General features: G+C 32.0%; 20 protein-coding genes, 3 long non-coding RNA genes and 1 other non-coding gene across 30 annotated transcripts; 14 read left to right on the top strand and 10 right to left on the bottom strand.

Moving 5' to 3' along the window:
• Positions 1-79,247: 79,247 nt before the first annotated feature.
• LOC143046163 (uncharacterized) lies at positions 79,248-83,947 on the bottom strand. The gene is made up of 2 exons (XM_076219195.1): positions 83,483-83,947; positions 79,248-81,232 (listed from the first exon to the last, which is right to left on the bottom strand). The coding sequence occupies exons 1-2, from the start codon at positions 83,766-83,768 to the stop codon at positions 80,403-80,405; spliced, it is 1,116 nt and encodes a 371-aa protein (XP_076075310.1). The 5' UTR covers positions 83,769-83,947; the 3' UTR covers positions 79,248-80,402.
• Positions 83,948-109,915: 25,968 nt separating this feature from the next.
• LOC143046155 (adenosine 5'-monophosphoramidase HINT3-like) lies at positions 109,916-160,946 on the bottom strand. The gene is made up of 5 exons (XM_076219181.1): positions 160,781-160,946; positions 119,890-120,007; positions 119,394-119,460; positions 118,208-118,334; positions 109,916-110,447 (listed from the first exon to the last, which is right to left on the bottom strand). Exons 1-5 carry the CDS (start codon positions 160,859-160,861, stop codon positions 110,391-110,393), a joined length of 450 nt encoding a protein of 149 aa, XP_076075296.1. The 5' UTR covers positions 160,862-160,946; the 3' UTR covers positions 109,916-110,390.
• LOC143046146 (uncharacterized) lies at positions 131,360-138,097 on the bottom strand. Of its 2 annotated transcripts, none has more exons than XR_012969078.1 (3): positions 138,001-138,097; positions 135,197-135,410; positions 131,360-131,669 (listed from the first exon to the last, which is right to left on the bottom strand). It is a non-coding gene; the product is annotated as an uncharacterized LOC143046146 (long non-coding RNA). The 2 variants fall into 2 exon arrangements; XR_012969077.1 differs by lacking the exon at positions 138,001-138,097 and adding an exon at positions 137,634-137,820.
• A 2,906-nt stretch (positions 160,947-163,852) lies between the features above and the next one.
• LOC143046135 (leucine-rich repeat and guanylate kinase domain-containing protein-like) lies at positions 163,853-178,472 on the top strand. The gene is made up of 16 exons (XM_076219144.1): positions 163,853-164,105; positions 166,564-166,671; positions 168,040-168,121; positions 168,938-169,120; positions 169,588-169,712; positions 170,217-170,270; positions 171,094-171,183; positions 171,701-171,868; positions 172,490-172,596; positions 173,573-173,692; positions 174,147-174,243; positions 174,465-174,578; positions 175,819-176,020; positions 176,486-176,718; positions 176,927-177,015; positions 177,702-178,472. The coding sequence occupies exons 1-16, from the start codon at positions 163,878-163,880 to the stop codon at positions 178,081-178,083; spliced, it is 2,382 nt and encodes a 793-aa protein (XP_076075259.1). The 5' UTR covers positions 163,853-163,877; the 3' UTR covers positions 178,084-178,472.
• Positions 178,473-181,168: 2,696 nt separating this feature from the next.
• Positions 181,169-188,230, bottom strand: LOC143046141 (small ribosomal subunit protein mS33-like). The gene is made up of 3 exons (XM_076219157.1): positions 188,138-188,230; positions 181,932-182,146; positions 181,169-181,286 (listed from the first exon to the last, which is right to left on the bottom strand). The coding sequence occupies exons 2-3, from the start codon at positions 182,141-182,143 to the stop codon at positions 181,184-181,186; spliced, it is 315 nt and encodes a 104-aa protein (XP_076075272.1). The 5' UTR covers positions 182,144-182,146; positions 188,138-188,230; the 3' UTR covers positions 181,169-181,183.
• A 198-nt stretch (positions 188,231-188,428) lies between these two features.
• LOC143046115 (5' exonuclease Apollo-like) lies at positions 188,429-197,563 on the top strand. 3 transcript variants are annotated; one of them, XM_076219131.1, is made up of 2 exons: positions 188,429-188,513; positions 195,347-197,563. In XM_076219131.1, the coding sequence occupies exon 2, from the start codon at positions 195,403-195,405 to the stop codon at positions 197,455-197,457; it is 2,055 nt and encodes a 684-aa protein (XP_076075246.1). In that variant the 5' UTR covers positions 188,429-188,513; positions 195,347-195,402; the 3' UTR covers positions 197,458-197,563. The 3 variants fall into 3 exon arrangements, with proteins under 3 accessions (XP_076075246.1, XP_076075232.1, XP_076075240.1); XM_076219117.1 differs by having other exon boundaries at positions 188,435-188,517; XM_076219125.1 differs by having other exon boundaries at positions 188,444-188,622.
• A 7,835-nt stretch (positions 197,564-205,398) lies between these two features.
• LOC143046106 (transforming growth factor-beta-induced protein ig-h3-like) lies at positions 205,399-215,337 on the top strand. Its single transcript, XM_076219106.1, has 6 exons — positions 205,399-205,631; positions 206,602-206,816; positions 207,421-207,622; positions 208,074-208,172; positions 208,804-208,911; positions 215,180-215,337. Exons 1-6 carry the CDS (start codon positions 205,472-205,474, stop codon positions 215,278-215,280), a joined length of 885 nt encoding a protein of 294 aa, XP_076075221.1. The 5' UTR covers positions 205,399-205,471; the 3' UTR covers positions 215,281-215,337.
• Positions 215,338-217,055: 1,718 nt separating this feature from the next.
• On the bottom strand, positions 217,056-218,338 carry LOC143050470 (carnosine synthase 1-like). The gene has a single exon (XM_076223826.1). The coding sequence runs from the start codon at positions 218,168-218,170 to the stop codon at positions 217,151-217,153; it is 1,020 nt and encodes a 339-aa protein (XP_076079941.1). The 5' UTR covers positions 218,171-218,338; the 3' UTR covers positions 217,056-217,150.
• Positions 218,339-242,785: 24,447 nt separating this feature from the next.
• Positions 242,786-261,865, top strand: LOC143063278 (transforming growth factor-beta-induced protein ig-h3-like). The gene is made up of 12 exons (XM_076235370.1): positions 242,786-243,053; positions 244,399-244,607; positions 245,120-245,309; positions 246,108-246,206; positions 246,721-246,828; positions 247,256-247,353; positions 256,913-257,129; positions 257,711-257,919; positions 259,188-259,377; positions 260,470-260,568; positions 261,117-261,224; positions 261,666-261,865. Exons 1-12 carry the CDS (start codon positions 242,915-242,917, stop codon positions 261,764-261,766), a joined length of 1,767 nt encoding a protein of 588 aa, XP_076091485.1. The 5' UTR covers positions 242,786-242,914; the 3' UTR covers positions 261,767-261,865.
• Positions 261,866-266,151: 4,286 nt separating this feature from the next.
• On the top strand, positions 266,152-273,670 carry LOC143046100 (uncharacterized protein sll1735-like). The gene is made up of 6 exons (XM_076219093.1): positions 266,152-266,244; positions 267,666-267,877; positions 268,497-268,686; positions 269,379-269,477; positions 272,276-272,386; positions 273,394-273,670. Exons 2-6 carry the CDS (start codon positions 267,737-267,739, stop codon positions 273,495-273,497), a joined length of 645 nt encoding a protein of 214 aa, XP_076075208.1. The 5' UTR covers positions 266,152-266,244; positions 267,666-267,736; the 3' UTR covers positions 273,498-273,670.
• A 2,230-nt stretch (positions 273,671-275,900) lies between these two features.
• Positions 275,901-282,858, top strand: LOC143046091 (uncharacterized). Its single transcript, XM_076219081.1, has 6 exons — positions 275,901-276,027; positions 276,397-276,579; positions 278,255-278,326; positions 279,405-279,595; positions 280,946-281,518; positions 282,580-282,858. The coding sequence occupies exons 2-6, from the start codon at positions 276,462-276,464 to the stop codon at positions 282,712-282,714; spliced, it is 1,089 nt and encodes a 362-aa protein (XP_076075196.1). The 5' UTR covers positions 275,901-276,027; positions 276,397-276,461; the 3' UTR covers positions 282,715-282,858.
• Positions 282,859-295,399: 12,541 nt separating this feature from the next.
• Positions 295,400-321,149, bottom strand: LOC143046068 (coatomer subunit gamma-2-like). The gene is made up of 25 exons (XM_076219048.1): positions 321,014-321,149; positions 319,672-319,721; positions 319,118-319,198; positions 318,063-318,134; positions 317,498-317,577; positions 317,017-317,092; positions 316,497-316,589; positions 316,049-316,135; positions 315,478-315,594; positions 315,065-315,105; positions 314,489-314,690; positions 314,040-314,150; positions 312,501-312,601; positions 311,832-311,904; positions 311,094-311,172; positions 310,460-310,624; positions 310,119-310,194; positions 306,882-306,985; positions 306,450-306,572; positions 305,975-306,046; positions 305,379-305,521; positions 303,240-303,408; positions 300,811-300,908; positions 296,252-296,390; positions 295,400-295,830 (listed from the first exon to the last, which is right to left on the bottom strand). Exons 1-25 carry the CDS (start codon positions 321,051-321,053, stop codon positions 295,598-295,600), a joined length of 2,625 nt encoding a protein of 874 aa, XP_076075163.1. The 5' UTR covers positions 321,054-321,149; the 3' UTR covers positions 295,400-295,597.
• On the top strand, positions 297,932-299,930 carry LOC143046086 (uncharacterized). The gene is made up of 3 exons (XR_012969065.1): positions 297,932-298,061; positions 298,807-298,875; positions 299,638-299,930. It is a non-coding gene; the product is annotated as an uncharacterized LOC143046086 (long non-coding RNA).
• A 5-nt stretch (positions 321,150-321,154) lies between the features above and the next one.
• On the top strand, positions 321,155-325,718 carry LOC143046077 (EKC/KEOPS complex subunit TPRKB-like). The gene is made up of 4 exons (XM_076219061.1): positions 321,155-321,398; positions 323,757-323,879; positions 324,452-324,625; positions 325,400-325,718. The coding sequence occupies exons 1-4, from the start codon at positions 321,255-321,257 to the stop codon at positions 325,490-325,492; spliced, it is 534 nt and encodes a 177-aa protein (XP_076075176.1). The 5' UTR covers positions 321,155-321,254; the 3' UTR covers positions 325,493-325,718.
• Positions 325,719-328,890: 3,172 nt separating this feature from the next.
• Positions 328,891-340,691, bottom strand: LOC143046061 (uncharacterized). Its single transcript, XM_076219037.1, has 2 exons — positions 340,571-340,691; positions 328,891-331,412 (listed from the first exon to the last, which is right to left on the bottom strand). The coding sequence occupies exon 2, from the start codon at positions 331,348-331,350 to the stop codon at positions 330,118-330,120; it is 1,233 nt and encodes a 410-aa protein (XP_076075152.1). The 5' UTR covers positions 331,351-331,412; positions 340,571-340,691; the 3' UTR covers positions 328,891-330,117.
• Positions 340,692-340,736: 45 nt separating this feature from the next.
• On the top strand, positions 340,737-394,348 carry LOC143046052 (ectopic P granules protein 5 homolog). The gene is made up of 45 exons (XM_076219024.1): positions 340,737-340,823; positions 341,989-342,786; positions 344,702-344,869; positions 345,592-345,752; positions 346,388-346,470; positions 348,217-348,356; positions 349,391-349,590; positions 350,273-350,378; positions 350,967-351,081; positions 353,622-353,778; positions 355,661-355,801; positions 357,113-357,267; positions 358,317-358,471; positions 360,083-360,223; positions 361,153-361,317; positions 361,822-361,944; positions 362,406-362,653; positions 363,641-363,781; positions 364,904-365,024; positions 365,655-365,761; positions 366,601-366,697; positions 367,205-367,450; positions 368,087-368,253; positions 369,100-369,230; positions 369,736-369,817; positions 370,431-370,554; positions 371,053-371,188; positions 371,854-372,025; positions 372,340-372,430; positions 372,970-373,047; positions 374,150-374,292; positions 375,470-375,638; positions 375,924-376,118; positions 377,334-377,465; positions 379,904-379,985; positions 380,689-380,810; positions 382,514-382,706; positions 384,110-384,280; positions 384,616-384,965; positions 386,321-386,478; positions 387,001-387,200; positions 387,688-387,930; positions 388,413-388,632; positions 391,105-391,311; positions 392,454-394,348. The coding sequence occupies exons 1-45, from the start codon at positions 340,779-340,781 to the stop codon at positions 392,758-392,760; spliced, it is 7,686 nt and encodes a 2,561-aa protein (XP_076075139.1). The 5' UTR covers positions 340,737-340,778; the 3' UTR covers positions 392,761-394,348.
• Positions 394,349-401,088: 6,740 nt separating this feature from the next.
• LOC143046046 (uncharacterized) lies at positions 401,089-407,482 on the top strand. The gene is made up of 3 exons (XM_076219011.1): positions 401,089-401,222; positions 401,744-401,904; positions 406,802-407,482. The coding sequence occupies exons 1-3, from the start codon at positions 401,174-401,176 to the stop codon at positions 407,339-407,341; spliced, it is 750 nt and encodes a 249-aa protein (XP_076075126.1). The 5' UTR covers positions 401,089-401,173; the 3' UTR covers positions 407,342-407,482.
• On the top strand, positions 405,051-405,168 carry LOC143061563 (U5 spliceosomal RNA). Its single transcript, XR_012974470.1, has one exon. It is a non-coding gene; the product is annotated as a U5 spliceosomal RNA (small nuclear RNA).
• Positions 407,483-409,901: 2,419 nt separating the features above from the next.
• Positions 409,902-445,515, top strand: LOC143046036 (uncharacterized). Its single transcript, XM_076219000.1, has 5 exons — positions 409,902-410,133; positions 434,353-434,512; positions 435,394-435,542; positions 436,552-436,687; positions 443,315-445,515. Exons 1-5 carry the CDS (start codon positions 410,094-410,096, stop codon positions 443,538-443,540), a joined length of 711 nt encoding a protein of 236 aa, XP_076075115.1. The 5' UTR covers positions 409,902-410,093; the 3' UTR covers positions 443,541-445,515.
• A 1,046-nt stretch (positions 445,516-446,561) lies between these two features.
• LOC143046025 (cortactin-binding protein 2-like) lies at positions 446,562-489,050 on the bottom strand. Of its 2 annotated transcripts, none has more exons than XM_076218979.1 (22): positions 488,743-489,050; positions 486,957-487,058; positions 484,120-484,359; positions 481,905-482,012; positions 479,808-480,854; positions 473,703-473,820; positions 469,834-470,076; positions 469,257-469,356; positions 467,305-467,455; positions 466,665-466,841; positions 464,508-464,625; positions 463,870-464,169; positions 463,193-463,288; positions 459,868-459,935; positions 459,042-459,128; positions 458,550-458,649; positions 457,742-457,894; positions 457,174-457,252; positions 456,518-456,814; positions 455,940-456,109; positions 452,572-452,701; positions 446,562-451,662 (listed from the first exon to the last, which is right to left on the bottom strand). In XM_076218979.1, exons 1-22 carry the CDS (start codon positions 488,818-488,820, stop codon positions 451,041-451,043), a joined length of 4,584 nt encoding a protein of 1,527 aa, XP_076075094.1. In that variant the 5' UTR covers positions 488,821-489,050; the 3' UTR covers positions 446,562-451,040. The 2 variants fall into 2 exon arrangements, with proteins under 2 accessions (XP_076075094.1, XP_076075101.1); XM_076218986.1 differs by having other exon boundaries at positions 479,928-480,854.
• A 6,997-nt stretch (positions 489,051-496,047) lies between these two features.
• LOC143046020 (putative cytochrome P450 CYP44) lies at positions 496,048-511,668 on the top strand. The gene is made up of 10 exons (XM_076218965.1): positions 496,048-496,149; positions 498,741-498,961; positions 500,996-501,233; positions 505,778-505,968; positions 506,251-506,446; positions 506,864-507,038; positions 507,434-507,600; positions 507,909-507,987; positions 509,791-509,950; positions 511,222-511,668. Exons 2-10 carry the CDS (start codon positions 498,745-498,747, stop codon positions 511,371-511,373), a joined length of 1,575 nt encoding a protein of 524 aa, XP_076075080.1. The 5' UTR covers positions 496,048-496,149; positions 498,741-498,744; the 3' UTR covers positions 511,374-511,668.
• A 9,451-nt stretch (positions 511,669-521,119) lies between these two features.
• On the bottom strand, positions 521,120-530,901 carry LOC143050364 (uncharacterized). Its single transcript, XR_012970494.1, has 3 exons — positions 530,827-530,901; positions 522,487-522,730; positions 521,120-521,534 (listed from the first exon to the last, which is right to left on the bottom strand). It is a non-coding gene; the product is annotated as an uncharacterized LOC143050364 (long non-coding RNA).
• A 3,269-nt stretch (positions 530,902-534,170) lies between these two features.
• On the bottom strand, positions 534,171-548,085 carry LOC143046012 (uncharacterized). The gene is made up of 3 exons (XM_076218952.1): positions 547,942-548,085; positions 544,515-544,775; positions 534,171-543,610 (listed from the first exon to the last, which is right to left on the bottom strand). Exons 1-3 carry the CDS (start codon positions 547,994-547,996, stop codon positions 543,333-543,335), a joined length of 594 nt encoding a protein of 197 aa, XP_076075067.1. The 5' UTR covers positions 547,997-548,085; the 3' UTR covers positions 534,171-543,332.
• LOC143045999 (uncharacterized) lies at positions 547,851-569,249 on the top strand. 3 transcript variants are annotated; one of them, XM_076218923.1, is made up of 4 exons: positions 547,879-547,913; positions 550,934-551,001; positions 553,376-553,561; positions 555,569-558,336. In XM_076218923.1, exons 3-4 carry the CDS (start codon positions 553,512-553,514, stop codon positions 557,052-557,054), a joined length of 1,536 nt encoding a protein of 511 aa, XP_076075038.1. In that variant the 5' UTR covers positions 547,879-547,913; positions 550,934-551,001; positions 553,376-553,511; the 3' UTR covers positions 557,055-558,336. The 3 variants fall into 3 exon arrangements, with proteins under 3 accessions (XP_076075056.1, XP_076075047.1, XP_076075038.1); XM_076218941.1 differs by lacking the exons at positions 553,376-553,561; positions 555,569-558,336 and adding an exon at positions 565,156-569,249 and having other exon boundaries at positions 547,851-547,913; XM_076218932.1 differs by lacking the exon at positions 553,376-553,561 and having other exon boundaries at positions 547,851-547,913.
• The last annotated feature ends 415 nt before the right edge of the window (positions 569,250-569,664 follow it).

Genomic DNA, 569,664 nt, shown 5'->3' with positions numbered 1-569,664 from the left:
TTTGAGTGGTTGTATTTCAGGTTGCTTTAACTTTATTCTTTTGAAAGATATAAATGCAAATAATGTATTCTTTTAAAGATAGAGAGATAGACGAGAAGCATTTCAGAGACGCATATGAATTTAAAAATAAGGAACATAGTTAAAACAAGTTAAGATTTTTCTATTAGTCCCAGATTGAACAAGTGTATATAGATCTATATCATGTCAAGCTATTAATCGCCTGAGAATTAATTCATTGAAGACCAAAAAATGCAAACAATGACTAGATTATCGTAGCAATTGGGAGATGTATACATACTCAGTCCATATGCTGCTGGAATGTTGCTACATAAAAATGGAAAGTTCACAATTGGGAAGCTGAACTCATCTCTTTTGTCTAACAGTTTTGTTTTCAACCGAATCTCATTGTCAATCTTTATATGCAAGCCAATATATAAGACAGACTTAAATGTATCAGTTTTATCCTTTATCTCAAGATCGATGGGATATTCAACAGTCACAGAATTTGGAATTATTCAGTGGGAAAAAAAAACATTAAAAAAAAACTGAAAGTAAAGTTAAATGATACTGCTGATTTATTTCCTTTTTTTTAAAGAGTCCCTGCGTGAACTTAGTGTTGACTTATATGAATAAAGGAACAAGTTGACAAGAAGTGGAGCACAGTTGGTTCCCATTGTAATGCAAATTATTTGTTGAAAACCATGCACTTCCTCCAAACGTAACACATATGTTGTCATTCAAGACACCAAACATCTTGATAATGGCGCTTTCAGAGAATTTTGTATGTGAATCCCTCCCTTAAACAAGTTGCTTGCATTTAAGTTGGTCATTATTTTTCTATGAAACAAAACAGGACCAATTCTTTCAAGTTTTCTTTTAGTTTGGAATGAGGAATTTGTGTGTAAGTGATGAAAAGACACATGTTTAATACTATTACAAGATAAAAAAAAAAAAAAAGAGTCTTAATAGATTGTATGTACTCTAAAAGATCTTTGATTTTTTTTAATATCCACGTCTGATTCATGCAAACTCTAAAATAGGTAGTTTCACAAAAACTTTGAAGCCTGGCTTTGATTGGAGATACAATTGGTGTTAATAATTCATAGTGGAACACCTGGAAGACCCAGCTATATAACGTTGTTTCTTAGGACACATATTTAGTTCCGGTATCCATTTCAATAAAGGAAGATTCTGTTTTTCAACTTGGATTGAAATCACCAAAGGAACATAGAACGACTTGTGATTATCTAGGGTTTTCTCTTTGGTAAATATAGCGAGGGTATATGCTGCCAGTTTTCAAGTGAACTGTCAATACCTAATTCATTTATCAAACATTTTATTTAAGGTGATTAACACACAGTAACGGTGTTGTTGTGGCTTTATCTGCGGAGACAACACTTAATTTGTCATGGAGGAAAGACAGGTATGTGGCAACATTTGGGTCTTTAAAGATTGAGACAGCTTTGATATTCAGATACTTCAGTTTTTTTAGTTCCACAAGTTATTTGTAGCAACGGTTCACAGTTTTAATCCATAAAGAGTGACTACGTCTTTTTTTCTCGTGTTTAATCCACTGCCTTGCATAATCCTAGACTGAGTCCATCAGTATTTTGAAGTTTTAATTCCAATTGATGGATTTAGGCTTACGATATTTCGTGCCTTTGAATAATACAGTGTTATGGACCATGATTACGGTGACCAGGAATAACGTGGCTAGTCGGATTATATATGAATGGGGAACTTGCACATGTGCAATCAGAAGGTTTAGAGTTGAAGTCGTCAACTTTGAGGTCCTACAACACGTGTTTAAAATTGAAAATTTTAGCTGCTGTTGGTTTGTTATCGATACAAGAAATGATAGGTACAGACTGATGCTTGACATAAGGAGTTTTTGTTTTCTCGAGTGAACTGATTAATGATGATGCATTTTGCCCAAGTTGATGTCATCGACACCTTTGTTTGTAAAGGTAAACTTTAGAAATGATTTTTCATATTTTCCAAAGCGAACCGGCAATATTCAAGAATGATAGTTGTAAGTTTGTATTGGTTTAAATTGGGGTTTGCATTAGTGGTTTCCAAATATAATTTGAACAGATGATGACGTTTTGAAAATAACTGCTTTTGTATAAATGGTAGCAGGTCATACATATACCATCAATTTTATCATTGCAACCATATGGTGTCTCGTTACTTTCCAAATTGTCAAATCCACTAGTCTTCCTTTTGTCTACGGCGAGGTATTACAGAAAATGATTGTTAGTCCGGTGTTTTTTTTTTTCGATAATGAGAAACAATGATTGATTGGTTGTTTATTGCTTAAACATCCAGTGGCAGATGTATCAAGCATGTTCAGTACAAGAATAGTTTTTAAATGTCCCGAAATATATGAAACAAGATACGCATGTTTTTAAATAAATAATACTTCTATGGCGAAAATTTAGATGATAAAGACCACCAATACTACGGAATCATAGTCCATTTGCAGGGGGAAACAGGAGACAAATAGCAAAACAAAGCATGATCGGATAAAACCTGATGGAAATCACTGTACATTCTATTGTCGGATTAGACCAGATGTGATGCTGCTATAAGTTTTGAACAATGCTGCCATACCACTGAAGGACATGGAGGACATAGAGCTCAATAACTTATCAATTACAACGACAGTTGCAACGACTGATTGATGACAATTTATCATGGATAGAAAAAACTTGACCAAAAATTTGATTATTACTGGATTGAATTTTTTTTTTTTTTTTTTAAGTACAAGTGTGGACACAGATGAGTGTGGATAGTATGTTTTGATGTTTGACAGTTACTTATGACAAAAGGGAGTTCTATGTTTTCCTATATGGTGTTATTAACGGCGTTGCACGATGACAACCAACTTGAGCATTAGGAGTATTGTTTATTCAATATTTAGTTTTTATGTTCAAGATGGGCATGGAAGAGACAGTAATTACATTAGTTACCAAAAGATTATGATCGAATATGTTCCACATCTTTGATTTTTGATTCACTTTGTAGCTAGGAGAGCAACACATAATAGGTTCATTTTTTCATGTGTTTTTTTCTAAATGGGAGATGATATAAAGATTTGATAACATTAGGAGCCTGTAATTCAGTGGTTGTCGTTTGTTTGTGTGTTACATAGTCGCTCTTTGTATAATTTTTGGTACATAACTAAGGCCGTTGGTTTTCTCGTTTGAATTGTTTTATATTGTCATTTCGGGGCTTTTTATAGCTGATGATAGGGTATTGGCTTTGCTCATTGTTGATGGCCATATGGTGACTTGTAGTTGCTAATTTCTGTGTCATTTTGGTCTCTTGTGGAGAATTGTCTCATTGGCAATCATACCACATCTTTTTTTATATGTATTTGCTTACTATTTGTATGGTTGTATTTATATTATTTTGTGGTGGATCATCAGTATCATTAGTAAACCAGGTGCTCCGCAGGGCGCAGCTTTATACGACCGCAGAGGTCGAACCCTGAACAGTTGGGGCAAGTATGGACAAAACATTCAAGCGTGATACAGCTCTGAATTTGGATTGTGATCAAATTTTTGACATTACATGGGTTTTTTTTACACAAAACAAATGTCAAGATTTTACAAATCAATTAAAGATTTCTTCTTTAAACTTATTTAAATCTAAAATTAAATAGTTGACACAGCATAGGTTTCTGACACAGAATGAATGTGGTCTAATGAACTTAAAATTTTTTTTTTGCCTTTGAACAATTGACTATGCTGTTGAATATTAATCCTCTAAAAAAAATGTTTGAAGAAATTTTCTTTTTATTTATGAAATCTGAAATGAGAAAAATTTAACCCCCCCCCCATTTTTTTTTCCAAAACTGATATCAATTCAAATTTCTAATGGAGTTTGTAACAATAACTACTCTTTTAAATACATCATAAAATATTAAAATGTAAAATAAAGTGCTTGTTATCACTGAATGGTAAAGATTGGTTGGTAGTAAAAGTGAATATACATTGTTTATTGTATAAAACAATAAAACAAACTTCATCAGCAACATTTAATATTGGCAAATTTCCAATGAAGTTATTTACATAAAGATATTGGCAAATAAAAATAGAAAATGACATCATAGTCATGTCTGGCAAATGTCCAACATACATTATCTAAAAACATTTTAGATAAGATAAGGAAAAAAAGCTTCATCAGCAACATTTTATATTGGCAAATTTCCAATGAAGTTATTTACATAAAGTTATTGGCAAATAAAAATAGAAAATGACATCATAGTCATGTCTGGCAAATTTCCAACATATATTATCAACTACTATTCTATACAAAGAAAGATAACTTCAATTGAAAATTAATTGCTATTGCACAATATTGTGCAATTAGATATTTCTTGCTATTGTGCAATACTGTGCAATTGAAAATTTCTTGATATTGCACAATACTTGATATGGAATCCTGATTTGGACCAACTTGAAAACTGGGCCCATAATCAAAAATCAAAGTACATGTTTAGATAAAGCATATCAAATAAGCCCAAGAATTTAATTTTTGTTAAAATCAAACTTAGTTTAATTTTGGACCCTTTGGACCTTAATGTAGACCAATTTGAAAACTGGACCAAAAATTAAGAATCTACATACACAGTTAGATTTGGCATATCAAAGAACCCATTTATTCAATTTTTGATGAAATCAAACAAAGTTTAATTTTGGACCCCCATTTGGACCAACTTGAAAACTAGGCCAATAATTAAAAATCTAAGTACATTTTTAAATTCAGCATATCAAAGAACCCCAAAGATTCAATTTTTGTTAAAATCAAACTAAGTTTAATTTTGGACCCTTTGGACCTTAATGTAGACCAATTTGAAAACGGGACCAAAAATTAAGAATCTACATACATAGTTAGATTCGGCATATCAAAGAACCCCAATTATTCAATTTTTGATGAAATCACACAAAGTTCAATTTTGGACCCTTTGGGCCCCTTATTCCTAAACTGTTAGGACCAAAACTCCTAAAATCAAACCCAACCTTCCTTTTATGATCATAAACCTTGTGTTTAAATTTCATAGATTTCTATTTACTTATACTAAAGTTATGGTGCAAAAACCAAAAATAATGCTTATTTGGGCCCCTTTTTGGCCCCTAATTCATAAACTGTTGTGACCTCAACTCCAAAAATCAATCCCAACCTTCCTTTTGTGGTCATAATCCTTGTGTTTAAATTTCATTGATTTCTATTTACTTATACTAAAGTTATTGTGCAAAAACCAAGAATAATGCTTATTTGGGCCCTTTTTTGGCCCTTAATTCCTAAACTGTTGGAACCAAAACTCCCAAAATCAATCCCAACCGTCTTTTTGTGGTCATAAACCTTGTGTCAAAATTTCATAGATTTCTATTCACTTAAACTAAAGTTATAGTGCGAAAACCAAGAAAATGCTTATTTGGGCTCTTTTTGGCCCCTAATTTCTAAAATATTGGGACAAAAACTCCCAAAATCAATCCCAACCTTCCTTTTGTGGTCATAAACCTTGTGTTAAAATTTCATTGATTTCTATTGACTTTTAGGGACGACATCAAAAGTTCAATGAAGGATAAAAAACTTAATTCACATAGTTTTTTCACTGACCCCCACACCCCCCTCTTAACTTAATTTGGGAAAAATTGATTGACCAATAGGGATATATGTAAAATCGATTTTAGATTAACAAAACTTGCAGCAATGTTGACCCCCCCACCCCCAAACTATTTGATTTAAGTTTTTTATCCTACATCGACCATTTGATGTCGTCCCTTACTAAAGTTAGAGTGCGAAAACTAAAAGTATTCGGACGACGACGACGACGCAGACGACGACGCCAACGTGATAGCAATATACGACCAAAAAAGTAAAATTTTTGCGGTCGTATAACAATGAATCTGAATGTTACAACAAGCTTCTTCTTCCAAAACCTTTCCAGGAAAATACACAAGAAATCATGAATCTTGTTTCCAATTTATCAACCAAGATACAAAAAAAAGTAGCCTAGAACTCTTAAACAGATGTGGGGTTCAATGTAGATATCAGATGTGCAGTTTTTTTGCTATGAAATAAACTGACTGAAAAGACAAATGAAGTCAAAATTTGGTTTTTTAAAACAATTAAAAATAATTTGCTATTGATTTACATGTAGTCACAATTTTTAATTATATTTTTATTTTGAGACAAATCCTACCTTTCAGCGTCAGCATCATCAAACTGCCCTTCTACTATACATGTATCTGTTGACATATTCTGGAAAAAAAAACATAAAATACCTGAATGAAGCATGTAATATATCTTTAATATCACAAAAAATAATAAAGAAATGGAATGATTCAAATAAATTCCTTTTGGACACCTCAGCCTATTGTAAGGTGACACCAACCACAAATTGATGTTCTCAAGAGCTTATGCTTGTATTGTTACATATGAACTGAATCAAAATAAAACTTTCGTATTTGTTTTCATGAAGAGGATGTATTCATCCAAACACTGTATAGAGTAGGACACAGGAAAATTGACCATTGCTGCACTAGCATTTTTATTTCCCATTTGACATTAGCATAACCCTGGTTTACCACCCCTAATCTGTTTGAATAGAAGAAAGATATACATTGTAATACTTGATATTCCAATAAGAGCATTTAGATATCAAGGAAAAATTAGGTCATTATGTCGCAAGACATATGTCAGGTCATCCAGGAAATAAAAAAAAATATAAGATGTTGTATGATTTGCAAAAACCAATTGTGCCAGACCCTCATGGGTATTCAAGGTTGTAAAAAATCGCCTAGTAGTAGTATGGATTGCCAATGAGACAACTCTCAACCAACTTTGGGTCATCGATGGCGTTCAACAATGAGCATACACCTTATGACTATTTGTCCACCATAACTTGACATGCTTCATATTACACAGGTTCCCGTAAAATTTTGACATCATAAAACAAAATATCTGACACAACAATGAATCAAAGAGCTGAAGAGCTCTGAGGGAAAAGACGGCCATTGTTTCAATTTTAGGGGGGTATCTTTTGATAGTCTACATACAAAGAATGAGCAAAAGAACAGCTAGAACATATAGAAAGGCTAACAATAATGAAACTAATTGTTGTTTATTGTTATTTCATTTCCTTAGTCAAGAATTCATCATAGAGACAATTTGGACCAATGAGATCTGCACCTTCTTAATCAAAACATTTGATTAAAGTTGGGAGTTAATTATCTAAAATTCAATTGAATTTAACAACTACTACAATATATTTTAGAATTTTAATTATGTACAACTGAACGGCAGGCTAAGACCATTCTCAATTTTTTTGTGACAGTATTCTCAAGAAAGTGAGGACTGAAAAATCTATTCAGTTTTAATTTTCCATTGATAAAGTTCCCAGTTACAACTCTCATCACAGGGATACATGTACTTATAAAATCAAATATGATTGATATAAGCTGTGTGAAGTTTGTTTCCAGATCCCACATTTTGATATATCTGTAAAATTCATGAATAAATAGCTTTAAACTACAAAAAGCAATATTTAAAAAAAAAATGAAAAAAATAATGACCACTACAATAATTATGTTGGTACGCAAAATTATTTTTTAATTGATGACTACTTATCATATATATACTAAATGTGACATTTTTAGTGTTCAGATACATTAACTTTCATTTTAGTGGGTAATTACTCATCAATTGAGGTGCTCCTTAATTGGAGAAAGATTCTAAAAACATAACTTTACAGAAAGAATGAAAACTGCAGTTACTCTCCCCAATCTCAATAGGTACCAGGTGCTCCGCAGGGCGCAGCTTTATACGACCGCAGAGGTCGAACCCTGAACAGTTGGGGCAAGTATGGACAAAACATTCAAGCGTGATACAGCTCTGAATTTGGATTGTGATCAAATTTTTGACATTACATGGGTTTTTTTACACAAAACAAATGTCAAGATTTTACAAATCAATTAAAGATTTCTTCTTATTTAAATCTAAAATTAAATAGTTGACACAGCATAGGTTTCTGACACAGAATGAATGTGGTCTAATGAACTTAAAAGTTTTTTTTTGCCTTTGAGCAATTGACTATGCTGTTGAATATTAATCCTCTCAAAAAAATGTTTGAAGAAATTTTCTTTTTTTTTATGAAATCTGAAATGAGAAAAATTTAACCCCCCCCCCCCCCTTTTTTCACATCCCCGTTTCCCTTTTTCCAAAACTGATATCAATTCAAATTTCTAATGGAGTTTGCAACAATAACTACTCTTTTAAATACATCATAAAATATTAAAATGTAAAATAAAGTGCTTGTTATCACTGAATGGTAAAGATTGGTTGGTAGTAAAAGTGAATATACATTGTTTATTGTATAAAACAATAAAAAAAACTTCATCAGCAACATTTTATATTGGCAAATTTCCAATGAAGTTATTTACATAAAGTTATTGGCAAATAAAAATAGAAAATGACATCATAGTCATGTCTGGCAAATTTCCAACATACATTATCTAAAAACATTTTAGATAAGATAAGGAAAAAAAGCTTCATCAGCAACATTTTATATTGGCAAATTTCCAATGAAGTTATTTACATAAAGTTATTGGCAAATAAAAATAGAAAATGACATCATAGTCATGTCTGGCAAATTTCCAACATATATTATCAACTACTATTCTATACAAAGAAAGATAACTTCAATTGAAAATTAATTGCTATTGCACAATATTGTGCAATTAGATATTTCTTGCTATTGTGCAATACTGTGCAATTGAAAATTTCTTGCTATTGCACAATACTTGATATGGAATCCTGATTTGGACCAACTTGAAAACTGGGCCCATAATAAAAAATCAAAGTACATATTTAGATAAAGCATATCAAATAAGCCCAAGAATTTAATTTTTGTTAAAATCAAACTTAGTTTAATTTGGACCCTTTGGACCTTAATGTAGACCAATTTGAAAACTGGACCAAAAATTAAGAATCTACATACACAGTTAGATTTGGCATATCAAAGAACCCATTTATTCAATTTTTGAAGAAATCAAACAAAGTTTAATTTTGGACCCCCATTTGGACCAACTTGAAAACTAGGCCAATAATTAAAAATCTAAGTACATTTTTAAATTCAGCATATCAAAGAACCCCAAGGATTCAATTTTTGTTAAAATCAAACTAAGTTTAATTTTGGACCCTTTGGACCTTAATGTAGACCAATTTGAAAACGGGACCAAAAAGTTAAGAATCTACATACATAGTTAGATTCGGCATATCAAAGAACCCCAATTATTCAATTTTTGATGAAATCACACAAAGTTCAATTTTGGACCCTTTGGGCCCCTTATTCCTAAACTGTTAGGACCAAAACTCCCAAAATCAAACCCAACCTTCCTTTTATGGTCATAAACCTTGTGTTTAAATTTCATAGATTTCTATTTACTTATACTAAAGTTATGGTGCAAAAACCAAAAATAATGCTTAATAGGGCCCCTTTTTGGCCCCTAATTCATAAACTGTTGTGACCTCAACTCCAAAAATCAATCCCAACCTTCCTTTTGTGGTCATAAACCTTGTGCTAAAATTTCATTGATTTCTATTTACTTATACTAAAGTTATTGTGCGAAAACCAAGAATAATGCTTATTTGGGCCCTTTTTTGGCCCTTAATTCCTAAACTGTTGGAACCAAAACCCCCAAAATCAATCCCAACCTTCCTTTTGTGGTCATAAACCTTGTGTCAAAATTTCATAGATTTCTATTCACTTAAACTAAAGTTATAGTGCGAAAACCAAGAAAATGCTTATTTGGGCCCTTTTTGGCCCCTAATTCCTAAAACGTTGGGACCAAAACTCCCAAAATCAATACCAACCTTCCTTTTGTGGTCATAAACCTTGTGTTAAAATTTCATAGATTTCCATTCACTTTTACTAAAGTTAGAGTGCGAAAACTAAAAGTATTCGGACGCCGGACAACGACGACGACGACGCCGACGCCAACGTGATAGCAATATACGACGAAAAATTTTTCAAATTTTGTGGTCGTATAAAAATTGTTAAAATGTTCCTCATATTAGAATACATTTATTGGTTTTTAGTAATGACAATGCCTGACATGATGTTTGGGGCTATATGATCTAGGAAGAGAACCTTTGTGCTGATTTTTTTATCAATTCTTTGATAATATCCCCTCCAAATCTGGTCGAAGCAAAGAAAAATATTGACCAATATGACAATGATTTCACATAAAGAACCTTTGAGCATGCTTCAAAGACTCACAACTGCTCCAAAAGTAATATGAGAGAATTTCAAGTATGTCAAGTGGATATTATCAACAGCTTAATTAGTCTTAATATGTTTAAATATCTAAAAAGTAATAATATTCAAAAGGTTATGCAAAATTATTCTCTTTTCATTTTTTTCTGTTATATGGATACTAATATAAGTGATACATGTTCATACCAATACAGTATGTGTTGTGGTATGAAAGTGTAGTAATTAACATTTACTGTATCAATGTTAATTCACACAAATTAAGAAATAAACAAATGAATGAAAAATGTTCAACATGTACAATAAAATATAGTTTTAGAAATCAGGTTAAATTGAAGTTCACATGAATACGGATTTAATGAGGTCGACTTTATCACTTGCAAGTGAATACTTCATTATCAATATTATTTAACATAATTTGACAAAATTGAACCATTTTGGCTGCTAAAAGCGAATTATTATTTCACTATTTCAGTTTTATAATTGATTGAACAAAAACGAATCATACTTTAGATTTTTATACATCTCTTAGCTAGTGTCCCTTTAAACATATACTTGAAGGACCATTTACACTCAGGACCAAGTCATCAGTAGGCAGTACAGATGTATTAAAACAACCTAGCATCATATTGCTAGTAGCGGGAGTAGTATTGTCAGGTAAATTTGGTCTTTTTTTTTTAAATTTGGTCAATGAACAATCGAAATAGAATGCTTTTTATCTTCCTATTACTTACATTGTACATAGAGGTGATACTTCTTTGACAAATCCTTGTACATGAGAGTTGTCTGTCAAATCTTTATTTCACAAAGAATGAATTGCATAACAATGAACTGAGCTCAAAGCAAAGTACTTTAATAATACACTTAGACAAAGAGCTAAATCCAGTGATATACTTTGTACTACAGGTCCTTCACGAACATCCATCGACCAAAACCATATCCCAATAACATGCCATACTACATGGTTGGATCAGAAGTCCTGAAAAAGACATGATTTTTTTTTATCGTATTTTAAGTATATATGCACAGGTTAAAATTTTTTTGTGGTATAATCATTCAGTATCTAGCAACTATCAATTTGCTTCATGCAAAAATTGATATAGGTTGAGTGCCCCTCTGTTGGAAATAAGAACACACCTCCACCTAATTTTAGTCATCTGATGAAAAAACATTCAAAACTATAAAATGTTATCTAAGACTTGTCAGTGTCTATTTACCATTGCCACTGAATCAGTGATATATCGTACACATAATTATAAACATGCAAGACTAAAATTTTAAAGTACATATACAAATGTTCAAATGACAAAGCAATTATAGGCAACCATACAGCCTTCAAAAATGAGGGAAACTGTCCCAACATGAAAAGTATGCATTAATACAATTGAGAAGAGTAATGGCCTGATTCATAATTCCACTAATAAACAGGTCGGGAACATCTACCCTTCAAATAAACCAGATGCTCCACAGGGCGCAGGTTGATACTACAGCAGAGGTCCAACCCTGAACAGTTGGGGCAAGTATGGACACAACATTAAAGCCTGATACAGCTCTGAATTTGGATTGTGATCAAATAGTCAAAACAGAATAGGTTTCCGACACAGAATGAATGTGGTCTAAGAACTTAAAACATTTAATTTTAAATTGGACTTTTACCTATTGTGGTCCTTTATCCAAAATCTTAATACATGGTTTGAGGCACTTGTCGCAGAAAAAAAATCCTATATAGACTTAGGGGTTGCCCATTTGATATTCTGGGGGGGGGGGGGGGGCAGGAGGATTTGTTTTTGACAGGTTATTGACAGGTTATCTATTTTTGTAATCTAAGAGGACAAATTATTCATTTTCTGCACTATTGAAGCAAGATTTTTCATTTTCATTAAAGCAAGGGACTGATTATTCATTTTCACAACTGTATTTATGATATTCAAAAACATACAATTTTTAAATGATTTGTTTATTATAAACAACATATTTGTGTTTCCTTTAAATTTTTATTTTGACATTTTTTTTTTTGCATGCCGAATGCTATAAATTCTATTTTGACATTTTTTTTTGTATGCTGAATTGATGTGCACGCAACTGCGTGTTGGCGTATAGGGAGCTACGCGCCTGAATACAATTTAATTAAATATATTAAACAACTGGGAATCCTCCCCCTTTATAAGTAGAGACAATCCATAACCTACATCTCAGAAATATTAATCTTAAATTTATATAAATGAAAAGTAAGCTTCCATAAATAAAATTCAACAATGTTTCTTAAAATTAGTAAAAGTGGTTTATAGTCATACCCCAACATGTTGACCATAGATAGACAAACAATTCACTTGCATTCGATTCGCATTTGAACTATATGTGTTTGTTAATGTAAACTGTTTCAAATGTGAATTAAACTAATTCAAATTAGGTGTGAACTCAGTATGATTCTCAGGTAGTTTCAAACTGAAAGATACTTTTAAGGGAAGGGAAAGAAACGGATAAAATTATGTGTGTTACAAACACTGTTTATTCAAGTCAGAATCCTGGATCTCAATAGTACTTTGATAATGTCAAATAAAAACATGAATATGATAGTTACATACAATACTACATGCATTTATTACGTATTAAATGACATTTATTTTAGTGATTGGTAATTAGGAAAAATCTGAAATTCAGGTGTAAATTGAGACAAACAATATCACTGAATGCAGTTTCTAGTCAAGTGACCAGCAAACATGGAAATCTACCTTTTGAATGAAAGGAGAACTCTTACATTGAAAATGAATGATGTAAAATTGCACCCCATTGATATATTTGACAGATCAAAAAAGGGACCCATTCCAGCGGCACATATGTATATACCTTTATATAGGAAGAGACCCCCCCGTGGTATAGCCAGTCAAGGTCGTTAAAAACTTCCATTTGTTGGTCGTATTAACGGAATTTTTTGCGTTGCTTTTAAATCATTGAGGCCATCTATTTTTATTACGGGTTTCCACATCTTCAAATCGGAATTATAGAAAAAATGGAATGTTGTTAGCAGAATCAAAACAGAAATGATGAACACTGCAACATTTTCAGCAAAACATAAATAGGATGGAGGATCTGTGTATTCACATTATTTGTAAAACTCTCCTTATTCCTGTGAAGCGTGTGCTTTACATCGAGGTTTTCTATGCTTATCATCGACGCCACAATACTTCAACCAATCAGACAACGTTTATTTGGGGCATTCGACCTATTTTAACTCAGATTTTGGAATTTTTTAATCGAAATTATAGAAAAATAGAATGTTGTTAGTACATATAAAATAGAAAAAGATGAATACTATTAGCTAAAGCAAGTTTAGATGGGGTTCTGTGTATTTACATTGTTTGTACAACTCTCCTTACTAATGCCATATTTTGGAATTTCCGTGACCTAAATGGTTCGCGAAAATTAATATTTTTATATATAGTATAGTAATAATAACAACTTTTTTTATGATGAAACTGAAAAACAAACACTTGCTTCTTTATATTCTGATCTTTTAGTCACAAATACATACCAAACTAAATGAAATTAATTGCTTAATCCATTTTTCGACAATATTCTTTCAGAAGAACGTAAGTAACTGAAGGAAAAACATCAATTATAAGCAAAAAAGTCACAGATCGTAGTAATAACATAAAAGGGCGGTGGTGGCAAAAGACCTAAGAATGAGATAGACCGAATGAAAAAAGACAAACAAGATTCGACAAAAACACTGCAGCATAAACTCCACAAAACAGGCGACCAACTCGGTTTCTCCTTAATGATGAGCAGTTCTTGATTTACTTGTGGCATCCGCCTTTCTGATTATGGCGGATGAGTCACAGTCAGTGAGAATAGGAATGAAATCAAATTGAAAAGATTTTCCTTTAAATGATAAATCAAATCATGATTGCGGCTGTAAATGTCCAAACGGGTAACTTTAACCTTTCATATAACCTTTTATAAAAAATCCTTCCTAGTTTTCAGCAATACATTATCAAGGAGATGATGGTAGTAAACACAAGTCCTGTAATAGCCAGGAATACCATATCTTTTTGGTCTTGGTACGGTTCTTTTTTACCATGTATAAATGCCGATCTACTTTTTAATCTTCAGATTTAACAAAAATCGTTTGTTGCATAAATTTTAGAATCTCATAATATTTACTCAAATTAGTCGAGTTTATGTCCCTTAATAAAGGATCTTTGAAAACTCAAGTTTTTTTTAAAGGACAGTTTTGTTTAATCCCAAGATACTTTTAGAAGAAATCTATCGTTTTGTAAAGAAAATAACACCTGGGTTAACTGTACCTTGTTGGAACATGTGCACTGAATATAGATAATTATGTTTTCAACTGCCAATCTTATAAAAACGATGTCTTAATTGGGTTGTACTTACTGAAGAATACGTTTAATAGAATTGTTCAATTACACGAATACTATTGAGTAAATGACACCGGTCCAGTCCTACCTAAAAAATAATGTATGAAAAATATAAGTATTAAAAATACGAAGGAAACAATTATTGAAATAAAGCACTAGTTGATCCCTCACCAAATGCGTAGATGAAATGAGTGTTAATTATTATAGAAAGTCCATGCCGTTCTTCGACCTCGGTTTAACAAAAGAAAATGACCAGTGTACTTGCGTAGGAGCGTATATCAAAAGTAAAGAATGAACTCCCGTGTAGCTTAGGAAGTAACTGACGTTGTATATAGTATGACTAATGTCTGTTAGGAAATGTAAAAGGTTTAAGTCTAGAAAAAATTATGTTCTTATCCTACTCGATTACAGGTACAGAATTTTATATTCTTGTTCAAAGACAAAAATATAAGACAGCAATACGATACTAATTTGACAAAACAAAGACACAACTGAAGATCAACATATTGTGTTGAGCAATATAAAATCCTATATTTAGCGTTACTAGTTATGGCTCGGATTGAGAGTTGTCTCATTGACACTCATACCACATCTATTGAAATAGTGAAAAGATTTAACGAAAGTTATTGAACATCAGCAACCAAAACCAATATCCGTTTTATATGGGCTTTTTGTGAATTGTGTGAACAAGTTACTTCCACTGTACTCCCAGTACTATCTTATGCCAGTCCAAAAAGCTTAATGCGAACCTTTGTTGTGTTGCTACTTACAGACGAAGTTCCTAGGTGAGAACGAGCCCATTAACAAGCGTTTTTAGGGGGGGATTAAAAATGTTTTGTGAGTTATTGATACTACATCCTTTGATCTTTGAAGAGGGGAAAAAAGTAGTATAGTGAGGTGCGTGCAGTGAAAATCTACAGATCAACAGCTTTCTCACTTACTATTGGTATTGTGAAAAAACAAATCCTAACTACAAGCTGAAGAAATACTGTATTACAGAATGTTACCATTTATTTAACTAGATAATCCATATAACTGTTGAAGATTGAATGCTTTCTGACACTTTGCAAGTAAACTTTATACAGCAACACCACGAAAAGTGCAGACAAATTTGACAAGCGATTTTTTTTAGAGGGGGGAGATTAAAAATGATTTTTGAGTTATTGATACTCCATCTTTTGCTTTTTGATAAGGGGAATAAAAATAGTATAGTGAAGTGCGTCCAGTAAACACAATCTACAAATCAACAGCTTTCTCACTTATTATTGGTATCATTGAACGATACTCGGAATAAAGTATGTGTATAAATTCAATGCAGAAAATACATGAATTAAAACATTAAAGGTAGCATTTAAATCTGTAAATAAGTGAATTGAATTTAATAAAAAAAAAAAAAAAAAAAAAAAAACATACAACAACACTATTATTAAAACTTTATTGACAAACAAGGAGAGATTTTTAAACTTGTTTATTTATTCCTTCTGCACTTATAAACAGTCGTTTGGATGGGTTACAACACAGAAAGCGGCTTTAATTTAAATTTGTTGCGTAGATTTTGATATGCTGTTGGCTTAAGGGCATACGATACAGTTTTGAACCTGTATTTACAAGTTGATGAAAATTTGCATATAGGCTATTTTTTACCTGATTAAATCAAATATGTCATAAAAAATATACCTTCATGTGCTACTTTTTGAGTCAAATGAGGTCGAAATTTTGTATATTTGCTCAAAATTCAGATTTGTGTCCGTATTTTCTTTTTCGAAAGAACGACGTAACTTTTTTGCTTTAAAAGATAAACACAAATTGTTTTTTGTTAAATAATCGGTAATTTCTGTATTTTATAAGTAGCATTGAAAATTATGCAATTTTTATTCCGAAATAACTCTATATTTATCAAATGTTCATGAATAGAGGAAAAAACGTCATTTTTTGCTGCATGTTTATCAAAATTAAAAAAATTGCGCTATTTACAGTTTTATAAAATTTGGGTCACATAATCTAATTGCAAAATGAAACAAATTGCTGTTTTAAAAAATAGGGGTCCATGCACTCGTTTTCAAATTAAATCAGTTTGAATGATAAAAATCAGTCGAAAAATGCATCTTTTCCCGATATGTCATAGTTTGACGTCGCGAAAATAACATTTTACGTTAGCAACGTCATTACCTTCCCTGTAACTGTATCGTATGCCCTTAAGCTTGAAACCTCCGTAGATTTTCCCGACCAATCTTGTTAGACCAAATTTGGTTACATGGCTTGACACATAATGGAATGGCAAAAAGGTACATGTGTGGTGTATTAATTGATAACCAAGAAAAATCCCTCTACATGGGACTGCGAATAAAAAGCAACAGAACAGCGCTTAATTTATTCCTGTTCATACATCTTTCGTTTGAATGGATAAAGAAAATTTCGAATCAAACATAACAAACTGGCAACATTTTATTTAGATTTATACTGCAAATAAAATTTAAATATTGCCTAAACCTTGCTTCAATATTTCTTGGGCATCGAGATTTGACAGTATATATAACTGACAGAAATATGTTTCTGCCAGGAGGGTTAAGTTAAGGATGAAATATTGCTTGGCTGCAAATTCAAAATTCAAGAAGCCAGCACTTTATTTTGCCAAACATTATCAGTGTCAACTAAAGTAGTGTGTGCACCTGTTTGACTGACGAACAGCCTTGTCCCAAGGTCTTATTTACATACCAATAGCTCCTATGCACCAAGTTACTATTAAATTGCATGGCAAATTGTCAAAATTGAATAATGTGTCACTGACCGATCGACAGTCGATACATAATTCATTGTCTGTAATACTTGCTTGGACATATAAAGTGTTGAAGTACTTTATAAAAGTGTGCCTTATAGGTTTTTCTATTAATTGTAGTATAAAAAAATGGAAGCAAGGTCTGTAGAACACTTGATATTTTTCAACCTGTTCTGACGCAGTTGGTTTTAAGACTAGATCGTCACAAAAATGAAAAATAACAAAAAAAAATAATGAATTCAGAGACGACAAACAATGCAACATTTGTTCTCGGAAATACTTCTAATTGTCTTTATAGATTTTTTTACCGTCTTTTGTTACAGAAATGTATGAATAACGTTTGCGTTATTTTATACCATCAACAAAAGCGTGTGTCGTACATGACCTCGAACATGCTGAAGATCGTGTTTTTTTTAATTTATTAATCGAAAAAGAATAATATAATATGTACGGGGCCGTGTACCAAGTCGGGCATATGGCAGTTGTTAACGCATAGTTTGTTTCTATGTATTGCCGTTTGTTTTTGTAGCAGTTTAACATTTATGTTGTTCCATTTTGTTTTCTCTTATAGTTGATGTGTTTTTCCCAAGTTTGGTTGGAGACCCGGATTTGTTTAAATTATATCGATTTATGACTATAAAACAGCGGTATACTACTATTGTTTTTATTTATAATAGCAATCTGTCTTTGGTCTTGTGTTTATTCCCTGGTGTGGGGTTTTATCAAACACAATCACGATACGCTCAATTTTGGTGATTTTCCGAAATATAATTGTTCAGCCCTAAACTGAGTACCAGGCATATCGTAAACGTTTTATATACTAGTATTGCTTTGATTGTTTTTCTTATGTTTGTTTTGTGTCTGTATTGCTATGATTTGTTTTGCAATATGAAATTATAGTTAAATTTATCTTTGTATCTTAAATTCTTAATCCATTAAAATAATAACATGTTCGTATACTGTTTAATGAGTCAAGGCCATGCTCTTTACATTTTCAAATATGATCAAATAGGATACATTTTTAAAAATATACCTTCGGAAAATCATGTAAACCGCGTCACAGGAAAACATGAACTTATTCTCTGTATTATCTGTGCTAATGCTAATGGTCGGAATTGATTCACAACACAATGGCAATTCAGTCATGTTCAAAGCATTTTTGTTTTTGTATCTTATGTTTGTGGTTCTAAAAACCAAAAACAACGATAGTATAAAATAAGGAAATTTGAAGTTATTATCTATAGGGCAACTATCAAACAGCGTCCAAATGAAGAGGATTTAAGAAACTTTGGGTCATTATACGGCCTTCAACAATTGGTAATACCAACGGTATAGTCGACTATAAAAGGTCCATACACGTAACTAGTCAAACAAAAACAAAGGCCTGATTTGTGACAAAACAAATTACGCAAATTGAATATTACAGACTGCAACAAACGACAATCACTCAATTACAGACCCCTGAATTTGGAAAGGCACGCATAGAGTATGGGTAAACATACTTATGACCGCTAAACCCTCCGTCTAACCTGGAACAATGGTGTAGCAGGACAACATATGAACAAACTATAAAGTATTATTCAGCACCTATTCAGCGGATTAAGTGTAAAGATGTTCTTTCCAGTTTGAGAAACGCATGCAAAGTCAAAGCATATAATATTGGCATAATGGACGACCATAATTTTTTTCATAAATGTATAGCACTACTTTAGCTATGTTTTAACTTTTTTTGCCAGATATTTAAATTTAACATTTTATATTTAGAAACTATGAGCGTGACATACATAATTTTTTTTTTAATATTTAGGTGCAGTTCTAACTGGATGGAAAATTTGACAAAGGCTAGACCACAAGAAAAATGTGATAATCATAATTGAGAATAGTAGTATTACGTGATGCAAGCTGTATACAGTATGATACAACATGTGCTTTATTACCTACTCGTTTAAAATTTTACAGTAGATGAAAGTGTTTTCTTCTTGCTTATTTTGACAATTAATACGTTTTGAAGACGTTTGGAAGTCTATCTTTATATTTTATGTAAAATTAAATAATTATAAATCTAAATCCAGTCCTTTTGTTTTTATTTGATTTTTAAACTTCAAACCCTATCGGCTTTGATTTGATCTAAATTGCGCATTTTTAAAAGTACACATCTTTCACATTATCTTAAATGAACGTAGTATAGCATTGAAACATTAAGACACCAGTCGACAATTTTTACTGATAATTGGAAAATAGCTATAAATATTACGACCTTGGCATCAAGTTATTTTTGAATAGGGTCAAAATTGTCTTTTTCTTCTCAATAACCTTACCAAGATTTCTGCACGTAAACTTTCCTACAGCATGGTAGTTGTATGGGATAGGACAAAAGCAACCAATTAGATTTGGTGGCTTTATATGTTTATATTTTTTTCCGATATAAAACTTGGTTTGATAAATATTTTAATGCAAAATTGTAGTAATTATATTTCAATATGCATACCTTATCAGATGTTTGTACATTAAAACAACATAAACAAAAGGTGTCAATAAATAGTAGTAATATATTATTGTCATTAGCCTTGAACTTAAAAATAATTCTCTTTACCTACAATTTATGATGGTGATTGTTTAAATATCGCTTTTAAATTGTTTCGTTCGATTCCCTGATGGAAATGCTTTATAAATTTAGTGTTTTTTTAGAGGATTTACAGAGAATAAGTTCACATATACTTTTCTTTGAATGTTTCTGTTTAGAAATAGCCCTTCTAGCCTGTTCGCCTGATAGCAAATAACTTAGGGTCACTATTTTCAAAATATTTTATTGTAAATAGAAATTACCAGCACCTATGTAGGCACAAGTATGAGTACTTATTACTGAGTTTATCTACTATATCAAGAAATAGTGGACAGTTTAATCGAATCATTTTCTTTTTGGCTCTTGCAGAGCCACACATACATTTGGCTTATTTTATATCAATGCGGGCGACTTATATATACTTTTCTAATATTCCATTAACATACATAGTTCTTAATATTTTGATCTGATTTTATTCTCCGTAGTGATATTGATATGGGAGTATCGAGACAAAACTTTACAAGAAACCGAAGATATGATGCTTTTGACTTATCCAATTGGAAAGTGTGGGATTTAGTTCATTGTTATACAGCGTTTTACATTGCTGTAAAAGACAGTTGTAATACGATTTTTAGACTATTTTGTAAAAGTTTGCAATGTCAAACAGCAAATTCAAGTTTAATAAAGTTGTCTCTAAGAATAGCACATTCGTTTACCTTCAGCATAATTTTGGTTTTGTTAACACATAATAACACATTAAAAAATAAATATAAAGATAAAGGGTGTAGCACGAATAAAACAGCTATTGTCCATAGAAAAAAGAAAGCCTATACTTTAGGTTGCACTTTGTAAATACAACTGTTTCACAAACCACGCCTCTTTGGGTGAGATAAATTATATTCATAGATATCTAAATTGTTTACTTACTGGCTCCTAGGTTTCATCTCATAGAGACATAACTTGGGAATGTAATTATAATAGATAAGCAAAAATCATGAGCGGCCGCCTTGAATTCTGAGGAAGACCCAAAGTGAAGGGTGGGGTAGTACAGAATTGATGAGTTTATTTAGTACAAGTTTAAGCTCTTGGAACTTCAGAGCATATAAATGTTGAAAATATGCCGCACAACCTTATATTTTGACCTTTGAAAAAAAGTATTAGCGCATATGAGCTTTCCATTGTAGGATATATTTTTGTACGAAACTTGAATCAAACTTCATAGGAAAAGTTGCACAGTTTTATAGCCGTAAAAGGAGTTCCTATGAGACTATGTCTATATTTACACAATTGCAACCTGTAAATAACTATCGGTGACTTTACGGCCTTCGATGATGAGTAAAATTCATACTGTATAATAAGATACAAAAGGACACCGAAAAGCATACGTTCACATTTAATTTGCATTTGTCTTTTGAGACCTGAAGTGAACAAAATTGCAGGAATCAACTCATTGCATGAAACGTATAAATCATAACTGAGAATTAATTCATTCAAAGAAAAAAATAAGCTGTGGCATTATTATCAAAGATACACATTCTTCAACATCTGGTAAAACGAAAGAAATTCCATTGTTTTTTCCATCTAATTTTTACAAAATTGATATTAATACTGAAATCTAAGTAAAGATTGTGAAATAATTAAAACTTGAAAGAAGACTATGAAAACCGCCCACCTATAAACTAAAACTTATATAATTGATAAATGGTGCCGGGTAGTTCTATACACCAATACAAATTAGATGCACTGATTTAAGATCTCGGTTATGACTAACAACTTTTATATATTTAAATAGATACAAATAGATAATATAAGAATGGGATTTGAATCATTTGTGACAAACATAATTTATTGTATACCTATAAATAAGGTAAAAGATCAAAACAACATCGGTATAAAAAAGCGGTTGTATCCGATATAAGTTAACCCATCGGATGTTAAATATTCACGAGATCAGATCTTCGTATAATAACGCAATCTTACACTTCTATGCCGTCTTATAAAAGTTAAAATGCTTTTTTTTGCTAGTTCTTATCATCTTGTACAACATATAACAACCACATAGAAGACGACAAAGGTTAATAAATAAGCGTACAAATTTCAATAGAAAATGGTGAGTAATGCTGACAGCCACATGCATTAAAGCCTGAATGCAAGATAGGGATTGGAGTTTCGCTTTGTAAAACGATAAGTATCTTCTACATTTGATTCAGAAGTATACGTTTTATTCAGAAGTATTATTGGTTTCCTAATTGAGTACAAAGCTGCGACCCTAACCAACAGAATAGGACATACGACTAAATGTCCATACATATAGATAAATCCCTATTAAAGCAACGTTACTAACTATTTGTAGGTAAGAATGACTGGCGTTTTAAATTATTATTTTTTTTTTTCAACCACTGAGTCGATGCCACCGCTGCTTGACGTTCCGTTCCCGAAGGTATCAATAATCCATAAGTCAGCTTTTTTGTGTTGATATGGACTACAAATGTATCATTGTAATGTTCATTTTCTTGATATTTACTTAAGAATTGAATGCTTCTTTTTGTAAATTCATTGCGAATGGAAACGCATTGACCGAAGTACATTTTGTATGATTAAACCTTTCAGCTGTTTTGATTCGAGCGCTTTTGGTGAGTCTTATGTGGACGAAACGATCGTCTAGCGTTCAAAATTATAAGCCTTATATCTATGATGAGTTTTATCGTCTCTCGGTAATTTGTTTTCTCTACAATTCTGCTATTTGTTTTTTCGGTTAACCATTTGTAAAGCAGCATACAAGAAAAGTGGGTTCCAAATTTACCTGACAAATGTGCTGGGTAAGGTATTTCAAAGGAAAATTTGAAAGGAATTTCAAATATGTATACATGTATCTATTTCTATGCATTCGGAAGTAAGTATAATTCGGTGCATTGCATATTTAATAAAGCGTGTCTTGTTATTCATCCCTATACGACACATTATAGTATGCACTAATGCTGTTTTTTACTGCTTTTTTCAATAATGGGAGTGATGTAATCCTAAAAATGTTCATAGTGTTTTTTAATGATATGGTAATCAGGTGCACTTTGTTATAACCATCATTCCAAATGCTATATTCAAAATCGATGGCTAATTCGAGGTAACACTTTGTAGAATTCTCCAATTTAAAGATGGGATATATATAGTGCAATGCAATAGTTTAATTTATACTTGCACGTTGAATATGTAAACAATGTTTAGATGATCCTATATATCCCGAACCTATCATGAATATTTCTGACAGTTTACTATTTTAAGGTGTTGATACTCGAAGAAACACAGAAACAAGTTTAAATAGTGTTTCTACTAGTTCCCCATTTTAATACTTGTTTATTCTTAACATGAAGGTGTTTTATATACAATTTTGAAAATGTAAAAAGGTTTAGCTATGGATTGATCAACCCCAAAATCAACCAATGAGATTCATTACTGCTATACATAATTTGTAATTATAATTTGTTTTAACCACACAAATTACTAAACCTTTAATTTAATAAATTGACTTAATGAGGAATTGAAGTAATACAAGTTACAAATTCACCATATTTGTATAGATTCATATTATATATATATGTAAACAACAGAACCAAACATGTATGTTAATCGAATTAATGTATATTGTATTTCGACCATGACCTTCAAATTAAGTACTAAACAAGTATTGTCACCTACATGTCCATAGTAATTATGCTAAATAATTAAATTTATTAAATATTGTTTTCTGTTGATTTTGGCAGGGCAAAAATTATGAGCTTCCATGAATAATTATCAATTTAACGTTAACAGACAAGAGGATAAACAACTGAAGGCAACCCTCAATGAAACTAGCAGCACACGGAAGGCAAAATGTGCTGAAACCAAGAACACACAGAAGGCAAATTGTACTGAAACCAATAAAACAAGGAAGGCAACCTCCATTGAGATCAATATAACAAGGATGCAAGTTCATAAAATGAAGCAACCCGAGTGTTATTGTTATGTATTTTTAATTAGAAAAAACTTGTGCTCAATGATCACTATCTGATAACATATAACGATTCTTTTCCTAACAATACATGCATATCTTTTGAATTGCCTTATCTATATTATTATATAAAACTCGTCGATTTATCATTGATTCCATCATACTCATACTTAGTTCAGGTCTTTTCATTAATTTTAGCCCTCGATTATGCTACTTTAATATTAGGGTTAAGTTTAACGAAAATAGGGGCTACCAATTGTAGGATCATCAATAAACAACGGACAACAAAAAAACTGTTTCCATTTCGTAATTACTTCAAAGTTGGAAGACAGGCAATAATACTATGAATGCACCTGAATGCACCATTCAAAACTGCATTAGTTCTTATTCGAAAAAAGATTTGTTTTCTTTTGCAGCGATAAGTTATATTGTTCTTTTGATCTCGTTATCTTTACGACAGTTAAACAATTGGTATCACGTGAGATCTACGCGCTATTCCACTATTTTTTTTAAATATCCCCAAAAACCGCTGATCTAATTAACACCAACATATGTTTGACTTCATCAGCTTGAAAAAATCACAGCTGACAACAAAAAATACCGAACTCCGAGGAAAAATTAAAACTCAAAGTCTCTCACTAAATGGCAAAATCAAACACATCACACGAATGGATAACAAATGTCATATTTCTGACTATGACAGAGAAAAAGAAATACTTAATATTTTCTTAGTCCAACTGAATATTGAACATGTGAAGCGTTTAGCTATTAATTGACAAAATCAACCAATGAGATTCATTCGCTTCACATAAATGTTATAATTAAAATGTGTAAACCACAATTATTATTAAAACCTTATCTTTATACATTGATTTAATGCGGAATCGAAGTAATACCAGTTTAAAATTCACTGTTTTTATATAAATTCATATATATACAAGAACAACAGAATCAAAATGTAAATAGGACTGATGTATATTGTATTCTGACCATGACCTTCAAATCAAAAACAAAACAATTATTGCATACACATTCCTAGTTATTATTCCATAAAAGTAAAAAAAAAAAAAAATGTTTTCTTTTAATTTAACAGGAATTTATTTTTTGCGTTTATATTGATTATTAACTTTACGTTTTTAACAGCCAAGATTTCCCTGTTACACATCGATTTTTGTATTTGAAAAACTAGACACAGTAAAATGAAACCAATGGTAGAATTTAAGTCCTGTATTTGTATTCATTTATCACGGTGCGCTGTACAATTAGGTTGGTTTGGTTATTAGTGAGTTTAAGAAAACTACAAATGCATTGGTTGATGGTGAACCATTAAGGTTACAATACACCATTAGATTGTATGTGCGTAGCATAACATGGTATTCAGCATTAAAAGTATGGCTAATCCTGATCGGTTGATATGTGCGACCGTTTTTTTTTATTATTATAGACTTTGTGAATTTTGTATAATATCATAGGTAAAACAAATTATTTTCCTTAGCGCTAACGGAAATGAGCTGTCTTTCCAACGCTAGGACGAGACACATATTTTTTTTTTAAAGTGCAAAATTGATAGGCATGGGAGATAAGTACAAAATACTTTAAGAAAAGCAACGCGAACCTATATTTTTTGGACCAAAAAATACTGTCCAAATAACTTTTCTGTAATTCTAGCAAGGTTTCGTTAAAAAAAATCAACTTTCTAAATTCTGTATCTCAAAAAGGCTATCATTGTCGCCTATGGGGAAATTATTTGTTTATTTCAATCTTAAATATGGTCATATTTATAAATTAACAGTTTACAAAACCTTGAATTTTTGAAATTCTAAGGCTTTTCTACCTCAGGAATAGATCACCTTAGCTGTATTTGGCAAAACTTTTAGGAACTTTGGTCCTCAATGCTCTTTATCTTCGTACACTATTTGACCTTTTAAACTTTTTCATTCGAGCGTCACTGATGAGTCTTGTAGACGACACGCGCGTCTGGCATAAATACAAAATTTAATCCTGGTATCTATGATGAGTTTAATTACTAGTATAACTTTACATGCATAAGTGTCGTGCAAAAAAAAAGACAAGTATTGACGTTAATTTTCAAAAAAAAAGGATACGTGTACACTTGTACGTGACGAACTACAGAAGCACATGGCGACCACATGGTTGATATCCAATAATTTGTTTTTCTTGCAAAGTTTAACTTTTGTTAATTTTCTTAAACTGGCGATAGTTTGGTAATGAATTGAGGCTTTTTTCATGTTTGATCATTAATTTTACGTTTTTAACAACCATGGATTCTGTGATACACCTCCATTCATTTTTATCTGTACTAATCGGAAGTAATAATGGAAAAAAGTAAAAATCACAAAAATACTTAACTCCGAGGAAAATTCAAAACAGAAAGTCCCTAATCAAATGGCAAATTCAAACGACAAAACACATCAAACGAATGGACAACAACTGTCATATTCCTGACTTGGTACAGGCATTTTCAAATGTGGAAAATGAAGGATTGAACCTGGTTTTATAGCCCTAAAGCTCTCACTTGTATGACAGTCGCATCAAATTTCGTTATGCGTGAACAAAACAGACATAATCGGTAAGATAGTCAAAATATGGTTACAGCAGTCATCACTGTGTTACAATCACAACAAAGGCAACATTCAATGAAACTAAGAACACAAGGAAGGCAAGCTACATTGAAATTAACATCACAAGGAAGCAAGTTCTTGAAATGTTGTGATCCGATAGTAATTGTTAACTTATTTTAATCAGAAACATCTTGTAGAACTCGACTCTATGCACAATATCATAGTTTGACTGTCCCTCTGGTATCTTTCATCCCTCTTTTAAAGAGAAGACAGACGCTAAACTATATAGGAGGGCCACGGGTGCCACATGTGTAGCAGGATCTGCTTTCCCTTCCGGAGCACCTGAGATCACCCCTAGTTTTTAGATGGTTTCGAGTTGCTTATTTTTTTAGTTTTCTATGTTGTGTCATGTGTACTATTGTTTGTCTGTTTTTTTTTCACTTTTAGCCATGGCGTTATCAGTTTATTTTCGATTTATGAGTTTGACTGTCCCTCTGGTATCTTTCGTCCCTCTTTTAAAGGAAAACGATTGTTCTCTTTTCTTTACAATATATGTACAATATCTGGATTATTTAGAACATTCATAGGTTTATCATTGATTTGATAATACTCATCTTTAGTTCAGGGGTTTTCCCACATTTTATCATTTAGCTATGCTCCCTACGTTACAATCCAAGTGAAGTTCAACAATACTTATGGTTACGCTTTGTAGGATCTCCGATATGCAACGGGCAACACTGCAATATTTCTTAAGAATATCAAAGTTTAAAAAGAACAGACATGCACTTGGATGTTATGTTTGTCCGTCTCTCGGTTTGGGTTAGCTATTCAGGGATCATTGGTTAAATACGAACTGCGAGAAATTAAATGGCCCTCCTATATAGTTTAGCGTCTGTCTTCTCTTTAAAAGAGGGGCGAAAGATACCAGAGGGATAGTCAAATTCATATATCGAAACTAAACTGACAATGCCATAGCTAACAAAGAAAAAGTCAAACAGACAAATAATAGTACACAAGTTACAATATAGAAAACTAAAGACTAAGCATCACGAAGGGAACGTTCGTATGTAAGCTAATCTACGCAACCAAAGATTGTGGTGGTCTGAATCTGTAGGCCACATAATGAGAATATCGCGATGTTTACATTTTAAAGAGGACAGGTAACACCAGCTTCAACTTTCCTGGTTATTTTTATCTCGTGATTTAGACGACAACTTAAGCCATTGACATCACTTGAGGTCTACACTTCCCTTCCACTTATCTTTTAATATCTTCCAAAATTATAGAAGCCTTTTAAACCAAAATGTTACTTAATCAACATAGAAATATTTGAGAGAAAAGGATGATTTGATATTTCCTTATTCTTTAGATTTTAGCTTTCGCTGTATAGTAACATGTTTTTTTCTTAATACTTAAAAAAAAATTGTTCTAAACCGACCGTTCTAGGAATAAAGATAGTGCTGAAACATGTTCGGATTTAGATTATAGAACTATTTTATAGTCTGAGAATGCTAAAAACAGCATAACAAGTAACAAAACATCATCAATATATCATCAATGCAAGTGAAATCAAACAACTTGACTGGACGCTTTTTCTATTTTTTGTCTGTTGAAATATGTATCCGCCAATCTCGACAACTATTTTGACAATAAAAAAAAATCCACATTTTTATGATATCATGCTCAGTGGATTTGTTGTTGTAACCGATGTAGTTTTCACAAAGAAAGAGTTTTCAAGACCTTAAACAAGAAATCTGTATCTACGATTCACATTATAATCGGAAGACAAAACTAATGTATTACTGCAAAATTATAGATGATTTGGCTAAATATATAAAGGTAGAACTTTATAATTTTTAAGGATCTACATCTGATTGACACCGTTGGTTCAATACACTTCAATTGAGGTCTGATAAACTATAAATTGTATATAATGATATATATTTCTAATCATACATAATCTTGAGGTTTATACATCTGCGGTTAAAACGACTTGACACACCAATAAACGATAACCACCAAGAGTGTTTAATAGATTATTGCAAAATAGCATATTATTTGTGGTTTTGGTTGTCCTTGAACTAAACATATTAAATCATGCAACTGCGGTGCAAACGTAGTATGGGATAGGATGAAAGCAACCAATTAGATTCGGTAGCTTCACATACATCCGTTGTTGAAAAAATTCAAAACCGCAATAATCAATTGATTTGATATTATGAATATTATATGATTCGAAATAGCGGATATTTCACAATACACAGGTGTTGATTGGATTTATCTATGAAAAAAACCCAGACGCAAATCCCATAGATCTCTTTTAGGAGTGATATATTCCGGATCGTGCCCATGGGATAAAGTACAAAATTTATAATTTGACGTTCTTATATCGTGATGTTTTAACCGATGTTAAGTAGGTTTTTTTTTATAGTCCGATAATCCATTTTTTATGCTATTTGTGCTATTAAAACAAAAAAATAAGTTTTTTTTTTAATTCGATATTAAAAAACATTTACACAAATAACTATTTGAAGAAAGAAAAACATTTGTGCATAAAAAAATAAATCATATATATATTGACAATTTTTTAATTTTCAAATGAATTGTCATTGATATGGTTATATTTATAAATTTACTTAACAAATTTTTGAATTTTTTGAAATACTAAGGCTTTTCTACCTCAGGCATAGATTACCTTAGCTGTATTTGGCAAAACTTTATGGAATTTTGGTTCTCAATGCTCTTAAACTTCGTACTTTATTTGACCTTTTTAACTTTTTTTGGATTCGAGAGTCACTGATGAGTCTTTTGTAGACGAAACGCGCGTATGGCGTATATACTAAATTTAGTCCTGGTATCTATGATGAGTTTATTTACAACCACTGGGTCGATCACTGCTGGTGGAGATTTATTTCCCCGAGGGTATCACAAACCCAGTAGTCAGCACTTTTTGTGCTGACATGAATTGTCATTGATATGGTTATATTTATAAATTTACTGTTAACAATTTTTTTAATTTTTTGAAATACAAAGGCTTTTCTACCTCAGGCATAGATTACCTTAGCTGTATTTGGCAAAACTTTTAGGAATTTTGGTTCTCAATGCTCTTAAACTTCGTACTTTATACGGCCTTTTTAACTTTTTTTGGGATTTGAGCGTCACTGATGAGTCTTTTGTAGACGAAACGCGCGTATGGCGTATATACTAAATTTAGTCCTGGTATCTATGATGAGTTTATTTACAACCACTGGGTCGATGCCACTGCTGGTGGAGATTTATTTCCCCGAGGGTATCACAAGCCCAGTAGTCAGCACTTTTTGTGCTGACATGAATTGTCATTGATATGGTTATATATATAAATTTACTGTTAACAATTTTTTAATTTTTTTGAAATACTAAGGCTTTTCTACCTCAGGCATAGATTACCTTAGCTGTATTTGGCAAAATTTTTAGGAATTTTGGTTCTCAATGCTCTTAAACTTCGTACTTTATTTGGCCTTTTTAACTTTTTTTGGATTCGAGCGTCACTGATGAGTCTTTTGTAGACGAAACACGCGTATGGCGTATATACTAAATTTAGTCCTGGTATCTATGATGAGTTTATTTTCTATCATCATTAAAAGACGTTTATTGTCGAAATATGCATCTGATGCCGTTAAACTGATTATGATTGTTTCAAATGTAGTGATAGTAATCAAGACACTACCTACCTATACTTATCTATCCCAAATTCATGTATTTGGTTTAGATGTTATATTTGTTAATCTCATAGGATTTTGTCTAATGCTTAGTCCGTTTCTGTGTGTGTGTGTGTGTGTGTGTGTGTGTGTTATATTTTAATGTTGTGTCGTTGTTCTCCTCTTGTATTTAATGCGTTTCCCTCAGTTTTAGTTTGTTACCCCGATTTTGTTTTTTGTCCATGGATTTATGAGTTTTGAACAGCGGTATACTACTGTTGCCTTTATTTACCTATATATCAGTGTTTTCTGAATCAAACTTTGTCGATAAATTTAAAAAAGAAGAGACCAACCGCAATGGGAAAAAGTAGCAAAGATACATCCTCATAAGCCTCTAGAATGAACCAAATCTGAAAGACTTTAAAGATTTAAACATTACCAAACTTCTCAGCAAACTGGAGACTCATAAGATGACCATCCTACTGTGCTAACAAGAAGGATTACAACACAGTATTTATGTCAGAAAATAATTTCATAAAAACCGTGGTGCAGAAAGGACGGGTCAGATGGTGTACAGGATGCTTGGAGCTCACAAGTGTAATATCTCAGTTGATAACGGAGATTATAGACACCAAAACAAACTTTGCAATAGCCTTGCTAGATATGACATACGCATATTGCACAATACCACACACATTTATAAAGGAGGTCTTTCTAAATTATGATAACCAGATAAGATCACCAGGAATCTGACAATCTTCCCTGATTGAATACATTCAAGATTCAACGGTATTAAAACTTTGAGTTTATCGAAATACTAAGAAATTTCTACCACAGGAAAATGTTACACGAGTTGTATTTTGCAAAACCTTTCGAAACTTTTGGTCTCGACTTTGCACATTATTTTCCCTTTTTTTATCTAGCGTCGTTGATGTGCCTTTTGTAAACGAAACGGGAATACTGGGTAGCTATGGACAATTCTGGTACACCAGGGAAATTTTAAGCAAGAATCTTATAACATTAATTGTTACCCAGACTTGTGTGACCAACTGTATCGTATGGCTCTCTACAAACAATGATCGGGATATAGATTGGAAAACCAGACGGTAACACAAAAGATGATATCCCGCGTTTCTCTTTAACGGAGGTATAAAGCTAGTCAGAAAAATTAGTGTTGTCCATATCAACAATCACGATCAAGAGCTTAAGACAAGAACGGCGCGTCTCAAGATTTCAATGATGATAAAGTTAAAGAGGCATGAGTCAAAATACATACAAAAAGGAAGTGAGTGGCAACGAATGTAATAGACAAAACAGAGTACAAACATCGACAAAAAGACATCATTGGAACAGTGTGTAAAAGTAGACAATAATGTACCGGGGTAATGTGAATTATCAGCAAGGTTGAAAGAGGTCTACACAAATGAAGAAAGCAAAGAAGTGCAGAAGTGGAATCTTTGGTATGGCACAGGACTGGGAGTTGAAATTCGTCCATGACAGGAAGCTGAAATTTCCAACCGTAATGGTGGATTACTTTTTTTGGTTAGATGTCCAACTATTATAAAATAAAAATACAAAAAGTTGGTGATGATGAAAATCATAGTACCATGAGAAAATCGATGTCCTATTGAAGATGATTAAAACCATTGGACTTCAAAGAAGACTCTTAGAAAGTTCCTTTCACACTTATTTAAGCAACAGTGAGAGAGAGAGAGAGAGAGAGAGAGAGAGAGAGAGAGAGAGAGAGAGAGAGAGAGAGAGAGAGAGTACAGTTGGCTGTGGATGTGTAAAGAGAAGTAGAAGCATATTCGTTGGGAGTAGAAGACTTATTACCTTCTGATGTTCCATAATCCCGAGGATGTTTCATCACAGCTGCAAAGTCTCACTATTTCAAAGTAGTTTTTTTTAAATCTTGAAAAACACCCAACCCTAAAGAAGTCTTCCATATAAAAAGTTACAGTTATCCTGCACGAGTCTATTAGATTGAGACGAGCTATGGGAAAATAAGAAAATATTTCTAAGGTCAAATATAATAGTATGTGTGGTTCCAGTTACATCTAAAAAAGTTAGGGTAGGTAAGTAGGGATTTTTTTAAATTTTATGTTTTTTTTTCATTGAGTCTATTGGAGCAACATTTTGACTTTAACAGTGCTTAATTAAAAATGACAAAAAAATCTTTAGGGTAGGCTATTATAAAGACTAAAATGTCGGGTAGGTAGGGTAACTGGAACCACACATATAGTTGCATCAGGCCTAATGATACCAGATTAACAAAAAATACTGTTTTCATTGTCAATGAGATATCAATTGACAAAACGCATCTAAAAGGAATTTTCTAAAGGTCAATAATTACTCAGCTTTTAAGAAAAGAGACATTTGTGATTGACGAAGACCACAAGACTAATTAAAATAGTACTGATAAAACAACTAATATCAAAATTCTACAAATTAATATGTAGATGCTTCATTAATGAAACAGTGTTTACAAAATTCTCCAAATTCATATGTAGATGCTTCATTAATGAAACAGTGTTTACAAAATTCTCCTAATTCAACTACAACCAAACTGGCTAATACTTTATGTAAAATATCAAGTACCTTGAATTGGCGGAGATGAATTTATACACAAGAGTCAGTAGGTTGGCAAACTAATCAAACGAAAACAAATAGACAATAAATAAACATGTCTCAGCTATTTCAACTTTTGGTTTCTGAAAAAAGTAACAATACATTCTTATCTTGAATTTCGTCTAGAAAAGGACAGTGAGTGTTGAGCTTAAACAGATAAGTTTATTTTTTTTTTATTGTCAAATTTTGTTTCTGTGCACATGTATATATACTTTATATCATATATAACGCAGATGATGCTGTTATTCGTGACTTAGTTTCATATCGTGGTGCATAAAGAGATAGGCGCTGCTTACAAGGAAGCTTTTTCAACCTTTTTAAAGATAAATTGACGTCACCTCTTTCGAAGTTTTATGGAAGCCATCATGATTTGGTTGACCGCAAAGGGAAATCTCAGTCACATATTGACACTGGATATGTTCCACTTGTCGTTGTCAAAATTTTGTTCTTCTTTCCTCGTTTACAAAATCAATAAAAGTTATTTTTCGCAAGATTTTACCTCCATGATTAACACTGCATATGTTACTTGTTGGGTAAGATCTTCTTATCCGATAGAGTCACTGAATTTACCATTGGGTTTGTTTTAAATGATTTCTGGTGCTGTGTTTCATTATTGTGTTGTTTGTATGTTATTTGTTTTCAATGTCTGTGTTCCTTGAACAGGTTACACTGTGTTCTCCATAATTCATCTTGAAAACCGCGTTTTTATTCAAATTTTTCCATAACATTATATGTCAAGTTGAAGGATTAATGAATTAATATGTACCGATAGGTTATCTGCTATTATGAGATAGCGTTTTACAAGTTTTGACTTAATTTGGGTTTTTACCAGAGTAATCTTTTTAATGATGAATGTCTTTTTCTTTAGCACAGTTTTTTGGCGGGGATCTCGTTTCTCTGACTCTAGTTTAATGGGTAGTTTCTTGTAATTACTTGATTTTCTGTTCTTAATCGTTTGGACATTGTGTTGTTAGACTTTATTCTATTTGTGCTTTTTGTTTGCCTTCTTTTTTCTTCTCTCCATTTCGCTGTTCTACAACTCACCGATTTTAAATCAACCCTAACTATGATTATAAAAAAAAAATCCAGTTTCTATAAAATAAATGGAATATTTTTTTACTGTGATAACTTAAAATGATAAAATATAATTTGAAAACCATGCAGATATTTTAATATATTTCCAAACTTCGGTGCTTATGGTTTTATTGTTAATGAACTATGTTTAAGGAATAACAGTACAATGAATTATCTTTGGTTGTCTTAGTCCGGCGGATTTGTGAAAAATTGTGCACATCCTGTTACAAGCATGAAATTTGGCATAGACCTTCCTCAACTATTACTCTTTTATTTCAGATAGGGAGGCATTTGAAAAAAATGTCTCACTTCCGGTAAAATCCAAAATGGCGGACGTCATACTTAAATCAGCCCGATATTGAAGGCTAGCGTGTACAAATGTGTTATTATCATGCTACTATCATGATATTTGGTACAAACCTTTGTTTTTTACTACTTTTGGATAAATTAAATAGATAAGGTTTCTTCAGAAACCCCACTTCCGGTTAAAATCCAACATGGCGGACATTTACTTAAATAAGCTTATTTTTTAGGGAGGGTAATTGAAATGTGTTTTAACGTATTGCTACTATCATTACATTGTATAGGAACCTTTCTTTGGTGCTTCTGATGGCTAGAATGTATCCAACATGGCGGACATGTACTTAAATAAGCTTATTTTTTAGGGAGGGTAATTGAAATGTGTTTTAACGTATTGCTACTATCATTACATTGTATAGGAACCTTTCTTTGGTGCTTCTGATGGCTAGAATGTATAAGACATATGTCTTAAAAACCCTTACTTCCGGTAATAACCAAAATGAGGGACATATACATATCCTTTTTTTATTCAAATTTCAACTTTTTTCAAAATGTAAAGAAAATGATTTTATTTTGTGTTGGTCATTAAACTTTTGGCTTTAAGTTGTCCCCAAAACCACTTATTCTAGCATGTTGCAAATGTTTAGATATAAAAATATGACGTAAATTTCAAAGATGAGTCCTCAATCTATTTCTTCGATGAAGAGTTTTGGATAGATTGATTAAAACAAAACAAAATCACTATAGTATTAAAAAATATTTAAAATTACTACTATTTGGCCAATAATACATGTTTATCCACAGTCACCACCACATGCACACATCGCAGTGCACGGAATACCCGGTTTTCCACATTAAAAATAACCGCGGTATCCTTTCTTACATCCATAATGTACAAGCTTCTGAAAAAATTATGAGGTCTCAGAAAGAGTTTTTTTTTAAGGGACCCTCTTTGTCCCTTCGCGATCCATTAATGACTAGACTAGGTAGCATAAGAGTCAATCCCAAGCTCGTCTTTCTAAACACCTGCATAAGTATATTGCACGTTTTACATGCTTGAAAAGACTAGGCCAAGTCGTGGGAATAGCCTCACTTATAATGAGCTTTCTTTTTTGTGCAAAAATTGACTTTCTTGCTTCGTTAATCATGTTAGCTCCATTTGATACAATTGTGCGATCTTACAGTAAAACCCCGGTGATTAAGGCTGATCAATCATCCTTCTTTATGTTAAAGTCACATCTTCAAATACCATCAATGTCTCCCTCACAGTCTTTTTTTCCTTTTAAAGCAAAGTGAGAACCGTATCACAACCGGTAAAGGTATGGGTCAGAAGTAAGTGTGTGTGATCACTCATTGCCTAGTGTATTTGAAAGGCCATTGATAGATATTAATCCAAAGATTTTTGCCTCCCCAAACACAATCCATAGTTTGTCTGCCCCTATGTCACGGAATAGCGAAAAAGTATTGACAGCATCATCAGTGACTGTAAATCATGACTCGTTTAAGTTCGTGTTTCACTGCATCAGACACATGCACCATGATTGAAGTGTCAGTCTCTTTATGTGAACATGGTGCTACACTTAAAATACATCACGTGGTGGATAAGATAGAATATCCTGAGCATTTGTTGCTACAACTACCATACTCATCAAAGACTTCATCCACTCCTGTTACAGTTTCAAGGTATTTTATTATGGTAAGGACATGATACCCAATCATCATACTTGTTAGGAAACACCTTGAAACTATAAAAACAGTGGATGTAGTGTCGGATGTGAACATAGGCAATACTGGTATTTTGAAAGCTGATAAAAGAAGCAAGAGCAACATTTAGGGGAAAGGGAATACACAGACGAATCCATGATTAAAAACATCCTCAAAATTGGCAAAGTTTTCTGAGAGATGACGACAGTGAGAAAGAACTTTTAAGTTTTCATTCACAGCAGCTTGCTCAATACAATTTTGAGTACAAGGTAGTTGAAGCAACAAATGCTCAGGATGTTCAGTGTTATCCAACACTTGATGATGTTTCAAGTTTAGCACCATGTTTACACGAAGAGGCTGACACTAGAATCAAGATCGATGTGTCTGATGCGATGAAACACAGACTTAAATGAGTCATGACTCAAACAGATACTGATGTCATTGCTGTTTCGCTATTCCGTGACATAGGGGCAGACAAACTTTGGTTTGCATTTGGAAGGGAAAAGGTATAAGATATATATCAATCGATGACCTTTCAAATGCACTAGGCATTAAAAGATAACACGTTTGCTGGAAAAGGAACTGCGTTGGTGTCATTAATGGAGTTTGAAGATGTGACTATAGCATTTAGAATGATGATTGACCAGCCAACATCACAATATGGATTTGATAAGTTTAATGTCATTGAAAACGATACGTGGTTTTGTTGTAAGATCGAAAAAAAGAAACAGATTTGGTTAACAAGGCAAGAAAATATGTGTTTTTGGAATTAAACGATGTGAGAAACAATACCACAGTCTTTGTAAATGTTGGAAATCAGCTCTCCGATTGTGAATTGCGGCCTAACGAGTATGCTGATTGGGTATTATGTCCTTACCTTAATAAAATACCTTGAAACTGAAATACGAGTGGATGAAGTCTTGGATGCGTATGTTAGTTATAGCAACAAATGGTCAGGATATTCTATCTTATCCACCACGTGATGTATTTCAAGTTCAGCACCAAGTTCACATTGAGAGGCAGACACTAAAATCATGGTGCATGCGTCTGATGCAGTCAAACACGAACATAAACGAGTCATGATTCGAACAGTCGTTAATGATGATGCTGTCACTACTGTTTCGCTATTCTGTCACATAGGAGTAGACGAACTATGGATTGTGTTTGGGGAGGGCAAAAGACTTTGGATGAATATCTATCAGTGGCCTTTCAAATGCACTAGGCAATGAGTGATTTAATCAGACTAAATCACCGGGGTTTAACTGTAAGATCGCACAAACTTAACAGATGGGTATAAAATTGTACACGAAGCAAGAAAATAACTATTTGCGCAAAAGGGAAGGCTTTTTGATGCTGTCCCTCAACTTGGTCATGTCTTTTCCAGCATGTAAATCATGCAATATACTTAGGTAGGTGTTTAGGGAGACGGGCTTGGGATTGGCTCTTATGCTACCCACTCAAGGCGAGGACAAAGAGGATAGCTTTTTAAAAACTCTTTTTGAGACCTCATCATTTTGTCAGAATCTTGTACATTGTGGATGTAAGAAAGGATACCGCGGTTATTTTTAATGTTGAAAATCGGGTATCCCGTGCACTGCGATGTGTGTATGTCATGGTGACTGTGAATAAAAATGTATTCTTGGCCAAATAGTAGTAACTTTAAATATTTTTTAGTATTATGGTGATTTTATTTTGTTTTAATCAATCTATCCAAAACTCTTCATCGAAGAAATAGATTGAGGACTCATCTTTGAAATTTACGTCATATTTTTACCGGAAGTGTCAACTTTATATATAAACATTTACAACATGCTAGAATAAGTGGTTTTGGGGATAACTTTAAGCCAAAAGTTTAATGACCAGCACAAAATAACATCATTTTCTTTACATTTTGAAAAAAGTTGAAAATTTTAATAAAAAAATATATTTCTATGTCCGCCATTTTGGATATTTAAAGAAGTAAGGGTTTTTAAGACATATGTCTTATACATTGTATCCATCAGAAGCACCAAAGAAAGAATCCTTCACAATGTAATGATAGTAGCAATACGTTAAAACACATTTCAATTACCCTCCCTAAAAAATAAGCTTATTTAAGTACAATGTCCGCCATGTTGGATTTTTACCGGAAGTGGGGTTTCTGAAGACATCTTATCTATTTAATTTATCCAAAAGTAGTAAAAAACGAAGGTCTGTACCAAATATTATGATAGTAGCATGATAATAACACATTTTTACACGCTAGCCTTCGATATTTGGCTGGTTTAAGTATGATGTCCGCCATTTTGGATTTTACCGGAAGTGAGACATTTTTTTCAAATGCCTCCCTATCTGAAAAAAAAGAGTAATAGTTGAGGAAGGTCTATGCCAAATTTCATGCTTGTAACAGGATGTGCACAATTCGTCTGAAATATGCTTGTAGCCGCCGGACTATCTATGTATTATTTGGTAAAATTGAGAAAGGAAATGAGGAAAGTAACGTCTTTTTTTTATTCCAGTAATGCTGATGCCTGTCCTTTTTTGCTCTAATTTTCTTAGCCCACTCAAGGCTCATATTTTTGCAAATTAATTTCATTCAGAATGTTATCTTAAAGCTTATGTCTTACTATGCCAATACCTCTGCATTTATACTACTAGTAGTTTATTTTGTTTTTTGAATGTTACCTTTGTGTTATAAATCATGTTTATCATTGTATATATGTACCTCATGTTACACATATATGTGTCTGAGCGTTGCTTTACAATAAAATCTTGAAATCTTGAAATCTTAGTTCCTGATAGTATCTTCGGCACTGACATAAAAATGGCGATTTTTATTTTTTTTGGAAATTTGCAGTTACAAAAATCATGAGAAATACAGGGATATCTATAATGCATTGTCAATGTTAATTTCAAATTAAGCCCTTTTCGGTTTTATCGGTCAACGTTATAATATACAAGAAATGTGAATTTCAAGAAATTGAGTGATTGCCAGTAAAATGAATACAAATATATATTAATTATATTAAGAATATAATCCGTCAGAAAGTCTATTGCAAAGCATATTGGAGTCATCGTAACACTTAACATGTCACATTTATTTATACTGCGTATGTTCTTTTGTATATTTATACTGCGTATGTTCTTTTGTATATTTATACTGCGTATGTTCTTTTGTATATTAATACTACGTATGTTCTTTTGTGCATTATCGTATTGAAATTTATGAGCATGAGTAATTTATGTTTTATTATTTCCCCAAGTCTGTGTACATCTACTACATCCAGCATCCGGATTTCAATTTCCAAAAACTCTTTTTTTTTCAAAAATTTCGCAATAGCGAAGAATTTAAGGCCGCAAGATAACCTGGGTAGTTTTTATAACCGGTCGCAGAGATGCCACACGATGCAATACATTTTTTCCCAATTTTTTACATAGTGCCGAGGGTTATGCTTACTTGAAAAATAAAAATAAAAATTATAATACAGAATACGAATAGAAAATACTTCAGAATGAAGGTTTATCACAAGATAGCTTGTTTTCATATGTCCCAATAGCTAGTATATTTGATTATATCACATATCTGCTGTGTTTTTGGCTATGAACATAAAAGGGTTTTAGTTTGGTACTACCCATTTTATCAATGATCAATTTGGGGTAAATGCGAGGATGTCATTGCAATCGCTTAATGTGTATGATGGTAAGAATAATCGAAAATGAGGTTATGTCCTAAAAGAAAGTCTTCTCTCTAAAATTTATATTTCTTACAGCTTACGATTGATTAATAATTTTTTATTCATTTCAGGAAAGTCAATTATCACATGTGTGTGGTTTTTTTTTAATGAAATTGTTATTGGAGATTTAAAATAATTGAGTGTTTACTCTTTACTTCATCTGTATGACACAACCACATTAAACTCTGTTAACCTCTCAGACCAAGCTTTCTGATAGGATACGTGTGATCCTGAATCATCAGATATATATAAATATACTGAAGGTAATATATAAGTAAACTATTGGGGAAAAAATATATTTTTGACCTTTTACATTTCGATTTATTAGAACGTTTTTCTATTTAGTCATATTTTGTATGATTTTACCTCACCCTGAATGATTGACAGGACGGAGAAATTATTATTCATAACTTGACAAGTTAGTGACAGAAGATTGTCACTTCATTATGAAGGTTGTTCTGGGTGATGACTCAATTAACACTTCATACACCCTTTTTAAACACTTTATTGCTAATTTACTAACATTCTTAAGTTAACAAAAAAAAATATAATTTTGAAAAGTACATCATTTCCGATTCCTTTTTAGCGCAAGTCTTTTCGTCAATCATTACGCGTGCTTGCCACGCGCATAAGGAAGTCCCCCAAACCAGAAATGACGCTTGATTGATCGTTGTTTTACGGTCTATATGATACTATAATGACAATGCATATTATAATATGATGTGTAAATAAAACTCAGCTATTCTTGTAATGAAAATGAATGTGAATTCTCTTTTCATTACCTAACATAAATTTAAAGATTCAGTTATCGTTTATTCTAATCAGGCATTATGTGTAGGATTTGATAAAACGTTTATGAAATATGAATTTGAACAAAATGCAAAGTAGTTCAAAAACATGAGAATATGTCTATACAATTAATAAATTACGTAAGCAAAACTAAAGCAACAAACCAAATGTTTTGATTGGCGCTTGAATAAGAATATAACATTGGCCTATATTGCTAAGGGACACAAAACTATTAATTAGAAATGACCTACATTTCCTGTCTTTCTTTGTATAGTAAAAAGACACATAACATTACTATTCTTTATCACCGAACTGTTTCCTCAATATTAAACAAGAAAGAAACTTAACAGTTTTCAAGGAAAGACGTAAAAACATATTTAGATACAGACCAACCAGATTTTTGTTAGAACCATGCTATGCATATAATATGAAATAGCGGCGATAGATACCAAAAAAATAATCAAGTTCTTAGTTTGATGAGTTTGTTAAGGATTTGTCTTGGAAGATTAAGGACTTTTTGCTCCATCACTGTCACCCGTCGTGTGGCTTTTAAAAGGTAAAGTACGACTTTACGTCGTATTCGGTGGTAGGTTAATAATAAGGAATGGGGAAAGATATTGTGGCTATGATAAATAATACAATTATGTGGTCATTTTGGACACTGAAATTCCGTAACCGACAACCGAACCATGATGTCCTCCATTGCACGTGCACAGAGAAGAATTCAACATTGCAATTTAGAATCCTTGGGTAAATACCTTTAATGTTAGAAGATACATCTTCTAAGAAAAGTTGACTAAAAAAAACCGAAACCTGGAATATCGTAACAAATGAGATATATAAAAACTCAAATTTTGCTTGTCATGCTCAGCGTTACATTATCTTTACTTCGTCACTTAAGGTGATAAAACTTCACACTTATACATGTAATTGATCATTATTCTTAAAATTTATTATTATGAAATACATATTTATGGTGATAAGATAATGGATACGGTAGACGTTTTAACAACAAGAAAAATGGCACATATAAACTGAGCTCGCAAATTATATCTTCGCTAGCCAAGGGTTACGAATCACTCCTCTCCTCTCCACTCATGGTAGATTAAGGGATGGTGGAGAGAATGGGAGTGGATCGTAACCCTCGGCTAGCGAAGATGACAAATTAATACTTATCTCCTATTTATTTATGTGGCTAAGCCATTTTGCTGGATGAAGTTCCCGAATATTATGTTTGAAAAATAAAATAAGAGATGCACAAATGACATTTATATATAAAAAAATCCACTCTTTGCATGAGAGTTTCTTTTAAATAAGTTTTTGTTCACGGTGGCACCGCAGATACTAGATTTCTACCCGTACTGTAGGTATTGAGGATATAACTTGTACAAAAAAATAAAGATGTTCAATTCCTGTATATACATAAGTTTTTGTGAAAGTTTCTTTAACATAATCTTAAGATGGTGGGTACAAAACGTGGACAAACGTACGAAAAATCAGATGTATAAAAGCCCTATTTTTTTTTGATTCTCATTTATCTATTATAGGAGTAATTCGTAAGTGTTAGATTTCACCTTGACGAGATAATATTTATATGTTATTATTGTCGTTTATGTCTTTTTAATTAGTTCGGTTTTGAATATCATCAAATTTGTTTGTTTTGTTTGTTTACTTTTCATGAAAATGACAAAGCAAAATACTTACGATAAATAAATATTTTATAAAATGTCGGTTAGTACAGAGTTCAGATTTATTTATGGAACTGAGAACCCGCTGGGTTTTTGTAAAATGTATCACGATTTCTTTACACTGATGATTTTTAAATGCTGAAATTTTGTACAATGTATATGCAGCTGAACAATGACATAGATGACAAATTGTGATTGGTTGATCGATTTGGTTGTTGAATAGACTAATAGTATAGTAATATTCGGACAACCTGCAATTAAATAACCATAAATTAAATAAACAATATTGTTTAGTAAATGTTTATCAGTAGTTATGCATTTAAAGGGTTAAATATTATGACAAAAGCAGTAAGTGGGAAATCGGTTTCAGCACAATTATGTTTAAATTGAGAATGGAAATGGGGGTGGCCCAAAGAGACAACAACCCGACTAAAGGGCATAAAACAGCCGACGGTCACCAATGGGTCTTCAATACAGCAAGAAAATCCCGCACCGAGGCGCGCTTCAGCTGACCCATAAATTAAAATATGTACTAGTTTGGTGATAATTGACGTCATACTAAACTCCTAAATGTCCTCAATGAGTCATTACTAATTTTGAACATCCCGTCACAGATGTGTATGGCGGTTCCAGTTGACCATGACTTTTGAGCACTAAGTGTGAGTTTCTATCCTAATATTTTAAAACGACTATATTTTTCTACTACACACTAAGAACAGGCGCTTGACCAGACTCTTATTTATTTGTTAACTTATAAACTGTAATATGATAATATATATGTAATTGTTTTTGTAGCGACAAGTGCCTGTGTCTCCGAGAAATTGATGTGTAAAGATAAGATAAGTCTTCTGTTCTAAGTCAAAAGATCGAGAACGCTGAAATGTAATTCCTGTAGATTGCAGCCTTTAATGTAGCATAATTATAAGAAATCTTTCTGAACTTGTTGACATAAAGAAGCTGAGTGCATTTTAGCAACATGTATATTATGTTTTGAACATTGAAAGGAACACATTAAACACATCAAACGAATGGATAACAACTGTCATATTCCTGATTTGGTACAGGCATTTTATTATGTAGAAAATGGTGGATCGAACCTGGTTTTATAGCTAGCTAAACCTCTCACTTTTATGACAGTCGCATCAAATTCCATTATATTGACAACGAGAGGAGATGTATTGATATAAACAAACATTTTGAGCTATATATGATCAAAAGGAACCTGGAATAAAAAGAAATAGGATCCGTACGTGTTTATAAAAAACAAACAAACAAGAGATTAGATTTTGACTGGAATTAAAAATTAAAAAAAATGTTACTTGATTCCAGCTTCCCTCCCCAACGAAACATCATAGCACGAATTCAAGGTTTCTTATACTAATTTTATATCACATATGAAAAACAATGAAAATAGTGACAGATCGCGAGATATTCAAAAAAATTATAAGCCATGTCATGATTAACATTTCAAAGTATGTAAAATAGCTGTTTTGTCGAAGTTACCTTCTATGTTATTTGGTATCTTGTTAAAAGTTTTTCTAATTAGCAATCATACCATTTCTTCTTTTTTATGTTAAGTAAAGCTGTACTTAAAACAGTTACAATGCAATCATAGAAATTAGAATTGAATAGGCCAAAGTTCATTTAAATAACCCTTTACAAAGCAAAGATGGGTAAGATAGCCTAAACAGCATTAGAAAAGAGAAAAGGGGGAATAAAAAAGGGGAATACAATGACCCGTCTGGATTTTATCAGATGAGGTATTTATTTATACGTCTAGTCAATAGTGTTTGTTTGCTATTCCTTGACTTTTGCATGTTCATCATTCTATGACCTTGAAAACTTTTTCCTAAATAATTTTGTGCGAGACAAGGAAATTCAGCAATTCATAATTCAAAAAGGATGGCCAAAGAAGTTTACATTAATACTTTCCATATATGGTCAAATAACATAAAGAGATACGGACCTCGCCTCAAATAAGCGTGAAATTGGTTATAACGAAAACATGTTTGCGTCTTTCATATTACAATTTCAATAAAGATCAACAGATTGTTTTCTTGTGTCAATGGCCTTTACTTCAATAATGCCTATGTCTCATCTGATACACTATTGAAATGAAGCTTTAACATGCTTATGTTTTCAAATGAGTGGTAATGCTTTTATACTTTTATTTTAAAAAGGTCAAAATAATTAATTTCTAATTTTTATTTTTATTGAACTTGTATCAAGAAACTGTGATAAAAGAAGCATCGCAAAAACCATAAATGCCGGATTTGACTTTATTTTTTAACATAAACCAATTTAAACGAATGACATTTAGTTGATTGACAGTTTATGCAAATGTCTATTTACTGATGCATATACTACATAATTTTAGATAAATGTGCATTTGTTGCTATTTTTTAAATTCTTTACATTTTCGAAAGATTACTCGAATCAGTAGACATTAAGTATCTTCTTAAGTATTCACACCTGTCAGTTTCGTGTGCAGATTAAAAAAGAGGACTAGAGTACACACACGTATGATTTGCTATTTTTGACGATGAACATGGCTATTTTTTTTTTAAATTCTTGTCCCAATTTAAAAAGACTGCACTGCCTGCAGTAAACATGGTAAAATTAGAACATAAACCATCATATATATTTAAACATTGTATTCCGTTCTAAAATTTATATAAAGATTCTTTAATGACGAGAATAAATAATTCCTTACGCGCTCTTTGGACACTTTTACGGTAGTTTTTATGTTAACCTCTCGTAATTGTTCAGATTGTATAAACGTTGAAAGTATTATAAAATTTATATTTCAAATTCAAATGAAAAAATATAATTCTATAGTGTACACTACAATGTGCGTAAACACCAAATGTTAGCAATGCACACAGATAAAGAATACATGCATGGTCTCTTGTGGAGAGTTGTCTTATTGGCAATCATGCCACATCTTCTTTTTTCTTCATATATAAACATCATAAAAAACCGGCTTGATTAATTTTCCAATTTTTTTTTTAGACAAACATAGATATCTCAATTGGAACAAACTTCAATATTTCATTAAAATTGTGACACTGTTTTTCATAAAAATCCTATAGGGCAAATGTCTTTTTGGCTGTTAATGCTTTCTGAAATATTTTCGTTGACTTATAAAGAGTTATCTCCCTAATGCGTTAAGCTCCCTGTTTGTTTTTAGAATAAAACAAGCAACAGTTATCAATTTGATCCATACAAAAAAAACAAGCAACGTCTCAAAATAATATGCAGGCAGGATATTCGAGCTGCAAAGTAGGTATAAACGAGAATAAACAGGTCAATACAGGATCGAGACAAAGAGGTATTAGATAACGATGGAATAAATTGTTGCATTTTAATATGCTAATTGTACTTTAATGAATTTAAGAGGCAAATAATAATATAGCATAACGAAAAAAATATTTGCAAAATGTAAACAAAATAATGTAAGGAAGGTAAAAAAAGACTTAAAGTGAGCAATGAAAAAGATTTATTTTGTGGTCCATCTTGCTTTTATTTGCTACTATTGTGTTTACAAAGTCATCAACGTTTTTACAGCAGGGTGACGAGGTTATATACAAATGTACCAAGTAACTCTACTTTTATGAAAGATTTAAGCCGCATTAAAATTCTTCTCTGGTACTCACTTTATTTTATTATAACAAAAAAAGAGTGAATTCACGTAATGAATATTAATTGTGACTAGGAGGGGAGTTGTAAGGAATAGAGGACAGAATACGGGCCAAAAACATGCAAACTGATATATTAGATGTGTTAAAGCTGATTACCAAAGACATTATCATAATATACTAATTCGACAACATATATCAAACGAACAATGCCTGTGTAGAGTTTCTGTGGCTAATATATTATAAGGTGTATCGACAAGGAGTCAATAGATGTTGGATCAGAACGACATTTAAATTTCTACGCCCCCACACACAGGTGAAGTAAGAGTTCTCTAAGTGTACCTGTGACACATGCAATGTTAAAGATAGGAATGTTTCATTCGCTTCACTGCGCGAAATTTCACAGCACGTTAGTTTGATCTTTGTGAGGTATCCCAGAAGAAAGTGAACAAAACCAAATATGTCTGTGTTATTGGCAAACAATAATTACCTGGCCGGCTTTGATGTTTCTTTTAACAATTTGCTGTCTTCTTAAACATACAAGTCATCTCGCACGCTTGGCAAACTTAATATCAGTTTTAAAATTTAAATTTTATAACCAGATAATCGCCTTTTTATCACATACATCTTAGAACGGCAGCGTGCCAGGTATACGTAAACATTTATTTCTAAAAGCCGATGAATCAAAATTCAAGTACTTCAACTGCTTAACTCGTTTGTTATTATAGAAAGCAAATTTCTTTATATGTTTGGTAAATTCAGAAGCCATGTAACACCAATAGAAAATTAAATTAGACTTTTTATGAAATTCTGTAGAACAGTTATTTTTTATTTACCTTAGCAGGTGGTAATTATTACAACACTGGAAGTCAGCCATCAGAATTTTTTTTTATTTCTTTTTAAGATATCAAGTTAAACGATATGTTTTGGAGTTTTATAAAACATCAATAAAACAAAATAAAAAACGTAATGGATTTATATATCGTTTGATCTTGCTAGTCAAATTAATGAAAATTAAAGCAAAATGTTAAGTTTGACCTGAGAGTTGGGGATTAGTTGCCTCCTGTCAGACTGCCGAGACTCAGTAATCCGAATTAACTACAGTGACGTATACATTGTACTTTTGTATTGTTGCAGTAGCTGGATTGTATTGTAAAATTTATATACTCTCAAAGTGAACAATTAAATTTGTATAAAGTTAAAGAATAAAGTATAGTCTTATTGGCAATAAAACATGGTGTTCTTTGAAAGAATGACCCAGTTAAATAGGTACTAAGTGCGAATTCCAATGCATTCCTCGGATTTAACATTACATCTACATTAATACTAATACATTAATAAAAAATATTTGGGTACACATTAAGTGTTTAGCTACAATTTCAATATTATTTATTCTTATGAACTAGATATTCCATAAAGGTGATCATCGGTTGCTTATATTTGAATGCATACTTTTGTAAAATTGTAACCAAGTTGATAAAATGACTGATGTAACTAGCAATATAAAAACAATAAAAACGAAGAAAAAAAAAATACACACGCAAGCAAGCCGATTAAAACTGATGACATATCGTGACAAAAAGATAACGACAACAGATGCATTAATATAATAATTTGTACTTTTGTTTTTTTTTTTTTTATATTTTTCAGCTGCCGACACAATGGGAAATCATGTTTGAAATAAAAGAACATCAGCGACAATTCAACATAACGTTACTTCATTGTGGAAACTCAAATGCATCTAGAATTGTTTTGTCTCTGACAAAATAAGTACTTTGAACTCGACGAATGCGTGTCGTTGTATCAAAGTAATGCATACTACAGTAAACCGCAGCAACTGCCAGCTTATCAACGTAAGATACATTGAACTATATGTGGGCTATCTAACTTTGAACAGACAAAACTGCGATGTACCTGACTTTGTGTCCAGGGAACACGAATCCTCCATTTTCTTCCTTTAGCAATGTTTGTGTGTTCATTTTTTTTCTTTCAAATAGCTATGTTATAAACATATTATCTTAAATTTTATTTCAATCTGATTATACATTGATTTTTTTTTACAAAAATGACAATGCATTTTTGTCATATATACTAGCTAGGTTAACGTCGATTTTAACTTCTGATTCGAATGCGACTTTTTTAGTGTTAATGACACCGTTTAATTTTGAGGACTTTTATGTAAATAGTATTTTGATAGCTATTGAAATAAAATAAAACATGTCTCAAAGAAAACAATTCCCTATTTACCATAACAAATCGTCCATTCAATATTTTTATTATAGTGAGTAATGTTTCAGATAAGGCAAAACAAAATTAATAGCAAGGGCGTTTTTTTCTTTCTATAAAATATGAAATTATTACTATGTAATGGTATAAATATTTGTCATATATCGTATTAAAAGTTCTAAAAAGTGTCTCCATAGATAATCAAGCGAAACAGCAGCTGAAAAATCTTTACTGACAAAGCAGTGAAGCAATGTGTCCATCGGTCATTGCCACCAAAGGTTTTAAAAAGAAAGTTTAATATAATAAAATTCAGTTCCAACTATTGAGATGCTCAATGATAATCAAATTCAGAAATATTTTCAACAACAAAAAAATTTGAATAAATATATCTCGGCAAAATACAATTGAATCTGACAAAGATTGCTGTGTATAAACTCCAGGGTTCTATATGCGACAGTGACAACACATAAGGCTGTTCCTATAGAAAAAAAAGATATCACACCTCATCAGAGTTCGGTATTTTTTCTATTTTACTTTTTACATCAAAATCTTTATGGAATTGTTTTTTTTTTGTACAGTGCCCATTATTAAGATACTGTTCATCCTCTGTATAAACTTTATTGGAATGGTTATCCATTAAGTTTTGTAGTACGATCTTTGAATATTGTCGTCATCGGTACTAACATTGATGTTGCTTTAATAGTAAATCTAAACACATTGATATAAAGTAATCCTGTAGATGCGTATATTTCGAGACTGCATAAGGCCATGCTTTTTACAGACTCTTTATGACCTTTTTACACTAAATCTGCTAGCTGCTATAGTTGATAATTTAGTCTAGAAAAAATGGTATATATACTAGTTCAAATTAGTTTTGGCTTTCATTTTCTGCGCGTACTTTAAGACTTTTTCGTGCCTCAAATCAATTTGATGAGTCAAATCTTTTAAAGCTGATTTTTACATTTTATTTATATTAGATGCGGTTACGTCACTGTCCTAGATTATGGAAATGGTAGATCGCTCACAAACACGTTTAACCTAGTCACTACCATAATGTGCATGACAAGAGACTTCACTGGTCGTTGGTTGTCGTATACCATATTTGTTTATTTGGTGAACTTAAGCATGAATTATGCCGGTTTTTTTTATCTTTTGAATTATTTTACATTTTTTCCATTCCGGTGCCTTTAAGCTTACTAAACGACTTATGTCTTGCTAATTGTTGACTTTGTCACAATGACCTATAGTTGTTTTCATCATTCTCGTCTTTTTTTCCATAGTAGATAATTGGCGCATTGGCAGTCTTACCACAAATCTCTATTTTGATTTAAGTTTTCAAAAAGTCTCAAAAAGGCAGAAAAAAATAAGTATAAAAAAGCACAAGTAATAAGGTATCAAATAATATGATGGTTAGTATCATTAATAAAAAAAACAAAGATATACAATGCACTGTTTTTGCAAATGTAAATAATTTGCTGTCGGGTTCTTCAAAACATGCTGGAACACGAGTTTGATAGTAGTGTTTAGTTCTTCCATTGTTCTAGTCTCCAGTTATTTAATCACTTATGTTAGTTGATCGGTTCAGTCTGCATACACATTGTTTTCTTGGTGTTATTTTGATATATAGTATACCATACCGTTTCTAAAAATATTAAAAAACGCATCATAGTAGAAGTCAAAAATATAGAATTGTGTGATAAAATACAATAGAAAATTAATCAAAATGTAATGAAAAAAATTATACAGAATTAACAAGAAAGTCTGAGCAAACTTTTGAAGAAAGGAAGAAATGCTTTGCAGAATTTGAAACATAATATAGCTTACTATGCAAAAACTAAACCAAAGTAGGAGTTCATCTTGTCGGTAGTTATTACATGAACTGTCATAAGTCATTAGCATTGTAATTGCGGAAGTAGTATTTAAAGTCTTCCCAAAACATTTATTATATACTCAACTGTTGACCTTGACATCATATAACACCCAGTTTAACATTTACTGTAATCAAGTATATTTTTAAATGAAACAATTTTTTATGTTGCTAAAGGTGTTAAAACATATATCTTACTTGTATAAGGGAAAAAAAACCAATAACATGTGTCATACAGATACAATCTGGGTGTTTTTTTTCTTTGTTTCAAGTTGTATGTATTTCTTGTTTATTTGTGTAATGTGTATGCTTATCTTATAATGATTGCCACTAGAAACGCAACACATTATAGTCCATGCCCTCTTGGTCTCTTTAGAAAAATCATAAAAAATTATCTTTAACCGGGTTCTTCAAACATTTAGCTACATGGTACTCTAAAAGTTTTGGTCTCGCATGAATTTACAGTTCAGAAACTTTCAATAAGTCCCATAAGAGTCAAACTAAAAACTTACTTCTTTTCAACAATTGTGATCACTCTGGACAAATAGTGTTCATCTGCATAGCATTTATGATAATCTTTGCGTAAGGGGTTCAGTATATTGGAAATTCGACATCTTAAGTGTTAAATTTATTTTTATGCTCCAAAATGTAGAATTTGGAAACGGTAAAATCTGAACGTCGAAAAAAAGTTACGAAAATTTCTGGTAATGTTCCTGAAGTCAAATCATAATAAGTCTTCAAAATCAAAGAACAATTGGTCAACTTCCACAGAAGATTGTGGGGTTTATTAAATGGAAAATACGTGTATATGTTGCGTTACTATTGGAATTCAGTGTAAGTAATAGTTTTTAATTGTTTTAGCATTAAATATAAATATAAAAAGGTTATTTCCGCTTCACAATTTTTCAAAACATAAATACAATTTAAAAGACTAGGGGAGTTTAGCCATGGTCTGACCCCGGTTACGTAATCATAGATTTGAATTTTCCGTAAGCAATCATTCATTGTCGACCAGAAAACAAAATCGGTACATTTCCTCTATTGTATTGGTCCACGTTAGAATATTTCCTGTTGTGTGACAGTGGAAATGGTAAGATAGACAGAAACCATTAATTATAACTGGTATTACTAAAAACATATGAAATTATAAAATATATTTAAATGGAAATAACGGTTGCTATGTTGCAATGGTAAATCCCCAGAATGATACAAGGAAGCAATGTTTAAACTTGAAAATAATAAAAACAACACAAAAAAAGACGTAAGACATCTGTCAGTTAGTTTTAATTAAACAGCAATCAAATATCGACATCACAAATATTTGCTTTTGTGTAAGACAATAGGAAATTTGTCCAAACGTGTAACAATAACCTTTTTCTGCATTTAAATATATTACTAAAGTTAAAAACACATATGTTACTGATTTAGATGTATTGAATTATTATATTCTGTTGATAACATTGATATGAAAAAATATGAAGCTTTCTCAAAGGAAAAAGCTAGAATTCTTGTTTGCACTTTGGAATCGGTGGAGCAAAAATTCGTGCGAAAATGCACCGAAATGCACAATTTATGGTCAATGACTTAACATATTTTCTTTTACAGCAGCCTAATCTTACGGATCAAACAAAGCGCACCTTGTAACTACGCAATTGAAAAACAACAATAAAAAAGATGTAAATGTGCAAGATGAAAACTACCCTCTACTTCCATATGCAACCGAAATGGCCACCTAAAATTAAAAGTATATTAAATTTATGTTTGTCTAAGGATGAGTATATTTATTATGAACGTCTATTTGGGGAAGCGATTATTTTTATTGACTTGCAGTAAATAATTCCACCTGGTAATATAGGTACCCAACCAAAACATTGTTTTAATATTGTACTTAATTCACCTTGTAGGTCAACATACATAATTAAAAATAAATCCATCTAAATTTGGCATAAGTGTTTTTATATACCATAATAAATAACTTAGGACAGACTAATTTTCCGGAGCTAGGGTTGAAGAATGACAACTGCCCATCATTCTGTCTAAATTAGGAAATCGGTTAGATTTACCCGCCACGCCCGTACTTATCATACCGATACATACAAGGAATTCTATTATATATTAAATAAGAATTACTTACATTAACATAATCTTTTATCAGATAAACCTGTAACAATTGCAAAATACAATGGGGAAACCCACGATCACGATGAGCTTTGGAATAATTAAGGATAATTGACACCCCCGCAGAAACTTTTTCAAATTGTTATATTAAAAAAAAAAAAAAGCAATTTTATAAATTTTCAGAAAGAAAATGTTAAATATCACGCAACAGATTTTCTTTTATTAAAATAAGGACATGTGTATGATTGTCAACGAGACAACTATCCACCAGAGTTCAGATGAAGTGTATGTAAGCAATTATAGGCATCATATCTAATTCAGTTGCAAGTCTCAAATTATAAGTTTAGACATTACAATTATTTGTTCTCATAATTACTTATTTTATATTAGATATTATGCGAACTAAAAACATACACGACTGTAAATAAAATAAAATTTTCACTGAATATCAAATAAGATAAATATTCCCTTCCACCTTACAATCAAGGCAATACGTTTGAAAAGAAAGTTAAGTTTGGGATCACTAAAGAATAAAACATTTAAACAATATAACACGGTATCTCTAAGGAACCATTTGTATTATTTAAGACTTGAGGATTTTACCTGAACACATACTTTTATACACTTAAACATAAATAATTAAACAACCATTTAAATAAAAGAGTGAAGGCTTGTTGCCCCCATCCAGAGTTTTTTTCAAGAAGCAAAAATAAGGTTAAAAAACTTTTTGGGTTTAACGACAGTCTAATTACGACTTTGTATTTTTTTGAAATAAATTTGTTCATGAGCATTACAAATAAATCACCCTGGTGAATAATTTTTGGAACTCATTCTTCCAATATTGTTGCGGCTAAATTACGTGTTTCTTAATATATTTCCATTCTTCCATGCGCGATTAAGGGAAAACATATTATTGACGTAATTATAAACACTAACATTGCATATATACTAAACTAAACACATGTTTTACATTTATTGCAAATCCATAAAATTTAATCGACAAAATATATTTCTTTCATTGATGGTTGGTAGAACACTCGTGTTTTGTTGCCGAAAGTTACCGATCGTGACCTAAATAGTCAACACAGAATCCTGGAACGCATGCACAATAAGTATGTTGATAGAGCACTGTTTATGTTTCTTTCATTTTTCTATTCGTTTCAATTGGTTAATCTAACTTTGTTATAACAATTGTTAAAAAAAATAAAATCACAAAAATACTAAACTCCGAGGAAAAGTCAGAAGGGAAAGTCCCTTATCAAATGGCAAAAATCAAAAGCTCAAACACATCAAACGAATGGATAACAACTATCATATTCCTGACTTGGTACAGATATTTTCGTATAAAGAAAATGGTGGATCGAACCTGGTTTTATAGCTTGCGAAACCCCTCACTAGTATGACAATCGCATCATTTTTTTCTTTCAGAATCAATTAACACGATCTTCCGGTACACGTTTATTTACCTTTTCTTTCATCACGGTTATTCCCCACACTTGCCCTGGTCGATTGTCTGCCGAAGGTTACAACAATATTTCAAAAGCAGTATTGGTACTGTGGAGAATTGGATAAGATCAAAGAAAGTCTTTCACATGAATATATATGAATATTTGTTATATAGAGAAAATAGCCATTCAAGTATATAAATCATATAAGATTTTTTTATTTGAAATATAATACGACTGTAAGCTAGACGTACCAAGTATCGCAGTTTAGGAGTAAAAGGTGTGAACATAAACACCGTATATCGTAATTATAAGTGTATGTACGTCGCAAATGATTGCAAAGTACACCATCAATTTTAAAATTACTTAATAGTATCCTCAATTACATAACTTTTTCTTTTTAAAGAATCAAACGCATATTTATTCTTCAACAAAATCCTATATTCTAGAATCGGGATTTTAAGTTTTGTCGGTTAAGTTACTGTGGATGGGTAATGTTTTAGACTTTCATACAATTTTGCCAAAAAAAAAAAAAAAAAAAAAAAAAAAAAAAAAAAAACAGAATGTAAGAAGCTCTAAAATAGAAAATAAAAAAAAGTATACTTCTTTTTTTCATTTCATTTTTAAAAAGATAGACGGATGATTGAAATTCTAAATATAAAAAGATGGCTTTCGATGTATTTGATACATAATGCATCAGGAAAACATCGTAAAATGTATGTGTCAATTAATTTGTCTTTTGTTCATAATTTGTTCTGTCAATGGCCTTTCACATAGCTGACCTTTAATGTATTTATAGATAATACCAGGATTTACATTCATTCATGTTAACATTGACATTTTTGTCGTTTTCGTCATAGTAATCCATTAAGAAAAGGTTAAAATAGAGAACACGAAATGAATTGTAAATTCATTAATTTGTTAATGCAAGAAACGTTTATATTGAATGGTTTCCTCAAACATTTGTAAACAATTCAAATAAGTTTTTAATTATATTATTTCTACCAGTATCCGATATGCATACGGAAAATATGTCGGGCGAATTGCTTCCTGGAAGGAAGCAATTAAAAATAAGACAGTAAACTTCTTCTAAATGTGGACGAATTAAAGAGTTTCCCTCCGAAAAAAAGTATATGTACATAAGTTGTATGATGAATACTATCCATTTAGTTATAAAAAAACATATTTTTTCGATTTATGTCTCCATTTTGCATCTAATAGAAATTTGTCTGGCAACAACTTATGATATTTTAAGAAAAGTTTCCACATTTTCCCCCTTTTTCAGTTTAGCTTTGTCATGTCCAACTTATAAAGCATCTGCGATCTAGCCCATTTACTGTTCCTTGACCTAGATCATCTTACTTTTTGCAAAATGTCATTGTGTTAAATCTCTGTATAACAGAATTAACTTGAACTGAACGATATATACATATATAAATAGTTAAGTAGATAATATGGTAATCTATTTAAGATCCTTCGGTAAATTATTAATATTAATTAGGGTACACGTAAGAGGAAGCCATTAAATATAAACGTTTCTTGCATATAAAGAACTGACATATATTAATATTGTAATACTCTTTTTGTGTGCTAATTATTAACCTTTCCTTACTGAACTTTAATGATAAAAACGACAAAAATGTCAATGTGAACATAAATGTTAGTAAATCCTGTTTATACTCTATAAATAGATTGAAGGTCAACTATGTGAAAGGCTATTGACAGACGAGATTATGAGCAAAAGACACGTTAATTGATACTACGTTTTACGATTTTATGATTTCCCAATGTCTTTTATATCATATACATTTAAATCCATGCCTTTCGAAGCACATTCGAATCCCTAAATTTTGTTATTACCTTGATTTGTTCTTTTCTAAAAGGGTATCTAAAAATTGAACATTGATCAGCTGCTATTGTCTCATATTAAAATTTTAGAAGTAGAGCCTACATATGGAATTTGGTTAGCGGTATTTTTTTTTAAACATTGCCATATATGCAGGAGGTTTGGCTAACCATAGTCCAGGTTTTTTTTTTTTTTCAAACCACATTTTTTCCCCTTAAAATGTCCTGACGCTGTATCAATTCAGTAATATGGCAGTTGTTATCAAATAGTCCGTTTCTATGTATATTGGCGTTTGTTTTTGTAGTAAGTTAGTGTTTTTGTTGTTCCGTTGTTTTCCTCTTATAGTTGATGTGTTTCCCTCGGTTTTGGTTTATGACTCCGATTTGTTTTCGCTTAATCGATTCATGACTTTTGAACAGCGGTGTACTGCTGTTGCCTTTACTAAACATTTGATACGATATTTCAGTGCTTGTGTTTCCTTTTTATCATGATTTCCTCGTTATAGGCTTGCTCCTTTAAACAAGTTAATATATATAAAAAAATCACGATCAATTCGAAAATTTTACGGACGCCATCACGGAAGGGTAAAACGTGCCATCACGGAGTGGTTAAACGTTTGTAAATACCTATGTCTCAGATGTCTATGGATATGTTCCAAATGTTGCTACTAAAATCCTGTCCTCTTCTCCTCCATAGGCACGTCTCTGAAAGAGAATTATCAATGAATTTGTACTTACCCTAATGCGGGAACCACTAATGAAGCAGGATTCGCCCTATTTTTCGGATAACATGAGCTCTTCCATCCAGTTTTGTAGGGTTCCGTGTCGTTCAGCCTTTGATTTTCTATTTATTGTTTTTTTCTTTTGTGTTTTCGTCGTCTTCAGTCTTTTTTATCAAATACTTGTCAGTGTCACTCCGATTTACGAGTTTTGAATGCCCCTTGGTATTTCCGCCTTTTTTCTTCACATTTAACTGCATACAAATTGAGGCACGTTATTTATATTTTGTTATCACTAGATGCGAATAAAATTGATAAGGCTTGAAGCAAAAATATGCTAAATGTTATTATAGACAATCACTTTAATTATCTTAATCGAATTATGGAAAAGTAAGTAAACACTATTTGGGTCATAATGGACATTCAAATATCTTGTTTTAGGAAGGGATAAATACAATCACATCTCCTAGATACTTTTCTTTTATTGGCAAATATCTCAAAATATAAATTTGTTTGACGTGTCTTTCAGCAAACGATTGACATTTCTGTTCCTTTTATGGCTGATGGATATAAAAATGTTACCCATCGATGCTAGGTCATCGTACGGCTTTTCAGCAACTAGCAAAACCCCATACAACATATCAAGCTATAAAAAACCTTGACATGACAAAATGTACAATTCAAACGAACAAATCAAGAGCCCGAATTGTGTATAAAACAATAAATGAAAAAAAATAGGACATCAACAACAAATGAATCCATTGATACATCAGGTAGATGCAAAACTTAAAAAAATAATATTAAAAGACACCGTACACATTCAATTGATTTAATGTTAAGACCTGGACAAAATTTAGTTATTAACGATAAAAAACAAAATTCAAGGATCTTACTAATGTCGAACTGACAACATTCAAGAATAGTGTTTTTAACGGATTGATACGTTTACACCGATCGTGTCTACAATTATGAGATCTATAAACAACATCATCGTAAAAATTAGAATGCGATATCACGTTTGTATACGTTTTCTATAGGTGTGATAACGATATGCTCGACTTTACTTGTGATACATAATAACGTTAATTGAAGTTTATACGTTATTACAGATACTTAAGTGCTTTGTGTTTACGTTATGTTACCTTATTTTATCTGTTTCATTGTTATACCTAGTTCCTAGTTCGTTAAGTTTTATTGCATTGTTTGTTTTTTTTTTTTCAATCGGCTATCATATTTACTTAGTTGGATTTTTGCATTTTCGTTCTATTATATTTTTCTTTCAGTGTTTTCTGTGCTCTTCATTTTTGTTAAAACAAAATCTTCGTATTATCTTCATTTCGGTTGTTTTTACTTCTTTCGGATGAAGGATGGAGATGCAAGTATACTAACATCACCACATGGGAGTAAATTTTGCGCTTCGTCATCTCATTTTTTCAATTATTACATACCTTACTTTATGACATGAGGAAAACATTTAGAATGGATCCGGGACATTATGAAATCTTTCTGAAATTATCATATGTCATATATAAAGCTTAATTAGATTCTAATAACGACTCCTACAAGTACGCTTTGATAAACATATTTGCAGCATTTTTGTGGATAATAGTTTGTCCTTGGCGACTTCGTATTTAATCGTGTTTACTAGTATTATGAGGTTTTTCTAAACCTAATAATTTTAGTATAATTCACATATTTTGAGTCTATCAGCAACTGAAGGAAAGAATTCCCGATATTTTTTCGTCACAGCAAAACACTGGAAGTCAAAGACCAAAAGTGATGACAATCGTTAGTAAAAGAGGGACGAAAGATACCAGAGGGACAGTCAAACTCATAAATCGAAAATAAACTGACAAAGCCATGGCTTAAAATGAAAAAAAGACAAACCATAGTACACATGACACAACATAGAAAACTAAAGAATAAGCAACACGAACCCCACCAAAACTAGTGGTGATCTCGGGTGCTCCGGAAGAGTAAGCAGATCCTGTTCCTCATGTGGCACCCGTCGTGTTGCTTAAGTCATAACAAATCCGGTAAATAGTCTAATTAGGTAGGTCACATTCATGAAAGGGAAGGGATTGTAGATACGACGTAAGGAACATATCCGATATCATTTGTAAAAGGTTATTCCATAACGGTCAACCAACTCGTGATGGCGTCCGTAAAATTTACGAAGGGATGATTTCAACTTCACCATTTGAAACTCTTGGTTTAATAGCTTCCTTGTGATCAGTAACCCTCTATCAAGAAGGTCATCATAGGAAATGCAAGCACGGGAATATCGTATCAATTTGGAGATATATAACCCGCATACAGGTGCTGCTGGAATGTTGTTACTTAAAAATGGAAAGTTCACAATTGGAAAGCTGAAATCATCTCTTTTGTCGTAAAGTAATGTTTTCAACCAACCCTCTTTGTCAATTTCTAGATGTGAGTCAAGCTATGAGGCCGACTTAACTGTATCTGTAGTATCCTTTATCTCTAGTTCGATGGGATAGATGCGTTCAACATAGTCACCAAAATTTGAATTGTTTAGTGAAAGAACATCATCTATATAGCGGAAAGTAGAGTTGAAGGATATTGCTCACTTCTTATCTTTCTTCCTAAGAAGTTCCTGTATGAAGTCAGCCTAATAATAATATAGAAACAAGTCGGCAAGATAAGGGGCACAATGTGTTCCCATTTGAATGCCGACAGTCTGTTGAAAAACACGTCCTCCAAACTTAACAAAAATGTTGTAAATCAAGAAATCAAGCATCTTGATATGTCAGTTTCAGAGAACTTTTTGTTAGAACCAGAGTGATTCTTTACAAAGTAGGATTATCTCTCCCTAAGACAAGATACTTGTATCTACGTTGGCCAGTCTTTTTTATGAAACAAAGCAATACCAACTCTTTCAATTTCTCTTTTATTTTGGAATGTAGAATACTTGTGTAAAGTGTAGAAAAGTCAAATGTTTTAATACTATTACAAGATGAAAGAGAGTTAGATTGTATGTACTCTAAAAGATCTTTGGAATTTAAGTATCCACATCTGATTCACGTCACCTCTAGAAAAGGAAAATAGTTGTTAATAATTTAAAAAGAGGTTTCGTGGAGCAATTGGAAAACCCAGCAATATACCGTTGTTTGTAAGGACACTTATGTAGTTTAGGTATCCAATACAGTGATGGAAGATCCAGTTCTTCATCTTTGGTTAAAATTCCAAAGGAACATAGAACAGACCTATGTTTATGCAGGATTAGCCGACGTAACATTAGGATGAAATGATTGTTTTCTAGATCCGAATTTTTCATTTTAGCATACCTGTATATGGAATATATTTATCTCAGTTGATAGGACATGCAATCGTTTGTTTTTCTTAATCATGATTTTTTATGGTAAAGTTTAATTCTTGGCTTCTAAACATTTTACGAACGCCGAATAAATTTGATTGATTTTTATTAGATAGCTGTCTATTTTTGTAACACCCGGATGTTTAATTGTCAACCCGACCAAAGAGCAGACAACAGCCGAAGGCCACTAATGGGTCTTTAATGTAGCGAGAAACTCCCGCACCCGTAGGTGTCCTTCAGCTGGCCCCTTAAAAATATGTATACTAGTACAGTGATAATTGACGTCATACTAAACTCCGAATTATACACAAGAAACTAGAATTAAAAATCATACAAGACTAACAAAGGCCAGAGGCTCCTGACTTGGGACAGGCTCAAAATTGCGGCGGGGTTAAACAAGTTTACGAGATCTCAACCCTCCCCCTATACCTCTAGCCAAAGTAGAAAAGTAAACGCATAACAATACGCACATTAAAATTCAGTTCAAGACAAGTAAGCTCACTCCCGATTTTATTTAGTGTCTGTGTTAATAATTTTTGCTTTTCTTTGTAGAGAACTGTGGAAAAGGTTTGGTTGTTTGCCTTTTTAAAGGTTGACCGAAATGATATGTCGCAACTCCCGAGCGACATTTTTTGCGTTTTTAAATTCTTATTTATCAGTATAGTTATCTGGTAATTTTACCGATTATGTACTATTTCCGATTGTGACAGCTGAATTAGGGTAAATTCGTATGGTGGGTAATACACGCATAGCAGGAAACTGCTACCCAGTCGACACTTCCGGTCTCGCTCATTTTGTTCGTTACCTTGATATAACTTATCGATTTACTAGGTTCGAACATCGGTTAACTACTGTCGCCATCATTTATCATTGATGTTTATTCTCGAATATCGGTAAACCAAGTCGCCTTTATTTATTCTTGACATCTGTTCTTCTTAGGTTTTTGATTGCCCCTTCTGTACCTTCCAATGTAGGTTAGTTTTTCTTCGAACGATTTACTTTTCTAAGTCAAGGTCTCATTTGATCGATACATTTGCTGTATTAACATTTAAACTTTTGAATCTATTATTGAATATAGTACTAACATATCCATTAATCCTTATTTGTCATATATAAAGTTCCATATAACATCTAACATTAAAACCCACTCTAAAAAGTAAAATAATAAAAATACCGACCTCTAAGGAAAAATCAAATAGGAAAGTCCCTTATAAAATGACAAAACCATTAGCTCAAACACATCAAACGAATGGCAAACATCTGTCATATTCTCCAATTGGTGCATGCTTTTCCGTATTTTGAAAATGGATCAAACCCGGTTTTAAAGATAACTAAACATCTCACTTGTATGACCATCGTGACAGTGCTTATTTTCTGGTGTGAACAATATCTACTTTCAATCAAAATTAGGATTCAACTCAATTCCTATATTTGCGTAGTAATTGAAGTATAAAACACAGCTCAGGAACCATGTGGATGCACAATAAACATTTCATTTAATGATACATATACACTTTCTTTCTATAAAATAACGAAAAAATACTTTTCTCGGCATATTATAAGGAACTTTTTATCCTATATTTCCAAGTATTTTGTAAATGAATTCAAATAAGAAATTCCAGTTAATAAAAAAAAATCTAAGATACCAGGCTTATAATTTTTTAAACCATACGCATATTTTACCTACAAAAGACTCATCAGGGGCACATGTAAAAAGTTGAAAGGTTGAATAAAGTACGAGACTGAAGGGCATTGACGATCCAAAATTTGGAAAGGTAATCTATTCACTGGATAGCCATTATATTTGTTTTAGATACTTTCATTTTTTTTCAAATTCAATACTTACAAACTGTTTAAACGTCAGTTTGAAGCAGACGACCCAATCCTTGTTTTCTGTCTTCTTTTTTGTGATTAGAAAAGATCAAAGTAATGATAATAAATTTCTACAAGAAAAGGTTCTAAATAATATAAATCTGAAAAGATTATAAATATAAGGAAATTAGCAAACGGGGCACTTGAAATGACTAGAAAATGTGCAATTTTACATAAAATGACTGGAAAATATGCAATTTTACAGGATGCACGATTGTCCAACACGGGATAATGATCCAATTCAAACTATAATTCTTGTGGTTTTACGGCTTTAATGGAGATGAGCACAAAATAATTAAAAATTAAAATTGGTTGACGTAAAAACGAACAATTGCATAATGGCGGTCAATATTAAAACCACAACCCACGTGCCTGTAGATAACATGATGATTTCGGTTGGTTTGATGAAGGGGATATTGTATTCAGATTTTGGTTATTTTTTACTATCGCACCTGCTACATATAATTTCCGCTCAATAGGTAACATTTTGATATATTGGTTTTTGGCAAAGGTACATAAGCTATTGGTGATAATTCGGATTCTGCAATGTTTGTATGATATAAAGTTAGTGAATGATTTAAAATCAGATTTAAATCTGACAATGGCGAAATGGATAAATAATATAAATATTAGAGGAGGTACATTACAAAATATTCAAATTTATTCTTTTGTAACTATTTCAAATAATCCAAAAGAATTCCAAAATGACATAATATTTCATAAGAACGCAGACAGATGTCGTTGACATGCAACAGACAGATATAACTGTCTGAAGTACACACTCCTTCATTTCAAAACTTAAAATGACCGGAAATCATTAAGGGACACGACGGTCATGCAAATATGTGTCTTTTTACTCTAGACCTACAATGGCATATTTTGTTTTTAATTTGAGTCTTAAATCCGATCACTAAAGGAGTATTATTTGAAAAAAAACTTTTTCCGAATGTCTGAAGCTCTTTTTAAGGACGCAGTAAACACAAGGTAGTCAAAGCTAAAATTGTTATATGCTTTTTGGTATTTTGTTCGTCGTGTGGTCACACTAAGTAATAGTTTAGGAACTGACAGTTTGTAAATGAAAGTTGAAAAATGCTAAAATGATTATAAAAAGATTGGACATTTGGGGTGATCAACCTACGTAAATTTACCATAGTGAAAGGGCTATTTCTATATTATTCTATATTTGTTGTTAAAGACATCCGTTATTAGATCAATATAATAGGTATCACTATTCATTTAAGATTTAGAATATACATTGTTAAAATGTTGAGTAGCTCCCATTATGCAATTTCTTTGTAGTGAAAATTCATCACTTCTGTTGATATATAGAGAATAAAATTGATAATTTCTTAATCTTTTTTTTCTAAAAGAATCCGTTTATAACAAACACCCGTTTAAGTGATGTCTCTATCAAAGATATACATTAGTTAAATACAAAGTTTATAGATATAAAATGCAACAATGCTATAATATATGGTATAACCTTGAACTAAATGTACTCAAGATGCGAAAACAAAATTTAATCCAAAGGACAATGCATATGCGAACAAATGAAATGAAACACTTCGAGCATAATAGTTATAGGTACCAGACATATAATTTAATACGCTAGACGCGCGTTTTGTATACACAAGACTCATCAGTGACGCTCAGATCAAAATAGTTGCACAGTCAAAACAAGTACAAAGTTGAAGAGGATTGAGGACCCAAAATTCCAAAATATTGTTCCAAATACGGCTTAGGTAATCTATGCCTGGGATAGGAAAATCCTTAGTATTTCGAATAATTCATACTTTTGCATACAATAAATTTTTCAAAATAAATGACTTTATAATTGATATTCATGTCATAAACCGAAGGGATAACTTCTGGACTGATGAAACCCTCAGGGACTAAACATCCACCAGCAGTGGCATCGACCCAGTGTGTAAATGGTAATCAAAAGTACCAGGCTTATAATTTAATACGCCAAACGCGCGTTTCATCTACATACGACTCATCAGTGACGCTCAGATCGAAATAGTTACAAAGCCAAAACAAGTACAAGGTTGAAGAGCATTGAGGACCCAAAATGTGAAAACGTTGTGACAAATACGGCTAAGGTTATCTATGCCTGGGATAAGACAGGTGTACAGAAAAACACAGTTGTATTCCAAATTTTTCATCACTATGTAATCACTTATATACGTAATCATTTTTTCCATTTTTGTTTGCTGGTGTGTTTGAAAAAAAAACTTCATTCTGAAACCTAAGGTACAACCAGATCTTTTAGTTTAATTACACACAAAACTTATTATTTGAGAAGGGTTTATCAATAATGTAATGTTTTCAAGCCCCAAAACAATTCTCACTTGGTCAAACAAGAACTCCGATATAATTGCTTTAATGAATCACCCCATGGGTTACTGGGGAATAGAAATATGGTCACTTGGTCTTCTTCCGACCGGCAGTAAAACGCTTGCCGAAGTGGGGCGTCCGTTTGGTTGTGCGGGATGTGTTAAGTTCGCAGTCACGTCCGGTCAGAATGGGGACGTTAAATCCGATGTCTCTTGTAAAGAGAGTGCCACGCTCTTTGCACGTTAAGAACCATTGCAACAACTCTTTGAGGGCCCATAGGTGGCCTGTTGCAAGAAAAAATTTCTGTCCATATCCAATATACCCTCATTTTCCAGTGGCAGTCCAAATTTCCCCGACCATCATCCCCAATGACCTCTATTATGACAAGACCTACCTATTGTATTTATTGTTAACTTGTTCTCGTCCTGAATATGCATGGAATATTTGCCACTGCACGTTAAGCAACCAACAATCAATCAATCATTCTTTAATGAATTTTATGAAATATGAGGGTTGAATTCACTTCAACTTCGTATTTCAACTGTCTCAATTCGATCGTCACTGGTGAGTCTTATCTGTTGTCCAAGCATTAAACCTGGCATCATTAACATGTTTTTCTGACTATGTATAAAATGTTTATCAATTATTTGGAACTCAATGTTTTTTTTCTGCCCTAATGCAGGAAATACTACTATTTGGAATTATTTTCGGGCAATTTTTGGGATTTTTTGCTCTTCATTGTAAATTTGTTTTTGCTTTGGCTTCAACCGACAAGTCTTATAAGTCGGTATCTTTGATGAATTACCAGATTGTCAAAACGAAATAATAGAAAGTGAGAGTTAAAAACTACACAGTTTATGGTGTAGTGTATGCTTAGTAACTTCAAGAAACAAAGTCAAACTAATTATTGATTAACTTAATCAAGTAATTGGAGAAGTGACACACAATAACAGGTATTTAAATTCAGTATCAACAATTGTGATGTAATATTAGAACGACCGAAAAAAATGTTTTAAATCACACAATATGATTATGTAAGTTATCAAATTCCTTAAGTACAAGTTTTATAAATCTTAAGCATTGCGATAATTTATGCAGCACATTTGTCATCAATATATATCTATACTTTGATAAATTAATGTTCATCCTAACCTTTTGTCAAACATGGCATTTTTACAGTTACTGAAATATAATCACATTTATAATTAAACTTAAATCATTTTACAAACACCTGATAAAAATGTAGTCATTTAAGATCATCTGACGAACAATTAATCAATTAAAAGATTTCTCCAGTTGTGAATATGTACAATAGTTATCAAAGGTACCAGGATTATAATTTAGTACGCCAGACGCGCGTTTCGTCTACATAAGACTCGTCAGTAATGCTCATATCAAAATATTTTTAATGCCAAACAAGTACAAAGTTGAAGAGCATAGATGATTCAAAATTCCCAAAAGTTGTGCAAAATACGGCTAAGGTAATCTAAGCCTGGGATAAGAAAATCCTTAGTTTTTTGAAAAATTCAAAGTTTTGTAAACAGGAAATTTATGAAAATGACCACATTATTGATATTCATGTCTACAATTTTGGTTAGTCAATAAAGCATCGACATAACCTATTGCCCTAGTTTTAACTAACCTATGCTTAAAATGGAGAAGAAATATACCAATTAATACGACGAGAAGACAAACAAGCGTAACAAACCCCAGAAAACCAAAGCTTTGGAAAAGCAAATCTCAAAAAAAAGGGGATGCTCCAGAAAAGTATGCAACAGCTTTCTTGTTAAGAATTATCAATCCTCTGTAAAGAAAATTATGAAAGAAATAATCACAAATCCTGAAATATCGTATTACCTGGGATATATATGTTCCATGTGCATGCTGTGCTGAAATGTTGCAACACAGAAATAGAAAGTGTGCAATCGGAGAATTGGAATAATCACTTTTTTTGGGAAGTTTACTTCTCAGCTGACCTTAATTGTCAAATTTAGATGATAGTCAAGAAACGAGACGGACTTAACTGTATCTACGATGTTTTCTAAATGAAGTTTAACTGGAAAGATGCGTTCAGCAAAGTCATCAAACTAGCAATCAGATAGTGAAAAGAAATTAGCAATACAGTGGATTGTGAAGTTAAAGGATAAAGATAGCATTTGTTTGTTCATCCAAAAATCTGTCTCATGTGAATAAAGTAAGAAGTCAGCATGTAGAAGAGCACAGTTTATTACCATGTAAAGATCGATTGTCTCAATTAAAAAGAACTTGTTGTTAATATTAAAAGGAGTTGATACTAGTTACGAAATTTTTGTTTGAACAGCTTAAATGTTGGGGTAGAAATGGTATATGGTGTTGCATGAGGGATACCCTAAGAGTATATGCACTCTTTTGAACTATTTAGTATCCACATCGGATTCTTATCGCCCATGCAATCCTGGTACCTTTGATAGCTATTTACACCACTGGGTCGATGCCACTGCTGGTGGACGTTTCCTCCCCGAGGGTATCACCAGCCCAGTAGTCAACACTTCGGTGTGACATGAATATCAATAATGTGGTCATTTTTATAAATTTCCTGTTTACAAAACTTTGAATTTTCGGAAAAACTAAGGATTTTCTTATCCCAGGCATAGATTACCTTAGCATTATTTGGCACAACTTTTTGGAATTTTGGATCCTAATGCTCTTCAACTTTGTACTTGTTTGGCTTTATAAATATTTTGATATGAGCGTCACTGATGAGTCTTTGAGTCACAATTACTTTGAGGCTAGTTTTGTTAACCGACTGATTGAAAAGACGTTTATGATTTAAAAGAGATGTTGTGGATCATTTGGTAGACTCAACAATACAACATTTCTTGAACACTTACAATTTTTGAGTTCCAAGTACAGTAAAAATAAAATCACAAAAATACCGAACTTCGAGGAAAATTCAAAGCGGAAAGTCCCTAATCAAACGGAAAAACCGAAAGTTCAAACACATTAAACGAATGGATAAAAATGATATTTTTTTAATTTTGAAATAGAATAAACCAATGATTGTCCACAGTTTCCACTTTAGTAAGCGAAGCAGGATAATAGTTATGTCGGATTGTTTAAAGTAAATTGTCAATATTCAATTGTTCTATCAAGCAATTATGGTAATATGATATAAAAACACATACAATGCTGTTGACATTTTTTTGGCGTGTACAACAACAATCTTTGCATGAGCGTACGACAGGTGTTAAGCAACGATTGGGTCTTGTAGCGTGATAGTTCATAGACACATTAAGTTTTATTTTAATTCGGATTTGTATCAACGACCTCATGACCATTATCTATTTAAAAAAGAGTATGTAGGTCTTTTTTCATGTGTATCCCCTTGCCTGGCATAATTCTCGCCTGCATTCTATTAGTACTCCAAATATATGGATTAAGGCACTTTGCTTAAAATATTTTTCATGAAAAAATCCTGTCAATTTCTAGGTCACCAATATTTACTTGGCTAGCAAGATTGTATATTATTGAGAAACTTACACAGGTGCAGTCATCAATTTAGCAGAATCTTTCATCATAGATCTGTCCAATTAAAAATAAATTCCTACTTATAAGACCAGTGCGGTTGCTGTCATGTCTTATAAGTATCCAACAACTATTGCAACTAACATTTTCTACTAAGAATACTTATATGACATGACAGCGACCGCACTGGTCTTATAAGTAGGAATTTATTTTTAATTGGACAGATCTTTGATGAAAGATTCTGCTAAAATTGATGGTATTCATACATTTTTTGGCAAAGGAAAGTTTAGGGAAAGACTCGTTATTGCGTGGTTTTTTGTTCCATCTTTCCGTCTTCGATTGTCTGTCTTTAGTTTGGAATGTGTAGGATATAGTTTGGCAAGAAAAATGACGTCTGGTTGTCCTTCTGTCATTGTATTCACATGACTGTGTATGCCCATGGATCAACAAATCAGTAACGATGTGACTTAAAACTACAACAACACACAGCAACAATCCTAAATGAAACAATAATAGTTAAAAAAAAAAAACCCTATTTTTACAACAAATGCACCACAATGCTTGTAAATGATTATAAAATTAGCATCAGACAAGCGAAATTATGTTCCTGACAAATGGATGAAAGAATTTCAAATTGACGGAAAATAGTTCATTTACTTACTACGTACGCTTTATAAATTGGCATTGTAAGATAAACATTATACATGCATTCTAATTCGCATACCTGCTAATACACAGGAGTCATATCCTACAAGAGTTGCCTGCAACTGCTTGGTTTTGATTTTCATCTTTTAAAATGACTGGTTTCTAACTATGCAATATCGTTAATATTTTTATATTGTATAGCAAGATTTTAGTCTGGATGTTGCGTAGCAATATCCACAATTCAGAGACAACGAACACTTTACCGGTAGCTCTAAAAAAAAAAACACTAACAGGCTAACGGTATTTAAAACTAAATGTCCTTGTGGAGGAGTAAACGACTAGATATATTTGCCGTGGGTTCGTAATCACTCAAATGAGCTCAAATAATGCTTATAAAATAAAATACACCTCAACCATGTATTGATGTGTTTGTTCTAATATTAATATATCTAATCAAGTTAAGTTTGTTTTATTGAAAAGAAAGGATTTGAAAGTTTTCATCAAAGTAGTTAAGTTATACTAAATCATTTGGTACTTTAATAGGTGACATAAAGAATGACTGAATTCTACTTATTACCTGCTACAAAAGATCTACTTTATAATAGTCGCCAAAATACGTCACTGCAATTTCGGCTTACATTGATTGACTAAGGGCGTAATACCTGAACGAATATAAATACTTTTAAAAATCTATAAGCATATTTTAAAAGACAATTTGACCTATAAATTCGACTCTTTTAGAAAAAAAAATATGCCACACCCTTTAAAAACTATATATGTTTTGTATCGGCGTTTTTTATGGTGTAATTGTATAATTAGTATTCTTGGGTAGATTATATCTGTCGTAACACTTAAACCAATTATAATCAATTATCGTTTAGATTAAATATCATTTTTATCAAGCAATAAATCACAAATTTAAAGATTTTAAATGTTCGACTACTGCAAGTATTAGTAATACACGCGTCTATACCACAATATTTTAGCTTGGTACACGGTATTCATAAAATTTGATTAAAGTGAGTTCAAGATGCTAACAGAATTTGTAGCCTGTTAGTCAGAATAGTATAAAATGTATTTGATCTATATATATATATATATATATATATATATATATATATATATATATAAAGTCTATGAAGAAATCACATAAAACCATTTATGCATCGTCATTTAAGAAAATAACAACTTCAAAGCTTTAAAGGTTTTTGATATAAAACTTTTGTACATTTTACAGAACACGTAATATAAAGTAACTAATAAATTTACAAAGTCCGTTTTGGATATTTCGAATATCTATGAACTACAAAAGATATTCAAATTTCAATAATATTTCCCCCTATGATTTCGAACTGTTTTCATCTGAGTGTCACTGGTTAGTCTTGTGTGGATGAAACGCACGTCTGGCGTATAAAATTTTAAACCTGGTACCTTTTGTTAGCTATTATTCGTGTGTTTCTCTGTCCTATATGTTCTCCCATTTATTTGTATCGTAGTCCTGTGATGTAATGTTGTGATTTAAATGTTATATTCAACATTGCCATACAAGAGGGAGGTTTGGTATGCCACAAATGTGCTGTACCACGTCAGGAAAATGGCCATTGTTATATCATAGTTCGTTTCTGTGTGTTTTACATTTTAAGGTTGTGTATCTGTTGTGGCGTAGTTCTCCTTTTATATTTGATGCGTTTCCGGATTTGTTTTTTCTCAATCGTTTTATGAATTTCGAACAGCGGTATACTACTGTTGCCTTTATTCAAATTGCATACAGTGTACCTTTCAGTAGTAAAATAAGAGTTATTTGGCAAACGTTAAAAGAGTTATTTGGCAAACAATTCACCTAAAGGTACTTAAAAATGCAAAAAAAGGTCATTCTTCGTGTTTCAAAAAGTATCTTGCATCCAAGATTTCATTCATTTATAAGAAAACATACAGCTCGCTTAGGCAAAATTTACCTTATTTGAATTTTAGATCCTTTTTTGTAATAAAGTTTCTCACGTTTCTTAGTATTTATACATCCAAGAGGTTTCGTACAAGCAGGTATGATTATTTTGCAGGGAACAAACGTAACTATCTATGATTCTTTTTGTTAATGTAAGCAAACAAATCTACCTTCTTAACATACCATAGGGTATTAAAAACAAAAAAATGAAGAAAGACAGGTAATTCATTGGCAAAAAGGGATAAATATAAAGAACATTCAACAGTCCGACATTAACGACACATAATATCGAATACTGAACATCACGAATCCCAACATAATCAGGGATCGAAATAAGGGCCTTTGAAGGAATAAGCAGATCCTGCTTCAAGGAAGGCATCTGTCGTGATGATCCAAAGGTAGAAATCTGATAAGAAGTCGCGTTCGTCGATAAATGTCATAGTATCATTTGTAAAACATCCACAGAGATATCTTCAACTATCGTAGATATTATCGTGGGTATGTGTATTTTTCAAAATATCGATTGGTCTTTCGTCTTTTAAAATCTTAACTTTTTGTCGGTTGTTCTGTTTTCTTAACTAGTTTTAAAGGCGCTTTTACTAAAAAAAGTAAAAAGATGATTCTTTAACCATCTTCAGTGTCTGAGCAGAAAGTTAATGAACTAGGGTAATGATAAAGATCGTCTGGTCTTTATTCGAAAACAAAAGTTCATCGGACGATACCAAGACCTTGTTGATCAATATTCCGTATCAACTTCACAAATAATACGCACAGATTGAGGTACTGCATTTGTTTATTTTACGTGTAATAGTGTATTCCATTATTTTCTACATAAGAAAATGCCCATACTCAGTCATAACTATGACTGTTGCTTTTCATTCGTTTGATGTATTTGAGCTTTTGATTTTGCAATCTGATATAAGACTTTCCGTTTTGAATTGTTCTTCAAGTTCGGTATTTCAGCTTTGTTTTAATAGTCAGAAAATTATTTTAGTTCTAACGAAAGTCATTTGACACCTGCACAAAGTCACTTTCGTATCAAATCCGGTCTATGTCTCATTTTTAATAAAAGAAGGTCATATATTAGGTGATGCTCATATTTAGGTAAATGTTTTGAAATAATCATATCAAATTCTTGTCACAGTAAAGTGTACCTCTCTGCGATGTAATAAACTATAATTAAAAGGTTAATTCTATTCTCTTGTACAGGTGGTTACCAAGACAAGTTTGTATGTATAAATCGTAGTGCTTATGTTCATGTCTTCAGAAGTCTTTTTTCCCCTGATGAATGTCATCTATTGTTTGGTAAGTAGAGTTGACCTTTCCGAAATTTTGTTTTTCATTTTTTTTTCAGTTATAGTAAATAATCAAAATGAATAAGTAATTTTTATATCCAAAAAAATAAAACTGAGCTTTCAAATTCAGTAATCGTTTTTATCGTATCATATCAAAACTAAAACTAAGCCTAAATCATTATAAGTGAAAGAAAAGAGCATCACTATTATTTGTACAGTAAACAGTCGCAGCCTTTTACTTACAAAATCAAGAATTAACAACCGAATAGAGCATTTAACTTTAAAATGGAATGTGGATCGCATGCGTGGGTAGACCAACTGTGCTAAAGAAATTTTTGCGAGCGTAAAGTTTTCTTTTTTAAACCCTGAGGTTTTAAAATTTCGAAGATCAAAAGGAAAGTTTACATTTCCTACATGGTATTATACTAATCCTAATGAAGAAAACTGCACTAGATGATTTAAGGAGAGAGATTGTGATTAAAACTTAGGGGGCGTGTTGTGCACGCTTCGAACATCAACTTAAACCAACCCTTTACTTTAATCAGATATAAGTAGTTGTTACGTCTTGCTCCACTGATATTCAAGTCGAATAAAAATTAAATGTACATCAAGAATAAGTTTAAATTAAAATTTTATTGAAATAGATCCAAAGCTGCGAGAAGTATGTATCAATTTTAATTTTTTGGGAAGGTCTGTGTGTCCTAGATGAAACCACAAATATGATTTAAATAAACATGTCAGACCCGTGCGCAAAATTAGATTTTAAACACAATTGTTGTCTCATTTATAACTTACCTGATTCTTTTCAAGTTTTGCATTTGCAACATCAGTTAACGTGTGGAATGTTAAATGCAAGGATAAAATGCGCAATAATTGCTTTAAATTCCATGATAAACGTATTGGTTGCAGTTTTGACGTCCGTACATGAAATGTTTAATGTACCAATGCACGATGCAAATGTCATTGTTATAAAAATATATCAAACTTAAGTAAGACCCCACCAAAATAATTCAACTCCTAAACATTTATAAGCATGTTTCAAGTCAGGTACATCACCTCTAGTTATCTGTGGTTGTTGTATATATTATTTTTTGGTCATTTTGGTGGAGTATGGCGTCAATGGCAATTCGTTGATCGTCATTTTGAATTGAATCACAACTGCTCTAGACTCTCAATAGATATAAGAAGATGTAATATGAGTGCCAACTACCACTCTCCATTCAAGTCATAATTTGTAAAAAAAAAAATCATTAAAGGTCAAATTACGGTCTTCAACCGGGAGCCTTGGCTCACACCGGACAGCAAGATATAAAAGGCCCCAAAATGACTAGTGTAAAACCTTTCAACACTTAATGCAGTAAGTTGACCTCTATTTTTTTCTAATGTATTGTTACGCTGTTGTCTAGAAGACGTATATACCCATTTTTCACATTTTTGCTTGTTTTGAACCAATTCCAATCATTAAGAACTATTAGATAATTTTACCTTTTCAGAGCTTAACAAACATCTCGGTGTTGCCATGTCGGCAGAAATTTTAACTGATGAAAACGGGATACAATTGCATTATCAATTGTTCCATAGATTTTGATTTTTTTGTTCATTATTGGTGTCCACTGTCAGGTTTCGGTCTGCATCTATATGTCTATGTCTTTGAACTCTTGTTTGAACTTTTGCTGTATTACAGAGCACATGTTAGATTTGCCTGTGCAAATAATTTCTTTTGGGTACTGGAAAATGTAAAGTACATGTTTACAAGCTTGTCAATCCATTTCCTGTTTCATAAGAACAAATAAATTAAATCAGATTGCAAGATGTAATTTACACACTAGTGCTTTGTTAAACGATGTGCACATTTACAGTCTAGTATTATAATTCTACGATTTAAATCACAAGAGTGCAGTCGTTCTACTTGATGTTTTTCGAGTTTTTATAGATGCTAAACATTTACAAAATTTATTGCAATACGGAACGCTTATGATACACCATGGTCTACTATTTTGTAAAAGAAATTTGAAAGTTACTTTTATTTTTCTTTTCAACTCTAAAAGTTTTACCAGTTCCCGAAACTTTCAATCTATCAATTTTCATGTATTACTCTATGCAGATTAATTTCTTGCAATTAGACTATCTATTAATAGTTGGAGCTTATTGTTCAGGTTGACGTTTGATATAATAACATGTAAAAGAAGTGTTGGTGGCGATTTGGTACCACTTAAGTCTTGACATAAACTAAATTATTTGTTCTCACACAAAAGTCTATTTTCAAAGTACCGATAAAATTGAGAATGGAAACGGGGAATGTGTAAAAGAGACAACAACCCGACCAAAGAGCAAAAAAACAACCAAGGCCACCAATTGGTCTACAACACAGCGAGAAATTTCCGCAGAGGTGTGCTTCAGTTGCAGGGGCGGATCCAGACATTTTAAAGGGGGGGTCCGACCCAGGATAAAAGAGTGGGGGTTCCAGCTATATGTCCCTATTCAAATGCATTGATTGGCCAAAAAAAGGGGGGTTCCTACCCCGCACCCCCCCCCCCCCGATCCCCCAATGAGTTGATCCCTTAATAAAAATGAGTACTATTTCAGCGAAAAAGGATATCACAGTAAACACAAACCAGTTTTTGTCGAGCCAGCGACATTTGTCGCATAACAGTCGACAAAGGGATAGTGATCTGGCGGCTACGGCGGTGACGGCGTTATCTAACTTCTTAAAAGCTTTAGATTTTAGAAGAAGGTGGAAGTCCTTGATGCTTTATACTTTGTATATAGATGCTTTATGTTTCCGTCTGTCACACGTCCATTGTTCTTGACCTGACTTTAATGGTTCAATGACTACTTGAAAAAAATAGTTCAGATTTTTTGTAATGTTAATTTCTCTCTTATAATGAGTCAGAGGATAACTATATTTAGTGTGTGCGTTTCTTGCAAGGTTCAACTCCTTTTGTACAGTTTACAGTTGACCTCGACCTCATTTCATGGATCAGTGCACACGGTTAAATTTTGGTGGTCAAGTCCATATCTTAGATACTATAAGCAATAGGTCTAGTGTATTTGGTGTATGGAAGGATTGTAAGGTGTTCATGTCCAACTGGAAGGTGTCGTCTGACCTTGACCTCATTTTCATGGTTTAGTGGTTTTAAAAAGTTTTTGTGTTTTGGTCTGTTTTCTTATACTTTATGTAATATGTCTACTATATTTGGTGTATGGAATGATTGTAAGGTGTACATGCCTAGCTGGCAGCTGTCATCTGACCTTTACTTCATTTTCATGGTTCAGTGTTTAAAAGTTAAATTTTTGAGTTTTGGTCTTTTGAATCATCCATGAGTTTTGAAAATGACAGGGAAAAAAACTGTTAAATTAACGATACTTCTTCCTGTGACAGTATAAAAAAACTGGAATTGGGGAACTTAAAAATGAACTACAGGCAATAATCAACGGATCGCAACAAGAAATTAAGACAATAAAACATTGATATTTTATTCACTTAAACCTCAAGATAAACCAAGAAACAAATTAATAGGAACAACACATGGATCAATCTGCGGATTAAAAATCAGATCTGTCGTATATCGCTTGCTCGTCGAAGCTCATATGAGCATAACGAAATCAGAGATCTATACATGTACATTAATTAGATTGCACATGTTTATGAATGAAAACATTCATTCATATTTAACTGCTCAAATGTGTGCTTGTGTGTGTTAAAAACTATCAAACAGTAAATGTTTCAAACTTTATACGACTAATATTTAATTATGAAAATGCTCCTTGTCGTCACCAAAATCAGGTCTTACATTCCGCAAATATGACGTACCGAATAAGACTTAGCATTGGGTTTTAACTAACACGAGAAACACACGGGTGTCACATGTGGAGCAAGATCTGTTGTCTTCTTGCGTATATGCCATCACCCCTGCTTTTACTGGGGTTCGTGTTGTTTATTCTTTGGTTTTCTAAGTTATGTTTTGTTAATTATTACTTGTTCGTATTTCATATTTTGGACATGGAGTTGTCACGTTTTTTTTTCGACCAATGTGTTTTAATGTAAAATAAAGGCAAATATAGAATCCAATGTCATCTTTAAAGTAAAGAACGTTGCTTTTGGCAGAAACGAACACTGGACTACAGTTGAACATTAAATGAATTAATTTACCTTTTGTTTAAAAGTTCCAATGAAGGTCATTGTCTGATTATCATACTTACACTTTCAACAGTATCTTGCATTTTCTACTCCTTTGTGAAACGTTGTTATAAGAATTTTGTCAAAAGTCAGAAAAGTTAGGTTAAAATGTTATTCGTTCCTCTAAAAAGTAACCCCTTTTACTGGTATTTGTTTTGACTACAGCTAAAGTGGTTTACAATTTTCAAACATAGTATTTAATGAAATAAAATATGAATTAATACTATCTATTTAAACGTGCACTTAATGACTAAGGAATACAATTGAAACATTTTAATGTCAAATCATGTTTTTTTCTTTAATTTAGAAAATTTTACACTTACAACTTAAATAAAAATCATAGTGATATTGATCAACATTTCTGTCGAAAAAGTGTAGTAATTAATGTAAAACATTTTCATAACTCTGCAAAAACTTTTAATATGCGCGCATCACGTATTCGTGTTTCGTTTCTTTTTGGTATGTTAATTTGGTATGGGTTATCCAAAACTGTATTCTAATATGTGCAATTATTTAATCAGTTCATACATAGGTTTGTAAGGAATTTACGATCGTGGATGCAAAATTAATATGTATGTTTCATTAGACTCTTTTGATTTGACTGCACAAACATTTTAAACTTTTACATTCAACGCTTTTTTTATTCGGCAAATTTCACTAGGTTTTGAATAAAGTGAAATAGTCTCTTTAACTGCAATGTAACATTTTGCTGGCTCATACCATTTATTTACAAAAGACTTAGTTCGCAAATTTATGTATAAAAAGTACATATTTACTTTAAAGGTCTTTTAAAACTAAATACTGTTCGTCATAACAAATACTAGTACCAAAGTAATCAGTTTATCATTGTCAGAACATCAATATATATTAATTTATAATATAAAAAATTAGTGGCCTGCTTAATAAATCAAAAACCAGAAACGCGCCTAAAGTTTAGCTTAGTTTTTTTCATTACAGTAGTCACAATATTTAGTGCTAGGCATATGGTAGAAGTGTGTCATTTGAACTTTAAATGGATCTTTAATCCACACTTTATAGTGGCATTATCATTCCAAACTTGATAAATGCGTTCTGGAAAATATATAAAGGGATTTTCTGTTGATGATAGGCCATTCAAAAATGATAACAAAAAAACAAGAACACATTTATTGCTTTAAACTGCACAAGCCAGTCCACAATCAAATAAAATATGCCCTACTGGCACGTTTAATGGACCATTAATCAAAGTTAAGCGTTTAACTTACTAATATAGTACTTATACAAAAATAACAGTTCCGAGTTATTCAAATGTACTTTTAAAGACATCATTTCAAAACATTGTTTTAACTATATGATTGAACATATTACAATTTTTGTCCTTCTCCAAATGTTAAAGTCAATCTTGAGTATACTAATATCATCATTATTAAAAGTTATAGTCTTCATATTGCCTTTGTGCACTGTGTTCCTCGTTTTGTGTCTTTTTTTTGTATTAAAAATTTATTAGAATGATTTAAATCTAATATGCACATACACCAAGCTCCGTTTAGAATGGCACTAGAATGGAAAATTGAGTATATTAAACTTGCATTTCTGTACGTGCTCAAAATGTTTTGAGTAAATACCTGTTAACTATACTATAACAAAAGTTATGTCACTCTATAGAATAACAGAGGGTATAATCCTTTGATATATACTCACCATTTTCACATAAAGCTATTCTACATGACGATTCGCAGGTAAGCGACCACTGAAACACGACTGCTGCCAAGTAAAACACACCATTATAATGGCAATAAAGAGGACAACGACGAGGATACCTAGTGTAAACTGTAGCTTACGACAAAGATATGCATACTAAGTACTTCCGTGTCTGTTGCTAAAGGCCAACGATTAAAAACGGTGCACAAAATTGGTAAATTAGCCATACCATATGTTTAGAAAATAAATTCAACCCACAAATATGACAAAAAACTTGCACAAAATAGGCGTATGCACGCTTAGTTATTAAAATAGCATCTAGTGACATAATTTTATCTTGTTGCATCAGGAAATAGTTAAAGGAAAGAGAACCAATGTATAATCACATTTGATACGTCGATGTACCAATAAAGCCCACAAGGAAACAGGTGCGTGCCAATACTGCTTAAATTGATGGCCAAGATGTACAGCAGCATCATGACTAGTTGGCTGCTAAACAATCTAGCGGGCAGTGAATTCATATGTTGGATTTCATCATAAAGATTATTAAATTGTTTTTTTATTGATTCTCATTGTTTTGGTATGCTCATTATTTTTAACAATAAGTCTTCGAAAGTTTTAAACATCGTATTCTAAAGCTTTGAGGTATATTTCAACAATTAATGCATAATGTTTTGAATCCAGAATCTTTAATTCAATTGGAAGTTAAAGTCAGTCGTTCCAATAATGATCACAACAGGGTGTTTTTCTACTCTTTTTCATTGGGAAAACCACAATCACTATCAACCAAGTACGAATATAATTCAATGAATTACTGCAAGTTCGATCAAAACCTACAAAAATGTTTATCGTTCTCCTCTTATAAGTATCAAACAATATTAATTCATACACGCTTAAGACTTGTTTGGAACCCGCGAGTTCGAGTTCCGACGCTTCGCGCTTCGTCAAGTATATCGTCTTTTGTAAATTGATTGCAAGCACTAAAACGTTTTAAAGTTTTATTTAAATGATTTATTCTTTCTTCCGATTTATATTAAAACATCGTTGAAGACTACGCAAATCGCACCTCCATGAAAATATAAAGATTGTTAATGTAGGCAAGGTGGTATTGTAAATTCTAAATATAGCTTAAATAAGCAAAACGGAATGGTCTGACGTCTGACGACTTTTCTAAGGATTTCCTTGGTCCATGGATTATGGTATAGAATGTTCGTAATTGATATTCTTTTAGTGTAAAAAAAAATATAATAAAAATTAGTAGTCGTCAATGTAAATGTATTGCCCCTCACATGGAATAGACACTATCGTTTCTACAATAAACAAATAATGAGGAGAAAACAGTACACATTCGTTTTTGTCTCAGGTAAAACCTCTTAATATGTACTGAGAATAGCAGGTGCAAAGTTACCAATACGATTTGTTTTTTCCTTTTCAGAAAATATAAGAGCAATCAATCACGGTTTCATTGTAATATCAAATGCATATTTGAGACGAAGAAAAAAGTATAATAGAAACTATATTTTAAGTCACAAAAACTAAGAAAATCACGCTTTTCATCTTGAATCTTGATAGGAGATATCCATAAATGAGCTTAAACACCTCTATTACATATTGTTATTTTTGTAACTTATCAGAAATTATGCAAAAAAATAAACTGCTTTGTGCTTAAGATCTCATTCACGACTACTTATACGAGTTAAATGCAGATATAAGAGTTGCAGACAATACAAACGCGCGGTATAGCCTTAAATATGTTGCAAATGTTTGACTCACATATACTAATGTTTGTGTTCCTGTAAGTTCTTCATACTATTAGAATGACTTGCATATATCTTCTCGTTTAGATACAAAGCACACATGACTTTTATTTTACTATTAAATGAATAATGAATAAAGCGGCAATATGTATGAAACTTCCCCCTTTTTTTCTGTAGTCTAACGTATCGAACTTTTCTTGTTGTTCGCTTAACGTGCAGCGGCATAAAGTACATGCATATTCAGTACGTTTGAATATCAGCTTGTAAATGAGTTATGAACATATTCTGCTTTGCACTGTACAGCCACGATGTGTCGGTATTTCATCGCAACCAGGACGTCTTGGTTTTAACTTCTAAATGTTGCGTGCTTTGCGGAGTTGCAATTAATACCAATGTTTAAAGTCTTGTGTTTTACCCAGCTGGTATTCGAAACCATAGTCTCCCGTGTGTATTCAAGATGGAATTGTCGAGGTGCTTGGCCCTTTTCATTTCATTACAGTTTATTTCTATTTGTCTAGAAATGGCTTATCCGCCATTTTTGTGTGCTCTACCCGTTGCAGTGTCGATTTAAAAGTATTTGAGGTATTATTACATTAACGGTACCAATTTGACATTTTCAGACTCTCATTTAATTCAGCAATTAACAAATCTTTGGTAATGTTCAAGGTTAGAAATATTAAATAAATAAACAAAAAGTTATCAGCATTATATTTTATATTTCAACATTTTGCACCAACTTGGCAGCTAAAACCATTGTGAATAAATAATATATAACAACATAACATGACTGTGATTCAATTTTCATAGTAAATGCCTTGTTTGACAAGAGAACACAAAATATCACATGGAAAAGTTCAGAAACATATAAGCACCAGGATTTCATATCTTTCTGCCTACTTGTCAGCATGGCACGTCGTATGGATTTTGTACATCAACATTTATACACTCTCACATTTATCAAAATAAATACTATTTCTCGTTCTACAAAAATGAAATCATACATATTTCATCATTCGACAATTGGAAGTCCCCCATCCCTTTAAAATTTAAAAAGCTACCGTTTACGATCATATTCAATATCTTTTGTTATGCATATACATAATACAAATGTTAAATAAGGGGGCGTTTTCTTTTAAAATGGTTTCCCCGTTTTATTTCAAGGACGAAAGGGATTTCTTTTTCTAAAATTACTTTTTTTCCTTATGAAGACATATTATCATTTATTTAGAAGGTTAAATATCTCGAAAGTAAATCTTGCAAGTCAACAAAACATTTTAACAGCATTGTAAAACATAGACTTAGTCTTATTGACGGAGACTAAAGTTTCCAATGTGACTCCTGCTGTTATCACCATTATTAAGTATGGAATCTAGCGAGTCTATTTAAATACGATTAAGAATATTTTCAATTAACCTATAAAGTATTTTCAAATAAATGCTAGGAAAATTGGTTAGAATATTATTTAACAAAACTGCATGGTAGATGGTTGTCCCGTAAGAGTAATTGTCCTTTATTCTGAATCAAAAAACTTTATCCATAAGTATTCACCGACTAGTTAATTTGCTTTTCTACACAAAAGGAGCAGAAAGACTTAAGTTTTGGCACGTTCGAATAATTATATATCTTTCCCTCCAAAGAGACATTTGTTCCTTAAAGGGGTAACCTGTTGTCATGGAAATTGGTAACTCTCATAGAATACATACAATACGAACACACAAAACATTAAATAAAGCAATAAAATTGGAATGGTAAAAAATGGTAAATGGAATCATCTATTACCCAAGTATTTTAACAGAACGACACATAAATACATATATGTGGTCCCTATCACAGACATCAGTCTTTTCCTGAGTCAAGCACATTTACAATCCTCGACAACCATATCGTCTAAATCCATAAAGGCATACTTTCCACTCTCTTCTTTATGTAGTATTGTAAAAGGGCTAAGTTTACTCGGAACACAACATGGAGGTGAAAAAGTCGATGGATTTTTCATGTGTAGCAATGATTTAATTCCTGCGAAGGTATTTGCCATTTTAAATCGATGTGGACATTCGCCATCACAGAAATAAGCTTCATAACCACTTGGTCGTATTATCCAATTATCCCAACCAATGTCAGCAAATGATATGAATGTTCTAAAACGACAACATCTGTTCTCGCCATCACCTTTCACACAATCTCGTCTGCTAGTAGCAGTACTAACTTGTCTTTTTTCACGTCCTAAAATCATCTTTCGATAGCTAAATACTTCCAATACTGGTTCCATTCCGTTTTCAAAATCAAGTTTGAAGTCATTTCCAGATGATTTCTTGGAATTTATTTTCAGAACTTGTGAAATACTTGCAGTTAAAGAGATAGTGATTCCCAACTTTTCTGTGGGGCTTTCGAGCCAAGTTCTCAATAGACTTGTGATATCTAAATAAACTACATTGGCATTTGGTGGAATATCTGAGAACACAAATTCATTGGTTAACAAATTAGAAAATTCATCCGCATTGTCTGAACGAACTTTAATTTGTGCAGTTAAATTGTTCGATTCTCTTAAATCAATTTTAACATGTGCACGAGAAATAATGGTCTCCATGTGTGGATCTTCTGGTTGTTTTTCTTGGATGTCATAGCTCAGAAATAGATTAGCGGTTGATGATTGCTCGTAATCTGGCTGGATTTCAAAGACATCTGCAAAAAGAATAAAACAATTTATAATTACAGTTATTTTGGTAAGAAATAAAAAGAAGGTAGTTTCAGTAAAAAAAAGGAATACACATTCCCTTCCAAAGAACTTATTCAATATTGTAAATTTATTGCCAATTAAGTTCAAAATGGTGCTGGAACGTCAAAGTGAAAATAGCATCAATAAGAATAATATATATACTAGTATACGTCAGCGAATTCGATTACCTGTAATCAGTTTTGTATATGTATTGAATAACCTTTTAAGCATCCCCATTAACCCTTTAAACAATGAAGCGTTCATTTTAAATTAAGTGTCACTGTATTAAATTAGAGGTGATTAAAAAGTAGTTCGACATGAAGAAATTATAGAACATCTTTAATTCTTCAATTCAAAAATTATGTAAAATAGCTTTACAGTAAAAAAAAAAACACCTTACATTTTGTATAAGTACTATTTCTATCAAAACCTAATTTTGATAAAATCAGAATGCAATTTGATTATAGTTGTCAAAGGATATTATGTGCTTATATCGATTTTGATTTGTAGAAGGCATCCTTTTTGAGCTATTATTATGTTTATACTAAGACAACCTTTGAATATACAAGTACTTAAGAATATAATTTCTAATTTGAAAATAATTTAATGGACAAACTTTGAAACTGTAAACAGTTGGCATACATGCTCTATCTTCAATATTCTCTAACTTGTAAGTTTTAATATTCGGTCTTTAATCATTTGCAAATATTTCCATTGAATCCTTCTATATGCATTATAGAAAACTGACCAATTTAGACGTTTAACATTAGGCCTGTTAAGAAATTATTCTATAGACAATTTTGTTGAAATTAAACGATATAATAAGTATGTTTGAATAGAATATATGCTTGTTTCGGTTCGTTTAATGCTAAATGATATTGAAAGTCATGATTCGTATGTAGTTCCCATTCATTGCCAGAGTTTGTCTTTTTCAGCCTGTCTTATTCGATTTTGTTTATAAAACCACTTGCGTACCTATTCATATATACAATTTAAATTTCAATATTTACGTTTTTAATTTTCCAATCTTTGAAATTGTAATGAATCAAATAAGCGACAAAAGTGTACATTGTATTTTAACATAACATCGCAGTACAGAAAATGAACAATCGAGTGCGACCCAACAAAAGGAACATCGTGGGCTAATCTGAAATGTTCAATACCATTACACCGAGATTTCTGTAATGAATTACGATCTTTGCCAAAAATGAGTTAAATGAATTGAATTGACTGTCATTTACTTTTTAATAAGAAAATAATCAGTTTGCTTATGGTTTCTTTGAACCGAAAGCTGACATGTTTTGAGACCTTAGTATTGTAAATAAGATCTTGCTTACATCTTCTGATTATTACTCTCGTGTTATTATCCCATTACATGTAAAATACACAAACCTTTTCGCGTTTATTAAGAATCATTTGACCGTAAAATATAAAAGAGTTAAAGTTTTAATTTCATATTTTCATGTTGAAGAATTCTTATTAACATTTGAAATATGTTCTCGTGTTCAGTTTTGGTTATGATAATACGGCATACGCGTTGACATTTAATTCGAATCTGCTGCAGACTTTTTGTGATGATTAAAGTTTGCCTTTCTGCGGCGATCGCTGTTGAATATAACTATTATGAAAGGTGTTTCATCTAGATTTGCATTGCAATAAAGCACGAAAAACGGTTATTTAATATCCCAACACGTTTTTTATTTGCATATTTGACTTATTAAAATACTACAGCATTTCACAGACTTATTGTTACGTAAACATATTTCTAACAGACAAAACGAATCTAGTGCATTTCAGCTTTACCCATAAACATGAAATATGGGGTAAACAGAAATTAAACAGCAAACCAACAATAGAAGACTATCCATGATGAGCATAGAATGCAGTATGATGGTTTAAAGATACATCCAGTATTTGAAGTTACAAGTAGATGGTTTAAATAATTGTATAACTAATAAAAATATATACCAATCTGTTATACTTGTATCAATTATCTTATATGTATATTTCATAATTGATTGGTTAACATAAACATATATACATATACATATATACAGTGTAATTATATAATTTGATGTCGTACAGTAAATAAAATTGGCATCTCAGTATATATAAGATTTTCTAATACAAGTCTTAAATAACAGTTGTTCCAAACTTGATTTATGGTTCTATGGTTCTTTATATAGACGTAAGCAAAGCTAATAGTAAGACTTTACCTTTTGGTTTATAAACATTGGCAGTTTCTGGGTAACGTTCTTCCTCTATATTCATTCTTCCCTTTATATGTTCTTTATATTTCCTAATCATTGCTCGCTGTTCGTGTATGCTGCTATTTATATTTCGTACTACAGGAGCTTCCTTATATCCAAGTGAAGTCAATAGTTTTTGTTTGAACACTTCAACTTTTGAGTCCGACACACTGCGAGTTGGCTTTGCAAAGATCACACTGCTATAGAGGAGAACACTGACAACCAGAGCTAAGGTACAATCAGCAAGGCTCATATCGTGAAGCAGGGTCGCCAATTGATGTGGTGTCGTCACTTTGACTTTGTATCACGAATTTCATCCAGAGTTTATATAGACTGTTCATCGTAATATAATTAGAACAAAGGTAGTACTGTCCGTTTACAACATCATGGACTTGACTGTAATATAACAACTCTGTACAAGGAGTTGACAAAATCGGTGATAGGCGGTGTCATCCCTTGATCGAAGGCAGTCTTTTCACGCCTACCGGTAAGACATTTAATTCATGTACACGTGCTTATGTTTACTTGTACATCAGGTAAAACATTCCTCCAATGGAGCGTGTTACAGGACTCTTTTGGTTGGTTGACACTTTTGTGACGTAAATTCATTCATGAAATACTCGGTTGTTGAGATGTAATAAATATATAAGTAAAGTGTGGAATTCAAAGCATGCCAAATAGCACGCGGGCAAACATATACAATTTATTTGGGAATTCCTTCCATCAATTCAACAAATCGTTTTATTGCTTATAAGTATTAGACAGACTTCAGATGAAACAATATAAATAACAATTTGTTCATTCTGCACGGCTTATCCCCTATAGAAATAGATGTGTAAATAAATAAAAAAAGATGACACCACTCAAATGCAGTCATAAAATACGATTCGTGTTTAATGTTATTCACGATATAACAGATACAGGTAATTCATTAGAAGAGTATTTAAAGCCCATTTTAACAAACTATAACGGGCTCAGGTATTCATTCAGGTACATATTTCAATAAAATAATATTACATACTAAATATCTTCAAAAATAATCTCCTCGCGTGTTTATCTGAAATTAAATAAACAAAATTGTTTGATCTCAATAATAAAAGCACAGCTCGTTTTATTAACACGAAAATTCAACCCAAGAAGAGATTTGTATTGCAGAATGCTATTTAAGGGACGAAGATGAGCAGGTCTAGCGTCTGTTTAGTGTGAATTGCAGAGAGAAAATTCTATCGATGTGACCTTAATCAAAGAAGAAAGAAATTAATAAATAGTCGTTAAGATGATTCCTATTTACACCTAAAGGCAAGGCAATTTCTAAAGGTTTGAAATGTACAAAACAAATTATTATTTTCTATAATGAAGAGTAAATTATTACTTTCATTTGCAACACCGCTTCAGATCAGAAACATGTACAGATGATATGGTAGGTGTAGAATAAGTACGCAATAACCTTTCAGGTAACATGTACCTGTCAACTCGGAACATTGTAGTTATCCATGTTCGATGCATACAGATTTCAATAACTGTACATGTCTCTTAAATAACACTCTGGTAATGAATAATTAAATGGCAATTGTAAGGCACCGACCATAAATCTTTGGTAATTGGGGCATGCTTTTTTTTTTATCTTACAGGGAACAAATATTTTTATGAAATAAATCAAAATGAACGTATTTTTCAATAGAATATTTATAAAGGATTCATGTGTTACTGATGGGAAATTGGTATATTTTATAATAGGAAATCGGTATGTTATAGGATGGGAAATTGGTTTGTTACTGGATGGGCAATGGATATGTTGATATGTTCCAATGGTCGTAACCACAATCCCGTCCTCTTCTTAGCACCGGGTTTTTTTCTTAACTTAGTATGGATAACACGACGGGTGCCACATGTAAAGCCGGATTTTATTTCCCATCCAAAGCACATGCGATCACCTCTGTTATTTTTGTGGCGTTTGTATTGCCCAGTCTATGTCGTATGTTGGTATTAATATTAATTCACTCATAGGTTCTTTGCATCGGAAATAAACACATTTATTCTAAAACCAGTTGTTGGCATGATACGGGTTATGTTCTTCTCATATATTTTATGATGGTATGATACTAAACCCTAACGGGAGGGATTGTACTTGATTTCCAAATGATGGAGACATAATCTTTCAATCAGTTTGATAGAGGTCTGTGGCTGGCATGTTAGTTCTTCGTTAATTTATGTATCATTGTCATTTTGCTTAGTTTCTTTTGTTACCTATACTGACATCGGACTCGGACTTCTTTTACCCTGAGTTTTACTGTGAGTAATGCTATGTCTTCATTCTATATTGTCTAGAGGTTTAGGGAGAGTATTGATATCTTAAATAACATGTTTAACCCCGCCACAGTTTTGCGCCTGTCCAAATTCCTTTGTTAGTCTTGTATGCTTTTTTATAATTTTAGTTCATTCAAATGTTTTGGAGTTAGTGTGACTTCTATTTTTACTGAACTAGTACACACTTTTATTTAGAGGCCAGCTAAGAACCACCTCCGTGTACGGGATTTTCTCGCTGCGATGAAGACCCATTCGGGGCCTTCGGTTGATGTCGCTCTTTCGGGTTGTTGTCTTTTTAACACATTCCCCATTTTCATTCTCAATTCTATTTGTTTCGTATACTGTTATTTGTCTTTTGACCGTTTTTTGTTCCTGTCCTTGCTTTGTCAGTTTGTTTTCGAGTTTAGGTATCATTTTGTATCGTTCGCCTCTCTTTTACAGGATAATAATCGGTACTAGTATGATACAAGATTGAAAATTAGTATGTTATATGATTGGAAATCGGCATGTTGAAGGATGAGACATTGTGTTACCAGATCACAAATTGAATGGTATAGGTGAAAACTAGTATGTTACAGAAGGAAATCAGTATTTTATAGGATAGGAAATCGGTGTGGTTTAAGATAAGAAAGGTATGTCACCGGATGCTATATTGGTATTTTACAGGATTTGAGATCAGTATCTTACTGGGGAGGACATTGATATGTTACACGATAGGAATACTGAATAAGTATGTTACAGGGTATTACATTGGTATGCTAAATTATCATATTACAGATTAGGAAATCGGTATGTTAGAGGATTGGCAATTTATGTTATTTGATAACGAATTAGTTGTAGCAGGATGGGGAATTGGTATGTTACAGCTAGGGAAATTGGTATGTTACTGCTAGGGAAATTGGTATATTACAGGATGGTTTGTAGATGGAAATCGGCATGCTACATGATGATACATTTATGTAATGTGATGAAACATTGGTATGTTAAAGGATGTGAAGTTGGTATTATTGAATCAAATTGAGTAAAATATAATCGACATATAATGATATTTGTTTCGTTTGTTTGATACCTTACTTTTAAGAGCACTTAAATTTATCAGATGCAAATGCTAATTGCATAATGTGTCTTTATGGAAGGACAAAATCTAGATTACAGAATTTTGACAGATGTTTTACTTGTATGTTTCGTGATTTGCGTAAGTCAATAAAAAGTAAAATTTAAAAAAAATACTGGAAAATCAAATCGAAAAGTCCCTAATCATGGCAAAATCAAATGACAAAACACATAAAAAACGAATGGACAACAACTGTCATATATCTGACTTGGTATAGGCATTTTCAAATTTAGAAAATGGTGGATTAAAACTGGTTTTATAGCTTGTTTCTGTTTGATTTAACAAGTAATTGTCTCCAGGAGAGACCGTGATGCCTCGAATGGAGGATTTTTTGATAGCAGTCAAAAGTGACTTTGTATGCACACATATACAAGGTCTCTGAGCCTACGATTTTAAAGCTGCAGCATTCCAAAGCAAAGTCTATCCTAATTTCATTTATCTACCATCAAACTGCATATCTGAAGAAAGTGATCAAAATGTAATTGAGAAACTTTCCAAAATTAGATCAGACCACACTATTACTGAATTTCATATTGGAGGCGATTTCAATCTCCCCGACATAATTGGAACTACTTGTCAATTATATCACATTAATATCCAGCTCGTATGTCTTCAAATTTACCTTGACATAGCTACTCATTGCGGAAATGAACAAATAGTCAGGACCCTAGCAAGAGGAGAGAACATCCTGGACCTCTTTTTCACCAGCCATCTGATCCTTGTTGATAAATACAATACTATCCAAGGAGTTCGCAATTATGACGTGCTGCTTGTCGACATACTTGATAAACCACAACTTGGAAAACAACTAGTCGGAAAATCTACCTATTGAAATAAAGTCAACCTTTCAATTCCGAAAGAGGAAATCACCATATTTGTATTTGACTTTGTCTCACAACCTTCTGATAATATAAAAAAATATATACCATACAATCTCACTCGCTTTAACACACGCTACCATGGATCAGTACTGAAACACACAGACCTGCACTACGCAAAGAGCTTGCATTTAAAAGGCAAATTATACCAAGAGTGCTAGAGATATTCGAAGATATAAACTCTTAAAAGCAGAATTTCAACCATAAATGTACACGGCAATGATATTCAATAATTATCAGATCTCATGCAAAGCTAAACACTAAAATAATTGTATTCTTTTGTGAAGGGTGAGAAACAGGAAGTCTCGTGTGAAGCTCAACTCCAGAACACATATGGATTGATCAATAACAACCCAAAGACAAAACCTTTACCCTCAACGACCAATTTAAATCTGTCTTAACGGAGGAGAATATCAACACAATAAGAAATAACAAAGAACACGAGGTATCCATTTAAAACACAAAATCAGTATATGCAAAGCAAAAAAAAAAAAGGAACAGTGCTGTTTTTGCTATTTTTTATCCAAAAGTCACAGTAAGGCCTTCAACACTCTTAGATTAATGCACCTCCCACAATGTTTGACAAAGTCCATATTTACCTATGTCACCTATGCAACCTCTTATCATGAGAACATCAGGTGTTAAAATTCACCAAAATATGAAGCCACACAAGGCTACAGGACCGGACATCACGCCTCCGGAAAGAACTCTACTTTAAATTGGCGTCTGCTCCTGCACACAAGTTTCAGGTATTTTTCTTGGACTTGATACAAGAAAAGACCAAGATGACTGTTGTGACCTGTTTTGTACCTATTCAAAACGAAGGAAAGAGTATTGCGGCAGTTTACCGTCCAGTATGTATGTCCAAAGTACGTAACGTTTACGTTATATACATGTACATATTGAAAGTCTAAATCAAGACTGTTTTACCCGTTTGTGTGTGTAGGAAGATAGACAACTTTCACTACCTAGCCTAAAGTATATACGTTTTACCTTAATACAGTTTTTACCTGTAACGTAGATTACCATACAGATTGTGTGATGTTCTTATTATAAGCCACAATAGTTTAAAAAAAAAGGAAAAACGAGAAATAAAAAAAACCAGCAACACACATTCTGTTTTTTTTTTAGTATTAAAGAAAGCTCACAGATACTTAAAATTCAAAGTACTTCACCTGCCGGTAAAATTCACGCCGCCCTTATGTATTTTATAAATAATTTTATACGTCAACGTCATAAAAAGCGAACAGGATGCCACAATCTTTTGTAAAGCACAATAAAAGATACAAAAACAAAATAAAGATTTTAGTATTGCTTTAAACAAATTATGAATAAGGGAAGTTGATATTTACTCCCATACATATACGCGGCAGTCAACATTGTAATATAATCTTTATCGCTATAAAACAAAGAAAAACAAAATGGCATATAGACAAAGTACATAAGCAAAAAAGGAATGACAAAAAATTTAGAACAATACCACAATAACCGTGCTATTGTCGTGATAAAACCAAGGAAATAGATAATTGAAATTAAGGAACGCATCTCTGATTTCTTGTCATGTTTTGATAATGATTTTTGTCCATTTCCAAATTAACTATAATGAAATGTTTGTAAGGTTTTGGATTTATAAATAGACAGGCTTCGGACACAACCGATGAGAAGCTGTTTGTCAAAATGCGTGTGTGATCATAAAACTGGAACACTTTTGTGTTATTTTTGGTCTTTTCGTGGTGCAATAAATGCGGTTTTTTTTTCTTTTGTTTTGTTGATGCTGATTAAATATTTGCAAGAATATGGAATGAAGTGTTTCATTATGCATTTTTATGGAAAAGATGATAAATTATATGCAGGATTTTATAGAATATGTAATCAAAGGTATAGCACTGAAATAATTTTTGTTCTAGCCAAGGATCCGTACGAACCTCGCTGAAAATCCATGTTGAAATTTTTTAATTTATCTCAAACGAGCTTAAACGTTAAACGTTTCTCGTCCAAATTTGTCTTCGGTTTCATGTGAACTTTACAAAAAAGGTCTTGATTCTAACGAACTTTGAAATTTAAATGCTACTTAAATAACTTTATTTTGGAAATTCACGTCACTAAAATTCATGTGAATTTCACATGCAATAAGTTCACGTGAGTCTCACAAATCAGTTCGTTTAAGGTGAACTTCGTCAAAATTTCATGTGATATTCACATGAATGAAATTCCCCTATGTAAATAGTTAACGTACTAGTATAAGTCCCTCAATGTTTTTATTGATTATATGTGAGATAGTAGAAACAAGTCATAGGACATTACCTAGTAAATATTTGTATAAAGGTCAAACTTTTTCTTTTCTGTTTATAATTTATTATTAATTGAAAAAGAAGCAGAAGATACCAACAGGACATTAACAAGTTGAAAAAAAACACCATGGCATAAAACCACAAATAACGACAAAAGACAAACACGTGGACAAAACACTATATAGAACACTTATTAAGCACTGTTTGTTATCACCTTCGACTTATTTTTTCACATTTTGATATCGTTTATATATTTCTGATACAGCATACGCATCTTTTCTATGGTAAAGATAAAGAGAAGTTCTGTTAATAGTAATTTCATATATGATTATGGTTGTCTTCGATCCATAAGTATTAGACAACTATCCATGAAGACACACATTTATTCATCAAAATAATTTACGGCAGTGGTTGTAATGAGGTGGCAGATATGTGTTTTAAAACTTTTGAAACTCGAATTTATTTGGTAATAAATACTTGTGGAGTAATCTACACTTGTTTTCTTATGTACAAAACTGATGTAAGATTGTTAGATTTTTTTTTATTTTAGCAAAATGTTGTCATCCGGTTCTGACGGCTTAACCGTCAGTGATTGATAAGTTTTGTAAAATTCTTTTTGAGTATACTGAAATTATAATGTACATGTGTAATTGATAAACTGATCAATGACATACATGGAAATATATAAATACTTGAAAACTTCTTCAACTAAAATTGAGATCTTATGTATTACGTCAATATCATTAAGTTCCAGTCGCACAATTTAACCTTCAATGGAATATTGAGCAAAATGTCTGAAACTAAATTGTCAGTTTGAATTCCTAAGTCAAAGCATTTGTCATTCGGTATATTTTCTATACATATCAGTTTAGTGGAATGAAATATTCATATTATGAATCGAAAATATAAACTAGTAAAACCTACAAACAGCCGTAACCATTACTACCCCAAATGCGACAACCAAAACAAAAATCATATTAAAGCTATCACAATGCGCTTCTATTTTGTGTTTGATTGTCCCTTACCAGTATTTTTTTGAGCGCCACTTAAATCTTTTGTTGACAAAATAGGCGTCTGGCGTCACACAATATAATTCTGGTATATTTGAGTAATTACAAGAGGGCGATAAAGGGTTATTTTCGAGCAACACGAACAACAAAAAATCTCCGGAAGAAACCAGGTTACCGAAAGGGTAGTTAATCTTTCCTAGTTGCCCAAACAAAATATCTGAATTTTGAATTGAACTATTAAAAAAAGTGACACTTAACAGTTTCAAAAAGTGTATTAAGTGTTCTTAAATATAAACACTAAATGTATGTGGTATTGTTGCTTATGATAACATTTGTTATAATAAGGGACACAGAAGTTGCAACTGTATGGTATACATCAGCCTTTCATTTCAACCAAAGAGCTAAATGCTGTAAAATTAAAGAAAACAATCTTATAACTTGAACAAGACTTTTGAGAGTCCATCATTTGCATCAAAATATATTTTTGAACCATTTCTAATGTACCTTTAAAACATATAACACTAATTAGGACTAGATTTCTGAAATTATGTTGGAGTGATCTCATGTCATTTTTATGTACATGAATGATGATGTTAAATTACGTGAGTTTTTTCTAATTTTACGAAACTTTGTCATCTGATTATGACGTGTTCACCATCAGTGATTGATAAATATGAGATCATACTTATTTGGTTATGGTGCCTCTATATGGGGAACACGTGATTTTTCATGTATAAATAGTATTAAAAATAGAGCAATGCGTTTTTTCATGGGTGTAGGTAAATACACGCCTAATATGTCTTTGTATGGTGACATGGGCTGGATGCCTTGTAAAATCAAACAGTGGACTAGTGTTTTTAGAAACTGGACACGTTTTAATAAAATGAATGATGATAGAGTAAATAAAAAAGTGTTTATATGGGGTAACACATGTAAAAAAGTAAAAAATTGGCATTTTAGAGTAAAAAATAAGTTTAAAGAACTTGATATTGAATATTTGTGCAATGGTGCTATTTTGAACAAGGATTTAGTTAAGAATATTGAAAATGTATGTTTTGCAAAATTTAAGGAAGAATGGTATGACAAGATTATGTCAGATGATAAAAATAAATTACGTACATATAGAATGTTCAAAAATGTATATGGCGTAGAAAATTATTTAATTTTTAATATACCAGTTAGATAAAAGAGTGCTTTAGCAAAATTTAGATGTGGTGTAGCACCCATCAGAATTGAAACTGGTCGTTATGAGAATATTGATATTGAAAATAGATTATGTTTTAACTGTACTGATGACGTTGAAGATGAAAAACATGTTTTGTTAAACTGTCCTGTATATTCAGATATTCGTAATGTTATTTTTAACCATGCTAGTATTGTTGATGAGAATTTTTTACATATGTCTGATAATGAGAAATTTATATTTCTTTTTACAAATGAAAATATGGTATTTTATACTGCCAAAATCTGCCATGAAATTTTAATAAAGCGAAAATGTATTTTATATTCATGATAGTTGACTTAAGTTGTATTTGTATTATAATTCAAGAAAAAATTGTTTTATAGTCTCTCATAACTCTTTATAGAGTGGCTCTTGTTGTTAATTAGTGTTTTAAAAAGCTGTATATTTTATATGTAACAAGTGGTGAGACTTTAATAAAGTATTTGTCTTGTCTTGTCTTGTCTATTTTGATTACGTCAAAATCAATTAGGTCTAGTTGCGTAATTTTCTTTATTTTAACAAAAAATCTATGAAATAACAATCAAAACGCATTACTCATTACACAATTAAGGTCGTTGGTTTACTCGTTTGATTGTGTTCACCCTATGTTATACAACATGAAACTTGTTCCCGTTGTAAAAAGGGAAAACAAGTATCTAGCATTAGATTTTCTATTTGAGTACTTTTTTGGGACAAAGTCATCGTCCCAAAAAATTTCAAGCCACTAAATAATGTTTAATAAAAACCAAAGCTTCTTTGCCAACAATACTGGTTTTAAATAATTTCTCCTTTGAATATTCAGGTTTTATAATGTACCAGTTGATTCTAAGATTATTAACAAAACCCAGTGATTCTGCAATACAAAAAATATGTAACAACCTTTCGCACGTACACGCATTGGCTGATACTCGACTTCTTATTTATCGGAGTAGTACTCGCGTAACAAGAAGACTGCTTACAAATGATTCCTAGTGAAAACTGTTTAGTTTAAGATGTTGTATTCCTTTTCTGACTACCGGTATTTGTATTATTTTATAGCTTCTTGGTTCCACCATCTTTCTTTTTTTTAAATTAAGTTTATATAAACTATGTTTGGCTTTAAAAAAATCAATATATTAGGCTTATAATTTGATACGCTACAATCGCTTTCATCTTCATAAGAATTACAAGGGGCGCCTGAATCAATACAGTTGGAAGAGCAGATGAAATAGGTAGTTGAAGAGCAATAAAAGCAGAAAGTTCCGAAAGTGGTGCCATAAAGGGCTTAGATAATCTATTTGTCAATCTGTTTTTTAGCTATGGCGTTGTCAGTTTATTTTCAAAATATGAGCTTGACTGTCCCTTTAGTATCTTTCGCCCTTTTTTCCACCGACAGTAGTTTATGACCAGGTTTATAATTTGGTTCACCCGTTGTTAAATAAGAGCAACAGTAGTATACCGCTTTTCAAAACTCATAAGTCAATTAAGAGAAACACATCCGGGTTACAAAATATAACTGAGGGAAATACATCAAATGTAAGAGGAAAAGTATAAAAAGAAGTAATGATTTATCGATTGCAGTTAATTTTAACTAGTCAATAATGATTAAAAACAAAACAAGGATTTTTTTAATGCCCGCACTTTTCTTCTTTCCAATTCATTCAAAATACTGAAGAATTTCCATTGTTAATAGCAAAAACCTAACCCTTGGCCATTTTCATATTGTAGATACCCCCTAACGTGTTAAGTGGTCATTTGGATGTGTACTTTTTTAATGTTTAGTTTTAGGTTTGACGATAAGGTAGCGAAATGAGAATAAGAACAACCTTCTAACATACTTTCATGTTCCACTACCGATATCGGGTTCTTAAAGTAAGGAGGTTATATGGTCATTGTTGAGTTTTGGATCTACGTACATTTGTTGTTTTTTATTCATTATTAAAGTGCTAAAACATATTACTTTTTTCCACTTTTAAATTCTTTAGTTTATTATTACGTAAATCTATATGAGCTACGTCATCAAAGTGTTACGTATTCGATATCAATAATTGATATGTTTGCAAAAATCTACTTACTTATCACATATGTATATTGACATGTTTCATTGAAGTTGATAGCCAAATAGATGTAAATACATATTTGAATATTAAAAAAAAATAGCTTCCTGATAACTTAATATAAAAATCACACCAATATTTATAAAATTGAATAACATTCGGATTCAATAATAAATTATAGGAAGAAGAAGTTTTACTTGCACTCAAGCCAGATGTTTAACACGCATAGATAGACGGAAAGGCATACTTTCAATTACCAACTGTATGACCCCCACTGTCCACACTTGTACCGTTCAGGACAGAACAAGACAATACTAATTGAAAAATAAAGGCAACAGTAGTATACCGCTGTTTAAAAGTCATAAATGGATTGAGAGAAAACAAATCAGAGTTACAAACTTAACCTGAGGGAAACACATCAACACTATAAGAGGAAAGCAACGAAATAACACATAATAATATAAAAGTGCAACAAAACACAAACAATAATGCAACATTCATAGAAACGAACATTAGACAACAACTGCCATATTCCATATTGAAAAAGAGTGAAAATTATATTTTATGAAACTCACTTGAAACTTCAACTTTTAGTTAATGTATTCTTTGAATAACTAAAAACCCAATTGTGATGGTTCTACTGTATATTTGAACATTCCATGCCTCATATGAAACGTAGAGTAGTCTGTCGATTGTCAAAACTTCTTCTATTCTTTATACGGAACAAGTTGCAACAGTAATTTGAAGTCGTCCATCTGTGTCGGTATCATGGAAAAGAATAAAATATAAAGCAGATCTTAAATTTATATGGTATCCTTTATATCATGTTAATTGAGGTATGTATAAGATGCAAGCACCCACTGAAATGTGTCTGGCCATCGTCAATATATCTGAAATTAAAATACAGAACTTTGCATGATGTTTTCTTTTCTTTTGACTTGGATAAGGTTTTGTGTGGATAATGCTGCATATGAATACCAAAATAGGGATGCATTGAATTCAAACCGTTATTGTGTCATCACAGATTATTTTTATCTTGTTGTTCTCTTCAGCAACAAGTGTCATATTTGCAGGAGTTTTCTTAAAAGAGCACTAGCTGTCAAATTCATGTTCACCGATTTTAATCAAATTCTTATATTTTATTTATAACAATGTAAAACATTTATCAAAACTATTAAAAGTCTATAGTAAACAACTAACAGGGCACGGGCACGAAAATACGTAGATTCGTTTCGTGTGTAATTTAGTCAAGACGCCATCTAACTATTTATCGAGTTGACCTCCAAAACCATCCGATGACCATATAAGTGATGTAAACATAAATAAAAATATAAATAGATTAAGCAAACTCGTGCTGTTAGATTATTCTTGGTCTATTTAATTTCACATTATAGATGACAAATTAATGTTTACCATCGTTATTACCTGTATAAGAATAATATTTTGTGGGTCAAATCAGTCAATCAAATGATTTACCTTTGTTTCACTTTTAATGTTGACATTCTGTTCCTTTTAATAACTTTACACATACACATATTTATCTCAAGCTAAGGGGTTAAATTGAAGTTCACATGAATACGGATTCAATGAAGTCGAATTATTCACTTTCAAGTAAATAATTCATAATCACTGTTTTTTTTGCATATTTTGACAAAATTGACCATACTGGCTGCTAAAAGCGAATTATTATTTCACTATTTGCATTTCATTAATGATTGAGCAAAACAAATAATATATTTAATTTTTTATATATCTCGTAGCTAGTTTCCCTTTAAAAGGATTCCAACCTATTTCAAGCCTCAGAATGGAAGCAACTACAGTACATACTTTTGGACGGTAAATCTTTTAAAACACTAGCTAAACTCAATCTTCAATTTATCGTGTCAATTTTCCATGTGTAAACTATAATAGGATTAGCTTTAATCACAACAAAGGAGTTGTGCTTCCTCGGACGGGGAACAATTCGTGTGAATTTCTTATTTTATTGGAAAAAAATCAGATTCATCTTTATTTCCTAATCACTTTCTTGTAGTAAGAAGCTTCACATAATGAAGACTACTTCGATATTTTATTTTCCGTGTACTAGTTATAAAACGAAAATGTTTGAAATTATAAATCATAATATTTGTAATATTTCCGTGTCTGTTCTCAACTTATGATAAATTAAAAAAGTAAAATTCACATATGATATTTCCTTTTCCTATAATTTACTGTTAATATTTGTTTACTAATTTTTGTTTTTGTTTTTTATTTTTTTACATTTATGTTAAAAGATATATACTGTAAACGCAGTTAAATTAGTTTGTTTTACTGGTACAAATAAAAAGTAAGGATTGATGGATTGATTATTTAGGTCTAGCTGACAGTCTTTCAATCAAATTCATATTAAAACATGTTGATATAATATACATTTGAATCCTGATTACTTCAAAACCGCCACGATAGGCCGGGTACATCGTGCTTCATGTACCTCACAAGGTAACAGTCTGCAAAATAATCATAATAGTTATCAAAGGTATCATGATTATAATTTAGTATGCCAGACGCGCGTTTTGTCTACATAAGACTCATCAGTGACGCTCATATCAAAATATTTTTAAAGCCAAATAAGAAAAAAGTTGAAGAGCATTTAAAATCCAAAATTCCATAAAGTTGTGCCAAATACGTCTAAGGTAATCTATGCCTGGGATAAGAAAATCCTTTTTTTTTTCGAAAAATTCAAAGTTTTATAAACAGGAAATTTATAAAAATGACCACATTATAATCCTGATACCCTCGGGGACGAAACGTCCATCAGCAGTGACATCGACCCAGCGGTGTAAATAGTTATCAAAGGTACCAGGATTATAATTTAGTACGCCAGACGCGCGTTTCGTCTACATAAGACTCATCAGTGACGCTCATATCGAAATATTTATAAAGCCAAACAAGAAAAAAAGTTGAAGAGCATTTTAAATCCAAAATTCCAAAAAGTTAAGTGTGTAACCCTCCACTGTCATTTAGGCAATAATGCATCATTAGCAGACATAACATAATCTTTGAAAGATACGAAAGAATATCAAAAATGACCAGTCAACGCCATGACAAAAACAACTAAAAGACCTTGTTGAAGGCCGTACGGTTGCCTGTAATTGCTTATATTCGCCTCATTTAAATTTTAGTGGATAGTTGCCATATTGGAATTATACCTCACCTCATCTTTAAAGGCCATACAGTTGTCTGTAATTGATTTCATCCCCTTTATTTTAGCTTGGCTGGATAGTTCACTCACTGGCAATCATAAAACGTTTCATTGTTGCAGGCCGAACAATGGCCTATAATTTCTAACATCACTTCGTCGTAACTGTTGTTGATATTGAAAATCATTCCACATCTCCTTATTTTCATATAAACAACAGCAGACAAAATTTAACATAGAAAATTAAGTTACGAGCCTCATCGAAAAACACAGATGATCTCAAGTATTTCGATAGAAGTTGCAGATACCGCTTCACATGTGGCAACTGTCGTCTGCCTCTTGTAAGTACAAACCATTTACAAGTCTCATTCGGTATCACATTGGGGGAAAGGAGGATGTCTAAACAGCAATCAACTATCAAGGAAATCATAATAGGAAAAGCAAGCCATAGAATATCGTAACAATTGTGAGTTAAATAATCCATTTGCAGGCGATACTGGGTTGTTGCTCCATGTAACTTTACAAATAGGAACCTTAAATCATCTTTTTTGTCGTAAAGTTTTATTCTCAACTGATCCTCATTATCAACTTCAAAATGTAAAGCAGACTCAACTCTAATGTTGTATCCTTTGTTAAAAATTCGATTGGACAGATGCGTTCTACATAGTAACCAAACTTTGAATTATTTAAGGAGAGAAGATCGTCTATATACATTTGTAATAGAAAGTGAAGTCAAAGTATAACGCAAGCTTTTTTTCATAATCTCCTGTATGATGTCTGCCTCGTGTGAAAAAAGGAACAAATTGTGAAGAAGAGGAGCTCAGTTGGTTTTCAATGGTAATGCATATTTTTCTTTGAAAAAAATTCTTCCAATCGTAAACAAATATCAGAGTGATTTTTTACAAAGTACGATTTAACCCTATCCTCTTTAAGACAAGATAGTTGTATCTAAGTTAGCCATAAAAAAATTATGAAACCAAGCAGGACCAGCACAATTTGTCTTTTAGATTGGAATGAGAAATACTTGTGTTAAGTGTAGAAAATTGCAATGTTTTAGTACTTTTGCAAGATGAACATCGTCTCTTTTGTGTAACCTTAATCTTAGTTTTTTTTAATTTGAAATCAATACAGTGATTCCTAATAATGGACAACATTGTCTCCTTCCTTGTTCGTATTTTCTTTTCAGAGCAGTAGGCCATAAATCTAGGATGATGTAAAGGGCTACATTGGAGCTGAACAGCTGAAAACCTGAAATAATGGATCGTTTTTGCTTTTAACTTGTATATTATTGAAAATAAGTCTGATATGAAATTATATCACCAGAGCTATATATCTTTATAAAGTTAAGTATAGTGATCAATCGGAAAATACTCCGTTTTTGATAAAATAAATCACATAATATTCAGTTGCCAGTATTTAAATGCAAAGTCTTATAAATGACTTTGTATTCCAGCATCAACATTTGATTATTTTGAAACGGTTCAAGATGACAAAAGATGTTATGCACCTTTTATGTAAAAGTTCGTTTAATACATTTGTTTTTCAAGAAATGCAGAACATCTAATTAGAATGTAGGAATTATAATTGATCATCTCTTTAACATTTATATATTACTTTTTGATACATTTCTTCGAGCTAGATTTCTTTTAATATCAGCTTATAAAATGCTTAAAGTCAAATTGAGATGAAGATGAAACTTAAAAAAAAGTTGGTTTTGTTTGAAAAAGAAATTTGAAATAACTCTTTGACTGTACAGCGTATAGACCTTCAGTCTCCAGGTTTCAAGCCAAGTTTAAAGTACGTTAATTCTTAAGAATAATGTTCTTCGTTTATTTCTGCAGCATTCTATAGTGCAAGCCATTTCATACAGATATTAATGGAAATTGTTTTAAATCCGATGCGGCAAACTGGTCACGATTCGTATTTTATAATTGTTATGCATTTTGTCCAATTGGGTTCTGTTTTTTTTTCCAGTGAACCGTTCTAGATTTTTTTGTCTCACTCGTGTGCAAATCGTAGGGTAAAATAATACGGGATCAAATTTATTTACTCCTGCTCCGCAAGTATATCAGTTCCAAGAATGACCAACTTATTTTAATGATATACATGCTAAAAGCAAAACGGACGCATTATTTCAAGTTTCTGCTATTCAATCTGAATACAGCTTTTCACATCGTTTTTGATTTACTGCTTATTGAACTTAAACAAAACTAGAAAGCACATTTAAGTTAAAAGTGAATTCTCTGTTTGAATATAATTTACCATAACCATACAGTATCGTGTACCATAACGATCAATACAAATACACTGACATATTATTTCATGCTTGTTTTGTTTTGAATATTCAAAACAGTGTATCTGTGGCCATTGATTGACGACCTTAATTTATCCCATTGACTGGGGCAGATTATGTGAACGCTTGTCTGTAACGACCGCTGCTCACTATGTACTTGTTAAAGACACTTAAAACTGTGGGGTCACAAAAGGTTCTCAACACCTAAATAAAGTAATTAGAAAAACTTATCAGGAATAACACGATGTTTTGATTTGTATCAATAATATAAATCAAAACGTAAAGTTATTCCTGAATAATTTTTCGAATTATTTTAATATTAAAGGCGTTAAGAACCTTTGGTGATCCCACAGTTTAAATTCTATAATAAATTAGTAGTGAGCAGTGGTTGTTATAGACAAACGATCACCTAATCTGCCCCAGTCAATGGGATAAATTAAATTGTCAATCAATGGATACAGCCACACTGTTATGAATATGATTCTATGTACTGTTTACCATTTGACACACTTTAAACATTAATTGGCAACAAAACTTGAATTGAAAAAAAACATTACACAATACATCAAATATCATAATACAAATAAGCTTCAATGCAATGTACAAATAACAAAAAAAGTAACAAAGTGTGTAAAAAGTCAGCGTACACCACGCTGTTTTGTTAGGTTAGTATCTTTTGCTGATTTCTGCAGATTATAAAATCAAATTATAAAATTTATTTGACGAATACCATAGATCAGCAAGAATTTGCTTAAAGTAAATTATGGTCATGCAAAGTTTAAATAAATACCTGAAAGAGAAACCGAGTGGGCAATAAAAAATCATAACAGACAACAAAATAACAAAAACAATATACAACACTTACAAATCATTACACAGAAAACTAAAGATCTAGAAATACTTTGACCAAAACCCGACAGGTTCAGCAGCTCATATATTCACTAATGACACTTCGTTATCAACTAGATTTGTTAATTCAAAATCTGATTATTTCTGTTTAATTCATAACTTTTATGATATGATTTATAACATTCTTCTCTTAAATGTTCCGTTGAGAAATTATGGCATTATTTTTCCTAATAAAGAAAATAAAGTTCCAACTTCACCAGACAAATTTGATGGCAGATTTTTATTTGACTGTTTCTTTATAGGTCCTTTTGGTTAAGGTGGTACGTAACACTACAGGGAGATAACTCTGTAAAGTCAGCTAAACGTTTTAATTACGTTGTGTTGTAAAAGGAATATTAAGCTTCTCAATGATCAAAATTGGTTCTTGTCAAATTGCTATATAACCAGTGTATTTTTTCTGACAAAACGGTTGGTTTAAAATTTTTGATATTTTTACATTTTTGTTGAATAGTCAAAGTAAATACTTTGTGAAAATTTTATGAAAATTAAACGAGCCAAATTAATTTAAGTGAAAGTGTTAGGTACCACCTTAAATAAATCATCACACATTTGTATATATATTCACAGTTGAGTTTCAAATGTCTTGATTTGAGAGTTCCTGATGAATGCATATCCAGAAAAGCTCTTTGGGTGCACGAATTTTTTAAGAATTATGTGTATCGATGAACTTTGAATTTTGAATTTGAATGTAAGTAAAAAGGGAAAACCGATGAGTTCGCTCGAAAAAGAAAACACTATCCAAAAAGACTTCCTTTCAATAAATTATTGACGTGTGTGTTGCCAGGCACAATTTCTGCCCCTATCCAGCATACCATTGTTTCCAAGTTGTAGTTCAAATTTACAGCTTCAGTCCTTCTCATCCGTTATTGTATGCCCGACTTATTATATTTAAGCATGATCTCTACACGTAGAATCGTATCATCTACTTCTTTCTCCGGACGTAGCTACAATTTTATAAATGCACATGCAGCCAATCAAACGCAAAACTTAAGCGAGGTATAACTGGCGGTCCAAGGTGACCATATTGATTTTGACCATGCGTTTTGGTTTAAACTTTTCAGCTTTGATTTATCTCCGTCTATTATTTAATATAAAAGCAAACTAACTTTCTTTACATCAAAGTCTTGAAAACTTGCGACTAATTTGTTTAATTACTTTTAAATTCTTTTCAAAGATTTATTTGACAGTCATAGTTTAAAATTGGACATTCTAGCAAAATTAAATTAGTCCTTGTTTTAAGATACTTGGTTGACGTACAGTATGTCAATAATTATAATATTATTCGGAAGGATCACATCAATAGATTATCTCTTTGCAAATAAAACATTATTTTAAGTTAACGTGTTTCTTTTATGTAAATATTTTCTTGTCAAGATACATCTTCTACAGTACTCTGTCACACTTTTAAGATCTAAAATCTTCAGTTTCATGTTTAATTTTGGATGTCGAAAGGGTCAACGAGATTTTTGTTAAAAATCTTATCGATGATTTAGTCCTCTATAAACGTAATTAAGGTTAACCAGAAACTTAGCTTGCAGTTTTACATGGAACTTTAGCAATCTGTTTGCTCTTTCATGTCATCACTCAAACGATGGAAATGATAAGTTTGACATTGCTTACACAGTTTGGTCAATTTATCTTATACATTGATTTAAAAACTTAGTATATTTGAACTCGATTGATCACGTACCTCTTTATGTAGCAATTGCTAAATAGTATTCTATTATTTTTACACATATTTCAGATTTCAACGGTCCTTGGTGCATAATTATTGTTAGTTTCTCCTTATAAATGTAACATAGATATCATATTAATCAATGTTTTACATTTTTTTTTATGTTGAATCAGTATATATTTATGCCTTAGGTTACTAGTATTTGAATAGGTTTATTGACGCTATACTAGCTGAAAAGTTGTATCGTCGGTGTTACGAATGAGTCGACCCTGAAGACCTATTGCACGATGTAGAATGTTAATACAAAATTAATGATTTTGACTTCCTGGTAATGCAACATTTACCGAAAAAAACGTTGCCGAAACAAAAGTAACACTTCAAGATTACATAGACATTATTTGTTATTTAATGATTTTTTTAACCCAAGATTTGTTTTTGTTATATCTCTTTATATATTACTCATTTCATTTAGTACACTTTCGATTATACATCAATTTTTTTCGCTTAACTTTTATTATCCTTCGAAGATTTATAATTGTGTACCCAAGACGTGCGTTTCGTCTACAAACGAGACTTTATGTATCATTTATGTTCACTCATTTAGGTGCACGTTAAGTTGAAGAAGTTTATAACAGAAATATGAATTGTTTTTGGACGGTTATGTAACGGAGCAAAGGGCATTTTAACTGGCACAACTTCCAATTTCAATTTCCCTCTGTATGCGACAGTAAAACTACCGATGGACGTCCGCAAAGCTTCAAATACAATACAGTTATCTCTATTCTAATGCAAAACAAGTTCATAATTAAATTTCAATCACAATTTCAGTGTAAAATCTTCATTAAAGAAAATTCCGCGAAAAGATGTTATCTTCTTTGGTACCTACACTACGTGACGTCATAGGTATGCTTCCGGTGTCATTCATAAACACCGGGCATTTTCTGGCTTCTGTGCCGCTTCAGAATGTAATAAAATTTGATAAAAAGAAGATTTTAAGGCGCAACAAGTGAGTTATTTGTTAATTATTGTAGAAATAACGTGTCAATACACTTGTTACAAATTAGATAACAGGCCCCAACCATAAGAGAAAGATCAGTACGCGTTGCAAAGAAAAACGGCCGTAGCAACACAACTCGCAACAAATAGGCCACGCACATACAACTTTTTGCCATAAGAGAAATAGGTTTAACAACTTGTGAGAATTAGATATAGCTTGATATCATCTCTCGTTATTTAATTTCAATAATAATAAACTCGCCATAGGCTCGTTTATTATTACTGAAATTAAATAACTCGAGTTGATATCAATCGATATATAATTCTCACTCGTTATGAAACCTATAATTAACTTTGACATTATTATTTTTTTAAACTTGTGTTTGAGAAGTGAAAAATTAACCATAACATCTCGTATATACAAATTCATTAAACACTATAAATTAAGATGCCATTTTATTTTTATCTAATTCAATATTAAACCCTCTTTTATAATTATTTTGGTGTCGTTGTAAATCATTTTAGACGAACTACTAACTACAAATTAGACGAATATTAACTTTAATTAGTGGCCGACAATATCGTGTTTCACAATGCTCAAAAACCTTCGTAAGAACGATCGTTCGGCTATTATTTAGACGTTTAATAAATATCTATTTGTAAATACAAATTCTTATCCGACATACATATGAAACAAGAGGCTTTTTTTATTTTTATTTACGGTCGTATTTCTAAACACTTTCAGATTAGTTTTCTTTTCTCTTCTGACACAACAAATATGTGCTAAAATATTACGACACGAAGGAAAGTGGAATTCTTATTTTTTTTTTTATAGACAGCAGAACGCATAAGTGTAAACCTCTTCAAAATCTGTATACATAAAATAAGTTAGATAAACACTTGTTCAACTTTCTTAAATAAACAACACTATATATACGTATTCACTCCTAAAAATAGAACTGTGATATCCTTAAACATATTCTTTAAAGTAAACAGAATTGTTAATTTATTTCAAGTAAAAAATGCGAATTATTTCGAGAATTAAAGGTTGTACATTTTTGTCAAAACATTTTGAATTATCAGTACTGAAACATTTTTATTCTTGAGCCTACACACAATTCTTAAATACTTAAGCACATGCTATTAAAGAGTGGCAAAATTTTCTATGGACATTCAAACTCGTCGAAAAATTCACAACACCATTAGAAAAATAGAAAAAGACCAAGCCCAGTGATAAGTCTTACTCGATAGGCCACATTCTTTAAAAGGAAGAACGGGATTGTGGTTACGACGATAGGAACACATCCGTTGTCCTCTCTGATACCGATATCCAACCACGGTCAACAAACTCATAATGGTGTCTTAAATATTTTTGAAGTAATGTTTCAACATCTCCACTTGAAACTCTTGTTTTAATACCTTCCTTGTGAGCAGCAACCGTCTATTAAGGAAATCATGATAGGAAACGGAAGCCTTAGAATTTCCTATCAATTAGGAGATAAAAACTTCATATGCAGGCGTTGTTGGAATATTGCTATGTAGAAATGGAAAGTTCACTATTGGGAAGTTGAAATCATTTGTTTTGACTTTATCGTTAAATTCTGTTCTCAACCGCCCCTCAGCAATTTCTAGAGATAAGTCAATGTGAGGCAGATATAGCTGTATCTGTTGGGATGGATGCATCCATTATATTCATAAAACTCTGAATAATTTAGTGAGAGGACATTAACTATATAGCGTACCATGAAGTGAGGGGATAATGCTAGCTTCCTTTTGTTTTCCTCAAAATGCTCCTTGTATAAATAAGGGAAATAACAAAAATACCGAACTCCAAGAAAAATCAACACGTAAGTTCCCTTAACAAATGACAAATTCAAATGGTCAAACACAGCAAACGGATAAAGAACAACTGTCATACTCCTGATATGGTATTGGCATTTCATTATATAGAAGTCATACTTATATGAATAACCAAGTCGGCTAAATGAGGAGCACAATTGGTTCCTATGGCAATGCCGATTGGTTGTTTGAATACACGTTCTCTAAACTTTATAAATATTTCGTCGATCAAGACATCAATGATCCTTATAAAGTCAGTTTCAGAGACTTTTGTTGGAATCTCGATTCATCCCTCCGAAAGACAATTTTTTTTTTGTTTAACATTCTTTTTTTATGAAACAATACTGGACAAATTATTTCAATTTGTCTTTTAGATTGGAATGGGGAATACTTGTGTAAAGTGTATAAAAGTCAAGTGCATTGGTACTTTTGCAAGATTGAATACTCTTAGATTGTATGTATGACATATCTTTGGATTTTTTTATGAAATCACATCTGATTCTCGCCACCTCTAAAATAGGTAATTTCGCAATAACTTTGACGCCCGGATTTGATTACTGATAAAATTGATTTGATAACCTAGAATAAGGATTCGTAGAGCACTTTAAAGACCCAGGAATATATCGCTGTTTTTAAGATTACTTATATAATTTAGGTATTCAATACTTCATCTTCAGTTGAGATTGCAAAGGAACACACCCGTAATTATAAGGATCTCCTATAAAATATGTACAAACATATTTTTCTTATATCAGTATGACCGAAATTGCCCAGTATATAAAATCAGTGATTAAAAAATAAGAAGACGAAGCATTTTTTATCTAATTTTCAGATTTAAAAAATACTAATGATGATTTAAAATTTGCCAAAGCTAAATTTAGACATACTTTTAAAATAAAAGAATACAACGTAATGATAAAACATTTTTGAATTTCGACAAGTAGACAAGTGTTTCGGTTCCATCATGATTACAATATCTTACTATTTTACCTATGGTGCTTTTGAGTTTGTGCTTAGTTTGTGACTTGTTTTAGTATGACACAGTTTTTTTAGTTTTTTTCATGAAGTTTTTAGATATCTTATTAGTTTCCAGAAATTTTCTATATATGTTTTAAGTTTCATTGTTATTAGAAATATCAAACAAAACGCGACATTAAACAGGAAAGGATTCGTCCTGAGGGTCACAAATAAAGAACTGTAAATAGAGAAAAAATAGTTTAACTAACAAGGTTATATTCGGACTTCCTTGATACGACTGACAATTGAAACCGTAATTTTTTACTTAATAATTTTACTGTCTCCAATGTTTTAAATTCTTTCTCTCGATTTCATCGCCATTTAAAACCAGAATAACAACAGAATGGATTAAATAAATGATGAACAACAAGCATTAAGACAACAGATAAACAAACGGGGCCTGTAAGAGTAACAATAACTCTTTTCATTTCAAAGTTTCGTCCATAGTTTTGGTAAATGAAGTCCCATGGAATTAACATATCCTTTAATATTTTAAAACATGTCAGAACTGACGAACTGACTTTGTATTGACTTTCTAAATGATTTACAACCATGTTACATTTTTTGTTCTAAAATTATTCCAAAATTAGAACTATAACAGTTTGATTTTATATAAGTAAAAGGGGTAGATGCCAGAAAGGTAAGTTTTCTAAGATTTTATTAATTTTCCTTTTTTAATCGTGACATTTATATTGCCTCGGGATTCTTAGATGCAAACTCGTATTTCATTAAGTTTTAGAAATTCTAGATTATGATTACAAGTATGAACGGCTATTTCAATTCTTTAGAAGATGTAGGCGTTCTTTATACAATTCACCCGAACATTTGTTTTAAGATAGAAACTTGACATTCTATAACGCTTCTGTCATTTTAATACATTGCACGTATCAGACTTCCATATGAATTCAAACTCAAGGATATGATAACTGGACTTCAGAATGTCAATAAATTATTTTCAACAGCCACCAACAACTGAAATGAAAGTGAGTGGAAATTGTATAAGAAAAGTAAAATATATTTTACTTTTCTTATACAATTGCCACTCACTTCCATTTACTTAAGTACAACAAAGCAGCATAAATCGATGAAAACAGACATCGTCAAGGCTAAAAGGAAAACGAATAAAAACACAATCTCCATTGGAGATTGTTAAAAACTAGCAAAAGTTAAAAAAAACAACCGAACAACACTACACAGCACAGAAACCTGAGCAACAGGAATCCCACCAACAATTGCAATGAACTCGAGTGCTCCGAAAGTGGAACGAATTTCTGTTCTACTGATATATCCCGTTTTTATTCATGGTAAGGACGGTCACATTGAGGACTGTATCTGTATTTCTGTGTCATTTTTGTTTTTTGTGGAGAGTTGTCTCATTGGCAATCATACCACATCTTCGTTTTTATATTGTTAACTATATTAGTGCTTTCAAAGTCTACAAAGCGTTGCGGTTTGATAATACTATTTGTTTGGCTTTTTACCAAAAATTGTCTTTGGCTTGTTCTTCTTGACTGCAGGTTTTGTAGTTCCAGTACGGTACATATTGTGGTGACCGATCCTTCTTCTTATGATTTGTAAACCCTTGTGATGAAACGAGCTGCTCTTCGCTGGATCCCTTCTAGTTGGTTGATGTTGTTTGTTGTATATGGAACCATAAAATTGCTTATATTTCATCGTAGATATTGCCAATGAAATGTTTGCTGTTATTCTATAGTCTTTTGAGCACAATTTTAGGTTGCGTCTTAGAAAGCCTAGTATTGAATGTGCTTTCTTCGCTTCATTTGAAATGTGGGTTGTCCATTTTGAACTTCTAATATATGTAGCCCCAAGTATGGACTGTGTTGAACTTGTTGGTATTGGTGCTCTATTTTAGATCTTCTGATATATGTAGCCCCAGGTAAAGATTGTGTGGGACTTTTTTAGATCTTACTTTATCGGTTTCCCCAAATATGGATTATGTTGGTCTTGTTTGTTTTGGTGCTCCATTTTAGATCTTTTGAAATATGTAGCTCCAAGTATGGATTGTATTAGACTTGTTGGTATTGCTGCTACGATATGTCGAACACATATCCAATGTTATGTGTGGTCAACTCAATCACGATGACATCAATTAAAAGTTAGAAAGGACATTAACTTTACAACAAATAACAGAACTTCTGATTCAATAATTTCTTCTATTAAGAAATTCATGAGAAGAAGAAGACACATGCCTTTAGTTATCAACTTGGAGATATATACTTTATATTCAGCAGTGATCGAGTGATGCGACATAGGAATTAAAATTGACATTCTTCCTTTTATCAAGACTCTCATTGACATATTATAGATTAGAGTCAAGATGTGAAATATTCAATACTGTATCTGTGGTATCCTTTATCTAATTTCATTAAGATTTATGCAATTACTTAAGTCCCCAAATTCTGATATTTGTTAGTGAAAAGACCCTTTTTCTATTGCGGATCATGACGTTAACAGGACCATGCTAGCTTTTTTTTCAAGTTATGAAGGTATCCTCATAAAATTAGGGAAATAAAAATGGGAATAGTAGGACAGTTAGTTCTCATACGAATTTCAGGTTGTCTGTTGGATAAAATCAATTAGAGTATATAGCAATAAATTTCCCCTAAACAATTCCATAATAGCAGGTGCAAAATTTCAATATATGTCTAATTTTCGTGTGAGGGTTTAGGGATCTCGATTAAAAATTGAAAATAATTTAGTTGGTTACACAAATTAGATACCAATTTTCAATGCCTGTCTGTTAAACCAAATATCACCCTAATACAATTCGGGTAAGGCCTAAAATGTGAACATCATAGCATTTGTTAACATATCGTTCGTTATCAAATACTTGTATTTTATGCGATTGTCATACAATTGAAAGTTTAACTAGCTATAAAACCAGGTTTTATTCATCATTTTCTACATAAGAAAATGCCTGTACGAAGTCAGTAAAATGACAGTTGTTATCCACTCATTTGATGTGTTTGAGGTTTTGATTTTGCCATTTGATTAGGGACTTTCCGTTGTGAGTTGTCCTTGGAGTTCAGTATTTTTATGATTTACTTTTTATAAATTTATCTATTCAAATCAAGTGATATGAATGTATACAATTCTAATAGTCGATGATCAATTTAATGAAACTTCAAACCTTTAAATGGATTGCGTTTGTAGATTGACAGCATGATGAATAATCATACAGCTCATAGAAAAAAGGCGTTAAAATGTATTTGTGTTAACAAACATATATTATGCAAAATTAACACGAACCAATATTTAACAAATCAAAGGGTGGACTCATGTGTTCCGGCAGGGTAGGAAGTTCCAGTTTCACTATTCAAATCAGGAAGATATTGTAAAATGGAACGCTTGGTTGCATGTCTGATGTGAATAATACTACTGAAAGAATTCCACAATTACTGATAAAAATGTTTGTATGTTTCATGTGCACACATCCAACCAGCTGCGTCATGTTGAAAATGTTTGTAGTTTAAGATACAGACGTGTTAGTACTCGAATTCTAGTAGATAATGACGTATTATATTATACTGACTTTGAGTGGAGCAAATTCAGTGGGAATTCGTCTTGATTTTGTTTTCTTTTCCAAGGACTTGGTAATAAATAAAAAGATAATATAAAAAACACAAAACATTGCTGTTTAATATGATCTACTGGTATATCAGCGTTTTGTTATGCTAAGAAACAAGACAATTTGTGGGTAAATAATCATAAGCAACGCATATTGAATGTTCGTGTCAAAAAAGGCATTATAATAGATATTCTTACGAATTCATTTTATTTCTCATCACACAAACACATTATATTAGCAATCAAATTCGTGTGATTATCTCCTCTCATTAAGCCTTAAATATTCATTTTTATCGATATACAACAAAAAACAAAAAAGGTCATGTCATTTTCCGTGGCAACAAACAAGTAATTCAGATATGAAAAATAACCAAAAAGCTGACAGAAACATCACATTGTAATCGATTCGACAACATTTAATAGGCAATAATCGCACCAATCTAAAATAAGATTAACAAATAATCAAAATGGCCGTGTTATGGTGTCCGTATAACTACACCAATCAAAGAACGCCTAATCCTATCACATCCTACAAGGTGTCATTTCCATAGCCTTTAGTCGTGAAATTAACCATTCCGCCTACAAAACAATAAAATCTTTATGAATATAAGCAATACATAAATGTTTTGCACTCAATTCCTATTTATTTTTCATTATCACAATAAAAAAAGTTAATAATTATTATACAGACATGCCACTCTTCTTTTATACAATCATAACTATCAGGTGACGATTTTATATTCCCCCGGGAAAGGGGGATTGGTAAGAACGAAACAAAACAGTCTGGAAATGAATATTTTGACAAACAAATTAAGCGAGACTCGCAACTTTTAAGGTGCAGTCAATATTTAGTTAGAAAAAAATCCACCCCAAGAAAATCAAGTGCTCGTCTCCTAAAAGGATATGATCGACCAAATTCACATCTCTTGCTCAATTCAAATAAAGGCAACAGTAGTATACCGCTGTTCAAAACTCATAACTTTATGGACAAAAAACAAATTCAAGAATTTTCATTTTTTTTATACACGAAATTGTTCCTCAGAGCATAGAATAAAATAAATAGCATTCAGTAAAGCATTCTTAAAACACAAAAATGTTTGAATTATCTATACACTATCATGTTTTTCTAGAATTTTAAGTTATCTGATTTTTGTTCCCTTACTCTTTCTACTTTTATCATTATTTTTCTTTGCATAATAAAACACATTTTTTGCAGTTTCCAGGCTCGCACATGATCCAAATTTTATAAGTAATATACAGTTTTCAATTCGTTTGACATCTGATAATGTTTACACCTGTTATTTGCTCGAAGAATCTGATTGGTGTTATAATTCTAATATATCATCACTCAAGTTTTATTTGAAGTTTTTAATATGTATTGAAATTTGACTTTTGTCTTTCTTTAAGAATATTGTTAAAAGTGTATCAAGCTTGAAGCAAAAATTGTTAGATAATATAGAACAAGGATAAACAAACCTGTGAAATTGTCAGGTAAAACAATTGTAAATTAAGTTGTTAGTTTTTAAACAGTATACGAGTAGAAAAGCACAAGAATTGAAGGACTGAATCAGAAAAGGCATTATTTTTTGGGTGTTCAATAGTTAATACTCATACATAGTGTCATTATTATTGTGAACGCTTTTGATTATTACAGTTAAAAAAAGGTGAATTCGGTGAAATAATCAGGAAAATAAATGTGGACAATCAGAAATTTCGAATGTTTGATAAATAGGAATCGTTTTAGTGGATTTTCGGGTTGTGTAAGCAGAAAAATTCACACTAAGAAAATGAAGCTTGTTTTTTTTTTCTCTCGAGAAAATACCGTTATACTTTAATACTTTTTCTATTCAGAAAGATATTTTTTACAATCTTATCATAAAATAACAATACAATACGAAGACACAAAAACATTGTATAAATTAATGTTGGCATGTTTGATTCATTGGTTGAGGAGATAATGTTTACAACGTCTTTTTGTGTTCTAGTCCGGCGGCTACAAGCATATTTCAGACGAATTGTGCACATCCTGTTACAAGCATGAAATTTGGCATAGACCTTCCTCAACTATTACTCTTTTTTTTCAGATAGGGAGGCATTTGAAAAAAATGTCTCACTTCCGGTAAAATCCAAAATGGCGGACATCATACTTAAACCAGCCAAATATCGAAGGCTAGCGTGTAAAAATGTGTTATTATCATGCTACTATCATAATATTTGGTACAGACCTTCGTTTTTTACTACTTTTGGATAAATTAAATAGATAAGATGTCTTCAGAAACCCCACTTCCGGTAAAAATCCAACATGGCGGACATTGTACTTAAATAAGCTTATTTTTTAGGGAGGGTAATTGAAATGTGTTTTAACGTATTGCTACTATCATTACATTGTGAAGGATTCTTTCTTTGGTGCTTCTGATGGATACAATGTATAAGACATATGTCTTAAAAACCCTTACTTCTTTAAATATCCAAAATGGCGGACATAGAAATATATTTTTTTATTAAAATTTTCAACTTTTTTCAAAATGTAAAGAAAATGATGTTATTTTGTGCTGGTCATTAAACTTTTGGCTTAAAGTTATCCCCAAAACCACTTATTCTAGCATGTTGTAAATGTTTATATATAAAGTTGACACTTCCGGTAAAAATATGACGTAAATTTCAAAGATGAGTCCTCAATCTATTTCTTCGATGAAGAGTTTTGGATAGATTGATTAAAACAAAATAAAATCACCATAATACTAAAAAATATTTAAAGTTACTACTATTTGGCCAAGAATACATTTTTATTCACAGTCACCATGACATACACACATCGCAGTGCACGGGATACCCGATTTTCAACATTAAAAATAACCGCGGTATCCTTTCTTACATCCACAATGTACAAGATTCTGACAAAATGATGAGGTCTCAAAAAGAGTTTTTAAAAAGCTATCCTCTTTGTCCTCGCCTTGAGTGGGTAGCATAAGAGCCAATCCCAAGCCCGTCTCCCTAAACACCTACCTAAGTATATTGCATGATTTACATGCTGGAAAAGACATGACCAAGTTGAGGGACAGCATCAAAAAGCCTTCCCTTTTGCGCAAATAGTTATTTTCTTGCTTCGTGTACAATTTTATACCCATCTGTTAAGTTTGTGCGATCTTACAGTTAAACCCCGGTGATTTAGTCTGATTAAATCACTCATTGCCTAGTGCATTTGAAAGGCCACTGATAGATATTCATCCAAAGTCTTTTGCCCTCCCCAAACACAATCCATAGTTCGTCTACTCCTATGTGACAGAATAGCGAAACAGTAGTGACAGCATCATCATTAACGACTGTTCGAATCATGACTCGTTTATGTTCGTGTTTGACTGCATCAGACGCATGCACCATGATTTTAGTGTCTGCCTCTCAATGTGAACTTGGTGCTGAACTTGAAATACATCACGTGGTGGATAAGATAGAATATCCTGACCATTTGTTGCTATAACTAACATACGCATCCAAGACTTCATCCACTCGTATTTCAGTTTCAAGGTATTTTATTAAGGTAAGGACATAATACCCAATCAGCATACTCGTTAGGCCGCAATTCACAATCGGAGAGCTGATTTCCAACATTTACAAAGACTGTGGTATTGTTTCTCACATCGTTTAATTCCAAAAACACATATTTTCTTGCCTTGTTAACCAAATCTGTTTCTTTTTTTCGATCTTACAACAAAACCACGTATCGTTTTCAATGACATTAAACTTATCAAATCCATATTGTGATGTTGGCTGGTCAATCATCATTCTAAATGCTATAGTCACATCTTCAAACTCCATTAATGACACCAACGCAGTTCCTTTTCCAGCAAACGTGTTATCTTTTAATGCCTAGTGCATTTGAAAGGTCATCGATTGATATATATCTTATACCTTTTCCCTTCCAAATGCAAACCAAAGTTTGTCTGCCCCTATGTCACGGAATAGCGAAACAGCAATGACATCAGTATCTGTTTGAGTCATGACTCATTTAAGTCTGTGTTTCATCGCATCAGACACATCGATCTTGATTCTAGTGTCAGCCTCTTCGTGTAAACATGGTGCTAAACTTGAAACATCATCAAGTGTTGGATAACACTGAACATCCTGAGCATTTGTTGCTTCAACTACCTTGTACTCAAAATTGTATTGAGCAAGCTGCTGTGAATGAAAACTTAAAAGTTCTTTCTCACTGTCGTCATCTCTCAGAAAACTTTGCCAATTTTGAGGATGTTTTTAATCATGGATTCGTCTGTGTATTCCCTTTCCCCTAAATGTTGCTCTTGCTTCTTTTATCAGCTTTCAAAATACCAGTATTGCCTATGTTCACATCCGACACTACATCCACTGTTTTTATAGTTTCAAGGTGTTTCCTAACAAGTATGATGATTGGGTATCATGTCCTTACCATAATAAAATACCTTGAAACTGTAACAGGAGTGGATGAAGTCTTTGATGAGTATGGTAGTTGTAGCAACAAATGCTCAGGATATTCTATCTTATCCACCACGTGATGTATTTTAAGTGTAGCACCATGTTCACATAAAGAGACTGACACTTCAATCATGGTGCATGTGTCTGATGCAGTGAAACACGAACTTAAACGAGTCATGATTTACAGTCACTGATGATGCTGTCAATACTTTTTCGCTATTCCGTGACATAGGGGCAGACAAACTATGGATTGTGTTTGGGGAGGCAAAAATCTTTGGATTAATATCTATCAATGGCCTTTCAAATACACTAGGCAATGAGTGATCACACACACTTACTTCTGACCCATACCTTTACCGGTTGTGATACGGTTCTCACTTTGCTTTAAAAGGAAAAAAAGACTGTGAGGGAGACATTGATGGTATTTGAAGATGTGACTTTAACATAAAGAAGGATGATTGATCAGCCTTAATCACCGGGGTTTTACTGTAAGATCGCACAATTGTATCAAATGGAGCTAACATGATTAACGAAGCAAGAAAGTCAATTTTTGCACAAAAAAGAAAGCTCATTATAAGTGAGGCTATTCCCACGACTTGGCCTAGTCTTTTCAAGCATGTAAAACGTGCAATATACTTATGCAGGTGTTTAGAAAGACGAGCTTGGGATTGACTCTTATGCTACCTAGTCTAGTCATTAATGGATCGCGAAGGGACAAAGAGGGTCCCTTAAAAAAAAACTCTTTCTGAGACCTCATAATTTTTTCAGAAGCTTGTACATTATGGATGTAAGAAAGGATACCGCGGTTATTTTTAATGTGGAAAACCGGGTATTCCGTGCACTGCGATGTGTGCATGTGGTGGTGACTGTGGATAAACATGTATTATTGGCCAAATAGTAGTAATTTTAAATATTTTTTAATACTATAGTGATTTTGTTTTGTTTTAATCAATCTATCCAAAACTCTTCATCGAAGAAATAGATTGAGGACTCATCTTTGAAATTTACGTCATATTTTTATATCTAAACATTTGCAACATGCTAGAATAAGTGGTTTTGGGGACAACTTAAAGCCAAAAGTTTAATGACCAACACAAAATAAAATCATTTTCTTTACATTTTGAAAAAAGTTGAAATTTGAATAAAAAAAGGATATGTATATGTCCCTCATTTTGGTTATTACCGGAAGTAAGGGTTTTTAAGACATATGTCTTATACATTCTAGCCATCAGAAGCACCAAAGAAAGGTTCCTATACAATGTAATGATAGTAGCAATACGTTAAAACACATTTCAATTACCCTCCCTAAAAAATAAGCTTATTTAAGTACATGTCCGCCATGTTGGATACATTCTAGCCATCAGAAGCACCAAAGAAAGGTTCCTATACAATGTAATGATAGTAGCAATACGTTAAAACACATTTCAATTACCCTCCCTAAAAAATAAGCTTATTTAAGTAAATGTCCGCCATGTTGGATTTTAACCGGAAGTGGGGTTTCTGAAGAAACCTTATCTATTTAATTTATCCAAAAGTAGTAAAAAACAAAGGTTTGTACCAAATATCATGATAGTAGCATGATAATAACACATTTGTACACGCTAGCCTTCAATATCGGGCTGATTTAAGTATGACGTCCGCCATTTTGGATTTTACCGGAAGTGAGACATTTTTTTCAAATGCCTCCCTATCTGAAATAAAAGAGTAATAGTTGAGGAAGGTCTATGCCAAATTTCATGCTTGTAACAGGATGTGCACAATTTTTCACAAATCCGCCGGACTATTCTACAACGTACTGGTTGATCAAAATCTCGTTAACTAAATGTTCCCTTTTCAGATTGTTCCGATTATTCAGCACACTTTATGGGTACGATTTTTTTGTGATTTTTTTTTAGAATTTTTTAGCATTATCTATGCGGAATAGCTGCAACCTTGCGTTTTAATTGTTGTTGTTTTTTGGTGTATAGTTGTTTGGGTACCTGTGTTTGGTTTCGTGTTCCGTGTACACTCTCAAGGTACCTTAATACTGTTTCTTGTGAAAGGATATTTTTTTCAATACTGACTCTGGATAACTTTATTTTGGATGAAGACAGTAATTGGTTTATTTCGAATCTAAAATATCTGCATGCTGTTTTTGGAAGGGGAATGACCCACTGTGGATTTGTTATGACATTCTTTATGCATTCAATATTAATGACATATACTATGTTTAAAAAATATTTTGAAAAAGTAATCATAACTTAATGGTATTGACTTTGTAATTAACAGACACACACATCAGACTCCCGTTTATGCTTACAAGGTCAGGTGTGATTACCAGAAATTGTAATTTTGTTTGAGAATTGTGAAATTTTGAAAACAATTATGAATCACAAATATTTATTTTATGGTTATTATCTATCTACCAAGTTCAAACAATTCAAATGATGATTTATTTTATATTTGCTATTTATTTAACTAAAACCTTATATTAGTTTATTAAGAATATACAGTATATACAATGGATAAACTAAAACAAAACACACATTAATGACTGGAAGAAAACAGAATGACGAAACTTCAAACAGTTCACCGTTATGGAATATCTGTTTGATGATCGTCATTGTGCAGGATAAACTAGAAATACTGTTTGTTCTTTAGGTACATAATTCCCTAATTACAGTGTTGCTGATTTTTAATTATAAGAATTTTCAGAAAATAAGTGCAATATAGCATCATATTCGTCCATCCCCTCGCTCATCAACAGAAAGGAAGTGACAGTGCCCCTAAACCCACGAATAATGTCCACAAAAACCAAAGTTTTTGACGGAAATGCAACGAAGTCGAAAGTTGTGTATTACACACACCCGTCCTCTTTTTATCGACTGTGACCTACCGAATTAGATTAAATTGTCCTGTACCAAGTAAGGAATAAGGCAGTTGTTATCATTCAGTTCGTTTCTATGTATGTTGGCGTTTTTCTTTTTGTTTTTTTTTTTTTTTTTTGTTTGCTGGTTACACTTCAGTGTTCCTGTTTTTATTTGTTTTCCTCCTATAGTTGGAGTGTTTCCCTCGGATTTAATTTGTAATCCGGATTTGTTTTTTCTCAATCGATTTATAACTATTGAACAGTGGTTTAATACTGTTGCCTTTATTTATATTGGGCCTCGAATTACATTTTGTAACCTTAATGGTTTTGTTTTAACTTTATGCAAACACTATATCCGCTACTGTATTTTGAGAAAAAATAATTATCAACATTTGTCAACCCCCATTTTTTGGAACACGCCAAAGTATACAAAATAAGTTTTCTTGACCGTTGAGCGAAAAAAAAAATCCTCTATTTACTTATACATCTACAGATTTCAAATATTTGGCTTTGAGCGTTCCTGGTGAAAATAAATCCAGAAAGCGCTACGGACGCATAGAACAATTAAACGTGTTGTTTTCAATTTTTTACTTAAGAAATTTGTTGTTTTCACGAAGTTTTTATAAAAGTTATTTCGACACATACATATGAGCAAATATAGCTGCTTTATGTATACCGACAACTGCAAATTATACTTTATCCATTGGATTTCCTATGAATGGGAAATACCAGGCATCTGCACTATTGTAAACTTAGAATACTTCATGTATGGTGTTAAGTCCGGGTACTTTTTCAATATACAAGATAAGGTAGTAACATCTCTCAAAATGAAAGCGGGTTTGCATATAAAAAGGGCGTAACGCAGTTTTACAATGATATGTTTTGTCGTAGAAGAGAGATGGGGAATGTATAAGTCCAAGCCCCAGTCGGAAATGATTATAATCCAGGCACACATACAAACACACATACACACACACACATGGCACTATGAGTATAAGAATGCTGAAGAATAATATGTAAGAATATATATATGTTATCTTACCGTAACAAACCAGAATGAATTTGGTCTAAATATAACTCTTTGAAACCAACTCATGGAGGAGGCCGGTGATATAACATGAAGATGAAGGTGTGAAATAGAGTTGAACGGTGGCCAGATAAAACCATAGCTGAAAAAAACATAATCACAAATAAAGTAACGTCATCGACACTTTCTTCGTCGTCTTGAAGGGTCAGATTAATATTGTCATCTATATCAACCAATCAAAGCATTAGCGCAATGTAAAATTACATTTTGAGAGGGCCAAGATAAAATAATATGCATGGTAACAGTAATTCAGTCAACACAGATTTATATAAAGGCTTCATATCAAGGTAAACATGTATGCCATAGAACCGGTAGCATATGTATATCGTGGGGATTGGTTAATATTTGTTTGAATTATGAGGCAAAAAGCTAATACGTAACACAGCAACAAACAACAGCCACTGAATTACAGGCTCCTGACTTTTGCCTGTTGGGAAAAGTATATAACAAAAATACCAAAATCCAAAGAAAATTCCAAACGGAAAGTACCTTATCAAATAACAAAATCAAAATGTTCAAACACATCAAACGAATTTAAACCTGACTTGGTATAAAGGCATTTCCTTATGTAGAAAATAGTGGATGAAATCTAGTTTTATAGCTAGCTAAACCTGTCTGTTGTACGACAAGCACATAAAATTTCATTATATTGTATGTGTATGTGTTAACATAAAACAAAAAACCACATAATAATAAAAATGTCATAAAAATAGGGTATAGCAGTCAACATTGTATTATAATCTTAATCACAATGAAAAAACAAATATTTTAACAAAGAAAACATAATGGCACATAGACAAAGCACATAAGCAAAGATAAAAGACAAGATAACACAAAATGACCATAGCGCAATAACATAATGACGGGATATATAAGTACCAAGCCATATCAAAATGATATTTTAATCAAAAATGGACTAAACTGTAAACAGAAAAAAATAATAATTTACAAACTTTAAAGACTAATACAAGAACACTATAACACTAAATAAAGAAAATAAGCAACGTCAGTACTGAAAAGATTACAATACATTTAACTCTTTGCGTTATGTGAGAAAAAAAGAAAAGTCAAATGACAATATATAAAAATAAATATAGAACAAAGTAGAAATATATAGATAAATTTGAAAAACCGCACTAACCTTGTATCGTCTATATCACCCTTTTTCTCTGTCAAAACCTGTTGTCCTATGGAAATCAGTTTTTCAACTAAAACACAAAATTAAGTAACTATAATTAAAATAATGATGAGAAAACTTCAGTATGCTGTTTCACTTATTAACTGGGTATAAGTGTACTAGTAAGTGTATTGTCCCCGAGGTGCAACTAATGCTCTGATACTACCTTGCCTATTTTGGACTTGATAATGGGAAATTGGTGGGTTTATGAAAACGCACACAAATACCTACCTTTTATGTAATAGACTTCAAGGGTTTTGCTCATTGTTAAAGGCTGTACGAGAATCCATAGTTATTAACGTCTATGTCATGTGGTCTCTGGTGGAAGGCTGTCTCGTCGGAAATTAAGCCACATCTTATTTTTAGTTTTAGTCTGCAACAGAAGAAAATAAAAGCACATAATACTTGACTTCGTATAACATTTAAAAACTATTAAAATATGTTTTTTAAGTAAGCTTACCTAATGGAATGTGACTTTGATTTAATTGTTTAGGGTTTGGTATATGGATTTTGGGTATAACTAAATAGTGATGATTAGACGCCGGTCGTATATCTCTAAACACAACAAAGTCTTCATCCTGAAATGAATCATATCGATATATAATCTATCATGTTAAAATAAAAACAGAAACCAAGTAACCGGTTTTACACCATAGGTTTGCATTTGTTCGTTTTCAAATAATATAAGAAAAAAGACTGATTGGCTGATATTTGCTTCATGTTAAGTGGCAAATATCTCATGCATATTCGGGTTGAATATTCATAATTAAATCAGAATACAATAAATGCGTATGAGAGAATAGAAGGCAGTGGTTGAATTGTCTCATATGAGTACATGTATTAGGAAATCGTATGGGTACTATAATTTTACCAAAATCTATCAGAATTGCTGTTTTGAAAAATCTTTATGCAATAATAATAAAGTCATATTTTAGGAAGTAAGCTATAATGGTTTAATTGTTTGCACTCGTGTTGTTTTATGCGCATGGCGTGCATATGAGAGGTTTATTCCACCATTTTTTTTTTTTCATTGGACTTTTTGGGATTTATAAATACGCCCAAATACCAGGCATAATACCGATGTTTCATCATATGCAACCATGCAACAACTGTCAAAGTAAATCGTAGAATTTAAAAAAACTATTAAAACTGAATAAGAATTAAGCTGTAAAATATAATAACACAAGTTAGAGATTTGGTTAGCTATAAAACCAGGTTTAATCCACCATTTTCTACATTAAAAAAATGACTGGAACCATGTCAGGAATACAAGGGTTGTTGTCCATTCGTTTGTTGTGTTTTAGCTTTTGATTTTGCTATTTGATTATGGACTTTCCGTTTTGAATTTTCCTCGGAGTTCAGTATTTTTGTGCTTTTACTTTACACTACATGTATTTACACAATGTTTATGATGCTTATAATTTTATCGTATATGTCTATTTTTGTATACTTTATTTGGTATTTATTTATTTTTACTACCCTGCATTATCGATTTTACATCTTTCTTTTAGCAGATTAATTGAACAGTAAATAAACTATTTCAGTTCATTTTGTTGACGTTTTAATGGATGTGGAAGTACTTAATCTTTGCCATTACGTAAATAATGATAGTAATTGGTATCTTTAATAATGATCCCAATAATAGCAAAAACATTACCGTAAGAACTACTTATAGAAGTTTTTACTTCAGTTTAATGTTATTTTGACAAATCTTTTAATTATTAATATCTTTCTATTTAAGTACTTACTGTCATTACTTCATTACATTTAGCAAATATCCAGTGTGAGAACATTTCGTTTGATTTTTAATAAGCAATAGAATGTTTTAGGAACATTCAGAATAAAAAAAAATGTATAAAAAAATCTGAAATAAAGATTGTTATGTAAATCAAATTGCACTATGTCTCAAAACTTGTCAAGAAAAGTGCATTTTGACGCAGAATTAATGTCTAGGCATTGCAGGCTACGATAAAAAAAAAAAAAAAAAAAAAAGAACGCCTTATAGTAAGAAGGTAACCGCAAATATATAAGTTACAAAGATATTAAACAAGTTCCAATATTTGATCATAAAATCAAAAGGAGAAATCAAGAACACATAATCAAAAGAACCCGGGGCGTGAACAGATTAGAAACTAATGAATGAAAGTCGATACGGTCTGACATTAATCTGAATAATACAGATTTCAGTGTTATGAAAAGGTTAGCAGGGAATGATTCAAGTGTAGTTTCAGATGTAAACAAAACGGGTTGTATATTGGTCAAATATAAGAAAATCAGTAACATGCATGCAGTTAACTTGCTTTCCGGCGTCTGGGTGGTACTCTATCAATTCGCCGGAAGAAGTATATATGTACGAAAATTCAGATTAAATGAATATTGAGTACATGTATTACAAACATTCTGAAATTAAAACATGCGGCGATATCGCATCCCCAAGGCAACAGGTGTAATTAGAATGGCACCAAAAAATATATGATATAATTAAAGGAACTATAAATGAGCCAATCTTCCAGTATATCTGATAGGAACAAACATTGTTTAAACTCCTATAGATACTAATGGTTGTCGTTCTCCAGTCCGATGTTGTTCTGACGTCTTACGGCCATTGACCGGGACTAATCAGTTATGTGTACACTATTGACCCGGTATAGACATTGATTCGTTTTTAGCATGCTTGAATGATACATTTTTGGTTGTTAATTTCCAGTTTACTAATTATATAATCATGAAAATGATTTTTATAGTTCGTTCTTATGTTGTACTGTTATACCACTGTCCCAGGTTAGGGGGAGGGTTGGGATCCCAATAACATGTTTAACCCCGCCATATTATTTATGTATGTGCCTGTCCCAAGTCAGGTGCCTGTAATTCAGTGCTGTCGTTTGTTTATGTGTTACATATTTGTTTTTTTTTTTTTTTTTTTTTTTTTTTACATAAATAAGGCCGTTAGTTTTCTCGTTTGAATTGTTTTACATTGTCTTATCGGGGTCTTTTATAGCTGACTATGCGGTATGGGCTTTGCTCGTTGTTGAAGGCCGTACGGTTACCTATAGTTGTTAATTTGTGTCATTTTGGTCTTTTGTGGATAGTTGTATCATTGGCAATAATACCACATCTTCTTTTTTATAAGTGTGTCGAAACTAGGGTACACACTCCCTTGAGCAAAGTTAATATTTTGACAGTTCTAACTATGCATCATTAAAATCATTACCAACAGCGGCAGTAATCTTTCACATACAAAGTAAGATTGTGACCACGTTTGATCCAGATCCACTGGTATAATACTAGTAGTATATTGGCGAGTTTTTTTTTATTAAGGATATTGATTCTAGTTACTAATCTAAATACGAATACATGTAATGTTATGAATTTTTTTTTGACTTATTGTGCTTTCATAATTCATATGCTTGCTTAATCATATTCTTGATCGATGCTAATGTACTAAATATACAAGTACACTGTGATGTCTATTGTTGTAATTCTCAATTATGTCAATCAATGTTAACTGATTTTATGCCCTTTTGGTCATGTAATTGGGGCAATAAAAATATTCTAACCTTTTCTATTCTGTACCAATTTAAATACTTCAATGCCTATGGTAGTTCTAAAATAAGCATATTGTTGAGCACGATATAAAACATAATAATGTGACAAAAGTCAGTGGCGGATGCAGGAATTTTCGAAAGGGGGGGTGCTAGCCCAGGGCAAAGGGGGGGTGCAGGGGGGGTGCAAACATATGTCCCGATTCAAATGCATTGATCGGCCAAAATAAAGGGGGGGTGCGGACCCCCGGAACCCCCCCTCTGGATCCGCCACTGAAAGTTGTTGTGCCGAGTCATTATTTTGACATATATTTGTAGCAGAGATAGTAAGCAATCGTTATGAATAAACATACACCAGCAGTATTGACGGTACCGTGTGTTTTGTCTGTATTCTGCTGTTATGGCTGTTCACCTCTAGTTTTATATCGCATGTTTAAAGAAAGATAACTACAGTATTCCAATATGATTTGGGTGTTTATTGGTAAAAGTTAAAATTGATATTTTCCTTCAGAAAACAACTAACTTGTATTTCGCTAAGATTTTGACACAAATTATTAGCATCTAGTCTATTATGATTAACGCAGACACTAACATATTGGTACTTGTATATAAGTTTTGCAAGATATTTTTCTAACTTCTTAATTTAAAAAAAGTAGAAGAGTACAAACAAATCTATAGCAATCAGACTATCAAGTACACGCTTAATATGAATTAATGAACACCAAGAGCACTGTCAAAAAGAAAGAAAAAAGTAATATAAAATCGGTTAAATCTGTTTCTTCCTTGTTATGAATATAGGTGCAGTTTCCAAACAAGAAAGAATTGTTTGCACATATTTGAAACTATTATTTGATAAACATTTTTAAGGTTGTTGAGAATCAAAGTGATCAAGTTAGAACAATTGGTTGAATTACAGGATAGTTTCATTTGACCCGACTAAAATTGTATCAGTCTTTAAATAGTTATCAAAGGTACCAGGATTATAATTTAGTACGCCAGACGCGCGTTTCGTCTACATAAGACTCATCAGTGACGCTCATATCGAAATATTTATAATGCCAAACAAGAACAAAGTTGAAGAGCATTTAAAATCCAAAATTCCAAAATGTTGTGCCAAATACGTCTAAGGTAATCTATGCCTGGGATAAGAAAATCCTTAGTTTTTTCGAAAAATTCCGAGTTTTATAAACAGGAAATTTATAAAAATGACCACATTATTGATATACATGTCAACACCGAAGTGTTGACTACTGGGTTGATGATAGTACGCCAGACGCGCGTTTCGTCTACATAAGACGCATCAGTGACGTTCATATCAAAATATTTATAAAGCCAAACAAGTACGAAGTTGAAGAGCATTGAGGGTCCAAAATTTCAAAAAATTGTGCCAAATACGGCTAAGGTAATCTATTCCTGGGATAAGAAAATCCTTAGTTTTTCGGTAAATTCAATGATGTTTTGTAAACAGGAAATTTATAAAAATGACCACATAATTGATATTCATGTCAACACCGAAGTTCTGACTACTGAGCTGGTGATACCCTTGGGGACGAAAAGTCCACAGCAGTGGCATCGACCCAGTGGTGTAAATAGTTATCAAAGGTACTTGGATTATAATTTAGTACGCCAGACGCGCGTTTCGTTTACATAAGACTCATCAGTGACGCTGTTGAAAAACCCACGAACATTAGCGTGACGTCCTGTGGACGTCGGTAAGGAACTTTCATTGTAACGTCATTCTTTTGTTGTTGTTACTTTATACCTGAATGTGGCTAATGCAATACAAATATACAGCTTACAACTTTTGTTTCCTTCACAAGAGAAGCTCATATCGAAATATTTATAATGCCAAACAACAGTTGGAAAGCAGGTCACGGTTTGACCCCAAGTTTATCAGCAACAATAGAGTCACGTGACCGTGAAAATTCAGTAAAAAAACGGATGAGACAAACCTCATTTTAACTCACTGAATACTATTGTTGTAATAAAAACTTATTGACCTAACTAATCTTGAGTATCCATAGTTTATTCTCGTCAAAGCTCACACATCAAATCAAAGTCCTTTATTCTTTATTTTATCTGCAAACTTGGAATTTGGGTGAAAATTGTCAAGTCTCCTGAACGAAAAATCTAAATATTTAAGAGGAAACTAAAAATGATGGGCTGAATTTAAATTTAATTAATCATCTCATTAAGACAAACACTCGATATGAATATCTCGGCAATAGAATGTTGGATACGCAAACGTCAAATTGATTTCAAACCGAAGCGGTGGTTTTTATGCCGATTTGTGCAAGTGGTTATCTCCCCTTAATATCACCAGTCAAAAATAAAAACCCAGCAAAATGCATAAAAATTAAAAAAGGAGTTTACTTTACAAAAATTAGAAAGAAAATAAACGAAACTCGATTTATAACTATGTTATGATAATATAAAGAAGAGATACTTCCCCCTATTTTTCAGAGAAGGACTAAATGTAAATATTAAAAGACAAAATATTACTGAAGTAAAAAAAAATACAATTCAGAAATGTGGATAATATGACACTTACATGTAAAATTAAAAACCTAGCTATATTGAAAGAAATTAGATCTGGCGGATGAAATATACTACATGCAGAATTTTTTTTAAACACTTCTGATTATATTTAATGCAATAAAACATGGTTTATACAATTTCAATAATCTTTCTGAAAATTGATATAATTATTAAATAAATAGTACTGATCATATATATTTTATATTCTATAAAGTGTGACCAAGAGTCTCAACAAATTTCTTCAAATTAAGAGAGCCTTTAAACTCAAACCTATGTTTCTTAGCTGAACAGTAAAATACAAAAAAGGGATTTATAAGTTTTATACCAAAAATATTGACAGAAATTCTGTAAAAAAAATATATGCTTTAAGTTATAAGTGAAAGTGACACAATTTTGAATTTCAGAATCATTATTATTGTAAAATTAAACTATTAGATTAGCTTGCACAGTAGCCCTTTGTCTTATTTCTCAGGGTATTTTATAGATTATGAAAGTAAACTTTTTGGAAAAAATGGGGCTTCTTCTCTTGAAAAGGTTGCTGTATCAGCTTCTTTAAATAATTACATATTTATAAACAAAGTATTGTATATATACTTTACCTGGATACTAGTAATAGGAAATGAAATGAAACTGGTGGGACAAATTTTGTGCATTTTACTTCAATAATGAACAAAGATGCTTAAATTTGACAAGAATTTGCCATTTGAATAAATTCAATTTTGTAAGAACACATTGTTTGGCCGACTTGGCTTGATAAGCTAGTTTTTGCTCTTATTACTATAAAATTGAGAATGGAAATATAGCTTACTAAGTAAAGAGATAATAATATAAGCAAGATTTTATTAACTGACCTTCATTTTCTTTTTTCATATGACATGTTTTTTTTTCCTACAGAATTTTCTTTGCAATGCATTTTCTGTTGCTATTTTTGTGCTTTTGTCCATCCATAAAGTAGGCTATCAATAGTTTGTCAGATCTGTCAGAATTTTCCAAGACGCTTAATTAGCTTTAAACGCAATAAAGAAGATCTTTGTTTGTTGTTTCACTTTTCCAATGCAGTAGGACAACCGGATGTGCCTTTTCGGCCAAAATGTGATTCGGCGGCGCTCAGTAGTCCTACGCCGAAAATTGGACTATTTTGCGTCGGCCGACGTCAACTGAAAAATGGCGCGCTTTTGTATTTTTTTTAAATTCGTTTGCGGCAAAGTGCGGACGATAAATACTGTCGATTTTAAGCATATCTACATGAGAAAAATATATGAGTTTACATATTATTTTCATTTTTGATCATTGAAACATAAGGAAATCTTATTTTTTTACATCTGAACATAGAATTTCGGATTTTGATTTTCTGCACTATAGGATTAAATGGCTATATCAAAAATGGGAACAAAAAAATACCTATCCTTCGATTTGCTAAAAAATTTTACAACCTATTCTCGCGAGTTTTTGGCATCGAAATTCGTAAAGAACAGAGGTGTCCAAGCCAGGGCAAAAAATTGTTCCCATTTTAAAGTAGGGGTCTCAATCTTTTATAGGTTTTTCCTTGCATGGTCGGTAGATTTGAAAATTGGAAGAGTTTCTGTTTTTAAAGTAAATATTTATTCAAATAACATGAAAAGGTGAATCATTAGGTATAAAATCACTTAAAATATAGCAGTTTGTGTCACTGAATTGTAAAATTATAGATTTTTTTCGTAATTGAAGAAGGCGCCATTTTTGGCTATTTTACCATTACGTCTATTGATATGCTAAAATTATGAGGTGTTTCTAAAAAAATCTCCGACTCAATTTTTTTAAAACTTTCATATGCTAATCTTTGGTACAAAATGTATGTGTTTTGAAAAAATTAGGCACTTCTATCGAGTAGAAATGGAGAATGGTCAGCTTTACTTTGTATGTCCCCACTATGGGGGCCCTGTTCCTCCCTTTACCTTGTTTCTGAAGAACACGATAGTAATTCATCTTTCGAAAAAATTATCCACTAAAAATAGTTGAAACATATCAAATATATGTTAAGACATCAATAAATTTTACTGCATGTGATTTTTTAAGCAGAATTGCCGGAATCGACCTCAACCGAAGTTGTGTTAGTATATAGATAAACGTTGTCAATTTCCGGCGCCGAAAATGCCAACGTAAAATGTCATTTTAAAAGTTGGATTATTTTCTTCTTTGTAGCAATTTTGTTAATCTAAATGCCAAGGAAGGCATGCATTATGGTGAATCCATAACAACGTTATACCATACTTGGTACCCTAGAGTGTTAGGCTTACACATCATGGGACCCCGACTGATTTGTTGAAATCATGATCGTACTTTAACTAAAAGTTTACAAAGTAACTTATAAAAAACAAGATTCATTCCGTGAATATTGCTACCTGCCGCTGAGTTTTTAATGAACATTTAATCTGATTCGGTCATAGAAAAGCTGTTGATATTCCTTTCGTTAATATAATTATCGTTGTGTGTTTTGTTTGGTTTCTTATTTTTAAAAGGGGCGTTGGCAGGGGCATGCTCTTTCCAGGGGCGGATGCAGGAATTTTCGAAAGGGGGGGTGCTAACCCAGGGCAAAGGGGGGTGCAAAACATATGTCCCGATGCAAATGCATTGATCGGCAAAAATAAAGGGGGGGGTGCGCACCCCCGGAACCCCCCCCCCCCCCCTTGGATCCGCCACTGCTTTCTATTTTGTCAAAGGCATGTGTCATTTTTAGGGCTCAGGGTTCTCAATCTCTGGTTACAGTGGAGGTTCAAACTCATCATGACTTTAAAAACTTATTAAAAATTCATTTTGTAGTTTCTTGGGGCATTGACATACTGACTATCAATATATCTATGCATAGGAGGGATAACCAATTGTATTGTATTCAAAGTAGGTGGTGGGAATTCAAAAGAAATCCTGGTCCGTTCACAATAGTACTTCAGTGGCGGATCCAGAACTTTTCCTAGGGGGGGGGGCTCCAGTCATGCTTCAATGATTCCCTATATAATCAACCAAATTTTTCCCACGAAAGGGGGGGGGGGGGGCCTGGATCCGTCTATGTACTTGTTGGCCCTGGATCCGTCTATTTACTTGTTGGCCCTGGGTGCTTTGCCCTTATACCCATTCGCCCTGTTCTTTTTTTTATTTTGTTGTCCTCTTTAATGTAAATTATTTGAATGAAGTATGTAAAATTTGGTTGACAATTTTGTGCATAAACCACAAATGCCAAAACGTTGGAGATTTTGTCTGGATTGACTATTCATTTGCATCCATTGCTACACATGCATTTATTTCTAAACATATTTTCACTTTTGCATACAGATGCAGAATATTCCTTTTCAGCCTGTCTTGTGTCATGTAACTGGGTGACCGGTCTTTTATACATGTGGCTCACTAACTGCTTTTTGTTCAAATTAATCTTTTTAGACATTTGATATCTGGTGGAGAGTTGTCTTATTGGCATTGATCATACCCCAACTTTCTAATTTTCATATTACTGAAAGGTAACTGTATTTATTACCTTGAATCGAATAAATAACTACTTACAAAAAACAATTCCACATGTAAGAAAAATAAATGAAATATAATTTCAAATGATACAATGTAGCTAGCCTTATGGAATATTTTGTATGTTGTGCATCTCTTTTCTCCTTTTAGTGACGGGGGCCTATTTTGTATGGTTGGCTGCTTCATATCTGGTGATGGGATATATATATGCAGTGTTGAATACTGGTCCCCACCCCCCTAATTGATAGGAATAAACAAAACAAAAATTCTTTCACTCAATCTCAACAACAAGGCAAAAGTGAAGTAAATCAATATAAGCATACTACTGGTTCGGCTCGTTTTCTGCTCTTTGGTTGGGTTGTTATCTCTTTGACACATTGCCCATCTATATTCTCAATTTTAAAGATTTTTCAAGTCAACAATGTATGTGATATGTGATAAATATCCAAAAATGAGCTTATTTGATAAAATTCAGCCTTGATCCACAATTTCTTGAAAAAGTACCAAAGCAAAATACAACATGTGGGGCCAACCTTAAAAATATGTTTGTTTGCAGTTTTCCGACTGTACCTTCAGACTGAAGGGTCGGTAGGTAGGAAAAATATTTTATTTTATCAGCCAAAATACAGTTTAAACAAGCAGTTACACTAAACCAAGTTTCTTGTGAAGAAAAAAAAAACATTTTAAAACAACAAACACTGGACATGATGAAAACCAACATCAAATGAACAGGCATTTTCAGATAAAAAACTGTTTAACCAAAACTGAAACTTTAACATAGTGTCATTATCCAATTTATGACATAAAATATGGTATAATTATTAAATACTGGAACGTCATTGTCATTATGACTAGAACTGTTTTAAAGAAATATATTCAGACATGTATGCTTCTTGACTAGAATGTTTTCATGAGTAGAGTATTTTCATCAGAAAAATGTAGATATTAAAGATTTATAAGACAATGTATTAAAGAGTATTTTTAATAAAAAAAAAATAACCATTGAATCTTCCTCAATTGAAAAAAAGGAAGTATTAAGACATTCGACTGTTTTCATATTTCTAACAATATTTAATTATATATGTGATAAGGTTATATTTTTGTCAGGCTTTAATGAAAACCAAAGAAATCTAAAGTTTGGGGTGAAATTCATAGCACCCCATTAAAAGTAAATGGTCTGTACTGAAATGTTTTTAATGCATAAAAAAAAATTGGCAGAATAGCTCCTCAGGTCATGCTTTAATTGAATTCACACAGGCCACACAGTTTGGGTATATTTAATATTGTAAGAAAGAGAATAATTGCAATGAGTGGGGCAGCCCCCCTTATCCTAAAGGAGCATACTCATTGCAATCGAAGATAGATTTTATATAGAGAGAGTATATTTATTTTTCAAGCTAACCATTCATTTTCTCTACATCTTTGTGTAGTTAGGGTTGCTTCTTATTGATTTGGCATGATCTATATCCATTAACATTTCAAATGAGCCCTTCCTCCGTACAGGCGTGTTTACAGATATCCATGAAGATTTAAGTCACGGAGGAGTGGTTTCATCTTTGTCGTTTTCACAACGATTTGTAGAAAATATGCCATACTTCAAGCTGCGGTCGAATTACTTAACCACTGAAATTGGTTCCATAAAGTCAGGCTCCACAGATTCTGTACCCGATTTGTTTGAGACATAATGGTTATCGTGTCAGTTATGAATATCCGCTGCATCATCGTCAATGATATCATCACACATCATTACATGTGCCTGAATCTGTATAAACAGTTTACTAATAAACTTTTTTGTTTGTTATTTGTCTTAAAATTGACACGAGACGACAGCGTAAAGTACTCCTCCGTGACTTCATGGATACCTGTAAACAATTTCCATGTGCTTTATCATTAAATGGTCACATGAACGCTTGACGGGAAGCTAAGAAAAACCGAACTTGAAATGCGTAATTGACCCAGACTTTAAATCATTTCCGGAAAGGACCCAAAATTCCGGATCGCGTCAATAGAAGTATTAAAAAAAATTTCTTCAAATTTAAAGCAATAAAATTTTCACAGTCGGGAGGATTTTCAAGGGTCGGTCGGTAAACTGCAAACAAACAATATTTTAATTTAAGCCTGGGTACTTGTCTAATTTTAGGAAAAAAGTCGAATAATTCTGGAATGGCAAAACTTGAATTTGCCCAAAACCAAAAGCGAGCTTTTTTAAATTACACTCATGCAATATAAAAGGGAAACACTTGAGGCCAGAGGGAAGATATAATATTCGGTTGTCAGAAGTATAAAATAAACGTGGAATCTTATTAAGTATATAACAGTGAAATTGCTTAAAACAAAATATTCATGAAAACAACTGAGTCAATAATCTGATTTTTTTTAATAAATATGGTGACATTTCACTTCTGCACTTTTTAATGTTGATGAGTCTCACATATTTAAAAAATCCTCTTGTTAATAAACTTTGGAGCCCATAGTCTGTTAAACTTTCATTTATTAAATCCTGCATTAGTTCAACAAAAATGTCCGCTTATAATCACTTGAACCACCTCGGATACCATTCTGTACATGAATATATCTCTCATAACAAATTTCATATAAATTGCTGATTCCAGGTATCAAAATTTTTATCCTCCAGTAAAATTATTCCTCTGACAGGATGTGTTGTCTACTGAAAATGAAATTTTTTTGTTATTAAATTAAGTTTGTTAATTCAATCAAAAAGTAATGAAGAATGACAATTATAATATATTGTATTTCATTGTTATTGCCATTTATGACCTCAATACATTCTGCTCAAGTCATTCTTTTATCTAAAAACAGATGCTCCGCAGGGCGCAGCTTTATACTCCCGCAGAGGTTGAACCCTGAACGGTTGGGGCAAGTATAGACACAACATTCAAGCTGGATTCAGCTCTAAATTTGGATTGTGATTAAATAGTTGACACAGCATAGGTTTCTGACGCAGAATGAATGTGGTCTAATGGACTTAAAAAATGTTTTTTGCCTTTGAGCAATTCACTATGCTGTTAATATTAATCCTCTCAAAAAAATGTTTGAAGAAATTTTCTTTTTATTTATGAAATCTGAAATGAAAAAAATTTACCCCCCCCCCCCCCACAATTTTTTTTTCACATCTCCCTTTCCATTATTCCAAAACTTATCTCAATTCAAATTTCTAATGGAGTTTGCAACAATATCTACTCATTTAAATACATCATAAAATATTAAAACGTAAAGAAAGTGCTTGTAATCACTGAATGGTAAAGATTGTTTTAATTTATCAGTTGGTAGTAAAAGTGAATATACATTGTATATTGTATAAAACAATGATTTAAGTTGATTCAACTACTATTCTGAACAAAGAAAGATAAGACTCCAATTGAAAATTTCATGCTATTGCACAATATTGTGCAATTAGATATTTCTTGCTATTGCGCAATACTGTGCAATTGAAAATATTTGCTATTGCACAATACTGTGCAATTGAAGATTTCTTGCTATTGCGCAATAGAAAATTTCTTGCTATTGCACAATACTTAATATAATAATTTTTGATCCTGATTTGGACCAACTTGAAAACTAGGCCCATAATAAAAAAAAGTACATGTTTAGATTCAGCATATCAAAGAAGCCCAAGAATTCATTTTTTGTTAAAATCAAACTTAGTTTAATTTTGGACCCTTTGGACCTTAATGTAGACCAATTTGAAAACAGGACCAAAAATTAAGAATCTACATATGTAACAAAAAATATGTTCCGGCGTGACATTTGTTCCGCTGGAACAAATTTCATAGGAAATATGTTCCACCGGAACTTATATCACAGAAAATATGTTCCAGCACTGTAAAATTTGTTCCGGAAATAATTTTTTGACCAAATATGAAATAAGTTCCGGAACAAATATCATAGCTCCATGAATTTTGTTCCAGTTAATATTAAAAGTTTTAAATAAGTTCCTGTGATATTAGTTTAAGACCAATATGTACATATTTCAAAAAAATCAATGAATAAGTTCTTCTCAAACCTATTTTCACTGAAATAAGTACCTTTGCAACATATTGCACAGCGAAACATTTTCTTGTTACACTTAAATTATAAAGCAAGCTAAATGCTGCACTGAGTGTGCTGGCATGGGATACATGTGCAATTGTAGGCATGACTGTAAAGTTCTACAGGATAAAGTGATATAAATTTATCATAATTTGTATCTATGTTTTATGTGGTATTCCTCCTAGGTTCCTGTTAAATGTCATGGCCCTGTTTCTAGTCATACATGTACTCGTCATGGAACAGTTTCAAAAGAGTGTGTCTTTTGTTTCTTCGTGTCTTTTGGAATCATTAATCAGTTATTTTGTCCTTCTCAAATTTGTTCATATGTTCATGTTCATCTCTGACTTTAATTTTTTCTGAAAGATTTTTTTTCATCCTACTCTTTTCTGGCTCAAAGTGGGACTGTCATTTTGATATTTTTTACGTTTATAATTAAACATTTGCTACAGTCCACACTGAGATTCTTATTGGATGATTTACATTTTTCATTTATTATATTATCAATATATTATACTTATTTTTATAATGCACTTGATGATAACTTTAAACGCATTGATGACAAATGTTCAGTATATAAGATAACCTGTTTCACCAGTGGAACATATTTCACAGACTAGGAACTTATTTTACCAGGTGAGGAACAAATTTCACAAACCCAGAACTTATTTCACCAGGTAAGGAAACAAATCTCATAAATCTGGAACCTATTTCACTAGGTAAGAACAAATTTCACCAACCCGGTACTTATTTCACCAGGTAAAGTGTGGAACTTATTTCATAGAGATGGAACAAATTATATTGAAATTATCTATGAAAAAAGTTCTCCCAGAACATATTTCCTATGATATTAGTTCCACTGGAACTTTTTTCACAGGAACAAGTTTTGATTCACACATACACAGTTAGATTCGGCATATTGAAGAACCCCAATTATTTAATTTTGGACCCTTTGGGCCCCTTATTCCTAAACTGTTTGGACCAAAACTTCCAAAATCAATCCCAACCTTCCATTTATGGTAATAAACCTTGTGTTTAAATTTCATAGATTTCTATGGACTTATACATTTTTACTAAAGTTATGGTGCGAAAACCAAGAAAAATGCTTATTTGGGCCCCTTTTTGGCCCCTAATTCCTAAACTGCTCGGACCTCAACTCCCAAAATCAATTCCAACCTTCCTTTTGTGGCCATAAACCTTGTGTTTAAATTTCATTGATTTCTATATACTTATACTAAAGTTATTGTGCGAAAACCAAGAATAATGCTTATTTGGGCCCTTTTTTGGCCCCTAATTCCTAAACTGTTGAAACCAAAACTCTCAAAATCAATCCCAACCTTTCTTTTGTGGTCATAAACCTTGTGTCAAAATTTCAATTTCATAGATTTATATTCACTTAAACTAAAGTTATAGTGCGTAAACCAAGAAAATGCTTATTTGGGCCCTTTTTGGCCCCTAATTCCTAAAATGTTTGGACCAAAACTTCCAAAATCAATCCCAACCTTCCTTTTGTGGTTATAAACTTCATAGATATCTATTCACTTTTACTAAAGTTTGAGTGCGAAAACTAAAAGTATTTGGACTACGACGCCAACGTGATACCAATATACGACCAAAAAATTTTCAATTTTTGCGGTCGTATAAAAATGGTCAGATTTATTAAAACGCTTCATTTGCATGGATATGATGCACATCATGTAAGAGTTAATTCCCTTATATTGTTTTTTTTTTATCATAAATTAAATTTAAATTATGGTACCCTTCATTCTTGAAATTAGGTTTTAAATCCAAATGTGAAGTTCTATCTTGACATTTATACAGCATAGATAACAGAATAAAATCTTTAAACTATTAAAAGAATACCATTCGGCCTTAAAGTCTGTGTATGATTCTTTTACCTATATCTCATTAATTATAATTTCCATCCTCAATTTATTCCATTGGCAACTTTTATATATAAAAAAGAATAATTTAGTATATAATTATGTCTGACTGTTAAATGTAGATATTTTCAGTCTATTCCCTTATGAAAACAGTCTGCATACCATGTATATTATGTTTTTGTTTCATATTTGTGGGATTGAAATCATAGCACACTGTAAATAACTGACTGTTTTTACCCTAAACAGACACTTTTGGATTACTCACCCTTAATTTATTCTAGTCCTATTGTTTTCTATCAAAATCATTTTGCTTTCAACATTACTGGACACTGGTCGTTGACATTCCATTTGATTACTGTTTTCTTGTTGTATGTATATCACACATACACATGTACATGTACAAGTGTTTTTTGTTGATACATGTATATAAAAGTCCTATGTATTGAATTTTTGATTCATAGTGAACATCTTTCTCCTTCCTGTAAATATAAAGCAAATGTACATACAATTACTAAATAAATTATATACTAAATTATTCAAAGCAAAATTAAACTTTGCATTGTTATTATCAACACATTAATACAAATTTGCCATATGAATTACCAAGAAAATACATGTTTTCACTAAGTATTATAAATAATTATGCCTCAAGCATTTTGCTCAATACATAAAAGTTAAAGGCAATATTGGGCAAAGAAAATATTTCCAAGTCTTGAAAATTTATTTTTTATGTATAATATAAAAAAAAGAAGATGTGGTATGATTGCCAATGAGACAACTATCCACAAAAGACCAAAATGACACAGACATTAACAACTATAGGTCACTGTACAGCCTTCAACAATGAGCAAAGCCCATACCGCATAGTCAGCTATAAAGAGCCCTGATAAGACAATGTAAAACAATTCAAACGAGAAAACACTGAATTACAGGCTCCTGACTTGGGACAGGCACATACATAAATAATGTGGCGGTGTTAAACATGTTAGATAACAATGTTTAATATCATAACATGGAGCAGATTTGAGTGTTAACAATCCTTTCATTAACATTTTTATATTCAATTATATTATAGTGTACATAAATATCATAACATGTACAATACAAGCTAAAATTATATATATACATTTTGGGGGCACTCACAACCCAGTTTTTCTCAATTAAAATCATGGAACCACCACTGTTATGACTATTGAGACCTTGTTGGAAAAAATTTGGTTGATTATATAGGGACAGAAGCATGACTGGAGCCCCCCCCCCCCTTTTTATGAAAAGTTCTGGTTTTGCCACTGAAATTTGTTAGTTTCTGGTCTGACATGTAAATGTATGTCACTGTGTAAGCTCTCAAATGGGTGACGGGTGATTGGTTAATTACAATGGGGATACTACATGTATCTGGTTTATTTTTTTATATATGGGAAAGAAGAGTATGGATAGTGAACCCCCATTGTCAGAAACAAGTGCCTATAATCCCTTTCCCTTTGTATTGTATCAATTTGTGTTCATAAAAGATTTAATTTTTATAGATAAAATATTAAACTTGAGTGTACATGTATTATATAAATGAAATCAGGGACATATAAAAGTTCAAAATTCTTTATTTTTCAATTAAGGGCCCCTGACGGGCAATAATGACAACAATACACAATACATTCTGCTTCTTAACACATAAACATATAATGAGTTTTGTCTCTTGCTTGTTCATGTTGTTATAAGTGTCAAAAGTGTTGGCTGTTATGTTTTATTGTTGTTTTGTTTTGTATATGTTTTTATATGTGTTCATGTGTTTCAGCGATGATCCTTTTGTACTGGATTTTATCCTGAATAAAATTAGTTAGATAGTTAGTCATGTTAGTTGATAATGAAGATAAAATTAATTGTTCTCAGATAAAATGGGAATTTATTTATATAAGACCAGGTATAAAGTAGCCAAGAGTTAAAGTGAATACATTTGTATGTCTTACATTCTAATGATTTAGTACATGGACGTCTTTGACGTGCAGCAAAATTCATGGAGTACCCACCCACCCCACCCCCTTTTTCAGGTTGGGAACAAACCCCCTGTATGGTGATTATACCTCTATAGAGGGATAATCCTTCTTTAGAGTGATAAAATTATCCCTCTATAGAAGGGTATTTTTGTTTGCTCTGGATTTAAAGCAAATTAGGGCAGAATGGCATTTTCTAGTTATATTGGCTATAATCTCTAGCATTATATGCATCAACATATGCACTTTACTAAATATTGGGATAACCAGTTTTCTGCTAAAGTGACAAAACTTGCAATCTATTGTAAACCTATCTGAACACCTGATCAACAACAAAAGGAATAGTTGACCTTTAAATTTCATGTTAAATCTAACAATAGAAATTCTGTTCAGTGAGGCATAAGTGAGTAGAATTTACCTGATCATCACAGCTTTCAATCATGTTGAACAATAGATTTTATATTTAGTCAGATAAGCATCAAACTGGGCATTTGCATATTAAATTAACTACATCAATTGGTGCATCAACTGTTCCAGGTTACTGCCATAATAAGTAGAGAATGCCATTCTGCCCTATATTGATTTAAATCCAGTCTAAACAAAAATATCCCTCTATAGAGGGATAATTTTACCCCTCTAGAAGGATTATCCCTCTATACAGGTATAATTACCATATAGAGGGTTTGTTCCCAACCTGTTTTTTAGAGAACTTACAGTCGGCATGAAACAATATCATCCACGCTTTCAAATTTGATTCGTTTTGGTCCGTATTTGCAGTTTCATGTTTACAATGTTCACAAAGTGATAGCGTGAATTATTTCCAGGGAGATCGTGAAGAACACTTTTTTTTTAATTTTGTCTGTCCAGTTTGAAAACGGATGTTGACAGTGGATATAATATTTTCGGAGACAAGGACGGATACCCCAGACCGAAATCCGAATGTAATAAAATAATAAAAGTGATAAATAGTAAATTCATTACATGAAAAGGAAATGATGAAAACTTGGATTCATATTATTTTACACTTTATTTTTGCCGTTTAAATCATTTCTTGGGATACGGCTTCTTTGAAAATAATTACCTGCAATATCTGGAATAAAGCTTTATCTTTTATGTTGTGTGGCACAAAGTTTAAGCATCCAAGAATGTCATAAATGCAACTTTCAACGAGGAATGCTAATTCTAATGCAACAACGTTTGTAACGTTCATTTTGATTGGTTAACGTCACTTTCTTACATGGCATCAATTGGCAATTGATGCTATGGGACGTACGCGCAAGCGCAGACGGCATATGACAGATTTTAAATACATGTTTTAACGTTGTTTTCTGTCAGTTTCATTAGAATGGAGATAACAATATTGTATTTTAAGCTCCGACGGCATCAATTTGGGATTTGATGGTCGCAAATACCCGTTTACTGTCTCCGCTAACGCGTCGCCAGTAAACTTAATTTGCGACCATCAAATCCCCAATTGATGCCGTCGGAGCTTAAAATACAATACAGTTATCTCCTAAATCCGACGTCAAATAATGGCCGCCATTACGTGTTGACAACGTCGTCTAGTGAACCGTATCACTGAGCGCCGAAATCCTTACTCAGGCGCTTCCGGTTGTCCTACTGATGTGTAAATTTTTACTATGCACATGACCCTGACACATATTTTGTTATAAACGTTACATGACGTATGTTGAAAAAAGAAAACAATGTCACCGTCAATTTGTGTAGGGGATCAAAGGGGGTTTTAACGGTTACTTTAAAATACAAGTATCGTATGGAATTGTGAAAATCCACAACTTTTAATCAAAATTTCATTCATGTCTTTAATAAAATCAGTATTTTAGAGCACTTTGAAACAGGTACAATGAAAAGAAGCTAAACTTTACTGTTTTGAAGTAGAAACGTAGCTAAAACCAGATAAAAATTGACATGGCTGGTGGTCACTAAAATTGATGTATAAAAGTAAAAAATGATGGCTTCAAAACAGTGTATAAATTTGAAATAGGTTTCCCGGTTTCATTTAAGATTATAACCGTTCTTTTCTGTATTTGGATACGCAAACGTCAAATTAGGAAAAATGGATTTTTTTGGCGAACAAAAAAGATGGCTATTTTTTTTTTAGAACTGACAGGATAAAGGAATAGCAATAAAAAGCTATTTTTTGTCATGTTTGTATGTCGTAAAGAAATTATATTGGTCACAAAACCTACAAATTTTAAAATTTAATTGTAATAAAAGCATGACAAGTTGCAAAAAATACTTTAAACGTCAATCTTTTAGCCGATTGATTTGGCGGACTTTTTGACGTTACGGACGACTGTAGCGCCACCTAATTAATTCCCCCTGCTATTGTTGCTGATAAAGCTTGACGACAACGGACGTTTCCAAGGACTTGCTTTCCAACTGACAAGAACAAAGTTGAAGAACATTTAAAATCCAAAATTCCAAAATGTTGTGCCAAATACGTCTAAGGTAATCTATGCCTGGGATAAAAAAATCCTTAGTTTTTTCGAAAAATTCCGAGTTTTATAAACAGGAAATTTATAAAAATGACCACATTATTGATATTCATGTCAACACCGAAGTGTTGACTACTGGGCTGGTGATACTACGCCAGACGCGCGTTTCGTCTACATAAGACGCATCAGTGACGTTCATATCAAAATATTTATAAAGCCAAACAAGTACGAAGTTGAAGAGCATTGAGGGTCCAAAATTTCAAAAAATTGTGCCAAATACGGCTAAGGTAATCTATTCCTGGGGTAAGAAAATCCTTAGTTTTTCGGTAAATTCAATGTTTTGTAAACAGGAAATTTATAAAAATGACCACATAGAATTAATTGCATAACAGTGTGGTCGACAGTAAAACGTTTGTAGGTTGTAACTTGTTTGTCAACGGCTATGATTTTATGCTCACCCAGTCTGTCAGAGACCGTCCAGTGGGGATTGAAATATTCACTTGTTACACATTCCGATACATAAAATGAAACTTTCTTTTTACAAAGCTTGAAAGGAATTTGTTTTAAATATTTATTATAATCATCACATACAACCGTGTCATTTATAAGAATAATAATGTTCAGAGATGATATTATTTAATAATAATAAAAAAAATAGGTTTATCCATTGTAAAAAAAACTATTAAGTTGATGGGGTTAATTCACAAAATATCTCATTGATTAAGAGCACAACTACTTCTACGGTGTGATCATTTAAGAATGACCTACTATTTATTCAATTCGTATACATGTGGGTTTTGTTTGTGAAGAGTTCTGGATAATTAAAAAATCATTTGATTTCTTTGTTTAATACCATAAAACGATTCATTCTTTCAGATATTTGTCACTTTGCCTTATCTTCAAGTCCAACACAATTTCTCACGTTTCTTACAAAACTTATATTCTTGTGATGTATTCTTTTGTTGAAAAAAAAATGTATAGATATAGATAGATATAGGAAGATGTGGTATGAGTGCCAATGAGACAACTCTCCTCCCAAGTAATAATTCATAAAAGTAAACCATTATAGGTCAAGGTACGACCTGCAACACGGAGCCTTGGCTCACACCGAACAGCAAGTTATAGAGGGCCCCAAAACTACTAGTGTAAAACCATTCAAACGGGAAAACCAACGAGAAACGAAAAACACATATGAACTACATAAACAGACGACATCATGCATTGTAACTTTTAAAGCCAATTAAGTAAAAAAAATAATCTGAAAGAACGTGCGATATCATATTAGGAAAATTGATGGTCAAACCATAACAAAAAATCAAGTAAAGAATTTTAAGTATTCAACCCTTATAGCTTGCTGTTCGGTGTGAGCCAAGACTCCGTGTTGAAGGCCATTTTTATTTATTTTCAAATTACAAAGGTTATTCCTGATTAGTATTTTTAATTATTTTATTTAGGCGTTTAGAACCTTTGGTGACCTCACAGTTTAAATTTCTATGATAAGTACGTCGTGAGCAGTGGGCATTACAGACGAACGTTCACCTAATTTTCCCCAGTCAATGAATGGCCATAGCTACACTGTTATGAATTTCATTCTAATTGATATTCATGTCAACACCGAAGTGCTGACTACTGAGCTGGTGATACTCTCGGGGACGAAACGTCCACCAGCAGTGGCATCGACCCAGTGGTGTAAATATTTAAAACCATGTCATAAATACTAGTGCTTCAAAACCCATTAAACAACCTCTACCAATTGTATTATACCTCACAAGCAAGGAATGTTTATTGAAACTGAAAGTCAGAAAATTTAAGATAAAAATCGCATGCGTTACCTCCATTTTGCTTTTAAAAAGGAAAGAATTGGTTAAATCTTGCTTTGAGTTTAGAAGAGTTAACTATATCAAGAGAAAGAACGCATACCCTCTACTTAGATTTGGAACATCCGATGACTATTTAGGTTTCAAATTGTTATATACACTTGATTTGACTGGTGGTTATCTGTAAGTTGAAATGGACGAGTATAAAGGAAAGACACATATGCACCTATGGACTTATATGTGATCAGTGTTCTCCGATTCCGGTTGGAACAATGATGGGACTTATATATTTTTTCTCTTAACAGATAATGATATCTTTTCTGGGCATATTGTAAATAAGGAACGCACACAATATTATTCTCCTTATATAATCAACTGTTATCACAGAGCTATGTCTCGCCTTTTTGTAATTTTGATAATGCAAATGTTGAAATTAAAATAGAAATACTTTAACATTTAAGTTATGCAAATATTCAAAGTGGACGATACCTGACTGATGGTACATGGCTAAACAATATCCTCAGAAATAAGATGTGCCAATGCTTCTACAACTGCATCCCAAATACTACTGACTTATAATAAGTCGTTCTCTTTAAACAAACTTAAACACAAACATCAACTTGAAAACTAAGTTCCAAAGTCAATGAACCATGATGAGGGGTGGTGCTATCTATATTATCTCCATGAAAACGATACTTGCAAATGCCAATAAAGTGGCATACAAAATATTCACTTAACCTTATCAGTTCATCTTCAACTGATCTTGTCACAAACATACACGTAAAATAAGCAAAAGTTTCAAAGTCGAAAACCATGACTTAGAGGGCGGAGCAAAATAATCGCCATGAAAATGATATATGACATAGCTTATACAACTGCATATCAAATATCATTGACCTACTCACTAGTGGTTCCCCATAAACTGATCTAATCACAAACGAATTCATGTAAACTAAGCTAAAGTCTCCCTCGACACCATTTGCGAGTATGGTCTTGAGGAAACGATGATAGTCCATAGGACGGGGACGATAAATGGCTGACCCGTGTTAAAAGAGAGCCATATCTCTTGCACGTTAAAGACACCCTTGTAGATTTCGAAAAAGAGCAGACTAATGCCGCTACAAGTCAGCACTCACACCCGCAAAGTGGAAAGGGATTAATATAAGTTGCAAAACTTGTTTCCCAATCCACTATAAATAAATATGTTTAAACTAAAGTTTTAAAGTAAGAAGACCATGACTGAGGGGCATGGTCAAATAGTCTCAGTGGAGATGAGCCAATGTGGAACGTTACAGCTGCCTTATGATAACAATAACCATATCATTTAGGTTAGTGATATATCATGAAGCAAATGTTCTATACTATAACGACATTTGACTATATTACTCTGTTAATTTGCTATATCACTAAGATACATTTATATACTATAATGACACTTTGATACCACATGGAGTTACCCTTTCATACTATTCTGTCATTTCACTTTGTTATGAAGATAATATTTCATACTATGAAGACATCTTGATATAACATGGAGCTACATTTTCATACTGATTTGTCATTTTATTAAACTAGCATGTGATATCGCCATGCCATGCTTATTCATACTATTTTGTCATCTCAGTATATTATAACAATAAATCTGTACACTATACAATCATTTCGATATAACATAGAATAATTTTGTCATACTATTATGTCATATAACTATCCTATAAAGACATATTTCTATATCATGCTAACAATTCTTATATCCGGAGGTGTCATCTACATATCAATGGACTATTTGATTACACTACCAGACCATTTCATCATACCATAAGACAATTTCATCATACGATAAGACCATTTCATCATACGATAAGACCATTTCATCATGTACCATAAGACAAATCTGTAAATAGTCGCGAAAATTCCATCGCGAAATTTAATCATACCATAAAACCATTTCATCATACCATAAGACCAGTTCATCATACCATTAGACCGTTTCATCATACTATAATACCATATCATCATACCATAAGACCATTTCATCATACCACAATACCCATTTCCTCATAATATAAGACTATTTCATCAGACCATTAGACCATTTCATCATACTATTAGACCATTTCATCATATCATAAGACCATTTCATCATACCATTAGACCATTTCATCATAACATTAGACCATTTCTTCATACCATAAGACTATTTCACCAAACCATAAGACCATTTCATCATACCATAAGACAAATCTATAAACAGCTAAATTGTAATAGGTATGGGGAAAGTTGGTACGAGATATGGGTTACACCTTTTTCACCGTACATGTCAACATGGTTTGCAAACACTTTTTAATTTAATTATATTATATGGAAAAAAACAGGTTGCTTTCATGATACTAGTAATTAAAATTTTCGAAAAGAATATAGGCCATCTTTTTGTTGAAGGCTTGTATGTTATTTAGGTTTTTTTAGTGGATATGTATGTGTCGCCTATCGTGTCGACACCAAGTATTCTATCCAATTACGCATCGCTATGGGTAAATACAACATTATAGTTGATTAATTCATTCATCTTGAAAGCGATTCCCTAAGGTCCGCACAACGATTTTCTTCACGGCCTTTTTTTATTATTACAATCGATGTTGCTGATGAATATCGCGGGGGAATTTTCGCCGCTATTTATAGATTTGTCTTATGGTATGATGAAATGGTCTTATGGTATGGTGAAATGGTCTAATGGTATGATGAAATGGTATAATGGTATGATGAAATGGTAAAATGGTATGATGAAATGGTAAAATGGTATGATAGAATGGTATACTGGTATGATGAAATGGTCTTATGGTATGATGAAATGGTCTTATGGTATGATGAAATGGTATTTTGGTATGATGAAATGGTCTTAATGATATGGTTATTGTTATCATAAGGCAGCTGTGGCGTTCCATAATCCAATGCTTATATAACTGCATACCAAATATCAATGACCTACAACTTGTGATTCACCATAAAATAGATCTAATCACAATATAATACATTGTTGACGCCGCCGCTGCCGACGCCAGAAACAGCATACCTATGTCTCATTTTTTTACTCCGTCAAGGAGTGACAAAGATTGTTTAAAAAGATCACGAGGAAATATGTTTTCTGGATATGGTAATTATCGGGGATTCAAAAGGCACTAATGAAATTCATTAAGTAAATATCTTGATGATCACTTGGAATTTTCTTTAAGCATATAGAAATTCAAACCATGACGGAACTGGTTGTTCCCTAAAATTATGATTCGATATAAAAGAACGTTTGGTAGTTGAAATGTAAAATTGATAAATCTCATAGTTTTGCAAAGGAAAATCGTGACGTGGCGGCTTAAGGATTATCATATGTCGAGCCAAATGACTTTGCTTGGACGTGTGGATATTCCGCGGCAGGTGTTGCTTTTGATTGCGGTTTGGTAAGTCCTTTTGACGTCTTTGTCAAACTGTCAGCTGTCTTTTGTCATATACAAAATTGGCCTCAAATAAAACCAAGTGTTGATCATTTGAAACTGCACTATGCCGAAACCCTTCCAACATGGCCAATTTTTGACAATTAAATCTAACAATGGTATATCAAATGCTTCATATAACGAATATGTTCAATTTTCCTTAAAATAAAGTACTAGGAGATTAATGATCTAGATTTGAAAAAAAAATCATTAATTACAATGATAATAAAAATATTGAACACAATATTACAAACAACGTTATTACAAAATACCGAACTCCTAGGTAAAATTAACCAGATGCTCCGTAGGGCGCAGCTTTATACGACCGCAGAGGTTGAACCCTGAACGGTTAGGGCAAGTATGGACACAACATTCAAGCTGGATACAGCTCGAAATTTGGATTGTGATTAAATAGTTGACACAGCATAGGTTTCTGCCACAGAATGAATGTGGTCTAATAAACTTAAAATTTGTGTTTGGCCTTTGAGCAATTCACTATGCTGTTGAATATTAATCCTCTCAAAAAAATGTTTGAAGAAATTTTCTTTTTATTTATGAAATCTGAAATGAGAAAAATTGAACAACACCCCCCCCCCCCCCCCAATTTTTTCACATTCCCCTTTCCCTTATTCCAAAACTGATCTCAATTCAAATTTCTAATGGAGTTTGCAACAATAACTACTCATTTAAATACATCATAAAATATTAAAATGTAAAAAAAGTGCTTGTTATCACTGAATGGTAAAGATTGTTTTAATTTATCAGTTGGTAGTAAAAGTGAAAATACATTGTATATTGTATAAAACAATGATTTAAGTTGATTCAACTACTATTCTGGACAAAGAAAGATAACTCCAATTGAAAATTTCTTGCTATTGCACAATATTGTGCAATTAGATATTTCTTGCTATTGCGCAATACTGTGCAATTGAAAATACTTGCTATTGCACAATACTGTGCAATTGAAGATTTCTTTCTATGTGCAATAATGTGCAATTGAAAATTTCTTGCTATTGCACAATACTGTGCTATTGAAGATTTCTTGCTATTGCTGAATACTGTGCAATTGAAAATTTCTTGCTATTGCACAATACTTAGTATAATAATTTTGGATCCTGATTTGGACCAACTTGAAAACTGGGCCTATAATCAAAAATCTAAGTACATGTTTAGATTCAGCATATCAAAGAAGCCCAAGAATTCAATTTTTGTTAAAATCAAACTTAGTTTAATTTTGGACCCTTTGGACTTTAATGTAGACCAATTTGAAAACGGGACCAAAAATTAAGAATCTACATACACAGTTAGATTTGGCATATCAAAGAACCCCAATTATTCAATTTTTGATGAAATCAAACAAAGTTTAATTTTGGACCCCGATTTGGACCAACTTGAAAACTGGGCCAATAATCAAAAATCTAAGTACATTTTTAGATTCAGCATATCAAAGAACCCCAAGGATTCAATTTTTGTTAAAATCAAACTTAGTTTAATTTTGGACCCTTTGGACCTTAATGTAGACCAATTTAAAACGGGACCAAAAATTAAGAATCTAGATACACAGTTAGATTCGGCATATCAAAGAACCCAAATTATTCAATTTTTGATGAAATCAAACAGAGTTTAATTTTAGACCCTTTGGGACCCTTATTCATAAACTGTTAGGATCAAAACTCCCAAAATCAATCCCAACCTTCCTTTTATGGTCATAAACCGTGTATTTAAATTTCATAGATTTCTATTTACTTATACTAAAGTTATGGTGCGAAAACCAAGAAAAATGCTTATTTGGGCCCCTTTTTGGCCCCCAATTCCTAAACTGTTAAAATCTGAACTCCCAAAATCAATTCCAACCTTCCTTTTGTGTTCATAAACCTTGTGTTTAAATTTCATTGATTTCTATTTACTTATACTCAAGTTATTGTGCGAAAACCAAGAATAATGCTTATTTGGGCCCTTTTTTGGCCCCTAATTCCTAAAACTCTTAAAATCAATCTCAACCTTCCTTTTGTGGTCATAAACCTTGTGTCAAAATTTCATAGATTTCTATTGACTTAAACTAAAGTATATAGTGCGAAAACCAAGAAAATGCTTATTTGGACCCTTTTTGGCCCCTAATTCCTAACCTGATGGGACCAAAACTTCCAAAATCAATCCCATTCCTTTTGTGGTCATAAACCTGGTGTTTAAATTTCATAGATTTCTATTTACTTAAACTAAAGTTATAGTGCGAAAAGTCTTCGGACGACGACGACGCAGACGACGACGTCAACGTGATACCAATATACGACCAAAATTTTTTCAATTTTTGCGGTCGTATAAAAAGGACAGTCCATAAAAAGCTGAATACAACCAAGCGCTCGCTTATATCCATCAACGGGGTGACTGGAAAACAACTGTCTTATTCCTAACCTGGTGCAGGGCTTTTACCAAATAACATTAACTTGGTTTAACTTAAAACTAGTTTAACCTTGCACATGTATAATAATAATAATAATAATAATAATAATAATAATAATAATAATAATAATAATAATAATAATAATAATAATAATAATTCTTTATTCAAAGAGGGTTACACAGTTAGAAATATAAGAATTGTAAGCATGAAATATAACAAACAATTACAAAATATCTAAAAAAAACACACATACATGAATAATGAAATAAAAAATTGGTATGAAATATACAATTTTCAAAACCGGTAAAAGCATTTTTCTTGGTTTTCGCACCATAACTTAAGTATAAGTGAATAGAAATCTATGAAATTTAAACACAAGGTTTATGACCATAAAAGGAAGGTTGGGATTGATTTTGGGAGTTTTGGTCGCAACAGTTTATGAATAAGGGGCCCAAAGGGTCTAAAATTAAACTCTGATTGATTTCATCAAAAATTGAATTGGGGTTCTTTGATATGCCAAATCTAACTGTGTATGTAGATTCTTAATTTTTGGTCCCGTTTCAAATTGGTCTACATTAAGGTCTAAAGGGTCCAAAATTAAACTAAGTTTGATTTTAACAAAAATTGAATTCTTGGGCTTCTTTGATATGCTGAATCTAAACATGTAGTTAGATTTTTGATTATAGGCCCAGTTTTCAAGTTGGTCCAAATCAGGATCCAAAATTATTATACTAAGTATTGTGCAATAGCAAGAAATTTTCAATTGCACAGTATTGTGCAATAGCAAGTATTTTCAATTGCACAGTTTTGCGCAATAGCAAGAAATATCTAATTGCACAATATTGTGCAATAGCAAGAAATTTTCAATTGGAGTTATCTTTCTTTGTCCAGGATAGTAGTTGAATCAACTTAAATCATTGTTTTATACAATATACAATGTATATTCACTTTTACTACCAACTGATAAATTAAAACAATCTTCACCATTCAGTGATAACAAGCACTTTTTTTACATTTTAATATTTTATGATGTATTTAAATGAGTAGTTATTGTTGCAAACTCCATTAGAAATTTGAATTGAGATCAGTTTTGGAATAAGGGAAAGGGGGATGTTTAAAAAAATTGGGGGGGGGGGGGGTTCAATTTTTCTCATTTCAGATTTCATAAATAAAAAGAAAATTTCTTCAAACATTTTTTTGAGAGGATTAATATTCAACAGCATAGTGAATTGCTCAAAGGCCAAACACAAATTTTAAGTTTATTAGACCACATTCATTCTGTGGCAGAAACCTATGCTGTGTCAACTATTTAATCACAATCCAAATTTCGAGCTGTATCCAGCTTGAATGTTGTGTCCATACTTGCCCCAACCGTTCAGGGTTCAACCTCTGCGGTCGTATAAAGCTGCGCCCTACGGAGCATCTGGTTAATTTTACCTAGGAGTTCGGTATTTTGTAATTACGTTGTTTGTAATATTGTGTTCAATATTTTTATTATCATTGTAATTAATGATTTTTTTTTTTCAAATCTAGATCATTAAAGGGGCACTAGCTACGAGATATATAAAAAAATATCTTAAGTTTGATTTTTTTCTGTTCAATCAATAATGAAAGTGAAATAGTGAAATAACAATTCACTTTTTGCAGCCAAAAGGTTAAATTTTGTCAAATTACGCTAAGAAACATTGATAATTAGTTATTCACTTGCAAGTGAATGAGTCGACCTCCTTAAGTCCATATTCATGTGAACTTCAAGTTAACCCCTAGCTAGAGATTGACAACGCATGCATTGTACGTGTACTGGTTATTTAAAGAAAAAGACTGTCAACAATAAAAGTGAAACTACGGTAAATCATTTGATTACTAAGTCGATGCACATAAAATCATTCTTATACGGTAAAAAACATTGAGTAACATCTATTTTTAATCTATAAAAGCATAGTGTTGGTTTAATCATTCATATCCTTATTAGGTCTTTCCACCTTTCCGTGGAAAGACCTATTGAATTTGTTCTGATTATTAGGTCTTTCCACTTTTCCGTGGAAAGACCTATAGGTTTTGTTCTGATTATTATTATTTTTCTTCTTCTGCCTAAATTTTTTTCTTGCGTAGTTTAGTTGTTTCAAAAGATGTCGCTTAGATATTTGGAATATGATATCGTATAGTTTATACGCTTTAAAAAATGACAACCGCGTAACAAAATACTTAACCTTGTAAGAGTTATCTCCCCAAACACTGTTTTTCTTGTGGCCACTACTCCTTCGCAACCGTAAAAGATTACGACAAATTTATTTTACCAAATAGCTCGTTACATCTTAAGGATTAGAATATTCATTTGGACCGAAGCTATACGGAGACTCCATATGAGAGTTATTCCCCATTTTCATTTGAATTAAGTGATATGCATTTCTAAATGGTAAACCATAAGTGATAGAGACCTAGGGTCTTTAGATTTGAGGTCCTTGGTCCAAAAAAAAGAAAATATGGTCAAGGTCAAAGGTCAAGGTCATATTCTAAATTTTGATTTTGGCTAATTTTCCCTTATTTTCAAAAACCTTAAAAGATATCGACAAATTATATTTACTAAAATGTTAGTTGCGACATGTTGTAACTTATAAATTTTGGTTGGAAGGGTGGGTAAACAATAAATGAGAGTTTTCGCCCATCTTATATTTAAAATCATGCCTTAAGTGATATAACTCATTAACCATACATATTACAGACCTAGGGTCTTTTTATTTGAGGTCCTTGGTTGGTGACCTTGACATTGAGGTCAAGGTCAAAGGTTAATAGGACGTTCTAGATTTTGACCTTTGCTTTAAATTCATATTTATACATTATAAAGTCATAGGAACTGACATTTTTGATTGATTTTTAATATTTTGATAATAAAATAGATCTTTACTTGTGGAAAGACCTTCAATTGTTCTTTGAACAATTGGTTTTTTAATTTTTTTTTTTTTTTTCTTCCGCCTAATTTTTTTTCTTGCGTAGTATTGATGTTTCAAAAGATATCGCTTAGATATTTGATATATGATATAGTATAGTTTATACGCTTTAAAAATTTACAACTGCGTAACAAAATACTTTACATTGTAAGAGTTATCTCCCCAAACACTGTTTTTCTTGTGGCCACTACTCCTTTGCAACCGTTAAAGATTACGACAAATTTATTTTACCAAATTGCTCGTTACATCTTTAGGATTATGATATTCATTCGGATTGAAGCTTTACAGAAACTCCATATGAGAGTTATTCCCCCTTTTCCATTAAATTAAGTGATATGCATTTCTAAATGGTAAACTATAAGTGATAGAGACCTAGGGTCTTTAGATTTGAGGTCCTTGGTCCCAAAAAATGAAAATAAGGTCAAGGTCAAAGGTCAAGGTCATATTCGAAATTTTGATTTTGGCTTATTTTCACTTATTTTCAAATACCGTATGACATTTCGACAAATAATTTTTCATAAATTGCTAGTTGCGACATGTCCTTACTTATATATTTTGATTGAAAGGGTGCACAGACAATAAATGGGAAGTTTTGCTCATCTTACATTTAGAATTACGCGTAAAGTGATATTACTCATTAACCAAACATATTAAAGACCTAGGGTCTTTTGATTTAAAGTCCTTGGTTTGTGACCTTGAAATTGAGGTCAAGGTCATAGGCTAATAGGACGTTCTAGATTTTGACCTTTGCTTTAAATTCATATTAATACATCACAAAGCCATAGGAACTAACATTTTAAACTGATTTTTCATATTTCAATATCAAAATAGATTTTTAATAGTGGAAAGACCTTCAATTGTTCTCTGAACAATTGGTTTTTAATTTATGTTTACATTGCTTATATGGTCATCTGATAATCAATATATTGCTGCTGTGTTGATGGACCTCTCGAAAGCCTTTGATTGCCTTCCCCATGATTTGCTAATTTTAAAACTAAAGGCATATGGGTTATCGGAAACAGCTTTAAGCTTAATAGACAGCTATTTAAGTAAAAGAAAACAATGTGTAAAAGTTGGTATAGATATTAGTACCTGGAAAGATATATATAAAGGTGTGCCGCAAGGCTCTATATTAGGACCTGTACTTTTTAACATTTTCTTGAATGACATTTTTCATTTTGTTTCAAACAGTTCATTGTATAATTATGCAGATGACAATACTTTATCATATTCACACTCTGATATAGACACTGTGGTAAATATTTTAGAAAAAGAAAGCTTAGAGCTAATAAATTGGTTCAGTCTAAATCATATGAAGGCCAACCCTGACAAATTTCAGGCAATAGCCATAGGCAAGAAAACTGAAAATAAAAACATTTCATTTAATTTAGATGGTAATATTATACATTGTGAAAAAGAAGTAAAATTATTGGGTGTAACAATTGATTATCAACTTAAGTTTGATGCCCATATTTCCAATATTTGTAAAAAGGCATCAAGACAATTACATGTACTTAAACGTATTGGTAAAAATTTAACAAAATTAGGTAGACTTACTATATATTATTCATTTATAATGTCAAATTTTAATTATTGTCCTGTAATATGGCACTTCTGTGGTGAGTGTAACACCAGAAAAATAGAGAAAATACAGGAGCGTGCCCTTAGATTTATATATGAAGACTATTGTAGTACCTATGAACAACTATTAATTAAATCAAAATTACCAAGCTTAGAAATTAGAAGAATTAGAATGATAGCAATAGAGGTATATAAAATTATTAATAAACAATGTCCATTATATCTACATGAACTTATTGAAATTAAAAAATGTAATTACTCTTTTAGAAATAACAACATAGCAGATGTTCCCAGGGTAAGGACAACTACCCATGGGCTACACTCATTTAGATATGCAGGAGCCAAACTCTGGAACGAACTGCCAAATAAAATGAGGGACGAAATGCCATTGGGTCAGTTCAAAGGTTTGGTTGGTAATTGGGAGGGCAGTTCGTGTCAGTGTTCCTCCTGCAGATCTCAATGAGCTGTAGATCAGTTTATTTATTTATCATGTATACTCTGGCTTTTAAATTATTTGGCATAATTTTTTTTTTATTTGTGTTCTTAATGCTTGGATTACTTTTAGTGCTTTATAATTGCTATTGCATGAATGTTAGTTTATCTGCATTTTATGTTTGCTTATATGCTTTAATTGTGCTAATTAATTGTTGTGCTTGATAACATTATTTATTTTGCATGTTTTATGTGTTTTATGTATTGTGCTTGTCTTATATGTATGTCGGATAAAAGCTCTACAGAGCTTATGTTGTATTGTTATATGTATAACCGACTTTAAATAAATCTTTTATGCTTTATGCTTATGCTGAGGTCAAATCGATAGTTAATTAGATGGCGTATGGACTAAAATACACACGAAACGAACCTATATATTATCTACCCCGTGCTCTGTAAACTGTTTATTTTAGACTTTTGATAGTTTTGATAAATGTTTTACATTGTTATAAATCAAATATGAGAATTTGAGTCAAATCGGTGACCATGAATTTGACAGCTAGTGCCCCTTTAATCTACTAGTACTTTATTTTAAGGAAAATTGAACATATTCGTTATATGAAGCATTTGATATAGCATTGTTAGATTGAATTGTCACAAATTGGCCATGTTGGAAAGGTTTCGGCATAGTGCAGTTTCAAATGATCAACACTTGATTTTATTTGAGGCCAATTTTGTATATGACAAAAGACAGCTGACAGTTTGACAAAGACGTCAAAAGGACTTACCAAACCGCAATCAAAAGCAACACCTGCCGCGGAATATCCACACGTCCAAGCAAAATCATTCGGCTCGACATATCATAATCCTTAAGCCGCCACGTCACAATTTTCCTTTGCAAAACTATGAGATTTATCAATTATACATTTCAACATTTTTTCAGGGATATTGGTAAGTTATTCCATGAAATAGATCCTGAATATATAAAAGATTTCTTATACAGCTCTGTTTTGGCTTTTGGAACTTGTAAATTTTTGCAAGACGCATTTATCAAACAATATTGGTTTATTTCTGGCATTTCTTTAAATTTTTCAGTGAGATATACAGGGGCTTTATTCTTAAGGCATTTCTGTATCAAAACAGATTTGTGGTATGAGATTATGTTCTCTACTGTCACCCATCCAAGCTGTTTCAACCGTGGAGCTGGTGATGAAAGTGGATCAGCATCTAAAAAAAGTCTTGCAGCCCTTTTCTGCAATTTTTTTTATTCTGACTAGCTCATTTTTAGCACAACCACTCCATGCACATAATACAACAATAATCTATCAGTGGGAGAATATAACCATTATAAAATAATTTTCTTATATCAATATTTAGAAATTTCTTGATTTTAGAGAGTAAATAAAGACTAGATAATATTGATGAACATAAGTAGTTAGTATGGCCTGTCCAGGACAGATTAGAGTCAATTCTCACACCTAAAAGTTTTTCAATTGATGTTTTTTGAAGAAAATTATTCTCAATATGCTTGATTTAAACGCAGCCTTTGTCTTATACCTATAATAAAATTGAGAATGGAGATGGGGAATGTGTCAAAGAGACAACAACCCGACCAAATAAAAAACAACACCAGAGGGTCACCAACAGGTCTTAAAAGTAGCGAGAAATTCCCGCACCCGGAGGCGTCCTTCAGCTGGCCCCTAAACAAATATATACTAGTTCAGTGATAATGAACGCCATACTAATTTCCAAATTGTACACAAGAAACTAAAATTAAAATAATACAAGACTAACAAAGACCAGAGGCTCCTGACTTGGGACAGGCGCAAAAATGCGGCGGGGTTAAACATGTTTGTGAGATCTCAACCCCCCCCCCCCCTATACCTCTAGCCAATGTAGAAAAGTAAACGCATAACAATACGCACATTAAAATTCAGTTCAAGAGAAGTCCGAGTCTGATGTCAGAAGATGTAACCAAAGAAGATAAACAAAATGACAATACTACATAAATAACAACAGACTACTAGCAGTTAACTGATATGCCAGCTCCAGACTTCAATTAAACTGACTGAAAGATTATGATTTCATCATATGAACATCAGGCACAATCCTTCCCGTTAGGGGTTAAGTATCATACCATCATAACATATATGAGAAGAACATAACCCGTGTCATGCCAACAACTGGTTTTTGAATAAATGTGTTTAGTTCCGATGCAAAGAACCTATAAGTGAATCAATATTAACGCCAAAATATGCAATATTTAATGACCTGACAACAGTATCGTAACTATATCCCTTCTTAATAAGTCTATTCAAAGGTTTTGTTAGTTTTTGAGTTGAATACTGACACCTTTGTGCTTTATAAAGAATATTTCCCTAAAAAAAATGAATGTGAAATTCCTGAACGTATAAGAAGTTTGCATGTTGAGCTTTATTTACGAATGATGTCCTTATACCGGTGATAAAATTTAGTAAATGTTTTGACTAGTTTGTGATATCGAAACCCTGGTGTAATAATTTTTCAGTAATACATAAATTTCTCTCGTTAAAATCTAAAACATTGTTACATACACAAGCGAATCGTACAAGTTGAGATACATAAACACCGTAAGATGGTGACAAAGGAACGTCACCATCTAAAAATGGATAATTAACGATAGGAGATGAAAGTATGATTGTTTTGATAAACATGCACTTTTGTTGTGATTACAACTTGCACCTATTCATCGAACGCCAACATAATTTTACAGGTAAATTGTCGGTAGATCAAAGGATGTTGGCATTCAAGGAATAAACCATTTTTAAGTGTTTTATATGACTTAACTGATTAAAGGCTCTTTCATTGTAATTATGTAATGGGTGTTGTTTCTGTGCAAGGAGATACGAGCACACGATCGAGATAATAGAAAATTAACAAGTAAATTAAAGAAAGAAAGAAAGATATTCATTCCTTTGTCGGTATTATTTTAAGTTAATATTAAGGTTATTAGTCAAATTTTATTATCAATTGTTTAAAAATTAAATTAATTAAAGAAGATGTTTTTTATTAAAGAATTTCATAATATAATACACAACTTTAAGTTTAACATAAGAATGTTCACTCCTCTGTTTCGAAATCACATTTTTTAAAAAAATCTGTTAAGGATAGAAATAAAATATTCGTCAGTTACTTTTGGGAATAAAGAATTTTCGTCCATTTTTTGTTTGTTTGTTGGCTTTAACGAAAGGAAATGATTTTATCTTTGTTTTAGCTCTTCATTTTGCTAATTGACGTCTTGTTGTTTGTAAGAAATTTTAAAAACCTATGATTTTGTTGGATAAAAATCGCATTTTCTATACCTGAACGTGGAAAACAAAATTCTTGGTAGAGGTGCTTAAATATAGACCAAACAACATTTTCCAAAAGACCGAATAGTGATAAAGTATATTTAACAAAACGCATTTGCCTAACAGGTCGAACATTTGATATGCTTAAACCTAGTCCAAATAATTATGACGTCTGGCAAGGCTATTTTATTTATTTTTCTGGGACGCCTTCGTCGTAGGAAGGCGTCCCAGAATAAAATTAAAATAGCCTTGCCATACGTCATAATTATTTGGACTAGCTTAAACCCTGCTGACTTCCATTGGCGACTACCATAATAAACGGACAACAGGATGTAACAAAAAGGATGAGTTTATCCAATTGCAACTAAGTTTTATAGCTTGTTCATTTGTTGTGCTATACCATCTCTGTCCAAGATTAGGGGGGTTGGATGCTCAAAAACATCATTAAAATTTAATATCTAACAGAAAGCATAAACTTGCAGACAACATGGTATATCGCAAACAAAAGGTGGAAAGAAGTACACCATAATTCCTGATTTCGACAATTAATGTCTCTTCATGTGTTCATGCAGAACAAATTTCTTTGAAAAAGGGTGTGCATTCGGCCTAAACAACATTCTCCATATATATATATATATATATATTAATATGATAATATTATATACATATCCTTTACGATTAGATTGTTTTTATTTATTCTTGCATTCCTTCATTATATCGTACATCTTACTTAAATTAAATACTTCAAAGTAAGAGACCCCAAGCTAGCTCTATTTTCTGCATTTTGAGAAAAATCATAATTGGTGTCAAAGCTTGTGTTTTCATAATTATATCAAACAACGATTTACTCATTGATAAGCGATTTTCCTATAAAAGACATTTCATTGGTAGTAGGTGTTAAATTAAAAAAAAATGGCAAGTGCAACAATCGATTATGAGAGGGAGATGCACCGTATACAAAGGAAGATGATGCAAATTGACCATGAGTTTCAGAGACTCAACGGAAAGATAGACCGCACAGGAAACCATCAGGAACGTTTACGTCTGTTGATGGAATTGAAGAAAATTGCGTCTGAATCATATGACTTATCGTGTAAGTTCAAAGGATGCAAGGAGGCACACGAGAAACAAGAATGCACGGACTTAGACAACTTACAGGGAGATAGGTCACCAGAGAGAAATTCTTAAAGTATATATTTTCATACTCAACGGCCCTTTTCAGGGCCAACCTAAATATTTCAAAAAGACGTTTGATTGTTGTCAAATAATGAGTTTACCCAACTAAGTTTTATAGCTTGTTAATTTGTTGTGCTTTACCATCTCTGTCCAAGATTAGGGGGGTTTGATGCTCACTAACATAATTAAACCCGTCGCATTCTTTTTTGTTCATTGTCCTAAGTTTAAAGCCTGCAATTCAGTAGTGGTCGTTGGTTCACTGCTGTTCTTAAATGTATTGTTATAAATAATGCTGTAAGTTTTTTTTTCAACACTTGGTCATGGGGTCCGGGGTTGAAGCCGACTCATTGATTAATATCGCACGGTTGCACATGATCGCTTATACATCACTTTAAGCGGGTACTCGATGCACCGAATCTAAAAAGTATTCACAGTTAAATAACAATGCATGTATGATAATACACGAAAGCGAAGTTCAAGATTTATTATATATTACAAACTAAATTTAAACAAATTATCAACTCATATTTCAATTCCTTTTTGCATAAAATTTCATGTTCATGATAATGTAAAAAAATTAATTCGTAAATGTTTAGAATTGTAATAATTAATATGCTCATACTTTTCATTTTCATTTTTATATTCATCACTTTTTAATCATTATTTAAAATAATAGAAAATAATGTTCCCTTATGACAGTCATAAGAGCATCATAGCTATGACTCTCTTAAGACGGGTCTCTAAAAACACCGCAAAGGACCTCCTTTGTGCACAAAGGAGCACAAAGGAGCACTAAGGACCCTAAAAAAGTTTGATAAAAGCACAAAGGACCTGAAATTCCCTTTAAAGCATAAAAATATTCTGATTCCTGAAGAAAAATGTAAAAAAAATAAAATAATTTCAATAAAAATTGCGATTTTTATAATGTACGATTGAATGTTATCACCGATATCGGATTGGAACCGACTTTATATCCGGGAAAGTGATAGCTCATGTATGTAAAATTTTATATAGTTGTAATATGATATAAATGATAAAAACGTCAATTATTATTCTTAATATTTTGTTGTTGTAATATATTTTAAGATAACAGACTTTACCAAAACTACGAAAATTATGTAAGGATACCGATGTTTTGCTTTCATATTTCATCATCAGCTAGCTTTCTTATGTATGGTAATATGTCAGTATTGCTATGACGAAAACGTTTCTAAAGGCACAAAGGGAATACTATGGCAATAATTATAAAGGTAGGTAATTAGTTTAAATTTGTCAATCCGTATTTCATAAACTTCAAAATAAACTATGTTTTTATAGTGTTTTTAACTGGCTGTTTATGTATTGGCACTGGTATAGATTCAAGGTTTGCTGTATTGGCCTCGAGACCCGTAGGTATATTATTATTGTGCATATGTCTATAGTTTTCTTTTGTTTTTTTAAATATATTTATAATTTAAAAATACATATTTTATTATTTTCTTAATGTAATTGTTTTTAAAGACAGTCTTTTAACGCTAATAATTAACTGTAAAGAATTCATAACGTTTTTTCATCCCAAGTGCTATCAAGTCTTCATGAAACAATCCTTATTAATGCTCGAGTCGAAATCTTGACCAACAATGTTTGCTTTATTTTTGTTCGGTTTATTACCCAGTCTGTATTTATATCATATGTTTGTGTTTTCTCAATATTTTCTTATTCATGAATGTATTACTAAGTAAAATCTTATAGAAAAGGGTCGTAATATTATGCATATCCGTACCCATTACAGAACACATGACTGTGCAGTTCGTATATCTTCAACTTTAATACCAATTTAACTTAATACATATTTTTTTTTCTTAAAAAATATTACAACAAAATATTAAAAATAATAAATGACGTTTTTATCATTAATATCATATTAAAACTATTTAAAAATTCACATACATGAGCTATCATATAGCCCGGATATAAAGTCGGTTCCAAACCGATACCGGTGATTATACCAAATCGTACATCATAAAAATCGCAATTTTTATTGAAACTATTTTAATTTTTTTACATTTTTCTTCAGGAATTATAATATTTTAATGCTTTAAAGGGAAATTAAGGTCCTTTGTGCTTTTATTAAACTTCTTTGAGGTCCTTAGTGCTCCTTTGTGCTCCTTTGTGCACAAAGGAGGTCCTTTGCGGTGTTTTTAGCTTTGATATACATCCTATGACATATCATATGATAGTCATAAGATCATCATAAAATATGTCCTAAGATATATCTTATGACATATCTTATGATACTTTCGAAAACCAGGCCCCAGTATTTCATAAATTTCAATTCTCTGTTTTATCAAATATTTTATACTGCACAAAAATAAAAACGATTTTAATTTGCTCTAACGAAAACGTAACAAATGGCAGGGAATGGCTGCTAATTTCAAAGGGAGAAAATTACTTTAAAGTTTTCAATCCGTGAACAGAATTTATTAGATTTCAACCATGCAATGGATAAAAAAAAAATTGTTTATTAAGGTGTCACATATTGATTGTCATAAAACAAATACAACACATTTAATATTTACACATAAAACAATCAATATCCAGCCATAAATACTGACCTATGAGACACTAACAGTATAAAACTTTTATACAATTAATGATCAATAGTTAAAACAACTAAATATTATTCATCAAAATTGTTTTTTATACTTATAAAATTTTCCTGTATCACAGTTCTTATACTTGTAAAATTTTCTTATATCAAAATTTTTAAAAACAAATTAAAAATCTGAATATATAATTATTTCTTGACTATGGTTAAAATTGACGTAGACAATGTAATATAAAGCTTAAACATTATTGCCTGTATTAAAATTTTCTACTGGTAAAAATATTTGCGTTAAAGAACAGTTGTAAATTCTAGTAAAAATATATTTACTATGAAAATAACTTTCTTCGAATAAAAAAATTATGTAATATTTTACACAAATAGTGTTGGATACTTGAACAGTTCATGATTTGTATAAATTTATCGTCCATATCAAGATTGCTAAAGTGGTCAATATATTTAGAGCATTCGAAAAATAAATTATACCGTAAGTCACTATAAAGTTCACATTCAAGAAGGAAGTGTTTTTCATTTTCTACACAACCTGGGGCCTGGTTTTCGAAAATATCTTATGACTAAGACATGTCTTATGATGGTCTTATGACATGTCATAGTCGTAAAATATGTTTTCGAAAGTGTCCCAAGTTACGATTTGTCATAACTTTTGTCGTAAAATTAAGACCCCTCGCGACATGACTTATGATGGTCTTATGATTGTCAACTAAAATTTTAATCACTTTTCATGTATAATTTCATGTTAATTGCAATACAAATATTTGTTGTGTTTCTCAGTATGCTAAATAGTAAAGATTTTATTTTCTCAACTACTTGAATTAAAATTTGAATCTCCTGCGACATAAAATTTGGAATTCTTTTTTAACTCCTGGTTTTGTATAATGAATATACACATTATTTCGTTCTTCCCTCGCCGGGATTCGAACCCATGCTACTGAGATATCTTGACACCAAATCGCCTGCACTGTAGCCGTCCGCTAGACCACACGACCACCTGGGCTTCATAATAAAGCTTTCGAAGAAACTGAGACAACTTTTTTCAGATTGGATTTACGGATTTGATTTGTATATAAAAACATAAAAGTTTTATCTTTTAAAGTCAGTACATTAAAAACAAATTAATAACTAAAGATATAAAAAATAAGGAGATGTCGGTATGATCACTCTCTGTCTGTGAGAAAAAACAAGGCATGTTTATCTGTAATAATACATATATAACTTTCAAACTCATTGCAGAATAAACCGTGAGACATAAATACTATTTCATATGACTTCAGTTTTCTTATTCTAAATGAATTCGAACGTTTTACAATTACAGAAACGATACCTAAGGGTCTCGTGGTGAATAGAAAATGGGCAACTGAAAAGTGCAAAATAAACGGCCCAAAATATATTGGAAGTATAGATACCGGCAAGACATATAGACCCCCTCACATATATACAACTTTATAGTCCTCCCCTCCAAAACAAAAAGAGTATAATAAGTGGGTTTCTAAAATGGACTTAAGAAAAATAGTCCCAAAAAGTAAAAAATGACAGACCCTCATTCAGATCTTCATACCCAGTCTAATTGTGGAATGAACTTTGACCCACAATATTGTAAACAAATCTATAAAAAATATAATATGTGTACTTACTTGATACACTATTTGTGTGTTCTGATCTTTACCGGCACCAATTTTACAGAATATGCAGCTAGTATTGTTTGTTATTTCCATGTGAATTACTTGTTTATATAATATATATGATTAAATTTACAAGTGTAAAGTGAAAACGGGCCGATCGCCCTGATTAAATGTTCGTCATATGTCCGTTCGTCCTTATAGTCAATTCGCCCCTATGAAAAAAAAAATGATATTTAAGTTTTTATATATATATACCTCTACTATTTGATGTGATTAAATCATTTGTTTTGTTAGAGCTAGGTTTGTAATAACTGTTTATGATTATTAAATGTCCATTTATCACTATAAAAGATAAATACTTTATAACGACAACTTGATCTTCAGTTATTTTATATCAATTTCTTTGTATTCCCGTGAACGTCATTGCAAAGCAAAGGAGAATAATCTTATAGCGCCATTACCAAACACAAAAACAATGTCAACAAAAAATGCCTGATAATAACTATTCTTTCCAGTGGAAATATGTATTCCTTAGAATTGAGCCTAACATTATTATAAAATACTCAAGTTGAGAGGTATAGATCTACCCAACGATTTGTTTTGTTTGTTTGGTGGAAAGGAACATTAGAGGAAGACCGTTTGATATTCTGGTGGGGGAAAAGGGGGGGGGGTATTTTCGAAAACTAAGAGGACATATTATTTATTTTCTGCACTGTTGAAGCAATATTTTTTATTTTCATTAAAACAAGGGAATGAATAACACATGTATAGGCAAGTCATTATGTACCATTTAATATCGGAATTAATCATCATCCTCTGCGGAAATGAATCTTCTGAATTCCCAACTGCATATACAATGTATACATGTATTGCATACATACACTGTATTAAAGTTGGGCTGTAACTAGCCTCTTTTAAAAGTATTGTCAAACATTTTTATGCCGAGCGGAACAAGGCTAAAAAAATAACGAAGGGTTTGGATCCACTAAAAGCCCCAAGAAGCTATAGAAAAAATGATACAAAATCATGCTTTCTGGGTCCCAGGCCCTATCTTAGATTCATCTTAATATGAAAACGCAAGTTCTGTTTTAATAATTTTTTGCCAATATTTTGGTATCAAGCAAAATGTAGGAATATATTCAGTGTAAGACTTTAGTTTTTAGAGACAACATCAAAAACAAATATGTAGGATAAAGCAAAAATGTAATTCACATATATAGTTAAGTATTCGGCTGCTGATTTTTGGTATTTCGGCTTGCAGAATTTAATCTTTTATACCTGTAAATTGCGTGGGTTTTTTTCAAATTAAATTAAGAGGGGGCTAAATGTCATTGATATAACTACATGTATGTCAAGTAAGTTTTTATTACACATTTCTATTACATCTTGATGTAACTCCTAACTGGGATACAATTTAAAGTAGTTAAGTTGTAAAAATTAGCTAAACAGTCTTAAATTAAATAAAACTCATGATCAAGTTTAAAACAAAATTACTAAATAACAAAAGAAATGCAACACTAAGAGAACACAGAAGGGCAATCAATGAACGAAAGACAACCCCGGGAGCAGATAAAACATGAAACGATAAACAATAAGATGAATAACACTGAAAAAATATAATGAATAATAAACATGGACCCCCAAAACAACAGGGGTTACGTCAATGTAGTTATGGCCCTGTAGTAGAAGTGTTCCTGAGACAATATACCTCAAGTTAAATAAAACCCATTTTCAGACATTTCAAGTATATTAAAATGATATTTATTCTTTTATAATTAAAAAAATTCAAAGGGAAGTGTTTCCCGAAAAAAAAAAATGAAAAAATATGAATTTTATAAAGCTGAATCTGGTGCCATCTCAGTCTGTTAAATAGGATTTTTAAATGGCTTAAAAGACATGTCGAGTTATTTATTTGCAATACATTGTAAGCAGTGGCGGATCCATGGGTTGGGTTCCGGGGTTGCGGAACCCCCTTTTTTGGGACGATCAATCAGTTCACTGCGGCATTTGAATGGGCCGTGACATGTAGTTGGACCCCCTTTTTGTCCTAGGTTAGGAACCCCTCCCCCGCCTCTTTATAAAATGGCTGGATCTGCCCCTGGTAAGTCAGATTATTTTCTTTCAAATCATCACAGAAAAAACCAGTTTCCAGTCCACTGGAACAATACATTTATTACAAAAAGTATTGTAAGACAGATTTCAATATTGGTGCAAATTCGTATAATAATTCTCACATGCTTCCAAATACAATATTGGACACAAATATAATCACCGCGGAACCCCATGTAACATTTTTTTTCTATTATTGTTGCATTCCCATGTAACCGTAGCGATTGTCTACTTGAAATATACCATGATTCCAGTGGCGGATCCAGAAATTTTCATAAGTGGGGGCCCACTGACTGACCTAAGAGGGGGCCCGCTCCAGTCACGCTTCAGTGATTCCCTATATAAGCAACCACATTTTTTTCCAAAAAGGGGGGGCCCGGGCCCCCTGCCCCCCACCCTAAATCCGCCTCTGGATTCCTTGACAGACTATTACACTGAGAATATTTACTTAAAAAAATAAAACTGAATAAACTAAAGGAAATATTCCCTAAGCAAGCCTCTGTTGTTTTAACTCGGAAAGTTTGTTTGTATTATTTAATAAACTGGGTTATTGATTTTTTTTAATTAAACCGTGCAAATATATCTTTCTTTCTACGAGTAATAAATTTTTAAAATAATCTTATTTCATTTCTAAATATATAAATCCTTATTCGGATGTAACTTATTAACATACAAGTAACCAATTGAATCCAATCGTTACACAAACACTCTTTTTTTTATAAGAAATACGGCAAACGAGTCAATCGTTCAAAAACTAGACTGGCAAACTCTGTCTCAAATCGGATCGTAGGTAATGGGCCAAGGGACATTACTCGTCAGTCTTAACAACAATAAATAAAAGAACAATCAATTGGAACATTTATTTTAATTTGGTAGAGACTTGAGAAAATAAATTCAATTTTCTATCATATGTATTATTTTTTAAACAGTATTTTAAAATTATATTAAACTTGAGGTAAATACATTCAGTGCGAATCTGTTTGTATCCAAGAAAACAAATATGGCCGACAACTGGAACGATGAAGAATTGGGAATACAAAATGGGCAGTTTTCGCCTATTGTTGAAGGCGGTTTTGTGCATGTCGATGGTGAAACACACATTTTAAATTACGACACAAATGTTCTGTCACTTGATCAAGACAGACAGGCTACAGAAGTGGCAACTGCTGCTGATGAAGATCAGCCTCAAAGCTCATACTATGATTCAGAAGAAGAAGAGGATGTCGAGGTACCCTTGATGATAATAACCAGGGATCTAGTGTCCCAACATGTTATGACATAATTCTGCAGTTGTAGTTACTAAACAATACATTTCTCACATCATATTTATTTAATAGGCAGATGTACTATGTAACATACACTTGTACAAATCATCGGCAAATGTACCAATATCATAGACTCCCCTGACCAGTGCTTGATAACGATCAGTGCTCGATAACATGCTACAGAAATGATTTTTTTAGGGAAAATAAAACACTTATGAATTAAAACATTTTTTGTTTTATACCTTAAAAGAGGCTTTACAGGAAATGTTCATTTCACATGATCTTAACATAACTGGAAATTAATAGCAGACGATGAATCGACAGTGGTGAATTGAAGTTGGAAAGATCGCTCTTGGTATCCGGTTTAAAAAAAACTTTAATTAAATATTTAGTAGTTTGAAATAACATGGATCGATTATAAATTCATTTACAATTCAAATGATGTGATTCCTACAGTAATATTCAATCCAGGGCGTTTGTATCATCATGCTTTGTCCCCCTAGAGCCCCTTCATATTTTCACTTGACTGCCGCTATTTTTGTGTAAACAATATATTTTGGGTAAACTTGCTTGTCCCTTCATGTATATTTCGGTTTGGGTGTTTCATATGTCAATGATGAGCCGTGTTACTACAATGTTTGTGTGCAGTGTGAGGAATAATGAACTGTGAACATTTTTTACTGAAAAATAGTTTTCCAAACAATACATATGTAGATCATATTTAGAATCTCTGAATTTCGGTGAATATATTACCATTTCAGTAAAATTTAAATGCCAATTAACAGTAAAATGATAATTTTATCAAAAAGACATCATAGTTCTTATTTTATTTTATTTTGAAGTTTTTATAACATTGTCGAGAACTGGTCAAGTTGTATTCAAATTTGGAATATTTTTAGCATGTGAATCAAGGTGACGTCATAATAGGAATTAAACAACCAATCAGGTCCTTTTATTTCAAATAAGGTCAGTCTGGTCAACTCTGATCAAATAAAAGGTCATGAATTAGTTTGCACAATTATGTCGGTAAACAGTAAAAACCAGTATTAAATTATCGAGCACTAGTCAGGAGAGTCTACACCTTATCACTATTTGTCCACTATTACTGTAATAACTGGACACCACAAAGGTGTCTGTAAAATTTGGACGTTACAATAGAACATATCTGACGCCACAAAGGAAAAGTGATTGTTGTATGACATCAAAAGTTCAAGCGGCAGATTTTCGGGTCAATTGGCACATATTTCATTAAAGCAATAAGGTGTATTGAAAGAGCTGAAGTCAGAATAATTAACTTTTTATAGGTGCAATTCATGTAAAATTGGCATTGTGTATTTTGTGTAAAATAGAAATTAATAGCCACAATCACTCAAGATGACGTTTTTCCATTAGAGGAATCAAAAATCTTCCAAAAAACCACTACTGTTCTACCTTTTATTGTGTTTGCACTATATAATCCCCATATTGAAAACATCTCCAATGGATGCGGTTGGTAAATTTCCAACCAAAAATATGGTGTCAATTTTACCTGACGGCAACTATACATGTACATTTTTTGTAAATACTGATTTTTGCAAAATAAAAACCTCAATAAAATTGAATTAATTTTATTACGAAGGGCCTCAATTAGTTTTACATTTTACAAATTATGTCAACATTAAACATAATCACTATCATTTAAAAACAATCATATTGCCAAAAAAATTTGAGGTTTGCAAATTTTTTGTGTTAAATTAACTTGAATTACAGTAGGAATTATTGTGATTATGGAATTTATGTTTTCATTTATGGTCAAGTTACAGTAAATGGGTATGTCACAGATTTCAGTAAAATTTTGCATACACCTCTTGCTCGATGAACTACAACTGAAAATCAAAAACTCATAATGGGGGAACATTTGTCTAGAAAGCAAATAAAATCGGTGAAAAACCTTCTTAAATTTGTGATTTTTACTCCATAGATTTTTTGTTTAAAAAAAACATTTTGAACATGTCTATGTTGTTGATACATAAATTTTCGTTTTAATGATCTGAAATAAAGATAGGGTCACCAACTTTGTTTTACAGTATACATTGTACATGTACATCATTCAAGGTTATATTCTTTGTGAAAAAATCCCACAAAACATCAAAATATTTATAACGTCATTGTGTTGCAGGTCGTAAAAAGTAGTTTTTATCGTTTTTCACTACCAACAAGGTAAGAAATTGATTATTAGACGGAAATTCATTAGAGTTCTGCAGAACCCAGTGTTTCGCCTACTTTCGCTGTTAGTAGCAGGCTCAACAAAAAATACATCATGTGCATGTGACACCTTAATTCTAATCAATAGTAACATGATTCCAGGATTAAGGGAAATACTTCATATTTTTTTATCAGTGTTATTTTGCATTTTCTAAAATGATTATTATTTTTGCACAGCTATCTCCTGATGGAATCTTGGATGAGGAGACCATTGGAAGAGGGATGACTAATCTTGGAAGGTCAGCTGATGGATCACAGCAAGTTTATCTTCATACAGCCATTCCCGTAATTACTTTAATACACTTTTTATGTCAGATTTTGTTTCTAAAGAACAGTTCAACATTTAAGGACTCTAGTAAAATTAAATTAAAATTGAAAGTGAATGATCATTTGTCATTCATATTTCTGTCTATGATATATTTAAAAAAAAATGAATATAATTGTCATATGCTAATATGATTAGAAAGATTATGATACATTTATATCTGACTTCCAGTTGTACAGTCACTATAAATGTACAAACCACAAATTCAGTTTGTTTTTCACAAAAAGTATTGTTTCCAAAATAATAGAAAATAAAACGATTGTTATAAAGGATGTAGTTTTTAACCGGATTTTTGTGACAAAAATGTCGGTTATTGATTTGGGGATGTACGGCGGGCGGGTGGGCGGGCGGCAATCAAATGTTGTCCGTGCATTAACTCATGAACCGTTCAACCAAAGCTTTTGAAATTTTAATATGTTATTACTGACAACTATACGAAGGTCAAGTTCAATAATGGCGATTTTGACTTTTACCGTTCAGGAGTTATGGTTCTTGAAAGATTGAAAAATGGAGTTGTCCGTGCATTTACGCATGAACTGTTCTACCAAAGCTTCCCAAATTTTAATATGTTGTTACTAATGAAAGAATGGAGGTCAAGTTCAATAATGACGAATTTGACTTTTACCGTTCAGGAGTTATGGTTCTTGAAAGATTGAAAAATGGAGTTTCCAGTCGTGTCCGTGCATTTATGCATGAACTGTTCTACCAAAGCTTCCGAAATTTTAATATGCTGTTACTGATGATAAAATGGAGGTCAAGTTCAATAATGACGATTTTGACTTTTACCGTTCAGGAGTTATGGTTCTTGAAAGATTGAAAAATGGTTTTTTCCCGTCGTGTCCGTGCATTTTCTCATGAACCATTCAACCAAAGCTTCTGAAATTTTAATATGTTGTTACTGATGACAAAATAGAGGTCAAGGTCAATAATGACGATTTTGACTTTTACCGTTCAGGAGTTATGGTTCTTGAAAGATCGTAAAATATGGTGTTTCCATTCAGGTTGTTGCATTTACTCATGAACCATTCAATCTAAGCTTTTCAAATTTTAATATGTTGATACTGATGACAAAATGGAGGTCAAATTTGATATTGAGGATTTTCACTTTCACCATTCATCAGTAATGGTTCTTGTGATATTGCCAGGACACAAATAAATGTTAATAAATCCGGTTTGCTGTCGTTGTGACAGCCTCTTGTTTCATATTAAGAGTAAATAGTATCTGTGAGGACAAAGTTCTTTGATAATCTTTAATATCATTTGAATTTTGTAGGGTCATTATGTTATTCTAATTGAGATTAATTATACATTTATTTTACTTTTTATAGGGATTTTCTCTGAAGGACATTTCAATTTTAGCCAATTACATTCACCTCCAGAAAATAGAGATGCCATACAATGAAATCACAGGTAATTACTTGTAAAAATATTAATATTATCATAATTTAGAGCATCAATAGAGCCTTGCTTCAGAATGGAGTTGGAACACCACATCCTTCAAAATGTTGTTTTTTAAATTATCAAAATAACAATAAAAAATTATATAGGACCCCCTTTTTTCAATTAGGAACCCAATACAACACTCACACACACCCTTCTTTTAAAATTTTCTAAATGATTCTTAAAAACAAAAAAGAAAGACTGATCATTAAGCATATTATTTTCCTTCTAGACAGAAAAATCAGAGAGTGCAAAAGATTGTGAAAAATTGACAATGACAGACTAGAAAGTATTGTTAAAAATAGAAAGTTACAGAATCTTGTGTGTTTGGTTTAAAAGTGCAAATCCAATTATAATTTTACCAAAATAAAATGAAACTTAAAAAACTAATAACTGTGAAAAAGACATTTACTGATATATTAGTATGTTTTTATTGTAATGTCTCAAAATTTTGAACGGGAGTTGCAACAATTTATCATTAAATGTTGTACATTACATTTATTACACTACATTCATTTGAATAATGACATGTTAGCTATGTTGTTCAGTGTACCCTTGTTTGTTTGTCAGTTTTCTCCAGTCTACCAGACAGGAAATTGTGAAAGGGCTGATCAAGAGTAATTTTGTTTTCTGTACTTAACAATTTTGATGTAACTGACTGCTTATATAATATGTGATTTACTAATATTGAGTCTTTTTCTTTCTTTATCATTGACACACATTTATATTAATAAAAATAAAGTTATAATGATAAAAAATAAATCCTGGATTATTTTTATTTTGCAGATTTGTCTCCCTTGAATGATTTGAAGTATTTGTTAATACTAGATGCATCACACAACAAACTTACCAAACTTCTGGATTTCTCACCACCAAAGAACTTACAAAAAGTAGACTTGTCCTACAATGATATAGAAGAAATGACAGATTTGACACCACACCACTATCTAATGAGTCTGGTTCTAGATCGTATCCTTAACATATCTTCCAATTTGATGGCAATTTTCGAGTTACAGTGAAACTAACTTTGTTAAATGATTCGAAATAATAAAACTTAACCATTATGCAGTTTTTTGACACAGATAAAAAGAGGAAACTCTGACAGATGCTTCAAAAGCATACTTATTTATAAATTCGCTATTTTTTTTCTTTAACTACATTAATCTGAATTAAATCTAACATATTTCATGATCCATTTTATACAATGACATAAGTTATAAACCTTAATCATAGCTTCCTTCAACAAAGTTAAAAAAAAATAAAAAAATAAGGCTCATCATCATGTTTTATTTTTTATAACCATAATAGACATAAAAAATTGATCATAGATTTGTGTAGCTTTAGTAATTTAGTACAAGGTAAGGATTTAACAGAAACAATAAATTTTGCATTTATAATATTGTTTTGATGCATTTGTTTCCTTAACACAGAATCAGATAATAAATTGAAGGAAATTAAAGGTTTGGAGAATTGTAAGAGGTTAACTAAACTCAGTATAGCTCACAACAAGATAGATAAGATACAAGGATTAGATAACTTACCCATTCAGCAGTTAGATCTTGTAAGTTTATATAGTGAAAAGTGTAATAATAAAAATTCATAACAATTCCATGATGTAAATAACTTCTGTTGCAAAGGAAGAATAAATTTCATTAAGCCATATCATGGGTGAATGTGATTTTGTGATACAGGTATCTCCACCCAGCAGTATGACTGCCTGTTTTTCTGTGTATGGTGTATACAAATGCAGAAATATGCTGTCGAAGTTAGGACATTTAATTTGATACACTATGTTGACGGCAAGATTTCCAAATATCAGCAAGATTCCCATTTTTCAGGGACAGTCAATTCCTTGTCCACCACTTTATTGTGCCTATTTGTTTGCTGAATTGTGTAACTTGTTCTCACCCTGACATGAAATATTTGCAAAAAAATGCAACACAACATCAGCATAGAAATACTTCTGTATACGCTGCCTAACCATTTACACTTAACATGGAAAATGATATTCAAATTATCATTATCATGTTTTTATCTTTTTTCTTAATTATATGAATTTTTGTAGAGTCATAATCATCTGAAGAAAATAAAAAACCTAGAGACATTAGACAGACTCAGAGTAAGTAATTACATAGTAATATTGTGAAGTTATCTATTAAAGCAGTTTGTTGATCAAACTTTTTAACATGATTGAATATTATACATATATATATATATATATATATAAGTGAGCAGAAAAAAAATTATTAAAAATAAATCTTTACATATATATCTTTTTACAAAAGTAAAAAATTGATAAATAAATATTTTGAAATCCAAAATACAGAGTCAAATTGTTAAACAGTTTTTGCATCCAAACAAATCCCTAATTAATGTGTAACAATCAGATTGATATATGTGCTTATATTATTATAATGAATTTCAACATAGTTGAGGCATGATTAAGGTACAAAATAATTCTTGTCAAACACAATTACTAGAGTTTATTAAGGAACAAAAATGTTTATAATATTTCAATTAAAGTAGATAGAAACATTAATATAATAATAACTAATGATGAGTGTGTAGAAATAATGCCAAAACATAAAAACTAGACTTCACCATATAGTAACTTGGGAGGAACTCGACTTCAAATATTACATCTCCCTCAAGTTGTTTTGCTACATGTACAATCAGTGTCTCTACTTTTCATATTTGACTTATCTTTGTAAATAATGATGCTTTCACTTGCAGAAATTTTATTAAATACATTCATTTTTCAATATGGTAAGTGCAGATTTTTAAAAATCAACTTAATATACCTGGTTGACAATGCAAGGGTATACTATTGAAAGAGAAAGCTGATTTACTAGTATGTTGTAATCATTGGAAAATATCAAGTTAAGTTATTTTATTGATTTCAACTTAAAAGTAAGTATTGATGTATATATTTAAATTTGCAGACAATTAATTTATGTGGAAACAACATAAGAAGTTTGAAGGGTTTAGAAGACCATGATTTGATGGAGTGTATTGATGTAGAAGATAATGAGGTTAGTAATGATGTGGCCACACAAAACATAAACATAAAGGTTGTATCAATTTGAAATAATATTGCATCTTCAAACATAAGGTAACCACCATATTCTCCTCTTTCTAAACTAATAACTTATTGAGGTAGCACCTTTGGCTCAGATATTTTATGAAAAGAAATTAAAAATTCAAATCCTGTGTTATATTTAATCAATGATTGTTTCCTGGAAAAAGGCTTACAGAATCACTTTTTATTCTAGTCTGTCTTCATAAAAGCCTGGAAGGTAATATAACAAATCATTCATGAGTGGAATATCTTGTTCAAATTAAAAAATAAAATAAAATTAAGAAAGGCACAATAAAAAGGTAGCAAGTTGAAAGAACCAAATTTTTCATAAGGGACTAGGTTTTAATTTTCATTGATAATTTATTTCATTTATTTGGTGAAAATGTTGAATAAAGGGGAGATAATTTGTGTAAATGTTACAATTAAGTTTCCACTGTAATGACTAAATTTTCTTTTATCACTTATCATAGGTAATAGATATCACAGAAATCAAGTTTGTAAAAGGATTACGGATGTTGAGGCAGCTTAATTTGTTACGGAATCCCATTCAAGAACTTCCTGATTATAGGCTCTGCATTTTATTTAGACTTCAAAATTTAACACAACTTGACAGACACAAAGTGGAGGTTGAAGAAAAGGTTAGTAAAGGGATATTCATCATTTAAATCTTAGACATTTTAAGATCTCTTTTATGGCCATAGTGTATTTAAGCATAATATATAAAAATAAGAAGCTGGGATATAATTGCCATTGAGACAACAATCGACTAGAGACCATATGACATAGAAGATAACAGCTATAGGTCAACATACGACCATGAGCAAAACCTATAACACATAGTCAGCTATAAATGGCTCTGAAATGACAACTTTTAAACAATTCTAACAAGAAAACTAACAGCCTGATTTATGGACAAAACAGTGAATGAAAAACAAATATGATACACAGCAACAAACAAAAACCGCTGTGTTACAGGCTCCTGAATTGTGATAGGGACATACAGAAAACATGGCAGGATAAAACTAGTTTGCTAAACGCTGGTGCAACCCCCCCTAACCTGGGACAGTTGTGTTACAACAGAACATCAGAACAAACTATAAAAATAAGTTGAAAGGGCTTTACTCATCAGGTTGATTAAAAGCAGAAAAACATCTTACAAAAACACAGACTTGATGTGGCAGGGAATTTATACATCCCAACAACTTGACAGACACAATGTTGCTCTACTTCTTTGACATTTTTTTTACTTTTTTTTTCAGGTTGCAGCAGCAAATATGTTTAATCCACCATTAGAAGTTATAGCATCCAGAGATCATATAATGCATGTTGTTTATCAGTTCCTCCAACCAAGTAGAGTCTGGGACAGGTACATATTATAGTTTAAAATTCAATTTACAGTCGTATAATGCATGTTGTTTATCAATTCCTCCAACCAAGTAGAGTCTGGGACAGGTACATATTATAGTTTAAAATTCAATTTACAGTCGTATAATGCATGTTGTTTATCAGTTCCTCCAACCAAGTAGAGTCTGGGACAGGTACATATTATAGTTTAAAATTCAATTTACAGTCGTATAATGCATATAGAATAACCATACATTGTCTCCAAATATCAATGTTATTTGTACAAGGCTTAGAAACAGGTAGAAAGCGAGGCTATGCCGAGCATTTCTACCTGTTTCGAGCTGAGTACAAATAGCATTGATATTTCGAGACAATGTATGGTTATTCTTTATATACTGCAACTCTTATAACTGTTCTAAATGAAGCATTTAGGGTAAAAAACATCATTTCCTAATTTTCAACGGAAGACGCAAAATTTCCGCAAACCTGTATGTTTTATTGACGTCATAAATAAAACTCTACGGAAACATATTGTCAACGTCATAAACAAGGTGATATACGGTCAGTGACTGTATATCACATATGAATATACGGTCAATGCAATTTGACTGCTCAAATAGCACAGCTGTAGTATATATGTTGTTTATCAGTTCCTCCAACCAAGTAGAGTCTGGGACAGGTACATATTATAGTTTAAAATTCAATTTACAGTCGTATAATGCATATTGTTTATCAGTTCCTCCAAGCAAGTAGAGTCTGGGACAGGTACATATTATAGTTTAAAATTCAATTTACAGTCGCTGACAATAAAAACAATTTTAGTACAGTCTAAGACAAGTAAATTATCTTTTAGATTGTAAATGCCAGTTAAAAATATTTTATAGAGCTAGTCAACAGTAATTAATTTCAACTACAGGTAAAAAAAAATGTTTGTAGTACCAATTATATCTTAAATTTATATTTTATTTGTCTTGATCAAATTCAATGCTTTATTTCAGTACATTACCGAGTGTAGAAACACCTTACCCAATGTTAGTTCTGGTTGGACCCCAGGGATCAGGGAAGAAAGATTTGGCAATGAAACTTGTAGATGAATTTGGAGACTACTTTGGTTATGGGTAAGTTGTATCTACTTCATTGTTCCAAAATATTAAATATCACATAAGATTATAGAAGTTAGAATATCAAGTGACTACACTGAACCTTTATTAGTTTTACGTCCTTGTCAGAGAAACATTTTAAAGAATTTGAACCAAACTGAACCATTTTGAAATTTGGTACAAATTTCTTGATCAACCTTCATTATGATAGCTCAGAAACAAAAACAGGTAAATAAATAAATATGATTGATTTATAAACTATGTGTAAAGATGATACTATTAAATAGATATCTTCAAGTGTTTTTTTTCAAATTAGAAATAAAAAACATCAAATTATTATAATGATTAATTCTTTATTTTAATGTAGTGATTAATATATATATAGTAAAAAAGATCTTTACACTTGTTTTAAAATGCATATTGATGACAATATATTTTGATATTGAAATGTGTAGCTTGATATTACTTTTAGGATTTCCCACACAACAAGAAGACCACATCAGGAAGAAAAAATGGGACAGGACTATCACTATGTTACCCTTGAAAAGTTTGAATATGATATCAAAATGGTAAGGAAACAGCCTTTGAGTCGAGATCATTTCTTAACAATAATAATCAGGGAAGATTAAAATTTGGGAACTATTACAAACTTTATTTACAAAAATAAATGTTTTGAAAATTATTTGTTCATCTTTTTAAGACAGCTAAATTCTTGTAATAACATCAGAATTTTAGGCATGACATCCTCTTACAATCTTATTATAGCTGTATGTACTATATTTCATTCCAGGGTCAGTTTATCCAGACATATCAGTATAATAGTAACTGGTATGGTTTACAGATGGAGTCAGTTGAATGTGTTGCAAGAGAAGGTCTAGCTTGTGTTGTACATATGGAACTTGAGGTAACTATGCTTAACAGTAGGCAACAACAAATATTTCTTGTAGATTAATTGAAAACCATTTGTATTACTTAAAAGGACTGAACTTAAACAACAGAGTTTTGTAGTGCAACAACATAAACATGCATACAACTTTGTATTGCAAATGACATATTAGGTGTACCTGTGGGTACTGGCAAAATGAGGCGGTCAAAATAAGAAAGAACAATTTAACTTTTTTTAGCAATTTTCAAGATACATACAAAAATACATAAATAGTTCATGTTAGGAATTCTAATGCAATTTGTATGTAATAATTTTTTTCATTGGCTAAATGTTGCCGTCAAATCCACAGTTGACCAGGCGTAACTAAGGAGGGACAGCCATTTAGATATGATTGAATCAACAAAATGTTCGATTACTACTATATAATCCAAAATAAAACAACACCTACCTCGAATTCGCCGTTTTAAAGTTATTTTATCTGAATTTGAAGCGTACAGGTAACGTAATAACCTCCAGTTTGTAAGTTTTTATTTGTATGACGTCACGTTTACCCATGACGTCTTTGTGCCAAAATTATTCATGAAGTTTTGCAGATTTTTTTTTATTTGTCAAATTAAGACATTTTTCCAAGTTTTATCGTATTATTTCTGTTTGAAATGCATTAGAATCGGAATAACAGTACTGTAGTTGAAGAGTTGCCACTGTCAATTTTGATTTGACTGTCGCAAATCTCCGTTTTACTGTCTCCGCTACGCTTCGCCAGTAAAACTGCATTGACTGTCAAATCTATGACGGTGGCAACTCTTCAACTACAGTACTGTTATTCCTTAAATCTAATGTTTTTTGTTTGTCTTAAAGTGTTTCATGTTTTCTAGAAAATAAAGTATATTAGGACCTATAATTTTTTAAAACTTATTCACATTTCTAAAAGGATAACAAGTTACATAGAGTTATATTTGTAGATAGATCTGTGAATTCTATAATAGAACTAGGTAAATACTATAATAATTTACCATCAAATTGTACACTGGTTTGTAAGTGTTTTAGAACAAGTCATTGCTATGCGGAAACAAAACTACACCATAAAAATACCAATTGTTTGTGTAAAAAATGTAAAAAGAGCACCTCCACTAAAAAAAAAGTGTTCATCAGTTAATATATTTATCTATAAAGGTTTTATTGAGGTAGCCACATTTTCTCATATGTTATCCCTGCCATAAAAGTTTCTTTATTTTAGTTGGTTTTTTTTTTTATACAGGGTGTGCTTACGCTTAAAAATACTTATTTTGAACCAAGATATGTGTTGATTATGCCATTGAGTAAAGATTCTCATGAGAAACGTTTACGGGACAGAGGTATCTACTCAGACGCACAGATGGACTACACTCTAAAGAGATCAGACATGTATCTAGAATACAACCAAGAACATCCTGGCTTCTTTGATATGATGATCAACAGTGGTTAGTTAGAGATTTTTATTATACTGAACTGTCTAAACACAATGAATAAAAAAAAATTACAGATTTGATTGTTTTGTTTCTGATGAAAGTTACAATTGTTACTGATGTCATTGTTGTTGTCAAATGGCTAGCTTATGGTTAAGCAAAAGAAGGATAGTTTATCAGGTTTCTATTGTAATAAATCAATAAAATTTTGCTACAGAAACTACAGTTAATGCAAAATGTGTAATTGTATGAAAGTCTTATTAAACTACAACAGTCACATATCGATACATATTTGTTTTATTGACATTTTTGTTACTTTTTAAAGCTAGTTATTGAAATCAAAATTTTAAATCTTCATCAAATAGCATGCATAAATAATAAAATTTAGAAGTGCTTTGATTTTGTGTTGTCAGTTTCTTTTGACTAGTCATATTGCAAACTTGTTAGTGTATAATATGAATTTAATCTGTTTGATTATAGATGATATCCAGGAAGCCTATAGGAGGTTGAGAAGATTAGTAACTGACTACCTAGGTATCAGTTTAACATCAGAACAAAGTGAATCTGGAGATGATGAGGAAACAATTGTAGAAGGACAACAAACACAGATGGGAACCAGAACATGGTCCAAGCCTAGTCTACCAGACAGTCTGTCACAGCCATACACAAGAGGCAAAACACAATCTCCTGTGCAGTCTGGCAGAGGAATATTGGTAATTTTATTTCTTGAATGTTCAAGCTTAATATGTATAACTTGTTGAAGGTAAATATTGATTTGGCAATATGTATTAGTAAAGAGTTCACTAATAGACTAAATAAGGGGTTTATTATATAAAAAGATTGTAAACAACCATTTATGTACATATGTTTTTTATTTGTAATTTATGCCAATAAATAAGTTCTGCATGCTTGTTGTTACAGGAAGAGATGTCAATCAAAAGAAGACATAGTGCTGCCAGGGATGCTGTGTCTGGATATATACCTCCATTGTTTGAGCAGATAACTACCCAGTAAGTATTCAAATAAGTGGATGTTAGGGTAAACACCAATGAGATGGCAAAAAAAATGACACATGAAACAAAAAGACATCTAGAGGTCAGCCTACAGTCCTTAGCAAGACAGGTGTCGGAAACTATATCAGAGACCATTCTCCGGCAATGCATTTCTCAGCAAAATAAATTTATATATGTATAGGGCAACCACTAACAAGATTTTGAATAAAAACAGGCACATGAAAATTGTTGTGAGAATAAATTAGCTTTTTCAGGCTTGGTCATTGGACTGTAAAAAAAGTCCAACAAAGGTTTATCAGACAAGAATGAGAGTGAACAAAAAGACAAAACCCTGAGGATACTTGTTATTTACATTGGATGAAATGTTATTGTATCTGTAGATTATATTAAGCATTGAAAAAAGTTACAAACTAAAAGTTCACATTCATTAAAGAAAACAGGGTGGAAAATTGACTTCATTGTATCTGGCAGAAAAAAACATAAAATAAATCTTATCAAACATTATATTTTACTGTTTTATTTTTTGTTAATTTATTGAATTGTTTAAACATGTTAAATGTATAAATAATAATCCAATCAAAATGATCCAAAATATTTTTTTCTAATATGATTTTCTACATCATTTCAGCTGTTCATAGCTTTATAAGCTAGCATCTTTAAAAATATGTAATCCTATATTACAGATACCCAAAGACAGCTCCTCAGACAGTAGAGGGACAGGTGGGCTTAAATGTCTCAGGAGATCTCCGATCATTTTCTGCTCCAGTAGATAAACCACTTCAGACAGGGGAGGAGGAAGATAGTTCCAGTGATGATGAGTCTGATTCTACATTATCTGTTGCATCAGCTGGGGACATGAAGTCAAATTCTCCAGACGGATCATTACACGACGGAAAAGGATTTAATTTACCAACAGACTCTGTGAATCCAATCAATTTAATGGATGGAAAGGGAACTAAAAAAGATCTGCCACCACCTCTACAGAGACCACCATCACAAGGTCGGCCAGGGTCAGAGAAACATAACATTTTACCACCTATACATGCTGTTAAAGCAGGATATTGATTTGAGATTTAGAGATTTATTTCAATTATTCTGTATTACATGAAAAATTGACAAAGAAGAGAATGTTAAATAACCTGGTTTATTTCAGTTTCATTCTAATTATGTATTATAAGGCATTGCTTACTATAAGCTGATTTTCATACATTTAGAAATTTCGATAATCATGCATTGTTATGTAATATTTAAGAAATGTGTTGTGAAATCGTAAAACAGAATTTACAGTTATCTGATACCATACAGCTGTTGTTATAAATTTTAAAGATAGTTAAGATTAACTTTGTTAATGATATTTAACTTGCTTATTCAAAATTTCTGCTAATCTGACTGTGATATTTTTTTATTGTGTTTTTGTACAAAAATAAGAAATATTTATATAAAAATTTAATGTATTTTTGTTGTTTATTATAAGAATATGCATATCTTCTTCTATATCAAATAAGTTGAATTGAAACAGATACTACATGTTTCCACAAGATGATTTCACATGATTAATACCCCCTCCCTCTTGGTTGTACCTCCCTTTAAGGGATAATTTGTTTCCACATTTTGTATGTTAAACAGTTCATCTGTTAGTAAAGAAATGATTTTGTTTGAAGTAAGCAAATGTTTACAGCTCTTCTATAAAAGCATGCAAAGCAAACCTTTGATCAACTTGCTTGCTATGTTTGCTTGGATGTTTACAAACAATAGGTAGGCAGAGTTTCATTCTGTTTTATATATACTAGGATTTGATTAGGCAATAAAAATTGGCATGAAATAAAGTTTATGTTAATTGTCCAATCAAATTCCAGTATATAGTAAAAATACTGAAACCAACACCTACCTGTTGTTTAGAAACATCCAAACTTGGCACACCAAACTATACACTTGCCAAAAAGGAGAAGCTAAAACTGGATCGGCATTTTATTTTAGATACAGTAGTTGTCACTGAAAAATTAAATAGAACAAAAACTTAATAGATCATGCATCAAGCACACTTTTAAAAAATTAAAATCTTGGAAACTATATGCAAATCTCCCACAAGTGTATATATAAATTTTTAAACCCATGAATATCAAGTACCTTTCAGAAAAAAATCTGAATCCACTAAAAATTTATATCCACAAAAAATCGCTAAATCAAGAAATATTAATACACACTACCTTATTAAACAAATTCCTACAATACAAGGCCACATCAGTATTAAATATTTCTCCCCCCTTTTACATGATACATGTACCATGTTGACACAAATTCCAGGGCTTGTGTTTCCCAGTTTTGATTTCATTGATGGAGTGTTGCTGCACACACAGAAACTGTTGAAACAAGGATTCTAAATGATCCAAGTTGAATTAATCCCTTAGGAAGTTTAATAAATGCCATCAGGAGCAACAGACAAGTGTTGCTAGTAGAGCAGGAACTGATTACCCTTCTTTAGCAACTACATTCACCACAGGTTTTTGGTGGGGTTCATGTACCTCAATATAGTTTTCTTTGTAGTAGTTGACAGTTGTTTTGGCCATGGTATTGTTTTCTCTTTTGTAATTGCCTTTGTATCATCTCTTTTATTTTGTGCTTAAATGTATTATTGAAACAATTTTCTGAATTGTATACTCAATTGTGAATAGTGAACATAGTTTTCCATTTGTAAAAATTAAGTGTTTATTTGACAAGTGGTATACTTTCAGCAATGTTATTTTACAGTGGAAGAGTGTTTTGCAATAGCAGCTTTTAGTGGATTGGAAGCCCGAGAGAAAAATGAACTTTGACAATGGAGTCATTTACAGTTTTAGCTCATGTCCATTTGTAAGAAAAATAACTGAACACCAAATTTTTTTCAGTTTACTTTCAAAATGAAGTAAAAGTACATGTAAACCAGAAATTCTTGACACCATGCCAAGTAGTACAATTCATGTTTTGTCATCTTGTAGGGTTGAAAACCTTTGTATCACAAGAGTGCAAACGTTTAAATGTCTCAACAGCTGATTTTAATTGTATGTTGAAAGTGCTTAAGATAAAGATTCTGCTACAGGTATTACACAATCTTAACATTGTCAATTATCCTGGAGATAAATGTCAGATGAACCCTGGATGAATGGACATATACAAACTACAATCATTCCAAAGACAAAATATTGCTGACAAATACTTACAATATTGGAAAAAACAAATGAAGTGTACTAGTAAGTAAGTCAATAAACAAACAAGTGCAGGTACAGAGTACAAATTATCTCCCTTGAAATGAATAAATGCAAATGCTAAACAACTACATACGAAATATCATGGACTGATCATTCCAGGATCATGTAAAACTGACATTATCACAAACTTTTTAAAACATGTTAAACATATAAATTATGCAAAAGTTTCAAAGTCAATAGACCAAAACTGATAAGGCATAGCCAAATAATCACCATGGATAAGGGCTGTGCTAAAACTGATGCAACTGCATATCAAATGACATTAATGTTTCCCCTTTGTTTGACTTAATCACAAACGACATTTAAACTAATGGTAAACAAAAGTTTCCAAGTCAAGAGACCATGAAAATCAGTTGAGAAGAGCTGATTCAGTTGTTGTTGGTTATTTGTCATATTTGTTTTTCATACATTGTTTTGTTATATATTATGCTGTTAATTTTCCAAATTGAATTATTATTTCCTATTTTTCATATCTGGCCTTTTATAGACAACTATATGGGTTTTTCTCATTGTTGACTGTATCATTGCCTATAATTGGTTACAACCACTTCAGCAGAAATTTGGTGGATACTTGTCTCATTGGCAGTCAAACCACATCTCCTTTTTTTTTATATTGGCTCATCAGATTATTACAAAGCACAAAAACAACTCACAAAACCACTAATGTCACAAAGAACAGATCTGAAAGTAATCACAGTTAATGAAAGCCAATAACAACTAATAAAACTGATGGTACAGTATCATCTCCTCATTTCTCAATGATGATTAACAGCACTCATGCTGAAACAGTTTTGACCTCAACCTAGCTTTTACCCTCTAAGGTTGAAATTCAAGTGAGAAGGTCACCTTTTCACATACATTTTAAAGATACATAATGATACATCTTAAGTAATTTATAAATTAAACTAGATTAATAAATTTTATTCTTCTTTTTTCCTTTTTCTAGCATCTCTGGCGGGTCTTCCTTTGCCACGTAATTTTCTTAATCTTTCCATTTCTTCTGTAAAATCTAAATGTTCACTCCTAAAATGAAAAAGAAAAACACTTTGTAACATACTATCAAAAAACTTATGAAAATGTGGTGTTAAATTTTAATACAGTGAAGTTTTGTGTGTGTATTTTATCTAATTTTTAATAATTATTCAGACTTACTTCCCCTTATACATGTAACATTAACAATAGATACATTCTTTTTGTGTCAAAACAAACTTAAATGTTAATATTTGTTTTTGCCATAGAAGTAAATGTACATGCATGAAATGCTATTCCATTGTACCACAGGAGCCTGCTAAATGGCAAACCAGAAAAGATATTTATAAGTCATTTCAAATACTGGTGATCAATAATTCAACTGCAACACAGTTTTGTCAAACAATGTACTGTGAATTCATTATTATTCGTTGGGATACCAATTTTCATGGTTTTCGTGGATACAGGTAAACCATGAATTTAAATGGTCCATGACTATCATATTTTCAATAGGCTTTGTATACAGAGATAGGCAGAACCACGAAATCAAATATTCACGAAAATATGCAAGTATTTAGCAAACCATGAAAATTGATACCCATGAAAATAAATGAGTCCATAGTATAATGTTCACTAAAATTTTTTTTTTAACAATAGAGTATCATTCAGTAGACCACTTTTAAGTGGTGATATAATCACCTGAATAAACCAAAATGCCTGAGAGTTTTCATGAGCCTAGTCACTTCAAAATGTTTTGGATAATAATTCACAACCTCTGGTTGTTCATGATAGTATGGCTTGCTCATTAAATCTACAACTTTTCTTGATAATTTGGTATCTGTTGGGCTGACTTCTCCAAAGATCTTTGAAGACAGCCTTGCCATACGAGCAGCATATCTTGACCCTGACATTTTCTGTAAATATAAATAGAAACTCATTTCTGCACATGAAAAGAAGCTTTAAATGCCTATATAGATGACTATCTTTGAAGATTTCAACAAAGTAAAATTTGAGTCAAAAAAGGATAACAGGGATAATGGCATTCTCAACCAAATCCAAAATACTATAGTTATATATTGTCTTTAGGGTTCAAATTAATTAGGGCCCCGCCGACTAAGGCGGGTCGCCCTATAGTGATCAGTCTGTCCGTCCGTCCGTCTGTCCGTCCGTCCGTCCGTCTGTCCGTCCGTCCGTCTGTCCGTCCGTCCGTAACACTTTAACTTTGTGTCCGCTCTATATCTTGAGAACCGTTATGATTTCAAAGTTTATACTTGACATCCATTTTAACCAACACCAGAGGGTGTGTCATGATGTATGTAAAACTTCCTAGGTCAAAGGTCAAGGTCAAAAACTTTGATTTCAGTTGACAACCCTGTGTCCTGTGGTGAAGATCGTGTCCGCTCTATATCTTGAGAACCGTTAAGATTTCAAAGTTTATACTTGACATCCATTTTAACCAACACCAGAGGGTGTGTCATGATGTATGTAAAACTTCCTAGGTCAAAGGTCAAGGTCAAAAACTTTGGTTTCAGTTGACAACCCTGTGTCCTGTGGTGAAGATCGTGTCCGCTCTATATCTTGAGAACCGTTATGATTTCAAAGTTTATACTTGACATGTATATGAACCAACACCAGAGGGTGTGTCATAATTTATGAACGACTGCCTAGGGCAAAGTTCAAGGTCAAAAACTTTGGTTTCAGTTGACAACCCCATGTCCTATGGTAAAGATTGTGTCCGCTCTATATCTTGAGAACCGTTATCATTTCAAAGTTTATACTTGACATGTATATAAACCAACACCAAAGGGTGTGTCATAATTTATGTTCAACTTCCTAGGTCAAAGGTCAAGGTCAAAAACTTTGGTTTCAGTTGACAACCCCATGTCCTATGGTAAAGATCGTGTCCGCTCTATATCTTGAGAACCTTTATCATTTCAAAGTTTATACTTGACATGTTTATAAACCAACACCAAAGGGTGTGTCATAATTTATTTACAACTTCATAGGTCAAAGGTCAAGGTCAAAAACTTTGATTTCAGTTGACAAACCCATGTCCTATGGTAAAGATACAATTTTTTAATGCACATTATTCACAGCGGGGCCCACAGAGATGGCTCCCATCTCAATGATATCTAGTTCATTTTGGTTATTGATGTTTTCAGTGCATAATTTTACAAACATGTATAAGTTGCAATATTATGTGTTGAACCTGATAAAAATCAGTTCACTATCATCATGATCATGACTACAATATTTACTAACAATTTATTAAAATTTTACCAGATTTCCTCAAACTTTTTGGTTTTGATCTTAGGCATGTTGGTGGGAAATAAGATTTTGTTTTGTTTATGGAAAAGCATTATCATGACAACCCCATTAAACCAGGTGCTCCGCAGGGCGCAGCTTTATACGACCGCAGAGGTCGAACCCTGAACAGGTGGGGCAAGTATGGACAAAACATTCAAGCGTGATACAGCTCTGAATTTGGATTGTGATCAAATTTTTGACATTGCATGGTTTTTTTACACAAAACAAATGTCAAGATTTTACAAATCAATTAAAGATTTCTTCTTCAAACTTTTTAAATCTAAAATTAAATAGTTGACACAGCATAGGTTTCTGACACAGAATGAATGTGGTCTAATGAACTTAAAATATTTTTTTTGCCTTTGAGCAATTCACTATGCTGTTGAATATTAATCCTCTCAAAAAAATGTTTGAAGAAATTTTCTTTTTATTTATGAAATCTGAAATGAGAAAAATTTAAACCCCCCCTTTTTTTTCACATCCCCGTTTCCCTTTTTCCAAAACTGATATCAATTCAAATTTCTAATGGAGTTTGCAACAATAACTACTCTTTTAAATACATCATAAAATATTAAAATGTAAAATAAAGTGCTTGTTATCACTGAATGGTAAAGATTGGTTGGTAGTAAAAGTGAATATACATTGTTTATTGTATAAAACAATAAAAAAAACTTCATCAGCAACATTTTATATTGGCAAATTTCCAATGAAGTTATTTACATAAAGTTATTGGCAAATAAAAATAGAAAATGACATCATAGTCATGTCTGGCAAATGTCCAACATACATTATCTAAAAACATTTTAGATAAGATAAGGAAAAAAAGCTTCATCAGCAACATTTTATATTGGCAAATTTCCAATGAAGTTATTTACATAAAGTTATTGGCAAATAAAAATAGAAAATGACATCATAGTCATGTCTGGCAAATTTCCAAAATATATTATCAACTTCTATTCTATACAAAGAAAGATAACTCCAATTGAAAATTAATTGCTATTGCACAATATTGTGCAATTAGATATTTCTTGCTATTGTGCAATACTGTGCAATTGAAAATTTCTTGCTATTGCACAATACTTGATATGGAATCCTGATTTGGACCAACTTGAAAACTGGGCCCATAATCAAAAATCAAAGTACATATTTAGATAAAGCATATCAAATAAGCCCAAGAATTTAATTTTTGTTAAAATCAATCTTAGTTTAATTTTGGACCCTTTGGACCTTAATGTAGACCATTTGAAAACTGGACCAAAAATTAAGAATCTACATACACAGTTAGAATTGGCATATCAAAGAACCCATTTATTCAATTTTTGATGAACAAAGTTTAATTTTGGACCCCCATTTGGACCAACTTGAAAACTAGGTCAATAATTAAAAATCTAAGTACATTTCTAAATTCAGCATATCAAACAACCCCCAGGATTCAATTTTTGTTAAAATCAAACTAAGTTTAATTTTGGACCCTTTGGACCTTAATGTAGACCAATTTGAAAACGGGACCAAAAATTAAGAATCTGCATACACAGTTAGATTCGGCATACCAAAGAACCCCAATTATTCAATTTTTGATGAAATCAAACAAAGTTTAATTTGGACCCTTTGGGCCCTTTATTCCTAAACTGTTGGGACCAAAACTCCCAAAATCAATACCAACCTTCCTTTTATGGTCATAAACCTTGTGTTTAAATTTCATAGATTTCTATTTACTTAAACTAAAGTTATTGTGTGAAAACCAAGAATAATGCTTATTTGGGGCCTTTTTTTGCCCCTAATTCCTAAACTGTTGGAACCAAAACTCCCAAAATCAATCCCAACCTTTCTTTTGTGGTCATAAACCTTGTGTCAAAATTTCATAGATTTCTATTAACTTAAACTAAAGTTATAGTGCGAAAACCAAGAAAATGCTTATTTGGGCCCTTTTTGGCCCCTTATTCCTAAAATGTTGGGACTAAAACTCCCAAAATCAATCCCAACCTTCCTTTTGTGGTCATAAACCTTATGTTAAAATTTCATAGATTTCTATTCACTTTTACTAAAGTTAGAGTGCGAAAACTAAAAGTATTCGGACTACGACGACGACGACGCAGACGACGACGCCAACGTGATAGCAATATACGACGAAAAATTTTTCAAATTTTGCGGTCGTATAAAAAAACTGCTTGTTATCACTGAATGGTAAAGATTATTTTAATTTATCAGTTGGTAGTAAAAAGTGAATATACATTGTATATTGTATATAACAAAGATTTAAGTTGATTCTGGACAAAGAAAGATAACTCCAATTAAAAAAAAATCTTGCTATTGCACAATATTTTGCAATTAGATATTTCTTGCTTACTATTCTGGACAAAGAAAGATAACTCTAATTAAAAAAAAAATTGCTATTTCACAATATTGTGCAATTAGATATTTCTTGCCATTGCGCAATACTGTGCAATTGAAAAGACTTGCTATTGCACAATACTTAATATAATAATTTTAGATCCTGATTTGGACCAACTTGAAAACTGGGCCCATAATAAAAAATCTAAGTACATTTTTAGATTCAGCATATCAAAGAACCTAACTGATTCATTTTTTGTCAAAATCAAACTAAGTTTAATTTTGGACCCTTTGGACCTTAATGTAGACCAATTTGAAAACAGAACCAAAAGTTAAGAATCTACATACACAGTTAGATTCGGCATATCAAAGAACCCCAATTATTCAATTTTGATGAAATCAAACAAAGTTTAATTTTGGACCCTTTGGGCCCCTTATTCTGTTGGGACCAAAACTCCCAAAATCAATACCAACCTTCCTTTTATGGTCATAAACCTTGTGTTTAAATATCATAGATTTCTATTTACTTATACTAACATTATGGTGCAAAAACCAAGAAAAATGCTTATTTGGGTCCCTTTTTGGCCCCTAATTCCTAAACTGTTGGGACCTAAACTCCCAAAATCAATACCAACCTTCCTTTTGTAGTCATTAACATTGTGTTTAAATTTCATTGATTTCTATTTACTTAAACTAAAGTTATTGTACGAAAACCAAGAATAATGCTTATTTGGGCCCTTTTTTGGCCCCTAATTCCTAAACTGTTGAAACCAAAACTCCCAAAATCAATCCCAACCGTTCTTTTGTGGTCATAAACCTTGTGTCAAAATTTCATAGATTTCTATTAACTTAAACTAAAGTTATAGTGCGAAAACCAAGAAAATGCTTATTTGGGCCCTTTTTGGCCCCTAATTCCTAAAATGTTGGGACCAAAACTCCCAAAATCAATACCAACCTTCCTTTTGTGGTCATAAACCTTGTGTTAAAATTTCATAGATTTCCATTCACTTTTACTAAAGTTAGAGTGCGAAAACTAAAAGTATTCGGACGACGACGACGACGACGCCAACGTGATAGCAATATACGACGAAAAATTATTCAAATTTTGCGGTCGTATAAAAACTATCTTAAACAAATGTGCCAGCTTTAACAGAGTACATCTTTTTTTACCATAATATTCTTTAACATGAACTTAGATTTAGCATCCCATAATTTATCTATCAAACCAATGTCAGCAGCAGAAGTAGAAGAACTTTCACCTAATCTGACCTTTGATTTTGAAGTAGTGTGAGCCCTGGCAGTCAAATGATAACCTGAACTCGCAAAGAAATGGTCTTGTCCACGATATAATGAAAACAATTATATGCATGTCCAAAATCATGTTAAATTTAAGCAAGCACCTGTTCATTACTGCGAGTTGCCAGAAGTAATATTTATTGGGATTTAACCCCTTTCACAAGTGGGGCGATTTGGTAAACCAGTTTAGAGCGATTTTTTTAAAAAGTGGGTCGAGTTGGTAAAGAAGTGGGGCGATTTTCCAGTGGGGCGATTTGTCCTGCTTCCTATTACAACTAACAACATTACAGTCATGTGATTTAATGACCTGGATGTAAACATCACGTTAAAAAAAGACATGCAACCAAATATTTGTTTATTTTTTATATAGCAGCCAAATATGAAGTCGCACATACACACTATACCGGAAGTGAAAGTAGAATGAGGTAAAAAAAAAAAGGAATACGGTTGAAAACACATTACATAGAATATATATATGTCATAATTTTGAAGTATTGTCATGATTGTTAGAAGTCCAAATAATTATGACGTCTTGAAAGGCTATTATTTTTTTTTCTTTGACGCCTTACATCGAGCAAGGAAGGGGTTAAAGCAAAAATTTAAAATAGCTTTCCAAGACGTCATAATTATTTGGACTAGATTGTTTGTACTAATTTGAAGGAGTAAATTATTGTATGTAATAATTCTTTTGCTTATGTCCATAACATGGACTATGATTTAAAGATCTGCTGAACTTATGTACTGTATGGTGACATGAATAAAGCTTTTGATTTGATATAATATGAAATTGTACTAAATTTTACAAATATCTATTCTAGTTGAATAATTTATAGTAACATTTATCCTCTATCTCAGTATCTGGTTGTGAAATCCCTGAAAGATTATTAGCGAGCAAAAAAAATCTAGAGTCTTTCTCATGGGGTACTGAATACCCCTGTCCATTCGAAATGCAATACCCTTATATTCAATACCTTTAATATACAGTGTTTAAAAGAAACTAGAATCACATCTTGATCTTGAAATAACCTGTTCTTTAAATAATAGTTTCAGTTGTCTCCCTTGACCAAACTTGATATGTCATGGAAAAGAGACTGTGAACTCATAAAAAAAAATGCTGCTATATAGAGTTATTTTATTACAGATTTATTTCAAGTTTTGATAAATTTAAGTTATTATACTGGCAGTCTCTTTGTTTCTTATTTGACTTTTGAAAATATTTAGAAATATAATGAACATTTTTAAGAGCGATCGGGATGGAAAGAATTTATTTAGCACGTTCTCAAGATGGAGCGGAAGATACAAAAATAAGAAATCCATTCCATTCGAATTGTTCATACAAAAGACATAGTTGGTATTCATTTTCCCTTGTATCAAAATAACTGCACGTCTATATAGCTAATAGTCAACCTAGAGGAAATTAAAAAAAAAACGATCTAGCAATTAAAGGCCAGCAAGGGTAAATCAGATTGTTTTTGTTAGACAGCCTGACAGTGACAGGTCAGGGGTCCCAGAATCCGGGTCCGTTCGCGCCCATTCACGTTCGCACCCACTCATGTTCGCCCCCTTTCACTTTCGCACCCTACATGTTCGCATCAAAGTCCGTTCGCACCCTACATGTTCGCGCCCAATTTTAACTTTGTAATCAAGTAATATTCTTATAAGTATTATTGTTTTCATTGTCTGAAAATAAAGTGATACAGCATTTTTTTTGTGTTGAATAAATCTTAATCATGTATTGGATAGTGTATTGTTAAAATAATGATATTCCTTTCTAAATAAAGTGGGATTCTGTCAACGTTTTATTTTGTGTTGAATAACTCTTTATCATGTTTTGGTTAGTGTATTGCTATAACTTTGTTTCATTGACTTGTTTCAAAATGAAGTGAGATTCTGACTACGTTTTTTTTTGTGTGTGTTGATTAAATTTTATCATATTTTGGTTATAATATTGTATTGCTATATTTTATTGTTTCATTGTTTCAGATCAAAGGGACCCAGCTGTTAAAAACCAATTATATTTTGTGTTTTTCACTTATCTTCAATCTTTTACTCATACCAAGCTATAAATACATTCAGTATTTACACGAAAGCAATTAAAAAAAAACAATGATGATTTTCCAATTATTCAACTGGAATTTGAATTAAAATTGGGTGCGAACGAGTAGAGTGCGAACGGACCTTGGGTGCGAACGTGCGAGGTGCGAACGTGTAGGGTGCGAAAGTATATTGGGCGCGAACGGACCTGATACTGGGGTCCCAAACCATAATTTGCATAAAAGTATAAATAGTAAACTATAGCTTACTCTAACAAAATGGAACCCTAACCTTAAAGGCTAAAGTCAGGGACACATAAGGCTTATACCGCAGTCACACTAGTCCATGATCACACTATGATCTGTGAAAAAAATGCAAATTTTGATGATCATAGACATAGTGTGCTCATGTAGATTGCAGTAAAGTCATAGTACGGTCGTTGTGAGGTCTTCATGATCGTGATGAGCTAAGCCAACTTTGAACATGTTTAAAACAATCATAGTGCGGTTTTGGCAAAACCAGGTAGTAGTAGAAGCGTAGTGTCTAGAGAGAGCAGTAAGGTGGCACCATACCTGTCAACTCACCCGTTTTTTGCGGGTGACACCCGTTATTTTCACCTCTCACCCGGGAGTTTTTCTTAACCCGGGGGGTCCCGGGAATTTCTAACATTACCCGTTTCACCCGGATTTCTGACCGGAATTGTTTCCGGTATTTAGAAGTAATACGACCTTCGGTTTTATCGGTCTTTTTCAATGTAACCAAAAGTCAAAATGTAGGACTGTTTACCTGAGCTACGTAACGATATTTTATTAGATGAACTTCCACTTTGCACTTCCCCTGAAACTGACATTGGTACATTTTGGGGAGAAATGTTCAAGTTGCATGACATTTTTCTTAACAAGCCAAGATTTTTTGTTTTGTCAAAACTTGCTAAAACATTACAGTTTTGCCAAACAGCAATGCAGACAGTGAGAGGGCATTTTCTTTAGTAAAGAAAATAGCTACAGAGTTTAGGGCTGATCTTAATAAGGATACACTGTGTGCTCTTCTTTCTTGTAAAATGAATACACATTTGCATTGCTATGAACTGAAACCAAGTGCAGTTCTTTTTAAGAATGCCAAGTCTGCTACTATGGAATATAACAATAGTCTGAAATAAACTTGTATACATGTTCTAACTGTTTCATATACATATTGACTATATAAATTATATGTAAACATATTTTTGTTCTTCAATTGAGCCCGCAAAATGTTGTACGCGTTATGACCTGAGATTTTTTTTCTCAATGCAGGTCATGACCTGACTTTTCATTTTCAGAGGTTGACAGGTATGAGGTGGTAGTAAGATCGCAAAGGTTGCTGTACCATAGTAGTGACAGCATAGAAAAAGCGCGATTTTAGCCTGAGAGGCTGCGCTTCGATCTCACAGCTACGTTACCATGGTTACTACAATATTATAATATAAGTACATTTAATAACTTAAAAATGATTTACAGCAATCAGGAAAGTTCATTAAGATCATTATAAACATAGTCATATAGTGTACATCCATCATTGCCACTATGTGTTTTCCTTGGTCGCCATGATGTTGGATGTACACACTATATTTATAATAATCTTTATGAACTTACCTGCTTTGACCAATCGGAACAACTCGGCCTTTCTGGTTGCACGAAGAAATTATAGCGCCACCTGGAGGATAGAACTTCTTTGTGTCGCGGATCACTACAATTCCGGCCAACAATTTAAGAAGAATTTCTCCGTAGTGCATACGAGGCTATTGTACTGCGTAGCGAGAATGGCCGAGTAGTTACGATTGCTGCTTTGACATGGGTGGTAAAGGGTTATTTTCGTGCAACCTGTTTTGCCATTTTTATTTCATGTGCCTTATTCACCGTGTTTTGTGAAATCGGTAAAAAGATCAATGTGCAAGACATTTTTAATTGTTTGTTCATTGTGAAATAGCAATTTTATTTCGCGTTCTCCCGTGCAGATACATAAAATATATCCCCTTTACATCCCTCTGTTTTCTATATCATTTTTGAAGTTTTAAAATACATTTACAATATACTATTGTTTAATAATCAGTGTTTAAAAGTACCAATATGCGCTAATATTAAAATTTCAAGTGTTATTCGGTCATTACAAGCGTTATTCAAATAATAATGGTGTTATTCTGTCATTCCAGGTACAGCCCTGACCAACTCATCCTTTTGCCAAATCAACCCAAACAAATATGTCCCACTTTCTTCAAACTCTCCCAACTTACTAAAAAGAATAAATTCAATTTCATATTTTATTTGGCTTTTTAGCTCACCTGGCCCAAAGGGCCAAGTGAACTGCTTTTCCCATCACTTTGCGTCCGGCGTCTTTACAAAAATCTTCTCCTCTGAAACTATTGGGCCAAATTAAACCAAACTTGGCCACAATCATCATTGGGGTATCTAGTTTAAAAAATGTGTCTGGTGACCCGGCCAACCAACTAAGATGGCTGCCATGGCTAAAAATAGAACATAGGGGTAAAATGCAGTTTTTGGCTTATAACTCAAAAACCAAAGCATTTAGAGCAAATCTGACATGGGGGTTAAATTGTTTATCAGGTCAACATCTATCTGCCCTGAAATTTGCAGATGAATCGGACAACCCGTTGTTGGGTTGCTGCCCCTGAATTAGTAATTTTAAGGAAATTTTGCTGTTTTTGGTTATTATCTTGAATATTATTAAAGATAGAGATAAACTGTAAACAGCGATAATGTTCAGCAAAGTAAGATTTACAAATAAGTCAGCATACCCCTTTAGGAGTTATTGCCCTTTATAGTTAATTTTTTACAATTTTTCGTAAATCTTAGTTATCGTTTACAAAAATCTTCTCCTCTGAAACTACTGGGCCAAATTAATCCAAACTTGGCCACAATCATCTTTAGGGTATCTAGTTTAAAAAATGTGTCCGGTGACCCAGCCATCAAATAAAGATGGCTGCCACGGCTAAAAATAGAACATAGGGGTAAAATGCAGTTTTTGGCTTATAACTCAAAAACCAAAGCATTTAGAGCAAATCTGACGGGGGTAAAATTGTTTATCAGGTCAAGATCTATCTGCCCTGAAATTTTCAGATGAATCAGACAATTGGTTGTTGGGTTGCTGAATTTTGGTAATTTTAATGAAATTTTGCAAGCCATTTTTGGTTATTATCTTGAATTTTAGTATAGATAGAGATAATCTGTAAACAGCAATAATGTTCACCAAAGTAAGATCTACAAATAGGTCAACATGGCTAAAATTATGGAGTTATTGCCCTTTATCATTGTTTATAGTCAATTTTTAACAATTTTTTTAAATTTTTGTTATCTTTTACAAAAATCTTCTTCATTGAAACTAATGAGACAAATTTAACTTGTCCACAATCATCATTAATAAACTCATCATAGATACCAGGACTAAATTTAGTATATACGCCAGAAGCGCATTTCGTCTAAAAAAGACTCGTCAGTGACGCTCAAATCCAAAAAAAGTTAAAAAGGCCAAATAAAGTACAAAGTTGAAGAGCATTGAGGACCAAAATTCCTAAAAGTTTTGCCAAATACAGCTAAGGTTATCTATGCCTGAGGTAGAAAAGCCTTAGTATTTCAAAAAATTCAAAAATTTGTAAACAGTAAATTTATAAATATAACCATATCAATGACAATTCATGTCAGCACAAAAAGTGCTGACTACTGGGCTTGTGATACCCTCAGGGAAATAAATCTCCACCAGCAGTGGCATCGACCCAGTGGTTGTAAATAAACTCATCATAGATACCAGGATTAAATTTAGTATATATACGCCAGACACACGTTTTGTCTACAAAAGACTCATCAGTGACGCTCGAATCCAAAAAAGTTAAAAAGGCCAACTTAAGTACGAAGTTGGTATCTAGTTAAAAAATGTGTCTGATGACCTCGCCTGCGAACTAAGATGGCCGACATGGCTCCTAATAGTACATAGTGTAAAATGCCGTTTTTGGCTCATATCTCTGAAACCAAAGCATCTAAAGCAACTGTGATGGGATAAAATTGTTTATAATGCCATGAACTATCTGCCCTGAAATTTTTAGACCAATCAGGCAACCAGTTGTTGGATTGCTACCCAATGAATTGGTAATCTTGAGAAAATATTGCAGCTTTTAGTTATTATCTTCAATATTATTACAGATAGAGATAAACTGTAAACAGCAATAATGTACAGCAAAGTACGATCTACAAATAAGTCAGCATGGACAAAGTGGTCAATTGACCCCTTAAGGAGTTATTGCCCTTTATAGTAAATTTTAACAATTTTCATACAAAATACTTTCCTCCGTAACTACTTGTTAATTATAGATAGAGATAATTGCAAGCAGAAACAATGCTCAGTAAAGTAAGATCTTCAAACACATCACCATCACCAAAACACAATTTTGTCATGAAACCATCTGTCTTTTTTTTAATATGCACATAGACCAAGGTGAGCGACACAGGCTCTTTAGAGCCTCTAGTTTGTTTGGGGTGTCACTGATGACGTCTACAAAATCCTAGTATCTATTAACAGTTAAATTTAGCCTATCAACTTGCCTTGAAAAGTAGTTAAATACAGATAAATTAAGGTCTGCCCACTTACCCCACTTATTAAAAGTAGTTTAATCCTAATCATGCTAGTGGGTGATGTATAAAGGTCTGCCACCAGGCTGACATGTACTATGTAGGTGTTAAACAATGCAAATCTTCTAAACTTGAGGAAAAGAGGCACATCTCTGATAATTCACTGTGTATGGTTTGTTATTAGTTTATCCAATCATCTGTTTATCCAATTTTTGCAATGGGTCAAATTATCCAAAGAGTTGATGATTCTATGTTTAATTTGCACAGACAATTTCCAAAATATGCACTTTCCCATACATTTACTGTGTCAAAATGAATTTGGTATTAAACCACAGTAAAACCTGGCCTTGAAGGCATAAAACTTTGCTTAGTGCTCTGAGCACAAAAATTATGCTCAAAACATGAAATCCAGCAATTTGATTGGTTGATTTTCGAGTCTGAGTACAAAAATCATGCTTGAAAGTTTTATGACCGTGAGGCCTAATTGTTCAATGTCAGAAGACATTTACAATCATTCAAAAAAAAACAACAGATGTATAGAAAACCAGAAAATTGCATTACCATACTTTTGCTTTATTTAAACAAATGTTATATATTGTCTCAACTTGACTGAGTCAAAAAGAAAGGCTAAGGTATGCTGTTACAGATGGTTGAGGCTACTACCGTTCTGTCAACAATTATGTATTAGTTTGTGATTAGGACTGTTTATGTGGACCACTAGTGGTATGTCAATGCTATTTCCATGGAAATTATTTGGCCACATCATCAGTCATAGTCTATTAACTTTTAAATTTTTGCTAACTTTACATGTAAATGGTGTAATGGTGTTTTAGAATTTTACTCGAATGTTCAGAATTTTTGCTATTTTACTTTTAGTTTGTGATAATGTCAGTTTATAGGGAACCACTACATGTTGTGGTACATGTAGTGGTACGGAGGTCAATGATAATTGGTATGCAGTTGTAGTAGCATTGGCACATATCATTTCCATGGAGATTACATGTATATGGCCCTGTCCCCTCATTCATGGTCTATTGACTTTTTAAAAATTTTACTTAGTTTACATGAATGAGTTTGTTCTTAGATCTGTTTTAGAGAAATCACTCCTTGATATTTCCTTAAGTTTTATTAGCTTTTGTAAGTCTCTTTTTCATGGAGTTGATATGACCCCAATCACCTCATCATGGTTCATTGACTTTGAAATTTTTACATTGTTTATAATTTAAAGTTTGTGATTTAGTTCTAGTGTAAAGGGCACCACTTATGATAAGTCAATGGTGTTTCAGTGCTCTAGCTAGAATTTGAAAAGGGCAGGTTGCCAGTGAACATGAAAAATATGCAAAACAGGCAAAGTTAATTAACCAAATAAACTGCTTGAAAATATAAAATCCCAATGCTTATGAAAATGCATACCACACATCAGTTTTCATGTTTGCCATTTTCAGTATTTGCATTATACTACCAACATTACAAAAAGGCAGAACATATCTATATGAGAAATATATAAGGTTAATTTTTAATATTTTTCAGCAATGAACTTCAGCAATTCCTTAAAATGATGAAATAGTACTGAGGGCAAAAGAGCAATGAATGGGCATATCATACCTGGGACACCAATTGCTGTGGACTTCTGGAAGAAAAGGGATTGTCCGTCTGCAAAGTTTTTCTTCTTGACTCATCTCCATGGTGACCATACAGTAGGACTGTCCTCATCATGGCAATACAACATTTACTGCTCTGCAATTACATCAAAACTACTGACTGAGAAGTATGGAATTAAAGATGACCTTGTAAATATCCTTGAGACAGGAAGTAGTAGTATAATCTATTTAGATGATGAGAAGCAGGAACAAATGGTTGTAAGTGTGATTGATGCAAATCACTGTCCAGGTTCTGCTATGTTTCTCTTTGAAGGATACTTTGGTAAAGTTTTATATACTGGTGATTTTCGTTATTGCGATTTAATGTTTGAAGATACTCCATTATTCAATTGCTCTGACATTGATATTCTATATTTAGACAATACTTATTGTTCACCTGAATGTATTTTTCCAACACGAGAGGAAGCTGTAGAGAAACTTATCAAATTGGTTCAAGAGCATAAAGATCATCGAATAATAATTGGAATGAGAAATTTAGGTAAAGAGGACTTATTAGTTAGAATTGCCCAAAGAACTCAAGAATGGATTTCTGTTCCAAGTTCTATGTATAGAACAGCAGAAATTCTTGGTCTGCCCAACGTGTTTTGTATTGAAGACAAAGAGTGTAAAATAAGAGTTGTACCATTTCATACAGTTAACAAATCAAACATTATTGGTTGGAATGAATATGAACCAACCTTGGTGATTTTACCAAGTTCTTTGTATACTGGTCTAGGTTGTATTCCATATGAAGGTATACCTAACGTCCATATAGTACCGTATTCTGACCATTCCAGCTATGCAGAGATATGCACATTTGTAGAAAGAGTTAAACCCAAATACATTTATCCAGTTGTCAATGAAAGGCCAAGAAGTGGAATATTTGGTAAACTGTCTGAACGTTCAGATTTATCTTGCCTTAATAAATATTTATCAAAAGAGGAAAGTGTAAAGTTTACAATTCCAAAATCTGTTAAGAGGTTTATGTCTTTGCCTATGACTAAATACATGAGGAAAGTATCTAGACAAAAAAAACAAGGCTGCAAAATACCATTATTGAAGAAGAAAACTTCCGTCTCTTTAGGTGTGGTTTTTGATTCTCCACAGAAATCTCAACTGAATGAATCTGCACAAGAATTTGAAAATCAGTTGGAAAAAATGAAAAGATCTTTTAAGAAAGTGCCAAAGTCCAAATCAAATCTCTTAGACAATAAAATTGATGTAAGATATGATCAAGTTTCAAAATCAACAATTGATAATGATAAACCGATGACAAAGTTGACAGAAATGAAATTAGGTTATGGAGAATCAAATGTTAATGCAGATTATAATTGTTCACCAGACACAACTAATAAAAGAAATGAAATATCTGATAAAAGAAGTGATCAGATTGAACCAACATTAAATACCTCAAACCAAGAAGGACCCATATGTGACAAATATATATTATTTCAAGATGGTGCAGGCCAAGCAAATACTCATTCACATAAAGATTTATTAAAGTGTAATGATTCTGTTGAAAAGTGTGTTTCAGATAGTACTATAGATAGTCATACTGTTGGTATACAAACTAGTTCAAAACTAGATGATAATACCTTTACTAAAACCAAATCAAACCAAGGACAAGAGAAACTAGATACATGGTTCAGATCTGCTATCACTGTGACAAATTCACCTGTTACCCATCAATCATGTCAATATACAGAAGAAATAGTTTGTCCAGGAAATGACACATCTTTTTCACTACCAGAAACAAACTATTGTATGGACAAATCCAGTCTGTTATACAATAATAACATTCCAGCTTCTGTTAAAGTAAAGCTAATTCCTCTTAAACCTCTCAATATGAAAAGGAAAGCATCTACTTCTCTGGATCTATGTTTAATTCCAATTACACAGCAACATACCAATAAAAACCATACAAAATGTAAAAAGGGGAAGAGACTTTCAGATGAGGACAGTTTTATAACTCCATCAAAGAAAGCTAGAACAGTATTGTGAATTATTTTTAACAAATGTTTTATTATGGTCTTATATGCCATGTTTAATTTCTACTATATATTACATTGTATTTATTTAATTTATAATATACAACTTTACTATCGTAGTGCAACTTTGACAGCACAGACAAATTTGTTTTGTTTTTTTAAAGTTGTGGATGGCAGATCGCAATTGGTCAATACTCAAGGTAATATTAAGTTTTATATTTGGTATAGACATGTGTCATTGTCAAGCCTGTGTCTTTTGTCACAGAAAGCTTGACATAGGGATAGTTATCCAGGGGCGGTGGCAGGGTTAACTAACTTCTTGAAAGCGCAATATTTTAGAAGGTAGAATACCTAGATCCTTCATCCTTTTTATATAGATGCCTTATGTTATGAAGTTTCTGTCTGTCTGTTGTCCTTGACCTGATTTTCATGTTCAGTGACTACGCGAATTTTTTTTTCAGCTTTTTAGTATTTTTAATATATCTCTCTTATCATGAGTATAATGATAGCTATATTTTGTATGTGCGAACCTTGCAAGGTCCTAATGCCCTTCAGACAGTTTTCACTTGACCTAGACCTCATTTCATGGATTATTGAACAAGGTTAATATTTTTGGTGTATGGAATGAGTGTATTAAAAGTGTACATGTCAAACTAACAGGTTTCATCTGACCTTGACCTCATTTTGATGGTTAAGCTGTTAGAGTTAATTATTGGTGTTATGTTCTATTCTTCTAATGCTGTATGCAATAGGTCTGCTATGTTTGGTGTATGGAATGATTGTTAGGTGTACATGTACATCTGGTAGGTGTCATCTGATCTTGACCTCATTTTCATGGTTCAGTGGTTAATGTTAAGTTTTTGTGTTTTGGTCTGTTTTTCTTATACTGTTAGTGTATAAAACAAATTAACTGTATTTGGTGTATGAAAATATTTTATGATGAACATGTCCATCTGGCATGTTTAATTTGACCTTGACCCCTTGACCTCATTTTTACGGTTTATTTGGTCAAATGATGAACATGTCCATCTGGCATGTTTAATTTGACCTTGACCCCTTGACCTCATTTTTACGGTTTATTTGGTCAATGTTTTCGTTTTTTTGTCTTTTTTCTAATACTTTTAGCAATAGGTCAACTATAATTGGTGAATGGAATGATTGAAAGGTGTTTATGTCTGTCTGTCAATTATCACCAGACCATTACCACATTTTCATGGTTCATTGCACAGGCACTTGTCTCAGAATTTTTTTTTATATAAGAATTTTTTTCTTAGACAAGTGCCTGTGGTTCATTGGTCAATCTTAAGTTTTCCTTGTTAATACAAAAAAGAAGATGGTATAATTGCCAATAAGAAAACTCTCCACAAGAAACCAAAATGACTCAGAAATTAACAACTATTGGTCACTGTACAGCCTTCAACAATGAGCAAAACCCATACTGCATAGTCAGCTATAAAAGGCCCTGAAATGACAAATGTAAAACAATTTAAAAGAGAAAACTCAAAGTGTAATTCATGTTAAAAAAATGAAGAAAAAAAAATATGCAACAAACGACAACCACTAAGTTTGTTTCTTAGATACTATATGCAAAAGGTTAACTTTTGTATTTAATGCATGTAATGATTGTAAGGTATGCATGTCTATCTGGCAGGGTTCATCTGACCTTGACCTCATTTTCATAGTTCATTGATCTATGTAAAGTTTTCCTGGTTAAGTTTGTTTCTAAGATAGGCAATATGTCAACTACACGCATATATATTTAAAGCATATTTGGTGTATGGAATGATTGTAAGGTGTACATGTATTTCCAGTTTGGTTGATCCAACCTTTGACCTTATTTTCTTGGATTATGTTTAGTTCATATGATAGTTGTAGTAAATCTTTATATTTAGAACTAAATCAACACAATATCAATAGTTAGTAAAGAAGGCAGGACATTTCAGCGTGTGCACTCTTGTTGTTTGTAGTTTTATGTTTAGTTCTACAAACATATTTATTTCCCCAGCAAATAAGAATAAGCCTGTCTGTCCCTCTATCCAAATTCCTTATCATTTGTTTGATTCACTTGATACCTAGCAGATTGTTTGACCATGATATGGTAACACGATCATGTGAAGGAGTTTGTTTTAAGTTTAGTTAATCCAGAATTATGCACCTGTCAGTTTGGTAGCTTTAATCCTTTTCAGGACCTACATTCACTATAATGGGCCTAATTTCCTATTTCATGAAACTTAGCACATTGTTAGATGTGAATGTTGGTAGAATGTTCCCATCTATCTAATTAAAAATAGTATAGCTCTTTCAACTTAGAAATCTTGGTCCTGTTCAATATCAAACTAGCAAGATTGCAACTCTTACATGTTTTATTGTATCCACTCAAAACTTTGTATATGGTTTGATCAAGATATTCAGATGTTCAAGTATTGAGAATGCCACATTCTTCTTTATAAAGCTTGCAGGATATGCCTTGTCAAACACCTTCATGTCATACTTACATTGACAACATGGACAATACTCCTCCCTCCCATCTTAATGGAGGTTGGTACATTGTTAGATCCATGTGCATGTTGGTAGGATGTTCCAAGTTCATTGAGAATGTTGAATTTTTATAGAGTACATGTATTGGTCATTGAAGTTAGAAAATTTTTGGTTTTTCAGATAGACTATATTGTTGCAACTCATCCTATATACATCTGAGTTATACTGGGTGCATTGTTAAATCATAGATGTTCCTGTGGGAATGATGTTCTTGCCCAGTTACTTTTGTTTTATATACAGTTTGCATGTGGGGAGAATGTTCCTGTTTATTGAGTTTTTCTAGAGTAATTGCCCGTTGAATTTAGAAAAGTTTGGCCATGTTCAATCTCTACCTTGTCATTGCATGTTCTCAAAGATGGTTCAGAGGTGGATGGCTTCCTTCACCAACAAAAAAAGAACAGCCATGGGAAAGCACAATAATGCTGAAAGTTGTGTTAACATCAATCAATCGACCAATCAAAGATTGTTTATTTCGGTACACGTAATTGACAAAGCCAATAACAACGGAACAACGTTTTTACTGTTGTTACTCATCACAAAATCACGCCTCACTCTTAGTACAAGGCGGCCTATAGATGATCAGGTCCAATACGTAAAAAGAGTTTTAGGTTTATCCATCAAAAGGAAATATTATTAATCTTCTGAAGGGGATGATCTTAAACATGTTCACTTTTAAAGGCAATCGGGTAAGGTCAAATATTCATACTACTTAGCCTCTGAACTGCTACATTCTGAATGTCAGACATATATTGTTTTAATGCTGTCTTGATTTAAATTATAAATTCTGTAGTAAATACTAGAACAAGAGGCGTTTTCTAAACAAAATTTAGCTTTAAAATAAAAGTATCTTTTAGTTCCACTATAGTGGACCCCTTCAAATTGGTATACCATATCCTATTTTCCGAACTGAACAAATATTATTTAGTATATAAGATAAAAACGTTGACTACTGGACAAATTAAGCTGCATTATGCGAGCACCCTATATTTGTGTTCTACCCAATAAATGCTGAAATACTTGCCATTGTTGTTATCTAGCTGGCTACTATGTTACAGCAGTGGCGGATCCAGAGGGGGGGTTCCGGGGGTCCGCACCCCCCCTTTATTTTGGCCGATCAATGCATTTGAATCGGGACATATGTTTGCACCCCCCCTGCACCCCCCCCCCTTTGCCCTGGGCTAGCACCCCCCCTTTCGAAAATTCCTGCATCCGCCACTGATTACACATAACTAATTGAACACTTTTTCATACTTCAAATTCTTGATTACAGAAAATATAACCAGAAAAACCTTAAATGATCGTCGAATCTCCCAAAAGTTTTGAAGTTGCACATAGGAAGCAGTGCTCATTAGGAATCTTTATGTAGTTTATTATCGCCTGTGATTTTGGCTAAGATGTCAAAGAACAATTGTATGAAATATTTAATCGCCGAAAATCTCTAAAGACAAGTAGTTTAGATTTCCCAAATGGCAAAAGTCGTAGGAATATTGTTTGTCGTCGATACGTATTAAATACGTCAGTAGTGTATTAATAGGTTATTAATAAATGTAAGTTAGCCGGCGGCAATTTCAAATTAGAAGAGAAAAATTTACGTACCTTTGAAGTGAAATTTAGAGTATTCTTATGATAGAAGTTATTATTGTTAATCATGATATTCCTTTTATTTGAGATGTGTGTTAATAAATTGTATATTCAGAATTGAATTTCATTCTTGGAGTCACCCCACCCCCTCCTGTATGAAAACTTGAAAACGGTCGAGATCCCTACCCTAAACCATATATATTCATGTATGGGACAATATAACAAATCAAATGAAATATAGGGGGAGTACCCCGACCCCTCCTGTCTGAGGACTTGGAAACAGTCGAAATCCCCACCCCTAACCATATATATTCATGTATGGGACAATATAACAAATCAAATGAAATAAAGGGAGAGTCCTTTGGGGTCACCCGACCCCCTCCTGTTTGGGAACTTTGAAACCGTTGAGATCCCCACCCCTAAACCATATATATTCATGGATTGGTCAATATAATAAATCGAATGAAATAAAGGGGAAGTCCCTTGAGTCACTCCACCCCCTCCTGCCTTAGAACTTGAAACGGTCGAATGAAATATAGGGGTCCCTGGGGGTCACCCGCCACCTCCTGTCTGAGAACTTGGAAACAGTCGTTATCCCCACCCCTAAACCACATATATTCATGAATGGGACAATATAACAAATCAAATGAAATATAGGGGGAGTCCCTGGGGGTCACCCCACCCCTCCTGTTTGAGAATTTGAAAACGGTTGACATCCCCACCCCTAAACCATATATAAACTGAAGCAACATTGCCAGTTTTTATAATAACGTTTGCCTTGGTTTTTGGGGAACTGCCTTCAGCGCTTACAGCGCTTTGATTTCGTTTTGATTTCGTAGCACTTTTCTGGATAAACGTTTGTTCGGACAATCAAGCAAGGAGGATATATAGTTAAGAAAAATGAGATTTAACGATTACTTGAAAAAAAATTGTGCGGCTATAAAACTAATTGCCCAACCGCCATTGATGTATCACCAAATTAAAACGGTATTGAAATGTCTTTGAGATTTGTTGGTATGATAGTCAATCTATATTAGGTGTTACTTTGCCTTTTATTTGTAAGTTTAAAAAAACCTTCATAAAAGACCATACAAAGGATGGCTAGATTGTTGGTTTCTTCATAACATCCAGTAGTAAATATTTCATGCATGTTCATGACGAGAACTAATTAACAATGCATACAATACACGGCTGGTAATCTACACACGCAGAACATTTGGTTCTGCAATGAAAACCGTGAGAGGATTTTCCGGTTGTGCTTGAGTAAAGTAATTGTCACCGCTTCGAAAGGTATGTACATTTCTAAATCGCAATTTTTTATTCCACTGATCAAAAAATTGAAAATCGGAGAATGCTATGCTGTGGTGAATACTTTAACGAAGAGATACATTTATCATTTACTGTTGTACGTGGAGTTGAACTCCTACAAAATCAGTTGCCGCACGAGAATTTGCCTAAAAAAGTGACATTTAAATTTTGAAATGGTTCTAATTACAGACCCTCAAATTAAATTTACTTTTTATTCGGTCAATGGATATGAATGTCGTTTTGGGCAGCGTGTACGCTGTCCGGTGTTGATCGACATCTTAATAAATCTAAAAACCTCATATTTTCATTATATCATGCGTGAGGGGATCGGTTCTGATTGAGGACATCGTGAATGCGTGAGGGGACCTGAAATCATAATATTATATCCAAACTACGAGTCTTTTAAAGTTGCCTAAATGTGGTCAGATTGTTCATGAAAAAACACATTTGTGTGCATAATCAAAATTAATGAGATGGAATTTTGAAATACATTGTGGGAAAATAGGTTTTACGAACAATAAAAGGACAAATTTTGTCAACGATTTGTTTCTAGCTACGAATAAAAGTTGAAAAAAATCATATCAGCCCAGTATATATTTTTTACGAAAAGAGTTAACTCCCCTTGTATTGCGTTTTTTTTTTTTTTAATGGATTGCGAAAACACAAATTTTGATATTTGTTTGAATATTTTAATTTATACAATACATCACAAAAGAGGGACGAAAGATACCAAAGGGACAGTCAAACTCATAAATCTAAAACAAACTGACAACGCCATGGCTAAAAATGAAAAAGACAAACAGAAAAACAATAGTAAACATGACACAAAATAGAAAACTAAAAAACTAAAGAAAACTAAAAAAAGCTAAACACAAAGTTTTCTGTATATGAATAATCAGTTTAACCAATAAATTGCAAATATGTCTCCAATAAAGGCAACAGTAGTAAACCGCTGTTCGAAGTTCACAAATCGATTGAGAAAAAACAAATTCGGACTATAAACTAAAACTGAGGGAAACACATCAAATATAAGAGGAAAACTACGACACAACAGAAACACAACATTAAAATTTAACACACACAGAAACGAATTACAATTTAACAATGGCCATTTTCCTGACTTGGCAAAGGACATTTTAAGAAAAAATGGTGGGATGAACCCGGTTTTGTGGCATGCCTAACCTTCCGCTTCTACGGCAATGTTAAATATAACATTTAAATGACAACATTATATGACAGGACTTCAATACAAATAAATGAGAGAACATATAGGACAGAGAAACACTCCAATTATAGCTAACAAAAGGTACCCGGTTTTAAAAAAAACTTATACGTCAAACGCGTCTTTCGTCAACACAAGGCTTACCAGTGACGCTCAGATGAAAACAAATATTCGAAAGCTAAGACAAGTACATTGAGGACCAAAAGTTCCAAAAAGTTGTGCCTAATACGGCTAAGGTTTCTGCCTGGAATAAGAAAATCCTTACTATTTCGGATAATACATAATTTTGCAACCAGTGATGCTTTATAAAATGACTATAATTATAATAGATTTACATGATAAAATCATAGTGGTGACTAACTACATAATAAAAACGGATACATAAAAAACCTCTACCAGCACATAAAAATTCACAGCCGAGTTTGCCAAAACCATCAGCGCACAAAGTGACGTCACATATGAATTTCTTAAACAATATCCCAAAAATAGGATAGACAGAATTCAGGATTAGATTTGCAATACTGATATAACATTTATCAATAACAATGAAAATTACAATATTAAATAATATCAAATTGTGGTAGTAAACTATACCGATTATTTGCCCAAATCCACGAATTTGGAGACATATTTGAAATTTATTGGTCAGACTTTTATTCATAAAAAGAAAAAAAGATTTATTGTTATTTCAAAAATATGAGGTTTTTAGATTTATTAAAAGACGTCTATTAATACCGGACAGCGTCCACGCACCCCAAAACGACATTCATACTCATTGACCGAATAAAAAGTAAATTTGAACTTGTAGGTCTGTTAATAGAATCATTTCAAATTCTAAATGTCACTTTTTTATGCAAATTCTCGTGCGGCAACTGATTTTATAGGAATTCAACTCCACGTACAACAGTAAATGATAAATGTATCTCTTCGTTACAGTATTCACCACAGCATAGCATTCTCCGATTTTCAATTTTTTGATCAGTGGAATAAAAAATTGCGATTTAGAAATGTACATATCTTTTCAAGTGGTGACAATTACTTTACTCAAGCACAACCGGAAAATCCTCTCACGGTTTTCATTGCAGAACCAACTGTTCTGCGTGTGTAGATTACCACCCGTGCAATATGTATGTCCTGTAATAGGGGTTCTAAGACAAAAGTCGATTAAGTCTCTCAATGAGACTAAACCAGAGATCTTCTAAAATTAGAATTGGGAATTTTTGAAAATGTTTGTAATCAAGCACACTAGTACTTATTAGGTGTATGTTATCATATTTATCCATGTGATTTATCTTAGATTCTAGGTTGAATGTGTATGACTTGTGATATACACAGTCCTAGTCATGACCGTGTTTTCATTTTAATCTAATATTTTAAAATGAAGATTTTGTTGATCATTTTCGTTGTAGTCATATCGACTAATTGTAATCCATGTCAATTTTATGATTTGTTGACTTGTGCAGACTTTCTAGGATCATGGAAATTCGTTGAATTATGCGAGAAAGCTCATGTTACACATGAATTTACAAAAGGAAATGGTAAGTATAATGTATGTTGTCTTTTATAAAAGGGGTGCGAACGATACCAGAGGGACATTCAAACTTATAAATCGAAAATAAACCGACAACGCCGAGGCTAAAAAAGAAAAAGATAAACAATAGACTAGCACACAAAGCACAACATAGATATCAATTTCAAGTAGCTTTCCAAGGTACTTTGTTTTTCGTATTAAAATTCCGACCTTGATTGAATGATTAGAACAATAACGAATGAATCAACATTGACGATTGATTGCGATATATGTGTGTCTGGAATAAAACAGGTTTCAAATTCTCTTCAAATTTTTCCCTCAGACTTTAAGTCAAATACATAATCTTTGTTTTAAGAGGATGACCTCATTAGCCAAGCTAATCTTATGCATCCTGTGTTTGCAAAATCCTTTTAGCTTGTATTTTTCGGGGTTAATATTGATTTACTTATTTTTCTAAATCACAGTCAAAATGCTTCATTTAGTTTTCTTTTCTTAATGAAATTCTTTGCAAAATTAGCTATGGACATGACACAAGAAATATGCTTGACGTAGCTTAATGAAAATTACTTAGACTGAGTACAGAGCATATCGTATTATCATCTTTCTGTACGACAGATAGATGCACAAGTTAGCGTATATCCAAATCTGCTTGACACGATTGCAAAATCCACTATATTCCAATGGCAATCTACAGTATACGATAGCCACAGCAATTATCTTAAAAGCAACCGGGAACACATGTCTGATAGCCTGGTACAGTATGTGAAGTGGCCGATATAAGATAATTTGATTGTAAGAAGACATTTTTTATTTTGAGCTAACTTTAAGGAATGTTGTATCAAATAACACACAACCTTTCCTGGTTTTATTTATTTAAGACTTACAAGGTATGACATCACGCATGCCACCATTAGAGAAAGGACTTTTCTTTAATTTCTGAGAGAATTTTACTCATTGATTATTGTACTTTTTTGTAGATAGCAAAACTCTGTTTCTGCCTTCAAGAGGTGCATTGGACAGTATTCCACCAGCAATCATTGAGATGATGTCTAAAAATAAAACATTTTTAAAAGAAGTAATTATGTACCATTTAGTGCCACAAAAACTTCAATGTATCAATATGAAAGATAACAGTTTATTGCCAACTTTCCAAGGAGAACAATTACGAGTCAACAGATACACATCAGAACAGGTAAGACAACGAACTTTCAAATAAGAACAACAGTAACTATTTACTAGTAATCTACATACATAAAACATACGAGTTCCCATAGGCCGCTTCCTAGCTTTAAGTGGACTGATCGATTGGCGGTTCTAAACGCAAACTTAACATCGATATTAAATGGCTAGAGCGTGGTGATACTATCTATTTAAATTCCATTGTTCTCGCCGTAACACATGTTGCAAAAATCCCCGATTGACCAAACAAACACTCGTAAACATTATGATTTAAAGCACTAGATTTTAAGGACTGACAGTCAAACAGGAGCGATAGTCATAATGAACAATACAAATGAATAAAGAACATGTGCCTTGAGGAAACTTCAAAAGTACAATCTACAAATAGTTGAGAAATGTTTTAGAATTAAACTTCCCAATAAAGTACAATCTACTAAAAATTGAGAAACCTGAAAATCAGAACTTAATTTAAGTTAAACTGATTTGATTACAATTATACATTTAATTAATTGAAAAATAAACTTCTTAAACAAAAATACATCATAAAAAATATTCCCTCAAACAAATCACCATTTTTCTCATTTGTTTATAAGTGTTATCTTATATACCTACTCCAGGATAACAAGACTTTAATAACAGTAGAAGGTGGGGAGTATATGAACGTTGAGGACAGGACAAAGAATGGAAGAATATGTGTTATACACCAGGTATTATATCAGATTCCAACTAGAACAGCATACAAATATATCTCAGAAGACCGCAATGTCAGCACATTTCTCTTACTTGCATCTAAAGCACAAGATTTGGACACTTTTAAAGGTATATATACTTTTTCAATCAGCTATCAGAACATTCAGTATGCATGCTTGTTGTATATATTAATATGTCCATAGATATTTAAATTGGTTTTTTTTTATTATTATAAATGATGTTGTGCCTTTTATTACATATTTAATTCCAAGCAATCATATTTTTTGATTTCAAACTTCGTTCACTGTTACTCACAGTACTGTGACCTATGGTAGCTTTCATCTACGTCCTTGTGTCTCTGGTGGATAGTTGTGTCATTGGCAATCAATCCCCATCTCATTAATCATGTTACTTCTATACTAAACATAGTTCAGAGCATATTTTTTTCCGGAACATATTAAATCACAAAATCAATTCAACTTGGACCAAGAAATCCTATAACCTAAATTAGTACACCTTATTTATTGACACTTCATTACATATAGTCTTGTATTACATAAATGGATTTTCTTTCTTAAAGGACCGAACATGACAGTTTTAGTGCCAGACAATGCAGCATTTTCCAAATTAGCTCCTGGTGTGTTGCAAAATATTACAAGTAATCCAGAATTGCTTAAAGGTATGGTTTGTAAAATGTTACAGGTATTCTTCAACTGCAAAATAAATTTGTTTAAAGCCATGATTAAGGTGACGGTTGTTGTCAACTCTGTTATTATCGCCCTTTGTAAAGAGTTTGGACGTATCAATGTCTAGTTTGATTTCGTTGTTATCTCTTTTTTTTTCTCGATGAGTTACATGCAATTAAAATGACATAACTAGCCTAATATGGTACTGAGAGGCGGAAAGGGAAGACAATGTATACAAGACATATGTACTTAATAACGAGAAAAATATACTTAATAAACGCAGGAGCTTTTCCATGTATTTATGTGTGTGTGTGTGCGTGTGTTTTTGTGTGTTATTTATTGATGAATAAGGATACCTCGTTAGAATTAATATAAGAATAAAAAAAAGTTTTGAAATTGTATTGATTTTTCGATTTTGCCATTTAATTACGGACTTTCCAATTTGAATTTTCCTTTGCGTTCTGTTTTTTTTGTTATTTTACTTTTTGTACCACATCATCTACAACGTTCCAAAGAGAAGAATGATCATGGATAAGAGTCCTTCAAGTTATTTATAATAGCTTTTCTTATTATTTATTTCTAATTTTTAAAACATTCCTATACCAAACACATTTTATACTATAGGAGTTCTGTCAAACCATATGACTGATGAAGTGTTTTTCACTAAAGGTCTTACTCATACACGGAAATTTACATCTAAATCTGGCATGTCCTTTCCAGTAGACGTTAAAGGTAAGACCGATTTTCATACTGTTTTCATATTGTATTTTTTTTAGTAAATGAATATTTTGTATGTTAGAGGATGTTAAGGTGGTACCCAACACCTTGACTAAAATTTATTTGGCTCGTTTAATTTTCATAAAGTTTCATAAAAATTTCAAAAAATTTGAACCAACCAATTTATCAGAAAAATTACACTGGTTATATAGAAGTTTGACAAACACTAATTTTTATCATTGAGAAGCCTAATATTCCCTTAATATCACAACGTAATCAAAACGTTTAGCTGATTTTACAGAGTTATCTCCCTCTAGTGTTAGGTACCACCTTAAATAATAAAACAGAGATATGGGTCGAGTCTGTTTGTGTATTTTTTCAAAGTATATGTTTGCATTCAAACAAAAGTTGTATTTGGCATGAACACGTCAAGTGCCATATGTAGAACAGGATCTGTTCACCCCAATTTGGTTTGTTGTTCGCGTTGCTCATCTTTAGTTAATGTACGATGCAATGTTTTGGAGATTGTTGTTGTCTTTTTGTCGTTTTTTTTTCACGGTGTTGTCGGTTTTTCTTCGACTTTTGATTGCCGTCCCTTTGGTATGATCTGCCTCTTTTTTTTCTTCTTCTCAAGGTAACAGATATAACCAACTTTAAAATACCCTAATAATGTTTGTTAATTGTGTCATAATTCTTGTTAAAAGATACCTGTAATACTACATGGTATTTTAATTTTTACCCTTTATTGTTATATCGTGAATAGAACTAAAACTCTTGAAAAATTCTTACATCTGTCAACGAAAAGACATGCATATATAGTACTGCAACCAGAGTTTGATTTTTTAAACTTTAATGGTCCGGAAGAACACATACCTAAATTATATATCGATGGAAAGAGGGAAACGTGTACAATAAGAAAAGTTGGATCGTAAAAATCCAGAGTGGTCACAATTTTTTGAAATTGAGGTCAAAGGTCAGACCTAAAAATATCAATATTTCAACCACAAGAACAAAAAGGAGAAATATTCTGATATTTTTCAATAGAATGCTACAAAAACGATTCAATCATAAGCATATGCTATAAACGATGTTAAAACGACAAATTTGACTACTTATATGAAGAGCTGCCATTACAAAATGGCGTTGATTTGCAACCTTCTGATTTTTTTCCATTTAAGACATAGCAAAAGAAGAAGTGGCCTTGACCTTTTCACATCCATAAACTTTCATATTGTGTATAGTATTTCACTATAGTATATTACAGAATTATTTTCTAAAGTATAAAACACCAGTTTATCAAATTATTTCAATATTTTTTCTATCTTTGAAAAAAACAAAATTCAAGCGCTGAAACAGTGTTTTTAATTTTGCATCTTAAAGGTTGTGTATTTTGTGAAAATTAGTATCTAGTTATAGATAAATACAAATTGTGTATTTGCAAAATCTGGACAGAGCAGTTATTACACAAAATATACTATAGTCACCCGAGGCGAATGCGAGGTTTAAAAAAAAATTGAGTGTAAAACAAAGTCAGTTTGGTGCATGAACATTTTTTTAGTGGGATAATCCTGGTAAAAAAGTTCACTCATTAATTTTTTAAGGGAAGGATGAAAAATTATACAATGCAATGCCAATTTTCTAATGTTGTAATTCAAAATTAGTCATGATCCTTATATAAATTTTAAAAAGCGACACACAATAGCTCAAGTATTTATAAAATAGGGACATGAATCAATCTCTTAGTCATCATATGCGAATTCAGTACGCGTATTAGCATTACAAGACACTTCCCTTTTTTTTTTTTATAAGAACAAGTTTAGCGCAGGACAGAGTTTGTTCAAAGCAAACACAGTTTTTTAATACAAATGCTATCTGAACGTAAATACCGTCATGATTTGGTCAAACTTTTCAGATATAGTCTTACCTTTGCATAGGAAACACAAAAGAAATGTGAGAACAAAGTTTCGATCAATGTTCGTGACCCATATCCCCATATGCATATGCATGATGTATCTGCACTGCCAATACCAAATGTAATGGGGCGTATGTTGCTACAGAAACGATTGATTTTGTAATAGCCATACATTTACGAATTTTTGTTATCTTTAGGGACAATATACGGTTCAGAAGCGCCTTTGTGTTATTTTTCATCGATTAACTATCAAATGAACTTTTGAGCCTAGGCTCCGTGTTGAAGACCGGACCGTGACCTATAATGGTTTACTTTTATAAATTGTGACATGGATGGAGTGTTGTATCATTGGCACTCATACCATATCTTTCTATATCTATTAACAAGCTATGCGGGCATCATTTCCATAGAAATACCAAAACGAGGACATAGCTCATAAGAGCACTGGTGGCAGGATGAAGTAATTGTTCTTCTTTTAATGTATCCTTGATATTTTCAGACACACCTTGGTGTAATTCTGAAAATCTTAATATAGTCTTCAATTTTCCTGCAGCAGATATGGCATCCCCTAAATTGAGTTCAGAGCTAAACTCTATAATTCATATCCCTTGGCCCCACTGTGTCTGAATTGTAAGGTGTCACAATATCTAGTTAGTTCTGGAGTTTGGCAGTTTGGTAAGCATCAGAGACAATTTTGGGTAAAATTGATCGGTATATATAGAGGATGTGCTACATGAGAAAGGCTTTTTCTTATGGAAGAACAAATTACATCACTAACAATCGTTATTAATGAAGTTAAAATTCTAATTTTTCAGTGACTGTTTTACTTAATTGCACAGGTGTTGACTTCAATAAGTACTTGATTATGCATTGATAAATGATTACTCACATTAATAAGCACAACTTAAAAGACTGTCAACACGTTTAGAGGACTCAGTTTTGCGTAGTTTTCTGGTTTTTTTTTAAAGGTTTTTCTTTTACACAAAAACCCTGTTTTCATATCCAAAGTACAAGGAAGAAACTGAGCGCGAGATCGTATAAAAGTGTCAGGTTGTGATGATGCATGTCGATCAGTTTGATCACACATATAGATTTCTGTTGTTTCTAATTTAAAGTTCCCCAAGGGTGACTGGGGAAACGAAATACGCCGGTCACTTGGTCTTCCCCCGACCGGCAGTAAAACGAAGTTGGGCGTCCGTTTGGTTGTGCGGGATGTATCAAGTTCGCAGTCACGTCCGGTCAGAATGGGGACGTTAAATCCGATGCCTCGTGCAAAGGGAGTGTCATGTTCTTTGCACGTTAAACACCTTTGCATCAACTCTTTGAGGGGTCCGTAGGTGGCATGTTGCAATGGAAAATTTCTGTCCCAATCCAATATCCAATCATTTTCCAGTGGCAGTCTAAATTTTCCCGATCATCATCCCGAATGGCCTCTATTATGACAAAACCTACCTATTGTTTTATTGTTAGCTTGTTCTCGTCCCGAACATGCATGACATATTTGCCACTGGACTTTAAGCAACCAACAATCAATCAATCAATCTAATTTAAAGACGCACCAATTTTGCCTTCTGGTGCAAGTCTCATAACATCACTGATGATTCGCCCAAGGAAAGCAGAATATCAAGAGAAGTTGGTTTTATCATCACCTTGTCACACACCAAATCTCTGCGAAACTTCAATAGTACTTTTTCCCCGACCACTTGCATGCATATTAATTGCTCTGAGGTTAAACATTGACATACAATGTATTTTCACACAATGTCAACTATAGTCATTATCCGGAAAAACCTCTTATCCGAAGGATTTGGTTAACTTTTATATAAAGTCAAAATTTTATTCACAAAAATATAACTTATTTACAGAAAATACACGAAAGAACTACTATATATATTCAAATCACTCAAAAATAAATTAACTTCTCCTACAAAATCTACATAATCACATCGAAACTATCAAATTGATTGTGAATGAAAAAATAAATGTTGGAGCTGATTGACGGATAGGAAATTTCCGTAATTAAAAAAGGTACAAATGATGTTTTTATTTTTGAGTTTTTGACAAAATTGTTTGGAATTTGCCCAACAAAATTTGCATGCAGTATCGCAATAATATGTTTTGTCCTCTCAAATGTCAAATACTGTTTTTGAATCATATGTTTTCTCGTTTTCAAAGAAAAACGCGTTAAATTTCTATCTAAAAAACAGCCAACTTTAAGTTTAAAAGTTTTACTTGGAGATAGCATTATATTTATGTCTTCATCATTCCGATGATCCTTGATGATATGTGCATAGAAAATATTTACGAAAATAGCGGGAAATTTAACCAAAAAATATATATTTTTGGATTTTAAGGTAACTACCCAAAACCGTAAATTGAGGGGTATCCCCCATTAAAGGGATAAAATACAAAAATGTGACCATAGAAACTTTTTACGACCCGACGGAAATTAAAATATAGATATTATTCTATCATTTAAAACAATTTGCAGCCGTGTGTTATTCCGGACCATTAAACTCGTTAACTAAGCGTCTTTTTCGATGTCAGTTGCAGTACTTATATGATATACTCACCGACTTGCTTTAAATGGTGTTTCTTCTGATTTTATTACCTGTGCTGATAATGTTGAGTATGATCACGTATATGTTGTCATGTGTTTTGTGTTGCTCATTCTAGGTTCTTGCAATATTGTTTTTTATGAATTTATTTCAGTTTTTAAGAAAAGTTTGACAGTATCGTTGGTTTGTCCAGACAACCTGTTGTTGGGTTGCTGCCCCTGAATTGGTAATTTTAAGGAAATTTTGCTGATTTTGGTTATTATCTTGAATATTATTATAGATAGAGATAAACTGTAAACAGGAATAATGTTCAGCAAAGTAAGATTTACAAATAAGTCAACATGACGGAAATGGTCAGTTGACCCCTTTAGGAGTTATTGCCCTTTATAGTCAATTTTTAACCATTTTTCGTAAATCTTAGTAATCTTTTACAAAAATCTTCTCCTCTGAAACTACTGGGCCAAATACTTCCAAACTTTAACTGAATGTTCCTTAGGGTATCTAGTTTGTAAATTGTATCCGAAGTTATGATCTATCAACAAACATGGTCGCCATTGCTAAAAATAGAACATAGGGGTCAAATGCAGTTTTTGGCTTATAACTCAAAAACCAAAGCATTTAGAGCAAATCTGACGTGAGTAATATTGTTTATCAGGTCAAGATCTACCTGCCCTGAAATTTTCAGATGAATCAGATGCCCCTGAATTGATAATTTTAAGGAAATTTTGCTGTTTTTGTTTATTATCTTGAATATAATTATAGATAGAAATAAACTGTAAACAGCAATAATGTTAAGCAAAGTAAGATCTTCAATTAAGTCAATTTGACCAAAATTGTCAATTGACCCCTTAAGGAGTTATTGCCCTTTAAAGACTTTTTTCACAATTTGTTCATCATGTTGACTTACTTTAAAAAATCTTCTCCTTTGAAACTGCTGTATCAATTTCATCCAAACTTAGGCTAAATGAGTTTCAGAGTATCTAGTATAAATTTTATATTTTATTTCCTTGTATGTCAAGAAACATAGCTCCTATGGCTAAAATAGAACATAGGAGAAAATGATTATTTTTTTTGGCTTTTGAAGAAAATAGGACGATCCAAAAAACATTTAAATAAATTGAAAAGCCAAAATAATCATTGATGAGAGATTTAACCAAAAGAATTAAGGTGAGCGATTCAGGCTCTTGAGAGCCTCTTGTTTTTGTAAATCTAACACTTTTTATTAGTACACTTAAGAACATGTTGTAAAATAATTGTTTAACAAATGTATTTTTTTATGTTTTTTTCCTTTGTTATACCCACTATTGTTTTGTAATTGCAGAGGCGGATTCAGAGGGGGGGGGCCCAGGGGGCCCGGGCCCCCCCTTTTTGGGAAAAAATTTGGTTGCTTATATAGGGAATCACTGAAGCGTGACTGGAGCGGGCCCCCTCTTAGGTCAGTCAGTGGGCCCCCACTTATGAAAATTTCTGGATCCGCCACTGAATTGTTTGTATATATGTAAATATTGTATTCCTCTTGTTACACGTATGTATTGTGTCTGAGTTATTAAAAAAGTTGAAAGAAAAGGAGTTGAAATGTATCTTCTTACTTTTAATATCGCTAGAAGTCTTTTCTACTTTTAATGATTTGTTTGGTTGTCTCTTTTTGACCTGGACTACACATTTAATTAATTTAATAACTATTAGCTATTTTTTTTAAAAGAATATATTGCTCGTTAGCATTACACCAATTCATAAAACTATGCTTAATACTTCTCACCAAAACCATGATGCTTTTTATAAAACTGTTGATTGTGAATGATTTTTTTTTCAGAGAGAGAGGTGTATGTTGGTTCAGCTAAGATAATCAACGCAGATATATCAACTTTGAATGGTGTTGTTCAAATCATAGACACAGTTTTGGTAGATACATAGAGTGATTGTATTACTAAAATGATGGATTTCTGAATTAAAGAAACTTTTGTTCTTGTATATTGTTAGTTTTACTTAAAAGTAAAATAACAAAAATACCGAACGCCAAGGATTTTTTTGTTTGCCTTGACTAGTTTCGTCTTAATGGGCTTCTTATTTTTGAGCATCGGTGAAAAGTAGCAAAAATAACCGAGCCCCAAAGAAAATTCAAAACTAAAATGGTTTATCAAATGTCAAAATCAAAATCTCATGCACATCAAACTAATGGAAATCAACTGTCATATCCTTGACTTATTACAGGCATTTCCTGATGTAGAAAATGATGTATAAAATCTGGTTTTATGGCTTGCTAAACCTTTCACTTATATGGCAGTCATATATAATTTCATTATGTTGACACCAATGTGTGAACAAAACAAGCAAGAACCCTTTATAACTTGCTGTTCGTTGTGAGCCAATGCTCTGTGTTGAAGGCCGTACCTTGACCTATAATGGTTTACTTTTATAAATTGTTACTTGGATAGATATTTGTCTCATTTGCACTCATACCACATCTTCCTATATTTATAAAAGACATAATAGGTTAAAATATCAAACATTGGGGCACAGCAGTCAACATTGTGGTTTAATCTTAATCACTATAAGAACAAACAACAATTTCAAGAAAGAAAAACAAACTATGGCACACAGACACTCTATAGAAAAAGTACATAAGCGAAATTGAAAAATAAGAATACAACAACGATCACAGAACAATATCATAATGGTGGGATTCATAAATACATAACCAGTACGAAATTATATATTACGCAAAACAAATTTCATGATTTTAATGATCTGACTGCTCAGATTGATTTACATTTGGATAGATCCAAGCCATGTCCAACGAACCTTCGAATAACTAAGTCATTGTCCAACGAGTAATAACTTGTTCCTAATCCTTTTGTAAAATGTTACAATGATAGATCGAAGTGGAAGGTTCCGCTAAGTGGATTGCACCGAGATAAAGGGCTTGCACATCACCATTCCACCCGTTGACGAGTATTTATTCACCCTACTTAGAAAAAATGTATGATTGCTTCTAAATGAAAAATAATACATTTTTGTATTTGTCTCTCCCAACATGTATGTGTAGACAATTTATTTTGTCAAGGGAGATTTATACAAGGAAGCTTCCGGTAGACAAGACTAAGTACTGAAAAAAATTTATTCGAAGGCAGTCTCTGATGTACAATTGTCGAATATTCTTAACATTCCGTTAAAAATTCACGCGGCTTCAATACCTATATTGGACCAAGCACGTCAGCTTACCATACGATGCTGTGCAATAGAGTCCGTCGTCCCTTCTTGTCGTAAATTGTTAGAATTTTTTGGGATTTTCTTTTCAGGAACGAACGCCTTCTATTTTGTAGGCTCGGTAAAACACCATGCACCAGACATGATTATTTCAAGTACATTGTACTGGTTTTATTTTTTTCCAAATTAATTTTTTGTCTTAATCTAGAAATAATGCAGAATGCTTAGAAATCTGTGTCACTCTTTTTTGTTTTACTACCGTCGGGTCCGGTTACTCTCTTGCTGTTGCATATTTAATATATGCCATGTGCCAGAAAATACAACAGATTGACATTACATGCCCAATTATGACTTCATTTGATAGATGAAGTCACGTCCTTGACACTTAGGGCCTATTGGAAGAAAACATATCACACTGTTTAATCTTCGATATTTTATTTTTAAGATATACAACACGGAATATAAAATGTACCAATCTGGCATGTGCTAAAATTCAATTTACTAAAACATAACAAATTACAAAATACGTTTCTAAAGGCTTTTTATGATTGATTGTCCATATTCCAATGTGTAGTTTTTAGAAATACCTTGTAAAATATTTTATATTATATTCATCACTAGATAGATTTAGTTCCGTGCAAATGTCTAGCAAATTTTGTTTTGCAAATTGTACACCTCTTTTGTCTAAAGCCACTAAATGAGCGAAACATTTTGGAAAGGGTTTTTCACATTCAGCTATTTTGCATCTTTCAAAGTAAATGAGTTGATTTTGCTGTTGTAATTTGATAATTTTTCTCTGTACTACTGGATCCCTCAACTGACGTTTATGAGCAAAAGAATACAGAAAACACCCAACCGCATAATTTATATTCTCTCCTTGTAACTCTGGCTTGATTCCACATTTGATTAAAACATTAGTCACATGTAGGTCGATAGAGTTCGTGGTTTTGAAGACAGCACACCTTCTAAAACAACCAGGTCGGGTGTTGATTTCGATCATCTTGAAGCCAGCGTTGGTTAATTTCATTTCAACGTTGTACACACCATTATCCAATCCGATTTTTCTACAGCAATCAAAAGCCGCCTTAATTATTTCTCCCTTTAATCTTTCCGATAAACATGTTGGAAAACAAGTGGTCGTATCTGCAAATACACCTGGTAATTTTGGTCCCATGTCTGATACGAGAGCTATAAGCAAAGCACCGTGAAATAAAACAATCTCAATGTGGTGACTTATGCCTGGCAAGTATTCCATTAGAACCATTGCATTGCTGAATCTCTTGACATTCCAATCTTTTCCAAATGTACCTTGTAGTTTGGTATATTTACTTACACATTCGTCTACAGATGTAACTTCCGTTATACCCTCTGAATTGCTACCATATTCTGGTTTAAGTATCGCTGGAAATAAAAGACCTTTTGTTTTGACGATATCTGATACATTTTTAATTCGAAATGATAGCGGTGAATATTTACTTGTATCCAAACCGTCTTTCAGTGCATCATATGTTAATTGTTTGCTCTGCGATATACGAGCTACATCTGGATTGATACCAATCAGCCCTAGCTTCTGACTTAAAATGGCAGTTAAATGCATACTATCTTCAGCGAAAGAAATACATGCCGATAGTTGTTCCTTCCTGTGTCCAAGAAGTCGAATGATAGTATTGGCATGATTTTCATCATTGTGATCCTCTAGATAGTTGTATTGGATAAAAACTTCAACAAAACGACGACCATGGTTCTCGTTTTTCGTGTCAACCAGAATAACCTAAAACATATATCAAATTGTAAAAAAAACCAACGAAAACCTCTGAAAAATTGGTCAATACAAACATCCAAATTAAGCCACTCGATTCCTCAAGGCATTCTAAATTTCTGAGTTTGTTAGAGTTATTTGATACTAGTATTATTTTCAATCTATTAACTTATATTACCAATGATACATTCAACTGATGGTGATGCTCGATCTATTGAAATGTAATGCTTTGTGGGTATGTTTGTGTTTTCTTTGATTTATTTTAGGAGGGATGCCATGGTGTTGCCGGTTTTGTTTTCGACTTATGAGTTTTGAATGTCCCTTCTCACCTTTCATCTGTTTTTTTCATGTTGTTTTTTCAAAACAAATGTATTTTCCCATTAAACGTCATACCTTAATGTTTAAATCCTGCAGAATTTTCCACAAGAACTGCAAACCTTTCCCCGAGGTTCCAATAATAATAATTGTTTTGCCTGACAATTCTTCTGTATTACTTCTTTTTCTATCCGACATCGTTTTATACAAATTTCTGCCCAGTATTTTCCATTAAACTAATAACTAGTGCGTGACACTAATTTGAATAAATCAATATACCTGTTCAGGAATTTAAAAACGTTCTATATTTTCCATCTGTAGAATTATCTCATAACAAACTTTTGCTGCTAAATTCCATGGCAATATATCAAGTTACGGCTGCAAAATGATGAAACGTCCAAATGTACCCTTTAAATATGGTGTTATGGTAAAAAAAAACTATAAACAGATGTGTGTGCACTTTTTAAATACATGTTTAATGAAAATGAAAATAGAAATGTTATTATATTTACAAAATACTTAAATATAAAAGATTATGTTAATTTCATTTTCTGCGTCTAATTAGATATAAAAAGTCACGTTCAGAAGAACAATAATAACTGTGAATAGCCCTTGTTCGCTCTAGTGGTAAGACATATCAAACCCTTATAGCTAATGAAGCACAAAATGGATGTTCCACAAGGGTACACATTAATGTCCCACTCTTTAATGTTTACAGATTATCAAAGGGAAACTCTCAAAACATAGATTTTGAAAAGATTTTATCTGATATAGAGTCTTTAATTTGTGTTTTTTTTTTTATTGCCACTTTAGTATCTTCTTTCCTTTTGTTTATTCAAGAATTTGGAAATTATTTGTTGTCTGAAGTTAACATTAACCCCGCCACATTCTGTATGTATGTGTCTGTCCCAAGTCAGGAGCCTGTAATTCAGTGGTTGTCGTTGGTAGATGTGTTACATAACTGTTTTTCGTTCATTTTTTTGTACATAAATTAGGCCGTTAGTTTTCTCGTTTTAATTGTTTTACATTTGTCATTTCGGGGCTTTTTATAGCTGACTATGCGGTTTGGTCTTTGCTCATTGTTGAAGGCCGTACGGTGACATGTAGTTGATAATTTCTGTGTCATTTTGTTTCTTGTGGAGAGTTGTCTCATTGATAATTATGCCACATCTTCTTTTTTTTATAATTAATACGAATTACCAGGAATGATTTTATTTATTTTTTGAGGATCCCAGCGATAGATTTTTGAGAACATGGTTTTGTTTCAGTGTTACATTAAAATAATGTTACTGAAAGTAAATATTCCGAAATTTCTGTCTGTTAAATGTCGAAAAAGACTACAATTTATTCGATCTTTCCTCTGTGAGCTATCATCTGTACTGCATAAAATTGCGCCTTTGATTCCTGCAATATTGATTTTACAATATTCAATTAAATCATAAAATTGTTCTTGTTCTATTGATAATTTTAATATATGATGTACTAGCTACTATCTTTACATAATTTTCTGCAAGACTGTTTGAATTTTTCTTCTTTTGTATCTGTTACAAATCTATGCAAATATGTTAAATAGGAACTGGCGATTCTTTTAATAGCAGTTAATGATTCATTCCTAAAGAAATATAAGATATCTCTAAATGATTTTTTTATGTGTTTTATTAATATTGAGATGTAATTGATATTCGTGTGCAATCAAAAACCTATACAAGCAAGGAGGATTTAATTCAAGAATAACGAATTTTGTTTTATAACATATACCTTTTAGGGAAATATCACAGACACTTGTCTCAGAACTTTTTTTCCCTATATACCTTGATATATTATATTAAGGCATATAAAGGGAAAAAATTCTGAGACAAGTGCCTGTGGGAAATATAACAAAATCTCATCGTTTAAAAAATATTACCAAAAAGCACTCAGGTTATCCTTAAAAGTACACGGATATCTGTGAACCCAATTTTAGATTTAATGCAAGTCAAACAATATTTTAAATATTAACGAAATTGTTTGGGTATAACTTTGAAATGCTCGATTTAATTTCAAATGTAATGTATATAATATGTATAATGCAATTTCAGTTTCTTTATTTTTTATAAACGAGGATTCGATGACTTTCACAGAAGTGATAATTTTATACTTAATTGTGCGAAATATACACCACTTGTACGTCCATTCGTTGAATACACTTGCAATGCTTGGGATCCTTACAAAAAGCACCACATCGCAAATTCAGCTGGATTCCGCTTACTGACGTACCAAATTATAAGCCTGTACCTTATGATGAGTGTACCAATGTTCTGCCATATTCTTTAACTCCATCCATAAGTAACCTAAAATTCGCAAAGTTAAAAATATTTAATGAAAATGAAAATTCCAGAAATAACATGACCAGCGAGGCTTTATATGTATTTTACATCGTTAAGGGTAAAGGTCTTTAGTACCATCTTGTGGTTAAACATAGGTTGATGTAGGTATATGAAATGACTGGTGAAATTTTATCTTTGATGTAATCAGATATGATTTTCTGTGCAAACTTTCGGTCAAAAATATTGCTAATATTAAGATCATCTCAACCTTATATTATAAAACTTCGTTTTCCTCATCTTTGGAACTAGTTGTCACGGGTTTGAATTGCCTGGACTATCAGCGTCCATTTCCATTTCAACCTATCTGTACTTATCAGAATTTGAATCAATAACGAAAAAAGTAAAATAAACCAATGATCAAATGACATGGAAGTCAACAACTATTGGTCACCGCACGACATTTCAACAATAAGCAAAACCCATACCACATAGTAAGCTAAAAATGGGCCCGAAATGACAACTGTAAAACTATTTTAATGAGAAAACCAACAGCCTGATTTATGTACAAAACAATAAACGAAAACAGCTATGATATACAAGTATATGTTATCTTTTTCGGTCTACAAATAAACTCATCTTAGCTACCAGGATTAAATTTTGTACGCAAGACTCGCGTTTCATATTCCAAAGTCTCATTTATGGCGCTTGGATGAAAAAGTTTTAAATGCCAAATAAATTACGAAGTTCATTGGTATACTTTTGACTGTGATTACTATTAGTGTATACAGTAATACAGCAAACGGTTTGCACCATTTGCACCTGATATTTGCTATTTGTTCTTATGTTGTGCTGTAACACCACTGTTCCCGGTTAAGGGAAGGGTTTACAGCTCACAAACATTTCTAACCCCACCATATTGTTAATGCGCCTGTCCTAAGTCCTGTAATTCAGTGGTTATCTTCGGTTCACGTCTGTCATTTTTTCCCCGTAAATACGTAAATTGTATTGTTATTAATTAGGCTGTGAATTTTCTCATTTGAATTGTTTCTCATTTTTCATGTGTGACCTTTTATACTATGTCGTGAAAAGTAAAATAACAAAAATACCCGAACTCCTAGGAAAATCCAAAATGGAAAGTCCGTAATTAAATGGCAAAATCAAAAGCTCAAACACATCAAACGAATGGATAACAACTGAGGGATTCTTTTTATTGTTGAATGTCGTACGTTAATCCATTATTGCTTATATTCACGTATTTGAACTCAGATATATAGTTGTCTCATTGACAATCATTCCACATCTTATTTCTTTTATACAAAACAAAATTAAAAGGATACCAGGCTTATGATATATAATGAACGTTTTTATAAAACTAGGAAGCTTACATTTTGAGAACAAAATTGCTTTATGTGACCTAACGATATGGGTTTTTTTTTTTATCTCACTGTATTAAATTGTAATAAGTTGGCACTTTTATGAAACAAACCATAGTAGTTGTCCTTCTTTAAAACTGGTAATTTCAAGCATTTTTTCCATTTAAAAAAAACTGCTTGTTAACGAAAATTATATATATTCAACTTTCCAGTGATGATATCGTTATCAATATGCCATGCTTTAAAAACACTGTTTTTATATTTTTTATCATTATCTTTTATTAAATATGATGTACTACAATTTTTCTATTCAATGAGGTAACAGTGAAAAATGAACACATGGACTTTACAACTTTCGTGCATCCTAAGCACTTTTCTGGATTTACCTTCATCAGGAACGCTAAAAGACGAATATTTGAAGGCAAAAGATGTATTTGAACCGAAACAATTGAAGAGCTTTATGACCAAAAAGATAATAGCCAAATTCATCTTAGGTCAACTTAGCCTGAAAAAGTGGAAACATTATTTTAATAACAACGTCTAAATTCATAAACGGTGATTTAAGAATATGCTTGTTATCAATCAGACATTTCCGTACCGAAATACTGTCCACTGAGCTGATGATACCTTCATAAATGCATTCAAAAAAGGGGACATAGTACTTTTTCAGTAGAGACATGCACCGGCCATTTGCATAATATCTAAATGGAAACTTTTCTAACACTTATTGAAAGGCGATACTTTCATTATGGTTATTTGACTTATATATCTATATACAAACGTCTTCTTTATGTAACAGAGATTTATCTGGCTAATATAATAAATTTATTCACAAAAGGATTTTTTCTAATTTTAATTGGCATACGGACATAATACACCAGTCCCATTTAAACATTTAAAACAAATATGACGATTTTCAAATGAAGATCTTAAAAAAAAGAAAACATTGGTTCGTGCATTTACACCTTACAATTATGGACAATAATTTGATACCTGAAACATTTTATTGAATGCAGTTGAAAGAGTAGAACTCTTTACGAACTAACGATTTCGGATCAGACTTGGCATAAATGGTTCTTTGATGAATATTTCGTTTTGTTTTATTCATTCATATTATATATTTCTTTCCCAGTTCTAAATTTGAAACCGTCAAAATAGTAGTCTTGTCGACCGTGCAAGAACCTCGTGGGTAGTCAAGGTAATTAAAACCCCGTTCGTCGTCGCGCTCAGCCTGATAGGTCGCCATTTTTACATAGTACCTGAGACTCGGATGCTACCAATAATAATAATATAACTGAACCTCAAATAAAAGTATCTAAAAATTAATAAATAAAACGAATTAAGGCCATAGAAGTTTACCGATGTTCAAAACTCGTAAATCGATTCAAAAGAAAAAATTCAAGACAACATACAGAAACTATGGGAATCGCATGAATTCACAAAGGAGAGAGACTGGGTGCGTCAACAGGATAAGCTTCTCCTGCTATGCATACTTCATCCGCCATGCGAATCCACAATCAGTAAAGGATATGAAATAATCGGTTAAATCTTATATCAAACGACTACTCTGATATCTAAAGATTATAAGACCGCCAGAAACATGTCGCTTGTCAGTTGAGATACCGAAACGTGGTATAAGGCACCCAATCTATAATGGTGACCATAAAACTTTTTACATATACACACGTACTTATGATTATTGTTGACCAGAAAGAAGATAACAAGGGGCATTTAAATAGTGTAAGCAAAAACATACCTAAAATTTCCAATGCCAAAAAATTTAAAAAACGACAAAAGGACTACATGTAACTGGCATAGAACTTTTGGAATAAGGGATCAGACTGGTTACAATGTCAATAAAAGATGTCAATGGCGGCTGATCTTTGACAGCACATTCGATTGTTACGTCTGATTATTAACTTTTTACCCTCGTATACCAACTCACAAAGATTGCACTCTAATCCGTAGACCTCATTTTCACGGTTCATTGCTCAGTGTTCAGTTTTTGTGTTTTGGTCTGTTTTTCTTAAAATATAAGCAATAGGTCAACTATATTTGTTGTATGGAAGAATTGTTAGCTGTACATGCCTGCCTGGCATGGTTCATCTGACCTTGACCTCATTTTCATGGTTCATTGGTCAATGTTTAGTTTTCTTGGTTAATTACTAGTAAGTTTATGTGACAGTTGTAATAAAGCTTTACATTTAGGACTATCAACATATTATCAATGATTAGTAAAGAAGGCGAGACATTTCAGCGTGTGCACTCTTGTTCATTCAGGGGGAGTATGGTGTTGTCTGTTCGTTCTTTGACTGCTATCTATCGTATCTTCATACGTTGCACTCTCTGTGGCTTGAAATTGATATTTTTAAAAGAAGATAAATCATTGTTGAAGATGATATTTTTACCACCACATATCACATTTCTGCCGTGTTGTAGGGTTTCTGTTTCACTAAGATATATACCCAAAAGGACAAAATCAAAAAAGACATAATATGCAAATAAATGTATACAACACAATGTTCTATAACTAATCTGTATTTCAAGAAGATGAAAAATATTTATTTGTGATTTATATTTTTCACACGGATTTACAGTTTGACCGATTTGTTATCGATCAATAACTCTATTTATGATATCAATATAGGGAAAAGTAGTGTATGCGTAAAAAAAGACGGGACCAGGATGACACAAAAAACAACCTTATAAAACATAATAGCTCAACATACGGATGTTAATAATAGACAAGAGTCTATACAATTAGTCAGTCGCTCTGAGGCTAGAAAATTTTATTTAAATTAGTAGAGACTATCAAACATCTTACGTCAATACCAAATTTTCTAAATTCCTAGACTGTGTAAACATACATCATAGACATACATCACAACTGACTATAAAAATTAAAACAAACATGCAAATAAATCTAAATAAATGCACCAACAAAAATTATAGTAAATGTGACAAAGACAACAACAAAAAACTGTTCGATTAATATATTCACGAAACGTAAATAAAAGAATGAACACTAATAGCACTCAGTTCAGGAAATCACTTGGTTTTGTAATACTTGAATCCTAGTGTTTTCATATATACACCAACACTTTGATCCTATAACAATAGTCATTATAATAGTTGAATTGACAATATTTCCTTTGACATTTGATTTTTATATACTGTTATGATATTGTAATTATTATGTTTATTTATGTTGGCCTAATTTGTGTTGTATGGCCTGATAGTTGTTTACCAAATAATCTTATAACTGTGCAGTTTAGGAATCACTGGAACAATCACAGAATGATTGGAACTTTCTAGAATGATCCTTATAAAAGATGCGTAATTTAAACTTCTACGTTATTCCAGAAACTTCCGTTGTAACTTTCCAGGATTTTCCACAATGTTCCATTATAGAGTGTTCTAGAATTTTCCATGACAACACTATATATACAGACACTAAAGTTAAACTCTCATATAAAACTTGGACATAGACATTGATAGACATTAGTATTCACAGCATTTGGATTGACACTTTTATTCTACAAACAACATCATACTGGATTGTGACCTTAGTAGTGAACATAATATTCAGATTGGATTCCGAAAGATTTCCGGATACAGATAAAGATAACAGATTGGACTCATATTTTGACAGTTAAGTTAACAGTAAATTTTGTGTAATACCTTTTGTAAACTTTTGTATAATAAATATTGTTAAATTTTACTATTGATTTGTGTCTTTTGTTGGCTACAATTTAAAGGCGATTTCTGGCCGTAACAGAAATTGGGGGCTCGTCCGGGATACTGAACATATTTTATTCAAAATTTGTTTAATATTTTTATTATAACTAGCCAACAAAATTCTACAAAATGGCATTTGATGCTGGTAAATTTTTGAAAACGCCAGACCTGGAGGGGTTTGATAATTTAAAGAAAGAGGAATTAGTGTTGCTTGCTAAACATCTGAAATTAGATTTTAAAGTATCTATGAGAAAACAAATTATAAAAAATTTGGTTATAGACAAATTAGTTGACGCAGAAATTTTAGGTGAAGAGGCTCTTGAACTTAAGGTCGAAAATATTGACGCCTTTAAATTAAAACAGCTTGAATTAGAACATGAACTCAAATTAAAAGAACTGGAGATAAGAAAAGAAGATGAATTTAAATTAAAAGAACTGGAATTGAAGGAGATGGAGAAAAGAAAAGAAGATGAATTTAAATTAAAACAGGCAGAACTGGAAATGAAGGAAAGGTTAGAAATGGAGAAAAAAGAAAAAGAAGATGAATTTAAATTAAAAGAACTGGAAATGAAGGAGAGGGAGAAATTAAAAGAACTTGAAATGAGGGAAAGGCTAGAGATGGAGAAACTGAAAATTGAAATGGTCAAAGAAGAAAGCAACACTAAAGTTCACTTGAAATCAGATTATTTTGATGCAGCAAAAAACATACGTTTGGTTCCAAAATTTTGTGAAAAAACAGTTGATAAATATTTTCCACAGTTTGAGAAAATTGCTAACAATTTGAAATGGCCTATGCCGTATTGGACTACGATGCTGCAAAGTGTTTTTGAGGGGAAGGCCGCTGAAATATACTCCGCACTTCCATCAGAAAAAAGTTCTGATTATGACACGGTAAAACAGGAAGTTTTGAAAGCTTATGAGCTAGTACCAGAAGCATATAGACAGAAATTTAGATCTTATAAAAAGTTTGATTCACAAACATATGTGGAATTTGCTCGGGAAAAAGAAGATCTATTTGACAAATGGCTTACGTCAAAGAAAACAGATAACAATTTTGATAACCTAAGACAATTGATATTATTAGAAGAGTTCAAACTATGTGTTCATTTAGACTTAAAAACACATTTAGACGACAAAACTGTTGAGTCGATACATGATGCAGCTGTCATTTCAGATAATTATACTCTTTCACATAAAAGAAGTTTCAAGGGTCAAAATGTTAATACTTCCAGTGGAAATTACAAAAATCAAAGCACTGAGCGTACTGATAGTAAGCCTGTTCCACAGAATAAGAGTCAGTCCAGTTATAATATGTCTAGTCCAAAATTTGATACTTTTGAGAAGAAGTCACTGACTTGTGCTTATTGTAAGAAGATTGGTCACCTGATGGCTGATTGTTTTAGACTCCAGAAGAAGAATGAACGAGATAATAAGCCGAAGACCAGTGCTTGTACGACACCTTATATTACCAGTACATTGGAATGTCCTGCGAGTCAGGCTTTTAAGTCCAGTTTTTGTGATTATATGGAGGAATATAAACCCTTTATGTCTGATGGGTTTGTTGCTATTGTTGATGATACCACTCTTCAGCCTATTAAGATTTTACGGGACACTGGAGCTTCTCAGTCGTTATTGTTAGAAGGTGTGTTGCCTTTGTCCGAGAAGACTTCTGTTGGTGCCTCCGTTTTGTTACAAGGTGTAGAGTTAGGTTGTATAGATGTTCCTCTCCATCGAATTTATCTGAAGTCAGATTTGATAACTGGACCAGTTATTGTGGGTGTTCGTCCTAATCTCCCTGTTGAGGGTGTTACATTATTGCTAGGAAATGATCTAGCTAGGAACAAAGTGGTTGCTGAACCAATTGTTACCAGTGAACCGGTGGTGGATTTTAAATCACCTGAAGATGATGCTGAATTGTATCCAGCTTGTGTTGTTATTAGGGCGATGGCTAGAAAACAACAAGATGATAATTTGAAAGAAGACAAATTTGATTACATGGACCTTTCTGACACTTTTATAGCTGATATTGCAAATTCAAGTAAATCAGAAAAGGCCATTATAAAACCACCTAGTGTTAACAAAAATGTTATTATGCCATGGCCAGATGTAAACAGCCATTCATTAGACCGAAAGAATTTACTCGAAGAACAACATAAAGACCCTGAGGTTCTTCATCTCAGCCAGAGGGCTCAACCACAGGAGGAAGCAGACATAGAGGCTGAATGCTATTTCCATCAAGACGGCATTTTAATGAGGAAGTGGAGGCCTCCTGATGCTACCCCAGAGGAGGAATGGAGAGTGGTATACCAAGTTGTGGTGCCTAAAGTTTATAGGCAAGAAATTATTGGTCTTGCCCATGACACCCCCTTGGCTGGGCACTTAGGTATAAGGAAGACTTGCCTAAAAATATTGCAACATTTCTACTGGCCCAGACTTAGAAATGATGTCGCAGAATACTGCAAATCATGCCATATATGCCAGGTTGTTGGTAAACCTAACCAGAAAATACCACCAGCACCACTTCTGCCTATTCCAGCCTTTGACGAACCTTTCAGCAGAGTTCTAATTGACTGTGTTGGACCTTTACCAAAGACCAAGACTGGAAATGCATATTTATTGACAATCATGTGTACATCTACCCGCTTTCCTGAAGCTATTCCGCTCAGAAATATCAAGACACCTACTATCGTCAAAGCTTTGATCAAATTTTTCACATTAGTAGGACTTCCTAAGTCTATACAGTCCGACCAGGGATCAAATTTCATGTCAGGTTTATTTCAGCAAGTCGTATACCAGTTAGGGATTGCTCAGTACAGATCAAGTGCTTATCATCCAGAATCTCAAGGTGCCTTAGAACGTTTTCATCAAACATTGAAGAACATGATTAGAACTTTTTGTCTTCAATTTGACAGAGACTGGGATGATGGAGTTCACTTTCTACTTTTTGCGGTTCGAGAGGCTGTTCAAGAATCCCTTGGGTTTAGTCCCTTTGAGTTGGTATTTGGTCATACTGTAAGGGGACCGTTAAAATTGATTAAGGAAAAGTGGCTTACTGAACATACTGACTTGAATCTTTTAGACTATGTATCTAGATTTAAAGAAAAATTGTATACTGCTTGTCAAATTGCTCAGAAAAACTTAAAAAATGTACAGAACAAGATGAAAATATGGTATGATAAAGATGCCAGGGACAGAGTTTTTGAGCCTGGTGATAAGGTACTTGTATTTCTGCCTGTCCCTGGACATCCTTTACAGGCTAAATATTGTGGTCCTTATACAATAGAGAATAAAATTAATGATTTGAATTATATTGTAAAAACTCCAGGTCGGCGCAAACAAAATAGAGTGTGTCATATTAATATGTTAAAACCATATTTTGAGCGTACTAATGTACTATGTGATAGTAAACCAGTTGCCACTTTAGACATGGTTAACTTTGAGAACAATCATGACAAACCAGATGTAATTGAACCAACTTTTAGTTGTAAAACTATGGAAGAGACAGTTAGATTGAAAAATTCAGAAATTTTGTCAAATTTAGATTCAAACCTTGCACATCTGTCTTTTGATCGTAGAGAAGAAATAAAAACTTTGGTATTTTCTTTTAAAAATCTTTTTCCAGATGTGCCAAACAAAACCACTGCTGTTTGTCATGATGTTGATGTCGGAGATGCTTCTCCAATTAAGCAACATCCTTACAGGCTCAATCCACTCAAACTTGAAGTTATGAGAAAAGAAATTAAATATATGCTTGACAATGATATTATTGAGCCGAGTAACAGTGAATGGAGCTCTCCTTGTCTCCTTGTGCCAAAACCAGATAAAACTTTTCGTTTCGTGACTGATTTCAGAAAAGTAAATTCAGTCTCAAAATCTGATTCCTATCCGATTCCAAGGATAGACGATTGTATTGACAATATTGGTCAAGCAAAATTTGTGAGCAAATTTGATTTATTGAAAGGTTATTGGCAAGTTCCATTGACACAGAGAGCTCGTGAAATATCAGCTTTTGTTACACCAGATGGCTTATTTCAATATACTGTAATGCCATTTGGCATGAAAAGTGCTCCAGCTACATTTCAAAGAATGATCAATAATGTTATAAAAGATTTAGACTGTTGTTATGCTTATATTGATGATCTTATTGTATGTAGTGATAGCTGGGAACAGCATTTAACACATTTATATGATACTTTTGATAGATTGTCAAAATCAAATTTGACTGTTAATCTTGGTAAAAGTGAATTTTGTCAGGCCACTGTTGATTATTTAGGGCATACAGTTGGCCAAGGTCAAGTAAAACCTATTATGGCTAAAGTGGAAGCTATTTCCAAATTCCCACCTCCTACAAATAGAAAACAGCTTATGAGATATTTAGGCATGATTGGATTTTACAGAAAATTTTGTTCAAATTTTGCTACTGTTGTTCAACCATTGACTCATCTTTTACGGAAAGATTCTAAATTTATCTGGAGCGGAAATTGTCAAAAAGCTTTTGAAAATAGCAAATCACTTTTAATTAATAGTCCAGTTCTGATTACTCCAGACTTTGAAAAACAATTTAAACTTGCCGTTGATGCAAGCGATGTAGGAATAGGAGCTGTTTTATATCAAGAGACAGATGATAATGTTGAAAAACCTATATCATATTTTTCTAAGAAATTGGATAAACATCAGAAAAATTATTCAACTATTGAAAAAGAGTGTTTTGCAATGTTGTCAGCACTTCAACATTTTGATGTATATTTGAATCCCACTGTATATCCTATTCTTGTTTATACTGATCATAATCCTCTCACCTTCATGCATAAAATGAGAAACAAGAATCAGAGGTTGACTAGGTGGAGTTTATTGTTACAGGAATATGATGTAATTGTAAAACATATTAAGGGTAAAGATAATGTAATAGCTGATGCTTTATCTAGAGCTTATTAAATCACTTTGTATATATTATGTATTTTTGTTCATATTATTCATGATAAGTTTCTGTTACACTAAAACTTCTTTTAAGGGGGGAGGTGTTATGATATTGTAATTATTATGTTTATTTATGTTGGCCTAATTTGTGTTGTATGGCCTGATAGTTGTTTACCAAATAATCTTATAACTGTGCAGTTTAGGAATCACTGGAACAATCACAGAATGATTGGAACTTTCTAGAATGATCCTTATAAAAGATGCGTAATTTAAACTTCTACGTTATTCCAGAAACTTCCGTTGTAACTTTCCAGGATTTTCCACAATGTTCCATTATAGAGTGTTCTAGAATTTTCCATGACAACACTATATATACAGACACTAAAGTTAAACTCTCATATAAAACTTGGACATAGACATTGATAGACATTAGTATTCACAGCATTTGGATTGACACTTTTATTCTACAAACAACATCATACTGGATTGTGACCTTAGTAGTGAACATAATATTCAGATTGGATTCCGAAAGATTTCCGGATACAGATAAAGATAACAGATTGGACTCATATTTTGACAGTTAAGTTAACAGTAAATTTTGTGTAATACCTTTTGTAAACTTTTGTATAATAAATATTGTTAAATTTTACTATTGATTTGTGTCTTTTGTTGGCTACAATTTAAAGGCGATTTCTGGCCGTAACAATACTAGTACTTATCTGTTGCACTATATAGCTCAAATATCTATTTATTTACAATCACATTACTATGAGGAAATAGAAATTATTCCGAACTCGTTTCCAAACGACAAAACATTTTTTTCAATTCTCTCCGGAACTGGTAATCCATTATGCTATATATAAACGGATTTACACAGTACATTATTAGATACCACCTCTTTATTGCTAGCCATAGTCTTAGCTCAGGCTTAGATAGACGAAACCAGAAATGTGTCGAATGGAGCTCTAAAATGTTAAACACTGTACGTGGAGTGTATACGAAGAAAGCAGTGAATGATATCACTATGAACATAATGTTAATATTCCTATATTTTTTACACTTCGATCGGGTCATCCGTTTTGGTTTGGAAACCCTTTCTGTTGTACCATATGTATCTGAAGAGTCCAGAGCATCGAAGGATCTAGAAACACCATCAACAGAATTTTCAATATATTCTAGTCCCTTGGGTACTTGAGTTTTATCTAATAAACCTAGTTTGTTATTATTGTGTCTGATATTAGACTGAGTGGCTTTTTTTGATAATACAGAAAGGACCAGACCAGACTTGATGTACAAAACTGTCACTATAACAACGATGATCAGTATAAATATATCATCAGCGTATCTATACACTGTATGAATTAATTCCGCATTGACAAGCATCCTGCATTCAGATACATTTGAATTTGTAAGAACATCGTCATGAGTAACAACATCTGAAAAGTAAATAAATGGAATCGATTCAAAGCCGAGAAAACATAATGCAAAAAGTAAAAGTCCGATCTTCTTCCGGTACTTCATTGGTCGCCGCAGTGGATGACAGATCCGTAAGTACCTCTGAACGGCAATTGCAAACAATAAAATGGCTGAATTTGTTTGCACCAATGACATACTGAACCAGGCCAGTTTACATAAATATTTTGAAGTCCATGTATACCAGTTGAAGTTCTGATAGATTGAAGCGCTCGAACAGATAATTGCTGCAAGACTGTCTGATAACGCGAGAAACGGAATAAACATTCGGAAGTTTTTCAGCGAGTTCAGTTTTCTCCAGTGAATGAACATAACCATTGAATTTCCACAAATAGAAAGGAGAATACCGATTGATATAATGATGGTGTTAGGTATAAGCAGCTGTGAAATATCAAAATTTTCTGCAAAGATTGATGAAATGTTACTGTATGCCTCCATTCCAGTGTTCATTAGCCTTAATATTACGTTCGCAGACTAAAATGTATATCAGTTTACGACAAAAACATTTCAAAATTCCTCTAAAGTGTACGAAAATCAGTCAAATATCAATGGTTTTGGTTTACTGTATAAATAGACAGCACTGAACTTATTGCTTTATATTTTTTAATTTCCGCAATTCAATTTATCAATATGCGGAAGATATCATAAATCATTTTTAGTTCATATTTCCTCCATCCTTTTCGTGCCATTCATTGTAGTTCAACAATTGCAAAACAATGGAAATTGTGATGATTAATTAAATTTAAAAAAGCCGCTTTTTGATATACACATCATAATGAAGATACACAATAATGTAAAAGAGGGGTTAAAGATACCAGAGAGACATTCAAACTCATCAATCAAAAATAAACTGACAACACTTTGGCTAAAAAATTAAAAGACAAACAGCCAAGTAACAGTACACAAGACACAGCAAAGAAAACTTAAGACTAAGCAATACGAACCCCACCAAAAACGGGGAAGGGTAAGCAGATCGTGCTCCACATGTGACACCTGTCGTCTAGATCATGTTATAGTTATGAGAAACATGAAAGTTTGGCACACTTTTTGCACAATGTAGATATCCGTTCATGTAATTGAACTTTTCTAGAGCACACAATTGAAGTTTGAGTTTATGTCAGTAATGAAAACAATGAGGATATCCGTTTATATGAATAGTACTTTTATAAAGCATCCACTTGAAGTTAAGAGTTTTTGAAACTAATAATAACACATATTATCGCATTTAATGTATGCTTGATTTAGCAGTTGGTAATGCATAATGTAAAGAGAAACTTTTAAATAAATGAAACAGAAGCATATCGCAGATTAAAACACATAAATTGATTTGAAGAAAACAAATTGAGAATGGAAATGGGGAATTTGTCAAAGAGACAACAACTCGACCATAGAAGGACAGACAACAGCAGAAGGTCACCAACAGGTCTTCAATGCAGCGAAAAATTCCCACACCCGGAGGCGTCCTTCAGCTGGCCCCTAAACAATATATATACTAGTTCAGTGATAATGAACGCCATACTAAACTCCAAATTGTACACAAGAAACTAAAATTAAAAATAATACAAGACTAACAAAGGCTAGAGGCTCCAGACTTGGGATAGGCGCAAAAATGCGCCGGGGTTAAACATGTTTATGATATCTCAACCCTCATTACCTCTTGCCAATGTAGAAAAGTAAACGCATAACAATACGCACATTAAAATTCAGTTCAAGAGAAGTCCGAGTCTGATGTCAGAAGGTGTAACCAAAGAAAATAAACAAAATGACAATAATACATATATAACAACAGACTACTAGCAGTAAACTGACATGCCAGCTCCAGACTTCAATTAAACTGATAGAAAGATTATTTCTTCATCATATGAATATTAGGTACAATCCTTCCCATTAGCGGTTTAGTACCATACCATCATAACATATATGAGAAGAACATAACCCGTGTTATGCCAACAACTGGTTTTTAAAGTGAATGTGTTTACTTCCGATGCAAAGACCATATACGTGAATCAGTATTAACGCCAAAATATGCAATTTCTAATGACCTGACAACAGTATCGTAACTATATCCCTTCTTAATAAGTCTATTTAAAGGTTTTGTTAGCTTCTGAGGTGAATACTGACATTGTTGCGCTTTATAAAGAATATTTCCATAACAAATTGGATGTGAAATATCTGAACGTATAAGAAGTCTGCATGTTTAGCTATATTTACGAATGATGGTCTTATACCGATGATAAAATTTAGTAAATGTTTTGACTAGTTTGTGATATCGAAAACACTGGTGTAATAATTTTTCAGTAATACATAAATTTCTCTCGTTAAATCTAAAACATTGTTACAACCACGAGCAAATCGTACAAGTTGAGATATATAAACACCGTAAGAAGGTGACATGGGAACGTCACCATTTAAGAGTGGATAATTAACGATAGGAAATGAAAAATCATATCTTTTATCATAAATTTTAGTATTAAGCTTTCCGTTAATAATATAGATATAAGCCGATAAGGGCCATTCAAAAAAAAAAAAAAAATTATGTCGTAATTTCGACATAGCATGTCGTAATTTCGACATAACATGTCGTTATTACGACATCGTTATGTCGTTATTTCGACATAACATGTCGTTATAACGACATCGCTATGTCGTAATTTCGACATAACATGTCGTAATAACGACATACACTATGTCGTTTTAACGACATAGCTATGTCGTAATAACGACATCGCTATATATTTAAAAGAATATGTATTATGATTGCCAAGAGACTAAATGACACTGAAATTAACAACTGTAGGTCATCATAATGCCCCCAATAATTAGAAAAGCCCCCGCATAGTCAGCTATAAAAGAGTGACGGTCGAAAGATACCAGAGGGAGAGTCCCCGAAATGCTGTGTGGCAGACAGTGTTATTTATAAATTATTAGCTCCCTTGGTAAAACTCCAAATTTCATATTTAATGTATTTCATTGTTAAATAATTACATGAAGCGTAATAAGTATATATTTGTTAATTGCATAGCTTTTGCTATTTGAATTCATTGGTTAAAGATATTTATTTATATTGTAAAGTTTAATTTTTGCATCGTCGCAAAATCTCTGGTACCTTCTTCGGTTACCTTTTGTAAGAAACTTATATATTTTATAGATCCCATTGCAGTTAAACAAAGTTCCAATCGTGGAAGGGCTTTATAGCCTGTCAAGATCAATAAAAACTTCTATTTGTTTCAGTCCTACCAAGGCAAGCCAAGCTGTCCACCTCCATGTAAATAAGCGCAAACTACATGGCTTCTTGTAATAAGGGTGAACTGAAGTATTGATTGCTCTATATCTACTTTCAAACGGTGGGCACGATGTTCCTACAACCCCGAGGATTTAAAACAGAATCTTCAAAATTTCATCCGCAAAACAAAATAAAAATGTTAGAAAACACGAACCAATATTAAAACAAAATCAATACATGTTTTAAATTATGTTTTTACAGCTCTTCATCATTTAGTAAGTAATAACTAGTTTATTTGAGGATTAAAATAACAAAGCTATGTGAAAAAAACGGATGTCCAACGTTACATTTATGAAAAACTGTTTAAACTCTTATGTAAAGTGATCCTATTTCTTATTCTCTGATTTTTTTTTATTCAGGAACAGCGACATGTGTCGGTTCTTTGTGGCGTTAAAGCCGTTATTTTGCCAAATTTCATTTGACTCGGTGGCTGCATATTAAGCTGGAATAAGAAAAATGTCCAACGACGTAAAGTGAATTTTATAAGTAGATATAGCAGAAAATGAATAAAAAGAGTAAGACACTAATAATATCTAACAAAAGTACAAATATTTGCCTCATTGTTCGTGAGTTCAAATATTGCTGATTCAATAAAATCTTCTCTTCACAGTCGTTTTTCTAACGGTAGCCATTTTGTCCAAGTTGATATTTCATTTTCAAAGCAGTTAACGCGTATTTTTTGTAATTGATCAAAACAAAAGTTAGATACACGAAGAGTAAAAAATGCCAAGATTCTTTTCTTATTAACTACATATTTGGGTCTTCAAGGAATAAAATGATTCCACGTATTACAAAACGGTAGCCAAATTTGTCCAAACGTCTGAAAACGTCTAAAATCCGAAAGACGCTAATTTCCGACGTTACATGTGCTAAAGTTTCAATTAAATGTTCATGATAATTAACAACAAATCGTGTTATGAAATTTGGAAAAAGAGGTTGATGATTGCTGCCGAAAAAAAGAATAGTGCATGTTGCTATAGACTCCGCCCGGGGACATAGGTTCGACACAGGTTAAATTTTGCAATTTTTATTAATCGTTTATAGCTTTTAACGATTTATTTAATAGAATGGGGAAATGGGGAAAAAATCACATGATCTTCGTCCAACTTTTGCAAAGACAAATTGGAGACACCAAGACAGTCCTCTAAATGTAAAATGCGAATTGAAATTTATGTTGCGGAAGTACTCTGAAATAGACAATTTAAAGTCGTCACTTCAGTAAGGTGCAATCACCAATAATAAAAGACTTAATACCAGTTCACGGAATGTTTTAATTCGCGATTTGTCCTGCTATTCATGTTATAACTGTCGTGATGAAAGTAATTCCTGTACTATCGAAGCCGGAACTTTTCGTCAATATAAACTTGTGCATGAAATGGAGGTAATTGAAAGACGAATCCCAAACAGCGACGAAAACTGTTTCATCGAATTGATAAAAACCCGGGATTATATTAGCCGTTTTCGCGGACGATCCAGGAGTAGATTACTATATTTTAAAATGTATATCAGAAGTTGAACACTATAGATGACTTGGGAAATAATTCTCAAGCCAAGGTTCAAGTAATTGAAGGGGTGTATTTCGACAACTTGTGTGCCAGGGAAAATACAATTCTATTCAAATTTAACCAAGGGTAAAAATGTCCGATTTACTTGCAGTGTCAGATATATTTGAATTGGAGTTGAATTAAGATATAGAAATTTTACAATGACAGATGATATGCACCTTGAAAGTTAAACATCCTATAATAAAAGTTTTGTACATCTAAGAATTTTTTTTTTTTATTGAAAACCGTATACATGTACTTCCTCCCATCTTTCCTTCCTACATTACTTGCGACAGTTCTGCATTTTTTTGTTGAAATAACTTAAAGGATAAACATTATTGAATGGAATTATTTCCACAACTTGAGGTAACTTATGATAAAATGACATCACAAAACGAACAGAACCAGAATCAACCAGCATATAAAAAACCGAATAAAACTTGCAAAAATTAATCGAAGTCAAAAACCCTCTTCGACGCCGCATTTTAAGTGTAACGTGGTGTTGTAGGAACATCGTGACCAACGTTTGAAAGTAGAAATAGAGCAATCAATACTTCAATTCACCCTTATTATAAGAAGCCATGTAGTTTGCGCTTATAGATTGGGATGTGGAATGCTTAATTTGCCTTGCCAGGACTGACATGTCCACGTATAGTTCTACTTTTCTTCCAATCAATTGAAATTTTTAACGTTCTAGACTGGCTATGTAGCCTTTCACGATACGTCAGTAGTTGATTGAACTTTGATGGGTTCTATAAAATATTTAAGTTTCTCACAGAAGGAAACCAAAGAAGGTAACCAAAGATTTTGCGACGATGCAAATATTAAATTTTACAATATAGATAAATATCTTAAACCAATGAATTCAAATAGCAAAAGCTATGCAATTAACAAATATATACTTATTAAGCTTCATGTAAATTATTTAACAATGAAATACATTAAATATGAAATTTGGAGTTTTACCAAGGGAGCTAATAATTTATAAATAACACTGTCTGCCACACAGCATTTCGGGGACTCTCCCTCTGGTATCTTTCGTCCCTCTTTTATAGCTGACTATGCGGGGGCTTTTTCTAATTATTGAGGGCATTATGATGACCTATAGTTGTTAATTTCTGTGTCATTTAGTTTTTTACGGAAGCCGATAAGGGCCATTCAAAAAAAATATTTTATGTCGTAATTACGACATAGCATGTCGTAATTTCGACATAACATGTCGTTATTACGACATCGCTATGTCGTAATTTCGACATAACATGTCGTTATAACGACATCGCTATGTCGTAATTTCGACATATCATGTCGTAATAACGACATCACTATGTCGTTAAAACGACATAGCTATGTCGTAATAACGACATCGCTATATATAAAAGAATATGTATTATGATTGCCAAGAGACTAAATGACACAGAAATTAACAACTATAGGTCATCATAATGCCCCCAATAATTAGAAAAGCCCCACATAGTCAGCTATAAAAGAGGGAGGAAAGATACCAGAGGGAGAGCCCCCGAAATGCTGTGTGGCAGACAGTGTTATTAATTAATTATTAGCTCCCTTGGTAAAACTCCAAATTTCATATTTAATGTATTTCATTGTTAAATAATTTACATGAAGCTTAATAAGTACATATTTGTTAATTGCATGGACTTTGCTATTTGAATTCATTGGTTAAAGATATTTATTTATATTGTAAAGTTTAATATTTGCATCGTCGCAAAATCTTTGGTTACCTTCTTTGAATAGATTAAGTGAGAAACTTATATATTTTATAGATCCCAGGTAATTATACCGACTGTATATGTTAGCCTACCAAGGCAAGTCAAGCTATCCATCTCCCTACATATATGTGCAAACTTCAAAGCTTTTTGTAATAAGGTTGAAGTGAAATTTTGATTGCTCAATACAGGATATATCGACCATGAGAAGTATATCGACCTCGGACTTCGTCCTCAGTCAATATACTTCTTTCAGGTCAATATATCCTTGTATCGACCTCATGCAAAGGCTATATTTGTATAATATCTAGTTTATTTGAGGATTAAAATAAGAAAGCTATGTGAAAAAAACGGATGTCCAACGTTACATTTATGAAAAACTGTTTTAACTCTTATGTATAGTGATCCTATTTCTTATTCTCTGATCTTCTTGATTCTTGGCAGGAACAACGACATGTGTTGGTTCTCTGTGCCGTTAAAGCCGTTATTTTGCCAAATTTCATTTGACTCGGTGGCTGCATATTAAGATGGAATAAGAAAAATGTCCAACGACGTTTTTCATTAACTCAACGACTGAAAGTGAATTTTATAAGTAGATATAGCAGAAAATGAATAAAAAGAGTAAGACAATAATAATATCTAACAAAAGTACAAATATTTGCCTCATGTGAGTTCAAATATTGCTGATTCAATAAAATCTTCTCTACACAGTCGTTTTTCAAACGGTAGCCATTTTGTCCAAGTTGATATTTCATTTTTCAAAGCAGTTAACGCGTATTTTTTATAATTGATAAAAACAAAAGTTAGATACACGAAGAGTAAAAAATGCCAAGATTCTTTTCTTATTACCTACATATTTGGGTCTTAAAGGAATAAAATGCTTCCACACATTACAAAACAGTAGCCAATTTGTCCAAACGTCTGAAAACGTCTAAAATCCTAAAGACGCTAATTTCCGACGTTACATGTGCTAAAGTTTCAATTAAATGTTCATGATAATTAAAACAAATCGTGGTATGACATTTGGAAAAAGAGGTTGATGATTGCTGCCGAAAAAAAAGAATAGTGCATGTTGCTATAGACTCCGCCCGGGGACATAGGTTCGACACAGGTTAAATTTTGCAATTTTTATTAATCGTTTATAGCTTTTAACGATTTATTTAAAAGAATTGGGAAATGGGGAAAACATCCCATTACATGAACTTCGTCCAACTTTTGCAAAGACAAATTGGAGACACCAAGACAGTCCTCTAAATGTAAAATGCGAATTGAAATTTATGTTGCGGAAGTACTCCGAAATAGATCATTTAAAGTCGTCACTTCAGTAAGGTGCAATCACCAATATTAAAAGACTTAATACCAGTTCACGGAATGTTTTACTTCGCGATTCGTCCTGCTATTCATGTTATAAAGGTCGTGATGAAAATAGTTCCTGTACTAGCGAAGCCGGAACTTTTCGTCAATATAAACTTGTGCATGAAATGGAGGTAATTGAAAGACGAATCCCAAACAGCAACGAAAACCGTTTCATCGAATTAATAAAAACCCGGGATTATATTTGCCGTTTTCGCGGACGATCCAGGGGTAGATTACTATATTTTACAATGTATATCAGAAGTTAAACGCTATAGATGACTTGGGAAATAATTCTCAAGCCAAGGTTCAAGTAATTGAAGGGGTGTATTTCGACAACTTATGTGCCAGGGAAAATACAATTCTATTCAAATTTAACCAAGGGTAAAAATGTTCGATTTACTTGCAGAGTGTCAGATATATTTGTATTGGTTGAATTAAGATAGAGAAATTTTACAATGACAGATGATATGCACCTTGAAAGTTAAACATCCTATGATAAAACCAAAATATGGAAAACCGTATACATGTACTTCCGTCCTATCTTTCCTTCCTACATTACTTGCGACAGTACTGCATTTTTAGTTGAAATAACTTAAAGGGTAAACATTATAAAATCGATTTCCACAACTCGAAGTAATTTTTGATAAAATGACATCACAAAACGAACAGAACCAGAATCAACCAACAATATAAAAAACCGAATAAAACTTGCAAAAATTAAACGAAGTCAAAAACCCTCTTCGACGCCGCATGTTAAAGTGTAACGTCGTGCCCAACGTTTGAAAGTAGAAATAGAGCTATCAATACTTCAATTCACCCTTATTACAAGAAACCCTGTAGTTTGCGCTTATATATAGGGAGATGGAATGCTTGGCTTGCAATGTCAGTCCTCATATACTTCCACGTCTTATTTGTTTATTTTAAACTTGTCTGGCTTTACAGCCCTTCCACGGCAGGTATCTTATAAAACTTAGATAGTATTTTAAAAATATATAAGTTTCTCACTGAAGGTATCCAAAGAAGGTAACCAAAGATTTTGCGATGATGCAAATATTAAACTTTACAATATAAATAAAAAATCTTTAACCAATGAATTCAAATAGCAAAAGCTATGCAATTAACAAATATGTACTTATTAAGCTTCATGTAAATTATTTAACAATGAAATACATTAAATATGAAATTTGGAGTTTTACCAAGGGAGCTAATAATTAATTAATAACACTGTCTGCCACACAGCATTTCGGGGGCTCTCCCTCTGGTATCTTTCCTCCCTCTTTTATAGCTGACTATGTGGGGCTTTTCTAATTATTGGGGGCATTATGATGACCTATAGTTGTTAATTTCTGTGTCATTTAGTCTCTTGGCAATCATAATACATATTCTTTTATATATAGCGATGTAGTTATTACGACATAGCTATGTCATTTTAACGACATAGTGATGTCGTTATTACGACATGATATGTCGAAATTACGACATAGCGATGTCGTTATAACGACATGTTATGTCGAAATTACGACATAGCGATGTCGTAATAACGACATGTTATGTCGAAATTACGACATGCTATGTCGTAATTACGACATAAAATATTTTTTTTGAATGGCCCTTATCGGCTTCCGTATTACGGTAGTTTTTGGCAATCATAATACATATTCTTTTATATATATGGCGATGTCGTTATTACGACATAGTGATGTCGTTATTACGACATAGTGATGTCGTTATTACGACATGTTATGTCGAAATTACGACATGTTATGTCGAAATTACGACATAGCGATGTCGTTATAACGACATGTTATGTCGAAATAACGACATCGCGATGTCGTAATAACGACATGTTATGTCGAAATTACGACATGCTATGTCGTAATAACGACATAATTTTTTTTTGAATGGCCCTTATCGGCTTCCGTACTTATGAACAAAATATACAGCCAAAACGAATAAAAAAAACACAGCTTTACATGAGGGAGATACATTACTTAATTTCAACAGAAAAAATACATCCTTCATAAAAGAGGGACGAAAGATACCAAAGGGACAGTCAAACTCATAAATCGAAAATAACTGACAACGCCATGGCTAAAAATGAAAAAGACAAACAGACAAACAATATTATAGTACACATGGCACAATATAGAAAACTAAAGAATAAACAACACGAACCCCACCAAAAACTAGGGGTGATCTCATAAGGTACGTTCGAATTTAAAAGTTCGAGAAGCAAACTACATAAAGTATTTAAGGACATCAGAACCAAAGAGTGTTCTACATAGTATAAGGACAAAATTAACTCAGGTATTTGCGACCTTATGTTAAGAACAAATACTTTGGAATTCCAAAGATTAGATTGCCATAACCAAAATACGTCTAAACTAATGTGTCAGTCTTCTTGTCACATGAATTACTAGAGCAACATTATGCAATTGTTTCCGTTATCAACAGAAACAATGTCGCCTGAATGGGAAAGGGATAAATTTTGGATATAAAAGGAATAACAAATCAAGCGAAATTATTAACGTTGAATAATCAAATACTGGCACCATGAAACTGATCTTGTTAGTGGTTTGTTTTGTGCTTTCTAATGCGCAGACGATCCCAGAACTTGCAGAAAAGCTTGGAGCTAAAACTCTTGTGAACTTAGTCAAAGATGCAGGGCTTGCTGATACTTTGTCCGGTCAAGGTAAGTCATGTATTTTTTTTTTAACTGTTTAAGGAAATTTATAGAAAAACAATCCTGCAGACAATATTCATCAAATATTTAGATTATTCGTTTGCGTTTTTTTTTATATTTTAAGTACTCCTAAAAAATCCTTCTTCGTTTGTTACAGCAAAATAATTAGTATGAAGTGTTTTCGTTGTATTAAAATTTCACATAAAAAAAATAATGTCCATTGGATCAACAAGCATTACTAACAAATAAAAATTTGCAACTCATATGATCAGGTAATACTTTTTATTTCTGAAATGTAATTACAAATTTCAATAGTAGTTTAAGAACAACCAGACAAAATAAAATGGTAAAATCTCAAATATATACTATAATGAACATGTAGTTTTACTTCACAAACGAATCAACCGTTTACTTATTCTTAACTGTTCTTTATACGATGTTTAATATGTGTAATAGTGTTCTTTTTTTTTTTGTCTTTAATAATATTTTTTATCTTTACATGTTAAGTATGTGGTATAGTCTGTTATTTGTTTGTCTGTGAATATGTATTTTTATTCTTTGTAGTTCATGTTTAGTAATATCATTTTGACGTGACTCGGTTCAAATGAAATAAAAATGAGTAATACACTTGTTTCTTTTAAAACAAAATGTTACAAATTTTTCATCAATTGTGCAAATTAATATGCTTTTTCATTATTATTTAAATACAATTGTATATTGTGTATAATATAACTTTATAATACTCTATGTACTTATAAATATGTTATTATTATTTTGAGGACACTCAGGAAGATTAGTTTTAACTAATGGGATCATCCTCTTGAAATAAAGATTATTTATTTATTTATTTATTTATTTATTTATTTATTTATTTATTTATTTATTTATTTATGCATCACCCCATTGTCTTATTCTGCTTGTCTTTTTTGTTTCCTTGTCTTTCATATTTGCCTTGTTTATAGATTGTTTTTATGCCTTTTTTTCTTTGTTGACATAGCTGGTTGTTTTTATTTAACATTATAGCTCAATTGTTGAACCCCACTTTTTGACATCATGTCTGGTGGTTTTTGCTTAAACATATTTGTCAGTAAACTTGACTTTTATGCGACTGTCAATCAAGTGAGAGTTTCAGGTAGCTTTTAAACGTTAAATCTAACATTTCTACATAATGAAATGACTGTACCAATTCAGGAAAAAACTGTACCAATTCAGGAAAATGACAGTTGTTTTCCATTGGTTTGATGTGTTTGAGCTTTTGATTATACCATTTGATAATGGTCATTCCGTTTTGAATTTTCTTTGAAGTTCGGTATTTTTATTATTTTTTATTTTACCTTTTCTCTCTACATTATAGGTCCATTTACGGTATTTGGGCCCACTGATGCAGCCTTTGCAGCTTTACCACCAGCTGTTTTAAATAAATTAATGAATGATAAAAAATTGCTAGAATCTGTACTGCTGTTCCATGTTTTGAGCGGTAAAGTTTACTCAAGTCAGTTAACCAATGATATGACAGCAGCCACACTTAATGGTGCAAAAGTCAGAGTTAACATTTACGGACAGGTAATTCTTTTGCGTTCAATTAGTTCTCTTAAATATGTAATTAGTGTCCTGTGTCTTTTTGTTATTTGTCTTTTACAGTATAGGTTGGGCTCATTCTTGAATGCGATACATTGACATGATAATTTACATATTTGTCTTTTGGTAATAATGGATTGATGTCTCATTGAGAATCATCCACCTCCTTATTTTGGTACTTGCATATATATTCTGATTATTCTCTTTAAAAATACTTACAAAAATTATATTGCAGTCATTAATTGTAAAGTCTTTCAACAAACAGACACAACGACACATATACAAAGATTAATTTTAATGAAAAGATCACAAGAATGCAGCAAAGTAGGGTAAATAAAATCATCAGGTGAGGTAAGACAAATAGTTTTACAGAAAGAAACTAGACCAAAAGACAAACGGGATTCTTCAAAAACATGAACCAAGTAATATTTGGTATCTTCATACTTTTTTGGGTAAAATAGCAAAACTGTAATTTTTTTTATTTTGTAAACCTTCAGACTGTAGCTGTGGATGGGAGCAAGGTAATATTGGCCGACCAAAATGCAACAAATGGTGTCATCCATGTAATTGACAAAGTCCTTGCAGAGATCTCAACTCAAAATATTGTAGAGTTTGCTGCAGGTCAAAAAGATTTTTCGAGTCTTGTATTCTTAGTAGTTAGTGCGAGACTTGGAGCAACATTATCAGGTAAAATAGGTGAAAGTGTCCATTTGTAATTACGTATATCCAAAGGAATTGTTTTTAGACGGGGCTATTTTAGTCAAATCAAATGTATCAATGATTTTGTGTTGGAATGCAATTCTTTTCTTTTTGATTTGTCACTATTCATAGGGAAATGAACAGCAAAAATTAAGGAGGTAATTTTATTCTTAAAAGGAAGCGTATATAAAAATAAAAACAATCGTACGAAAATGTCAACATTATAACGGTGTTCAAAAGTTATACATCGATTGAGGGAAAACAAATCCGAAGTTTAAAAAACAAAAAACCGTAGGAAACACACCAACTATAAGAACACAACAGGAACACTGACGTGCAACAAAAACAAACACCAACATAAATTGAAACGAACTATTTAAAAATGTCTTTCTTTTTAATACAAAACAGTTTATCATTCTGTCGAAATTGTATTTATCCTTTGTTAATTGCTTTTCAGTTGATTTTGCAATTTGATTAGGGACTTTCCGATTTGAATTTTCCTCGGAGTTCAGTATTTTTTATTTATCTTTTTTCATTGTTTTGATTTTTAGATGCTACCGACCTTCTGTGATGGTAACTTGTTTTGTTATATTCTACAATAATATTTTTCATCTCTCTTTGACAAATACTGACATTATGATTTTCTTAGATAAACTTATGAATGTTCGCTTTTAATACCGAATGCTGATTTTTAAGTAAAACGGTTCATGCTAAACTTTACTACTGTATTTTTTGCAGTATTCTTACATGAAAGTAACAAAAAAAAATTAAATATGTATTTTGTAGGTGGCCCATTTACTCTATTTGCACCAACAAATGAAGCATTTAACAAACTCCCACCAGATGCAATAAACAAACTTCTACAGAACCAGACAGCTCTCATCGGTAAGACTTGTAGAACATTAAGTTGTAACAATTCCTTATCATTATCCATACTGCATTTTAGCAATCAATTATAATATGCATTAAGGAAGCCAGCGTTGTATAAAAAATATATTATCTGTTATACCATAATGTTTTTATTATAATGTTGAGTTCGTATTATGAAGGAAAGGGACGTAGTACAAGTCAACGAGGTAGTACACTCACAACCAACTAGACAAATAACATTGTTTTGATTTGTATATCTAGAAAATGTCACGACTATCTAGATCTTGAAAGAATAATGCATTGGATCATCTGTAGACATTGCTAAAATTTTCAATCAAGTGGTATTTCGTTGAGTTTTTATACAGATTAGCTATTAAGCGCGATTAATTTGTTATTTATTTTATCATTGAGAAGAAATTGTAGTAAAGAAACACTGTTTGTGTACTTTGAATGTGTATTAAACACTTCCGTAGAAACAATATGTGTCTATTTGTTGACAAAAATGTAATTTATTACATTTACGTTGTAGAGGTGCTAACGTATCATGTTGTTAAGGGAACAGTCTATAGTATCGGACTATCAAACGGAATGGTACCAACTGTAGAGGGTAAATCAGTAAAAGTAGATATAAGTTCAGGTAATATGAGTTACATATACGTAGTATATAAAACAGCAAATACAATGAATATGCCTAGGATTTATTTCATGGCCCTTGACAGTGTTTCCAAAGAGTGTTTCTCAATGACATTTACCTAATATTATTTATATATTGTAAGAACTGTGTCAATTTAATGAATTATTGGACAATTCCTTAAGATTGAGCTAAGTGGATTTTATTTGAACCACCTTTTGCGTCACAGCGTTACTGCTAATTAAAGACAGGGTCTGTCCTGATATGGTAATCTTATTTACAAAATTTGACAATTATAAACTTCATCTGTTTTAACCTACAAATCATATGACCCGTGCAAGCTTAATTTTTTTTCTAGTGCTGGAGCTGAAAGAATAAAACTTTATTCGTTTTTATGATAGGTTTATATCTTTTCTTTTATTTATTTTTTCAGGTGGTGTGATGATAAATGATGCCAAAGTTACAATGGCTGATATACCCGTCACAAATGGAGTCATCCATGTCATTGACACAGTTTTGTTACCACCGAAATAAGAAAACATGATAATGTTATTGTAAATACAGTTCTATTGTAGATTGTTATATATTTAGTTAATGTTTTAAGTATATTTAAATAAATTCATAACTTGAATAGCATTGTTAATGTTTTGATAGATTGAAGCAATGAAACTGGTATATATGTTAGACTCAGATCGACGTGCGGGACAGTCAAACTCATAAATCGACAATAAACTGACAACGCCATGGCTACAAATGAAAAGGACGAACAGAAAAACAATAGTACACAACACGAACACGAAGTCTTCTCTAATCGATGTGCAATATAAATTAATAGTAAAATGATAAATTGCTGTACTTACACACTTATACATGTACTTGCATATTGATAAATGGCATGTGAGAATACGTAAATAAAAACCCAAAGTCAAAGAAAAGAAAACGACATATATATATAAGACTCAGATCGGCGTCCTGTCTCTAATCGACGTCCGTTCCTCAAATCGACGTCCAAATCTGTTGTCACAATAAAATAACATTCCAAATCGACGTCCAATTGTATGCTTATCTTATCGACGTCCATGTTTTGGCTGATCTAATCGACGTCCAATTTTTTAGGGTCTTTTATCAACGTCCGGTTTGGACACAAAATACAAAGTTGACCAGAACCGACAGCAGCTGAAATCTTTAGACCTTTGAACATATCATGTGTGACAAATAGGATCTATTTTTGAAAAATGGGGGTTTTTTTTGTTAAAGATTTATAGCATTGTCATACTAGACTTAATATGTAAACAGGTTGTGATATCATTTTTTTTGATTTTTAGAGATTACATGAAAATAAGGAGATGTGGTATGACATGAATAATGTGAACAATTCAAAACTGTCTGTGATAAAGGCATTATAACATTGTCATACTAGACCTTATATGTAAACAGGTTGTGATTTCATTTTTAGCTCACCTGGCCCGAAGGGCCAAGTGAGCTTTTCCCATCACTTGGCGTCCGTCGTCCGTCGTCGTAGTCGTCGTCGTCCGTCGTCCGTCGTCGTCCGTCGTCGTTAACTTTTACAAAAATCTTCTCCACTGAAACTACTGGGCCAAATTAAACCAAACTTGGCCACAATCATCATTGGGGTATCTAGTTTAAAAATGTGTGGCGTGACCCGGCCAACCAACCAAGATGGCCGCCATGGCTAAAAATAGAACATAGGGGTAAAATGCAGTTTTTGGCTTATAACTCAAAAACCAAAGCATTTAGAGCAAATCTGACATGGGGGTAAAATTGTTTAACAGGTCAAGATCTATCTGCCTACAATTTTCAGATGAATCGGACAACCGGTTGTTGGGTTGCTGCCCCTGAATTGGTAATTTTACGGAAATTATACTGTTTTTGGTTATTATCTTGAATATTATTATAGATAGAGATAAACTGTAAACAGCAATAATGTTCAGCAAAGTAAGATTTACAAATAAGTCAACATGACCGAAATGGTCAGTTGACCCCTTTAGGAGTTATTGACCTTTATAGTCAATTTTTAACCATTTTTCGTAAATCTTAGTAATCTTTTACAAAAATCTTCTCCTCTGAAACTACTGGGCCAAATTAATCCAAACTTGGCCACAATCATCTTTGGGATATTTAGTTTAAAAAATGTGTGGCGTGACTCGGTCAATCAACCAAGATGGCCGCCATGGCTAAAAATAGAACATAGGGGTAAAATGTAGAATTTGGTTTTTATCTCTGAAACCAAAGCATCTAGAGCAAATCTGACAATAGTGAAAATGTTAATCAGGTCAAGATATATCTGCCCTGAAATTTTCAGATTCATTGGACAACCAGTTGTTGGGTTGCTGCCCCTGAATTGGTAATTTTAAGGAAATTTTGTTGTTTTTGGTTATTATCTTGAATATTATTATAGATAGAGATAAACTGTAAACAGCAATAATGTTCAGCAAAGTAAGATTTACAAATAAGTCAGACGACCGAAATGGTCAGTGGACCCCTTTAGGAGTTATTGCCCTTTATAGTCAATTTTTAATCATTTTTCGTAAATTTTAATAATCTTTTACAAAAATCTTCTCCTCTGAAACTACTGGGCAAAATTATTCCAAACGTTGCCACAATCATCTTTGGGGTATTTAGTTTAAAAAATGTGTCCGGTCACCCGGCCATCCAACCAAAATGGTTGCCACGGCTAATAATAGAACATAGGAGTAAAATGCAGTTTTTGGCTTATAACTCAAAAACCGAAGCATTAAGAGAAAATCTGACATGGTTTAATTGTTTATCAGGTCAAGATCTATCTGCCCTGATATTTTTACATGGATCGGACAACCCGTTGTTAGGTTACTGTCCTGAATTGGTAATTTTAAGGAAATTTTGCTGTTTTTTGTTATTATCTTGAATATTATTATAGATAGAGATAAACTGTATACAGCAATAACGTTCAGCAAAATAAGATCTACAAATAAGTTTACATGACCAAAATAGTCAATTGACCCCTTAAGGAGTTATTGCCCTTTATAGTTAATTTTTAACATTTTTCATAAATTTTTGTGAATTTTTAGAAAATATTTTCCACTGTAATTACTGGTCCAAGTTCATTATAGATAGAGATAATTGTAGCAACAAGAATGTTCAGTAAAGTAAGATCTACAAACACACCACCATCACCAAAACACAATCAGTCATGAATTTATCTGTGTCGATTGTTTAAGTGCCAGTCTGCCTAAGAATCAGGCAGTGGTGAAAACATGACCAAAAAAAACCACCCAATTTGACATTGATTTCAGTTCATAAAATGTAGTTATGCACAAAAATAACTTTCATTTCTGTTTTCCGTTCTGGTATTGGAAGATACAATTTGGTTGAAATGCTCTAGAAATTAACGAATAAGGGGAGATAACTCTGTAATTTGCTATCATTCTAACCAATTTTCTAACCAAGTTATTTGATATTACCAGACACACACAAACGAAAGACCAATTATTTTTAACTCAGGATGATGATTAGTATTAAATAGCATAATTAGCTCAGTGGGTTTTTTCTGATCATGTTTTGATTTTTACCTAAATTGCCTGATTCTTACAAAGACTGGCACTTAATATGCACAAGACCAAGGTGAGCGACACAGGCTCTTTAGAGCCTCTAGTTTTAATTTTTAGAGATTACATGAAAATAAGGAGATGTGGTATGACATGAATAATGTGAACAATTCAAATTATAAAATTGACAGTCTTATTTGTTAAAAAAAATCCGAAAAAACAAATATGACAGACACAAACCATTTATTATCATGAATATGAATGACACACCGCTATGAAGATCGATTCGATTAACTTTTTATCGAGAGAAACTTTAATATGCATGATAACTATTTCGGGTTCAAAAATATCTATATGGAAATTATGTATAAATGTTTAAACCACACAAACATGTACATATTTAAGTGTAAGCAATTAAATCCAGTACTTTATTAATTATTGATATTGGACATTGATTAAAGACGACTACAACCAATCGGACGTAGTTTTGTCAATACATGCCGTCACATTTGACGTCGATTAGAGTATCAAAATATTGGACGTCGATTTGAGAATTTGACGTCAGATTTGGACGTCAATTTGAGAAACGGACGTCCATTAGAGGCCGGACGTCGATCTGAGTCTAACATATATACTCTGTAAATTTGACCACTCGGCATCACGAAATAGGGACAAAGATACGAAGGGGGCATTCGACAACAAGGTTAAAAGGGCTGCCAAACACAAAACAAAAAACAAACAAAATACAAAATATCTTACAAAAACAGCACACACAGCTAAAGGTTGAATAACTTCGAACAACCAAATCGTAAGTGTAGCTGACTATAAATACTCTTTCTTACTGAACACCGAATACAACTCATGTTTTAATTGTTCGCTGTATATATATATATATATATATATAATATGATGTTGCATGGTTGTCTAAGAGACAACTCTCCATCAGAGATCAAAAGAAGTACAAGCAACGTAACGTCACTGAACAGCCTTCACCATTTATATTTGTTTTCTTGTAAGCCTCTGGATAAAATATACCATCCACGATACAATGCTTCTGATTTTGGCAACGGGTTTCGGTCTAAGTAAAAACCATAAGTTGCGCTTCAAGTGGAAACAAGACGGCAGAAAAGAAAAATGATATGTCTCTTTGTTATTGGTTTGTCTCATGGAATATGGCAGTTGTTATCTAATAATTCGTTTATATGTATATTTCCGTCTGTTCTTGTTGCACTTCGGTGTTCATGATGTCCCTTTGTTTTCTTCTTATAGTTTCTTTCATTTGGTTTTGGTTTGTAATCTGGATTTGTTTTTTCTCAATCGATTTATGAATTATGAACACCAGTATACTACTGTTGCTTTTATTCATCGCTCTGTTTTAACACGTTTGATTTGATATTATCTAGACACGTTATTCGTAAAATGGAAATGTTCATATGATGTGTATATATCACACATTGTAAGCCTGGTAATTTTAATGAGTTTTTACAACCACCAGTAGGTGACATTTCTTCCCTAATGTTATCTCCAGTCTAGTAGTCAGCACTTCTGTGTTAACATGAAATAATTTTTCTCTAATTTTTGTGCTATTTTCACATTTCCTGGGAATACGTTGATAATATTGGTCGAGAGGACTTCCGGTTGTTGATTTTGACGTTGGTTATTTTTCGATAGACGACGTTGACCGAACTTCTTTTCGTAACCAATGTAAACAAGATGGCGGCGATAATAACACAGACGTGAACAAAATTTATTTCACTGCACGTTAATCGTTAAATAGAATAACAAAAAAATTTCCATTGTGGCGTCAGATGTTTTTTTTATTATGACGTCAACATTTTACGGGACTTTTGTGAACATTAATAGCGGACGGAGAGCTATAAAGTGTATTGGATACAGTGGTAAAAGCAGCTGTTATTGTAAAACAGATGTAAACATGAAAATCCAATGATATAGATTTTCTCAATGATGATAGTTTATCCGATTTACAGGATCTGCTATTGTTGGACAATTATAGAGTATTTTATACTGGATGCATAATTTAACTTCTTTGTAAAGTTTTAGACTGCTTTAGTTATTTCATTTGTTATTTGCCTTACATAAAACAATTGTCGGAAGTATATGATAAGGAGATTAATACATGGCCTTATCCATATCGGCCCGGGTATCCGTCTCGGGCTGATATAGGGGTCTCGGGATGATATCCGGGTCGATATGGAAAGGCCATTATTAATCTCTATTTAAATCACTAAGGTAAAGTTAAGAAACTTGTCTATATCTCCGAATATAAAAATAAGGATACGTGAAATGATTGCCAATGAGAGTTGCCAACTGTGCATTAACCCCAAAAGTTGTGTACGCTACGGAAACGTGTTATATACAAAAAAAAATCAAATGTTTACTTGTATTTTGCAACTGCTATCTTAGTTTGATGCTGGCAACTTTATTCTAGGAATTATCAACTTCATTTTATTCAATTTGAAACTAATTTTCTTTTAGAAAATATACATTTTAACTTTGGCAAATATCCTTGAAGATTACACGACGGGTGCCACATGTTGAGCACATGAGATCACCCCCAGTTTTTGGTGGGGTTCGTGTTGCTTAGTCTTTAGTTTTCTATGTTGTGTCTTTGTGTACCAGTATTTGTCTGTCTGTTTGTTTTTTTTTTCTTTTTTAGCCATGGTGTTGTCAGTTTGTTTTTTATCTACGAGTTTAGATGTCTCTCTGGTATCTTTCGCCCCTCTTTTCTAAGAAATTTGCCAAATTTCGAAATTTAAATCGACCACGTTTTTGAAATCTAAAGTTTTTTTGGTATTTGTCTTAAAAAAAAACTGTTTCCGAAAATGACTGCTTAGTGAAATTTAAAAAAAATAAAAATAGATGATTTGAGTTAATAATGAATGAGATTTATAATAAAAATTTCAAGAGCAAAGTTCATTATTTCACGATTAAAGTCAATAATTCAGAGATTACAGTTTAAATTCTAAAAGAATAAATTCGACATTTAGAAAAATACTAAAATAATGTAATGGCCTAATTTGCATTTTGAAATGAGGAATATGAAATTGGAACATATTCAGGAGGTTGCAAAACAAATATGTTTATATTGACATATATACTTGGGACACGCATTGGAACATTTTAAGATATATATAGGCAAAAAAGCAAACCAAAATAAAGACACAATGATATATACATTAAAGCAGTGAATCATGCATGTTCAACGCTTTTAGTTTGCTATGTTAGATTACATTTATGGATTAACATTCATCCGAAATGCTTGCAGTTATCAGTTAAACCAGTCAAAAAAGATAAATTATTTGAAAATGTAAAATGGGAGGTTGGAAATTGGTAGCAATTATAACAAACCATTAAAGGTTTTTGAGTTGTTTGCACACTTGAATAAAGACATTTGACCAAAGTAAGTAGAACCTTAATAAGTTCCAGTAAAAATAGACGAGGCCATGGTGATTATGAACTTCAACTGGATTGAGACCAAGGTAGTGGAAGGTGACAGATAACACATGAAATTAATGGCACAGTAAGATTGCACCTGTAGAAGAAAACAGCAGAGTGCGGAAGCAAATCGTAAATGCGTCTGTGCTTGTCAGAAAATATATTTAAAAAATGAACGAACACTAGAATAACTTTCATTATGTACGTTCATGAAAAAGGTTAAGAAAGCTCAAACACCATTTTAAATTATAGTCTTTTTAAGTATTACATTCCTGAAACAATTTGGATTCGAATCAGGTTATGTATGTTTTGCTATTATTTAATTTACATTTCATAAAGACAGACATGTGTACTGACGAAAACACATTACTGAAACTTTCAATTAATATCTCTTCAGTCATGATCAAAACCAAAAAATGGATTATGATAATATAAACGGTACCAATTTTCCGCACCAAATGCGCATTTCAACAATTCATTATATTAAAAATATTTGAAAATCCGAAGTTTATAAAAAAGATGAAGAGCTATAAACCAAAAAGGACAAAATGTATAGCCCAAGTGGTCCGAGAACACAATTAATTCGTAGTGCATTTCTTTTAGAACATAAATGAAAATAAAAAAAATCCCACCTGCGCTTTCTCAAAGAAACTTTTACAGTGTGTTGTACTACTTTTGGGACAAATTATATCAAATTTATAGAAAACTTCATCGCCTCTAACTCAAAATATGGCCAATTTTATGTTTAGGGCGTCTTGAAATCTTTTGACAGCTTCCGAAGTGCTCATTTTCAACCTTTTTCAGCTGGACCAAATCACTACTTTCCTTTAAAATTCTGGACCCAAATTTTTTTACAGTGTAATTTCAACCCCCTTCTTGCAATTTGAGGCAGTGAACATGGAGAAATAAATTTGGAAGGGGTATAAAAATTAATGGCAAGTAACCCACTGTCAACACTAGGGACTATATTTGTGAACAACGAAAATCAAGGGACGACAATGGTGGTCTCGGACCAAGTCGGTAAAAAAAAATAGTTCTGTGCTTGATGTAGATGCATTCCTTTATTTTATTGCAGTACCGAAGTGCTGGCTAATGTGCTGGTGATACCCTATGGGCTATCATTCCGACAGCAGAGACCACGACCCAGTGATAGAAATAGCGTAAACGATACTCATATATCGGTACCAGATGCGTATTTCGACAATCAAATATACCAAAAATATATGTGTTGACCCGTAGAAACACTTCAATACTTTATTTATAGAGTGGAAATCATATATTAAAAAGGCTAAAACAAAATACACATTCAAGTCTTATATAGAATGAAATTCAAAACAGTGTGGCTGTGACCATTGATTGACACATTAAATTCATCCATTGACTGGGACAATTTACGTGAACGTTTGTCTGTAACGACCACTGTTCACGACGTACCTACGATAGACATTTAAACTGTGGGGTCACCAAAGGTTTCTTAACTCCTTTAATTATAAAATAATTCGAAAAATTAATCAGGAATAACCTTTATGTTTTGATTTATATAATTGATATAAATCAAAACATCGTGTTATTTCTGATTATTTTTTTTCGAATTACTTTATTAAGGTGTTGAGAACCTTTGGTGACCCCATAGTTTAAGTGTCTTTAAAAAGTACACAGTGAGCAATGGTCGTTACATACAAACGTTCACCTAAATTGTCCCAGTCAATGGATGAATTTAATGTGTCAATCAATGGCCACAGCCACACTGTTTTGAATTTCATTCTAAACCTAAATGCGAACAAAAGGACATCATATAACAATTAAGGAACACATGTTCATTGATTTGGCAGTATGTCTTTCTTTTTTTTCTAATGCATGTAGATAACAGGTTTTGTTGGCTTGATTGCTTTGTATGTATGAATGTTTGCTCAAGCATCCAATAACATTATACACGTTGATGGCCTGCCTATCTATTGATTGCATATGTCGATCTCAATTACAATGCTGAACAAACATTTATACATACAAAGCTAGCAAGTAAACCAAACCCTTAAGCTACATACATTAGAAAAATATCTATAAACTCAATATATCGTAAATCTTTCTTTCTAAAATTTTCACTCTAATCTAAACCTCCAAAACTATATCACTGACAAATTATTTGAACGTGGAGTTCACAAGCAATGACACCTACTACTAATAGATTCCAAAATCAACGGAATTAAACCAGACAAATACGATGAGAGATCATACATGTGTTCAACTTTATCTAGTTAGTGATTATGAAACCTGTGTTTAAGTATGCCCGCATTAGCATGATTCTTAGATTATAAACACATATTTATTGCCAATCGTTGAATAATGTGAATAGCTCAACACATGTTTCTTAAATTTCTCACAATATTATAGTTATTGTTCTTCGGGTTATTTTAAAAAAATACTTGATAAGTTAAAGTTGTTTATAAATCAAAGTAGACTTGTTCAAAGACAAATGAGTAAAAGTGTGCTTGTTTAACACAAACAAGTTAATATGCAAAGTTTTACTTTATATCATAGCAATACTTATGTACAATAAGTACTATAGGTAAAATTAGTGCTAAGATACTAACTCCAGTGTACATATGTGTCTGCAATATCAACATTAACGATACCAATTTACTGATGAAGATCAATGCACATTTTAGAAAAAAGAAATCATTAAATCAAATGCAAAACTTCCAAAATCTAATGAAACAAACATGGAAGAGCTGATAAAAAGGGCCAAAAAGTAAATCCAAAATCGGATAAGAAAAATCAGAGCTATACATGAGGGAAAATTCATTAATCTAAAGATCAAATTTCAATAAATAAATACATCCTTCATAAGGTACGCTCGACATTAAAAGTACGAGAATCAAATAAATAAAGCATTTGAGGACATCAGAACTAAAAAGTACCTAACCTCGTATAAGGTCACTATTTATTTATGGATTTGCAACCTTAGGTTAAGAACAGGTTCTTGACAGAGGAATCTTGGTGTCGTAACTATTATGTCAAACTGCTTGTCACATGTGTTACCAAAGCAATGTTATACAATTGTTTCTATTATCGGCATGTCGCCTGAATAGAAACGTGCAATTTTGGATATAAAAGGAATATCGAATCAAATGAGATTATTAACGTTGAATAATAAAGTAACTGGCACCATGAAAATTATCTTGTTAGTGGTCTGTTTTGTGCTTTCAAATGCACAGACAATACCAGAACTTGCAGAAAAACTCGGTGCTAAAACTCTTGTAAAATTAGTCACAGATGCAGGACTTGCTGATACTTTGTCCGGTCAAGGTTAGTCAAATATTCTTTTACTTTTTATTGGAAATTAAAGAAGAAATAAATATCAAATATTTATAATGAATCATGGTGGTGGGTGTCTCTGTGGTAGAAATATGCTAGTACTAGGTTTCCCTCATGAAAATTTCATCAAAGATACGCTTTAATCTAAATAAAACAACTCTTAAATATCCAGTAAAATTTGCTTTTGATTAGGAATACGTATGGCGTGCTATAAAATTCTAGCAGCAGACTGCATCATGTTTACTAGTATTACCTGGATTGTTTTATTAAATTCAACATATTACTATCATTTTTCAGTGGTTATTTCTGATATTAGGTCTTCGTGTTATTATAGATGATTGTAACATTTAGCTACCATTGTAGCAACATGCATAGTACAAACAGACAAAAGCTAAGTCTTACAAGGCATTTGATCTTGTATGATAATTATTTCTTGTCTAATTTTAATAATAAAAGAACATTTAGAGCAAACAAAATGGTAAAAGCCCAAATTAAACTGCAAGGTTGTATGCAATTTTACTACACAAAAGTATCTGTCGTCTTCTAATGTTTAGCTGTTCTCCAAATTACAGGTCCATTTACGGTATTTGGACCGACTGATGCAGCCTTTGCAGCTTTACCTCCAGCTGTTTTAAATAAATTAATGAATGACAAACAACTGCTGAAGTCTGTACTGCTGTTCCATGTCTTGAGCGGTAAAGTTTACTCAAGTCAATTAACCAATGATATGACAGCAACCACGCTAAATGGTGCAAAAGCTAGAATTAATATTTACGGACAGGTAAATTTGTTGCTTTCAAACATTTTCTATCTTCCTCATATCTATTCAAAAAATGCATAACCAGCTAGTACTCAGTAATCGGTATAACTTTACAGCGGATTCCATTGAGTGTGTAGCCAGAGGTAATATCTTAGGTTAGCTTGCTTGTTAGCTGAACCGTGAAGTCATTGTTAGGTTAGGTAAACTACCCTACTTTAAGAATAGATTAGTCCGACAGAAAACCAATCTATCTGTCTGTTGGACTATGCTACTTCAAAAGGAGGGCAGTATACCTGACCTAATAATGACTTCACGGTTAAGCTAACAAGCAAACTAACCAAAAATATTACCTTTCGCTACACACTTAATGAAATCCGCTGTAAATGTCTTTTGTCTTTAGTAATTTGTTATTTGTACTTAGGGGTGCTCTGATGAATCAAGCTCTTTCCTGATCATTATCACAGTTCTTATGTTGTGGAGTTACAACACCGTTCATGTTAGGTTAGGGCTGTAAAGTCGCAAACCTGTTCAACTCTACCACCTTTTTGTATATGTCCAAAGTCATAAAACTAATTCATATGTTGTATATTTTCCCTCATTTGTTGTAGTATTTGTAAGTTTGTTCCTTGCTCATGGTTGAGAACGGTTCGATAACCTGTACGGGAGTTTCTCGCTACATTGAAGACCCATTGGTGGCCTTCAGCTGTTGTCTGCTCTTTGGTTGGGCTGTTGTCTCTTTGACATATTCCCTATTTCCGTTCTCAATTTTATTTGTATTTATTCCATCTTTATATTTTAGTCTTAATGAATAGTTGTCTTATTGACATTTTATACCCCATCTTGTTATCTTAATATAAAGCTACTCATATATTTTCTTTTATTAATTCTCTCTCAGTAGAATTTACATAAATGGGATCGCGGTCATTGAGATTTCATAAAAATACTAAAAAGTACGAGGTCATAGATGTTTATAACAAAATAAAATATGTTTGCAAATATGTTGTGACATCAATTATATATATATGCATAATGATGCATGTCAAATTGTTCAACAAACAGACACACGTACACAAATACACAATGGTCAATTTGAAATAAAACATCATTAGGTATTAGCAAAGATTAAAAGATACCACAAGAGCGATTTAAATCATAAGTTGAAACAGAATGGCAGAAACAAATAGATGATATACAATCAAGATTCCTCAACAAAACCCATTAGCATTTGGAATATCCGTGCCTTTTTGTAAATTCGCAATAACGTCATACATACTTTTTTAAACCCACATACAGTAGCTGTAGATGGGAGCAAGGTAGTACTGGCTGACCAAAATGCAACAAATGGCGTCATCCATGTCATTGACCAAGTACTTGCAGAGATCCCAACTCAAAATATTGTACAGTTTGCAGCAAGTCAAAAAGATTTTTCGAGTCTTGTATACGCAGTAGTTAGAGCTAATCTTGGGACAACATTATCAGGTAGGATGAATAAAACTATCATTTTGTATTTAATTTTGTCCAAAAAAGGGAAAGGGATTAATATACGCAGCTGTAGTCAATCACTATAAATGTTCAAATGTTGAAAGGAAAGGGATTTTTAATACGCAGCTGTTATCAATCACTATAAATGTTCCAATGTTGAAAGGAAAGGGATTTATATACGCAGCTGTTATCAGTCACTATAAATGTTCCAATGTTGAAAGGAAAGGGATTTATATACGCAGCTGTTATCAATCACTATAAATGTTCCAATGTTTTTGTGTATGCAAGTCTATTCTTTTTTATTTCACATCATTATCAGGAAATAATAAAAGAAAAAGTAATGAGATAGAGTTTCGTTCTCACAAGAAAGTTACCCATAAAGCAAATGTGCAAATATATCGACTTTTACACAGTACACATTACAGCAATAGCTTTCCCGGTAGATAAAGAAAGATAGATTGAAAAAATAAATCTAAACCCAAAACATGCAAGAGCTTATTATTTTTCTGTAAAAAATTAACTTGCACATATGAACAGAACATGCATGTATTAAATTGTCACTATAGGTCTCTTAATGCAAGTGGAGTATAATTTATCATTATTTTACCTTGTAAAAAATTGAAAACAACACGTTTAATAATTTTATTCGTCCGAAGCACTTTTCTGGATTTACCTTCATCAAGCACGTTCAAAGCCAAATATTTGGAATCCGAGGATGTTTAAGTACCGAAACATTTGAAGAGCTATATGACAAAAAAATACTGCTATGGTCAACTTTGCACGAGGGAGTTGAAACCTTAGTTTCTTTATAATTTCAAAATTTATAAACGGACAATTTTAAAAAGGTTTACGTGTTTTCATCATTTTATTTCTTAAATGATACCTAACTCCAGAGCTAGTTGTTTAATAATATCATACAATTATGTTTTCATCTTTATTTGACAAATACAATGATTTTTCAATACCAGTATAGGGATTTACGCTATTAACACTGGCTGCCAGTTTTATGAAAATAGGTTTATACTTAATTCAGTACTAAATAATTCGCTCGATTTTTACTTTACAGTAACAAAAATGTGTGTTTTGTAGGTGGCCCATTTACTTTGTTTGCACCAACAAATGAAGCATTTAACAAACTCCCACCAGATGCAATTAACAAACTTCTACAGAACCAGACAGCTCTCATCGGTAAGACTTGTCAAACTTTAAGGTGTATTAATTTCCATATCCTTCGTTAACCTGCTTTTTGACAAACGATAATTATATACATCATAATCATTCATACGTGTTTTGTATAGAGAATCAAATATCTGTTGTACAATTTTTCGTACAATTGCTTTACGAACAATATTTGTGATGGTGATTTATTCAAAGATTCAATAGTTTGAGTTCGTCATAGGGCGGGCAGGGTGTGGTTAATGTCAATGAGACAGCACATACATATATAAATGAACAATTGTTTGTTTGTTTGTGTGTGTGTATTTAGAAAATGTTATGAATATCTAAATAAAGAGAGAAGGTACTTTATTTGTTATCTGTAGGCATTGTTCCAAATTGGTCTTTCGTTGATTTCTTAAAAAGTTAAGCTATTTAGTGTTATCATAATTATTATCAATTATACCAATCAGAATAAACAGCTGTGGGAGGGACTTGGTTTGTGTCCTTCAAACACTTTAGTAGAAATAATACATGCAATGTCTTGAAAAAAATATAATCTTTTACATCGTATATTGTAGACGTGCTGACGTACCATGTTGTTAAGGGAACAGTCTACAGTGTCGGGCTATCAAACGGAATGGTACCAACTGTAGAGGGCAAATCAGTAAAAGTAGAATTAAGTTCAGGTAATATAAGTTACACATATATAAAATACAATACAATGAATTTTCCTAGGATTCATTCTATTATCTTGACAGTTATTCAAAGGATTGTTTCACATTGACATCTACCCTTTAAAATATTTATGCAATAAATGTGTACAGTTAATGAATTGTTGGACAGTAGGTCTCCATTATTGATTCAAAGTCTGATAGTTTATTAAAACATTTTTTTAATTGTTTATAATTCTACTAAATGGAGATTGTTTGAAACACCTTTGATGTCGCAGCATAGATGCTAATGTAAGACAGTACTGTCTTCATATGGGCACTTGCGTTGCCAAAAATTGACAATAGTTTCTGCCATACGTTTAACTCGTTAATCCTATGGTTACTGCAAACTAAAGTTTTTTTCAGTTCTAAGAAGTTGTTTAAAATTTCTATTTGTTTCTTTCATTTATTTTTCAGGTGGTGTGATGATAAACGATGCCAAGGTTACCATGGCCAATGTACCCGTCACAAATGGCGTCATCCATGTCATTGACACAGTTTTGTTACCTCCGAAATAAGAAAACATAATGTTATTGTAAATGCAGTTATATTATCTATTAATTGTTATATATTTTGTTGATGTTTATAAAATATTTTAATAAATTTTTAAAAATTGATTAGAATTGTTTATGTTTTGACAGACTTTAAGCAATGAGGTTGGTATATAGATATGGTGGATTTGATTTCTTTGTCATCCCGAAAATAGCAAGGAGACAAGAAGGGAGCAGTAAAAGCAAAAACGGATGAAAAACTTTAGCAAAAAAACAAACCTAAACAAACAATATTACAACAGTCTTTAAAAACCTCTACACAGAAAACAAATATTAAACAACTTAAATGAATACTCTTCCTGACAAACGCACATCACTCATGGTCTTGATTTAGTTTTGTTTTTTAAATTGTTCGCTGCATGTATTAAAAAAGATATGGCACGATTAACTACAGACCAAATGACGTAAAGTAAGCAGCTAAAAGGTTCCGTACGGCAATCAACAATTGATGTTTGTTCTCTTGTTAGCCTTTCAATATAAAATATCTTCAACGATACCAGGCTTTTTATTAAGAACACGGGTTAAATCTTATTAAGGCTATAATCAGTTCCTCTCTAATCATAACAGCAGGAAGGCAAATTGATGTCTCTTTGTTATTGAATTGTTTCGTGCAGTTGATCACCAGCACTTCTGTGTTGACATGAAATATCCATGATACGGTCACATTCTACAAAATATCCTTTTACATAAATTTAAATTAATCAAAACACTATTCTTACCCAATGCATATATTGTCATCGCCGCATTTAACACAACTTTTCGGGATTTATTGTTTTCAATATTCTTCAACTTAGTATTTGATATAGCCTTACAACTGATTTGGTTCGAGCGTTCAACTGATTATTATTATAAGTAGACGAAACGCGCGTCTGGCGTTACATACTACAAGTTTGGTATCTTTGAAGATGTGTTTATATTATCAATCTGCTTAAAATTTAAGATTTTTTGCATTTATCAAGTCAAATGGACATTTAAAAGTGTGACATAAATACACATGTATAATACATCTCCAAAACGAAACATTTTTGCCATTGATCTATTTCATAGATGTTTGTACGAAACTCAGTTAAATTTACATTACCTGTACCTTTATTGAAACATCTTCAAATCAAGCTTCTACGTCTTTCAGATGTTTTGGTGATTATCTTTAAATTTGTCAAAAGGTTGAAAAAATCCCATTTCAGTTATTCCAACAAATCATTTGGGATATCATTGCGAGGTATGAAGGCTACGTACGAAACAGAACAGAGAAGTTATTCTTTCGCAATTATTTTTTTTTTACACTCTCAACTTTTTGCCAATCATGTTTATATTTCCATAATACAGTCGCTTCCTCCCTTTATAGAATTGTCAGTCAAAATTACCTCCCTTTTTGGAAAAATTCATTTAAAAATTCATGACTGACCTATCAAAATGTTCAAACGTGTAACATACAACATCGTTTTGGTGTGTAAAACTCATTACATTAACTGCTTGATAAACGAAGTACTGACAAATCACTTTGAAACTCAACATATACCCTCACGACACTTACCAAAGAGTAAATCCTGGATAATCAAAGGTCTGTTCTATGTTCCTTTAGAATTTCGGCCAAAGATGAAGAACTGGATAGTCCATCACTGTATTGGATACCTAAACTACATAAGTGTCCTTACAAACAACGGTATATTGCTGGGTCTTCTAAGTGCTCTACGAAACCTCTTTCTAAATTATGAACATCTATTTTATCAGTAATCAAAGCCGGGTTTTAAAGTTATTGTGAAACTGCCTATTCTAGAGGTGGCGTGAATCATATATGGATACTAAAAAATTCCAAAGATCTTTTAGAGTACATACAATTTAACTCTCTTTCATCTTGCAATACTATTTAAACATTTGACTTTTCTACACTTTACACAAATATTCCACATTCCAAACTAAAAGACAAATTGAAGGAGTTGGTATTGCTTTGTTTCATAAAAAAGAATGGCCAACGTAGATAAAAGTCACTTGTCTTAGGGAGGGATAAATCCTACTTTATAAAGGATCACTCTGATTTAAACAAAAAAATCTCTGAATCTAACATTATCAAGATGCTTGATTTTTTGATTGACAACATATTTGTTTTGTTCGGAGGACGTGTTTTTCAACAGACTGTCTGCATTCCAATGGGAATCAATTGTGCCCCTCTTCTCGCCGACTTGTTTCTTCATTATTATGAGGCTGACTTCATACAGGAACTTCTTAGAAAGAAAAATAAGAAGTAAGCAATATCCTTTAACTTTACGTTCCACTATATAGATGATGTTCTCTGTCTAAATAACTCAAATTTTGTGACTATTTTGAACGCATATATCCAATCGAACTAAAAACAAAGGATAGAACAGATACAGTTAAGTCGGTCTTATATCTTGACTTACATCTAGAAATTGAAAATGAGGGTCGGTTGAAAACAAAACTTTACGACAAAAGATATGATTTCAGCTTTCCAATTGTGAAATTTCCATTTCTATGTAGCAACATTCCATCAGCGCTTGCATACGGGGTTTATATCTCCCAATTGATACGATATTCCCGTGCTTGTATTTCCTATCATAATTTTCTTTATAGAGGGTTGCTGCTTATAAGGAAGCTATTAAACCAAGAGTTCCAAATGGTGAAGTTGAAATCATCCCTTCGTAAATTTTACGAACGCCATCACGAGTTGGTTGACAGTTATGGAATAACCGTTTCACAGATGATATCGGATATATTCCTTACTTTGTAACTAAAATCGCTTTCCCTTACATGGATGTGACCTACCGAATTCGACTATTTACCGGATTTGCTGTCTTTTCGTAATTAAAAAGATTTCTTTCTACAAATACGTGTTTCGATATATGAAATATAGTGCATTTAGGAAAATGATTGGCTCTCTTATCTAAAAATAATTCACTGTTACAAGTAATTTTCCGTTTTCCTATGTTGATAATGGCATTAACAAGATTTTGCATGATGCAAAAAATCAGATAAATCGCAATGTGTTATTCAACATCTATAGTCTGTGTGTTTGCAAACATTTAAACAGCAGTCTTTTCTTCGTTTTGAATCACACTTTCAAAGCGCTGTGGAAGCATGCAATTTATAAAGTGTTGTTATCATTTTTACAGCACTGGGTTTATACCTCTGCTAGTAGACTATCAGTCATGATGTATAACAAATCCTTCAGAATTTGTCCGTTAATACATTTTGAAATATACGAAATAAGGTCTCAACATCTTTTGCGGGCTAAGATGGATTTTCGCTATTATATGGGTTTTTGTGATGTAGATCGTGAACTGTTCCGGTTCTAAAACATACTTGGCTTTCAGATATTTGGCTTTGGGCGTTCCTGGTGAACGTAAATCCAGAAAACAGTTTTGGTCCTCTGATGTGGTTTAGAATGGTATGAGTTTCCTATATGAAAGGGTAAAGTAGTATGTGTTTAGTCATTTTATATCAAAAACGAAAAGAACCTTAAAAAAATAACATCTTAAATATATTTTTGTTCCAAATATACGCGTATTGACTCGATTAATAAAATGAGTAAAGGTTTGACAGAATAAAGATATATATTATTAATAATATGTGAAAAATACAGTTTGATAATGTTGATTTGTCAACATGTGACGATTGCGCAATCTTGATAAGACAATTTTATCTTAGCGTCCCTAAGATGTCGTCTGTCGTGACTTCCGTACGAGATAAAAGGTCATATAATTTTGGAATTTTCCAAAAACTCTTGTAGTTGCTATGAAAACATTAATTTGTATTTTCATTGCGTATTTCGGGTTGTCGAGTGCAGAAACAATACCTGAACTAGCTGAAAAATTGAATGGTCTAAAATTCATTAGGCTACTAGACGATGTTGGACTAACTGACATGTTATCTGGTACAGGTAAGAGTATTTATATCTCTAGAACTTGTACAAATACACTTATAAACTACATATAGTAATATTTAATGTTTACATTCATAGGAATAGACATTTGGCAACTTTGATACCCACTCGGTTCAGAAATGAAAATGCTACCAGAAACCGTTATTAAAATACTAGCTACATATTTTATGCATGTAATACATATTTAAAACGTATGATACATATGTCTATGTGTACAATATGTGAATACATCGTGTTTCAGGAACCCGTTAAAAGAATATCATTCGTCAGGTATGCTCAAGATCAAAACTTTTTCGGAAAGCAAAAACATAAAATTTGTAACAGCATAAACACTCGTTTTAAAAAGCCAACGCGTGATTTGGGTATAACTTTCATGCTACCCATTTGGCTGTACTTTTTGGACCTTTTGGATCATAGCTCTTCATCTTTTATATAGACTTTGGATTTCAAATATTTTGGCCACGAGCATCACTGAAGAGACATGCATTGTCGAAACTTAATGCCCATCTGGTGAAGAAAATTGGTACCGTTAATGTTATTTCATCAGGTACGCTCAATATGAAAAAATCTATATATAAAACGTTGGAGAGCATATAAACCACAATGCTCTTTACACGTAACAGAAAAGCCGAAATCTTTCAAAGCCTTTTGTTAATATGCTTTGTCTATATGTCTTTTCGCGTTTTGACGTCAATTTGCAATCCCAGTTTTACCACATTTCAATGAGTGTGTACATCCTATATATCAAAGTGAACTTGCGATTAATGGTCATAGCGAAGGTACAGAAGGTCCGCTTATATCTTAGTCGTTTCCTCAATATTGATACATCTAGACTACTTTAAACTAGAATCGATGTCAATCGTGATGATTTCAACTTTCCAATTGTCAATTCCCATTTACCGGTATCAGCAGTAACATACTTTCTGTTTCATCGTATAGATTTTAACAAATGTAAGTTGATACGTTAAGCTCGTTCATGTTTACATTCTATGGCTTTCATTAACGGGATGTGCTTCTTATATGCTTCATACACAAAAACTGTTCCAACAGAGTTATGTGGAAAAACGACTGAAATCAATACTTAGTCTACATAAGATTTATGTCACTTATTACGTAACTGGTCTCGCTCCTTTTGAAATTCGTGCGATTTTTTTCGGTTCTTGTTTGTTACCTTGACGGGTTTTTTTCTTAAACATCCCGTCATTGTGTTTTTTCTATGATAATTTTTAAAATCTTTTCTTATATTTTTGTTAATATGCTTTGTCTATATGCCTTTTCGTGTTTTGACGTGGCTCTGTACTTATACATGCCGCCATTTTTTTTATTGTGCCATGGTAAATGTTTGTTTACATATTTTTTTGTTTCATAGTGATTAAGATATAACACAATGTTGACTACTGTACCCCTATTTTTGACATTTTTACTTATTATGTCTTTTTATTTTGTTCACACATCGTCGTCATTATAATGAAATTGTATGCAACTGTCATACAAGTGAGAATTTTTGCAAGCTATAAAACAGGTATAATCCACCATTGTCTACATGAGGAAATGCCTGTACCAAGTCAGGAACATGACAGTAGTTGTCTATTCGTTCAATGTGTTTGAGCTTTTGATTTTGCGTCGGAGTTAGGAATTTTTGTGATTTTACTTTTTTCTAATTCATTTACGAGATTTCAACACCGGGTAAACTATACTGCCGTCCTAATTTATCACGATCACATAATTTTGTGACCTTGACGTTTACTCACAAAATGTATTAGTAAGTTCAAGTCATGACAATTCCGAAACACTGGCTAGCTCATATCTTAAAAGGTGGGATAAGCAACGTTTTGTCTCTTGAAGTTGTTTTAAATTAGTACACGTTCCAAGGGGTTTCATTATATATAGTACCTCAAAACAGATACCACATATACAGTATTTTTCGACTTTTTCAATGTATTTTAAATTTTTATGTATGATTTGCAGGTCCGTTTACAGTTTTTGTACCAACAGATAATGCATTTGATGCTTTAGCAGATGGTGTATTGAATAAGATAATGAAAGACAAGGAGCTGTTAAAGTCTGTACTTATGTTCCATATACTAAGCTGGAAGATATATACCAAGGAGTTAAAAAATGAAAAAAGGATACCCACCCTTAACAATAACATGAAAGTTAGGATCAACCTTTATAATAAGGTAAATATTATGACGTCAAGGAAAAAAGAGTTACGTCGGTTCTAAGAATTTATCGTAAAAATCACGAAAAAAATTTATTTCATCATCTATACGGAAAGTTTGTTACAATGAAACCGTGTTGTATGCCATCAAGCAAAACTGCATCAGTCTGCTTTGTATCTTGTCATTTACTCGCCAATATCGAACGATGGTTTATCTCCATCACTTATTCATCTCTGTGGGACGGCATGGTTAATATCAGCCAGGAAAGTATTTTAAACTTCCGTTCAGCAACTGCGAGCCCTCTTCCACGCGCTACTATTTTTTTTTTTTTTTTGTACTTTGTATAGGTATCCATTAAAAGGAAATTTGGTGCTATTTTCTCTAATGATTCTGATTGTACACCTATTAATATTATACATATTTTGTTGTTTTATTGATTGATAGTAAAAGGTGTTTCATTGATTCATAAAAGTTGAGGATTGAGATAACAATTTTTTTTTAACCCCGCACAGAATTAGAATTGTTGTCTGTTATTCAATTGACTCCTTTTTACTGATTAACATATATGGAACTATTTTTTTTCTTTTTAAACCTGGTCCGATAATCTATGACTATTCATATTTATATATTTCTTCAGAAAATAGTAATAGATGGAAGTAAAGTTTTACTTGCTGACCAAAACGCAACAAACGGTGTTATCCATGTGATTGACAAGGTTCTTGTGCCGTTACCAAGTCAAAACATGCTCCAGTACTTAGCCAGCGATGGCGAGTTTTATAAATTCATTCATTCGTTTGTAAAGGTCAAACTAGAACGCAAGTTAATAGGTAAGAATGATTGAGTTCTCATTGATGTTTAATAGTTTTAATCACATTTTTCAGAACTATTTTCGTTTTTCAAAAAGCATAAATACATGTGAGAAGAATGTCTCCATAAAGCTATATTTAAATCATGCATTTTATACATTGAAATTGCTGAACGTCAGCTTTTTTTCTTTTCTGAAATGGCATCTTAAACGTTAAGAGCAAACTTGAAAATTCGTAGATATACAAAAGCAATGGGAGTAATATAATTAGAAGGAAAAAAAACAATATTAAATCTCAAATTGTCCGAAACCATGTTTGACTAGGAAAATTGGAACATTCGTTTTTGTTAAAATTGCTATACCATTGGACAGTTTATTAGAAAAGAGCGGTAGCATTTGTTACCATGCTTATATTTTTTCGGACATTGTTATATTATTTGGAATATAATACTTTGTGCTCAAATTCAATGTTATGGATTATGGATTTACGGCATGTGCGTAATGAAAAACACTGTACATGTTGGTATAAAAGCATTTATTTGAGCTTATGAGGTTACTCAGCACACGTATTTTTTAAGTCATGTTTTGTGTTTGTTACATAATATTACAATGCAATGGAAACCTTTTTCTGGACATTAAATTGCAAGTGGAAAGTTTTGTCACTGTAAATGTCGATGATATATATTTTAAATAACTTTTTTTTTCTATTTGCAGATGGACCTTTTACGTTATTTGCGCCAACAGATACAGCTTTTGACCAATTCCCTCCATACCTTCTGATTAAATTAGTTAGTGATGACAAAAAACTTACAGGTAAATGTATTTATGATCACTTGCATATTTTACATACCTTTGGTTATGAATACATGATACACTCGAACTGACTGAATAGAAAAATAAGCAAACCGAAAATTTAAAGGAAAAGTATTACCGACCATATAAGGCACTTAGATCATTCTTGTTTCTTCAAACTAGTAAAGAACAACTTTTCAATTAATTTGTTAAAAAATCGATATTCAAATGTTCAACTTGGATTGCCCAAAATGAAGAGGAAGATATCTGGACCCAGTTAGCCACTTTATGAACCCTTAAACAGTTACAACGCCTAATCTTTTTCTCGAAGAGAGCTTGTCATTAACATGGAATTTAACTCCTTCGTTCAAACCGAACTTTACTGAGAGTCTATTTTAAATACACGTACGTATTCCCAATATGTTGTCAAAACATGAAGTTATCGTATTGTTATTTTTACAGAGGATGACCTTGAGGTCACTCCGATGTATTGTTATCGCTTAAATTTCCGTCATTCATAAATTCTAGTCAAATTAGTTTTGGGTTTCCAACACCAGTGAAAAAAGTGCATTTTCATACCTGCGATTTCTGTTCTCCGGTTGTACGATGTTTCAACAAAATATGGAATCATTTCAGTTGTTGATTTAGTGGTGAAAATTTGACTGAATTATATCTTAATAAATACGATTTTATATGTTTAATTGGTGTTTCAGAAAGAGGTCAGGTGCTCTTGTTCATTCATAAAATTATCGTTCATTCATAAATTTATCGTAAAATAAAAATCACTACACAGGTTATACGTGTAGTGTAAATGACCACCTGTAATCTAAAAATAGCGGTCTCACTAATAACGACAAGAAGAACTTTTAGCGACAAGAAGCGTCAAGAACGGACAAGAAGAATAAATTAAGCGACAAGAAGACTATTTAGCGACATGAAAACTTCTCGTACCGCATGAGGATGACGCATATCAAATGAACAATTATGTATGGGACTTAGTTTTAAGAAATGATGTCAAAGTAACACTATGAAAATATTTTTAGTAAGCTGAAATATATATTTATTTTTTACATGTTTATGTCTTGTAAGTTATTTTATTTCTGTCCCATTTTTCAACATTAGTGTCTCGAAAGGTGAAATGTTTTAACTGAATGGTTAATTTAAATTAATTATGAAAATTGTTAAAATTAGATAAATAAAAGTAATTATTGCCCAGTTACAAACACTTAACCAGGGGATAATCCATAATTACCCCCAACTTTAGCCTGGTAAACTTGTTGTCTCCTTGTGAAATATAAAACATATTAAAAATGATTTCCTGCTTAAGTTTTTTATTGATATAAAGTCAAAACCTTCTTGCTTTTCACTAGACAACCATGTCCTGTCAGGTTTAATTCTTATATATGTAGATGAAAAATAAAAGTGTCCCAAAACATTAACATGGCAGCAATTGCTTTTACAGCCTTTAAGGCTTTGATTTTTTTTTACAGAAGAGTGTCCACCATGCACTTGCACTGCACTATAATAATAGTAGAATAGAATTATCATATATAGAAATAGATGAAAATGATATTAATCGGTCGTCCAACTGTCTATACCAATCTGCTCAGCTCTTAATAAAACTCCATATCACGGCTTACTCGACAAAAAGCTTAATATTATGTCTCGCAGCTGATATTTTACGATATCAACATGCAGACAACCTGATAATCGGTACATACATGCAATCGTAATATTAATAATATATATAACAACAAACCAGTGTATTCTCTACGACTATTATTATACAAGTATAATAGTCCAAGGTATACTGATTTCTTGCACTACAATATAATAGTTATTACGGTGAGGTTGAATTTCCTGTCATTTATTCATCATCCAAGCACGAACTTGTATCAGAAAAAAATATCTCTGTAAATAAACCCAAGTTTCAGGTATAGAGATTTGATCTGTTTCTGTGACATGTGCTTTTGACCATCCACAAGAACCTGCGGTCATCCGATGTTCAGTACTTCAGTACTTTGATTACTCTTCGAAAAAGGTTTCGTGTTAACTAACCAGAGAGAAATTACCGATTTCTTTGCATCGAGTTTTCACAAATTTCTGTTTTTTCTGCCTTATTTTTTAAGTTGGTTTAGAATTAAATGACAGATTATGTTGATACTTTCTTTTAGTTAAACTGTTTTTTTTTCCCAATGTGATATATTGAAGACCGTTCGTGTTATTTCAAATTATGACATTATCTTAGATATTTTCTGTAGAAAATTGAGCAAATGATTGCATTGAAGTTGTCAATAAAATCAACGGTACCAATTTTGTTGCACCAGATGCGCATTTCGACAATATATGTCTCTTCAGTGATGCTCGTGGCCAAAATATTTGAAATCCAAAGCTTATATAAAAGATGAAGAGCTATAATCCAAAAGGTCAAAAAAGTATAGCCAAATTCGTGAAAGGAATCAGAGCTTTGCATGAGGGAGATACATTCCTTAATTTATAATAATTTCTAATATTTTGTAACAGCAAATTTTAATAACACAAAAAATCCGTATTTTCATGCCAGTACCGAAGTACTGGCTACTGGGCTGGTGATACCCTCGGGGACTAATAGTCCACCAGCAGAGGCATCGACCCAGTGGTAGTAATAAAATCAACGGTACCAATTTTGTTGCACCAGATGCGCAAGCTATGATTACGTAAATATCTGGTTGAAGAAAAAAAATGATCCTCTCTCAAAATATCTTTGCGCACTTGACAAAAGCCAAATGAACATGGGCTGTTAATCTGATATGGTGAAATACACATCTCTAATTTTGTAGATGCTTTAAATTATCACTTAGTGAAAGGAACTTTATACACTGCTGGTTTGACGAATGGAATGGTACTACAAACAGTAGAAGGCAGATCTTTAAATATCACAATGAATCCAGGTAATTCATTTTATAAAGTAAAGATATCACTATTGTGACGCCATAATATTGCTACAAACAGTTACACACAAGAAAAAGTAAACTGATATAGATTTCTACAAAATTATGGAATTTGTAAAAATTTAAGGATTATTGATTTCGTATTTTTTTTGCTACACCGATTTTTGGTGTCGTGCTTTATATTTGATTGGTCCGAATAAAGAGTATGTTGGGTAACGCCAATGGGAGCTACCAAACAGCATAAATAGCTAAAAAGACTGATATAAAGCGGCCATATTATTTTCGACTATAGACACTAAGACTGTCTTTTTTGTATGTAATCTACTTTGTTTAGTTTAGTAATGAGTATAAATTAAGGGACAATCAAAGATCTGCATCTACACAAAAGCAGCACGTGAAGAGGTTCTTGAACTGGAACAGGCACATGAACATCTGGCGGGGTTACTTTTTTTTTTTAATTTTAACCCGTCCCTTCTAAATCCGATAATTTAAATGCCAAAGTGCACATTAAAGAACCTAGAAAGGAAAAAAAAAAACACTTTGAAACTGGTTCACTTACCCAACAAAAATACAGGCAGTTACAAGCAAACAATAATAATCAAACAATGTTTACAGCTACTGAAGGCAAGTACAAAATGTAACTTAATCTTATGACATAAATCTTGTCGTTCTGAACATTCGTAGCTATATTTTGGAGTATATTTCCCACCAAAACCTCATAAACATTGCAATAGACTGTAGATACGATGTTGTGATAATCCAGAAATATATTTCAACAATACTTTCCTGCAGAAAAAAAGTATTGGTTGTTTTATCTCTTTAGCTCCATGAATCATGCAAATTTAAAATTTCCATTAGATGCTGTAACAACAAATGTGTATGGAAGGCAGAAGACAAATACAAACAAGAAAAATAAAATAGAAAGCTTACAAGTAACCGTTACGGCTACACATATATCAAGTTGTTTCCAAAAAAACCATGATAAAATTTGTTTTTTTATTTGTCAGATAAGTTGATGGTAAATGACTGCAAAATAACAACAGCGGATATTTCAGTTGTCAATGGAGTGATCCATGTTATTGATACTGTTTTGTTGCCGCCTGTGGTATAGGGCGGGAAAATACCAAGATAGAGCTGGCTCTACTATTTCTTCGATAGAAGCCGTTTTATTTTTAATAGAGCATGAAGTGTACTGGAATATTATATTAGGAATTTACTGTCAGGTTGATGATAGTATAAAATTAAAATCAATGGAGAAGGTTTTCTTGTGCTCTAGACAAAAAAAATATATTTCATATTATATGCATTCATATGTATGTGTGTGGATTGTGTGCTTATGTGCATGTGTTATCATACTATTTTGCAATGCTGTAAACTGCTATTATGAATGGCTTTTTGTATTTAGCAGCAACATGATAAAGCTGTACTTTTGTTAATAAAGAAAAATATTTATTTATCGTATTCTAGTTAATATTAGCTTATTTATCTGTCTATTCATATCAGCAACAACAGTACAAGAAACACCATCGTCACTTAAAAAAACTAGCGATAATAGGAACATCAGATTGACCAATTAATAATAAGAAGTAACCTGCAGATACTTGAAAAAAATCGAAAGCGGCAAGAGCAACCCCAACCCAACCCTTCCCTTTCCCTTAAAAGAACAAACAAAAAACGACAACATCATCATCATCATCACCATAAAACAACAAAACAACAACAGCATAGAACAAACTATAAAAAAATCGGAAGCGCGCGAGAACAACCTAGAAGAAATCCCACATAAGCTTTGGCCAACTAAACATAGTTTCCAAGACTCGCAAAATGTCCAAAATCCTTTACTGCCTTGGAGTAATACAAAACTAAAAGGAGAATACCAACGAAATAATAAGTATAAAAAAGAAGATGTGGTATGATTGCTAATGAGACAACTCTCCACAAGAGACCAAGTGACACAGAAAGTAACAACTATAGGCGCCCGTACGGCCTTCAAGAATGAGCGGTGCCTATACCGTATAGTCAGCTATAAAAGGCCCCGAAATCACAAATGTAAAACAATTGTAAGACCACACCACAACCACAATTTGTGTTTTCGTGTACTCTTTGATGAACTAATGATGAACAGTTCGTCGCAAAAGTTACGAAGTTCTAATGCATCAAAACACTAAATATTAGTAAACGGGAAGAAATAAAATTAAAATAGACGAGTAATTTTTTTTTAAAGTTATAAAGAGTAGCATATACAAAGACGTCAATCGACAACCTTTAGTCCAAAAAATATAATGCCCTTAAGTAAAACGCTAAAGAAGAACAAAAGTCTACAAAACTAACCACCAAAAGCTAAAGGTGAACTAAAGTATGTTTTTTGTACAAAAAAAATCAAATTAATATTTATCTGGTTAATTTCATGGAAGATATATTTTCTGTGAAAATTGTAATTGTGACAATGGTAACTTCGACAGAAGAATAGTCACTTTATTGCAATCATCTACATATATAAAACTTAGCATGACTTATGTCTGTTATCATTCCGTTGGGTTGCTGTCTCATAGAGTATAAGACCTTCACGCCGCAACTCTTTATATTCATATTGGCTAAATCACTTATTGCTGTGAGCGGTCTAGTGAATGATAATATGTATGTTTGATATTTGTATACATGTACTTATAATAAATATAAATGTTAGAAATGTACACATAATTAATGACGGCATGAGACGAGTAGTATAAACGTGTCTTCAAAAACTTGCGCATAGCTTAATATATATCGCGAAATTTGATGCAGAAATATGAATGAACTTCGTCTGTCTGGATTATTTCGTGATAGATATAAAACTAAATTTTATGGCCTTGTTCAAAAGTACTGTTACCCAGTCTTAGGTAAGTAGTTTTTACTGTAAACTGCAATTGTTCAAGGGCAAATTCTACCACTAGGGGTGTTGAATGACCTTGGCTACCGATGAGGGGGGTCTCGCAGGGACGGTTATCCTAACTGATTTGAGGGTGGTTGTTTCAATACTTTTTGTTTTCAAATCAAAATTTAACAGAATTAAACAATCATTAGAGTTTTTTTTTTTAATCCTAGGAAAAAAACTGTAATTAAAATGATTCCAAATATTATGGATTATTCAAATTAATGGGTTTTTTTTTATCGTCGGGATTACAATATTTTTAGTGTAGCAACCAAGGCAGTTAAAAGCAATCATGACAATTTAAAATGTTCATTTTAGAAAAATCGAAGTTTTTACATTTTTACCTTGACGTTTTTCGTCAATATCCGGATTTCGTCTGTCAAATGAAATACATATTATGATACATGATTCCTCTATTAATCCCTTACTTTTCTCAACTGTAATATTATGAAAATAACATAATAACACATAAGAACTGTCCAGACAATCAGTTGCTTATGTTATAATGCGCTGTTAATTTACACCATCTGAATGCCTCATGAAGTTCGGTCATTCAGACATCTGTTGTATGTGTGCATATTGCTGCAGATCTTAATTAACTATATACACATACGTACTACATATACTGATTCATATGTTAACCACGTGCAGTTTTCCAACAGCTATCGGGGGACTGGTTCCTTTGCTTTTTAGAAAATAATTTTAAAGGAATTTTACACTTGTACAGCAGGTAAGTTGATTATATAGACATATACTGTAAAACTATGAAAGTTTTTAAATGAAAGATTTTTAATATTTTTGATAAATTAAAGAGGAAAGCAAAAAGAAAGATAGAAAATGATATTAGTAGGAAAATAAATTTGGAAGAAGTGACAATACCGTCAGTACTGTTTGTTAAAAGTAGTTAAACGTTCCAATATGACAATTTTATGAGTTTTATGATAATATTTTTTCAGAAGAAATTGAATTATCATCAATGAAAAACCCAGTATTTTCTATAGAATGATAATAAACAATTAAGGTTATAGCTACCCCCAATATTTCGTCCTCATACTCTGTTAGTAATGTCCATCTTGACACGGTACATCTTCTATTTTAGGGTATAGCGCAACACCATGCAGCTATCCCAATAACTTGTCCTCACACCCTATTAGAGATTGTAGTATGCACAGCCCACTCCGAGTCAAAATACAAAATGCTTTAAACAAAGCATTCCAACTTGAAAAAACTGATGTTCTTTTTGTTGGTGGCAGAAGGCAGAACCGGAAAAGACGAAAACATGGTGAGTTAAGGACAAACATGACTAATGTGTATAACCCTTATCAAAATAAATTATTAAATTATAAAGAGAAAAAAATGAAACAATTTTCAGTTCGTTGACATATTATGATTTTTGCTAATATTCATAGCTTGTTTTCGTGTGCTCATTGAAAAACAAAAGGCCAAATTGATTTCTTTCCAAACAGCACGTGCTTCTTGAATATAACGTTCCTTCACCTTTTGCGCTCGTGGCCAAAAGTTCGAAAAGCAAAATTTATGAAATGAAAGTGCTTAATGAAGATTTCCTGAATTCATACTCTAGCAATGTTTATTCTATTTGCAAGAGTTACTCCTTTTTTTTTTAAATTTGATCTATGCAGAACTCTGAGATGCAGAGTCTTAAAATTTTAATATGATGGTTACTTTATACATTGATTAGTCAACTATGTTCACATATTGCTGGCACCAATTCAACTTAGTATAAACTCATAGAACGGAATTTTAGAATTGCAATTATTTATAAAATGTTTCATCTTTACAAAATACAGCTTGAACTTTATTACCAGTGCAAAGCTCGATCTCATTTTGCAGATTTATTATTGGCAACAGCATTTTAGATAACTCTTACTTATATAATATTTATGCTTTAAAAAAAATCACAATACCTAGGTTTTTGGCAGTTTCCTTCTATCGATGAATGATTAATAATCAATTGGATTAAGCTGTTCTTACTATGAGAGAATACATGTGTGTTTGTGTAACAATGAGTCGATCTTCTGTGAAAATATGCAGAAATACGCACCCTCTTTGATGAACTGCCAGAATGAATTATTTGGCGTTTATTTGTGGATTGTGATACGTATAACGCCTTTAACTGATCAGTAGTACTTGTGTGAATAATGTATACATAGTATAAACAATAATAATGGAATAGAAAAGATACAGAACATGAAGATGATGCAATTAAGTTTCAGTCTAATATATACAAAAAAAAAATCAAAAGTACTAATAGTAAGGCCAAACACATTCAAAACTCATTACTTTTTGAGGAACCTTACTATTGCTTGTAAAATTATGAGTGCATGCATATATCTATCTTTTTTGGCATCTTGGTATTGATAATGACCTAATCATGATGAGGTACTGGATAAGCCTCCTTTTTACATAAACTAAAATTAACGGAGATATAATGAAAAATCCCTCGCAGCCTTTTAATAATTGTTTAACCTGTTGAAATTGAGTTATTAACCTGTGTACCTTCTCAGATTATAGGGCTTCTTCAAGTTAGTTCAAAATTTTTTTCTACGGTCGAGAAATATTTGCTTCTACGTCTATAGTTTTATTTTCTTTTTATGTTGTTAAAGCATTCATTTTGTCGCATATTTCCTTTTTAACTTATGGAGTTCCTTGTGTGATAAATAAAATTACTCATTACTCCTTATTATCGGATTTCCACGGTTTAACATGCTCAAGTGAGAAATAAATCAAATGAATAATTTCTATTTCAGAGGATTCTATTATTTTGTTAGTTATACATAATTTTTGTGTTTTAACTTAAAACAAAATAAAAAACTTAATTGACAAAACCGTCATGATGTGGCGTCTTAAATCCACCTTCAACCCTGTAACCATGTGCAGATATCATCTTAAAATAATCTCATTATCTCTCTTGTTATACGTGATATTAACTTTTACAGCAAAAGACAAAAAGAAATCGAAGAAGTATGAAGGAAAAGGAACACCAGTACTAAAAGCCAAAACATACAATGGTAAAATTAATGTTCAAACATTTATTAATTCCTATACACAACCTTTATCCTTGTACTCTCATATTTGGCAATTTGATGACTGATAGATATAAGATTTTTGCAAGCAGTGCTAGCATTGCGCATTCAATTGATTTCCTCACAACAAGTTTAATGTAGTTATTGGTAAAAAATATGGACCAAATCAAGTACACCTTTTAGAGTGTGCTCGATTTTAGTGACTCAGCACGAGGTATTTTGGAATTTACAGGTTCTTTAGATTTTTTTTGTACAAAATAAACACTAGCACATCAGAGAAAAGCAAATGAGTAAATTTTGTTTCAAATTTCATAACAAAAATCTCTGTATTAAAGGCTGTGGATTTTCCACAAAGTAGTACTCTTTTTCTATTAAATGCAATGAAACAGTAAGTAATAATGCTTTGCATCAAGTTTCCCCTTGTTATATGTACAAAATGACCTATCTCTATAATTCATCATATCTGTAGTTTTAATACAATTGAAGTTTGAAAAGTTCGTACAAAAATGGCTACAATTTCAATTGTTTTACATTGTCTTATCGGGGCCTTTTATAGCTGACTATGCGGTATGGGCTTTGCTCATTGTTGAAGGCCGTACGGTGACCTATGGTTGTTAATGTCTGTGTCATTTTGGTCTTTTGTGGATAGTTGTCTCATTGGAAAACATACCACATCTTCTTTTTTATATACAGAAGGGGTCATAAACTTTAATCGATATAATCGATTGTGTCGATCGGATTACTATAAATTCAAGATATGCATGTTCATTTTTATGATAAAGTCCCGTAACTAAGCCAAAAAAATTAAAAAATGTATGTATTAAAATAGTTAAAAGGTAATAAATAGAGTAACAAACTAGTCCTTATAAGTATACAGTTAACTTCATTTACAGGACCTATCTTTGACACTCTAGCAATATATAATATATTAAGCTTAATAAAAAAAAATGATTTCTAGGTCCTGAATGACATTAAGCGATCGAAATTACTTTAAGTGTCACCAAATTCAATATTTCGAGGGAAAAAGTTATTGTATCCAAGGTTCAATTTCTATCAATATTAGGAAATAAAGGCAAGTACGTTGCTCTGGTTGCTGACGATGATATCTCCTTGTCTCCAAGTATGGTGGACGAGTTGTTATACGGTTCTAAAGCTGATACCATCAGTATAAACTGCGATGAAGATGAGGTGTCAGTAGATGCTATCAGTGTTAACCAAGCAGAGGCTGTTAACAAAGAAGATGACGAAGAAAGTGTAAGACTTTTTATCTTTGTGTTGGTCCATCTATGGAAACTTACATTCTAGTAAACAAAAGGTACCAGAAAAACAATAATTAGTCTCATGAAGACAAAACGCGCGTTTGGCGTACTTAATTAAGGTTCATGTGTACCCTATGGCTAAAATGGCCGTATTTTCACCTCAAAATTTACTCTGAGTACAGGCAAACCTGTGCATCTGGAAAAGTTTTAAGGCATAGCATGCCCTAGATAAATAGAATTCAAATGCATTGTATGATTTAGAAAATTCATAACTTAACCGGATTGTGCCGTACACTTTTTTTTCGTCCCAGCAGAAGATGATAAAATTAACTAACAGTTGAGTTTACCTTGATATGGTCCACTCAGGTAAACAGTTTAAATAACCAATTATTGTCAGGTATCTATTGTCCATCTATTGTCCATGTCATTTAATACAGCTCACTTCAATTATTACCTGTGGGGAAGTTCTCAAACCTGTTTCACAACTTAGTTTATTTTGGCACCTTCTGGAGGAATGAAAAAAGTGCGCGGCGAAATCCTGGTAAGTTTTTATTGTTCTAAAACCTAAAACATGTTTGAAATTTATTTATCTAGGGCATGCTATGCCTGAAAATTGTTATAGATACGCAGGTTTGTCTGTACTCAGAGTAAATTTTGAGGTGAAAATACAGCCATTTTAGCCATAGGGTCCACATGAACCTTAAATGACTGGTATCGTTGATGACCTTTGATAACCTTTTGATGTCACTGCTGGTGAACGTTTTGACACCGAATATTTATTCTTGCGCCACCAATATGTCTTATGAAACACAAAACGCGCGTCGGTCCCACTTACTATTGACTTTGGTATCATTGATGGTTTGTTTATTTTGTTTAATCTCTTTTCATTATTTAAACTGATATTTGCACATGAAATAAATGAGCAAATACTTATCAAGAGAATTTTTAAGGTGCGAGCTTTTTTCTTTTGTAATGCAAATAACTTGAATTTTCTTTAAAAACGAAATCTCAAAATTTTGTTCTGATCTCATCGACTGTTTTTCTTTCTTTCAAAATGTGATCTTAGTTGATTTTACTTTTTTTATTATTATTATCAACATAGTTTAAAGCAAAATAGAATTGTATTTTTTTTTGCGAAAAGTGTTGCTCATTTTCGCCTGTATATCGAGTTGTGCATGACATGAAAGGAAAGAAAGAATATTTTGTATGATTTGTGTATATGAAATGGGCGACGATGTTGCAGTAATTGTCATTTCTCAATTAAAATAATGCTCCTATGTCTAGTTATAAGCTTGAACTCTGAGCCTCGATACATTTTAAGTACTTTAAATATACTCCTTTACAGGTATACGATGACAACGACGAGGAAACCATCGATGTGCCTGAAATAAGTTATACCGAAACCAGTCTTCAAGAAGAAATGAAACTTGCAGAGATTAAAAATGACGAAGAAAGACACAGTAGTTGTGATACAGGATATAATTCTGAAGAAGACCATAGAATAAGAACAACATCAGAAAGCGAAGATGAAATGCATCTAAACAACAATGACAGCCATCTTGATTGCGAATCCAATATGGATAAACAAGAAAACGACAGAGAAGAAGATGACGTATTTGTCGATGAAAAAGAGGAAGGTTTCAATGAAAGTTTTGTTTCTGATGAAGATGACAATACACATCAGAAAAATAATTTGAATGACAAGGGTGTTGTCATGGTTTCCGAGAAGACAGAAGTAGACAGTACTGAGCCAAACGAGGATCATACAGAACTAACTGACAAGGAGGTAACAGACAGCAGAGTAGAGCAAAATATAAAGGTTGACTTAGAGAAAAATGGTCTGCCTGAAAAGATGAATGTTCCGGAAATAACACTTAAGAAACCAAGGATTATTGCCAACTTTGACTATGACGAAGAGGTAACTATTATGATATTTATAAAAGATCGAAAACACTGAGATTGGTTGATGGCTGTTGATGGCTTAACATCCGGTGGTAAATATTTCATGCATATTCAGAACGTAAAAAGAGGATTCTGTAGGACAGCAGACCATGATTAGGGACATGACTTTGGAACTCCCACTGTGATATAAAGGTGTAAGATAGGGTCAGTAATTTTGCCTTGCCATCTATGGACCACTCAGAAAGTTGTTTCAAAATCCTTTAACTTGCAGAGCGGACTTATCGTCTTCATATGGACGTGGCTATGTTTTTATACATCCCGCACAGTTATATATATTGCAGATTTTCACATGTTCACATTTATGGTTTTTATATTTTTCTTTCTTTTTATTATTGTAATAACATGACAGTTTTGACCACTCTAGGAAAAACACAAGCTCTTTAAATAATAGGTACAGCCCAAATGTATTTAGGTAAAATAATTCCAAGTTCTATAAGTATGATATGTGTCCTCAATGTGATGTTTGAATTAGGTTAACAAACTTGATTTGATGAAGGTTGACATATGATTATAGAACAATATAGTTTCATTATGTTTGTCCCAATTTCAGTTTATCAATTCTACTAAGACTAATAGGGGATCTTTTTGAACTATGATATGATATAATCGAAATATAATGCTAGAAATGTTGACGTCTTTAACCTTGGATTCACCTTAATAAAAAGACATTTTTGAAATCTGATTACACTATGAAGATCGTATAATTGACATACATGAAGGTTTATCCAAATGAATTTTGATTTTATTCGAGTTTTTCAGTTAACTTCCAAGTCACTCATTTTTTAAATCTTTACTCCAAAACCTACCAATACAGTCTGTTAACTGGTTCTTAGTTTGAAAATTTTATTAGAGTCCCAATATATTTAAAGTAATGACAATAGAAATCAAATGGTTTGTCGGTATCATTGCACTTTCACTGTATCATATGACAAAAGTCAAAATATCCGACCAACTTGATTTTTTTTATACTTGTGTTTGATAAGCCACTTACCTTTTATGTTGTTTTGAAATTAACAGGAAGAAGAAGAGATCTACACAAAGCAACCCAAGACTTGGTTCAGAAGAAAAACAGAAGAAGATGAAGAATTAAGACCACTTATTTGCTGTGGCGATGAAAACGGAGTGGGCTTTGCATGCTGCACAATTCTCTAAACTTATCATTTTAATTGAACATAGTGAGGATAACACAGGATAAACTATAATTACACTTTTTGTATTGGAGAAACAAACCGATTTCATTCTTCAAGAAGCTTTTGGTTGTCAAAAAGGCTAGCAAAATACATACCGCACCATTTTGTCAAACTTATCAAATAATAAATTTCAGCAATCTGAAAGGTATAAGGAAGTTGCAGTAAAACAAGTTGAAGGCGAAATAAATATGTGCATCTTCTAGTTGCTTCAAATCCACTTGTGTATTTTTATATTAAGCAGTAACATTATCAAATCAATTATTTTATAATACGACACCAATATAAAGCAATAAAACAAAGGAATTGTTTGAATACGGAATCATTTTGAAATCTTGAAAATTGATAAGAAATTTATGATGAAAAATAACCCAATTTAGGAGTGTTAGCCATGCATGTATAACTAAGGCGGTTAGTTAGTTCATACTGATATATCAGTGAAAGTAAAATTAACCCTGTCCATGTGCATGGCTAACCCTTTTTAGTTGGGTTAGTTTTCATCATACATTTCTGATCAATATTTCCAGAATTAAAAATAATTGCAGATTCAAATAATTCCATGTTACAACTGCATTACCGTTCTCAACACTGTAATGAAACAGTAACAGTAATAACAAATCGCTAATTATAGAATCATGTACTAAGATAAGACTATTGAAATTTGATTAAAAACATAGATGTACACTTATGTTATTAGAAGCATACTGGAATTTATTCGTTTCACTGAAACAACTTTGATTACATCAGGGAGTGATAACCTTTTGATCAGTTTGTGACTATAGGAAACTTTGTGTAATTGGTGGGTTTTTGTAGCCAAATGTAACTTAAATTGGAGAACGGATATATCAAAAACTTTTAACTTTGGAATTTTTGCGAAACTGATATTAAGAAAAATGCTGTTGAATTATTAACATTACAAATTTATAGAAATGCAGTTTTCCTGTGTAATTCTCCTTCATGTCCCTTTAAGAAGTTAGCCAAACACTGCTTTGCTTCTTACATTCAATTCATAAGTTATCAAAGATTCAGACCTCTGGTGACAGTGATAACTATCATGTTCATGTAAAATGCAACTGAAGAAAGTGTTTGCTAAAATCAGCATAATGCTCTTTAAAATATTTAAAGTTGGCATAATGTATGAGCAAATATTAATTGTTTTTTGAGGTTCCCGAAATAAGTTCAATCCTACGTCGTTTTCTTTTGAAAATTACTCGTAAATAGAAATACCTTATGAACAATACTATAGAAAAATCTACACTTGAACGTTTCAGCAAAATCAGTCACAAGATCCAGACGTATTTGCCCCATATTCTTATTTGATTAATATGTGGGACAACCTGGTCTGGTCCTTGTGATGCAAACTGAAATATATCAATAAAAGTATCTAATTAATCTGGTTAGTCAAATTCTGAAAATTCTCACAGTTGCATGTCATATTTTAGATATATCAAGTATTAAATGTCATACGAGTTTGTCTTGAATCTAGATCATCAAAAACCAGCATAAACACTGGCTTAATATTATACAGCAAATCAGATGTAAAGTTTCGGATAATTTTTAAACTAAAGTTAAAGATCTAAAGTTCTAACAAATGTCTTTAAAAAAAGTTAAAGATGTTGTACATCTGTTTTGCTGATTTGTGAATTTGTGAATTTTTCGAAAAGTTGAAGCCAGTATTTATGGCTACAAGAAACCCATATAGTCAAGTATAACAATATGTTATAAAGATAAAATACACATATTATATTTCACAAATAAATACGAAAAAAATTGCAACATAAAAGAAATAAAATGATATAAAAATTTGTAAAAAAAAGGAAAATATTAAGAAAAAAATACGCTCTGATATTTCAATCCGATGTTAGTATTAGCAATATTAGTTGTGTATAGGCACACAAAGGTATGTTAAAAGAGCTAGAACAGTTTCATTTGTTGTTATAATCATACCTATTTCATTGTTGGTAACACAGTTTTTCTCTTTTATAATGTAAACCAAAAGTTACTGCAATGGAAGAAATAAATTGAATATATACATTCTATAATGATACAAAACATTGCCTTTTCAGCAGATCTTAAATTGTGTCTATATATTTACCTAGTCATTCAATGAAGTCTTAGTTCAGCCCGATGATAAATGAATGAATTCAAGCTTAGAAATGAATGAAATAGGTGGATATTTAGATACTTCCCTCGTTTTACTATAACTTATTGTGAGGAAGCAAAATACTTGTATCTACATGAGTGTTATTTAATATTCTTTACTATTTTGATATTATTGATTGTATTGTTTGTATGATTTCTTTTCTACTGAATAAACTATTTCATGCTTAAAAATTTATATGTATTTCAAAGCAAATTCTGATGCTTTAGAGGGATCTGACTACTTGTAATTCGTTTTTAATGACGGAGTTGAAAGCAAACGTGGAAAAAAAGAAAGGAAAGAAATATACATTTTCTTAACAGTTAGTGAGATATTTTGTATTTGGTTCACACATTGATCAGTGTCTTTGATGAATCCCACTATCAGGCTAATTATAACAGAAAACATTAGTCCTTGAATATTGTATCAACTGTTACATATATCTGTTCCAGACCATATTAGTATTTGCCATATGCGTATGGTCATGACCATCTGCGTATTTACTCATGAATGTGGTCCGACCATACTCGTATGGTCCGGATTATTAACATGATGAACGTTAAAACTGTGTTACTAGAATAAAAGTTTCTAAAAATATTTGTTTTTTACAAATTCAATTATTTGGTAGTCATCGTTACATGAAGAATTTGATGAAGTTAATCTTACTTAAAAGAAAGAACTATCATAGTTAAATATGTTTAGATCGGCTCATTATAGCTTTGTCCTTACAAAATGCAAAATGCCATCTTTAGAAAATTCCTTCAAGAAATATCTAAATGAACGGTTTAACAATAAGTAAATTGCTTAATAAAGGCAACAGAAGTATACCGCTGTTCATAAGTCATTAATCGATTGAGAGAAATCAAATCCTGGTTACAAACTAAAACTCACAGGCACTTTGGTTATTGGCCCTCTTTCTTTTCTTTTTTTCTTTCTTTTGGTGTTGAAATTTGTATTAAATTATAATGTCTTAAGAAAGTTCTTATTGTTTTTCGTTAATGTGTTCATGTGTTGTTTTTTTGTTTTTTTTTTTGTTACTTATACTTTTTACAGTAACAGTAATAGATGCGAGCAAAAATACTTCCATTTAAAGAAAGAATCAGAAATAAGAAATAAATTGTGTCACCGGGAAGTTCTGAAATACTTTGACAATTTAAACACTAAGAAAACAGAATAGCGATCCGTGCCCCTTACGCATGTGGTTTCAATTACGGATGAATATCTTCAGTGTAAAGGCGGTTTTATATCGACTTCAAGCGAAAATATGCAAGATACCTAACAGATACAATAATTTATATATTTGTTAAAGATAACAGAAGTGAGATAGTAATTTGTGGATTTTTTGGGGTTTGGATCTGTGTGTTCCTGCAAAGGATGTTAAAATATTCGAAAATACCTCTATGGTCCGGCCCGTTCATAACCAAACGAGTATAATACTCATATGGTCCGACCATACGCGTACGTATGTTCGGACCATTTGAGTGCTTGTATATGGTCATGACCATACGCATACGGTCAAAAAACATATATGGTACGGAACATATCCACAAAACAGGCAAAATATCTCTATACATTATCATGACATTTCACTATAGCTCTCAACTGACCCTCTTCTCTAGATGTGTATGTCAATATATTTTATAATCAATTATTGCTGATGGTATCTGAGAAACAGAAATATAAATGTTGACCAATGAACCCAGAAAATGGATAAAAGCTTTGTACACGGGAGAAAACAGAAAGGTAATGTTCAATTGTGAAGAATCAGATTGGAAAAATCTGAGATTCACCAAGGATCAAAAATGGTTTCTCCGCGTTTATCTAAACAAACTACTAAGATTACTCTGGTGCTTACCTACCGGTATTTGTGGATGATACCAAGATTTCAAGAAGATCCGAGCGATAAATTTATAAATTCTTTAAAGCGATTTTGGAGAAAAAAAACATAGAAATATGGATTAATTAACGGATACTGAAATTTCATCCGGAAAATGTATGAACATAAAAATGGACAGAAAAGCAAACTATAATGACCAACTCGTTGTTATACATTACTGAACCAAACAGTTACAAATGTGGATGAGGAAAATAATTTCGATCGATATATATAGACCAAGAGTTTACATTTGAAAAAAAGCACTTTAACACACAAGTGCGAAAATAATGATTAAAAACCATTTTTTTAAACGGTCTTGGAACGGTCAACCATGTAGGAAGTTAGGGACAAATGCCAGGCGGAAATTTAAAAAAAAGCAAATGTTAACGAAATATAAAATTTTCAGGTAGTCTACCTTCTGAAATATGAAGTCTAACGCAAAGAGTATGTGGTCACCGCTGGATTAGTATCTTCCTACACCTCGCATTCTTCATAGCAGGCAAGACAAAACTCAATTGAAACACTAAGGTTTTTCCACCCAGGCATAGATGACATCAGAACGACTAAACACAAACTTAAGGGATATTTGGTTTTCAATGTACTGCAAACTTTGTTATTGATTTGTCCTTCCAAATGTATTGATTCCAGTATAACAAGCGAGTCTTGTGCAGATAAAACGATGGTGTGGCGTTCTGCATTACAAGCTTATTATTTTTCATGAGTTTGAGATAAAGGCAACAGAATGATGCTACCACTGTTCGAAATTCATAAATCGATAGAGAAAAAACAAATCCGGGTTACAAACTTAAACTGAGGGAAACGTATCAAATATAAGAGAACTACGACACAACAGAAACACAACATTAAAATGTAACACACACAGAAATGAACTTTAACATAACAATGGCCATTTTCCTGACTTGGTACAGGGCATTATAAGAAAAAAATGGTGGTTTGAACCTGGTTTTGTGGCATGCCAAACCTCCCGCTTTAATGGCAATGCTAATTATAACATTAAAATGACAACATTACATGACAGGACTACAATACAAATAAATGGGAGAAAATATAGAACTATTAGTTCGATGCCACTGCTTGTGAACGTTACATCTTGGATGGCATACCGACATGAAATGTCATTGATAAGTCATTTTCTGTAAATTTACTGTTCATAAAATGTAAGACTACACACGCTGATATGCCTTGACTGTTTAATTGATCATGATTGAATTGTATGTGGAAAGTATCTAAAAAGATAGAAGTTCTACTACAGGTGTCACATAAACATGTAAAAAAACCAATAATCAATGAAAATGAAAATGAAGTCAATGTCACATGAACTCTGGCAGTTATATACGCACAACTGATAGCCATTCTATACAAGATATATAGATGACCTATTATTAAATGTAGCACTATCTCAGAAATGGAGCTACTAAGAATATGAACCATTAAAAGTGGGTCAGGTGTAGGCAAGCCCTACCAAACGAATATGTACATCTCACAAGCAATCCATACATCAATGTAAGTTGACAATTTGTAATCACAAAAAAATCACTTTAACCATGAAAAATAATGAGTAAAGGTTTGAATCCTTCCAAAGTGTACATGTACATCTTAGTCATTCCATACACCAAAATATGGTTGATCAATTCGTTCGAGGAAATCTAAATGTTACTCGAGTCGATGATTCATTAAAACGAGATGAAGGTCAGATGAATCCTTGAAGACCGACATGAACACCTAACAATCGTTCAATACCTCAATAAGATCTATTGCTTATACTATTGGAAATACGGACGTGACCTCAAAAACTTGACTTGATCACAGACCCACAACATAACATGATCAGGGTCGTAAGAACCCTGGCCGACTGACATGTAGACCTTCCAATATCTATATATACCAAATGTAAATGTTCTATTACTCAGAATGCGGGTCCCAGTAAAGGACTATGCCAGACGGAATCCTAGGAACATCAATGATTTGTATACAGTCAAGATATCAAGTTCTCAGGTTTTCTACTCTCTGAAAATCGGTCATAGCTACCAAGATCAGTGATTTTTTCAAAATTGTCAATGCTTTTGGAACATTGAATTTGATTTGGACTTTTAACTGTTTTGTTATATGTAGATTCAATGCCCTCCATATGTTTTTTTCTTTCTTAAAATTTTGTAATTGTAGATTGAATATTTGCACCTCTTACTATATGTATGGAACATAATTTTGTTGATGATTGTCAAATAATTAGTTTTTTTTGTAAATTTGTCTATGAATGGAGTTTTTTTCAGCTTGATCAGGGTATGATTGTATACACTGTGTGTGTCCTTCATTTAACAGATTAAACAAAAAATTTATCAAGCTTCAGAGTGTGTTTATGATTACTTCATTGCTTTTTGAGATAATTTGAGCTTGCAACACATTATGATTTCACTAGCAGCAGGTTGTAGATTTGTTCGGAATCTTTAAGATTTTCTGCCCCAGGAATAGATTAACGTAACGGTACCCAAATTGCACCTATTTAGCAAAAACAGCAGCGGAATTACAAGATTTTCTAGAGACTAAACAATTTGTATTTTTCTGATTTGATACTATGCAAATCTTTCAACATAGGTAAAAATATTTAGATTTACACAAAATGTTCACAGTATTTATCAACAGATGAAGTGTTTACTGAAAAAGCAAAATGTACCGAAACGTCGCCATGCAACGTCATCAAAACGTCATCTTTTTAAAATTAGCAAATACAATATCAACTTCCGAAGCAAGGTTGTCGGCTCTCCGGACATTCCCGAAGTCCTGCGATTGCCGAGTTTATGAGCTTCGGTCCTTGCTTGGAAGTTGATACAATATGTTTCAATTATCTATTTCTTAAAAAATGAAGAGTAAGCATGGACAAGTATCCAATTGTTCAAAATATCTAAAAAGTTAAACAGAAGCTCTGTTATTCATTGACGATGCAAATTTAAGCAAGGATGCAATTTGGGTACTCCTCAATACAGAATCGTTGATGGTTTGGAGGTTAGTTCAAACCAATTTTTCTATGATTCAAATTGGATTGAAAATCTAATTGGTGTACCTATATGATAAAGAAGGATACGGCTACAAAATAAACACAAAATGGAAATTTTTGTCTTGATCATAAAACCAGATGCTCCGCAGGGCGCAGCTTTATACGACCGCAGAGGTTGAACCCTGAACGGTTGGGGCAAGTATGGACACAACATTCAAGCTGGATTCAGCTCTAAATTTGGATTGTGATTAAATAGTTGACACAGCATAGGTTTCTGACACAGAATGAATGTGGTCTAATGAACTTAAAATATTTTTTTTGCCTTTGAGCAATTCACTATGCAGTTGAATATTAATCCTCTCAAAAAAATGTTTGAAGAAAGTTTTAATTTTTTTTATGAAATCTGAAATGAGACAAGTTTACCCCTCCCCCCTCAATTTTTTTTCACATCCCCCTTTCCCTTTTTCCAAAACTGATCTCAATTCAAATTTCTAATGGAGTTTGCAACAATAACTACTCATTTAAATACATCATAAAATATTAAAATGTAAAATAAAGTGCTTGTTATCACTGAATGGTAAAGATTGTTTTAATTTATCAGTTGGTAGTAAAAGTGAATATACATTGTATATTGTATAAAACAATGATTCAAGTTGATTCAACTACTATTCTGGACAAAGAAAGATAACTCCAATTGAAAATTTCTATTAGATATTTCTTGCTATTGCGCAATACTGTGCAATTGAAAATATTTGCTATTACACAATACTATGCAATTGAAGATTTCTTGCTATTGTGCAATACTGTGCAATTGAAAATTTCTTGCTATTGCACAATACTGTGCAATTGAAGATTTCTTGCTATTGCTGAATACTGTGCAATTGAAAATTTCTTGCTATTGCACAATACTTAATATAATAATTTTGGATCCTGATTTGAATCAACTTGAAAACTGGGCCCATAATCAAAAATCTAAGTACATGTTTAGATTCAGCATATCAAAGAAGCCCAAGAATTCATTTTTTGTTAAAATCAAACTTAGTTTAATTTTGAACCCTTTGGACTATGTAGACCAATTTGAAAACAGGACCAAAAATTAAGAATCTACATACACAGTTAGATTTGGCATATCAAAGAACCGCAATTATTAAATTTTTGATGAAATCAAACAGTTTAATTTTGGACCCTGATTTGGACCAACTTGAAAACTGGGCCAATAATCAACCAGGTGCTCTGCAGGGCGCAGCTTTATACGACCGCAGAGGTCGAACCCTGAACAGTTGGGGCAAGTATGGACAAAACATTCAAGCGTGATACAGCTCTGAATTTGGATTGTGATCAAATTTTTGACATTACATGGTTTTTTTTTACACAAAACAAATGTCAAGATTTTACAAATCAATTAAAGACTTCTTCTTCAAACTTTTTAAATCTAAAATTAAATAGTTGATCATGACACAGCATAGGTTTCTGACACAGAACGAATGTGGTCTAATGAACTTAAAAGTTTTTTTTTGCCTTTGAGCAATTCACTATGCTGTTGAATATTAATCCTCTCAAAAAAATGTTTGAAGAAATTTTCTTTTTATTTATGAAATCTGAAATGAGAAAAATTTAAACCCCCCCTTTTTTTCACATCCCTGTTTCCCTTTTTCCAAAACTGATATCAATTCAAATTTCTAATGGAGTTTGCAACAATAACTACTCTTTTAAATACATCATAAAATATTAAAATGTAAAATAAAGTGCTTGTTATCACTGAATGGTAAAGATTGGTTGGTAGTAAAAGTGAATATACATTGTTTATTGTATAAAACAATAAAAAAAACTTCATCAGCAACATTTTATATTGGCAAATTTCCAATGAAGTTATTTACATAAAGTTATTGGCAAATAAGAACAGAAAATGACATCATAGTCATGTCTGGCAAATGTCCAACATACATTATCTAAAAACATTTTAGATAAGATAAGGAAAAAAAGCTTTATCAGCAACATTTTATATTGGCAAATTTCCAATGAAGTTATTTACATAAAGTTATTGGCAAATAAAAATAGAAAATGACATTATAGTCATGTCTGGCAAATTTCCAACATATATTATCAACTACTATTCTATACAAAGAAAGATAACTCCAATTGAAAATTAATTGCTATTGCACAATATTGTGCAATTAGATATTTCTTGCTATTGTGCAATACTGTGCAATTGAAAATTTCTTGCTATTGCACAATACTTGATATGGAATCCTGATTTGGACCATCTTGAAAACTGGGCCCATAATCAAAAATCAAGTACATATTTAGATAAAGCATATCAAATAAGCCCAAGAATTTAATTTTTGTTAAAATCAAACTTAGTTTAATTTTGGACCCTTTGGACCTTAATGTAGACCAATTTGAAAACTGGACCAAAAATTAAGAATCTACATACACAGTTAGATTTGGCATATCAAAGAACCCATTTATTCAATTTTTGATGAAATCAAACAAAGTTTAATTTTGGACCCCCATTTGGACCAACTTGAAAACTAGGCCAATAATTAAAAATCTAAGTACATTTTAAATTCAGCATATCAAAGAACCCCAAGGATTCAATTTTTGTTAAAATCAAACTAAGTTTAATTTTGGACTCTTTGGACCTTAATGTAGACCAATTTGAAAACGGGACCAAAAATTAAGAATCTTCATACATAGTTAGATTGGGGGGCATATCAAAGAACCCCAATTATTCAATTTTTGATGAAATCACACAAAGTTCAATTTTGGACCCTTTGGGCCCCTTATTCCTAAACTGTTAGGACCAAAACTCCCAAAATCAAACCCAACCTTCCTTTTATGGTCATAAACCTTGTGTTTAAATTTCATAGATTTCTATTTACTTATACTAAAGTTATGGTGCAAAAACCAAAAATAATGCTTATTTGGGCCCCTTTTTGGCCCCTAATTCATAAACTGTTGTGACCTCAACTCCAAAAATCAATCCCAACCTTCCTTTTGTGGTCATAAACCTTGTGTTAAAATTTCATTGATTTCTATTTACTTATACTAAAGTTATTGTGCGAAAACCAAGAATAATGCTTATTTTGGCCCTTTTTTGGCCCTTATTTCCTAAACTGTTGGAACCAAAACTCCCAAAATCAATCCCAACCTTCCTTTTGTGGTCATAAACCTTGTGTCAAAATTTCATAGATTTTTATTCACTTAAACTAAAGTTATAGTGCGAAAACCAAGAAAATGCTTATTTGGGCCCTTTTTGGCCCCTAATTCCTAAAATGTTGGGACTAAAACTCCCAAAATCAATCCCAACCTTCCTTTTGTGGTCATAAACCTTGTGTTAAAATTTCATTGATTTCTATTCACTTTTACTAAAGTTAGAGTGCGAAAACTAAAAGTATTCGGACGACGACGACGACGACACTAACGTGATAGCAATATACGACCAAAAAATTAAAATTTTTGCAGTCGTATAAAAATCTAAGTACATTTTTAGATTCAGCATATCAAAGAACTTAGGCCTAAGGATTCCGTTTTTGTTAAAATCAAACTAAGTTTAATTTTGGACCCTTTGGACCTTAATGTAGACCAATTTGAAAACGGGACCAAAAATTAAGAATCTACATACACAGTTAGACTCGGCATATCAAAGAACCCCAATTATTCAATTATTGATGAAATCAAACTAAGTTCAATTTTGGACCATTTGGTCCCCTTATTCCTAAACTGTTGGGACCAAAACTCCCAAAATCAAACCCAACCTTCTTTTTATGGTAATAAACCTTGTGTTTAAATTTCATAGATTTCTATTTACTTAACTAAAGTTATGGTGCGAAAACCAAGAATAATGCTTATTTGGGCCCCTTTTTGGCCCCTAATTCCTAAACTGTTGGAACCAAAACTCCCAAAATCAATCCCAACCTTCCTTTTGTGGTCATAAACCTTGTGTCAAAATTTCATAGATTTCTATTCGCTTAAACTAAAGTTATAGTGCGAAAACCAAGAAAATGCTTATTTGGGCCCTTTTTGGCCCCTAATTCCTAAAATGTTGGGACCAAAACTCCCAAAATCAATCCCAACCTTCCTTTTGTGGTCATAAACCTTGTGTTAAAATTTCATAGATTTCTATTCACTTTTACTAAAGTTAGAGTGCGAAAACTAAAAGTATTCAGACGATGACGACGACGCAGACGCCAACATCATACCAATATACGACCAAAAAATTTTCAATTTTTGCGGTCGTATAAAAACGTAGTAAAAAAATCAGTCAAAAAAGGTGCAATTTAGCTACCGTCATGTTACATTTGTAAATAACATGTTTGTATTCTTGTCTTTCATTTTTGCTATGTGCTTTTGTCTATATGCCTTTTTATTTTTCTTTGGTACATATATGACAAGGCTTTGTACTTTAACATCCCGCCATTGTGTTATTGTCATATGGTTAATTTGTGTTTTCTTGTCTTTAATGTTTGCTAATTTGCTTGGTCAATATGCCATTTTGTAACACAATGTTGACTGCTGTACCTCTATTTTGACATTTTTACCTATCATGTCTGTTTGTTTTGTTAACGTATCATTGTCAAAATAATGGAATTTGATGCAACTGTCATACAAGTGAGAGGTTTAGCTAGTTATAAAACCAGGTTTAATCCACTATTTTCTACATAAGAAAATGCCTGTACCAAGTCAGGAATATGACAGTTGTTATTCATTCGTTTGATGTCAGGGGGTTTATCTGAGTCTTTTGGGAAAAAGGACCCTGGATTAGGAATTTTTAACATGGTTTTCAATGAAATTGGGAAAAACAAGCAATATACCAGATGTTAGTTTTAGTGTGTTTCGTTCATTAAAAACTTTGTTTTGTTGGTGAAAATAAGGTCTACCTACACCTTCTTTGTTTTTAAATATAACAACATGGCATTAAAGTTTATTTGAGTATCAAAATAATGAGTTCTAACTTCTTAAAGGGTTGCTACATTTTTTTTTGTTTTGACGTGAAAATTTGTGAACTAAAAATGTTTATTTATGACAGCCATTGTTTGTCAATGTTGTTTGTCATTCAATATGTTTCAACTTGGATTTACACATTACTTGTTGGAGATTTTTGGCATAAAGCTAGCGGTTGAATAAAATAAACATCTCTGTCATGAATAATAAAGATGAAAATGAATTTTGTGATCATTTGGGAATTTAACTCCCAAAATTGGGAAAAATGTAGGGTTTTTGTCGTTGGGAATGGGTCTGAAAACCGGACTGGGTTTGAAAACTGGACCCTGTGGAACGTGTTTAAGCCATTTGATAAGGGACTTTCTGTTTAGAATTTTCCTCAGATTTCAATTTTTTTGTAATTTTACTTTTTGCTAAATTTGGATCAACCTTTGGAATTCCAGGTCCATTATGCTCACCATGTACTTTATTTAGCCTTTTAACTTTTTTGATTGTGTGTACAAAATTACAAGTCTAGTATTTTTTATACTTTTTTTTCCATATAGCAGTGTACAGTATCCACATTTTGTTTATCTAAATGTTTAGTTTCTTGTCCTACTTTCAAAAGTGCTAATCTTGCAGTAGCACATGCAATTTTCATTTTAAATGGCTCCAATCATGTGAAAACAAACATATCCTCCCTTTTCCAGCTTTTATTGCACAAAAGCAGTAGTACATAATATTAACACAGCCATCATAGCAATATGTTTTCCATCAAAGCAAATAAATCTTATATCATTACAATAAATAATTTTTCAGTCTAAAGAATAATATATGTTTCAATATTCTTTATAAAAATTTCCCTAGAAAAAAAAATGTCCTTCAAATCCAAGTATCTATCCTATAGCTGTAACTAGCACTTCAGACACATAAGGATCGGTTGAACGAACAGTTAACTGCATCGTAACACCTGAATCTGACATGGCTAATTTAGCTCGGACGAGAGCATCATGGCCACCACGGTAAACTCCAGATAAAAATAATGAGTGTGAACTCTTGCCTTCCTGTACTTTGTCAGATCTCTCACATGGCTGCATACCCATAAACTGTATGATATTCTTCACAGCTTCTGTAATAAAAAAAACATCATTATTATTCATATTCGTTGATACGTTCAGGGTTATTTTTGCACAAATCTTCAGTCAGTTTGCCTAAAGAATTATAATTCTGAATAATTTTTATTAATCAAAATGCATTTTTAAAACATTGTTCATTCTTATCTTCCTTTATTGTATTTTGTCTATCAAACATGATCAAAAATTTAAAATCAATGAAGAACATTATAAGTTGTTCAACTCTGAACATTATTAAACCACAGTAAGTTAATATATATATCTGTATGAAAGTCTTCGGCTTATATATATTTCTAAAGTATCATTTATTGTTGCTAATACCTGATATTTAGTTATATACTTTTCGTGCCATAGATTTAAATAGCAACTATTCATGAAACAAAATAGTTCAGGATAACTTATATAATTCATATTTACCCTCTAGAGACTTGACAGTTGAGAGAGCAAATGTATCTTCAAGTTCATTTTCAGGTCCTATTTCTTCCCATGCTCCTCCAAAGTTTGGTTTTATCACACGCTGTACATGGTCAGCCACAGTAACTTCTACATCTTCAAGCTGTTAAAATATCAAAAGATTTCTGGAAACTTCACAGATAATGATGATGATTTATTTGGGCAACATTATTCATAATTTTCATTTTGAAAAGCTGCTAAAGTGATATTCAATCATAAATGAATGCTAAATTTACTGGAATTTCGATTTATAACAGTAACAAAATCCAATTAGAACTGAAAAGATTATCTCTCCTTGATTTTTTTCTGTGCAATATACAACTATTATCTCCCCTTGATTTATTCTTTGCCATATACAACTATTATCTTCCCTTGATTTATTTTGTGCAATCTACAACTATTATCTCCCATTGATTTATTTTTGTGCCATATACAACTATTATCTCCCCTTGATTTATTTTGTGCAATTTACAACTATTATCTCCCCTTGATTTATTTTGTGCAATTTACAACTATTATCTCCCCTTGATTTATTTTTGTGCAATTTACAACTATTATCTCCCCTTGATTTATTTTGTGCAATTTACAACTATTATCTCCCCTTGATTTATTTTTGTGCAATTTACAACTATTATCTCCCCTTGATTTATTTTGTGCAATTTACAACTATTATCTCCCCTTGATTTATTTTGTGCAATTCACAACTATTATCTCCCCTTGATTTATTCTGTGCCATATACAACTATTATCTCCCCTTGATTTATTTTGTGCAATTTACAACTATTATCTCCCCTTGATTCATTTTTGTGCAATTTACAACTATTATCTCCCCTTGATTTATTCTGTGCCATATACAACTATTATCTTCCCTTGATTTATTTTGTGCAATCTACAACTATTATCTCCCCTTAATTTATTTTGTGCAATTTACAACTATTATCTCCCCTTGATTTATTCTGTGCAATTTACAACTATTATCTCCCCTTGATTTATTTTTGTGCCATATACAACTATTATCTCCCCTTGATTTATTTTGTGCAATTTACAACTATTATCTCCCCTTGATTTATTTTGTGCAATTTACAACTATTATCTCCCCTTGATTTATTTTTGTGCAATTTACAACTATTATCTCCCCTTGATTTATTTTGTGCAATTTACAACTATTATCTCCCCTTGATTTATTTTTGTGCAATTTACAACTATTATCTCCCCTTGATTTATTTTTGTGCAATTTACAACTGGGTCAGGATCCCTAATAGACCTTGAGATGAGGAACTCAGATGACGTAATTAAAAAAAAATATTAGTCCGCCATACAATTGTGGATGCTGTGATTTTAAAAATGGACATAAATGAACAATAAGAACTGTTTTATAGAGCTGATGTGATGAGAAAAGAAAGATGTAGATTTGACCTGAAATAAATTATTAGAAAGGACAATTTTTTTATTGAATTTTATGATCAGAATTTTGGGATTATTTCATGAGGAGAGTGACATTTTTCACCATCTTCCGGGGTCCAGCAATTTGCGAAAAAAGTAATCTCACTTGCCACCCCGAAAATTTAACCAGACATGTATAAATGTATCAGCTTCGATATGAGCCATCATACATGTTCAAGTAAACGATATGGACTGAGCAACGGAGGAAAACGTTACCATTACGGCCTATGGAGAATTAATTGTAAATGTATACCCAAATTAGAAGCTTAATTCCAGAAGTTTTCAGGCTGATTTATGGATGATTTCACCTTGTACACCACCGAAAATTATGGTTAGTAGTTTTTTATTTATACCTAGTTATTATAAATGGTTTAAGATAAATATTATTGATAAAGATCAGCAAAAACTCAATGAAATTTTCGCTTTTAAAATGCATTACTGGCACGGGGCTGAACACTTTTTTTAGGCACAATCATAACTTTGTTTACTTCCGAGATATCCGAAAGGAATTTGTTTACTATATTGAAAAAGGCAAGAAATAACTTTTAAATATTATTAAATTGTAAGTAAACATGACACAATATAGTCTTTGTTATGTAATTATCACTTCGGTCTACAGGAATACCTGATAATCATGGGAGATAACACACTTCATACGAGTAAAGTGAGATACATCATCGCATGTGCTTTTATCCAATGATTTGACCCCTGGTCAGTAGATATATGCAAAAAAACAGAAAACACATGTACATATTTTAAGAAAATCATGAATTATTATTTTTAATGCACTTGAGCAAAACATGAGATATTGTCATTTCTCAGTGAAAAAGGGGGAGGGTCAAACCTTTTTGAAAACAATATTTCTGCACCGATTCAACTATTAAGCTAGTTAGCTACTACCCATTGCTTCTAATATAAAAGGTTTAAATGAAGGTTACTAAGCCACAAGGGAGAAGCATTTGTCTTTCTTTGTAATTAAACTTTCAAGAAATAGATTTTTCTCTCTCAATAATACTTATGTATTTAAATCAAATGATAACACAGCCTGAGTAATTTTTTTTGTTGTCTTATTTCAGTTCCAGACATATCATTACTTTTTAACCTGAGATGGCAAACTAGAGGTTTTAAAAAGTCCTGAATAACTGGTAAGCATTTTGTTTTGTTAGGCAAGCTCTAAATTGTTTATTTATGGTATTTATGCAATTGAAATTACAGTCGGTATGTTAAAAATATGCAAATATGAAAACTGTTGCTATGGTCTTGATATTGAATGGAAAGGCTTAGTTACAGATCGTTTCGACTCAATATTTCGAGTTAAATCTTGCGGCAACTGTTTCTCACGTAACACCGCAAACTATATTTAGCATTATTTTGATCTGTCGTTATTTAATGACGCCATAATACATGTGATGTCACAATGTTTCCTTTAAAACCTCATGTGGATTTCTCACTGATAAAAGGTTTTCACTGAAATACATGTTAAAAACATTTTTTCTCAAATAGAATTATGTGAAAGGACAAGTTTTGAAAATTTGCACTATATTGCACTCTAATTATATGATAAGGATGACTTTCCCAGTAGTTTAGAGTGCTTTCCACAGTTTTAAATACCAGATTTCCACTAGTAAGAATAATTATTTTGGTGTTGGTTTTTTTATAAAATCTTCATTTTTGCATAATTTCTCAGCCAAAATGCACTTTAAGACACAAGAAAATTTTATAGAATGCTTTAACAGGGTCTGTGTATTGTAATTAAAGGTTATAATCAGAAGTTTTGTCCTTGTTTTGACTAGTGAATGTATTCTTGAAGAAATTAATTATACATACACATTGTATTCAAAATAAATGAATATAGCGACGACAGTGTCATTGCCTTATAGTGCTAAAACAACTTTATTTTTTTTCAGAAATGGACAAAAATACACAGATTTATTCAGAATGTTATACCGATGAAGATCACATAAAAATATTTGGAAAAATCAGAAGTATTGATTTCAATATGGGTCAGGATCCCTAATAGACCTTGAGATGAGGAACTCAGATGACGTAATTAAAAAAAAATATTAGTCCGCCATACAATTGTGGATGCTGTGATTTTAAAAATGGACATAAATGAACAATAAGAACTGTTTTATAGAGCTGATGTGATGAGAAAAGAAAGATGTAGATTTGACCTGAAATAAATTATTAGAAAGGACAATTTTTTTATTGAATTTTATGATCAGAATTTTGGGATTATTTCATGAGGAGAGTGACATTTTTCACCATCTTCCGGGGTCCAGCAATTTGCGAAAAAAGTAATCTCACTTGCCACCCCGAAAATTTAACCAGACATGTATAAATGTATCAGCTTCGATATGAGCCATCATACATGTTCAAGTAAACGATATGGACTGAGCAACGGAGGAAAACGTTACCATTACGGCCTATGGAGAATTAATTGTAAATGTATACCCAACTATTATCTCCCCTTGATTTATTTTGTGCAATTCACAACTATTATCTCCCCTTGATTTATTCTGTGCCATATACAACTATTATCTCCCCTTGATTTATTTTGTGCAATTTACAACTATTATCTCCCCTTGATTTATTTTTGTGCAATTTACAACTATTATCTCCCCTTGATTTATTTTGTGCAATCTACAAAATTAAAGTTGAACTTATAGAGAATCTTGCAATTAAAATGATTGAGTAGTATTTTAATAATGCCATAATTTATTATTGTCATTTACTGTTAAATTTCAATTGTCATGCATATAACCTCTTTTTATTTCCAAACAATATGTTAAAATTCTTAGAAGCAGGACTCCCACTTTTGTTTTTAATAAAAAGTTGATGAGATATGGGTACATGGTATGCAATTACCTCTCCTTCAAAAATGTTTTGTCCAAAAAGTTTGTGCCCCTCTCTTACAATACTTTTTTTACCACCATGGCAGTGGTTTTGATTTGTATTTAGTGTGGTCAAATTCACATAATATAAAAAGGAAAATTCCATATTTTTAATCTCCTGTGAGAAATTAAAGATATTACTACAAACTTAATTGACATCATCTTTTTTATGGTTATAAAACTTACGACATATTCATCTTCATATCCATCATCATCAGCTTCTCCTGTGTTAGGATCACAATCTTTCACAATAAACTTCAGAGTACAACTAAATGTTCCAGTCACTGCAAATCAATATGAACATCTTTTATTTCAATGCTTAGCACAAGTTATAATGTCCTTTTCATAATTTAAAAAATTTAAATGTTCCTACTCCTAGTAGAAATAAATTTATCAATGTTTTTTTTAATCCACAAGTTACATCATGAAGTGTCATGTTTTTTTTTAATCCAATTTCCTATTAGAAAAGAGCCATGATATACACAATAAAAGCACAATCCAATTTTACTTATAATCACAAAATAGCTTTTATTTTAGTGATTTTTAGTTTTTCAAACCCAACAAAACCATATTGTTTTCATCAAAAGATATAGTATAATATATTATCAGTTGCACAACACATTTGACAAAAGACAACTTTAGGAGTATGGGGAAATGAAAATACTTGCATGGCCTTATCATGAAAACCATTTAATCAAAGAGCTGATAGCTCTGAGATGGAAGAAGGTGAATAAAAGGTAATTTGAATTACCATAAAAGCAGCCCCAATAACCCAGCCTGCTTTGTTCCATTATCGTTATGACATATTTTTTTCTTCAAACAAGAATGTGTCATAAGTACATATACATGGATTTCCCATCCGTACAATCATTTTCTATGTTCAGTGGACTGTGAAAATTAGGTAAAATCTTTAATTTGGCAGAAAAATTAGAAAGATCATTTCATAAGGAACACATGTGTACTAAGTTTCAAGTTGATTGGATTTAAACTTTATCAAAAACTACCTCGACCATAAACTTTAACCTGAAGCAGGACAGACTGACAGACCAGAAAAAATAATGCCAATAAATGGGGCATACAAATAGTAAGACTTGTTACATACCTGCCACTTTTGAAAGTTCCCATGGGGGTTTTTAGTGCGCGACAACAATTTTAAAGTTACAATTTTAAGCGAAGTATTTTGCACGATCTGGATTGTCTTGAAAAAGTGTCATATTTTTATGATGAGCTTACATGCCTTTTTCTTAAGTCTGTTTGCATGATTCTAGTAGTAGAAAAGATGAACATGTAGCTAGCAGACCAGGGTTTATTTTCTTGTGTAAACTTGATGAAACTTTCCCCAAGAACTATGCATCTAGCAAGTATTAAATGGTCAAAACATGTCAAAAAAATTTTGGGATGTTTCTAAACTTATACCTTCTTTATTAATTTGACCCCTCATTTAGAAAAGATGTTCCAAATATAATGAATTTTCCCACTTTTGAGTTAAAAATCTTAAAAATTTTCTTTCTTTCTTTTCAACAGTAAAATGACTCCTTGTTTTAGGGACAGTCCTTCTATTAAGGGATACCACTCATAATATGGGGGGGGGGGGGTGTTTCCCAACCTGTTTGTTGGTCTTTGTGAAAAAAAGGATAGCACATTGTGCTTAAAATCATTTAATTGAATACAAAAATAAAGTATTATGTCAATAAATTAGTGAAAAAAACTACTATTCAGTATTATCTTTATGGTAGTACTGCATCATTGATTTTTGTCAATCAGCCATGTTTTTATCCTTAAGGTGTGTAAGAACCCTCTTTGCAGATGAAAATTCACCTGCGGCAGTGCCATGCTGACGATTTTACAACTAAATGAAAACAAAAAAGTTCAAAATCTAGCATGTAAGAATAATCTTCAAAGAAAACGTTTTTGATTGGCTTATTAATTTGATCATCAGAAACACAGAATTCGATTGGCTGAACACGAATATTTTACCATGGGAACAAAATAAGGAACAGACGATTTTCACTAAATCGTGTTTAAAAGAGTTTTTTTTTACAATTTAAAAATTTTTTTTTTAATAAATGCAAGGACGTATTATAAAACGTCCTTGATAAGAGTGAAGAGAATGAACACATACCGAACGTACTATATGGTTGAAAGAACTCAGGACGAACAGACCAAGGGCAAACATATAAACTGGGCGACTTGACCCAATCCAAATTCATGCATGCGTACTACAAATATCTACATTAAAAACATCCGCTTACAAGTAAACAAACAATGCTCATGTAGATGAGATGAAATCTAGTAATTTACATAAATAAAAGGGTACATGTTTACGATGGCGATTGTTTTTCAATCGTAATTTACAAATTAAATGATTCAGATGCTTAATCATGTGTAAAAATCGGTGTCAAGAATCGGAAGTTGTTATGAAAATGTAATACACAGACACGGATGCGGCATACAGAGGTTGAAATGATTTTAAAGTCGGCAACATAGGTCTTCAGAAGACTTGAAGTCTTCTTCCACCAAAAATATTTCACATAATTCCCCACTTCTAATACTAATAAGTAATATTCTTTTTTTCTGTGTTTAAATATTTTCTATATGTGACTATTTATCTGTACCTTGTGTAGGATCCTCTGGGAGTCTGACCATAGTATATGTGGTACCAGGTTTGTTGTAGGGTAGACTTGGACACTGGACATACTTCATGACATCAAATCCTTCAGCAGGGTCCATGTGAACTGTCACATTCTCTAGGACCTGATCATTGAGTGTATTGGTGCAATCAAACTGTAATATAACCCATTAAACACTTTATTGGTAATTCATTTTCATGGTTTGAGGAAATTTTGTTGTTTTCAGAATGCATTATTTTTCTATTCCTCTTTTTAAGCCAAATTCATAAATCAAAACATCTACTAACACATGGGATTACATCAGAAAACTGCTTAATCTGGAAGACAATGTTCTGTGAATGAGAAACCTGTTTGCAAGAGGTTTTCCTTTTTTCTAGCCCAATTCCTGGTTTTAACGTTTCTTAAAGATAAAATTATTAAATTTATGCAAGGGTATATTATCTCAAATATATATTTAACAATGAAATTAGCACCAAAAAAAAATAAACCTCTCATGAAAATCTGCCAACTTATTACTGTAAATTCAGAAATTATTGCGTGCATTTATTATTGCGATGTGCCGACCACAGGCAAAAATGCGAGGTTTAATTATTGCGACTTGCCGATTAAAAAAAAATTTTTTTTATGCTGAACATTATTGTAAATCACAGATGTTCACATGTCTTTTCGCAAAGTAAAGCTTTGTTCAAATCTATGCATTTAGTTACCTTTCGTATGTTTTCTGTGATTGAATACACAATTCTTAACTGATGTAACTTGTAAAGGGGATCTAGAAACTAAGATGCATTACTAGAACTTATGTGTTGTGCATGCCGACTTTGGGGATCTAGAAACTTAATTGAACATCGACCACGTGCAGAAGATTAGTGTAGAACGAGGCCCGGCTTGGGTAATTATAGGATATTTTTAACTTCAAAAGAAAATAAATTACAATATTAAAAGTTGATAATCGCAATCACCCGTAGTAAATGATGTTTGGCTTCTTAGTCCTTTTATGCATACAAGCGAAGTTGAGAAAAATAAAAGGCTTGGCTTGTGGTATATTGTTAAAAATAAATTATTTATTTATTGTAATAAATTGTATTATATAACTTGTTTTTATTTCTAAGTTTCAAAAGGTTTACTTATACTGAAAATACACATGCTCCACTGAACAATTACAAACAATATTAACAAAATAAAATAACATCGTAATTTGTCACTTTATATAATAATCGAACAGCATTCAAAAGTAATTACTAGTACTAGTATCCCATTCATAAAAGTTCCCGGCAATATTGTTCAATCATAAACATATTACAGACACATTACCAATTAAAAGTCGAAGTGTTATAAAAATGTCACCTGGCTTCACTGATTACACAGATTAGCGGAAATAAGTTGTAAAAACATATTACCCTTAAATGCCCCAGGTGAAAGGTTAAACACATCACACCACTGAACAAAGGGAGATAAATCAATCACAAATTGACATTGGAAAAATGAAAGTAAGAATGCGAGGTTTAATTATTGCGATCGTCCGACGCTCGCATTATTCGCATTAATAAAAACCTCGCAATAATTTCTGAATTTACAGTAGCATCTTTCAATCCAATGGCTTAAGCATTTGACTACATTTGTTTCAACAATATTCAAAGTCAATAGTAAAACTGGATACATTCATGTATCTGGCAAAGCAGTGTTAAATGCACTGACCACCAAGCTGTATAAAAAAGATGTGGTATGATTGCCAATGAGACAACTATCCACAAAAGACCAAAATGACACAGACATTAACAACTATAGGTCACTGTACGGTCTTCAACAATGAGCAAAGCCCATACCGCATAGTCAGCTATAAAAGGCCCCGATAAGACAATGTAAAACAATTCAAACGAGAAAACTAACGGCCTTATTTATGTAAAAATTTTATGTAACACATAAACAAACGACAACCACTGAATTACAGGCTCCTGACTTGGGACAGGCACATACATGTACATAAATAATGTGGCGGGGTTAAACATGTTAGCGGGATCCCAACCCTCCCCCTAACCTGGGACAGTGGTATAACAGTACAACATAAGAATGTACTATAAAAATGTCCTTATTTATCTTAATTTCTTTCTTAAGTCTTAATCATACCTGGAAGACCATGTATCTACCAAAGCAGTGTTTAACACACTGGACCATGTATTCTGTTTCAGATTCTGTAAGCTCCACTGGCAGACTGGAGGACTTGAACAAAGATCCAAGGTTAGAGAACTCAGGAACAGCAGCCAATCGTTCTGAAGTACACAATAAAAGATTGATGTTTTCAACTAGTATTTTCTGATCAGACTTTAGTATTAATTGAATCTTGTATATTTTCTGTCCATGACACGTTAGGAAGGTTTATTCTGGTTTTGCTGTTAATTTGTCTAAAGATCAAATATATGATTTTTGTTAGATTGGTTTATACTATAAATATGGAAATTCTCCAAGGGCATATTTTCATGAATAATAATTGTACAAATCAACATTTGTTTATCATAGACATAAAATACAAGGAAATTAGCTGTTGGATTCTATTGATAAGATAGTTGTATACTATCAAAAGTTATATATCTTAATTATGCTTAAAATATAAACTTCTTTTTGTGAGAATAAAAAAAAAAACTGCAGAGAATTTCAATTTTCTATATCATCTGCATATTTAGTATTATAAACATTACTTGAACAATAATTGTGCATTTAATTACCTGCATAAATATCTTGTGTAGAAGCAACCACTTTGTCTGTTGCCTTGGATACAGAATCTCCTGGTTCCCTAACTAAAAATAATACAATTATACAAATATAACACAATTTACTGACTAGATATAGTGATCTTTATAAATCAACTTTGTCATAAAAAAAAACATAGTCATAAATATTCATAAAGTAGACAACAAGGTGTTTATCATAATGAGAGCTACAGATTTTCTAATCACACTTTTCATCATCTTCTATTAAAAGATTTCAAGGAAGTATGGTTTCACTTCTTGCTAAATGGTCAACTACACTTGCTGGCGGGAGAATTTAGTCCCCATTTTCGACATTTTTTTCTTGCATTTGTATAGGATCAATATTTTTATAAATGCACAGAATTTCAGGTGTCATATTCAGTGCCTTTCAACAGAAACAATTTATATACAAAGAAGTATAAATTGTTCAAGTCACATGTATATGAATTACCTTTCTGTTCAGAAACAGGTTGAGTATCAAGTGGAACAGTCTTCAAGTCAAATGGTGCCTCAGATGGTTCCAGGGTGTAGTTATGTAATGCTCTCTCTAATCCAACCACAGATACTTGTAAACCTAAAATATGAAAATAAAACAATCTTATTAAAAAATAAAACAAAATTATGGGAATGCTATCTAAGGTTGAGACGATGGTATAAAAAAATATATAAATATTAAAAAAAACTTTCAGAAGCTGAATGGCTACGGGTAGTTTTACAAAATGAACATGGAATATTATTGATTAAAAATCAATTATTCATGATGTTTTTTTATCTAATCACAATGCTTTGATGTATGCGTAAGACTTTTGTAAAATATCACAGAGAAAGCCTTTCATTCTGAAGTATAGATTTGAGTGTGAAAATCTAATATGTTTTAACATACCATTGAGGATATAAGCAGAATTGAGTGCTTTCTGTTTCTGTTTCAGAACATCAACATAAAATGTAGCTCTGTCCCTTACTTCATCATCAGTGTCCAATAAACACCTACAATATAAATTTAGTCAAAATTTACAATAAATACCTATTATACATATAATTAAGTCAACATTTACAATAAATACCTATTATATATTTAATTTCGTCAAAATTTACAACTAAAGTAAACTACGACAAATCGGATACCCAAACTTCAGCTAAAGTATCTGATTACCCGATATATTCAATTAGACGATGAATGTATATTCATTGAATATTCTGCAATATGAGTAGATCTAATCCTGCATTGTAACTGACCCTGACAATGGCTAAATATGTGAAAGGACTTGAGGATTGATGGAGTGATTTTTATCAGTTGCATCAACACAATGTTTGTGTAAAAAATAATCTTCTTCTGCAGCTGATTATGTAATGATTAAATTTGTTTGCAGTTTTTAAATCCTTTGTTTATTAAAATAAATCAAATGTCATGAAATATTTTCTACCATCCACAATTTGTCTTTATTTGTTTTGCAAGCTACTAAATTTCCATTATTTACATTATCACACAGGTAAACCATTTTGGCTATATATAAATAGATCAAAACATGTCTGTGTAAAATCATGTTTGTCATGATTTTATTTCTTTAAATAATCAAATTTAAATTTATGAAAATAATCATGATTGATAAAATATTATTGCATAAAGTATAGGTTACAATACACCATTAGATTGTATGGGCGCAGCCATTTTATGAGCATAACATGGTATTCAGAATTAAAAGTATGGCTAATCCTGATTGGTTGATATGTGCGCCTGTTATTTTTTATTATTAGAGATTTCGTGCATTCTGCATTATATCATTGGCCAAACAAATTATTTCTCTTAGCCCTAATGGAAACGAGATGTCTTTTCATCCCTAGGAAAAGACACAAATTAGTCAACAACCAAAACAGCATCCATGACATGTGGTTACTTTTGCACGTGAAAAAAATATTTCTGACAAAAGTCAGATTTCTCCTGTCAAAAGGGATTTATATATATATATATTGCAATAAATTACTCATAAGGAGGTAAATCCGGTTTAGATTATATTTCTGATTCTGTGAGCATTTAGAGTTTAATAAAAATTCTCCAAACAGCAACGTACTGCTCTTGACAACTGAGTCTTGTATATTTTATTTTAAAATTCAAACCATTTGAAGTAAAAGGGCATCTAATTCACATGATAAAGGAAGACAATGATTAAAGACAACAATTTATCCAAAAATAGTTCCTTTTAATTTAGTAAAAACGAAACCTTCTTGTCTGCAAAAGTGTAAATTTGTAACTTCCAGGTCCATTTCCTGTCAGAAAAACATTGGAAATATTGTGCATGGTTTTGAACAAAATGACCTGAATATTCTTATCCAATTTGACGATATATTCTAATATCCCATATTCAAATAAAATTAACATTAAACATATCGGGAAGGGTTTGGTGTTTTGAAATAATATTACAATAGCCGATATATTTGTTTAGCCAATATATATATAAAAAAGAAGATGTGGTATGATTGCCAATGAGACAACTATCCACAAAAGACCAAAATAACACAGACATTAACAAGTATAGGTCACCGTACAGCCTTCAACAATGAGCAAAGCCCATACTGCATAGTCAGTTATAAAAGGCCTCCATAAGACAATGTAAAACAGTTCAAACGAGAAAACTAACGGCCTTATTTATGTAAAAAAAGAACAAAAAACAAATATGTAACACATAAACAAACGACAACCACTGAATTACAGGCTTATATTTTTAGCCGATATCAGATTAGCTGGAGTCTACTGTAACACAATATCCAATGAATTCTAAGTTAGAGTACAATAACCATACCCAAAATTTTAATAAGAGTGCACACACTGAAATGTCTCGCCTTCTTTACTAATCATTGATATTATGTTGATACTCCTAAATATAAAGCTTTATTACGACTGTCACATAAACTTAACATGAATCGTGAAAATGAGGTCAAGGTCAGTTGAACCATATGTCAAGCAGACATGTACAGCTAACAATGCTTCCATACAACAAACATGACAAATATAGTTGAGCCTATTGCTTATAGTTTAAGAAAATAGACCAAAACACAAAAACTTAACACTGAGTAATGAACCGTGAAAACCAGGTCAAGGTCAAATAAAACCTGCACGACTGACATATAGATCATAAAATATTCCATACACCAAATATAGTTGACCTATGACATATAGTATTAGATAAAAAGACCAAAATTCAAAAACTTAACTTTGACCACTGAACCATGAAAATGAGGTCAAGGTCAGATGACATCTGCCCGCTAGACATGTACACCTTACCATCATTCCATACAACAAATATAGTAGACCTATTGCATAAAGTATGAGAAAAACAGACCAAAACACAAAAACTTAACTATAACCACTGAACCATGAAAATGAGGTCAAGGTCACATGACATCTGCCCGTTAGACATGTACACCTTATAATCATTCCATACAACAAATATAGTAGACCTATTACATATAGTATGAAAAAAACAGACCAAAACACAAAAATTTAACTATAACCACTGAACCATGAAAATGAGGTCAAGGTCAAATGACACCTGCCAGTTGGACATGTACACCTTACAGTCCTTCCATACACCGAATATACTAGCCCTATTGCTTATAGTATCTGAGATATGGACTTGACCACCAAAACTTAACCTTGTTCACTGATCCATGAAATGAGGTCGAGGTCAAGTGAAAACTGTCTGACAGACATGAGGACCTTGCAAGGTATGCACATATCAAATATATTTATCCTATTACTTATAATAATAGAGAATTCAACATTACAAAAAATTTGAACTTTTTTTTCAAGTAGTCACTGAACCATGAAAATGAGGTCAAGAACATTGGACATGTGACTGACGGAAACTTCGTAACATGAGGCATCTATATACAAAGTATGAAGCATCCAGGTCTTCCACCTTCTAAAATATAAAGCTTTTAAGAAGTTAGCTAACACCGCCGCCGCCGCCGTAACCGCCGCCGGATCACTATCCCTATGTCGAGCTTTCTGCAACAAAAGTTGCAGGCTCGACAACAAATTACTCCTTACTTTAATGCAACCTTTACATCCTTTTTTTTTTTTACTTCTGTCAAACAAGCATTGACAACTGAGGGTTATTACCTTTCTAACAGAACTGAACAGCTAGGTAGTAATTCTTCACAGTGAGCACCAAATTTTGCCAATGCAGTTACAGCAGCTGGAATAAAAAGATTAAGTTAATCTTAGTCAAATTAGTTTTAGCATAGTTTTGGAACATGTGACAACTACTCAGCCTTGGAATGTTTTTTTTCGAAATTGGTGTACAATGATGCCTTTATGTGAAATATAATTTATTTGAATGTGTTTTTATATGTTTTGTATAATGACATCACTCAAATTTTTTTTTATAAACTTATATCTTTGATCTTCTGCTAATTAATGTAGTTCAAATACTCAGTAAAATAAAATATTCTTGACCATACCTGCTCTGACAGCAGCATTCTCTAGTATTACTCTGTTGTATATAAATCTGATGTATTTAGATGGTGTTGGTGTTCTTGGTCCTTCTCTTCCTAACAAATGGAGAATCTTTGTTGCCAAGACAGTATGTTCACAATCCTCTATGAACTCACAGAGGTGACCAAGACCTAAAATTCACAATATTGAATTTTACATTCTATAAAAAAACATTTAATATTCTTTAATTTATCATAAATTTTATGTCATATTTTCTTGGTATTATCATAAAATGTGTGTTTTCCATAAAAGCCTTCTATCCAGCAAGATTCGCCAACTTTTAATCATAAATTATCTTGAAAAATCCTCAATGTGATGTTTTTATTTCCTGTTGGCTATTCATCACAACTGAGTGCAAAAAGACAGCATTTAAAATGTCAATTTTAAAATGATCATCGTTCAGGTACTGTATAGATTTACTATTCTATTCATTAATCAATAAAATGAAACATAAGAATTTATTTTTTTTGCAATTTATGGTACAAATAATGGCTCTTACCATATCTCATATTTCCTCATAAATCTACTTTTAGTCAAACAATTATCATGATTATCAAAATGAACTTTAAAATAACCATAGAAAAGAAACAAAATACAGACCTGCTTCCTTTGCCTCTGGATTTTCTTCTATGATAGTGATTACACTCTCAACAATGGCTTTCTTATAATCAAACCCACCCTAAAAAAATAATGCATAACAAGTCTTAATAAATATGAATGTGAAATCAGTAACTCCACTAATACTATTTAAAAAGACAGTAACTTTCAAAATCAACTAATAAAAAATATAGATGATTCAAGTATTGGTAAGTGCATTCCAATAAGTGAGTTAAATGTGTCAAGTTAAGTTGGTACCGAACACCTGGACTAAAATCAATTTGGCTCGTTAAAATTCTCATTAAATTTTGACAAAAATATAAAAATTTCTAAAAACTTGAACCACATACTGTATTGTAAATACTGTTCATTCAAAAATTATTGCAATAATTTTATTATTGTGAAAAATGGGATCTGAAAAAAATAAAATCGCATTGTAGTCTAAAACGACAAAATCACAAAAATAAATGCTCACAATAATTTAACAGTATATCAGTTTGAAAAACATTTATTTTGATCATTGAACTGCTTAATACTTCTAACAATAGAACTTGATAAAAATGTTCATCTGATTTTTACAGAGTTATCTCCCTGTAGTGTTATGTACCACCTTAAATGTCACACTATTCTACATCTAAACAGGAAAAAATATTATTTATAATAACTGCAAGAAATTTCTTTGTAAAACATACATTAAAAGTTACTGTTTATTCTATTTTTTTTTTATATAAATTCAATTACCTCATCTCTAAGCATGGATGACAGGAAATTCATCAAAACATTGTGCTTTCTTGGGAATTTCAAACATAATGACCTGAAAGAGAAGACATTAATATTTGTATGTATATATAATAATGGTTTTAACCATTTAAAAATTCTTATCATGTTATAAATGTGAGTTTTCAGTATCAATATGTTGCTGGGTTGATATCTGAATGACTTTCTATCATATTCAATATTTGTAAAGTAATGATAATAATACCAAACAAATCAGATATAACAAGTTTCCTATTCATTAGCCAGTGCTTGTAGAACTAACAATGTCCTAAGGGGTCTCTAATAAATGCAAAGACAAATATAAGATCAACTGGATTAAATGTGATTACGTACTGGTTTTACACAATGTAAAAGTATGGCAGAAATAGTACTTTTAAATAGTGGAAAAGGTGTAAAAGGATGCAGTGTAAAGACTTGTTGGAGGATGATGACAAAGCTTAGTATGACAACAAAGAAAGACTGCAATCAACTATATAGGACAGACCACCAAAAGGGTGTTGTCTATAAGAACCCATGTTAGAACTAAGATCAGATTTCTTATAAAGATTTCTATTTAATGTGGTTTTTTTTTATTTGGGATGCTGTCTCATCATTGTTCATCAGTGATACAGAAATATATATAAAACTTCTTACTGTATAGCTTGTACAACAACTATCTTGAATTCGTCAGATATTTCATTCATAAAGCTGGAAATTTGCTTCATCAATCTGTCAACACTGCTTTCACTTCCAGTCTACAATTAACATTTTTTTTAAAATATAAAAAAATTAGACATATAACCACAGTTTCTCTATAATTGGATTGAAATTTATCATGGTTTATGGAATTTCACATTCACGTTTTCCAAAATATGTAAGATATTTACTAGGAAATAGATTTACCAATTTTATGTGGGGCTATTTTGAAGCAATTTTTCCAAAGACCCAAGCCATACAATTTTCAGTAGTAATTCTATGCACTTTTGCGAGAAAACTTGTTAAGATACACATTACCCCTACATTATAATATTCTACTGTTAATACCCATCCCCTTCATACAATTAATTCTAAAATATGCCTGAATGAAATACTGATGAAAAAATAAAAAAATAAATCTATTTCTCTTAACCCTTTCGCCGATGAGTTCCGGTTTACCGGGATTCACGCTTCAGACAGCTGACGATGAGTCCTGTTTTACCAGGATCGGAATACCTCTTTTATATTTCCCGCTCAAAACAGCGCAAACACGAGTTATCTTTCTTTGATGAATACCCGGATGAAAGTGTAAACATGGCGCTTCCGTTTGTTGATAACCGTGTCAAAATCAGAGTAAATTTTTTTTGAAAGAATATGGAAGAATTGAAGCCAAACTAGTATACTTTTTTGACATAAAATGTCGTTTTATGTACAAAACACTTGGAATGGACATCGTTCAGTGTGAGGAATTTATACAGCCTCGTAAAATTTTTCAAAATTTTGCCGTTTTGGGTTAAAAAATTACGAATTGGGGTCAAAGAGCAGAATTTTGAGAATTTCACCTAGATAATGCCAAAAACTTGAAAATTTGAATATTTTATTAAGAAAAAATTATCAAAACATGAACAAAACTGTGAACATAGTGTTAGTGAATGAAATAAATACACAAATAACTACAAATAAGTTTTATTGACATGTATTATGAAGATCTCCCACTTAAGTGATAGTAGCCAGGGAAGCCATCGTCTCAGAGTTGCTTCAGTCTGGGCAGCAATCGGTGAAAGGGTTAATCTCTTTTTTCAAAATGTTTTGAAGTTACATAGCTTTATCTTGTCAGAACAACAAACGTAAAGACATTCTTGGTCTTATTTATCACAGAAAAAAAAAGCAACATTAAGCTGGAATCCCACCTTTTCTTCATTTCAAACTTGAATTCATATTTCAATAACCCCAAAATAATCGACAGAAATGGGTATTCTATTGAAGGCAGTATAAATATTTTCCAATGAGTTTCTCTACCTTAATACATCAGTAACAATAACCATTGTAGTCTGTTTATTTCCAGATCTAATTTGAAGATAATTTCCATCAACAATATTTTTTCTAGAAATAATTTTTATTGCACAAGCTACCAAGTCCTTAGATTACCGACAAAATCAAAGGCCTGAAATTTGTGCCTAAGATCAGATACTTTAACTTTTTACAGATGTGACTTACTTTGAGGAGGGTAGTAATAGCCAGTGTTGCTATACTTCTGTTGGAATCTGTAATCAGGTTCTCTAACTCCAAGTTACAGGATGATACAACTGATGGGTGCTTCATAGCAACCTACAAAACAACGTAAAATATATGTCAAAGGTCTGATGGAAATGGTTTGTTTTCTATTAAAATTTGTCTGTAAACTAGCCTTCTATTATTGTGACTACTTATGCAATTTTTTCATGATCTTTTGTATTTTATTCCGACTTAGTACTACTGTGATGGGTCTAGTGCCTTTTCAACTGATATTTGCACATTTTTATTATGGTGTGCAGTTGCAAAGCTGTCTCCTAGTTTGATTAGTTTGAGGGCTCACAAACATGTTTTACCCATCACATTCTTTGAGTGCCTGACCACTTTGTCCTTTGGTCGGGTGAGCTAAAAGTTGAATACTTGTTGATTTTTACCTTATTGAGAGTCCTAATAGCAGCAAACCTTAGTGTAGGTTTTGGTGAACTACAGAAAAGTTGTAAGACTGGAACAGCTGAGGATAACTCTTTAGCTGTAGTATTCTTCAGATTGACAATGGCATGTGCAGCCTCATAAATAACTATCTCACTCTTGTGACGCAAACAATTCTCAATGAAATCAAACATTGGACTGTCAGTTCTGTGGAAAGAAAACAAAAAATATCAAAGAAATACATCAAAACTAGGAGACACCAATGAAATTGTGGGCTTGTGAATTGATATAGTACATGTATAAATTAATAATATTGAAAGTAAGTAAACTGAAATATTTTGTTTGTCTAATAAAAATGTTGTTATCATTTAACTTTATGGTACATTGTCTGTTTTTACTAAAATACTTTTTCCAGTAATTATGTACTCACTTGAGAAATTGAAGTATTGACATTAATCTATAATATTATTTTCATTTAAGAGCAATGTTAAGTGAAGATGAATGCAACTTTTGTTCATGTTTTTTTTTTGTGTTGGTGGTATGTTGTTGCTATGATGTAATGCTTTTATTCATGGACTTACCCTGCACCTTCTTCTTCCATCAGTTTACTGGCAATCCTAATCTACAATATACACATATTTTTTTCTTATCAACAATAAATTTACAGATAAAATTTATTGCACACAATATGCAATAGTAGGAATATTTGATTAGATATATACTTTGGAACATTTACATTTTCTACAACATCTTCTTATTTATCTTACGGTTATCAATGACTGCTACATAAACAACAACAAAAATAACTTGCAAATAGTTTGACCAAAAAGGTAATAAACATGTCAAGTTCAAAAAGCAAAACTGATATAAATTAGTTGAATATATACATGATATAAAGAAAGAACATTATAATGTTTTAAAAACAGATCATTGTCTTTATACGAACAAAATTTAAATAAAACAGGACCAAAGCTGAAAAAACTATAATACTTACCAGCAAACAGTAGGCATATGGTGACTTGAGTGAATGTTTACTGAATTTGCTGACCAGTTTGGTTACAGCGAGTCTGTCATACTTTCTAATGTGGTACAACAAGCCTAATGCATGGTACTGAAAATAAACAAATACATTAATCCAATATTTGTTGACGATTGAGAAAAATTGCACTTGAAATCATTAGAGAAACATATTCTATCCCTGTACTTTTTCATTTCAATATTGTACACACTCTCAAGAGTTTTCAAATTTGTCATACATAAATGCAAAATAATCTCGTAGTCAAAGATCTTAATTTTGAGTCTGGTGCGACAAGAAAAAAAACATACAAACATATAGTAAGTAAACTTTATTAAGATCAGGTATATTTAAGAAAAAGTCATATGCCTACTGGCAATTTCATGTCACATTAAATTGACTTTCTTGTTTTTGGTCAATTTAAACAGCTAAAATAATGGTGAAGATTGCCAATGTAAAATTTTGAACAGGTCTTATATCTCCGACCTACATATTTTGACTCCTTAGAAAATGTTGACCCTAAAAAGATTGTTTTAATCTGTTTCCTTACCTGGACCATGATATTATCACTTGATACAGCCTCTTGTGCTTCATTAACCCATCTCTTTATAACATCCTGACTTCCTTTACTCAAATGCTGAAAAATTAGAGTTTAAATATGTATAATTCCTGTATTAAAGCTGTGTGCTGCTTTATATTGTGATGTCTATGGAAACCTCCATGGTTTAAGGAGAGTAAAAGAAGGTAAATATAGATAAAATTATCATTTTATGAAACTAATTTTCAATGTTTAATCATCAAGGTGAAATATACAACAACAAAAAAAACCTACTGAGTGTTTAAAACAGGATACATCATTTACCAATCAAATCAATCATCTTTTTATTGCAGAAAAAAGGAACTATACTACAAACTACAAAAAAGGTAGAAAATGTGACCATTCACTTTTGAGCTTTTTTTGTTTGCTTAATATAAAAAATCATTACTACAAGACTAACCAGAGAAGACACTAATGCTGCACTAGACACTGCATGGTTCTTGTCTACGATGGCCTGTTTCATATATCTCTCTATACTTTGTAACATGGTATTCTGAAATGGAAATATTACAAATCTTACATCACTTAACTTGACATATTTAAATGATTACATATTGATCTTTTGTTTTTTAGATGTATGGGTTGTTGTATTTTCAATGTATACCTCTCTTTAATGATGTACAGAAACTACTAATGTTTAATTTAATGTATTTGTACTTTGACAGCATATTTAAACACAGCTACATTTGATTTTCATCATGCTGAGAAAGAATTATAATAGCTTTTAGCTGAACTTTAAAACTATTCTGTGGTTTATATAAGGCTTAGGTATGGTGTGTTTAAACCAGGCTGACCTTGAATGCTTTAACTCTGGAATTAAATTCTGAACATTATTTATCAGTCAAGCTCTATACAAGTAGAATCATGTCAGTTACTGAACAGAAGAGTTGTAATAAATAGCTATGCATTAGAATACTTACGTCAGTAATAGAACAAAGAGCTCTTATGGCTGGTCCTCTGAACTGATCATCTTTTCCAGTCATGTCTTTCATCAAACTGTTAAGGAAAATAAATACTCCTCATTATTCTAAACTTTGAGAAGGTTACATTTTTAATGGAATAAAATTCTTTTCTGTGTATATAAGTTGAAAAGGATTTGTTCAAGATTCTTTACAAAACTTCTCAAATAAGATAGTTTAAAGTGTATTCAACTATTCACTGTTCAGAGTATATTCATGGTATTCCATTTAAAAAAAAAAGATGTGGAATGATGGCAGTTTGCTGACTTGAGAACCAAACAAAAGATATGATCTCACCAATAGTTCATTTCTAGACAAAATATTCTGTTTCATGAAAGTACCCATACATTTAGTAAGCACTGGCAAAGTAGAGGTCTCTAAGAAAGACATAAATAGAAAATGTTTTGAAAACTTCCTGAATCCCAATTTCGATCAAATTTACCTGCTAGTAACAATGATGACATCATTTGCTATTTTGGACATTTCTTTGATTCCAAGATAGACCAGTCTCCTTAAAACAGGCTACAGAAGAACAAGAAATAACATTAAAACTCAGGAGTATACATCAACTATGATATTTCATCTTATATTTTTCATTTTTAATCTGATGATTCCTGCAAAAACAATTTAATCATACTTTTAATCTTATCTGAATGTGATTGCAATGTATCTATATATAGTCTATTAATTCATTAGTTGCTATTTCATTGTCTGTTATTTGCAAATGACAATCAAACAAATGCAAAATATCATTTTTCATGACTGCTTGTTTGCTGTTCATACATTTCCCTACCATCTTAGACAAAAGAACTTATCTGTTCATACATTTCCCTACCATCTTAGACAAAAGAACTTATCTGTTCATACATTCCCCTACCATCTTAGACAAAAGAACTTATCTGTTCATACATTCCCCTACCATCTTAGACAAAAGAACTTATCTGAAATATAAAATCATATGTATATGATCTTCACACTTCTAGTCTGCTTCTACATGTATGACTTACATCTTTGGCTTGAAATAACTTGGTCATTGCAAAGAATGCTTCTGTGGCTTCTGTTGTACCAATACTTTCTCCCTATCAAAAACAAACATTAATTGATGGCTGTTGTATGTTCTGTGGCAAATATTACATGCATATTCAAGATATATTATTAAATTAATGGAAAATGTGTCCCATGCTACTCAAATTTGTGAGTGATCTGAATTTTGTGGTAATAAGTATTAATTATAAGCTTCATAACATTTAATTGAGTCAAACTTAAGTTCAAGAACCAACCAAAAATTCATAATTTTTCCGTTTGTAAAGGGGCATAACTCTAGAACGGCACCAAAATTTGAAACTTGATCTGTATTTGTGGTAATAAGCATTGTGCTTTCAAAACAATTTGTTCAGGCCAAATTAAGTTAGAGAACGGACACCAAAAATTCAGCAATTTTTTCATTTGTAAAGTGGCATAACTCTAGACAAGCAAGTGACGCCACCCAAATTCAAACTTGATCTGTGGAAATAAGCTTTGAGTATAAGTTTCATAAAATTTGGTTGAGGTAAACTAAAGTTAAAATACGGAAACCAATTTTGAGACATATGGAGGGTAAAGGGTAAAACTCAATGCCCCCTCCACTTCGACAGGGGCATAAAAAAAGTCCTGCTTTGTACTTTACTGACGCTAAGTTTTTTTTTAAATGCTAACTTACAATTTAACTCTGCATGTATAAATGTCACCAAACTGAACTTAATGGATGAGGAATTAACCACACGCATGGTGATCATGAATTTTAAATAATGGGAGCTTAGAATAGGAATTTAAAAGGGTTGAGCCAAAATTAATGCAAGGGGTCACAACTGTGCATTAAACCTCTAAGGAAAACATTGATGTGTTAAAGTTACTTATCTACCTGTATTGTTTGTATATATCAGGGGTTCTTAAAAATTTAAGACTTTTCTGGTTTGTAGTTTCCTCAAAAAGAAAACTTTTGAAGGATACATAGTACAAAATGTACAATGTATACAAAATGGCTACACATATACTGCAATCGATTTATTTGACAATGTCTTACCTGGTTGATGAGATATAAAAGTTTCGTCAGAATGTGTCCACATTTTTTGGGATTTATTGGTGTTTCATTAAATAGTCTTGTCTGAAAAGAATATATCAAGACATAGTAAAATAATAAATATTACAAAGATATTCAAAATATGTAAAAAATTTACTTAAAATAAATGTAACATTTTAATTTCATCATTTCATCAGTTATTTTAAATATATATCAGATGTTGGTTCAATCAGGTGTGATTTATACTGGATGAAATGTCAAGTAAAAGTATTGGGTCTAGTGAATCTTGAATATTTATTATGCAAAATTTCTTCATAATTCCTTATTTTCATGTTTTGTTTTGTTTTTAACTAAAAGAATAACATTAAGCACTTGTATCATTCTGCATTTGTACAACTTGTTACATTGTAGTTTTATAGCCTATTTGGAGTATTTCTTTTGATAAAAATTTACAATGTCCGACAGTTTTCTGCTTTTCCGTTTTAGCATGTAAGATGGTCTCAGTAAGAAATAAGACAAACAAATCTAAAAAATTATAACCATCTCAATAATCTTACCTCTTGTAATACTACACTTTTCTCCAAATTATGAAATGGGTTCCCTCCTCCTGAAAAAATAAGTAAAATGTAAGAAACATATCAGCTGGTTAGTGAAAACTTACATAAGTAGTTAAAAAAGGCTCCATTTTTTTTTAATTAATTAAAAATAGAAAGATCATTATTTAAATATTTTTTATATATCAAATATTATTGGATGCTGGGTAGACTTTAAAATTAAATGGGGGCCGATTTGCAGCATTCACGAAAACCTTTTTTAACCTGTCGGTCATGGGACTGACAAAGCAAGATTATTTGTCAGTCCTACAAAATCTGTCAATTTTATCTTGAAATAAAATTTCTAACATATTCTTTAAAAAAAATAACTTTATTTATCATGTTTATATTAATTACAAACGAAAGTGAACCAACGCCTGGTGAGTCTGTAGTACGGTAGAGTCCATAAAGTGGATACCTCGGGTATGCAGGGTCGTTATGATAAAAATCATAAAATGTAGAGAGTCTTATAACAACAACACTTTAGGGATTTATTTATATTAGTTTTATTCTTCACAGGCAAATAAACAATGAATGACCAGTTGTGGTCTTCTGAATTTTCCTTTAAGTCATCTTCACTATCCATTTCATCATCTGAATCACTTTCTCCGTTGTTACAGTACTTGTTGGCTCCATCACAGATTGTTTGCCTCCATGAACAAATTTAGTAGGTTGCATGCAGTTCGACGCTTTGGTTTGTTTATAATAAACCAGTACCGTAAATTAGCTGAGGATACATCTGATGACCGATGTAAACACATACTGGAAGTGGAATAGTTGCTGTACATCTAAATGTAATTGCTGATGTAAAAAAGGGCCGATATAGGCACTGCAACAGTTGTTTTTACATCGGTCATCACGATCCCCACCAGCCTTCAAAATACTGGTCTGAGCCTCATTTTGTCAGTCAGGACTGACTATTTTAGCGAACTCGTGATTTGACCAGGTGTTTGATTCTTACCCACAAGCCCTTAATTCCTCAATCCTTAATTCCTTAATTGTTTCTAGCTACGGAAAGGTTGACTATCTATGTACACAGGCACTTGTTTCTATCCATGGAATAGAGATATGTAATATGGTAGTGTAATATGGATAGTCGACCTTCACAAACAAGTGCCTGTGGTTGTAGTTGTACATCTATGGTCCCAACTATGGTCAGCAAACTCAAAAAAAAGAACCATTAGAGTTACGGTTCCGCAGCTACCCGTAACCGGGGCTCAGTCCCCTCAGACCCACGTCTGTTCAATATTTGCAGTCCGTCTAATTATTGGTAAATGATGATGATATCGTCAGTTTTTAAAATTACCTTCTTCCTCTTCTTTCTTATCACGCCTAAGCATATGCATTTTTCCTGAATATTATATTAACCCGACAGGAAGTTCTTCTATTCCACGTTGAATATGACTTCTACGCATGCGGGGAGCTCTCCAACATCTGAAGGTAAGAAAAACCTTCATTTCCTGTCAAAGTAAAAGTAGAAATTAACTCGAATTTTTGTATTGCTTCAAGTTTAGACGAATAACACGTCGTTTTCTCTTAATTTCAATATGTCAATACGAGTCATAAAGAATGAGTTTTACATGGATTCGACTATTTCTCTGGCTCTCTTTAGAAACGTTGAAAATGCCAAAGAAGTAAGACAAAACGTGATGAATGGTACATTTGAAGCAGCTTTATTGAAGCCATCAATGGTACGCTAGATGAATTTAAGATGGGTGTAATTAACTTGTAAGAATTCAAAATTAACACATTCAGTCACTCTCTGCGTGCCTGTCAGTACATAGGCTTCAACCAGGCAAATTAACATAAATTTGAATAGGTTCTGGAAATTTACAGTAGTATGGGGACAAAGTCCCCTATTACAGTAGAAAATTCAATAAAAAAAAAAAAAAAAAAAAAAAAAATCGGGGAAAATTTCCTGAATTTTTCATTGTACTCATGAACTCAAAATCGTTCAATTTTTTTTTTGTCGCGTTTTTGAACTTCCGGATCGACGCAGAAATCTACTTTCGTTTCCGGTCTTGTTTACATGAGACTTTGAATAAAATGTATATTTATCAGTCTAAGAAAGGAACTAATACTAATTCATTTTAAAAAAATGTTTGTTATTAAAAAAACGTTGTCTGATGACAGCGATTCTTTGTTTACATTGAATATGACGTCATAACTTAAATAACATCACAACTAAAATCCCTATAAACAACAGAACCAAAATCGGAAACGTTACGGTATTTCCGTTTCTCTTTCTAACATTGTTGATTTAAAAAGAAAATCATAGACTTCGTCCCCATTCACAGGTAATTCCTGCCTCATATTAGTTTATATGAGGGTGGTTATGGGTTATTTTCTTGCAACATGTTTTGCTATTTTTATTTCACGTGCAGCCGTAAAAAAAGGTTTGTTATTCACCATGTTTCGTGAAATTGATAAAAAGATCAACGTGCAAGACATTTTTAATTGTTCATTTATCGTGAAATGTCAATTTTATTTCACGTTCTTCTGTGAAGATACACCTCCCCTTTTTACGCCCCTCTTATATAGCTTGATACACCTTGTCTGCAATAACTGGACATCTTAAAGTTTCCTGTCACAAATTTCTAATTTCAAAAACGAAAAGTGCTACAAAGTTCAAGTGTTGCAGATTCCCATGTACATGTAACAATAATTAAGGTCGATTGACTTTACATCAATTCGCCTTGTTATTGTCACTTTCATGTAAAATAAGCACCAGGGTTTTTTTTTTTAAATATTTTTAAACTTCAATCTTTGATAGCATTCACATGAGATTTTTACATTCTTGTGTCATGTGCTGAAATGTCATCTGAGATTAAATTTAAGTAAAACACCCATGACACTTGCCTTATGTAGAAAAACTATTTTTAGTATTTTATTGTGTTTAAAAATTTCTTATCATTCAAATTTCTTCGTTTCAATGTTAATAGTATGTTCAAGTACGGGAACATTAAACATAGAGCGCTTTGATCACTAGAATTGCTGTCTTTGTCCTATTATTACACCTTGATACACCTTGTCTGCAATAACTGGACATCTTAAAGTTTCCTGTCACAAATTTCTAATTTCAAAAACGAAAAGTGCTACAAAGTTCGAGTGTTGCAGATTCCCATGTACATGTAACAATAATTAAGGTCGATTGACTTTACATCAATTCGCCTTGTTATTGTCACTTTCATGTAAAATAAGCACCAGGGTTTTTTTTTTTAAATATTTTTAAACTTCAATCTTTGATAGCATTCACGTGAGATTTTTACATTCTTGTGTCATGTGCTGAAATGTCATCTGAGATTAAATTTAAGTAAAACACCCATGACACTTGCCTTATGTAGAAAAACTATTTTTAGTATTTTATTGTGTTTAAAAATTTCTTATCATTCAAATTTCTTCGTTTCAATGTTAATAGTATGTTCAAGTACGGGAACATTAAACATAGAGCGCTTTGATCACTAGAATTGCTGTCTTTGTCCTATTATTATAGAAAAAAATATTGTGTAGGCTTACGTTTATCTTGATTTTACCATGGGTTGGCCCTGTATGCCGATATTTTTTCCAATTGCTATAGCTTGTGGTAAATATGTAGCCTAAAGCGTCAAGCTATAATAAATTCATGATAAACATCAAGTGCATGACGCACTTTGGTCAACTCCTGTAATGAGTTGCACATGCTGTGGACAGTGGTAGGCAGGCCACAATAGTATCTTTTTCTTCAATTCCTTTTACCATATGGTTCTGTCAATTTCTTTGGAAAGCAACAGGTCCAAGATCATGGTAGATATCTTTTGTCTTAATTCAAAGCATAATTATTTTCCTCACTTTGTCAATGTTTGTGGCCCATTAGAGATAGAAAATCCAACTATAAATATTGGCTTTCACATACAACTTTCGAGCAGGGATACAATGTGACTAAAAGTCACTTTTTTCAGTAGCTATCATGACATATATAAAAAAAAATCTTGATCCTTACTGAAAAAATCAATTGATATAACGCAGAGACATTATAATTATAGTATTAAAAGATTGCTTTTATTTTGTAGATTTGCGATCCTTTCCAAGTAATTGTAGCAGCAAACAGAGCCATTCATTTGAACAGACAGAATAAGATGATTACAAAGAATGTTCATTCAGAAATCTTATTTTGTCTATCACCAACTAAAAATGTAATTATACAAACATATTTAAGTAAAAAGACAAAAGTAGAGGCTAACATAATAATATTATTGTGTCATTGAAAAATGTAGTTGAACCATATTTTTATTTATCTAAAAATTAATTAGGAAATACTAGTGTTATGTACAAAATCTTATTACCAATCGGGACTTACAAATGTAATTGTATATTTTGCATTGATGAAAAATTTTGCTGTTTACAATTTTTGTTGAACTGTTATAATATAGTTCACAAGATAATAGGCACAATGCTAAAGTTGTTCAGCAGTTTGTTAAAAAAAATACCCCATTTATAAACAATAACTCATTATTCCTCAAATATGGATTCAAATGATGCTTTCAGCCATACTTGCATTTTTCTTGATCTTAATGCCAATTGTTTTTGCTGTTTACAGCGTTTGTTCATCTGTAAAAGTTTTCAGACATACTATACAACTAAGAAATACAAAATACTACCTCCTCATGTCATTACTTGGATAACAAGAATTTAAAAACAATTTGGTGTGTTTTTATGTGATATGTAATTAAGTTGATTTCATTCAATTATATCCTATTTTGTACAGATATCAGATTCTTTTCGGAAGTTTGGTTTAGCAGATAATGAAACTAGTGTAATGGTAGTTGTTGCAGACGACATAGATGGCAGCACCATGTCAGCAATATGTAAATGTGTAAAAGGAGAATTAAGTGATGCGCAAGATGTTATACATTTGACAGAAACAAAGCTAATACAGAAGGTAAAATTACATACTATTACAGTAAATTGGTTGTAACTGATCTGCAACTGGTTGAAGTTCTGACCAGTTGAAAAGTTTCGCTTGATGAAACAAACTGCAATTTTGGATCAGAATTTTGAATTAATTGCAAAAGGTGGACAGAAACAATTAAAATTAAGTTTTAGTAATTAAAATAGTTGCAGTACTGTAATCATATGCTATGAAGTCAAAAATTCAGACCACCATTTTGGTGTAATAAACAAAAATATCCATGACATCCAATCTTACAATTCTATTATCAAGCTTATGATACAAAATACTTCTGCATCATTTTGGTTGTCCTATCAGACCTACATTTCATCCTTAAGACACTTTTATCAAGCTTCATAATATAGATGTTTATTGTAGAATATCAATCAAAATATACCATATGTGAATAAAAATATATGTGGAATCAATCAGTGAGACAGCAACTCAATGACTGAAAAATCTAAAGTTGACTAGGGCTCAACATATCAACTTCAACAATTGACAAGTTTTAATACAGAATGTACAGCTCTTAATTAACACTAGTAACTAGGAAAGTAAAAAGTAAATTAATTTAAGACAGATAGTCATATATCTACATTGTACCATCAACACCAAATTTATAAGAGGACAAAACCAAAATGATACAAGATAACAAAAGACAACCACTGAAGAGTTTACTGACTTCAGACAGGTACCATATTACTTTTTCTGTCTCGATACAGTCAACTACCGTAATTAAAATGAATGTGAATTTGTTTCTTTCAGATTTACAAAATACCAGATGAGGAATTAGTAGTGAGTAAATTACTAGACAGTATTGTTTCCAGGATATCAAGTAAAGATGTATTAACGCTATGAGTCAAAGAGCTACATCTAGCAACCTAAAGGCTGATTTGTGATAGCAACAAGATAAATCGAAAATAGAAAAGTTCGCATTGTGACATTAAACAATTGGGACTGAAAAAAGAATAATGGTGTTTCAAAATAATGTTATCAAAGTGTCAGAAGAGTAAAGTACAATACATAAAAACGAATACTGTATAGTCTATTATATGCTTTAAAATAAAATACTTCACAACTTGAATTTTATACTTTTTCTTAATCAAGGATTGGTTTTCCTGTTTGAATGTTTTATACTAGTCATTGTTGAGACCCTTTATAGCTTGCTGTTCTGTGTGAGTCCAGGCTTTGTGTTAAAGACCATACTTTGACCTTTAATGGTTGTTTTTTTACAAATGGTGACTTGGATGGAGAGTTGTCTCATTGGCACTCATACCTCATATTCTTATTTCTATTGGAAAAAAAATCATATTTACATATAATACAGTAATACTTTATTCCAAAAGCAAATAGTTTGAATGAGGTAGATTTGAGCCTTATATGTTATGAGAAGAAAAGTTTTTAATTATAAGACTACCGGTACAATGTACAACTATTGTTACAGCAGTCTGTTTTTATACCCATGCCTCAAAAATGAAAGTTTTATGATGGGGCACATGTTCATCTGCCCATTGTTTACATAATTGTGTGTCGAAGTACAGGTTTGTCAAATCTTTTGAAACTTTATACTTTATAATGGATCTTAAATATATATATAGATTAATGTTTGTGTTTGAAGAATTTGACATGTACCATTCAAGAGTTTCATCTTGAAAGAGAGATACAAAACAAGTACATAGCTGTACACTGAAATGCCTAAACCAATTTACTGATTTTGATTATAATTGAACATGATCAGTTATGCTGGAAAGTCTTAAATATCAACATAATGCTACAGGTATCACATAATCTTAACCTTATCTATGATCCATGAATATGTGATCAAACTCCTGTGAATCCTGTCAGAAAGACATGCTCACCTAACAATTATTTTATGCACCAAAATAGTTAACTTATTCCTTGTTATATCTGAGAAACACAGCTTATGAAAACTTAAAGCTGACCATAAATGCTGTTTGCTTGGTTGAAGCAAATACCAATTTGATAGTTTTTGGTTGGGCCCATCAAGGGATCGATATAAAGAACTCTGCACAGGATGAAATATTCTAAAAAGATCCCCTGAAGTTGGCTAAGATTTAGAAATATGGTCGCATGGAGTCATTGGACTTTTCCTGTTCTGCAGTAACATCTATCCTAAGGGGTCATCTGTTTGGCATAGTTCATGGATCAGGATGTCCAGTCAGAACATGGTTGCTAAATCATTTTCCTCATGTACACCAAGCACAATGCTGTCTTCATGCTAAAAAAACTCATGCCACATCATTTCTTTTAGGGGTCCATAAGTGAACTGCTGCATTGCAAATATTTCTTTCCAATTCCAACAAAGCATGCTTGAAATTCTAGCCACAGGATGTTAAGAAAATAACCATCAATTAAACTAAACTAAATATGTTTTGAATAGTTTAATAGACTTCATTCTTTTCCCTTATGGTATCATGCAGTCCTGTGATAAAATTGCTTCATCATTTTACCTAATGTATCATTACAATGCATTATCAGCAATATCAATAAAGTATGCTAAGACAGAAGCCTGTAATTCTGTTGTTGTTCTTTGTTACCATTTTTCATATTTGCTTTTTACATAAATCATATAAATCTTGTTTGAATTGTTTAATATTTGTTAGTTCAGGCCATGTATATCTTGCAGTGTGGTATGGATTTTGCTCTTTGTTGAAGGCCATACATTGACCTATGGTTGCTAACCTTCTACAATATTTGGTCTCTATGAAAATTTTTCTCATTGGCAAGCATAGCACATCTTTTTTTTTAACAAAGAGTCATTTTAACATCTGATAATCTAAATTAATCTTCATATTAATCCTAATTATTTTGTAGTACTAAATTGCACTTTCAAATAGTACCTTACCATACTCAAAGAAAAACTATGGTTGGGTGTAGAAGAGTGCACACGCTGAAATGTCTCGCCTTACAATCATTCAATACACTAAATATAGTTCACCTAATTCTTATTGCTTCTAAGAAACAGACTTGTTTAGTTATAGTTGTTAATTTCTGTTTCATTTTGGTCTCTTGTGGACGGTTGTCTCATTGGCAATCATACCACATCTTCTTTTTTATATTAACCAAGACAAGAGTGCACAAGCTGAAATGTCCCGTCTTCTTTATTAAACATTGATATTATGTTGATAGTCCTAAATATAAAGCTTTATTACAACTGTCACATAAAAAGCTTTATTACAACTGTCACATAAAATTAACATTTACCAAGGATTTGTATAGTAATATACAAATCCTTGCATTTACCAAGAAAAATAAACATTCCAATGAACCATGAAAATGAGGTCAAGGTCAGATGACCTATGCCAGGCGGGAATGTACAGCTAACAATTCTTCCATACATCAAATATAGTTGACCTATTGCTTATAGTTTTTAAAGAAAAACAGATAAAAACACAAAAACTTAACACTGAGCAATGAACCGTGAAAATGAGGTCAAGGTCAAATAAAACCTGCTCGACTGACATATACTAGATCATAAAATATTTCCTTACACCAAATATAGTTGACCTATTGCAAATAAATGTAGTATAAGAAAAAAGACCAAAACTCAAAAACTTATTTTTGACCACTGAACCATGAAAATGAGGTCAAAGTCCGATAACACCTGCCAGCTAGACATATACACCTTAAAATCATTCCATACACTACACCAAATATAGTAGACCTATTGCATACAATATAATCATTCCATACACCAAATATAGTAGACCTAATGCATAACGTATAAGAAAAACAAACCAAAACACAAAAACTTAACTATAACAACTGAACCATGAAAATGAGGTCAAGGTCAGATGACATCTGCCAGTTGGACATGTACACCTTACAGTCTTTCCATACACCGAATATACTAGACCTATTGCTTATAGTATCTGTGATATGGACTTGACCACCAAAACTTAACCTTGTTCACTGATGAAAATGAAAATGAATTGAGGTCGAGGTCAAGTGAAAACTGTCTGACGGGCATGAGGATCTTGCAAGGTACATTTGTACCCACTTACCAAATATGCTTGTACCTATCCTAATACTCATAATAAGAGAGAAATTAACATTACAAAAAATCTTAACTTTTTTTCAAGAAGCCAAGGACAATGGACATGTGAAAGATGGAAACTTCGTAACATAAGGCATCAATATTCAAAGTCTGAAGCATCTAGGTCTTACACCTACTCAAATATAAAATTAGATTACTCCGCCTATCCCTATGTCATGCTACTGATGCTAGGCTGGACTATAAAATATGTACTTTTTTGAATATCTAACACATTTAATTGTAAAACAGATATAACAAAAAATCAGACAAGAGTGCACACACTGAAATGTCTCGCCTTCTATACTAATCATTGATATTATGTTGATAGTCTTAAGTATAAAGCTAAGCTTTATTACAACTGTCACATAAACTTAACTTAACCAAGATAACTAAACAAAGACCAATGAATCTTGAAAATGAGGTCAAGGTCAGATGAACCATGCCAGGCAGACATGTACAGCTAAAAATGCTTCTATACAACATATATAGTTGACCCATTACTTATAGTTTAGGAAAAATAGACCAAAACACAAAAACTTAACACTGTGCAATGAACCGTGAAAATGAGGTCACGGTCAAATAAAACCTGCGCGACTGACATGAAGATCATAAAATATTTCCATACACCAAATATAGTTGACCTATGGCATACAGTATTAGATAAAAAGACCAAAACTCAAAAACTTAACTTTGACCACTGAACCATGAAAATGAAGTCAAGGTCACATGACATCTGCCCGCTAGACATGTACACCTTACAATCATTCCATACAACAAATATAGTAGACCTATTGCATATAGTATGAGAAAAACAGACCAAAACACAAAAATTTAACTATAACCACTGAACCATGAAAATGAGGTTAAGGTCAGATGACACCTGCCAGTTGGACATGTACACCTTACAGTCCTTCTATACACCGAATATACTAGCCCTATTGCTTATAGTATCTGAGATATGGACTTGACCACCAAAACTTAACCTTGTTCACTGATCCATGAAATGAGGTCGAGGTCAAGTGAAAACTGTCTGACAGACATGAGGACCTTGCAAGGTACGCACATATCAAATATAGTTATCCTATTACTTATAATAAGAGAGAATTCAACATTACAAAAAATTTGAACTTTTTTTTCAAGTGGTCACTGAACCATGAAAATGAGGTCAAGGACATTGGACATGTGACTGACGGAAACTTCGTAACATGAAGCATCTATATACAAAGTATGAAAGCATACAGGTCTTCCACCTTCTAAAATATAAAGCTTTTAAGAAGTGAGCTAACACCGCCGCCGCCGCCGCCGCCGCCGCCGGATCACTATCCCTATGTCGAGCTTTCTGCAACAAAAGTTGCAGGCTCGACAATAAAATTATCATTTAAAATTACTAAATTTTTTTTTTATAAAAGATTCTGATATGCTTGTTTTATTTCCCGTTTTCAGGTTTTCTATTACACATATTATAATATAATGATAAGAGTCTTTGTATCACAATTGTTGGAGGAATGTAGGTATAAAAACGACTTTTCTCATTGGTTGGATTTATATTCTGCCAATTTAAATAATGGAGTTTTCTCCATTTAGCCATTGATTTAAAATGTCTGTTAGTTTTGGGCCAGTAATTTGGATATAATTCTAAGACACCAGCATGAGATGGTAGAAACATTGTGTGTGTCATTCCGGCACCGTGCATCGCGACCAAAATGTCTGTCTGTGATATCCATTGTACCTGATCAGTCATGTCATGTTGATCTAGTTGTACACCTGCGACATATTGACCAGGGAAGACATCCTCCACGGCTTTTATTATTTCATTTTCATTTATAATCTTTCTCTTAATCAAACCTGAGGGATTTCCTGGATGGGCAATATAGTCATGCCTCCATATAAACAATATTGATACACTATCACAGTTTAATTTTTTCCATGAGGATTTATGTTGAGAAAGAAAATATCCTGAAAATTCATTAACAAATGGAAGTGATCCTAATGAGAAAAAGTTTATTGGACTGTTATATCCTAAAACAGCCCAAATAAGATCCTTATATAACACAGGCTGGTCAAACTTCTCTATTCTTTCAATCTGTCCAAATAATGTATCCCATGATTTGTCTATGTGACCAGGTTTATGTCGTCCAAAGAACAAAACATTCATCTGACTTGGATTAAGATTCAGTAATTTAGCAACAACAAAAACATTATACATGTCTGTAATTTGGTGGAATAAATTTGCATATTCATATCTCAACACAGCAAAAGTTGTATTTTTCCTGAGTGTTCTAACAATATTTGTATTCATTTGAGTTAAGGATTTCAGCCAATCATTCAAATGGTTTTTGCTGGTTAACTCCTTAAATGTATAAACAGGATACTTATTATGTGGACATTCTAAGAAGAAATGCCCCGGCTGTTGAACATTTACAGCAACATCATGTAATCTAGCAAACTCATTTCCGTATCCATTGAATTTTCCACCACAAAACATCACTTGGTTTTTCATCCATTCCTCCCTGAGTTTGGTTGAAAAATAAAAGTACTTTAAATAAATACCATTCTGCACCCACTTGATCGCTTGGAATTCACATTTTAGTAAAACATACATACAAATACACACTGCACTTGTCCATAAGGCAATTTTCTTTTGACGAACAGATGGCATTATGATATTTACTATTGTTAGTCCTATTGTGCGACATCTTCTAATTTCAAGGCATTTTTCATCTGCAAAAAGAATTGAACATATGCATTATATACAAAGCATTCTTAGAACAAGAATGTGTCCCAAGTACACGAATGCCCCATCCGCACTATCTCTAAGTTTCAAGTTGATTGGACTTCAACTTCATCAAAAGCTACCTTGACCAAAAACTTTAACCTGAAGACAGACGAACGGATGAACGAATGGACAGATGTACAGACCAGAAAACATAATGCCCATAAATGGGGCATACACACCTTGGACCTATAGTGTGTGATAACATTTTGTGAGGGAATTCGATGTTTGCTGTACCACTATTCATTCTAGCACACTTTATAACAATACCACTATATCAATCAGAATGATTTTTTTGCAGTGTTTTAAGAATTGATTTTACTTTGACAGGTTTGAACTCATTTATTATTTGTGAAACATTTGATGTTTCAAAAGGGTGAATTTTCTGTATAATGTCAATAATAACGTACACTTTTGAATCCCAAACTTTCTATTGCCTTAAATACGTAATTGTAAATTCCAAAAACTATATTAATAGAGAACGACATGTTTAGGAAATTATAGCAAAACTTTTGGTTGACAAATTTTTATTGATTATTGCAAAATAATGAACTTAAAATATCTGACATTTTCTCCCTACCCAATTTGATTGGTTTAAGTTATTATTAGTTTACTTTCAAACTGTTTATGCTTTTCATACATGACTTGATTAAATCAGAATGTGCATGAATGTGTACAGTAACTTAAATGTCCTTCAAGCAGGACACGGGACAAGTCAATTTGATGTCTTATCAATGAAAGTAAAGGTATTAAACATGTTAAAGGTAAGAACTGCCACTTCTTCTATTTCCACAAAACTTTCCGAATACACAGTTGATAAATTATTTTTTAAAAGCCTATTTTGGAGAAAAAAGAGAAAGTTGACATTTGATTCCATTAAACAAGTATTTTTCGAAAAGAAATTGCTGAAATACATGTTATGCACAGCTTCCCCAGGTAAAATTATTGTTTAACTGAACAAAAAAAAAAAGCATTTTATCAGTCTCATTTGAATATATTGATTACAATCAATCCCAAACTAAAGTAGTCATTAAAAAAAGTAAAAATATGTCTGATCTGCCTATTTTTGGACATCAGAAGCCAATAAAATCGTTTTAAGGTCAATTTTGTCTACCTCACAAAATCTTGTTAGGCACTAATAGTCATTTTTAATTCAGAGTTGGAGTATTTTTAGTTGACAACATTTCTTTATACATGTACTATCTTCCACCTTAAAATCTAATTTTCAGTTCTAATCTTATGTTTTAAAATACAAAATTGCTGACATCATTGAAGTCTTTTGCAACTTTATTACAAATTTAAGTTTATTAAAAGGCATTAAAACTGATATCTGGAACACTGTTCCCCTATATTTCCTATGTTTATCTTGGTCCTGCCATTTCTTGCTAAAACTTCTAAATGATTTCTGTTTTATAATTCCATAGTAAAGAGGATTTTCTAAAATAAGAACAAAAATGGATTTTTTTTAATTTTGAATTATCATAAAAGTCTTTCTTTAATAATTAAGATAACTGTTAAAGTTGCCCATTTTTCACATCAGTTTTTCAATGCCAATCTATCCCATTCAATGTGTAATGTAACTAAAGGCATCCATTATAAAGTTTATAAAGGTTTTCACAGAGTTAAATAAATATCACCTTCATGTCATTAGTTGTAAAATAAATTACTTTAATTGCAAAACAAGTACATAAATTTGTTTGACATTTCTTTAAATACTTATAAAAGAACAAAGTTATTGTCCAAGGCTAATAACTAAAAAAATGTCTTCTTTAACTTTTAAGTAAAATCACAAAAATACTGAACTACGAGAAAAATTCAAAAAAGAAAGTACCTAATCAAATGGCAAAATCATAGCTAAAACACATCAAACAAATGGATAACTGTCATATTCAAGACTTGGTGCAGGCATTTTCTTATGCAGAAAATGGTGGATTAAACCTGGTTTTATAAAAAATCTTGTAAAACATGAAATGTAAGTAAAAGATCACTATGAACAATGTAATTTTTCATTAATTTCGAAGGCGTGCTGATATATGCCTTTTAAATAAACTTTATAAAAATTCTACAAGAAATGTAGGTGTGAGAGTAATTATTTGAGATATGTGAGAAATTATTGAGATGTTTTTATTATTGCGAAAAATGGGAGTGTTATAATCACAATAATTTATTATTTAAACTCACATTTTGAAATTTTTCATATGAGTTAAACAGGATTTTTCTCAATATCACAAATATTAAAATCACGTTGTAGTCTAAAATGACAAAATTGCAATAATAAATGCAAGCAATATTTTCAGTGAAATGGTAGATTCTTTGGTGATTTGCTGTTTTCAAGGAGGCTCCAGTGTGAATGTGAAGTATGATAGGTTGTGATTGGTTTATCCTGTAACCAGATGCTCTGCAGGGCGCAGCTTTATACGACCACAGAGGTTGAACCCTGAACGATTGAGGCAAGTATGGACACAACATTCAAGCTGGAATCAGCTCTAAATTTGGATTGTGATTAAATAGTTGACACAGCATAGGGTTCTGACACAGAATGAATGTGGTCTAATGAACTTAAAATACTTTTTTTCCTTTGAGCAATTCACTATGCTGTTGAATATTAATCCTCTCAAAAAAATGTTTGAAGAAATTTTCTTTTTATTCATGAAATCTGAAATGAGAAAAATTTAACCCCCCCCCCCCCCCCCCATTTTTTTTTTCACATCCCCCTTTCCCTTTTTCGAAAACTGATCTCAATTCAAATTTCTAATGGAGTTTGCAACAATAACTACTCATTTAAATACATCATAAAATATTAAAATGTAACAAAAGGTGCTTGTTATCACTGAATGGTAAAGATTGTTTTAATTTATCAGTTGGTAGTAAAAGTGAATATACATTGTATATTGTATAAAACAATGATTTAAGTTGATTCAACTACTATTCTGGACAAAGAAAGATAACTCCAATCAATTGAAAATTTCTTGCTATTGCACAATATTGTGCAATTAGATATTTCTTGCTATTGCGCAATACTGTACAATTGAAAATATTTGCTATTGCACAATACTGTGCAATTGAAGATTTCTTGCTATTGCGCAATACTGTGCAATTGAAAATTTCTTGCTATTGCACAATACTGTGCAATTGAAGATTTCTTGCTATTGCTGAATACTGTGCAATTGAAAATTTCTTGCTATTGCACAATACTTAATATAATAATTTTGGATCCTGATTTGAACCAACTTGAAAACTGGGCCCATAATCAAAAATCTAAGTACATGTTTAGATTCAGCATATCAAAAAAGCTCAAGAATTCAATTTTTGTTAAAATCAAACTTAGTTTAATTTTGGACCCTTTGTCCTTTAATGTAGACCAATTTGAAAACGGGACTAAAAATTAAGAATCTACATTACACAGTAAGATTTGGCATATCAAAGAACCCCAATTATTCAATTTTTGATGAAATCAAACAAAGTTTAATTTGGACCCGATTTGGACCAACTTGAAAACTGGGCCAATATTCAAAAATCTAAGTACATTTTTAGATTCAGCATATCAAAGAACCCCAAGGATTCAATTTTTGTCAAAATCAAACTAAGTTTAATTTTGGACCCTTTGGACCTTAATGTAGACCAATTTGAAAACGGGACCAAAAATTACATACAGTTAGATTCGGCATATCAAAGAACCCCAATTATTCAATTTTTGATGAAATCAAACTTAGTTCAATTTTGGACCCTTTGGGCCCCTTATTCCTAAACTGTTGGGACCAAAACTCCCAAAATCAAACCCAACCTTCCTTTAGTGGTCATAAACCTTGTGTTTAAATTTCATAGATTTCTATTTACTTAAACTAAAGTTATGGTGCGAAAACCAAGAATAATGCTTACTTGGGCCCCTTTTTGGCCCCTAATTCCTGAACTGTTCAGACCTCAACTCCCAAAATCAATAACAACCTTTCTTTTGTGGTCATAAATCTTGTGTTTAAATTTCATTGATTTCTATTTACTTAAACTAAAGTTATTGTGCGAAAACCAAGAATAATGCTTATTTGGGCCCTTTTTTGGCCCCTAATTCCTAAACTGTTAAAACCAAAACTCCCAAAATCAATCCCAAACTTCCTTTTGAGGTTATAAACCTTGTGTCAAAATTTCATAGATTTCTATTTACTTAAACTTAAGTTATTGTGCGAAAACCAAGAAAATGCTTATTTGGGCCCTTTTTGGTCCCTAATTCCTAAAATGTTGGAATCAAAACTCCCAAAATCAATCCCAACCTTCCTTTTGTGGTCATAAACCTTGTGTAAAAATTTCATAGATTTCTATTCACTTTTACTAAAGTTAGAGTGCGAAAACTAAAAGTATTCGGACGACGACGACGCAGACGACGACGCCAACGTGATAGCAATATACGACGAAAAATTAAAATTTTTGCGGTCGTATATAAACCAGGCTGTCTGGTTGTGTCTAGATGTCAACCATTTCTATTTCCAGAGAACCTCTTTTGAACTTTAACAAATGTTTTATCAAACTTGGCTTTATTATTACTACATGACTGGATGAGGTAGATCCTATAGATTTATGGTTTAATTGGTGGTAGGCCAAGCAAGCTATTGAATCAATAGACTGTAATTTGGGGACATAGGCCGGTTTCCAGATCTATGTTATCTAAAATTCTTTGAACCCTGCATTTGTCAAATTTTTACCAAACTTTTTTGGAGTTGATTGTTAAGTTACAGCTAATGATTAAAAGACTGAAATTTTAGCAAAAAATATGATTTGTATTTTCTTCTTGTGTTGTCTTGACGTATACTTATTTAGTTTTTTGTCTCACCAGAGGCAGTGATGTACAGTGATTGAATAAAGCTTTATATTTCAGAAGATAAAAGACCTGGAAAATTCAAACCTTGTATACAGATACCTTATGTTAAGAAGTTTATTTCTGTCATATGTCCTTTGTCTTTGACCTCATTTTAAATTGTAATCATTCATTAACTGCTTGTATTTTTTTGTTGTTGTTGTTGTGTGAATTATAATGGTAAATATAATTGGTAAATGGGTTTCTTGCAATATCTACATGTACATGTCCCTCAGACAGGGTTAACATAAACACAACCTCATATCATTGATCAGTGATCAAAGTTAAAGTTACATGATTAGGTCCGCTTATCAGATACTATGAGCAGCAGGTCAAGAAATCTGTGTCTGTTTGCTCAAAAATGTGTTTGCACACATTCACGTTTGCCCCATTTTACTTTCACAACCTACACGTTTCGCCTCCAAAGTCTGTTGGCACCTTGCACTTTCGCACCCTTTTTATTGGTTTTGTGTTTAATAATTTGTAATCAAGTTTTAGTAAGTGTATATGATGTATATTGCTATAAAAAAAAATTTCATTGTTTAAAAATAAAGTGAGAATCTGTTGTTTTTTTTGTGTTGAATAAATTCTTAATCATGTTTTGGTAAGTGTCTAACAATATTCTTTTTCCATTCTTTCTAAATAAAGTGAGATTCTGCATGCTTTTTTTATGTGTACATGTGTTGAATAAATCTTAATCATGTTTTTGACCAAGTTAGTGTATTGCTATAAAAACTAGATGTGTCAAAGCGACACAAATGACCCTGTCTCAAAAAGTTGAAAAATCTGCATATATTCAATAACACATGTGGACACAAACATGATGGTAGTCTCACATGTCAAGAATCAGCTCAAAATCTGAAGGCGTATAGAAAAAAAGTCTGTTTAACTGTGATTTTCAACAATTTTCAAAGTTGTAAACCCATAATTTTGGCCAAAATTAACGAAGCAGAACAAAAACTTCAACTTGATCTGTAACTCATCATGGTTAGATCACATACCAAAAATCACCTTAATATCTGAAAGCATTTAGAAAAAGGTCTGTATATTAACTGAGATTTTCAAAAATTTATCATAGTCCAGAGCCCTAAATTACAGCAAAAAATAGTTGAGTGAAACGAAACTTAAACTTGATCTATAATTCATCGGTAAACGGACAGAAAGTCACAGGACAAAAAGTCACAGGACATAAAGTCACAAATTTGGTAGGACAAAAAGTCACAAATAATTTGTTGACAATTGTTTGAATATATCATGTATATAAGAGAAATATCTTCAAATATATTTACTTTTTAATACATTAATTCATATCAAAGTTTATGGGGAAAAAAATCAAGATTTATCTCATTTTAATCATGCAAAAGATATTTTTTTGGCACTATGAAGCCATTTAAGTGCAAAGCCACTTTGACATTTTGTTTTTTTAACAATTATTTGATCATCTTTGATATTTTTTTGATAAATTTTGTTTGCAAAGTTGGTTTAGATACAAAAGTTCAAGAAAAATACAAAATATTTTTGTAGAAATAAGCGGTTTTTATTTAAAGTAAATAATCAGAAAAAATGAATTGTGACTTTTTGTCCGTGACTTTTTGTCTGTGACTTTTTGTCCTGTGACTTTCTGTCCTACATTCAATTCATCATGGGTAACTCACATACAAAATGTACCAAAAATCATCCCAATATCTGAAAGCGTTTAGAAGAAAAAAAGTCTATAACAGTGATTTTCAACAATTTATCAAAGTACATAGCCCGTAATTTTGGCATAAATTAGCCAAGCGGAACAAAACTTAAAACTTGATCTGTAACTCATCTTGGTTAACTCACATGCCAAAAATCATCCCAATATCTGAAAGTGATTAGAAAAAAACTCTGTTTATAAATGTTTGTTGTGGAATGACAGAACTACGAATTACAGAATGACGGACATGGGTAACACTATATGGCACTGACAACTTCGTTGCTGGGCCATAAAATAATCATTGTTTCAAACTAAAGTGAGATTCTGACAATGTTTTTTTTGTGTTGAATAAATCTTAATCATGTTTTGGTAAGTGTATTGATATAAAAAAAAATCATTGTTTCAAAATAAAAGTGAGATAACAGTGGCCAAGCTGTTGAAACAATTGTGACAGGATTGCTTTCCTTAGAACATGTGGTAGATACTTAGTCAGTCATAAGCAGTTGAGCTAAGAAAATACTTCTTTAGCTCAGTCAGTTAATGCTCTGCCTTGTACATTTTGTAACACAGAGGTCCTGGGTTTGAGTCCCGGTGGAGACAAAGATGATTTTGTAAGATGAATCATGCTCTCCAGTTACATTGGCGCCCAAAGAACAAACCCACGGTGGTTAGAGAGGAATTCTAGCTAGGGATTATTTGTGTAAGAGTCATAATGGTATGATGACTCTTGAGGTGGGGGAAGTGTGACAGGATTGCTTCCCTTAGAACATAAGGTACATACTTAGTCAGTCGGAAGTACTTCATTAGCTCAACCGGGTAATGCGCGCAGCCTTGTAACACAGAAGATCGGGTTTGAGTCTCAGTGGAGACAAAGATGATTTTGTAAGATGAATCATGCTCTCCAGTTACACAAATATGTTTTGTGTTTTTCATTTAAAATCTTCAATGTTTTACTAATATCAGGCTAAATATATGTAACACTCCCAAACGTGTCCTTCCCCCCAAACGTGTCCGATTCCCCCAAACGTGTCTTTTCTCCCTAAACGTGTCCGAAATGTACAATATTCCCCAAACGTGTCTGATTGCATAACCCCCAAACGTGTCCGATAATTGTTATTCGCCAAAACGTGTCCAATATTTAACGCCAAAACGTCACACGTCTTTTAGCGCTAATACATGTATCTCCTAAATAAAATCGCTAATAACGTTTACGGCAATTCTATGATGGGAGACACAGGTGATGAAGTTGTCATTTATCAGATTTAGTTAGTTCAATGTAGGTTTTAAATGATTATAATAATTGCAAAATTAATCTGTTACTATTAATTAACTTTGACTGAAATTGCTTATTGTCCAGTTGCAAGTATTTCATATTCATTTAGAGCGAACATACACATAATTCTGGAGTTGAATTAATCGTTAACTTTGTTAATTATTTGTACTTATAAACTCCGATGATGCCTTTTATATTTATCCGAATATTGCATGGCGGGCTTTTTTTTCTCTCACTTTTGTCAAAAGTTTGTGTGTATTTCAAAAGCTCATCAAATCATAAACTGGTTATCCGGTTACAAGTTTTTAATTTTTTACATTTTTACTGTACACATTTACTTTAGACTGTTGATTGTCCAGTTGGCGGTGTTTCACGATATTTAGAGAGAACATACAAATTTTAATGTGCAGAGAAAGGGACACTTTGACCCGTTAACTGTACGGTTTAACTAAACATTTTTGCTTACAATTTACATACGACATAGCTGAAATGACGCCCCCACTTTTACCCAGTTTAAAATTTTTCGGCCGGTTTAAAAAAGTACTAACCGTAAACGTACCTTATCTATATTTTTAATAAAATGGTAAAATTAGTACTAGTATACGTTAATAAAATAGCAATAACCAAATAACGCTTGATATGGACACGTTTTGGGGATTGGACACGTTTGGGGGTTAGTTGAGAAATGGACACGTTTGGGCGTTTATACAAATGACACGCTTTGGCGCTGTTTTCAACTAGACACGTTTGGGGGAATCGGACACGTTTGGGGGGAAGGACACGTTTCTGAGTGTTACATATATGCAGTATTTACACCATATCAAGTTAAAATAAGTTATAACAATCATGATTTTTCTAACAATTAAACTGGAATGGGTGTGTTAGGAGCGAAAAAAACTGATACCTAGGTCAACTATGTGTGGCGTATGCCTGATAAGCATTACAATCAACAATCAACAATCATTAAATTATTCTAAATAAAACTAAATGAGACAATGAAGCCAATTATTTCATGCGATCGAAAACAGGCAATTTAATCAAAAAATATTTGGAACCATGTTTTTTTCTTCATGAATGCATGTATTTCAGTAGTAGATCCAGGGATGACAGTTGGGGTCTGGGAGTTGCAGGTGCCTGTCCCAAGTCTCTGTTATATTGACTACGTTTTCTCGTTATTGGATGAATTGGATTTGGTCAGCAACCTGACAGATGTGCTTATCAATATCACTTGTTGCATTTCAATGTTTCTATATTACAGTTTGATATTTATGTTTATGTATGTGTATCGATGTAATTAGCTGCTTACTGTTCACATGTCCTGTTTATGATGAGTATTTTTCTAACATTAGCCATTAAGCATTTCCGTTTCGGCTTTTAACCTTTTCTAAAATAAACGTTTATTAGCTCCATTAATAGGTGGGAGTTACTCCCCCTAGCATGCTTATCGCGTTTCTAGATTTATCGAAGAACAAATGTAAATAAACATCCGAACGAATCAAAATAATCTTGTGACAATGGCTGAAGCTGTTCAACCAAAATCATCGACTAAGGCAAAAAAAGTACATGCATGTCTACCAATTTGGAGTCATTTCGACTCTTTTAGTTCTTATTTTCTGTTGTCCCTCATTTTTCAGTTATTATTTATAATCAATTGTTATTGATGTGAGTAATGACGAAACAGCTGATTTAGTGATTATAAGAATCATTAGAAATATAAATTATGCAGTCCACACTATACATTATTTCTTGATTTCACCACTACTATTAACAATTTGGCAGTGGTGAGTTCATAACTTCATATATGTCTCTTAAACACCTCATCGCTATTTGTCCGCCATGACTGGACATCACTAAGTTCCCGTAAAATTTTGATGTCATGATAGAAAATATCTAACACCACAATGGGAAAGTGAAGTCTATCGAAAACAATTCACGGGTCAAGCGGCACAGATTTCAAAAATAGCGATAAGGTGTATAGGTAGCTATCTGGGTTATTTCTAGTCGAAATACTTATGACGGAAGGCGTCCCAGAAAAAAATAAAATAGCCCTGCCAGACGTCATAATTATTTGGACTAGGTTATTTTGGCCCTTACTCAATCTATAAATCCCAAATCAAACTGGCTCAAGATTCATTGAAGTCACTCCGACCCTTTCAATAATTAATATATTATAAAAATTCATAGAGTTTTGTGACATATGTACTAGGCCCCTCTACTGTTATTTTGACAATATTGAAAAAGTGAGATTTTCCAAATGGAAATAAAAACGGGAAAACATCAATAAAACGGAGTAGTTGCTAGGAAACAAGCATAGGATTTCCTGTACTATCATATTCCACCTCTTGCAAAAAAATCTGCCACCTAGTCAATATGACTGAACTAACATTGAAGTGGCCTTGAAACAGAAACAACTATAGGTCACTGTATCGCCTTTAAAAATGAGTAAAGCCCATACTGGATAGTCAGCTCGAAAAGGTCCTGAAATGATAAATGTAACACAATTCAAACATTGTCAAACGAGAAATTAAAACTAACACCCTAATGTACATGTATACAAAATTAACTTAAAAAACAAATATGTTTCACAACTAATGACATATCTAATGTAATTTTGTAGCTTTTATATAAGATGATAATAATCATAGAACTATAAATATTTTCTTAGAAACTGCTTATAAACTTCTTTGAACATCTTTTACAATTTTTCTCCATTTTTATTTGTAGAAAAAGAAAGAAAAGATACATGTTGTTAGTGAAGATGATAAAACTGGTTTGAAATTAGACATCAGTGATGAAACAAATGTCTCATTTAAGGAAGAAACTGAAAACACAGAAAATGTGTTTAAAGAAGCAGAGAATAAAGTACAGAAATCAGAACCAAAGACAGATGAAGAAAAGTTATCTCATGACAAAGAAGGGAAAGACAAAAATGTTAATGAACCAGAATCTGGAACTTTACCAGTTCTAACAACTGATGTTTTGATTGATAATATGGAAAAGCTTAAAGTTGACGAAGACAAGTCATCTTTTGAAAATGTACAAAATAATGACGTGGATGGGACAAAAAAAGAAAAGATTGAAACAATAGAAAAGGATAAAATAATTTCCCCAGAAAAGACAGAGGAGACTACTGTAAATAATGATATATGTAGTACAGAACATGTGCTATCTGAAATTAATAGAGAAGAATCTACTGAAATTTTCAAATCAGCACATTCATGCTTAAATGATAGCCTAGAACTTAAAGTAGTAAAAGAACATGAAGAAGTTGTACACACAAACCGTTTGGACATTAAAAATGACTTCTCTGAGAAGGAAAACTCTGTAAATTTATATCCTAATCTTAAGCCTGATTTAGAAAAGCTTAAAAGATCTGCTGTAGAACAAAAGGAACAGCATAGAAAAGAAACTTCACAAATCCGTCAGCATATAATTCAACCATTAACATTAGAGCAACTTAAGAGTCTGTATTACAATCCTCGATTGATACAGATAGATGCTATTGTTGACATGTTTATACAGGTACTGTATTATTTATGTAGATACATATATACATACTTATTTGTTAGTTGAAAACATTTGCATGATGAATTATGTTAATGAGTATGTGCTACATGTAGTTTTTTGTCGAGCCTGCAACTTTTGTTACAGAAAGCTCGACATAGGGATAGTGATCAGGCGGCGCTGTTAGCTCACTTTTTAAAAGGTTTATATTTTAGAAGGTGAAAGACCTGGATGCTTCATACTTTTTATATAGATGCCTCATGTTACAAAGTTTCCATCAGTCACATGTCCAATGTCCTTGACCTCATTTTCATGGTTCAGTGACCACTTGAAAAAAAAGTTCAAAATTTTTGTAATGTTGAATTCTCTCTTATTATAAGTAATAGGATAACTATATTTGGTATGTGCGTACCTTGCAAGGTCCACATGCCCGTCAGACAGTTTTCACTTGACCTCGACCTCATTTCATGGATCAGTGAACAAGGTTAGGTTTTGGTTGTCAAGTTCATATCTCAGATACTATAAGTAATAGGGCTAGTATATTTGGTGTATGGAAGGACTGGAAGATGTACATGTACATGTCCAACTGGCAGGTGTCATCTGACCTTAACCTCATTTTCATGGTTCAGTGGTTATAGTTAAGTTTTTGTGTTTTGGTCTGTTTTTCTCATACTTTATGCAATAGGTCTACTATATTTGTTGTATGGAATGGTTGTAAGGTGTACATGTCTAGCGGGCAGATGTCATCTGACCTTGACCTCATTTTCATGGTTCATTGGTCAAAGTTAAGTTTTTAAGTTTTGGTCTTTTTATCTAATATTATATGCCAAAGGTCAACTATATTTGGTGTATGGAAATATATTTTGATCTATATGTCAGTCCCGCAGGTTTTATTTGACCATGACCTCAATTGCACGGTTCATTGCACAGTGTTAAGTTTTTGTGTTTTGGTCTATTTTTCTTAAACTATAAGTAATAGGTCAACTATATTTGTTGTATGGAAGCTTTGTTAGCTGTTCATGTCTGCCTGGCATGGTTCATCTGACCTTGACCTCATTTTCATGGTTCATTGGTCTTTGTTTAGCTATCTTGGTTAATGTTAAGTTTATGTGACAGTTGTAATCAAGCTTTATACTTAGGACTATCAACATAATATCAATGATTAGTAAAGAAGGCGAGACATTTCAATGTGTGCACTCTTGTGATTTTAAATGGAAAGTGTAGACAAATGAAAATGTTTATTTCAACTTTATGGTTTCTTTTATTACACATGAAATGTATGAGATCAATAGTAGAGCAAGAGTTATTGACTTTTCCAGAGCTCCTGAGTTCACTTCTGAATTTCAAAGTGTTGCGTTGCTCAATCTTTAATTTTCATTGTACTACATGTACTATGTGATCTGTTGTTTGACTGATCTTCTTTTCCTTTTGGGTTTTGTGTTGTCTAATATTTTTTTGTAAGTTTACTTATTATACATATACATGTAGCATGCAAAAGAGAACTTTTAACAATAACAATAAGTCGGCAACTCAAAACCGAACCAGTACCAAGAATAAATATTAAGAGGTAGACCCTGTAAGATGAGTAAATAGGCAAACCATGTACAGTACTGTGGATTCATTATTATTCGCTCAGGATACCAATTTTCATGAGATTCATGGGGACTTGTTAACCACAAATTCAAATTATCGACTCATAACTTATTTTTGATAGGCTTTGTATACAGAGATTAGTAAAACCACGAAATCAAATTTCCACAAATATGCGAGTATACAGCAATCCATGAAAATTGATACCTACAAAAATAAATGAATCCACAGTATATTATATGAATGAGATTTTATTGAGTTACAAAAATGTATGTGAAAGCTTGTTAGACCATGTTTGATCAGAAGGGATTATTTCTTATTAATATTTCTGAAATTTGTACAGGAAGATGAAAAGAAAGATAACCATGAATTTTATGAGATTTTACTGAGTTATTTGAGAGCTCGGAAGAACTTAATTCAGTCAGAAGGAGAGATAAAAGTGTTACATGAACAATACACTGCAATAAAGGAACAGTCATGGGTTACTTCCAAACATTTTGTCACTGCTAAGGTAAGTTTTTACTTTAATTAGATACAGGAAAATGTGGTATGAGTGCCAATGAGACAACTCTCCATCCAAGTAACAATTTATAAAAGTAAACCATTATAGGTCAAGGTACGGCCTACAACATGGCAGCAAGCTATAAAGGGCCCCAAAAATTACTAGTGTAAAACTATTCAAACGGGAAAACCAACGGTCTAATCTATCATGTCTATATAAAACAGGAAACAAGAAACAGGTATGAACTACATAAACAGACGACAACTACTGTACATCAGATTCTTGCCTATGACAGGTGCAAACAAATGCAGCAGGATTAAACATTTTAATGGTACGAAACCTTCTCTCTTTAGATCTACAAACCTGTCAGTTGAGGTGATTTAAGAGGTATACGAGAAAAAACAATCTGCAATGCAAACGTTTAAAATCTTTTTGAGGAGTTAATCACAAGTCTTTAAAGATATTCATCTCTCTCAAAGATAGATATGCATTTAAACACATGCAAAGAACATTTAGATAAATTGTTAAAGGTCTATATTGCTACATGAAAATGAATTTTATATACACTTATGTTTTTAAGATATCTAGAAAGGAAAGCAAAATGTACATGTGTATATGTGAGACAATAATCCAATGAGATTGTAGGTAATGAAAAATGAACTGTGCTTCATAACATCCCTTTTTGCCTATATACTTCCTGTTTAATGATACTTTTCTTGTATGTTTTCTAGGGACCTTGTGGGGATGGTGTTACATGTAAAGCTAACCATCAGTATGAAATGATAGACTTTGACGATGATGCTTTTAAAAGATTGAAGAAAAGTTTAGAGACTATCAGAGAAAATTTACAGACCAAACTATCACTTCATTCTTATTCTTCACAATTGGCCAGGTAATTTGATTAAAACTTAAATTAATTTTATGTACATGTAGAAGCTGGTTTCTAATGGAAAACTTTCAGTACAATGTGTGCATGCATCTACACAGACATTTCTCAAAACCCAATTAACAGTGATACTGGTTTGCAGGTTGAAGGTCACATAATCCATATTTCATGGTTCTCTGACTGTACACTTGAGCCCATTTAGAAGGTGACATAGTTAATATACCTTTCTTATTCTTTTTACAATTTAAAATGTACTAAATTTCTTGCTTTCTTATCATTTAAAACTTTATAAACCGGATTCATTTATTAAATGTACAAAAATCAATTAATATGACAGATTAATAGAATAATTATGATATTAAAAGTTGATATCATGTGGATAAATTTACCATGTATTGATGGTTGCATATTCCTCAATTTTCATATTATTAGAAAGTATGTTACAACAACATAAGCCAGATGTTGTACTGAGTAGAAAAAAATGAACAACACTGAATGGGAAATGATGTAGCTAATAGAATAAAAAGTGTACAACACCACATGATAAATATTGTAGCCATTAGAAAAACACAGATGGTGTTAAATGAAAATAAACTTAATATATTTTCCATTGAATTTCAAATTTATGATTTACATTGTAGGCTGCAAGTAGAGTCATACATTCACAACTTATTTATCACCAGCCCTTTACTGAGAGATATACCCAGTAATGCACCACCACAAGGTATATAGTTAAGCTATCATTTATCTTAACTTAATGTCCATTGCAGGGTTGGCAAAAACCCGGGTTTTAAGAGTATTGCCCAGCCCAGTGGGAAATACTGGGAAAACCCGGGTTTTACAGGGTTTTAATGGGTAATACTGGGCAATACTGGGTAATATGAAATACTGGCCTAAATTTTAACGAGAATTCAGTGATCAAACTTGAATGCAATACATTTAAGAAATTTTAAACATATTTTGATTTATAAATAAGTTTACTTGTTTGAAAGTCTGATAATACAAGTGTATACATTTGAAAAAGTACTATTCTATCAACTATGAGACAAGTATACATGTCAACAAATATTAATGGAAAAGGCCTTTATCAATAATTCTCCTAAAAGTCTATTAAATCAGCCTCCTGTCTAGATTGGTGAAACTGTTATTATAAATTCAAATAATTTAATTCTCAAATGTATACAACATCAAGAATTAAATAAGAAAATGTAAGAAAAATTACTTTGCATAATTTATATGTACATCACTAATTAATAAGAAACTATTTAGATTAGGACATAGATATGTTTATATAACAATATTCAGCCTTAATTTTCATTTCTATAAATGTTAATGACTTAAACCTGTAGGGTGTTTATTTAGCAATATGATTGCATAGAAATTTAATAAATTTATATTTCACATAAACACTGCTAAGTTTGGATTATTGAAACAATACATGAAAATGAAATGGAAATAAATTTATGGGAAAACAAGGTATCCTAAAATGTTCAAATTTTGTATTCTGCTTCCATAGAAGTAGTGGGGAAGAGAATGAAATTGAATTTTCAGTCCTTTAGAAGTCACTCTCAATGGTTACCTGTATAAAATGTATATATTTAGCTATCATACTATGAAACTACAACAAGTCTTTACTATTTTGTGTTGAAATAAGCTTAAAAAATCATATTGCCCAGTATTACCCAGTATTACCCGTTTCTAGGAGTATTGCCCAGCCCGGGAAAACCCGGGAATTCCCGCCTGGGTTTTCCCGGGCGGGTAATACTTTGCCAACCCTGGTCCATTGAAAAGGAATATACAACATGACAGCTGAATTTCCACAAATCTATATCTTCTTTAATGTTCAGTGGCAGATCCAGATTTTAATTTTAATTGGTTGGAACTTTATTTTGACAATCAATGCATTTGAATGGGGACATATAGTTGGAACCCCTCCCCCTTTATCCTGGGTTGGGACTCCCCGTTCCCCTTTTAAAAATGACTGGATCTGCCCCTGTTGTTCATGTAGAATTTAATGAAGAAGAAGCTACGATGAATATTTCTTACCTAAGCACAGGAATCAAGACAGATACGATAACATTAGTCATTATACATTATCAAAAGTAAGGCAGTATTGAATTAATTCATTTTTTGCAAAGACAAAGTCTGCTGTCACTATACATGTAAATGTTTTTAGCTTGGCAAATGTGACCTTTGTTATAATAGTGTTGAGACAGAGAAGTTAGATTTCACTATTTTAACTAACCCATCAACTCATCACGCCTAATAATCTGACCACCCTGCAAGGCCTGCATATATGTATTTCCAGCTTAAATTAAATTATGTTTCTGATTTTTTAATTATTTATAATTGTCTGTTTTCAAATCTCTTGTACGTTAAAATGTCATCTTATAGTGAATGCACAACCCTATACTCTGTGTAGTTTCATTTTCAATAATATAGATATAAACTTTTATGTTTCCTTTTATAGCTTTAGGCTTACATAGTCCTAATAATCAGCACCAGATAAACAGATTGAGAGACTGTATAACTGTGCTTTATATGTTCCATCGCAGACCTGTTAGTGATAATGAATTTGTTATTAACACAAGAGGATGGACACAGAGACTGGTATTACCTTTATAATAATTTTATCAATTACGTTAAACTTGTGATGTGTTTTGACAATCATAGTTATGAATTATCAGCACTAAGAAATTTTTTATCTCTGAATTTTAAATGTGATATTTTGATGATTTCCTGCAGATATATTTGGTGTTATTCAAATTTTTGTAAAATTCTAGTTTGAGCTAGGAAAACTGAACGGTAATTATAAACCTGTCATGTTAGATACTTACATCCAATTTTGAACATCCATTTATTATGAAATGAACAAGATTTGGCTTGACTTTTTATGCCCCACCTACGATAGTAGAGGGGCATTATGTTTTCTGGTCTGTGACTCCGTTCGTGCGTTCGTTTGTTCGTTAGTCCGTCTGTTCTTTCGTCCGTCCGTTTGTCTGTGCGTCCGTTCAGGTTAAAGTTTTTGGTCAAGGTAGTTTTTGATGAAGCTGAAGTTCAATCAACTTGAAACTTAAAACACTTGTTGCTTATGATATGATCTTTCTAATTTTAAAGCCAAATTAGACATTTGACCCCAATTTCACGGTCCACTGAACATAGAAAATGAAAGTGCGAGTTTCAGGTTAAAGTTTTTGGTCAAGGTAGTTTTTGATGAAATTGAAGTCCAATCAACTTGAAACTAAGCACATATGTTCTCTATAGTATAATCTTTCTAATTTTAATGCCAAATTAGATAATTACCCAATTTCGAGGTCCATGCAACATGGAAAAGGATAGTGCGAGTGGGGCATCCATGTACTTTGGACACATTCTTTTTTCTTAACTGTAATAACATGACTACAGTTTAGTTTTCATCTTAGTCGTTGGTTAACTCCTGGCACTCTGGCTTTCTTCCATGAAGAAAAACTGACCACTAAATAGCCAATAGTGGTTAACTCCTGGCACTCTGGCTTTCTTCCATGAAGAAAAACTGACCACTAAATAGCCAATAGTGCAGGAAGTGGCAATTAAATACATGTACCAATATTGGCTATTTTGTGGCCATTTTTTATTAATCAATCAATAAATATATTTGTTTGTAGGTTTCCGCCTTGGTAAAAGTAGCATCATTTGATGACCATATGTTTATTTTGAATCATATATTACGATGTCCAGCTGGTGTTGGAACCTGGGCAGCCAACTTCATACAGATGCCAGCTATCCCACAGTCTGTAACTAGTTTCGGGAATCCTGCTTTAGACCATTATATAGCATGTTTAGCTCTTGTACTTACACCAATAAGGTAGGGGAAAGAGATGGTTGTAAAAGCAATTCTTTAAAATTTCGAATATAAATGATTTTCCAATTTTTTTTGGCTGAAGAAGAGTAGTTTTCTTATTTGAATTGTTTTACATTTGTCATTTCAGGAGTTTTTTTAGCTGACTATGCAATATAGGTTTTGATCATTATTGAAGGGTGTAACTTCTATGTCATTTGGTCTCTGGTGGAGAGTTGTCTCATTGTCAATCCTACCACATCTTCTTATTTTTATAATCAACGACTCATGTCACAGATTACAAAACTTTATATTCAGCTAACACAGAGTTTACTATATATCAATCATTAGTACTTGACTTAGTTTTGCTATTCAATAAAACTTCTATATTCCGTCTTGCAGGTATTTGTTTTATTCACAAATTATCTTCCTTTGTGGAATGTATTTTCTAATTCTGTCCAAATGTTTTAACAAATGCAAGAAAAAATAATGAGATGTTCAGTTTAAAAATATGATCTTATGTTTGGTATACAGTTATAAAAAATTGAAAACATTTTTGTTTCTATGCTTAATCATATGATTTGTACAAGAAGTATTTTAACAGAGATGGACTCAAATTTTATTGAAAACTTTAATCTTTTCTGGTTAGAATAATTAAAGAACTACTTTATGAATGGTTTCAAATCATAATATTAGTTGTGTTTTACAGAGCAAGAGAAGATTTTGTTTGTCTGATGAGGGATGCTGTTAACACAAGTCCTGACCCCCAACAAGTTACAAATCCCTGGGTTCTCATAAACTGTGATGGAGAGGAGGTAAAAAATACACATTTCTTAAACTAGTCAACTTCAGGTTAGCATAGATCAAAAGTAGAGATGGAATATTTTTTACAGATCTAACAGCAATAAATAAATAAAGGTCAACAATCAGTCATAAAAATTGACAATTGTCTATTTACCATACCTCAAGTTTAGATTTGCCCTAAGTCTAGATAACATGGAAATCTAGTAAAAAGACACTATCAGCAATCTTCCATCAACACAATTTGTTCAAATCACATAAAGCACAAAGAAATGACTCAAGTCAGCTACTTGCATGGGATGTGAAGGTACATTAACATTGTAGAAACTTGAGTCTAATTTGTTTTTAAAATATCAATGTATCGCGATAATTAATCCTTTAGAAGTCCAAATTAATAATGTGTGTTGATTTTTATTTTTTCCCCTGATTTTCCTTACTTTAGACATTGTTACACTTGATTTGAATACTGTAAATTCAGAAATTATTGCTTATGTTAATTTTGTGATTTTGAAATGATGAGAAAATGTACATTATATTGCACTTTGAATGGATTACCTTATTCAGTATTAAATTATTGTTATGCATTAAATCTTACTTTTTAGGATGAAGATCCCAAGAATGCATGGAAATATTTGCTAGAGAATGATTTTGTTGCCATCTTAAAACAGTTTCCTTTGTCAGAGATGTTTAAACATGTTTTACTGATTACTGGTACAGGTATGACATTGTTTGATATTAGATTTAATACAAGAATTTGCTTTAATAGCTGAGTCTATTGTGAACAGTTTATCAAACTGTTTTATTAGTGGAAGAAGACGTCAAGTCTTCTGAAGACTTAAGGGGCCGACCATTGGCTTTGAGTCTCCGTATGCCGCATTCATTTCGTGTATTACAATTTCAAAACAACTTAGATTCCTGACACCGATTTTTACACATGATTGGGCATCTGAATCATTTAATTTGTAAATTATGATTGTAAAACAATCACTATCGTAAATATGACCCTTTTATTTATGTAAATTATTAGATTTCATCTCATCCACATGAACGTAATTTGTTTACTTGTAACAGGATGTTTTAACTGTAGATATTTGTATTACGCATGCGTGAATTTGGTATCGGTACAACTCGCCCTGTTTACAAGTTCGCCCTTGAAGTTACGAATTTGCAATCCTGCAGACAAGAAGATTTTATTTTTATATAAATAAAAAGGATATATAAAGTGTTATCTTTATTCATGGGTTTCCTTTGTCATGTGAATTAGATGCCCTTCGTAACATACATGTGAACCTCCCGTTTAGGAGAAAAAACTCCCGTGTATGACATTTTTCAGACGCCATATTTGATCATTTCTTACTACTGTACGGGTGTAATTGACACCTGTGTTAAATTTTACCTGAACATCAAAGAAGATGTATAATTATATGGCTTCACTTGACAGCTTGGGTGTCAAACATACTGGTAATCAACGATGTTTACCTCCGGCTAACTGCCGTTGTGTTATCAAAACGATGTGTATTGGGAATATTGAAATACTTTTTTGTTACTTCCCTTTGTTTTATCCTGTTTTCAGTTATTTTGCTTTTAAAAATGTAAATGGTAAAAAGACTATAAATGATTAATATTTTAATCAAATAATCATAAAAGGATGTTGATTAAATGAATTTAAATGATTTTGGACAAATAAAAAAATTAGAATTTATAAATTATTTTATTAATTTAGACCTCCTTTCAAGGATTAAATTGAAGTTTATATATTAAATTTGTTTATTACTGGTAGAAGTCAACATACAATATGTGCAACTAGGCTAATAGTCTAGCTTCTGCTAGCTTCATGTATAATTTTTCTACCGATTTAATATATAACTAGAATTATGCAAACAGACTTAAGGAAAAGGCATGTAAGTTATGTAAGTTCATACAAATATGACACTTTTTCTAGACAATCCAGATCTTGCAAAATACATCGCTAAAAATTATAACCTTTAATTTTGTTGTTGTGCAGTAAAAACCCATATGGGAACTTTCAAAAGTTGGCAGGTATGTAACAAGTCTTACTATTTTTATGCTCCATTTATGGGCAATATGTTTTCTAGTCTGTCCGTCCGTCCTGCTTCTGGTTATAAAGTTTATGGTCGAGGTAGTTTTTGATGAAGTTGAAATCCAATCAACTTGAAACTTAGTACACATGTGTTCCTCTTGATATGATCTTCTTAATTACTGCCAAATTAAAGATTTTACCTAATTTTCATAGTCAACTGAACATAGAAAATGATTGTACGGATGGGAAATCCATGTACTTATGACCTTTTCTTGTTTGAAGAAAAAAAATACATTTTAACGATAATGGAACAAAGCAGCCTGGGTAAGTGGGGCTGCTTTTATGGTAATTCAAGTTACCTTTTATTCACCTTCTTCCACTTCAGAGCTATCAGCTCTTTGATATTGAATCCAGTTACCGGTACTTTAAAGGTAAGGTTGAGGAGGAGTTATATTCAGGAAAATGCTACCGGTATATAGATAAAGTTTTAAATATAACAGAGTAATTCGAAATATAAAGATGAATGATGCAACAAGATTAAGTGGCTGCTTTGATAAAAGAAGAGGGCTTGAAATCATAATGTTCTGATAACAGTGGATTGATTAAAAAGTCTGCCTATTCAACATTTTGCATATAATATATTTAATAGAGGATATTGGATTTTCTTCGTCTTTTTTTTTATCACATATCTTAAAATGATAGTAATGAATAGAGATGTTGGATTAATATTAATGACACAACAAACCAACAACATAAGTAATAGACATCTAAAGGTCACAGTTCATTGTAACATACTGTGTGGCAAATCTTAATCACCCCAAATTAAGTTGTAAAAATGTGAACAACTTTAGTTGAAAGGAATAAATATCTGACATTAAAACCAAAATTTCAGAAGACAAAAACAAAAGAAAGAAAAATATATCAACTACCAAAATTATTCCCGTCTATGGAAACTTCCTAAAACTTGTAATTGAATTTCACTAGTTTCTGTCTTTCATCTGTATGTCAGAATATTTGAACACAATTGTTTTAAGATAGTACTTTGTAATACCCTGATAAGGAACGATTGCATTAATTTGAACCTAACTCAAAGATCTTTTTCTGATAAATAGAACAAAAAAACAAATTTTTACACTCTGATATAGACTTTTATATTTTTAAAAGTCTATAGCAGCAATAGAATTGTTTATAAAGTTCATATTTTTAACTTTTGTAGACAATTTCCATTATGATATACATAGAACTACAGAGTCAACGTTTATAAAACAACTGGCATTTAGTACTTGTCTAATTAGGATATTAGGCGAAGGTTTACAGACATACAATATGGCAAGGTACAGACAGCTCAACAAAAGAATAGGAGGAGCAATCAGGTAAAGACAGAGAGACACCTAACACAATGCAAAGTGGCAATTATTGAAATGCTTGGCATTTATCTACCTTTTAAGCACTCTCACATCTTCATTTTTCTAATATTTATGTTGTAGATTGCCTTCTTATTAAAATTAAGAAGTATTGTGTAGATGTAATGTAGATGCAGATTTGTATGGATTATTCAATTAAGACATACCTGCCAACTTTTGAAAATGGCCATGGGGGTTTTTGTGTGCAGCACCATTTTTGAGCGTAGAATTTTTCGCGACATTTTTTCGTGTGATGATTTGGCTCCTAAAAGTGTCTGACATACTTCTTTTTTGGGGGGTGATAGTTGAAGATGCTATTATAACCTATCTTTTTTTAAATTGTTTGATTGTTGTATTCTTTTTGTTGAGATAAACACCAGTAAGATGACTTTATGTTTGTCTGATACATTGTCAAGAAATAAAAAAAAAAGTAATAATTTTAATAATTTAATAACAAAAAAAACAACAATATATGAGGGTCTGGAATGGGGGGGGGGGGGGTCTGTTGTTCTGTAAACATTTAATTTTCACCCCTTTTTTCTCTAATCTTCAAAAAATTTGACCACGCATTTTTCCAATTTTCATTTTTTTTGCCCGTTATTCCCTTATCTTCATTTTTTAAGGGCATTATATTCTTTAATCATTTAACCCCATCCAAACCCTCATATATTATATAGATCAATATCACAAGCAGTACTAGAATGTTTGGAGACATCATTAAGGCTACCGTGGTCAACTTTAAAGTCTCTGTTGCAAACTTTACAAAAGGCATGTGACAATCCTAACGTTGATTTAGACAGTTAGACAACCAGCCCCTGTACTTGACATCATTCTCCCATTTCTCTAAGTATTTGCACGAAGCAACACGCTTTGTTTTCTTAGGTGGTGACAGAACTATTTTGCAAGTGATAACTCGCCCATTTTGATTCCAATTTTTATAAATTTAACACCCAAGCTAAAAAAAACCAACTCAAAATTTCGATTCTTTGATTGTTTACTATGCCGACATTAATCAACTGGTAAATGCGTGATCACTAAATTTTGATTGGATGAAATTTGTCAGACACGATTTGTCTCCCTTGGGATAACTTTCAAAAGTTCAAAATCGGGAACAAAAATATTTTTCGTGTAAATTTTACTAAAATCGTGTTTTTTGGCTATTTTCACAATCACGATCGTGTAATCCGGACAGAGGGTCAAAATCGTGTAGTACACGCCTAAATCATGAAAGTTGGCAGGTATGTTAAGATCAAATAGAAATACCAAAGGAAACTTATAAGGGCATTGTAATTCTTAAAAATATGTGATTTTATTTATGTTTTTATTTATTAAATGTTTGAAAGCCATCTCAATTATAGATGAAAAGAGATGTGGCGTATGTGTCAATGAGACAGCAACCCTTAAAAGAACCAAAAACTACATCTAGCAGTCATCATCAAGAGGCAGGGGTCTATACAATGTATCCTCTAAATCTTTCTGAATATAATAAAATTGAGTACTGTAAATTCAGAAATAATGCAAACTAGCATTTCGAAATTTTTTATATGAATTAAACAGGATTTTTCTCAATATCGCAAAAATTAAAATTGCATTTTGGTCTAAAATTACAAAATTGCAATAATAAATGCACGCAATAATTTCTGAATTTACAGTATATATTTACAGAAACAATCAGAAAAGTAACATTTTAATTAATAGATTAATTTTTAAAAAGATTCTTACAACTTACAAAATCTTTGAAAGGTTTCTATCTGAAATACCTTAGTAATTAGTAAATTGATGATATGAGTTATGTCCCTTTGAATGATAAGTAACATCACAATTTTCACATAATGTTGTTTTCTTTTTACAGAGAAGTAGTTGGATATGTCTCCAACCATTTAGAGAGTTTCCTGTCACATAATAGTTTACCAGACGATATGGTTCACAGACTACAACTAGAGTATGACCAGTTCTTTCTCAGGGCTACTAACTGTATACTTACCTCTCAGAAGTAGGTATTACTATATTGCATGAGTGCCATCATAAAAATAAAAAGTGCTGATTAAAAATTAAAGAAATTGTAACAAAAAACAATAAATTCAAAAAATTTAACAAGAATTCTTTGGGAAAAGTCATGCTGCACAGATGTCAATCCTAAAACTGTTTGCATTGCTATTTAAATTGGAGATAATTACTGTCTACATATCTACCAAAAGGAAAGAAACCAGTTCATATATCTATTAAAATGGGAGATAACTGTTTAAATAGCAGTTAAAATGAGATAATTGTTAGCACAGTTATTAAAATGAGATATAAATGTTTCATTACTATTAAAATGGAAGACAACTGTTAACATACCAATCAAAATAGGAGGGAAATGTTTACCTATTTATTGAAATATAAGCTAACATAGCTATCAAAATGGGAGATAACTGTTTACAGAGCTAAAATGGGAGATAACAGTTTACATGGCTATTAAAATGGGAGATAACTTTTTGCATAGCTAAAAAAAAATGAGAGATAACTGTTTACATTTGTATTAAAAGAGGGACGAAAGATACCAGAGGGACAGTCAAACTCATAAATCGAAAATAAACTGACAATGCCATGGCTAAAAATGAAAAAAGACAAACAGACAAACAATAGTACAGATGACACAACATAGAAAACTAAAGGATAAGCAACACGAACCCCACAAAAAACTAGGGGTGATCTCAGGTGCTCTGGAAGGGTAAGCAGATCCTGCTCCACATGTGGCACCCGTCTTGTTGCTTATGTTATAACAAATCCGGTAAATAGTCCAATTCGGTAGGTCACATTCAAGAAAGGGAAGAGGATTGTAGTTACGACGTAAGGAACATATCCGATATCATTTGTGAAACCATAACGGTCAACCAACTCGTGATATATTAAAATGGGAGATAACTGCTGTTTACACATCTGCAGTTAAAATTGGAGATAAATGTGACATTGCTTTAAAAATAACAACATAAGTATCCAAATGGGAAATAACTTATTACATATTTATTGCAATGCAGAAATTCTCATTTAAAACATATATGCCTATTTGTTTGGTGAAGGCATAGAAGATTTTAATATGATATCAGATTAAAGTATGTGGGATATTTTCCTGTGTGCCAAATTTGAACCATTTTTAAAGAGAATTGAATCAAACACAAACATTTTGCTGTTCCATTTAAATGCATTATACACAGCCATGAAATGACCTGATAAATTGTACATTTATGTCATATTTATTACTATGTTTACATGATTAAGTTAAGTTGTATTCCACATATCTGATATAACTTGTTATTGACAGGTTGGGATCATGGCAGTTTATGACCAATACCTCATATGCTACAGTTTCCAGGGAAACCATGTGGAAGTTACTGTGGTTATTACATCAGGGCACCAATCAAAATATAGATATTGATAGTCTGCCAACAGAAAACAAATGTAGAGAATACATAAATGGTAAATACATTGTAGTTAAGATTGTGCTTTTGAAAAGAACTACCTGAAATTTCACATATATTGTCTGGATTTTAGGGCAAAGTTAAAGATGAATATGTTTTAAGTTAAGCATTTTTATGTTATGGCACTATTCTATTCTATTTAAATTTCACATTGTTCATTTTTGTATTTTCTGAATAAGAAGAGTTTTAGAACTATGTTAAAATTTAAATCCTTCCACCTCCAAAGGGCTTGTGCAAATAATTGAAGTTATTGGTTTCTTTAGACAAGGAAACTTTAAGAGTTATAAATCTATTATGTTGACCTCTCTTGACCCAAAGATTATTAATATAATTATAGAAATATGATTGGTTCTATTTTCTGCTTTTATTCAAGAACAATTTTACTGTCCCACTCCAATGTTATAACAGAAAAATCATTTATGATTTACAAAAATGTTTTAAATCATAAAGTTATGATTCAGAACACACACAATATGCAACAAATATAAGCATGTACCAGAATTTAATGCAATCTTGCAAGATCTATTTATTAATGCATCTTTTAGTTAATCAAACTTCATTTGATGCATATTTATGTGCACATTTAGAATTTGCCATTTCAAAATATAAAGGACTATTGGTAATCTCATTGTTTTGCATCCTAAAAGGATAATAACCTTACCTCATTGGTTGAATTTCCATAACTTAGGACGTTTTGAACCAATCACAACATTTTGTTGTACACTTTAAAAGTATTACCCAGGTTCTGAAACTGCAAATTGGAAAGTCATTTCAGATTTATCTTTTTATGCACTTATTATGCCAGCTTCATCTCATGTTTTAGTTCCAAATTAATCCTGCACTCACCTGTTATTAATTGATATGTTTCGTGTCATTCAAATCTTCTTCTCCTCTCAAAATATTTGTCTGACACCCTCACCAAGGTAAGATTATTAGTTGGAATTCCTATGCATAATTCACATAGTGATACAGATCTGAGACAAATTCAGATATAAATTTCAGGTAATGGTTATTTTAATAATATTACTTAACTACTTTCCTTTTCAGACTGTTTTAGTACCATGCAGTTAGCAGATATTGTTCACACATCCATGATCTCAGCAGAGACTATTTATCTTCTCACTGCACTTGCTCATATGGCATCTTGTCGACCGCCTAGAGAATTTGATTTTATTCAAGCTGTGTCATTCAGGCTATTTGAGGTAAACTTAGGATAGAAATACCTTATTCTAATGCAATTAGTTTGTAACTATTATTTTCATTGGATGTTGACAAATATTTTGAGGGGTTAGATTCCAAGTTCTACCAGTCCGTAACTAAAAAAGCCACCATTTTGATTTCAGATTATTTTGTGGTATGTAATTTCTCAAAAAATAAACAAGATAATTATAGGTTTCGTAAAGAGTGAGAATTAGATATCGACTGATATCAACTCAAGTTATTTAATTTCAATAATAATAAACGAGCCTATGGCGAGTTTTTCTTTGCAACGCGTACTTGTTTACTTATGACAGATATTTATAATTTTTTAAAGTAAAATTTACCAAAATCGTCTAGGGATCATCAAATTAACGTAATTTTGATATCACTTTTTCATATCACACTCCGTACGGTGTGATACGAAAAATATCTATTCACGTGGGAGTTAGATAACAGGCCCCAACCATAAGAGAATCACATTTTGAGCTTCAAAATCTCCTTTTTGTCTATATTGAAACCATTCTGAATCGTACGAAAAGTAAAAATACTTTTAGTATTTATGTTTGACATCCAGAGTATACATATGACGTCACATTGTTTAGATGCTAAAAACGATGCAACAGTTTCGTGAACTTTTTCATTTATGCAAATTCGTAAAACTTCATTTGACTGTCGCAAATATTCTTTTAACTGTCTCCGCTCCGTGTCGTTAGGTAAACTAAATTTGCGACAGTAAAATCCATGTTTTACGAAGGCCAAGCTTAAAATACAATACAGTTATCTCCTAAATTTAATAATGATGAATTGTTTGTAATGATCATTTGGTTTTGTAAGTAGAAGATGTGATATAACACATTTACCATGACAAAGTGTGTGCCCACTGTGTGTATCACACTGCTCAGCTCTTCATAAAATTGCATTTCATGGTTTTCTGATGTCTAATTTGTTGAACTGGTTTTAATGAGTTTGAACCAGATATATCACACGGTGTTGGTTTTAAGAACTTATCTGACGTCATAATGAATGAAGTGATAATGATAAGATTCACCCAAACTTATCACATCATCTTCTGGTTTGTTAATAAAACAAAGAAAATATTTGTTTTTATCATACAAATGCACAAATACAACCTGATAATCAGTAACTATTTTGTACAGAATTTGGAGAAAAAACCAACAAGATTAAATAGGTATAAGAAGATTTAGTATGAGTGTCAATGAGACAAATCTCCATCAAAGTCACAATTTGTAAAAGTAAATCATTATAGGTTAAATTAAGGCCTTCAACACAGAGCCTTGGCTCACAACAAGCAGCAAGCTATAAAAGGCCCCAAAAATGACTAGCGTTAAACCATTCAATCGGGGAAAATCAATGATCAAATCTATATGAAAAATATAAAAACACTTATAAACCACATCAACAAACAACAACAACTGGACATCAGGTTCTTGACTTAGAACAGGTGCAAACAAATGCAAACTATTAATGTTTTATCTGACGCCAACCTTCACCCTAACCTGAGACAGCTATAAGCTTAATAATAGATTACAGGCTTTTTTATTTTCATACATTCTGACCTTTTCTTTTATGACATTTCGTTCCATTCTTTTCAGATTTGCTATGTCTGTGCAGAAACAAGAGAAATGTGTCACAAGTTAGGAAGAGACCTGCTTGTTTCTATAGCAACAACACATCCATTTATTATCTCACTCATCATACAACAGACCAATCTGAATTTAGTAAACATTGGAGGTGTAAGTTACTGAAAATTGTTAGTAGAAAAGCAATAAATTACCAAGTTATCCATCAAAGCTTTACTCAATTTGTGTTACAGCTAATTTCCAAATGCTTGTGGAGTAAAACTTTGGTAGGCTTGCTTGCTCTGTTTGTATAAACGTCAATTCAAGCTTTGTAATAAACATTGACATCTTTAAACAATATACATAGGCATATTTTAACCTGTATATATTATATTTAAATTGGATTGGACATCATCCCAATTACAATTGTACAATATAGAAACAAAACAAGCAAGCTAACCAAAGTCTTGCTTTACATGCAATAGAAAATTAGCTGTAAAAGTTTGTTTAATCTTTATTGATGAAGTTGTGTAATATTTGTTTTCATTTTCTTACTGAATACTTTAGTTGTTGTTCATCATACCTTAAAAAAATAATGTATTCTTATTCACAACTCTATATTCATTAGTATTTAAAATGTACAAAACTTATTCAATGATGGTATCCATGTATGGTATTCATGTATAAAAATACATAATTGAGGGCTCTATTTGCACTCTTATTTAAGGGCTGATTACACAAATTCCTTAATCAATTGAGAACATTACCTGAATACAACTGTAACTTCAAAATTTTAACAGCAGTAATATTTTAGATCGCAGGTATTTCTGGTTGTTGATCAAATACTTTGTACAACTAACACTGATAGCATGTAACAAACAAGAATAACTTATTGTTATCTACCAGAAAAAATCAAGTCAAATATGTGCTGCCTTGCAACTTACCGTGAGGTGTGAGCTTTCTTTCTCTTTTTGAAGGACTCATTGTGGCTCTGAAATGAAAAACTGAAAAAAAAAATCATTATTGTCTGCTCCTATATTTTTTTTAGTGTGTGTAAGGTTTTAATGTTAAATGAACTTATCTGATGTTTTCTTTTTATATAGATGTCACTTTATTTGTTTCAAACGCTACCATTTCACTTGTGGCTACCAATGGATAATGATATCACTGTTATAGAGGAATGGCTGATGACCTCTGAACTTACTTCAAAAACCAATCAACTAGCTCAGTCTGTACTCAGTAATATAAACTGGGGTGTGGACCAACAGGTAATCCATAATTTTAGTTATTTTCCTTTATAATTCACCGACTTTAATTTGTCACATGTAAAAATTCATTGAATTTTAAGTGAATAAGATTAACAGATACCTATAATTCAATTTTTTTAAAACCTTAAAACATTTAGAAAGGGGAGATAATTTATAACACAACCTATTTTATCAACATTTAATAGAAAGATCTAAATTCTCTATAAAACAGAATAACTAGATTTTTTGTAAATTTAACATCATGGTAAGCAGTCTTCAGGCTAAATGGAAGCCCAGGCTTGTAAAATTGCTCTCGAGCCTGTAAAAATCTTATTTACAGGCCAACAGAATCTAACTAAAGTTTTTCTAAAATTGAACTCCGGGCCTGTAGATTTAACAGTTCATTGTGAAGACTGGGTAAGACTTTTACAGACCATGTTTTGTGAATATAATTTCAGTAATTTTAATTGATACTCACATTGACCAGGACATTATATGTATCCTTATTTTTAACTTTTGCTTTAGAAAAACAGACTGTTCATTCCATATGATGTACATAAGAAGACTGCCATTTTGTTAACACAGGCTTATGGGAAATTTATTGGAAGCAGACACCACTGGATGTTCTTCACAGAAGGAATGAAACAAGTAATGTAGAATGCATTAGAGGGGAAACACTTAAGCAAAACATTTTTAAAGTCATTGTTTAATGTGTTACTGTTGATTCAGTCATTTTTATGGGTATCAACTTTTGTGAATGGAAAAAAAATATTTGATTTTGTGGTTTTGCCAGTTTGCATAGTGATTTTTTTTTTTTTTTTTTCATTTAACATTTTTAATTCATAGTTCACTTATACCAATGAAATCCACTGAAATTGGTTTTCCACAAATAATAATGAATTTATGGTAATTGGTGGATTCAAATCAATAAACCAATATTAACACAAAACTGTAAAAATCGTGGTTTAAATACTCAATTCATACACTAAAGACAATAACGATATTGAAAGGCAGTTGGCATCGACAGACAGTTTATGAAATGATGATTTTTTTTATGGTAAAAATCACAGAAGATCTGGAAGATAAAAAACAGTGGTTTTATATTTCAGGTTGCTTCAGTTGTAAAGCAACAACAGACCAATGAACAACTGTTTAATAATTGGGCATGGGACATTGCTCTGAAACTCCACCTACATCACACTACACTCCCACCTAATGATGTCCAATTAGTCAATGCAGAAGGAGGTCCACCAGATCTGGCCAATGACAATTCATTTCTCCCTGTCACCAGAGGCCTGAAGGAAAAGAATGCTATGGCTTGCTATGTTGCTATACTTGTTTCTAATATTGGCCATAAGTAAGTCGCTAACTTTATTATAAAAATAAATGTACCTGCACAAATTTTCGTTTAAACATATTTATTTATAGTGGATTGGGAAACAAGTTTTGCAACTTATATTAATCCCTTTCCACTTTGCGGGTGCGAGTGCTGCCTTGTAGCGGCATTAGCCTGCTCTTTTTAGAAATCTGCAAGGGTGTCTTTAACGTGCAAGAGATATGGCTCTGTCTTAACACGGGTCAGCCATTTATCGTAACCTTCTGACGGACAAACATCGTTTCCTCAAGACCATACTCGCAAATGGTGTCAAGGGAGAGTCGAAAATTCAGTCCCTGAAATTTTCATTCCAAACGGGAATTGAACCAGGAACCTTTGTGATAGTAGTCCGATGCACTAACCACTACACCACGGCTCTCTTGCACAAATTTTAAGGTTATGAATTGTTTGATGTTTAGAATAACTTTAAGAAAATGTTCCATGTATATACATGTTCAGAATTCTTTTGATTCAAGTTTTAAATTATGCTTTGGCAATAGAAATCTATAGTTCTTTCAATTTTTATAAAACAAACTTTCTCTCAACTGTATAGCAGGGTCAGCACAAAGGCATATGTTGAGTTGTCTTGTGTCATTTTCATCTACTTTATGACATTTTCGACTCCTTATTTAAAGATCACTCACATTTAAACAAACCAGATTTGAACAGGAAGTTTAATTTTGCACCATCTGGTTTCATTGTCAATAACGATTTTTGGTGTTTGTTGTAGCCAATCAGGCCAGTTGCATGATTTATAAAGGAAATGTAAAAGAAGGGATATCATGTTTTACTTATTACACGAAATCCCTGAAAGTACAAAATCGAAAAAACATCTCATAATCATAGTAAATATCTGTACGTATCTGCTGATGGAAATAATCTTCAAAGTGATTATCTGTGAAAAGATTAAGCCCTTTACTGTCAGTTTGGTACATTGAGTATAATTTATATTGCATATTCTGTTTTTAGATATGGAGATTTTATACCAGCAGGATTAGAATACTTAACAACATTGTCAGATAACTTTCACTACAAACCAACCATAAATGTATTGAACTGTATTGTACATATGTTCTTTGAGAATCCACATATTCTAACAGATAATGAAAAGTAAGAAATTTTAAGATATTAAGATCTAGCTCTAACCCTCTGGTTTTGGTCATTGGTCATCCTGTACCTTAACTATTTTATTCTACTTTTTGATTTTTATAAATATTTCAAACATTGCAAATAAGATAATTAATTAAAGTTTATGTTTTAAGAATGTTGAAAAGTAAAGGATTCTAACTTTTAAGTTTTTGAATTTTAGACTGTTTTTTAGAAGGCACAGTTTCTTATTTTAACTGTTTAACTTCTTAATCATAGTATGGATACCTTTATATTTATTACCCCACTTTTGTTATCTTGCTTGACAGAGTCAAAAAGGGAGACAAAGGTATCCTGTTTCCGGCGGCGGTGACGGCGGCGTCAACAATGTATTACTTTGTGATTAGGTCTAGTTTATGGTGAACCACTAGTAGTAAGTCAAAGATATTTGTTATGCACTTGTATAAGTATTGGCACATCTCATTACCATGGAGATTATTTGACTCAGCCCCTTAGTTATGGTCTATTGACTCTGAAACTTTTGCTTAGTTTTCATGTATTAGTTTGTGATTAGGTCAGTTAATGGGGAACCACTAGTGATAAAGTAATGGTAATTGGTATGCAGTTGTATAAGCATCAGCACATCTCATTTCCATGGAGATTATTTGGCCCCGCCCCCTCATTCATGGTCTATTGACTTTGAATTTTTTGCTTAGTTTTAATGTTTTAGTTTGTGGTTAGGTCAGTTTATGGGGAACCAGTAGGGTAGGTCAATGATACTTGGTATGCAGTTGTATTAACATTGGCACATCTCATAACCAAGGAATTTTTTTTACTCTCCCCTCAGTTATGGTTTATTGACTTTGAAATTGTGCTTAGTTTACATGTATAAGTTTGTGTTTAGGTTTGTTTAAAGAGAACTACTTATGATAAGTCAATGGTATTTGGCATGCAGTTGTATTAGCGTTGGCACATAACATTTCCATGGAGATTGATTAGCCATGTACCTTCAGTCATGGTTCATTGACTTTGAATATTTGCTAAACTTACATGTTAAAGTGTTGCTATTTTTTATTTCAACATTTGCATTATCGAAATTACAAAAAAGCGAGACATATCTCTGTGATAACAGTTTATTTTTCCTAGGTTTCAGAAGATAATTCAGTCATTGATGGTAGCTGATGAATCTGCCTCTAAGCTGTCAAAGATTATCTGGTCACAGGAATTTCCTGGACCATTTACGAAGTGGTTTACTACAATGATTGAGGTTTGTAATCATTAAAAGAATTCATTTAACAGGATTCAGTTGTATTTAACTTTGACAAAATCTTATCTTTTAAAGATAGAAAGAAAAAGTTTGAATTTTTTATTAAAATTCTGTATCCTACTGTTGAATACACTCACTTTTTCAGTCAACATTACAATTTCAAACTGACAACCGGCAAAACCCTGGGTTCCACAGAACCCTTTACCAAACTGTTTATTGTTGGGGCTTTTAGTTTTAGATATTTACATTAGAATCTTGAATGTATTACTAGCACATTTAACCAGATACTGTTATGTTTAAACAATGGACAAAGCGTGAGATTAATTTTTGCAATATTAGGAAATGTTGTGTATACAAATACTATTAAATTTTAAAATGTTAGTTTTTAATTTTGTCTGTCCCATCTCAATTTTTACAATAATAAAAACATCGCAAAATTTTCAGAATTTACAATTTCAACTACTGACTTTTCAGTTGATTTGGTTTAGGGCATGTCTTAATTGTTTTTATATGTTGAAATATTAATTTCCATTGAGACTTATATTCATTTTGATAGTATTTCACCCCATGTATACTTTGAATGCTTTTTCGGTTGGAAACTCATTAAACTTTCTATAAACTATTTTACAGGGTCAGTTATCAACGTTTGTGAACCAAGGCAATGTAGAAGGTGTGATGAGAGGTATCAGTTTCTGGATAAAGATGTTAACAAAGCCACCTAAGTGGTACCATGACAAGTGAGTTAACATTTATATTGAAATAGTAAGATGTGGTATGAATGCTAATGAAACAGCTCTCTATCCAAGTCACAAAGTGTAAAAATTAATCCATTATAGGTCAAAGTACAGCCATCAACACGGAGCCTAGGCTCACACTGAATGCTATAATGGACCCCAAAAGGACTAGTGTCAAACAATTCAAACACGAAAATCAACAGTCTAATCTGTTAAAAAACAAGAAATACTAAGGAACCACACCAACAAATGGCAACCAATGGTTCTTCACTTAGGACAGTGCAAACAATTGCGGTGGGTTTAAACCTTTTAACAGGTGACAACCTTACCTGAAACAGTAGTATAACATTACAACATAGAAAGATATAACCCCTTATCAAACATGATGTAATGATTAGATGTACTATAACTACTTCACAAGCTCATCATTTTAGCAGAATTCCTAATCAAAGTCGTATCATTTCTTATATCGCTAACAACCTAGGACCATTCTACCTTAATCACAAGACTTTCTCTTGAAAGCAGAGTCATAATAAACATCTTCATCTTATTATTGAAAATATACAAAAATGAAAAATATCTCATAATATTACATGTCCCCATATATTGAGTATGGTATTTATAAAGATTTAATACATCTGTTTAGATAAAATTGTCAGAATAATTTGAATTATTAATAGAAAACTGGTAGTCAATGTCTCATTTTAAACACACGTCATGTGACTCCCATTGCACATTTATTATTTAAATGACTTATAAATTAATTTTCTTTTTTAAATGCAATGAATAAATGAAGGAACCGTTTTCTTCAGTACAACTGTATTAACTTCTTTTTTTTTCAGAAACTCTTGCTATGTATTGGACCAAACAGTAAAATCAGCATTTAGACATAAAAGTGGATTAGATACAGTGAAAGCTGCCCTGCAAGAAGCTTTCCAGGTAAAAATGTATTCAAATGTAAAGCTGTTTGTTAAGTGAAAACAAAAATGTATATATATTAGAAATAAGATATGAATAAAACGAGGTGTTAAATATGTGAAAAGTGAGAAAAGAAATGCAACAACAAATTGATTCTTTAAAAATAGCTGATGTTAATCAGATTAATTCACTATAGAAGTTATAAGTTGAAAACTATTACTGCTGTTGCTTTTCAGTATATAATATTTAAGGTTTTTTTTTACAGAGAAATTATGTTTCTTTTCCTTAGATAACTTAAAAATAACTTAGATATATACCATATGCCTTACTTTATTAGTGGCCTACTGTTGAAGTCAATTGTACTTTAAGTTTGCACTCCGTCTGCCTGTCTGTTCCTCCGACAGTCAGGCAAATCAGTTTTCCACACTTTTTTCCTCATGCCTAATTAAAAATCTTTACAATTGATAACAATTGCTATCAATTGTGGTTGCTATTCAAAAAAAATGTGACTTGATTTTTCATTTGCAGAGACACCAGAAGGAAACTCATCAACAAGGTGCAGTGTCCCAGTTTGTTAACTGGGTTTCATCAGGAGCTAATTTTTCTCAAATCCCTTCCTTAACAGAAGTAATGTGTAACCCAGAAGTGTTTGGATGGTTGTCTTTAGTGTTACTAGACATGGAGTTCACATATGAAAAAGATACACAACTGTGGCATACATTTAGAGAAGAAATTTACACGGACTCAAAAGCTTCCCCATCTCATGCTTTAAAGGTAAAATATATTGATAGGTCTTCAGCAAAAAGGGAGGGTAGGAAGGGTCTTTCAAAATATCCCTTCAACCAAGAACATTTTTTTAAAGAATTTTGTATAAAGGTTATAGACACATACTGAAAAAGACCCATGACCCAAATTCAATAATTAAACATCCCTTCATACCCTCCCACATACATTTTAATGGAATAGCCCTAACAACACCACTTATGAAATATCCCTTCTTCCATATAAACATATAAAAAAAGGAACAGAGATAAGAACAAAACATTTTCCAGCTAACATAATTTTTCTACAATCATTTTAAAGAGTACATTGCAGCAAGTAAATCATGGCAAAAGATACAAAATATATTCCAACTCATAAGACGAAAACAAAACTGGCAAAATACAAAAAAAAAACACCAAAAGATAAAACAATAGTACAAAATATACAAAAAAGAAAACTAAGGAGTGAGCAACATCATAACCACACCAAAAACCTGGGGTGATATCAGGTACTTTGGAAGGGTGAGCAGATCCTGCTCCACACATGGCACCCAATTTGATGCTTTTGTAACTACAAAACCAATAATAAGTCTAATGTAAAGCAGGATATTCACTTCCTATGTACATACCTAGTTTCTTCTAATTTTAGAAATGTGTGAGTAGATTGAAGTTAGAACAAGCTCCAGGATTAAACAGTATGACGATTTATAGGTTTTCAAGATTCATGTTAGATCTGCCATTAGACCACCCAGTTTTACCTCTTATTTGTCAGCGGTTCTTTCTTTTATTCCTTGGACGACAAGTTTCACAAGCTAGGTTTGTCTAATTAATTGATATAAGTAGAAAGTGTTTTTATGGGAATAAGACACTTTAAATGTGTGTATAATGTTACTATGTGTATCATTAATTTTGAACCTCTGTGAAGAAACCTTAGGAAAAATTCTTGAGCTGTTTGATTGTACATGTAATACTTTACTATAATATTAACATCGACTGCCAACATTGTTGATTCAAATTTGGTAGTAGATTGTTAAGCTTAATTTTAATAGATGCAGCGCTCGGTTTACATAAGACTGATAGTGAGGAGTGACTTGTATTGGACAAAGTTCAGTGTTGAGATTTTAGAGAGAATGTTTTTTCACTTGTGATACTATAATGTTTGTTCCATATAATAATTGTCTTTTGTAATTTGTGTTGTTTACAGTGATATCTAATGTTTATTCTAAATGTTTGTTCAGTAGCGTGTCTTGTTTTTATTTTTTGTCACTTGTCAGGTTATGTAACATATAGGTATCTTTAAGTTTATACCAACAGTGTTTTATTTTCAATTTTGCTACAAGATTCCAATTTACTTTACTTATGTTAAGGTGGTACCCAACACTTTCACTAAAATTAATTTGGCTCGTTTAATTTTCATAAAATTTTGTCAAAGTATTTACTTTGACACTTTAACAAAAATATAAAAATTAAAAAAATTTTGAACCAACCATTTTGTCAGAAAAGTTACACTGGTTATATAGCAGTTTGACAACCACCAATTTTGATCATTGAGAAGCTTAATATTCCTTTTACAACACAACGTAATTAAAACGTTTAGCTGACTTTACAGAGTTATCTCCCTGTAGTGTTAGGTACCACCTTAAGTTAATATATTTTACTTAGTAATCAGCAGAGAGCTAGTGTTGGAGAGAAAATGTTTGAAGTATCAGGACATTCGGGAACATTGAAGAAAATAAAGAAAAGGTTTAACGAAGCAATCAATTTACATATGGACTATCCCACTGCAATATCAGGTAAACTATTAGTGCTTAGAAAAATTGAGAATCAATATAATATAATAGATAGTTATGAAATCTCATGGAAGTAAAATAATTCACACTTTGAAATAGCTCAAAATTTTCATTAATGTATCCCAATTTTGTAAAAAAAATATTCTTTGGCTGATATTATACTTTTCCTTCACATTTCGTGCATATTGCCGACTAACTTCTGGTGTTTATTCCAAATAAATCGTCACAGCATTGTCAGATCACAAATAATGGAACTAAAAACCTACAACAACAAAAATCAATTAAAGAACACACAACAATGAACTTAGATAAAAAGAAAAACTTGACAGAAAGAAACTTATTGGCATTTAACCAATTTAAATAAAATTGAAGAAAAACAAATGATAAACTGACAAAAAAAGATTTTATGTATGTATACAAATTACTGCTACTAACCTTATATGGTATAGTTGCACTGTTGGAAATATTTAACTTCTAAATTTGTGACATGTTTTACAATTGTTTTTAGAAAATACTGCTGATGATCAGAGTAGCAATATTGAAAATTTCAAGTATGTACCAAAGAAGGAATTCCATCTTAATTTAGCAAGGTAAGACATATTTTAATTAATAAAAGAATAATAGTATTTGGCCTTTATTGTAAATCCTGCAGTCACTGATTTTACTAGTCTTTTTCTTGTTTTAGAACTTTTTGACATTATTTAAAAAAAAAAAGACATCATTAAAAATCCACTAAGTTTTACAGTTATAATTCTGCTGTCAGCCATACCAGATCCTGTTTATTGCTAAAGAATAACCTCTAGATGTCTTTTGGTTATTTGTTTTGTTGGATTGCTATTGGTGTATTATTACCAGCATCTCCTTTTATATGTCTTGTGTAGAACTTTTTATACATAACCTTATTAGAAGATTTATGATTATTTAGAAACTAAAATTAAAAATCATACAATACTTACAAAGGCCAGAGGCTCCTGACTTGAAACAGGCTTAAAAATGTGGCAGGGTCAAACATGATTTTTGAGATCTCCACCCTTCCCCCTTGTTCTCCAGCCAATGTACAAAAAAATACACAGCAATACACAGATATCTGCAAGATATTATTATCAAGATATTTTAAGAATGGTTTGTTTTGAAAGATAATGCAAAAAGTTGATTACATCAACTATTTTTTTTTAACAAAGTTGAAATAATTTCTTCCAACAGACTCTACCAGACCTATCAACTGTGGATAGATGAACCTTTCCTCCATGATGCTAAGCTGTACATTCCAGCTTTACCCGTGCAATATGATACTGGAAAGTTACTTCAAATGTTTCAAAACCAAACTGTAAGATATTGAATTGAAATATTTCATGAAATAAGATATACTGTAAAGGGGTCATTAGTCATTGTTGATTTGAAAAAAAAAATATCAATGAAATATTGAAAACCAAACATCTGATTTATTTACTATCAAAGTTTTACTAATGTAAGCAAATTGTTTGATTTTATAAATGTGGAAAAAATGAAAAGGATGTCTGTGTACCAGTACTATCATTTCTAAATATGTAGAGGTTGAACCTTTTTTTCTCTGAACTTGGAAAATTAGAAATAGAACTTACCATTATTTTACAGACTATTTAGATGTATTACTTAATCTGTCTTTCACTTACAAATAGAAGGCGAAATCTTTTGGATTTACATCAGTTTTTGAATGAGTTGGTCAAGTTTTCTTTTCAATCAACTTCTTCAAAATTACAATTTTGATACAGTAAACAAAATTATCAACAAAACTGATATAAATGAAGATGTTTTACACTTATTGTTGTGATGTCCTATATTGCAGAATTTATGGTTTGAGTATGTAGATATTGATAGAATTATATATGAGTTATCACAGACAGCAAGTGAATGGTATCACTCAGCAGAACCTGGCTCACCTAGAAAATCCTACTTACATCATACAGATCATATCAAACATGGTAAACTCATTGTACATCAGATGAAGCATTTTAGAAACCAAAATTATGAAAAAGAGTAAAAATTAGTTTCATTATTATTGTTTTTAATAGAAAATAAAATAAGAAGTTCTTAAAAAGCAGATATGTCATATTTAAGCTCAGATGTAAAATCATGATTGTCTATAATTATTACCAAGGTTCCAAAATGGGCCTAACATTGAAACTACAACGATTAAAATTAATCGTAAGTTATACTGAAATATATTTGACTGACAGGTATTTTCATTCTTTTAATTTTATGTAAAAAGAGTAGCTGATGAGTATAATATTTTGTATCATTATGAGGTATAGCCAGTATTTTTGACTGCACAGTTTTCCCTAACACAGGCAAATTTTCAGTACATGAAAGTGACATAAGACATAGAAAATACAAGGCTTTCGAAAGTTTTATGTAAACTGGTTTTCGACTGGATTATTTTAGCAATAAATAAATAAGCTTGTCAAAACAAGTATCAATTTTGAAAAAATTAGAAGATTTAAATTAAAGGTTGTTTACACATTAAAATGATGGACAAGTTCTGATTTTATCTGTATTTCCTTTTTTCATAGTTTATGAATATTTATTTATATACAATGCATATTTATATCTTTCTCATATTTTATTTATTTTAACTATGTTATTGTAGGAGCAGAAGGTATTCTATCTGCATTGAAAATGGCAGAATTACCATCAGAATTACCTCCCCTACAGCCAGTCAAACCACCAGTTCCAGATATCAGCACCACTGTTTTAGAGGACAAAGCTACCATTCTACATGTACTCAAATCTGATCTGAATGTCATTAAGGAATATGCAAAGTAATTATCACAGCTTAAAAAGATAGTTGCCTTAACCTGTTGGTTCTTGTGTCACTGTTTATTAAAATGAATAAGAAACAGTATTAGTAGAGATCCTACATTGATTTTCCCTGCATTTTTATATCAAATCAAAAACACACTTTTCCCCTTTTACTGCTAAATGATGTAGCGGTGCCTCTCATAATGGGTTTGTTCAAGTAAGGATAATTTATGACTGAATATTTAAATCTTTTATATCTCTGTTTAAATACAGACAGCATATTACTGTCTATATTGTTTAGATAGCATATTACTGTCTATATTGTTTGTTTCAGATCGTTTCACAGTCGATGTAACCACCAAGTTGCTATAGATGATGACTTTTGTACTTTGTTACCCAAATTACATTACAATAACCAAAAACAGGTATGTTATTCTCAAATAAATAAGTAGGAGGGCATATAATGGCTACTTTTCCTCCACAGATTATAGTCATCAGAAATAAATGGTATGATGATGGGTAAGCAGAAGACAAGATTATTAGGAATATCCATTTTTGTGTTATTGTAAATACTAGTCTAGATGGTAGCTACTATTCAAGCGTTATATCTCCTGAACAAAGTAAAATCAGCATTAAGAATAATTTTGTATGCTTACTTAGATTCTTTTTACATAAATGCATTTGTCTTTACAAATTAGGTTAAAACTTGACAGAAAATAAGAGTAGGAAAGACAAGTTCATATTCAAAAACAAATGTTCTCAAGGATATAAAATATATACCAGTGATGCAAAGGTCTATTTCCTAGTGTATACACATGTTTTTGGATACTGGGATAAATTTTAAAAAGAGATTTCAGCTGATTGTATTGTTTGACCAAGCTTTTATATTTCAACCATTAATCTAATTTGTCAGTTGATGTATTTTAGTTAAAAAATAAAATCTCAAGTTCTTATTTCATTTCAGGTGAAAGTGACGACAGAATGTAAAAGTCATATAAACCCACTACACAAGTGTTCAAATCCAGCTGTCATTAATGTTAACGTAAGTCTATGAGGAATGTCAATTTAATTGTCGTTTGATACTGCAAATGTTACTCTAAATGTATTAATGTTTACTGGTTTCTATGCCCTGTACATCCCAAAAATGGTTTCCGTTCTCTAACTTGAGTTTGCCCCTATCAAATGTTATGAAACTTACATATAATGCTTATTACCACAAAACACAGATCCAAGTTGAATTTTGGTGGCGTCACTTTAACTGTTCTAGAGTTATGCCCCTTTATAAATGGATAAATTGCAAAATTTTTAGTGTCCCGTTCTGTGACTTAGGTTTGCCTAACCAAATGTTATGAAACTTATACACAGTGCTTATTATCACAAAAAAAGAACAAGTTTGAATTTTGGTAGCCTCACTCTAACCATTCTAGAGTTATGCCTCTTTGTGCACAATGCTTATTAGCATAAAACACAGATTGAGTTTGATTTTGGTGGTGTCGCTTAATCCTTTCTAGAGTTATGCCCCTTTATCAATGAAAAAAATGCAATTTTAAGTTACCATTCTTGAACTTCAGTTTGCCTCAGCCAAATGTTATGAAACTTATACACAATGCTTATTACCACAAAACACAGATGAGGTTTAAATTTTGGTGGCGTCACTTTAACCCTTCTAGAGTTATTCCCTTTATAAATGGAAAAATTGCAAAATTTTTAGTTTCCGTTCTGTAAATTAAGTTTGCCCCAACCATACATTATGAAACCTATACACAATACTTATTACCACAAAACTCAGATCAAGTATAAATTTAGGTAGTGTCCCTTTATCATTCTTGAGTTATGTCCCCATATAAAGTTGTATGCAAGCTGGGGCATCATCTGTGTCCATGGGGACACATTCTCCATTTATTTTTTATCTGATACATTATAAAAGATAATTGATATGTGGGATCTTTGCACTGAAATAACACTATTCATTAAACTGTCAATCCCTGTTTTGTTTCAATGCTGGATAAATGTGTCTACATGTTGACAGTTTTTTTTGGTTTGTTGAATTAGAGCCATGACATCAAAATAAAATCATGAAGAGAAATAAGTGGGAATGGATCTTATGAGATATTTAAAGATATATTGACATTTATTCTCAATAGATCAGAGAAAAAGCCAGAGACGAGAATGTTCAACGCCAAATAGATGAGAACCGCGCAGAATATAAACAGTTGTTGATAGAAGGACAAAACCCACCTCCTGTTAATATTTGTGTTGCTGTTGTCCACATGGAAAATGCACTAACGTAAGACTTTTATACTTGCATAAATTCTCCTGGAGAATTCTTTCAAATACATATTTTCATATTCTACTGATTAAGAATTATATGACAATAATTCATACTTAATACATAAAGAATTAATTCAAGTTAGTATCACTCAATACTTTCAAGATGTCTTATGTTTTAGTAATTCTTTAAGTTCCTATTTTTATCTGATTCTGGACAATATCTGGTATTGTTTCGACAAAATTTGCAATTTTTATACGACCGCAAAAATTTTGGCATCGTATAATGCTATCATGTTGTCTGCGTTGTCGTCTGCAGTGTCGTTGTCCGAAGACACATTTAGTGTCCAGACAATAACTTTAGTTTTAGTAAATGCATCTTTATAAATTTTTACAAGAAGGTTCAATACCACTAAAGGAAGGTTGGGATTAATTTTGGGGTTTATGGTCCCAATAGTTTAGGAATTAGGGTCCAAAAAGGGGGCCCAAAATAAGCATTTTTGTAGTTTTCAAACAATAACTTATGTTCCAGTGTATGATTCTTTCTGAAATTATACCACAAGTTTTATACCATGAAGGGATGGTTAGTTTTGACTTTGGGGGGTTATGACTCAAAATGTTTTGGAATTAGGGGGAAAAAAAGGGGAAAACTAGGTTTTATCTGGTCAATGGACATTTAAGACAATTTAAAAGCAGTGAAAGGGAGGTAATTCAAAAACATTTAACATACAATGTTGGGTATGATTGGATTTACCTCCCTGACACTACTTGTAAATTATTTATAAATAAATGTCAGGTTTTGGCCTAATTGCAAAATAAAACGGGGTGGGGTGGTGTGGGTGGGGGAAGGGGGGGAGTAGTAGTTTTCACTTTTATTTTTTTCCAAATTTTTCAAATTCCAAATTTTTGAAAAGTTTGAAGAAGAAAACTTTAATTGCACAATATTGTGAAATAGATTTGTAAGATCTTGACATTTATTTTGTGCCAGAAACCCATATTATGTCAAAAATTTGATCAGAATCCAAATTCAGAGCTGTATCAAGCCTGAATGATGTGTCCATACTTACTCCAACTGTTCAGGGTTCAACCTCTGCGTTCATATAAAGCTGCACCCTGCAGAGCACCTGGTTAATTTAGCTCAAAAATATCATTTCAGCATTTCACTCTTTAAACTTTGCGGTAATTTTTGGTTTCAGTATGCTAGTAAAGCTGTTTAGATCTTCAACCGATGATATGAAAGTCTCTAGATTGAACGATACTGTCTGTACCCTGTTTTTCCAGTTAGCTGAGTCTATAAACGATGATATACAATTCTACCCACCAGCACGACAGTTCTACTCATCTTGTATAGATTTACTAGGAATGGTAGGCATAAATGATATTTCATTTAACTATGGACATTCATATTATTTTCAATCTGTTTGTAATTTATTATCTGTGGCCACTGAGCTTAGAAAGATATTTTTGATGACTAGCAGACATTCATTATGTGACTTGACTTCAGTATATTTTAATATAAGAAAAATATACATTTTGTACCAGCAACATTTTTGATTGCAGGTTATGCTCTTGTTTTCTGTAGTTATCCATGAATAAACAAGATGTTAGGTTCTCTTTTGTTGAATGATCACAATGTTTCTTATCTTTCAGGAGTTTATGCAAAAAGATCCTTCTCAGACAGAGAATATTCTTCAATTTTCTTTGGACTCTCCACGCCTTGCTGGTCTCATATCACCACATTTTATTCCTCTGAATAGTCCGAGGATCTATGTGACAATGTATGAAAAACTAGTACAGATTCTCAAGAGAGATAATCCTGATCTTGTATTTGTTCTTCTAACCAAGGTAAACTTGTTATTGTAGTGATGATTTTTACAAATTTGAATAAAGATAAGAAAGAAAAAACTGCCTTTTTGGGGAAAGACAGTTCAAGCTGTCAATCCCCTATGTGGTTGACCAGAGTGACATCCCTTCAGGTCATTCATTTTGTTTTTATAGTGTGGAAAACCCCCAGTGAATCTTACTGAGATTGATGAGAAGGAGACACACAAATGAATAGATTGACTTTAAACACTTTTTTACACATTTCCTTTCTGTTTCTCGCGAAATTATCGTATCCTAAACTCTCCTTTAAACTATTTACGTTTCTTTTACAATTCGGAAAAACAGTATGACGAGATATTCTAAATATATCCAACCTACATTATATTTTATAGTGACATCATTGTTGGAATGCCACACTACGCAGAAGCAGGGATATTGTTCACTGGTTATTTAAATCATTCTCAGAGTTTGTGCACTAATTAAAAATTGGTATTTGTTTAATTTAAACATAATTATGTTTGCTGTAGATGATTCAAACATCAACATGCAATACTTTAATTTGTAGGTCAATAACTTTCAAAGTAAACAAAGGCGGTGGGGATACATGAGATTGGGGAGAGAAACAATTCTTTTCATTTTTCTGTAAAATTCTGTTTTGAGAATCTTCCTCCAATTCAGGAGCACCTGATCAATTGATGAGTAATTATCCACTAAAATAAAAGTTAATGTATCTGAACACTTAAAATGTGACATTTAGTATATGATAAGTAGTCTTCCATTAAAACTAAATTTTGTGTACCAACATAATCATTGTATTGGTAAAACAAAAAAACAAAAAATGTTGCATTTTGTAGTTTAAACCTATTTATTCATGAAATTTACAAATATTTCAAAATGTAGGATCTGGAAACAAGATTCACACAGTTTACATCAATCATATTGTTTTTCATTAGTACCTGTATCCCTGTGATGAGAGTTGTAACTGGGAACTTTTATACTGTGTATCTTTTAAGAATTTATTGTTAAACAGTCAATAAACTGATAAAAAAAGTTTTATATATGTAACTGCTTTTAGTAATAACAAACTTTATTGAAGTTGAAAAAGGTTCCAATGTGCTTTTACTAGGCAATAACATACACTATGGAAATCCTTTCAGTACAGTCTACATAAAATTGAATATGTCAAGTTGTCAACACTGAATGGTTATAATGTCTATTATTAATATCTATTTTTAGTTTGACATACCATTATGGCTGTCGACCATCAATCCAGCTCAGATTGAGATGAAACGACTGATAGATGTCTTGGGTATAGCCCTGTACAGCTGTGGTATAGATCCAGACAAACCTCACAGCTTGGTCTTTGCAGTAAGTTTTCATCATGAAAAAAGTTCTTTTGGTTTTAAACAAAAGCAAATAACAAAATGAAAAAGAAAGGATATGGTGTACCGGTACATGTATTAATTCATTTTAAATTCTAATTTGTAAACTCAAACGAACATAAAATATTTATCAAATTACAACAAACTCTTACATGGGAGATGCCACTTGCAGAGACAAGCCCACATTTTATTATAAATATGAGTATAATATTGTGGAAAGTTTCTGTAAATACACAGGTAATAAGCAGCTTGTACATGTACTGGTTTCCCCATACTAGTGGTCTACAAATCTGAAAATAAATAATATATTTAATGATATTATTTATTTGGCAAAATGCTACTGTACACTTTGACTGTAATGGCTCGAATGACTTAAAACCACCTGAGTTCACTCATGCATGAACTCAATATCCCAATCAAACCAACCTTTCTGTAATTAACCCAACACTAGTCAACTGTAAACAAACAACATTTTTACATGTTCGATTTTTGTACAACTCTGATAAATACATACATAAAATCAATACATACACATGAAATAAACAAAATCATGGGTATTGTCTTTTAATTGTTCTTCCTCATCACAGTGGACATTGTGCAAAACATTCTCACCACTAGGCATGTATAAGGTAGCTCCTAGCACCAGTTGAGACCAAGATTTTGCTAGATGTCAATCACACTATGACTGTACTGGAAAAAAACAGTTATGGGGATATATAAAAAATGTTAATTTAAAAATTAATTATAATAAAAAATGTATAAAGGGGATATTAATTAGTGCTCAGGACTGTGTTCATTAGACGTTCGCGGTACCGCTATGTATGTATTGTAACGTCACGCTACTTATGACGTTGAGATTTATGTGCAATTAGAGTTTAGAATCATTACAAGTAGAAACAGCTAGTATTTCTTATTGTGCCTAACAAGTCTGATAATACCACTCTAAGATATTGGTGCCGAAGGACCAAGATGAGTTCCAAACTACGTTCCATACGTGCAGGACACAGAAGTGTTATTTCCCGACTTTTGAAGAAGTTTGAGGACATCCGAGATGACGGAGATGAGCCCGTGAACACTGAAGAGTTAACTAAAATTGTGAACAATCTGTTGAAGAAACAAGAGACACTACAAAAACTAAATGAGGACATTCTAGAAAAAACTGATGCCAAGGAGAAAATCAAAAGTTGGATTCAACCGTTCCGTAAAACATAGACTGTTTAAGTGTAAATAGTTAAAGTTTTATTTCATTTGAGAGACAATAGTTATTTCATTTTAAGAATTTTTCTTTATTTATTGCTTAAATTATCATTCGCGGGCCCCCAGGATGTTCAGGACTGTGTTCATTAGACGTTCGAGGTACCGCTATGTATGTATTGTAACGTCACGCTACTTATGACGTTGAGATTTATGTGCAATTAGAGTTTAGAATCATTACAAGTAGAAACAGCTAGTATTTCTTATTGTGCCTAACAAGTCTGATAATACCACTCTAAGATAATTAGTGTTTGATCTTTTATAAGGGCCTAGCTGATTAATCAGAGTGAAGGCCTATAGTTATCAGCTTGTGCATTTGTCCTCAAATTATTTCTGCTTTTTAACTTTTAAAGGGTCACTAGCTGTCAAATTCATGGTCACCGATTTGACTCAAATTCTCATATTTGATTTATAACAATGTAAAACATTTATCCAAACTATCAAAAGTCTAAAATAAACAGTTTACAGAGCATGGGGTAGATAATATATAGGTTCGTTTCGTGTGTATTTTAGTCCAGACGCCATCTAATTACTTATCGATTTGACCTCAGATGACCATATAAGCGATGTAAACATAAATAAAGATATGAATAGATTAAACCAACACGTGCAATTTGATTTTTATAGGTCTGCTTGATTTTATTTTATAGATTAAAAATAGATGTTTCTCATTGTTTTTAACCCTACAAGAATGATTTTATGTGCATCAAATTAGTAATCAAATGATTTAACGTAGTTTCACTTTCATTGTTGACATTCTTTTTCTTTAAATAACCAGTACACGTACAATGCATGCGTTGTCAATCTCTAGCTAGGGGTTAAATTGAAGTTCACATGAATACGGATTTAAAGAGGTCGACTCATTCACTTGCAAGTGAATTACTAAATATCAATGTTTCTTAGCGTAATTTGACAAAATTGAACCTTTTTGGCTGCAAAAAACGAATTGTTATTTCACTATTTCACTTTCATTATTGATTGAACAGAAAAAAATCAAACTTTAGATTTTTTATATATCTCGTAGCTAGTGCCCCTTTAATCTGTTTGAAATTCAGTGATCTTATCTTATATTACTATAATAGTGTAACAGAAGAAAATATGCCTTAATTTTGCTAAATGAGAATAAATATGTAATGAAATAATCAGTTAATAATTATGATTTTATTTCAGCTATATTGTAGTCACTTGAAGTCTTTGTTGAACTTCCATTTTCCATGTAATCTGAATGATGTCCTGGGCCTCGTACTAAAAGGTCAGTAATAAATAATTGTCATTAAAGGTGTACCCACAAAGATATACATAAACATTTATATTATAATACTTTTCCTTCAGTATCAAAAAGTATTTCAGTCTGCATTTGCCTGCTGGTTTTATTTAGTGAAGGTTAAGCTTGTGTAGATTTATTTTCATTTTACTATGAATATATATATATATATATATATATATATATATATATATATATATATATATATATATATATATATATATTATCAGTATAGATGGTTTGTAATGTTTTATATCTATTTAGAAAATTAGTGTATAATGAATAAGACTTTTTTAAAAGACTTATCTGATAACTTTCATCACAGACTTGTGTATAACATAACACATTTGTTGGTAGTGGTGTATTTAGAAATAGGCCAATATTGCCTTACCTCCCTTCACTACTTCCTCATTTTTTTCAACATTTATTTTTAGTTCTAGTATTCATCATGAAATTTCACTAATTGTTTTAAGATTCTATAGGTTACACACTTCATTATTTATGTGGTAGTTATGATTATAAAAGAAATCTACTTAAGTTAACACTATGAACAAAGATATGCTTATATCTAAGTAAAAGAAAACTCAAGCATGTAGTTAAAATGTATTTCAAATGTTTTGAATGTTAATTTGATGATAGTGACTAGTTATCTGTACAAGGATCTCAAACGCAATTACTCTACTTATACCAGGTTCTGTTGACCAGGCATTACACGAGAACTGTTGGCAGATCCTGAACAAATGTATATTTGAAGTAAATGTAGAAGAAGGAAGTAATGAAACACAGAAAATGACAGTATTGTCCATTGATCAGGTTAGTAAAAGTCATAAATCCATTTATTAGTTAAGTTAAATTCAGTGATCCATTGATTAGGCTATTTAAAATTAATTTCTCCAATGATCGAATATGTTATTTCATTGATCCATCGATCAAGTAAGTTGAATTTATTGATGCATGGATATATGATTTCGTGGTTTGGCAAAGTCTTTTCATTGACTTCATACAACAAATTTGACAGTTAAGAATCAAATATCACAGCATGTTACTGATTCTAGGTCAAGGTTTTCTTTCTTTTTTTTAAAATTCTTTAAGAAAACAATTCAGATATAAATGCAAATACTTAATAATTGTTTAGAATGTAAAAAGGAATTAAACACGAACATATCAAAACACATCAAGACAAATATTTCACTATAATTGTAAACAAACAAAATCATTAGTGTCATTAGTGAGTTACTATAAGTACACTTACTAGTTCAATAATTTATCTTAAGTGTAATGGGTAAAACATCATTATACAGTCGACTCTCGTTATGTCGAAGTCAGCCGGACCAGAGAAATATTTCGAGATACACGTAGTTCGACTCAAACGAACACCGGAAGTTCGACAATCTAAGAGACACAACTCTTGCTTAGCTTGGTAAAGCTAAAATAAATCCGGGTGAATATGGCAAGGGGATCGATATTCTAGTATCAGATCGATGTATTTGTATGTCACAGTCTTTTATTATTATAATGACATTATTTTTACTTATTCAATTGTTTCAATTAAAAAAAAATCCTATGGCTTTTCCAAGAGTGTAAATTCCAATCGATAGTTTCGTTATTCAGGTCAGTTATAGCTGACAAAATTGTTTATTCTCGGATACAAAAGATTTAAGAAAATTTTGATTTCTATTCATTTTGTTTTATCTCACTCTTTCTTTTCAAAAGAAAATATAACAAGATCAAAGACGCCGTTTGAGTAGTTTCTAGGTGATCATCAACGGAAGCCATAATCCTCACTTTATACACACCCAAACTCATTAGTGGAAATCACAAATTAATTGTTTTGTAAACATTTTAAATACTTTTTCATGAACATTAACAATGTATCACTAATTATTTATCAAAATTCTATAAAAGATAATCTTAGGTAAACACTCATGGAAATAGCATGTCATAAATCAATACTGTGGTCAATGACCGGAAATTTAATTACACGTGTATTGTCAGATTAACTATTCAATCCATTTAAATCCCGGAGGTCATGTTTTGACATATGTTTATTAGTTCGAGATAAAAAATGAATTTTGAATGCTTTTGTTAACCTTGGGACCGTAGATTTAGTTCGACTCAACCGAAATTTCGACTCATCCAATTTCGACTCATCCAATTTCGACTCATCCAATTTCGACTCATCAGGAGTCGAATTACATACTTTTGTATGGAATAAAGCTCGGGACCACGTGAAAACTTCGACTCATCCGAAATTTCGAGTCAACCGAGTTCGAGACAACGAGAGTTAACTGTATCTGGTATCATATGTTGAAATGTGATGCCAACATTAATTGCATAATCTTTAAAAAAAAAAAAAAAAAAAAAAAAAAAAAGATTTGATTTTACATTGTAATGACTTGCACTCTTTAGAAAAATATAATAAAAATCTTAATGAGACATTTTTATTTAAGTCAATTGTTTACCTACTCATTTGATGTCTGTAGTTCATCTTATGAGAATCAAGCTTATTATTTCAGATTAGAACAGTGTTGCACCAGCTAGGAGACTTTTTCCTACAGAGTCGTCTATTAGTGGCAGATAATAGTGCATTTGGTCTGTATCCCTGTTTAGCTCGGTATATTGATGAGATCAGGAACCTGATACGTGATCTCCTACTCTGTCTGATGCATAAGATACTTCCTAACATGTCAGACATGAATCCAATCAGTGGTAGGTCTAATTTATTTAATTTATTCTAATATCAGACTCTGTCTAAAAAGGTCACCATCTTGAATGGAGAAGGGATGGAAAAGTTTGTATAAGTCCAAAATGGATCTTTATTTTAATTTTTGTGTTATTTTCTTTAATCATGATTGAATTGAAAGTTAGTTGTTAACTATTTGCTAGAACATTTTTAACAATTATAAGATTAAATAAAAATAAAATGTGGTATGATTGATGTAAATTTTGTCGAGCCTGCAACTTTTGTTGCAGAAAGCTCGACATAGGGATAGTGATCCGGCGGCTACGGCGGCGGCGTTAGCTCACTTCTTAAAAGCTTTATATTTTAGAAGGTGGAAGACCTGGATGCTTCATACTTTGTATATAGATGCTTCATGTTACGAAGTTTCCGTCAGTCACATGTCCAATGTCCTTGACCTCATTTTCATGGTTCAGTGACCACTTGAAAAAAAAGTTCAAATTTTTTGTAATGTTGAATTCTCTCTTATTATAAGTAATAGGATAACTATATTTGTTATGTGCGTACCTTGCAAGGTCCTCGTGTCTGTCAGACAGTTTTCACTTGACCTCGACCTCATTTCATGGATCAGTGAACAAGGTTAAGTTTTGGTGGTCAAGTCCATATCTCAGATACTATAAGCAATAGGGCTAGTATATTCGGTGTATGGAAGGACTGTAAGGTGTACATGTCCAACTGTCAGGTGTCATCTGACCTTGACCTCATTTTCATGGTTCAGTGGTTATAATTAAATTTTTGTGTTTTGGTCTGTTTTTCTCATACCATATGCAATAGGTCTACTATATTTGTTGTATGGAATGATTGTTAAGTGTACATGTCTAGCGGGCAGATGTCATGTGACCTTGACCTCATTTTCATGGTTCAGTGGTCAAAGTTAAGTTTTTGAGTTTTGGTCTTTTTATCTAATGCTATATGCCATAGGTCAACTATATTTGGTGTATGGAAATATTTTATGATCTTTATGTCAGTCGAGCAGGTTTTATTTAACCGTGACCTCATTTTCACGGTTCATTGCACAGTGTTAAGTTTTTGTGTTTTGGTCTATTTTTCTTAAACTATAAGTAATGTGTCAACTATATATGTTGTATAGAAGCATTGTTAGCTGTACCTGTCTGCCTGGCATGGTTCATCTGACCTGGACCTCTTTTTCAAGGTTCATTGGTCTTTGTTTAGTTATCTTGGTTAATGTTAAGTTTATGTGACAGTTGTAATAAAGCTTAGCTTTATACTTAGGACTATCAACATAATATCAATGATTAGTATAGAAGGCGAGACATTTCAGCGTGTGCACTCTTGTTTAAATTAATGTTTAATATTTTAAAATCAAATCATATACTGTAATATTAAGGGTGCATATAATGTTTTATTTTAGCTCTAGATACGGTTTGGCAGACTATTGTACATACCTATGCTCCATGGATACAGACAATACAGAATGAAAAAACACAACTGTTACCATGGATACAGTCAGATGTAGAGTCAGGAACAAAAATGGTAGAATCTGCTGTGACAGTCTTTGAACAAGTTTTTACCTGTTTTGCAGGTAAGAAAAGGATTAATAAAATAAATTTGTGTTTTCTTCAGATATATTTCAGATATATTTACACAGTGTCAACCAGATGTCTTTTCTATCATTTTTGTGATTGTTCACTACCTTTTCTTAGGTTTACTTACTGACTGCTGTGTATACAAATGGTATTTAAGGCATGTTCATGGATTCAGGGGTTAATCAAATCAAATTAATATTAATACCCTTCCAAAAATATGGTAAAGTATGCAAATCTTCAAAACCTGTAATTCAGAAATCTACAGGCTAATCATTTTCTCAACAGCTATAGTTTATAAGTACATGTACTATATTCTTTTGTTTGTTTGTAGATTTGATCCCTCCATATCAACCAAACACCTTAGGAAAGGTCTGGATGTATTATGCTGGAGTTTTATGTCATAAACTTTCACCACCACATATCATTAATGTATATACATCTGTCCTGAGCCAGTTACCATGGAAACACTTAAAACCAGACAATTATGTCTTACAATCAATGATTCAATTCAAAGAGTTGAAATGTAATGAAGGATTTGACTTATTGGCACATATAGTATGTGAATTAGACTGGGCCGAGATATTACAAGTATACCAACAAGTCTTCCAAGATGAAAGTTTAGCTTTGTCTTCCACACTCATACTGCTTGTACAGTGTTTTGGTGAACAGAAACATATTGAGGTATTTATCCTAGACAACTAATACATGTACCTGTAACATTACTTCCTTGGTATAAAAATAGAAGATGTGGTATTATTGCCAATGAACCAGCTATTCAACTATCTTAGCTAAGGACACAACATATGAGGTGGATGGATTAAAGGCAACTGTACGGCATTCAACAATAAAAAAATACACTATATAGTCGGCTATAAAAGGCTGCAATGCGAAAATATAAAACAAATAAATTCAGTATTATGACTTAAACATATTTTTTTAGGTTTGAGCAATGTTTTTTTCAAGTTGTAGAGGAATATCAGAAGAACATGTTTAGAAATACATTGTAGTAACCAAGGACCATACAATTTTCATCACCATGCCTACATTTTATACATGAATCTATAATACTAAAATTACGAGGTCCATTTTGTCAGCCGTCATCACGTAAAAACGACGAATCAAAGAATTCAACTTTATATACATGTATAACTAATATAGTACAAAGGTGTAGATTAAAAATTACACCACTCCAGGCCCTTTTGTTTTCCACGTAATTAATATTGCCAATAATTAAGAAGTTCCGGGTCGAGTCCGATACCGATACCAATAGTATATTCACCTGTTACCGATTACCTTATCTGTACGTTCCACATCTGACAGGCGCACCACCAAACGGTGTATTCAGGATTAATATGCTATATAGTATTACACGGGTCATAATAACAGGGTAGACACTACTTAATTTTCAAATTGTTACCTATTGTGGTATTTTGATCAGTTAGACTTTCTAAGATAACAATACGAATACTAAAAATCTGGACTAAAATAAGGCGTATAGGTACAGTTTTCAATTTGTTAGCGGACATGACGTAAAACAGCAATTCAAAGAATTCAATATTTATAACTAATATAGGACAATGCTGTTGTTTAAAAAATACTCCATTCCAGGACCTTTTGTTTTCCAAATAATTAATATTATCAATAATTGATAAGTTCCAGTTCGACGGGTTCAAACAGAAAGATTTATGATTTGAAAGCAGAGAAAACTGTGTATCTTATAATCAGCATGACTTTATCAGATGACAATACTAATACTAAAATAAGGCTTGCGCATAGTTATATACTTTAATTCAGTCACGGACCCGCGATATACAGGTGTGTTCTAGTGAGAGTTTAAGTTTGTGTTCCAGTCTTAATCTAATTTACTACAGGTCAGGGAGCAATTTTTATAGAATGGGATATCTTTGATATCTTTCGATAATACCATCATTTTCTGAATAATAGGATAATTCTGATATATGTGAAATTAACGTAGATTAGTCTTCATATGTAGCTACTGAATTAATTAATACAAGCATAAGATGTATTTATTTAAGATCCCTGCTTTGGAGCCGAAGATTGTGTCGGCTATTAATTATAACTGGATAAAGTTAACATCTGATAATTATCGTCATGCCTTCAACTGGTACCTACAAATGTGTGATCCTAAGTACCTCATAGCAGAAAGGTCATCTACTGTCACCTTAGGACTAAGGTAAGATAAAAAATGTAACCTTAATAAATCAGAGTAAAAAGGTCTTTTACTGTCACATTGAGACTTAGGTATGTAAAACAAATGTTCCTCCTTGATAATTCATTGTAGAAAGGTTCTCTTCTTTCACCTTTGGACTAAGACCAACAGACAAACAATTGTAAAAAAAACACAACAGAGAAAACTAAAGACTGAGCAACAAGAACCCCAAACTGGGGTGATCTCGTGTGCTTAAAAAGGTCAAATACCTTCACATGGGCACTATTTTTTGGGGGACTATTGTACAAAAAAGAAAAATCTACCTCATAGCAGACAGGTTTATGGGCAATCACCCAGACTCCGAACATTTTTAAAACATTGTCACTAATTGTTATAATACACGTAATTCAAAATTTGGTAGATTGCTGAAATTTTATGGTGCTTGATTTGGGACAGGTTAGTTGCCAAACAGTGTTCGTTCATTAATACGAAAATGCTTTAATGAAATCTTTTCAAATTTAGATACATTAATCTGTATATTTTCAGGCTATTAAAAGCTGCCTCTGATTTTAATGTCCAGTCATCCAGTAATTGGACATCAGATATGGCTATCAAAAGACAATGTTATGTCCATAGTTATGTCCAATTAATCTGCCAGTGTACATACGATAATGAAATTAGTATGGAATCTATCACAACTGTAATCTTGAACTTGATGACTGACATTGAAACAGTTGTGGCTAGTGGTATGTTCTTATAATCCTAAATCTTATTGTTTAGAAATACAGAGGTAGTTGTGGTCATGTTGATAAAAGAAGATTGGGGTATGGTCAATGAGACATTCCATAAGACAGCAACACCAATGACACAAAAAATCACAAGATTTAGAATTTAACAGATGGTATTCAACAATAGATAGTTGTACTTGTCCACACTGTTCAGTCTGTAAATATTGAGTGACTTTTTGGTTCATGAGTGTATAATCATTATAATGCTGAATAAAAGAGCAAGTTTGTATTTTGCTCTCAAAATGTATGTCATACTTTTTAACAGAATCATAGATTTTTGAAATTTAGCTGGGGTGGAGCTTTCTTGTTAATCTTACACATCTATTTTAACAAACTCCATTATTTCTTAGTTGTATTAATCTATGAGAAAGAAATGTTGTGAAGAAAATTTGAATAAAAATAGAATCAAAATTTTAACAACTGTGTTTACAATTTATTTTTACAGTTGTTGATTCAAGAATACAACAAGAGGAATGCTTAGATCTCATGAAGGAAGTATTATCATTACTTAACAACTGTAACCCTAGTAACCAATCTGTTGTTGTGACAACTATAATACAGTGGTTAGAGTCATCACCCAGTAGTATATTACTGTTACCATGTGTGAGGAGTGCCTCACGATGTCTGGCATCACACAGGCATATGGTCCAGATTATTGAGGAATGTATCCAAGCTTATTTTGTAGGAGGTAATATACTTGTAGCTATAACCATGACTTAAAAGTGCATTCATTTTTTTGGTAGTTCACCACAAAATAAGTCTATTTGCTGATTTTGATCTTTTGCCTTTTTTTATATAAAATCTGGAAGCTTTATATTTCCTAAAGGTGATTTGATAAAAATCTGTTGTTTCCTCAGCATATTATAAGATTTTCATCAGTTTTAATAGATTTAGAATTTTGAAATGAAAACAATGTTTGCTTGCTTACTGTTTACCAGTATATGAGATTCCTCTCACTAGAATCATACTGTAAATGAAAAAAATTGTATTAATCATCAAATTAGAAAGTTTCAATTCTAATCGTCTTCAACTTCGTACTTTATTTGGCCGTTTTAACTATTTTTCTTCGATCGTCACTGATGAGTCTTTTGTAGACAAAAGCCTATCTGGCATAAATACAAAATTCAATCATAGTATCTATGATAAGATTATTTACAACTTGTTTTAAAGGGCATGATAAACAAACAGGAGGTGGATGGGACCATGTTTTGGCTGCAATCCAAGTACCTGACCTTGACATTGATGATTACCTGACAGTAGCTTTGGAAGAAGGATCATACCTTTTGTTGTATGGTTACATTGTACAGAATCTACCACTATGTCAATCTTTAGAACAGATGAACGTTTTACTGGCAAGACTTCTAGATTGGACAGGCAAAGCTAAACCTAGGTACTCTTAGTCATTAGGACAGAATAACAAAGCTTATAATAATTCAGACCTACTGCTGATTTAGTAATTAACATAGAACAAATCTCAACATATGTATTACCCAAAATTTAGGTCAGAGATGGTTCTTTTTCCTGATATCATTTTATACACAAAAGTCATGTGTAAACAACAGAAATCTTTGCATGTCGTCTCCATGAAAATATGAACTTATGGGGGACACCAACTAATTGTAGGTTTTCAACAGTGTGAGGGGGGTCAAAATATAAAAGTGTAGCCAAATTTTTTTTAAGTGGACATCTATTTAAATCATTGTATTTTCTTATTTGGCCTTGTGAAATATTCTGCAGATGCATAGAAAGTTGTCATGTGATTTTACATTTTCAACCTAAACAGTGAAACAACTTTAGCTAACAATCTTGTAACTCCTCCATGAGGCCCCTGTGAAAAGTTGTCAATGAAAAATAGTTCTTTATAATTATTTTATTCTCTGAGTTTAAGACTGTAAACCTATATATATATATATATATTCATTATGAAAAAAAGATAAGTTTTGTATTTATTTTAGCTCACCTGGCCCGAAGGGCCAAGTGAGCTTTTCCCATCACTTTGCGTCCGGCGTCCATTGTCCGTCGTCCGTCGTCCGTCGTCGTCGTCCGTCGTCGTTAACTTTTACAAAAATCTTCTCCTCTGAAACTACTGGGCCAAATTAAACCAAACTTGGTCACAATCATCATTGGGGTATCTAGTTTAAAAAATGTGTGGCGTGACCCGGCCAACCAACCAAGATGGCCGCCATGGCTAAAAATAGAACATAGGGGTAAAATGCAGTTTTTGGCTTATAACTCAAAAATCAAAGCATTTAGAGCAAATCTGACATGGGGTAAAATTGTTTATCAGGTCAAGATCAATCTGCCCTGCAATTTTCAGATGAATCGGACAACCCGTTGTTGGGTTGCTGCCCCTGAATTGGTAATTTTAAGGAAATTTTGCTGTTTTTGGTTATTATCTTGAATATTATTATAGATAGAGATAAACTGTAAACAGCAATAATGTTCAGCAAAGTAAGATTTACAAATAAGTCAACATGACTGAAATTGTCAGTTGACCCCTTTAGGAGTTATTGCCCTTTATAGTCAATATTTAACCATTTTTCGTAAATCTTAGTAATCTTTTACAAAAATCTTCTTCTCTGAAACTACTGGGCCAAATTAAACCAAACTTGGCCACAATCACAATTGGGGTATCTAGTTTAAAAAATGTGTGGCGTGACCCGGCCAACCAACCAAGATGGCCGCTACAGCTAAAAATAGAACATAGGGGTAAAATTCAGTTTTTGGCTTATAACTCAAAAACCAAAGCATTTAGAGCAAATCTGACTGTAGTAAAATTGATTATCAGGTCAAGATCTATCTGCCCTGAAATTTACAGATGAATTGGACAACCTGTTGTTGGGTTGCTGCCCCTGAATTGGTAATTTTAAGGAAATTTTGCTGTTTTTGGTTATTTATCTTGAATATTATTATAGATAAAGATAAACTGTAAACAGCAATAATGTTCAGCAAAGTAAGATTTACAAATAAGTCAACATGACTGAAATGGTCAGTTGACCCCTTTAGGAGTTATTGCCCTTTATAGTCAATTTTGAACCATTTTTCGTAAATCTTAGTAATCTATTACAAAAATCTTCTCCTCTGAAACCACTGGGCCAAATTAAACCAAACTTGGCCACAATCATCATTGGGGTATCTAGTTTAAAAATGTGTGGCATGACCTGGTCAACCAACCAAGATGGCCGCCATGGCTAAAAATAGAACATAGGGGTAAAATTCAGTTTTTGGCTTATAACTCAAAAACCAAAGCATTTAGAGCAAATCTAACATGTAGTAAAATTGATTATCAGGTCAAGATCTATCTGCCCTGAAATTTTCAGATGAATCGGACGACCTTTGTTGGGTTGCTGCCCCTGAATTGGTAATTTTAAGGAAATTTTGCTGTTTTTGGTTATTATCTTGAATATTATTATAGATAGAGATAAACTGTAAACAGCAATAATGTTCAGCAAAGTAAGATTTACAAATAAGTCCACATGACTGAAATGGTCAGTTGATCCCTTTAGGAGTTATTGCCCTTTGTAGTCAATTTTGAACCATTTTTCGTAAATCTTAGTTATCTTTTACAAAAATCTTCTCCTCTGAAACTACTGGGCCAAGTTCATTATAGATAGAGATAATTGTAAGCAGCAAGAATGTTCAGTAAAGTAAGATTTACAAACACATCACCATCACCAAAACACAATTTTGTCATGAATCCATCTGCGTCCTTTGTTTAATATTCACATAGACCAAGGTGAGCGACACAGGCTCTTTAGAGCCTCTAGTTTTAAGATTCATAAATTAAAAGTTTAAATTTCAAACAAGAAGTAACAAATGTTGTTCTATAGCTGTAACTATTGTGATCTTTATTTTAACCTAGCTCTGACAATGAATGTAAACTGTTATTATGGTGGTCCATACTGGTAGATATAGTACTGAAAGAAGTCAATTTTGGTGCATCACACAAAGTGTTGATAAAGATGTTAAACACCCTTATATCCCACCTACATCAGTATGGAGAAGATAGGTTGTCGACTGGATTACTTGGAGCAATAGGACTTGGTAAAAAGTCCCCTATGTCACAACAGTAAGTACAAATGTCTGTTCCCAGTGTGGGATCCTGAACTTTTCATAAGGGAGATGGGTGCCTGCTGACTGACTGACGAACCAGTTATGCTTCAGTGATTCCCTATATAATCGACCAAATTTTCCCCACGATCCGCCTATGATTCCTGGGCCGTTGAATGTGTTCTTAAAACGCAGTAAAATCAGCCAAGAAAATTATTCAGAGGATAGTGATATGTACACTAGGATCATAAAATGCAATCAGAAAATACCATTCAGCTTAAACCAGGAAACATACATCTGGAGGATAATTCTTAGTCACCCTTTTCACTAGAAATGGACCATTGGATTTCTCATAAGGTCTAATAAGTCACACAACATTGAGAAAATGTACTGTCTTGTAAATAATGTCATTTTTGCTGGTCATTTATTTTGGGTTATTTTAAGCTTGAAGTCTTTAAGTCCCCTACCCACGAAGTCAAAAGGGACTTTAGGTTTGCACTCCGTCTGTCTGTCTATTTGTCAGTCCGGCAAATCAGTTTTTCACACTTTTTTCTTCATGCTTAAAGACATTGATTTGATATTTGGTATTTTATCATGGCAAGTTACAGTTCAAGTTTGTCCTGTTTTTCCCAATCTGATGATTGTGTGCAGAGTTATGGTCCTTGGACTTGGGAAACTCACTCAAATAATCAGTTTTCCCACATATTTTTTTGTCATTCTTGAAGATATTGATTTGATGATTGGTATACAGTTTCATCAAAACAAGTTACAGTGGAATTATGTTCTGGTCTGATGATTTTGTGCAGAGTTATGGTCCTTGGACTAAAAAAATTCACTCAAGTAATCAGGTTTTTTTTCGTCATGCTTGAAGATTTATATTTGAAAAATTGTACATATTTTTATCATGACAAGTTACAGATCAAGTTCAGGTATGACGATTTTGTGCAGAGTTATGTTACTTGGACTAAGAAAAATTCAATTAAGTAATCAGTCATCAAATCTTTTTTTCATCATGCTTGAAGATATTGACTTGATATTTATTATATAGTTTACACCATGATAAGCTATAGATCAAGTTAGAATTTTTAACCGGTAAGGGATTATGTATTGCCATGTTATACTCACAGAATGGTTGTTTATTCATTTGTTTTTATTTTTAAGGTTTAGGATAGTTTGTCGAGCCTTAGCAGCCATGCTGTCTGCACAGATATTTGGTGAATCACTTCTACGATGTCCCGGTGAACCTGTTGTATCAACTTCTTCCTCAAAGCAACAGCTAACATTCCTTCATTCATTAAAAAGCAACAGACAGTATCATCAGTTTAAATCAGATATTCAAATGTCATGTGACTTTGTTACAAGCTCAGACAAATACTTAGCTGATACAGTGGATCTCCTTGGCAGACTAAGCACTATATTTTATAGTGATAAAAAGTTCTTATCAGTGTTGCATAATTTTCATTCATAATATATATTTACCTGTACTGTTGACTAACATGTATAATTGTTAATTGGTTGTTGTTTATTTTATTTTATTACGATATTTATGATTTTTTTAAAACCCTTACAACTTTGGAAGACATTTGTTTTATAGTTTACTGTTGTCTGTCTGTCTGTCTAGGCATGTCTCGCTATAACTAAAGAATGCTGTTACAGATTCTTTTAAAAAAAAAATACACAATGTTGGGTTCCATGAAGATTAGCTAGCTGTTGATTTATCATTTTCAAATTATTTGACAAAGTATTATAAAGAAATCAACCTAATGTTATCATGGGATAGTTGTACCATTTTAGGTATTTGTTAACAACCAAAAGTGCAATAAAGAAATTAAATGGGAGAAGGGGTTCGAAATCCTAATAAAGATTATTGCTGCTTTTGTCTATATGAATATACATGTAATTTTTTTCTCAAGATTTGGCTATGTTTGGTATTCATTTCTCAGAGATCTTAAATGACAAAAAAATACCTCTCCACTATAATCCTCTTTTAATACAAAATGGATCAACAACATTTCACTCACCTTGACTCCACTTTGATCTAATTTGCAATATTTCACCATTTAATTTCATTAGAAATTTCTATACATCCTGTTATACACTTAGAAACATTATGTGCTACCTTTTTTACAACATGGTTGAATTTATTATTTTTCAAATATTTCATCTAAATTCCTGGTTTATCATTATTGATAGAGAACAAGATCACCTGTTACATACAAACATACATGTATATGACACTTAAAAATGAAGAGACTGTCAGACATCTTCTTGTTGTTACATATCTGGTACCAGTAACTTGGGTCAATAACAGTCAGTGAAAGGCAAAGCTAATTGGTTGTAAGGTGTGATATTATAGTTATATATGTTGTTCTAAACATTGTACTAGGGTACCATATAATATATCATTATTAACCTGGTGCTTTTGTAAAAAAATAAATAACATTTGTCATTGATTATGAAATATTATAATTTTGTTTATATTAAATCTTATAGATTTATATTCATTTCATTTGTGAAAAAAATACTCTTTATATAGTAAATAAAAATTACCTGGTACCTGGTACCTGGTACCCTAAATTCCATTTGGGGGAGAAATTTAATTTGTCAGCAGTTATCTATAAGGGTTAAAATATGCAATATTAGAGATTCGTGCTTCTATGAGCCTCTGGTTAATGCTTAAATTCTTATAGTAAAACAAATCATTATGGATTTGAACTGGAAGATTCATGCAGCTTTAACTGTCAAGTTGATATCTTACTCTAAAAAGTTAGATGTTCAACAAAAATATGTAAATTATTTGAAGAGAAAACCTTAAAATATCCCTGTATTCAATTTTTCACTTCCCCTCTCAGACTTTCTCCTACTTTGTGCTGGACAGTATATAAATGAAGTAAAAATACAATGTATATACAGATTCTATTGAAAACAACTTAGATGTTTATTGCATTTATATATTGTTATGCTTATTATATTTTAGAGTTTGCTGTTGGTTGTTGTAAACATATTATGTGATAATATTTATTTGTTTATTAATAAAACAATTGTTTATATCTTTATTAACTCTTATGAACAAGTTGTCTTATTTCAAAGTTTAACATGTAGTCAAGTTTTAGGGTTTAACAATTTACATAACTGATGGTTGTAAATTTGGTTAGGTCTGAGAGTGAGACAAGACACATTTATCAAGCAGCTTAAGTATATATTCCTAATGACAAGATGTGACACATATAGATTCTAACACTGCATCGAGTTTGATTCAATATATATCCTCGAGACAGTTAAATTTTCAAATTTAAAACACAAGGCTCTCTGAGTGTTTTAAATATTTAAAATTTAACTGTCAAGAGTGGATTAATATTGTATATGTATTACACAATATTTGGTGGTGGAACAATGTGTAGGCAAACTTTTTCCTTCTTTTCGAATGATCTGCAAAAAGATGTGTTCTTTCTATGTGACGTCATCAGACATGGTCACCTTTTTTCATGCCGTCACAATAGGAAATTCAGAGGAAAGCAAGAAAATTCAACTTCATAATAGGATTTCAACCAATGAAGAACTGAGATCAAGCTAACCACATGTTGTTAATTTTTTTTATACAGTGGGTGCAGAAAAAGACAAATTGACAAAGTTTTAGCGAAATGAACTTATTTATACAGGAATCAAACTGCTGTTGTCAATAGTGGAACTGCTGACTCTTCCAAAGCACCTTAGAATTACTTCAGGTTATTGGTGTGGGTCCTTAACCTACATAATTTTCTGATGTTTGCTTAAACTATTGTAGATGGTTTAAGATTTAAGATATTTATTTGTATAAAATTTAAACAATTACATTGTCATTTATAGATAACACAAATTTATGAAAAATATTTTTTTTTTAAATTGTCAATTTTCTTCTTTTTTTTTCTTTCTTTAATGCTAGGCAACATCTCTCCACACTAATTTTCAGAATAAATATCATATAGAGAGAAACTTTGTAGAAAGAATAAAATAAACAGCTGCGCCATGAGCGCATGATATGCCCGACGTCTTTTGTGAAAGTTTTATGCAATAATCATAAATAGTTTCTGAGAAAGTTTAAAGCAATTACCATATATTGTTTTTGAGACAAGGGAGGGACATGTGACCCCCCCCCCCCCACCCTGTTTTTTTTTTTAAACTAAATATCATTAAAATAAAATTTTGAATCAAAACCAAAAAGTATTCAGATCTTTAGATTAATATAACAAAGAAGTGTGTAAAGTTTTAAGCAATGATCATAAATTATTTTTGAGATACGGCGTGACATGTAAAAAAACCCTCCCCTGTTATATAAAATACTCAAGAACTCAAAAATAAAATTTTGAATCATCACCAAAAAGTGTGTAAAGTTTTAAGCAATAGTCATAAATTGTTTTTGAGATACGGCACAACATGTAAAAAAAAACCTCCCCCTTTTTTACAAAATACTCAATAACTCAAAAATGAAATTTTGTATCATCACCAAAAAGTATACAGATCTTTAGATTAATATAACAAAGACATGTGTAAAGTTTTAAGCAATAATCATAAATGGTTTTTGAGATATGGCGTGACATGTAAAAAAACCCCTCCCCCTTTTTTTACAAAATACTCAATAACTCAAAAATGAAATTTTGAATCATCACCAAAAAGTATACAGATATTAAGATTAATATAACTAAGAATTGTTTAAAGTTTTAAGCCATAATCAAGAATCATTTTTGAGATACGGTGCGACATGTGAAAAAAACACACCCCTATTTTAGTTACAAAGTAAAATCTTATTTTCACCAACAAGTATACAGTTCATTTGACCATCATAAGAAACAACCATATTAAGTTTCATGAAATTTGGATAAGTCATTCTCAAGTTACGGTGCGACATGTTTACGCCGGACAGTTAGACAGACGGACATTTGTATATCATAATACGTCCCATCAAAAATTTGACGGGCGTATAAAAAATATCAGCAGGATGAGATCTACTATTAAGTCAACATGTAAACACTGTAGAAAGCTAAATTTGTTAGCTTCACATGAACTACAAATCAGTAAAAAGTCTTACATTGTCGGGCTACTCCATATACATATATGTAGATGCTATTGCACTTGCTGGATGATATAAAAAAAAAAAATCTGATTTTATTTTTCCAAAATACTCTATGCATTGTATCAAATCGATTCAAAAATGACAGGTGAAAGATTCAAACTCCTTGGATCTTCTAGTTACCACTCTTATTAAGAGTTTTAAGAGTTTTAACTTTCTTTTTCACTATTTAAGATCATAGAGAAGATGGTTTTCTTTCGAAACAAACAATTATGCATCCTAGACCAGTAAACTTCTGGAGGAGGTGGAAAACTAAACTGCATTGAAGAGTCAATTGCAAAAATGATATTGTTTGAGGGGGGCAAGGGGTTTAACTGTTATGCTGTTATGGGGCAATTTAATTCTTTGTTATCTGTTATTCTGAAAATATATTTGCTGTTAGCTGTTATTTTCTTATTCTTTGTTAGCTGTTATTGGGCTTTTAGTTTTTATGCCCCACCTACGATAGTAGAGGGGCATTATGTTTTCTGGTCTGTCCGTCCGTCCGTCCGTCCGTCCGTCCGTCCGTCCGTCCGTCCCGCCTCAGGTTAAAGTTTTTGGTCAAGGTAGTTTTTGATGAAGTTGAAGTCCAATCGACTTCAAACTTGGTACACATGTTCCCTGTGATATGATCTTTCTAATTTTAATGCCAAATTAGAGATTTTACTCCAATTTCACGGTCCAATGAACATAGAAAATGATAGTGCTAGTGGGGCATTCGTGTACTGAGGACACATTCTTGTTTCTGTTATTGTGATAATGTATTTGCTGTTAACTGTTATTGAAAATTGGAATGTTAGCATTTTTTTTACAGCAAATTTTCGGTAGAAATTGAAGATCATTGGACATTGGAGTCTACCACTACTAATAAGTTGGTCCCGTATTAGAAGGATTCCATTAACATATACCCATCACAGAAGTGAGGTCCAGGACAATTCCAGTATATGTTAAGATTATCCTTTGTAATAAATTCCATTTTTTGGATCATGTATTTAGAATTATCTTATTTTTTTGTATGAGGATAATGTTCCTTGTTTCCCGTATCAACATATTAAATCAGAACAATTCTTAATATGACAAAAAGGAAAACATATGGCCAGGAATATCTGACAAGAATCTCAATTAAGGACTAGGTCCTTACAAACAGTTAACCTTTTATTTAATATGGTACATTGACTCAGCTCTGTGATTCTTTTCAAGCAGAACCAAACACATTGTACAATGAAAGTTCCAACCATGTACTGGGTTCCGAAGCTGCACATAGCTCATTACAAACAAAGATTTATTTTGTCTTCAAGCCATTGTTCCCCTACTAAACTATGTATTCTACTTACTAGTACACTTGGTGCAATCAAAAGCCTGATAAAAAAATTGTTCAAATTGAGCCTATGAAAATAGTGGAATAAATTACTTTTGGAGTGTCAAAAATTGGTTCGAGGTACTTGATAAATTACATGCTTATAGATAAACTCATCATAGATACCAGGACTAAATTTTGTACATACGCCAGACGCGCGTTTCGTCTACAAAAGACTCATCAGTGACGCTTGAATCCAAAAAAGTTTAAAAGGCCAAATAAAGTACGAAGTTGAAGAGCATTGAGGACCAAAATTCATAAAAGTTTTGCCAAATCCAGCTTAGGTATTCTATGCCTGAGGTAGAAACGCCTTAGTATTTCAAAAATTCTATAATTGGTGCTTTTGATTTTTCTACCCTATATACCACTTTGCCTCATAGTCTTATTAAGAAAAATTCACACACCTCATTACATGGGCATTTAAAAAAAGTCAGAATGGTCATTTTTTAGTAGCAACAAACACAAGAACTATATGTCAATTGGACCGGCTTTGATACCATAACTGCCCTTGAATTTTTACTAGATATCATTTTTTTCTCTTTGACATATTCCTCATTTCCATTCTCAATTTTATTACACACTATTTAAATTATAAGCATGTGTGAGTTTCTATAACTGTTTAAAAATAAATGCTGAAAAAAGAATTCTATAACAAATAAACAGCTACGTCATGAGCGCATGATACGCCCGTCGCCCTTTTTGAAATATTCGATAACTTCCTTATGACATATCAGATATTTATAAAAATTTAAAGAGAGCTTCAGTCAATATATATAAACAATACACCTAAGTTTCATGAGAACTGCTGAAAACATTTTTGAGTTATTGTCCGAAAACTGGAAAATACCACCTTTTTTAATGTATAGAACCCCTCAACTCAATAACATAAAATCTAAAATTAATGAAAATAGAAAGGGCGCTTACAACAATAGCTATAACTTAAAATCTAAAATTTATATAAATTGAAAGGGAGCTCATGTCAATAGATATAAACAATTCACCAAAATTCCGTGCAAATTTGTGAAAGGATTTTTGAGATATAATCAGAAAACTAAAAAAAAACAACATTTGTATTAAATAAAACCCCATTACTCAAAAACTTTAAATCTGAAATTTATAAAAAAAAAAAAAAAACGAAGGGGAGCTCACGTCAATACATATAAACATTTTTCCAAAGTTTTATGCAAATTGGTAAAAGAGTGTTGGAGTTAATGTTTGACATATTGACGACAGACGGACAACAGTATTCCATAATACGTCCCGTAAACTAGCGTATAAAAATATACTGAGTAGTAAACACATTCTAGATACATAATTTTAAGAACATGTTCATAGAAAATGGAATTCATTATAAGGCAGCAACCATTTGATTTTCTGGGGGGGGCTATGGTTTTTTTTGGAAAAAAAAGTTTGTTTCCAGTTTTTGGAGAAAAAAATAATTTGTTTTTGATTCTGAGAAAAAAAAATTGTTTGTTTCACCCTCAGCTGCCACTATATGTAATGCTAAAATTGAAAGAAAAAAATTGTTTTCAACTTGCCGCGAAAAAAATATATTGTTTTTCGCCGCAGGCGAAAAAAAAAGTTTGTACAGAAAAAAAAACCATAGCCCCCCCAGAAAATCAAATGGTTGCTGCCTAAAGGATTATACCCGTAATAAGAAATACTGGATTTGTCAATGACCCGACTTATTTTAATATTTCATTTACTGTTATTTGTTTTTGTCCATTTTAATTCCTTGTTATCTGTTATAAGCCAAATCAATTTGCTGTTTTGCTGTTATTGGGACCCCCCTTGCCCCCCCCTCTTGTTTGTCACAAATTTTCCACTTTTAATCCACAGATTATATAAATGTTCAAAACTTCAAGGTTATTAAAAGAGATGAACACTGACGAACATTGACAGGTACCATCAAGTGTTCTTCCTGGGAAAATATGACAAGTTATGCTTTAAATACCTAGTACTTCTTTGTTACAGATGTTTTCAAGCTGGTTTCCACAGTTTGGCTAACTTGTGATGTGTGCACCTATATATATTTTATTGGTTGGAGAAATATTAGTTGTGGGTGTCTTTCCGATTGTAATCAAAGTGTAAGGGTGTTAGCTTGTGATGGATTATTTGTGTTATCCTTGCTGAAAATTATACTTTATATAATAGCATAAGAGTTATTTCGAATCTTTCAAATAGGTTGAAAAGAAATTTTCTGTATAAGACAGAATAAAATCGATGTTAAAGATAAAATGTGGAGTTAAGAAGTATTTTCTACCAAAATTCGTGTCATTCAACCCAGACAGTATGTGCAGCAGCACGGTAATTCCACCAGCACATCGTTTAAACATACCTGTATGAGTTTACATTCATTGTTCTGCTAACGAATCTGGTTTATGTTGACACCTAACTTTGGTGTCAGATGCACTGGTCAAGGAAGAAATGTTACAGAGATGTGTTCATTGAAGAAGAAAAATCCAAATGCTAGCGATCTTATTTTGAGCATAATCGGTTGCTTAACCATAAACGATAAAATACTAATTTAACCAGAGACATTATATGTCTCTGATTTAACTCAGAAACATATATACGGCGGATCATATTCATATGTCTCTGCTTAACATAGACGCAACGTTAGATATTGCTACTACCGCGAAAATAGCGCTAATTACATATTTGATCAGGAAATTTTCTTAGAAATGCTGAAATAAATATTTCAAATTATATATGAAAATAAAGATTGCTTCTTAAATTTTCACATTATGATAGAGAAAGAATAAAAATATAATATTCATAGGCTTCTTAAGACATAGACTGTCAGAAAAAAACGTTCACTTGGCGTTGTCCCATGTAACAAACTCGAAACATTAAACTCGAACAATTCGTAATAGAAAATGAAAGATACTCTTGATTGAATGTAAATCAAATATGCTATCTAGTCCCGTTTGTAGAAAAAAGTTCAAAACGATACATCAACAATGCTTATAAAGAATTCTGATGCACATGCACTTCATCAAGAGTGCATTTTAATCTTTAATCATTTAATTGATTAATCAATTTTCAGAAAATCTACTGAAATAACCAATTTTAATAAGGTTGTGAAATCATTGATCAATTTAGAGTAAACGCCAGCTTGGTTATAATTCAATTTTTCTATTGCAATCTATTGAACTTCAAAGAAATGTGAGAAAATTATTATAAGCCTTAACTTTGTTGTTTTAGCAATTAACTAATCAGATTGAATGGCTTCTTGGGTTGATTATGTAAACACTGTCACGATTTAATATCATTTTAATAAGATAAAACTGGCTTCCTTTTGAATATTATTTCAATATCCAATCATAATTCTATAATACATTACTCAATATTAAATAAACACGAGAACATGGACAGTATATACCCGATACATTTAAAAATTGGCAATATTGAAAAAATTCCAATTTACAGCCAACAATGACAGCTTTTGTAACAGACCACTCTATCAGCAAAATAATGGGTTTTGGTAAGTCTATATGAAGTTATTTTACTATTTTTCATTGACAAATTTCCTCAACATTTAGTGTTAAAAGATATGCCAGATACAAGACATAATTATAAAACTACGTATTTTTTTTTCTTCTGTATATCATATATTTACTTGGATAACCGGTTACAAGCTTATGTGTACTGAAAGTAGTTTTATTGCTTTAAATGTTCATTATGGAAAAATTAAGACTTGTAGGGTGAAGGTTTGTTATTATTGCTTTGGTTTGTTGTGTCTTTGTCTGTTTGTAAATTTTAAAAGAAAAAAAGTAAATTAGTACGTGTACAGTAATTTAATATAAAACACGCCGCGTATGCGGTACCATGACTTTATTGTATGTACAAATTTTTCACTCATGATCTCTGTACCTACGTATCTTCAAATTGCAGCAAAGGTATTGAATTGTGGTTTTGAGAATACATATTCTGTCTTTCTGAGGTTTTACACACAATTGATAAATGCATGACAATCATATATCATATTTTTAAATTTCATTTTAGACTCAGACCCACCAAAGAAGCGTCAGCGTCGTAACAGGACAATGTTCTCTAACGCCACCATAGTTATTCTAGAGAAAGCCTTCATCGAGAACAAGTACCCCGACATCAAAGAAAGAATCACCTTAGCTAGACAGATCAACGAAGAAGAGGCACGAGTTCAGGTGAGTGCTTCTATAGGAAAACAATATTAAGTAATATTCATCATTTTCTGATACTCGATGTGCATATATATCGAGAACCGAAGTGTTTGTTCATTAATATGTATAGTGACCTTTGGTTTGATACATATAAATGCACCCCCCCCCCCCTCATGAATATGAAATTGAATACGCACAGTGATAAGATTTTTTAATGAACACCCACTGTCCTTTAATTAATATATATATATATATATATATATATATATATATATATATATATATATATATATATATATATATATATAAAAGTCTATAAAAACGACCAACCAGCAAATTTACTATGTACCGGATCGTCTAGAATAGGCGATACTATACAATCAGTATTGTTAAAACTTGTGACACTTGAAGAAGGCCATTTGTTGAGCCGAAATATTTGTCAGCACGATTTAATAACAACATTTTCGTATTATAACATCTTATATCAGTACCGTTGTGCAAATCTTTAGACTGATATATATATATATATATATACGTTACAGTTTTAACTTGAACTAATCGTTATAATCAATTTCTATTAAAATAGAAGTCTCAGTCAAGATATGATTTAATTTAAGCGTGTTATTTTCCCACATTTTAATATATGTTCAAAATTAATTTGTTTCGTAAATTACACAAAATACATTATTTGTATAAATGAATGCCGAATAAAGTGAACCAAGTCTGGGTTAGCGGGGATTACGGAGGATATATTATTTATATCAGAAATTTATCACTACTGGCACCTTTATAAAACTGAATGTTAGTAAGATAGTTTTTATAGTCCCCTGTTACTTAATACTATAGTCTCTGTTATTGTTAAATAATGAATTCAACTTATGATTTAGTACGTATATATAATGTATAATGGTATGTACAAGAACAAGAACTAATACATTTTTACAGTATTTTTCAATGGAAATATTATTTAGACATATAACATTTCAGATAAAATTTAAGCTGATAACAAAAAAGACCGAAAAAAGACCGAAACAACTATATATAAAAAGGGGGGGGGGCACTGCCCATGAAATCAGATGTCATAAGAATGATACACAACTTTGAGTTGTAACTTTCCAAACATATAATAAATTGTATATAACCTCACATTATAGTGTACTGTTCATGACTCATTAGACATCTATATTACTTATAGTATCTATTTATTCTGAGACTACTATAACACTGTGTTATAGTAGTCTCAGATTTATTCTATCCCCGAGGAACCAGTAATGACGCACCTAACGTTGTGTTTGTCTCTGCATTTAATCTACCATTTAAAAGAAAAAGAAACACGGAATAGAATGAAAGATTGATCACTTGTTAATGTATTTCAATCATTAAACAGTTGATTTTTGAAACAGTAAAAGCAATAAAAATCATGTTTGCTAACATTACAAACGGACTGTCAACTTATGATGGGTACCAGTAATGACGCACTATAAACAAACCAGTAAAAACCACTTGCAGTGTACCTGATGTTCGAAAAATTGCTTCAATCCGGATAATTTAAAGTTAACACTATTCAACAAATTTAATTTTAATAACAAATTTTGACATTTACAGTCACTTTTATGATCATGTTGATAGCAACACAATTTTTTTCATTAATTTAATTGTAACCTATATTTTATTTCAAATTTTATATAAAATTGTTCAAAATTTATCAAAGTGACATATATATTCCATATACTTGAAAATAAGAAGTAATTGCATTCATAAAACAACATTGACATTAAAACATTTATCAATGTATACTTCGTACAATGAATGAAAAAAATCGATAAACAATAGAAAATTATATAAGCGACGATCATTTGTTCTACAATGATTCCCGCTTAAATGTAAAACCATGTCACATGACAGTCATATGATTTGAAAAACACAAACTGGGGCAGCATGTGCATACATACTTTTGCCGGCCAAAGTGGATTTAGGACTGACAATCATTCCGGGAAAGGTAGACTGTTTTTGACCTTAATAAAATGGCAGAAATTGCATTATCTTTACTAATTCAAGCAATAATAACATTTCTGGACATAGTTTGAGGCATCTATGTTGTAGTCATATGACCTTCACCATCATGTTATGAATAGTAATTATCGATGACGTCACATCTTTTGTTTAGAAATATAAATAAATTTGATGTATTTACTGTCTTCTGATTGGTTAAAATAATTAGCTTTATTTTCAATGTTATCAATTTTTATGGCGACACGCCCACTCTAACCTTGTGTATTCATACGCAAACATCTGTGTACGTTGTTATTTGTATTAATATATATCTTTGAGCCTTATTTTTGATAGAAATTTATTTATAATGAATGGCAATAATTTATTTTGAATTTATTGAACCATAAAATTAATTTTTGACTCCTCACATTTAACATAATCCGCTTCGCGGATTATTCAATGTGAAGAGTCAAAAATTAATTTTATGGTTCAATAAATTCAAAATAAATAACAGCCATTCATTAAATAAAACCCAAAACTAAATTGGTGCGTCATTTCTGGTCCGCGTCAAAACAGGTACCAAGACGATATAATTGAGAACCTATCATATTTTTAACAGTTTGTGAAAATCATCGATCGCGTTAGAGTAAACGCCAGCTTGGTTATAATTAACTTTTTCTATTAAAATCTTTTGAACATCACATATATAAAAGATTATAAAAAAAGACCGAACAAACTTTAAAAAAAAGGGGGGTCCATGCCCAATGAAAGCAGATGTAATAAAGAATGATAATCGACTTTAGGTTGTAACTTACCAGACTTAATGAATTGTGTATAACCTCACATTATAATGTTCATGACTCATTAGTCTGACATCTATACAGTATCTATTTATTTTAATAAAACCTGTCAAATTAACAATTTCTATTGAAAAAGTAACATGAATTATTTCCCTTTATATGGGCTGCTAGAAAAAAACTCAATGAAATTGATATTAACCTCTAGATATATAAATTCATTATTTGATTGAACATTAATATCAAAAATAAATAAAATGAAGTATTTTAATATAATCTATTTGTATATTTTGAACTGTATTTTACAAAGGAAACGTTAATTATATACCAAAACTAAACAAAATAATTGTTTAGCTGGGTCCATCGAACTTCCACATTTCGTTGCTCTGGTTTCTCTTCAAACCACGAATAAATCTTTCGCCTTTTACTAAAGATTTCCGTGGAGAGGAACAAATTAATGAGTCTATAGACTATTTTTCTAACCCTGTTAAATCAGGGTAACATAATCAAACAAGAAATAAAGACCTGCTTCAAAAGTGAATGCCACATAACACTGTGTAAGCTCATACACATAAAACATAAACAGCTTTACTTGAAGTTGGTATATGCATATAATTACAATCAGAGAATTCAAAATTTCACATATTCTTTAGAAAATATTACTAAATAACATTATTATAGGTAATATTAAATTTGTTTGAATTCATCTCGCACAGTATTTAACTATTGTTTTGCTCCTATCAAAGCATTATTAGGCATTCGTCCAAAATGAAAATAAGGGTCATTTGTTTGCAGGTGCAAATATGGACAAATGAGAGGCATGGTCATACCTTTATGAAAAAAACGAAAATACTGGTGTTTTTTTGTAATTTTAATGCAGGGGATAGTGTCAAATATTTAGTTTAACAAGCATATTTCTATTAAGAAAATCATAGATACACTGAAGACTGTAGCTCAAGTTGCTAAAATAATAGAAATCTTTTAATAATCACATCTTGTATAGACACCTGTCCTGTAAATTGACTTATTTTATAGTTTGACGTTTTTCTGTGTCGTGGGGTTGTTTTCTAATCTACGTAAACCACCCTCCTCTATTCATATAATTAATATCCATCAAATGAAGATTTTTACAAAAAACTTAAATTATGAGTATCTATGTACAATTTATATCATTTCTATACCCTCACCGGCGTAGCGTGGGGTATTAAGTTTTACCATTAAATTGTCATTCTGTACGTCCCAAAGTTGGGTTTCGTTCTTTAATTGTAGTTTGCCTCAACCAAATACCATTACACTGATATACAATGCTTATAACCACAAAACACAGATCTGGTTTGAATTTTGGTGGCGTCTCGTTAACCGTTCTATAGTTATGCCCCTTTACAAATGGAAAAATTGCTGAAATTTACGTTCACTATAACTTTAGTTTGCATCAACCAAATCATATGTTGTAAACTTATACACAATGCTTATTACCACAAAACACAGAACAAGTTTGAATTTTGTGGATGCCACTTTATCCGTTCAATAGTTCTACCCCTTTAAAAATGGAAAAATTACTGAAATTTTCGATTTGGTTCTCTTACTTTGGTTTTTGAAGTGAAAAGTCATTACATCAGACTTTTTGATATGTTGTAAACTTCATACAGTTAATCCTCCGAGTTAAATTTGCCAAACTTCATTGCCCATGCAGCTTGAGACCTTGTCTCCTTCTATTTAGATACCTTTTTTGTCTTACTTTTACAGAAATTGTACAGAATTCGAAAGAAAATAAGCACTGTCCTGTTATCTGCTTATGTGACAAGCTCAGCTTATCCTTGCAATAATGAATGACTTCTTGACCCAATTGACAATCAGCGCAGTCTATTCTTCTGTTAACTTATAAACATTATTTCATGTACTAGTATACTTTATTAATCGTTTCTTGGATCGAGTTACTAAATGTTATGCATGATAGTGGGAGAATGTCATACTTTGCATGAGCCAATAATTGAACAATACATGGTCGTTCTTTGTTATGATTCAGTTAATGTCACACAGTGTTATTTTTAGAAATACATGTCTTTTTTGTGTGTGTCGGTCAAATTTTATATTATTTATTGTGTGCTTAACTGTTCTATTTTAAATTTCAGGTTTGGTTCCAGAATCGCCGAGCAAGGCATAGACGTTCCAGACGCCGTCCAAGCACCAATTCAGACAGTGCATCATCTAGTACTTCTTCATCGCCAAAGTCGTCTCCATCCCCACCTCCCACTGCTCCTCTGAAGCATACAACATGGCTCCAATTATCCACAGTACAACAACAACAGCAGTTCCTCACCATTAACAGTGGATTAGACATCGTAAAGGAAGTAGCCATTCTTCATGAAGACAGATCACTTAACTCACCATCCTACACAGACATCAAAGACATGTTTTCTCTTCCACCTACTCCTATATCACCACTGCCAAAGACACCAGCAAGATCCAAAGACCAACGCCAAAGGTTTTCTCTGTGGTCTCCACTACCAGTACCTAGTCAGCCAGAAGTGTCGCCACTGCCAATACAACCAACAACATTACGCCTTCCGTTGACAACACCAAAGTCGTCCTTCTCCATTGCAGACCTCAGCGAGTCTGAAGTACGATCTACAGACGACAGATACTGCTTCAGTTACCAGTTTAGTATATGAAAGTGACAAATATTTGACATTGAATTTAGTGCTATATGACTTTTGTATTTAGTTATTTGTAAGTTTCAACGTATACAATTACATGTATGAATAAATTGATTATGACAGCGAAATTAAGGAAATAAATGAATTTAAAATGGTGCTTTTAGTTAGATTGATTATTTTGTCAACGCATGGCCGCGATTTTTATAAATCTCTTTAGTTGTTGCTCAAACTAAGGTATTGGCCCATGCCAAAACTTAGTTGATCAAATTAAAACATTTCATTATTCAGGCCCCATTTGATCTTAAAACTTTATCATGTACTACTTCATCTTTTGGTTATTAAGGATGTTCTACACAACAACGGCGCTTCAAACGCCACGATCTATACTTAATGCCTCATTGTAGGTAATGGTATGTTATGGATGTTTTATAGTAAAAGGTGAATAAGAGTGACTAGCAATTTAGCTATTTAATTCTCGTTATCCTTTTTGGCGCCTTAAAAGTCTACAAAGATGTGTAATTATGTAATAATCACCTTACTTAACATCAATGAATTAAAACAAACCACAATTCTGTGTCTATGGTTCATCCAATTTGTCACTCAAACACAAGTTACAACAGCGAAAAGCAAAATTGATTTACAGTAGCGGCATACTTTAAGTATACTAAAAAACCTTCACACAGCTAAATTCGACCGGCAATAACATAAACTTGTAGGAAACATGGTAAAATGGTTATGCTGGATGTATTGAATAGATAGATCTATATCATGTTCGGTATACATATATGACAAGAAGGAAATCCCTACTAATGGCTGATATTTTTATCGTACAAGAATACTCAGATGAAAATAAAAACACTACTTAATGAAAAAGCCAATGTCACTAATAATAAAAATCAATAGTCAGTCTTCAATAATCACACAATAGACAACATTGTTGTCTAAAAAGTAAAATATCAAAATAGCTGAACTCTGAGGAAAATTCACAACGGGAAGTTCATAATCAAATGGCAAAATCAAAAGCTCAAACACATCAAACGAATGGATAACAACTGTCCTATTCCTGACATGGTACAGGCATTTTCTTATGAAGAAAATTGTGGTTTAAACTTGGTTTTATAGCTTATTAAACTTGGTTTCATAGCTAGCTAAACTTCTCACCTGTATGACAGTTGCATCAAATTTCATTATACTGACAACGATGAGTGAACAGAAAATATGATACCATAATTATATGACAAGCTTCGAATAGTCTTAAAAGAAGGGAAAACGTCAAACGGAATCTATGATCTCGATTAACAACAAATTCGCAAAATGACAAAACGCTAACATAAAACAATCAATGGAAAGGTTTATTTAGAGACATATACGTGTCACACATCCCTCTCCCCACTCCACCGGAAACTTGGTCCTCCGTTAACAGTTTGGAAAGAATTTAAAGACTTTCTGAAAACATTGAACTTTGCCAATTTATTAGTACATCTAAATGCGCACAAATGATTATAAAATCTGTGTTCAATCTAAAAGGTTTCCATCGGAAGGTCTATAAAAATGGTAATAATATATGATAGTCTAATTGTTCCTAAATGTTGTTGCAGGACAAGGCGGGAATGCGACTTGAAGTCAGACATCCAGCCTTATATAATGTCGATTGATTTCTCTATTTCTAAATTGTTTTTCCACAATATTTCATGACAAAAATCTGCATGTCTCTTTTCAGCTCACTTGAGCCAACGGGCCAATCTGAACAATTTTCGTCTAAAAACTATCAATCGACAGAAAAACAGTTATCAACACCTAATGATATAATACAGTGTCATTGTGCCCGGACTCAAACAAATTAAAAGACGCGTTATAGTTATTGTTTATTAAAGAATGCTTTTGATAAATATCAGAGATTTGTTTTATTACCTATATATTTATAGATTAACCGAGGTTAGATGTATTTTTTAGTGTAACCAAAGTCAAAATGACAACGTTGTAAACACATACATGTTATCAAAGAAAGAATCTCGAACCTTGTATGATATAAAAGCCTCTGGAATGCAAAAAGGTGAAACATCTTGAATGGAAAAAAAAACACCCTGATATATATAATGAGTTTGATGGAGAGTTGTCTCATTGGCACTCATACCACAACTTCCTATATCTATATGATTTTTAACAAATAAATAAAAAATAAACAGTTGTGCACAGACATTCCTTGATTGGGACAGTCACATGAGAGATAAAACAAAATAAAAACAAGCATAGAAATACCTTAACAGTATATCCCAAGATTTTTTTTTATATGAAAATCTGCCTCGACACAAAATATCGCAAACAATATTATTCCATTCCTCAGACCTCAACCCCTTCCTTCCTTCCTTCACACAAAAAAAATATTTTCCAGGTTTAAATATTCTGTTTCTTGTCCCAGTTTCATTCCCTGTGGCAAAACGTATCTGTCATAAATCCATATTATATAACAGCTAAGTTTTTAAATACCTGTTTGAATAAAGGCAATCGTCATTATATCATAAAATGCACATATACATATATAGCTAGTATGCAGTTTTAACATTGTCAATATTTATTATATTTAGGATATTTAACTATCCCATATCGATTACAATCATTATAAAGATGTAACCAACCATAGTATACAAACTATTTCTGTGCGTTTTTTACTGACGAACATCTGAAGTACGTTTAATACTGAGGATGTATGAATGAGTCACCAGTATTGTTATAAAGTCTTCACCAATTACTTAGGTGTTCAGTGATCATGATTCCACACGTGTATGCTGTGATTATTCTATATACCGGTAAGTTAGTCAACCTTTTTATTTAATAATGTGTCTTTAGCCTCGTCTGATCGCATAAATCAATATATATTTTGCTGATTTATTGATTATATGTGTATTACAATTTTCAAAAGCCTTTTATGATCTTTTATGGTTCGTCTCTGTCACATAGTTTTAAACATAGAATAAGATGTAGATATGGGTATTACATCTATGGTTTTAAATCAGTGGATACAATCTTCGATGTATGACCAAAATGCATTCCGGTCGTAAGTCACCTTCGAGTGTTATTTATAAATAGGACAATGATTTATAGTTTTTAAACCAATACAATGTATTTTTCTGTTTTTCTTTGTCCGGCTTTCGAATATTCCCAATTATTGTATAGTTATTCATGCATCTGACTTTGGATGGGTAAGATATTGTTTAAGAATAATGGGTGCAGCCCATGACTTATACATTATACACAGATCATGTGAGACATGGTTCTGCATACCCAATGCAAGTTATGTTTTCGATTTGATGTCGTCTGATAAGCTTTTTATATAATATTGGTTTTTATACTTCTTGATGAAGGTTGTACGGTGACCTAAGGTTGCTCAGCACATTCACGTTATTTGGGCCCTTATGGATGGATAGTGGTCTGATTTGCAATCACACCACATCTCGTTATGTGTATACATATGCAAACATAATGACAGACACTGTCAAACTTTGATTTTTCAAAATTGGAAAAGAAACATTAGACGTCGATTAAACGAGGAAGTTAATCCTTATTTATATGATGTATTGGATAGGTTAAGGAGACCAAGCTCTGTAGTGACCGTAGTTTATATTACGTTTGAATGAAACTTAACTCTCAACATGCGTTATTTTTTTTGTGATGTGTGTATTTCTCATTTGACTGTGTTTATTCGGTCACCTTTTCATAGAATGAAATTCAAAACAGTGTGGCTGTGGCCATTGATTGACACATTAAATTCATCCATTGACTGGGACAATTTAGGTGAACGTTTGTATGTAACGACCACTGCTCACTATGTACTTTTTAAAGACACTTGAACTATGGGGTCACCAAAGGTTCTCAACACCTTAATAAAGTAATTCGAAAAATTAATCAGAAATAACACGATGTTTTGATTTATATCCATTATATAAATCAAAACATAAAGGTTATTCCAGATTAATTTTTCGAATTATTTTATAATTAAAGGCGTTAAGAAACCTTTGGTGACCCCACAGTTTTAAATGTCTATCGTAGGTACGTCGTGAACAGTGGTCGTTACAGACAAACGTTCACGTAAATTGCCCCAGTCAATGGATGAATTTAATGTGTCAATCAATGGCCACAGCCACACTGTTTTGAATTTCATTCTAAAGATTATTCCTATCATTATCCTGTAGATCACAAAATTCCAGTCTTAGACTAGTATTGTTCCTTTAGCCTTTCTTTAAGTGCTGTAAAACACGAATATATCACTGTAATAAAACCATCTTAAGGTCAAATCTATACTCGACTGGTTCAAAAAACATTGAGTACTTTAAATCCTCCAAGATAAAATCAGAAAGTTTAGATGCAATTAGCCTTGACATACATTTTATCACGAAGAAAACAACTACTATAGTATTGATAACCCTAATCTCAAGATTTATTTATGAAGTTTGAACCAGAAGTCATAGAACTGGTTTCTACGCCAAAATTTTATTTATAAGGTTGCAGGGCATTATTATCAGTACATATATTGTCTTGCTTCAACTTTTTTGTCCAGAACTAACAATTAATGGGCTGTATGTTGGTTAATTAGTTATCAAAGGTACCAGGATTATAATTTAGTACGCCAGACGCGCGTTTCCAAGGCCGTAACTACCCTTGAGGCAAGTGAGGCAATTGCCTCACTAAAATTTCGACACTGATTTTTTTTTTATACATATATATAAATATAATAGTCATTCGTTGTTCTGTCTCAACCTTGATTTCTATAACTTGTCATCATTCCTTTTAAACTATTCTTCCTGGATATAACTCAGCATCTGAACGGGTGATGTTTCTCGATTACATTAACCTAGTAACGATAATCATAATGGATCTCTAGTTAAAAACAGGCTCTTGCAGAAAAAGGAAAAGCGACACTGAAGGTAAATAAGGAATAATTCTAGTAAACTAGTTTTTTTGTGAACAGAGTCTGAGTGTTGCATATTACTTCATTAGTACAATCCAGAAACGATAAGTAGACTGACAAATGAAGTACTGGTTTTCGGAAGGGGGCAGTCCTGTCTGCGTATTCATTTCTCCGCGCCAACTTTTGACAAATCAAGTACTGGGCATCGCAAGGGGGCAGTCCTGTCTGCGTATTCATTTCACGAACTTTAATCTTTCTCTTTACAGATAAATAAAAGGTAAACTTTAATATGAAACATCCATGGATTAGTTTTTATCCATGTTTCTTTAACCTTAAAAATTGAAAGAATATCCCATATTCCAATTTGATATTATCGAGGATCGAATGGTAGAACCTTTAACACAGGATTTTGTCTTTACTTATTCGGGACTACGGAATTTCATTTCTTTATATTCGGGGTTTCGGAATCGGACACCCCAACCCCTCACCCCTAAATTTATAGATTCTGGAACTAAAATACCACCAACTATTTCCAGAAATAACTGGAAATTACGGACCTACATGTAAACGTCAAAAACTCCAGTCCAATTTCCCCTGCACCCATACCAGATATACTTACTCTATAAATAGATTCATATACCTGTATCTTATCTCATTCTATCCCGAGTTTGTCTACTCTTTGTCAGCATAAAAGCGAGTTTAATATTTTGAAACTGCGACTGTATGATGGTGCTTACAGGAAAGCTAAATTCCCTTTTGCAAACAAAACTGTTACTACCGATGCTGCTACCGAATTGCTGATGGAGAAGGAATTGGAAGAAGACATTGTTGATCATTGTGTTGATAATAATGTGCTACCTTTAGAAACACAGACTGCTCTGAAACAACTGAAAACTTGGAAAAGAGCATGCATTGTGGCGAGAGATTATACATTGCCATGCTCCATGTTCATCTCGATAAGGATATCAGCAGACCAAATTATGATTCTGAAACGATTTGACTGAACCGACAATAGAAAAATTTGGCAAACTCTACTGAATCGGTGTTTGTTCTATGTACTGGCAGCAGACTCAAATCAGTGATATTTGGATTATTATCTTACTTATAAATTTAAATAAAGTTGTTCAAAATTTGGTGTTAGTAAAAGTCTTAAAATATGAAAAATATATAAAAAAAAGTGTCCAAATTCAAAACATTATCAAACTCTCTAAAAATGCCTAGAATGCAGGATTTTGTACCATTCATTTCATACCCTCCAAAAAAAATTCGCCTCGCTTCGCTCGGCTCACTTATTTTGCCTCACTAAAATAAGATGCCTAGTTACGGCCTTGGTTTCGTCTACATAAGACTCATCAGTGACGCTCATATCAAAATATTTATAAAGCCAAACAAGTACAAAGTTGAAGAGCATTGAGTATCCAAAATTCAAAAAAGTTGTGCCGAATACGGCTAAGGTAATCTATGCCTGGGATAAGAAAATCCTTCGTTTTTCGAAAAATTTAAAGTTTTGTAAACAGGAAATTTATGAAAATAATGGCATACTGTAAAACATGGTATGGTATGATGGTATGGTATGTGTTATGTTATGATGGTATGGTATGAATACCATCATACCATGGTATGTATGAATGGTACCATGGTATGGTACGATGGTATGGTACAAATTCCTATACCATGGTACGAATTCCTATACCATGGTACAAATTATTATACCATGGTATAACTTTATAGTATGAAGCATGGTATGGTTTTTTTTGAAGTGGGAAATTTTGAAAAATGAATTTAGGTAATATGAACTATGATTTTTTTTTATTTGTTTACATTATGTATCTGTTTTATTTATTAGAATAATATTTTACGAAATAGATGTTGACAAACAAGATAGAATATCACTTACATGTATAAAGCTGTGAACAGAAAACAAGAGAAAACTCAATTTAAACATCTCAGATAACTATTAAGTTAAGATAAGATAGATATAATGTTCTGTTCTGACACATTGTAAATAGCTGTCAATTATTCTTTGAAATTTTGGGAAGTACTGCATATCTTTTGATTGTAATCTAGATAATGTAGTTAAAGTTTTATTGCATAACCTTCTGTCAATGGTCAACTTTTATATTGTTTTGAAATATGACACTTTAAACAGTTGCATATTCTGTCTACATCTATGGCCAAGAAATTCCACTAAAAATGTGAATAAAAGGTGAATGCATCTCCTGTGTGGATTAGAAAACACCATACTTTCAAATTAAACTGTCACTAACAAATACTATGTTAGTTGATAGATACCACATGTTGTAGAGTGTATATTGTTTTCTTCATTTATATGTAACAAGAATGTGTCCATAATACACGGATGCCCCACTCCCACTATCATTTTCTATGTTCAGTGGACCGTGAAATTGGGGTCAAAACTTTAATTTGGAATTAAAATTAGAAAGATCATATCATAGGGAACATGTATACTAAGTTTCAAGTTGATGTAACTTTAACTTCATCAAAAACTACCTTGACCAAAAACTTTAACCTGAACTTTGCACTATCATTTTCTATGTTCAGTGGACCATGAAATTGGGGTCAAAACTATAATTTGGCATCAAAATTAGAAAGATCATATCATGGGGAACATGTGTATTAAGTTTCAAGTTGATTGGACTTCAGCTTCATCAAAAACTACCTCGACCAAAAACTTTAACCGGACGGACGAACGGAGGCACAGACGGACGGACGGACGAACGGAGGCACAGACCAGAAAACATAATGCCCCTCTACTATCGTAGGTGGGGCATAAAAACAATATGCATTATGGAAGTTAATACATTTTGTACACAATATCAACCAAGGAATGAGTCTTTTTTTATTATGTGAGATTTTTACTAAACAATTTTATTTCATTTTTTTAATACATGCTGAGAGTGATAGCTATTTCTGTGCAGATAGAGATCAGAATAGTTTTTTTTAAAATGTATATATTTCAAGGTCAATTATAATCGACATGTGTTGTTAATATTTGACCTGTAATTACATCAATATTTAAGAACGAAATTTTTTCGTTTGAGCTTTAATAAAGGGTTATAATAATTTGCTAGACGAAAAAACGTCGAAACGCAATACCTTTTTTGGTATTAACCTGTTTCTGCCTTTTTGTTTTTAACTGTTATTTGAGACAAAATTAAACTGTTAACTGTTTTCAACTTACTGGCTGTTATCTGTTCTGTTAAAATTTGAAATGTTGTTTACTGTTTATGAAAATGGGATTCCTGTAATCTGTTACTAGACACTTAAAGTGTTTTTGGACATAATTTGTCCCTGAGAACTATTCTTACATGTACCTGTTGTTTACAAGAATTTTAAGATTCACGCTAATCACATTATATTTGCTGTCCATTTATTTCTTTACGGTGCTTGCTCAAAGGAGTGACATGAACAGCATATATGTAACTGTATTTGAGTATAGTAAATCCTTCACAAAATTTAAAATGGAAATGAGGAATGTGTCAAAGAAACAACAACCCGACCAGATAGTAGAAAACAGCCCAAGGCAAACAAAAAAAAAGTTGTTAACACAGCGAAAAAATCTTGCAACAGGAGGCGGGCGGAAGCTGACTCCCAAGGGAGCAATAATTTAACTTCAAAAAAGGGGGTGGAGGTTAGAAGTTATATGACCATTTTCTGAACAAAAATGTGTACTAGTTCATATAAAATAAACGTGACAATACAATCCGAAACATATAAATGAACCAAAATTTAAAAAAAAACAAGACTAGAGCAGAGGTTCCAGACTTGGTACAGGTGTAACAAATGTGGCAGTGTTAAGCATGTTTTGTGAGATCTCAACCCTCATCCTATACCTCTAACCAATGTAGTTCATTTCTGTCTCCTATTTATAGTGTATCCTAAAGTTAACAGCCAGCACTCCTCAACAAGCTAAATCCCTGTTTTATTTTAAAGTCATCCAAACCCACCCAAGCAGAAAGTATTGATTTATCTTCTATATTAATATGCTCATATGCACTGGTAATTTTAAAAGTATTTGTTTTGCTTTCCATATATATATGTTACAGTGAATTTGTATAATCAGGGATTATGTAGAATCCCTAAAACTTTCAGGGATTATGTATAATCATTGGTTAGTTTAGGTATTATACATTATCACTAAAGTTTTCAGGGATTATGTATAATCACTGGTTAGTTTAGGTATTATACATAATCACTAAAGTTTTCAGGGATTATGTATAATCACTGGTTAGTTTAGGTATTATACATAATCACTAAAGTTTTCAGGGATTATGTATAATCACTGGTTAGTTTAGGGATTATATATAATCACTAAAACTTTCAGGGATTATGTATAATCACTAGAAAAAACGTCAGGGATTATACAGAATAACTGAAATGATACTAAAATATATAACATATTGAAATATCTTAAAAGTTAATCTTAATATATCATAATAATAACCTTAATATTGTAAAACGTTAGGCATAATTTATTAATATGAAAGACACAAAAATATTGAAATGTTATACACAAAATAATTAAATGATAAGCACAATATAATTAAATGATAAGCACAATATATATAGAATAATTGATGTTTTGTTTTTAATGCTGACTTTATCAGTAATAATATCAAGCAAGCCCTTTTTGATATTGACTGTATTAGTATTAATAATATCAAGCGAGCCCACACGGGCGGGTTGATGAAGTCAGTATGAAAATATTAAATTGCATAATGATTATTCTTTTTATCGTATTGTTTTAGCAATTGTTTTTAGGTGGAGGATATGAAATAAAATAAAATTGTCATTAAAACTATTTTTATGCGTACAGTCGTTTTGATAAATGTTAATGTTATGTATAATATTTTAATATTAAACATTTTATTTACAAACTAAATTTGAATGGCATCGACTATTACACATTTGCCCTGATTTTCTACAGGCATATCTATCAAATTCACATCTGTTTTTACCACGATATCAAATTTAAAAAAATGAACCTTGTCCTCAACATCAAATCAAATTTTACGACACGTCTCAGAGAAATAGAGTTTTCAGCACAAACATCTGAAGGTACAAATTGTACCAATGAAGGGAAATCAGCAACCTCAAACTGATTTCTTGTATAAAGATCCGAGCAGGATTCAATGCTATATAGCAAGGCGATATCCTTCTTCAGCCTTTTCGTGAATATTGACTATTAATAGTTTTTTGGGATCTCTCTTTCCTGGAACCAAGGATTTGTATAGTAAGACTATACAAATCCTTGCTGGAACCACTAGTGTAATTGGTTTGAGATATCATCTTTGAAGCTTTTAATTATTGATAATCCCTGAAATCATATTAGGGAATGTGTAGAATAATAATTAAAATTATCAGTGATTATATAAAATCACTGTCATTTTCAGGGAATCTATATAATCACTAATGTTTTTAGTGATTCTACATAATCCCTAAAAAATCAGGGATTCTACATAATCCCTGATTATACAAATTCACTGTAACATATATATGCTCATTAGCATTGATGTTTTTTGAAATGATCATAGATTTCAAATTTGAACCAATAAATATTTGGTTTACATTGTTTTTCAACAAAAATTCTTGTTCCTGTTTCTCATTAAAAAAAAGTTTGTTTTGGAATAGGTCAAAAAAGAAAGAAAAGAAAACAGATATTTAATAAAATTCTGTTTAAGAATAGGTTTATTAACTTCCAAATTTCCTCTTTTGAAAAACCATACCATGCTTCATACAATGGTATAATAATTTGTACCATGGTATAGTAATTTGTACCATACCATCATACCATACCATGGTACCATTCATGCATACCATGGTATGATGGTATTCGTACCATACCATCATACCATAACACATACCATACCATCGTACCATACCATGTTTTACAGTATGCCGAAAAGAATTATCCTTCTGTATTATCTGGCCAGTACACGAAGAACATTTACATCTTTGCATATCATTCTCTTTTAATATGGTAGATGACACGGATAGTTCTGAACACTTAAAACTCTTCTCTTTTCAAAGGCAATTCTAAAACATTTCTTTTTGTTCGTGTAGTAAATATAAAAAAGAAGATGTGGTATTATTGCCAATGAGACAACTATCCACAAAAGACCAAAATGACACAGACATTAACAACTATAGGTCACCGTACGGCCTTCAACAATGAGCAAAGCCCATACCGCATAGTCAGCTATAAAAGGCGCGATAAGACAATGTAAAACAATTCAAACGAGAAAACTAACGGCCTTATTTATGTAAAAAAAAAGAACGAAAAACAAATATGTAACACATCAACAAACGACAACCACTGAATTACAGGCTCCTGACTTGGGACAGGCACATTCATAAATACATAAATAATGTGGCGGGGTTAAACATGTTAGCGGGATCCCAACCCTCCCCCTAACCTGGGACAGTGGTATAACAGTACAACATAAGAACGACCTATAAAAATCAATTGAAAATGGCTTAACTCATCAGATGAACAAATATAGTAAGATATTAGAAAGCAAATAATCCAATATTGAATATTATAGTGTTGACAACAGTGGGAACTCAACGAAATCTTTCCAGTTGCATAGCAAGGATGAATTTACCTAAGGCTTAGCTGTTTTAAAAACACTAGCACTTGAAATGTTGAATCATTATTGTGGCTTTTATTTAACAGCGAAAAGGATATGAAAAACAATTGTATTTGTTGTATCTTTTACCACTTGTATTTATTCAAGTGTCTTCTCTGATACCATCTAACTTTTATAAAGAACATTCAAAACTCTTTACTTACAGATCTAAAGATTAAACCGCGATTAAAGTGATTGGTATCAATTAGCCCATTTCATATTAAAATTTAATCCAACCATGTTCTACATACAACCAAAATGTTTTCCACAAGTTTGCACCCAAAAACCAAAGATCATTATATTAAAAACATTAAAGAGCCAGATGATAACCTGATCGTTCCTGTAGTTAATTACCGGAACATAAACCCCATAGATTTCTAGTATAAAACATTTCTGTAAATAACGAAGGTTATGAAATAATGGAATTAAAGTAGACATACGATTAACTATTTATTATGAGATTGGTATTGGATTGCGTTTTATTGATTAGAGAGTTGTATATGCAGGACAACAGATTAAGTTGTCTGACTCTAGGACCTTTACATGGAGACAATTGCCTCCTGACTTTTCATAATCATTATACATCAAATATATAAAGTACTTACCGGTAAACTAATCCGCGCAATTTGTGTCGATACTGTTTTAGGGGAAACTATACAGACCATAGAAACGTTTTGTCTTATTTTGTACTTGCTAAAATGCTTAGCCATCAGACAAAAACGTTTGTATGGTATAAAAGATATTATTTTCCCAATTTTGGATTTCAGCTCAGGGATGTTGAGGACTGCGACATATGCATCAGGGTAGTAATTAATGCCTTTTACCATCAGTCGTCAAACGGTCATTTTTGGCTACCGTTAGCTTCAAATTGGTTAAAATTTTACAGTGATTCGTCAGAGGTCTCAAATAATTATCGTTACCGTCATTATTGGAAATTATTTCATATCGGTTGAGAATAAGATTATCTTATTGGATTAAAAGGGGTCACATGACATATATTATTCTTCAGTAATAAATTCCATCGGTCATTAACAGAAAAAAACGGACCAGAAAACCGGTCGTTAACGAACTTTTACATGATAATGACCGGTGGGGCGTGGTTTCCGTCTAATAATGACCGTTGGGGCGTGGTTTTCGTCTGATAATGACCGTTGGGGCGTGATTTCTCTGTTAATGACCGGTGGGGCGTGGTTTCTCTGTTTAAAGAGATGTACCTTTTAAAAACATATTCCTGTTTTTAATATTATATTTAAGTTGTTGAATTATTTATTATATGTTTTCGTTAATTATAAAATTAAAGATAACTTGATTAAGTATTTATATACTGAAAAATTGCACTAAAATGAATGGCAATATTACTACGACTGGTCTTCACTCTTTGCCATAGAAATCGTACAACTACTCGAGTTCGCTGTAGGCATTTTGAATTTATGAGAATTTTCCAAAACATGGTTTCTCAATGAAATAAACATAATAGTTCCTTCGGCTCAGTCATTATCACTATCTTAGTCAATACCACTGTCCTGTGGGCAGTCCATATATCACGATAATGACCAGTTTTTCAAGAACTATTATATAAATAACGTTAACGTCATGTGGAAATTTTTACCGTTATCCAATTCCGACCTTCACGCATGTACTCTATTTTGTACTCTTGACCAGTTGGTAATAGTTTATGGTAATGTCGATAAAGTCAGTGATATGATATAAAAAAAAACACTGCTAGATGGCATTCTAGTGACCATGACCTACATTTCATGTCTTCCTCTTTCAAGAATAAACGATGATATTACATATCATTTTTCTACTTCTCTGGTATAGTAGTAGAGAGATCAGTTTATTGTGAAATGTTGGTCACTGCTCGGGTCGCGGTGTCTTGCATTTAACCCGTACTGAGTAAATACTACCTGGAACTAAAGAGAGATTTTTCTATCTGGTTGCGTATGTTTCATATGGAACATGGTCATTTGCAAGGGTCACCTTGCATTCCCATTTCAATGGTTTTACATTAGAATTTTTTGGGGCCCTTTATAGCTTGCTGTTCGGTGTGAGCCAAGGCTCCGTGTTGAAGGCCGTACCCTGACCTATAATGGTTTACTTTTTAAAATTGTTATTTGGATGGAGAGTTGTCTCATTGGCACTCATACCACATCTTCCTATATCTATGTTACATAAAACGTATTTTTAATTCAGGTAAAATATTTAATATACAGTGTTACATAAACGACACTTGTTTGGTCCCCTTGCGTAGAGGAAAAAACGAATTGTGCACTTGCTTTACTTTGATTATCTTTCATCATGTTCATAAGTGCATTACTAGTATTTAGATATTCACAATTCTTAATCTATTATCTGTTACATGTTTACTCTTTTAACAACTGCATTTTAATTATAGTATATGAGGGTCTTTCTTGAGTGCATTATAACTATCGAGAAACATACCGTTCGTAATTATGATTTACATGCACGGCCCTGTCGGTATAAAGTCCTTTTTGTTGTTAGACCTATGTAGTAGGTTTTTGCGTATTTTTTTTTTTTTTTTTTTACATTGCCGTCCAGGGTGTGTCTCTTACAAATACACCTTGGCTTCTGCTTTAACATGTTTAAGAAAATTTGAATTGATGCAGCGGAATTTCGGTTGAGATTGTTGTCATAAATGCATTATAATGATTATTAGTAATATTTATGCAGTCAGAGGCATTCACTTTAATGATACACCATATGTCAGATCAAAGGCACAGAAACAGAATAATATGATTGAAAGCACTACTAGCATCTAAATTTAGTTCTTACGATGCTTTCTCATTCACGTTTACCCTTCATCTCTCTATTCGTTCGGAAGACAAAAACGTATGTTCTTATTGTAAAGAGGTTATAAAAATCCGTTTACTATTACACAGCATTCCATTGATGAATAAATAAAATTTCATCATCAAATAAACATAAATATGCATTGCATGTTATATTTTTTTTATGAATAAAACTTAGGGTCAACATGTCCAGAGCATGGTGGGTGTACTCATTTTCGATTATGATGGTTTCATGTATAACTTTTATTGTTGATTTTTGGAGGAAAGTCGATCAGAAACTTTCTCAATGTATTGAAAAGAAAATTCTGTGGAAATGGGAAAAGGAATACAAAAAAAAGGACAGAACCTCCGAAATCCTGTTATAGATAGAATGTAGATGTTACACGGTCATTAATTAAAGTAAAAAATTCGTCTTTTGGTTAGAATTAAAATCGTTAAAAATGAAACTATAGCATTTGGAGAGTTTTGTCGATATAAACCATATGACTCTTTGATGTTGAATGTGTTTTTTATCGGTTTACACATGGTGCATGCAGAAACAGTGTATATATGAATAGTGTGACGTTGTCGATCGGGTGGGGGATTTGGTTATCAATTACTCCACCGTTGTCAGCCAAGATTCCATAAACTTTAGACATATTGCATATATACGTTGAAGTTGTGCATATAATATTATGGATTTATTTGAGGTTTTCTTTTTTTTTTTCTTTTACTATTTGTCATGCATACTTGGAAATTATAGTGCATTTCTAGCATTTATACGGGTATTTACATATGTTTTACTGGCGGAAACGCGAGGGTAATACACAACGAAAGGTAAAGTGTTCAGAGAATAGAAAAAGTCAGAAAGGAAAGTCGGAATAAAAAAGGAAAATGCTTGCTATCGAACAACCAACGACGATAAGCTAATGCGGGGTTCACACATTGCGGATTATTGCTCCCGTTTGAGATCAGTCAGCGATACGACACGAAAAGTGAAATAGTCGGATTACAATCTCAATTATCTGGAATGCCCTATCATTGTCTGAAAGCAGTCGTTTAAGTTCCTACGGGTCGGGAAGGGTCCGAATAGTTCGGCGATGCATCCCGACATTTAGGTGCGTCCCGTAACATTCGGGGAAACTCCTGAAGGACTGAAGCCGATTTTGTCTAGTCGGATTACAATCGTGCCTATGTCGTGACAGATTCTGCTGTATCGGATCAAAAACCTAACAATGATCTGTATATTCTGGACGGTGTCCTGTGGCACGGGAATGATCTGGAGAATATTTTCATTGCTGTTTTTCTTCCGATTGAGTCCAGATTGCATCCAGATCTTGTCGATTGCGAACCGTTTTTGCCGAAACCGTTCCGTAACAGTCCCATTATTAATACGAAAATTGTTCAATTCGTCAATGACATCCCGACAATTACAGAAAACAATTCGTCTGAGACCAGATAAAGCCGTCGTTTGCAATGCGATAGAGCGGACCGTGAATGGATTACGTTCCGACAGTACCTGATCATCCCGAGTTTGGCGACAGTTTTCGAACGGGTAACTTCCGTCAGCGTCGGTTCACTGTCTGGTCACTGTCTGATATCTGTCGGATTACATTCGGTAGAATCGGGACGCAGTCTTGACAGACTCGGTCGAATTTTACCAGGCGAAAGATACAAATTGGATTAGAAGCGGATTAAGAACGGGATTATCGGGATAAATTCGCTTGGAAACGGTTGAATATCGACGCTTCCTGAACAATATCTGATTGTTGTCGTGATTAAATTATTTGTTTTACAAATTTTATTTAAAGTTTGAATTTCCATCCACGATTCACAGGATCTTGATCAAACTTTTGACAAATTTTAATCAGGAATGGTCCTATCAAGGACGGCAGTTAAAATCGTGAATGTGTGATCCCAGCTTTTACGACAGATAGAATCATATTCAAAACAGTGTAGCTGTGGCCAATGATTGACAACCTTAAATTATCCCATTGACTGGGGCAGATTATGTGAACGTTTGTCTGTAACGACCACTGCTCACTACTTACTTATTATAGAATTTAAGCTGTGGGTCACCAAAGGTTCTTAACGCCTTTAATATTAAAATAATTCGAAAAATTATTCAGGAATAACTTTATGTTTTGATTTATATTATTGATACAAATCAAAACATCGTGTTATTCCTGATCAGTTTTTCTAATTACTTTATTTAGGTGTTGAGAACCTTTTGTGACCCCATAGTTTAAGTGTCTTTAACAAGTACATAGTGAGCAGCGGTCGTTACAGACAAACGTTCACCTAATCTGCCCCAGTCAATGGGATAAATTAAGGTCGTCAATCAATGGCCACAGCTACACTGTTTTGAATATGATTCCATATAGTAGCGCCGACCGATTTTTTGTTCAAAGGTAACTCTTTGCACGATTATATCGGTTAACGATTAAACGCAATTGCGATTCCTTTTTTTCTTCAGATTTAACAATTATAACTAAATGTGACCTTTCGTACCTTGAAAACCACACAAAACAAGTGTCAGTGTTGGAATTTAAATTGTAAATTAAATTTGAAATTGACCATGACTTAACAAGGTGCAATGTGTTATATGATTCACAATAAAACTGCATGTTAGTCATGTAGGCCACGTGGCTAGTGCAAAGGATATTGTTTTGATAGGGAAATAATCGTTGTAAGATTACAACCACGAATCAATTGATTTCAAAGAAAGTCTAGACAGATAAGTCAACTTTGTTTGTATATATATGATATACATTTCAATAAATTTTTATAGAAATAAACAGGAGAGAGGATTTTCACCTAATGATCATAAGACAGGGTTAATTGCCCCTTGTAAACTATATGATTCAAAGCAAAAATATAAACAAGGAAGAGTCTAAATAAAAGTTTGTAAAGGGTTCTGACAATTCATTTCAATGCCAATAATAAGACAGCTCTAACTAACCATATTATAACAAGCGGTGCTCAAATAATATACATGGTATCGAAACAAAGATTTTGATCCTGATATTTTCTAGCGCATTATAAAGAAAATCGAGGCAAAATTTGCAGTGAATGACTGTTTTCGTTCTTTATAATAAAATTGTAGTACGAAGAGTCTTTATGTACAATCTTGAAGTAGAAAACCTTGACATATACCGATTTACAGTTTAAAAAAACTCGATCTATTTCTACCGACTTCTGGTGTTTAAAATCTCGTTATATATAGCGACTGTGTTTATAGCAGAAAACCTCTTCATTTATCAAATTATTATAGAAAGTTAATCCTCATTATATACCACACTATAACAGGAAACCTCTATGGTATACAACTAAAGTATATTCTTAATTTGTTGGCACGTACTTTTTTTGGGAGATATGGCCCTCTAACATGGTCATAATTTGAAAATGATGAAACCTCGCGGGAGTTTTTTTATAATGAAAGTGTATGATGTAATTTAAAAACTGATTTAACCATTTTTATTTCTATCCATTAACTTAATTCAAAAGTCTTATTTAAGCTTATACATTGGTGTTGACCTTCTAATTTACATGTTTACCTTTTCAGATATTCATGATTCGGTTACATGTTCAAAAATACGAACTATAAATACGAAGCTATGATTTTGTGGATTTTATAAGATATTGCCGGACATTTTTAAAACGGGTGTGTCTTGTATTCAGCAAATTTTTGTGCTACTTTTTTGTCGATTGAAGCATGTTGTGGATGCTAGATATATAATCCGACAATCGATGCATGTAAAAGATCGAAATAATTATCTCTTAAAACTGATGCAATAACTGATTACCATTCAGTGCATCCATCGATGCTAATAAATCTGACATGCTTAGAAAATATATCACAATGTCAAAAATTCTAAAGTCTAATTGATATAATAGAAAAAACCACATAAGTATCATGATTTGTTTAGTAAGAGTTAAATCTAGTACTGGTCCAAACATGTAGACCTAGTACGTGTAATCATTTCGTAAATGAATAAAACAGGATATTTGGGATATACGTAAAGACAGCAATCAAACAAAATAAAACCAAAATACATCTAGAGGTCCACGCATGGTCTTCAGCAATAAACCAGATGCTCCGCAGGGCGCAGCTTTATACGACCGCAGAGGTTGAACCCTGAACGGTTGGGGCAAGTATGGACACAACATTCAAGCTGGATTCAGCTCTAAATTTGGATTGTGATTAAATAGTTGACACAGCATAGGTTTCTGACACAGAATGAATGTGGTCTAATGAACTTAAAATACTTTTTTTTCCTTTGAGCAATTCACTATGCTGTTGAATATTAATCCTCTCAAAAAAATGTTTGAAGAAATTTTCTTTTTATTTATGAAATCTGAAATGAGAAAAATTTACCCCCCCCTCCCAATTTTTTTTTTTCACATCCCCCTTTCCCTTTTTCCAAAACTGATCTCAATTCAAATTTCTAGTGGAGTTTGCAACAATAACTACTCATTTAAATACATCATAAAATATTAAAATGTAACAAAAGGTGCTTGTTATCACTGAATGGTAAAGATTGTTTTAATTTATCAGTTGGTAGTAAAAGTGAATATACATTGCATATTGTATAAAACAATGATTTAAGTTGATTCAACTACTATTCTGGACAAAGAAAGATAACTCCAATCAATTGAAAATTTCTTGCTATTGCACAATATTGTGCAATTAGATATTTCTTGCTATTGCGCAATACTGTGCAATTGAAAATATTTGCTATTGCACAATACTGTGCAATTGAAAATTTCTTGCTATTGCGCAATACTGTGCAATTGAAAATTTCTTGCTATTGCACAATACTGTGCAATTGAAGATTTCTTGCTATTGCTGAATACTGTGCAATTGAAAATTTCTTGCTATTGCACAATACTTAATATAATAATTTTGGATCCTGATTTGGACCAACTTGAAAACTGGGCCCATAATCAAAAATCTAAGTACATGTTTAGATTCAGCATATCAAAAAAGCTCAAGAATTCAATTTTTGTTAAAATAAAACTTAGTTTATTTTTGGACCCTTTGGACTTTAATGTAGACCAATTTGAAAACGGGACTAAAAATTAAGAATCTACATATACAGTAAGATTTGGCATATCAAAGAACCCCAATTATTCAATTTTTGATGAAATCAAACAAAGTTTAATTTTGGACCGGATTTGGACCAACTTGAAAACTGGGCCAATAATAAAAAATCTAAGTACATTTTTAGATTCAGCATATCAAAGAACCCCAAGGATTCAATTTTTGTCAAAATCAAACTAAGTTTAATTTTGGACCCTTTGGACCTTAATGTAGACCAATTTGAAAACGGGACCAAAAATTAAGAATCTACATACACAGTTAGATTCGGCATATCAAAGAACCCCAATTATTCAATTTTTGATGAAATCAAACAAAGTTCAATTTTGGACCCTTTGGGCCCCTTTTTCCTAAACTGTTGGGACCAAAACTCCCAAAATCAAACCCAACCTTCCTTTAGTGGTCATAAACCTTGTGTTTAAATTTCATAGATTTCTATTTACTTAAACTAAAGTTATGGTGCGAAAACCAAGAATAATGCTTACTTGGGCCCCTTATTCCTAAACTGTTTAGACCTCAACTCGCAAAATCAATACCAACCTTCCTTTTGTGGTCATAAACCTTGTGTTAAAATTTCATTGATGTGTATTTACTTAAACTAAAGTTATTGTGCGAAAACCAAGAATAATGCTCATTTGGGCCCTTTTTTGGTCCCTAATTCCTAAACAGTTAGAACCAAAACTCCCAAAATCAATCCCAACCTTCCTTTTGTGGTCATAAACCTTGTGTCAAAATTTCATAGATTTCTATTTACTTAAACTTAAGTTATTGTGCGAAAACCAAGAAAATGCTTATTTGGGCCCTTTTTGGCCCCTAATTCCTAAAATGTTGGAACCAAAACTCCCAAAATCAATCCCAACCTTCCTTTTGTGGTCATAAACCTTGTGTTAAAATTTCATAGATTTGTATTCACTTTTACTAAAGTTAGAGTGCGAAAACTAAAAGTATTCGGACGACGACGACGCAGACGACGACTCCAACGTGATAGCAATATACGACGAAAAATTAAAATTTTTGCGGTCGTATAAAAAGCGTCTATACAATGTCAAGCTCTGCAATATAAGACATATAGACATGAGGCCAAATAAAAATATATGTGTGGTTAAAGTAACCTTACCGTCCCTACTTTTTCGGCTTAAAAATAGCCTACCCTAAAGATTTTATTGTCATTTTTCATTAAGCACTGTTAAAGTCAGAATGTTGCTCCCATAGACTCAATGTAAAAACAAAACATAAAATAAAAAAAAATCCCTACCTACCTACCCTAACTTTTTATACGACCGCAAAAATTTTAATTTTTCGTCGTATATTGCTATCACGTTGGCGTCGTCGTCGTCCGAATACTTTTAGTTTTCGCACTCTAACTTTAGTAAAAGTAAATAGAAATCTATGAAATTTTAACACAAGGTTTATGACCACAAAAGGAAGGTTGGGATTGATTTTGGGAGTTTTGGTCCCAACATTTTAGGAATTAGGGGCCAAAAAGGGCCCAAATAAGCATTTTCTTGGTTTTCGCACTATAACTTTAGTTTAAGTAAATTGAAATCTATGAAATTTTGACACAAGGTTTATGACCACAAAAGAAAGGTTGGGATTGATTTTGGGAGTTTTGGTTCTAACAGTTTAGGAATTAGGGGCCAAAAAAGGGCCCAAATAAGCATTTTTCTTGGTTTTCGTACAATAACTTTAGTATAAGTAAATAGAAATCAATGAAATTTTAACACAAGGTATATGAACACAAAAGGAAGGTTGGGATTGATTTTGGGAGTTTTGGTCCCAACAGTTTAGGAATTAGGGGCCAAAAAGAGGCCCAAATAATCATTATTCTTGGTTTTCGCACCATAACTTTAGTATTAGTAAATAGAAATCTATGAAATTTAAACACAAGGTTTATGACCATAAAAGGAAGGTTGGGTTTGATTTTGGGAGGTTTGGTCCCAACAGTTTAGGAATAAGGGGCCCAAAGGGTCCAAAATTGAACTTTGTTTGATTTCATCAAAAATTGAATAATTGGGGTTCTTTGATATGCCGAATCTAACTGTGTATGTAGATTCTTAATTTTTGGTCCCGTTTTCAAATTGGTCTACATTAAGGTCCAAAGGGTCCAAAATTAAACTTAGTTTGATTTTGACAAAAATTGAATCCTTGGGGTTCTTTGATATGCTGAATCTAAAAATGTACTTAGATTTTTGATTATTGGCCCAGTTTTCAAGTTGGTCCAAATCGGGGTCCAAATTAAACTTTGTTTGATTTCATCAAAAATTGAATAATTGGGGTTCTTTGATATGCCAAATCTAATGTGTATGTAGATTCTTAATTTTTGGTCCCGTTTTCAAATTGGTCTACATTAAAGTCCAAAGGGTCCAAAATTAAACTAAGTTTGATTTTAACAAAAATTGAATTCTTGGGCTTTTTTGATATATGCTGAATCTAAACATATACTTAGATTTTTGATTATGGGCCCAGTTTTCAAGTTGGTTCAAATCAGGATCCAAAATTATTATATTAAGTATTGTGCAATAGCAAGCAATTTTCAATTACACAGTATTGCGCAATAGCAAGAAATCTTCAATTGCACAGTATTGTGCAATAGCTAATATTTTCAATTGCACAGTATTGCGCAATAGCAAGAAATATCTAATTGCACAATATTGTGCAATAGCAAGAAATTTTCAATTGGAGTTATCTTTCTTTGTCCAGAATAGTAGTTGAATCAACTTAAATCATTGTTTTCATAAATAAAAATAAAAATAAAATTTCTTCAAAATTTTTTTTGAAAGGATTAATATTCAACAGCATAGTGAATTGCTCAAAGGCAAAAAAAATATTTTAAGTTCATTAGACCACATTCATTCTGTGTCAGAAACCTATGCTGTGTCAACTATTTAATCCCAATCCCAATTTAGAGCTGAATCAAGCTTAAATGTTGTGTCCATACTTGCCCCAACTGTTCAGGGTTCAACCTCTGCGGTCGTATATAGCTGCGCCCTGCGGAGCATCTGGTTTTCAGATGTAACTGGAACCACACATACTTTTTTATTTGGCCTGACTAAATCTCACATAGATTGCCATGCAAAGATCCCCCATCAAAACCAAATTAAAAAAAAATAAAAATCAAGAAAATAACAATGATAACTATAGAGATAAAAACTGGCGATGTTTCTCTCTTGGGACATTGTCTCATTTGCCGAATGGTCAAAATAGTTAGTAGTAGTGTTTTTACGTTTGCAACAATAGTCTGAAGTTGATGCGGTTTTGATATATTACATAATTTACCAATCTGTATGTATAGTTAGTTTTATTGATGTGTGTGTTTTTTGCATTGCGATAATCACAGATGACAAAAAGATAAAAACGTAAGGCAATGTGATAAAACTTTTAAATAGTTCCTAATTATTTGTGGTTGCGTAATATTGTACTTCAGTAAGCTTTCACGTGTTCAGTTGTTTATAATATAGATGTGAATGAATAACCACAAACCCGCATACTACTAAAACATTGAAATATATACAACCGCAATAAGTTTAAAACTTTGTAACGCGTAACTTTGTATCAAAATATTCCGGATCAACCAGCAACTCCGAGATAATCTACCAGTTAGACAATACCATGCTCTCATACAATAAAGCTATGACAGTTGCATATTTGAGTTTTTGCTATTACTAGATCTACGTCCTCATTTGTGAAATATATTTATAAAAATAAGAAGATATGGTATGGTCGCCAATGAGACAATTATTCACCAGCGATCAAATGACGTAGATGTTAGCAACTATAGGTGAAACAATAAGCATTGCTTCAAAACCAATACCGCATAAGATAAGATCCAGACATGACAAAATGTATAAAACCAGAAAACCTATAGATATACGGCCTGAATTATGTACCATAAACTAAACGCAAAACAAATATACAACAACAATTGGCAACCACTTGATTACAGGCTCCTGACGTGTGACAGGCAAGTCATCGTGACTTACGAATGTGGTGGGTTAAACATGCTTAAACAGATAATAGAGGCGTTGGTACCATTAAGTCGGACTTCTATAAACAATATAATTTATATAAGGCGAATAATATGTATAGAAACCGAATTTTCGGTAACTCGAGAAATCAATTAAATATTGAATATGTACCACTCCTCTTGAAAAGTCAAGTGCGGATGCTTAATTATAATTTCGTTTGGTAATACGCAGTTGGGGTTGGGTTTTGAATAAAAAAAATATCATAGCAACAGCACGGTCATATGATGGAGAGAAAGGATGTTACAAAGATTTAAACACTTCGTACCAAAAGTACTTCCTATGTCTTTTTGACAAATTTCCTTCTGGTAACTTTGAAATCTTATATTTATTTCATTACAATTAATATGCATGTGATGGCAACAACACTTTCATTCTTATTTCGTTCCGTAACAAATAAAGTGTTTCCTCTTACCTTCAACCCTTTTATTTAAAACATGTGCTATATAAATATTGGTTAATTATGTAATGCGTAAATGAATTTCCAAATATAACTTGAATTGTTGTTTTGTAATGTTCATTGACAGAACTGTCCTAATCATAATCAGATCACCCAACAATAGCAACTATGGGTTTGGTACATGGAAAACATTAAACGGATGAAACGATTTTAGACTTTGATATGTTATCTAATCAAAATCTCTTTTTTTAGTCCCTTTATAACCACTTTCCTGCACACAATTAAGACTATTTTGATAGTATACATGGCATTGTCAATAGGTGTAGTGTTCTCAAAATCAATTTAGGTCTTACTCTCATTGCAAAATAAATATTTGATTAAGCACCCGAAAACCAATTTTTGCTTTCAGTTTAATTTGAGTACATATGACCTTGACCTTAGATGTAATAATCTTAACCTCAATACGGATCTTCCTCTCATCCCAGATTACCACATATCATAGTACGGTAGTAACCCCAAATATTTTGTTCGGTGAATCACCCGGAAAACACTTTTCTGCAAATATGTAGATCCATGATTGGTAACAATGACTTTTGCTGATAACGTAAAGAGATCAAGTGACCATAATTCGATAATAAGCAGTTGATTTATCATCTTGAAACCAAGATGACAGGCCGACGGACGGACAAAACTAAATAGATAGAAGAAAATGTGGTTTGAGTGCCAGTGAGACAACTCTCCATCCAAGTCACGATCTGTGAAAGTAAACAATCTACTTCGTTGCCTATGGTAAAATTATTAAAATCATGTCATACTTTCTTAGATAAAGTTATCCTATAAACAGAAACAATACAATAGTGATCTTGCTGGACACAGTTTACAGTAAATAGTTATGGCAATACAGTTGTAACATTACAGTTTATACAAAATAAATAAACTATATAAACATTATTATTTTATTTATTTTATTAATGATAGGTAATAGTACAATGAAATATAATCAAATGTCCGCTCCATCTAAGTGCCTTCTCATATTGGTAGGCAATCACTTATAAATAATGCAAGTAACTTAAGAACTTTTTTCTGGACTGTGATTTAATATCAATGATTCATTTTTATTAGTCTCCCATCGACGAAGTCGAAGGGGACTTTAGGTTTGCACTCATATATTGTGCAGAGTTATGGTCCTTGTACTTTGAAAATTCACTCAAATAATGAGTTTTATGCACATTTTTGGGTCATGCTTGAAGATTATGATTTGAAAATATGTCTATAGTTTTATCATGACACGATACTGATCAAGTTCGAATTTTGTTTTGGTCTGATGATTTTTTTTTGCAGAGTTATTGTCTTTGAACTCCACTTAAATAATCAGTTTTCAACACTTTTTTTGTAATGCTCGAAGATATTGACTTGAAAATTGTTATATATTTTACACCATGACAAGTTATAGATCAAGCAAGAATTTTGTTCCAATACAATTAATTTTAACCGGTAGGGGGTTAAGTATTGGACAAAATGCTTGTTCATTGAAATAATAAATCTAAGTTTTTTTCGCCCCTGAGTCTGCTATTTGTTATTTGATATGAATGTTCTAATTTCTACTAATGTCTACATTTAAGAGAAATTGCAAATCCGCTTGATTTAATGTCTTTGAAATAGTGCCTAGTTGGTTCACAAGTTTAAGTGCATCTGTCTGTTCTTTCCTAACATATCTACGAACATCGCGTTTTTCCCATACTGCCGTTACGAGGTACTCGCTCTTATTTTGAATATAATGTACACTTGCCAGTGGCGGATCCAGAAATTTTCATAAGTGGGGGCCCACTGACTGACCTAAGAGGGACCCGCTCACGCTTCAGTGATTCCCTATATAAGCAACCAATTTTTCAGTTCCCAAAAAGGGCCCCCCCCCCTAAATCCGCCTCTGCTTGCTCCATTGTAAGCATTCACTCTGCTGTTAATATTTAATGTAATAATTGAAAAATGTAATGACATTTGACGGCCGACTTTCTATACAGGAATACAAATATTCTTTGAAGAGATTAAACCACATCTTGATAGTAATAATGACATACTATATCACCATCTGCTAGATGCACGCAATAACATATACATCTGTGATGCTGTTTGATACCTTATATCAATGTGTATACAATAAAATATATGCAGGTGTTAGTCCGCAGTACATGACACAACACTTTACTGATAAAAGGTTATCAGAAAATGAGCTGTTTTGAGTGCATTGCTTCATGACTATAATAGCAACATTAAGCAGGTCTTTTTTTCTGTTATTGTTGGTTGAACACAATGTCATTTGCTATAGTACCACAATTGACTTCGTCTTGTCCCTTAAGATCATCAAGAAGCATGTCATTTTACTATTGTATACAACAGAAGGCTCTGATACAATCCAAGCAATGTTGACAACAACGGCAACATTTTAATAAAAAAAATCTAAAATATGTTGTCCTTAAAAACATTTTCAAAGCCGTCTGTTGTTTTAAGTTTCGTTGGACTATTGACTATTGCAAGCGATTCTAATAGCTTAGAATGAATGCATAAAAATCTTTCACGTAACATCTACTGGAATATGACCCCTTTCTAGGGTGCCTCATGAAGAGGAATCGAAACAGATGTTTTCTACCCCCCCCCCCCAAAAAAAAAATCAAATTTCTTCCTCAGACAAAGAGTTTAATCAATGAAGAAATGTTATATTCTGAATCACATCTCTGTGCTCAACTAGGTTTGTAAACTGTTAGATACTATTTCATTTGTCTGGTCTTAGTAATTCTGGCTTTCAACTTTGTTTTACCATGAGCCTTTGTAGTTAAAATAGATTGAAAACATCAAATCTGATTAGGCGATTCCCAAAAAAAGTTGAAGGTAAAATAAGGACGAATTTCTAGGCTATCAATTTTTTCATCCAAGTTCTGTCTGCCCTATATCTCTACTAAACATTGACCTATAAAACTTTGTCAAACTGACTGTATAAAAATTTCTTGTCACCGTTAAACAAGGAAACATTTTATATAAATTTCTTAACCAATTTTCAGAGTCTGAATCTAATTCATCTGTATACTGGTAGTTTCAATTATTCATTTTCATTACGCTCTAATTACTTTCAAAACTGTATCAAAACATTTCTTTCGTTGCAGTGATATCGTTAGTACTATTAGAATGTCCACGAGATGCAGAACACAGAATACAATTATGTATTAAATCCTCATTACCAAACTTTGGCCTTGGACCTCCAAATGATGCTACTCCGCCGAATGCTTTGAAAACTAGCATTGAGATGTCTAAAGATTCGTGTCAGTAAGTCATTGGTTTAAATTGGTCATACTTCATATTTGCATGAACTTTTAAAAGATACCAAGGTTTATATAATACTATAATACTTCTTGTACAATCATTGAATGCATTTTCACTTAATAAAAACAAAATAATAGCAAATTGTACTATCAAAATAGATATATTTTTGTGAAAAAACTTTAAATCCGCCATTGAATTTCCTGAAAAAAAATATACGTAAATCGCCAGTTTTCTTAAATGAAAATGAAAGAAGTATACGCAATTTTTGGAATGATGATGTTCAAATCGAACCAAGGTGCTTACCAATCGGTTTTGACACCATCGGACATCTTCGACCACTTCAAGTAACTTAATTTATTTGCACAGTGCTTGCTTTTTGAGACCTATTTTGCCAATACGAGGAATAAAAAAAATATGTTTCAATTTTAATTGGGAATAGCATTCTGCCACCGTAGTTTTATACTATTCAAGTGTTCGGTTTTACTTATCTGAACAGTACCTTTTTAATCAGGTGTATTTGAAATATTTCCATCTGAGTGTTTTAAAAACGAAAAACAGAATGCATTACAAATATGAAAGATCTAGCAACATTCAAACCACATGATTGTGAATTGATTTTTCCCAAAATCTGACTTTAATCTTCAAAGTTCAGATAACATATGCCAGTATTTAATCTTTTTCTACATTATCAATCAGCAGATTCTGCAGTGCAAGTTTTCAGGTAAAAAAAATTATCGTTTTTATTGATTAAACTTGTGTACTAACTTATCTATAATTTACACCATGGAATCAATCACTAGAAAGTAGAAACATACAGAGAACTCGCCCTAAACAATCGATACAATATTTCAATGTATTATCATCATACAGCTTTTATTTTACAGATCAAAGAAATTAGAGAGCTCTGCTGTATGTATGCAAGATTTCTTGGACCAATGTCAAGGAACTACAGACAGGGAACAATTATTACAAAGATTATTTGACAAAGACAAAATTATAGAAACAGTTCGATATTTCTGTTCCTCTTTAAATAGTGAGTTATCTTCTATTTCTATGAACTTGTTAAACTTTACATGTTTTACGGAATATGTCTTGTTTGCCAGCATAAGAACCATGTATTGGGTGCTATAATCATAATTCAAAAAACAAAAAAAAATGAGAGTTAGTCTTTGGGCCGATCAAATTGGAATAGTTCTTTTATTATATTAGGTATATCGATTCTAAAACTATACATTGTGTCCAGTGCACGTCAAATAACTCTTGAAACAACTGTTGATGTATTGATATGGTCAGTTGCAAGGCAAAATGTCTGTCCCATGCAACATGCCTTCATATTCCAGCATTAGTTAGAATTTCTCACCCTTCATCCAGGTTTTCCCCTTCTTATTGTATAAATTGGTTTGTTACCTTCCTAAACTTGGTTGAAATATTTGCCAGTAAAGAAATAAAAAGTCAGCCAATCAGTTAATATTAAACTTGTTCTTTTGTTCTTGTGTTTTATTTGTTGTAAATTTGATTGATACAACGATCAGAACAAGAACAGTTTTACCGTTACTTGAATCAATAAGGTATTTTTTTCAAAGTAGCTCTATCGGAAGGAAGAATTGAAATTTTGGCCAACACTAGAAAGGTCTCTTTGACACATTCCCCATTTCCATTCTCAATTTTATATATATTGAGGGGTCAGGAATGTTGACCTGGCTGTGTGCAATGGGTAGAATTTCAAAAAGGGATATGGCGTATTAATTTACGACACAAAAATTCTATCAGAAAATTAACAACACTCAAACAAGGAATTGTATATTTAAATATACAATTCCTTGACTCAAATCAAAGAAAATAATGCTTTCAGTTTTGTTCTTTATCATAATGTCACCAATGTCAATTAAAGACTCGTTTTTAAAATGTACATTTATCTGACATAAAATACGTGAGAAAGGCTGCAGCATTTCTGCTTTAAAACTTCACAGTGGCATACTTGTCAGTCATGTTGTTCAATGGCATTTAAAAAAATATTTCAACAATTTTTATTTATTTTTTAGTTTATGAACAAAATGCAGAATGTATATCTAATCAGCATGAAATGGTAACAAACTGCAGTCGTGGCGAAACTGTGAGATACCTGACGATATTACAAGGAAATCCTACATATGACGTACTTATACAAGCAAATTGTCGGTATGTACAACTATCAATGTCACGATATTAGGAGGAAATCCTACGTATGACGTACTTATACAAGCTAATTGTTTGTTGGTTAAGCTATCAATGTAATGATATTAGGAAGAAATCCTACGTATGATGTACTTATACAAGCTAATTGTTTGTTGGTTAAGCTATCGATATTAGGAGGAAATCCTACGTATGATGTACTTATACAAGCTAATTGTTTGTTGGTTAAGCTATCGATAGTAGGAGGAAATCCTACATATGATGTACTTATAAAAGCTAATTGTTTGTTGGTTAAGCTATCAATGTAACGATATTAGGAGGAAATCCTACGTATGATGTACTTATAAAAGCTAATTGTTTGTAGATTAAGCCATCAATGTAACGATATTAGGAGGAAATCCTACGTATGATGTACTTATAAAAGCTAATTGTTTGTAGATTCAGCCATCAATGTAATGATATTAGGTGAAAATTCTACGCATGATGTACTTATCAAGCTAATTGTCGGTAGGTTAAACTATCAATGTAACGATATTAGGACGAAATCATACGTATAATGTTATAATACATGATAATTGTCAGTAGGTTAAGTTATCAATGTGAAGGGGAAATGGTGAGGAAGCTTCTGGCTGTTAGATTTAAGTTATATACACACGGTGGAATAACGAGAAAGACGCAATATTATGCGTGTTTGACTAAAGATGATTAGGATACAAACAGAGTGTTTCTGTCTGTTCCAACCACCGGGACCCCCTCCTTGGATCCGCAAATGCTTTCCCATTACAGAGGGGGGCAAGGGGGGTCCCAATAACAGCAAAACAGCAAATTGATTTGGCTCATAACAGATAACAACGAATTAAAATGGACAAAAACAGATAACAGTAAATGAAATATTAAAATAAGTCGGTCTTTGACAAATCAGTATTTCTTATTACGGATATAATCCTGTGTAATGCATGCCATTTTCTATGACTATGTTTTTAGTATTAATTTATGTATCTAGAATGTGTTTAAATTACTACTCAATATATTATAATATTTTTTATACGCTCGTTTACGGAACGTATTATGGTATACTGTTGTCCGTCTGTTTTCAACATGTCGGACATTAACTCAAAAACTCTTTAACCAGTTTGCATTAAACTTTGAGAAATTGTTTATATCTATTGACGTGAGCTCCCTTTTTTTTTTTTTTTTTTTTTATAAATTTTAGATTTTAAGTTTCTTGGTAATGGGTTTTTATTCTATAAAATTGGTGTTTTTTTTCAGTTTTCTGATAATATCTCAAAAATGCTTTCACAAAGCAAGGAATTTTGGTGAATTGTTTATATCTATTGACATGAGGTCACTTTCAATTTTTATAAATTTTAGATTGTACGTTTCCGAGTTAACGGGTTTTATTAATTAAAAAGGGGGGATTTTCCAGTTTTCAGACATTAACACAAAAATGTTTTCAGCAGTTCTCACGAAACTTTGCTGAAATGTTTATATCTATTGTTGTAAACTCCCTTTCGATTTTTATTAATTTTAGATTTTATGTTATTTGAGTAAAGGGATTTTATTCATTAGAAAAAGGTGGTATTTTCAAGTTTTCAAAAATAACTCAAAAATGCTTTCAGTAGTTCTCATGAAACGTTGGTGTATTGTTTATATATATTGACTGAAGCTCCCTTTGTTGCTAATAAAAAAATGACCTAATAGAGTTTGAATATTCTGACTTTTTCTAAATGACCATTTAATGAGGTGTGTGAATTTTTCTTAATAAGACTATGAGGGAAAGTGGTATATAGGGTAGCAAAATCAAAAGCACCAATTAGAAGCATGCAATTTATCAAGTACTTCGAACGAATTTTGACACTCCAAAAGCAATTTATTCCACTATTTTCAAAGGCCTTATTTGAACAATTTGTTATCAGCTGAGGTTTTTGATTGTACCAAGTCTACTAGTAAGTAGAATACATAGTTTAGTAGGGAGACAATGGCTTGAAACGAAAGAAATCTTTGTTTGTAATGAGTTATGTGCAGCTTCGGACCCAAGTACATGGTTGGAACTTTCATTGTACAATGCATTTGGTTCTGCTTTGAAAAGAATCACAGAGCTGAGTCTATGTACCATATTATATAAAAAGTTAACTGGTTGTTAGGACCTAGTCCTTAATTGAGATCCTTGTCAGATATTCCTGGCCATATGTTTTCCTTTTTGTCATATTAAGAATTGTTTTAATTTAATATGTTCATACGGGAAACAAGGAACATTATTCTCATACAAAAAATAAGATAATTCTAAATACACATTCATAAAAAAATGGAATTTATTACAAAGGATAATCATAAGATATACTTGAATTGTCCTGGACCTCACTTCTGTGATGGGTAAATGTTAATGGAATCCTTCTCTGAATACGGGACAAACATATTAGTAGTGGTAGACCCCAATGTCCAGTGATCTTCAATTTATACCGAATATTGACTGTCAAAAAATAAAATGCTAACATTCCAATTTTCAATAACAGTTAACAGCAAATACATTATCAAAATAACAGATAATAAAAAAACTACTAGCCCAATAACAGCTAACAAAGAATAAGACAATAACAGCTAACAGCAAATATATTTTCAAAATAACAGATAACAAAGAATTAATTGCCCCATAACAGCATAACAGTTAAACCCCTTGCCCCCCTCATTACATGATGTAAATATGAGACTAAAATCTATACTATTGAACGAGAAGACCTCATTTTGTGTGTCGTTTCTCTTCCTTCCACAATAAATCAATCATCATGTCTCTATGTCCTATAGGTAACATGCATAGTCGCATTTGTCATCCATTCTTATGATTATTCAGATTGAGTTATTTTGGGAGAAAAACGACAAAAAAGAAGTCCGGATATGATTCCGTCATCAGACTGAATTTTACTCATAGATAAGACTTCCGGTTTGAAACATTCACAAATACAACCAATCGTATGATTGATAACAAAAATGAAAAATAAATAAGCCAATCAGAGCGTTCTCCATATCATGGTGTTTAGATCGCAAGATGATCACAACTGTTATACCGCCTTAGAGAGGACAATTATTTTTCGCGTTTCATATCATGGTGTTTAGATCGAAAGAACCAAAATTATTATACCTCCTTAGAGAGGAGAATTATTTTCGGCGTTTATCTACCTGTAAACTACGATTCTACTACTTTAATATATAGAGACTCTGTATTCTGACTACTGTTTTCTTTGAAATGCTAACGTTTACTATCTAAGGGGTCATACCAGTTGCATATATATTAAGTAAAACATGTGACACAAGAACAACCAATCGTATGATAGATAACAAAAATGAAGAAAAAAAAATAAGCCATTCAGAGCATTCTCCGTATCATGGTGTTTAGATCGCAAGATGATCACAACTGTTATACCGCCTTAGAGAGGACAATTATTTTTCGCGTTTCATATCATGGTGTTTAGATCGCAAGAACCACAATTATTATACCTCCTTAGAGGGGAGAATTATTTTCGGCGTTTATCTACATGTAAACTACGATTCTACTACTTTAATATATAGAGACTCTCTGTATTCTGTCAGGGACTTTCTATGTTAGTATAGAAAGTCCCTGATTCTGTCTACTGTTTTCTTTGAAATGTTTACTATTTAAGGGGTCATACCACTTGCATATATATTAATAAGTAAAACATGCTCAACTTCATCTAAAACTACCTCGACCAAAAACTTTAACCTGAAGTGGGACAGACGGACGGACGGACGGACGAACAACCGAACGAACGACCGAACGAACGCACGGATGCACAGACTAGAAAACATAATGCCCATAAATGAGCCATACAAATTTATGGTTGAAAGGGAAAATAGTGATTTGGCAAAAATGAAAGTAAGGTAGAGATTACAGGGAGGCAGGACCTTTTCCGGGGCGTCGGGATCGGGTGTTTTTAAGCTCGGGATTTGGGGATTGATCCTTACGGAATCCGGGAATATATTTTTCGATTTCGGGATATGAATTTCTTTAAATTCTGCATTTCGGGATTTCATGATTTTAAGCCCGGGATTTCGGGATCAGGACCCCTCCGACCACCCCTCAAATTAGCCTAAGTCGGTCTTAGTCATTTATACATGATTCACATCCTACCATTGGTATGTTAATAAGGCTCTCAAAAGAATGGCACTGATGGATTGTCATAGAAGGATATTTTATTAGACTGATAATGGTCTATATATAAGCAGTTACATTTATTTCATATTTGAAACGGTGCAAATTTTTAATTTGATTTGACTTTTACCAAAAGAAGCATTGTAGCAAAGGAGAAGAATAATTGTGGTCTGAGGCCAGAAACACGAAAATAATTGAATTTAACAGAAAGGAAACAAATATCAGACTTTGGAAAAAGGGAGAGGGCTTTTGATACCTTTTATGATATTCTCCATACATAATATCTTTTACAAACATGAGTGCACACGCTGAAATGTCTCGCCTTCTATACTAATCATTGATATTATGTAGATAGTCCTAAGTATAAAGTTTTATTACAACTGTCTCATAAACTTAACATTAACCAAGATAACTAAACAAAGACCAATGAACCATGAAAATGAGGTCAAGGTCAGATGAACCATGCCAGGCAGACATGTACAGCTAACAATGCTTCTATACAACATATATAGTTGACCTATTACTTATAGTTTAAGAAAAATAGACCAAAACACAAAAACTTAACACTGTGCAATGAACCGTGAAAATGAGGTCAGGGTCAAAAGAAACCTGCGCTACTGACATAAAGATCATAAAATATTTCCATACACCAAATATAGTTGACCTATGGCATATAGTATTAGATAAAAAGACCAAAACTCAAAAACTTAACTTTGACCACTGAACCATGAAAATGAGGTCAAGGTCACATGACATCTGCCCGCTAGACATGTACACCTTCCAATCATTCCATACAACAAATATAGTAGACCTATTGCATATAGTATGAAAAAAAAAACAGACCAAAACACAAAAATTTAACTATAACCACTGAACCATGAAAATGAGGTCAAGGTCCCATGACATCTGCCCGCTAGACATGTACACCTTACAATCATTCCATATAACAAATATAGTAGACTTATTGCATATAGTAGACTTATTGCATATAGAACGAAAAAAACAGACCAAAACACAAAAATTTAACTATAACCACTGAACCATGAAAATGCGGTCAAGGTCAGATGACACCTGCCAGTTGGACATGTACATCTTACAGTCCTTCCATACACCGAATATACTAGCCCTATTGCTTGTAGTATCTGAGATATGGACTTGACCACCAAAACTTAACCTTGTTCACTGATCCATGAAATGAGGTCGAGGTCAAGTGAAAACTGTCTGACAGACATGAGGACCTTGCAAGGTACGCACATATCAAATATAGTTATCCTATTACTTATAATAAGAGAGAATTCAACATTACAAAAAATTTGAACTTTTTTTTCAAGTGGTCACTGAACCATGAAAATGAGGTCAAGGACATTGGACATGTGACTGACGGAAACTTCGTAACATGAGGCATCTATATACAAAGTATGAAGCATCCAGGTCTTCCACCTTCTAAAATATAAAGCTTTTAAGAAGTTAGCTAACACCGCCGACGCCGCCGGATCACTATCCCTATGTCGAGCTTTCTGCAACAAAAGTTGCAGGCTCGACAAAAATCATCCTACAGTTCACAAGCTGTATATGCCCGCGATTTCGCGGGTGTGTTCTAGTAGATACTAAAACGAGAGGAACATTTTGCGTTATCTATTCCCTTTGAAAAGAAATAAAGACTTTTAATTCAAGCTTTCGAAAGTAAAAACAAATAGAAAGAAATTTCATTTGTTTGAGCAAATTAATTCAAAGGATCAAAAAGAAATTTTCTAAATGTTGCCATAAAATCATCAAAAGTAGATTCAAAGAGGAGCATTCATTGTCTTGCTGTTTCTAATTGTTCTATTAATAGTATTGGTATGCTATTTCGTAACTGGCCCATGTAAGGGGTAGGGTTTATGGCTCTCAAATGTATTCAACATCTGACATTATTCATACGACAATCAAGGAGCCTGTAATACAGTTGTAGTCTGTGGTTACTGATTGACTCAATATTTGTTAGCTGAAATCTTACTGTATGTTTCCCCTTTATGATTTTTTTCACATACCATTCCAGAACCTTTACATTATAGGTTTTGTTCATTATTGAAGGCAGTACCACAACTTTTAAGTATTTACATCCTTGTCATCTCTCTTGTACATTTTACTTCTGATGAAATAAGTTGTATAAAGCCATTCCAATTAAAAAAAATATTTCTGAGCCCCCACTGTGCCCCATCCACCATTTTCCATAGAAAGAACAAAAAATTTCCTCTACTGTTTAAATATGTGAAGTATATACCAAAGTTTATATTGATCTTTAAATGTAGTAAAATTATTGTTGTTTTTTTTTTTTACAAAAGGAGATTTTGAATAATTAGGAAGTAACCAATTGGCATGTACAAAACCAAAAGACATCCATATGAACCAATATATAAATGCATGTGTTTATGTTATATTTGTTATTTGTATACCTGGTCAATATCTTACCTACTGTTTACTTTCAGGTTTAATAAAATAGCCATGAGTTGTTTGGAGAATTATGTATTTGAGAACTGTGGTCTTGCAGCAGCAGAGTTCATAGAAACCATTACCATAGGCCAAACCCCACCATCATGTGAGCCCAGACAAAGGAAATATTCACAAACAGGACCCAAAGACAATTCACAATGTCTCACAGCCAGTATCTGGACTACATTCATACTATTGTTTATAAAAGACATTCTTAAATAAAAATAAAATTCCAATGAAGAACATGGTTTAAATCATCAATATTGAAAACTATCTGAATGTAGCAGAAGGAATTCTGGGAAAAAAGATAAAATTGTGTTCAAAATTATCAACACTGTTTTAGATGAAAAACATGCAAGACAAAACATTGAATTATTTCAGTCGTGTAGTAAGAACTGTGTGACCTATGGTAGTTTATAAACATTCCATCATTTTTGTGATTGTGTTTATGTTTTTTTTGTTAACTTATATAACTTTAAATGCCTTTTTGTATGTATTTATTTAATAGATTGTAAAAAGTATGCAAGGGGATATTTTCATAACATGGTCCCGGTCAACTGTTGATTGCTTATGTATTACTATTTATTTGCTGATTGATAAATCTTTTGTGACTTAGTAATTGCTTAGACGATGCTCTTTCCAGCCAGAGTTAATCCGTTGTGGAAGGTGCCTTTATTCATGTGACGGTTAAACAATGGCCACAAATATGAGATTTATTATTGCAAGTTCAGGAAATATTACATACAAATAATACTATCAAAATTTAAAATGATTTTTTTTTATACTTGCAAAATATATCTAGTTCCAATTTTCATGCCATATAACACATCAAAATACATCTTTATTGTATAATTAAAGCACAGTGGATTCATTTTTATACATTTGATACCAATTTTCATGGGTACAGGTGAACCACAAATTTATATGTTCAACAAATTACCGATTTTCTATATGCTTTATATGCAGAGATTTGCAAAACCACAAAATCAAATATCAACGAAAAATTCAAGATTTCCTAAATCCACGAAAATAGATACATTTGTACCCAGGAAAAACAAGTGAATCTACAGTATGTAAGTTATTGAAGGAATTTTTTTTTTGGACTTTTTTGGAGGGACCTAGATTTTCAAATCTATGAAGATTCATGCTACGTTTCAAGTTTTTTAAAGCAATATATATATAAATGCATGCATTTACTTTGATTCATCACCATGAAAAGCTGTTGCTATCAAGAATAATTCATAAATGAGGCATAGTTACGAACAGATAAATATTGAAATAATCTTCCAAATGCCATGAATTCCATGCAATATAACTACAGCTACTTTGTATCAGCATAGGAAATTGTGAATATTGCATGTATAGCAATTTTGTAATGTTGTTTTTAATTGATTTATCAGAGAAATGTTGACTGGTAAAGTCATCAAATAACAGACTGAACAGACAGAATTCCAATTATGTAACAATCTATAAACTTGGAAATCCCATTTCCTAATGACAAATAAACATGTCACAACTATTTTGAATTAAAAGTGCAATGAACTGATATTGTACAAGATTATCAATATAGTGTATGAGTATGTAATACTCATTATGGTGTACCAATTTTCATGGTTTTGATGTCACATCAATAATCAAATGTTGTATTCAACTAAATATTTTCCATTGAATCAAAATTTGTTGTTCTTAAATCAGGACTGAAAACTCCACAGAAGTAGTGTTTTGTACAACAACCATGTATATGATGATGTTTGAAATCCATATTCAACAAATGGAAGTTTTTAACGACCTTGACTGGCTATACAGCCCTTGCACGGTCGGCTGGAAAAAAAATCCATATTAAACACTTTCCCCAAGATATTTTTAGCGATTTTGCATAGTACTTATTGCTAAGTGGTCTGCGAGATGGGCTGGTTCCCTTTTTTAGACTTAAAAAAATATCTACTTTTCAGTAACCTGGACGTAGGTCAAACTATATGTATTTATTTGCATGTTTTATAATGATTGTACAAAATAAGTTTGTAAATAATTTTTATATATTTTTTTGTTTTGTAATTAGTTGTACAAATATTTTTGTATGTAATAATATTGTGTTTTGACATGCATATTAAACTGGAATGATTAATCATTACATGATGATCCCATTGAAATATTGACCAAGTAGTTTTACTAAAATAAATTATTCACACTTGGTAAATTGTTCAACTTCCTGGCAACTGTTCAAGTCTGCAATACCAGTACATTGTACAATTGAGTCCTTGTTTAATGTAAGTGTGTGTGTGAATTAATCTGTGTAACCATTGGCAAATCTAAGGGGTCCCCCCCCAAAAAAAAAGGGTGGAAACCCCCCCTTTTTTCCTAAAAAAAATAATTATGTGAACATTCCATGGTTGGAAACCCTACCTTCTCAAAATGGCTGCATCTGTTCATGGTGACTGCCCACTGATTGAAATAAAAAGGGAGGGTTGAGTGTTTTTTTTTAATTGTCTGTTGTACAATACAATATGATTGATTGATTGTTGGTTGCTTAATGTTCAGTGGCAAATGTTTCATGTATGTTCAGGACGACAATACAAGATTTCTTTTGAATATTTACATTGTGTTGTTGAGTTGATGTCTCATTGACATATAATCAATGTTGTTTTTTCAGCAGACATACTGATTTAAGTCTTACTTATTCATTCACATAACATGCCTAACATATTATGTAAAACTTTCAAGAATGATATGCATTTTGCTGAACTTAATCATTAATTACCTACATCAATAGGAAGAAACCCAGTCAATCTGTGGATATATATATAAACACTAATCATATTCAATTCAAATTTTCATTTGAACCTTGACATAAACAAGATTGTTTGTTGTGCTTTATGCTACTTTCAGTTACCTAGACCTTTTCGAGGCTAATATTTTTTATTGATGAGAAGTTGTTGTCCCAAAAGAGTCCCACTGACCTTTGGCAAGAACATTGACAATCCTTGTCAATCAAGATAGGGATCAAACACATCTTGCTACAAGCAGGGTTCGAACACACAACCTTAAGAAATTTCAGGCTTGTAATCACTGTTAATGAACTACTTAGACCACTCAGTCACTGAGATCTGAACTTAAATAGAACATAGGGGAAAAACGTAAATAATTGTCTTTTATCTTGAAAACTATGGATAGTGAAACCAGCAGAGGGGAAAATGTGATTAATTATATAACTAAAGGCAAGAAACATAAACAAGAAAATCAAAATCCTTTATTTGATAATTTATTTTTATTGTCTGATTTTCTGAATCCATTTTTCCATGAGAAATAATTATAAATAGTTGAGAAATAAAGAAGCACTAAGAAAGAATATTTCTTTTCCTGTTCCAATAAGCAATAGTCAGTTCTAAGTCAGTCCCAAGTCAGTCCCTTTGATACATTTTTTTAAAACTAAATAAATAAAGGATAAAGAGAAAGTTAATTCTTAGCCAACTATGTTCGTTTTGCTCTCAAAAGTAGCGTTGAGGCCTAGAAAATATGCATTTCAAGCCAGTGGTAGTACATTTTTTCTTCATTTTATACAAAATTTATCCCCAAAACTGCTATTACCTTATAATGCATCATAATTTGAGGATCCATTTTGTATGGATATTCATAAAAAATTAAAAAAATACTTTATGATCTTATTTTTTATATGAATTCACATACTGGTATACACAAATGTGTTAAAATGAATCTTCATATAGGAACTGACTCAAAACTGGTCTATTTTATGTGATGTTGTAATGATTTTCAAAACTTCCCATACACAAAAGTTATCATGTTGCTCCATTGTATACTGGTGTATAAGTTTCCAGCTAAATATAAAGCTATGTCCAATTTAATGACATTTTTTTTAATATAGAAGAGGCATAATGATAATCAAATATAAAAGTCAAGCTCTTGAAATGAAAATCACAACAATGAATGTCTGAAACAATGAACAATAATCTGCTTTTTTTGTATAAAAACAATTTAAACATCTTATTACACCACCTTTAGAAGGCACTGAATTCTAAAATTATATATTTTGAAAGGAGTTACTTCCCTTCACAAGGAAAAGTACAGATTGAAAGCAATAGAGAGGTATAATTAAAGATCAATTACTTATCTTAAGACATTATCAGGTATTTCACGTATGTTTAGAAGTAAGTTAGAGGTAGAATAATCATTATCATGTAAAACAAATATAGCTGCAAATAACTGCAGAGAAAAGCCTTAATCTAAAAGGGGAATAACTCCTTATTTTGTTATAAGTAAATATGCAGTATTCAGAAAATGACTTATTAAAGAGATCTACAGCAGAGGAAATATGTCAGAAAATTATTAACATAAAAAATAATTTTTGGTTCAATGTGTAACAAGAAAAGAAGATTTTAAAAAAGCAAGGTAATCAACATGATAAAAATGAAAACAAACAACTAAATATAATCTCTATTAAAAACACAACCTATACATTAAATGCTGCCTGATGTACAGATCTACTATTCCATTCAAAAAATCAAGATAAATCAAAATAATGTACAAAACCAATGAAAAGTTCATAATATTGCTCTTCAATATATAATTGTCCTTCTATGCATTGTAGTGTCATTGTTAAATTATCTAGAAAAAAAACCAGCTTGTTTTGATAGTATTACTTTCTACAACTTTTCCTGCCTTTCAAAGCAGTAAACTATACTTGTGTAATTTTTATGCCCCACAAGACAGATAGTGTTACCCATACCCCAACATTTCCTTATTCTGTCCCATTGAAATCTAACATTAATTTTAGTTATTTATAGGTGTATAAACACATCAATAGGTCACTGTTATACCTTCAACAAATGGCAGATGTCAACATAGTCTGGTAAGTTGTAAAGAACCCTAGAAAATCTAGTCACAACTCGTGATATAATTTAGTTGATTTATGATTTATCATGTTTTAATACATATTGATATCACAAGCACCAGTTTAGTAAGCGGTAAACTTTATAAAAACATTTTCATCTTTATTTGTTGGATGACAAAAAAAAGTTTGTGCCAAGCAATAAGTGAAGCTCTCAATGAATTATCTAATCCTTATTGTGCTGAAAAAATGTTGTGCAATGAAATGTCACAGAAAAAATTTTTGACCATAAAAACATAGAAAGTACTTATGGAAATTATGGTGTGCATGTATGTACAAGACCATCAAATTTCCAGAGATGTTGGTTGAAGAATTATATAATTATACTGAAGGAAGACTGAATTTCTGTGATATTATAATTACTCTTCATGATATCTAGATTTTCAAGGATAAGTATAGACACTGATTCAGGTGTCTTATGTATTTTATATGGAACATTATAGGTATAAACTTTGTTCAAAGGTTCTCTCTAAAATAGTTCATCTTTAACAATAAATGGAAATATCCAAACTGTGTTTTTCCCCTATATCTGTTTGATCTAATGCAACATATTTTGCTCCAGAGTACTTGTTCATATTACAGAAAGATATTTAAACATTTTGTAGTTCATACAACTGAACTTTCAACTTAGGAAGAAGTTCTGCTTGTTACAGAGTACAAAGTCTCATTTTGTTCATAAAATTTTCATGGAAAATATATGCTGAGAATGAAAGCTTTGTAGACTTATATAAAGTTATATATAGGGTTGAACTTAAAATACAGACAAATTTACTAAGCGGATCCTCTGTATTGTAATTTTCAAATACAAAATCAAAATATTATGAATGCCCAATACATGTCAGGTATAGTATACAACTGTTATACATTGTAATTATCACAATTACATAATAATTCTATCACAAATTTCTTGCATTATCATTTGGCACATATATAGTATACAGATACAAGTTGTATGCGATTATTTACAAAAACAATGTCAGTAATATACAGTACTTTCACAATGACACAACATATAACACTTGTACTGCATATCTAGATTAAAATTTGATTAACAAAATTACTGAGAATTTCCTCATTATTTCATAAACAGTATTTTGTAAACAACAATGATTCCTGATTTTAAAATAAATAATTTTACAACCTTCATGTAAAAACTTAAAATGTCCTTTTAAAGTAAAATGTTTCAATATTTACTGAAACAACTCTTTCTATCAACATAATACAAATCCATAACTTGAAATAAAACAACATTGTTTTTTCAAAATTGCAATTTGAAAGCATCCAAAACATGAAATAAACAGATGAAAATTGCACAATCCTGGTGAAATATATACAATGCTAAAATTCTCACTTGTGCAACTAAATTTGTTCAATAAAAAAAGATCCTATGTACAGAATTTTACAACTGAAAGGTGTCTTTGTTTGGCTTAATATAAATTCTCTATGACACCTAGAAAAAATGTAAAGCATCATTCAGCACTAAAGCTGTGAAAATTTAATTTAGATGGTTCGCATTAAATAGTGACTTATTACACAACTTAAAATGTGTATATAGCAGGCTATATATTTCATTTATCTAATAAGTTGAGAAACAGACGTCAACAAATAACAAAACAGTCAAAATAAAGATTGTGGAAAAATAAATATATGTACTGTATATAAAATCTATTATGTTTCTATACAAGCTTAATATTAAACATATATGTAATATACAAAGAAGGATGGATCTTGTGAGCATATCATTTCCACAGAATCACATAGAGCAAACCGTCAATGAATTAATCATACTTTTTTAAACATACGCTTGCTTTAAAGGAGCTATCTTTGTAAAATAAAGTGTCCCATTTACATCTATAATCTTTGGCTTACTTGAGATGCATGACTGAAATGATATCATAAAGCCATATGACTAATACACAACATGACATACTTGTAGCTTTGGACACTTTAAATCTGGGTCATGTTAATGATAATCTTAACACTTTAATCTAATAAATGTGCATCAATTTGGAATAACTCTTATGTAATATTCAACAACCAAAAAAAAGATGAAAACATAAAGATTTTGATTTTTGAACCTACTCAACCAGGAAAGGAACACTATAGTTTTAATGACACACTTATAAACTTAACTTGTTCTTAAAAGTGAATGACTTCTAATAAGAAACTTCCTGTATTAGCTATTGACATATCCACTGATTCATGAAATTTTTAATTCAAATTTATAAAGTACATTTATATGGATTTATTTGTTTTAACGGTGAAACATGGAGCATTTTAAGTTGCTAATCTTTTTAAAAGTTTATTACTGTTTATTGATCCTGATTAAAATTGAATGCTAAATAATCTTTAATTTCAAATAGATTTATAAATGACACTTGACTATAACCATGTAAACTGAGATTTTCTTTCCCTTTCCTCTCATTGCCAATGTAAATAATAAGAACATTTGTACTAAATCTTTCCTTAAATCCTACCAGTTTTAAGCATTTTTTTCCGCAAAAAATTAACTGTTGGAGGTAAAATAAAAAAATATAAACAAAAAACCCATTTAGTACTATGTGCTGTCTTGATAAGCATACTGCCATTGATCATTCAAAATTATCATGTATCAGAAAACAGGAAGTAGGTATATGACAGATCATAAAACAGTAACAATTATACCATCTAAAATAAACTCCAGAACAAATAGTTTATCTATCTAAACATAAAAAACAAAACAATGCTGTAACTTAAGAAACCATTAATTTAATTACTGATATAAATAATAACCAGTACAATAAATAATTGAACACATTGATGGGACATAACTTTTGTTCTCAACAATTTGTACCAAGATAATGGTCAGGTTGAAAGGATCGTCTGTCATTCCTGTTAGGTAAAGCACTAAATTGTCTGTCAGCGGAATCTAAACTCCTTCGAGCTGTACGCTTTATATGACTTCCTGTAGTTACTTTTGATTTGGCCTCCAAGAATTTAAATGAAGTTAAAGATGAAGTTGGTGTGGCCAGAGAAAATGAAAATGGTGACTTTAATTTTGGTGTGATATTGTTATTATTAAGCTTGCTAAATCCATAAGGACTTCCAAAAGTGGTTAAATTTTCTGATGATCTTGTCCTACGAGATACTTGTGGGATATTTGAAGTGCTCCTTCCTTGGGAGGAATTTGGACGATTTGATACACTATAGGATCTAACTATGTGTGAAGAGTTATCTGGTTCCCAAAAATTTCCAGCAGGTGTTGAAGCCCGTAAAGGAGAGTTTCTAGAGAATATCACAGGAGATCTAATTTCCAACTTGGGAACTTTGGCCTGTTGTGTGTCCTGTTTTATTTCTTCTGCCTCAAAAGTAGATTGAAGTGACATATCTGAGAGACTTCTTCTTTTGATACTGGATGATGCCAACATGATGTCAGGTTTACTGTCACTTCCTATTGAATTCCTATTAAAATAGAAAACATGATATCACATAATTCATGTAAATATAACAAGAATGTGTCCTCAGTACATGAATGCCCCACTCACACTATCATTTTCCATGTTCAGTGGACCGTGAAATTAGGGTAAAAACTCTAATTTGGCATTAAAATTAGAAAGATCATATCATAGGGAACATGTGTACTAAGTTTGAAGTCGATTGGACTTCAACTTCATCAAAAACTACCTTGAACCTAAAGCGGGACAGATGGACGAACGGACGGACGGACGGACGAATGGACGGACGGACGAACGGACGCACAGACCAGAAAACATAATGCCCCTCTACTATCGTAGGTGGGGCATAAAAATATATATCTCCATGTACAATTTGATTAAAGTTCAATTTTAAAGAATGTTGGGTTGAGTAATTTACTGAGGTTTCCTTTCCAAATAATTGGGACATCTGACACAGATGGTGCTCCTGCTAGCATTTAAAATTAAAAAGGTACATAACTCAAAAATAGTAAAAGTGACGCTACCCAAATTTGTACTTAATATGTGGTTTGTGATTAACGCATTGTGTGTAAGTTTCATAACATTTGGTTTAGGCAAACTTAAGTTAGAGAACAGAAATTAAAAAATCACTGTATTTTACATTCGTGATGGCACCTCAATTCATACTTGGTCTGTGTTTTGTGGTAATAAGCAATTTTGTATTAGATTTATATGGATGAGGCAAACAAATGTTAATGATGTTAGAGAACGAAAAACTAATTTCGGGACATACAGTTGTACAGACAGACAAGGGTAAAACTTAATGCACCTTCCACTAAGCAGGGGCATAAAAATGGTAACTTTTAAAGAAAAGCATAATACTTTAATACCTTAAATACTCTTGCTGATAAGAAACCTCTGCACTGATATAACATACCTCTGTAATCTGACTGGACTATTTTCCCTAGAACGTCTAGAAAGTCCAGTTGATTTTGATGTCTTATCTTGTTTTATAGGAATATCAAGTTCATTAGTCCCAGATAAACTGTGAAGAAAATGTTCTTTATCTGGAAAAAAATAACATTGTGTTTAAATCAATGCAAGTATAATCATAAGTCTTATCGTCCTTCCCTCTGCCTATATCACCCTGCTCTGTTGCTCCGTAATTCTAGTATCAAGTCTTCAAAACGAGACCAGGCATTATCAGCGACGTCACAATGCGAGAGGAGACGTTATCAAGCTTGCTTTTGTCAAGCCTAAAATTTTCTTAGGGAGAAAGAAACGACCAGTACTAGAACGATAACCAGATGCTCCGCAGGGTGCAGCTTTATACGACCGCAGAGGTTGAACCCTGAACGGTTGGGGCAAGTATGGACACAACATTCAAGCTGGATTCAGCTCTAAATTTGGATTGTGATTAAATAGTTGACACTGCATAGGTTTCTGACACAGAATGAATGTGGTCTAATGAACTTAAAATATTTTTTTTTTGCCTTTGAGCAATTCACTATGCAGTTGAATATTAATCCTCTCAAAAAAATGTTTGAAGAAATTTTCTTTTTTTTTATGAAATCTGAAATAAGACAAGTTTACCCCCCCCCCCCCCAATTTTTTTTCACACCCCCCTTTCCCTTTTTCCAAAACTGATCTCAATTCAAATTTCTTATGGAGTTTGCAACAATAACTACTCATTTAAATACATCATAGAATATTAAAATGTAAAATAAAGTGCTTGTTATCACAGAATGGTAAAGATTGTTTTAATTTATCAGTTGGTAGTAAAAGTGAATATACATTGTATATTGTATAAAACAATGATTCAACTACTATTCTGGACAAAGAAAGTTAAGATAACTCCAATTGAAAATTTCTTGCTATTGCACAATATTGTGCAATTAGATATTTCTTGCTATTGCGCAATACTGTGCAATTGAAAATATTTGCTATTACACAATACTGTGCAATTGAAGATTTCTTGCTATTGCGCAATACTGTGAAATTGAAAATTTCTTGCTATGGCACAATACTGTGCAATTGAAGATTTCTTGCTATTGCTGAATACTGCGCAATTGAAAATTTCTTGCTATTACACAATACTTAATATAATAATTTTGGATCCTGATTTGAATCAACTTGAAAACTGGGCCCATAATCAAAAATCTAAGTACATGTTTAGATTCAGCATATAAAAAAAGCCCAAGAATTCAATTTTTGTTAAAATCAAACTTAGTTTAATTTTGGACCCTTTGGACTATGTAGACCAATTTGAAAACAGTACCAAAAATTAAGAATCTACATACACAGTTAGATTTGGCATATCAAAGAACCCCAATTATTCAATTTTTGATGAAATCAAACAGTTTAATTTTGGACCCTGATTTGGACCAACTTGAAAACTGGGCCAATAATAAAAAATCTAAGTACATTTTTAGATTCAGCATATCAAAGAACCCTAAAGATTCAATTTTTGTTAAAATCAATCTAAGTTTAATTTTGGACCCTTTGGACCTTAATGTAGACCAATTTGAAAACATGACCAAAAATTAAGAATCTACATACACAGTTAGATTCAGCATATCAAAGAACCCCAATTATTCAATTATTGATGAAATCAAACAAAGTTCAATTTTGGACCCTTTGGGCCCTTATTCCTAAACTGTTGGGACAAAAACTCCCAAAATCAAACCCAACCTTCTTTTTATGGTCATAAACCTTGTGTTTAAATTTCATAGACTTCTATTTACTTATACTAAAGTCATGGTGCGAAAACCAAGAATAATGCTTATTTGGGCCCTTTTTGGCCCCTAATTCCTAAACTGTTGGGACCTCAAATCCCAAAATCAATCCCAACCTTCCTTTTGTGGTCATAAACCTTGTGTTTAAATTTCATTGATTTCTTTTTACTTATACTAAAGTTATTGTGCGAAAACCAAGAATAATGCTTATTTGGGACCTTTTTTGGCCCCTAATTTCTAAACTGTTGGAACCAAAACTCCCAAAATTAATCCCAACCTTCCTTTTGTGGTCATAAACCTTTTGTCAAAATTTCATAGATTTCTATTCGCTTAAACTAAAGTTATAGTGCGAAAACCAAGAAAATGCTTATTTGGGCCCTTTTTGGCCCCTAATTCCTAAAATGTTGGGACCAAAACTCCCAAAATCAATCCCAACCTTCCTTTTGTGGTCATAAACCTTGTGTTAAAATTTCATAGATTTCTATTCACTGTTACTAAAGTTAGAGTGCGAAAACTAAAAGTATTCGGACGACGACGACGACACCGACGACAACGCCAACATCATACCAATATACGACCAAAAAATTTTCAATTTTTGCGGTCGTATAAAAAGATAATCGGATTTTCTTCGTATAGATATCGTAAAATATCAGCCGCTCGACACAATGTGAAACTTTTTAGCTTGTTCGCTACGCTCACTCGCCAAAAAGGTTCACATTGTGGCTCGTGGCTGATATTTTACGATATCAATGTGTAGAAAACCCGATAATCTATACTTTTCAGCAAGTTGTTTCACCCATGTGATTTAATTTAAATCTTTTTTCTTAAACCACTGTCAGTAATGATTAAGCCACAAATGTACATAGTTTTCTATTCATCCCTTCACATCATAATTTCTTACACTATTACAGTTTATCAGCATGAGCAATGCCGTATTTTGAAAGTAAATATGTGCCAATCTTAAGATTTCTGACAAACACTTTTTTCTTTAAAGCTGTTGTTTTTCAGCTATTACTATAGGTTTGTAGTATTCCTATTTTATAATTGTAACCCAATACTGATACATATCTTAACTTTTAGTTTTGCATAGAAATAGAAATCAATGGTTCTATTTTTGTGTCAAAGAATGAAAGATTTAGTATAATTTCTAAGAGAAAAGCCCTCCTTAAGTCATGGGTCCTGTATGAAACATCAATATAAAGGATTGGAAGTCCTGATCTTCTGTAATTTTAACCCCTATGGTAAACTGACATAAATATAGTTGACATTAGCTGATATTAATATATAGTGCTGTTAAATGTTTCTTATATGACGAAAATTATTAACCGAGGCTAACATAAGACTGAAATTAAGTGTTAAATATTAAACCGAACATTTGGACAAGCTGAAGGAAGCCTCAGGGTGTGGGAATTTCTCACTGCATTGAAGACCCATTGGTGGCTTTCGGCTGTTGTCTGCTCTATGGTCGGGTTGTTGTCTCTTTGATATATTCCCCATTTCCATTCTCAATTTTATTACAAAATGGCTGATTTTTGTTGTTTTGGTTCCTTAAAAATAATCTGTTTCTCACCTTGACCAGACAATGGACATCCTGGTACAACAGCCCTTTGCATTAAGACATATAAAGCTGTACTGACAACTTTCTGTTGGCCAATATCTGAGGCATCTTTACCACTGTTCTTTATCACAGCTTCTTTAACGACTGGAGAAATAACATTATTCCACATTGTTGCCATCCAACTGTAACAAAAGATTATATACATCATCTATAAAGCTTGTATCTGTTGAAAATACTACAAAACACAATTGGTTATTGTAAATGACCAATACTGCCTGAAGCCTGCTTCCAGATGTTGGATTTTCCCAATGTGTTGAAGACCCATTTGTGGCCTTAAGTTATTTCTGCTCTTTGGTCGGTTTTTGTCTCTCTTTGACATATTACATGTTTCCATTCTCAATTTAAAGTATAATTTACAGGTCACTGTGACTTATTATGTCAGGTATTGGTACCTTTTAAACATCGGTACATAAATCTAAATATATTAAGCTTCTAGATATGGGCTTTGTAGTGAGAAAATTTGTTGGTCAGAGATGCACATAATTTAGTCTTTTCTTAAATTTATCATATAAACCAATCTTTAGACTTACCTTTGAATACTTTGTGGATCATTAGTTTCCAGGGGACAAGACAAAAATTGGTAAGGACCGAACACCACATCTGGTAGACCAAGTTTTCCTAAACCATCATTTAGTCTTTGCCACACACAAACAACCCATTCCACAGCTCGAAATATTGTACTGTCTGAAGATGGCAACTGGCCCTTGTTTATATGGATAAATCTTCTAAGTAGATGTCTGGCTAACAAGTTACGTATGGGTTCAATGTCAATACGTAGATGTACCCATCGAAATCTCTGTTGTATACCAAAGTCCAACCCAATAGACCTGAAAAGGGATAAATCTATGTTAAAGGATACATTAAATAATACACATACTGGATGAATGGATCTGTGTCTTTTAAATAAGTCAACATTTTGAGAAGATGAATTTCTCATTTTGAGCAACAGGTCAATTGGCATTTTGATATGAATTCCCTATGCATGTATACCAATTTGTACTTTACAGTTCTGTAACCAAATAAGAACAAAAATATATTTAATCAGTGATGATGTAAATGCTTCACTACTATGGAAAAAAAACCAATCTTTCTGATATCTCAAAACATTAAAATCAGCATATTAATCCCTTTTTGGTAAAAAAACCAAACTTAATTGTTTTTGCATGCACTAATTAAAACAACATACCTTGATTTATTCATGGTTCCAAGTATGTATAAATTATCTACAAAGAAATACAGATCTTCACCACCCTCATCTGTAGCACCTGTAAATGTTAATTAACGCTTTATATTTCTGGTTTCAACAATGTGACAGGTTATTAATTTTTCTCAAATTGTCTCAATTCTGGTTAAAATTTATAAACAACTGTTAAAAGCATTTTTAAAAGACCAAAATTACCAAGATGAAATTCACGAGTATAGTAGGAAAAGATCACCTGTACAAGGTATTTCACCTATTTAGCAATATTAATGCCAATACCTATAACTGTTTTAAAGTTCATAAAACAAATATCTTAAAAAGACCATTCCAAAGTTAATTGGTCAATACACTTGTTTTTTTTTGTAAAACAATTTCTTCATGTTGATGGACGCACTTTTTCATATGAAATATTTTAAATACCATTCATTCAGAAGTGTCAAAGATGAGAAAAACTTGACATGCTTTGAACATTAAATTCTACTTTCGCTAAAGTTACTTTGATAAAATTACTTTTCTTCTGCCAAAATATAATGGTGTATTAAATCTTGTTTACCATTAAGAGTAAAAGAATGAAACTGTCCTCTATGTTCTACAGCATTCAGTAAAGGTCCAAACAACTCAGCAATGTTAATATTATCTAAATTATCTAGAATCAAAATAGGTGCTCTACAATCCGCTTCTTCATTGTCTTCTTTTACCATACAACCTACAAAACCAAATGTATCATACATGAAATACGGTAAACTACTACAACATGACTGGGCTTATACTTATTGGTGACTTCAGCAAATAAGTCACTGTGAAGGTACACATTCCCTTATGATTCTGAAGTAGTGAGCCCAGTAATAGGTATACAACTTTACATTTCTGTACTGGATTCATTCTAAACTTATAGAGATTAATATGCCTTGTGAGGTCTATGATTTTAATGTTTGTAAATTTGATATCAACCTCTACATTGTACAGAATTTGTTTATGAGCCAGTTGAAGCACAGCTCAAGGTACAGAGTTTTCTTGCTGTGTTTAAGACCAAGTGGTTGCCTTTGGCTGTTATCTGTTCTTTGGTCGTTTGTTGTCTCTTTTACACATTCCCCATTTCCATTCTCACTTTTAATGCATACAAGTAGATTTAATGAGTTCAATATAATATTTTCTTTTTTCTTTTCTGATAAAACTTCAGCATTAATCATGTGTCAATAACATTATTAGTTTAATTTTTTTAATGTTTAAAGGATCTGTCTCTTTTATTTGACAATGTAAGAAAAGCAAAGTTGATGTTTAATAGCTTTTAGACTCAATTTTCTAGTCTAGCGATTTGCAATCTACAATTTCTAAATAAAATGGAGGTTAGTTTTAAATACCTGTATTTTTCAGTAATTTGACTAGATCATTGTGACTATAATTTTCGTTCAATGAAACATGGTGAATTTCTGTAATCTTTCCTGTTTCCTGCTCTTTTTTCTACAAATATACAAAATAAAATAAAAACTATTTTCTTAAATATCATTATATTCAGACCAGCAAAAAGAAAAACAAGTTCAAGTGAAATAAATTATTGATCCAACAAAATGAACTGTGAGCACTTACAAAGCAAAAGGTAAGGTATTTTTGAGGAGGTAGTATATTACAAATATTAATGAAATATCAATGAAAAATTCTTAAAGGAGTCTTTAGTGACTTTACAAATATGCCATGTAAACTTGGGCCTGAAAAAAGTCTTCATCATACCCTGTGTCTTATATACTCAAACTTAAATATACTACATTTACTGGTCAGTTATCTTTCAAAAATTCGACTGGAAATGAAAGCACTTATATTCAACTACAGTGGCCAACACATTATGTACAACTTACAGCAATATAATTAGCTAATCTCCTGGCTAAGTAAGTCTTTCCTGTAGAATCAGGTCCATAAAACACGACGCTTTTATAATGTTCAAGCTAAAAATGGAAGAAAAGAGTTTAATAGAAAATGTGGTATTTCAAAGGATGTAATTCTTGTTACAATAGTTGATATGTACTGATTTTTTAAGCAGTACCAATATAAATTTCATAGTTATCTTACATAAAATTTAGGCATGAGAATGCTTACAATACAATTTTCTACAGAAAATGTATTTACATTTCCAAGGGATATAACCCCTGTAAAAAAGAATTAATCAGCACTGATTTGTATAAATTTCTGAAAAAAAAGGGAAAAAAAGGAGGATTGTCATGAATAGAACAGCAGCATACAAAACAGATCCATCTATTGTGGATTCTGTGTTATTTGTTGGACACCAATTTTCATAGATTTCGTGTGTACAGGTGAAACCAGAAATTAACTGTTCAACCAATCACAAATTTTTTTTAGGCTTGTATGCATACTTAAGCAAAACCACGAAAATTAATATTCATGGACTTGGTACTTTTTCCTTAATCCTCGAAAAATCAGTACCCATGAAAATAAATGAATCCACAGTAATATATGGATAATGTATATCAAGTTATAGACTTTACTAAAATGTTTCAATCAATATCACTTTTAAATACACAAGTGTTAGTTGACCATGGATACACACATACACATTCTAAAGTTATCTAAAAAAAAAACCATTGTAACATGAATACAAAAATTTTCAAAACATTTTCACATTTTCACTCTCTTTCGTCATCTATAGTGTTTGTCTGTTAAACTTACCAATCTAATGTAATTTTGTAGAACAGACACTGGGAACATGACATCACAGGCCAAAGCTTCTATACTATCTGTAATAAATTTGTGACATCTATAATACTAAAATAACTAAGTCCAATTTATCAGCCATCATGGGGTAAAAATGACAAATCAAAGAAATCACCTTTATATATAGCTTATATAGAACAATGGTGTTGATTAAAAATTACACCACTCCAGACCCTTTTGTTTTCCTCATAATTAATAATGCCAATAATTAACAAGTTTTGGGTCAAATCCAATACCGATACCAATAGTATATTCACCTGTAACCTATTACCTTATCTGTATGTTCAGCATCTGACAGGCACACCACCAAAAGGTGTATTTAGGATTTTGCTATATACACGGGTCATAATCACAGGGTTGACACTACTAAATTCAATCATTGTCACATTGTTTCCTATTGTTGTACTTTTAATCAGTATGACTTTCTAAGATGACAAAAATCTGGACTTAAAATAAGGCGTATAGCAGGGCTTCCAAAAAACATTTGAGCCAGCCAGACATTTTATATCTGATCCCGATTTTAATCCCTTAAGACTAAGTCACAAAAGGCAATTATGGTAATCAGATGGCCATTCCAATGATAATGACATTAGATTTTAAACTTTACTTTGTTTTGGATGTTTGGATGTACACTGTTAAATTGGCAGTGCATCATTCAAAGTGTGCACATCAGCGTGCTCATATCTACCATAGACTCTTTATTTGTGCAAAATGACATGTCAAAAACTTCATTTTCGTTTTGAAAATCACTTTTTTCTAAAACCGGATGTTGACTTGACAATGGTAAAACATGGACCGTAAACGGATACGTAAAATCGGACCGTAAACGGATACGTAAAATCCGTGTACGTTTGCAAAGCATGACTGAGTGAAGAAGCTCTTTCCACGTTATTTCTTCAACAAAATGCTTGAAATGAACGTTAAGATACAGGTATCAATGATAATTTTAGCATTTTGAAGAAATAAAGGATGCATAATTAAATTTCCCACCTTTGCACATGCGCACACGTGTTCTAGTTCATTCGACGTAGTTCTGACGATTTTTCATTTAAACCTTTTAAATTTTTTTATCAAATCATGTAGATAAACTAATTTCTTATAATTTTAATCTTTTGGACTAAATCAATGAGCTACAAACCGCTGAAATTACATTGTAAGAAAATAATTGTGAAAAGACCGATCAATTTACACGATGTCCGGTACTGAACATAGTTTACCTGTCAACTGAACAGGTAGATATCACCTGTCCAACAACTAATTAGCCTTGATTAAAATTAGAAAGTATTGAAGTAGGGGTTGTTTTGATAGTAATTAATCATCATGTCACTTTTATGACCGGAAATGTGTAGATGTTAAAGACAAAAGGTTGGGTCAAAAAGATCGTGACTTATGTTAAAATGACCGAAAAAGCCTTGAAAACTAAAATGTATATGACCGTTTCATGCTTTGCCCAGCCGGACTTTTACCGGACATTAATCAAATGTCCGGAATATATGACCGTTTTGGAAGCCCTTGCGTATAGGTACAGTTTTTAATTTGTTAGCCATCATGACGTATAACAGCGAATCAAAGAATTCAACTTTATTTCTAACTAATATAGGACAATGCTGTTGATTAAAAAATACTCCATTCCAGGCCCTTTTGTTTTCCAAATAATTAATATTACCAATAATTGATAAGTTCTAGGTCGACAGGTTCAAATAGAAAGATTTTGAAAGCAGAGAAAACTGTTCATCTTATAATCGGCATTACTTTATCAGATAACAATACCAATACATAAATAAGGCTTACGTATAGTTATATACTTGAATTTAATCCTGGGTGTGTTCTAGTTTATTCTATTATAACTGTCTTGGAAAGTCACCCTTCATTATTTTCTGATGAAGGTTTTCTAAAAAACCTTACTCAAAAAGTACCATTCAGAAAATCTTCAGTTGTATAGTGTGGCATTTTAACTTGGTTGAATTGGACAGTTGCAGAACCAAAAAAAAACAGGTGCTCTGCAGGGTGCAGCTTTATACGACCGCAGAGGTCAAACCCTAAACAGTTGGGGCAAGTATGGACACAACATTCAAGCTTGACAGCTCTGAATTTGGATTGTGATCAAATTTTTGACATAATATGAGTTTCTGACACAAAACAAATGTCAAGATCTTACAAATCTATTGCACAATACTGTGCAATTAAAGATTTCTTCTTCAAATTTTTCAAAAATTTGGAATTTGAGAAATTTGGGGGAAAAAATTCAAAACTGCTACCCCCCTTTTTTTGCAATTAGTCCAAAACCTGACATTTCTTTATACACATAATTTACAAGAAGTGTAAAGGAGGTAAATCAGAACATACCCAACATTGTATGTTAAATGTTTTTGAATTACCTCCCTTACACTGCTTTTAAATTGTCTTAATTGTCCATTGACCAGAAAAACCTAGTTTTTCCCCTTTTTGGCCCTTTTGCCCCTAATTCTAAAAAAAAATGTTGAGGGATAACCCCCAAAGTCAATACTAACCATCCCTTCATGATTTGGAAACTTGTGGTATAATTTCAAAGAGAATCATACATTTAAACACAAGTTATTGTTTGAAAACTAAAAAAATTCCTTAACTATTGGGACCATTACCCCCAAAGTCAATCCCAACCTTCCTTAAGTGGTATTGAACCTTCTGGTAAAAAATTATAGAGATCCATTCCCTAAAATAAAAGATATTGTACGGAAACAAAATGCGTCTTCGGACGACGACGCATACTACATGATACCATTATATGACGCAAAATTTTTTTGCGGTTGTATAAAAATATATCTGTCTGACTAGATGTAATAGATATATAGACAAAAAAATTGCCTTTGACTTGTGTTAGGGAGATCACCAAATTATTGTTGCTCATATTCATTACTTTTTGTCATCCTGTTCTCTATTGTATAAGATTCACTAACTGATGTATGGCCATGTTTTGTAAGCATGCCATCAATCAATCCTTAATTCAATCAATAAAAAATGTTCAATTTTATTCTGTTTTGTATATAGAAGAATTTATGCAGATGAATTTTAGTTTCATACAATTTATCACAAATCAAGCAAGTATTAAGACATAAAAATCTGGATCATGTTAATAACTACAGTGAACTTTTTTTTTTTACCTCTGATGCTAACAATAAATACAATAAATTGCAAAAGGAGCATACATGTTTAATTCTTACGCAAAAATTTCCTCTGCATATTATCTTCCATCTTACAACAATATACCCTATGTGTAATTGTTCTAATTATCAATACTTACTTTCTACTATAATACTGACAGTATTAGCTTTATTATTGCACATAACATCATATGGCAGCTGTTGAAAACTGTCACCTTTCTTCCAACCAAATCTACCTGTAAATGGTTTAAACATACTTTTACAAAATGTTTCTTTCACTTTTAATAGAAACAAGCAGATCCAACAGCTAGGATATCAGTATGAAAAGAAATCATTAATAGGTTCAAATAATATTTGTTTCTTTTTAATCAATGTAATAAAAATATAATCAGTCATAATTATTCCTACAAGAACATGTATACAGAAACACAACTAGAATGTTATTTTTTCATAATTTTTCCTCAGCACATGTTTTTTTTCTTGAAAATATAATTGGTGCAAACAAAATACTGAATCTTATTCCAATACAATACTAAGATTATACAGGTATAATTTTTTCTTAGATTGGATTTCAATTGTAACATCATTAGGGCAAAAGATCATATATATCCCGACATCATATACATGGCAACATGTATTTTGAAACCACAGACATCTAGTTACTTTATCTACAGGCAAACCAAATGAAACCACATTAAATGAAGTCAGGAACAACAGTTCACAAGAATTAACACCTAAAAAAGACCCCAACACACATCATCATGAAGTAATATGCAGCCAAATTGTTTTATATGGATATTGAACTATGATTAAATACCTAGCATAAACCTATCGAGAATGTCAAATTTGATTCCTAGTGAATACTGCATGCTGTCTCCGCCTATTTCTGGATCCAATCTACTGGTTCTTTTTGTTTTCAAACCAACATCTAGCTGTGATAAGAAAGATGTCAAAACAAACTGTAATTTATTCTCCAATATGACCCAGGGTGTGTTTGGTGCTAGCAATACACTTCCTATATTAAATTTCTGTGTGGGTAAAGTAAACATGTCTGTATTGGATGACGAAACATATGAAATTTCTAGTATCACTGATAGAGAAACATCCTTGGAATCAACTGTAAAATATAAATACATCATTGTTAAAAACAAAAAACAAGAAATTTAAGATAAATCATAAATACTATAAAATCATCAACATGTAATGTTCCTGCTTTAAATCATTTTAAAATTTGAAATTAAATTAAAATTATAAATGAAATTAAATTAAAATTTTAAAATGCAATAAACATTGTAAGAAAAATATTAAATTTTCTATGTATCAAGATTTCAATGATGATCTAAAATTAAGGAGCAGAAATACAAAGACATCATTTATATTGTAGTACATAAATATAAGTGCAAGATCTTGACCTACAGTAACATAAGGGTATTAAACAAGGGAGACAATACTTGCCTACTTGTCTGAGGTATTGATTACATTGTGGTGAAGCGACATCTAACACAGTTCGTCCCCATCTATCTTTCTTCTCTAAATCTACATTACAGTGGTTCAATATTACATCTAAGCAATCCTGAAAGTTAAAATAGATTATTTCACATTAGCAGTATTTCATTATCACTGTCATGATTGGTGCATTTTCTGTTGACGATTTTTAGTGTCCTTACTTTCAGGACATGTGTTATTAAAGTTGAAATTAAACATCTATCAATGATTTTTTCCATTATTAGTGTGTTTGTTTTATCCTATTACAATTCAGTTATAGTAATTTAATTTACAAAAGTGCCACATGGCAGATCTTCTTCAAAATCCTGACAGAGACAACAAATTTGAAGATAGCTTTTATTTTTAACTAATTGCAAAATTCTTAAAAAATAATCATGAAATTCAAGATTATAAAGGGGAGACAATCTTCAAGTTTTATGTCAATATATCCATTTCAACTTATTCATATATATTCTAAAATAATGACTAATTCAGTGTTCTCCCCAGAAATTTTGGAAAGCATCACATTTGGCATAAAAAATAAATTGTATTTTTTTCAATGTAGTTTGTCGTGTCGTTGGCATTGCGTTATTTCCTTTATATAATATATGTTATTGTTTGTTACAAAATGTATTATATTGTTTGTATGCTATAGGCCCTTATTTGGTGAATAAAATATTCTATTCCGCCCTATTCTCTGTGTCTATATTGTTGAATTCATAACTGAGAATACAATTAAACTATAACCATGATAACAGTATTTTCAGTTTATGTTTTCTATATTCATTTATAGTTCCAGATTATTTTTTTCCTCTTGGACCAAATAAAAATATATGTGTGGTTCCAGTTACCCTACCTACTCAGCTAAATTAATGAATGGTTTATTTGTGCAACCTGTATAGATACAACTGCACTAAATATGTAGGAAAAAAGAGAAGAGAAAGTATCATATAGCAATAAAATTTTTATTAAAAAACTATTTCTTTATCATGTCTATGAAATATATTGGTTCTTGGTACTCAATGAAGTAGTCCCAGTTGTTTCTTTTTATCAAAATGATATATATTTTTAACAAAGTTATCTAACAAATAGTCTGTTATTGCTTCGCTTTCTCTTTGGGTATCATTGTTTTCTGTCTACTGTGCCATTTGTGCATATGTAATTATTATCGTAAAATGCTGATTTTTTGTCATATCTTATCCGCTTCCGATCAGTATTTTACACTAAAATATTCAATGGCCGCCATAACCAATGAAAAATACGAAAATAAACAATGTTTGACAAGAGATAGGGAATGAATATGGCGTTTTTAATGCATTAAATGGATGAAACATTAACTAAAGCCAATTATGTATGATCACTTTATAAAGAAAGTACAAAAGTTATTTAGCTCAAAATCAAAATTTTCACTTTCTATTTACAAAAAAGTAATAGGAAGAGAAAGAAAGTAATACTAATATTTTGAAAGTCATAAAAAGATACAACTCAACCTCTGTTTAAAAGAGAAAAATTGATCGTTTCTTTGAATTTTCATTTTGCAAACATATATTTTGATTATTTTTAGACTTTCTGATTACATTTTCTCCTTGTCGAAATTTGCGATTGCAGACCACTTGGTATTAATCATGTCACAAGTGACAGCTTTGGGTATTCATATTCAAACAGTTATCACCCAAAGGGCAATCAACACCTAATTAATCACTCTAAACTGCCTCTATTGTCCGACTTGAAGGGATTTCAACTAAAGGTGATATATATTTTTATGATCATAAGCGGTAATTAGATGAAAGTTCAAAATTTAGGACATGGCTTTGCCATATAGAAACGAGTAAAATAACATCCTGAAAATAATTAAAGTGTCATGGAAATTATTATAGCGCCATAGGAAGAAAATATAGAGTCACGGTACCGCGACGCTAAAACGGCCTGGGGAGAACACTGCTAATCAAAATGGTATATTATTCAATATTTTTTATCCACATTATCATTGTAATATAGATCAACATATTAGAACAATTATCGTCTCTCTTTCTCAGAATTTTATTAAAAGAATAATATATATGTTGAGTATAATTTTCCAAAATAAAAATATTATGGAACAAGTATTAAAAATTCTAAAATTCTTACTGGAGTGTTATGAGTAGCTGCTATGTGTGTGATTGTCCAGCCATCTTTATCAGATAAATCAACTACTTCATTTAAGTTATAAGTCCGTGACGCTGATTTAGGATGGTAGGTCAACAAAAATCTCAAACATTCAGCAAGATTTGAATGCACTACACTGTGTAATGGTGTCCATGTGGTCTAAATAAAAATAGAGCAATGAATAACTTAACCTTGGAAGAAAAACAAATATGAGATATAATAGTGTACATTGTATTGTGTATAGTAAGTTAGTGTCTTTTATCTAATAAATTTTGTGTTTCAAAGATTAAATCAGTTTTCAAGGCTGAATGTAGACATTAACAATGATAACTTTTACTTATAATTAGACAATATGTATTTGTGTTGTTTTTAGTAACATAATGTTGTAAAATATGCTTAGCTCACATCTTTCAAATTTATTACTGTTTTCTTCTATACCCAGTTCAGATGCTGTCTCATTGCTACATCTTTTATTTTTCATTTATGAAAAGATGCCCTGAAAATATTTTTAGCAGGGTCCCATTGACACTTTATGACATAAAAAAAGCATCAACAGCATAAAATCCCAAAAAATAAAATTTTCTATGCATATTAATAAAAGCATGTTTTGCCATGATCTTACATTTGATATACTATTGAGTTTAGCTCCATGTTCTAACAGTAAATGACAACATTCAGTATGTCCCTCTGTAGCTGCCAAATGTAAAGCAGTCCAATTGTTGTGATCCCCATGGTTTGGACTAGCTCCATGATCTAACAGCAACTTTAAGCATCTGAAAGGTAAAATTTACTTTAAGAATACAATAGATAAATCATTCCAGCCACAACAATCCTAACAGAAATGATTGTTGTCTTCATTATACAGCTATTATGGTGACTTGAATAACACCGGTATCACTCAGATTACAATTCTACCTTGACAGGTAAGTTTGTATTTAGTCTATAAAATACTTATTTAGCCTTGAGAATTGAAAGGTCAGTTTCCCATTCATACAATAGAGGTTGATAAATTTGGCTTCATGCCATTTACCTTGTCCAAAATTAAGGTCACTTTATTGTTATTGTGATATTGTTAAAGTACAAAAGAACCCTATATTCTGACCAATACTTAAAACTTTGTGCATCTTGATTTAATTGTTAAAAATCTGTTAATGTTGAATTTTAGGGGTTATTTTAGGCCTTTTAATTGCATATTTCTTTACATGGTAGTTTTTTTTTCAGATGTAAAAAAAAATACCTGCTTGACTGTTATAGAAATAGACTATGCTTGCAGGGTCTTGTTTTTTGTTTACACCCAATCTGACAGATTATTATTAAGTTGCAAAATATTTTACATGAGAGCTGAAATTTTTTCTATCTTTAAATGTGCATTGAACAATGTTGAAGGTTAAAATAATCATAATGTGAACAAGAATGAAGAAAACATCTTGGTCCCAAAAAAAACCCATCATCAACCAGGATATAATATTCCAAATTTTAATTTATTATACTAATATCAGTTGAAATCTCAAGCCACTATTTTGCATGTTTACAATGTAGGTCATGTCCCAACAGAAAATCAATAAATATAACAGTACAATGTACTCTTAGCACAAACACATAAGGTCACTGTGAAATAGACATCTAGAGCAAGAAACAGTCAGTTATACCAAACCAGTTTGACTAGATGTCTAGTTTAAAACCAGTTTGACTAGATGTGTCCTATATTTTGACAATGTAAATCACATGAGGACCTGCATGGGTTTTTTAATATCTGTATTCTTTAAATTTTTAGGGCATTTTTCTTTAAATAGCCTTAAAAATAACTCTCATTCTGTAAAGCAAATTCTCATGAAAATGATTATATTATATAGTCTTTCTGTTACAAGATTATTTATCAATTATGCACATTGATCATTATATTATCGGTATTGCATTACAGTTACCTAAGTTACCTTTTTATTTTGCACATTTATTCTTTATACTTTTGCACCGCATTATTCTCTATTCTTTATTTTGTTGTTCATTTTCTCTATTCTCTATTTTTTGTTGCTATTACATTTATTCTCTATTCTGTAAATCCCATTCTGACCCTTATAGGTAAACTTCTATTGTATGAATGGGATAAACTGACCTTTCAATTCTCAAGGCTAAATAAGTATTTTATAGGCTATTTACAAACTTACCTGTCAAGGTAGAATTGTAATCTGAGTGATACCGGTGTTATTCAAGTCACCATAACACATTTTGTCAGCAACTACCTTGTTATTGAACATGAATTTTCTGCATCTTATTTAAACGAAAAACTCGAGGAAGGAAAGGTTTATTTTACAGTAAAAGTTTTGCAAATCGGGCCATTTTACTCATTTATTGAACTGGCCCCTCCGATATTTGACTTCGTTGGGTGAATTAACCAGTCCTCAGATAAATCAACCAGTCGATCACGTGATCGGAATGTGGACAAATTAATACTGGGAGTTTGAAAATTCAAAAAAATAGCGCTGCGGTCTGCCCAAATACCACCACGGCAAATCATGATAGCGCTGAACATCGCAGCGCTAAAACGGCCTGGGGAGAACACTGTGAATGACTTACACTTTATATCCCTGTATGGCTGTTGCATGTAATGCACTAAATCTGTCATCTCTCACAGAGTTTGGATTGGCTCCATACTCCAACAATAACTTCACACATCCTAAATAGAATATGATTAAAATTTGTGATGCATTAATTTCATTAATTCTAAAAAGGTTTAGAAATTAAAAAGAACTTTATTACTTTGTGTATTTTGATTTGTAAATTAAAAAAATATCAAATGAATAAGGACTGTACTTGACAGTAATAAATCTCAACATTAAGGACATATCATATTCTACAATTTATCTATCATTAATAAAAGAACAGAGTTTCAATGTCCCCCACACTGAACATATTTAATCTGTCCAAAGTAAATTTAAAAAAAAAATTTTTTGTTTATAAAAACCTTTCATAAAAATTATCTAATGCAATTATGTGAAATGATAGCAATTTCTAAAAATGTCTTTGAAGTATGAAAAAAATATCTTTTTTTTTTTTTTTTTTTAAAGGAAACAGGTTATTTTCAACAATGTCTGAAGGCATTTCTACATCTAAAGTATACTTGAATGACATTAACATAATAAACAATACAAACCATCATGTCCCTTTTCAGCAGCTTTAAGTAATGGTGTTGATCCATCTTTCAAAGGAAGGTTTACATCCGCATCACATTCTAATATAAGTTTTCGCAGAGAATCAAAGTTGCCATCAAATGAAAATTTATGGAGAGGAGAAGCTTCAATTTCATTAGCAGAAGATGATGAAGATAAAGATGATGATAAAGCTGACTGCTGCAATGATGATGTGGGGTCTATTTCAGTATGTGCAGTATCCGAATCTGAAAAGTATAACCTAAGTATTTAAATGAATACAAATCTGATTCCTTCAATTCATTTTTGCACACTAACAATGCATGGAAATAAAATAAATGTGTAATTGTCCCAAAGATATTTTGTCGACACTTATTACAAAACTTACTTGTTATAATTTCGTACCAGAATTTCTTTAAATATATAATACATGTATTATCATTAAATTGTAAAATCTATTTTTTTTATTTTACAAATTGCTTGAAATCACATTTTTTGCAATCTTGAATGTAGGGGTACATAATTATATAATTTGATCAATTATTTTATGAAGTCCAAATATTTAAGCTTCTCAAATGAAAATACAGCATACTTTTAGTTATATGTGATGAAAAGCATGAAATTTCAAATAAAACATGTGTTTACAGCAAATAATAAGAAAAAGAAAAAAAATAATTTCAAATTAAATTATATTTTTTTTAATTACAAAAAAAAAGAAGAAATAAAACAAAGAGAAATCTGAGCTCAGATCCATGCATTATTTAAAACAAAAGTCATAATTAAATTTAAGAGAATACAGAACAATAGAAAGAAAGAATAAGAAAAACAGACAAAATCATGCAAAACTAATAAACACACAAGTGACAATACAACAGACTGTGGCAGTAGATTACCTTCATTGCTCCTTAAATTTCTGAAATTTTATCATCACAAGGTGTTGCTTACTTCTTCATCCAAAGCATACAACAGTGCAAGTGTTTCAATGTGCTTCTTCCAATACTTAAAACAGCCAGGGTTTACTGGTCCAAATTCAAATTTGGTATAGATTCCAAAGAGTTAAAATTTATAAGGGTGCTCGTGCAAACAGGCTCACTTTACTTGTCTTTTGTTTGATCTTTTTTCTTTCTTTTTTGTTGGATTTACTTATAAGGTAAAGGTTCATAATCCAATTCTTCTAATAACATTTTAAGTCTTGCATGTAAGCATTTGGAATATGGTTTCTGTGTATGCCATATAACCTTGTTGTATAACTATAGATATATTTTGCTACCTTATGACTTAATTTAATGGCTAATTGAATCTGAAAATAATATCAGTACCCATTCAATAAGGGTATGAAATCAATACTGATATGTACTTATTTCACATCAACATGTACCACTTTTGATCACTAGAGTATCATGCAGTGTTTATATATGACAAGATAAAAATAATTTTACAGTGTTCACGTGAAGACATATCTGGTTATCTGTTTTGGAACGGTTCCATTAATAATAACCTGGCTTGGCATGAAATCTATTTGAAATGAAGTATGCAAATCAAAGGAAAACAAATATCTAATCATTTAGAAAATAAGCATCTTATAGTTTTTTGTATTGTTGGGTTACTGTATAATTAATGGGACCATCACAGTGGCTAGGAAGAAAACAATAGGTTTAAGAATGTCACCATGCTACAATGGGCAAATAAACTGTTGACACATTTATGACCCCTGTTTGTAATTTCAATATTTTAAAAATAGTTATGATGAAATCAAATGTTAAAGCTTCAACATGTAAACCATTTAAGTTTCAAAAGTGGATTCTTTTCTCATGATTTCTCAGGAATTAAGATGTGCCAATGCTTGTACAACTGCTTTCCAAATATCATTGACTTAGTGTTTACTCTTAATAGTCTATTCACAAACTTGAGCATGTAAACTATATTTAAAAGTTCAAAGCCGATGAACCATGTCTGAGAAGTCAGGATCTAATAATCTCCATTAAATTGAGATGTTTCAATAATAATGCAAATGCATCATTGACATTACATAAGTGGTTTCTCTCAGTTGACATGATCACAAATTTTAACATGTAATAGGTAGGAAAAAACTCAAAGTAAATGGACCATGACTGAGGAGACAGGAACACAAAATCACCATGGAAATGAGATTTACCTTTGCTAATATAACTACCTACCAATTGATTTTGGTGTGGTTTTCTATGTTTTAACCCACTTTTTAGCACAGCTTTTTGGCTGTTTCAAAGTGGCCATTTTTTTATTAGTGGCGGAAGCCAGGGTGCACTGAGAAACCACAACCTTTGGTAAGGAAACTGACAATCCTAGTCAACTAACATTGTAGTCAAGTGCACCCACATGAGCTGGGTTAGAACTCACAACCTCAGTGTAGACTGGCTAATGATTACAGGAGTAACCACTTAGATCACTTGGCTACCGAGGTCCCTTAAAACCATAGGTAATGGATAATTGTGAAATCAAAATGGTGATACAGTATGGGCAACTACGCATGACAACAAACAATCTCACCAAGACTGAAAATTATTTCAGTTAGTATTGTTGTTCACAAGATGACATTATACTACATTAGATCAATGTGGTTAAGTACCATAATGCTTACAAAAATTGACAAATCAAAATTGCTTGTAGTATAGCCAACTACACTTGGTGAGAAACAAATATGAAAACTTTCTGGTAAATGCTTGTAGAAGAGTAATGCAGACAGACACATAGTCTAGTAGGACTGTTTTCTTTTGTGCTGCACCAGTTCCCTCCAAAAAATTGCATAATCTCTTGTGAAAATCCTGTGTGGCATTATTGTTTAAATTTTATTATTTAATCGAAGCAAAATTTTAAATTCTGTAGGAGTAATTCTATTAAGTTTGTATTCCTGTAATGAGTCATTTGTGAAGCAGTAACATACTCAGAAAAAAAAAATCAGTAGAAAAATGTCATGTTTGTGTAGGACATGAAGAAAGAATGTTTGTTCATTCATGGTCTTTTTATTTTCCTTGTTTATTGGTAACTTACCTGAATTTGTCGCTGTTACCTATCTATGTGTTGCAGATTGACACAACTTTTGGTGTTTAGTGGTTACCAATCAGTTATGGTAAATATTCAGGTATAATTTATTTATCAATAATGGTTTAACGATTGGCATATTACACCTACAGTACTGTTCATGTCAACTATTCTCATCTTTGGTAAAGTGCTAGATATAGTTAAAGAATTTTTATCAAGACACCAGATATGTGAATGAAGAAAGAGTGAAAATAACACCATAGCCTATATAGATCACTAAAAAGTACCTCTACCATAACAATCTAAAACAGAATACTTCATCATAGTAAAATACGATATTAAATTTGAAGAGATTTTCTCAAATTTTAAACTGCATTATCAGACCAATTTCTGAAGCAGAACCATCATAAGAAGTTGAGATGTACTACCAGTTATCAACAACAGAATGGTAGGCCACACACAATTGGGTTTTTTTTTTGCTAATTTTTTGGTGTAAAAAATTTTGAAAGACATGTCTTGTCTGCAAATCAATTAAATTCAACCAAATGTTTAGTACTTTAATTGATATACAGACAAAACTAGTTGCTGTATGCATATTATGTAAATCAAAATATAAATATTTTAAAATCAAAAAGCATGTATTTCATAAAAAAAAGTAATTCAACATAATGTTTCTCAAAATGTTTATTCTTAACTTCAGAAATCAGACTTTCTTTCAATTTCTCTTTGCAGCTTACAGATCAAAAGAATGAATAGTCCATTAGCAGTAGATTAGTCAGATCTAAATTATATATTCTTGAATTCCACTATGTTGAAGTATACTACTTTGGTACTGTTTTAAGAAGACAGAATTTACCTGACATAATAGTAGTAAGAAGTTGTTGTAGATCAGCCATTTCTGGCCCAAGGAATTCCAAAGGATCAGAGGAAGTAGGGGGTGTTTCAACATCTAAAGCAGCATTCTCAGGAGTTGACTGCAAATAATAAACATGCAACAATGCTCAGCCAAAATAAAAAGATTTTTACAACAATACATGCAAAACACTAAAATGAATATCAGTTAACTAAAATGTAAATTGGTCTAAAAATAATGAATATGTATCAATGAAGAATGAATGAGATGTTTTAATGTATCACTGGTATTTAGTCATTCAGCAATTTATTTTTTTAGATTTATTTATCTATTTCGAATTGAAAATGTGTTGTGAAAGAAATCATTCAATCAGTTTTTATTTAACTTCAAGATATCAGAAATGTGAATGTATCTATATCTTTGCTGGTAAGTTTTATGAAAAATATTAATATACATAAAAGTTAATTAAAACATTCAAAGCAAAAAAAATGAGTCTTCATGAATAAATAACTTTAAGAATACAATACATTATAATAACAATGATAATGGTTCCTTAAAAATAATAAAAACTTGAAAATGTGTTTTGAAACCTGTGTGTAAAAAAGCAATTTGAATGTACTAAGTTTTGATTTTAAGAAACAGAAAAATTCAAATGAAAACATTCAACATTCACTATAACAGATGAAAACAACTAAACAAACCAATAACATGCTAAATGAATGTAAACATACATGTTAGTTTTACAACGAAACATGCAAATTTCTATAATAGAATTTTTTATAAGATAAATGTAAATAAATATAAAACAAAAAATAATATAAATATTCTATAAAATAACAGAAAATAGGTTGATTCTACATACAGAATATAACAACAGTCCATGCAAAAAAGCCAATTATAAACAATCAAACTAATACATTTCAACTGCTTCTCATTTTGATTTTTTTTTTTTTTAGAAAAGTATCAACTACTTTGGAGTTTTTGTTAAAAATTCATATTTTTGTCTTGAAAAGCAGATGAATATTCTGTAGAGATGAGATTCAGCTATATAGTTAAAATATTAATGCAAGCAATTCTTTTTTTAAGATTTTTTTAGTATTTTCTTCAAACACTGGAACATGTGTGTGTACCATGTCTTCACAGAGGCTCTCTTGTAGTCACTTTTGAGTTCCAAGCAGAAAATTTTGGATTCCAACAGTGTCATTCCTGGACTCTTCCTCTTGAGTTTCAGTAGTAATGAACATTTTCAGTTGGTAGTTGAAGCCTGAAGGTGCCAGGAATTCTCACATTTTGCTTATTCTCATCTGTCAAACTTGACAGCATAGCTGGATTTGATATCAGAATTTTTCTAGGATATCTGACACTTGAGACTAACCATAAACCAATATATGAACATAATCAATGTCTCACTACTTTTATCAGACTTCCATAACACTATAAAATAAATTCAACCATTTTCTTTTAAACCAAATAACGTTGTTATAAATTCATTGCTTAAATCATTCCAGAAGAGTCAGTGAAATGAGAATGAAAGACAGTTGTGCAGGTCTTAAAATGTATTCAATGCTGTCTCATTCATATATACTCTTAAATTGACACTTATTTTCCATAAAAAGTTGCCAGATCTTCTACAAGCATAACCTTATCTACTGGAAAACTATAAATTACCTCAAGTTCTCATATAATGGGACATAACTCTTGCTCAATAATTCTATAATCTGCTGATAATGAAATGATCCATGATTCTACAACTTAAAAAAGATTTTTTTCTAGGTGAACTTTGAGAAACAATAAGTGAAAAACATACAGAACCTTTGCTCCTAACATATCTTAACAATTTCAGAGCAACATAAAGACAAAGAATATGCCTCTCCACACAAAATAAGTACCCACCAAATTAAACAAGGAAAAAACATTCGTAAATGCAATATGACAACTTTTTCTACATAATTTATTTGCATACCAGTAAAATATACAAATTTATTAAATACACTAAAATATACAATGTGTACTTCTTCCTCAAAAGAAGGAAGTTATTTCCTCTCTAAATAATACATTAATATTGCACATATCATAATATTATTATAAAACTTTGGTGAAGCTCAGAGATTCTTCTGCAATTTTAAAGCAATTTAAATCTGACTATGATAAGACAGTTATTAATTCAATCTTAAAAATAAATCTGCTTTTATATTGAAATTTCAAACTTTAATTGAAAAATATTCAACCTGGACTTTTTTTTAATAACTATAACTTGACACTATTTTTAAAATTGCAAAGAATATTCTGAAACTTTACCTGAACAGCATAATTATTATATTTTATATTGTTTCTATAGAGAATTCAAAACAACAGATAATATTCAACAATTCCAAGCATGTATATATCTTATTTCTTGTACAGTAATTATTTGTTTAAAAAAATATTGCAAGCCTTTCCCCAATTCCAAGCCTTTATAAACCAATTTATAATTAAACTGATATATCTCTGATTCTTATTTATAATTTTAATGCTTGTAAAACAGAAGCATTTAAACATATCCAGAGAAGAAAAGACAATTAAATTTAATGAATATTGTATATTTATACAGACCATCCCTTTGTCAAACAAACTAAAAATCCAAGAAAAAAAATGAAAAAAGGCTCTACATCTTAATTATGAAATATCATTTTCAATTTCAATTTTGCTTTATTAATTACTTGTGTATCTGAGACATTAATTTGTCCCATTGTCGTGCTTCAGATAAAAGTCTCCCGTCTTAAGTCTTCTAAAAAGTTTTAGTGATTAAGTTTAGAAAATTAGAAAAACCAGTCTTCTTTTAAAGAAATGAACATAAGAAAGTGACTAGCTTCTTTTAATTATTGTATTTTCCAAATAATTTAAAGAAACTAAAAAGAAAAGATTTATTAGTTCTCAAATATCTACAGTAAATACCAAGATTCGTAGTCGAAAAAAATCTGACAAAACCATTTTATCATATATCAATAAATATCATTAAAACAACATGGTGACAAGGGAATATATTAGACTGATTAGTCTTATTACCAGATATTTCCTAGATAGTCCATATAACGAAAATCATGATGTCTATAGCACAATAAACTGACTTGGGAAACTAAAGGGTGCTACAAAATCAATTTATATGAATATTTTATAACATCATACTTATAAAAGACAAAGTTTAATTAAAGCTTACAGATGTATAATTTCAATGTTGTTAAGACATACTTTATTTGTTAGCGTTAATTTCAATACAGGTAATTCTTATGGAGTTTAATGATGTGCAAGTTAGACTTTCCACTTGGTCTTTTTATATACCAAGTCCTTTAATCTTTGTTCAACATTTTTGTGAGTCAACCGAGTTAATACATCAACCAATTCCTAAAAATATCCTTTATCACTGTAGTAAAATTTCTAGTCAATGAAATTTTAGCACCCTAGATAGATCTTGATTTATTGACATTACAATTGAAGAGAATGGCCAAAACTGACTTTTTTTTTATAGTTGATCGTGAAAATGGAAAATATAGTGAACTTGAACTGTCTGTATGGATGATATTATAGGGTTATTGCATGAATATTGGGGAATATTGTCCCGAGTAGAATTTTATATTGCACGAGCTTGCGAGTGCAATATATGTTCTATGAGGGACAATATTCCCCAATATTCATGCAATAACCCTTTTATTGTATAGCAATATAATATTTAAAAGTAAAAATTGGTTTAAACTAAGATTTTGTTGTTAATGACGTCATGAATTTTGAAGATTTATTGCACTAGTGCAATATTAGAATTTATTGCACGCTAACTTTTGGTTACTTTCTGTGGGAAATATTATATTGCTATACAATAATATGCTTTATAGATGATTTATAACATACACAGCTATATAAATAGGAGAATGCATTGGTTAAATAATTAATAACAGGTATATGAATTTACTACACACAATTAAGTGTGTAATATTTTGGCATCCTGCTGTTGTTCACTAAGGCAGCTTAAATTATGAAAAAATTTAGTAATATTGCTTTCTTTATAAGTACTTGTAAAACAATATGTTACAGAGAAAAACCTGCTCACCCAATACAAATAATTTTGGAAGCTTTAATTCAATTTTGAAATAAAAAAAATCCTCTGTTCTTTAAAGTCATTGAAAGTTGCCCTGGTTCCTTCGGATGATGAGAAGAAAATATTTTCCATTGATATTCAAATTACAGTGTAAATATTCGTTCATTGTTCTTAATATTCAAGAATTTTAAGTTGTTGTTAAGAAAATAATGGTGTAAAATAATATGAAGCTTTAACAAGACAGGTGAAAAGACAGTACTATGTGTTATTGGCCTTGGAAGAACATGGCCCTGAGAGGGGCCAAAATTATGGATAAACATATAACTTTTCAAGCCTGGCCTAAGGGTCAGATGATTAAAAATTCAATGCTAAACTTTGTTAATTCTCTGTTTTGTGAGTCATACAGCTAGAGATAATATTCTAACATTTTCCTAATACATTTTTGTTCTACAAAAAAATGTATAAACTTTATAAACTGATTTAATATCATGGTTATTACATGAATGTTATGAAAGTGACTAGATCTGATTATCTTCATGTCAACTTTGTAATGAAGTGGCAGTTCTTAAAATAAATAATTTGTTAATGTTACCAAGTCCATTCAATTTGGACTTTGAATACAACCTTAAATAAGTACAAAAATATCACATAAGGGTAGATAAAATGTTTGTAAAACTAGTCAAAAAGATATCTGTTGCACTTTTGTAAAATGCAATATGAACTAAACTAAATGAAGCTAACAACCTCAATAGTGAATACAACCTTTTTTTTAAATTATCATGTAGAAGCATAACTCAAAGCGTAAAAAATGCAAAATGCCCTATAGTTTATTCAAGAATGCTCATATCATTAATTTTATTTTAACCAACCAATTAGTCCTCTTTCAAAGTAACAAAATGAGAGAAAAAACTTACATGTTCCATATTTCTTTTCACTTTTAAATAAGAAGCTACACTTTTGTAGTTAATGCCTTAAAATTAATTATTTTTTTTATTAATCTGATTTACAGGAAAAGATTTAACAAATTTAGAAACAAACTGGAAATATTTGAATAAAGTCTCCTGTATTTAGCTAGAAATACAGGCTTAAGGGTAGGAGCTCTTTTAGTCTCTATTAAACCAGCTTCCTTCTGTAATCATAGTCACTGAAGCTTATCAGTAGTTCAATTATGAATTATTTTATTCTGATAAAACTATTCTTGTAAGTTGTTTAGAAATTCAAAAATGGAAATTTTACCTTAAAAAGTTAAAAGGAAAATTCAAGTAAACTTTAGTGAAAACAATATTCAATTTACCTAATTTGTTATAAGCATTTCTAACATGTCTTATGAATAAAAAAATTGTGATGCCATTCTAAATGATACATGTAGTGTAGTGAAATAAATGAAGTTTAATGTATTTTTCAAATAAAAACTTCACCAGCAATGCAACAGCATTTTGCCAACTTATAACATTCCTTTTTGCCTGGCAACATGCAATGATATATCTTTATCTGCTTCCATCCAGTGAACCATGTTTCTATGAATTTACATGTGCATGAGCAAACTGAATAAAGGAACAAAGTTATGTATCAATAACAAACAAATTGCAAACACACACAAAGTAACTGTAAAACAATATTGCACCTTGTTAATAAAAATGTTGGGCCATTCACTGAACCTTCCATGTAGCACATAATTGTAAAAGTACTCCCTGATAGGGTATCTGCATGTAGATGTATAATGTAAATTATGGATTTCACAGAATAACGTATTTGAATTAAAGGTCATTATGTTAATAAAATGGATTTCTAGTCGAGAGGGTTCAGTGAAAAGACACATACATCATAACAAATGATGGAAAAACTACCTGATATATAAAATAAATGTTTGTTGCTTGCGTGAGATTCCAACACACAAATTAAATTTGCAATGCAGCTTTTATTATGCCCATAAGTAATAAATTTGAATTTTATAATTTTTCCATCAAATGATCTGAGATTCATTCAAAAATTCTATTTACAAACTTGAACATGTCCTTTTATTTTGCATTCACACAAACCTGTGTGGTGGGTTTCCTGACCGAGGAGGTTTCAGTCCCACTGCTGTGCACCACACTGACAGGTATATGTACTGCTTTAGGTGACCTAGCGGCCCCATCTTTGGTTAATGAAATACCCACCTTTGGGGGCGGAGCTGGTTTTGAGGTTGATACGGCTGACAAAACTGGTTTGTTGGGTGGTAAAGGGGGTGGAGTACCACGACCTGTTGGTACCATTTTCCTCGGCGACACATTCCCAGATGAAAGACTAACATTTGGATGACCACTCACATTAACAGTCAGAACTTTTCCACCTCCTGATATCGTTGTTGAAGAAATGGATGACATCTTAGAACCACCTCTAGTAGTTTCTAAACCCATTTTGTCATTTGAAGCAGCACCAACAGGTGCAAAACGAACATCAGAATTACTTTTCCTTGCATAAGTTTCCCTGGATCTATCCGGAGACATTGTTATAGAACGAGCCTTCCTTTGAACCTCACTCTCAGTATAAACAGGAGACATTACTCTGTTTTGAGTGTCTGTTATCACATTCATGTCACTCTGTTTTGGCACATTTTTTGGTGAAACATCTGCTGATTGACGTGGAGATGCTGTTGACCTAATTTCAATGCTCTGTATAGAATCTTTATGAACATGTTTTTGTAAGGCTTCTATTTGCTTTTTCAATGATTCTATCTCAATTTGATGTTCTTTATTTTTGGCTTCCTCTTTGGCAAGCTTTCCTTTTAATTGTTCCCTTTCAACATCAAAATCACTACACTGTTTTTCCATCACAGCCTCCATTTTCAATGATTTTTTACTCTCCTCCACAAGTCCTTCCACAACATTTACATGTTTGTTCTTCTCTTCTTTTAGAGCGTTTTCATACTTTTTCAGTTTCTCTCTATCAAGAATTAATTTTTCTATCAGTTTCTTTTGTTCCTTTATAAGCATTACTGCAACCTGTTTATGTTTCACAGAATTAGCACGTTCCTCTTCAAGACTTGCTAGCGTTTTCTTCAGATCTTTTTCAATCTTTTTATTCTGATTCTTTTCATAATCAATCTACAAAATAATAAAACATGTGCATACCTGATATAACTCAAACTTTGTTAGTTTGAAAAGCATGAAAGACTTTAGAAACCAATGGAAACCAAATGAAGAAAATAAATTTATGTACATCTGTAGATTTATTTTTCATTAAGAATACAAATTGCCAAATGTTCTTAGCAGTTTTTTTTTGTCAATGCATTTGTAAGATATCTGACCCGACCTGCTGGTTTTTTTTTCTATTTCTTTTTCCCCCATAATTTATTTTATAATATTTTTTTTTACTGTTTAAATTCTATTGTTACTCAGTCCTATGGTTCTGCATTCTAGAGGTAAATGAAAAATTTCATTTCTCTCATGATTCATTTTCTTCATCAAATAACCTTAATATCATTGGACTTTGTTTTGGACAAATAACCAAAGTCAACATTTAATGTAGCTTTTGTGTTTTTTCTTATTTGTGGTATGTTCCTTGAACATGCTGAAATGTGCATATCTCAAAAGCAGCACAATTAAAGAAGAAAGTAAATTAACTACCTGTCTCTTGACAATCAACCTTTGCTGACAGAGGTTATTGTATTGCTGAACAGGAATCTACATGATACATGTGTACATTTGCATCTTATAGGGAACTTATGTACAGTCAGACTAGAGACATTTAATAAAATGAAAATTGTAAATAAAATGAACATTGTCTGTACATGACAGAACACAAGCAATTCATTAGAGGGTCCACAAGTGACCTGCTGTGAAGCTACAATCCTTGTTCTACCAAATTTGCTTTATTTCAAAAGTAACAGTTAGAATTGTTTACCATGATTCTATCTTTAGGAAATTGTTGAAAGCCTTATAAGCAATTCAAAAAGACAAACCTTGCAAAAATGAAAAACATGTATTCAGTATATCAGAAAATATTTTCTTGCTTTTCCATTAAAATCTTTTAATCTGGGTTTATGCATTAGATAAAACAGGAGAGCACCAACAGTATCACACAGGTTTGTAAATATTATCATAAAGTAGTACACCACATTTTACAACCTGTTTTTCTTTTTCAATAGTATGTACCTCTTGTTTTAATCTTTCTCTTTCTTTCTCTAACATATATGTAACGTCATCTCCTTGTGCAGTATCATGAGCATGTTTACGTTTCTCATCTTCTAATTCTTGGCAAACCTATACATTAAAACAAAATCAGAAATACTAATAAGACACTTCATTGACTCATATAAAATGGTCTAAATTCTAAAAGCAATGCTAAGGAAGTATTCACTCTAATAATTAGAACACTATCAAGTGACCTTGAACTTAAATAAAATAGGTGTTTTACTTGTATGGTAACCAATTACGACAATATCTGCTAATGTTTGCAAAGGCGTCTTTAAGCTCTGTTCTCAAATTTTAATCCAAAAGGTGTTATGCTATGGAGATTACATAGCCTTTGTAAATGTTTGATTATGAATTAGATGCAGTTATCCCAGTTACATATATATTGCAGTGTTCTCCCCAGGCCGATATGACGCTGCGGCACCGCAGCGCCTTCATAATATTTTCGTTAATCCTGCAGCGTCTTAATTGACCGCTGTCCCTTACTACTTGATCCCGCAGCGTGTGAATTTTCACATTTTCATTATAAATGTTAGTTAAAATTGTCAAGTTGCTGATCACCACTGAGAGGTCGGTCAGTGTTACGCAATATCTGATAATATGGTTTTACCTGAGCCAGAGACATATATTATATACACATATGTGTATATATGTCTCTGCCTGAGCCACGCTTATCTCAGCCTTATCGGACTATGTTATCATGTAATAGCGTAAATGATCATCAAGAAGATAGATATTTTCAACAGAAAATTTAAAAAAATAAAAACTTCAGTGTAGAAATTGAAGAAATAGATCGCAAATAGATTGTATTTAGCATCGTGTGTGATTACTTGACCGTTTAGATAACGAATTTTTTCATTGGTCGAGAAGAAGAATCTATTTAAACACGACCAATGAACGTGTTCAATACACGTGATAGATTTGAATACACATTGCTAAAGATATTTACGATGAAAATTATGAATGAGAGTATTTGTAGTTGAAAAAATTAAAATAAACTTTGATAAAGATAACGAGAAGCGATTTATTTTAATTGAAAGTGAAAAATGTTGCTTGCAAGGTAAATTCGTTTCAAACTGTCATATTTTTAGAAATAAAATGATCATTGAACATCGATCGTGAGTTCGTGCGTCGGGAACATATTATGTGACAATCAACACGGGTACGGAATCGCCGCGGCTTCTGTATAATGTCACTAGTAAATAATTCCACTGGTCTTAACTTTAACGAAATTTGGTTTATATCTACCTGCCAAAGATAGTTTTTAACAATAATGCACACGGAAGCGTAAATTAATGTCAAACTACGGAAACTAGTCAGCTGTTCATTAAAATATTTTTGTTTTAAAAAGTTGTATACCAACTATCTTAACCATATTCGATTTTATTAATTCTGAATGAACATGTTCTCTGCAAATAACAAAGGGTGAATTCTAAGCAAAAGACATGATGGAAGTAGAAGGTTTTTTTTCTTCAGATCAATGACTTCTAATGAAAAGGGGAATACACCTCCCTCTACACTCAGCTGTCAGTATAAGCAGATGTTATAATTGCTTCTCCTAATCCCAACTGAGCTAAAGTTTTAGCAAGTGATAACAGCAAGCACCATGTTTCTGGTTTCAGTGACTGAGTTTTCATGGCTTAGAAATGTTAAGGGGGGTAAAAGCAAAAGTTATCATGATTGAGAGGGGGTTTTCAACCCTGAAGAGGATTAAGACAACGTTGAAGAACAGACTGTCCAACAAAATAACACTATCTTGAAACAATATCCCTAGAAGAAGCAGAGAGTACAGAGATGAATATTTATATTTTGACTTCTTTAATTGACTGAATTTAAATAACTTTTGTGTTTTTAAATCAATTTATTTCATATATCTATTATATTCTTGTATAAATTCATTAATACTCTGCATTATTAAACACACAACACAAAGCAATATTGCATGTTATGATTTATGACTGATTGATTCAGATCATAAAAGTTCACTATAAAAAAGGAGTTACGAGCTCTTGAATTTTGCGCCTTGAAAAAATCCTGGGGAGAACACTGTATTGTGGTTTAAATATTCCTTTTCATAAATAAAGTATAATGTATCTTCAAAATTAAGTTGGTTTACAGTAGTAAAATGTATCAAAGAATGCATGAAACAGATGAATTTATATGGCTGTATAAAAACCTTGTTGTGTTTTTTCTCAGCTACAGAACACTGTTCCCTCATTTTCATCTGTGCCTTTCTCTGTGTCGCTATCAAATTTTCTAATTGAGCCAGTTGGTTGTCATACATAGATTTTATAGCACCTTCATCAAAACTGTTATCGTTCAATCTGTCAGTGTCTCTTTGTAAAGCTAAGAATGGATCTGTTGTATTCACTTTTCCATATTTTGCTTGATATATAAGTTGTTTGGCTTTTTCAGACTAGAAAATCAAGAAAAACTTTTCAATTTTCAACATGCACACAAATCAAACTATATCATGTACATGTATATTGAGAACTGACAATTAAAAAAAATTAATACAACTTACAATTTAGTTTGATGATGGATCATGTGGTAATCATCTGCATTTCAATCTTTTTGGCCATAAAATATAAACCAATTCAAAGTCAAATTAATAGTTATAATAAAGAACTAGGGGCTCTTTCCAGCCTGTGTCCCTCACAAAGGTCTATGTGCATAATCAACAATGGTCTCTCCAATATTGTATGCAAGAATAGAATTTGTGACAAAAATTTCTCTTTTGTTTATCTTGTATTAATGATCATTTAGCTATAGTCTGTTTAGTTTCTCTCTTTAATTTTTGCACAAAACACAAGAGGTATAAAAATCCTCATATAGGGGCAATCACAGCTATGAATAGAGACTAACTATATTTAAATATAAATCATTCTGACTATGCATAAAATATTTACCACTGGACATTAAGCAACAAACAATCAATCCATTAATCAATAATAACTACATCTGCAAAATTTGACTTGTTTGTGGATCTTGCCTTGCTAATCCTATTTAATTTATATATTATATATGGTTTTAATGTAAACTACATTTAGATACCCTAATGATGATTGTGGCCAAGTTTGGTAATATATGGTACAGAACTTTCAGAGGAGAAGATTTTTGTAAAATTCAACGATGACAAATGACAGACAAGAGGTGGTCATTTGGATCTTTGATTCATTCTCTAAAGTATAAAGAAATTTTAGTGACAGTGTTTTTGAATGGATATATATCATGTATATATATAAAATTAATTTTGTTTTTTCAATTGGAAATTACTTGATTTGTATAAAGTCATTTGACCGACTTCCACATCTAAATATCACCACTAAATTTTTATTACCTTTCAACATCATGGTAATGTGATATATGTGATAGATATTATTTAATAAGATTTTTTATAGGTTGTGTTATGGATGCACATGAATGTGATGTTGCATATATCTAAGACCAAATTTGTACTTTACAAACTTTCCTGATAACCAGAATGCTACATGTATATGCCATTTGTGGGGAGACCTGCATTGTGACTGTCAAGAAAATAGTGATGATGTACATCTTTTTCTGACATTTAACATAATCCAAATAGGACAAATTGTGTGGTCATAATCTTAAGAATAGACCAGTTTAAAAACAAAATTAACGTCTTATTACTTGAAGACTTTTTTTTTTTTAAATGTATTGTTTAAAAATACTTTCAACCATTGATTGTTAAAAGAAAACTTTGACTTGATAAAACTGCCCCAAATACATAAAATAAGACTTGTATTGCTTGTCTTTTAAAAATCATTTTAATATCCCTATAACATAGTGTTGTTCCGATGATCGGAATAAGTCGGAAATCAGTTGGTTGGGCCTCACGATGTCGATAATCGATTGGGATTTTGTTCAATCGATTGTCGCTATAGTTTCCGAAATTTTTGCGTATCAACTTCCGGTCCATTTGCGGTTTGAATTTTATTTGCTCAGTCAAACAAATTGCAACAAAAAATATCAGTGGATGACAATAACAATGTCAAACATCCTATAATTAAAGACAAAACCATTTTTTCCCCTTTAAAACGTGACAAAAGTATTGACTATATATATACAGATTGATCTTTAAAATAAATAACTTTGTATGAAATACTCTCTCAATACCGGATACTTGTTACTTGAGAGCGTACATGAAATCCTTCAGATTTTAGACAAAATAATTTCTTTACTTCATTAGAGCGTGTCGCAAATTGCCTTTTATTAATGTTTTATCCATTAGTAGCGTCAAAAGCGTCATATTCCTTCCCAAATTGCTTGTCAAACATCGTTTAAGTTTGTAAATTTTCTGAAATTTGTCCGCCATTGAAATACATTAGAATCACGGATCGGATACGGTTCAACTATGTAATAATTCCGCATTTTTGCAATTAAAAGTTCAGACGCTCGCTTGACACAATTGACAGAAAAATGATGATCATAAAGTGAAAAAAAAAAAGCATTCTACACGAATTAACAGACATTGGCTGGATCCTCTTTGTTTACTGTATATATTTCAATGCAAATGCATTGTTTTATTTTTTTCTGTTAATCTTAAATTTCTTAAAGTAAAATACTTTATATATATCTTTTCTTACTGTGAAACATTCAAATGTTTATACCGCTAAGTTATTGAAATTATAATGTGAGTTACACCATTGAAATTTAGAAAAGTTAGTGTCACTCTTGGTAATTAATGTTGTAATTATGAGATAAAATATGTTCAATCTGAATCTAGATTCTAATTAATTCATTTTTATAATTGCTAAATAAAATATGAAAAGGAAACAGAAGATCAAATATTAACATATAAAACTCTGCAATGAAATGGAATATACACATTAGACATGACCAATGAGACTAAAATGCATGATTTCATTTAAAAAAAGGGCAAAGTATTCTGATGCGATTATAACCGATAGTCGGTTGGTTGCTGTCAAACGATTGTAATAGATAATCGGTTGGTAATTTCAACCGATTATCCAACACTACTATAACACTTACCCGAAGTGTTGCTATGACAACCTCTCTGGCTTGCAATTCACCTTCAAGATAACTCAACAATTTCAATAATTCATTTTTGCTCAAATCCATCTTTGGATGTCTCTGAAAAAGAAAATTAATAAATATGAATATCTGTGTGTCATACATGTCATAAAATGGTTTTGAATTAAACAAATTAAACAACAGTCTTCACGCTTAAAACCAAAAGTCATACAGCCATTGCTTGTACATTTGCTGTCCGGCTTGTGAAATTCTTCTCTACAAGCCAACAGAATCCAACTAAAAGTTTGGTAAAATTGATTAATACAAGAAGTGCAGAGGAAATGTCAGAAACATCCTCTAAAATGGAACGTCTGGAATAAGTATGGTATCAACAAAGACCCAAATTTAATGTAAAAAAAACATGAACACGAACAAGGCAACAGTAACAGTTTAAACATTGTTAATAAAGGTTATCTTAAATATTGTCCGGTTTGAAAGAAGTTATTGTATATTCATTGAAATTGAAATTACAAAATCACAGGAACAATATCCATGATATTATTTCAAATCATAAAGGCAAGTACCACCACCTCTTTGCTGAAATATACACTTTTTTTCTTTTTTTTTTTGTAGTCAATTCAAATGGCCCACTCATTTGACAATATGACCCATTATCACCCATAGGCATTATTTTTTAAAATGGCTCTGACATTGAATTTATTTATGGGGGACCTTGGGCCTTTTGAGAAAAATCCTTCCAGATCACTGTTACTGGACATCAGAAAGGTTCCCTTAAAAATTGTGATGTCAAAATACAAAATATCTGATGCCACAATGGAAATGTAGTTCTTGTAGGACGTCAATATTTCAAGAGATGCATATTCTCGGGTCAACCAGCGCAGATTTCCATATGGCAATAGGGTGTACTTTATATATCATGCAATACCTACTACGGCTATAGCTACTAGCAGTTTTATTTCATAAATTATTATTAAAGGGTACTTTTATCTCTTTGAATGCACCCTATACGTCATTCCTGGAATCCTGTCTTTCACCGGAAAAGTTCTTCAATTACGCCTTTATAACGTCATTTACATTTATCAGATAGAAGGCAGATCTGTATCCTTGCTCTATTGAAAGTTTCCAGGGCTTTCATACTCATCATTCTGTAGGGAATTATAGAAATAATTTCTGTTCCGTAAGTATGTAATTTTAATTCCTGTACAACTGAGGGAGGGTGACCATCTTATTAGATTTTAATTTCCTAAATATATTGAATTTGTGCGGCATAAGATCAAACTTTTTCACCCATTTGCTCAACATGTATTGGACACAAAATGTTGGAAATGATGAATAATTTTTTGTCATGTGGTAACTGAAGTCACATGACAGGTTCCTCTTATTCAGTATCCCGGAACAGGCCTTTTATGAAAAATTTTCTGAAACACAATTTTTCCAAACAAACATCAGTTTTAAAAAAATTTGGCGTTAACAAAAATTATATTTATAAATGGTTATGAACCTTTTAGTAATACACTGACTGTTTCATTCCTTCTGTTGTATGCCTTACAGATAAGAAGAAGAAAGAATATGATCAGTTTGTATTCATTCAAGTTACAGATACATTTCAAGTCTGCTATAAGACCACTGAGACAAGTGAGGTGGTGGCTGGCGAAAAGTAGTGTGCAGTCTTTTTTTGTGTCAAGTTTATAAATCTCTTCGGCAATGTTCTGTCATTAGGTCATGGACAATCGTGTAAGTTATGGGGAGATGCATAACTGAAATTTAATTCAGATGAATGTACCTTTAGAGTGTTTGACTGCAACTTTTCGGGTGTATCATATATATTAGGCTGCTGTTGTCGAACATTTCGACCCGCCATCTTGGATCGAAAACAAATGAAATGTCAGTTCAGCTTTCCTTTGATGTTTCACTCATTAATCTTTAGAAACCAATAATTAACAATTAACTACATGTTAACACGTGGTCTTTTGTGTACAACTAGTTGCACTGAAGTGTTTACGCTCCAGGGCATCTAATTATTTGGAGTCTTTTGATCATATTGTTTGCAGAAATTTAATATTTGGTCACGTGACAAAATGTTTATGGTACTCTCTATTGTTTCGAAATCGAACGTCTTTAAAAACCTTATATCAAACGATAATGGTAAAATTTATAATTTCGGAATTGTTTAATTTTATTCCGTTTCAAATTGATGCTGTTACATTTTACTACTTTTCATTTGAAAAGGGAACATGTGGTGAAAATAAAAATACTGAAATGGATATTCTAAATACTAAACCAGCTTACTTTATCGGTAATTATTTTTTCCGGAAACATATTCCTTGTAACAATGTTTTTGTTTTATATCTTTGTCCTTTTGCTTTTTATTTTATATCTTTGTCCTTTTGCTTTTTATTTTATTTTATTTAGGCCTATATGACTTTTAAAATTATATACCATATAGTTAATAAAACAAAATGTTTAAACATTAACAAATCGTATCTTTATAAAAAAATCTAAATTTTAGAATTTTAGAGCATGCAACTAGTGCAAAGAGAAAGCAACTTGATAAAATAACAAAAAACAGCCAATTGTGGCCACCAATTGGTCTTAGTACATGTATCAAAGTATAAGGTAATTTGTATCATCAAGCCATGCAATGGATGAAAATTGTATTTCACGAGGGCATCGTCAGAGGGATATATGACTTTTTGACGGTGAACCGTTGAAATCTTCATATCTCACGAAGCTAAAGGGAAATGAATCTTTTATTCCACTACCTTTACTTTTTTTTACTTCGGAATATAAATTCACCTTAGCTGTATTTGGCAAACTTTTGGGATTTTTCAGTCCTCAATGCTCTTCAACCAAGTTCGTACTTTTCAAGATGAATATTTGGCCTTTCGAATTTTTTTATTCGAGCGACACTGTTGATTCTTTTGTAGACGAAACGCTCGTCTGGCGCATATATAAAATTTGAATCCATGTATCTATGAATATGATGAGTTTATATACATAATTGTTTTCTTATCCGTTTTGGTTTATAATTTAACACAACATACACAATGTCAGACAATCAGTACCAATTTAAAGTTAATTATCTATCTATTCTTTTCTAATTGTTTTATACTTAGAATAATTAAAAAAAAAAACAAAAAAAACCGTATCAAAATGTTTTATTTAAAATTGACCGTGAATAACGTTCCACAAGGCAATCCCGACGTTCAGAGGGGAATATGATACTCAGCCCTGAGGGGAATATGAAGTTTTGTTCGACGTCACGTGTGATAGTTTCAACCAATCAAAAAATAATTTCGCTATCAAAATCATCATGCAGTGGAATAATAGGAATTACTGAAACCAAGGATTTGTATAGTAAAAATGAAATATGCCTGAGCTACGTTGTCAAAACTCGAAAAATATACTAAGCAGAGAACATACCAACTATTTTTTATGGCAACTTTATTTTTTTCGGGAACATTTTACCTTGACGACTTACAACAGTATATTTCTGGGACCACATCAATACGATCGCCTGGTGAATATATGTATCAAGTTGTGTGTTCTATTTTTGTTTTGAAATGTTTCAGTTTGATATTTTAACTTATTTATTGCGTTCTTGCCCTTATATCTATTCAAACTGCTTTCGAGAGTACAATTACATACGCTTAAATAACTGAATGTCTCGCTATTCCTATTTGACACAAGGTAGGAAAGTTAGAATCAGTTCACATACGGCACATCATTATGACAACTAAGGAAATTCAGGGAATCTAAAGAATAAAGAAGCTTTGAATAAAAACAACTAACGGTTGTATTGTATTACCATAGGATACGATGTCAGAAGAAAAACATAAATTAGTGAAAATATGGTTAACAAATAGAAGAATATTAACTACTAGTATACAAAATACATATATAGAAAAAGACAAGTGCCTGTGATATATGCACATTGAATCTCATATACATTCAGTACTTGAAAATATTTAAATCCCTGGTGTGACCATTCTTTACCAGAAGAAAGCGTCCAAACCAGTTGGCTTCAATGTTTCTAAAACATACTGTGAATCATCGAAGTTTATATACGTTCCCTATGGCCATGTTATTACAGAGGACCTCAATATCGTCCAAGACATAGAGGTTAACCACTTTTTGTAAAAAGGAGCAAAATATCGTCCTCCATCTAATATAGATTGGAAAGAGTGTCGTCAAGTCACCAAAGATGTAACAATGTTTTAGATTTTAACGAGAGAAATTTATGTATTACTGAAAAATTATTACACCAGGGTTTTCGATATCACAAACTAGTCAAAACATTTACTAAATTTTATCATCGGTATAAAGACATCATTCGTAAATATAGCTCAACATGCAGACTTCTAATACGTTCAGGTATTTCACATCCAATTTTTTATGGAAATATTCTTTATAAAGCACAAAGGTGTCAGTATTCACCTCAGAAACTTACAAAACCTTTGAATAGACTTATTAAGAAGGGATATAATTACGATACTGTTGTCAAGTCATTAAAGATTGCATATTTTGGCGTTAATATTGAGTCACTGAAGAACTTTCAAAGCGGCCGTCCGGTTTGTGTTTGTACCGGCCGACAAAGCAGCCAACAATGTGGTGGTGGTATGCCGTAAATACTACACGAACGTTCTTAATAAGGAAATGTTAAATTAATCTACATTCAAGTCCAGGTGCTCCACAGAGAGTCATATAATTAACAAACATATCATAACCAAATCAAAGCTTCAGGCTTCTTCTGAACATTTGAAGGTCCCTACTATGTATTGGCTACCTAAACTACACAAAAAAACAACATTTAATTATATAATAGTTCTTGAAAAACTGGTCATTATCGTGATATATGGACTGCCCACAGGACAGTGGTATTGACTAAGATAGTGATAATGACTGAGCCGCAGGCGAGGTCATTATCGCTGTCGCAGTCAATACCACTGTCCTACGGGCAGTCCATGTATCACGATAATGCCCAGTTTTTCAAGAACTATTATGTTTATTTCATTGAGAGACCATGTTTTGGAAAATTCTCATAAATTCAAAACGCCTAAAGCGAACTCGAGTAGTTGTACGATTTCTATAGTAAAGAGTGAAGACCAGTCGTAGTAATACTGCCATTCATTTTAGTGCGATTTTTCAGTATATAAATTCTTAATTAAGTTCTCTTTAATTTTACAATTAACGAAAAAATATAATTAACAATTCAACAACTTAAATGTTATATTAAAAACAGTAACATGTTTTATAAAAGGTACATCTTTCTAATCAGAGAAACCACGCCCCATCGGTCATTAACAGAGAAACCACGCCCCAACAGTCAATATCAAACGGAAACCACGCCCCCAACGGTCATTATCACTGTGCTTAAACGGCTGTGGGTAACTTAAGTTACCCACAGCCCAAGATGGCGGACTCTAAACTCGGTGATATTTAATTCATACAAAATGTACCTTTTGCGACGTTTTTCATGCAGAATGTAAATATTTATAGGATTATTGAATAAAGAAATGACTAACAATAACCATAAATTTGTAAGTATAGAGTTCACTAAAGCGCAAGGTCAACTTTAAAAAATGCATAAGATGTCCGTAACTTTTTGATCGAAACTAAGCAGACTGTCCGTAACTTTATTTTTAGATGTGGGTAACTTTTGATTTAAAATTTTTAAGAATTATAATTTCAACAATTAGAAGACAATTAACATCATGTTTGTAACCTTCGCGGCCGTTTATACTACTCATTCACCACCAAATGTGATTTTATTAACGCATCATACTTACACCACAGAAGTTTTATGTGGGGTTAGTGGTACTCCATCCTGGTTATGGTTTGAACTTTTATTTACTGATTTGCGTCTAATCGACGTTTTTCGCTTGTCAGACCAAGGCTTTTCCATACTCTTTAATGTTTTGAGTTTAAATATATGTTTGCGGTCTACCTTCACCTCTGTTTCTTTCTATGTGTATTTTGATGAATACTCTTTGACGCGGCTCGGTATTTATACATCCCACCAGTTCGTTATAGTGTTATGATTTTTTGAATATGTTTGCTAGTATGTTTTTTTTCTCTCTTTGTATGTTATCAGGGGTTGTTAGACTATTAAATTACCCTGTTGTCCTACGTAGTTATTTATATTTGTATATACTATGTCGAATTGTTACACTATGTTGACTGCTCTTTTCCTTTTAATGTCACTGACTTTTACCTATTGTGTCTTTTAGTTTTATTCAGTTTAATGAGATTTAAAGCAACTTGCATACACATGAAATATGCAGCTAGCTGTAAAACTAGGTTTATTCATTTATACAAAATGTCCTTTTTTTTAAGTTTTCCCATTTACTGTAAATCTTGGCCAGTGTGCCTCAATATCACCGTTCGCAACGTCCCAGTGTGTCCAGATTGACACCCCTTTTATTTTACTGTCAATGCAGATGGGATTTGTTTTTGTGGGGATGAGAGAAAAGTGTTTTTGGCTTTTTCAAAAAAGACGGAAAAATTTTGTGCACTTAAGTCTCGTATAGTCTATATAGCTATCCACTGCATGCCTGGGCAATTTGGGTTCCCATCCAAAATCCCGGATTCACGCTACCCTTGTCGTTGCTGGCAGAAAATCAGTAAGTGTATACATGCTACATGTATGTGTAAAAAATACTTGTGTAGTCTACTTGTTCAAAAATAAAAACGAACAATGATGTTTCAACAGTTTATCTGCTATGATCGGAAACAACCCTCCGAACTAGGCGATTCGGGTACCCCGACGTTATACAAAATGAGACCCGAGTTTTGCGGATTTATCGTGATTTTTTTCATATTTTTCCCAATTTTGTCTTCCATCGATACAATGAATTATATCATACTAGACATCTACTTCGTTTTGTGAATATGTATTCGATGCAATCTCTATCATCAGTTTAAACATTACATCCGCGTATGTCGATTCTTTGAAAGTTACGGACATCTCTATTGGTATGATGAAAAAAGTTACGGACAAGCTTTTTTGAAGTTACGGACAGCCTAAGTGTTTTTTAAAATCGTGCTGTGATCGTTTATTTTGTAGAATTTAATCACCTTTCCAGTTTAGGGGTTTCCCTAAACGATTAATACAACTTTTAAATTCAGTTGTTTAATTAATGCATTCGTGGTATTGTTATTCTATAGAAGAAAAGTATCTAACCGACGCAAGGCGGCTCCATCTTGGGCTGTGGGTAACTTAAGTTACCCACAGCCGTTTAAGCACAGTGATTATCAGACGTAAACCACGCCCCACCGGTCCATATCATGTAAAAGTTCATTAACGACCGGTTTTCTGGTCCGTTTTGTTCTGTTAATGACCGATGGAATTTATTACTGAAGATTAATGAATGTCATGTGACCCCTTTTTATCCAATAAGAAAATCTTATTCTCAACCGATATGAAATAAATATAGTTTCATCTCTAGTAAGTGTTCTACAACTAATCTTTCAGTGATTGTAACAAGTTCATTAACTACTTTTAAAGAACTTATCATAAACAATTGTAATTAAATATATGAATATAGTGGAATTAACTATTTATGGAGTGTAAAAAAATCTTTGATGTTTTGGATAAATTACGTGCTCTTGATTGTCCTTCTGGTTCAGTTGTTTTGATTTTTCTACTCTTTACAGTTACACTTCCATACTATTTTAATAAACAAAGGTTTTCCTGTTTAATTAAATGGTCGTTTGGTAAATCTGAATGCAAGATTTTATTTCATTCAGCAAATTAATTTATGACCTTCATGTACGTGCCACTTAGAACACGGCCATATAACACTGAAATGGTCAATATTAATAATCAGGCATTTATGTATTTTGTTACTTTTTACAGAATTTCAACGGAGTCAATTTCTTTGCATGAATAAGTTGATTTTGTTTTAATTTTGAGTGATTACCGTGGCGGGGTACACGTTTGACACTGTAAATATATGATATTACCTTGAAGAACATTGAAACAATTACTACTTGAAAACGGGACTTTCTATACTAATTCTAGTATAGAAAGTCCCTGTTGAAAATAATTGTTTAAACATTACTTGTTGAAATGTAATTATCATAATATTTATTTTAATAACCAGTTAATGTGTGAAGTTATTAATGTACGTTTTTTGATTGAGTTAAGCCTGCCAATTGATATTTTATTATGTGTTTTTTTTATGTTGTGATATTATGCTATTGTTTCAAAAAAGGGAGAAGGTTTGGATTCATTAAAACGTAGTTTAATCCCGCTGCAAATGTTTGCACCTGTCCTAAGTCAGGAATCTGATGTACAGTAGTTGTCGTTTGTTTATGTAATTTATACGAGTTTCTTGTTTCTCGTTTTTTTAAAACTTTATATAGATTAGACCGTTGGTTTTCCCGTTTCAATGGTTTTACACTAGTAATTTGAAGGCCCTTTATAGCTTGTTGTTCGGTGTAAGCCAAGACTCCGTGTTGAAGGCCGTACATTGACCTATAATGGTTTACTTTTTTTAAATTGTTATTTGGATGGAGAGTTGTCTCATTGGCACTCACACCACATCTTCCTATATCATGGCTATTGTAAAATTATGTAATTTTTCATAAATGTGTTATCAGAGGTGAGACTCAAATGAATTATTGTCTTTTCTTGTCTATAATAATACAAATCCTTGTAATAACTAAGCGGAGAATTTAGCCTTGAAACAAAACATAAGTTAGTCACAAGTTAGGTTTAAACTGAGACTACTATAACACATATCAGGGGCGGATCCAGCCATTTTAAAAAGGGGGGTTCCCAACCCAGAGTAAAGGGGGGGTTCCAGCTATATGCTTCCATTCAAATGCATTGATCGGCCAAAAAAAGGGGGGTTCCATAGATACACATATTTTTGTAACATTTGTATTTAAAAGGTTTCTAATCCGATCTTGTAAACCGAGAATCAGTCTTTGGACATAAGAATAAGTTTTTTCGTCATTATTACGTTTTCAACGTAACAATAGCCAGTGCCCAAAATTATTAAACCAATACGGAAATGTACCGTATCACGTTCCGGTAAGAAGTCTAAATTTATTAGCACCAAGGAAAGATAATTCTTTCGGAAAAAAACTGTCTGCATTTTTTTTTTTTTATTTCAATAGTTATGGCAAGGGAAATCTGCATAATTTTGTGATGACATTATACCTTCTACTTCTACTTCTACCGGTTAGTGACCACCGTCATCATGTTGACTTTTCTGTCACTTTTGGGTGTACGCAAAAATAATGATATTTGATTAAAATATCAAACAAAAACAAAAAGGTGCTATACAAATATTTAACAGTGGGGATTAAAAACAAGGGCTTTTGATTTATTTGTTTGTCAGGACCCTATTGAACGATTCAAGGCTGCTGAGAGATGTAACTGAGGAGGGTAAGGCATTCCAACCCCTGATGGTCCTCGGGTTACAGGGTAGAATGACTCTTTCCTTGTTTTCATGTTACATTGTGGGATCTGAAAAGAGTTTGGGCCCATAATTCATGAGATCCTGCACGTTGGAATGAGTTTGTGGCTTGCTGCAACATTGACCTCCTGATTGTTGATCTTATACAGCATTGATAGTCGTGCGCTTTTCCTTCTATCTTCAAGTGGTGTCCACTTTAGTTGTTCCAACATATCAGTAATGGATGATCTGTTACTGTACCGGTTTGTTACATGTCTGGCTGATCTCCTTTGTACTATTTCTAACTTGTGTTCAGCTTTTTGGAGGTATGGATCCCATACTCAGCATAGAGAGCTGGCGTACTCAACTGTTGGTTTAACAAGGGAGATGTAGGCCTTTTCTTTGATATCACTGTTAGAGATATTGGGGTTTCTTTTGAGAAATCTGATGGTGTTATTGTCGAGCCTGCAACTTTTGTTGCAGAAAGCTGGACATAGGGATAGTGATCCGGCTACGGCGGTGGCGGCGTTAGCTCACTTCTTAAAAGCTTTATATTTTAGAAGGTGGAAGACCTGGATGCTTCATTCATGGTATACAAATGCTTCATGTTACGAAGTTTCTGTCAGTCACATGTCCAATGTCCTTGACCTCATTTTCATGGTTCAGTGACCACTTGAAAAAAAAGTTCAATTTTTTTGTAATGTTGAATTCTCTCTTATTATAAGTCATAGGATAACTATATTTGTTATGTGCGTACCTTGCAAGATCCTCATGTCCGTCAGACAGTTTTCACTTGACCTCGACCTCATTTCATGGATCAGTGAACAAGATTAAGTTTTGGTGGTCAAGTCCATATCTCAGATTCTATAAGCAATAGGGCTAGTATATTCGGTGTATGGAAGGACTGTAAGGTGTACATGTCCAACTGGCAGGTGTCATCTGACCTTGACCTCATTTTCATGGTTCAGTGGTTATAGTTAAATTTTTGTGTTTTGGTCTGTTTTTCTCATACTATATGCAATAGGTCTACTATATTTGTTGTATGGAATGATTATAAGGTGTACATGTCTAGCGGGCAGATGTCATGTGACCTTGACCTCATTTTTCATGGTTCAGTGGTCAAAGTTAAGTTTTTAAGTTTTGGTCTTTTTATCTAATACTATATATGCCATAGGTCAACTATATTTGGTGTATGAAAATATTTTATGATCTTCATGTCAGTTGCGCAGGTTTTATTTTGACCTCATTTTCACGGTTCATTGCACAGTGTTAAGTTTTTGTGTTTTGGTCTATTTTTCTTAAACTATAAGTAATGGGTCAACTATATACCCGGTATGTTGTATAGAAGCATTGTTAGCTGTACATGTCTGTCTGGCATGATTCATCTGACCTTGACCTCATTTTCAAGGTTCATTGGTCTTTGTTTAGTTATCTTGGTTAATGTGACAGTTGTAATAAAGATTAGCTTTATACTTAGGACTATCAACATAATATTAATGATTAGTATAGAAGGCGAGACATTTCAGCGTGTGCACTATTGTTTGCCTTGGCACAGATGTTTTCGATATGTTTATCCCATTTGAGGTCTGATGTTATAGTTACTCCTAAGTATTTTGCAGATGTTACGTGCTCCAAAGTGTGGCTATGTAAATGGTAGTCCTTTATAATATGTGTTCTGTTCTTTGTTACTGATAGTTCCTGACATTTATCTGAATGGAATTTCATCATCCATTTTTCATCCCTGACAGCCAACTTGTCTAAATCTTCCTGGAGGGTTTTATCATCTGATGTTACTGTGATGTATGCAATGGTGTCATCTGCAAATAGTCTTTCAGTTGATTTAATATTTTCTGGCATTTCATTTATATAGAAGAGGAAGAGGCTGGGTCATAGCACAGATCCTTATGGTATCCCAGACTTTACTTCAATGGAGTCAGATGTTTCCATTCTATAAGAACTCGTTGGGTTCTCTCAGATAGGAAGTTTTTAATCCAGTCAGTGTTGAACTTTGTGTGTTAGTAGACTATGGTCGACCTTGTCAAATGCCTTTGAAAAGTCCATGATTAGGCAGTGTTTGTTCGCCACTATCAAGGTTTTTGGTGATGTGGTCGATGAATTCTATCAGCTGGGTTTCACATGATAGTTTCTTCTGAAATCCATGTTGAAGGTCATACAGGATGGTTTTTTTTTTATAAGCATGGCACATGGTATGGCTGGTTACTATGTGCTCCATTATCTTGCAACATATACAGGTTAATGATATCGGTCTGTAGTTGATTAGTTCAAACTTTTTCCCTTTTTTGAAAACTGATTACCAGTAGATAATTTTAGATAACATATAGAAGTAATGCATATATTTTGATATTTTTTGCAGTGCAATGTCTAAAACTATCAAAATAATCAGTAGAACTTACTGCAAACCTAAGTTCAACCATGGGCTGCACCAAAACCAAAGCTATAGATATAGATATCGAAGTACTTTTGTTGTCGAAAAATACGAAAATGTGACAGGATATGAAGAAGCAAAACCCTTCGAAGAGATTCCTGGACCCAAGGGACTGCCTTTCATTGGGACATTGCTTCAGTACAGGAAAGGTATGTCCTATGACCAGACTGCAGTACCACGATTTCCTGAGGATTACAAGAAATAATTAATATCTAAAGGTCAAATCAATTTGTCCAAAATACATGGTGTAATACTACCTAAATAGATATTAACGTATTCAATTTTAAGATATTAGTCGTGTTTACATAGCATGTTGAAAACAATATTGCGGAGGTAATTATTCAAAAGGAAGACAACTTTAAAAATTTGCATACTAATCGATTTTTTGAAGATAACTTGTATTCATATTGAGTATTTATGACTAAAACGTTTCAGACCTTATAATTATACAAATTTAAAGGGGCACTAGCTACGAGATATATAAAAAATCTTAAGTTTGATTTCTTTTGTTCAATCAATAATGAAAGTGAAATAGTGAAATAACAATTCATTTTTTGTAGCCAAAAAGGTTCAATATTGTCAAATTACGCTAAGAAACATTGATAATTAGTTATTCACCTGCAAGTGAATGAGTCGACCTCTTTAAATTCGTATTCATGTGGACTTCAATTTAACCCCTAGCTAGAGATTGACAACGCATGCATTGTAAATGTACTGGTTATTTAAAGAAAAAGAATGTCAACAATGAATTGAAACTACAGTAAATCATTTGATTACTAATTCGATGCACATAAAATCATTCTTATACGGTTAAAAACAATGAGAAACATCTATTTTCAATGTATAAAATAAAATCAAACAGACCTTTTAAAAATCCAATTGCATGTGTTGGTTTAATCTATTCACATCTTTATTTATGTTTACATCGCTTATATGGTCATCTGAGGTCAAATCGATAGTTAATTAGATGGCGTCTGGACTAAAATACACACGAAAAGAACCTATATATTATCTACCCCATGCTCTGTAAACTGTTTATTTTAGACTTTTGATAGTTTGAATAAATGTTTTACATTGTTATAAATCAACTATGAGAATTTGAGTCAAATCGGTGACCATGAATTTGACAGCTAGTGCCCCTTTAAGCAGTATAACACCATGTAAAATCAATTTGTCCTTGGGATATTAATTTGTTCTTGAAATCCTCATGACATCGTGATACCTACCAGAAGGTGGTTAATATGCTTCTGAGACACGACAGCCATACATGTATTTCGATGACATCCATAGGATAGCCATATCATCCATACTGTAAGTTTGTTTTTTTCAATGAGCGAGTTATTAACAATATTCTTAAAATTTCTTAAAATTTAATCATTATCAGACTACTTTGTTTTATATTTCAAACTTAACTTATTGTTTTCAGTTTGTTTATGCAAGATATTAAACATCAATTTAGAAAGTTTATAATATATATTTTTTTATTAGATTTCAAGTGTATAACAAATAATGAAAAAAACAGCACATTACATTTACAAGTTATCTACGTCACTAACCTGTTCTTGGGAGTCCTCGGAAAATAGTGGTACCCACTTGGGTCATACAATGTAGATGGGTGCAACAATTTCCCTAGAACTCCCCAAAACTCAACAGGGAACCCCAGAACTGAAAGATATTAACTGCAAACTTGATTTTATATGATTTAATAATGCTTCAATTGGTAACTACCATGGCTATGACCACACATTTGAGATATTTGTCATACCTAGATAGTTAAAGTACATTTGACTTCAGAAATTTGAAGTGTGTGTCTTGTATTCTCAATTTTAAGTGCCTTGTATACATATGTAATATGGCAGTATTATTTATTCAATAGGTAAAATAACTACTAGTATTAACTACATGTTATTACTTTTTTTTTTAAGTTCACTGAAAATTGTTTTGTGTTTGTTATATATGCAAGTTTGTTGTATAACAATATGACAGATTTAATTATTCAAATGGTGCATGGGCAATTCTTCTTTTTTAAAACAGTTAATTGTTATTTTCAGGCATATTTTGTTTTTACTTTTATGTGATAAGAGAAGGGAGGCAAAGAAAATGCCTTATATGTAAAGGTAAAAAACATGTTTTTTCATGTTTAAACAAATACTAAATAAGGACTTATGGTTTGTTCTTTTCAGGACCTTTCAATAGATTTAATGTGGACATATTCCAGGATGCCTTGATGTCCAGGTACAAAGAATATGGTCCTATAATGAAAGAAACTATAGGTGGAGTTACTGCTGTTAGACTGTTTGATCCTGATTTTGTCAGAACTATGTATCAGTATGAAGGAAAAATTCCATATGTAGCCCCATTATTGGATACAACAAAACAGTACAGAGAACAAAGGGATCTTTCCCCAGGGTTAGGTAACACGTAAGTCTTATTAGATCCCTCACAAGTAAAGAACATTGTCATTGGTTGAAGTCTTACTAGATCCATCACAAGAAAAGAACATTGTCATTGGTTGTAATATTTATCATATCTTGATGTAGATCTTGTTGATGGCTGACCTTTGATAGCTATTGTTTAGTTTATTTTAGATTTTTGGTGATTTGGAATTTGAAATGTTGCATAGTACCGTTGAACATGTAAAAGAATGTATGTTTTTTCACTAGATTTAATTTTAGATGTTGATATTTTTGTCATTTAGGTCGCTGTTTGTTTGAGGTATGCACACCATTTTTTTTATGTAATACTTTATTTCCGTAAGCAAATACAGCTTATTGGATTTACACAATATAAATATCCGATAGACAATATACAGCATAATATAACATTTATACACAAATTATTCAAATCAATGAAAGAATTAAGCGAAGTATGACATATATAGACTCTTAAAGACATATTAAACTCTGAATAAGCATGATTTTGAATAATTAACCATTACATACTTTTTCTGAAGAAAATAACTACTTTCCCAGGTTGTTTTGCTCTTTAACATTTCTCACAGATAACAGTTGCACTATTTTGAAGTAGATAGTCTCTCATAGTAAAAACTCTTCATATATTGGTCCGAGACCACAATTGTCGTCCCTTGATTTTCGTTGTTCACGAATATAGTCCCTATTGTTAACAGTGGGTTACTTGCCAATAATTTTTAAACCCCTTCCAAATTTATTTCTCCATGTTTAATGCCTCAAATTGTAAGTAGTGGGGTGAAATTACACTGTAAAAAAATTTGGGTCCAGAATTTTACAGGAAAGTAGTGATTTGGTCCAGCTGAAAAAGGTTAAAAATTAGCACTTCGGAAGCTGTCAAAAGATTTCAAGACACCCTAAACACAAAATTGTCCATATTTTGAGTTAGAGGCGATGAAGTTTTCTATAATTTTGATATAACTTGTCCCAAAAGTAGTACAACACACTGTAAAAATTTCATTGAGAAAGCGCAGGTGGGATTTTTTTAATTTTCATTTATGTTCTAAAAGAAATGCACTACGAATTAATTGTGTTCTCGGACCTAAGAGGTGAAGTCTGTAAATATAGAATCTGTACTTTGGCAACTTCCCTAAATGATTTGGTGGTGTCAATTTGTCAAATAGCATGAAACTAAAGGATTTAAACTTTTATTTTATAGAATTTCTTCAAAAATGACAAATTTTAGCATTTTATGGTCAAAATAGGCATTTTAAGGCTTTTTCAATATTGATGCAAACATGGCATCCTGACTTTCTATCTGAAAGGTTTTCATGTGTCAATACTTGTGTTTCTATGCCTTTATCTAGTTCTTTTACTTGTTTATGAACTCAGAATCTACAGAAAAGAAGATTATCTCAGACAATATGTACAAAATGTGTTGTATAAATGACCCTTGTCTAACGCCCTGTTTGGATGAAGTCAAAAGTGGGGTTCTTGGTACATAAAATTTGAAGTCCACAATCAAGAGCTCACTAAATTTGTATCAAAAGCACTTTACAATGTCTATTGTACCTGTTCCATCTCACATAATATCTTTCTTTTCTTCTGTAGGATAGCAAGTGGTTTAAATATAAGCCTGTTGAGACTAAAATTGCATTCAAGTTTTTCATTAAAAAGGCAAAATTCTTTGTATCAGACCATACTGTCTGTAAGAAAAGTTAATTGCAAGAGTCTTTCTGTGCTCAGATTTGTTGTATCATGTCACATGAGTATAGAAATGATAAAAAAGACACAATTTTTTATTTCTTATAGCCTCAATATGCATTTTTTAATGTAAATATGTGGCACGGCCTAAATTGACCCTTATTTTTTTCCAGTCTTACTTGGCTTAAGACCCTTTTAAACTAATATGATGTGTTATTTGTGACTTTTCTTTCCATTTAAAGTACATTCAATACATATGTAAGGATTATTTATAACCAAAAAGCTTCACAAATTTAAAATTGCTGGAAAAAATTACATCTTCATGTAAGGCCCCCTTTCATTGAAAAACCTCAATTTTTAGGCCCAGGCTGATATAAATTTGACTTTTGAATAATTATGCTAAGTCTGATAAATCAAATGAGTACTCTATTGCTTTAAGTACATAATAAATAATATATTAGAGCATTTAAAAAGTATTTTTTGGCAATATTTTAATTTTCAAAGCCCAAAATGTTGATAGTTGAAATTATTCAATTTTAACGTCAAAATTTAACACGCAAAGATGAGTATAGAATTTAACATATTGTCTATAATATATATCCTATTGTTATGAAACTTTGCAAGCAGTGTTATAATTTATTAAGCTTTGGTCATACCAAGTTTTTTTAAGATTTGTCAACTCTTTCTATCCTATTAGGTCCGAGACCACAATTGTCGTCCCTTGATTTTCGTTGTTCACGAATATAGTCCCTATTGTTAACAGTGGGTTACTTGCCAATAATTTTTAAACCCCTTCCAAATTTATTTCTCCATGTTTAATGCCTCAAATTGTAAGTAGTGGGGTGAAATTACACTGTAAAAAAATTTGGGTCCAGAATTTTACAGGAAAGTAGTGATTTGGTCCAGCTGAAAAAGGTTAAAAATTAGCACTTCGGAAGCTGTCAAAAGATTTCAAGACACCCTAAACACAAAATTGTCCATATTTTGAGTTAGAGGCGATGAAGTTTTCTATAATTTTGATATAACTTGTCCCAAAAGTAGTACAACACACTGTAAAAATTTCATTGAGAAAGCGCAGGTGGGATTTTTTTAATTTTCATTTATGTTCTAAAAGAAATGCACTACGAATTAATTGTGTTCTCGGACCTATTTACATCTGATATCATTATGTTTATCATGTTCTAAAATAAAATGAAACTCATCTTCAATAGCATTTTTATTACACATACTATAAAAACGTTCATTTCTAGCTATACTATAGTATCTATACACAGTGCATGACCATTTATTCTATATCAAGTAATATTAGATTAATGGATAATTAGTAATGGCATAGTGTGGCCATCATGTAAATACTGATACAATGTACATTTCGGCAAATTTTAAAAATATGATAAACCTTTAGATATTTTAGTATCTTTAACTCTTTGGTTTAAATTCACTCAAACATGATTGACTGTTTGTAACACTAGGTGAAAACCAAACATCACTAAAACCATATTTACATAATATATCTTGTACTTTACAAGACCAATTTAGCTTGTCATTTGGCTTCACACAACTTGATTCATAGTTTCATACATATTTTTATATACATGTTTTAAAAAACAGTTTTTAGTATCTAACCTTCTAAACTAGTAGTACAAGATTATATGTAAGGGCTAACTAAATCTTTCATAAAAATAAAATAGCATATATATATCAGTTTTACTATGATATTGGTTAAAAGCTCAATAGAGCTTATGTTTTGAGCTTGATTTGTAAACATGGTAAACTATAAATGCTAACTTTTACAGTTGTTTTGTGGCAATGGGTGGACTGGGGTAACATTTTCTATTGCTTGCAATGGCAAATCTAGTTATTATTGCTAATATATTGATTAAATTCACATGATTTTTAATGTTTTTCATAAAAAAGCAAATGATGTCATTGCACATTGTAAAGTTATATCATTTCTATGCTTCCTGAAAAATGTGCAACCTTATTTACCTTTGTATTATATAAAAATTACTATGTCAACATAAAAAAGTCATTCATTTAAAAGAAAACATCAAAATGTTATAAGCTAGATTTATGTGCCTTCAACTTAGTCAATATAATAAAGTATTGCAACACCGAATTGAAATTCAAATTAAAAAAACACTCTTAATTTTTTTGTGATATAATTTGTTGAAATAGTACAAGTTAAACATTGAAACTTTGGAAGTAACACTTCTTCTGATTGGCTGTTGTTATTTTGTTATCAGCCCTTAGACATAATTTAGTCATGTGACCTTGACGTCATCAACGTTTTTTCATGGTTTTCTACGGTTAAAATGGAATTTAGAATTAAATTACAAAAAATGACTGTAATAATTTTTCTGTCTATTTGAAATTACATAAAAAATGTGATGCACACTGTTAAATAACCTGCTACGCGCGTTATTCAGTGTGCACCAAATTTGTATACGACTGCAAAAAATTTTTGGGCGTATATTGGTATCACATTGACGGCTGAAGACATTTGGTTTTCGCACTCTTACTTAAGTATTAGTGAATAGAAATCTATGAAATTTTGACACACGGTTTATGACCATAAAAGGAAGGTTGGGATTGATTTTGGAAGTTTTGGTCCCAATAGTTTAGGAATTAGGGGCCAAAATAGGGCCCAAATAAGCATTAAATTTTTGACCATAAAAGGAAGGTTGGGATTGATTTTGAGAGTTTTGGTCCCAACAATTTAGGAATAAGGGGCCCAAAGGGTCCAAAATTAAACTTTGTTTGAATTCATCAAAAATTGAATAATTGGGGTTCTTTGATATGCCGAATCTAACTGTGTATGTAGATTCTAAATTTTTGGTCCCATTATTTCAGTAATGGAGATGAATGGTATAGATTAAGAAGTGCAGTACAACAGATGATGATGAGACCAAAGGAAGTCACTGTTTATCTCCCTTTAGTGGAAGAAGTTGTCAATGATTTCATAAAGCATATGAAAAATGTTAAAAACAAAAATGATGAAATTCATGATTTTAGATGTGAAGCTGCAAAATGGAATTTAGAATGTAAGTAATGGTTATATGTTATTACCATCTTAGCAATTCTTTTGGTAATGAACTACTAATTTCAATATTTTCCAGAATAGGTTTTGATCCCCAGCTGCATCAAGATAGCAAACTTAAAATAGCAATATCCTCTTTTAGCAGTGTTCTGTTTTCTGAATCAATTTTTTTTTAACATGTTAAACTTTAGATTGTAAATCGAGATCTATATATGATAAAGTTAACTATTTCAAACTAAATAACAAGAAGACAATTTATTTTAACAACATGTGTGCATTTTTTCAGCCTCAGGAATGACATGCTTTGAAGCAAGATTAGGTTGTCTGTTACCAAACATTGAAGATCATCTGTTGAAAATGATACACTATAATGATGAAATATTTGCTCTGTCAGCAAAATTACAAGTCAGTCTCCCTATTCATAAATTGTTTACGACACCACTATGGAGGAAGCTTGTTTATGCTGAGGATTATTTCTTTGGGTAAGTAAATGGTATTATATATATCATAAGGTTACAGGAATGCAGATGTTGCATTGTGGTGCTAAGTATTCTCCTGTTTTATTTCAAGGATCATAAAGAAGGAACCCTCCAACTCCAGGATATTGTATTAACTACTATTTTAATAAATTTATGATGCAGTACGCCGTTCCTAAAGATATATATTTTTTTTGGGTAAGTAACAAATAAAAACAGGAGTAGGCAGTAAGTGTGTGTCTAGTTTCAGAATTGTGCTCTATGAGATGACCTAGCTACGATTTAGGACCATTTGTTCACATTATTGTTATCCAGAATAAGAGGATGATAAGCATAAGCTTAGATTCCTCACCTTAGTGAACAATACAGGCTCCCGAGGACTTATATGACTATTAAAGATAACAAAGGTATTTTGTTTTTCAGAAATGGACAACAATTAGTAGATGAAACAATTGATAAGATAAAGGACTTAGAGAAGTCTGGAAAATTACAGGACGGTGATTATAATTTCCTTACTTACCTGATTTCTCGACCAGAACTAAGTTATAAGGATGTCAGTATTATCACATTGTCATTGTTTGGTGATGGATTAAACACAGTAAGTTGATTTTTTATACATCTGTTTCTTATAGTTAATTTTGTGCCATTGGAATTCCACAAAATAAATAAGTATTGATTGATTTTTGAAAGCAAAATGTACTTTTCAGTAAATTGCACTTTTTATGCTTTTTAAAATGACCTTTTTGAATCCACCAATATTTATGTATCAATAGATGTGTTATGCATTTAAATTTCTTAGAACAGAAACCTCAGGGTCCAGATTGCAGCTACTACAAATCACAGAACATTGATAATATATCATTTCAGTTTACAAAAATAGGCTGGACACCTTACCTTTTGTTATAAAAGAATTTACAAAAGTCTAACTTTTGAAAAATGGTGTGACCGTGTTCAGTTGTTGATTCTAAATCTTCATTTTTGCTTTTTCTCCAGACTGTTCCAACCTTACTTTTTACCATGTTTTGTCTTGCTAAATGTCCTCGTGCTCAAGAAAAGGCTTACAAAGAAATTTCTCAATTCTTACCACAAGAAGGGGAGATAACACCTGAGATAATCAACAAACTGGTTTACCTTAAAGCTTGTGTAAAGGAGGCTGCTAGGTATGTTGACTAATATTATAGAATAGAATACAGTTTAAAAAGCTATATCTTTTCCCTTAAAATGACATATTTATTATGTAAAATTTTTGACAATTTTTTAAAGCCAGGTAGAGTTAAACATCAAGTTTGATGATCTCATCTTGGCTTTCTTTTGCAAACTTTTGAGGCCTAGCGAAAAAAAAATATCCTTTTGTGTTATTGTTTGATTTTACAAGTTGGGGATGAGATAAATATGGTATCCGTTCTGTATTCATTGTAAACACTAAAACAGACATGATAATATATGGTTATGGTTACATATTTTACAGGTTTATGCCTATAGGTCTAGACATAAAAAGAATTCCACAGAAAAACGTGGTGATTGGTGGATACCAAGTACCAGCAGGGGTAAACAAATATTGTTTTCTTATCATTTATGTTTGAGAAGATTGTTTATAAATACTAAAACATAATTTGAATAAGTCCCATTTCAACTTATTTTCATCAATTCATTAATTTTATGTCCACATTTAATATAGCTATGTTGAGAAGATGTTGAAATTTCATTTTATGTTTGTCAGGTTTCTTGTCATGTTTGTGTAAAGTTTATCTCAGTAAAATTACTTTATGAAAATATTTGTTTATTTCAAATACACTGGTTTATAAATATATAAAGCACTCAAAAACATAGCAAAATTAAATAGATGCCCTTATTTCTGAATTTACAGTATCAACCAACTACATAGATATAAGAAGATTTGGTATGAGTGCCAATGAGACAACTCTCCATCCAAGTCAAAATTTGTAAAAGTAAACCATTATAGGTCAAAGTATGGCCTTCAACATGGTGCTAGCAGAGGACTTTGTAGAGAAAATAAAATGTATTCATTGTTGTTGTTTTTATACATTATGCATTGTAATTATACCCCACGCAACAAAGTTGCGGAGGGTATAATGTTTTTGACCCGTCCGTCCGTCAGTCCGTCCGTCCGTCAGTCCTGTTTCTTGTCATCGCAACTCCTCTCAAACCACACAACAGAATTTCACGAAACCTTTTCAGATAATAAGGACATGCTATGTAGTTGTGCATATCGACGGGAAATTGCGATTCAATTTTTTTTCTAGGAGTTATGCCCCTTTGAACTTATTTACTTTAATGTACTACTGCAACAGTTTGTCATTGCAACTCCTCTCAAACCACACTACAGAATTTCACGAAACCTTTTCAGATAATAAAGACAAACTATGTAGTTGTGCATATCGACGGGAAATTGCGATTCAATTTTTTTTCTAGGAGTTACGCCCCTTTGAACTTATTTACTTTAATGTACTACTGCAACAGTTTGTCATCGCAACTCCTCTCAAACCACACAACAGAATTTCACGAAACCTTTTCAGATAATAAGGACATACTATTAAGTTGTGCATATCGACGGGAAATTGCGATTCAATATTTTTTCTAGGAGTTACGCCCCTTTGAACTTATTTCCTTTAATGTACTACTGCAACAGTTTGTCATCGCAACTCCTCTCAAACCACACAACAGAATTTCACAAAACCTTTTCAGATAATAAGGACATACTATGTAGTTGTGCATATCGACGGGAAATTGCGATTCAATTTTTTTTCTAGGAGTTACGCCCCTTTGAACTTATTTCCTTTAATGTACTACTGCAACAGTTTGTCATCGCAACTCCTCTCAAACCACACAACAGAATTTCATGAAACTTTGTAGATAATAAGGACATACTATGTAGATGTGCATATCAACAGGAAATTACGGTTCAATTTTTTTCTAGGAGTTATGCCCCTTTGAACTTATTTGCCTCAATGTACTTCTGCAACAGTTTGTCATCTCAACTCCTCTGAAAACACACAACAGAATTTCATGAAATTTTGTAGATAATAAGGACATATTATGTATATTGACAGGAAATTATTATTCAATATTTTTTCTAATACAATTTTTTTTTCTTATACTTATTTAATTTCTCCAATGACAATGTGGGGACGTGGGGTATGTGAGCGTGCTCACTAAGGTTCTTTAATTGTTTAATAAAAGGAATCCCATGTATTAATTTTACATCTTGATATAAAGGTGCATATGCATACTGTTGTTTCTGCTTTCAATATGTACAATCAACTAATTTTAATGTTTTGAGTAACATCTATTTCCTCTTATATTAACATCTACCTATATCTTTATTTCAGACAATTGTAGAATTTTGTAATTTTGTGTTGTTTAAGTCACCTGACCACTTTGTTGACCCAGAAGAATTTTTGCCAGAAAGATGGCTGAGGGATGGATCTGCACATAATATACACCCTTATTTGCTAACACCATTTGGACATGGTCCAAGGATGTGTGCAGGTTAGTGAGCACTGTTGACAAGGGAAATATAAAATTTTTGAAAATATTGTTAGTGGAAGAAAGTTGATGAAATATGTCCATTTATCTTAAAATTTTGAATGATCTGTATTTAAATCAAATATTGCAAATGGGAGATGAGAACATAAAAATAGGTGCACAAATTACTTTGAGTGAATTGTATATGCTAGATGTTTTGTCAAGCATAGATCAATGAAAACATATTTCTGGATTCTATTTTGATAACACTATGAGGTCAAATATTTGATGCCGCATTTTAGTACTTCAGAGCTTATTTTTATGTATACTATGTCCTGATGACGCCGATCTAATCGGTGAAACATGTCGACTTAATAAAAATTGCAGATAACTTAAGTGTTGTTGTCAATCTAGTGGCTATTAGATATTTTGATAAATGTATATACTACCACACGACCCCAAGTATTTTAGAATTTGTGCATTTAACTACCAAGAGTGGATAAATATTATACTAAGAAGTGTTAAGTGGTAGAATAGGTTTCTCTCATAATTTAATGGAATTATAAAAATAAGAACATGTGGTATGATTGCAAATGAGATAACTCTTCACAAGTGACAAATTGCCACAGAAATTAACAACTACAGGTGACTGTTCAGCCTATTAGAATGTTCAGAATGCATTTGGCAGGTTTATCAAGATTATACACTGGTCAGAATCTAAACGTAAACAGAATTGTACAAATGTTGTGCTTGTAACAGTTTAAAATATGAAGTGAAAACTTGAGTTAGAAGCTATGTAATGTAGGTCAATTCCCTACCTTTACAGACATTTTTCAAAGTTTAAAACTTCACATTTATATTGATTTCTTGATGCTTGGGATGAAGAGTTTTAGTATAACTAATTCAAGAATTGAAATATAAAAAAAAGTAAAAAATAAGTAACTGAAGAACACATTAATTCATGAATTTGCCTAGCACATAAGTGAAATATCAGTGTTGTTGTGTTAAGAGTTGAATATTTTCTAATCTTCAATTATGCCAATATGGGATTAGTTGTTCCTTTTATTACATCGACCATGGACATTTGAATGGAAAATAGAGTAGACAATATAAGGAACTTTCTGTTTCAGCAAATTCTCAATTCATTTTGATGCATAGTCATCTGCAATGTCTCGACATCACTATTTGATGTATGATGTCAGAGGATTGAAATGATTGAAATGATTGGTTTTTTATTTTAATTGTAAGTTTCATTGCTACCAATGTAACATATTTCTTCTGCTTTACTCCTTCAGGAAGAAGATTTGCAGAACAAGAATTATATGTATTACTGGGACGTATGTTACAAAACTTTAAAATTGAGTGGCATGGAAAAGATATGACTCAAAAGTATCAAGTTTTAATGGTTCCAGACAAACCAGCCACATTTACATTTGTGGATCGATGATTCTAATGTTACTGATTATGAACGGAAACATTCATGTGATACAGACATAATAAGTTATATATAATCAGATTATGGCGAGAAAAGAGGATTACACCTCTGGAAAAATCATACATGAAATGAAACTACATGAAAATTCAAGAAATTAGAAATAAGAGTTGAGATCATGATACATGGTAGTCCACCAGTGATAATTGATACATGTACCAACTCTATTGAAAATCCGAAATAAATAACTGTGATATATTTATGTGTAAATAAGGTTGTAATTGATGAATTATTAAAGCTTTAGTTCAAATAGCAGTTCATTATGTTTGGGTTTCTCTCACTCTAGTTGTCAAACATAAGCACTAGACAACATTTAAAATGAGATATGCTCTTTGAAAGTTAAAAAAGTTTTGTCAGAGCTCTTGCACTTTGAGATTTTCATCAGTGTAACTGAAAATGAATAAAGTATATACAAATTAATAGCTTAAGTTAGAAATGAGTTCTGGTATAAATTATGGTGAAGATGGCTTGCAACTTGTCCCTATTGCTAAAATTTAAAGTAATCTTCAACTTTCTTTCTGTTCATCCGTTCATCTGTCTGTTCCCCAATTTTTAGGGTCCACTTAAAAAATGATAGTGCGGATGGGGCATCTGTGTACTGGGGACACATTCTGGTTAAACCTCTAAAGGAGCATATATCTACAGCTTTTAGTAAGGTTTGTGATAAACAGACTGCCTTTTTCAAAAGAATGCACTATGAACAAACAGTAATAGACATTTTAACTTTAAGTTGTTCAATTTTCAAGCAGTAAGTATTTTCCACTAAAAACTGAGTAGCAGCTGCAAGCTCTTGAAAACGGAATGAGTTGGGAAATGTATATCCTATATGCAGGTGGAGTTGTTATATTGCTTCTAAGGTGGAGTAAAACGATAATTTCAAAATTATAATCGTCTTGTTTGTCATAGATTCTTGAACTTAAATGACCACTTATGTCAAGTTCGAGGTATGATCTTACAAATGAGGCATAGGAAGCTATGTCTGTTGTTTCAGTAATTTCTAGTCCTGGGGGATATATTTATTGGAACCCAATCTGAAAAGTTTGGATTGTTAATGGAAAGAACAGCAATGTCTGTGTCATTTTGGTCTTTAGTGGATAGTTGTCTTATTGGCAATCATACCACATCTTCTTTTTAGCTTTTCCCATCACTTGTCGTCCGTCGTCGTCGTTAACTTTTACAAAAATCTTCTCTGAAACTACTGGGCCAAATTTAACCAAACTTGGCCACAATCATCATGGGGTATCTTGTTTAAAAAATGGGTGGCGTGACCCGGCCAACCAACCAAGATGGCCGCCATGGCTAAAAATAGAACATAGGGGTAAAATGCAGTTTTTGGCTTATAACTCAAAAACCAAAGCATTTAGAGAAAATCTGACATGGGGGTAAAATTGTTTATCAGGTCAACATCTATCTGCCCTGAAATTTTCAGATGAATCGGACAACCTGTTGTTGGGTTGCTGCCCGTGAATTGGTAATTTTATGGAAATTTTTCTGTTTTTTGGTTATTATCTTGAATATTATTATAGATAAAAATAAACTGTAAACAGCAATAATGTTCAGCACAGTAAGATTTACAAATAAGTCAACATGGCCGAAATGGTCAGTTGACCCCTTTAGGAGTTATTGCCCTTTATTGTCAATTTTTAACCATTTTTCGTAAATCTTAGTAATCTTTTACAAAAATCTTCTCCTCTGAAACTACGGTGCCAAATTAATCCAAACTTGGCCACAATCATCTTTGAGTTATGTAGTTTAAAAAATGTGTCCGGTGACCCAGCTACCCAACCAAGATGGCCGCCACGGCTAAATATAGAACATAGGGGGAAAATGCAGTTTTTGGCTTACAACTCAAAAATCAAAGCATTTAGAGCAAATCTGGTAGTTAAATTGTTTATCATGTCAAGATCTATCTGCCCTGAAATTTTCAGATGGATCAGACAACCGGTTGTTGGGTTGCTGCCCCTAAATTGGTAATTTTAAGGAAATTTTGCAGTTTTTTGTTATTATCTTGAATATTATTATAGATAGAGATAAACTGTAAACAGCAATAATGTACAGCAAAGTAAGACCTAAAAATAAGTCAACATGACCAAAATGGTCAATTGACCCCCTAAGGAGTTATTGTCCTTTATAGTCAATTTTTAACAATTTTCATAAAATTTGTAAATTTTACTAACATTTTCCACTGAAACTACTGGGTCAAGATCATTATAGATAGAGATAATTGTAAGTAGCAAGAATGTTCAGTAAAGTAAATGTACAAACACATCACCATCACCAAAACACAATTCATGAATCCATCTGCTTCCTTTGTTTAATATTCACATAGACCAAGGTGAGCGACACAGGCTCTTTAGAGCCTCTAGTTTATATCATCAATATATCTGAATTGAAATTAAATGATCTGGCATATTTGATCTTCTTGTTTGCGACAAGGGTCTGAAGGAACTCTGACTCATACGAAAATAAAGGGAGGTCGACAAGGAGAGTTCACAAACTTCGTTCTCATAGGAAGGCAGACACATGTTGTCAATAAGAAACTCTAGCATACCGATCACTTGTTCCTCTGTGCAGCATATTTTAGCTCTATGTTCATTATTAACAAAATATTCTATATGGTACCCAAAGTAATACATTTATAGCTAATGCTACCATTTTTATGTTGAAAAGCATTGTGGATTATTTCCAAGTTTCACACGAGGAAGTGATAACGAAAATAGCTGCAATCTTTCATTGTTGATGTTATAAGTTTCAATTAATACTTGTGTTATCTGTTTTATTGGTCTTACAATTGTTGGTTTACCTTTCGATATCTTTTCTTTCTTTCTCTTTTATGGCCAACATCTCCAACTTGAAATTTACATTGAAAAAATGAGTTTGTATAATGAAAAAACATTGATAATAGTTTGAAAATGAAGTATCATATGATTGTAAATAATACAGCTATCTATGAAGGATTACATACCTGTTGATTATACTTTGACATTTAAGTGACAACATTCTGTTAGAATAAGATCTATAAAATAAGACTTTTAAAATAAAATCGAATGCTTATCCCGTTCAGTACTTAAAAACAGTTTTTTTTAAACAGTTGCTTCGAATAAAGAAATTATTTAGGTTATAGTTATCATTGTGGATGTTTAAGTCAGATTACATGGATATCAGCACCGATGATGCTTTTACTCTTATTAAATAAGGATACAACATTCTAACCGATGCCAGCTTTTTTTAAAACGTAAAATAACAAAAATACTGAACGCCAGGGACAATTCGAAACGGCAAATTGGATAGTTCTTTATCAAAAGGCAAATTCAAAGCTCAAACACATCAAACAAATGAAAAACAACTGTCATATTCCTGTCTTGTTACAGACATTTTCGTATGGTGGATTAAACCTGGTTATATAGCTAGCTAAACCTCTCACTTGTAACACGAGTTGCATAGATTCAATTGTTTTGACAACAATATATTAGTAAATCAATCAGACATAGTATGTAAAAATGTTCCAACTAGGGGGTTCTGGAGGACATATTAATGGAAACCATTTAGAAAGAGACAGCAGTCAACATTGAGTTATGGTCTTAATCACCACAAAACAGAACTATTTCTACAAAGAAAAACAAAATAGCATATTGACACAATAAAAGTGTAAGAAACAGAACAAGTTTAAAAGTAAACAAAGACAAATAAAAAGAACACTATAACACATAATTTAGATTATAAACAACGTCAGTACCTAGAATCTATACTGCAAGACCATCATGTATAATTTCTGAAGTTGATACGGAATGTTTATCAAAAAGTTCTTGGTATCTTCCAATGAACTTTTTTGTGAAAAAGGCCGAGATTTGTTTTTACAATACCCTGGTTCGTCAACTTTCTGATCGGATACTGGCGACTTTTTATGTAAAGTCTGAGTAGCAGCTGCAAGTTATCATATACCAAACGATTTTGGAAACGGATATCCAATTTGCAGGTGCAGTTGGTATATTACTGCTAAGGTTGGGGAAATTGATAATTACAAAATTAAAGTCGTCCTGTTTGTCAAGGACTCCGGTCCTGAGATGACTGCTTATGCCAAATTCGAGTTACAAATAAAAAGTGATGCAGTGGAAGCCGCGAATGTGGTTTCTTTCATTTTTAGTTCTGGATTAATGGAAACCATTCAGAAAAGTTTAGATCTTTTTTGGAAAAATATCAATTATCTGGATGTGAAATTAAATGATCTGGCATGTTTGATCTTGTTTTTGACACGTGTCTGCTGGAACTCCGTCTCATATGCAAATAAGGAGAGGTCAGCTAGGTGAGGCGCACAGTTCTTTCCCATAGAAATGACGAAAATTTGTTAAAAAAAGTCTACCTCCAAATTCGACAAATAGGCTGTTGATAAGAAACATCACTTTACTGATTACTTGTTCCTCTGTGTAGCAGGTGTTTTTCCCCACTATTGGCAGAATTTTCAAAGGATTGTGTATGTTTCTTTTTTTTTTTTATCTTTGACTTTATTTTTTCCACATAGATGTATTCAAAATGACTTGTTTCAACAACAACAAAATAATGTAACTTGTTTTCATTCGTCATTGCAAAAGATAAGTCATGATAGATCGATTATATCTATAAATCAAACATCTGAACATACTATTCAGGTAACGAAATTTGTATTCAGTTGTGGATTAAAGACTATCTGTTCAATTACGTGTTAAATTGTTCTTTTGACTATCTTTGTTAATTAATCTTTGCTGATTTATTCATTTTGGTAATATCTTTTTGCCGTTGCTGGCTACTTATATACATTCCGCCATTGTATTATTCTTATAAAGTCATTTTTTTTTCGCATTCTTGTCTTTCATTTATGCTTTTGTGTTTTGTCTATCTGCCATTTTGGGTTTCCTTGTTGACATATGTGTTTGGGTTATTTTTAGTGATTAAGATTATAATGCAATGTTGACTGCATTACCCCAATATTCTGACATTTCTATCTGTCATTTCGTTTGTTTTGCCATCACACATGGTTATCAATATAATGGAATTGTATTCGACTGTCATATAAGTTAGAGGTATCTAGCAATAAAACCAGGTTTAATCCACCGTTATCTACATGAGAAAATTCCCGTACCAGGTCAGGTATATGACTGTTATTATCCCTTCGTTTTACGTGTTTTACGTGTTTGATTTTGCATTTTGATAAGGGATTTTCTGTTTTCAATATTCCTCGGAGTTAGCAAAACCTTACTGAAAAAAAAAATTATCTTTCAAAAACAAAAATGCAGTACTGCAACCACATGCACAAAATATCTTAACTGTTATTATTACCCATTGTGACATTTTGAATGAGTGTGGATTTGCATGATGGTTGATGCATGTATAAAAAGTAACAATTATTGTCTTTTCAATCGACTTATGAAAAAATTTGAACATCGGTAAACTACTTTTTCCTTATTTTATCCTCGAAACCGCAGATGTTAGATATCCATTTCATGTGTCGTTAATTAAGTACATACATAATATATTTATTGCAGGCAGAATACGGCAATTGTGATGATATACAATATAAAACAATATCGAAATAATATGTAATCATATTGTTTACATTGCAATCAATTATTCTTCGGTACAAAAAAGGTACGTATTGATGAATATGATCGGCTTATAAACGGTAAACTGATCATATTTCATAGCACTAACTAAACTGGGCGTTTTTCATTGAAACATCAATTTCAAAAGAATTTCCATGGAAGAGGATAACTATAAATCATGTTCAAGGCATCATTTTATACAGACCAGGGTCAGCGTACAACTCGAATATCGTTCCAAATTAAACTGCAAGGATTTTTTAGTGCAACTAATATGATATTTTTGTTTCTGAAATGTAATAACACCAGCTTAGTAACTATATATTGCGTGAATACAGAATCACATGTCCCAAGATATTATATTTCAATCAGTTAAAGGGTAAGCAAATATTAACTTTAGACTAATGCTCACCAAAGTCCATTTAAGTTCATAGAATTTATCAGTTAACGTAGGTTTAGAAAAGGAAATTCTTATCTACAATTACGTATATAATGACGTGGTTATACAACGATCAGTGTTCAAATCCGTTTTAAACTCATTTTTGTTTGTACATACATAGATTTCCAGGTGCATTACTACATTTGGCTGTTAAACCCTTTTGTCGATGTTTTCAGATACTTGATCAAAATCAGCAAACTTGATCGGGAATACTTCTAAATGAACAAGTCATGTTTTTCACAGTTTGTTTTTAGCGTTCATTTTTTGTATTTGTGTGGGGGTTGTAACCGTTCAACAGTTGTCACCTTCGAATCATAAATACTTATAAAATCACTGACCAAAATGTATCGCATCATGTTCATTTTGGTGTCCAGTAAAAACAAGCGTATTATCTGTAAAGTAATTCAATTGTTTTTATAATGTTACAGATGGACTCGAGCATCACTGAAAAGACATTAATTATCGAAATGCGCATCTGGTACAGTAAAATTTGTACCGCGAATGTTCGTATGCTACTTAGTCAATATCTCTGAAACTCTGGTGGTGGCATGTTAGTCCTCGATTACTTTCGTACTGGCATGAACATACGGATATTGATTTAAATTTGCAGTTATGAAATTGTCTTTACTGTTGGTTGACCGTTTTGAAATATCTGTTTCACAGATGACGACGGGTATTTTGCAGTTGTTGTTAAATCAATCATTTGCTTTTTTCCCTCAAATATGACGTACCGAATTAGACTAACCACAATTTTTATAGATACACGAGGAACACGATGGGTGGCACATGCGAGGAAGGATATGTGTACGCTTCCTGAGAACCTCAAAGCACATCGCGGTGCTCAGTCTTTGGTTTTCAATGTTTTTTTTGTATACTGTTGTTTGTCTTTTAATCGTGTTTCATTTTTTGCCATGGTATTGCTATGGTTTTTTTTTTAGACTGAAAAGTATCTGGTGGTGTGTTGTCTCGTTTGCAATTATACCACATTTTCTTATTTCGATATCTAATATCCCGTTGATATATGTTGCCTCTCTCTGACGTATATTAGTAATTTTATTTACAATCATGCTGCTTTTAAAAACACTAATCTAGCTATTTCACACCTAAATGATTATGGTGTAGTAACATCATTGTTTTCCCAAATTAGTCTTTTTTTGCACTTTAAAAAATGTACAGAATTCATCTTTAATGCATAATATAGACAAAATTCAATCTACCGACCCTTTTTGTTTGCAACCGGATGTCACGTACTATTACACCTTATCAGTCCACGAAGACGATAGACGAAATGTTCTTTTTTTAAATGGTGTCAAGTTAAAGTCTACACACTTACAAAGTATTCACAATCATTAATATAACTGAATTCTAAAATGTTTTAAGATAAATTTGGTCAAATTATTTACTGCAGATTTTTTTCCAATTACAGTGATAAAACAAATTTATAAAAATCATTATACCTTTATTTTCATACACACAGCATAAGAATATTTCTGATATAAAATTCTCATAAAATTACTGAGAAAAGCATACTTCTTGCTTCGTGGTGTGAAGCAATAAAAAATATGACATCCAACAAAACAAAATTGACACTCCTGACATAGAACTTCTACAATATACTTGGCCTTTTATTTTATATCTTGGACAGACTTAACTGTTACTATTCATGAGATTTAAAACATACACCAAATAAATTCATAGTTTGAATAATCACTTATAAATATAATATTGCAATTACATTATAAAAAAAATAGACAATCATAGCAACCCTGAAATACTTCCTAAAGCAACTTCCACATTCTACACGTTATATGGTCATTAACAGAATATTGATACATTGATCTTGATCTTTTGACAGAAAAAAAAGAAATTTTAACTAAGGCACTCATAGTTCTTCGAATTTGTTTCTGTATTAAAACAGATATCTACTGCATTTTTCCACTACATTTCACCGAATTAACATACTTCAATATGTTTTAAAATGTCATTTCTTTCTTAGAGTTCTCTTAACAGTTATAATAGATTCATAAATTCATAAATTTTCATACTTTTTACCCATGCTAAATGCACATTGTTGAACTAAGTAAACCTTCTTATAAAACGATAACAATATTAAAAAAAAGCTTAAAAAAGAGTGTCAAAGTGCAGCTTGTATGAACACTTCGCTGTATTTATCTATGAAATCATATGTGAATAACGAGTACTATTTAAAAAACTAGAGGCTCTAAAGAGCCTGTGTCGCTCACCTTGGTCTATGTGAATATTAAACAAAGGAAGCAGATGGATTCATGACAAAATTGTGTTTTGGTGATGGTAATGTGTTGTACATCTTACTTTACTAAACAGTCTTGCTGCTTACAACTATCTCTATCTATAATGAACTTGGCCCAGTAGTTTCAGTGGAAAATGTTAATAAAAATTTCATATATTTTATGAAAATTGTAAAAAATTGACTATAAAGGACAATAACTCCTTAGGAGGTCAATTGACCATTTCGGTCATGTTGACTTATTTGTAAATCTTACTTTGCTGAACATTATGGCTGTATACAGTTTATCTCTATCTATAATAATATTCAAGATAATAACCAAAAACAGCAAAATTTCCTTAAAATTACCAATTCAGGGGTAGCAACCCAACAACAGGTTGTCCGATTCATCTGCAAATTTCTGCGCAGATAGATCTTGACCTGATAAACAATTTTACCCCCCATGTCAGATTTGCTCTAAATGCTTTGGTTTTTGAGTTATAAGCCAAAAACTGCATTGTACCCCTATGTTCTATTTTTAGCCGTGGCGGCCATCTTGATTTGATGGCCGGGTCACTGGACAAATTTTTTAAACTAGATACCCTAAAGATAATTGTGGCTAAGTTTGGATTAATTTGGCCAAGTAGTTTCAGAGGAGAAGATTTTTGTAAAAGATAACTAAGATTTACGAAAAATGGTTAAAAATTGACTATAAAGGGCAATAACTCCTAAAGGGGTCAACTGACCATTTGGGTCATTTGACTTATTTGTAAATCTTACTTTTCTGAACATTATTGCTGTTTACAGTTTATCTTTATCTATAATAATATTCAAGATAATAACCAAATACAGCAAAATTTCCTTAAAATGATCAATTCAGGGGCAGCAACCCAACAACGGGTTGTCCGATTCATCTGAAAATTTCAGGGCAGATAAATTTTGACCTGATAATCAATTTTATCCCATGTCAGATTTGCTCTAAATGCTTTGGTTTTTGAGTTATAAGTCAAAAACTGCATTTTACCCCATCTTGGTAGGTTGGCCGGGTCACCGGACACATTTTTTTAAACTAGATACCCCAATGATGATTGTGCCCAAGTTTGGTCTAATTTGGCCCGGTAGTTTCAGAGGAGAAGATTTTTGTAAAAGTTAACGACGATGGACGACGGACGACGACGGACGGCGGACGACGGACGCAAAGTGATGGGAAAAGCTGACTTGGCCCTTTGGGCCAGGTGAACTAATAAAAGAATCATCTTTAACTAAAATAATAAGTATGTAAGATTGAAAAACTTTATCTTTATTTACTTTAATTTTTATGAAAATGCTTTTTTCTTTCAATATACATATAGATATGCTTTTTTTCTTTCAATATACATATAAATATGCTTTTTTTCTTTCAATATACATATAGACATGCTTTTTTCTTTCAATATACATATAGATATATATTTGTACGGTTTTTTTATTCTGTAAAATTCAACTCGAAAAATAAGAAAATATTTACTCTTTGGTCGGGTTGTTGTCTCTTTGACATATGTTCCATTTACATTCTTAATTTTACTACATTACATTTTGGACAAAAGTATTTGAATTAAGAATCACAGTAAAAGGCTGTTACAATTTTCGACAAATTCCTTCTGGTTGTTCTGTTGTCGTCTTATAATGTTAGATATTTTCTGATGGCTGATATGGCGGTGGATAGTCTTGGTGGCTATTATATTTAATACCACTAAGGTCTTCTCCATTTATACTTCCTTTATACCCATGGTTTATAGAAGCGTAACAGGGTGGCAGCACAGGAACAACGTTAGTGTCTTTACTAACGCTGACGTTAGTTGAACATTCTTTCATTGTGCCTGGAAAACATTTACATACTTAATACTAGTCACTTTATCTGATACATTTTTAATATTCAATAGTACGGCAAAATTAACCGATAAGCACAAGAAAAATATGATTTTTATTTCTTCTTTCCCCATTCACTAAAGAATACTTCAATGTAGGATGTTAATCAAGAAAAGAAACTGCAAACGTTTGTAAAAAGAAATACAAATTCATTTTAAACATTCAGTTTAACTGCATCATCCATCCCTGTCCCTAGTCTTCGCCGCACGTGTGTCTAAGGCCAATATATGTTTTGGATTGATGCTATTATTAATTTCATTACAAAACAGTGTTCATACATCTCACATTCTGATTACAATCTTATCTTTTTGATATGATGCTGATTTTGATCATATGCACACTTTAGAAAACCTAAAGTAGACCATACTTTATGCACTGTCAGATTACCCAATTCACTCTTTTCCAGTTATTTGTCTCTGTTACGAATCATGGTCTAGTTTGTATCCTCATTTGATTTGACTTTACTCGATTCTAGTGTCATTGTACAAATTGATTTCTCTAATTCTTAACCGATTTATCCTTTTCCTGACTTTATGATTATTTGTATCTTATCAAACGTGTAATTCGTTTGATATTAGTTCTTTTTGTACAAAATTGGATTATGACGAAAAATCTTTCTTGCTTATTTCAGAAATTACTTGTGTGACGTCATGTAATGAGGTGACCATGTCTGATGACATCACATAGAAAGAAAACATTTTTTTGTGCAGATCTTTCGAAAAGGTGGATAAAATTAGTCTGCAATTTGTCAAAAAATCACCAGAGAAACAGATTACTCCACAAGACATCGTGCAATACGATATATATCCAACAGTTATATTAAACTGTATCGAGTAGATAAATATCGTTTCACACTCAATGAAGTGGTAAAATCTATATTTGCATATTTAAAGATGTACTTACATGTTTCAATAAGCATGCTGGTGTTTATATCTCCTTTTAATATGATTTCACCAGGCGATCCCTTCTGTCGTTTACAGCAAAGAATAGTAATAATAAGGATAGATACAAAAATTGCCAACGCTACAGATATACCAAGAAAAGGTCCAAAATATTTACAACATATTGTGTCTTTCTGTTCATCACAGCAACCATAAGGACAGTAGTCATAGTAAGAAGACATGTCATAACACATGGTTTGCTATTCCTGTGAAGAAAATAAAAACGGTGACAGATTTCGTTGTCAATGATTCAGAAACATGAAATATACCAATGTTGCATTACTCTCATTAAGATAGAGTTTTATGGGATACGGTAAACTTTCAACGAACGCCGATCAAATTTAAACCAAATAAGGTAGGAAAGTTTCTAATAGTAAATAATACAGTTTTGTTACCGTTGGTGCAAACGACTTTCAATTGACAAGTTCTTTTGGACTAAAATTTAAAAAAAAACTTTTACCTATAGTCCTTTTTCTTCGCTTCTGCGAGTAACTACTGTCGCCTTAATCACCTCTAGTTTTTGGTGGGGTTCGTGTTGTTTATTCTTTAGTTTTCTATGTTGTGTCATGTGTACTATTGTTTGTCTGTTTGTCTTTTTTTTTTATTTTTAGCCATGGCGTTGTCTGTTTATTTTAGATTTTTGAGTTTGACTGTCCCTTTGGTATCTTTCGTCCCTCTTTTAATAGACAATTTTCGAGTTCGATGCATTTCAGCAAAAAAACTTTGGTTTAAGTGAACATTATTCGTGCGTTCAATGGCATCGTCACTTCCGTTCCTTGTTGAGCGAGTGGTTGCAAAAAAAAACGATGCTATATTGCATAAATTATTCGGCAAAATAAATTAAATTCACATACTTTACTATCAGCAAAGATGTCAATAGGGAATTGTGCTAATTAAGTTCATACAGAACAAACATTATTTCTATTTTATCCTGCTAAATGACTATCACTCAGACGCTTGATGAACGTTTTTAGTGCAGGAATAGAGGCGATTCCCTCTATCTCTTGAATTACGCCATAAAGATTAGTCTGTCTTTTTGTTTTGTTGTTTTTAGCCAAGGTGTTGTCAGTTATTTTTAATCGTGAGTTTGAATGTTAATTTTATATCTTTCGCCCCTCTTTTGTAAAAGAGCTGTTCGTTAGAAATTTCACAACACAATCTCTACGAGAGTAGAAGTCAAGTTTTTAAAATCATCAATACAACAACACAAGAAAAACGTTTTCTTTACAATCCTGTTAGAACTATAACCTACTGTCTTGTATGTTTTATTTAGTGCTTTTGCACTGGACGCATTTCGGCAAACATTTTATTTTTATATAAACAATGTATTATTGTCAAATAATTTTAACCCAATATCCCTTTGAGAATAATGTTGTTCCTTTATATGTATTTTGCATCTCTTTATTTTGGTTTGTCTTATTCTAATTTTTGAAATGTCAAGCAAAAGCAGCTTTTAGAAAATTTTTACAATTATTAATCATTTTTATAATAACATCCAGTAATTCAATATTAATAGGCTACATCACAATCACCTTAATGTTAAGTACGGTGTCAATTGATATTTTTCAAAAATCAGTTAGATTATTTAATAACAATGGCGTATCTTAAATTGAGTCAATGTGAATACCATAGACACAAATAAATATTGTAAACTCTTATTGTATGAGTGGTCTCCATCACAAGAACAGGGTATATTTAACCGTCCTCACGTTGTTAATATTATGGAATTTATTCGACACTCATTGCTGTCAATATAATGAAATTGGGTGCGACTGTCAAACAAGTGAGAGGTTTAGATTACCATAAAACATGCTTAATCCACCATTTTTTACATAAGAAAATGTCTATACCAATATGACAGTTTTTCATTTGTTTGACGTGTTTGAAATTCTAATTTTTCCATTTGTAAATGGACTTTCCGTTTTTAATTCAGCAAGTTAATAGTGTTTTATTTTTATTTTGAAAAAATAATGACACTTAAAATAGTAAATTGAAATTCACACTTCGCCTTAAAAAAAATTAATGATTAAAGCTTTCGGGTACTATATGTTTATATCTTACACGTTCAGTATTTCCCTATAACCCATTTTAGAAAAAAATATTGATTAATGCTATAAGAACGACAGGGATTTCTTTATCTATTAGATATATTGTATCATCTGATAAAGACGTTAAAAAATACCCTATATATAGTTTAGTTATGATTGCTTCTTTGTCTTTCCAGAAAAAAAACGGAATAGCATTGATTTTTTAAATATCTAAAAATGTCAAAGTTATATAGTAGTGAACTTCTCCTACAATTGATCACACAATTATACTTTACATGACATTTTTAAACATATTCTGATGAAAACAAAAATAGAAGATAATAACAGTAAGTATAATATAAGGACCACTTACGATGGTATTATTTGAATTATCCCTAGCGAGCAATGAGACACTGGAATATAACTAGTGTGGTAATCAGCTTTAACGGATGTCATATCAAAGAATTAGTATTCGTATTTAAACTGTTTTTGAAAATTGATTTACAGTGTTATTATTTAAAGACAAAGGATGCGGTGGTAATTTGTTGTGTAGTCATTAAAAAAAACCTTGAAGAAACCAGCAGGTGAATGAGCTTGTCACTGGATCAACATTGAAACAACGTTGATGTGCCTATTGGGAGTCTTTAAGGAGATATGGCATGATTGCCGATAAACTAATTATCAATCAGGTATTAATGTTGAAGTACGGCCTTCAACAGTGAACAAAATCCACACCAAATAATCAACTATAAAAGGCAACAATATGACAAATTGAGAAAAAAAATCTAACAAAACATACTACTGGACTGATTTTTCATATTGAATACGAAACAAAGAAATAGTACAAATATAAACCAAAACATAACCACTGAGTTACAGGCCCGTCCATTATAACATGCACGTACATACTGTAATTGTCAAACCAATTTTTGTGTATGAATAACATAATTAAGGAACTATTCTATCACTAGCCCAGTAGTCAGCACTTCGTTGTTAACATTAATATGAATTATATGGTCATTTTTTTTTTATAAATAAACTGTTTGCAAAGGTATGAATTATTCGATATACTAAGGACTTTTTTTAGCCCAGGAATAAATTACCTTAGTCGTATTTGGCACAACGTTTTTGGAATTTTGTGTCCTTAATGTGCTTCAACTTTATACTGTTTAAGCTTTCTAACTATTTAATCTGAGCGTCACTGATGAGTCTTGTGTAGACCGGCGTATCACAAATTAGCCTGGTATCTTTAATAACTCAGTAATTTTTCGGTAACAACTCCCTGACATAATAATTTTCCAGTTATACATAGATTACATTGTTCGCCGAGATCTTAATATCTTGAAATCTTAACTGTCATAACAGAGAGTGAACGAATTATGACATATGCAAATCGTAAGAAGTTTACAAAAGGAATATAGCCACCGTAGAAAAATATATATTTTATCGTACAGTTTTTAGCTAACCGTGTGAGTGAAATCAAAATAACAAAATCTAGAGAGGGACAATTATTGTTTCTTATATAAGACTTATTTAAAACAAGTTCCCTTACGTAAATTTCCGCGGTGTAATTACAGAATGATGGTTCATACAACAGAAAAATAGCATCAAGGTTACGTTTAGCGTTATTAGATTTGTCCCTAAAATAGAACTTAGACGGATTATTACTGAATTTGGACATACACTGTAATAAATAAAAAATATAGGAACAAGAAGTCTGCTGTTAAGTAAAGGCAACAGTAGTATACCGCTGTTCGAAAGTCATTAATCAATTGAGAGAAAACAAATCCAGGTTACAAACTTAAACTGAGGTAAACACATCAACTATGAGAGGAAAACAACGAAACAACAAAAACACTGAAGTGCAATAATAAAAAAAAAACGACAATGCAACACGCACAGAAACGAACTATAAGATAATTACTGCCATTTTCCTGACTTGGTACATGACATTTTAAGAAAAAAAATGAAAAAATGGTGGGTTGAACCTGGTTTTGCGGCTAGCCAAACCTCGCGATTTTTTTGTCAACGTTAAATACAACACTAAAACGATAACACTACAGACAGGACTACAGTACAAATAAATGCAAGAACATTACGGGCAGAGAAATACACAAATAAACATGCTTATAGTTATCATAGGTACCATGCGTATAATTTAATACACTATATGCACGTTTCGGCTACATAAGACTCACCAGTGAAGCTCAGATAAAAATAGTAACAAGCCGAACAAGTACAAAGTTGAAGTGCAGTGATGACCCGAAAATTCCGAAAAATGCTGTTTAGAAATAATAAGTTGTCAATTGGACAGTTAAAATTGCCACATTTGTATATCAATTATATTGTAATTTGTTTTCATAAAATATGTGTTTGCAAAAGTATGAATTATTTGAAATATTAAGGATTTTATTTCCCATGCAAAGATTACCTTACCCGCATTTGGTACAACTGTTTGGAATGTTCGGTCCTCAATGCTCCGCAACCTTATGCCTGTTTGGCTTTCTAACCTTTTTTATCTGAGTGCACGGATGAGTCGTATATGGACGAAACGCGCGTCTGGCGTATCACATTATAAGTCTGGTACCTTTGATAACTATTGTCATAGATTTTAGTTTCAAGTCGAGCATTAATGCAAAAGAGGAAAAGATCTTAATATGAAGCAGATTTTCTTTTAAATCTCAAGTTAACTTGAATAAATGAAATGTATGAACTCATTCAAATGTGGGGTATTGAGTGACAGAACATCATCAGTATATCTAACAGTGAAAATAAAGAACTTTCGTACTATTATTTGTCTGTTTGTATTTTTATTTTAAGCCATGGCGTTGTCAGTTTATTTTCTATCTATTAATTAACTCTCCCTCTTGTATCTTTCGTTCCTCTTTCAAAAGATCTTCGTGTTTTTTGGTCTGAGAAAGTTTTGTTTGAGTGCTGCTTCACATGAGTAAAAATTAAGTCGACCAGTAAGTGTCCACAGTCAGTTCCCAAATGAATACCGACTGCCTGTTTAAATATCAATCCACCAATCTCAGCAAATTTATTGCCAATAAAATAAGTCCAGCATTTTGACGCAATCATTCTTGGTGTATTTGTTTTTAGAATCAGTTCAAAATTGTAAAAATGAAGATTGAAGATTTTGCAGGTGAAATTTTTCGATAAAAAAGGGAATTAATCCTCATTTGTTTGACAATACCAGTGTGAAATAAAAAATGGGAGCAATTTACTTTTTACAAGTTCAGATAAGAATGGCGTCTTATTAGAAAGCTGTTTCAATTTTTGTCGCATTGCATTGGATTACTATGGATCTATAAACACAGAAATAGAAAAATACCCCGCAGAGGTCTTGGTATTGATGAAACCAAAACAAATTAATTATATAGAATTAATTGCATAACAGTGTGGTCGACAGTAAAACGTTTGTAGGTTGTAACTTGTTTGTCAACGGCTATGATTTTATGCTCACCAAGTCTGTCAGAAGCCTTCCAGTGGGGATTGAAATATTCACTTGTTACACATTCCGATACATAAAATGAAACTTTCTTTTTACAAATCTTGAAAGGAATTTGTTTTAAATATTTATTATAATCATCACATACAACCGTGTCATTTATAAGAATAATAATGTTCAGAGATGATATTATTTAATAATAATAAAAAAAAAGGTTTATCCATTGTAAAAAAAACTATTAAGTTGATGGGGTTAATTCACAAAATATCTCATTGATTAAGAGCACAACTACTTCTACGGTGTGATCATGTAAGAATGGCCTACTATTTATTCAATGCGTATACATGTGGGTTTTGTTTGTGAAGAGTTCTGGATAATTAAAAAATCATTTGATTTCTTTGTTTAATATACCATAAAACGATTCATTCTTTCAGATATTTGTCACTTTGCCTTATCTTCAAGTCCAACACAATTTCTCACGTTTCTTACAAAACTTATATTCTTGTGATGTATTCTTTTGTTGAAAAAAAAATGTATAGATATAGATAGATATAGGAAGATGTGGTATGAGTGCCAATGAGACAACTTTCCTCCCAAGTAATAATTCATAAAAGTAAACCATTATAGGTCAAGGTACGACCTGCAACACGGAGCCTTGGCTCACACCGAACAGCAAGTTATAGAGGGCCCCAACACTACTAGTGTAAAACCATTCAAACGGGAAAACCAACGAGAAACGAAAAACACATATGAACTACATAAACAGACGACATCATGCATTGTAAATTTTAAAGCCAATTAAGTAAAAAAAATAATCTGAAAGAACGTGCGATATCATATTAGGAAAATTGATGGTCAAACCATAACAAAAAATCAAGTAAAGAATTTTAAGTATTCAACCTTTATAGCTTGCTGTTCGGTGTGAGCCAAGACTCCGTGTTGAAGGCCATTTTTATTTATTTTCAAATTACAAAGGTTATTCCTGATTAGTATTTTTAATTATTTTATTTAGGCGTTTAGAACCTTTGGTGACCTCACAGTTTAAATTTCTATGATAAGTACGTCGTGAGCAGTGGGCATTACAGACGAACGTTCACCTAATTTTCCCCAGTCAATGAATGGCCATAGCTACACTGTTATGAATTTCATTCTAAATACTATTTGATTTCACAAGACCGTGTCTCAGTGTTTTCGATGCTTTCTGTCATCAAGCTCAAAAACAGAGTCACTCTCATTGAATGGACCAGACAATGTTCTTTAATATAAACTATGTTCAACCTGGGATTTTTTGCAGGCAAATGCAAACACAATGATTGAAAAACTGAGCTTACAGATCAACAATTGGTAATTCCTATAGTAAATGAATATTGACTTCCAACGAACTGTTTTCCTATACATATAATGACCAGACGAATACTCGAAAACTCTGTGAGGGTTTATGGTCTCTCCGGTTGTTGAAAGTTGGGTTATCTGTTCAGAGATATGCCAAAATATATTGTAATCCATAAGCATGAACATTGTGTGAAATAGGGAAAATCAGTTCTACTTCTTAGCTGTTTTTTTTTTTCATTTTCATGAATAATGGTATAATTAATATAATTATGCCAAAAATATGTATATTCTCACTTCTTCTAGGTATTTGCTTTTTTTTTTTGCGTAAAGAAACATACAAATATGGACCTTCATAGCACTATTCTTAATTTCACACTGGGGTAATGTCAGAAAATTGGACCTAAAGATTGTCGATATAGATTCATCAAAAAAGGTTCGATGTTCTGCATTTTTGTAAAGCATATCTGGTTCTACTGGAATAATAGCCAGAGGCCATTGTCGCTTTCTTAAAAAAAGGTTTTCAGTTGGGATTAGTAAGAATGCAGCACAGTTTTTTAAAAGTCATTGGTAAACCACTCTATGTCACATACTGACCATAAAAAATCAATACTTAATATAGTGAACTGACTGCAATAGAAAGTAAAATCACAAAAATACTGAACTCCGAGGAAAATTCAAACGGAAAGTCTCTAAATAAATGGCAAAATCAAAAGCTCAAAAACATCAAACAGAGTAACAACTGTCATATTTCCGAATTGGTACAGGCATTTTCTTATGTAGAACATGGTGGATAAAACCTGCTTTGTTTTATAGTTACCGTAACCTCTCACTTGTATGACAGTTAATAGTATCATCTGGAATTAATTTTAAGACAAATTGACAAACATAAAACATTGCCTAGTTATTCCACAAACCCCAACATTTTTCGATGCAGATAAACTTTTTCTCGTAAAAATTGAAGATAACCTTCTTTAAACACTCAACAAAGTATGTATAATTATTATAGATTACTAGAAATAAACAATCCAAGTTACCAGGATTGACATTTCGTATTCATTCGTGACGCCAGAATAAAAAAAAGTTAAAAAGCAAAATAAAGTACGAAGTTGGTGAGCATTGCAGACCAAAAATTCCTAAATGTTTTGCCAAATACAGCTTAGATAATCTATTATTGAGGTAAAAAAAACCTTAGTTTTTTTAAAAATCAAAGTTTTGTAAACAGTTAATATATGATTATGACCATATATCAATGATAATTCATTTCGACACAGAGGTGCCGCTAAATGGGCTGGTGATACCCTCCGGGAATAAAAACTCATACCAGGATTGACATTGTCTTTTTGCGCCAGACGCACAACTCCGTAGCAAATACCTTCCTCGGCGTCAAAAAGCTTTATTTGAGATTTTAAAGATATATATAAGTGACATTTATAAAGACATACTTTTTTAAATTTTCGAATAGTTTATAAAAATGTTGAACAGTACTACATACCTTTATAAATATTATGTTTTACAATTTCCGAAGCTTCCGACTGTCTGGTTTATAAGGGCGTGTCTGCCTTTTCTTGAATAAGCCATTGAACACGTGATTGGAAAAGCTTATGTGGTAATTTGATTTGTTGATATTATTTCATTGCTGATAGTCATTTTAATTTTTATACATTTCTGTTTCTATAGTAATAGGAAACAATGACCTGCAAATTTCACTTTGATTATCTTAACCAAGTAAATGGGTGGAATTTTAAGCAATCAGTATTTTCTTCGGTTTTATAACCCATCGTTTGCTATTAATAAGACATTTATGATATATCGACTTTTATGGATTCTGATTTTTCTAAAATATTAATATATATTCTAAACAATACCTGCAATTACAAATACGATAATAGTTGTAAACAATATAGATTAATACACATAAACATTTCCGCCTCTACTCATTTCAAGGTAACCTTTTTATACAAAAACGTTTTTTCCATCGGGTTATAGAAACAAACAATTTATCAACACGTTAAAAAAGCTTCGTTACAAATATAGATTAAATGCAGAAATGTAGTCGTTCATACCAATCTATCTACATTTATATTCTTATGTAAGAGTTTTCAAAGGTACCAGGATTATAATTTAGTACGCCAGACACGCGTTTCGTCTACATAAGACTCATCAGTGACGCTCATATTAAAATAGTTGTAAAGCCAAACAAGTACAAGAAATCGTTTGTTTAATATTTTGTTCGGCTACATAGAATAGACATGATGGAAGATTAGCTACATTGTTAAAGTTGATAATCAGCCGAAAAATATGCCACAATTTGACCAATTGGGTTAGAGTAGCTGTATTTTACGCTAGTTACTGGTGTTTATTACTCAATTTTTTTCACTTGACTGGGCGGAGTTTAACCGTTTCGCTCATATCAAACCAGTCCATCTATAGATAGGTGTTTTAGGATAAACTCATCATTGAAGTGTCCAGTTATTCTTTTGTTAATTCCTTTGATGGCACTGATAGGTAATTAGATATCAGTAATAACTATAACGGCAATCATCCTAATCACACACATCTTCGAATAAACTGTCCTTATGCAATTTAAAACGTAAGCTCCGCCCGATCAGTTGAAATGACATTGGTAATAGAACTCAAAAACTAATTTAACCAGCAAACATTATCATGTGTCAGTCCGAGGCCTAAAACCTTGTCAGCGATTGTACTTTGCCATAACGAAGTTTATTATGAATTGCAAATCTTTGCTAAACTCTACCGATTTTTTTCCTCATTTATATTTAGATTATGGAAGAATCAGATATTGTCACTGATTTGTTGTTTAAGACCATAGGTGGCATCTTTGTGGTGCTTTAGAGTATTTTGCCTATTCCAAAAGTTTCATTTAACTCTTCTCCTTTTCAAATTCAAAACACAGAAAACCATTTCAAATTAATGAAGTGGTTTTAGCTTCGATTTTGACACAACATTGCAACACACAAAGTGTGTTTTTTTTCTCGCTTACCGTCAATAATACTCCCATAGCAGTTATTTTTGTCCAATCTTGTCAAAATAACTAAAGCTCGGCTGATCCATTATTGTCTTGCAAGACTTTGGACCTCATTAATATCCATATATATATATATACATGAATGTAACACTCTTAAACGCGTCCATTCCCGCATCCCCGTGAAGTCAAAAACGTTTATTGAATTCAAAAAATCAAAGTAGCTACCCTAAGGGGAGATATAGTTATCTGTAAAGACAAATGTCCAAGACATGCTACACTATACACAGTGACTTCTGCTTTTAAATAAACAGACACCAAGTGAAAAAGAATTGCACAATAAAAAGTCATTTTATTTTGTAGAAATATACACCCCTGTTCATTTTGTATATAGAGAACTATCTTTACTTGTTTTTATTAAAAGGTTTACTTCTAACTATCTTACTGCCTGTCGATACTTTGACTTTTGGCATTGCACAAGGCATGCCTTCTTTGACTATCTGTGACGTTAAAATATTAATCCCCTGGGATGCGTTTTAGTTGATATTAGTCTCTGATGCATAATTTCTCATTTTTAATTGTTTTTGCTTTTTAAGAAGCTTTCAGTAACTGCGAGTACTCTCAAATTGTACTTATTCTTAATTTGGCCTGTTGATACAATTTGTAATGTTTTTTTGTTATTTTATGTTTACTTATTAAGAGTTAAACATGTATCTTTTTCTCTCTCTTGTTTTTATATTAATCAGCTTTAACCGGCTAGCCGCAAAACCAGGTTCAACCCGTCTCTTTTTTCTTAAAATGTCCAGTACCAAGTGGTCATTGTTATATTATAGTTCTTTTCTGTGTGTGTTACATTTTAGTGTTGTATTTCTGTTGTGTCGTAGTTCTCCTCTTATATTTGATGTGTTTCTCTCAGTTTTAGTTTGTAACCCAGATTTGGTTTTCTCTCAATTGATTCGTGAATTTCGAACAGCGGTATACTACTGTTGCCTTTATGTTATAAATGTATGGTATGACTATAAATTTGATCTTTCACTGTTCTCAAAATAATTTATTTTGTATATTTCCTTATTCCATTATTGTTTACCTTAAAACAAAATTATTTTCATTTACCTGTGAAAATTATTTTATTTGGCAGCATTTTGTTCAAGGTTATGGATGTCTTTCTGATATTGTTAAACATCCCACCTCTTTAATATTTTATTGACTTTGTATTCACATTGTGTCAAAGATCAAATCTATTCAGTCAGTGTATGTTCACTTGTTTGTGTTAAAAAAATTGAAAACAACACATTTAATTATTTATTGCATTCGAAGCGCTTTTCTGGATTTACCTTCACCAGAAACGCTCCAAGCCAAATATTTGAAATAAGCACCGAAACCGTTGAAGTGTCTTTTGATTGAGTTCAGTCATTTCAATTGATATTTCATAGTGTGTCTTTCTATGTTGTGATTTTACACTATTGTTTCGGGTAATGGTGAAGGTTGGTACCTTTTAAAACGTTTTAACCTGCTGCATATATTTGCACCTGTCCAAAGTTAAGAACCTGATGTTAAATGGATGTCGTTTGTTGATGGGGTTCATTACTGCTTCTCGTTTTTTATATAGATAAGACCGTTGGTTTTGCTGTTTGAATGGTCATTGTATGGGCCCTTTATAGCTTGCTGTTCGGTGTGATCCAAGGCTTCGTGTTGAATGCCCTTCTTTGACCTAAATGGTTTACTTTACAAATGTTTACTTTGATGGAGAGTTGTCTAATTGGCACTCATACCACGACTTATATTCATGAATATCCCTTTTATATATTTTGCCATTTATTTTTCATCATTGAGGCAAACAAAACAGAATTCAATTATAAATACGTTTATCTTTATTCGATTTCTCTGCAAAGATAGAGATTCATAACAACTGTTTGTTAACAGTGAAACACATTTGATTACAAACTTTACCTGTTAATTGAATCAAACAATACCACATGTGACTTAGGCATTCAACCTTATTATCTATAACGAATACAAATATAAAAAATTCTTATTACTTATTTTGTACTTTCTATTTGTAGTCATCTATACTTTCATTCTTTTTATACCTAAAATAAATTGCCATGAGGAAATTATTAATTGTTCAAACCGATTTTAGGTTGTCATTATAAAACTTTTACGACTGGGTGAACAAATTCACAGTTGTCAATCTGATTATATGAAATAGTTATATTTTTTAGACATCTAATTAACAATAAAACTTATAAAGCATATATAAATAAGTGTGTATAAAAAATTGCAGTTAAGTTTGCTAGTTTTGTAATGATTTACTATTGAAGTATTCAAACAAAAGTAACTTATTAGTATTACTAAGTTTTAAACCGATAACTTACAATCCTTTTTCACCAGTTTGCTTTCATACTTAAAAAAGCTATTCATGTCCAACTTAGAAACAAGAAAACTTAACATTTATGCATTAAGTTAACACTTTAATAGTTCAGCTGTATGTCCAGGCCAGTATGCCTGAAGTACTAAAAGCACCTGTTCAAATGACTAGATTAAGAAATAAACACATGCACAAAACCAAAATGCAAGTCAAACTAACAATGCACTGGTAGATACTGACAGATGATGTTTACCAATCAATCTTGGTATGTTAAATGTAATCATAATTTCTAGCTTCAACCAACACTTTTTAAAAAGGCTCAACTTTCTCAATCATATACGCTTTAGAGACAGTCTGATTTAAATTTAAACACATGATACTGACATCAACTTGTGTCCAAAATTACTATTTTTATGAACACATTAAATTAATACAATATTTAAATATAATAAACTATGGTTAGGATTTATATACCAATCTATATATTCCACACATAATTACTAATAATAAGTCAACATAAACTTTCAACAACAGAGCTTGAGTGAAAAGATTTGTTGGCATGTTAAAAATTAAGAGATAAAACAAGAATGTGTCCACAGTACACGGATGCCCCACTCGCACTATCATTTTCTTTGTTTAGTGGACCGTGAAATTAGAATAAATTCTCTAATTTGGCATTAAAATTAGAATGATATTATCAAAGGGAACATGTATACTAAGTTTCAAGTTGATTGGACTTGTATTTTATCAAAAACTACCTTGACCAAAAACTTTAACCTGAAATTTGCACTATCATTTTCTATGTTCAGTGAACCGTAAAATTGGGGTCAAAACTCTAATTTGGCATTTAAATTAGAAAGATCATATCATAGGGCACATGTATACTAAGTTTCAAGTTGATTGGACTTCAACTTCATCAAAAACTACCTTGACCAAAAACTTTAACCTGAAATTTGCACTATCATTTTCTATGTTCAGTGAACCGTAAAATTGGGGTCAAAACTCTAATTGTGCATTTAAATTAGAAAGATCCTATCATAGGGCACATGTATACTAAGTTTCAAGTTGATTGGACTTCAACTTCATCAAAAACTACCTTGACCAAAAACTTTAACCTGAAGCGGGACAGACGGACGAACGGACGAACGAACGGACGGACGAACGGACGCACAGACCAGAAAACATAATGCCCCTCTACTATCGTAGGTGGGGCATAATAAGTTAATGATGACAACATTAGCAGTGGTAATAATGCCTGGTTAAACTTTTAGTATGAAGATTGTATTCTAATTACAGTAATAAAACAAAAAGTAAAAACACTTCTGTTATGCATATTCTTATTCAAAGATTTAAAAAAAAAATTATAACAACCTTAAAATAAAAGAGGAAGCAAGATAAAATCAGAATAACAAAATAATATCAATATATAAAAATAATACATATGGTATACAAGCATTATCACAATTATTACATTCATAATATAATCTGCACTTTGTATTAAGTTATGAAGGTTTGAAAATATTGTATTTATCAAAAAGGGTTAACATTACTTTTGTATAGTTGTACAGTATAACCTGCCTAAACTCAACACCTGAGTATTCCAATATCCTGTTTTAACCAACACATTTTCATGGTCCCAAAATATGCCTTCCCTTGCAGAAGACCTGAGTATTCTGACACTCTGCTTAATCAAACATTTGTTTCTGGTCCCCCATCGTGTCGATTAACACAGACTACACTGTATAACTTTCTGGTTGAAGTTATTTGTCCCAAGGGTTGTTTTCACTTAACATTATAAATAAGATTTAAAAAAAGACGATACTTTCAGTCAAGGTCATAGATTTGAACTGTAAATAAGCACCCCCACAAAAAAAATATCTTTTTTTCGTTGCAAATTCAACAGTTACAATATTGAACATCCTGTATTTCATCCATTTAAGGAGGCTCGAGGTTATAAAAATTTCAGAAATCAAACATTTGTTTTTCATTACAAATTTTATTTATTTCCTTTTGTAGTTGTTACTTTATCATATGGTACAAAAATCATTCAAAACAATCAATGCGTGTTGGCCCCAGATGACTTTTAAAATGTATACATCATTAAACCAGATGCTCCGCAGGGCGTAGCTTTATACGACTGCAGAGGTTGAACCCTGAACGGTTGGGGCAAGTATGGACACAACATTCAAGCTGGATTCAGCTCTAAATTTGGATTGTGATTAAATAGTTGACACAGCATAGGTTTCTGACACAGAATGAATGTGTTCTAATGAACTTAAAATTTTTGTTTTCTCTTAGAGCAATTCACTATGCTGTTGAATATTAATCCTCTCAAAACAAGAATGTGTCCTCAGTACACGAATGCCCCACTCGCACTATCATTTTCCATGTTCAGTGGACCGTGAAATTGGGGTAAAAACTCTAATTTGGCATTAAAATTAGAAAGATCATATCATAGGGGACATGTGTACTAAGTTTGAAGTCGATTGGACTTAAACTTCATCAAAAACTACCTTGACCAAAAACTTTAACCTGAAGCGGGACAGACGGACAGACGAACGGACGGACAAACGAACGGACAGACAGACGGACGGACGCACAGACCAGAAAACATAATGCCCCTCTACTATTGTAGGTGGGGCATAAAAATGTTTGAAGAAATTTTCTTTTTTATTTATGAAATTTCAAATGAGAAAAATTGAACCCAATTTTTTTAATCACATCCCCCTTTCCCTTATTCCAAAACTAATCTCAATTAAAATTTCTAATGGAGTTTGCAACAATAACTACTCATTTAAATACATCATAAAATATTAAGATGTAAAAAAAACTGCTTGTTATCACTGAATGTTATTTATTATAATTTATCAGTTGGTAGTAAAAAGTGAATATACATTGTATATTGTATATAACAAAGATTTAAGTTGATTCTGGACAAAGAAAGATAACTCCAATTAAAAAAAATCTTGCTATTGCACAATATTTTGCAATTAGATATTTCTTGCTTACTATTCTGGACAAAGAAAGATAACTCTAATTAAAAAAAAATTTGCTATTTCACAATATTGTGCAATTAGATATTTCTTGCCATTGTGCAATACTGTGCAATTGATAAGACTTGCTATTGCACAACACTTAATATAATAATTTTAGATCCTGATTTGGACCAACTTGAAAACTGGGCCCATAATAAAAAATCTAAGTACATTTTTGGATTCAGCATATCAAAGAACCCCAAGATTTCAATTTTTGTTGAAATCAGACTAAGTTTAATTTTGGACCCTTTGGACTTTAGTGTAGACCAATTTGAAAACAGGACCAAAAATGAAGAATCTACATACACAGTTAGATTTGGTATATCAAAGAACCCCATTTATTCAATTTTTGATGAAATCAAACAAAGTTTAATTTTGGACCCCGATTTGGACCAACTTGAAAACTGGGCCAATAATCAAGAATCTAAGTACATTTTTAGATTCAGCATATCAAAGAACCTAACTGATTCATTTTTTGTCAAAATCAAACTAAGTTTAATTTTGGACCCTTTGGACCTTAATGTAGACCAATTTGAAAACGGGACCAAAAGTTAAGAATCTACATACACAGTCATGACAGTTAGATTCGGCATATCAAAGAACCCCAATTATTCAATTTTGATGAAATCAAACAAAGTTTAATTTTGGACCCTTTGGGCCCCTTATTCTGTTGGGACCAAAACTCCCAAAATCAATACCAACCTTCCTTTTATGGTCATAAACCTTGTGTTTAAATTTCATAGATTTCTATTTACTTATACTAACGTTATGGTGCGAAAACCAAGAAAAATGCTTATTTGGGTCCCTTTTTGGCCCCTAATTCCTAAACTGTTGGGACCTAAACTCCCAAAATCAATTCCAACCTTCCTTTTGTAGTCATTAACATTGTGTTTAAATTTCATTGATTTCTATTCACTTAAACTAAAGTTATTGTGCGAAAACCAAGAATAATGCTTATTTGGGCCCTTTTTTGGCCCCTAATTCCTAAACTGTTGAAACCTAAACTCCCAAAATCAATCCCAACCGTTTTTTTGTGGTCATAAACCTTGTGTCAAAATTTCATAGATTTCTATTAACTTAAACTAAAGTTATAGTGCGAAAACCAAGAAAATGCTTATTTGGGCCCTTTTTGGCCCCTAATTCCTAAAATGTTGGGACCAAAACTCCCAAAATCAATACCAACCTTCCTTTTGTGGTCATAAACCTTGTGTTAAAATTTCATAGATTTCCATTCACTTTTACTAAAGTTAGAGTGCGAAAACTAAAAGTATTCGGACGCCGGACGACGACGACGACGCAGACGCCAACGTGATAGCAATATACGACATTTTTCAAATTTTGCGGTCGTATAAAAAGTTCCAAATTATCTCCCTTTGGTGGAAAAATGCCATTTTTTGGCTTTAAAATTGAAATATCTTTTTCAACAGATTGTGAGCGCAAATGAACGGTGACCCCACTTTTTTATTTTATTTTTCTATTAACTATAAGATAAAGTTCATTTATAGAAAAATATAGAGAAATCCTATATAAATGATTTAGACCCGTGAACCCCCTTAATGTAAATCAAACTAATGGTATAATTCCTTGGCAAATATATAACAGGGCAAAGTTATAGATATGATTGAGTGTTTCAAAGATTAATAAAAACTATATAGACCAAGTTTTCTTCATTAAATTTGAAAGAAGCAATTCAATTTTCAAAAGTAGGATGCAAATCTATGATAATGCTGTCTTCCATATTTGTTAATTGCATCCTTGTTCTTCGATTATTTGTGTTTCATAAACAATAATGCCATATATCACTTTTTAATACAACAAAACAAGTTTGACTAATTAAGAATAAGAAGACTACATATGCCTTTAAGAAGACAAAATATGCATTTAGATTTTCAGTTCCTTAAAAATGTTTTGGAAATTTCAAAGAAGACAAGTTCTATGTTTGTCTATTCTAATTAAGGTAGCACTACAGTCTAACAATGATTTTTTGAAGATATTTTTTTTATCACATAATTTTGAAGTAAGAATTATTCTGCACAGTTTGTAAAAATCCCAAAGTCATTATCACATCACAACAGGGAGTAAATTGATAATGAACTTATGCAAATAAAAGCACATGGTAATTAATCTAAATATATAGGCATTTGGGAGGGGCTTATATGTCAATCATCTGTTGATACCAGAGTCCAGCTGTTAATCCCTGACCAATAGATAAATATTGTAGTCTTATCTTATTGTTTTGCAACAAAAATAATTTATATAACATGGAAGTGAACAAAGAGAAAGAAAAAATCTAAAAGGAAAAATTCTACAAAAAATGAAATAAAATTAATATATGGTAAAGAGTGGGAAAGTATTTTAAAAGCCTCTGACTGTCTGTATAAATATCTTCTCTTTGGTCTTATTCATTTGAATACAGTTTTATGCATTTTAACTAATTTTCAGTTTATGTGTTGGATTTTCAAGAAAAGTGGTCTAACTCTTGATCTTTTTATGAACATGTTTTTTGATGCACACTTTTAATGTTCTAGCTTATTTCAGACAGTTTATTTCTTTTTTTTTTAAATTCAAATGAAAGTTATTCTTTATATATAGAGAATAATGATGTTAAACATTGATTATATGCAGCTGGTCAATCTTGTTATTCTCTTATCTTAAGACTGTCTGGAAAGAGGCAGAGCTTTGTCTATATTTAATTACTACATCACAGATGTTGGTCAATTCTGTGACGTCAAACTCCCGCCAAATGCCAAGTTAGTGTTGGACAGATCACATGTAATGCAAAATTTACAGCATTAGAGCATCAAAGACACAAAGTGTGTGGTTCTATTGATATAGTAATGGTATCAGAACACTCCTGGGGTGTTCCCAGTGGAATTTTTGTATTTATATTGTCTTTATAGGGGTTCTAAGGGGGAAATTCAGTTTTTAGGTCATTTCTCAGAACAATTTTTCATGAGAATTGTAAGGAAAAAATGAAAATAGAAACTTAATGATTACCCCCTTTGGCCTGACTTTGATATATATGATTAAAGGGTGTATTTTCTACAATACCGTGTCCCAGTTTTTGGATAATTTGTTTCTAAATGAATTTATAGGTCTTCAAAGATGAAAGATGAAATGAGGTTTGGAACCCAGCAGTTAAATCAATATATCTTCTTACTGGAGGAATATATCAAAAATCTAAGACACGGTTTTGTTGATTGTATATGGTTGATTAAAGGGATGAAAACAAATTTTTACTACCATTTGACATGAATGTGCCATTTTCATCAAAGTTGGAAGACCCCTTTTTGGGCAATTAATGAGCTATATTTTAAAATTAATCAAACAAAAAATAAATTTGTATATAGATTAAGAAAGAGTTATATTTCAGCTTTAAAATGAGTTAAAGATTTTAAAAATCCATTGAGTAGTTTTGTAGAAATTAATCTTTAAAGACTGTTGATTGGAGTCAGAAAATCTTGACTGTAGTGCTACCTTAAACAATACTAATCTGAAGCACAAAATGATTTTTACTTAAATTGCATATATCAATTTATATAATGCATATAAGTGTATAAATATTACAATCATATTTCAAACAAAATACTTTTAATACTTTTGTTCATACTACTATAATACTGTAAGTACAGAATTTAATGCATTGAATTATCATTGTGAATTTTCAACTTTTTGACACATTTTATATATTTAATATTCTCTAATGTGACTTAACTACTGTTACTTTATAACTCAACATTTTGTAATTCGTTGAACATTCTTACACAATTGCAGTTTAATGCCATTTGAAAGTCAAGGTTTATTTTTTTGTAAATCCTATAACACTGTCAAATTGAATTTTTAAATCAATCCTTAACCTGTTCACTATTCAATATAAAAGGGGGGAATGAAATCAAATTATCTGCCATCAAAACTTCCCTAGAGCAGTTTGGTAAAATATCAGACAATTCGAACAGTTTGACTACCTTTTTGTAGATATGAATAATTGCAATTATGTTTGGAATTTCGAATTAACTGCAATATGCAGAGTGAAACACTTCCAATCAAGTCCCAGTAATATGATTTCAAGTCATTTTGTAGTAGACTAAAAAGGTAGAGTTCTAATGTTGTCAATGTTAATTGTATCCAACTTATTCCATTAATAAAACAATGTTTTAATTTCTGATTTTACAGTTTACTATCTAGACAACTTAAGAACATTACCATGTAATAAAAATACTTAAAAGATAAAACATAAACTTATTGCACTAATGTTAAACAAAATCATCAACCATACATCTTTGAGGTGCATTACCATAAAGTGGTCTATTTTTCTTATTTAAAATTGCACAACTTCTTTGGCCAAACTTGTTTGTTAGCTCCCCACCTAACAAGCCCCTTTTTCATCTTATTTGTGAAGTAGCAAAAATATACCCCACATAACTACTTAACACTTTATTGTACATAAAATGATAACACAACTTATATATTTATAAAGGCAAAACTAAAGTTGAGAAACTCTTAACAAATGGGGACTCTCAAAATTAAGTCTACTCAGAAAAAAAACAGAGGTAATGAGTGAGACTGCTACAAGCAGTAATGCCTTCAATAAAGAAGATACATTTTGAGACTTATTTGGTAAATGTTCACTCTCTCATGATTAAAATGTGTAAGATACCTTTCTCAATGGAATATAAGAATGAAAATGATATAACAATTGATTACACAAAATATGTACAGATAACTGATAAAGACCAAAGCAAAAGAATATCTTAATTTCTAAAGCTCTTCATATCTAATACTGTCAATTTAGAAATTTTTTAGGTACAATGTACCATTTTATTGTGTGACAAAAATCAATTATCAGCAAATTAGAGTATCATTATCTTTCTAGTGCCAATTTTCTGTACATGATGTCATTTCATAGTACTAAGCATGTAAAAAGAAAATATTTTGAAAAAAAAGCATTTCTTTTCTAAGATCATTGATTCAATTTTCCAAGTTTCTAATTTTGGAACAGTACCATTCAAGAGGACCAAATCTCCCACACCCTACACCAAGGAAAATGTCAGAGTCACTCCGAAAAACTCCCAAAATGTTTGGAGGAATTTAGGAGTAATCTCTCCCAAAATCGTGTAAATGTTTATTGTGATAGCGAGCTCACTCCCTACACAGAGGAATAAATTGCCCTTATCCCACTTTGATCTCTACCGGCACACGACTGATAGGGTAATTGGATTACCTGACAGGTAAAGGTTGATGTAATAAAGAATTATATTTCCGGTCTACTGTACCAGTTCAAGTGTCAAACAGGTGTATAATTTTAAATGTCATTTAATACTAGTTAAGTTTAATTTTTGTGGTAATAATAAGTTAAAATATTTTCGTATTTCTTGCTTGCTTATCTAAAAATATCTTTACCTAAATGTACTTGCTTTTAAAAAAAAAAGGTTTATTAAATAAGGTGAAATATGTGAAAAAAGCAATATTCTACTTCAAAGTTAAAGTTACTTGGTGTGGCTCGGTGTGGAAAAACAGGGAAATTGGAAAAAAACAATATTGAATCGAAACTTTGGTAAAAAAATGTACATGTATGTTACAATATGTAACAGATAACTATTATCACAATTATATCACTGTGGGTATGGTGGGGGTGCTTCCATCGGTGGGGCACTAGCTTTTACCTCTGGGTGGTCAGTATATGCTGTGGCTGATGAACCAACATATCCAGTTTGAACAGGTGGTGGATATTGTGGATACCCTTGTTGTGGCTGTTGGTAGCCTGTGTTAGGTGGGTAGTATTGCATCGGCGGAGACTGGTAGCCAGCTGTGTAACCTGCAGTGTAACCAGCTGGTTGTACAGGATAAGTCACTACTGTTTGTTGCACTGGGTATCCAGACTGGACCTGGCCTGTAAAACAAAAATGTAGTTCTATAACTTCGTGGATCTTGACAGGCAAATATACAAAACTAAGAAAAATAATAATAAGCCAAAGAGGCAACAAAAAAAATCATGATTAAAAGAAGAACAGACACCTCCATTACAAAAATTCAAACCAAAGATTAAGCAATATTATTCCCATAAAAAAAGGGTCTACTTGTATTGAAGTAAACACATATTCATTATGCAGAGTTTACAGGATTCTTGTGGAGAGTTGTCTCATTGGCAATCATACCACATCCATACCTGCCAACTTTTCAAAATGCCCATGGGGGTTTCGCGTGCAAGATGACTGTCATAGTCCTAAAAACCTTCAAGGGGACAGGCAAATACATTTTAATGTTGTTTATGGCTTCTTCATACTTTTATAAGCCTAAAGTCATTGGAAAATTAATTGTTTTGTTTAAATTTTGGACAAAATTGCTCTTTCAAAATTTCAATTTGGGAACCTCTATGGAGGAAATCCCCCGCAAATAGTGACAGTTGGCAGGTATGCACATCTTCTTTTTTTATATTTGATTATATGCCTTTAACTCAGAATTCTGATCCATTTAAATGAACAGTGGACACAGAGCCAGATTGGCTATTAACTAAAAAAATTAAATGATAATATGAAAGCATAGAATTGAGCAGACAACAGCCAAAGGCCATCAATTGGTCTTCAATGTAGCAAGAAACTCCTGCACCGGGAGGCGTCCTTCAGCTGGCCCCTTAAAAAATATGTATACTAGTTCAGTGATAATGGACGTCATACTAAACTCTGAATGTCTATCTTTACACAATATATGTATGAAATATTATTATAAATAGCAACTAGGGTGTTATAAAAGGTAAACTGTAACTGTGTACCTGTTCTGGGGTTTGTCTAACTTACCTGCAGTCACAACTGTAGTATTAGTTCTTGGGTTTGTCTGACACACCATTCCTCGAGCTCCTCGACTTCTTCTACAGCAACAGATAATGGTTACAATAACAGCAACAACAACACCCATCCCCACTACCATTCCAATAATAGGCCATACTGCTGAACAACAATACTCTAGAGAACCATAACCACAACAACCAAAGGCACAATATTCATAATGGGAATCCCCAAAAATGCTGTATTTGTGACACTGTCCTGCATCTGTTAGTCCTGAAACACATTTTATAAACAACATGTCAGATTAACTGCAATGCACTGGTCTATCATCTAAAAAATATGTCTCATTTAGTCCTAAACATGTATACTTTCTGTACAAGAGCCTGTAATTCAGTGGTTGTAGTTTGTTGCTGTAAATATTTTGTGTTCAAATTTTTCTTGTTTGAATTGTTTTACATTTGTCATTTTAGGGTCTGGGGAGGAAACATCAGAATTTTTAAAATTTTTTCCAGTCCCCATCTAGAAGAGGGAAAATTAATTCAAGACCCCCCTTTCCAAAGGCATGAAAAGTTTAACTTGACTCCCAGATATCATCTTAGACCATTGAAAAGAATGAACAATCATGTGTTTTACAATTTATCATTGAAGGGAACAGCTAAATGTTTTATTGTCAATGTTTTTTAAAATTATATATATATGTTCCAGACCGTATGAGTATTTGGACCGTATTTGGAGTATTTTCAAAATACGCATACGGTCGGACCGTACGCGTACAGTCTGACTAATATTAAGAAGTTGGTCACGTTTATCAGATACAAATGTATATAACAGATCAACATAGCTTACATCTCAAATTAATGTAAAAAGTTCAATAGTAATTGAAATAAAACAAAATAATGTTATAACTATTTTAAAAAATCACGTTTATTTAATCTGTTAATCTCCTGTATTTAGCATGTCAGTAATTCATATATTGAAGCCAAGTATGCTAATTAAAATTGAAGTTATCGGAAGTAAACTTAGAGTGGGAGGACAATCGTTTTAGAATATTAAGGAACTTTACAAAAAAAAATGCAAAGCAACGTGCATGAACAAATTATGTTACTGTAAAAAAAATATGACGTTCTTTGTGGAAGTCAGTGTCACCTTGAGTACCAAAATAGGAATCACGGATATAAAAATAAACACATATTTAATTTCAATTGTTCGCTTAATCATTTCATCCATACACATGTAATAAAATCAATTTGTATAACTAACAATAATGATTTTGATAAATATTTGTTTAAATTTAACCAATATGATCCCAAAACATCAGCTGGACCGTACGCGTATACTCATACGGTCCGACCGTACGCGTATGGTCGGACCGTACGAGTATACATGTACGTATACGGTCCGGACCGTACGCGTACGGTCCAAATACTCATATGGTCTGGAACATATATACAATGTATAATGGAAAGGAGTAAAATCAGAAAATTTTAGAAAACCTGCAAAAACTAAGACATTTAACCATCAGCTCCTTTATATATTTTCATTCTTAATGTCCAACAAACAAACAGAAGATCATCATGACATAAGAAAACAACCATTGACATGAAGTTTGAAGATAAAGACACAAGGGGTACATTGTAGTACATGTATGAAAAAAGTGGCATTGACTAATTTTTTAGTGTATAAATAAATTCTTTGAATTTTTTAGATACAATTTTATTTTTAAATATATATGCGAGTCGTGACAATCTTCTGTTTGCTTGTTGGATATTAAGATTGAAACTATAAAAAGAGAAATTCCAGAATGATGGTTGCCATTTTGAAAAAAGTGCACGTATACAGGTCTAATCGGGTCTTTTACATTCTTTACAATAAATTCTTTGTATATTCTTTTGATATTTTAAGTCTTAGATGCATGATTTTTTATGAGTTGTATATTGGTTTTGAACAAGAGGCCACATGTAGGTTGACATGTATATTGGTTTTGAACAAGAGGCCACATGTAGGTTGACAGAGTTCAGCTCTTTTCAACTGATTTTTATAATTTGTTCTCATGTTACAAATGTATACATGTACATGTAGTTAAACCCTGCCACATTCTGTATGAGTATATGTGTCTGTCCCAAGTCAGGAGCATGCTTTAAGTGGTTATTGTTTGTTACTGTACATCATTTTCCGTTCTTTGTTTTGTACATCCGTTATAGGTTTCATTTGTCATTTAGGGGCCTTCTATAACTGACTTTGCAGTATGAATTTTGCTCATTGTTGAAGGCCATACAGTGACCTACACATGTTTACTTATAATGTGTATGTCATTTAATTTGGTCTCTGGTGGAGGGTAGCCTTATAATTCAAAGTTTGGTGATCATATCTTACTTCTTTTTAAGAGGGTTGTATTGGGGGAACCTTCATGACGAATAATGGTAAAAATTTTTGTCAAATGATGTTAACAGTCATTTTTGGTGCATGTCAATAAAATGTACACTTCCTTTTAGACGATAAAAAAAAATCGACTGATTAAAAGAATCTCATTAATTTTTTTCCAAAATTTTTTTTTAACGATAAGTTATTTGAGAGATCTGACGAATGAAGAAAAGGATAATTTGACAAATCACTGTAAAATTTAACCCATTTAACACTAATGCCTCCTTCACACGGACATTTAGTTCGAATTAAATTTGAATCGAATGCGTTCACACACTCTTCTTTATTAATCCGAATTGATTTGAATTGGCTAATTTGAATTATCCAATTTGCATTAGAAATACGCTTTTGTGAATACGAATTAAAAGCGCATTGCAATTCGATATTAGAATTGACGTTAGGACGTAGAACGTTTCGAATGCGAATTAAACTAATTCGAATTAGTTATTACGAATTGAATTCGAATTACGTGTGAACTCAGCATAAGGGTAGCCGAAAATGAAGTTTCAAGCCTGACAGTAAAGGGAATTTCAAGCCTGAAGGTAAAGAGCATTCCTAGCCTGACAGTAAAGGGCATTCCTACCCTCTTTTATATTAGACACTTCTGCTGAAAAAAATCAGATATTGATTTTGTGCATTCATCAAATTAGCTATAGCCAAATAGATGTCCCCATCTTAACTGAGATAACTATAACACTGTGTTAAAGTAGTGATCTCATTTATGAAGTATTAAAATTTTGATACCTCCCCTTTTTCCCAAACAAATTGTCAAGCCGCCCGTCCTCCACGCCACTCTCTGGTCAAAAACCACCAGTCCCTAAGTTCATGCAGTTTTTGCCGTTCAGAGGCCAAGCCTACTTTCCCAAAAAAAATCCCTCACAAAACCATATCCCCCCTTTTTTCTACTCGTGTAAACACAACCGACCTTGACACTGTTTATAATCACAAGTGATATCAATAACAAACATGTAGAGTGTTACGAGTTTAGGGGTATGTACATTTGTTAAAATTTTCTTACCAATGAGGAAAACAATCGAAGCAAGACAAGTTATTAAAAGACTTGTCGTTGACATGATCAGGAAGAAATATTTACAATATTCCTTTTTACAGCATCCGGTTATTAGATGCGATCTATTAATCACGTGATTGGTGGTAATTTTAGATCAATGGAATAAAAATAAAACCGTCTTGTGGTCAATTTCACAAGGGATTTTGAAGTACTTAGTGTTCGATTTATATCGCGAAATATTTGATGTATAACTATGATAGGAAAAAGGAAAGTAATCACTTTTAAAACAGACTGGATTGTCTTTTTAAAGTTACAAGCAGTTATTCACAAAAAGAAGTGATAACTAGCCTGTAATTCAGTGGTTGTCGTTTGTTTATGTGTTACAGTCTGTATTGGTAGAAGTAGAAGTACATATTTGTTTTTCGTTCATTTTTTTATATATAAATAAGGCTGTTAGTTTTCTCGTTTGAATTGATTTACATTGTCAATACGGGACCTTTTCTCGAGCCTTTTACAGCTGACTATCCGGACGGGTATGGGCTTTGCTCATTGTTGAAGACTTAGACCGTACGATGACCTATAGTTGGTAATTTCTGTGTCATTTTGGTCTCTTGTGGAGAGTTGTCTCATTGGCAATCCTACCACATCTTCTTTTTTTTAAATCTAACTTATCTTTAACCGCCTTTGTAGAGGAACCATATTTTCATATGTGAGAACAGGTACTCTCTTTATGTACAACAGATAACACTAATTACAAAGACAGGACCAGGTTCTCGCATAATATAGAACAGCTTATATAACAAAAATAAAAAAAAAGATATTAATTAAACTATGGCACTGGCTACGGTAGACCAAATAATCTGTCTCTTGTGTGGGTACATTTGTCATTTCATATTTTCTTTTCATCATTTGGCTATTTATTAATTTTTTTTTGTGTCCATGTTTTGTGTGGACACAAAAAAAAATAATAATAAATAGCCAAATGATGAAAAGAAAATATGAAATGACAAATGTACCCACACAAGAGACAGATTATTCGGTCTATGGCTACGGTTACATGGAAATGTAACAATAATAAAAATATTATTGTTACATTGGAAACTAAATGCCGGAAGGTATGGTTGGGTAGAGACCTGTTTAATTACGAATGTAACAATAATTATCGAGGCTACGGTTACATTGCGTTATTGTTACACGAAAAACAGCGATGAACGACGGGACTAGTAATTATTACTAAATATATAAAAGTTGAAGACATTTATTTTATATTTACAATAAATACAATAATTACATACAGTTTCTTTATTTTTTTATTTACAATGACAGTTTCTACATATCCAGTAAGTGGTTGATAAAGCATGTTTAACATTTTTGATGAACGAAATTACGTCCTCCATGGATACATGTATACAGAAGTTCCCAGTATTTTAGTTCACAGTTAGCAAACTTTGCTTTTGATGTATCAAATTATTTAGAGCTGCGTTTGTATAGTTGAATGGAATTTGTGTCTTGATATTGTTTCGTTTCAAACGCATCCCAATTTTCAATTTTTTCACCCTAAACAAAACTGATAATAGGAATCTCTTCATCCGTTTTTCAAAGTATAATCGAACAGTAAATTAAGATTAGATGTGCTGTTAAATACTTAAAAGTGAAACGATTGAACTACTAGTATATTTTTCGCCTTTGGCACTCCTAATCTGGTGTAGTATCTTTACAAACATCAAAAACAAAATTAATACATAAAACTATGTAAACACCATTTGTTAAATAATAATATTTATTATTTATCATTATTACAAGTATTATTTAGTACATATAAAAGAATTAAGCAATAAAACTATAGAAGATTTAAGTTTAATGAATCTAGCGTACATTGCTGTTTTTTATGTAACAATAACGCAATGTAACCGTAGCCTCAATAATTATTGTTACATTCTTAATTAATCGGTTCATTACCCAACTTTGCATTCCGGCAATTAGTCTCCAACGTAACAATAATATTTTTATTATTGTTACATTTCCATGTAACCGTAGCCAGTGCCTTAAACTATTGCTGTTAATATTAGAATTAATTTCAGTCACTTATCTGTATAGTTAAAAATTTCTACAGTATATTATAAGATTAATTTTCGTATCCCTGAAGGGAATGATAAGTGTTATTTTTCTTCTTCCATTAAACGAAAACAGACGTATCTATATTTTAATTGGCCTTCCACACTGGGAGATATAACAGTACGGACATAAATCAGTTAATAAAGGGTTGCAAACAGTACCCATTGGGAATACAAACAGGCTTCTGTAAATTTTTTGCTGAAACGAACACAGATGAAAAAGGCTAACAAATTAACAGCTTTAAACCCTCATCATCATCTGAGCTCAGTGACAGTACTAAAATATCTTGTTCATTACAGAGAAAGGCTTTGTGTACGGGTTGCACCAATCTATGTGTTCGCAATAAGATTTTTTGGAGTAGTATTTGATGAAACCAAGAACAAAAAATGAGAATGATAAATGATGTAGAAAATCGAAAAGCAATCGTTGACAACATAAATGAAAAAAAGAGTTGTTCTTGAACTAGTCAATAGGACCGCAAGATTAGTTAAAGAACACGGACTTGAAGTTGAGCTGAAAGAAATTCGAAGTTGGTTTTTTGTGTTGTTAAAGTAATAAATACATAACAGGGAACTTTAAAAGTACAGAGGCGGCTTAGGTCAGATAGGTTTGTCTTCTATTTGACCAGTCTCGGCGGAGCTGAACGTTAAAATAACACATTTACTAGTTCTTTCTTGCTCACAAAAAGTTTTAAATTAATGTAAGTGAGAAATTAGCGTGAACAGAATTTTAATCTTACAAAAATTGTAATAATAAAAAATATGAGTTTGACCAAATACAAAATTCGTCAAGCAGGTTCACAATCTTCACAACTATATATATTGATGCAGATATATGTTTTACCATTCAGTATTAACACGAATAAGTTATGAATATTTTGTTACAGATTTTTGTAATCAGTCCAGCGTCCAAAATGTTTGCCGGAAGAACAATCCTTACAAAATGTCTTAACAGGTTAGTATTTTTAATAGTACATTCCATAAATCATGCTTCGGAATTCAGTTTTTATATCAGAAATCAGTTTTTCACAAGATATACAGACTTATTCGGTTTTTTTGCAAGAGTCATTCGGCTTAAAAGTTACCACACATTTCCAGTTCAAGAAGATTTACAGGCTTTACTTTTAAATGAATCATTCAGGTAAATATCACTAGAAGATTTTCATATTTTAGCGTCATGACATCGTCTCATAATTTATTAAATGATAAATTGATATAAGCTTCATTTTCCTCGCTAAAGGACAAGGGTCAATATTAGGTTTTATTGCTTTTGTCTGTTGCTCAGTGACTAAGATAACTGTTTGAACTGTATTTGGTTGACAGAGTCGAGTCGATGTTAGATGAACATTTGTTTTTTTACGCCCGTTTACGGGACGTATTATGGTATACTGTTGTCCGTCTGTCTTTCCGTCGTCAACACCACAGACAAAAACTAAAAACGCTAGAACCAATTCGAACGAAACCTTGATGAATTGTTTAAAATATCTATTTACGTAAGCTTCTTTTCGTTTTTTATAAGTTTTACGTTTCCGAGTTTTAGGGTTTTTCATTAAAAAGGATGATTTTCTAGTTTTCGGACAATTACACAAAAACATCTTTATTAACGAGGGCCCTCATGGGGTTTTTGATTATGTGATTACTTGGCCGTTTTTTTAATGATTATTTGATTATTAAGCCAAATATTTCATGATTATTTGATTACCTAGGACTGTATTTTTAGTTTATGATTATTTGATTACTAAAGATAAGCAAATATTTAATGATTAATATGTGATTATATTGGCAAAAAAATGGTGATTATGTGATTACTAGGACCCCCCCCCATGAGGGGCCTCATTAACTTTCTCCAATATCAAGAAACGTTGATGGTTTGTATATATCTACTGACATGATCTCTCTTTAGATTTTTCAGATCACTATAAGGCACATAAAATCCGAACAAAAACACAATAGACACAAGTTCAGATCTGAGAGTATTCGCAGTTACTAAAAGCTAGTACAAAGCAAATAATAATTATTTCAAACTTCCAAACCAAATCTTTGTATATCTGGAAGGATTAAGTAAAAGTTTTCAGTAATTTTTGTTGACGAATTCCGTGAATCAATAATTTACCTGTAATACGTAGATTATCTTCATTATAATTCAAAACGTCGTAGATTATCTTCATTATAATCCAAAACGTCATTTTAGATACATGCACATGTGTTGTGGTATATAAACAGTTAAACATTGTAAGACTGGACCAAAGAAATATCATCGTCCTAAAAGGGAAAATTAACAATAGGGAACGAAATATCGTCGCTTATGTCTTATATTTTTGTGTGGATTTTTTCCCCGTGTAAAACTGGTATATCTAAATTAAGGAATAAACCCAAAATAGATACCAAATTTTGTATTTACGTTAAAAGACGTTTATATTGGATTTATTGAAAGTAGAGTCGTTATGGTAAATTCCATGATTGTTTTTAAAATATAAAGTGATATGATATATCAATTAAAAGCAATTTAAACGGGTCTTTACTAATTTTGCCATAAACTGTTAATCATAACCAGAGGCGGATTTAGGGGGGGGGGGTCCCAGGGGGCCCGGGCCTCCCCTTTTTTGGGAAAAAATTGGTTGCTTATATAGGGAATCACTGAAGCGTGACTGGAGCGGCCCCCCTCTTAGGTCAGTCAGTGGGCCCCCACTAATGAAAATTTCTGGATCCTTCACTGATAACAGTACAAGAACTTGTCTGATATTAAAGGTGCTCAAAGGAATTCCTACAACCTGTTGATAAACTGTATTGATGAAACCTACAAATCGTATTGCTTTGTCTCACTGTCTGACAAAATGTTTCTTCATCTTGAACCATTCGCATGATTCCTTGATTAACATGAACTTTTTCTGATACAGTTCTTTGATTAATTTAAGCTATTTGAACCATTTGTATGATTGAGTTAACTTGCCATTTAAACCATTTGTATGATTGAGTTAAACCATTTTATTGTACTTCAGTGTTCCTATTGAACCATTTGTATGATTCATTGATTAACATGAACTGTTTCTGAAAGTCTTTTGATTGAGTTAAGCCATTTCAATTGATATTTTATAATGTACCTTTCCATATTGTGATGTTACACTTTTGTTTCAAATAAGGGCGAAGGTTTGGTAACATTAAAACCCGCTACAGCTGTTTAAACCTGTCCTAAGTCAGAAATCTTATGATCAGTAGTTGACGTTTGTTTATGTGGTCAATAAGTGTTTCTCGTTTTTTATTTAGATAAAACTGTTTGTTTTCCTGTTTGAATGGTTTTACACTAGTAACTTTTTTTGGTCATTTTATAGCTTGCTGTTCGGTGTGAGCCGAGGCTCCGTGTTGAAGACCGTACTTTAACCTATAATGGTTTACTTTTATAAATTGTGACATGGATAGAGAGTTGTCTCATTGACACTCATACCACATCTTCTTATATCAATATAAATGTTGTCAAAGAGACAATTCACAGCTTCAAGCATCTTATCACACACCCAGTAAGTATATCTGGTATATTTACCTTTCTCATTGAAGAAGACTTTATGTGATTTACAGTAGATGAATTTGCAATTAGATTTTCAAAAAACATTCAATTAAATAGGAAACCAAAATGTTTGACATAATTGTAAAACTTTAAACTGTCAACCGTATCAAAAGGACCATCAAAAGTACGTAATTTATATAAAACATCCAAATAATTTTGTACACTAAAACAAAAATAAATAATTCCACTATTTTCATATGTTAAAGTACCACCGATTTGAAGAAATTATATTTTACTTATTTTATTTCTGGTGCAGTTTAAGTAACCAATTAGTTTAAACATATTCGCACCCGCAAAGTGGAAAGGGATTAATATAAGTTGCAAAACTTGTTTCCCAATCCACTATAAATAAATATATTTAAACTAAGTAACCAATTCATAGTAGAGATATTCAAACATTCAGAACAGGCCTTACACTCTCGTGTGATTTATGAATAAAAGCAACAGTAGTATACCGGTGTTCAAAAGTCATAAATCGATCGATTTTATGTATTTTTTTCTGTTGTAGATTAAGTAACCAATACATAGTAGGGAGATTCAAGTATTCAGAAGAGGCATTAAGCTCTCGTGTGGTTATGAATAAATGCAACAGTAGTTTGCCGGTGTTCAAAATTTATAAATCGATCGATAGAAATCATGTCCGGGTTACAAACCAAAACCGAGGGAAACACATCAACAATAAAAGGAAAACATACAAAGAAACAATAGATCTGAAGTACAACAAAAACTAAAGCCAACCCACACAGAAACGAACTATTTGATAAAAACTGCCATTTTCATGACTTGGTACAGGACAAATTAAGAAGAAAAGGTGGGCTGAATCTGGTTTAATGCATTGCCGAACCTCCCGCTTTATGACAATGTTGAAAAATATCGCTAAAACACTAGCTAGAAATACACCAAACAAATGATTGTTGTAGTATAATATTGTTAGCTGCTTTGTCGGCAGGTACGGAAAAGTGTGTTTCTTGATTTATTACTATGCGTATTATGTACCGTTTAATTTACTTTTTAATCATTTTAAAATATGATATTGAAATATCCCCAATATTTTAACACCATTTGTAATAAGAATCAAGAGATTTTTGTATTAGATTTTAACCCTTTACACCAATTTTCACAATACTATACAAGAGCGTCGTTTTATTCCTTACAACCCTATTTTTTACTGTTTGTTCTCATATGTTTATTTTTGTTACACTAACAACCCAGGTAATGGGGTATAAACACCTCACAAACACGTAAAAAAAATCCGCCTGATTTTTTGTTTGCCTATCGAAAGTCACGAACCTGTAATCAAGTTGTAAAAGTTGTTGTTGGTCGCTGTATTGTCACACTACACGGTACCAACTATACGGTATGTTTTTCTTTTAATTCCCGAAAAACCGTACACAGACTAATGATTTTATCGTTCACATCTTTGTTCTTTTGCTTTTCTAGAGGGTTGTCTCATTGGCGTTGCCTTACTGTCTGACAAAACGTTTAAGATATCGTTTATCTCTTACTGCCTTGCAATATCCGTTTTTCAAACACTGAAAAAAGAATAAATACCAACCGTTATTACGTTTTGTTGGTGACCTTCTATCTTCTACAGGAGCACCTGAGATCACCGCTTTTTTGTTGTTTTTTTTCAAGTTTTTGATGAGGTTCGTGTTGCTTAGTCTTTAGTTTTCTATGTTGTGTCTTCTGTACTATCATTTATTTTTTTATTTTAGCCATGTCGTTGTCAGTTTATGTTCTATCTTTGAGTTTGACTCTCCCTCTGGTATCTTTCGTCCCTCTATTCTACCTCTTTTTGTTTATATAATGTGCACCCCTCAAAGTACCACTCGGTATTTTATGAAAAAATATTATCTGCTTTTTTGTTTGTTTGGTTGATGTTGTTCTGTAGTTACATCGCATTCTGCCTATTTATAGTAAATATGTAAAGTGTTTTAAAAATCCACTTTTTTTGGAACAGGTGTGGCAATTCAACGTCGTGCAACGTTGGAAAACTTGGTAGATATTTGAAATTCTCTTCATCTGCTATAAATATGTTTAGGACTTCAGAACTATCTTCATCAGATAAAGAAACAGATAGTCGATCAGAATTCCAGTTATCCAGTGTAAAATCTAATACTCATAAGAAAGTATTGAGACAACTTGGTAATCTCGAGACACTGTTCTATAAAGATTTAAAGATCGTTCCAGGCATGTTTATGCTGTCTTGCAAGAAGCCAGTTGATGTAAATCAGATACATTCGGCTTTTGAAATATTAATATCGCGTCACCCAATGATGCGTATGTATGTACAAGAACGGGACAATATACCTTATTTTGTTGAGTTTGAAAATGTGTCAACCGACATACATATTGAAAATGATAATGACTATGAAGCTGTAATGAAAGATGAGTATTCTTGTACGCGATTAGCCAATAATGGCCGATTGTGGAGGTTTACATGGCTTAAGCCACTTGAATATACAGAAGATAATTCTTTTCGGTTTACATTTATGATGAATCACTGTATAGCTGATTTTCAGTACTACTACCTGATTCTTCTTGATTTCTTGGAAATTTTGAAAGATCTACAGAACGGTTCAACTGCTTTTCAACAAAGATCAAAGTTCACATATCATCCACCAATAGAGCAGATCCTGACATATCCAGAAGATAAGAGGATCATTGGAAATAATTCAACCATAAAGTGTGATAACATTACGTCATTGCAAGCTTATGAAAAATATTTTAAACAAGAAATAGCACAATTGGCAAAAGCCAAAAGAACATTTTGTGCTGGCTGCCGTATAAAATTTGATCGTGAAACTTCTCAAAGATTTTTTTCAAAGTGCAAGACCGAATCTGTGTCCGTCACATCGGCAATGTTGGCAGCGAGTGTAATTTCCTTTTGTAAACTTCTGAAAAAAAATGGATGCCTGGAAACTGTTACAGTACAATTTGTATTTGCTGCCGATCTACGAAAATACATAAACACCAGTGTGGAATTTTATCCGGGTATGGCTGTAGTTTTGTGTCCTGTTGAAGTAAATGTGGATGTTACCTCGGTTGAGTCGTTAGATGATGAATTTTGGAAATTTTCTTCATACATCAAAGGTCAAGTCTCAGATGCCATTAAGAACAAAAAACCATTGGATATTCTATATGGAGACATTGAAACCAATGTGAAAAATGGAAGAAAACGCGGGAAGTCTGATTATGTTATTACATTGTCTAACATCGAAAACGTAGGTCTGGCATTGGAAAAGAATGAAAATTTTCAATTGTTAGAATGCCAAATGCTATCGGATATTAAAATTGATTATTGTCCAATATTTATGATGCTGACACACGAGTTAAACGGAATCTTACATCTTGGCGTCGCATATGAATCGTCTTATACATCATCGGAGACTGTAGAAAGATATACAGATGAAATAAAAAAAACATTACTCAAATCTATTCATTGAAAAGTATACCAGAAGAAGATAGTGACAGTGTTTAATCTGCAATCAAAGTATTTTGTTGTCGAGCCTGCAACTCTTGTTGCAGAAAGCTCGACATAGGGATAGTGATCCGGCGGCGGCGGCGGCGGTGTTAGCTCACTTCTTAAAAGCTTTATATTTTAGAGGGTGGAAGACCTGGATGCTTCATACTTTTTATATAGATGCTTCATGTTACGAAGTTTCCGTCAGTCACATGTCCAATGTCCTTGACCTCATTTTCATGGTTCAGTGACCACTTGAAAAAAAAAGTTCAAATTTTTTGTAATGTTGAATTCTCTCTTATTATAAGTAATAGGATAATTATATTTAATATGTGCGTACCTTGCAAGGTCCTCATGTCTGTCGGACAGTTTTCACTTGACCTCGACCTCATTTCATGGATCAGTGAACAAGGTTAAGTTTTGGTGGTCAAGTCCATATCTCAGATACTATAAACAATAGGGATAGTATATTCGGTGTATGGAAGGACTGTAAGGTGTACATGTCCAACTGGCAGGTGTCATCTGTGCTTGACCTCATTTTCATGGTTCAGTGGTTATAGTTAAATTTTTGTGTTTTGGTCTATTTTTCTCATACTATATGCAATAGGTCTACTATATTTGTTGTATGGAATGATTGTAAGGTGTACATGTCTAGCGGGCAGATGTCATGTGACCTTGACCTCATTTTTATGGTTCAGTGGTCAAAGTTCAGTTTTTGAGTTTCGGTCTTTTTATCTAATACTGTATGCCATAGGTCAACTATATTTGGTGTATGGAAATATTTTATGATCTTTATGTCTGTTGCGCAGGTTTTATTTGACCGTGACCTCATTTTCACGGTTCATTGCACAGTGTTAAGTTTTTGTGTTTTGGTCTATTTTTCTTAAACTATAAGTAATGGGTCAACTATATATGTTGTATAGAAGCATTGTTAGCTGTACATGTCTGCCTGGCTTGGTTCATCTGACCTTGACCTCATTTTCAAGGTTCATTGGTCTTTGTTTAGTTATCTTGTTTAATGTTAAGTTTATGTGACAGTTGTAATAAAGCTTAGCTTTATACTTAGGACTATCAACATAATATCAATGATTAATATAGAAGGCGAGACATTTCAGTGTGTGCACTCTTGTTTTAAATAACATGGCGTTTTTAAGGGCTTGATGTAGTTAGAAAAAAAAAACGATGAAATAACTCGTAGGCTGTCAAATAACAATTTTCAAGATTGTTGAGCGATCTGTTAACAATATAAATAAGAATATTTTATATTTTCCTTTTATTTATCACTTAAAAGTTAACTAGATGTCAACAAGTAGAAGCTTTGCTCCCAAAACCGCTTATTGATTGCTGATCGTCGACATTACAAAGCAATGCTAAACGTACGGGGCGCCGAATGGGACTCTTGTGGTTTTGTACAAAATTCAATTCTGTCATAACAAAATCATTTTTGTCTTACAAAACTATGTGCTACAGACTTGTTTTGTGAGAACTTCAATTTTGTGATGACAAAATTCATTTGTGTAGACAAAATTAATTTTTGTCATGACAAAATTCATTTTTGTAGACAAAATTCATATTTGTCATGACAAAAGTCAATTTTGTCTAAAAGGTATGCAAATATAAACATATTTGCATACAAAATTGACTTTTGTTACCTGATATGGAAATTAAATCACAAAAGTCAATTGTGTGAGGTAAGATTCAATTTTGTGAGACAAAATTGACTTTTGTGAGACAAAATTAACTTTTGTGAGACATAATTGACTTTTGTGAGACAAAATTGATTTTTGTGAGACAAAATTCAATTTTGTGAGACAAAATTCAATTTTGTGAGACAAAATTCAATTTTGTCAATTTTGTTGAGACAAAAGTCAATTTTGTTAATTTTGTTGAGACAAAAGTCAATTCTGTCAATTTTGTTGAGACAAAAATCAATTTTGTTGAGACAAAAGTCAATTTTGTTGAGACAAAAGTCAATTTTGTTGAGACAAAAGTCAATTTTGTTAATTTTGTTGAGACAAAAGTCAATTTTGTTAATTTTGTTGAGACAAAAGTCAATTTTGTCAATTTTGTTGAGACAAAAGTCAATTTTGTGACGACAAAATCATTTTTGTGACGACAAAATTCACAAAATTGACTTTCGTGAGACAAAATTGACTTTCGTGAGACAAAAATCAATTTTGTTGAGACAAAATTCAATTTTGTCAATTTTGTTGAGACAAAAGTCAATTTTGTCAATTTTGTTGAGACAAAAACCAAACTAAACTAATTTGAATACAAAATTGACTTTTGTCGCCCAATTTTCAAATTAGGTAACAAAATTCAAGTCTGTGTAACAAAAATGAATTTTGTCATGACAAAAGTGACTTTTGTCCGCTGATAGATAATTTTGTATGACAAAATTTTAAATTTGTAGTATGATACAAATTTTGTTAAACTGAACTTATTTTTGTTGAACAAAAGTCACTTTTGTCCGTACAAAATTGAATTTTGAGTACAAAACCACAAGAGTCCCATTCGGCGCCCCGTAAAACGAAGCAATAAATAATAATCGATAAAACCAAATCTTGATGCATACTTTCTGCAGAGCCTTATACATATACAGTTTTTATAACAAAACAAAACGTGTTTGATTATCTGCTTAAAAACTAAAGAAAACATACACAAGACCTGACAGATTGCTGAAAAATAATACAAAAGGTTAATTCAATTACTAGTATAAGAGATTTCAACTACAAATAAATAGTTATCAAAGGTACCAGGATTATAATTTAGTACGACAGACGCGCTTTTCGTCTACCTAAGACTCATCAGTGACGCTCATATCAAAATATTTATAAAGCCAAACAAGTACGAAGTTGAAGAGCATTGAGGATCACAAATAAAGATTCTTGTTGCAGTTCTCTATATTCATGTATGAAAGCTGTCATGTGTTATAAATGTATGCTAATGCTAGAGAGTATCAACTTCACTAATAATGCATGATGGTCTTGAAGTCTAGGTATTGACGTTGTTTGTCGTCTTTATTACGTGTTAAAGTTCTTTTTGTTTGTCCTTATATATTTTTTATCTTAACTGTTTAGTTAATTTTTTTTATTATAACCTTATGATGTGGTGCGGTACTTGTAAGTCCCACCATTGTTTTTTTTTGTGCAAAGGTCAATTTTGAATGCTTGTCATTCATTTTTGCTTACGTACTTTTTGTCTATATGCCATTTTTTTCGTTAAACAGTAAGTATTTATTTTACAATGATTAAAATTATGTTACAATTTTGACTGCTGTACCCTAATTTTTGACGTTTCTACTTATTATGTCTGTTTGTTTCGGACGTTGTTGTCAATATAATGGAATTCAGTGCGACTGTCATACAAGTGAGAGGTTATGCTAGCTATAAAACCAGATTTAATCCACCATTTTTTACATAAGGAAATGCCTGCACCAATTGAAGAATATGACAGTCGTTTTCCATGCGTTTAATGTGTTTTTTGATATTGCCATGTTATAAAGGATTTTCCGTTTGAATTTCCCTCGGAGTATTTTTGTTAATTTACTTTTATCTGTTTGTCTGTGTCTTTTTTAGCCTTTCCATTTATTTTTATTTTAAACTAATGAGTTGGAATGTTCCTTTGGTATCTCTTACCATTCTTTTGCATGTGCACTTACAGTATTTGTTTCGGATGGATAAACGGGACGACAGATATACACAAGAATGGAGGACATTTATTTGTTTTACATTTATCAGTTCACGTGCTATGTCATTGATAAATCTAATATATAGTTATCATTGATGTAAACGGGAAACACTTATACCCTGTTATAATTTTTTATACGACCGCAAAATTTGAAAAAATTTTCGTCGTATATTGCTATCACGTTGGCGTCGTCGTCTGCGTCGTCGTCGTCGTCGTCGTCGTCGTCCGAATACTTTTAGTTTTCGCACTCTAACTTTAGTAAAAGTGAATGGAAATCTATGAAATTTTAACACAAGGTTTATGACCACAAAAGGAAGGTTGGTATTGATTTTGGGAGTTTTGGTCCCAACATTTTAGGAATTAGGGGCCAAAAAGGGCCCAAATAAGCATTTTCTTGGTTTTCGCACTATAACTTTAGTTTAAGTTAATAGAAATCTATGAAATTTTGACACAAGGTTTATGACCACAAAAGAACGGTTGGGATTGATTTTGGGAGTTTTGGTTTGAACAGTTTAGGAATTAGGGGCCAAAAAAGGGCCCAAATAAGCATTATTCTTGGTTGTCGCACAATAACTTTAGTTTAAGTAAATAGAAATCTATGAAATTTAAACACAAGGTTTATGACCATAAAAGGAAGGTTGGTATTGATTTTGGGATTTTGGTCCCAACAGAATAAGGGGCCCAAAGGGTCCAAAATTAAACTTTGTTTGATTTCATCAAAATTGAATAATTGGGGTTCTTGGATATGCCGAATCTAACTGTCATGACTGTGTATGTAGATTCTTAACTTTTGGTCCCGTTTTCAAATTGGTCTACATTAAGGTCCAAAGGGTCCAAAATTAAACTTAGTTTGATTTTGACAAAAAATGAATCAGTTAGGTTCTTTGATATGCTGAATCTAAAAATGTACTTAGATTCTTGATTATTGGCCCAGTTTTCAAGTTGGTCTAAATCGGGGTCCAAAATTAAACTTTGTTTGATTTCATCAAAAATTGAATAAATGGGGCTCTTTGATATACCAAATCTAACTGTGTATGTAGATTCTTCATTTTTGGTCCTGTTTTCAAATTGGTCTACTCTAAAGTCCAAAGGGTCCAAAATTAAACTTAGTCTGATTTTAACAGAATTGAAATCTTGGGGTTCTTTGATATGCTGAATCCAAAAATGTACTTAGATTTTTTATTATGGGCCCAGTTTTCAAGTTGGTCCAAATCAGGATTTAAAATTATTATATTAAGTATTGTGCAATAGCAAGTCTTTTCAATTGCACAGTATTGCGCAATGGCAAGAAATATCTAATTGCACAATATTGTGAAATAGCAAATTTTTTTTTAATTAGAGTTATCTTTCTTTGTCCAGAATAGTAAGCAAGAAATATCTAATTGCAAAATATTGTGCAATAGCAAGATTTTTTTTTAATTGGAGTTATCTTTCTTTGTCCAGAATCAACTTAAATCTTTGTTATATACAATATACAATGTATATTCACTTTTTACTACCAACTGATAAATTAAAATAATCTTTACCATTCAGTGATAACAAGCAGTTTTTTTACATCTTAATATTTTATGATGTATTTAAATGAGTAGTTATTGTTGCAAACTCCATTAGAAATTTTAATTGAGATTAGTTTTGGAATAAGGGAAAGGGGGATGTGATTAAAAAAATTGGGTTCAATTTTTCTCATTTGAAATTTCATAAATAAAAAACAAAATTTCTTCAAACATTTTTTTGAGAGGATTAATATTCAACAGCATAGTGAATTGCTCTAAGAGAAAACAAAAATTTTAAGTTCATTAGAACACATTCATTCTGTGTCAGAAACCTATGCTGTGTCAACTATTTAATCACAATCCAAATTTAGAGCTGAATCCAGCTTGAATGTTGTGTCCATACTTGCCCCAACCGTTCAGGGTTCAACCTCTGCGATCGTATAAAGCTACGCCCTGCGGAGCATCTGGTTATATATCTTTTTACCTTAAATGTGATAAAAAAAAATCCATAGCAAGTGAACTTTTAGAAGGATTTCCAAATATGATTCTTCAAAAAGATTAATTTTAAGTCAGCGTTTACTGTTGTCAATGGCCATTTGAAAATAACATTCATATTTTTTTCTTTTTCCCCTATATTTCTATTGTGGTTATTGTACCTTTGACTATATGTTGATGCTTTAAAAAAATCATTAAAATTCCATTTTTCGTAGCAGTAAATTTTTCAATAGCAGATAAGATTGAAAAATGCTGAAACAATCTAATAATCAAGAAAAAAATAGTTTAAATCAATGTTTTCTGTTGTCAACTGCATTTTGAAATGTCAACTCCAAACCTCCGTTCGACAGATGTTGTATGTACAATATGCACATGGATCGACATAACAGAAAGGTTGACTTTATAATAGCGTCTGCTTTGCCCACTTTCATTATTTAGAAATAAAAAGTGGTAACTGTTATTGAAAGTTCTATCGAATTTTAAGAGATTTGATACAGGAAAATGTATCAAAATGGCGTATTTTGTTTATGAATTTGATATACCGTGGCCTTGATATATTTCGATAAAAGAAAATGAAAAATAGAATATCACAGATACATTCAAAACCGAGGTTATGTTAATTTACCAAAATTACGAAGACTTAATTTAAATACACATACGAGATATCATGTGTCATAATAAAATTATATCTCGGTAAGAAATTTAAAACTATTAGTTTTTATAAAAAATTCTTAAGAACAACTTGGGTTATCTCGCTTGGAAATGTCCAATATTCTTGAACATGCACACGATGTAATGTTAATTTTGAAACGATGTGGGTATACGACATAAAGGAAGCAACGACACAAAACACAAAAGACTTATATTGGTCAATATAGCGTATTCAACAATAGACAGGTGTCTATACAATATGTCTAGGTGTAAACTACTGTAAATCGCCACAAGTCAACAAAAGTACATAAAAAAAATGAGCAGCAATAATCAAAGATGTGCCTTTAACACACAATATCTCAAATTACAACTAAAAATAACGATATGATATACGATAAAAAAAAACACGAAATAATAAACAGATTTTACATGTTATTCTTATACTGATAGATTATCGTCGATAATCTCAAGGACATTGATTTTCTCGCTTGAGCCAGTACGGCGAAAGCGAGAAAAGCAATCGAGTTGAGATGACCAATGATAATCTGTTTATCTCTATTTTATCTATGACGACGATGTCAAGTTCATGTCAATTTCCTTAGCAACGCCACGTGCCTCCTTAGTTTCTAGCGATAACTTTCCATCTCAAGCGAGTAGCATGATATGAAAAGTTATCACAAAAAAAGATCAAAGGAAAAATGCACAAAATAGCGATAAAAGAAGTTATAAAAATCAAGCTCTACGTACTACTGCAAGAGAAAATTAATTTCTGTCCCTATCCAATTTACCCTCATTTTCCAGTGGCAGTCCAAATTTCTCCGACTGTCATCCCGGATGTCTTCTATTACAATACCGATCTATTGTATTAATTACTTAACTTGTTTTTGTCCTGAGCATATATGAAATATTTACCACTGGACGTTAAGGCAACCAACAATCAATCTGCACAGATGCGCATTTCGTTTAAGATGAAGTGTATTAAGGTTAACATGTCCTTCTGGCTGAGTTGATATGATCATGGCATTATATTCATGGTTAAAATTTCGAAATTAGGTCATATATTGTAAATAACATCACAACTATATATACATGGTATAATAGTATATGGAATGATATATATTGTAAGATGTCCATCTGCCATGGTTCATCTGACTTAGACTTTTTTGATTGAGTTTAGCCATTCCAATTGATATTTTATAGTGTGTTTGTCTATGTTGTGGTGTTACACTATTGTTTCAGATGAGGGAGAAGGTTTGGTACCATTAAAACTGTTAATCCCGTTGCAATTGTTTGCACCTGTCCTAAGTCAGGAATCTGATGTTCAGTAGTTGTCGTTTGTTTATGTGGTTCATAAAGTGTTTCTTGTTTCTCGTTTTTTATATAAATTTGGATGTTGGTTTTCCCGTTTGAATGGTTTTACACCAGTGATTTTTTGGGGCCCTTTATAGTTTGCTGTTCGGTGTGAGCCAAGGCTACCGTAGATACTCGCTTATAAGTCGGAAGTTTGGGAGTAAAATTCAGAATCCAGAGAGGGGTACCGACTTATAAGCGAGATCCAGCGACCAGAGGAAAAATCCAAGCTCGAGAAAAGTGGTCAGGAGTGAATTTCCTGGTCAAAACTACGTCGGTGATTGCCAAACCTACATAAATCCCTAAATTAAAAGTTCAATGATGACCAGTAAAGCAGGAAAAAGATTTCCGCATGTGCACTGTTATTTATATTTTGTTTTCTATTTGCGTTCATTTCTATTTTAGGTTACATTCTCTGAAAGTATGTAAAAGATCCAAAAGCTTGACATCACTAGCACAACGCCCTCTTGGCTTCCTTGAACAGATATTGTATATGGATCAAAAGATCATACCAAATATGGCGCTGCTTTGTTGCAAAAAGACCGTCAAAATATCTCAAATAGAAGCTGCTCTAGAGATCCTAGTTAAACGACATCCTATGCTTAGAGTGACCATTAAAGAAGACAATAACGGTCCATATTTTATAGAAAAAAGCCATGTACCAATAAATATCCGCGTGTTTGACACTAACAATTGGTATCCTGTATCTCAAAACCAGTATGCAGAACATTTTGGAGACGAATTACATTTGTGGAGATTCAATTTAATACAGAATGATAAATATAATGAAAAGAATTTACTTCATTTTGTATTTTCAATGCATCATAGCATAGTAGATTTTCCATATTCTTTTGTGATTACTTTAGATTTCTTAACGATATTAAAAGACATTCAAAATGAATTGCATACTACACAATATGAAGAGTATTTATTTCCAGATTCCGTGGAACAAGTAAAAGGTCTTGAGTATAAGGATGCAACTTTTGAAGAATCAGATTATAGTCTCCCAACCGTTCGAATTTCCCCTGTCGTTACAGCACTGCAAGCATACGAATATTTCTTTAGGGATGAAATAAAGCTCTTATACAAAAGACCAAACATCATAGCCGCGACGAAATGGCAAGTAGTAGACAACCACAAAACTGAGATTTTTTTTTCAAAATGCAAAGGTGAAAAAGTTTCAAAAAATGCTGCAATATTAGCAGCATTAGTGATATCCTTTGCAAAACTTTTGAAATCAAAAGAATGTACTGATGATGTGGAAGTTCAGTTTGCTTTTTGGACGAATTTACGTAGATACATGGACAATGGTGATGATTACTACGCAGGATTAGCAGTCGTGCCGTGTCCAGTATCAGTCATAGTCAGTACAAAACAATCTGCACAGCCAGTATACTGGGATATTGCAAGGAATATCCGTGACCAAACTGCAGCGGTAATAAACAATAGAAAACCTCTTCAAGTTTTACAGAAGGATATTCCAAGCTGGATTAAAGATGGTCGTAGGAAAGGAAAGTCCTGTAATGTCTTTACATTATCTAACGTTGATCAAATAGTTGTAAGACCAGATATTGAAAATAACTTTCGACCTTTAGATTTTCAAGTCATTTCAGATGTCAAAATAGATTATTCCCCAATATTTTTGGTTCTGACATCTGTTTTAAATGGCAGTTTGAAGATTTCTGTCCATTATTCTTCACAATATACTTCAGAGGAAACAGCACATAAGTTTACCAGTAATATAAAGACTATAATTGAAAGCTGTATCGAATAAAATACTTTGATTTTACCCTCCTAGCTGCCTAACCAAGTTCATTCTTTCGTATAATTAATTCAAACAAAATTAGTTGCAAGTCACAACACTTAAGGTTGTTTGGAAGATTGTTTTACGCTCGGTATTTTTGTTATTTTACTTTTTTGCTTAATTTGGATTAATTTGCTTTAAAAATGAAATAAAAAACTATTCTTGCACACATGATTCTCTTGGCTTAATTTTATTAAACTTTGGGAATAAAACGTAAAACTGTGCTTGTTTTGGTAAATGCTGTTTGTTCGCATTATTTACCATAGTCCCCCAGCCAAGTACACGATAGTTATGAAATTAGTTAACCTTGCTGTCTATGTTATAAGTGAGCTAATTTTCACAGTATGACATAGTGTTTTGTTAAGTTCATTGTCGTTAATGTGATAAAGTATTTTTACTGTGATACGACTAAGTTTGTGGCAAATTAATGAAAGTTAGAAGTAAATTAAGAGACAAGGTTAACATAAATACTCTCAAATTCTAACAGACGACACCAATAAATGTGAATAGTAGTTGATATATTAAGCACAATTCTTCACTTTGACACTTTGAAAAGATAAAAAACTAGGCGAAATTTTGAATCTATTGTTTTCTTTTAAGCAGCAAAAATAAAAACAGTTTTATGTATTGTAATTGTTAAAAGATCACGGCATGTTATTCAGTTGAAGGACAGTCCCAAGTTTTTAATCGAAATAGTGTCAGTCACTGTAAATACATTATAAGTACAGTAAAGGCATAACTGTCAGCGGGATTATTTTTTTGTTTTTACATATTATGAAATCGAACACCACTAAAATATTGTCGAAAGGTTGGTCTGGTGCAGTAAAACGTAAAATATCAGAAATAAAGAACAGCAATGCAAATTCAAAACGGAAAGTCATTAATAACATGGCAAAATCATAAACTCTTTAAGTAGATTAAAGTTGATTTTATAGCTAGCATAACCTCTCACTTGTACAATTGTCACATTAAATTATTTTTTTTAAAGTGATACCAGTCATGTTATGAATGAGACGGGTAAAAAAAGGGTGACTGAAAACCTGTTTTTTTCCTGGTTGATTCTATATTTATAACAACTACATTGTAATATATAAAATGTGGTTCACTAGCAAACTGTACTTGTATTCACGGTACACGAGAATCACACTCAAACTGACCAGTTGTAATTGTTTTAGGTGTGTTAATCTAATTGTATGATGTAAAGTTACTGATCAAAATAAGTAATGGGATATTTATCGTTTCTTTCATTTTTAACATCGGTTGATATGATAAATTGTTTCCAGATTGCTTTGCATTTATTTAACCTCTTAGTTTTTTCACGCTGCCTTTGTGTTTAATATATTTTTTATTTGATTTTCTTCCATACAATATAACTGAAATCAAAGATATTCATATTTTAATTTTAAAATGTACATATTATGTACATTTACAATTCAATCGTAAAAAAATATTAAGATTAAGAAAACAACAAATGCACTTTACTACAAATTAGTTTCAGAGTTCAATTGGACTAAAACTAATAAGACCAAACGGCTACAAAACGCAAGTTTGAAACAACTATCTAGTTGGATGAAGACATGACACGATTATATGGTTATCGATCATGCGCTTCAAAATATTCTAAATGGACTGATTCCGAATACTAATTGTTATATCTTTATTTTTAATAAACTGTAGCAATTTGATTTTATTAAAAGTACTCATGTTTCAGAATGCATCGTAATAAATGATGTATAGATATAGTATATATGATCGAAGCATTGATAGCTCTTTGAGGTTGATATAGGCCTGGGTTATTTCCGTTTAAAATTGTTCTAATGCTTTGAAATCTTGTTATGATGTCCATATTGAGTTGTGGAGAAACCGACAGTTTCTGTGTCTGGCTTATGAATTTTGTTAACTTCTTAGTATGTTAAAAAAAATGTGGCACCTAAAAATCGAATAATTCATCAGTTTCTTGCAATAAGGAATTTTGAAATGAGTTTATTGTTTAGTTTAATGAAATTTGGAACAATTTACACGTGGAATAGTTTTGTTTAGATAGCTTTACGCTAGCATTCGGTTTTATTTGGATATAGAATAGGTCGTCAAACACTCTAATAGTATCATTAGATAACCTACTGATTTTTTACGATTTCAATTTTGAGTATGGACGATGTGAACAACATGTTCGGACACGGTTTCTACAGATGACAGCAAATATCAGGAAATTATAAAAGACTGCTACAGTGGGATGTATTTGCTTTTGTTATTTGCATTTAATTTGTATTTTTAAATTATTCTAAATTATTCTAAATAATTCAATTTGAGCTTTGATTTTTTTTTCAAGCTTTAATATTCAAAAGATGCTTTCTGGTTCATAGATATGCCTGTTTCAGAATCGTTAGTTCTGACCGCTAAAATACTTTTACTGATTTAATAAACGGATTCAGACTTTCATATAATGTATATATTATTTGAAAAGGTTAAAAGTATATGATATTTTGAATAAGAGTATCACGTTTTATTGGATATTGCATTAACGCTTAAGCACACGATAGCAATCGTTATATTTATTAATATGTCTTTATTGTTAAAATAAGAAACTTGCTAGTTGCAATTATAATTTTATTTCTGTTGTTAAGTCGTAATTTATTTTGCAAATCATAAACCAAGACATATTTATAACTTTATATAATAAATTAATTATCTTAGATTGTTATTTATAACTTTGAAGACAACCTTTCGAGTGGACTGTCTTATAGTCAAGTACTTTTACTATACCAAGTAATTGATTTGTATTTATTAATATGTCGAATATAAGATTACCAGATCGTAATATACACAAACTCATCATAGTTACCCAGATTGAAATTTTGTATTTGCACCAGACGCGCGTTTCGTCTACAAATGACTCATTAGTGACGCTCGAATAAAAAAGTTAAAAGGCCCAAATAAAGAACGAAAGTTGAAGAGCAATTAGTGAGGATCAAACATTCCTAAAAGTTTTGGCAAATACAGCTAAGGTAATTTATTCCTGAGGAAGAACAGCCTTAGTTTTTTTAAAACAAAAATCAAAGTTCAACCAGGGTCTTGCCGAGTGTCTCTGTTTACAGTTGATTGAGGAAACA

Source organism: Mytilus galloprovincialis, chromosome 1 (genome assembly GCF_965363235.1).
Source record: "Mytilus galloprovincialis chromosome 1, xbMytGall1.hap1.1, whole genome shotgun sequence".
NCBI lineage: Eukaryota > Metazoa > Mollusca > Bivalvia > Mytilida > Mytilidae > Mytilus > Mytilus galloprovincialis.
The sequence above is the reverse complement of the archived record's forward strand: the minus strand, read 5'-3'. Positions and strand labels throughout refer to the sequence as shown.

What these genes read in the sequence shown, in the direction of transcription:
- LOC143046091 (XM_076219081.1), top strand. Translation starts at nt 276,462, where the DNA reads ATGCACAGCCCACTCCGAGTCAAAATACAAAATGCTTTAAACAAAGCA. An exon ending in AAGAAGATGACGAAGAAAGT is followed by an intron (nt 279,596 to 280,945) that starts GTAAGACTTTTT and finishes ACTCCTTTACAG; the next exon opens with GTATACGATGACAACGACGA. An exon ending in ACTTTGACTATGACGAAGAG is followed by an intron (nt 281,519 to 282,579) that starts GTAACTATTATG and finishes TGAAATTAACAG; the next exon opens with GAAGAAGAAGAGATCTACAC.
- LOC143046061 (XM_076219037.1), bottom strand. Translation starts at nt 331,350, where the DNA reads ATGCCATCTGTTCGTCAAAAGAAAATTGCCTTATGGACAAGTGCAGTG.
- LOC143045999 (XM_076218923.1), top strand. Translation starts at nt 553,512, where the DNA reads ATGTTGTCAAAGAGACAATTCACAGCTTCAAGCATCTTATCACACACC. An exon ending in AGCATCTTATCACACACCCA is followed by an intron (nt 553,562 to 555,568) that starts GTAAGTATATCT and finishes TTTTTGGAACAG; the next exon opens with GTGTGGCAATTCAACGTCGT.
- LOC143046106 (XM_076219106.1), top strand. Translation starts at nt 205,472, where the DNA reads ATGAAGATTTTGTTGATCATTTTCGTTGTAGTCATATCGACTAATTGT. An exon ending in ACAGATACACATCAGAACAG is followed by an intron (nt 206,817 to 207,420) that starts GTAAGACAACGA and finishes TACCTACTCCAG; the next exon opens with GATAACAAGACTTTAATAAC. An exon ending in CTTTCCAGTAGACGTTAAAG is followed by an intron (nt 208,912 to 215,179) that starts GTAAGACCGATT and finishes TTTTTTTTTCAG; the next exon opens with AGAGAGAGGTGTATGTTGGT.
- LOC143046141 (XM_076219157.1), bottom strand. Translation starts at nt 182,143, where the DNA reads ATGTCAGGGTCAAGATATGCTGCTCGTATGGCAAGGCTGTCTTCAAAG. An exon ending in AGGCATTTTGGTTTATTCAG is followed by an intron (nt 181,287 to 181,931) that starts GTGATTATATCA and finishes TTTTCATTTTAG; the next exon opens with GAGTGAACATTTAGATTTTA.
- LOC143046155 (XM_076219181.1), bottom strand. Translation starts at nt 160,861, where the DNA reads ATGGAAATAACAAACAATACTAGCTGCATATTCTGTAAAATTGGTGCC. An exon ending in GGTGATATAGACGATACAAG is followed by an intron (nt 118,335 to 119,393) that starts GTTAGTGCGGTT and finishes TGTTTTTTTCAG; the next exon opens with CTATGGTTTTATCTGGCCAC. An exon ending in ATTCATTCTGGTTTGTTACG is followed by an intron (nt 110,448 to 118,207) that starts GTAAGATAACAT and finishes ATTGTTTTGTAG; the next exon opens with GCGGAATGGTTAATTTCACG.
- LOC143046020 (XM_076218965.1), top strand. Translation starts at nt 498,745, where the DNA reads ATGTCTAAAACTATCAAAATAATCAGTAGAACTTACTGCAAACCTAAG. An exon ending in ATTGCTTCAGTACAGGAAAG is followed by an intron (nt 498,962 to 500,995) that starts GTATGTCCTATG and finishes TGTTCTTTTCAG; the next exon opens with GACCTTTCAATAGATTTAAT. An exon ending in TTGGTGATGGATTAAACACA is followed by an intron (nt 507,039 to 507,433) that starts GTAAGTTGATTT and finishes CTTTTTCTCCAG; the next exon opens with ACTGTTCCAACCTTACTTTT.
- LOC143050470 (XM_076223826.1), bottom strand. Translation starts at nt 218,170, where the DNA reads ATGCATTTAACTGCCATTTTAAGTCAGAAGCTAGGGCTGATTGGTATC.
- LOC143046012 (XM_076218952.1), bottom strand. Translation starts at nt 547,996, where the DNA reads ATGTCAACGACAAGTCTTTTAATAACTTGTCTTGCTTCGATTGTTTTC. An exon ending in TTCGATTGTTTTCCTCATTG is followed by an intron (nt 544,776 to 547,941) that starts GTAAGAAAATTT and finishes AATGTGTTTCAG; the next exon opens with GACTAACAGATGCAGGACAG. An exon ending in TACTACAGTTGTGACTGCAG is followed by an intron (nt 543,611 to 544,514) that starts GTAAGTTAGACA and finishes TTTGTTTTACAG; the next exon opens with GCCAGGTCCAGTCTGGATAC.
- LOC143046077 (XM_076219061.1), top strand. Translation starts at nt 321,255, where the DNA reads ATGTCAATACGAGTCATAAAGAATGAGTTTTACATGGATTCGACTATT. An exon ending in CTTTATTGAAGCCATCAATG is followed by an intron (nt 321,399 to 323,756) that starts GTACGCTAGATG and finishes TTTATTTTGTAG; the next exon opens with ATTTGCGATCCTTTCCAAGT. An exon ending in GTCTATCACCAACTAAAAAT is followed by an intron (nt 323,880 to 324,451) that starts GTAATTATACAA and finishes TATTTTGTACAG; the next exon opens with ATATCAGATTCTTTTCGGAA.
- LOC143046135 (XM_076219144.1), top strand. Translation starts at nt 163,878, where the DNA reads ATGGCCGACAACTGGAACGATGAAGAATTGGGAATACAAAATGGGCAG. An exon ending in AAGTGGAGGTTGAAGAAAAG is followed by an intron (nt 171,869 to 172,489) that starts GTTAGTAAAGGG and finishes TTTTTTTTTCAG; the next exon opens with GTTGCAGCAGCAAATATGTT. An exon ending in CCAAGTAGAGTCTGGGACAG is followed by an intron (nt 172,597 to 173,572) that starts GTACATATTATA and finishes GCTTTATTTCAG; the next exon opens with TACATTACCGAGTGTAGAAA.
- LOC143046025 (XM_076218979.1), bottom strand. Translation starts at nt 488,820, where the DNA reads ATGGCGGGTCGAAATGTTCGACAACAGCAGCCTAATATATATGATACA. An exon ending in GATCCACAAAGTATTCAAAG is followed by an intron (nt 456,110 to 456,517) that starts GTAAGTCTAAAG and finishes CTTTTGTTACAG; the next exon opens with TTGGATGGCAACAATGTGGA. An exon ending in ATGTCCATTGTCTGGTCAAG is followed by an intron (nt 452,702 to 455,939) that starts GTGAGAAACAGA and finishes ATTTTTTTCCAG; the next exon opens with ATAAAGAACATTTTCTTCAC.
- LOC143046052 (XM_076219024.1), top strand. Translation starts at nt 340,779, where the DNA reads ATGGCTGAAGCTGTTCAACCAAAATCATCGACTAAGGCAAAAAAA. An exon ending in TTGTTGACATGTTTATACAG is followed by an intron (nt 342,787 to 344,701) that starts GTACTGTATTAT and finishes AAATTTGTACAG; the next exon opens with GAAGATGAAAAGAAAGATAA. An exon ending in CCCCATCTCATGCTTTAAAG is followed by an intron (nt 367,451 to 368,086) that starts GTAAAATATATT and finishes TTCTAATTTTAG; the next exon opens with AAATGTGTGAGTAGATTGAA.
- LOC143046115 (XM_076219131.1), top strand. Translation starts at nt 195,403, where the DNA reads ATGAATGGGCATATCATACCTGGGACACCAATTGCTGTGGACTTCTGG.
- LOC143046046 (XM_076219011.1), top strand. Translation starts at nt 401,174, where the DNA reads ATGACAGCTTTTGTAACAGACCACTCTATCAGCAAAATAATGGGTTTT. An exon ending in CAGCAAAATAATGGGTTTTG is followed by an intron (nt 401,223 to 401,743) that starts GTAAGTCTATAT and finishes ATTTCATTTTAG; the next exon opens with ACTCAGACCCACCAAAGAAG. An exon ending in AAGAAGAGGCACGAGTTCAG is followed by an intron (nt 401,905 to 406,801) that starts GTGAGTGCTTCT and finishes TTTAAATTTCAG; the next exon opens with GTTTGGTTCCAGAATCGCCG.
- LOC143046163 (XM_076219195.1), bottom strand. Translation starts at nt 83,768, where the DNA reads ATGAGCCTTGCTGATTGTACCTTAGCTCTGGTTGTCAGTGTTCTCCTC. An exon ending in CAATGTTTATAAACCAAAAG is followed by an intron (nt 81,233 to 83,482) that starts GTAAAGTCTTAC and finishes TTCTTTTTGCAG; the next exon opens with ATGTCTTTGAAATCCAGCCA.
- LOC143063278 (XM_076235370.1), top strand. Translation starts at nt 242,915, where the DNA reads ATGAAACTGATCTTGTTAGTGGTTTGTTTTGTGCTTTCTAATGCGCAG. An exon ending in TGATACTTTGTCCGGTCAAG is followed by an intron (nt 243,054 to 244,398) that starts GTAAGTCATGTA and finishes TCTACATTATAG; the next exon opens with GTCCATTTACGGTATTTGGG. An exon ending in GAATTAATATTTACGGACAG is followed by an intron (nt 257,920 to 259,187) that starts GTAAATTTGTTG and finishes TTAAACCCACAT; the next exon opens with ACAGTAGCTGTAGATGGGAG.
- LOC143046036 (XM_076219000.1), top strand. Translation starts at nt 410,094, where the DNA reads ATGATTCCACACGTGTATGCTGTGATTATTCTATATACCG. An exon ending in TGTGATTATTCTATATACCG is followed by an intron (nt 410,134 to 434,352) that starts GTAAGTTAGTCA and finishes CTTTCGTTGCAG; the next exon opens with TGATATCGTTAGTACTATTA. An exon ending in TTTCTGTTCCTCTTTAAATA is followed by an intron (nt 435,543 to 436,551) that starts GTGAGTTATCTT and finishes TTTATTTTTTAG; the next exon opens with TTTATGAACAAAATGCAGAA.
- LOC143046068 (XM_076219048.1), bottom strand. Translation starts at nt 321,053, where the DNA reads ATGCATATGCTTAGGCGTGATAAGAAAGAAGAGGAAGAAG. An exon ending in TAAGAAAGAAGAGGAAGAAG is followed by an intron (nt 319,722 to 321,013) that starts GTAATTTTAAAA and finishes TTATTTTTTCAG; the next exon opens with GAGGAGGGAACCCATTTCAT. An exon ending in GTAGATACATGGTCTTCCAG is followed by an intron (nt 303,409 to 305,378) that starts GTATGATTAAGA and finishes GTTATATTACAG; the next exon opens with TTTGATTGCACCAATACACT.
- LOC143046100 (XM_076219093.1), top strand. Translation starts at nt 267,737, where the DNA reads ATGAAAGACAAGGAGCTGTTAAAGTCTGTACTTATGTTCCATATACTA. An exon ending in ACTAGAACGCAAGTTAATAG is followed by an intron (nt 268,687 to 269,378) that starts GTAAGAATGATT and finishes TTCTATTTGCAG; the next exon opens with ATGGACCTTTTACGTTATTT. An exon ending in TGATGACAAAAAACTTACAG is followed by an intron (nt 269,478 to 272,275) that starts GTAAATGTATTT and finishes CTAATTTTGTAG; the next exon opens with ATGCTTTAAATTATCACTTA.